Raw genomic sequence first — 576,716 nt, 5'->3', positions numbered from 1 at the left:
TTGAAGCGCCTTTGTTTTTCTCCAATGTGGTGTTGCATGTCCAGAGAGAAGAAGAGCGAGCATGGGGAACCTAACACACCCACAAGCTGCACTTGGACCTAGCCAGGCTGCCTCAGGTCCTCCAACCTGTGGTGGTCTCCAATCCTCCCGCTCTCGCTGGCTTGCCAGACTTCTCCTAACTTCAAAGGTCACTGCTTACTCCTGATTGTCTAATGGGGTCACAAAAGATTTGTCTGGCTTTGCAGCTGGTAGCATTCCGGCTTCAATTTGGGGGATAGCTGGTGAGCTGGTGGAATGATGTGCATAACAGGCAGATGGTGACCGGTGGGGATTTGAAGATGTAGTTTCAGCAGGGAGTAGTAGGGAGCGACCCAAGCTTGTCGCTTAGGCCATGAAAACGTAAGTCTGCTCAAATCACCTCAGTGGTTGTGACAATGGTTGGTAATTGCTGCAGGGGTTGACTTCCCCTTGCAGCTGCCACCGCTGCTTACTTCCCCACTGTTGTGTGCCCTACTCTGCCGGACCACAGAGGCAGACGGTGGTTGGCAGGTTTGGTATTGGAGGCTTACAGCTTAATAAGAACAGCTTAGATTGTCAATATGGTCATGTGGTGAATGGGTGAGGGGCAATGAGATGATATGCCGGAGGGAGCCAAACTCCTCCCCACATGCTCTGTATCAATCACTTTTGAGCGATAAAAAGAGGAGTGGAGGGACAGGAGAGAGACCGCTACAGCCTCTACAAAAGCTCCAGAGGTGTGCGGTGCAGTGCACTGAGAAGGACTTGGACTGAAACAGGCTGAAACGGGGCCCGCTGCTCCCACGCCATTCCCACACTTACTGTTGCTTCTCTGCCTCTCTGCCACCTGTTTCTCACCACCCATCACTGTTTGCTTCTGCTTACCTCTCAAGGAGGCCTCTCAGGGAGGCCTCTCAGGGAGGCTTCTTGGCATCCAACGTTAACTTGTAGGTGTGACCACCTGACTCGTAGGTGTATGCAATGCATGATGATGCTGCACGCCCTGGACGTTTTTGGGTGTCTAGTTTTCTGGAATGGCTGGCTTTGGTAGGATTCCCTGGGTGGCAGTGGAGCCCAGGCTCAAAATCCACAGCTATCCTCATTGCCAAAAAAGTTGGTTTTGAGAGGAAAAGGTGATCTATCCCCGTTTTGTGTTGGGGCCATTCTTGATGCGGGCACTGATCTACTTACACAAGCAGGATCCCATATTTATCAGGATAAGTGTGAGAGTGATAAGTTTTATGAATTTTGTGGATCCCTGCAGTTTCTGTAACTTGCACAGAAATGTCAGGAAAATGTCTGTTTTTCCCCAAATTTGAGGTTAAGGGGCAATATGAGCAAGAAAAAATAGAGGAATCCATCAAAGCTGGCCCATCCCGGACACTCCTGGGTGTCTAGTTTTAAGAAATGTCTAGGTTTGGTATGTTTCTCTGGGTGGCGGCTGAACTAGGGCCTAAAGTTTGCAACTACCCACATTGGGAAAGAAGCATTGGTTTTGCTGGGTGATAGATGATGTTTCTAGGTTGTGTTTTAAGGAGTGTATGTCACGGACACTAGGCCCAGGAACACATGTGTAGGGTACTGTTTTTATCGGGAGATCTTTGGGAACACAGAACAAAGATCATTTGTTATTACCAATTGGATTTGTCTGCATGTTTGGCTTCCAACTATAAGCACGTTTTCAAGAAAAAGCATCTTTTGCAAATTGGCCTCTTAATCATATTGTAATTGTATTGTCATTGTTTTGTATTGTAATTGCATTTATATAGCACTTACTTCCCCTGACGAGGCGTTGAATTACTTTTTCAGAAATTAGTACGCTACTCCGGAACCCATAAAGGATTAGTGCTGAATTAGTATAGTGAAATATGAAAGTCATTTGAGTGGTGGATATGTTAGTCAGTTATTTGGATTGAGAAGGATAGTGGAGGAATAAAAGAGGGGAAAAGGTGTGCATTTGTATAGCGCTCACTACCCCAGATGGGGTGTTGAAGCATTTTTTTCGATGAGTATCACGCTACTCTGGAATCCATAAAGGATTAGTGGTGAATTAGTATAGTGAAAAATGAAAGTAAGTTGAGTGATGCATATGTTAGTTAGTTATTTGGTTGAGAAGGATAGCGGAGGGATAGAAGATGGACAAAGGTTTGCATTTATATATCGCTTGCTACCCCTGATGAGGTGTTGAAGCTCTTGTTTGCGAGTAGTACGCTTCTCCGGAAACCATAAAGGATTAGTTGTGACTTAGTATAGTGAAATATGAAATAAATTTGAGAGGTGGCCTGAATGGAGTGGTTTCAGTGACCATAACCCACTTGTCTTGGAGCTGATGTACAGGGTGGGCTCAAGAAATAGAGACCAACGCACAATCATAGAGAGGGCAACAGATCAAGGCAGGAGACTAAAGTGGTCCAAAATAGACAGGGAAACGTTTTATAAGGACCTGGTGGACGCCGGCAAACTTGCCATCAATGACTGTTTAGATACAGAAGTCCATGGACCGAGGCTACTGGAAGCATTCGATCAGATTGCTAATCTGATTGATGGCTTACTAAAGACTAGTGTGCCCTTAAAGAACCACGGTAATCCTCGATGGTTCGATAAAGACTGCTCCAAAGCTTTGAGGGAGCTGAAAAGCTGCCTTAAATCTAAACCAAGGGTTCCCCAAAAAATCAAGGCGTGTAGAGAAAATCATAAAAAAGAGATTAAGAGGAGGAAACTTGCCTTGCAGGCAGAAGCGTGGGCAGATTTAAGAGAAGCAGGGGAAAGAAAGGATTTAGCGGGTTTCTGGAGAATCATTAATAGCCCAACCTTCCAGGAAAAAGATACCCCGGAGATAGGGGCTAATATCCTCCCAGAACAGTGGGTCACCCATTATAGGAGTCTGTATAACCATGAGCCCGGCACTATTGTAGAGCTACCGGTTATTCCAACTAAGGCTCCACCGGTTGTATTTACCATCAAGGAGATCACTGCAGGGATAGAGGGTTTGACCAAAAACAAAGCCCCGGGTCCCGACGGAATTCCCCCAGATCTGTTTCTGAGTAGCGTTGAACTTTGGGCCCCTTTAATGACAAGGGTCATTAACACTGCCATTACCTGTGGCCTGCCACCGCCCTGGTCCAAAGCGGTAATTGTGCCGATTTTCAAGAAGGGCAACAGGGACGATCCTAAGTGTTATCGCCCGATTTCCCTGATTGACGTATCGGCAAAACTCCTGGGTAGGGCAATCCTTAACAGACTGTCCGAGTGGACCGAAGAAAATAACATCTTCTCGGACACTCATATGGATTTAGGACAGGGAGGTCCACTAGTGATCAATGCCTGAACCTTTACATGCTGACTGCCAAATATACCATGGCTAGCGATGAATCCATTTATATGGGATTCATGGATTTGCAGCGGCATTTGATCACGTCAATAGGGAGAAATTGTGGGTCATGATGTCTAATATGGGGATAGAGAGTGGCCTAATTAATATACTGAGGGAACTACATAGCGACACCACGGCTAAGGTTCGATTCAATAGGGAGGGGGGACCGACCAACTCTTTTCCCTGTATGAGTGGAGTCCGACAAGGCTGCATCCTCGCCCCTTTTTTGTTTTTCCTTTATATTAATAATTTGGAGCAGTTTCTGTTAGGTCTAAAGGCAGATTGCCCAAGGGTGGGGTCGGGTCATATTCCTGTTCTGCTTTACGCAGATGACGCGGTGCTGATTGCACGTACACCCAGGAGCTTACAAATCTTGATCGATCGATTCGTTAAGTTCATGGGTGCCCTGGACCTCTTTGTTAATTTGGGCAAATCCTATGTGCTCCTGGCGGGGAAAAAAACGACCTCCAAATTCACCTACACAATAGGGAGTCACATTGTAGAAGAGGTTAAAACGTTTCCCTATCTTGGTGTAACATTTGATGGCACCTTACAGTTTGATTCCCTGGTGGAGGAGCGTTGTGGTAAAATGATTGCATCTAATGGGGCAATAGCTAGCTATGGCAGGAGGCTAGGAAGATGGTCCCCGGAACAGGTGATGAACTTGTACAGCTCTGTATCATGCTCCAAAGTAATTTATGGGGCAGAAGTATGGGGCTTTGTTAATACCACAAGAATCCAACGGGAAGAAAACAAATATTTGAAATCTATCCTGAGGGCACCCCAAAGTACTGCTGGATTTGTAGTCCATAGGGAGTTAGGGAGGCCATATATAGAAGACCTGGTAAAACTGAGGCCTATTGCGGCCTGGTTAAAAATCTGGGTCAATCCTGATGCGTCACTCAGTAGAGAAATCTTATCGGATTGTTTAGAGAGGGACAAATGTATGCGCATTCCCTGGCTCCATTATGTAAAGAATAACCTGGAGGAACTAGGGTTTGGGAACCTCTTTACTAACCCCGCAACAATTGTAGCCCAGAATAAGATGCAAGTAGGGAAAATTTTCCTAGAGCGGAAAAACCTATGCAGAGCTGAGGCTGAAGGGTGTAAAAAGACAGTGAGGGCCCATAACCTGGTGAAAAGCGTGGAGGGTATGGAGCCATACTTGTACCTCATGTATAACGCACAGGATAGATTCTTGATGTGCCGTTTCAGACTGAACTTACTCCCTTTTATGTTGGCATCACCAGCAGGATTCGCAACATCAATTGAACAGAAGGGGCCCTGCGGCTGCGACAACAGGTCTCCGCAGGACTCCCTTCACTTTGTCTTACTCTGCCCCTTTTATTCAATGCCCAGGCGCAGATTTCTTGTAAACCTCTTAAAAAAACCAAACTGGCACACGCTAGGGAGGCATTAGTCTTCTTACAAAAAGCTTCGGACCCCTTAACAATGTGTAGTATTATGAATTTTATTAAGGTAGCGGTCCGTTTAAGGTTAACTAGGGGAGATGAATGAAATGTTTCTAATTTTATCTTTTTAAAGTGTTATATAATTTCTTTTCCTGTCTGTATTTTATGTTTCGCTAACACTTTGAAATTGAGAGGTGGTCTGTTATTTGGATCGAAAAGGTTAGTGGAGGGATTGAAGAGGGAAGGAGTTGGACATGTTTTAGTTGTTTGCATTGGATGGCATAGCAGTAGGAGTAGTAAATAAAAGGGGTGTGGAGTGGGAAGAGACATGGGGGGTTTTGAAAAGGCTTGTTTTGGGGGATCGAAATAGTAAAAGAGGTATGAGATGATGCAAGGAGGGGTAGAGTATGGAAGAGTTTATAAAGGGTTATTTTGGGGATCATAGTAGTGGTATGGGGTTTGGGATGAATGCTAGTATGGGTAACCCCAAATTCAGAGGTCTACAAATAACAGTTGTTCATAAACTCAGTATCTTGTGCATTTTTCAGAAATACATGTTTCCTTCATACCCTGTCAGAACCCCATTCAGAGGCCCATGGGGGTTGAGGCTTTTTACTCCTGATGTCCCAGGGCTTGACGTAAATAAATAATCTCCAGCTGGAAACTCGCTTTTATTGCAAAAGTGATATTTATTTATGATCACAAAGTGAAATGCGTCATACACAAACAACATAACCAGCCCTCCTAAGGCTGACACTTTAGCGCTATCCAGGATGTGTTCTGACTCTCACGTCCCTGTCTATTGGCAGGGGTTAAACCCATTTACGATATATAAAATTCAGGTTAGGTACTGCTGATCCAGCGAAAGGCCACGGATAAACGCATCACAGTCAACAACGTTTCAAATAGGCCCATATACGCATTCAAGTTTCCTGGTTGTTTCGCTGGGGGTCAAGTTTTATAATTCACTTTCATCTTGTTTATTTAACCCACTGGAGATTCAATTTTATTTATGAGAAGTTTCATTCAATGTCTAATTAATCTTCCCAGATCAACACTCTTGCTTTTGGCTGATGGACCATTAGTTCAGTGGTTGATGGTGATATGAGCAATTAACTAACTAATTTACAGATTTCAGTAAAATAACCACAAACTCTGGGTAAGAGTCAATGGATTTTATTTAAATCTCAGTCATAAATGAACGCTCCTTTAGTACAAATTCACAGTGCAAACTCCCTCACCTTCATGGGAGAGAAAATTCATTTAGCAACACATTCAATTCACAGATTTATTCAACAAATTAATGCATTAAGAGTGGATAGATGAAGAGGTAAAAGGCATAATAAATCATTAATTTGCAAAATATATGCAAATGTAAAGACAGACTAATAATTACCCAAGGATGATAACGGGAAAACCAGCCCTATGGCCAAAGAACTGGTGGAGGTCCCATGAGAAATAATCAGGAGACAAAGACTATAGGACAGGATCAGGACAGGGCAATACTTTCTATATAGACCCGATGCACCTTCTCTCTCACTCTCTTCCTACTAAAAATTCTTCCGGTGTCGTTCAGAGGTGAATCTTCCCAGTCTGTTCTCTCCTTTCTTAGCAGCAGTAATTCTCGCCTCTCTCCTGCACTCGTTTTTGCCTCACCTCGCTTACATGCATGACCGCACTTAAAATTTTAAGCCACTATAGTTATAGTCTTCATATCTGCATGTCCCACCCTCAAAAGTTACAAATCTTGATGAAATACGAACTCTGATTGGGCAGGGACAGGGGAGTTGTCATCAACTCATGCTGACATGTTTAATTTCTTCATAAACTCTTTTGTCTAACAAACCCTTCCCCTTTAGCTCATTCATTTATTCTGTCTTATTACTTTTCTCGTATATTTATTGTTGCGAATCTAATATATCTTGTATGCTGTTTCACAGTCAAGAAGAGGTTTCACACAGCTGTTGTCCTTGCCTCTTGGCAGTCTGTCAGCGACACGGTCAGTGGGTCACATGATGATTCCACTGCGCAGGCTTAGCTTGCCTCCATTTTCGTTGCCATCTTTTTCTCTGGCATGCCATATTAGACCCAAACGTACACCATCATTAAAGGAATCATAAACAGATGTTAATTTCTCAAATATGTGATTTTCACTGTTCACCACCCACTTCTACTCAATCCCATGTTATTTTCTCTTTACTTTAAGCAAAAGCAATAACAGCAACAGCTCTCTTTAAATTCAGGCAAGCATATGTCAGGTATGAAACTAGTGAAAGAACGAATGCAGTGACTGCATTCGTTCTTTCACTAGTGTTTGTGTTATTTTGATTATTAGTCACCATTAGAACAGGTATTACAACAGTTAACAGTAACCACATCAACATTAGTATTGTAATACTACATAAACAACACTTAACACATTTCCATTTTAAACTAGATTTCGGACGTTCAGTCACTTTCACTTCTGCCATTTTTTAGTATCTAAAATTTTTCTAAAAAATATAAAAATTTAAAAAGTCTTTGGGTGATCCCACACTTCAAAAGCTTTCAGCTTTAGTTAGCCCTTTTTCTTTGGAATCTTTGTTTGATAAATGTTCTATAAATCCACCTTTTGTGCAAAAAGACTTTTCTTTAAGGTGGTCTCAATCCCCTTTCATCAGATCCTTCAATGGTGTCACTTTCTCTTCATGGATCATGTAAATTCACTCTGGAGCCTTATATTTTCTACTTGGAACCCTAATTCTTTTTGACAATTTTAATAACCTTCTTCTTGATTGTTCTTGCTCAACCTGACTTGACACCTTATTTACTTGTTCTAATTCTTTCCCTGTTTTTCTTCTTAGAAAGTATCTCAGTATTTTTACTCCACTCTGCCAGTTATCACCCTTTCTAACCCTTTTTGTCTGTACTGCTTTTTCACCTTCTTCACCGATTGCAAGAGTCCTTTTAGTTTCTCTTTCCTTCTCTTTCTGCCTTTTCCTCCTCTGTTTGTTGTATTTGTTCTGGACCCTCTGGTCTCTTCTTTTCTTCTTCTGACTGAAATTGATCTGGATTGTTGGTAGTTGATTCTTTTTATTCTTTGCTCATTTTCCTGGTCTTTCAAGCTCTGGCTCTTTCTTAGCCTCTACAACAGTTTCTTCAGTACCAGTAACTGATGCCCACTCTACTTGACTTGTACTTGGTTGTTCATTGTCAATGCATTCTTCAGAGTCTGTTTCTATGGTTTCTTCAACTTCACAACTTTCAGCTTCTGGTTCTTTTCTTTGTTCTACCAGTTGCTGCTCTTGTCGTTCAGGTGGACTTGGGACTCTCTGGGTATGGCTGATGTGCAGTGGCAGCTGGTGGAATTAGAAACTGGTGAGGCGTATGCAGAACGAATGAATGTATATGAGCGAGCGCAGCCAGCGAGCCCAACTGCAATTAGGGGGGGTTCGCCCCCCGTAAAGACATTTAAAAAAAAATTGGTATCTTTTTGGTGCAATTTTCAGCACTATTTCTGTGATAAATGGACTAAAAATTCAGTTCTTCTAGGCATTCATAAAAGAAAACTCATACATTATTTCAGAGAATTTCTGGGTTGCCAAGCAAGTCTGACTTCTGAAGAGGGCTAGGGTACTAAGCAAGACTTCTTTCCAATAGAAAACACTAGTTAGTGATGTGAACACATTCAATGGACAAACCTGGGGACTAGGGAGAGTCCCTCTCCTGAGATAGAAATTTAAAAAAGATTGTCAAATGGTGCATTTTAAAGCAAACCTGAAGGTGTGAACAACTGCTCAGTCAATACTACTGTTTAGAGTTGTGGGAGTTAAGAAACCTTATAGAAGTTTGACACATAATGAGAATGCTCTGAGAATATGGAACTAAAATAAATAACAACATAAACTGCAATTTACTGGTACCACAGTAGCACAACTATTCGTAATCACACTGGATAGAACCACAAGCTAACATGTAGAATACCATGATTGACAGGGTGATGAATTTACTTGGACACCAGCGCTAAGGGAATGTAGCTCATCATTTTATCATACAATGACAATTGCTTCCTTAGGATTATAGTATCCCTCAGCAGATCACGATGGGTGACTCCTGTGGTGACAGCACAGCAGCAGTCACTAAGAGAGACGTCTTGGAGTAGGTCCCTTTGAGAGACTGCAAGCAGCATCCCACAGCAGCAGCTGTGAGAGGCTCCATGAAGACACGTCAGTGATACTGAGAAACTCCTGCAGTATTCCTCCGCTGCTCACTGAGGGAGACTCCATGCCCCCTCCATCAGCAGTCACTGTGCAAGGCTACAGCTGCAGCATGCAGTGTCAGCAGTTCACTAGACTCACTACAGCCGGAGAAGGCTCCATCCACCTCCCACCAGAGGCTCTTTAGGAAACCCTCTAGTCTGCCCCAATATCATGCGGCAGACTCAGCCTTGATGTGTTTTATCTAGGAACCCGATTCAATATTGTGACTTTATGCCCCTGTACGGCTATAATGAATAATATCCCTATAATGGCATAAGAATCAGATCCATATTTCAGTAAATCGCCCTTGCAGCCCAAGGCATGGAAAAAGCTACTTCCTTAGATTCCTAGAAAGCACAACGAGTTCTTTCAACACACCAAACCTCCAGCAACCTGGGAAATCCCCGCTTGCTTTGTTTTGATTTGTAATAGAACTCCTGCGAGCACTGTAAGAACGGCCAGTTCTTAGTGACATCTTTATTGACGTCCAAACCTTACGTCAAACTCGGCACCTTTCAGGTATAAATATACCAACGTTGCCTTAAGCAAACACACGGTGGTGATTTCGGAGTAGAGCAGCTAATCTACTTGCTGAGAGCCCAGAAGATGCGGAGAGCCCACGGACGCTGCCCATCCTCTTTGACGCGCCGAGAAAGACGCTGTCTTTTCTCCTGCCGAGAAAATCCAGCTCCGGCGTTTCCAGCCTACCCTTGCGGGTGACTGGAATATCGAGTCCTGAGAGAGAGATACCAAACCTCCTACATTCTATTCCCAAGGTACAGTGCTGACTAAACCCTTAGAGAGAATTCTTGAACAGATCCTTGGCAACAAACCTACTTAACTTAAACTGGTACTTACTTACTCCTCCCCATGTATTAGGCTTAGGTCAGGTACACCGGGGTAGGCGTATTTTTGAAGCACCAGTTGAGCACGTTAGCCTTTGTATATATGTATATATATTTTATCCATTTTAAAGTGTCTTATGGCTAAGAAACCATATCAATGCTTTTACAGTATTATTTCATAATACTCCTTTTACTGTACGTACTTTACTTTACATTAAGTATTGCAATTGTGGCAATTCATTTCTCTTGCATGAGAAGGAAGACTGCTCAATAAATAATACCTTTTATTGAAAACGCCCGTCTCTCTATTCTCTGCACCCTGGTAAAACTAAGTATGCACATCTGACTGAGTGAAATAACTGTCTACTGTTTCACACGACTCTAGAGATTGACTCTTATTCTGAGGGAGCAAAGTTGTCATGTTTTTGCGGTTGTCGGAAGCTGAATCCCTTCTTGTCTGAGCCAGGGAAGCTGATCACTTCCTATTCATTCAAGAAATGTTCCAGTGACCTCTGAGCTAGCTGGCGCAAACCTAACTTAAGTCTAACATAGTCAGTAGAGACCTAGAAGACCTCAGTCCTACTTCTACACTGCTGTTTATGTTATTCCAATGCGCAGGGCCTATAGGGAAAATAGGAACTACACTACATGGCGCCCACCGTTTGGTAAGGCGATAAAACTAACGCAAGACGTTAGAGTAACTCAGTCGTGCTTTTTCACACAGACCCTTTCTCCCAAAACGGAAACTGGACGAGGTTAATCTATAATTTGACTCCTTCAGTGACTACATTGTTAAAAGGAAAATTGAGAAACTCAAAAAAGACATTTGGTACTTCTCGGAGGAGAGAGTATATCCATATCTCCATGCCCAATATTACACTGCTCAGGACACCAACCAACAAGGGGACCAACAATATTGGTCTAGTAGAAAAATTCGGACCTTCTCTGATACTTCTGAATCAGAAAATGAAGGGGGCGCTGTCTCTAATGATTATCCCTCTAATAGACGTACCAACTTTGATGGCCACCAAAGATCAAATCGTTTTTTAGGGAACTGCCGGGGGACGAATCGTGTTCGGTTCAGACCCCAGGAGAGTGGACGGTATCAGCAGATGGGCCATCAACAGACAGAGCCACGTTTTCTGGAAACAAGACAGAATCGATATTGGAGAGAGTAGATATAAGGAATGATCTTTCTCTTATTCCCATCTTCAACTTGTCAAAAAAACCTTTACAGAAAAATATTATTGATCTTTTATCTTGTGGACTTTCTTTCGTCCCTAGTACCCCCTTCAATGCATTCGAATTAAACAAGGATGTACAGGCCTTCTTCAGGAAGATAAGGCTCAAGAAGTTCTTCTCGGACAAAGAAATAGAAGCCACTAATAACATCTCTGGTTTTCGCCCACCCTCTGTTTTTACCCCCTCCCTTGAACAGGTTGGCCCTGAAGTGGGTATTTTTGAGAAGAGTGTTTGTGCCAAAATTGCCAACATGACGAAATTTGTCCCGAAACCACCTTACAATTTGAGCTATGATGAATATCAAGCCCTGAAACAGCTTACAGCTGACCGCACCCTTACTGTGAAACCCAGTGGTAAGGGGGGTGGTATTACTGTCCTGGACAGTGCTGAGTATAAGGACAAATTCTTTCTATGCTCAACAATCCTGAACACTATCTCAGGGTTTCTGTATACCCAGCAAGGAGAATTATGACTGAAATTACTAATGTTACCCTCAGTGCCTTACAACGTGGCTCCATCTGTGACCAGGAATATGACTTTTTCAACAAATCCTTTTTCAAAGTGCCGGTCCTGTACGGACTGCCCAAAATGCGCAAGAGCCTGTCCTCACCTCCCTATAGACCCATTGTGTCCACAATCGGGACTCTCACGGAACCGCTGTCCAAATTTGTGGACGCTTGCCTTTCACCCATCGTTTATCGCCTTCCTACTTTTGTCCGAGATACAGGCCACCTGATCAGTAAGATTGAGGGTCTGAATTTCAACAATAATTCGGATATACTTGTCTCAATGGATATTGAGGGATTATATTCTAACATCCCACAGGAAGGCGCGCTAGAGGCGGTCAGAAAGATACTCCATGACTCAGACTGTCCTTCTGAGAAATTGTTTGTGTTGGAATGTTTAGCCATTGTACTTAAAGAGAATTACTTTGAGTTTGATAAAATCACATATAAACAAGTGCTCGGAATCAGCATGGGTGCGGCCTGTGCCCCCAATGTAGCCAATGCTTACATGGGGGTCTTTGAGGAAAAGTTTATCTATAACGAGGTTGCCCCGTTCTTCGAGAACGTTACCAACTATAATCGTTATATTGACGAATTTTTTTTTCTTCTGGCGAGGCCCCCAGGAACAACTTAATGAATTTATCTTCTGGATAAATTTATGTGACCCTCATCTCAAATTCAGTGCCAACATCAGCTCATGTAAGATTGAATTTCTTGATGTATGGATCAAAGTGGTGGATGATCACATTGAGGTTTCTCTTTACACTAAGCCTACGGCCCGGAACACCCTCCTTCTCTACGACAGCTTCCATCCGCGCAGTCAGAGAAACAGTATACCTTTTAGCCAGTTTCTTTGGCTCCGCCCACCCTCCCTAAAGCTCATAGTGGAACTATTGAATACATCTCTTAGGGAGGCTAAGGTCCCCAACTCCTGGAAACCTGCGATGGTCGTACCATTGCTGAAAAAGGCCAATGCTGATCCAAGTAATCCCGCCAACTTCCGACCAATTTCCCTTCTTCCAGTCTATTCCAAGATTCTGGAAAAACATATAAATAAACAACTTACTAGCCATATCGAATCTCATAATATCTTACACCCTTCACAATCTGGTTTTCGTTCTGGTTTTTCTACAGAATCGACTCTGCTGGGAGTCTCTGAAACCATTCGTCATCTGGTGGACAGAGGGGAGACCATGGCACTTATTCTATTGGATTTAAGTGCCGCATTTGATACGGTCTCCCACCCCATTCTGATTAACACTTTAAAAACATCTGGCATCACTCATTCCGCCCTTGAATGGCTCATCAGCTTCCTGTCCAATCGGACGTTTCAAGTCTTTTCGGCTACCTCGACGTCTAAAATTCATACATCTGCATATGGTGTCCCACAAGGCTCCATCCTGAGCCCCCTCCTTTTTAATTTATATGTCAGACCCTTGGCGGCTATTGCGGAGCAGGCAAGGCTCTCCATATTTTCATATGCAGATGACACACAGATCATCTTTTCTCTCTCCACCAGTCATCTTTCCACTACATCATCCCTCTGTCATGGTCTCAACAATATTGCCTCTTGGATGTATAACAATAAGTTAAAACTGAACGGAGGGAAAACTGAACTCCTCCTATTTGGCAACAATCCTGCCTTATGGGGACCCTCTCACTGGCCTGTTCAAATGGGCACCCCTCCCAACCCTTCGAAAACTGCCCGTAACTTGGGAATAATATTCGATGACCAGCTGTCCATGAGACAACATGCCGTGAGAGTCTCCTCCATTTGTATAACCATCCTCAAATGGTTGAGGAAAATCACCTGGATGCTTCCTCTGGAAACCCAGAAAAACATAGTCCAGGCGTTAATAACATCTCGCCTGGACTATGGTAATGTTCTCTTTCTGGGAGCGGGCAAAGAGGTTATTCGGAAATTACAAACGGTTCAGTACATGGCAGTCCGTCTCCTGTGTAAACTACCTTATAAATCCTCCACTTCCCTGCACCGTCGTAGTCTTCACTGGCTAAGCATTGACAATCATTGTAAATTCAAGGCTCTTTGTCTTGTACATAAAATTAACACTGGCAAGGCCCCCCAGTATTTGAAATCTCTTATTCACCCATACCTTCCTTCCCGCACTCTTCGCTCATCCAGTCAACATAAACTTCTGATCCCCAGGACGAAGAGAGCCAGAATGGGAGGTCGATCTTTTGCTTTTTTGGCCCCATCCTTGTGGAACTCTCTCCCTTTATCAATTAGGATTGAATCCAACTATCTTAAATTCCGAAGAGATGTCAAAACATGGCTTTTTGATCTTTAGTTTTGCTACTGTACACTTTCCTCACTGGTTTAGCGCCGGGAAACCTCCGGGTAGCTGTGCGCTCTATAAAATTAAATATAAATAAAATAAATAAAATAAAATTGCACTGATATGAGAGACTTTGAACTTCATGCCGCACAAATGAAAACCAAATTCCAGAATAGGGGTTACCCTAAAAGGCTTATTAGGGACTCTTATAAAAGAGCCAAGTACTTTGACCGAGAGGCCCTTTTGAATCCTAGGGAAAAAACTGAGGATCAGAAACTTGTAATTGTTACTACCCACTCGAATTTTAATGAAAAATTGCAATACATCATCAACTCGCAATGGTATCACCTTAATATGGACAAAACTGCCGAAAAACTGGACAAACCTATTTTTGCGTTTCGCCGCAATAAAAATCTGAGAAATGCCCTAGTCAGGGCCTCCCTGACCGACAGTTCTTCTGTCAGTCAGAGAAGCATCACTGGCCCCAATCCCATCACGGGTAGCCACAGATGTGGCGGATGCCATGCCTGTGAGCGTTTCCATTCCACCTCGGAACTGAAATGGGGTAAAAAAAGAATCCTACTGAAAGAGATGACGAACTGCCGGACCAGTAATGTCATTTACCTCCTCCTTTGTCCATGCTCCAAGGGCTATGTAGGAGAGACAGGCAGGGAATTTAGGACCAGGTTCTCTGAACATAAATCTTGTATTAGGAACCTACGCATAGGTGCCCCCCTGGTTGCTCATTGGAAAGCCTTTAACCATTCCTTGGATGATCTGAAGTGGCTAATACTTGAACGAGTCCACTGCCCCAAGGATGGTAATATTGATGCCCTTAGAGGAAAAAGGGAAGTTTTCAGGATTTTTTATCTGGAGACGGCTGTCTCTGGACTGAATGAACATATTCCCTGGGAGAATACCATTCTTTAAAAGATTATCCGTTCCTTCTGAATTTATGGGTCTGGTTCCCCCTTTCAGAACCTCTGACCGATAGGCCCTTTTGAATCCTAGGGAATAAAATTAGGATCAGAAACTTGTAATTGTTATTACCCACTCGAATTTTAATGAAAAATTGCAATACATCATCAACTCGCACTGGTATCTCCTTAATATGGACAAAACTGCCGAAAAACTGGACAAACCTATTTTTGCGTTTCGCCGCAAAAAATCTGAGAAATGCCCTAGTCAGGGCCTCCCTGACCGACAGTTCTTCTGTCAGTCAGAGAAGCATCACTGGCCCCAATCCCATCACGGGTAGCCACAGATGTGGCGGATGCCATGCCTGTGAGCGTTTCCATTCCACCTCGGAACTGAAATGGGGTAAAAAAGAATCCTACTGAAAGAGATGACGAACTGCCGGACCAGTAATGTCATTTACCTCCTCCTTTGTCCATGCTCCAAGGGCTATGTAGGAGAGACAGGCAGGGAATTTAGGACCTGGTTCTCTGAACATAAATCTTGTATTAGGAACCTACGCATAGGTGCCCCCCTGGTTGCTCATTGGAAAGCCTTTAACCATTCCTTGGATGATCTGAAATGGCTAATACTTGAACGAGTCCACTGCCCCAAGGATGGTATATATTGATGCCCTTAGAGGAAAAAGGGAAGTTTTCTGGATTTTTTATCTGGAGACGGCTGTCTCTGGACTGAATGAACATATTCCCTGGGAGAACGCCATTCTTTAAAAGATTATCCGTTCCTTCTGAATTTATGGGTCTGGTTCCCCCTTTCAGAACCTCTGTAGCTTTTTAGTGACCTGCAGCCTCTACGGTACTTGTTCTCATTTCCTATTCTTCCCTTTTTTAATACATCTTTGCTTATTAGTTCCTTCCTTATTTTCATATTTTCATTATTCGGATTTTATTTCTCCTCCAACTCCTTATTCTGCCCCGTTTTTATCAGAGTTATATTATTTTTTCTCCTTTGGATATTTTGTCTATTTCTATCTCCCCTTTCTTAACGTTAGTTTTCATCTTATCTTCTTATATTATTTTGTCTATGGGCACGAATGTTTCTTATTGTTACCTTGAGTTTTGTTCTGTATATTGCCGGGTTCTTTAGCAGAGCACCCCCCCTCTCCGTCCCACTGATACATTTATGGGGGACTGTTAGCTCGGGCCTCCATTTTTACCACTGGGAACATGAAGTTTCTCGCTCTAGTATCTCGGCCGGATTCTAGGCTCAGGTGTCTTAGTTTTCGTTCTTTATATCCGGTATTTATACTCCTCCCCCGACTTCGCAGTCACCTTAGCCATCTTGCGCAGCCGAGGGGCTGTGCTGCCCTTTTATCATCTTAGGAGGTCGATAGTCCTGCCTTAAGGTAAGCACTGATACAGAGGGACGGGACTAGTGGTAAATTCTTCTGTGTATCAACCCCCGCTCTAGCTTCCTTTCTGCCTTGTTCCAGGCTGCTGACTCAGACATGCCGCCTTGCCTTCAAGCTCCTTAATTTCTTTCCGTTCAAGCCGTCCATCGAACGCCCGGAGGTGAGCACATACCGAGGGGGGTAGGGACGATTCCATTCCCCTTCTTTACACATCCCTCGCTTCAACTTTGTTTGTTGTTTACTCTAGGCTGCCTATCCTTGCAAACCGTCTTATATTCAAGCCATCTAGCTGCCTTCCGTTTGTGTCATCATTTTGATTTACTTCAGGTGAATATATACATAATTTTCTGTAATGTATTGTCAATCAGTTGAGGCTGTTCGTCCTCCTGTATACCCTACTCGTTCTAGCTTCACGGATTAGCTTTAGCTGTATCCCTTTTCATTTTTCATATTTTGTGTGTCACTTGTTTAGGCCAGCCTTGTTTTAACATTTCATGTACCTTTCTGACACCACCCGGCACTTATTTTTATCCAGGTTCACCTGTTGTTTTCCTGAGATGCCGTATTGCTCCGGACTTCTTTATTCTAGCTGAAAGCAGTGTCCAGTGATACCTATCACCCATATGTGCTTGGGCGGAATAGCCGAGGTAAAGTTTCTCTGCTTTATTATTTCTCTTCTCAGTTTCTCGCTCATCCAATGACAGGGAGTACGTTAAAGCGAACCGTCCATTCCACTCTTTAGAAGAAATACCTGCTCCACTGTAGAGTTCTTTATTTTCAGTTTAGACTTATTCTTCTTCTGTTCTCTATTTATGTTTTCATCAGCTTTCCTTGTTCCTGTCTTATCTGACTTGCGTGACGATTTTCCATATCTCTACAGAGGACAAATTTGTTTTGTCTTTTGTTCCCTTATTTATCTTTAAGGGACCTTTCGGCTGACAGACTTTATGGTATGTGTCCAAACATGATATTGTTTTTATGATTCCATGTTTTGCCAACTTTCTTTAGAACTATTTTTTGTCTTTAGCAGCACCTTCCTACACACACCCCTCTTCTTTTTTCTATTCTGGTGTTGGATAGTCACACTGCTTTGTGTCACTGGTTTTATGTATGGTATATAAGGTGCCTTTCAGTTTTTGCACACTCATGTAAATACGCTAACTGCGTGTACTTTGTCGCTTGGATGTGTATTTGGACTCTGCTTTGACTCGCATTTTGCCCTGTTCATTTTTTATTGTAGTGCATATTTTCTTAATTTTGTTTTTTCTGCCTGCAGATTATTTGTTCCAGCCACGATTGTCACTAGGACACCTTCCCAGGATTGGGTTGTTGGATCCTGAAAGACCTCGCAAATCCATTTATTCTGTATTTTTGCGCCCTGATGAAGGAAACTTGTATTGGCATTTTTCCGAAACGCGCGTCGGCGCTTTCTTTGGTTGTTGCATGAATGTGATTGTGTGGATTGGTGTGGGCTTGACTGGAAGAGTGAATGAAGTGTCTGTCAATCTTTTAATGCCCCTTTGTGTCCTTAGGCTGTTACTATAAAATTCCCTGTATGTGCTTTTTAAAGATAAATCAGAGAGGAGAAAAAAATTATGAAAAAGAAATTGATGATGTATTAATTTTCTGGAACTAAAATATTTCTCTATGATAATAAAATAAATATTTTCATATTCTGCTTCTCCCTGGGCTTTTTACTGCTTAGTTTGGAATTATTCCTCTTTACGATTGGGAACCCCCCCTTTCATGTTTTTTTGACATTTATCTCGCCATGGCGGGTTGTTCCCTACTTAGTGGTTCTTAGATTTCAGGGCCCCTCTCCTGTTTGTTGTATTACCTTTCTCCCGTAAATACTCCAATAGAAGTCTGGTAGGAAGGGATTCCTATGTAGAGTTTTTGGTTTAGTCAACGTTGAAGGATACAGTGTTCCAAAATAATGTGCACCTAATCTTTTGTTTTCTTGAAACCTGATCTGCAACACAAAAACCTTTCTGCCAGTAAAACTGCCAGATAGTGAAGACGAAAGGGAAGCAGCTAGATTAGCAGCCCAACTAATGGAGGATGACACGAGTCTCCTACAGAATGACCGGAATGCTATCCTCATTCCGGTCAACATAAGAAAAACTATAGCTTTAAAACTTATAGAAAACGGACTGACATCACGAGGTGGTACAGTCATTTTCATGATAGAGGCAAACGAATATCGGCAGACAGAGGTATTCTATACATGGATAAACTTTCCAGCGGCAAACGCTACAACACACAAATTCCACTATTACAAAATAGAGGAACCTCCGGAAGAATATACACCTTTCGAGGATATTGAATTACCACTAAATTACCAAGAGCACCTGCTCTGGTTTAAAGGCGCCCTAAAACATAATGATCACATCACCGGGCTCGGTCCACTAGGTAGACCAGGGGCAACGTGGCCGGTTCTAGCCAGCTACACACCACATCCTGACATAGAAAAAATGTCAGATAAAGAACTTTTAGCACAGCTAAAATTAGTAATTATAATTCACAGACAGTTAGTCCAATATGTAATGCGGACTGCAACAGTCCAACCAGCTGTTAATATTCCACAGCTGACCCCTCATCAGGGGAACACAAATAAAATTACACCACAGAACATACAATCATGTCTGGGAAAAACACCCGCAAAACGGGAACAAATTCCATTCTGGCTAGCACAGAAAATAACTCAAATAGAGGCAGTATTCCCGAATACTACCCCTATTGAGAAACACAGAATTCTGACTTTCTGCCTTCCAATGGGGGTCGCACCACATGTGGAGGACTGTGACACTTGGGGCACAGTTTTTGCTTCCATTTACACAAAAACACATGGTGTTCCGTCTCTGGCGGTGATACCAGATGTACTAAGACAGATTTAAAATGAATACGGTCCAGAACCTGCTTTAACTCTTGGTATGAAATTACTGAAAGACTTCAAGCAGGTCTCGGCTATATTATTAGCCAACATAAAAGGAGAAGCAGCATCTGTGGCGATCCGCCAAAAATTGAAAGAGACAGATATAACAGATCAACCAATTGAGCTTGCCAGAATCCTAGAAAAATGCTACGAAGAACTAGGTAGAGATAGTTTGGGTGGGAAACCAGTAAAACCCCAACTACTTGAAAATCCTGAAAAGATATTTATTAAAAATAATCTAAACACTCCTAAAAAGAGCTGGGATAGAAATAAACAATCCACTCCCAAAGAAAAAGGTTTCCAGTCCAGAGGAATGTCTCCTCAGCGGAGAGAAATAGTTCCGAGCCGAGAACACCAGTCTCCCCAAAGGGAGCCATCTGAAAAAAGATACAACCTTAGAAATAGGGATAATTTGAAAAAGCCTGCTAGATATCAAGATATTGATACACGTCCCTCTCGATCTTTTTCGCAGAAATCGGAAAGAAGAGGACGGTCAGAACAAAGGGAAGAGCACGCCAAGTCCAAAGACAAGGAACCTGCTCAAAGTAAAAAATTACAATTTCCAAGAAAGAAGGTAGCCAGTATTAAAGTAATCAAACATGCCGAGGATACTGAGGACACAGCTGAAAAACAGAGAGTGGGCACAGACAATGCTAGACAGCGCAGCAGAAATCAGCATAGCTCGCAAGATCCTGATGAATCATCTGGAGACAATGGACACGAATGAATACATTCAAGTGGAAACTACAGATACCAGAGTTAGTGAACCTCATAAAATATACGAAATAACATTGCGTATAGAGGGAGATAAGGCTAGGAAAATAAGGGGTCTATTTTGGGATAACCTCTCAAAAGGCTATGACATCCTGTTGGCCGAGAAAGACTGGCCACCAGAGTTTGTCAGGGAGTGCCCTCATGGCGAAGAAATGATTATGCCTGCCTTCTCAAATCATATTCCAATTCACAGAAAATATATATATGCAAGAAAATGGGCAGTAGCTCAAGCGCCTGCATTATATAAGAATCATGTAGGATGGGATGAGCATTCTCCTCCTCACAAAATTGAGTTAAAATGTCAACCTACTGCACAAAGGCAGTACCCAATTAAGCAAGAAGCTAAAAAACAGGTCAGGGAGATTTTAGATCAACTTGAATACCAAAGGGTGATTGAAACATGCACCTCTCAAATGAACAATCCTTTGTTTCCTGTCTCCAAACCGGATGATTCATATCGTCTAGTCTTGGACTACAGACACCTTAACTCATGTTTCAAAACATTTGCGGTACAAAATTCGCACAGTGCGGCACTAATGAATAACATAGTTCGCAAAAAATACAAAACAACATTAGACATTTCTATTGGATTCTTTTGTCAGAATATTGCACCGGAAAGCAGGTACTTGACCGCTTTCTCAATAATGGGGTCACAGAAAAATTTCTGTAGACTCCCACAGGGATTCTAGAATAGCCCAGGATTATTCTCAGCCAGAGTAACAGAGTTACTACAAATGTATGATGATGAGGCCTTATCTTATGTCGATGACATCTATCTCACAGACGACGACTTGGATACTCACTTGAAAATTGTGAACACCATAATACTTGGGTTCGCAGCAGAGGGTTACAAATTCAACTTTAAAAAGTCATGAATTGCCCATCTAACGTTCCTGTTTTTAGGATAAAAATTATCAAGTGAAGGCAAAAGCCTAGCAGACAACTTCTTAGAGAAGTGCGCTGTACTCCAAGCACCAAAAACGCTGAAGAACTTACAATCGATTCTAGGCTTCCTAAATTTCGGAAGAACTTACATTCTAAATTATGCAGAGAGGGTTAAACCTCTCTATGAATTAATAAAACCTGATTTTAAACCAATCAACTGGACTCAGAAACACACAGAAATGTTGAGATCACTGCAAACAGACATGTTAGCTAAAACAAAATTAGAAACTCGTGATAATACACGCAACATTGTAATCCGAGTCATCCCAGGAAGATGCGGATTCACGTACCTGACCTCTAACGAGGGAGAAACAGTACCAATAGCTTTCAAATCACACTTGTACACAAAAGCTAAAATAAAATTCAGTTCAACGGAAAAAATTCTAACTGCGGTTCAGACTGCTGTACCAAAAGAAAGGGCCCTAGCACAAGGTAAACGTATAATAATCGTTACACCAATACCAGCCCTAGAAGCAGTAACAAAAGCGAGCATTCCAAATGCTAAAGCTCTGCATCCGAGATGGATCCAATGGGTTATTTCTCTTTCTGCAACAGACGTAGTATATGAATTTGATCCTAATCTGAAAACACAAGAATTTTTACAATATGAATATGAATGTCCTCTGCCAACCGAAATCCTGCCTCTAGAACACTACCGGTGTATAATATATACAGACGGATCAGCACAACCCGCAGTTGGGGGTAAACGAGCTTACAGTGCTGCGTGCGCGATTGTTAAAGGTCGTTGGCACAAAGAAAAATTTAGACCACTGGTCACTAAAACGTAATCTCTAGGAAATTGTACAGCTCAGCGAGCTGAACTACTAGCATTTAAGATGGTGCTTGAAAATACCGATCGCGAATTCCCCACACTTATAGTGTGCGATTCATATTATTGCGTTCAGTCTTATAATGAATACTTGCAGAATTGGGTTGAAAACGGGTTCAAAGATGCAAAAGGTGGCACAATCAAGCATAAAATGCTTTGGGAACAAGTAGTTCTTTTACAGAAAAAACTACAAAAGACTCACGTGATACACACTCTGAGTCATCAACGTGATGGCGTTCACGTTGCAGAGAATTCATTGGCTAATACAGCCACAGCGGTAGCAACTCAACCGGCTTCCATAGCCACAAAAAAGCGTTCAGAAAAATACATAGACGGGGAAACCATGCTGGCGGTAAAAATGTCTTCGAAAGGCAACTATGCAGCACTACCCGTGAACTATCCACTCAATTATACATACGTAATAGACGCAAACTCCGTTCCTTTTGCTCGAATCCCTGGAGTGGGGGATAGAGTAATTCCAAACATGAACAGGAAAGTCTTATTAATAGCAGACGCACACATGGGTGAAGGTCCAAGGCACAAACAGATCAAGGAATCTCTGACAGAATTACAATCAAAATACTGGTGGCCGGGGATGAGCCTGCAAAATTATACATTTGCAAAAAGCTGCCCAGACTGCAACAGAGACCGCAGTAACGAGCCAACCGGAGTATTGCCATGGCCATTTCTGTAGTTAGCATAAGGCTATCTATACATAATATCCAGCGTCCTATTAATTCCTTTTAAGACTATATTCACTTAAAAATGTGGCCCCAGCGCTCGGCTGACGCCAGAACTGTTATAAAAGATTTGCGAGTCTTTATCGTCACATACGCAATTGCCATGCTTCATTCTGACCAGGGTCCTGCTTTTAGCTCTCGAGCTTATAAGGAGGCCATGACCAGCATGGGCATTGGGTTGCGGTACTCTTGTCCCTTCCATCCTGAGGGAAACGGGATTGTGGAAAGAAAAAACCGAGACATAAAGCAATCTATAACAGCAAAGGTATTAGGTTCGGGTGATGGGTGGGTCCAGCATTTAACAAGTGTCCAACGTAGTCTTAATAATCTGCCAAGAAATTCTCTAAAAGGTTTCAGCCCGACCGAACTCTTGTTCGGAACTAGAATGTTTATTCAGGATTTAGATAGTCAAGCTTCAGTGGTAGAAGATAAGAAAAAATGCTTTGACATCAAAGATCGTTTTGCTGTTTTACAGGACTTAAAATGAAACAAGAAAAGCCCTGAGCAACATAAAGTTAAAACAGGAGCCAACAGCCACTGAAGACACACCACTTGTCCCAGCAAGACCTGTCTGGATTCCAAAGATTGGGGATCTGGTCAGAGAGAAGATCGTGGTTAAGAAGGAATTTGGGCCTTCTTACAGAAAAGCAGTACCTGTCTTAGCAATCAACGGAACAAGATCAGTTGTACTACCGCCCCTTGTTGGAAAAAAGGAGAACCGAGTTGTAACAATCGACCTGGTAAAACCACAATCATGTGGCCAATAATAAATAGTAGGCCCAGTGGACTCCCAAGAAATAGCAGAATACCAAAATGTGCTACTATCCAAGAGGTTCAAACTGAGAGACTAATCACATTTGATAAACCTGCAGTGAATAAAAAAGGACTATACAACAATGCCATGGAACTTGTGCCTCTTGAAACCCAATTGAAAAAAGAAACACCAATCTACAATGATGTAGCATCAGAATGTGCTGATAAAAGGCAAATTGAAAAAACAATCCCAACAATTGACAGAACTGCATCTGGCTACTTCACCAATTTCGATAACTTTTCTGAAGATCAAAGCGAACCTGAAGAACTGCCAAAAACAAAAACTTTTAAAGACAAAGCAACAGAACTCTTTCATCAACTTAAAGAAACGTATCTGAATGCACCATTGATTTAATTTTTTTATTATATCAGGCGTACTTACACTCCTACTTTTTCTAATTTTAGGAAAATGTATTACAGTACAATGGACACAGCAAGTCAGAACATCAACTTAGTTCTGAAGCCACACAAGTCATCTCACATCGAGAAAAGAGAACTATCATCAGTGAATGTCACAGCCATTCCAATACCCGGCGGGGTAGTTTGGGACAAAACGGATTACGAAATATATGGCCCGGTCGAACTCTTGAAATATCCTCATCAGTTTAAGGTTTCATTAAGTGACTTTGTAAAACCAAGTACATTCTCTGATGATTGGGACTTTGAAAGCATAAATAATATGATGTCAGATTTAGTAATGTCAGCAAAATTTACAGAACATGATTATTTGCAAGGTTCATCGAATTATGAACAGATGTATTGCTATAACCACTATGCAGACCACTATTTGCATACATCTGCTCAACCTAAAAATGTTTTTAAATATAATCAATGGGAACATTGTGCAACTCCACCTAAAAGCAGTTCAAAAACATTCTATGAGAAATTCTCATACTTCTCAGGGTTTAACACAAGTGATACAGAAACATTTTATTACAAACTGTTAGATAAAACAGGGACAAAAAACATGCTGACAAATACTAAATTGATCTATTCGGAAACATTTTATGAAAAAATGATTACATTTGGTTTTGATTTCTGGAATAAGAACATTGAAACAAAAACCATCTGGGGAACAAAGGAATGGCAGGTACAAGGCCTAGAAGCATTATTTCGAGCCTGCATGATCCCAGAACAAATAATGTTCTTGAATGACACCATTCAACAAACTACCTGTTTTAGCCTAGCCAAGATAAAAGACTTAAACAAACCGTCTATTCCAAAGCCAATACCTGATAACGCAACCACAGATATTGAGATAGACGTATCCCAAATTTTACATAAAAATAGAACACATCCTGATTGGAAAAAGTGGTTAATCTGGCCAACAGACACAAATAAATGTCAAGATAGATTCCTGAACAAAATACAGTGGTTAAAAATGACCAGACCAGACCCTAGATACTCCCAGAGACAACATCCAGGGATAGTAACAACATACAGTGTAGGGAAACTATGCCTTGAATGGCTACAAACATCCACACTGCCAGAAATTAAGCAACACTTGTCTTTACTTAAAGATGGTGCTGACTTGCGCGATTTCATAATGGGACCATGCAAACAGCGTCAAAAACGTTTCATAGCGGCCAGTATATACGCTGCATACAACGAAGCTTGGAAAGTGACTCAAATTGAGACAGCAGAGAAAATACGAGAAATTGATCGTATTAATTTGGAAAAAACACTTTCTGTTGTGGACAATGGGTTAATGACTCTGTCCTCCAGAATATATTCACTGGACAGTATTGTATCATCTGCTATAGATATAATAGATCAGGCCTTGCTAATGTTACAACATGGTCAGTCCCAATTACGTTCTATTTTACAGCTAGGCTGGAGGTTGCAAAATCTGCGTTCAGGCTATGTGCCTTGGCGTTTAATCAACACAACGTCATTGTTCTCTATCTTTAACCTTACTGATAAAAAATCAGTTTGGAACAAAAAGGAGCAGAATATACGATTCTGAGCATTGAAAAACTTGAGAGATTACCATTGACAATGTCAGAAAGACCTGTCATTGAATGGATAATACACGGAATTATCACAATTCTGATAACAACTTTCCAATTTAAAAATTGCCAAGAGTATATACCGATTCAGAAAAGGGGGTGGTGATGAACAGAGTGTCTGAATTAAGCAGATCACTCTTACCCAGTCCAAAGATCAGGGCTTGATCCATCACCGTTATTTAGCTCACTGCACCATCCCAGCTCAGAACCTGGCTATATGCAAATTAGTCTGTCCCTGGCCCAGTGCATCATAGGAACAGGGCAGACCAAACTACCAAGCCAATTCTTCACCGGAAAGTAGACAAGCTTCCGGGGACCGGTTTCTGGCATTTCAGCCATACGTCGGCCCGGCTTGCTTGAATCCTGATGGTGCAGTGAGCAAGGGACTCATGTCTGAGTATACCCTGCCACGCCTATAGTGGCCAAAAACGATTCAGAAAAGAGGGTGGTGATGAACAGAGTGTCTGAATTAAGCAGATCACTCTTACCCAGTCCAAAGACCAGAGCTTGATCCATCACCGTTATTTAGCTCACTGCATCATCCCAGCTCAGAACCTGGCTATATGCAACTTAGTCTGTCCCTGGCCCAGTGCATCATGGGAACAGGGCAGACCAAACTACCAAGCCAATTCTTCACCGGAAAGGAGACAAGCTTCCGGGGACCGGTTTCTGGCATTTCAGCCGTCGTCGGCCCGGCTTGCTTGAATCCTGATGGTGCAGTGAGCAAGGGACTCATGTCTGAGTATACCCTGCCACACCTATAGTGGCCAAAAACGATTCAGAAAAGGGGGTGGTGATGAACAGAGTGTCTGAATTAAGCAGATCACTCTTACCCAGTCCAAAGATCAGGGCTTGATCCATCACCGTTATTTAGCTCACTGCACCATCCCAGCTCAGAACCTGGCTATATGCAAATTAGTCTGTCCCTGGCCCAGTGCATCATGGGAAAAGGGCAGACCAAACTACCAAGCCAATTCTTCACCGGAAAGGAGACAAGCTTCCGGGGACCGGTTTCTGGCATTTCAGCCGTCGTCGGCCCGGCTTGCTTGAATCCTGATGGTGCAGTGAGCAAGGGACTCATGTCTGAGTATACCCTGCCACACCTATAGTGGCCAAAAACGATTCAGAAAAGGGGGTGGTGATGAACAGAGTGTCTGAATTAAGCAGATCACTCTTACCCAGTCCAAAGATCAGGGCTTGATCCATCACCGTTATTTAGCTCACTGCACCATCCCAGCTCAGAACCTGGCTATATGCAAATTAGTCTGTCCCTGGTCCAGAGCATCATGGGAACAGGGCAGACCAAACTACCAAGCCACAATCCCGTTTCCTGAGGGAAACGGGATTGTGGAAAGAAAAAAACGAGACATAAAGCAATCTATAACAGCAAAGGTATTAGGTTCGGGTGATGGGTGGGTCCAGCATTTAACAAGTGTCCAACGTAGTCTTAATAATCTGCCAAGAAATTCTCTAAAAGGTTTCAGCCCGACCGAACTCTTGTTCGGAACTAGAATGTTTATTCAGGATTTAGATAGTCAAGCTTCAGTGGTAGAAGATAAGAAAAAATGCTTTGACATCAAAGATCGTTTGGCTGTTTTACAGGACTTAAAATGAAACAAGAAAAGCCCTGAGCAACATAAAGTTAAAACAGGAGCCAACAGCCACTGAAGACACACCACTTGTCCCAGCAAGACCTGTCTGGATTCCAAAGATTGGGGATCTGGTCAGAGAGAAGATCGCGGTTAAGAAGGAATATGGGCCTTCTTACAGAAAAGCAGTACCTGTCTTAGCAATCAACGGAACAAGATCAGTTGTACTACCGCCCCTTGTTGGAAAAAAGGAGAACCGAGTTGTATCAATCGACCTGGTAAAACCACAATCATGTGGCCAATAATAAATAGTAGGCCCAGTGGACTCCCAAGAAATAGCAGAATACCAAAATGTGCTACTATCCAAGAGGTTCAAACTGAGAGACTAATCACATTTGATAAACCTGCAGTGAATAAAAAAGGACTATACAACAATGCCATGGAACTTGTGCCTCTTGAAACCCAATTGAAAAAAGAAACACCAATCTACAATGATGTAGCATCAGAATGTGCTGATAAAAGGCAAATTGAAAAAACAATCCCAACAATTGACAGAACTGCATCTGGCTACTTCATCAATTTCGATAACTTTTCTGAAGATCAAAGCGAACCTGAAGAACTGCCAAAAACAAAAACTTTTAAAGACAAAGCAACAGAACTCTTTCATCAACTTAAAGAAACGTATCTGAATGCACCATTGATTTAATTTTTTTATTATATCAGGCGTACTTACACTCCTACTTTTTCTAATTTTAGGAAAATGTATTACAGTACAATGGACACAGCAAGTCAGAACATCAACTTAGTTCTGAAGCCACACAAGTCATCTCACATCGAGAAAAGAGAACTATCATCAGTGAATGTCACAGCCATTCCAATACCCGGCGGGGTAGTTTGGGACAAAACGGATTACGAAATATATGGCCCGGTCGAACTCTTGAAATATCCTCATCAGTTTAAGGTTTCATTAAGTGACTTTGTAAAACCAAGTACATTCTCTGATGATTGGGACTTTGAAAGCATAAATAATATGATGTCAGATTTAGTAATGTCAGCAAAATTTACAGAACATGATTATTTGCAAGGTTCATCGAATTATGAACAGATGTATTGCTATAACCACTATGCAGACCACTATTTGCATACATCTGCTCAACCTAAAAATGTTTTTAAATATAATCAATGGGAACATTGTGCAACTCCACCTAAAAGCAGTTCAAAAACATTCTATGAGAAATTCTCATACTTCTCAGGGTTTAACACAAGTGATACAGAAACATTTTATTACAAACTGTTAGATAAAACAGGGACAAAAAACATGCTGACAAATACTAAATTGATCTATTCGGAAACATTTTATGAAAAAATGATTACATTTGGTTTTGATTTCTGGAATAAGAACATTGAAACAAAAACCATCTGGGGAACAAAGGAATGGCAGGTACAAGGCCTAGAAGCATTATTTCGAGCCTGCATGATCCCAGAACAAATAATGTTCTTGAATGACACCATTCAACAAACTACCTGTTTTAGCCTAGCCAAGATAAAAGACTTAAACAAACCGTCTATTCCAAAGCCAATACCTGATAACGCAACCACAGATATTGAGATAGACGTATCCCAAATTTTACATAAAAATAGAACACATCCTGATTGGAAAAAGTGGTTAATCTGGCCAACAGACACAAATAAATGTCAAGATAGATTCCTGAACAAAATACAGTGGTTAAAAATGACCAGACCAGACCCTAGATACTCCCAGAGACAACATCCAGGGATAGTAACAACATACAGTGTAGGGAAACTATGCCTTGAATGGCTACAAACATCCACACTGCCAGAAATTAAGCAACACTTGTCTTTACTTAAAGATGGTGCTGACTTGCGCGATTTCATAATGGGACCATGCAAACAGCGTCAAAAACGTTTCATAGCGGCCAGTATATACGCTGCATACAACGAAGCTTGGAAAGTGACTCAAATTGAGACAGCAGAGAAAATACGAGAAATTGATCGTATTAATTTGGAAAAAACCCTTTCTGTTGTGGACAATGGGTTAATGACTCTGTCCTCCAGAATATATTCACTGGACAGTATTGTATCATCTGCTATAGATATAATAGATCAGGCCTTGCTAATGTTACAACATGGTCAGTCCCAATTACGTTCTATTTTACAGCTAGGCTGGAGGTTGCAAAATCTGCGTTCAGGCTATGTGCCTTGGCGTTTAATCAACACAACGTCATTGTTCTCTATCTTTAACCTTACTGATAAAAAATCAGTTTGGAACAAAAAGGAGCAGACTATACGATTCTGAGCATTGAAAAACTTGAGAGATTACCATTGACAATGTCAGAAAGACCTGTCATTGAATGGATAATACACGGAATTATCACAATTCTGATAACAACTTTCCAATTTAAAAATTGCCAAGAGTATATACCGATTCAGAAAAGGGGGTGGTGATGAACAGAGTGTCTGAATTAAGCAGATCACTCTTACCCAGTCCAAAGATCAGGGCTTGATCCATCACCGTTATTTAGCTCACTGCACCATCCCAGCTCAGAACCTGGCTATATGCAAATTAGTCTGTCCCTGGCCCAGTGCATCATAGGAACAGGGCAGACCAAACTACCAAGCCAATTCTTCACCGGAAAGGAGACAAGCTTCCGGGGACCGGTTTCTGGCATTTCAGCCATACGTCGGCCCGGCTTGCTTGAATCCTGATGGTGCAGTGAGCAAGGGACTCATGTCTGAGTATACCCTGCCACGCCTATAGTGGCCAAAAACGATTCAGAAAAGAGGGTGGTGATGAACAGAGTGTCTGAATTAAGCAGATCACTCTTACCCAGTCCAAAGACCAGGGCTTGATCCATCACCGTTATTTAGCTCACTGCATCATCCCAGCTCAGAACCTGGCTATATGCAACTTAGTCTGTCCCTGGCCCAGTGCATCATGGGAACAGGGCAGACCAAACTACCAAGCCAATTCTTCACCAGAAAGGAGACAAGCTTCCGGGGACCGGTTTCTGGCATTTCAGCCGTCGTCGGCCCGGCTTGCTTGAATCCTGATGGTGCAGTGAGCAAGGGACTCATGTCTGAGTATACCCTGCCACACCTATAGTGGCCAAAAACGATTCAGAAAAGGGGGTGGTGATGAACAGAGTGTCTGAATTAAGCAGATCACTCTTACCCAGTCCAAAGATCAGGGCTTGATCCATCACCGTTATTTAGCTCACTGCACCATCCCAGCTCAGAACCTGGCTATATGCAAATTAGTCTGTCCCTGGCCCAGTGCATCATGGGAAAAGGGCAGACCAAACTACCAAGCCAATTCTTCACCGGAAAGGAGACAAGCTTCCGGGGACCGGTTTCTGGCATTTCAGCCGTCGTCGGCCCGGCTTGCTTGAATCCTGATGGTGCAGTGAGCAAGGGACTCATGTCTGAGTATACCCTGCCACACCTATAGTGGCCAAAATCGATTCAGAAAAGGGGGTGGTGATGAACAGAGTGTCTGAATTAAGCAGATCACTCTTACCCAGTCCAAAGATCAGGGCTTGATCCATCACCGTTATTTAGCTCACTGCACCATCCCAGCTCAGAACCTGGCTATATGCAAATTAGTCTGTCCCTGGTCCAGAGCATCATGGGAACAGGGCAGACCAAACTACCAAGCCACAATCCCGTTTCCTGAGGGAAACGGGATTGTGGAAAGAAAAAAACGAGACATAAAGCAATCTATAACAGCAAAGGTATTAGGTTCGGGTGATGGGTGGGTCCAGCATTTAACAAGTGTCCAACGTAGTCTTAATAATCTGCCAAGAAATTCTCTAAAAGGTTTCAGCCCGACCGAACTCTTGTTCGGAACTAGAATGTTTATTCAGGATTTAGATAGTCAAGCTTCAGTGGTAGAAGATAAGAAAAAATGCTTTGACATCAAAGATCGTTTGGCTGTTTTACAGGACTTAAAATGAAACAAGAAAAGCCCTGAGCAACATAAAGTTAAAACAGGAGCCAACAGCCACTGAAGACACACCACTTGTCCCAGCAAGACCTGTCTGGATTCCAAAGATTGGGGATCTGGTCAGAGAGAAGATCGCGGTTAAGAAGGAATATGGGCCTTCTTACAGAAAAGCAGTACCTGTCTTAGCAATCAACGGAACAAGATCAGTTGTACTACCGCCCCTTGTTGGAAAAAAGGAGAACCGAGTTGTATCAATCGACCTGGTAAAACCACAATCATGTGGCCAATAATAAATAGTAGGCCCAGTGGACTCCCAAGAAATAGCAGAATACCAAAATGTGCTACTATCCAAGAGGTTCAAACTGAGAGACTAATCACATTTGATAAACCTGCAGTGAATAAAAAAGGACTATACAACAATGCCATGGAACTTGTGCCTCTTGAAACCCAATTGAAAAAAGAAACACCAATCTACAATGATGTAGCATCAGAATGTGCTGATAAAAGGCAAATTGAAAAAACAATCCCAACAATTGACAGAACTGCATCTGGCTACTTCATCAATTTCGATAACTTTTCTGAAGATCAAAGCGAACCTGAAGAACTGCCAAAAACAAAAACTTTTAAAGACAAAGCAACAGAACTCTTTCATCAACTTAAAGAAACGTATCTGAATGCACCATTGATTGAATTTTGGATTATATCAGGCGTACTTACACTCCTACTTTTTCTAATTTTAGGAAAATGTATTACAGTACAATGGACACAGCAAGTCAGAACATCAACTTAGTTCTGAAGCCACACAAGTCATCTCACATCGAGAAAAGAGAACTATCATCAGTGAATGTCACAGCCATTCCAATACCCGGCGGGGTAGTTTGGGACAAAACGGATTACGAAATATATGGCCCGGTCGAACTCTTGAAATATCCTCATCATTTTAAGGTTTCATTAAGTGACTTTGTAAAACCAAGTACATTCTCTGATGATTGGGACTTTGAAAGCATAAATAATATGATGTCAGATTTAGTAATGTCAGCAAAATTTACAGAACATGATTATTTGCAAGGTTCATCGAATTATGAACAGATGTATTGCTATAACCACTATGCAGACCACTATTTGCATACATCTGCTCAACCTAAAAATGTTTTTAAATATAATCAATGGGAACATTGTGCAACTCCACCTAAAAGCAGTTCAAAACATTCTATGAGAAATTCTCATACTTCTCAGGGTTTAACACAAGTGATACAGAAACATTTTATTACAAACTGTTAGATAAAACAGGGACAAAAAACATGCTGACAAATACTAAATTGATCTATTCGGAAACATTTTATGAAAAAGTGATTACATTTGGTTTTGATTTCTGGAATAAGAACATTGAAACAAAAACCATCTGGGGAACAAAGGAATGGCAGGTACAAGGCCTAGAAGCATTATTTCGAGCCTGCATCATCCCAGAACAAATAATGTTCTTGAATGACACCATTCAACAAACTACCTGTTTTAGCCTAGCCAAGATAAAAGACTTAAACAAACCGTCTATTCCAAAGCCAATACCTGATAACGCAACCACAGATATTGAGATAGACGTATCCCAAATTTTACATAAAAATAGAACACATCCTGATTGGAAAAAGTGGTTAATCTGGCCAACAGACACAAATAAATGTCAAGATAGATTCCTGAACAAAATACAGTGGTTAAAAATGACCAGACCAGACCCTAGATACTCCCAGAGACAACATCCAGGGATAGTAACAACATACAGTGTAGGGAAACTATGCCTTGAATGGCTACAAACATCCACACTGCCAGAAATTAAGCAACACTTGTCTTTACTTAAAGATGGTGCTGACTTGCGCGATTTCATAATGGGACCATGCAAACAGCGTCAAAAACGTTTCATAGCGGCCAGTATATACGCTGCATACAACGAAGCTTGGAAAGTGACTCAAATTGAGACAGCAGAGAAAATACGAGAAATTGATCGTATTAATTTGGAAAAAACACTTTCTGTTGTGGACAATGGGTTAATGACTCTGTCCTCCAGAATATATTCACTGGACAGTATTGTATCATCTGCTATAGATATAATAGATCAGGCCTTGCTAATGTTACAACATGGTCAGTCCCAATTACGTTCTATTTTACAGCTAGGCTGGAGGTTGCAAAATCTGCGTTCAGGCTATGTGCCTTGGCGTTTAATCAACACAACGTCATTGTTCTCTATCTTTAACCTTACTGATAAAAAATCAGTTTGGAACAAAAAGGAGCAGACTATACGATTCTGAGCATTGAAAAACTTGAGAGATTACCATTGACAATGTCAGAAAGACCTGTCATTGAATGGATAATACACGGAATTATCACAATTCTGATAACAACTTTCCAATTTAAAAATTGCCAAGAGTATATACCGATTCAGAAAAGGGGGTGGTGATGAACAGAGTGTCTGAATTAAGCAGATCACTCTTACCCAGTCCAAAGATCAGGGCTTGATCCATCACCGTTATTTAGCTCACTGCACCATCCCAGCTCAGAACCTGGCTATATGCAAATTAGTCTGTCCCTGGTCCAGAGCATCATGGGAACAGGGCAGACCAAACTACCAAGCCACAATCCCGTTTCCTGAGGGAAACGGGATTGTGGAAAGAAAAAACCGAGACATAAAGCAATCTATAACAGCAAAGGTATTAGGTTCGGGTGATGGGTGGGTCCAGCATTTAACAAGTGTCCAACGTAGTCTTAATAATCTGCCAAGAAATTCTCTAAAAGGTTTCAGCCCGACCGAACTCTTGTTCGGAACTAGAATGTTTATTCAGGATTTAGATAGTCAAGCTTCAGTGGTAGAAGATAAGAAAAAATGCTTTGACATCAAAGATCGTTTGGCTGTTTTACAGGACTTAAAATGAAACAAGAAAAGCCCTGAGCAACATAAAGTTAAAACAGGAGCCAACAGCCACTGAAGACACACCACTTGTCCCAGCAAGACCTGTCTGGATTCCAAAGATTGGGGATCTGGTCAGAGAGAAGATCGCGGTTAAGAAGGAATTTGGGCCTTCTTACAGAAAAGCAGTACCTGTCTTAGCAATCAACGGAACAAGATCAGTTGTACTACCGCCCCTTGTTGGAAAAAAGGAGAACCGAGTTGTATCAATCGACCTGGTAAAACCACAATCATGTGGCCAATAATAAATAGTAGGCCCAGTGGACTCCCAAGAAATAGCAGAATACCACAATGTGCTACTATCCAAGAGGTTCAAACTGAGAGACTAATCACATTTGATAAACCTGCAGTGAATAAAAAAGGACTATACAAGAATGCCATGGAACTTGTGCCTCTTGAAACCCAATTGAAAAAAGAAACACCAATCTACAATGATGTAGCATCAGAATGTGCTGATAAAAGGCAAATTGAAAAAACAATCCCAACAATTGACAGAACTGCATCTGGCTACTTCATCAATTTCGATAACTTTTCTGAAGATCAAAGCGAACCTGAAGAACTGCCAAAAACAAAAACTTTTAAAGACAAAGCAACAGAACTCTTTCATCAACTTAAAGAAACGTATCTGAATGCACCATTGATTGAATTTTGGATTATATCAGGCGTACTTACACTCCTACTTTTTCTAATTTTAGGAAAATGTATTACAGTACAATGGACACAGCAAGTCAGAACATCAACTTAGTTCTGAAGCCACACAAGTCATCTCACATCGAGAAAAGAGAACTATCATCAGTGAATGTCACAGCCATTCCAATACCCGGCGGGGTAGTTTGGGACAAAACGGATTACGAAATATATGGCCCGGTCGAACTCTTGAAATATCCTCATCAGTTTAAGGTTTCATTAAGTGACTTTGTAAAACCAAGTACATTCTCTGATGATTGGGACTTTGAAAGCATAAATAATATGATGTCAGATTTAGTAATGTCAGCAAAATTTACAGAACATGATTATTTGCAAGGTTCATCGAATTATGAACAGATGTATTGCTATAACCACTATGCAGACCACTATTTGCATACATCTGCTCAACCTAAAAATGTTTTTAAATATAATCAATGGGAACATTGTGCAACTCCACCTAAAAGCAGTTCAAAAACATTCTATGAGAAATTCTCATACTTCTCAGGGTTTAACACAAGTGATACAGAAACATTTTATTACAAACTGTTAGATAAAACAGGGACAAAAAACATGCTGACAAATACTAAATTGATCTATTCGGAAACATTTTATGAAAAAATGATTACATTTGGTTTTGATTTCTGGAATAAGAACATTGAAACAAAAACCATCTGGGGAACAAAGGAATGGCAGGTACAAGGCCTAGAAGCATTATTTCGAGCCTGCATGATCCCAGAACAAATAATGTTCTTGAATGACACCATTCAACAAACTACCTGTTTTAGCCTAGCCAAGATAAAAGACTTAAACAAACCGTCTATTCCAAAGCCAATACCTGATAACGCAACCACAGATATTGAGATAGACGTATCCCAAATTTTACATAAAAATAGAACACATCCTGATTGGAAAAAGTGGTTAATCTGGCCAACAGACACAAACAAATGTCAAGATAGATTCCTGAACAAAATACAGTGGTTAAAAATGACCAGACCAGACCCTAGATACTCCCAGAGACAACATCCAGGGATAGTAACAACATACAGTGTAGGGAAACTATGCCTTGAATGGCTACAAACATCCACACTGCCAGAAATTAAGCAACACTTGTCTTTACTTAAAGATGGTGCTGACTTGCGCGATTTCATAATGGGACCATGCAAACAGCGTCAAAAACGTTTCATAGCGGCCAGTATATACGCTGCATACAACGAAGCTTGGAAAGTGACTCAAATTGAGACAGCAGAGAAAATACGAGAAATTGATCGTATTAATTTGGAAAAAACACTTTCTGTTGTGGACAATGGGTTAATGACTCTGTCCTCCAGAATATATTCACTGGACAGTATTGTATCATCTGCTATAGATATAATAGATCAGGCCTTGCTAATGTTACAACATGGTCAGTCCCAATTACGTTCTATTTTACAGCTAGGCTGGAGGTTGCAAAATCTGCGTTCAGGCTATGTGCCTTGGCGTTTAATCAACACAACGTCATTGTTCTCTATCTTTAACCTTACTGATAAAAAATCAGTTTGGAACAAAAAGGAGCAGACTATACGATTCTGAGCATTGAAAAACTTGAGAGATTACCATTGACAATGTCAGAAAGACCTGTCATTGAATGGATAATACACGGAATTATCACAATTCTGATAACAACTTTCCAATTTAAAAATTGCCAAGAGTATATACCGATTCAGAAAAGGGGGTGGTGATGAACAGAGTGTCTGAATTAAGCAGATCACTCTTACCCAGTCCAAAGATCAGGGCTTGATCCATCACCGTTATTTAGCTCACTGCACCATCCCAGCTCAGAACCTGGCTATATGCAAATTAGTCTGTCCCTGGTCCAGAGCATCATGGGAACAGGGCAGACCAAACTACCAAGCCACAATCCCGTTTCCTGAGGGAAACGGGATTGTGGAAAGAAAAAACCGAGACATAAAGCAATCTATAACAGCAAAGGTATTAGGTTCGGGTGATGGGTGGGTCCAGCATTTAACAAGTGTCCAACGTAGTCTTAATAATCTGCCAAGAAATTCTCTAAAAGGTTTCAGCCCGACCGAACTCTTGTTCGGAACTAGAATGTTTATTCAGGATTTAGATAGTCAAGCTTCAGTGGTAGAAGATAAGAAAAAATGCTTTGACATCAAAGATCGTTTGGCTGTTTTACAGGACTTAAAATGAAACAAGAAAAGCCCTGAGCAACATAAAGTTAAAACAGGAGCCAACAGCCACTGAAGACACACCACTTGTCCCAGCAAGACCTGTCTGGATTCCAAAGATTGGGGATCTGGTCAGAGAGAAGATCGCGGTTAAGAAGGAATTTGGGCCTTCTTACAGAAAAGCAGTACCTGTCTTAGCAATCAACGGAACAAGATCAGTTGTACTACCGCCCCTTGTTGGAAAAAAGGAGAACCGAGTTGTATCAATCGACCTGGTAAAACCACAATCATGTGGCCAATAATAAATAGTAGGCCCAGTGGACTCCCAAGAAATAGCAGAATACCACAATGTGCTACTATCCAAGAGGTTCAAACTGAGAGACTAATCACATTTGATAAACCTGCAGTGAATAAAAAAGGACTATACAAGAATGCCATGGAACTTGTGCCTCTTGAAACCCAATTGAAAAAAGAAACACCAATCTACAATGATGTAGCATCAGAATGTGCTGATAAAAGGCAAATTGAAAAAACAATCCCAACAATTGACAGAACTGCATCTGGCTACTTCATCAATTTCGATAACTTTTCTGAAGATCAAAGCGAACCTGAAGAACTGCCAAAAACAAAAACTTTTAAAGACAAAGCAACAGAACTCTTTCATCAACTTAAAGAAACGTATCTGAATGCACCATTGATTGAATTTTGGATTATATCAGGCGTACTTACACTCCTACTTTTTCTAATTTTAGGAAAATGTATTACAGTACAATGGACACAGCAAGTCAGAACATCAACTTAGTTCTGAAGCCACACAAGTCATCTCACATCGAGAAAAGAGAACTATCATCAGTGAATGTCACAGCCATTCCAATACCCGGCGGGGTAGTTTGGGACAAAACGGATTACGAAATATATGGCCCGGTCGAACTCTTGAAATATCCTCATCAGTTTAAGGTTTCATTAAGTGACTTTGTAAAACCAAGTACATTCTCTGATGATTGGGACTTTGAAAGCATAAATAATATGATGTCAGATTTAGTAATGTCAGCAAAATTTACAGAACATGATTATTTGCAAGGTTCATCGAATTATGAACAGATGTATTGCTATAACCACTATGCAGACCACTATTTGCATACATCTGCTCAACCTAAAAATGTTTTTAAATATAATCAATGGGAACATTGTGCAACTCCACCTAAAAGCAGTTCAAAAACATTCTATGAGAAATTCTCATACTTCTCAGGGTTTAACACAAGTGATACAGAAACATTTTATTACAAACTGTTAGATAAAACAGGGACAAAAAACATGCTGACAAATACTAAATTGATCTATTCGGAAACATTTTATGAAAAAATGATTACATTTGGTTTTGATTTCTGGAATAAGAACATTGAAACAAAAACCATCTGGGGAACAAAGGAATGGCAGGTACAAGGCCTAGAAGCATTATTTCGAGCCTGCATGATCCCAGAACAAATAATGTTCTTGAATGACACCATTCAACAAACTACCTGTTTTAGCCTAGCCAAGATAAAAGACTTAAACAAACCGTCTATTCCAAAGCCAATACCTGATAACGCAACCACAGATATTGAGATAGACGTATCCCAAATTTTACATAAAAATAGAACACATCCTGATTGGAAAAAGTGGTTAATCTGGCCAACAGACACAAACAAATGTCAAGATAGATTCCTGAACAAAATACAGTGGTTAAAAATGACCAGACCAGACCCTAGATACTCCCAGAGACAACATCCAGGGATAGTAACAACATACAGTGTAGGGAAACTATGCCTTGAATGGCTACAAACATCCACACTGCCAGAAATTAAGCAACACTTGTCTTTACTTAAAGATGGTGCTGACTTGCGCGATTTCATAATGGGACCATGCAAACAGCGTCAAAAACGTTTCATAGCGGCCAGTATATACGCTGCATACAACGAAGCTTGGAAAGTGACTCAAATTGAGACAGCAGAGAAAATACGAGAAATTGATCGTATTAATTTGGAAAAAACACTTTCTGTTGTGGACAATGGGTTAATGACTCTGTCCTCCAGAATATATTCACTGGACAGTATTGTATCATCTGCTATAGATATAATAGATCAGGCCTTGCTAATGTTACAACATGGTCAGTCCCAATTACGTTCTATTTTACAGCTAGGCTGGAGGTTGCAAAATCTGCGTTCAGGCTATGTGCCTTGGCGTTTAATCAACACAACGTCATTGTTCTCTATCTTTAACCTTACTGATAAAAAATCAGTTTGGAACAAAAAGGAGCAGACTATACGATTCTGAGCATTGAAAAACTTGAGAGATTACCATTGACAATGTCAGAAAGACCTGTCATTGAATGGATAATACACGGAATTATCACAATTCTGATAACAACTTTCCAATTTAAAAATTGCCAAGAGTATATACCGATTCAGAAAAGGGGGTGGTGATGAACAGAGTGTCTGAATTAAGCAGATCACTCTAACCCAGTCCAAAGATCAGGGCTTGATCCATCACCGTTATTTAGCTCACTGCACCATCCCAGCTCAGAACCTGGCTATATGCAAATTAGTCTGTCCCTGGTCCAGAGCATCATGGGAACAGGGCAGACCAAACTACCAAGCCACAATCCCGTTTCCTGAGGGAAACGGGATTGTGGAAAGAAAAAAACGAGACATAAAGCAATCTATAACAGCAAAGGTATTAGGTTCGGGTGATGGGTGGGTCCAGCATTTAACAAGTGTCCAACGTAGTCTTAATAATCTGCCAAGAAATTCTCTAAAAGGTTTCAGCCCGACCGAACTCTTGTTCGGAACTAGAATGTTTATTCAGGATTTAGATAGTCAAGCTTCAGTGGTAGAAGATAAGAAAAAATGCTTTGACATCAAAGATCGTTTGGCTGTTTTACAGGACTTAAAATGAAACAAGAAAAGCCCTGAGCAACATAAAGTTAAAACAGGAGCCAACAGCCACTGAAGACACACCACTTGTCCCAGCAAGACCTGTCTGGATTCCAAAGATTGGGGATCTGGTCAGAGAGAAGATCGCGGTTAAGAAGGAATATGGGCCTTCTTACAGAAAAGCAGTACCTGTCTTAGCAATCAACGGAACAAGATCAGTTGTACTACCGCCCCTTGTTGGAAAAAAGGAGAACCGAGTTGTATCAATCGACCTGGTAAAACCACAATCATGTGGCCAATAATAAATAGTAGGCCCAGTGGACTCCCAAGAAATAGCAGAATACCAAAATGTGCTACTATCCAAGAGGTTCAAACTGAGAGACTAATCACATTTGATAAACCTGCAGTGAATAAAAAAGGACTATACAACAATGCCATGGAACTTGTGCCTCTTGAAACCCAATTGAAAAAAGAAACACCAATCTACAATGATGTAGCATCAGAATGTGCTGATAAAAGGCAAATTGAAAAAACAATCCCAACAATTGACAGAACTGCATCTGGCTACTTCATCAATTTCGATAACTTTTCTGAAGATCAAAGCGAACCTGAAGAACTGCCAAAAACAAAAACTTTTAAAGACAAAGCAACAGAACTCTTTCATCAACTTAAAGAAACGTATCTGAATGCACCATTGATTTAATTTTTTTATTATATCAGGCGTACTTACACTCCTACTTTTTCTAATTTTAGGAAAATGCATTACAGTACAATGGACACAGCAAGTCAGAACATCAACTTAGTTCTGAAGCCACACAAGTCATCTCACATCGAGAAAAGAGAACTATCATCAGTGAATGTCACAGCCATTCCAATACCCGGCGGGGTAGTTTGGGACAAAACGGATTACGAAATATATGGCCCGGTCGAACTCTTGAAATATCCTCATCAGTTTAAGGTTTCATTAAGTGACTTTGTAAAACCAAGTACATTCTCTGATGATTGGGACTTTGAAAGCATAAATAATATGATGTCAGATTTAGTAATGTCAGCAAAATTTACAGAACATGATTATTTGCAAGGTTCATCGAATTATGAACAGATGTATTGCTATAACCACTATGCAGACCACTATTTGCATACATCTGCTCAACCTAAAAATGTTTTTAAATATAATCAATGGGAACATTGTGCAACTCCACCTAAAAGCAGTTCAAAAACATTCTATGAGAAATTCTCATACTTCTCAGGGTTTAACACAAGTGATACAGAAACATTTTATTACAAACTGTTAGATAAAACAGGGACAAAAAACATGCTGACAAATACTAAATTGATCTATTCGGAAACATTTTATGAAAAAATGATTACATTTGGTTTTGATTTCTGGAATAAGAACATTGAAACAAAACCCATCTGGGGAACAAAGGAATGGCAGGTACAAGGCCTAGAAGCATTATTTCGAGCCTGCATGATCCCAGAACAAATAATGTTCTTGAATGACACCATTCAACAAACTACCTGTTTTAGCCTAGCCAAGATAAAAGACTTAAACAAACCGTCTATTCCAAAGCCAATACCTGATAACGCAACCACAGATATTGAGATAGACGTATCCCAAATTTTACATAAAAATAGAACACATCCTGATTGGAAAAAGTGGTTAATCTGGCCAACAGACACAAATAAATGTCAAGATAGATTCCTGAACAAAATACAGTGGTTAAAAATGACCAGACCAGACCCTAGATACTCCCAGAGACAACATCCAGGGATAGTAACAACATACAGTGTAGGGAAACTATGCCTTGAATGGCTACAAACATCCACACTGCCAGAAATTAAGCAACACTTGTCTTTACTTAAAGATGGTGCTGACTTGCGCGATTTCATAATGGGACCATGCAAACAGCGTCAAAAACGTTTCATAGCGGCCAGTATATACGCTGCATACAACGAAGCTTGGAAAGTGACTCAAATTGAGACAGCAGAGAAAATACGAGAAATTGATCGTATTAATTTGGAAAAAACCCTTTCTGTTGTGGACAATGGGTTAATGACTCTGTCCTCCAGAATATATTCACTGGACAGTATTGTATCATCTGCTATAGATATAATAGATCAGGCCTTGCTAATGTTACAACATGGTCAGTCCCAATTACGTTCTATTTTACAGCTAGGCTGGAGGTTGCAAAATCTGCGTTCAGGCTATGTGCCTTGGCGTTTAATCAACACAACGTCATTGTTCTCTATCTTTAACCTTACTGATAAAAAATCAGTTTGGAACAAAAAGGAGCAGACTATACGATTCTGAGCATTGAAAAACTTGAGAGATTACCATTGACAATGTCAGAAAGACCTGTCATTGAATGGATAATACACGGAATTATCACAATTCTGATAACAACTTTCCAATTTAAAAATTGCCAAGAGTATATACCGATTCAGAAAAGGGGGTGGTGATGAACAGAGTGTCTGAATTAAGCAGATCACTCTTACCCAGTCCAAAGATCAGGGCTTGATCCATCACCGTTATTTAGCTCACTGCACCATCCCAGCTCAGAACCTGGCTATATGCAAATTAGTCTGTCCCTGGCCCAGTGCATCATAGGAACAGGGCAGACCAAACTACCAAGCCAATTCTTCACCGGAAAGGAGACAAGCTTCCGGGGACCGGTTTCTGGCATTTCAGCCATACGTCGGCCCGGCTTGCTTGAATCCTGATGGTGCAGTGAGCAAGGGACTCATGTCTGAGTATACCCTGCCACGCCTATAGTGGCCAAAAACGATTCAGAAAAGAGGGTGGTGATGAACAGAGTGTCTGAATTAAGCAGATCACTCTTACCCAGTCCAAAGACCAGGGCTTGATCCATCACCGTTATTTAGCTCACTGCATCATCCCAGCTCAGAACCTGGCTATATGCAACTTAGTCTGTCCCTGGCCCAGTGCATCATGGGAACAGGGCAGACCAAACTACCAAGCCAATTCTTCACCAGAAAGGAGACAAGCTTCCGGGGACCGGTTTCTGGCATTTCAGCCGTCGTCGGCCCGGCTTGCTTGAATCCTGATGGTGCAGTGAGCAAGGGACTCATGTCTGAGTATACCCTGCCACACCTATAGTGGCCAAAAACGATTCAGAAAAGGGGGTGGTGATGAACAGAGTGTCTGAATTAAGCAGATCACTCTTACCCAGTCCAAAGATCAGGGCTTGATCCATCACCGTTATTTAGCTCACTGCACCATCCCAGCTCAGAACCTGGCTATATGCAAATTAGTCTGTCCCTGGTCCAGAGCATCATGGAAACAGGGCAGACCAAACTACCAAGCCACAATCCCGTTTCCTGAGGGAAACGGGATTGTGGAAAGAAAAAACCGAGACATAAAGCAATCTATAACAGCAAAGGTATTAGGTTCGGGTGATGGGTGGGTCCAGCATTTAACAAGTGTCCAACGTAGTCTTAATAATCTGCCAAGAAATTCTCTAAAAGGTTTCAGCCCGACCGAACTCTTGTTCGGAACTAGAATGTTTATTCAGGATTTAGATAGTCAAGCTTCAGTGGTAGAAGATAAGAAAAAATGCTTTGACATCAAAGATCGTTTGGCTGTTTTACAGGACTTAAAATGAAACAAGAAAAGCCCTGAGCAACATAAAGTTAAAACAGGAGCCAACAGCCACTGAAGACACACCACTTGTCCCAGCAAGACCTGTCTGGATTCCAAAGATTGGGGATCTGGTCAGAGAGAAGATCGCGGTTAAGAAGGAATTTGGGCCTTCTTACAGAAAAGCAGTACCTGTCTTAGCAATCAACGGAACAAGATCAGTTGTACTACCGCCCCTTGTTGGAAAAAAGGAGAACCGAGTTGTATCAATCGACCTGGTAAAACCACAATCATGTGGCCAATAATAAATAGTAGGCCCAGTGGACTCCCAAGAAATAGCAGAATACCACAATGTGCTACTATCCAAGAGGTTCAAACTGAGAGACTAATCACATTTGATAAACCTGCAGTGAATAAAAAAGGACTATACAAGAATGCCATGGAACTTGTGCCTCTTGAAACCCAATTGAAAAAAGAAACACCAATCTACAATGATGTAGCATCAGAATGTGCTGATAAAAGGCAAATTGAAAAAACAATCCCAACAATTGACAGAACTGCATCTGGCTACTTCATCAATTTCGATAACTTTTCTGAAGATCAAAGCGAACCTGAAGAACTGCCAAAAACAAAAACTTTTAAAGACAAAGCAACAGAACTCTTTCATCAACTTAAAGAAACGTATCTGAATGCACCATTGATTGAATTTTGGATTATATCAGGCGTACTTACACTCCTACTTTTTCTAATTTTAGGAAAATGTATTACAGTACAATGGACACAGCAAGTCAGAACATCAACTTAGTTCTGAAGCCACACAAGTCATCTCACATCGAGAAAAGAGAACTATCATCAGTGAATGTCACAGCCATTCCAATACCCGGCGGGGTAGTTTGGGACAAAACGGATTACGAAATATATGGCCCGGTCGAACTCTTGAAATATCCTCATCAGTTTAAGGTTTCATTAAGTGACTTTGTAAAACCAAGTACATTCTCTGATGATTGGGACTTTGAAAGCATAAATAATATGATGTCAGATTTAGTAATGTCAGCAAAATTTACAGAACATGATTATTTGCAAGGTTCATCGAATTATGAACAGATGTATTGCTATAACCACTATGCAGACCACTATTTGCATACATCTGCTCAACCTAAAAATGTTTTTAAATATAATCAATGGGAACATTGTGCAACTCCACCTAAAAGCAGTTCAAAAACATTCTATGAGAAATTCTCATACTTCTCAGGGTTTAACACAAGTGATACAGAAACATTTTATTACAAACTGTTAGATAAAACAGGGACAAAAAACATGCTGACAAATACTAAATTGATCTATTCGGAAACATTTTATGAAAAAATGATTACATTTGGTTTTGATTTCTGGAATAAGAACATTGAAACAAAAACCATCTGGGGAACAAAGGAATGGCAGGTACAAGGCCTAGAAGCATTATTTCGAGCCTGCATGATCCCAGGACAAATAATGTTCTTGAATGACACCATTCAACAAACTACCTGTTTTAGCCTAGCCAAGATAAAAGACTTAAACAAACCGTCTATTCCAAAGCCAATACCTGATAACGCAACCACAGATATTGAGATAGACGTATCCCAAATTTTACATAAAAATAGAACACATCCTGATTGGAAAAAGTGGTTAATCTGGCCAACAGACACAAACAAATGTCAAGATAGATTCCTGAACAAAATACAGTGGTTAAAAATGACCAGACCAGACCCTAGATACTCCCAGAGACAACATCCAGGGATAGTAACAACATACAGTGTAGGGAAACTATGCCTTGAATGGCTACAAACATCCACACTGCCAGAAATTAAGCAACACTTGTCTTTACTTAAAGATGGTGCTGACTTGCGCGATTTCATAATGGGACCATGCAAACAGCGTCAAAAACGTTTCATAGCGGCCAGTATATACGCTGCATACAACGAAGCTTGGAAAGTGACTCAAATTGAGACAGCAGAGAAAATACGAGAAATTGATCGTATTAATTTGGAAAAAACACTTTCTGTTGTGGACAATGGGTTAATGACTCTGTCCTCCAGAATATATTCACTGGACAGTATTGTATCATCTGCTATAGATATAATAGATCAGGCCTTGCTAATGTTACAACATGGTCAGTCCCAATTACGTTCTATTTTACAGCTAGGCTGGAGGTTGCAAAATCTGCGTTCAGGCTATGTGCCTTGGCGTTTAATCAACACAACGTCATTGTTCTCTATCTTTAACCTTACTGATAAAAAATCAGTTTGGAACAAAAAGGAGCAGACTATACGATTCTGAGCATTGAAAAACTTGAGAGATTACCATTGACAATGTCAGAAAGACCTGTCATTGAATGGATAATACACGGAATTATCACAATTCTGATAACAACTTTCCAATTTAAAAATTGCCAAGAGTATATACCGATTCAGAAAAGGGGGTGGTGATGAACAGAGTGTCTGAATTAAGCAGATCACTCTAACCCAGTCCAAAGATCAGGGCTTGATCCATCACCGTTATTTAGCTCACTGCACCATCCCAGCTCAGAACCTGGCTATATGCAAATTAGTCTGTCCCTGGTCCAGAGCATCATGGGAACAGGGCAGACCAAACTACCAAGCCACAATCCCGTTTCCTGAGGGAAACGGGATTGTGGAAAGAAAAAAACGAGACATAAAGCAATCTATAACAGCAAAGGTATTAGGTTCGGGTGATGGGTGGGTCCAGCATTTAACAAGTGTCCAACGTAGTCTTAATAATCTGCCAAGAAATTCTCTAAAAGGTTTCAGCCCGACCGAACTCTTGTTCGGAACTAGAATGTTTATTCAGGATTTAGATAGTCAAGCTTCAGTGGTAGAAGATAAGAAAAAATGCTTTGACATCAAAGATCGTTTGGCTGTTTTACAGGACTTAAAATGAAACAAGAAAAGCCCTGAGCAACATAAAGTTAAAACAGGAGCCAACAGCCACTGAAGACACACCACTTGTCCCAGCAAGACCTGTCTGGATTCCAAAGATTGGGGATCTGGTCAGAGAGAAGATCGCGGTTAAGAAGGAATATGGGCCTTCTTACAGAAAAGCAGTACCTGTCTTAGCAATCAACGGAACAAGATCAGTTGTACTACCGCCCCTTGTTGGAAAAAAGGAGAACCGAGTTGTATCAATCGACCTGGTAAAACCACAATCATGTGGCCAATAATAAATAGTAGGCCCAGTGGACTCCCAAGAAATAGCAGAATACCAAAATGTGCTACTATCCAAGAGGTTCAAACTGAGAGACTAATCACATTTGATAAACCTGCAGTGAATAAAAAAGGACTATACAACAATGCCATGGAACTTGTGCCTCTTGAAACCCAATTGAAAAAAGAAACACCAATCTACAATGATGTAGCATCAGAATGTGCTGATAAAAGGCAAATTGAAAAAACAATCCCAACAATTGACAGAACTGCATCTGGCTACTTCATCAATTTCGATAACTTTTCTGAAGATCAAAGCGAACCTGAAGAACTGCCAAAAACAAAAACTTTTAAAGACAAAGCAACAGAACTCTTTCATCAACTTAAAGAAACGTATCTGAATGCACCATTGATTTAATTTTTTTATTATATCAGGCGTACTTACACTCCTACTTTTTCTAATTTTAGGAAAATGTATTACAGTACAATGGACACAGCAAGTCAGAACATCAACTTAGTTCTGAAGCCACACAAGTCATCTCACATCGAGAAAAGAGAACTATCATCAGTGAATGTCACAGCCATTCCAATACCCGGCGGGGTAGTTTGGGACAAAACGGATTACGAAATATATGGCCCGGTCGAACTCTTGAAATATCCTCATCAGTTTAAGGTTTCATTAAGTGACTTTGTAAAACCAAGTACATTCTCTGATGATTGGGACTTTGAAAGCATAAATAATATGATGTCAGATTTAGTAATGTCAGCAAAATTTACAGAACATGATTATTTGCAAGGTTCATCGAATTATGAACAGATGTATTGCTATAACCACTATGCAGACCACTATTTGCATACATCTGCTCAACCTAAAAATGTTTTTAAATATAATCAATGGGAACATTGTGCAACTCCACCTAAAAGCAGTTCAAAAACATTCTATGAGAAATTCTCATACTTCTCAGGGTTTAACACAAGTGATACAGAAACATTTTATTACAAACTGTTAGATAAAACAGGGACAAAAAACATGCTGACAAATACTAAATTGATCTATTCGGAAACATTTTATGAAAAAATGATTACATTTGGTTTTGATTTCTGGAATAAGAACATTGAAACAAAAACCATCTGGGGAACAAAGGAATGGCAGGTACAAGGCCTAGAAGCATTATTTCGAGCCTGCATGATCCCAGAACAAATAATGTTCTTGAATGACACCATTCAACAAACTACCTGTTTTAGCCTAGCCAAGATAAAAGACTTAAACAAACCGTCTATTCCAAAGCCAATACCTGATAACGCAACCACAGATATTGAGATAGACGTATCCCAAATTTTACATAAAAATAGAACACATCCTGATTGGAAAAAGTGGTTAATCTGGCCAACAGACACAAATAAATGTCAAGATAGATTCCTGAACAAAATACAGTGGTTAAAAATGACCAGACCAGACCCTAGATACTCCCAGAGACAACATCCAGGGATAGTAACAACATACAGTGTAGGGAAACTATGCCTTGAATGGCTACAAACATCCACACTGCCAGAAATTAAGCAACACTTGTCTTTACTTAAAGATGGTGCTGACTTGCGCGATTTCATAATGGGACCATGCAAACAGCGTCAAAAACGTTTCATAGCGGCCAGTATATACGCTGCATACAACGAAGCTTGGAAAGTGACTCAAATTGAGACAGCAGAGAAAATACGAGAAATTGATCGTATTAATTTGGAAAAAACCCTTTCTGTTGTGGACAATGGGTTAATGACTCTGTCCTCCAGAATATATTCACTGGACAGTATTGTATCATCTGCTATAGATATAATAGATCAGGCCTTGCTAATGTTACAACATGGTCAGTCCCAATTACGTTCTATTTTACAGCTAGGCTGGAGGTTGCAAAATCTGCGTTCAGGCTATGTGCCTTGGCGTTTAATCAACACAACGTCATTGTTCTCTATCTTTAACCTTACTGATAAAAAATCAGTTTGGAACAAAAAGGAGCAGACTATACGATTCTGAGCATTGAAAAACTTGAGAGATTACCATTGACAATGTCAGAAAGACCTGTCATTGAATGGATAATACACGGAATTATCACAATTCTGATAACAACTTTCCAATTTAAAAATTGCCAAGAGTATATACCGATTCAGAAAAGGGGGTGGTGATGAACAGAGTGTCTGAATTAAGCAGATCACTCTTACCCAGTCCAAAGATCAGGGCTTGATCCATCACCGTTATTTAGCTCACTGCACCATCCCAGCTCAGAACCTGGCTATATGCAAATTAGTCTGTCCCTGGCCCAGTGCATCATAGGAACAGGGCAGACCAAACTACCAAGCCAATTCTTCACCGGAAAGGAGACAAGCTTCCGGGGACCGGTTTCTGGCATTTCAGCCATACGTCGGCCCGGCTTGCTTGAATCCTGATGGTGCAGTGAGCAAGGGACTCATGTCTGAGTATACCCTGCCACGCCTATAGTGGCCAAAAACGATTCAGAAAAGAGGGTGGTGATGAACAGAGTGTCTGAATTAAGCAGATCACTCTTACCCAGTCCAAAGACCAGGGCTTGATCCATCACCGTTATTTAGCTCACTGCACCATCCCAGCTCAGAACCTGGCTATATGCAAATTAGTCTGTCCCTGGCCCAGTGCATCATAGGAACAGGGCAGACCAAACTACCAAGCCAATTCTTCACCGGAAAGGAGACAAGCTTCCGGGGACCGGTTTCTGGCATTTCAGCCATACGTCGGCCCGGCTTGCTTGAATCCTGATGGTGCAGTGAGCAAGGGACTCATGTCTGAGTATACCCTGCCACGCCTATAGTGGCCAAAAACGATTCAGAAAAGAGGGTGGTGATGAACAGAGTGTCTGAATTAAGCAGATCACTCTTACCCAGTCCAAAGACCAGGGCTTGATCCATCACCGTTATTTAGCTCACTGCATCATCCCAGCTCAGAACCTGGCTATATGCAACTTAGTCTGTCCCTGGCCCAGTGCATCATGGGAACAGGGCAGACCAAACTACCAAGCCAATTCTTCACCAGAAAGGAGACAAGCTTCCGGGGACCGGTTTCTGGCATTTCAGCCGTCGTCGGCCCGGCTTGCTTGAATCCTGATGGTGCAGTGAGCAAGGGACTCATGTCTGAGTATACCCTGCCACACCTATAGTGGCCAAAAACGATTCAGAAAAGGGGGTGGTGATGAACAGAGTGTCTGAATTAAGCAGATCACTCTTACCCAGTCCAAAGATCAGGGCTTGATCCATCACCGTTATTTAGCTCACTGCACCATCCCAGCTCAGAACCTGGCTATATGCAAATTAGTCTGTCCCTGGTCCAGAGCATCATGGGAACAGGGCAGACCAAACTACCAAGCCACAATCCCGTTTCCTGAGGGAAACGGGATTGTGGAAAGAAAAAACCGAGACATAAAGCAATCTATAACAGCAAAGGTATTAGGTTCGGGTGATGGGTGGGTCCAGCATTTAACAAGTGTCCAACGTAGTCTTAATAATCTGCCAAGAAATTCTCTAAAAGGTTTCAGCCCGACCGAACTCTTGTTCGGAACTAGAATGTTTATTCAGGATTTAGATAGTCAAGCTTCAGTGGTAGAAGATAAGAAAAAATGCTTTGACATCAAAGATCGTTTGGCTGTTTTACAGGACTTAAAATGAAACAAGAAAAGCCCTGAGCAACATAAAGTTAAAACAGGAGCCAACAGCCACTGAAGACACACCACTTGTCCCAGCAAGACCTGTCTGGATTCCAAAGATTGGGGATCTGGTCAGAGAGAAGATCGCGGTTAAGAAGGAATTTGGGCCTTCTTACAGAAAAGCAGTACCTGTCTTAGCAATCAACGGAACAAGATCAGTTGTACTACCGCCCCTTGTTGGAAAAAAGGAGAACCGAGTTGTATCAATCGACCTGGTAAAACCACAATCATGTGGCCAATAATAAATAGTAGGCCCAGTGGACTCCCAAGAAATAGCAGAATACCACAATGTGCTACTATCCAAGAGGTTCAAACTGAGAGACTAATCACATTTGATAAACCTGCAGTGAATAAAAAAGGACTATACAAGAATGCCATGGAACTTGTGCCTCTTGAAACCCAATTGAAAAAAGAAACACCAATCTACAATGATGTAGCATCAGAATGTGCTGATAAAAGGCAAATTGAAAAAACAATCCCAACAATTGACAGAACTGCATCTGGCTACTTCATCAATTTCGATAACTTTTCTGAAGATCAAAGCGAACCTGAAGAACTGCCAAAAACAAAAACTTTTAAAGACAAAGCAACAGAACTCTTTCATCAACTTAAAGAAACGTATCTGAATGCACCATTGATTGAATTTTGGATTATATCAGGCGTACTTACACTCCTACTTTTTCTAATTTTAGGAAAATGTATTACAGTACAATGGACACAGCAAGTCAGAACATCAACTTAGTTCTGAAGCCACACAAGTCATCTCACATCGAGAAAAGAGAACTATCATCAGTGAATGTCACAGCCATTCCAATACCCGGCGGGGTAGTTTGGGACAAAACGGATTACGAAATATATGACCCGGTCGACCTCTTGAAATATCCTCATCAGTTTAAGGTTTCATTAAGTGACTTTGTAAAACCAAGTACATTCTCTGATGATTGGGACTTTGAAAGCATAAATAATATGATGTCAGATTTAGTAATGTCAGCAAAATTTACAGAACATGATTATTTGCAAGGTTCATCGAATTATGAACAGATGTATTGCTATAACCACTATGCAGACCACTATTTGCATACATCTGCTCAACCTAAAAATGTTTTTAAATATAATCAATGGGAACATTGTGCAACTCCACCTAAAAGCAGTTCAAAAACATTCTATGAGAAATTCTCATACTTCTCAGGGTTTAACACAAGTGATACAGAAACATTTTATTACAAACTGTTAGATAAAACAGGGACAAAAAACATGCTGACAAATACTAAATTGATCTATTCGGAAACATTTTATGAAAAAATTATTACATTTGGTTTTGATTTCTGGAATAAGAACATTGAAACAAAAACCATCTGGGGAACAAAGGAATGGCAGGTACAAGGCCTAGAAGCATTATTTCGAGCCTGCATCATCCCAGAACAAATAATGTTCTTGAATGACACCATTCAACAAACTACCTGTTTTAGCCTAGCCAAGATAAAAGACTTAAACAAACCGTCTATTCCAAAGCCAATACCTGATAACGCAACCACAGATATTGAGATAGACGTATCCCAAATTTTACATAAAAATAGAACACATCCTGATTGGAAAAAGTGGTTAATCTGGCCAACAGACACAAACAAATGTCAAGATAGATTCCTGAACAAAATACAGTGGTTAAAAATGACCAGACCAGACCCTAGATACTCCCAGAGACAACATCCAGGTATATACCGATTCAGAAAAGGGGGTGGTGATGAACAGAGTGTCTGAATTAAGCAGATCACTCTTACCCAGTCCAAATATCAGGGCTTGATCCATCACCGTTATTTAGCTCACTGCACCATCCCAGCTCAGAACCTGGCTATATGCAAATTAGTCTGTCCCTGGTCCAGAGCATCATGGGAACAGGGCAGACCAAACTACCAAGCCACAATCCCGTTTCCTGAGGGAAACGGGATTGTGGAAAGAAAAAAACGAGACATAAAGCAATCTATAACAGCAAAGGTGTTAGGTTCGGGTGATGGGTGGGTCCAGCATTTAACAAGTGTCCAACGTAGTCTTAATAATCTGCCAAGAAATTCTCTAAAAGGTTTCAGCCCGACCGAACTCTTGTTCGGAACTAGAATGTTTATTCAGGATTTAGATAGTCAAGCTTCAGTGGTAGAACATAAGAAAAAAAGACAAGAAAAGCCCTGAGCAACATAAAGTTAAAACAGGAGCCAACAGCCACTGAAGACACACCACTTGTCCCAGCAAGACCTGTCTGGATTCCAAAGATTGGGGATCTGGTCAGAGAGAAGATCGCGGTTAAGAAGGAATATGGGCCTTCTTACAGAAAAGCAGTACCTGTCTTAGCAATCAACGGAACAAGATCAGTTGTACTACCGCCCCTTGTTGGAAAAAAGGAGAACCGAGTTGTATCAATCGACCTGGTAAAACCACAATCATGTGGCCAATAATAAATAGTAGGCCCAGTGGACTCCCAAGAAATAGCAGAATACCAAAATGTGCTACTATCCAAGAGGTTCAAACTGAGAGACTAATCACATTTGAAAAACCTGCAGTGAATAAAAAAGGACTATACAACAATGCCATGGAACTTGTGCCTCTTGAAACCCAATTGAAAAAAGAAACACCAATCTACAATGATGTAGCATCAGAATGTGCTGATAAAAGGCAAATTGAAAAAACAATCCCAACAATTGACAGAACTGCATCTGGCTACTTCATCAATTTCGATAACTTTTCTGAAGATCAAAGCGAACCTGAAGAACTGCCAAAAACAAAAACTTTTAAAGACAAAGCAACAGAACTCTTTCATCAACTTAAAGAAACGTATCTGAATGCACCATTGATTGAATTTTGGATTATATCAGGCGTACTTACACTCCTACTTTTTCTAATTTTAGGAAAATGTATTACAGTACAATGGACACAGCAAGTCAGAACATCAACTTAGTTCTGAAGCCACACAAGTCATCTCACATCGAGAAAAGAGAACTATCATCAGTGAATGTCACAGCCATTCCAATACCCGGCGGGGTAGTTTGGGACAAAACGGATTACGAAATATATGGCCCGGTCGAACTCTTGAAATATCCTCATCAGTTTAAGGTTTCATTAAGTGACTTTGTAAAACCAAGTACATTCTCTGATGATTGGGACTTTGAAAGCATAAATAATATGATGTCAGATTTAGTAATGTCAGCAAAATTTACAGAACATGATTATTTGCAAGGTTCATCGAATTATGAACAGATGTATTGCTATAACCACTATGCAGACCACTATTTGCATACATCTGCTCAACCTAAAAATGTTTTTAAATATAATCAATGGGAACATTGTGCAACTCCACCTAAAAGCAGTTCAAAAACATTCTATGAGAAATTCTCATACTTCTCAGGGTTTAACACAAGTGATACAGAAACATTTTATTACAAACTGTTAGATAAAACAGGGACAAAAAACATGCTGACAAATACTAAATTGATCTATTCGGAAACATTTTATGAAAAAATGATTACATTTGGTTTTGATTTCTGGAATAAGAACATTGAAACAAAAACCATCTGGGGAACAAAGGAATGGCAGGTACAAGGCCTAGAAGCATTATTTCGAGCCTGCATCATCCCAGAACAAATAATGTTCTTGAATGACACCATTCAACAAACTACCTGTTTTAGCCTAGCCAAGATAAAAGACTTAAACAAACCGTCTATTCCAAAGCCAATACCTGATAACGCAACCACAGATATTGAGATAGACGTATCCCAAATTTTACATAAAAATAGAACACATCCTGATTGGAAAAAGTGGTTAATCTGGCCAACAGACACAAATAAATGTCAAGATAGATTCCTGAACAAAATACAGTGGTTAAAAATGACCAGACCAGACCCTAGATACTCCCAGAGACAACATCCAGGGATAGTAACAACATACAGTGTAGGGAAACTATGCCTTGAATGGCTACAAACATCCACACTGCCAGAAATTAAGCAACACTTGTCTTTACTTAAAGATGGTGCTGACTTGCGCGATTTCATAATGGGACCATGCAAACAGCGTCAAAAACGTTTCATAGCGGCCAGTATATACGCTGCATACAACGAAGCTTGGAAAGTGACTCAAATTGAGACAGCAGAGAAAATACGAGAAATTGATCGTATTAATTTGGAAAAAACACTTTCTGTTGTGGACAATGGGTTAATGACTCTGTCCTCCAGAATATATTCACTGGACAGTATTGTATCATCTGCTATAGATATAATAGATCAGGCCTTGCTAATGTTACAACATGGTCAGTCCCAATTACGTTCTATTTTACAGCTAGGCTGGAGGTTGCAAAATCTGCGTTCAGGCTATGTGCCTTGGCGTTTAATCAACACAACGTCATTGTTCTCTATCTTTAACCTTACTGATAAAAAATCAGTTTGGAACAAAAAGGAGCAGACTATACGATTCTGAGCATTGAAAAACTTGAGAGATTACCATTGACAATGTCAGAAAGACCTGTCATTGAATGGATAATACACGGAATTATCACAATTCTGATAACAACTTTCCAATTTAAAAATTGCCAAGAGTATATACCGATTCAGAAAAGGGGGTGGTGATGAACAGAGTGTCTGAATTAAGCAGATCACTCTTACCCAGTCCAAAGATCAGGGCTTGATCCATCACCGTTATTTAGCTCACTGCACCATCCCAGCTCAGAACCTGGCTATATGCAAATTAGTCTGTCCCTGGTCCAGAGCAACATGGGAACAGGGCAGACCAAACTACCAAGCCACAATCCCGTTTCCTGAGGGAAACAGGATTGTGGAAAGAAAAAACCGAGACATAAAGCAATCTATAACAGCAAAGGTATTAGGTTCGGGTGATGGGTGGGTCCAGCATTTAACAAGTGTCCAACGTAGTCTTAATAATCTGCCAAGAAATTCTCTAAAAGGTTTCAGCCCGACCGAACTCTTGTTCGGAACTAGAATGTTTATTCAGGATTTAGATAGTCAAGCTTCAGTGGTAGAAGATAAGAAAAAATGCTTTGACATCAAAGATCGTTTGGCTGTTTTACAGGACTTAAAATGAAACAAGAAAAGCCCTGAGCAACATAAAGTTAAAACAGGAGCCAACAGCCACTGAAGACACACCACTTGTCCCAGCAAGACCTGTCTGGATTCCAAAGATTGGGGATCTGGTCAGAGAGAAGATCGCGGTTAAGAAGGAATTTGGGCCTTCTTACAGAAAAGCAGTACCTGTCTTAGCAATCAACGGAACAAGATCAGTTGTACTACCGCCCCTTGTTGGAAAAAAGGAGAACCGAGTTGTATCAATCGACCTGGTAAAACCACAATCATGTGGCCAATAATAAATAGTAGGCCCAGTGGACTCCCAAGAAATAGCAGAATACCAAAATGTGCTACTATCCAAGAGGTTCAAACTGAGAGACTAATCACATTTGATAAACCTGCAGTGAATAAAAAAGGACTATACAACAATGCCATGGAACTTGTGCCTCTTGAAACCCAATTGAAAAAAGAAACACCAATCTACAATGATGTAGCATCAGAATGTGCTGATAAAAGGCAAATTGAAAAAACAATCCCAACAATTGACAGAACTGCATCTGGCTACTTCATCAATTTCGATAACTTTTCTGAAGATCAAAGCGAACCTGAAGAACTGCCAAAAACAAAAACTTTTAAAGACAAAGCAACAGAACTCTTTCATCAACTTAAAGAAACGTATCTGAATGCACCATTGATTGAATTTTGGATTATATCAGGCGTACTTACACTCCTACTTTTTCTAATTTTAGGAAAATGTATTACAGTACAATGGACACAGCAAGTCAGAACATCAACTTAGTTCTGAAGCCACACAAGTCATCTCACATCAAGAAAAGAGAACTATCATCAGTGAATGTCACAGCCATTCCAATACCCGGCGGGGTAGTTTGGGACAAAACGGATTACGAAATATATGGCCCGGTCGAACTCTTGAAATATCCTCATCAGTTTAAGGTTTCATTAAGTGACTTTGTAAAACCAAGTACATTCTCTGATGATTGGGACTTTGAAAGCATAAATAATATGATGTCAGATTTAGTAATGTCAGCAAAATTTACAGAACATGATTATTTGCAAGGTTCATCGAATTATGAACAGATGTATTGCTATAACCACTATGCAGACCACTATTTGCATACATCTGCTCAACCTAAAAATTTTTTAAAATATAATCAATGGGAACATTGTGCAACTCCACCTAAAAGCAGTTCAAAAACATTCTATGAGAAATTCTCATACTTCTCAGGGTTTAACACAAGTGATACAGAAACATTTTATTACAAACTGTTAGATAAAACAGGGACAAAAAACATGCTGACAAATACTAAATTGATCTATTCGGAAACATTTTATGAAAAAATGATTACATTTGGTTTTGATTTCTGGAATAAGAACATTGAAACAAAAACCATCTGGGGAACAAAGGAATGGCATGTACAAGGCCTAGAAGCATTATTTCGAGCCTGCATCATCCCAGAACAAATAATGTTCTTGAATGACACCATTCAACAAACTACCTGTTTTAGCCTAGCCAAGATAAAAGACTTAAACAAACCGTCTATTCCAAAGCCAATTCCTGATAACGCAACCACAGATATTGAGATAGACGTATCCCAAATTTTACATAAAAATAGAACACATCCTGATTGGAAAAAGTGGTTAATCTGGCCAACAGACACAAATAAATGTCAAGATAGATTCCTGAACAAAATACAGTGGTTAAAAATGACCAGACCAGACCCTAGATACTCCCAGAGACAACATCCCGGGATAGTAACAACATACAGTGTAGGGAAACTATGCCTTGAATGGCTACAAACATCCACACTGCCAGAAATTAAGCAACACTTGTCTTTACTTAAAGATGGTGCTGACTTGCGCGATTTCATAATGGGACCATGCAAACAGCGTCAAAAACGTTTCATAGCGGCCAGTATATACGCTGCATACAACGAAGCTTGGAAAGTGACTCAAATTGAGACAGCAGAGAAAATACGAGAAATTGATCGTATTAATTTGGAAAAAACACTTTCTGTTGTGGACAATGGGTTAATGACTCTGTCCTCCAGAATATATTCACTGGACAGTATTGTATCATCTGCTATAGATATAATAGATCAGGCCTTGCTAATGTTACAACATGGTCAGTCCCAATTACGTTCTATTTTACAGCTAGGCTGGAGGTTGCAAAATCTGCGTTCAGGCTATGTGCCTTGGCGTTTAATCAACACAACGTCATTGTTCTCTATCTTTAACCTTACTGATAAAAAATCAGTTTGGAACAAAAAGGAGCAGACTATACGATTCTGAGCATTGAAAAACTTGAGAGATTACCATTGACAATGTCAGAAAGACCTGTCATTGAATGGATAATACACGGAATTATCACAATTCTGATAACAACTTTCCAATTTAAAAATTGCCAAGAGTATATACCGATTCAGAAAAGGGGGTGGTGATGAACAGAGTGTCTGAATTAAGCAGATCACTCTTACCCAGTCCAAAGATCAGGGCTTGATCCATCACCGTTATTTAGCTCACTGCACCATCCCAGCTCAGAACCTGGCTATATGCAAATTAGTCTGTCCCTGGTCCAGAGCATCATGGGAACAGGGCAGACCAAACTACCAAGCCACAATCCCGTTTCCTGAGGGAAACGGGATTGTGGAAAGAAAAAACCGAGACATAAAGCAATCTATAACAGGAAAGGTATTAGGTTCGGGTGATGGGTGGGTCCAGCATTTAACAAGTGTCCAACGTAGTCTTAATAATCTGCCAAGAATTTCTCTAAAAGGTTTCAGCCCGACCGAACTCTTGTTCGGAACTAGAATGTTTATTCAGGATTTAGATAGTCAAGCTTCAGTGGTAGAAGATAAGAAAAAATGCTTTGACATCAAAGATCGTTTGGCTGTTTTACAGGACTTAAAATGAAACAAGAAAAGCCCTGAGCAACATAAAGTTAAAACAGGAGCCAACAGCCACTGAAGACACACCACTTGTCCCAGCAAGACCTGTCTGGATTCCAAAGATTGGGGATCTGGTCAGAGAGAAGATCGCGGTTAAGAAGGAATATGGGCCTTCTTACAGAAAAGCAGTACCTGTCTTAGCAATCAACGGAACAAGATCAGTTGTACTACCGCACCTTGTTGGAAAAAAGGAGAACCGAGTTGTATCAATCGACCTGGTAAAACCACAATCATGTGGCCAATAATAAATAGTAGGCCCAGTGGACTCCCAAGAAATAGCAGAATACCAAAATGTGCTACTATCCAAGAGGTTCAAACTGAGAGACTAATCACATTTGATAAACCTGCAGTGAATAAAAAAGGACTATACAACAATGCCATGGAACTTGTGCCTCTTGAAACCCAATTGAAAAAAGAAACACCAATCTACAATGATGTAGCATCAGAATGTGCTGATAAAAGGCAAATTGAAAAAACAATCCCAACAATTGACAGAACTGCATCTGGCTACTTCATCAATTTCGATAACTTTTCTGAAGATCAAAGCGAACCTGAAGAACTGCCAAAAACAAAAACTTTTAAAGACAAAGCAACAGAACTCTTTCATCAACTTAAAGAAACGTATCTGAATGCACCATTGATTGAATTTTGGATTATATCAGGCGTACTTACACTCCTACTTTTTCTAATTTTAGGAAAATGTATTACAGTACAATGGACACAGCAAGTCAGAACATCAACTTAGTTCTGAAGCCACACAAGTCATCTCACATCGAGAAAAGAGAACTATCATCAGTGAATGTCACAGCCATTCCAATACCCGGCGGGGTAGTTTGGGACAAAACGGATTACGAAATATATGGCCCGGTCGAACTCTTGAAATATCCTCATCAGTTTAAGGTTTCATTAAGTGACTTTGTAAAACCAAGTACATTCTCTGATGATTGGGACTTTGAAAGCATAAATAATATGATGTCAGATTTAGTAATGTCAGCAAAATTTACAGAACATGATTATTTGCAAGGTTCATCGAATTATGAACAGATGTATTGCTATAACCACTATGCAGACCACTATTTGCACACATCTGCTCAACCTAAAAATGTTTTTAAATATAATCAATGGGAACATTGTGCAACTCCACCTAAAAGCAGTTCAAAAACATTCTATGAGAAATTCTCATACTTCTCAGGGTTTAACACAAGTGATTCAGAAACATTTTATTACAAACTGTTAGATAAAACAGGGACAAAAAACATGCTGACAAATACTAAATTGATCTATTCGGAAACATTTTATGAAAAAATTTTTACATTTGGTTTTGATTTCTGGAATAAGAACATTGAAACAAAAACCATCTGGGGAACAAAGGAATGGCAGGTACAAGGCCTAGAAGCATTATTTCGAGCCTGCATCATCCCAGAACAAATAATGTTCTTGAATGACACCATTCAACAAACTACCTGTTTTAGCCTAGCCAAGATAAAAGACTTAAACAAACCGTCTATTCCAAAGCCAATACCTGATAACGCAACCACAGATATTGAGATAGACGTATCCCAAATTTTACATAAAAATAGAACACATCCTGATTGGAAAAAGTGGTTAATCTGGCCAACAGACACAAATAAATGTCAAGATAGATTCCTGAACAAAATACAGTGGTTAAAAATGACCAGACCAGACCCTAGGTACTCCCAGAGACAACATCCAGGGATAGTAACAACATACAGTGTAGGGAAACTATGCCTTGAATGGCTACAAACATCCACACTGCCAGAAATTAAGCAACACTTGTCTTTACTTAAAGATGGTGCTGACTTGCGCGATTTCATAATGGGACCATGCAAACAGCGTCAAAAACGTTTCATAGCGGCCAGTATATACGCTGCATACAACGAAGCTTGGAAAGTGACTCAAATTGAGACAGCAGAGAAAATACGAGAAATTGATCGTATTAATTTGGAAAAAACACTTTCTGTTGTGGACAATGGGTTAATGACTCTGTCCTCCAGAATATATTCACTGGACAGTATTGTATCATCTGCTATAGATATAATAGATCAGGCCTTGCTAATGTTACAACATGGTCAGTCCCAATTACGTTCTATTTTACAGCTAGGCTGGAGGTTGCAAAATCTGCGTTCAGGCTATGTGCCTTGGCGTTTAATCAACACAACGTCATTGTTCTCTATCTTTAACCTTACTGATAAAAAATCAGTTTGGAACAAAAAGGAGCAGACTATTTGATTCTGAGCATTGAAAAACTTGAGAGATTACCATTGACAATGTCAGAAAGACCTGTCATTGAATGGATAATACACGGAATTATCACAATTCTGATAACAACTTTCCAATTTAAAAATTGCCAAGAGTATATACCGATTCAGAAAAGGGGGTGGTGATGAACAGAGTGTCTGAATTAAGCAGATCACTCTTACCCAGTCCAAAAATCAGGGCTTGATCCATCACCGTTATTTAGCTCACTGCACCATCCCAGCTCAGAACCTGGCTATATGCAAATTAGTCTGTCCCTGGCCCAGTGCATCATAGGAACAGGGCAGACCAAACTACCAAGCCAATTCTTCACCGGAAAGGAGACAAGCTTCCGGGGACCGGTTTCTGGCATTTCAGCCGTCGTCGGCCCGGCTTGCTTGAATCCTGATGGTGCAGTGAGCAAGGGACTCATGTCTGAGTATACCCTGCCACGCCTCTAGTGGCCAAAAACGATTCAGAAAAGAGGGTGGTGATGAACAGAGTGTCTGAATTAAGCAGATCACTCTTACCCAGTCCAAAGACCAGGGCTTGATCCATCACCGTAATTTAGCTCACTGCATCATCCCAGCTCAGAACCTGGCTATATGCAACTTAGTCTGTCCCTGGCCCAGTGCATCATGGGAATAGGGCAGACCAAACTACCAAGCCAATTCTTCACCGGAAAGGAGACAAGCTTCCGGGGACCGGTTTCTGGCATTTCAGCCATCGTCGGCCCGGCTTGCTTGAATCCTGATGGTGCAGTGAGCAAGGGACTCATGTCTGAGTATACCCTGCCACACCTATAGTGGCCAAAAACGATTCAGAAAAGGGGGTGGTGATGAACAGAGTGTCTGAATTAAGCAGATCACTCTTACCCAGTCCAAAGATCAGGGCTTGATCCATCACCGTTATTTAGCTCACTGCACCATCCCAGCTCAGAACCTGGCTATATGCAAATTAGTCTGTCCCTGGCCCAGTGCATCATGGGAAAAGGGCAGACCAAACTACCAAGCCAATTCTTCACCGGAAAGGAGACAAGCTTCCGGGGACCGGTTTCTGGCATTTCAGCCGTCGTCGGCCCGGCTTGCTTGAATCCTGATGGTGCAGTGAGCAAGGGACTCATGTCTGAGTATACCCTGCCACACCTATAGTGGCCAAAAACGATTCAGAAAAGGGGGTGGTGATGAACAGAGTGTCTGAATTAAGCAGATCACTCTTACCCAGTCCAAAGATCAGGGCTTGATCCATCACCGTTATTTAGCTCACTGCACCATCCCAGCTCAGAACCTGGCTATATGCAAATTAGTCTGTCCCTGGTCCAGAGCATCATGGGAACAGGGCAGACCAAACTACCAAGCCAATTCTTCACCGGAAAGGAGACAAGCTTCCCATCATGCACTGGGACAGGAACAGACTAATTTGCATATAGCCAGGTTCTGAGCTGGGATGGTGCAGTGAGCTAAAAAACGGTGTTGGATCTAGCCCTGATCTCTTGACTGGGTGAGAGTATTCTGCTTAATTCAGAAACTCTGTCCATCACCACCCCTTGTTGTTAAAGAGTATATACCAGCAGGCCAGTATGAAAGGTTGGGTAAAGGGTACATTAAGTCATCATGGAAATTACCTTATACACACACATGTTATAGTGACAAAAACAAGAGTGTATTTCTTAGTGGTAATAATTGTAGACGTTCACTAAGCGGTATACTCCTCTGCCAAGGTATTACTTTGCATGGGGCCTGTGAGGGGACTTCAAATAACCTTTCATGCCACCAGCATGGCACACCTGCAACACAGATAGAGCCACTCTTTAGACAACTTTCTAACGGGAGTTACGTTCTAATAACGGACCACAGCTGTTGTGGCATGGTGCCAGGGAAAGCATATCTCGTAAGCGTTAGTTCCATGGTCACTTGCTGCATGCAAGCATTGTATCCAAACGGCCCTGGAGACTCAGAGGCGACGATTTGGCCTCCGTTGAATATCTCTTCTATAAGAATTGATACTTTAAGCAGAATGAAGTCTGTGCTTTTACAGACAACAGTGCCCATCACATCATCAAAAGAAACGTATGATCTTCAAGTTGCAAGGACAACGGCAGAGATACATACACTTTTATCAACAAATTGTCCTGTGCATTTCGTAGAAATGCTAAGCCAAATCCTAAATATGTCAGATGCCAGTGGTATCGCAAATGTATTTAAGACAATTTTTTCGGGACTGTTAACACCCTTGGAAGCAGTTCTGGGCATCTTTCCCAATTTTGTCCATTCGGTTTTTGGTGGCCTACCACTAGTTTTGGGTCTCGTAGCAGGAATTCTATTTTTGACTCTTCTGCTCCGATATGGCAAGCGAAAACGCAGACATGACTCCAGCAACGATGGAAGAAATGATCCTAGCTATACGCTATCAGGACAGCATAACTAAAGTCCTTGGATTAGCCCGGCTAAGAGATCTGAATATGACCTGGTTTCTTTCATTCAGACCCATATGGCAGAACTGCATCTTACCTGTGCTTCAATGTATGCTATGCGGAGAAGAATGCGTGTTAGACACCTGTCTTACACTACAATCAGCAGTACCAATGGATATCGATACTTTGCTAAGTCCTGTAACGGCTCATGCATCGTGTTGTCCCCAGCTGTTATCAATCTTGATGACGGCATTCGTTGAGACTTCTCCACTACGATTAGGTGGCGGCAGTAAATCAAGAAATGAGAGCAACAACACCCAGGTACGACCTTCTGTGAGCATTGCTAATCCCGACAACGATGATAGCAATCATTCTCACGACTGTCCAGTTACAGCATTATCATCCTTGGCCGAACTTTCACCTGAAGCTGCACACTGTTTTTTGCGCATCTATCTGAAGTAATGTTCTCCCCTGAACCAAAAGAATAACTTTTAAGCAAACCGGCACACAGCGTTCCCATGAACTCTGTATTCGGCCTTCAGCTTTGAAAAACAAAAGCTACTGAAAACATTTGGAAGTATTTTGTCCCCTGGAAACGATATTATTATTTTCAGAATTCCTAAATATTTACCTTTTTTTGGCACTTGTACTCTGCTTGATGTAGAACTATTCATAAAGAACAGAGCTTCTATTTTTATCAAATCTAGAGACAATATGTTACCACAGCCTCTAGCACACTCACAAGCAATTTCATTTATATGTGATGAAATAGTCTCGACCTTCTCTTCTGTAATTAAGAGACATTTCATGTGTAATTTTCGCAAATCGTTTAGCTAAAGATATATGTAACTTTTTTGAATGATTACACTGCTTAACAACGTACAGTACCTATAACGTTCCGTGTTTTTCGCATACACCATTTCGAATGCAAAATGTATTTTGGGGTGGATTGGAATACACATGCTATTGCTTAGTTTTTAGTAATTGATGGACATAAAATCGTGGAGTGGGTGATGTGTTTTATCTAGGAACCCGATTCAATATTGTGACTTTATGCCCCTGTACGACTATAATCAAAAATATCCCTATAATGGCATAAGAATTAGATCCATATTTCAGTAAATCGCCCTTGCAGCCCAAGGCATGGCAAAAGCTACTTCCTTAGATTCCTAGAAAGCACAACGAGTTCTTTCAACACACCAAACCTCCAGCAACCTGGGAAATCCCCGCTTGCTTTGTTTTGATTTGTAATAGAACTCCTGCGAGCACTGTAAGAACGGCCAGTTCTTAGTGAAATCTTTATTGACGTCTTATGTCCAAACCTTACGTCAAACTCGGCACCTTTCAGGTATAAATATACCAACGTTGCCTTAAGCAAACACATGGTGGTGGTTTCAGAGCAGAGCACCTAATCTACTTGAATCTACTTGCCGAGAGCCCGGCAGATGCGGAGAGCCCCCGGACGCTGCCCCTCCTCTTTGACGCGCCGAGAAAGACGCTGTCTTTTCTCCTGCCAAGAAAATCCAGCTCCGGCGTTTCCAGCCTACCCTTGCGGGTGACTGGGATATCGAGTCCTGAGAGAGAGATACCAGACCTCCTACATTCTATTCCCAAGGTACAATGCTGACTAAACCCTTAGAGAGAATTCTTGAACAGATTCTCGGCAACAAAACTACTTAACTTAAACTGGTACTTACTTACTCCTCCCCACGTATTAGGCTTAGGTCAGGTACACCGGGGTAGGAGTATTTTAGAAGCACCAGTTGAGCATGTTAGCCTCTGTATATATGTATATATATTTTATCCATTTTAAAGTGTCTTATGGCTAAGAAACCATATCAATGCTTTTACAGTATTATTTCATAATACTCCTTTTACTGTACGTACTTTACTTTACATTAAGTATTGCAATTGTGGCAATTAATTTCTCTTGCATGAGAAGGAAGACTGCTCAATAAATAATACCTTTTATTGAAAACGCCCGTCTCTCTATTCTCTGCACCCTGGTGAAACTAAGTATGCACATCTGACTGAGTGAAATAACTGTCTATTGTTTCACACGACTCTAGAGATTGACTCTTATTCTGAGGGAGGAAAATTGTCATGTTTATGCGGTTGTCGGAAGATGATCACTTCCTATTCAGTCAAGAAAGTTTCCAGTGACCTCTGAGCTAGCTGGCGCAAACCTAAATTAAGTCTAACATAGTCAGTAGAGACCTAAAAGACCTCAGTCCTACGTCTACACTGCTGTTTATGTCATTCCAATGCGCAGGGCCTATAGGGAAAATAGGAACTACACTACTCTGGGAACCACCGTAGTAGTCACAGGCGATCCCAACAGGGAACATCGTGCAGCCACCCTACAGAATCCTCTGAACCTGTCCCATGATCTCCCTGACACAGGTGCTGCTGTCCTCTGAACACACTGGTGGTATCCCCTCTCTGAGGTACACTCGTTCCTGCCCGGAGTTCACTGTATGATGCACAGTTCTGACATCAGCATTTGTGCCTGAGACACTGCTTTTAAGAGCTGACTTGTCTGACCGGTATTTCGTGTATATAAATTGAAATTAATGTTATGACCAGGTACGATAAATGCGCTGCTGAATTTATTATTCATTGTGCAATATTGTTTTAATTAGCTCATCCGGATGACCAGAGTTTGTTACTGCATTCCCAACGCTCCTTTACAGAAGTGGGAAACAAGTCTTCTTTTTCCAATCTGCACACAAGTTCGGGTATTTTACTGTGTGTAAATACGTAGGTTAAGTGACCCAAGTTCTTTAATATTCTATCATTTTGAGCATTCTTACATACATTGTACAGGTATACAAGACAAAAAACGAGCAAACCAACAACACGGTGATTTGTTTCGAAATCAAAACACAATTCGCTTATAAATACAAAACAGTTCATTCAACACTTAAAGCACAGACAAATTATTTAAAATCAGAGCATTATACCAAGACCATTATTATCCAGGCAGATACATAAATCATGCAAATACTAGTCATGACCTGCACCTCGGCTCTTCACTGATGTCCGTTATATTCAGTGTTAAACGTAAGGCATGTGAAGAGCATTTCCACAATATTTTTACCTGATGTAGTTTAAGAATTCATATTGTTTGCAGCACCACCTCTACACACATATTCTGTGTCTGTGAATGCATAACCTCTAATTTTCTCCACATGTCAGTAAACTCTCCTCTCATTTACGCACCACAGGGCAATCAACTTTAAAAGAGGAGCGACCCAGCAGAAGGAAGGGGCAGAAGCTGGAGTTGTTGTAGCCAGGTGTCAGGGAGCTAAACAGGGAAATTTACATGAGTGGCTATCAAGAAATGTGACCTTTAGCTTAACGCTTAGCTACATAAAAGAAAATTGCATATATTTAATGATCAGAATGCTTGGGCACCGCTACATTAAAGGCGAAGGTAGTAAAATGTCTCTCTCGCCTCCCCATAGTCCCACATGTAAGACTTGCAGGCCATTAAAGCTGGCTATTACATACCCACCACTCTGGGGCCTTCGCCATCCCTAAAGAACCTAAAATCCTCCCAGCCTTTTGCCCTCAGTCCCACAGGAAGAGAGCCCTCCTGAAGGAACATGATCCTGACGCATCACGTTCCCCTCTAATATATAAAGCATTGTTGCTTTCTAAAGAGGTTTGCTCTCTATTTATTTTTATTTTTTTACGTATTTTTATTGGCATTTTGCATTTACTATGACAGATTGCATCATGTAGCAGGTTATCGAATTACATCTCCAAAGCATTAAAACATAATATAGCATTCGTCGCACAGTTTTTAGTCCAATGTTTTGTCACTGTGGAGGTGGTTTTATAGGAAATTTCTGAACAGAACTGGGTTGGAGAAGAACAGGGGTGGGGTTGGTCATGGAATCTTCTTGGGTACGGGTATCGTCTGAAGTCGCAGGGTGGCATATGCCCTGGTGGATGGTGGGTCCACATACTTCATGGGGCGGAAAGTTGGGGGAAGGGTGGGGTTATGGCCGATCCGGCACGAGGTCCGACTGCCCATTGAGGCAGATAGCATAGCACTAAATAGCTAATGGCTTTCTATATGTGTTGCGGGAGGGGATCTGGAGTCGATGTTCGCGGTCTGTGTTTGCGGTTGTGTGTCCTGTGGTGTGTGTGGGCCGTCTCCCGGGTCATCATGGGTCAGTGATTGTTTGAAGTGGTTCAGTAGGAAAGCCCAGTCCAGTGATATGGGGTGTTTGCGCATCCCTTTCATCTCCTCCCGTAGCGTCTCTTCCTCCAAAAATGCCCATTTTTGAACCGCCCCTGCCCAGGCAGCGATCGGAGGGCCTGTGGGAGTCCGCCAGTGCATAGCAATGTTGAGGCAAATCTGAGGGGTGCTTTGTGTTGTTTTCTTTTCTGATATATACCCAGGGCACAGGCTTCCCATGTATTTAAATATGTGAGTCCAGTAAGATCCCCGAGTGACTTATGGACATGCCGCCAGTATGAGTGTAGTGTGGAGCAGCTCCAGAACATGTGCTGAAAGTCTGCTGCTTGTGTACGGCATCTGGGGCATAGGAACTGGGTGTCGGGGTAGAAGCGTTGGAGGCGCGCTGGTGTCAAGTACGCTCTATGTAGGATGTAGAATTGTATATTCTTGAAACGCGCGTTTCGAGACACCTTCTTAGGGTGTTCGAGAGCTTTTTCCCATTCCTTCTCATCCAGTGAGCGGCCTAATTCGTATTCCCAGGTGGTTCTTAGGGTCTCTAGCGGCTTGTACCAGAGTTCCCTGATAGCTTTGTAAAGCCATGTGACCAAGTGACATCCCGTTCCCATGTGTAAGATTGCATGTATGACCGGGTGTATCGGTGGTTCCCCTGTGGAAAGGTCATGGTATTGTCTATAATGTGCGAGGAGTTGGCGATGGAGTAAGAACTGGCCGGCGGGGAGGTCATAATCCTCTAATAGTCATTGGAAGGGTTTAAGCTGGCCGTCGTCGAATAGACACTCTGCTTCAGTGACGCCACAGTCTGTACAGATTTGGAGCGTGTTAGATGTATAGTAGCGTTCCTTCATGGGCCATCCGACTAACGTAAGAAGGGGAGAGTATGGGGCTCGCGTAGGCGACATACGGTGTATCCTCTGCATGCACCGGCGTGCAACCGCCACCTGCAAGGGATATGTACGTCTAGGTTTAGTGCCAGGTAATAGTAATCGGCTGATTTCTGGAATGGGCACTGGACCGTTCGTAGGGTATGTCTCCGCTATGTGTCTGCCTGCCGTCCAATTTGATAGCCACTGTAATTGCGTGGCTAAGAAATAGGATTCGAAGGATGGAGCGGCCAAACCCGCTTGTGTGATGGGTAGCTGTAGTTTTGCCAATGCTATCCTATGTCTGCTCGCACCCCATATCAGCGAGCTGAGGAGTGCGTCTAATTTGCGGAAGAAGTTTCTGGGCGGGATTATTGGCAAGTTTGTGAATTAGTATAAGAGCCGCATAACAATTATCATTTTGGCGATGGCCACCCGGCCAATCGTACCTAACAGGAGGTTTTTCCAGAATCCCACCGAGGACCTGATACCAGCCAGTGCCTTACGGTGGTTGCCTTCATATAGGTCAGTCAGTGTGTGATAGAGGAGAACCCCAAGGTATCGTGGAGCCTCTGCGCTCCAGGCGATGTCCTGATCACCCAGCCTGACCACCCGGGGTGGGGAGGTTCGGATGTAACGGGTACACCGTGGATTTCTCCCAGTTTACTCGGAGCCCAGAGACCTCCGCAAATTCTGTCAGCGTGACCCAAATAGGCGTTAATTCTTTGTGATGTCTCTGACGTAAATAAGAAGATCATCGGCATACATAGAAACACTGTGCACGGTATCAGCTATAGGAATGCCCCAGTGTTCACCTTCTTGTCGCAACCGTATTGCTAGCGGCTCTACCGCTAGGGCGAAAAGCAGGGGCGAGAGCGGGCAGCCTTGCCTCGTGCCACGTTGTACCGCGAATTCCGGTGAGATGTATTGTCCTATACGAACGAGTGAGGTGAGTTTAGTGTAAAGGAGCTTTGTATACGACAAGAGGGTGGGGCCGAGGCCTACTCGTTGCAACACCAAGAAGAGGTACTGCCATGTGAGGGTGTCAAAGGCCTTTTCGAGGTCTAGTATAAGGCAGGCTGCCCGGGAGTGAGTATCACCTACTTGATCTTGGACATGTGCGTGTATCTATCAGCTAGTATTTTACCAAGGATCTTGCAGTCGGTGGAAAGAAGTGTGATGGGGCGATAGTATGTCATCAATTGTGGATCACAGTGAGGTTTCAGGAAGTTTACGATAACCGAGTCCCAGGGGATTCCGGCAGCTCAACCATATCTAATGCCGTGGTGTAAAGAGGTTTGCTCTCTATATGTCCCAAATACATATACGTCAAATACATCCATACATACAGTCAGGGGTAGTAAGTGCTATATAAATGTAAACATAGGTAGACACATACAAACGCATACATAAACAACAGGCACACAGAAACATAGCTTTATCCTAATCGGATGCCGCCACAGAGGTGAAAAAATAAACACACGTAAAATAAAAATCGAAATTATGGAAGAGTAAATAAGCGCAGAGATTTAGACTGGGCAGATCACCCCATCGAGACATAATGGAAACCATCCCAACTACCGGTACAAAATACTCCAATTCACAATCACAGTCCTGTGCAAATCGGGTGAACACAATAATCTACATGACAGATAATTGGCCCACGCGTGTCAGCCGCGTCATGACAAGGTGATATTATAACTGTCCACAGGTGGGAAAATGCTTGCACAGTATATTAGCGCCTACTGGAAGCAACTGCATAATCATTGCTGTCAGAACCCATTTATCCCAGCAGTTAGGATTCTATTAGGGAGAGATTGGATTCTGAAGTCATTCACAATACAAAGTAATTACTTTGCCAACCAAAGGAACAGCTTTTCCATGGCACTTTCTATTTCTGGCTATGAGCCTATATATGGATACTGCAATACTGTGCACAGGACGTGGATAGGGAATGTGTTAGTGCAAGCCTAAGAGAGCGATGGAATGAGCCTAACGTGGATAGATGGGACAGGCTCATGGTCCATGTATATCCTATATCTGCAGGGCGTATGTATGGAAACAGGGACAGGCTGGTGAGATACTTGTCCATTCATCTGCATTGCAAGCTGTTTCACTATTAGGGAGATACCAGTCGGGTGCCTGGATCCCATGTGCCTGATTGACAGCGTTAATCGGAGGGTCGTGAAGATGATTCCTGTATCCTTCGGGTCACTGAGTTTAGTTAGCCTGCTCAGTAGAGATGGTAGGAGACTGGGTTCTCTTCATAGGATAGCATGCCTGTAAGGGCAAGGTGTTTGTGTCTTAATCCTCTGGCACTATGTGGTAGCATGTCTGTAAGGAACAGGCGGGAATGGTCCTAGATACTGAAGTAAATATCCGAGCCAACACTGACGCACACCTTTGTGTTACTTTTGAGTCTTTCTTTCTTATCTCTTTCATTGTAGATTGTATGTTATTGGTTGCTAAAGCACACTGAAGTTTCACGTTCAGGGTACTGAAAGTGTATAATAACTGTACAAAAATGAAGTGAAGCAGGAGGGGAGAGAGTAAATAGCATGTCTCGTGAAAACAGGGGAAGCGTTGGTAGCAGAGATTATCGCATCAGGGCATCAGGGCAAGCACACGAGATCAAGAAAGACAGTGTAAAACATACATTCATTGACAATTCTTATTCATTTGCAGGACGTGACAGATGTGCCTAGCAACCATGTCTTAAATGCAAGGAAGCCACGGAGAATAGTATTGTTTTCTGACCTGTTTGGAAATGGGTGGCTGAATTACCTTTAACAACTTGATTATTATTTCCCGTCCGGATACCAATTTGTGACCCATGGGACGCATTAAAAATAGATGTCATTGTCTCACTCAGACCCGTGATGACTTAACCGGTTTTGCTGAGCACAGACAGGCGGACCCGGTCCAGAAGCCTACAGTGAATGCACTGTTCAGAGTGCAGGCGCGAACTTACCCCACCGCCTACGTCTCAGCCAATCCAGACGCTGCTCCAGCAGCAGCACCAGGATTGGTTTGAGTAGTAGTGCGCAATGTTCTGCTTAGGGCTTAACAATTTTTGCTATCAGCCCAAACATGCGCACTAGGCTGCTCATTAGAAGAGTGGCATGGAACAAACCTCGCTCTTCTAATGAGCAGCCTAGTGCGCATGTTCAAGCTTGCAGAAAAAATTGTTATGCCCTAAACAGTACATGCGCACTCTTGCTGTGTGCTCCGTCGACCACCTGATACATATCGTCGATGCGCTCCTGCTGCCCCGCACTCTTCTGAGCCGACTGCCTCCGGCGGCCTGGGATTGTAATTTGCAAATTGAGACTGAGAGTGACAGCAACAAAATGCACCCTTGTTACTAAACTCGACTCGTGCCTGCCCTCAAATGAATTAGTGGGGCAACGCACAAGTGCTCTAATGGACACTGGCGTGTATCCAATTTGGCAAACCAACACACGTCCCTGCTGTTGTCATCACCAATATGATTTGATGGGGTCTTTTCCACCTGAGTTCTAAACATGATTTCCTCGTGTGCTTCTTCACCATAACCCAGTCTCCAGGACACAAATCATGAGCTTGATTCGGTTGTGCTGTGGTTGCATCTTCTCCAACCTGGTGAGACACAGAACATACCAGATCAGCTAGTCCTATACAATAGTCCAACACTAGATCATCAGTTATATTCATCAATTTGTTTCCAGGTATAAACCCTTGTCTCATTGCTCTTCCTGTGAGGATCTCATGTGGACTTAATCCTGTTCTTTGGTCAGGAATGCTTCTAAGGCTCTTCAATACAATGAGCAAAGCATCAGGCCATTTCAGTAAAGTGGATGCATACACTTTCTTTAACTTGGACTTTATTGTGCCAGTGAGCTGCTCAACCACTCCAGAAGCTTCTGGTCGATAGGCACAATGTAATTTCTGCTCAATTTTGAAAGCTGTATAAATCAATTTGATTACCTCATTATTAAAATGAGGTCCTCTATCTTATTCTAAAGTGACTGGAAATCCAAGTCTTGGAATGAGCTCTCTCAACAGTAGTTTGGCAACTGTGAGACTATCATTCCTTCTCGTGGGATAGGCTTCTACCCATTAAGAAAACAGACACACAATGACGTACTTCAATCCGTTGCACGGTGGCAACTCAATGAAGTCAAGTTGCAATCTTGTGAATGGTCCCTCTGCTTTTCCAATTTTCCCCCGACTGAGACCTGTCTTCCTACCTGGGTTTTGCTGTTGGCAGGTTAAACATCTTTGGCAGAGAATCTCTGCAATTACCCTAAAAATCCGATTATACCATGTTTGCCTGAAATGTCTAATCATGGCGTCTCTCCCAATGTGTGTAGTTCCATGATATACCCTAGCCATTTGTTACTACAAACTATCTGGCAATATTGTTCTACCATCTGGACACGCCCATACTTCATCGTCTGCTCTTCTTGTGCAACCTGATTTTATCCAGTATTCCTTCTCTTTTGCGTCTACATTCATCCTGCAACTGCCTAACTTCATCCCATGTTTCAAAAGCAGAGAAAAACATTAGTTGGCAATTGGTAACTTCTTCTTCTATTCTGTTCAAAGGCATTGTATGTTGAGCACAAAATTGTGCAACTTGGTCAGCGTACTGATTACCCAGTGTCACATAATCATTTCCTGACTTATGTGCGGCACATTTGACCACTGCAATCTCTTTTGGCAACTTCCTGGCATAACCAAAGCCTCCAAACATTTTTTCAGAATCTGATTGAAAATCGATGGCCTGTCTGTGTACCCTTGAGGAACCCGGCACCATGCCAAAACACGGTCTCCGAACCGGAATGCAACGGGAATGCAAATAAATATTGGCTATCTGAATGCAATGGAAATTGAAAAGAATGCTTGACACAAATCAATCACAGTGTACCAATGGGCATCCCACGGTATATGATAAAGAATCACTGCTGAGTTTGGTACTAATGGACAACAGGGTACTATTATTTTATACCTTTTCCTCAAATCTTGCATTATTCTACATTTTTCACTAGGCTTTTTAAGTCCCATGATTGTGAATTACAAGGACTGCTCAATATTTCCTTTAGAATACCTTGCTCAATTATTTGATCAATTACTGGGGCAACTCCTGCCTTTACTTCAGGACTCATTCTGTATTGTGGTGTGTTTGGATGTATCACATCTTCTTTTACCACAATTTTAACTGGATCTACCTTTGCCATTAGTCTAATTTCTTTTCCTGTAAAATCCCACCCATCTGACCTCACTGTGGTTCTCAATATATCAGGCAAATTGCTTTCAGTAAGAAGTAAAAACATCCCATCCACTTTTGTTCCTTGTTTCCCTAACATCATCTTGAAAGCGACATCTTCATCAGGTGTTTGGAAAGCAGCACCATCAGGCGTACAGAAGATGGTACAGTTCATCTTGCCCAGTAAGACCCTACCTAACAGGTTTACTGGAATTGAGTCGCATACTACAAACTGATGCATGTCTCTGAAATTCCCAATCTTTACTTCTATTGGTTCAGTGACTGGGGTCCTTATTTGCTTATTTGAGACTCCTACAACTTGGATAGTTTCTCCCGAGAAGGGTAGGTTTGGAATTTCTGCTGCTCTCACAGTAGAACGGGTGGTGCCAGTATCCACTGGAAAAGTGATGTCATTTCCTTCAACCCTTCCCTCACCGTCTACGTATTCTTACCACTTTCTCCATGAAATCCTGTGTTCAAACTGTATCTCTGCACCTGAGTGTTCACATTGTTGGGAAAAGGGGCTTGTGGCACTTGCAACTGAAGAGCAACTACCTGTTGTTGTTGTTGGTTTACAACTACCTCACTCTGCATCTGTGGATTTAAAATTTGATTTACCCCATTATTCTGTTCAATATTTCTACACTTATTCTTCCAATGTCCAAGCTTTCCACATCCATGACAAGGCTATTTCTTTTTCGCTTACTCTCTACTCATTAGTCCTTTTTGTTTATTTTCATTTGGTACCTGACTATTCTGATATTGCCCATTCCTCTGGTTATCATTTTGAGAACGAGAAGTTGCCTCTTAGTGTTCGGCCCACTTAACTTGTGCCCACATCATTTTCTATTTTAACCTATTGGGCTTTGCATCAATGTCATCACTACAATACTTTGCACACTTTAAAATGTCATCAATTGGCTTTCTTTGCCAGCAAAGCATATTCTTCTGAATCATCTGACTAATTTCTGGTCTTAATCATCATTAATAAAACTTTATTTTGGCCAATTTGGCCTTAAGAGTACTCTTTCTAACGAGACGAGCACCGGCTGGGGTCTGCATTCACAGATTCCGCTTTTGTCACGGACGTACCCGCCCGCCTGACAACTCTCTTACCCAACGATTCTTTACAGCTACCCTGTTACCCGCACTCCCGGTTGGAATTATCACCAGATTTTCGATACCACCTCCACGCCTCCCAAGCCCTGAAGAGTCGCAGGCACTGACCTGTTGACGAAACACGTGTCGGCTGGCATTGTTTTTCCTATGAACATCTTCACATAAAAACCCATAAGAAAACCTCTGGTGTCGACAAAATCATATATACTATTCCTGTATCAACTGTTGATCATATTATGTGTGCCCGGGTCTTTGTTCAATTTTGCTGAGAGATGGGCTTTTAGCTCTTCGCTCATTCAGGGGTTTCGGGTCTCCCCCTGTCCTGGCGGCATCACATGCTTACTTTTCTCCGCCACTTAGTTATCTCCTGTTAAATCTACCTGCCTGAGCACCACTCACCTGCTACCCCAAAACCCTGTGCAGAATCCCATGTACATATAGGGGACAAGTCAGTTGTAGTTAGCAGTGTATAGCAATGTGTATGGTGCTAGTGCTATCTATATCATAATTAATATTTTGAGAGTTACATTGCAGACCAATATAGTATCTAGTTTAAACACATATAATAAGTTGTGTATCTACATTAGGATCACACCTTGTATGGCTCTATTTATGATTAGCCAAGCTCAGTCTAAGAACTTGGCCACTCCACTTTCCTACGAAAATAGGACACTGGGTTCGGATTTTAGAATGCGCAGAGCAGACCGGAAGTCGCGGGTGCCCATGTCGCTACATATTGGCTTTATCCACTTGCTCCTAGCTGTAGCATATGCAGGGCAAGCAAAGAGGACATTGGCAATGCCCTCGACCAACGCTCCACAGCACGGACAGTGCTCTGTCATGTTCTCGGCTGTATGCCACTTTGCCATGAAGGTGTTAACAGGGAGCGTGGCGAACCTAAACTGAATGTACAGAGTCCTATCTCGTGGGACCTGGATCACATCTAGGTAAGTTTCCAGACATCTGACTTGCTTAAACAAGAGAAACTCTTCTGTCAATCTACCCAACATTGGCTTCCATAATTCTTGCCTGTCAAACCAGCCCCAACAGTATCTTTTAAGTTCCGCTTTACACAATGGAGTATGGGTATCCCATGAATCTTTAAGGCCAAGTTGCATCATTGCTTTCTTCACATATGATAGCCACTTGACTTTATGGTTCACATCCAGATTAATTACCTCTGTTAGGGCTAAGGCGTAGTTGGTAAGCTCTTCGGTAAGCTGTAGGCGAGCCCAGAAGAGTAAAGGTCGTAGCCTGGCTATAGCTCCAAACGGACGCCTACCCATGTCGTACATTAATGGTGTTAAAGGGGTGTTTCGTGGGAGCGTCACCAAATCCCTCGGAAATTTGTGCTCTGACCTACTTATTTCGTCCACATTTTTGAACCCCCATAGCTCAGCTCCATACAGAGCCGAGCTAACTGCTTTTGCTTCATAGACTGCGAGCGCAGGGGCAACAGGCCTACTATATGAGGAGTGATGTTCCTTGCTTATTGACCCAGTTACGCTTCTAAGGTTTAATAGCATTTTGGCTATATGGGGCCTCCATAGTATTTTATCCGAGAGCTGTATGCCCAGATATTCAAAATTCCCGGCTCTCTCAAGGGGGGTGCCATTTAGTAAGAAATTGTTCCTGAAGGATTTAGGAGGGTTAAAAGCCTTTCGTAGTATTAATAACTAAGCCCCAAGCATCGCAAAAGGATTGATACCTATTCCACAATTTTTGTAGCCCAACTGGAATCTTTGCCACCAACAAAGTATCGTCGGCGAACAGGACTATTGGCACTTTGTCACAGAGTAAGATAGGCCCGTCGGCTGGGTGAGAAACTTCACCACCCCGTTCACATACAAGGAGAACAGGGTGGGAGCCATCACGCAACCCTTGCACACTCCCTTGGCAACAGGAATCTGCTCCGTTAGCTGCCCATTGACACCCCATCTCACTTAAGCATAAGTTCCTTCATGGAGACGTATTAATAAATTAAGAATTATTGGTGGGATGCCCTGAGCATTTAAAATCTGCCACAATTTGGTTCTCGGTACCAGGCCAAACACTGTTTTGAGGTCAATAAATGCCATATAGAGACTACCTTTCCCAATTACAACAACTTTCCAATATATTAGCATTAGCCTAAAAACGTGATCGATTGTCTCGGTATAACATACATTTCATTGAGTTCATAATTGATTCAATAAAAGCAAATCCATTCTTCAAGAAGCAATGCATGTTTAACACATGAATGTAGCGTACAGGCAGTCTATATTACAGTCAATCCTTTCCCACTAGCTTCATTAAAGTGCATAGGCAATATATATTTATTTTATAATACCGGCATAATAAGCCCACTAGGCTGCCATTATAGTACCTTTTAGTAGAGTACTTGTATCTGTCAACTAAAAACTGTGGGCGTGAGCATACACCTGTGCCCGGGGACTACAATTCAGTATGTTGGCAGTCCTACTTACCTTTTGCACTATTCAACAAACAAGAAACACATCAATAATATGATTAAAATGAGCTAATAAGATTCATAAGTATTACATAAAAGTAAAAAGACATCCAAAGTCTGTTTAAAAAGGATATTAAAAAAAATCAACCACAGTCTGTGGGGGTCAGCTTCAGTAATGCTCTAAATGAACACCACACGGAAAATAAAAAGCCTGCTACTGAAAATGCTACAGGGAGGTGTGCATCATATTTCAATATCCTAAAAGCCTCTGAGCAATGCCTAGTTACCAAATTTCTGCATAACTGAACCAGCCACCATTTTATCACCTTCTCATACCAGATGAAAAAACATGGTATTCTGTTTCACCTGCATTATTGCAGACTAGGCAACCCAAAGTTTGTGAGCCCGCCCATTTATTTGTAAATGCACGCAATGGCAATACTCCATGCCTAAACTGCAAATATAGCTTCTTTGCAGCCGCCGGCTTAATACCATCCAGTACAGACTCTAATATGTACTGTTCTTTTATTTCTAAAACACTGTGGTAAGCTTGCCTATTGAGGGGTTCCCCTGGAGGCGGGCCAATTTGTTCTCCCGGTATCACTCCTTCAATGCCTTCCTTGACACTGTGGGACAGGCTGTTTCTGGGCTATCCCACAGATTACCCATTCCCATAGTCAGAAAGGAGTCCCGGATAAAAGCCAGCCATGGTAATTTTCCCGCCCCTGATATACCCAACACCTCTCTCAGTTCATCCCTATAGTCAGTCAGTTGTGGAGTAACGCACAAATATTACCAGAATAAAAGAGGTCTAAGGGCAGCTTCTTTTGCGATTGCTCTAACTCCCAAGTCTAATCGAAGCGGTATGAGAGGAGAGCTACGCGGGAGGCCAAATAATTGCCTAACAAAGGTGTTCTCCGCTTTTGTTAGATTGTCCAAGTGACAATGTCCCCACATTTCAGCCCCATATAAGGCAGCACCTCTAGCTTGCACTGTATAGATTTCTACTACTGGGCCCACAGGCTTGTGAGTAGAATTTCGGAATACCTTTGTCAGGCCCCCTGTTGTCTGGGCTAGCTTCAAGCTGGCTTTTTTAGTTTGTGTCCCCCAGTCCTTTTTTTCTGTGATCGTGATGCTAAGATACTCAAAGGCAAGCACCCTCTCAGGGGTCTGCCTTCCAGACATGGATTTGGTCAGGTACTTTTGCCTGAGTTAAACACCATAAATTTTGTTTTTGTAAGTTAATCCCAAGCCCCCTTTCTTTACAGAAGACATAAAACTTATTGAGAACCCTCAGTATACCCATGATCTTTACCACCAATATTTTCAAATCCACTGTACTGCTTAAACACATGTAGCAAACATTCGTAGTATGCATGCGCTGACTCCTTTGGTTCTTGAGTTGTTCTATCTATTTTAACCCAATCGGTTTCTTTAGGGGGACTTTTCCCTTTCAGAAAGTTAAAACCTTGATGATATTTCTTCATCACATCCTCCGAAGGCGCACCTGTCTTTGCGTCTCTAGGATACTCTCCAGTTGGCCAATCAACTGTAATTTTACATTCTGTCCTCAAATCTGTTGGCACCACTATGTTAAACAGGCCATCCAAATCTTTCAACAACACCTTTGAACCCTTTACAAATCTCTCCACCTGCTTATACCATTCAATAGGTTTTTCTCTCAATCTAGGGAAATCATTCGTAAAATACAAAATATCCTGTCTACTCCATGGAACATGCACATATCCACCACCAGGAACTTCGGTCATCGGATACATCCTTTCAACTTTTTCTACTTCTCTCAACGGGAATGTGGATGCTTCCTTTGTAGCTGCTTCATCCCTCTTTTTTGTCCATCTACTTCTCCATCGATCTACATCTACCCATTTCTTTAAAATGTGCATTAGTTCCTTTATTTGCAATCTCCTTCCTGACGCATTCAAACTCTCCAAATCCTTCTCAGTAAATTCTGATCTATATGGTTTTTGTAATAATTTTGATTTCTCTACATCTATTCCAAATTCTAAAGCTGCTTCCACTATCTTCTCATGAAGATTCTTTGTTCTCCAGGTTATACTTTTACACAAAAACAACAATTCTTCATCTACATATGAACTTAATCATTTTCTTCAAATCTACTCTCAACTTGTTTACATCTATAGTTTTTGGTTGAGGTTTCTTTTTTTCTAATCCTTTTGCCCATTCTGCTAGATCTTCTGGTGAAAATGCAGTAGAATTTCCTGCCACTGGGGTAACAGTTGTTACTTTCCTCCTTGCGTCTATGGGTGAAATTCTTTTTGAGGTTTCCGTCACAGTCTCCGGATTTGGGAGATCTAATAATGAGACATTTGAATCACTCTCACTAGTTTGATCTTCTAACATCACTATCTCTTTTCTTACACCATTATGTGAGACTGTCACATTTTGCGGTTTTGGTGTACCTCGTTTGTCACCATACAATGGAATTACAGGGCCAGTAGTTACTGGCACTGTCAACGCTTCAGCATTTAGACCTAACTCATTTATTTTCTGAATTATTTCCTCTGTTGATTTATTCAATGCATCTCCTTCCTTTTCTTGTGATGTTTGGATGACTGTTGGATCATACAGAATCTGTGGAACCAATGGAGTTACCATCATAGGGGCACTGAGAGTTGTATCTCTAGCACTCTCTTGATAAGGCGGAGGTCTTTTGACTAAAATATCTTCTAACAATTCATCATCAGATTCATCACATCCTATTCCTTTCACATCTATGTGCTTAGTTTTTTCCTTACATTTACTCCCTTCTTGATCTTCAGCAATTAACACTGGATACAAAACCTCCGTTACTACAGCCCATCCCCATCTTTTAATTTGATCCCTTCGAGTGTCAAATGATTATATGGGTAGAAATCCTCTATTAATTCTTCTGCCTCCCCTGTATTTCTCTTGTGCAAATGCCTCAACTTCCCATCCCTACAAAGCCTCATACTATGTTAACCTAGGATTTGGTTCTAATGAATTCATCCTGTTTCTCAAATTGTGAAGAATCCTCACATTAAATGTACTATGTTCTGGAAAAGCTAGAACACCATCACCTTTCGTATACGCCACCCAATTTTCCAACCAAACACACGTATGATATCCACTTTACACCATCATATAAGAAGCAGGCATGTTAGGAGGTGGCATAAAAATTCCCTCCCTGGTTACTATACGTTTATACGTTTGTCTTTCTTAAAGAAATTCTTGAGCTTAATAATCAGCTTCATTCTTCTGATTCTTGTAATTGACTAATTTAGTCGCTAAAATCCCAGCGCGACTCACACTAACAATCCAATCAGGTCTCACTACGTATCCCTTTCCACAACTAATACCAGCACGGTACTTGCCTACTAATCAATCAGAGCTCACAACACACCCACTTGTCTGAACAATCCCAGCGCGGCTCTTTGTGACGTCAGTATTACTCCTACAACTGACCCTCCCTTTACAATCTGCAGTATTCACATGGCCTCTGTTTCAACCAATACCAGCGCGGCTCTCTGTGACGTCAGTATGACTCCTGCTACTGACCCTCCCTTCATAAAGGATTCCCAGGTATCTCTGTACCTGTACTTCCAGACAACATAAAATGCAACGCTAACTTTTAGTGATGAACATATAGACAATAGTCAATCATTAATAACTAATAATCAATAAACACCAAACTAATCAATAATAACCATCCTCTGCTACAAGAAAAACTGATCCAGGGATAGGCCAGGGATGAACACATCACAGTCAACAATATTTCAAATGAGCCCATGTACACATTCAAGTTTCCTGGCTGTTTCGCTGAGGTCAAGTTTTATCATTCACTTTGATCTTGATTTGTTAACCCACTGGAGATTCAGATTTATTCATGAGAAGTTTCCTTCAATGTCTAACTAATCTTCACAGATCAACACTCTTCCTTTGGTCGATGGGCCATTAGTTGAGTAGTTGATGGTGATATGAACAAATAACTAACTCATTTACAGATTTCAGTAAAATAACCACAAACTCTGGGTAAGAATCAATAATTTTTTTCTAAATCTCAGTCATAAATGAACGCTCCTTTAGCACATATTCACAGTGCAAACTCCGTCACTTTCATGGAAGAGAAAATTCATTTAGCAATACATTCAATTCACAGATTCATTCAACAAATTAATACATTAAGAGTGGATAGATGAAGAGACAAAAGGCATAATAAACCATACATTTGCAAAAGATATGCAATTTTATAGACAGAATAATAATTACCCAAGGGTGATAACGGGAAAACAGCCCTCTGGTCAAAGGACTGGTGGAGGTCCCCTGATAAAGAATCAGGAGACAAAGACAATAGGACAGGATAAGGACAGGGTAATACTTACTAAACTTCCCTACAGACCCGAAAGACCGGAGCACATCCCTCTCTCTCACTCTCTCCCTCCTCGATATTCTTCCGGAATCTTCAATCTAATCAGGTATCATTCAGAAGTGAATCTTCCCAGTCTGTTCTCTCCTTCCTTAGCAGCAGTAGTTCTCGCCTCTCTCTTGTACTCGTGCTTGCCTCGCCTCGCTTACATGCATGACATTTTAAGTCACTCTAGTTATAGTCTTAATTTCTGCATTTCCCACCCTCAAAAGTTACGAATCTTGGTGAAATACTAACTCTGATTGGGCAGGGACAGGGGAGTTGTCATCACCTCATGCTGACATGTTTTATTTCTTAATAAACTCTTTTGTCTAACTAACCCTTCCCCTTTAGCTCATTCATTTATTGTCTTATTTCTTTTCCCATATATTTAATATTGCAAATCTGATACATCTTGTATGCTGTTTCACAGTCGACGAAAGGTTTCACACAGCTGTTGTCCTTGACTCTTGGCAGTCTGTCAGCGACACAGTCAGTGGGTCACGGTCACATGATCATTCCACTGCGCAGGCTTAGCTTGCCTCCATTTTCGTCGCCTTCTTTTTCTCTGGCATGCCACATTAGGCCCAAAAGTACAATATCAATAAAGGAATCATAAACAAATGTTAATTTCGCAAAAAGGTTATTTTCACTGTTCACCACCCACTTCTACTGTATACCATGATATTTTCTCTTTCTTTAAGCAAAAGCATTAGCAGCAATAACTCTCTTTAAATTCAGGCAAGCATATGCCAGGCATGCGGTGCCTCAAGACCTAATGTTAGTAATTTCTGCGCATGCGTGAGAGTTTTCCCTCTCAAATAGGTTAGTCATGTTGTTGTCTACGTAATTCTGGTTTGAACATGCTCAAAAGCATTTTTCAGTTTAAAGCGGGCTGTAGTCACATTGCATTTTATTCTTCATTAATGAAGCATGCGTAAAGCTCTTTCCCCATATGTAAATGTTGTGCGTATGTTCATTTCGTTTTCTTTTTTTTTTTACTGATTAGTACTGTTAATGAGTGATTGCTCAGAGCAAGTTTCATTTTCTTGAATCCTTGCTCCATCACTGCTACAGGGTCTGAGTCTTAGAAGCTCCAAAATGGCTTTTTTCAATGTGTTCCAGCACGTTATCGCTTTGAGGCAGAGCAAGTTTATCCTGGGCTCTCCTGCCCTTTGTTCAGTCTTACCCACTCCTGCTGTTGTTGCTATACTGCAGATCCCTAAAGCATTCAGCACTCTGGCATCACATCGGACTGGAGTAGCTGTCAAGGACGAGCGGTACTCTCATTCCTGCAAACAACTTGATGTATTGTCTGTGGCGCACCTTGGATGATGCAGTAAGTTCCTCTTAGGCCACTGGCAGGTGGGTGAAAGTCAGTCAGCTTCTGATGCTTCAGTCAGGGCTCTGGACACACAATCAGCACCAGCTGCTCTCTGTGGTCATGCTACTCATGGCAAAGTCCCTCCCTTGTGGCATGCAGGGCACCAGGGCAACAGCCCTTGCTCTTCAAGGTGACCCCCTCTGGCAAACAGGGTTGCCGACTTTTGGTAAGGACACAGGTGAATTACCTAATCTGTGTGACAACAACAATAGCTTCATAGTGGCCTCCTCGTGCATGCAGGGTTGATGACTTTTTGTTCAGCACATGGACAGACAGCCTGATTGGTGCAAGAGTAGTTGGAGCTGGCTAATAACAGTTGAAAGAGGTTGAGCAAGTGAAGTGCCCCAGAACTTCCCAAAAACCAAAATTAAACAACCCCTACCTCCAAAAGTCCAAAATAAAACAACAAGAATCATGCAACATAAACACAAACTAAATCACTACACTGACATGCATTGCACTAACATTTGTAAAAAGTAAAATTAAATTAAATGGGCTGCACCTCCTCCTTGGTGTTCTTCTGCAGTCTGTGGCAGGAAGAGCGCCCCTAACCAATCCAGAAGCGGCTCTCATGCTATTAACCAGCAAGAGAAAAGTCCCAGGACTGGATGGAGCAGGAGGGCTGGATGCTCCTTCAGGCCTTGCAGGCCTGCGCTTGCTCTCCATGCAACTGTGTAAGGCAGCTCGGGTTACAGAGCTTCAAAGTGCGCATGTCAGGCTTGTCGTCGTAAGACAACCAGCCAAATTGAAATACTACTCCGGTTTTCCATGCTTCCAGTAGGTGGCTGAGGACACCCTCTGCATTTCTCCCAGATCGGGGCAGAATAGTAGCTGCGGCACGCATCGTTGAAAAATAAAATGGCAATTTTTTTCACATTTATATGCAGCGGGTAAATGCTCCTCTGCCCTTATGAATAAACCACTGCTGAACAGTAGCAATATCTTTACGGTAGCTCCCTCTGGCATACAGGACACCAGAATTTGAGTCAGCACATGGGGCAACGGCCAGTTTGATGTGACAGCTGTGATACCTTCATGGTAGCCCACTCCGGCATATGTTTTCACTGACTTTTATTAGCACGTAGTGGACTGACCAATTGGTGCAACAGCAGGTATATTTGTAGCACCCCCTCTGGCATAGGGTGTTGCTGACATTCCTCAGCAAATGGACAGATGGCGCGATTGGTACAGTAGCAATTATGTTCACAAGGCCCAATCTGGCATATGGGGTTGCCGACTTTCCTAAGTACACTGGTGGACTGACTGGTTGATATAGTAGCAATAATCTTGACGGCGGCCCCTTCTGGCATATGGGGTTGCCATCCCACCTCGGCACACAGGTGGTCTGTCCAATTGGTGCAGTAGCGATAATCTCACATCTCGCTCCGGGGGTCTTGGCAAATGGGCAGACGCTGCTGGGCCAAGGACCATGGCAGGTGGTCTTGATTTCCCTAGGTGATGTCTCCTCACTCAGCTGGGAGCCTGGCAAACCTTAATCCCCAGTCCTAGTCTCAGAAGGCAGAAGTCTGGCTGAGGGTTCTCCACGTTGAGGTACAGCCACAAATGACTGTTTAATGGCTGACCCTTGGGAGACTCAATCTTTCCTTTTTATAATCAATTTTAAGACTCAGATCTGTTTTAGTGCCTCATGCTTGGACATTTGTGTTGCAGGGGGTACCGCCTTTAGAGTACCCACTCCTTTGTCCTGTTCTTCACCCAGGAATCAGTCTGTCACAGCAGGAGCAACTCCAACCTATTTAGTATCACAACACAGGACATGGGATATTGTTCACATATGAATGTCACCCTCACTGATATTTGCCTAACAAAGGATTATACATGCCCCCAGCCCTACTCTTTATGATTCCCTTATTAGCCCCATCTCCTTCCTCAGAAGTGCCCAGGCCATACTGACCATTGATCTTTCTGTAATCAAAGAACCCTTTTGAAATGCATAGGAGATCATTGCTTTCCCTTCCTTCAGTGTGTCTCACTCAGCTCTCAGGAATACAGCAATCCACAAATCTGTCTGTGGGGCTCCTCCACCATCTCATTATTTCCAAAGCCCTGGGTATCCAATATGGAACCCACAGGCCTTGATGTTTTGCACCACTCACAGGCACACATGCATCAATGCATACGTATGCACACAAACGTGTGCTACATACTAACATATTGTAGGCCATGGGTGAGTTAAGCACACAGTTGCTGATATTTACATGAGAGGGCTGCTAGAGCCCACTCTAGTGACACAGGTAAAAAAGCCTGTTAACCTTATTGATCATCATTGCAAAATCACGGTATACTGCCACTATTGATCTCATGCTAATAAACTCCTGGTGAGCTCAGTTACCCTTTACCACTGCAACCCTAGCGCTTTGGGCTCCAGTCCAACAACACCATAATCTGTGAGTAAGGCAAAGGTCATGGTGTACATGCATGATCTGTCTTTGCCCCTTTCTAAATATCAGCACCAGGGATCCAGATATGGTTTTTACTGGGGCACTCAGGGCTGGGGTACACTTTCGTCATCATGCGAGGGACTTTTCTGCCCCAAAATGCCCATTCTTTATTCATTAGGTTTTACTATTTGAATTGCTGCATGGTAGGTACACGATGAGAAATTGTTATAAACTTCAGCTCAGTTGTAGCTCTGGGTTCGCTGTTTTGAAAAACCTATAAACCCTATATACCCTTGTGACCAAAAGGGTCTGAACAGTGCAACTGTACAAGGCCATGGTGACAAAACTTTGCAGATAAAAATGGTGTTACCATTGGCTATTTTTTTCCTACTCATTTTCATTCTTTTTTTAGATCAACAATTAGTTTTTTTGGGAAAACTTAGAGGGGTCTACAAAAATTACCCCCTGTTTAGGTCAGAATATTGACTGATTTTCAGAAATCTATACCTTTTTGGGACCACCCATGGGTTCAACAACCTGTTTCTACTTGTAGAAGTGTTGGTCAAGAAGGGGCTCTGCGCATTGGCTAATTTCTTTGCATGCAATTTTTATTAGTATTATAGGAAATCACAACAGATGCTTTGTCCATCTTGTGTTCTTCCTTCCCACAGGGTCTACCACTTCAGTCCCTTAGACGTGAGCCCCGGCCGCCGTCGTCCTTCGGACAGAAGGAAAAGGCTCAGGTACCTGTTTTTGTTTTATAGTTTCCTCAGGGGTGGAGGTGATGGATAAATAAACAGCCGTGCATAGAATTATATAGGGAGGGGTTTGAGGTTGGAGTTAACAAAAGAATAGGAGTAGCCAATGATCACGGCTCTTTTCCTTCTCACGTATTTCACCTTCCCTGTGTCCCTTTCACCCATCTGCCTCCCCTCCCGTCCCTCTCCGAATCAGCCCCTTTCTAAAAGCCCCGTAGACGCCCACGCACCTGGGGCCGTGGCGTGGTGGCTCCGCGTCCTTCGGTAGGGTTTGGTTTCATTCTGCTTCTGCTTTCCCTCCTCCGCTGGGTTTGGGTGTTCCGCTCGCTGGGAAACTGTGACCTCCCCTGGGCTCCGGTTCTTTCTCTCGTACTGCTTTCCCGTCTCGCTGGTCTTCCCTGCTAGTTTCTCCACCTCGCGTTCCCATGCTCCGTGTAGCTGGATCAACGACAGTCCAACCCGACGCTCTCACCGCCCCGCCTTCTTGAGGCATGTATCCTCTGATGTCAGTGCTTTAAATGGAAAATAATAAGTGCAGGTACTCATTAATATGAGTTAGAGGCGTGGTTAGTGAGCGGGCTAGGGGCGGGGCTTATGGCGACATATGATGATACATAATGACTTCTATATCAATTGCAGCAATTAGCTGATGGAATTAAGTTTACTTATGTCAGAAATGCCTTCACAGGTAGCTGGCGAGATATATGGTAAGGCTTGTATAGGTACATGCTGACTGTCACATCTCTGCATCATATAATTAAATGCAACAAGCTCTTTGCTGGACAGCTCCAATCAAAGAATAAATGCCAATAGAATAAATGGCCATAAGAAACAGGAGGTAACAAACCCTTTTCCCTCTGTATGGGAAGAAATGTTTAAAATACACATCAATGCATATTCTCAAGCAATGTACACCACTTAAGCCGGTCCTCGGTTTAGAATGTCAGTATTTTGATACGTTTTATGGAACCACATCTTAGAGCAAAGTTTTATTACTATACGAAACGCTTGAGTAGAGCTGCTTTATTGGTCTCTACTAAAAAGAAGAGTGTACAACGAATATTTAAATTCTGTTGAGAAATGTACTTCTCTCTACATGTACCAAGACTGCAAGGTATCGCCACAGTAAATAGAATACCAACTCAGCGATCAGGACCTTCAAGACTACGGCCCTCTCCGCCATACTACACATTCACAAAACATTTCGAAATATGAGCTCCTTTGCGAAGACCGCGCTCTGTCCGACAGCATCCCTAGCAACAATCTCCTTCTGATCCTTCAAACTTTGAATTATCAAAAAGAGCACTCTCGCTATCTAACTACAGACAAATCCATTGACCCCAAGTGCTGCCTTATCCAGCTAGACGACCAAAGAGGCAGAAGCGCCCCGGTATCTTGCGCACAATACATTCCTTGTAACCTTGGCAACTCCTAAATATGCTAAAACAGCTCGCAATCCTACGGACTTAATTAGTACTAAACACCAAACACTACCCAAAGTCTTGGACGAAATAAAGCAGCGATATGTGCCAAAACACCACGACCTTCTAGTTTATACACAACTCGCTCTACTCCGCTCCTAACCGTACATTTTCCAAGGTACAGCTCTACAAGTTTTCTCACTTTAAACTCTGATCTTGCCTAAATCAGGGCCGTGAAATGACCGTCCCTGTTTCTATAAATGCACAGCTAAGGTCCTTTCAGTTGTAGATCACCCAGTGACATCTTTACTTCCTCCTCACGTCTTACCTGAACTTCCCTCAGTTCCGGTCCCAACAATGTTTCCGGGCGACTTCACATCCTCAACAGTGCCATGCTCTACACGACCCTTCCCATTTGTGTTTTTGTTAAGACAATATCTAGTCCTGTTCGTATCCCTTTCTTAGATGACACACACATACACTGCCATGATACACGGACACCATCTATAACGTGCAATTGTGGCGACCACTATCGCTATGCCCACGCCCCCAACTTGTAAATAAGGCAGATGTTATCATGAGAGGGTCTCCAGGGGTCTGTCACGCCTAATATTTCTTTAAAGCATATGCTCCGAAGAATCTTCTGATGATCTCTCACACTTTCACCTCCCTCCCTGTTTGCTGCCCTTCTGATCGATTAATGGGTTCAACTGCCCTCACACCCGTCGCCAGACAGTTCTTTAAATACATTTTAAACAATTGCCAGGATCTTAAAGAAAACTGCCTTAACTGCATGTTCAGTTCTGTAATGTTCTAGAAGCCGCATGCGTGCGGGAGAGTTGTCACGTACGCAGCAGTGCGTTAGCGCGACCGTGATACGTCACGACCGCGCAGGCTTTAAAGAAAGAAAGGCGTGGCCACGGGATTAGTCTGGACCACGCGGAGAGCAACAGCGTGTCCTGAGTCCTTTATTGCGCGCCCCTGCTGCTTGCGCTGCGCAGTTAGAGCAAGGACTCAACAATGGCGACGAGGGTCTGAAGAACTCACGTGGTGCCGTAGCACTGACCCTGCCCCGTCCGTGATCTTTCCCGGTCCTGTGACCTTCCTTCCAGAGCACCCCCGGCATGAGGATTCCTGCTTCCGCCCACCTTGGCTTCCATTCCGCCCATCGAGCCCTTCTCAGTTGATGGCGCGCCAGCGGCCCTTGCCCCGAGATGGAAAGACTGGGTTGAGAGGCTGCAATTCTACTTTGAGGGTGCCGGAACGGCTAGGGAGAGACGCAGGGCCCTACTCCTACATCTTGGTGGGAAGGATATCTATCGAATCTACAAGACACTGACGGAGGCCACCCCTCACACATACGTCACTCTCCTCAACGCGCTCAATGCCCATTTTGAGCCAATGCAGAGCAAAGATTACGAGCGGTTCATATTCCGACAAGCACGACAGGAAGCGGAGGAGTCCCTCGACGCCTTCCATGGCCGCCTCAAAGAACTCGCGAGCACGTGCGGGTTCCGCGACGAGCAAGAGGAAATCCGCTGACAAATCATACAGGGCTGTTACTCCTCCGAATTGAGGGTGAAGATCCTCCAAGAGGATGGCAAACCACTGGTGGAGATCCTCAAACTGGGGCGCTCAAAAGAACTATCCCAAGCGAGGGCGTCCCATATGGAGGCAGCACTACACAGGCCCGCGAAAACAGAACAAGTACACGTGGCAGAACACGTCAACGTAGTACGGCCCAAACAACACCAAGCGGGGAGAGGTAGGCCGCAAGACCGTCAGAAGGACTGCGGATACTGCGGTGGCATACCGCACAGAGCGCAAGATTGCCCAGCTCGAGGAAAGAAATGCGGATCATGTGGGCGCATGAACCACTTCGCCTCGGTGTGCAGGTCATCCAAGCTCAAACCGGAGGCAGCTCACGCAGTACTAGAAGATCCCGAGAGCGAGGATATAGACGATGACAACCCCAGCTACCCGGTGCACTAAGTCTTCGCTATAAGCCAGCCACTGAGGAAGAAACGACGACTACCGAAGTGCAGGATAAACATCCAAAACCAAGAAGTGCGAGCGACCATTGATACCGGCGCATCAATTGAGCTCATGCAGCAAACGTCTACGCGCAACTGCGAGAAAAACCCAGTCTGCAACCCGCGAAGATCAGGGTTTTCGCCTATGGCCAAAAAACGCCCATACCATTGATCGGGTGCTTCCAATCAGACATATACCACCAGGACAAAAAGGCATCCTCCACAATCTATGTCACCAGAGAGGGTAATGGAATGTTACTGAGTGGTCAAACGGCAGAGGAACTCCATCTAATATCCTTCGCCATGGCGGTACTAGAGGAAGAGCTCGAGACGATCATCGAAGAATTCGACGATGTTTTCAGAGGCATCGGATGCCTCCGAGGGAAGAAGGTATCCCTACATATCGACCAATCCATTCAGCCAGTGGCCCTACGTCATCGAAGGATTGCATTCCACCTCAGGAAGAAAGTGGAACAGGAACTAGAGAGCCTCGAAAAGCAAGGAATCATCGAGAAGGTCAGCTGCCCCACCCCCTGGGTGTCGCCGATCGTGGTGGCGCGAAAACCCAAGCAATCAGGCCAAGTGCGCATCTGCGCAGACATGCGCCTACCCAACGCTGCAGTTAAACGAGAGAGACATCTGACTCCCACAATAGACGATATATTAGGAGAGTTGAACGGGGCAAAATGGTTTTCCAAAGTAGATCTGAGGTCCGGCTACCATCAGCTGCCCCTACACCCCGACTCAAGATATATCACCACATTCTCCACTCACGTCGGGCTCCGACGGTACCGAAGGCTCAATTTTGGAATCTCGAGTGCGGCGGAAGTGTTTCAAAACACCATTCAAGAAGTACTGAGCGGAATAACCGGCGTCCTCAACGTCAGCGATGATCTGCTGATTTACGCCGACACCGTGGAAGAGCACCACCGGAGACTCAGGAGCGTGCTGCAGAGGATCCGAGACTCAGGCCTCACCCTACACCGAGAGAAATGCCAATTCCTGAGGAACACCATCCGTTTTCTTCGGGTACACATTCTCTGACAAGGGAGTAGCGCCGGACCCTTGGAATGGTGAATTTCTGCGGGAGGTTCATCCCAGACCTCTCCAACCTCACAAGACCACTGAGAGAACTCACTAAAACCACCACCCCATGGCACTGGGGAGAGGAACAGGAGCTGGCATTCCAGAACACCAAGGCCGCCTTGTCCGCCGACACCACCCTGTCATACTTGGACCCCACGAAGTCAACGAACATCGCGGTGGACGCCAGCCCATACGGACTGGGAGCAGTACTGACTCAGAGCCGAAATGGAGAAGACTGGGTGCCGATAGCCTATGCAAGCCGCTCCCTCACAGAGACCGAACAGCGGTACTCACAAATTGAAAGAGAAGCAATCGCGATACATTGGGCATGCCGGCATTTTCTCGTGTACGTGTACGGTCACCCTTTCACCGTGTTCACTGATCATAAACCCCTGCTTCCCCTGTTCAGGGGCTCGGTCTCCACGCCTCCCCCGAGGATTGAAAAGTGGATCCTGCAGCTCCAGGAATATGACTACAGGCTAGAGTTCAAGCCCGGAGTGAACAACCCAGCGGACTACCTGTCCCGGCATCCCAGGGCGGCCACCACGCAAGAAAGGGAGGACGCCGAGGACACGGAAGAATATGTCAGGATCATTCTGGAGCGTTCAAGACCCCTGCCCATCAGCATCGACCAAATTGTGGACGCGACCCGAAATGATGAGCCCCTCCAGTTGGCAATTGAAGCATCCAGGAGCAGCGACTGGAAGTCACTACACTCCTCCCTAAACCAAAGAACTCCTGAGGCATGGAGAATCATCGAGGCAATCCTCAGAGTGAAAGACGAACTATCAGTAGACACCCAGGAATGTCTCCTTCGTGGACCTAGGATTGTCATGCCGGCAAGTCTATCGCAACAGGCCGTGGAGCTAGCCCACCGCGGCCACCAAGGGATCGTAAAAACGAAGAGCAGGCTCCGAGCAAAAGTCTGGTTCCCTTGAATGGACGAGAAGGTCGAGCAGTGGGTGAAAGCATGCCACTGGTGCCAGGCAACAGGCCCATCGGACACCACGGCACCAATCATCACCGAGGACGAACCAACAAAACCCTGGGAGCGAGTGAGCGTGGATTTTGGCCACCTTCCAGACGGCCGCCACATGCTCGTCATCATTGACGACCTAACGAGATACCCTGAGGTCGAAATCATATCGTCGCTAACCGCCAAGGAGGTTATCACCAAACTAGAAAAAATAATCGCCACCCACGGCATCTTTGAGCAAATAAAGACAGACAACGGGCCCCCGTTTCAAAGCCAGGAGTTTGCGGACTACCTCCAGGAGTGGGGGATTCACCACAGGAAAATCACCCCCAGATGGCCCCAAGCCAACGGGGAAGTAGAGCGATTCATGAGGACCATTAATAAAGTTATACGAATCGCTCAGGCAGAGGAGACACCAGTCGAGAGGGCCCTGTACACATTCCTGCGAGAATACAGGCTGACACCCCATCGCACCACAACGGCGGCCCCGGGGCCATCCACCATGGGCCGGATCGTCCGAGACACCATTCCTCACCACCGCACCTGGACCCCCAAGAAAGCCAACCCACGGTTGGCCCAAGACAAGCGGAGGCGCTCAAACGAATATGTCAGTTTCAGGCGCAGGAGCAAGAACTCACCAATCGAAGAGCGAGACTGGGTCTATGTTCGAGACCGCTTCCCTGGAAGTAAGTTCCGGCTCCCCTTTGAGCCCCATCCATGGACTGTCACACGTCGGTCTGGCACCATGGTGACCGCCCAGAGGGAAGGCGATAGTGTCACCCAGAACGTATCATTCTTCAAACGAGCAGTTGCCCCGGCGGGAGACTGCCCCAGCCAAGATCAAGACCCAGCCGGGCCGAGCCCCACAACATCTGATACCCCGGCACCGTCAACGGCGCTAAGAGGCTCGGGAGAGAGAGCAGAGGCAAGCCCTCCGAACCCGGGGATAGCTGACACCGAGAGCCCTCGAACCCCCAGTGGAGGTTTGTCGCCTGCCCCGGTCCGACAGAGTGCACCACGGAGGGTCCTGTTCAGAGGAGAGGCAGCGGGCTATGGGCTGAGAAGAAACCCCGCACCCTCCTCACAACTGGCGGACTTTGCTGTGAGCTGAGACGGTGGTACCTGCGACGTGAACTGGTAACAGGCCTGCCGGCCATTTTGACTTTGTTCTAATACCCTTGATGTCCTTTATAACTGATCGACCTGCTAAGACTTTATTTTGGGTTTCGCCTGGTTTCTTTTTGAATTTCGAACTTAATAAAGGTTGAAAGGGATGTAATGTTCTAGAAGCCGCATGCGTGCGGGAGAGTTGTCACGTACGCAGCAGTGCGTTAGCGCGACCGTGATACTTCACGGCGGCGCAGGCTTTAAATAAAGAAAGGCGTGGCCACGGGATTAGTCCGGACCACGCGGAGAGCAACAGCGTGTCCTGAGTCCTTTATTGCGCGCCCCTGCTGCTTGCGCTGCGCAGTTAGAGCAAGGACTCAACAAGTTCCAGTTAAAGTAATGCAAAGTACTTGCTCTGCAGCCCAAATTTTTGATGTGGGTTTTAGTCACTTAAGCCAATTATCGACCTTGTGGAAAGATAAACACCTGCACTGTTAAGCACAGCGTGAGGCACAGCAGGCCCTCTTAGACCCCTGCAGTCTGGGGCCATTCACATGGACGCTGCTGAAATCTCCAACAGCTACTGCAGGAGGCTTGCCGCCCTTACAAGATCCCGAGAGACAGAGCGGCATCTAACCTGTGTTAGAGGAGATAAACAATCGGAGCCTGCAGTGCAACTATTAGGGTACCGGTACTCTCACTTGGCTAATGAGAAGTGCCGGTACTGAGGGCCAGAAAATGTAGAAGTGCCGGTAGTCAGTACTGGTGAGTACCGGCCCATTTAAAGCACTGTCTGATGTCCGTCCTCAGGTCCGGCTTAAAGGGGGCCGCCTGCCGATTCCCCTCTCTCCACTTCTTGCGGACAGCAAAGCGGTGAGCTGGTAAAGGGGGACTGTGAATATAGGAGGGGAGAAACATATGAAGGGATGGCATTGCACTCCTAATCTTCTATCCCATCATCTACGACAGAGGTTACCTGACACACCCCACCCCCAGACGTTTCCCGTTCGGGGAATTGAGGGATGCTTGACAGAAAGTCAGCATTACCATTATCAGACCCTTTTCTGTAACGGACCTCAAATGAGTAGGGCTGCAAAGTCAAAAACCACCTGAGGATATGGGGTTATTTCCTTTGTTACGACTCATCCACAAGAGGGGGGCGTAATCACTATACAGGACAAAAGGAGATCCCTCCAGATAATAGCGTAACTTGTCTACAGCCCACTTTATAGCTAGGCACTCTTTCTCAACCGTAGAATATTTATTTTCCCTTGGAAGTAGTTTACGGCTGATAAAGAGGACCGGGCGCTCAAGGCTTTCTTTTGTATGTTGGGAAAGAACGGCCACCAGACCTATTTTCGAGGCATCTGTTTGTAGGATAAAGGGTTCCCTGTAGCTGGGCGAAGTAAGGATATGGCTGGATGTTAAGGCTCGCTTAAGCTCGTGGAATGCCTTTCTGGTTGTTTTAGGAGAGGGGGAGTTTATCAGGTCTTTGTTCCTTTTCTCTTTCTTCAGTAGGTCGGTTAGTGGTGCTGCTATTTCAGAATAATTGGGTATAAACCGGCGGTAGTAGCCTAGTAAACCTAAAAAGAATCTAACACCTTTTTTGGTAGCGGGGAAGGGGGTGTCTAAGTCTGCTCCCACTTTCTCTTGTTGGGGAGCAATAGCCCTGTCCCCCAGTAGATAGCCCAAATATTTAACTTTGGTGAAGCCTAGCCTGGACTTTTTGGAGTTCACGTGGAGCCCTGCGGTTTTAGGTGCTTGGAATAGCTTCCCATAATGGACGAGATGTTGTTTCCAGTTAGGGCTAAATATTATGATATCGCCTATGTAGGCTGAGGTGTACTATTGATGTTGGGAGAAAACTTTGTTCATAAGCCTTTGAAATGTCGCTGGTGCTCCGTGTAACCCAAAAGGCAATACAGTGAACTTGAATAACCCAGTAGGGGTGCTAAAGGCGTTTTTTTCTTAGTCTTCCTGTTTAAATGGTACCTGCTAATAGCCTTTTGTAAAGTCCAGTGTTATTATGTACCGGGCTTCTCCTAATTTCTCAATTAACTCATCGACTCTTGGTAATGGGTATGAGTCAAATTTTGAGATGGCATTCACTGCTCGTAAGTCTATACAAAAACTAATGGAACCATCCGGTTTCGGAACTATGACAATGGGGGAAGACCAGTTGCAGCAGGAACATTTTATGACTCCTAATTGTAACATGCTCTCTATTGCGGCAGCAACTGCATCCCGTCTAGCGGCTGGTATCCCATATGGACATTGTTTTTATTATTTTGTTTGGTGGTTTAACAATGGCATGCTCGAATATTGTTGTTTTTCCCAGGAGATAGGAAAAGATGGGGGAGAAGGACTCTAAGAGGGCCTGAAGAGAAACTTTTTGTTCCTTTGTTAAAAGTTCTTTTATGGGCAATTGAGTCACTGTTGAAGGAATGGGTTTTGAGTCAGACAGAACGTAATGGGTATCTTTGTGGAGGGATCCCCACCATTTCTTTAGTAGATTTATGTTTGTAAATGTTTGTAAATGTTTTTTGGATTTGTAAAGTGCTTATCACTCAGGGGTCTCTAAGTGCTGTACGAATACCACTGTGGAACCCTTCCTGGCCTGTTCCTGTGAGGTGTCCACTCCTGGGCCCCCCCAAGGTGAAGCCAGGCATCCTAGCGTTGTTAGGGCCGGTGTGGAGATTAAGCAAGCTATTGTTCAGAGTTGCAGAGTGGAACCCATGATTAGAGTAGGCACCGAGGCGAGAATAATCGGGTCCGAGGACATTAAACCCAAGACCCTGCCGCGACGGGGATTGAACCCTGGTCCAGACCAGACCTCTGCCTCAGGGTCTGCTGCTCTAATCGGTGAGCCACACTTCTCCAATATCTGGTATATCTGGGATTTGGTTGATGAAAGGCGTAACCGTTAAGTAGTAAGCTCTTTCCATTCTGCCCGTTTATGGGTTATAGAGGAAGGTAGGAGTAGGAGCACCCAATCATGGTCCTGCAACTGTCCCCACTTCTTCCCTTTATTGTTATACATCTGCTGGCTTCTTTGCGCTTTTTCTAGGTTGTCGTGGACAAAATCTCATAGTTTCTGTATGTGGTTTCTTAGGCTTTGGGCGTATTCTAGAAGGTTTGGGGTGTCTTCTTGTTTCTCTTTTTCCCACGCTTCTCTTGCCATTTCTAGCAAGGTTTGTGGCTGTCTCCGGTAAAGAAGTTCAAAGGAAGAACAGCCCAGGCTTCTCTGAACCTGGCTTCTAATAACAAAGAGGGCGAGGGGCAACAGCATGTCCCATTCTATCACTTCTGTGGCAAGCATATTCTTCAGGGTTAGCTTCAAAGTGGCGTTATATCGCTTACACATACCATCTGTTTGAGGGTGATAGGCCAAAGTTTTTATTTGGGCAATATTCAAGGTTTTACACACTTGTTTCATTAAATGAGAAACAAAGGGGTTTCCGTGGTCTGTCAAAATCCCTCGGGGAAATCCTACCTTTGAAAACAGTTCTAGTAACTTTTCACTGATATTCTTCGTGTTTGGTGTTCGTAGGGTAAATGCTTCTGGGTATCGAGTTGCGTAGTCGACAATAACCAGTTTATAGATATATCCCTCTTTTGACTTTGGGAGAGGACCCACTAAATCCATACTTATCCTCTCAAAAGGGTTATCGATGATTGGTAGAGGTTGTAAGGGAACGGAAGGGGGTTTATAGTGGTTCTTCTTCTGACATATTTCACACTCCCTGCAGTGTTTATCTACATTGGCGAATATCCCTTGCCAATAAAAATATCTCAACACAGTCTGGGGTTTTTATGCAGGCCCACTGTGACTTGCTAGAAGGTGTGAATGGGCAAAAAATAATATTCGTTCGTGAAATCTCCGGGGAACCACTAGCTGTGGGGAATCGTCTTGTGGTTGAGGGTGCTTGACCTTCAGCAACCTTATGTATGCATTCAACCTGCTGCGTGAGCGAAACCTTGAACATTTCCCTGTCTGCCTGGGCCATTGTCATCTGTCTCTCTTTGGTCCTTTCCAATTTCTCTTGAACACAAATCAGTTGTTGTATTAGGCTTTCCATTAACTCAGACTAATGGAATTATGCCTGCATTCAGCACCAAATATGTAGAAGTATCAGTCAAGAAGGGGCTCACTGCATTGGATAATTTGTTTTTATGCACTTTTTATTGGTATTATAGGAAATCATAATAGATGCTTTGTCTCTCTTGTGTTCTGCTTTCCCACAGGGTCTTCCACTTCAGTCCCTTAGAGGTGAGCCCCGGCTGCCGTCGTGCCTCGGACAGAAGGAAAAGACTCAGGTAAGTGTTTTTGTTTTATAGTTTCATCAAGGGAGGATGTGAGGGATAAATAAACAGCTGTGAGTAGAATGTGAAGGGAGGGGATAGAGGTTGAAGTAACCAAAAGAAAAGGAGGAGCCTGTAGTGTTGTGGGGGCATGTCCACCAACAGAGGGACACAGACACTAAGAGTTGCGATGGTGGCCAGCAACATACTGAAGCCACGCCCAGAGCCCTGGGCTATTTATTCACACAAGCACGCACGGCCCGCACGGATGCTGGGTCAGATCATTATCACCACGTTCCTGGGGTCACTGGTGGCCACCCCCCCTCAGTGTGTGTGTGTGTTGGGTAAGCCCGTCCTGCGGGCAACATTACATTCCTCCTTTACCCAAAATAAAAAACATGATAAACAGCACATGTATGCAAACTTTCAACTAAGGTCACTCAGTCTCTGTAATTTCAACTTTTGGAACAGTCTTACTTGGTTCGCCACGGTGGGTCGTCTTGCCAGTTCACCGCAGCCGGCAGCCGGCAACAAAGTCCTTGTACCTCTGGGATGGTCTCGGATGGGGCCGCAGGTTGAACCGGCTCTGACTGTCTCTAGCTGGAGGGGTCAGGAACAGGCCCTCCGAGCAGTTTGCCTCGGGGGTCTCTTGGCTGTTGCTCACACTTGGCTGCGGAGGTTCTTCCAGATCTGGGGTGGTTAGGCTGCTCCTTCCATTCTGGGTTGGGCAAGGGCTGTAATCTTCTCCCTCTTCCGACAAGTCCCTGGGCCCCTCGTGATTAGGTTCACCGGGTGCTGGGAATTACTCAAGGTCGTCCAGTGGAACCTTCTTGAAGAACGAGACTTTCCTGGTGACTCTCTCGGCTCCTCGGGAGGCGGTGACCATGGTGCTTTTGATTCCGGTCACGGTCCATGGATTTACCTCAAAAGGCATCCGAAACTTTCCGCCTGGGTAGAGATCTCGCACTAGCACCCGGTCGCCGACAGCAAGGGGGCTGTCCTGTGCTCTCCTCCTTCGGGACACTTCTTGATTGGTCCTGGTTCTTCGCTCCATTGACTGGTTCGGAGGGGTCGGAGACGCTGCCCATACTGGGGGGTGTGGGATGGTGTCCCTCACAGTTCTGCCAAAACAGAGGCGGCTCGGGGGAATGCCCGTGGTGCAGTGGGGAGTCAGCCGATATTCTCAGATGAACTGGTAGAGTGCTAGCTCCAGGGTTTGGCCGTCAGCTAGGGCTATCTGGATCGTCTTGTGTAGTGTGCGCATCAGCCGTTCCACTTCTCCGTTTGCTTGAGGCCACCTGGGGGTCTCTCGGCGGTGCTTGATCTGGTGAGATAAAAGGTATTCAGACAGTTCGGTGCTGGTAAAGGGTGGGTCATTGTCCGTGCGTAGCTCGCCGATGAGGCCATGAGTGGCTATTATCTTCTCTAGTTTAGTTATGACTTCCAAAGCTGCAGTGGAAGTCAGAATTTCCACCTCCGGGTAGCGTGACGATTCAACATGGCGATTTTTTGACTTCACTATGTCTTGGTGCGCTCCATGTGCTAGGAGGGTCGTTTGTTGATTCAGGCATTCAGGCAGCACGAGACGTGGGCCTCTCAGGAGGCAACCTTCTGCTGGGACGGACAATTCATTTCGCACTTGATACAGCATCTTCAGCGTGGCCTGCGCTTCTGGGGTGCGGAACGATGTTGGGCTTTGAAGGGGCCTCCAGTCTCCGGAGGCAAGGGCCGGGATGGCGATCTGGAGACAGTTGTCATCTTTCGTGGCCCCTATCACTTCGTCCAGGGAAATTGGGAGGGGTCGGGACCTCTCAATGATCATCCTGACGTACTCTTCTGTGACCGTGACTTCGGCTGCTTCCGGCTCTGTAAGGGACGAGCGTGTCGCGACAAGAAGTTGGCTGGGTTACGAGTGCCTGGGCGGTACTCTACAGTAAACTGAAATTCTTTAAGTTTTAGTACCCACTTCTCTATTCGAGGTGGAGGACGTGATGAGGACCCTTGGAACAGAGGGATGAGGGCCTTGTGATCCGTGATCACTACGAATGGGTGCCCATATAGGTAGATGTGGAAGTGACGGCATCCCTATAGGATCGCAATGGCCTCTTTTTCGATTTGCGAGTAGCGCTGCTCTGTGGGCGTGAGGGTTCTGCTTGCGTAAGCGACAGGGGTCCACTCGCCGTAAGCCTGCTTTTGAGCTAGAACGGCTCCAAGGCCTGTTGGGCTTGCGTCCACCACTAGCTGTGACTCATGGTGGGGGTCAAAGTACGCCAGGGTCGTGTCTGCTGAGAGCACAGCTTTAGTTTTCCGGAATGCCTCTTCTTGTTCTGCTTCCCACACCGGTGGACTTGGTGAGTTCACGGAGGGGTCCGGTCAGGTCTGACAAGTTTTTTTTTTTTTTTTTTTTTTTTTTGAAAACCTTTATTGTGCCAAAAGACAGTACAAATACGGGCCCACAACCATCCGGCCGGCCACGGTCACACATTCGGCACTGGTGCACACAATACGACGCCATGGTAATGCGGCATGACAATGGCTACAGTATAAGAGTAGACTGGTAAACGCCGTCATACCTCGGCCCAGGAGCAATGCAGGTTAATTTTCAAAGTCTTTTGTTTGCGCAAATAGTAAAGTCAGGTCATACTGCTCCGCACTTAAACAACTGAAGAAATAGGCAAGGTCCATGTAGGCGGGACTCGATAAAAACTTCTATGTCCGGCAAATCGATTTACAACTTGTAAGTCCCGACCAGAGGATGGCAACAGGATAGTAAGACCACTGGAAGCTATCCAGCAACCCATCACCAATGCCATCACCACCCACCCCCCAGTACTCCCAACATGGGCCTAGGAAAGAAGGGAAAATCAAAAAGAGCAAAAAAGAGGTACCATAGAAAGGAAAAACGCAACTAATAAGTAACCCCCCACCCTACACACATGCAGAGGCTATGGCTTACCCCCCTCTAGCAGAGTGTCTGTCGCCCCGTAAACCCGAAATATAGAAGGAAGAGAAAGAGCGAAGAAGAGAAAGCAAAAGTGAAGATAAGAGTAAAGAGTTAAATCCAATCAGGATGATGAGGTTGACTCGTAAAATAAAGATCCAAAGTGAGTCCATAGCAACGGGTCCGGGAGGAGATGAATCAGGGCAATGCAGGTGGGACTTATACGGGGCAGCAGTCTCAGGGAGGACTAGCAAACATTATTCAACCGGCAAGCGATCGCACTCAATGGTATCAGGATAGTGAAGAGCATAGCAAATGGCGATCACAAAACGCTGCCCCAAAAGCCCCCCACTCCACCCACAGACCCAAGGAAGAAGCGAGGAAAGAGCTAGCCAGAAGAAAGTGCAGGAGGAAAAAGGAGAGGAAGGAAGAAGGAAGAAAGGAAAATGAGGCCCATAGAAAGAAAAAACCAACAAGAAGATATACCCCCCCACCCTACACACATGCAGAGGCTACGGCCTACCCCCCCCTAGCAGAGTGTCTGTCGCCCCAGAGAGTACCCGAAATATAGACAAAGAGAAGAAGAAAAGCAAGGAAAAGAATAAAATGTCACGGTTGATCGGAGGAGGGCCAAGGATGAATGTAAGCAAAACATAATCAATACCTGCGGCCACCCAACCCCCGGCCCCACCCTAGCACCCATACAACCCGTACCTCCAGCAATCACAAGTCCCAGTCACAGTCTTATATGTCCCGGTGTGCAGCAAGAAAGTCCCCATCCTCAGCCTTGTCCCCTTCGAATCCGTAGCCCACTTGAAACTAGTCGCAGCGCAGCCAGTATGGACGAAACGGACCACCTTGGAGACCTTCGTGAAAGTTGGGGTGCAGGAGACAAGGTAAACTGGATCGTTACTTGGCTGTGAGGAACCAGGGGACGTACCATCGCTAATCCACGGCTAAAGCTCCAGGGGGCAGAACGGTGTGTAGGTTCCAGGATAGCAGCCGGCCGGTGCACGGAGAGCAAGTCCAGGAGGGCGCTCGGCACCATGGCATCCGTGAACAAAAGAAGTGGGCGAGGCGGCGACGGGGGCCCGAGCCCCGGCAGCACAAGAGAGGCAACGTTGTCAGACTCCTCCAGAGAAGGACCGAGGAGTACCGCAGGTGGTCCCGGGACACGTCTCTCCGCCACCGATCCGCACCCCAATTCGGGTAATCCTCCGACAGTCGGCTCAGGGTATGGCGTAACGCCCCGCTCTGGAGAGTCATTTTGGCCAGCCAACCGGGCCCCATCGAGCTGGGTCCCCAAGTCGGTAGCAAAATCACGAAAGGCCAATCGCAGGTCCCCAAGTGCCGCCAGGACATCACAGAGACTCAGCGGTGGATGGAGAACAGAAGTTGCTGCTGTGTCCGCCATCTTGGGTAGTCTGCCATGGAGCGCCCTCGGGATCAAGCCCCCTGCATCAGCCATCGACGTCAGGCAATCCAGGAAGCCTCTGTGAGGCCCCGGCGGTGCAGAAAACGTGAAGGCAGCCGAGTCTGACGAGGCAAGAGTGCTAGGAGCAACTGTGGCGCTGGGAGACCCACCGGCCGGAGCAGGGCGCCTGCTGCAGAAGAAGATGGCGACCGCTGCTACAAATTGCAACAAAGGAGCAGTCCCGGACCCTCGCAGCCGGGCCGGGATACAAAAAGCAGGAGCTGGCAACAATGTTGCATTCGAATCGCGCTGGGCTGCTGGCAAGGAGAATGCAGCTGCGAGAATCACACCAGCGCCGAGATCCGGGGCCGGTGCCCCAGCTCCTCCTTCTCCTCAGCGGCCGCCGCCGTCTCAATAGCCTCCGGCCGTCCCCACGAACAATGGCCCGGCCGTTCCCTTTGCCGAAGGCCGGAGCGGTGACCGGGGCGGAACTCCGCCCTGGCAGCTCCGTTTCGGACCGGGGACACTGCAACGTGGTCAGGAGAGCAGCGCCGGGAAACGTGGTGTCAGGAGGCACAGGATTTCAAGCAGGATCTCACCGAAGGGCGCCAGGGCTGACGGAGCCGAGGAGCTAGGCGGCCATCTCGGCTGCAGGCTAGGCTCCTCCTCGTCTGACAAGTTTTTGATGAAACGCCCGCAGTACGTGACCATGCCCAGGAAGCTGCGGACACCAGTCACCGATGTTGGAGCGGGGGTGTCCTGAATGTCCTTGACCTTGTCCGGGTCTGGGCCTATCCCTTGGTCGGAGAAACGGTATCCAAAACAACTGATGTCCCTGCGTAGGAACTCGCACTTCTCACGATGGAGGATGAGGCCGTGGTCTTGAAGCCGAGTGAACACTGCCTGGAGGCGTCTGAGGTGATCTTCTAGTGTGGCATGCACCAGGATATCGTCACTAACGTTCTGGATGCCTTCCAGCCCTTGAAGAACAGTCTTAAAAATGTTCTGGAACACCTTCGCGGCGCTTGATATTCAAAAATTGAGGCGTGTGTAACGCCAGAGCCCGGCGTGTGTGGAGAAGGTTGTGATGGAGCGTGATTCCGGGTGGAGCGGGACTTGGTGGTACCCTGATCGAAGGTCCATCTTCGAGAACCATTTTGAGCCAGACAGTTCTCCGATGATGTCGTCCACCGTTTGGGTCAAGTGGCGCTCGCGTTTGATGGCAAGGTTGGAGATCCGCATGTCCACACGGATGCGGACAGCGTCGGGCTGCTTCAGTTTCTTCGCCATGACGATGGGTGACCCCCATGGAGTGGGCCCGCTCACCCTCTCAATGAATCCCGCTCGTTCCAGGAGGAGCAGCCCTGCTTCTACTTTGGGCCGAAGGTTGAAGGCAATCCTCCGGTGCCAGAGGGCAACAGGTGCGACTGACCTGTCGATATGAAGCCGGACAGCTGGGTCTTTTAGATATCCGATCCCGTCAAATAGGTTTGTGTAAGTTTGCAGCAGGTGATCAAGGTCATTGGCCCGGACCGTAAGGGCGACGTGGATCCGACTGAGGTCCTGCGCTGTTCTGCATCCTAGCAGGAATCCCAAGCCCTCCTGCGAAACAAACACTTTGGCACGTTGGCTGACAGCATCGTTGGAGAGGTCCGCCTGGAATACTCCACACAGCCGAAGTGGGTGTCTGGTGCCGTAGGCGTAGACCTGCACCCGGGTGGGGCGAAGCGTCGGAGGGTTCGGCAAAGCCGTGTATACGCTGGCAGCCATGAGGTTGATGGTGGCTCCTGTGTCGATTAGTGCAGCAACCGCCTGGTCTTGCACATTGACGGTGCACATAGGTGCTGCAGGCTGTGCAGCCGAGAGGGTGTTCAGCATCCTAACCACATGGACGGTGGCAGCGTCGGCTTCATTGTCGTCCATGTCACTGCTGGCTGGGCTGCTGGGAGACAGTTCCACTGCCCGCACTCTCCGTGGTGGGCCGCTTTGCTTCCTCCTCTGTACTGACCGGCACACCTTTGAGAAATGGCTTTGGCTGGAAAGGGGAGTAGGGAGATTGTTCGGCAGTTTTTTAGATCTTTTGGGCCTGCAGACGTTTTTTAGGTGTCGCAGAGAGACCTATTGTGGCAAAACCAGAGGCTAAACCAGCGGATTTCCGAAGCGGATTTCCGGCGTCCACATCAAAGCTATTAGCCTCCCTCCCTCAGGCAACAAGAAGCTAGTTCATGACGCGCGTCCACATCACAGCCATCAGCCTCCCTCCCACGGGCAGCTTGGCCTCAGGCATTCACCCCAGCGTGACTTCTCCTCCCCCCTAATTACATCCCTGCTGTTTACTTCTTTCACGGCCGCGAGGCCGTGCTTCAAAGGGATCCGCACGCCTGCTTTAATTACATTAGCTTAGTTTTGGTGATTTTGGTTAATATTGGGTAAAAGTAGGGCAAAATCGATTGTATTGTTGTTGCCAGTGTCATTTGATAACTGAATCTTGCTCTGTCTGAGCTGCTTGAAATGCCTCTCGCTTCTATAGAGAAATGTGTTCCTTAAACCGCAAACATTGTCTTTTGGATATATTTCCATAAAACGTTTTCTTCGACCTTGTATTGTTATTTCACCAAATCGGATCAATTGTATTATTGCTTTATAAAACATAGACACCTGTTATGTATTAACTGCAAAGCATTATATTGAGGACACAGCTGTGCCCTCTTTATTTCTGGTCCTCTTGCACTTTATAAACCTTTTTTCTTTTTTTCTTCGGCACTTATGATGAATCTGTGAAAATCTTTAATTGAAATGTAATTCGATTTAAAATGCCGCTCCCCGCCCCCCCCCTAATTCACCCCTTCTGTTGCTGCCCACAGCCGTGCTTTCACTTTCACGGCCGCGAGGCCGTGTCTCTTTCAACATAGCCCCTTGCATTTTCTCACCTACCAATACCACTCGCCACCTTTTTCCTCTTCCCACACACATACCCTGGGGATTCCTATTTGCAGTGCATTGTTAGGAATCTGCTATTTTAGTAATTATCCTATTTCAAACCTCTAATAATTTTACTCTATTTTGTTTTAGAAGTCAACATTAGATTACCTTTTTTCCAAGCTTTCTTTCCCCTAGTATCCAGTGTGCCATCAATGGAGGATTCTGGTTTTAAGTGCATTTAGCCTGGCATAATCGCAAAAGCAGAAATATCTGGTTCTTTATCTTGTTCTGCATATCCAATGTTTTGCTTTTTGCTTAATCTGTTTGTCAGCAAAACATAGATGTACATTTATTTGATTGAGCAATGTGTTTAAAGAGTTATACTAAATGTTCTGCTTCTTCTGCTTAGTAAATCTTGGTGTATCTTGCCATGTATATGCGAACACAGCCTTCTCTCTTTGCCTAATGTTCCTGCTACGGATTGGTCTTATTATCCAGGTTATGGCAACCGAGCTGGCTCATTCCCTTCGCTGCTCAGGTATGTAATTACATGGACAGTTGTCAAACCTTCACTGACAGTTACCCTTTCTGCTTGCATGTATTCGCAAGTAAGTATGAAAGTGTGATTACTGACCTTATGATCCATCGGGCACCAACATTGTTTGTTTTTTAAATAACAAATCACCAATGGTATTCCTGTGCCAAAAAATAGCCTATAGTTAAAATCCATTTTTTTATTATTTAAACACAAACTTCTTCCATCTGGCTTGTCCCTGCTCTGAACTGGGCAGAACCACTAGTCTAACTCCTGCTGAACCGTGTGTCCCCAATCAGGACGTAGAAGTGAAATAAATAAATACAAAACAAACAAATGTTAGGGATAGCCAAAACGTATTCTTCGAGATCCTGCCACCTAGAAACATGGAATGTGTACTCATGACGTTTACTACAGAGTAAGCCCATAAACAAGCAAATGCAAGCAGAAACTCTTCAACTCAGCGAGCAGACAAAGTCCTAAAATGAGCTGACCAGATAAAGCTTTGCACGCTCAAAGACAGGTGTGGAATGCCACAGCACCACTCAACGCCACAGCACCACTCAACGCCACAGCACCACTCAACACCACAGCACGACTCAATACCACAGAATGCCACCGCACCCCTCAACGCCTCAGCACCCCTCAACGCCACAACACCACTTACCCCCACAGCACCACTCAACGCCACAGCACCACTCAGCCCACAGCATCCCTCAACGCCACAGCATCCCTCAACGCAACAGCATCCCTCAACGCCACAGCATCCCTCAATGCCACAGCATCCCTCAACGCCACAGCATCCCTCAACGCCACAGCATCCCTCAATGCCACAGCATCCCTCAATGCCACAACATCCCTCAATGCCACAGCATCCCTCAACCCCACAGCATCCCTCAACCCACAGCACCACTCAACGCAACAGCACCACTCAACGCCACAGCATCACTCAGCGCCGCAGCACCACTCTGCACCAAAGCACCACTCAGCACCACAGCACCACTCAGCACCACAGCACCACTCAGCACCACAGCACCACTCAACACCACAGCACCACTCAACACCACAGCACCACTCAACGCCACAGCACCACTCAATGCCACAGCACCACAGCACCACTAAATGCCACAGCATCACTCAGCACCACTGAATGCCACAGCATCACTCAGCACCACTGAAGGCCACAGAATCACTCGCCACCACTGAATGCCACAGCACCCCTCAACGCCACAGCACCACTCAACACCACGGCAACCCTTAGTGCCACAGCATCCCTCAGTGCCACAGCATCCCTCAGTGCCACAGCATCCCTCAGTGCCACAGCATCACTCAACGCCACAACATCACTCAACGCCACTCAACACCACAGCACCACTAAATGCCACAGCATCACTCAGCACCACTGAATGCCAGAGCATCACTCAGCACCACTGAAGGCCACAGCATTACTCAGCACCACTGAAGGCCACAGCATCACTCAGAACCACTGAAGGCCACGGCATCACTCAGCACCACTGAAGGCCACGGCATCACTCTGTGCAACCATTCAACAACAACTGGTTCTAATATGTTCTCTCAATGTTTCAAGCTTTGTGTCACAAAAAGATGTTAATATTTCACTTCTGTTCTTGGATTTTCATCACTATAAAATACACTGAAAATAATCTTCCCAAAAGTTATTTACAAAAGTTTAAGCTATTGCCATTATAAATTACAATAACTTTTATTTAAGTATTATTATTAAAAAAATAAAAGCCATGTAAATACAACACATATTGCATTACAAATGCTATAGGTGTCACGTTTGTGAAAGTTAAATCTATTGGCATTGTAAATGACAAAGCTATTAATTTTGCTATTTTCAAAACCAACACATAAATAAAAAAATTGTCATTTATAATACCAATAGCTCAAACTTTCCTAATGCGAGACCTATTGCATTGCAAATGGTTGTTTAGGAGAGGTTTGAATTCTGCGTGCTTCCAAGCTGCTGGGAAGTATGCAGAGGAGATGGAGGCGTTGAGGATGGTGGTGACTCCTGGCTGATAGACTTGATTCCCTTGTTGAACATATGGTGGGGGCAGAGGCATCTCCTCTGCCATGGTGGAGGAGCATCGCCCCATGTTTGGCTCAGAGCCAACAAATGAAAAATAGAAAGATGTTCTATCATTGTTGTATTTTTCATTTGCCGGCTCTGAGTGTGCACGGGCAGGGAGTGGCGGGCCGAAGCATAGGAGGGGGAGGAGGAGTGCTATGTGCACTCCCTAAGTGTGCATATGTGTTTGGCTGCCCATCTCATGCCGGACAAAACACACATGCTTACTTAGGTTTCTCCAACCCGGCTGCATTCCAACCCGGCTGAATTCGAAAGCCTGACTGGAGACACCCCACAGACTCCCTGGTCAGAACGAAGCACCTTCCCAGCCTATTCAGGCAAATTCCCACGCTGGTCTGCAGAACGGGGATTGGATGGGAGTCTGTCCCATGGGCTGCTGGGAGCACGAAGAGGACAGGAGGTGAGAGGTGGGAGGCAGCTTCGAGTAAGTTCTTTAAAAAATATATATATAGTATTAATATTTACAAATGACCACCTCCTGCTCCCCCTCTCGCGTTCCCTCCCACCACACTTTGCTTGTTCTGCCGCCACTGGGTGAGGTCAGGGGTCTCTAGATACTTCTGAGTGTCTGGAGCTCATGATGTAGTGTGGCTCACTGGTTAGAGGCGGCAGACCCGAGAGCAGAGGACGGCCCGGGACCAGGGTTCGATTCCCGGCGTGGCAGGTTTCTGGACCAGGGTCAGCGGACTCGATAATTCTCTCGCCTCGGTGCCCACTCTGATCAGCGATCACACTCGGCAACTCTGGGCATTAGCTTGCCTCATCTTCACTAACGGCCCCACCAGACCGCCGGGGATGCCTGGTCTCACCCTGGAGATACCCATTAAGGGACCATCTCTCAGGGAAGCCAGGAAGGGTTTCGCAGCGGTCGAAGCGCCTTGGGACCCTACGGGTAAGTAGTGCGCTATATAAATGCCAATACATACATACATACATGATGGTGACGGTGGTCTGTGTTGGGAGAGTGTCCCATGTAGTGATTGTTGCTGGGTTGTGGCCCATGTTGGCAGGGCCAGACTTGGAACCGGCCCTGGCAAAATGCTCGGCCAACCCCCCCCATCTTGGGGTTTTCATCCTATTTTGGTACAGGGCCGATTTTACAGCTATGCTGCAAAAACGGCCCCCAGGGGCCCAAAACCGGGGCCCCCACCTGTGCGGCGCACATGGGGTTTGCCCGGTGCCCGCTATCACCATTCCGGGCCTACATGTTGCTGGGGAGTGTATAGATACTTTTTTACTGTGTATAGGGTGCTGGGTTATAGGTGAGTGGCGCTCCAAGGAAGTTTGCATATAATTATAGGTCAAGTGATATCAGGAGCAGTGCACTGGGGCAGGGAAAGACCACCCAATTCTCTAATACATAGTCAGATGACTATGTGTTCTAGTGGAATCAAAATCATAACAAACAGCTAAATGCAAGCATTGAAGTATCCTGATGCTCCTAAATTTTGTGGAACAATAGCGATGTGCTCCGACCCGGCATGATTTTCATTTGGGCTACGGCTATTACTCCTCCAAAGTGGGAATTGTAATTTAAGCCTCAATTTCCGGTTTGGAATTACCGGGAACAAGGGATTCAAACATCGATGAAATAGCCCTGAAGAAGTCACGGATTCATCCCTGTGAGCGACGAAACACTTGTTGGCTAGGATTGAAAGACTGGGATGCTTGAAACACAATCCCAGAGAAATTAGAAAATAAAGTGACACCAAAATCAGAAGACGACCATTGTATTTTACATTGTATCTTGTGTTTTATGATTTCAACGTGTGCATGGGTATAATGTTCTAAAGTGTATTGATACTGTCTAGGAAAGGTTGGGGGTTAAAGTGTTTGTAGAAAACATTTCACTGATGCAATTCGTAGACAAAATGTGCTTTTGCGCAAAGCAATTTCCCTTTTTTTTTTAAACCTTCAGACCCCCACCCCATCCTACCCCCGCACCCCGCTTCCCTACCACTCTTTCTACCGCCCCAGTCAAAAAAAATAGCTAGATTTTAATCTGTTTTCTCAATTAATTCCAGTGGCATCTAGAAGCCCTTGTAACCTTTAGAATTCTCGGGATGTTGGGAAAAAAGAGCACATTTTCGGGGAAAAAACGTGATGAAGGGTTAAGTACCAGCTACCCTAAACATCCAACTCAACTAAAAAAAGGATGAGCACCAGAGGAGGATAGGCCTAGATATCAAGTTCAATCTGTTAAAATCTTTTTCAACTGGTGGGCGGGGTTTGGGGAAAGGGTGCATGACGCGCAGTACTCTGGGTGTGAGAAATCATTGGGAGGAACTGGCTTGAGTTTTACGCGCATGCGCTACAGGGTGTCTGGAGGCGATTTGGTCTCGGAGTTAGTGGTGCATTTCTAATTGAGCGACGTGCGATAGAAAGCCGCTTCGGTTTCTTCCCCGAGTGCTCGTATCGGCAAGGTAATGGAGCAGAGCGATGGCGAGTCCGCAGCCAGGAAGGAGATCGACATGTCATTGGGTACGTTCAACCTATAGAATTTAAACTGTCTTCAAAAGTTAACGGTTTCACCTGGAACGTGACGGGAGGGCCATGCGCAAGTGTTGAAGTCGAGGAGAGACCTAAAGTCCTCACTTAGTGCCCCCAAATGTCTTTCACCCCACCGTTTCAGGATATATTGTATCGTTTATGTGTCTCGTGGCGGTGGCAACTGCCCTGGGTATTAGAGCGGGCACTATAAATAGATAGCCCAGGGTGCCGAGTGGGCTGCGTCATCTGCCGGTTGCCATGTTTAGGGGCGTGTGTCGGTCTCTTAAACCACAGCAACTGTTCGCACCCACTAGACAATGGTTATACCACTTGCTTCTGGTTCTAACGTGCTCATAAATACTTTTTAAAGCGGTAGTAGTGGATGAGGTGGATTTAGGGAGTAATGGGCGAAGAAATAACGAGATGGAGAAATGGCACTGCAGTTTGTGTTTAGTGGACGTGTGTTGAAGAATGAGGTCTAGAGTAACGTTTAAACTTTCTAACGTGAGCTTAAAAAATCTGCCCACTTGGTATTGCCTCTCGAGGCAGGTGTGAAGAAAAATCTTGTCAGAAAGTGTTGTTAGCCATATGCTATAACGAATACACCCCACCATTATTTTTAACATGTGTGCACAAATTTTAAAATCGGGGTTTTGGTTATCACATTTTCAGCCTTTTACTGAATGACCTAGTGAAGCATGTATGTTTGGGATAACGTGTTTGCACCTATTTTAGTGAATTAGACGGTAAACTTTTTAGTTTCAAACGAGGGAATAACATTTTTCTAACGTCACTCTAGCTATTTCAGGTATTCAGGAGCACTATTAAGGGCGCTTGCTTGAAAGAGTCAGCGAGTTTTATGTGACAAATTAAATAGGCTGTATTATAAAAAATCGACTTCAGAACTGGGCGCAGTGCTCCTCAGAATTATGTTCCTGTAGGAGGGTTACCATGTACGCTCCAAGCTAGTTGTTCATCCTCATCCTCTTGACTTAATCTTTTAAGGGAATTTCTGCCGAGAAGAGTAGGGCCAGGACTTAAAGTGGACTGGGTTTGAGACCCGGTAGTAATTAAAAGAAGCATTGGCATAGCCAAAAGGTCTCGCATTTGGGACCTTATAAGTGTTTAGCCATGCAACAGTTGGTGTTGCTCCAAGGATATTCTGCTGCATAACTAAATACTTATAGGGTCCAAAAAGCGAGAACTATTAGCTATGCCAATGCCTATTTTTTGTTGCTGTTTTGTTCAAGTTGCCAGATCTACAATAGCTGGACATGGTTTTTGTTAACAGTTCTTTGCATCAAATTAACTTTTTTTCATTTCTCTGAATGTTGTTTCCATTTTGGTTGTAGGAAGCAGTCATTCCCGGGGTTGTGGGGGCTGCCTAGCTGTGCGCATGCACCAAACTTTGCAAATGAGAAAAAGCCTGGTGCAGGCGCAATTTACAAGTTTGACAAATTTACAACTCCCGTGGCGTGCCCAGATTCTCGAGTTCTCCATGCCCCCATTCGGCCTATTGCCAGCACTTGTGCTTCACTAAGGTACTCAAACCAGCAGTAGAGTTCTCCAGAGCATAGGGCATACAGTTAATCTTTTGTCTGGGCAACATGTTGCTCATGGCTCAATTTCCCAGAAAACTGATCTCACAGCTCCAGATAGCTATAGAACTTCTGCAACGCCTTGGGTTTGTGATCGAGAAGAAGTCTCTTCTCTCCCCTGCCCAAAGAGCGACCTTCTTGGGCTTCTTCGTGGACTCCACATTGGTGTCCCTCCGCCGTCACTCCTGGAAGATGGCAAAAATCAGACAGTAACTCCACCTGATGCTAGCCAAGTCCTACACGTCCCTCATGCAGATTGCCCACCTGGTAGGCCTACTCATCTCCTTGATACAAGCAATCTTCCCGGGCCCACTCCATTACCAGGCCCTACTGTGCCTGAAGGCGCATCACCAGAGGAGGGTTTTGACATATGCCCAATTGGTGCCCCTGACAGACGAAGCCAGAAAGGAAATAGGACTGTGGCTTACCCGTTTGGAGGCATGGAACGGAAGAGCTATCTTTGGTTCCACTCCCAACATGGTCATCAAATCGGATGCTAGCAGGTCCGGCTGAGGCACCCATTGTGGGTGTTTCTCCACAGGAGGAGGTTCATCATTAGGAGAACAGAGCTTACACACAAACTGTTTAAAGTTTCTCGTGGGGTGCTTCGTGGTCCACAGTTAAACGAAGGATCGAATCCAGTCCTGCTCCCTGTTGAAAATGGAGAATGTCTCAGAAGTGACCCAGATCCAGAGTTCTGGCAGACATGGTGAAGGATTCCTGAATTTTTGTCTGGAGTATAGCATCTCCATCATGTCAGAATGCCTTCTAAGCCAGGCCCCCCCATCTGGCAGATTGGCACTCAAGGCATCTTCATGACTCCAGTTTATGGAAGCTGGACCCTCAGGTCTTCCATTGGATTCCAGACTCCTGAGGCCCTGTCTCAGTCGATCTATTTGCGTCCCGTCATGATCATCAAAGCTGGACCCCCAGGTCGCAGCGACAGGCGCATTTCTTCAGGATTGCACTTGGGGTTATGCTGTTCCTTCTCAATGATCACTCAGTCATCGGCTCAGGTCTGCCGGCAGGTGGTCTTGATAACCCACATTTGGAGGTTGCAAGTCTGGTTTCCAGTTCTTGTGGAACATTTTTGGGATTCTTCAATCAGATTCCCCCTGTATCCGCACATTCTATTGGATCCGGATTGGATGGCGCATTGGCTTGTATCTGAGGGCTCTCTTCAGTTAATGACGTGGCGGATTACAGGCAACGCTGGACGCTCCCTGGTCTTTTGTGACATGTGAGTTTCTTCTGTCTAAGGCCTGGGAGGACAGTACTACCAAACAATACTGTTCTTCCTTGACGAGATGTGTTCGTTGATTTTTTGCGACGGGGTCAGGATCCAGTGGTCGCATATGTGGTGCAGCTCTTGAATTTTCTGACCCACCGGCAGAGGACCAATATGCGTGCCATAAGATTAGCGCATACAGGTCCACCATATTCGCTTGCCACGCCCCAAAGCTGGGGCACCGGTTTGAGAACAACCCTTTGTTTGCCGACTGCTTAGAGGTATCTGACTTTCCCTCCCCCTGGAACTGGGTTACTCAGTTCTGTGGGATGTGAATTTAGTCCTGAATCACCTTCTGCCATGGCAGCTGAACAGATTTGTATCCAGAAAGGAGCGCTTGCTAAATTAGGGATGCTGCTGTGCATCGTTTCATGTAGACTGGTCTCAGATTTGCATGGCTGGGACATTTCAGCCGGGGTATTTTCCCCATACAGGGTATTCTTTATTGTAAGTAGACCTACTAAGTCAAACACTCTTACAATGTCTTACCCAGCGTTCAGTGACTCCCCCAATTTGTCTGTTGTGCGCTTCCTCAAAAAAAAATGAGGAAATTACTCGAGGGCTGCCCGCCGGGCAAAAAAGCAGCTTCTCATAGCATTGAGAAAACCATACAGGGCAGTTTCATCCTCTATAGTAGCCCGATGGGACCGTTGGGTGATGCAGGAAGCAAGCATATATACCAAGGTGTTCTGAGCACACACTGCAAGGGGAGCAATGACCTCCAAAGCATTCTGTCTGTGAGCACGTTGGAGGTCCTAATGCTCGTAGTGGACTGGTCCTCAGACTCCACCTTCAAGAGATTTAGCTTTGAGCCGGTGGTGGGAGTGGCTCATTTGGTGGTAAGCAAGATTTGAATTAGCATAATTATTTCCTCCATTCCTGACATAGAATGAAAATTTGCCGCTCAACGTGAAGGTAAGTTTCAATTCTATTACAGGCACGAAGGCAAGGGTTATCCCACCCGGGGGTTCAGTTCAGACGTGGACCCTCCCTGTAAAGTAGTAAGTAGTTTATCATTGGAAGCATTACAGTTCAATCCTTCTGGTTGTTCACCTTTTGAAATATTCCCTCCCTTTTGTAAGAAACAAATGATTGCGATGTGGAACAAAAGATGGTCAGAAACGATTACTGGCAGCTTGTCTTTGCAGGAAACTGTAGATCAAGACCAGACTCATAAAACTGAATTTATGATGTGATTTGCACGCAGAAATGGGAATCCAGGCAAAGATTAGGAACTTTGTTGGGTTCCATGCTGATTAACTGTTTGTTTATTTTCCCTTATGTTCATGCGAAAGTAGTTTTGGAAATGTTTAAAATAGCTGTTTGGAAATCATGTATTAAAGCAAAAGAAATTAATGCATAATCCTCACATCCGTGTCCTTAATAGAATTGAAACTTAACTTTACGTTGTTAGGCAAATTTTAATTGTGTATGAAACAGATAAGTTTTCCGAGTTTTTTTCCTTTTCAAATTATATTTCTTTTAATATTAAAAGATGACATAATACAACTCCACAAAGGAGAACAAAGTGACTCCTTGCCTGATTTGAACGCAATGGAACAACAGAAGAATATCAAGCAGTATATGTTTGGGAATCAGGAAAACCAGTTTCAACCAAGTTTGCAAGGTATGCATATTTTGTTTTATTACTGTGTATTGCAGTCTTTTTCTGCGGGTTGGTGAATGGCATTCCGCATTAATCTAATCTGTATCTTGGGGAGAAATTTGCAGGTTCTTTTGCACTGTCATTAGGGTAAATAAAAACACAGTATTGTTTCTTCTCCATGCACTTGGACAACGTAGAGATTGTGTGCTGTTCACCTGCACTCCTTGTGACAGACTTGCAGTCGCAGTGGAATGTGAACTTATTTTAGTGATCTGCGAGTGCCTTTGCAGCTTTGTTTGTCATATTACAGCGAGCAATCTGGTCTTGAGTAATCTGTTATTATATTAACCAATGTGACGACTTTGTGGCCCATGTGGGAAGGTAATCCGATTTTAAATTCCAAAAAGATCTCTTGTTATCCAGCTATTATTAATGGACCTTGGTTGAGATGGGTATTGTATAACTTTGGAAAACAATCCAAAGCTCCTGGACACTTCTCAGAAATGTTTGTTTGACCATAACCCAATAGAAGTTTCCTTATCTGGAGGTATTGAAACAATTCTCTAAAAGTTATATTAAAGGCTTCCTGAATGGTTTGAAAAGTTTTAATCATAACCTTCTCAAATAGTTGATACACAAACTAAATATTCCCCCTTACATAATTTTTAGGTAGATATACTTTTTCTGCTAAAGGCCCAATATCATTCGTATGTCTATGTAACTTGGGTATCTGCATGTACTTGAAAATGTCTAGTCAGGTTTGCCCTAGATCTCCAAAGCACTTATGTTGAATGTGTTTGAGGCGGTGTTTATGGACAGAGAACCGAAAAGATGAGTGGAGGATTATCTAGTATTGCCTCCATGAATAGCACTCTGGGATTCATTTATTTGATAAGTTTTATAAACCTTATACATAGCGGTTGAGTAGTAAAATTGAAAGTTTGGGATAGCTCATCCCCAAGACCTCCAGCTCCCACCAGGCATAAGGTTGTTGTAGAAAGCGCATGGCTTTTCTATGACCTCAGATAAAGGCTGATATCTGATAAAGATTTCTAGCCTCAGATTCCTCAATTTAGAATTATTTCCTGGTGTCTGACTGGATGCAGAAACTTTTTTGTGAGCAGTATTCCGTGTGCCAGTAGATGGTGTTGTTCGGCTTTGCGCATCGTGGTCATCAGTGCTGGAAGTTACGTGCTCGGTACCTATATGGGCGCCACCCCAGCGTGCTGATGTCCGTTATTTTCTTTCCATGCTGGTCAGTACAGACCTGGAGAGAGCTGCCCTCGGTCAATTTTAGACAGACCTTTTTCAACTTTTTTTTTTTTTTTCTCCTGGTGTGGCAAGGATGTCCTCTAGGAAGGCCGGATTTCAGCCCTGCGGTGTCTGTTGCAGACAGATGTCGGTGACGGACCTGCACCTAGTTTGTATCTAGTGTCTGGAGTGCAACCACAAAGTGAAAAACTGTGCTGATTACAGCGCCATGAACCCCATGGCCTTAAGGGAGCAGTCCCTCAAGCTCCTTGCTGCTCTACGTGCGGTGGCTGGATACCGGTCAAAGGAAAGATCCATGGATCGGTTGCGGAACCTTAGGTCTTTGACTTCGCCCTGTCCATTGAGGTCTTCAGATGAGACGAGGGAGTGTCACCATCTGAGGCCTAGCTTGGTGGTTGAGCCTCTGCAGACTCCACACCTCCCCGAGTTTCCAGGAGCAGGTGTGACAACCACACAACTTCGATACTTATGAGGCCATGCACCTCATATTAGGGCGGCCCATTCCCTCTGGTGTGCTGTCAGGCCCTGTGGATGCTGGAGGCTCCTCTACAGGTTCCCCATCGGGTGTTCGCCCCCGGCGCCAATTGGGCCCTTGGCTCTACTGATGGGTCCGGACCGGCATCATTCCTGATGCCGATACTCCTAGAACTCTTCGGCAGCCCCATCCCCATTCTTATCTTCGCCTCTGACGCAGAGCCGTAGGATGTCGTCTGACGCTGACTGGAGCCATGCCTTCCAGGCCGGAGCCTGAGCCCTATTCCTTTGGGTTAGGACTTGGGGAGGAGTGTGAGGGGTCGCTGAAGAATACCAGCCCCTAAATTCCACCATGAACTGGTGTGAGGGCTTGGTGGAAGCCAATGGACCTGCATTTTTTTCCCTCTTGCGGAGGAGGAAGCATCATTTGCTATGGTGGTGAGAAGTGCGGCCGTAGTTCCTGGAACTTGGCCACCCTCCGTGGCAGTCAAGACTAACTTTTTGACAGAGGTTCTTAAGCTAGGAGTTAATCCTTCAGAACCGCTTCTCCCCTTTAATGAAGCCCTCATGGACGCCCTTCTTGGTACTTGGTCCTGCCCAGCACAGGGGCTCATGTGAATAAGACAATTAACGGCCATCGTCCCACCTCAGGGGACCCCCAGTCCCTCAAGCAACACTTTACCCTAAAGAACTTAGTTGTCCAAACCTCTACTTTCTCTGCAAATTCTGGCGCGTTGCCTACCACCCCACCGAAAAGGGGAATCCAAAAGTCTGTACACATAGTGCAAGAAAATGTTTTCATCCATCAATCTGGCACTGCGGTCCTTGAACACAGTGGGCCTTTGCGCCCATGCGCTATGGGATTTGGTTGCCCATGTGCTGTCCATGGTTCTGGAGGAAACCTGGGCCGTGCATTCCCAAGCTGTTGCTTACCGGTCGGATGCTGCTAAGTTCACCATTAAGTGTGGACTGGATATCGGAGTCGCTAGAGCAGTTTCATAGATGATGGCCTTACAGCGCCATGCCTGGCTGAGAACGACTGGCTTTTCAATGGATGTCCAATCATCGCTTATAGACATGCACTTTGACAGCTTCTGTTTCTACAAAGACAAGGTGTGTTGGATCGCTACAAGGACAACAGGGCAGTAGCCAAGTCCTTGGGCATTTCCATGGCCCCTTGCCAACCCCAGCTCTCATTTCATGGCTACAAAATAGACTTCCAGTGCCCTCTTTACCCAGCCACCACGGCGCACAAGCTTCTCATCCTCTGTGTGACTGTGTACCCACAGTCCTGGTCGGTCAGCCAGAGGTCTGGCCAGTCCACCACTCCTCCAGAAGCCTCCATACCCCTTAAATTAGCCCTCTTAACCTGCCTCACACTGGGTGCCCATGATGGTATGCCTTCACCTGCCCCACTGTAAGTCTAAGACATCAGACTGCTGTGTTCTTTAGATTGTACCCATCACTCATGCCACCCACTTGCAACTGGCTGACTGAGGACCATCTCTCCTTGCTCCACCTAGAAGTGATGACTGTTTTGACCAAGGGAGCCATAGAGATGGTGCTGACGCCAGAAGTAGGTATTGGTTGTTGTTCCTGTTATTTCTGGTGCCCAAGAAGGAAGGAGGCCATCATCGTATCCTAGACCTGTGCTCTCTCAATTACTTCTTCAAGAAAGAGAAGTTTCAAATGCTCGCTCAAGTCCTGTCTGCCCTGGATCTGGGAGACTGTATGTTAGCGTAAGACTTGCAGGACGCATACTCCACATTCTCATCCTACCTGCCCACAGGCGCTACCTGTGGTTCACGTTGGGACATGAGCACTTTCAGTTTGCCATGCTTCCGTATGGCCTCACCCGTGCCTCTTGGGTGTTCACCAAGGTGAAGGTTGCAGCTCATCTGCGGAGCTCAGGGCTGCCAGTCTTCCTCTCCCCAACCCCCATCTCAACGAATGGCTATTGAATGCGTGCTCGACCCAGGCTGTTGTCTCCCTCCTCCAGACTACAGCGGACATCCTGCAGTTGCTGGGGTTCGCTATCCATGTAATAAAACATCAACTGACACCCTCTCAGAAGCTCCCTTTAAAAATAGCTGGTCTGTACAGGGAGCAGTTTCAGGCCTGTTTTCCCGAATGGCGAGTCCAGGATATTCAGGCTATAATACTGATGTTTCAGAGTCTATCCTGTATTTAGGTGAGACTGACTCTGAAGCTGCTGGGCCTCATGTCCTCTTGCATCCTGCTTATTACACATGCCCAGTGCCATATAAAGGCTCTGCAGTGGGACCTGAAGTTATAGTGGATGCAGAATCTGGGGAATCTCTTTAGCATGGTCCATGTAGGAAGAAGGCTTTTTATGTAGTATACCAAAATGATATATAATATGTAGAAAGTCCAGACAGCCCTTATTAGTTTACAGGACTTAAATTAGTACGCCCAAATGCTCTCTTTTACGGTAATGTGGTTGTGCAGTTTAGGCTTAACAGAGGGTAGTGTTAATATATTTGTTGAACACTCACACACAGTCAATAAATGAGACACACACTCCAGACACTCTGCACCAATTTTGAAAAATAACAAGTGTTTTTATAATTTTATCACCAAGAACTTCGTAATTTGGTAAGTACTTTTCGTAATAGCATTTTTTAAAGGCAAGTAAAATGTTCACTCATGCGTTTTTGAGGTAATGCTTTCCTCTGGAAAAAAAGGCATGTATTGCATACGAATACTTGGTAACAATTCTCAGGGGTCCACTTAAGATGCTATGGGACCAAGGTCCAAATTACCACCAGCAGTTTTAGTTTACCTTCTCTGGAGTGTCTGGTTGCAGAGGTGCTGAATGGGTTGATAACCTTGCATGTTACACCGTAGGCAAAGAGATGGGCCACCTAGAAACAGGCTGCAGAGGGGGACTTGGGACAATTTCCAAAGGTCCTGATTGGGGAGGGGGGGCTCGGTTGCTGGGGGTCCTGGAAGCAGAGAAGCCCCATTAGTTGTCATGGACCCGGGCCGGGGAGCTCAGGTGCAGAGGGTTTTGGTTGCCTGGTGCCTAGGCATCAAAGGTCTTGGTTAGATCTGCAAAGGGGGAAAACCAGGACAACTGGGCCACTCAGTGCTGGCCTCTGTGATGGGACTTCTCATCAGCTGCTCGGTTTTTGCAGCGTTGGACTTAAACAAGCTTTGGTTGCTGCACAGGGTCTGGTACCCCGGGTATTGGTGCTGGGCAGCTCTGGTTGGTCCTGGCGTCTTCCCACTTGTTGGGTAGACGAATTTTAACTTCTAGGAGCATGGTGACCTCTTACTGAGCAGCTGCTGCGTCAGTAGACCCGGTGATTAGCCGAACAGTGAAACTGGACATTGTGATCTGTGGCTGCAGGGGAGAGGCTCCTCCACTTCAAGGGAGATGCTGATGACTTGGCAAAGTGCTGGAGGAACTCGGAGGCTTTTGAAAGACGCATAGCTGCAGGACGAGCCAGATTGTTGGGACAAGAGCAGGTAGGGTTTGGCACCCCTAGGAGGGGGCATCTGAGAGAGGTGGAGATCAGCGACCCCTGGTCTCTAGCGGAATCTGGGCTCCACATCAACTTACTGGAGCTCTGGAAGATCCAGCTGGCATTAAAAGCCTTTCTTCCCTCCATCAAGGGAAGGCTAGTGAAGGTGTTCCCAGACAACACCAAAGTCATGTGGTACTGAAACAAACAAGGTGGGATGGGATAGTGGACTATTTGTCTAGAGGCCCTGCGTCTCTGGACAAGGCAGCATCATCATGGTATTTTCTTGGTGGTTCAATACCTGTGAGTTCACAGCAAGTCCTGTAAACGCCAGGGCGTTTACAGGACTTGCTGTGGGCTGTTAGGCTATGGACTCCAGTGCCCAGGAACCTGCGGGGGCCGCGGAGAAAACCGGTAGCCCCTCCCACCTTACCTGAAGGGCTTCAAAGACTCCTTGCGCCTCCCGCTTCGCGGGAGACGCGGCGAGTTTACAGGACTTGCTGTGGGCTGTTAGGCTGTGGACTCCAGTGCCCAGGAACCAGCGGGGGCCGCAGAGCAAACCGGCAGCCCCTCCCACCTCACCTGAAAGGCTTATATTCATTATCAGCTTCCCGCGTTGCGTGCGGGCGGTCGCCGGGCTAAGCCCGGGACAAGGGCGGGATCATCTGTGGCCATCAGGGGCCAGAAGAGGCCGGGCTGGGCCACCTCCTTAAAATTCACTGCAAGATAATTGTGAGTAGCTACAGTCGTATCCTGCTTAAATGACCCTTTGCTAAGAAGTACTGGCGGGACGTACCTCTGGACCGTGCTAAACCTTAGTTACTCTGACATTGAAGTAATTTATATTTGCACGGTCTTATCAGGCATAAATATCTCACATCAATAACAAGTTATCCCAGTATGTAGCAGGAGCCACACTTAATTAGTCAATTGGATGGACTCAATCAGATGGTGCAAATGGTATTATGATTAATATTTTGGTTTGTCTTTCTATTTATCTTGTTTTTTTAATGCTTTAAGCTCTTTTTAAATGGACATTTTTTGCTCTTTTTATAAGGGTGTCTAACATGGCACCACGTAAAGAGAAAGATATTGGTACTACTGGGATTATTGGGACCATAGACGCCTACCTGACCAGAGTTGAGTCAGCTGTTAATAAGGAAATTAGTTTGACTAAACGTAGGCTTTCTATGGATCCCCTATTTGAAAGATTATTAGCCTCCCCTGCTTTATTGAGCAATGCGACTTTAACAACCCCCACTCCCGGCCAACTAGTGGTGACGCAGTTAGACAGTGACACTCCTTCACTAAATGATAGCCTAATCCCAGGGTCACCAGAACTGGCTCCCAGCCCAGTAAAATCTAGATTAAGGGCGAGAGGTAAAACAGAAAAGTCAGCCCTGAACTGTCAGAAAAAACTCACCTCCTCAAAAAAGACTAGGGTGCCTAAATAGAATTGTGTGGCTACGGGTAGTAAGGCTATAACTGTAGCAGACATTCACGTCAACAGGGAAATAGTTGATAGTAGTGTAACCTGCAATGTACAGTGTGATGGAGCAACACTGAGCTGTGATTTGGTCGGGATAGAGTTCTGGGGGAAACTAGAAGGTATAATGCAAACACTGCTGGAACCGATTATGTTGAAGCTTACCGAATAGAATCCAGGCTTTTACTCCTGGAATCTTCCACGGGGAATGGCAAGCAAATAGTGGCCACAGCCCCTACTAACATAGAAAATCCCCCTTCTGCTAGCGGGAAGTCTAAGCTACCCAGCAGCAGCGCCAATTCAACTGCCCCAGTTATAAATACACCAAGTCCCCAAGCTCCTCTTGGTTTAATTGAAACCTCCTCACAACAGCTAAGTACAAGGAGGGAAATGCCTATATCTGACCTTCAACTGAGATCGGGCGAAAGTACCAGTGCGGTGTGTCGTCCCCTAGTCATTGATTTACCCCCAGTGGCGACCCCATATGTGGTCATACTGGGGCATGCTCCTGTTCTCCCTCCTGGGGAGACAGAGAGCTATGAGCAATTATGGGACAAAACAACACACTGGTTTAATCAAAATACCTTAGGGAGGATGAATGTTGCTAATAACATACTAATGATACGCAGGGTCAGCTGGATTGGTTGCACACATGAAACTGGGAGTGGGGACTGCATTATTGTCAATTTTGACATTCCTTCAATTGCTGGCCAATTATTATCTCCTGGTCAAAGCCACCGGCGAATGACTGGAACGGCAATTGAATTAATCCCATTGGGTTTTTTCTACAGGCCCGCTTATGGGAGAGGCCTGATGCGACCTACTTTGGGAGGCAAGTGGCGCACGAGAGACAACCCAAGGGCAAGACTCCTCACCAGCTATCTGCCTCCTAGGCTACAACCTAATAATTCTAGTAACCAATGTATGAATGGCTTCGGACTCCCAACCCAAAATAGATTTGAACTCTTATCAGGCCTAGAGGCCTGTGATTGACTTAAGGCCCATGTAGACAAGGAAGGGAGAAACCGAACGACCTGGGAGTCAAACTAGCCAGCGTGGGGAAGAGGAGTTCTAACAATGTCATTTCTTGGAACATTGCCGGCTTAGCTGCCAAGATGCAGGATAATAACTGGATTAGCTATATTAGACAGTACCGGATAATTTGTTTACAGGAAACTTGGTCTGTTGAATGTAATCACTTTCTAAAAGGGTATAAGGCATACTATGTCCCAGCCATTGCAACCATCAGGGGAAGACCCAAGGGGGGGTTGGTTATATACATCTCTGTAGCGCTAACTTGTAAAGTACGTAGAGTACCATCTGCCAACCCTGGTATTCTTGGATTAACTTTAAATGGAGAAAATTGTCACGCTGGTTTGGTAAATTTTTATAATTCAGTTAATTCATGCTCAGATTTGAGCCATTTATCTGCTCTGAATGTTTTTATTAGCATGTCCATGATTTATAGCCTGCATAACCTTATGATTATGGGTGACTTCAACGTACACCCTTGTGGTGACCCCTTATCTAAATGCATCCTAGATCTAAATTGTTCACGATCACATGGCCTACACTTTGAACATTCGATTGAGGGGGAGCTTTTTAAAGATATGTAGAATGACCTGGATGTGACACCAACCATGGCCTTGATGGATCCTGCCAAAAGATTTGAGACGCCTACTTTTAAGGGTCACGGGAAGGGAACTTTCATTGATTATGTGTTAATTTCATTATCTATGCAGACTTTTGTAGATTCCTTTTTAATTTAGGAGAGTGAATTTAGTGATGACAATCCTCTTACTTTGTGATTGCTAGGACCATGGATAGCTAATGAAGGGCCAAATCCCAGTCAGGGAAGACTAAGTACAACTGATGGTAGGCACAGAATTAAATGGTCCAAGATTACCCCTGATCTGCTGTACAAAGATATTAAAGTAATATGTGCTGATGAAAATTATCACTTGTACTCAAGGAGGCACACAGGATAGTAAGGTGCTTGGGGCATTTCAATAACTTTCAGATAAGGTCAAGAATCTGTTGTGTGCACCAGCCAAAAATCAAACTAACGTGGGCCCAAAATGGTTTAATAATGATTGCTCTAAAGCAGCTAGCAATCTTAGGGTAGCTTTAGCAGCTAAACCCAGAGAACAGACAAATGTACAACTGTGCCGGAAGGAATATAAATTAATACTAGCTAAACGTAAGGACTCCCTACGGGTAGAGGCTTGAAACGAGATATTGGACCCTAAAACTCTAAGGACAGTTCTAAATTTTGGGCCGCAATGAAAAAGCCTTTTCTCGTCCAGGAGGTCGGCGACGGCCTCAAATGCCACATACCCAAGGAGGATTGGGAAGTACATTTCGAGCATTTGTACTGCTGTCCTATGGAAGACACTGCTAACCCGGCACCTGCCAACAATGGGAAGATAATTAGAATCGACAGGGGTGAAATCCTTGAGGGTATCATGGGATTAACAGCCGGGAAAGCACCCGGACCAGACGGGATCCCCCCGGACTTATTTAAGTCCGAGCCTTTCTTTTGGGCTCCTATATTGGAGTCTGTTATTAATGCTGCAGTGCAAAATGGATGCCCCCAATCCTGGGGGTTCTCCACAATTGTCCCTGTTTTTAAAAAAGGGGACAAATGTATCCCACATTGTTGCAGACCCATTTCACTAATTGATTCCATGGTGAAAATAATAGGAAGGATACTACTGGAGAGACTCACAACCTGGGTGGAGGAAAACAACATCATGTCGATCTCCCAGTATGGATACTGCAGTGGTTGCTCAACAACAACCCAATGCCTTAATCTTTTTTTAATTTTAAGCAAGTATACAGCTTTTGACTGTGTGAACAGGCGGAAGCTGTGGCAGTCCATGAGGGCGAGGGGAGTGGATAGTGGCATTGTTGATTTCCTTACAGACCTTCATAGCAATACCAGAGCTAACGTCAAATTTTCTCAAGATCTGAGCGTGACAAATAATTTTAATATCAGAAAGGGTGTCCGACAAGGATGTATCTTGGCTCCTTTTCTTTTTAATTTCTATATTGATGATCTGGATAGGGTTTTACAGGAGGTGTCGGCTAATTGTCAGTCTGTCATCGGGGTGTTCCAGTCCTATTATATGCAGATGATGCAGTACTAATATCGATGACTGAAAGGGGCCTTCAGGCTCTTTTAAATGCTTTTAAGTCCTTCATGACAGATGGAGACCTAATGATTAACAATTCTAAATCATTTTTCATGCAAGTAGGTCAGCAACCCAGAAGAAATTTTTTATTCAAAGTAGATGAAGCCTTAATCCCCATATCAAAGACGTTCTCCTATCTCTATGTCCTTTTTGACACTAAACTAAACTGGGGCCCGCATCTTCAAAAAAAGAAAGGTGAATTGGTCAGGGTGAATGCCTCTATTTTTAATTTTGCCTCCAAACTGGGGAAAAAAACAACCAGTGCCATGCTGCAACTATACAAAGCCAAATCAGTGGCCACGGCTGTATATGGAAGTGAAATTTAGGGATATGTCGCTGGAGAGCAGCTCCAGATTGCGGGAAACACTTTCATGAAGCGTCTCCTGTGTGTCCCCCCAGGCACGTCTAATCTTGCAGTCCATGAAGAAGTGGGGACACAATATATATGCGACACTTTCTCCCTACGTCCATTGACCTGTTGGATAAAACTCTGATTGAATCCTGAAATCCCACTGACGCACTCAATTGTGAAGTATTGTCTGTCTCCTGATAAGGCACAGGCCATCCCATGGATAAAATACTTGAAGTCTAGTTTTTTTAGATTGGGATGCCCCGAATTGTTTGAAAACCCTAGTAGCATTGTCAAGAGGGACCTGGAGACAATGAAACTGGCCTTCCTCATGGATAGGAAGTCCCAGAGGGAAGCTATAGAGCTCCAGAGCAGAGTGTCAGAAAATATGTTATGCTGAAAACATGTGCACTTACTGAGCCGTATCTAATGGGCTCTCTGACCTCTCCCGAATTTTTTTTACTGACTAGATTCAGGCTGAACCTTTTTCATCATTTGCTTATTAGGCCAAGAACTGATAATTTTAGTAAAGTTGCAGCTCCCTGCGGCTGCGACGGAAAGACTCCGCAGGATATGCTGCATTTTATTTTTTTATGTAGTTTTTATGAATTCCCCCGTAAGCGCCATCTGGTGACACTTTTAAGAAATCTTAACTTTACTCAGATCAGACCGGCCCTGCTGTTTTTACAACTTTTGCACAAAGACAGCATTCTCCAGGTTACTGAATTTTTAAAATTAACTGTCAAATACAGAAAATGTATGGATTTGTAATGGGCTTCATCCAATGTAACTTTAACTTCCTGGCTTCTTTTTTATTTATGAATTTTCTGTATTATATCTGCACTTTTAAGGTTTTGAACAAAAACCGAAATAAAGCTTTTATTGATTGATTGAATGCCAGGGCGGACTAACTCAGCCGACGATGCCTATAGGATCAATATAGCATCTCCTTCCAGAGGTGGTGCAAGGTCTCTTTCAACAGTGGCGAGAGCATTGGTTAGATCTGTTCGCCACTGCAGCGAACGCCAAATATCAGCATTTCTGTATGCTGCAGTTTTCATGGCTGCTCTCGCTTGGAGACGCTGTTTTTCTTGAGTGGAGATCAGGCCTAATGTACGCCTTCCCGCCTATGTCGCTCCTGCTCAGAGTTCTCAAGAAGATCAGGAACGACTGGGCCAAAGTCTTCCTTGTGGCTCTGAACTGGGTTCTGAGAGTTTGGTATATAGCGCTTTGAGCATGGCCATCAGTCCTCCAATCTTGCTGGCTCTTTGGGAGGATCTTCTGTTGCAGCAACTAGGGGGAGTTCTCCACCGGAACCTGTCGGTGCTCCGCCTTAATGTGTGGAATTTGAGCGGTGATAGTTGACCGCTTTTGATCTTTTGTCGGAAGTCTTCACTGTTATCTTGGTAGTCGAGCATCCCCCCCACCAAATTTGTGACCCTCCTTTCTGCTCCCCTCTTTCAGGTCCTTCTCATTATCCTTTCTCTTGCCCAGTGGGGCTCTTCACTGGGCATCCTAAAGGACTATCTTTCTCCCAATTCAGCCTTTCTCCAGTTGCCTGATCAGCCATCCCATTTCAAATCCTGTGTTGTACATAGCTTCTTGAAGGTTTGCAACACGTTTCTAATTTACCCTTCATCTTGCCTCAGTGGGACCTTAATCCGGGCTTGACTTTTCTGATGTGTGCTCACTTTGAGCCATTGCACAATTGTCCTCTCCTGCACCTTAACATCAAGATGGCCTTCCCCGGTAACAATAACATCTGCCCGGAGGGTCAGTGAGCTTCAGGCTTTGTCATCCAATCCTCCTTACCTGAACATCTACCCGGACAAGCGGATTCTTCGTACTAGAGTTTCCTTTCTACCGAACGTTTTCACTCCTTTCCATGTAGGCCAGTCCCTCACCCCGCCTACCTTTTACACTCGGCCTACCTTTTATATTCTGCCACATCCCTCTAAGGAAGAGAAGCAACTTTACTGACTGGACCCAAAAAGAATGTTGTCATTCTACTTTGAACGCAAGAGAGAATCCGGGTGGACGACCAGCCCTTCGTGGGGTATGTCAGAGTAAAGAACGGAAAGACCATGTAGAAGTGTACCATCTTCCGATGGATCGTGCTCTACATTAATATCTGTTACGCTTTGGCCAAGAAGCAACTCCCTGAGGGTTTCCGTGCTCTTTTTACCGGAGCAAATGTTACGATCTTTGCGTTAGCACACGGAGTTCCGGTCCTGGATGTCTGACAGGCTGCAACGCTGGCTTCTCTACACTCTTTCACGAACCATTACTGACTGGGCAGTCTGGTCCGTCTGGACAGGATTTTTCCTGTTCTGTCCTGCTGGACTTTCTAGTGTGAATCACTTTCGCAGACCCACCTCCGGGGGGTATTGCTTGGGTATCTATTCTAAGGTAAGGAATCTGCAGCTAGAAGTCTCAGATTCCTTACCAACCCACCCATCCTCCTTGCTCTGCGGACTTTCAGGGCCTAGTTTTCCACACCAGGGGTCCATGTTCTCAATGGCTCCGTGCTCCTGGCATGGTGTCACGAACCACACATCCCATGGGCGGAAACGGACAGCACAGGTGAATGGTGGCATGTTCCTTACAGAAAGGATCCTCTCCTCTTTCTACTGCCAAAGGATTCACCGGTCTGAGCTGTGTCTTGGAGCCTCATACCGGGGATGCAGCCTTCCTTGTCCAGACGTGGCTCCTTTAATTGGAAACTCTTACCAGAGGACTCCGCCCCCGGACCCTTCGTCATTGACTCCGAGCCAATGACTGAAATGGGAAGCCCAACTTCAGAGGGAAAGAGAACGGAATCCGGAAAACACAGTTGCGTGGAAGACTGAGATAGCCGGCGAGGGTACTCCTCTGCAGGTCTTGATGGTGAGAGAAGGAGGTTCAGAGAGCCAGGAAGCCAATGGTCCCATGCCCCCCCCCCCCCCCCCCCCGCCCCCCTCGCCACGCTCCTGGAGGAGCTTGGCTCACACAGGTTTCAGGGTGGTTCGGGAGGAGGGGGAAAGTCTGCAGTAGGGGGCAAACATTAAATAACCCTGGGTATCCGACCACCCTCCCCTCACAACCGCACATCCCTAGTCTCTTAGGTCCGTAGCACTGGGTGAACCCTCACTACCTTTTCCTGAGGAAATATTCAGATAGATCCTCTCACCAATACCATTCTTCTCTTTCCCCAAGGATTACCAAATCCATGAGCGAGAAGAAGAAAGCGAATGAAACCTGGACCCTGATGAAGAGTACTGAAGAATTATTTATTATTATTTATTTATTTATTTATTTCGTGTATTTGTAGAGCGCAAAACCTGTCACCCAGAGGGCATCCTGGCGCTTTGATCAAGAAACCATAGACTTTTAACCGCTCAGACCATTTATGGAAACAGGTGGGTTTTTAGCGCTTTTCTAAAAGGAGAGTAGTCCTTGTGGCTTCTCAAAGAAAGAGGCAGAGAGTTCCAAAGTTTGGCCGCTGCAACGCTAAAGGAGCGGCCACCCATCCTCACTCTATGAAACCTCGGAACTACAAGGAGATGCGCCGAAGAAGAGCGGAGAGACCGCGAAGCGGAATACCAGGTAAAGAAGGATATTCGTATATTTCTTGTTTCCCTTTTGGCCTACCTTATTAATATGTTAGTAGTTTTTCTAGAGCTCATGTCTACCCAAAACGGGTTACCCAGTGCTAGCAAGTGAAGTGAGATAAAATACATTGCTTATGCGAACAGATGGGTCTTTACCAAAAGGTAGATCTGTTTCCACAATTTCCTTGGGAAATTACAGTGGTCATGTTCTGAGGTTGCAGATACCATCCAGTACCCTCTTAGGTCAGGGATCCAGGTGGTGCCCTGTGAGCTAGCTAGTATTTGGGCCTACATACTTTGATGTGAGTGGACCCCGTCCTCATATTTGGACCTCTGTTGTCCGGATACACAGTCCTACTTGATTTGATGCAACCGCTGTTAATTTACTTTACTAGTACATTTCATTCAAGTTACAAGGTTTTGTGCCTAATACGCTTCATGTTACTTCAACCTAAAGATCACATTTCTTTTTATTCACTACAGGCTGGTGCTGGCTTCCCTTTTGCTCTCCCTCTTTGTTTTTGAGATGTAAATATTTGAGTGGTTAGGTATGTTGTTCTCGGTCAATATTTGATCATTTTTATTTTGTATTACATGAAAATCAGTTATATTGGCATCTACAAAAGGGTCATTGATTATTTAGAACACTACTAGGTATAATCTGCCAGAGTATCACTTCACTTAACAGTTTTTTTTAAATACTTGGCAGGGTGAGCATTTTCAAGTCCTATTTAACATTTGCAAGTAATTGATTAATCCACCTTTGTAGGAAAGTGCCCCTTTTTGACAAGGTCAGCTCCACATTGTTCCTGTTATTTGATGCAATTTTGACTGAAATGCACTGGGTTCCTGCTAACCAGGTCGTCAGTGCCAGGTCTCCTGTTAACGAGGTACTCAGTGCTAGTGCTCGTTCCCCAAAACAAGGTACCAGTACAATTGTTGACCAATTGGCCAAACCTTTAGCACCCCTGTATTTCCTAGTAAATGGTACCCCTGGTACCTATGGTATGGGTACTAAAGAGGGACCTTAAAGACTGCAGCATGTATTGTGCCACACTAAGGAACCCACCACCAAACTCATGTACACTGCCTTTGCAGGCTGCGTGAAATGTTGCAGTCAAATGTGAAAACACAACATAACACTTGTCCACAGTCACTGCATGCAATATATGTACTTCGTCCCTATTGCAGGCCTTATAGGTCTAAGGCAGGGTGCATAAAATTACATGTGAGGACATATCTGCATGAGCATATATGTCCCTGTGCTGGCTTGTTCAATTGCTAGATAGTACAAGTGAACAGTGAAGCCATCTTAAGTATATGTACTGGTGTAGGAAAGTGCCCCTTTTGGTATGTTTACCTACACTTTTTTTTTTGCATGACACTTGATGCACTTTGACTTTATGTGCCCTGGGTCCCAGCCAATTGGGTCCCAGGCCCCGTGTTTTTCCCCAAAACTGTACATTTTTACCCACAATTGGCAAATCTCTGGCCAAAGGTAAGCCCCTTGTAAAGGTACCATGCGTACCAAGGGCACTTTGACCAGGGAAACCCCCTAAGGACTGCAGCACCTTTTGTGCCACCCTTAGGGACCCTGCACCTTGACACCTACATACTGCTATTGCAGGCAGCATGTTTTGGTGCAGAGAAAAGCGAAGAGTCAACATGGCACACATCCCTGTGTCCCATGTTTGCAATCCCCTGCCTGTGGCCTAGGTAAGCAACCCCTCTAGCAGGGTGTACTAGCCCACTGGTTGAGGTACAGTTGCATAAGCACTGTACCCCTACAGAGTCTAAGTCCATTCTTAGATATTGTAAGTGCAGTATAGCCATATAGAGTATGTGGTCTGTGAGTTGGTCATTACGAACTCCACAGCTCCATATTGGCTTTAATGAAAACTGGGAAGTTTGGTAACAAACTTCTCAGCACAATAAACCCAAACTGATGCCAGTGTGTGATTTAATGTAAAATGCACTCAGATGGCATCTTAGAGATGCCCCCTAAAAAACGACCAGCCCTGGTGTTCCTGAATGACTGCCCACCATTTGCCACCACCAGGCAGTTTTCTGGACCCCTGGGTAGAGGGTCTCCGCTCTCTGGGTCCAGAATCAAAGCCCATCCTGGGCAGAGGTGTCATGCCTCCTCCCCCAGGATGGACTGGGTCCATAAAGGGGAAGTTTCAAAGGCCTGCAGCCTTTGTTACCCTGCCTTTTGCTGTCCCCAGCAACTGGCCCCCACCGGTTCTGACCCCCACTTTGGGCGGGAGAATCGGCAAGATAATGGAGTTAGGAAGAGAGATGTGCCCCCCTTTGCCAACCCCTAACCTCAGGTGGGGGAGGCAAGGTGAAGTATGCATCTCAGTCCCCTCCATTCTTGGTGATGAGGTGACCCAGCCAATCGGAGAGAGGCTCCTGCCCTTCTCCCACTGGAGGGTGGCATGGTAGGAGTGTACTCGCCCCAAGGAAGGGACCTATTGGTCACGACCTGCACACCCCAGTAACGCCTCTAAATTTAGTATTTTGGGGCGCCCCTGTACCTCACCTCCTTGGATTAGAGAAGAACAAAGGAGAACTGAAAAGCCGTTCTGGAGAAGAAGAGGACACCGACTGCTTTGGCCCCAGCCCTACCGTCCTGTCTGGACTGCAACCAGCAACACCCTCCTTGTAAGCCTAACTGCTCGACCACGCGACCACAAATCGAGCTGTCCGTGTTTATCTAAATAAATCTCTGATATAGCTCTGGGGATCCACTGGACACTGTGCATACTAAACCCTACTATGGTATAGTGTATGCAGAGCCAGCTTTGTACAACTGGGCACTGGTTATTAAGAGACCCCCAGGTATGGAAGGCTTCACCGGAACCTATGGTATTTGATATCAAACACCTGGTCTTAATAAATCCATACAGATGCCAGGAGTGGATGTATGAAAACATGCACAGAGAGGTCACCTTAGAGGTGCCACCTGAATATCTACCAGCCTCTTAGTGTGCCAACACAGACATGTTTTTGATCCCCTGCAGGTGAGAGCACACACCCTTTCTGAGGCCAGAAACAATGTCTGCTCCGGAAGAAGGTATTCACACCACCTCCAGTAGACTAGTGTATCTGCATTCCAAGGCCAGTGACTTCAAAGCCCCTGCCACATTTTATATGTGACCCCTTCTTCTCCCAGACCTGGGAGATGCCACCCCCTGCCGTTAAGCCCATTTGGCACCAGGACAGGCGGGAAATTAGATATGCAAGGAGGCGTGGTGTACTACCATGCCAGTCAAACCCCTAAGGTGGGCTACCTGATGTGCTCTATGAAAGAAGGGTTCCGTCATTTTGATTTTGATGGAAATGGGAATTCTGAGACAGGGTTATGCCCTCCCCACAGGCAGTGGTCATATAGGGGTGTATTTACCCCAAGGGTAAGTAGCCCATTGGCTACTACCCTTCTCTCCCCTAAATGCCCTTAAATTGAGTTTTTAGGAGACCCGGAAGGCAGATCCATCAGACTGAAGAAAGAAGAGGCCAATGAAGAGCTGAAGGAGCAAGAACTGTGGACATCTGGTGGACTTTGGTGCCAAACCCTGCCTGTCTACCTGCTCGTGTCCTGACAATCACAGCAGCCTGACATGTCCTTCAGCTGTGCATAGTCTAAAAGCCTTGGAGGGCCTCCATCACTTCGCCAAGCTGTCGGCATCCACCTTGAAGTGGAGGAGCCACTTACCTGCATCCTGCATGCACCGCCCACAGTTTTGCCATTAATTCCACTACTAATTGGAATATTATTCATAATGCTATGCTAAGCATGTGACACTAATCAAGATAGCCTGTGTGAGAAAAAGATAAGTATGCATGAATAACTGGAGTCCTCCAGAATGTATGTCTATCGTAGGCTTTCACATCTGGCTGAGACTCTGCGGTATACCAAAGAATATTGAGCATCACTCATGCTCAAATGAATCTAAAATGGTTGGCGAAAGAAGTTCGGTTTTGTTAGGCTGCAGAAAAATAGAGTAAGGTGACTTAAAAAGACCAGTGACTAGATTGACCTTGTACCATAATATGGAGTGCAGAATACTAGTGTACATCATCTCATCGGTTAGCACTGTCAACAAGATGGGCATGTATAGGTGAGTATAGATTGTCTATTCCTAACTCATCTTCATGGCTGCTTATACTTCCCTTGACGATATAGTTGTGCCCAATACCCTGCATTCAATATTGCTGCCAGGTATTATTTTGCCACTCGATATTGTAAGTCACTTATGATCATGATCTGACCATTTTATTTCAACTGTGCATCTGCTATGTAAACTGGACCAATTTTTAGCTCAGGTTGTGTAACTTTTCATTTTAACCTTTTTATTTATTTTATAATTGTTCCTTGTTGTATACTATTTGGAAAGTAGTTTGTTTGGCAACAGTATGTTTTTCCCGTAGGAGTAGGCCGTCTGAGAAGAGGTTTCAAACCAGAATTCTCTGGGATGAAGTGGAAGACTATCCGAACAGCTGGAACTGGATTAAGCCCCTTAAATAGACAGGTAGAATTCTGTTTCTCCCGATACATGGCAGTGTGACGTGAGATGACGTTTTATTGTATTGTTACAAACCATTAACGTCTTTTCTTTTGCTGAATTTCAAGATTGTTGTATGTAGTACCTTTTTTGCTGGGTCGTCCACAAAGTTTTTTTTCCCCAAATCTCAAGCACAGGCCATTCAATCTTTGCAAGATATAGCGGGACCCCTAGGATCGAATACAAACAGTTAACCAACGTAACGGGAACAAACAGACCACTAAGGTCCAAACACCTACAGGTCAGTGGAGTGAGAGATAACCGGACAGAATAGACAGAAGGAATAAGTAAAGAGGGAGAAAAAAGAGAGGCTGCCAGAAGAGGTGCAATGTGCACCAGGAAAGAGAGACTACGGGACATCAGATCTGGCCCAGCGCCCCTGGTGGTCAGAGCCTAGTGCTCGAGGGTGCATAGGACAGCAGTCTATCTGGATCAGGGGGGGCCCACAGCATCCTCGAATAGTCGCAGCGTCCGGAGCTTAGCAGGCATATGAGGCGCATGCTCTACGGTACATAAATATTGAACCAGGGGTCGTCCGACAGCTTTAAAACGCGTGTCCCGGGCTTGCAACCTAGCCGTAAAGAGCTCCATCGTAATAACCTGCCATAAGCGCACGAACCAGGCTGCGATTGGAGGGGCTTTGGTCTTTTTCCAATACAAGGCTATGAGCTGCCTGGCCGCTCCCAGCATTTGAAGCGCCAGAATCCAATCGCTCTGAGTCAGTGCCCTCAGGCCAGCAGGTTTAATACCCAGCAGAAGTGTGCATGTGGCTTCAGGCAGAGGGAACCCCAACACCCCCCTGATGTGGCTTAGGACCTCCTTCCAGAAGAGGGTCAGCGACGGACACGCCCACCAAATATGGATAAAATCCCCTGTTGCACCGCCAACATGTAGGAGAAGAGGCAGGGAACATCTTGCACAGGTGCTGAGGCGTGTAGTACCACTGGGTCATGATCTTATAGGCATTCTCCTGCTGCAGGATGCTACGATTCACTTTGGGGATGTCCTGCCACTGCAATGTCCGTACCTGACATTGTCTGCCAGCGTTGTTGATATGGATGTGAGGGTGGCGTCTTTGGGTGTTGCAGAATTTGGTAGATCCGTGAGATCAATCCCTTTGAGTCAACAAAGGAGCGGGGCAGCTGCTCCCAACGGGGTGAAGGCGCGCGTAGCTGCCCGATATGTTTCATCTTCGGCTACCCAGTGCCTCAACTGGGCGTATTGCATCCCCGCTTCAGGGGTGACCCGAAATTCCTCTTTACAGTGGGCAAAGGACTTGAGGGAGCCATATAAGCGCTCAAAGTGTGCCGTCCTATGATTCCACGCGAGATCCCAGATGGTACGCCCAGTCACTGCCCGATCCATGTGCAGCCACCCCTTCTCGCTTTCAGTGACTCCCAATTCCACTATAAAGCGGAGGTGCGCTGCCCAGGAATAGTCCAGAAGGTTAGGGCAGGCCAGTCCTCCCCCGCCCCCCCCCCCCCTCCCCCCCTATCACGTGGCGCCATCAAAAGGGTCTGGGAGAACCGAGGCCTCCCCCTCCCCCCCTCCCCCCCCCCCCCCCTCCAAACCCCTCCCCCAAATACATTTTGTAAGGTCGCGCTGAAGGCCTCTTATATAGTGCAGCGGGATGGACGTGGGGAGGCATTGGAATAGATATAGAATTTTGGGAAGAATAGACATCTTAATGGTATTGAGTCTGCCCAACCACGATGGCACAAGCGGCTTCCACCTCCGCAGATCTTCAAGAACCGAGCGCCGACATTCCCGCCAGTTTACTTGCGTCCACTCATCCAGAGAGGAGTTCAACTGAAGGCCAAGGTAGCGGATGTGTTGGGCTGCCCATTGGTATGGAACAAGCTGCCCCAGGAGGGGTATTTCATCTTTTGGAATGGTGAGGTTAAGGGCCCAGGACTTATTGTGATAAATCTTCAGGCCGGAGGCCATTTCGAAAAGGCACAGCACTGAGTGCAGCTTCGGAAGGGATTCTCAAGGGTTTGTAAGCGTAAGAATAAGGTCGTCCGCAAACAGCGCCACCTTGTTCTCGCGGCCACCTATGGGGATACCATGGATTCCCGGGGTCCGCCGGATCATTTCCGCTAAAGGCTCTATCGCAAGGGCGTATAATAATGGTGAGAGCGGGCAGTCCTGCCTGGTTTCCCTAGAGATGGTAAACGGTGTCGTGAGTTGTCCGTTGACTCTGATCCTGGCCTGCGGAGCAAGGTACGGCGCCATGATACTGGTGATCATCTTCTGACCTAACCCCATTTTATGCAAGACCGCTCGCAAAAAGGACCAGTCCACCCAATCAAAGGCCTTCTCCGCATCCAGCGATAGAAGGCAGGCTGGTATCCTCCAATGGTGCGCTTTGCCCACCAGGTGGGCAACCCTGCGCACGTTATCCGCTCCCTGCCGATTGCGGATGAAGCCAACCTGGTCCGGGTCTACCAGGCCCGGCATGTGGGGATCTAGTCGTTTCGCCAGCAGCTTGGTGTAAATTTTAAAATCGGTGTTCAGCAAATCAATCTGGCGGTATGATGCACATAGTGTAGGATCCTTTCCGGGTTTCAGAATCAAGGCTATCTCCGACATACCCATATCAGGGGACGGCCCAACCTCGTCGGTGAAGGAGTTGTACAACCTGAGAAGGTAAGGCCGAAGCTGAGCTTGGAACATGCAATAGAAAGATAGAGGAAGACCATCTGGCTCCGGGGTTTTCCCCAGCGGGAGCTCCTGCATGGCAGTTATCTCCTCCTGAGAGAGAGGGTCCTCTAGAGACTTCGCATAGTGCGGGTGTAGCGGCGTCTCCGTATAGTTTCCCAGAACCTCCTCTACCACCCCCTGGGGAGGTGCCTCCTCCCGATATAACGCTGAGTAGTAAGCCCTAAATGCCTCGCATTTATCCCTCTCCGCCGTAGCCCTCGTCCTATCTGGCAATTGAACATTGGCGATATGCGCTTTGGCCGAACGTGTCCTCAGTCGTCCCGCCAGTAGCCTCCCCACCTTGTTCCCTCCTTCAAAATATGTTTCAACGCCAGTAGGGATTTCTCCGCCCTATTAGTACGCAGGAGCCTGAGTTGTCCTCTAAGGTTGGCCAGTTGCCTCCTCGACTTTAGGGAGGAATGGCCCTGGTCCTTCAGTTCTGCTTTCTTGATATCTCCCACCAATCTGTCTTCCAGCGAGCGAGCCTCGCGCGCCCGTGTGATCGAGAGGGCCCTTATCATGGCCTTGAAGGCGTCCCATACCACTGGAAAGGGTGTCTCCGGCAGGTCGTTACTATCAAAATAGGAGTCCATGGCATCCCTAATGCTTTCGACATCGGCCGCATCCCGGAGGATACCCGGCGGCAGGCGCTGCCTCGTTTCCCGGGTGGGGCAAGCGGCCGGGTCCTGCAGGAGCAGCTGGACATGAGCGTGGTCAGAGAGCGAGATATCAGACATAGCGACCCCAAGTATGTCTCGGGTGAGGGAATAGGAATTAAAGAGATAATTGATCCGGGGGTACGAGCGGTGCGCATGAGAATAAAACGAGTTTTCCCTCCGGTCTGGGGAGTGGTAGCGCCATGCGTCCAGCATCCCAAAGTCCTCAATCTGCTTGCGCAATGCTGAGGACATGGCCCCTGCTCCGCTAAAGGAGCCCTCGCTGCGATCCGCATCCGGATTCCAAACTAAATTGAAGTCCCCTACCAGGATTAACGAGGGATCTCCTTGCGGCACCTGCTCTCGTAGGAGGTCTAGGAGGTAGCGGTCCTGCGTCTGGTTAGGGGCATATATATTACACAGGGTGTAGCTGCGCTGTCCAAATCCACACTCTCTAAGGAAGCGTCCATCCCCACTCCGAAAGGCCTTTATCCCCCCCACCTGATGCCAGCTCTGCACAATATTGCCAAACGCCGCTGTCTTAGTATCTGCTGCAGCCCAAAACTGAAGAGGGTACTTAGGATGTGCCATGCACTTAGTGTCCGCCTGCAATAGATGCGTCTCCTGTAAGAATATGATGCCAGGGTATTGCTGAAGGAGATAATGCACACTTTCCTCCGCTTGTTAGGCGAATTAAGGCCCTTGACATTGAGTGTTAAGGTCTTCAAAGGGCTAGGCAAGCTCGTCGTCATGGTAGGGTCCAATCAGGGGCCACCCACGCCCCCCCACCGCGCACCAGCAGTGCCCTATAAATGCAAGGAGCGCCCGCCAGTACAGTCCCCATGCCGCGCCACAGTACAAACCCCCCCCCCCTGCTAAGCGCGCTTAGAGAGAAAAGCAGAGAAAGATCATCAATAGGCCAGTAAGAAACAAGGAAAGGAGGAAGAGATCGAGAAGACAAAGCGACCAAACAGGCCACACATCCCTGAACAACGTCTGCCAACGGTACAGGGCATCCTACACACAAGGGTTTGGATACTCTCTGGGATGTCACTCCTGTAGGGACAGCCCAGGGTAGGTCTGCAGAAGTTTCAAAGGTCTAACTTCTGGGAGCTCCCGCCACGCCCCACCTCCCACCCCCCAACCAGGAACCGGGGTGCAATATGAAGTACTACGCTGAGGACCTCTCACCGGGGATGAGTGTATGTGCGAGGGGCATCTAACCCGCTAGCTAGTGCTCAGCCCCCCTCAGGTCATGGTGTCGAGGGGCGTGAGACTGGCTCCACTCGGTCCCCCTCTAGAGATCTAATGTGTGCAATAATGTCCTGCTTGGCCTGGGAGGCCGACCGCCCGTCCAAAGGAGGTGTGTGACTATGGCGCTGCACAGTGGTCCGGGAAGGCTTGGCTGGTACCCTCTCTTGTCTTTGCCAGCGTGCCGGGCTCGCCGGCGGCGATGTCGGTAGATGGAGCTGTGCCGCCTCCGTGTAAGTTCGTACCACTTTCCGCTTAGTTTCCCACTGGAAGATGAGAGTGAACGGGTGGCCCCATTGGTAGGTGATGCCCAGGGTTCGTAACTTCTCAGTCACAGGCTTAAAGACTCGCCATCTCTTCAGAGTGTTGAGTGCCAGGTCCTGGAATATATGAATTCTGTGCCCCTTGTAGCTAAGGTCGAACTAGCTGACTCCATCAAGTTCCTGCAGGATGAGGGCAAGCAGGCTGTCCTCATCCTGTTGGATCTCTCAGCAGCATTCGACACCATATCGCATGTCATCCTAATTAATCGAATGCGAGAGATCGGCGTGACTGACACAGTCTTAGCCTGGATTTCATCGTTCCTATCAAACAGGTCTCAGACTGTGTCCCTTGGATCCCACCTATCCTGCGAAAAACTCATTGCATCTGGAGTGCCCCAGGGGTCCATATTGAGTCCTTTGTTTTTTAACATTTACATGGCACCTCTTTTAGCTGTGATAGAATCACATGGGATTCTTGTTACGTCTTACGCTGACGACACTCAATTGGTCGTCACAATTGACAAGCAGCGGACTGACATTGATCTTCGGTTCAAAAACTGTCTTTCTGATGTTTTTGAGTGGTTAAACATTAACCATCTGAAGTGCAACAGCGCTAAGACGGAAATCATCCCATTGGGTAAAAACCTTTCTTTCAGCCCGAAAGATTGGTGGCCCCTTGGATCAGAGGCCCCCCCAAGTGCAGTTCCATCTGCCAGGAACCTGGGCATTCAATTTGATTCATCTCTTTCCTTTGATGACCACGTCAAGACCACTGCCGGTCGCTGCTTTGGATTAATAAAATCTTTGAAAAAATTTTTTGATTTCCTTCCTATTGCAGCCAGAAAGTCAGTCGCGGTAGCCCTTATACTCTCCCGACTTGACTACTGCAATGGTCTAATGGCCGGAGTGAAAAAATCCACTCTCCGAAAACTGCAGAGTATCCAACATGCTGCAGCTCGACTGGTCCTACAACTCCCCAGAAGGTCTTCAGCGTCTGCAGCTCTAAATTTGCTGCATTGGATGCCATTGCATAAAAGAATTCTCTTTAAACTATTACTCACAGTCTTCAAAACAATGCAAAATACAGGGCCCCGTTATTTTGTAAAGCGTTTCATGCGCTACAACCCCTCACGCTGTTTGAGATCTTCTGGGACATTTCTGGTCCAAGTCCCCAGATTCAAATACAAGACCAAGGGTGGGAAATCCTTCAATGTCCTGGCCGCCAAGGCCTGGAACAATCTACCAGTCAGTCTTAGATCCATGGATAATGAAAACAACTTCAGAAAACTTCTCAAGACTTGGGTTTATCAACAACTAGACTCTGCCGTCCTGGCAGCTATCTAGTCTTTTATTTTTCAAATCCATTTTTCTGTTACTCCCCGCAGCTTGCTCAGCGCCATGATGCTCCCCTGGGAGCGAACGTCAGCGCTTTATAAATGCACAAAAATATCAAATATCAAATAAGGTACGGTTTGTCTCGTGCCACTCTCCAGATAGCTTCCTTTTCTGTAAAGAAATGGACCCGTGCCTTTTCTGTAAAGAAATGGACCCGTGTCAGGATATCCGGAATAAGGCCCAACCCATTCTCATCACCCCAGACCTCGTGAAGGAGCTGCGGCACGTACGTCAGAATGTCCTTCCCCTCTTCTCCAAGGGAAACTCCCCGGATGCGTAGATTGTTCCGGCGACTTCTGTTCTCCAAGTCCTCCTGCTTCACTTGAAGCTCTATATTCTGCTCCTCCAGAACTGCCAGACTCTACCACAGCTGCTCCTGATCTTCGGTATGGGCATCCATCGTCCTTTCCAGCCCATCCACACGGTCTCCCAAGTCTGTTACCTCCCTCCGAAGCTCCTTCACGCATGTGTGAACCTCAGACCTTAGGGATCCTATCTCCATCTTGAGCTCTGACATAAAGGAGGTCATGAACGCCTGGGTAACCGACCTAGAGTCCCCGGCAGCCTGGGACGATCCCTCAGTAGACGTGCCCGCCTCCCCCCGCCATGACAGTATTCTCCCTGGGGGCAGTAGCCGGGTCAGCCTTGCCCCCTCTGGAGTGCGTCATCGCCAGCTTTGCAGTGTTCTGCAGGGAGTCACAAAATGCAGCCACCGCACATCCAACGTAGAATATTATGGGTCCCTCTTCCCGCTCTCCAACACAGCGACTGTTTAGGTAGTAGGAATCCAAGGCCTCGGTCCCAGGACGAGACACAAAGTGGAGTTCCCCAATTTCCTCCTTGTCTGCTCGTCAGCTTGTTGGCATAGAGCGGTCCAGTCAGACCCGACCCTCCACATATAGGGCCTGGGCAAGGGAAGGGGGCCACCAGTCAGTGAGTGATTAAGCATAATGAGACTAGCAATCGGTCCAGTTTTTGGAGCGTTTCTTCTGACCGAGGCGGGTCCTGTGCAGCGCGCGATGATAAGAGCACACTAAGAGGGTCCTGATCAGAGCGCGATGATAGGAGCACACTAAAAGAGATGTGCCAATAAATGTAGCCTCAGCCCTCCCACACGTTGCCTCCCCAACCTCAGACTTCGGCTCGGGGCAACGACGGAGAGGTGAGTTCAACCTGAGTGTTATTGGGCTAAAACAATCTGAGAGCCCTAGCTCATATCACAAAAGATACTTATTCACCAAGATTAGGCAGTTTGAGCACCTGTGGGTGAGTTCAGCTAGATATTGGCTGCTAGAATATTTAAGCTTAGGATAAGATATTGGTAGGGAGTCTAAACAAGTAGATAAGCCCTTCCTCTTTCTGCTTTATCTTGATTTAGACTGCCTTTTCTTATCCCTAGAGCGTGGCCTCTCTTGCTCTGAGTTTGGTCCAGGTGAGGTGAGGTAATTTCCCCTGTCAAGAAGGGGGAGTAAGAAACTACTATGCTCCTTTTTTAGGTTTTGCCTAGCCAATGCGTACGAAGTACGCATGTGCTAGGAAAAACTTAATGATGTCTGTGTGTGGGGACTGGACCGTCCCCACTCTCTCATTGGCTAGCTCCATAAATGGAGGCTAGCCATTGGGAGAAGGCTCTGTTCGTCAATCTCGGACCAGATTCGGGGGCATTCCCGAGAATTTTTGGCTTTTGGCTACGTCAGCCAAAAGCCCTCAGGAACGCCCCCGAATCTGGTCCGGCATTGACGTGCCTTCCTGCTCGGGGCCCATCCCGTTGTCCCCCAGTCACCCTCCTCCAGCTGTCACTTGGCCGTGGCTGCTCCCTGTGCTTTTCCGACCCTCCCGCTAAAATTGCATTTTGGCAAGGCATTACAACTCTTTAAATCGTGAGGCGCTCAGCGTCTGTTTGAAGAACCGTCTCCCTTATAGTCTGCAGTGCCTGCCCCCGCCCCGCTCAGAGCAACCCCCTTTGGCTGGCTCTTCCCTGCAAGAATGTGCCTCCTCCTAATACAAAATACAATTCCGCAGCGCTGGAGTATGGCGGTGAAGGGGGCATTTTCGGGCACCGGGATGCTGCTGGTGACGGCCAACGTGGGCACGCTATTTTTCACCCCGCTCGGGCACTAACATCCGGGAGGGGCCGGCCCTCGGCCCGCATGCTGTCCTTAGACAAGCAGCACATGCGCACACAAAACTGTCCTTGTCCGCGCTGGGAGTACCAAGGTAATGTTTGCTTTTTTTTTTTTTTTTTTTGGTGTAAGATTTTATTGAAATTTGCCATCATTACAATGTTAGTACATCGCTTCATAAGAAAATGTTTCGCAGTCAATCACTTTTCGGTACTGTTACACAGCTATTTATCCGACAACCTTCCGGTCCGGCAGCAAACGTTTGGCATGATGCAAAATGCAATGAGGATACAATGATAGAATACGTGACATCTTACTTTTATGTTAATTTTTGTTGTAAATTAACAAGAACATAAAAAATAGACTCCTACTTAATGTATAGTCACAGTGAAACATCACAGTTAAGTTCAATGTCATTTGCCGGTTCCAGGTTCCCAGGTTATTACCCTTCCCTCTCTGAGCACTAAACGAATTGAAGCCCCCATCAGACCAATCCTATCCCCCCACCCACATCTACACATTTCCCTCTATCTCATTCATCCATCTCATCATCTTCTGAGCTGTCGCCCTCATCTTCCGGCAGTGGCGCACACAAATCCCCCCCTATATCTGTTCCATACCTCTGTTCCCATACCTTGTTCCACTTGTGGGGGATGGCTCTCATTTTATACACTGTGCGTTCAGTCAGCATAAGTCTATCCATCGTCCTACACCACAGTGCTAGAGTAGGTGTTTCTGCCACCCCCCACCTCTGTGCAGTGTCGCGTTTGGCCAACATAGTCCCAATAGCGACCCATTGTTGTTGCCGGAGTGTCAAATCAGTCCCCTCTCATACATTCAACAAGCACATATGTGGTTCCGGTGTCAAGGAAGTATCAAGGGTCTGGGAAATGGTGCGCATGACTTGCTGCCAGTAACTCGATATGGCCGGACACTCCCATAGCGTATGCAGTAGTGTTCCCTCCTCCCCACACCCCCTAAGACAATATAGGGTTTCCGCCCTGTGCATTTTGTGAAGAGAGGTCCTGGTGTAATACACTCTATGCAGTATTTTAAGTTGTATGAGCCTAAACCGGGCTGAAACCCCTGCCTTTCTTGGTGACGCTAGTGCGGCATTCCAATCCGTCTCGTCCATGGCACCTAATTCAGCTTCCCATTTGTCTTTCAATCGTTGTAAGGGGTCCGGGAGATTGTTCAGTAACTTGCTGTATGTAAGCGAGGTAGCACGTGTTTGCATAAAGTCTGTGAGAAGTCAGTCTTCTAAAGGTGAGGACTCTGCAACAGTGGACCCTGGCTCAAGTACTGCCATTAGTGCGTGTCTTATTTGTATGTATCTATAGGTTTCAGTGGGGCCTAATGCATATTATTGCTGCAATTGCGGGAAAGGGATCACCCCTGTAGTGGTCCATAGGTCCCCCACCGTCGAGATTCCAATATTATCCCATTGGGTAAAACCTTTACTGGACCTAAGACAGCCTAATTGTTTAGTGTCCCATAGTGAAGTAAGCTTGGTTATGACTCCCCTCCATTTGAGCCGTGTCAGCACCCTATACCATATTGTTATTGTGTGTTTGGTCGGACCGAGCAATCGCTTCAGTAGGCTTGGATTATACAGTGGGGCCAGTAAACTATGTGTTCCCAATTGCGCTCTATCTGCTAGATATGCCGGGTAATCATGTGGGGCGTGGATCCATTGATTGATTGATTGATTGATTACTTTGAGCTGTGACGCCCAATAATAAAGCTGCATGTTTGGCAAAGCTATCCCTCCGTCATACCACCCACGATTGAGCTTAACATGTGCTATCCTGGGCGGACGTTCTCCCCATAACAGATCGGTCACTACTGCTGTCACTTTTTGGAAGTATGAAGGCGAGATCATATCTGGGGTATTCTCCAGCACGTACAAGAGGCGCGGGAGTGCCATCATCTTGAACAATGCTGCGCGCCCCAGCAGTGTGAGAGGCAGGGCTTTCCAGTGACGTACATCCGCCTTCAGGCGAGTGAGCGGGGGTGCCAAGTTCTGTTCGTAAAATACACCCGCGTCACCGGTTACGTGTATGCCCAGATATTTAAATGAAGTATCGGCTACTACCAACCGGCAGTTGTCGGGGAGGAGCGGCGCAGGACCTTTCAGTACGTAGAGGACTGACTTTGTCCAGTTGATCGTATATCCGGAGGTCAAACCATGCCTATCACAGATTGCTAACAGTGTCGGGACACTCGCCTCTGGGTTAGATAGATAAATCAGCATATAAGGATATTCTATCTTCCCAGGCGTCACCCCACGTTATTCCTTTCAACAGTGGTGTAGTCCTAATAACAGTAGCGAGTGGTTCCAACACCAGTGCAAATAGTAGAGGGGATAACGGACAGCCCTGATGCGTCCCTCTGGCCAGAGGGATCGCTCGGGAGATGTGGCTATTGGCTGCTATATGTACAACCAGTCCGTGTATAAGAGTTTAATCCAGGAGAGAAATTTGGGGCCAAAACCCATCTGGGCCAGGACCGCGAAAAAATATTGCCCCTCCACCATATCAAAAGCCATTCTGGCATCTAGTGACAGAATGGCTGCCGGCTCCTTTAGCAAATGGGCTCGCGCCAATGCCCCATGCACACGCCGGAGGTTTAATGCCGTGCTTCTATGTGGCATGAAGCCTGACTGATCCGGGTGGATCAGGTGTTTTAAGTGCGGGGTCAGTCTATTCGCAATCAGTTTCGCCAGAATTTTTGCTTCTGCGTTGAGAAGCGAGATTGGGCGATACGATACACAGTCTGTTGGCGATTTGCCTGGCTTTGGGATGGTCACTATAGTCGCCAGTCGTTGATCCAAGGGCAAAACCCCCGTTTCTCGACACTCTGCGAACATGGCTAATAGCGGTGAGCTCAGGGTGTCCGATACTGCTTGGAACCACTCAATCGGTATCCCGTTAGGGCCCAGCGCCTTACCCGTGTGCAGCGCACCAATTGCCGTTCGGAGCTCCTCCTCCGTTAGGTCCGCCTCCAGTTCAGACACCGCCTCCGGCGATAGCGTTTCGACCTGTACATCTTGTAGCGCCATCACTGCCGCCTCAACCGTGACCACCTCTCTTGGAGTATAGACTGCTTGGAAGTGGTCAGTTAAGATGTCTATGATCTCAGAGGGGCGCGTGTGATATGTCCCCTCCGGATCCTGCAATTATAGAATGTGTCTACTGCCTTCACTTTTTTTTATCCAACCAGGCCAACAGTTTGTTGGCTTTGTCACCTATATCATAGACCCTATGCGCAGTCGTCTCAATATTCTCTAATGTCCTTAGTCCGAGAAGATCGTCATGTTGCTGTTGACAGAGGAGGAGTGAGTGGCGTGTGTCCTCCGATGGGAGTGCCATATGGGCCGCATTAGCCTGTTCCAATTTTAATTCTAGTGCTAGCAGTTCCTGTTTCTGTGTACGTTTATGTTTCGTGATCGTCGCAATCGCCTGCCCTCTCAACACTGTTTTGTATGCTTCCCACAGGGTCGTTGGGGAAGACACTGAGCCGGCATTTTCATTAAAGTAGTGTTTAGTCGCTTTTTTTAAGTCTTTGCGGACGTGAGGAATTTTGAGATAGCCAGGGTAGATTGGGTAAATTCTCTTACGTGCTGTCGCTGTGCAGGACATGGTCATGGTCCAGGGGGAGTGATCTGATATACCCCGGGGTCTTATCTGTACATCATTGATCGTGAGTCGGCCACCCCCCAGTGTAAGAAAATAATCAATACGGGATATGCAATTGTGTGTGGCCGAATAGTAAGAGTACTGCCGATCCTCGGGGTGTAAGTGCCGCCATATGTCAACCAATCCCTGTGCCTCCATGAATTGGCTGAATCTGGTCGGGCCTGTTGAGTTCGTTCGATTTGGGAACCTATCCTGTGTGACATGAGCCATTGCATTGAAATCTCCTCCCACCACTAGGTCTCCGTCCGGGAGTTCCAGAAGGAACTTTCCCAGGTCCGGAAGTGCCGATGAATGTAGTGCTGGCGGGATATACACAGACACCACATTAATGGATATCCCTTCCCACTGCCCACAGACTGCAGCAAAGCGGCCATGGCCATCTGTCTTAGTAGCCTGTTGTATAAATCGTGACGCCTTCTTCACTAAGATGCCTGTCCCTCGGGACCCCGAAGTGAAGTCTGAATGCGTGAACATGCGGTATCCTCGCCTATCTAAGGCCCTGCTAGCTGCACCCACTAAATGCGTCTCTTGAAGAAGGACCAGGTCGCAATTTAACCGTCTAATACTCTGGAGAACGAACCCTCTCTTCACCTTGTCCCCCAAACCCCTGACATTCCACGACCTTATTTGCAGCGGTGGCACAGGCCCCACCTCGGGACCATCCATAATGTTACTGGGCTGTGGCGGTCCTGCCATCGTGAGATTGTAAATACAAACATAGACCCATAGGGCGAGGCAGTAGTGTGTCCGATAGAAACCCATCCCCCCGTGTGCCTCCATTCGTATGCTGTAACGTGTTCAGTGTCTTCAGATCAGTACCGGTATGCCCGGTGTGTGAAATCCGGCTTAATGTGACTATGATTGTCAGTGTAAACAGTAGAGCCAAACAATGCAAACTAACAAACCTTAGAAACCCCCCCATGCCCCGAACTCCCACCCGCCCTGCTTCCCTGCCACACAGACTCAAAACTGCCCGCCACCCCAATTTAGCAGAGTGCTTGATCCCACCCAGATAAAAATACAAGGTTACTTGCTCGTTGGGCGTGAGGAATACTCCGGAACAGCGACCCCTCATACCCTCTGCAGAGGCCTTCGGCCCAGTGTCCATGGCAGTCCCGGCGGCAGTCCCATATCAAAAATGTCTCATACCTGCCGGGTTGTTATATATCCACCTCCTGGTCTGCATCAACATTGTCTCTCATCGGCGAGCTTCTGTCGTTGTCTAAGTCTTCCTCCCGGACGTCGTCACGATCCTTCAGTTGTTGGCCATTCTTAGTTCGTCCCGGGCGGCGAGATTGAGAGGCAAGACGCCATCCAGCCAGTCCCGGGCAGTTTCTGTGTTATCAAAAAACAATGTCCTGTTCTCCGCCACCACCCGCAGTTTAGCCGGAAAGATCATGGAGTATTGAATCTCTCTTTTCCTGAGTTCCTTCTTTACGTCCAGAAACGTTTTTCGCTTTCTGGCCACCTCCGCTGTGTAGTCCGGGAAGAATGCCAATGTGGAGTTCTGAATCTTTACAGGTGGGGAAACCCGCGCTGCTTGGAGGATGGCATCCCGATCACGAAAATTAAACAGTCTCGCCAGGATCGGTCTAGGGGACGCCCCCGGTTTAGGCTGGCCGCCCGGGACTCTGTGCGCCCTTTCGACTGAGAAGAACGCTGATAGTCCTTTGGGTTGAAGGTGCGATTTGATGAGGTCCTCCGCATAAAGATCCTTTGCTCTAGTACTTTCAGATTCCGGAACTCCAAGAATTCGTATATTATTTCTCCTGGAGCGCCCTTCCTGGTCGTCCACCTTGTCCTTTAGGAGTTTGTTCTCTGCGACGACCGCCTCCATAGCAGTCTGGAGTTCTGACACGTCCTCCACCAGCGATTTCGTGACCAGCTCCAGCGACCCCACTTTTTCGGCCATTTTGTGGAGATCTGCCCGAATGAGTTATTTCGGTCGAGATGGAGCCTACCGTTGTCTGGACCTGCATGAGTGCTCTCATTACATCATCAAGGGTCACCTTCTTCGTCCCCACGTTGTCCGCTGTTTTCGTGGAGGTGTGCCGTCCATCTGCTGGAGGGGACGCGGTTTTTTCATTAGTGTACCGTTCGATACGTGTTTGGTCGTGCCGCCTTTAGAGCCCTTTCCCGCCATAATGTCCTCTTAGTTGTAACTCAGGCCTTCGGAACGAAGGGATCAGGAGGAAAGAGAGTGGCCACCAATACAATGAGGCCTGTAGTCCGATCAAGGGAAGCACCCTAGTGTGGATGGGGGTTACAGCCACAGTATTCTTGCCGTACCAGGCGATCTGCCCTTTCCGGCCGTGCAATATCTCCCGGTGTCTCAGGGTCACTGCTGCGACATCAGTCACCGGATAGTCCTTCCGCCCCTCCAGCAGTGTACAGCCTCCTGCTCTAGCTCACGCCGCTTCCTAGGAGGAAGCCTCCAGCTAGCTGGTCGTTTCGCGGGTTTCTTCCCCAGTCCCGACCACTTCCGGTCCTTCGTCGCCGGTCAGGTCGCACTTCCGGTCGGCTTCACTCGCCACTGGTTTCCCCGGATTCAGGCCTGTGTTTCGATCACACCGACACTCGGCGGTAACTCCGCCGTCCGGCCTTCGATTTTCTTCCGGGTACTCGCCGCCAGTCCCGCCCGGTCCCGCCCGGTCCCGGGCGTTCGGTGCCTCCGTCTGAGGTCTGATTCAGCCACGGATTATAGTACGGATAGTCTGAGAGGCCGCTTCCCTGTCGGAGCTAGTCCTCTATGCTGCCGCCATGTTCGGCCGCTGTAATGTTTGCTTTTTGATACCAGAAAAACGGCCTCCAGCGCTCCGAACAATAATGTATTGTTTATACAATTACAAGACTAACCAAGAATTGGCAGCCACTGCCAGGCATATTGGCATTACCAATGTTTGTTGGCTGGTTGTGACTAAACTTTAGAGCCCTCCCCTCAGTTACTGACTGAGATACGCCCCTGCGTGCACCGCCCCCTCCCTTCTGCCCTTCACTCACCCCGAGGGAGAGAACTGCATCTCTCTTCAGACATCCCAGCGCCTGGACGCCATTGCTGAGCTGTGAGGAGCTAAAGCATGTGTTTTAACACCGGAAGTTTCAAAGTAAGATTTACACTCTGATTGGGATAGACTTTCTAAATCCGTCTCTGTAGTAACTTTACACAGCTATCTAGCTGCTGCTGGTTAGCTGAGTGGGTCCAGGCGCCTGTTGCTCTGTCTTTCAGCAGTGTCCACTCTGAATGCCGAAGAGCCAATATTTCCATCTTTATTGTATTGTAGCTTTCATATAGCGCCTCACACCCCTACTTGGAGCGCCGAAGCGTCTTTCTGGGTGGGTAGGCGCTACACCGTGGCGGAGTGCGGGGTTGGCGGCACTGCATTAGTAGTTATCACAAGTGGGAGTCGTTTTGGTGTCTAACGTGAAAGACCGCGGAGGGGATATCAACTTTTCTTGGGCCGCAGTGCTTAAAAATGTGATGCAGGAGAAGGCGTGAGAGATAGGCACTATATTATAGTTCTGATTGGCTGTCCGTTTTAATTCACTTTCGTGGCCTCTAGTGTGCTAGAGGCGGGGTCAACCCGGGGTGGTCTGTTATGAATCGTTCTGTTGGGGTTGGGGGCGGGGCGCCACAGCATCAAGCCATGGGGCACTAGCGTGGGTGCTGTGGGGCAGCTGCGGATACCATGTGCCTTGACGGGAGATTCGTGGGCATCTGTGTTGTGCCAGGCATGACTATTGGCATCACGGTGGCTCTTTGATGTAGACCATTATCGCATTTGTTAAGCTCTAGGAAAAATATAGTAATTACATGTTCGAGGCATGTGGGCTGCTGAATTCATCTGTGCATAGATCGCCGCCTAGTGTTGTGTCCGGATGATTGCACATTGTTGTCCTGGAAGAGTCTTCGAAGTATCACGAGATAGCTGGCTCCTCCCCTGGACTACAGTGCGCATGGGCACCGCCTCCATCCCCAGATTGTTTTTTTCCGCCATTGGGTTCGGATGTGTTTCGGTTCCCTCTGTCGGAATCGATTAGTTGTTTAACTTTCCTTACTTGAGACCAAAAGGTCTTTAGGACTCTCGTCGGTATTGTCTAACGTTCGGGTTGGGTTATTCATCGGCTCCGAACACTTGCTGCCCTTCCGCGTGCTGTCGGCGCGGACGGGCCTACACGACGCTCCAGACTACTTCAACATGGAACGAACTCCGTTTAAGAGGTGCCCAGTGTGTGCCTCAAAGTATTCACACCTCGACGTGCACCCAGTGTGCAACAGATGCTTGTCGCCGGACCACGACGAGGCCAGGTGTATGGCCTGCTCCAAGTTCCGGTCGAAGAAGACTCTCAAGCTACGTCGGGCCGCAAGACTGCAGGCCCAGTTATCGGCACCCCCACCAGCCAACATCTTTGAAGAAGATGTTGAAGACGACACAGTCCTACATTGTTTCGGACTCTAACCAGGCGTCGGAGAATGAAAACTACGACGCGGGAGATGAAGAGTTCGAGGAAGTCGTCGAGGAGGTAGGGGACGACGACGGGGCCATTGCCACCGTGGAGGATACCTCGGAAGAAGAGCATCCTCATACTGACTCCGGGGCTGAACCTCAGCATAAGGCCCAGGTCGAGGGATCGCCTTCGGGCCTTACCCAAGACCTCAATACTCGTCCCACGGCCCCGCCTCCGGGCCCGGCCACGGACATTGGTGATGCGCCACTCCCGGTACAGAAACCGAAAGTGAAGCCATCGGGGTCCGCACCATCTGTATCGAAACCGAAAGTGCAAGTCGCACTGGTGGGATCAAAGGCTCCAGAGGCCTCGGCGCCGAAGAAATCCAAAATGGCCGCCGTGATCAAAAGCCATGCCAAAATGGCCGACCCGAAGACCCCCGTGTCGAAGCCAAAGGCGAAAACGCCCGACGCGGCTGCGTCGGCGCCGAAGCTGGTCGACGCTCTGAAGAGCCGCGTCGACGCCAAGAAGGTCGATGACCCTAAGAAAGCCTCGAAGAAGCGTCAGGACGACCCCAAGTCTCTGGCTGCACCGATCCCGGTCGACAAAGCCAAGGGAGGTGCTGTGTCTGCTCCGAAGACTGCGCCTTTGGTCGCCGACCCAAATCCGGACTCGGAGGACTCGCTCGAGCCGGTCCAGCCCTCCCCCCTCCTTTACCAAGAAGGTCACGGAGTCCCTTTAGCGTATTAGGAAGGAAGCAGCGGCTCTCGAGCCGAAGGATGTGGCGCCTAAGCCTCCACAGAAACCGGCGAAGGCGCAAACGCCGATCCACTTCACGCTGCCACCAAAGACGGCGCCGAAGGCTTTCGCTCCAAAACATGGGGCCGGGGTGCCCTTGATGCTGGTGTCTACGCCTAAAGCATCCTTGGTAGTGCCGAAGCCACGGCACCAACCACTAGCGGACGAGGAGCGCCGAGAGGTTGTCATCGACGCCAACACAGGCAAGCTCTCTCTCCTTAAAAGGAAGATCACCCCGGAGCCTGTGTTGGAGCATTTTCATATTCCACTTAAAAAGAAGTTGGACTCTGCGGGTGCTCCTGCCCCTATGGAGCCTGCATCTCCACAAGGTCTGGAACTCTCACCCACTCACTCTAACGCTGGGGAGGGTGACGGGGACGAGGAGGAGGAGTACAATTATCCAGCGTACTCTGATCCAGAGGAGGTCAATGAGCCATGGTCTGCTGGAGGCGACCCTGAGGACCCTCAGTCAGGACACGAGCCGCAGCTTTTTGCTGCAAAAACTTCCCCAACAGAGGACTCTGCAGCCTTCAACGCTCTAATTGAGAGAGCTGCGGCCAATCATGATGTCGACCTCCATGCGGACCCAGTGGATGTCGATTTTCTGTTTGACACTTTCTCGGTGGCTGAAAAAACTGTCCAGACATTGCCAATGCTCAAAGGAGTGCTAAAGCATGCGCCTGAGGTTTTCAGGGAGCCCACCCGGGCAAGAGTCATCAATCCTCGTATTGACAAAAAATACAAGGCAGCGCCCACTGATCCAACGTACATCAAGGGACAGTTGCCACTGGACTCTTTGGTTGTCTCCAACGCACGTAAGCGGCAAACTCACAGACCACGGGTGATGCTCCTCCCCCGGACAAAGAATCGAAGGTCTTTGAAGCCTCAGGGAAACGTATTGCTGCGCAGGCAGCTAATATTTTGCGCATTTCGAACACGCAAGCCCTACTTGCACGCTACGATAGGGCACACTATGACACCCTAGAAACCCTTCTACAGCACTTACCTGATCAGTACAAGGAGGGAGCTGAAATGTTGATTCAGGAGGGGAAGCTTATCACCAATGCTTCAATTAAGTGCGCACTGGACGTGGCTGATACCGCCTCCAGAGCTATAAACACTAGCGTGCTACTGCGTAGGCATGTATGGCTTAGAATATCAGGCTTTAAACCAGACATACAGACCACCATCTTAAACCAAAACCAGACATACAGACCACCATCTTAAACCAAACAGTTAATCCAGACCACCTGTTTGGGCCAGAAGTGGATGCAACCCTTGAAAAGATGAAAAAAGACACTGACACTGCTAAGTCTATGGGTGCCCTGCAGTCCCAGCAGTTTCGGGGTGGTTCCTTTCGCCGCTCCAATAACAGAGGCACCTCAAGGGGTCGGGCATCACAATCCACGCAATACTATAAAAGCAACACCCAATCCTCATACACCAACAAGGGTAGAGGTGGTTACCGGGGCAACAATGTCAAAGGCAGAGGACGTGGAAATAACAGCTCCAGGTCCTCCACCGCCAGCAAACAGTGACGCCTTGTCGCTGCCCCCCGACCACACAACACCAGTAGGGGGGAGACTCCAGCAATTCCTGCCCGCGTGGAAATCCATCACCACGGACAGGTGGGTCAAATCTCTTATCCAATACGGTTATTGTCTGGAACTCACTTCCACTCCACCAAACATACCTCCAAGAAACCGTCCTATGTCCGGCGAGCACTTGCACTTGTTGCAGCAGGAAGTCCAAGTCATGCTGCAAAAAGGGGCAATAGAGCTTGTTCCACTGCAAGAAAGGGGAACGGGGGTTTACTCTCTGTACTTTCTAATCCCCAAAAAGGACGGATCCCTCAGGCCCATCCTGGACCTCAGGCCCCTCAACTGGTACATTCTGTCAGAACATTTCCATATGCTCACGTTGCAGCAGGTTCTCCCTCTGCTTCGGCAGGGGGACTTCCTGGCTACTCTGGATCTCAAGGATGCATACTTTCACATTCCCCTGCATCCTTCACACAGGAAGTACCTAAGGTTCACCATTCAAGACCAGCACTACCAGTTCAGGGTTCTGCGTTTTGGGGTCACCACAGCGCCCAGGGTCTTTACGAAGTGCCTGGCGACTGTGGCGGCGCATCTAAGACGTCAAAACATCCACGTCTACCCCTATCTGGACGACTGGCTCATTCAGGCAAAGTCGGAACAACAGTGCGCCGACCACGTGTCCCGCACCATTCATCTCCTGCACGATCTGGGATTCTCACTGAATTACCCAAAATCCCATCTCCAGCCCGCCCACATACGGCAGTATCTGGGCGCGACAATAAACACTCTATCGGCCACTGCGCAGCCAAATTCAGTGAGAGTCGCCGGTATTCAGACGCTGATCCAACGATTCAGACCTCAGCACTCGCTTCCAGCGAAGGTGTTCATGCAGTTGAAAGGCATGATGGCCTCCTGCATCTCCATTGTCCCGCACGCGAGGTTACATATGCGTCCGCTTCAGGAGTGCCTAGCACGTCAGTGGACTCAGGCTCACGGGCAACTAACAGACCTAGTGTTGGTGAGCGGTCGGGCGTACAACTCTCTGCATTGGTGGAATCCTCAAAACCTTTGCAAGGGCCGACCGTTCCAAGAGCCTGTGCCACAGATTATCCTGACGACGGACGCTTCTCTCCAGGGATGGGGAGCGCATGTACTCCACTACACAGTGCAGGGACTATGGACACTACAGCAAAGGAAGATGCACATCAATGTATTGGAACTGATGGCAATCTTCATGGCCTTAAAGGCATTCAAAGTACATCTGTGCAACAAGGTCGTGTTGATCCGGACGGACAACATGACGGCCATGTACTACATTCAGAAAAAGGGGGGCACACACTCTCCGCAGCTGTCTCATCTGGCTCAGAGCATGTGGAAGTGGGCCATTCAAAGGAACATTTTCCTAATGGCAGAACATCTCCCAGGCAAGGACAATCGGATGGCGGACCTGCTCAGCAGGCACAGCCAACAAATGCACGAGTGGGAGATACATCCATCAGTACTCCAACCGTACTTCCAAAGGTGGGGTCATCCAGAGATAGACCTGTTCGCCACAAGGGAGAACGCAAAATGCCAAAGCTTCGCCGCCAGGTTCCCACACCCGCAATCGCAGGGCAATGCGATATGGATGAACTGGTCAGGCAGATTTGCGTACGCTTTTCCCCCAGCACCTCTGATACCGCTGGTGGCGCGCAAGCTCAGGCAGCACTCGATGACTCTCATCCTGGTTGCTCCGACGTGGGCTCGCCAACCATGGTACACCACGTTTCTAGAACTGTCCGTGGTACCGCATCAAAGGCTTCATCTCACCCCCAGCCTTCTGACGCAGAGCCATGGCGACATTCAGCACCCAGATCCGCAACAGCTCAACCTGGCGATCTGGCTCCTGAAGTCCTAGAGTTTGGCTACCTCAATCTTCCCCCGGATTGCATGGACATCATTCGGGAGGCAAGAAAGCCCACTACTAGAGCATGTTATGCGGCTAAATGGAAGCGGTTTGTCATTTATTGTGCGAACCACAACATTAACCCGCTGGATGCTTCCATTCAGAACATCATCTGTTACCTGTTCCATCTGTACCAATGCAATTTGGCGTATTCTTCCATCCGCATTCACCTGTCTGCGATGGCCGCATACCTCCAGAATAGGCAACACCTTTCACTTTTCAAGGTGCCTGCTATCAAGGCATTTCTGGAAGGACTCAAAAGGGTCATTCCACCACGGACACCACCAGCTCCAGAATGGAACCTCAATGTGGTTCTTACAAGGCTGATGGGTCCTCCTTTCGAGCCACTACACTCTTGTGAGCTTCAGTTTCTGACTTGGAAAGTGGCTTTCTTAGTAGCAATTACATCGCTACGGAGGGTTAGCGAGTTGCAGGCCCTCACCATCCAAGAGCCTTTTTTCCAAGTCCATGCTAACAGGGTGGTGCTCCGCACTAACCCTAAATTTCTACCCAAGGTTGTGTCTCAATTCCACATAAACCAAACAATCGAGTTGCCGGTGTTTTTTCTAAATCCTGAGTCGCTGGCGGAGCGGATGCTCCACACCCTTGACGTTAAAAGGGCCCTAATGTATTACATTGACAGGACGAAGGATTTTCGAAAGACTAAGCAGCTTTTCGTTGCCTTTGCATCACACCACAAGGGTAACGCTATTTCCAAGGCTGGTATTGCTAGGTGGATCGTGAAATGTATTCAGATCTGTTACGCTAAGGCGAAACGCACTCTTACAATTCCACCAAGAGCCCACTCCACCAGAAAGTTGGGGGCCTCTATGGCTTTCCTTGGGAACATTCCCTTAGAGGATATATGTAGAGCAGCCACATGGTCTACCACACATACATTTACTAAATATTACTGTGTAGACGTGCACTCTAAACAGCAGGCAGCTGTAGGTCAGGCTGTTCTCAAGACACTTTTCCAAACTGCTGCAGCTGGCACGGGCGGCCGCCGATAATGGGGGGACTGCTATGTATTCTATGCACAGATATGAATTCAGCAGCCCACATGCCTCGAACTGCAAATGCTACTTACCAGTATGCATCTGTTCTTGGCATGTAGGGCTGCTGACATTCATATCGCCCGCCCTCCTCCCCGGCGCCTGTAGCAGCTGCAGTATTCATGTATATGCTCATAGCATGGTCATCACTCACATAGTTCACTCCATCTCGGCCACAATGGCTAAAAACAATCTGGGGATGGAGGCGATGCCCATGCGCACTGTAGTCCACGGGAGGAGCCACCTATCTCGTGATACTTCGAAGACTCTTCCAGGACAACAATGTGCAATCATCCGGACCCAACACTAGGCGGCGATCTATGCACAGATATGAATGTCAGCAGCCCTACATGCCAAGAACAGATGCATACTGGTAAGTAGCATTTGCATTTCTAGAGCCTGCAGTAACACCGGAGGGTATCTTAGCGCTAATCCGTCGCCCCATTCTAACAGGGACAAACAGTGAATACAAAGAGGCTACGTTTCATTCCAGAAAAGCCTGTTTGTCAGGTTTTCTCAGATGGTCTGCCATGGCCCCGCTCTCCAGGGACGCCGAGTGCTAAGAGGGGCGCTTTTCTGTCCTTGGAGCTTGAAGGCATGCCCTGCGAGCTCCGGGTACAGCTGGACTGCTCTGAAGGAACCGGTGAGAAGGTGCTGTGTGACCCGCCTCAATGGGGGCACTCTAAGGCTGCTGCCCGCGCTCTGACTGCAGAGGGCCCTCTGGCCCTAGCACCGCTCCACGCTGGCCCGGATAGTAATGCATCTTAACACCGGCTCTGGGGTGAGGGGGTGACACCTCCAGCCTAGGGCAGAAGAGGGTGTCTGGGCAGGGCTTTCAGCTGCAGAGCTCACGTTACCATAAGCAGAGGCAGTGAGCATTTTAAGCCGTAAAGCCACCCTCTTGTCTTCTCAGTCACTACACCGTCATTCAGGGGAATAAGGGGGTTCGATGGTTAAATGCCACTTGGTGAAAAAATCCATCCCGAAAAACAGATGCTACATGTTCCATAAAAAATACAAATAAAAACTTGTTTCGTGAGCTAACTCTGTCAAAGAGGATGTCTTTAATGAATGATTTACGAGCTAGGGAAAGGTTTGTTCCTGTGGCATTCCTGTTTGACAAGCGCAGATGTTTTCTATTTATTTACGTTGTTGTAAAAACCAACCCCCGTACGTGCTTGCGACACAGAAGCGGCACTCTGTAGTGCACGACGAGCCTGGTGTCATAGCAGTTGATAATCCATCCTAAGTGTCTGTAGCTCAGAGAAGCCCATCAAAGCGTTTTATGTACTAATGCACTCATTCCCCCAACTGCTCTCCTCCGTCGCGCTCTGCCGCTCCCCCGGACCCCCACCCCTCCCTCCCCAGCCATGCCATATGTCGTTCGTTCACACCCAGTCAAGTTCTATTCTGTGCTAGTACCTAACTGTTCCCATCATTCACTTTCACTGCCCTGGCTAGGACCATCACAGCTTCCTTCCCAGAACTGCACTCTACCCTAGTATTTCCTGCTCAGCATCCCATCCTGCACCCCACCTGCCTGGGATATGCTACAATTTACCACGCTGCCCTCCGTGTCTTGCCCTTGCGCTATGCCTGGACGCTGGCGCCAGCCATAGCTTCTGTCCTAACCCTGCTCTCTGCTCCTACTCATTGAATGTGCCTTCATTCATCATTCTCCACAGTGCTGCCACAGCGCTGGATTTAGCAGTGTCACTGTTGTGTTATAGAACTCGTCTGCAAGTAATTGCTGTCTGCTGAGCTCATCCAGTAGGGTACAATAGGTCTAACATTTGCGAGAGATTAAGCTGTTGTCAATGTAAATGACAATGCCATTTATTTATCAGTTTTCAAAACCAACACATAAATAAAAATGTTGTAATTTACAATGCCAATAGCCTGCCCTCTCCCGGCCTGTCCTGTCCCAGCCTGCCCTTTCCCAGCCTGCCCTTTCCCAGCCTGTCCACTTCCAGCCTGCCCTCTCCCAACCTGCCCTCTCCCAACCTGTCCCTTCCCTGCCCTCTCCCAGCCTGTCCCCTCCCTGCCCTCTCCCAGCCTGTCCCCTCCCTGCCCTCTCCCAGCCTGTCCCCTCCCTGCCCTCTCCCAGCCTGTCCCCTCCTGCCCTCTCCCAGCCTGTCCTCTCCCTGCCTGTTATCGTGTGCCGGCGGCAGCAGGCAGGAGCGTGCACTGCGTCCCCGAAGTAACAGCCCTAAAGCAAGCAAGAAGTACGCCCCCCTCCCACCAATCCCTGTTAGGTAGTGGAAACTGCCCAAACTGGGGTGCAGAAAGCCCCTCTCACCTTTCGGCCTGGTACCACTGCACCAGCCGCACTACTTCCCTACTGACTGTTCTCCACTTCAGCCCGTCTAAATTACAATTCATGCTTGTGACCCTTTTGCCTGCTTGTGCTTGTTTTCATGACCCTGTTGCCTGCTTGTGCCTCCGTGTGCCCCTGTTGCCTGCTTGTGCCTCGGTGTGCCCCTGTTGCCTGCTTGTGCCTCGGTGTGCCCCTGTTGCCTGCTTGTGCCTCGGTGTGCCCCTGTTGCCTGCTTGTGCCTCGGTGTGCCCCTGTTACCTGCTTGTGCCTCGGTGTGCCCCTGTTGCCTGCTTGTGCCTCGGTGTGCCCCTGTTGCCTGCTTGTGCCTCGGTGTGCCCCTGTTGCCTGCTTGTGCCTCGGTGTGCCCCTGTTGCCTGCTTGTGCCTCGGTGTGCCCCTGTTGCCTGCTTGTGCCTCGGTGTGCCCCTGTTGCCTGCTTGTGCCTCGGTGTGCCCCTGTTGCCTGCTTGTGCCTCCGTGTGCCCCTGTTGCCTGCTTGTGCCTCCGTGTGCCCCGTTGCCTGCTTGTGCCTCCGTGTGCCCCTGTTGCCAGCTTGTGCCTCCGTGTGCCCCTGTTGCCTGCTTGTGCCTCCGTGTGCCCCTGTTGCCTGCTTGTGCCTCCGTGTGCCCCTGTTGCCTGCTGGTGCCTCCGTGTGCCCCTGTTGCCTGCTGGTGCCTCAGTTTTCGTGCCCCTGTTGCCTGCTGGTGCCTCAGTTTTCGTGCCCCTGTTGCCTGCTGGTGCCTCAGTTTTCGTGCCCCTGTTGCCTGCTGGTGCCTCAGTTTTCGTGCCCCTGTTGCCTGCTTGTGCCTCAGTTTTCGTGCCCCTGTTGCCTGCTTGTGCCTCTGTGTGCCCCTGTTGCCTGCTGGTGCCTCTGTGTGCCCCTGTTGCCTGCTTGTGCCTCTGTGTGCCCTTGTTGCCTGCTTGTGCCTCTGTGTGCCCCTGTTGCTTGCTTGTGCCTCCGTGTGCCCCTGTTGCTTGCTTGTGCCTCCGTGTGCCCCTGTTGCTTGCTTGTGCCTTCGTGTGCCCCTGTTGCCTGCTTGTGCCTTCGTGTGCCCCTGTTGCCTGCTTGTGCCTCCGTTTTCGTGCCCCTGTTGCCTGCTTCTGCCTCCGTGTGCCCCTGTTGCCTGCTTGTGCCTTCGTGTGCCCCTGTTGCCTGCTTGTGCCTTCGTGTGCCCCTGTTGCCTGCTTGTGCCTCCGTGTGCCCCTGTTGCCTGCTTGTGCCTCTGTGTGCCCTTGTTGCCTGCTTGTGCTTCTGTGTGCCCTTGTTGCCTGCTTGTGCTTCTGTGTGCCCTTGTTGCCTGCTTGTGCCTCTGTGTGCCCTTGTTGCCTGCTTGTACCTCCGTGTGCCCCTGTTGCCTGCTTGTGCCTCAGTTTTCGTGCCCCGTTGCCTGCTTGTGCCTCAGTTTTCGTGCCCCTGTTGCCTGCGTGTGCCCCTGTTGCCTGCTTGTGCCTCCGTGTGCCCCTGTTGCCTGCTTGTGCCTTCGTGTGCCCCTGTTGCCTGCTTGTGCCTCCGTGTGCCCCTGTTGCCTTCGTGTGCCCCTGTTGCCTGCTTGTGCCTCCGTGTGCCCCTGTTGCCTGCTTGTGCTCCGTGTGCCCCTGTTGCCTACTTGTGCCTCCGTGTGCCCCTGTTGCCTGCTTGTGCCCCTGTTGCCTGCTTGTGCCTCAGTTTTCGTGCCCCTGTTGCCTGCTTGTGCCTCCGTGTGCCCCTGTTGTCTGCTGGTGCCTCCGTGTGCCCCTGTTGTCTGCTGGTGCCTCCGTGTGCCCCTGTTGCCTGCTTGTGCCTCAGTTTTTGTGCCCCTGTTGCCTGCTTGTGCCTCAGTTTTCGTGCCCCTGTTGCCTGCTTGTGCCTCAGTTTTCGTGCCCCTGTTGCCTGCTTGTGCCTCAGTTTTCGTGCCCCTGTTGCCTGCTTGTGCCTCTGTGTGCCCCTGTTGCCTGCTTGTGCCTCTGTGTGCCCCTGTTGCCTGCTTGTGCCTCCGTGTGCCCCTGTTGTCTGCTGGTGCCTCCGTGTGCCCCTGTTGTCTGCTGGTGCCTCCGTGTGCCCCTGTTGCCTGCTTGTGCCTCAGTTTTCATGCCCCTGTTGCCTGCTTGTGCCTCAGTTTTCGTGCCCCTGTTGCCTGCTTGTGCCTCAGTTTTCGTGCCCCTGTTGCCTGCTTGTGCCTCCGTGTGCCCCTGTTGCCTGCTTGTGCCTCAGTGTGCCCCTGTTGCCTGCTTGTGCCTCTGTGTGCCCCTGTTGCCTGCTTGTGCCTCTGTGTGCCCCTGTTGCCTGCTTGTGCCTCTGTGTGCCCCTGTTGCCTGCTTGTGCCTCCGTGTGCCCCTGTTGTCTGCTGGTGCCTCCGTGTGCCCCTGTTGCCTGCTTGTGCCTCAGTTTTCGTGCCCCTGTTGCCTGCTTGTGCCTCCGTTTTCGTGCCCCTGTTGCCTGCTTCTGCCTCCGTTTTCGTGCCCCTGTTGCCTGCTTCTGCCTCTGTGTGCCCCTGTTGCCTGCTTGTGCCTCTGTGTGCCTCTGTGTGCCCCTGTTTCCTGCTTGTTCCTCCGTGTGCCCCTGTTGCCTGCTTGTGCTGTGTGGGTGTGTCTGGGGGGCTTTGTGTGGCTGTGTGTGGGTGGGGGGCTCTGTGTGGCTGTGTGTGGGGGGGGGGGGCTCTGTGTGGGTGTGTGTGTGGGGGGGCTCTGTGTGTGTTTGTGTGTGTGTCATTTGCGAGAGATAAAGCTAGTGGCATTGTAAATGACAATGCCATTTATTTATGTTAAAAAAAACATAAATAAAAATGTCAAGAGCAATGCCAATAGCTCTAACTTTAACAAAGGCAAAACCATTGCATTGTAAATGCTTGTTACACTGTCTTATTTGGTTTTATATCCTATGCACTTATACCACCTTCCATGTTTGTAGGTGATTTACACACCAGCTGACCTGGAGGAATAGGAAGATATATCCTTTAAAGCTGTCACTGTTATTTTTCCTTTTCATTTATGAGTGTATTTTGCACTTGCAGTAGCAAAAGTCTTTAAGAACAGAGGCCCTGATGAACGCCATGGGAGTTCCCCCCCGTTTGGCAGAAACATGGTGGCCCCTAAGCAGTCATTTGTTTATACTGTTGTTTTGCGCTGTTCTGGTTTTTAAATAGAAAGAGGCTTACAGCTATTAAAGTTCCCTTTCTGTGAGTCCTCTATTCCTTTTTAACTTCACTTTCCTTTACACTTTCACCCTCTGCACTGCATCTTTGTTCCATTTGGTGATCCCACGCATGGTCAAACAAGCGATTGTGGGCTTGACCCCAGTCCAACCAGGCGGTCCTGGAGGTAGTCTCACTGATCTAGAGACGCACCAGCCTGTGGATGACCAGATGAGAAAAATCAGATCACCAACAAGATTTTGATGGTAATCCATCTCTGGATCTTGGGTCTCACCTACGCTTGCTGGTGGTTACATGCGTTGGATTGTTAAACCTTCTATAAGGATCATTCTGTTATTTAGTCATATATTTTGCATACCGTATACAGTATATGGTCCCTGAAACACATTTGGTTTCATGTTAGACACCCAGGTTTCTGTGTATTTCTAGTTTGTAGATTAGGGCAGTGGTTCCCAAACTTTTTTGACCCGTGGCTCCCTTGACCTTATTGGCAGTTTGTCATGGCTCCCCACCATTTTTTTACCGGTGAATATTTTTTTTTTATGATGCGTAAAAGCACCTGCTTTTTAACCCTCTTAAGGCCTTATGGCAGTGGTTCATGTCCTATATGCTGATTTGCACACCTATGATTGATAGTCTCTGTGTAATGTGTGCGTTATGTACAGTGCTCTAACACCCTTCACTCAGGGCCGGCTCAAGGGCGGTACAACCGGTGCCACCGCACCGGGTGCTGACTTCACAAAGGGGCGTAAATACAACAATAATACTGATTCTTACATTATACAGGCTGTCGATGTGACAGCTATGCTTGCTGCAATGTTAAAAAGCATTTCTTTTGTTTCAAGGATTGGAAACAATCTAACGTTGATTATAAAAATGAGTTTGTTTAGCATATACAAAAACAGCAAAGCTTGTTTGCTCAACATTGATTGAAAAGGCGCTGCCTGGCCCTGCTGGCCCTGTCTGCCTGCCTCAACTGTGCCTTGGCTCTCTGGCCCGGCCTCGCCCTTTTGAGTCCAGCTGCTGCTGCACTAAATCTGAGACCCACATCTGCTTCTCTATTTTAGCCTTCTTTTTCATTTCTGTCTCTTGCTATTTGCCTTTCACCTTTGTCAGTTTTGCCTTTCTGTGCTTTTGCCTTTTCCTCTTGCCACTTTAACCTTTATGCCCCTTTTGGCACCTTTAAGCCGCCGTGGTTCCCAAACTGTGATTAGCATTTCACCATCATTATTTTTACTGTAACAACGGAGCACGTTAGAAATCAGACATAAAATATAACCAAACCAAGGCGTTCTTCTCTCTGAGAGAAGGCCTTGGCTTGGCTTATCTTTTATGTGTAATTTCTAACCTGCTCCGTTTTTACAGTAAAAATAATGCTGGTGATACAGGTGTAAAACGAAGGTTAGGCAGAATGCCGATCTTCTGCCCAACCTTTGTTTTACACTCGTACCACCAGCATTATGTTTACTGTAAAAACGGAGCACGTTAGAAATCACATATAAAATATAAGCCAAGCCAAGGCCTTCACTCTAGCTTCTTGGCTGCTTCACTTTCCCACATCGTGCCACGGCGCCCCTGGCTCCTCATTACGGCGCACAGGGGCGCCGCGGCGCACAGTTTGGGAACCACGGGATTAGGGGATTAAAACCTGGGCAGGTCTTTAAACTTCCCTTAGACCCTCCAAACCCCGTTGATGTTTTCTTAGTGTGAGCAGCTGCTGGCTGCGGGTCTTCTTTACATTAACTACACTTCATAGGTAGTTTTTTTCAATTACGTTGTTCTAACTAGTTTTTATTTCCAGCTTTTTTCTTTTTGAGTTCCCTACTCCCAGTTCTCTAACTGCAATCGTTGGTTAATCACTATGGCTGAACGCCAAGGGCTAACATTTGACGACAGTCTTCCAATCGATTTTAGATAACATGTCTAGTATACTGGAGTCCTTGCCAGGTCCATCGTCTGTTCCACCAGATGATTGGGCCAAAATATTAACACTAAAAAAATCGTATTCACGTACAGCTGTGCATGGAATCACCATGGCAGAATATTTAAGAGCTAGCTGTGCTCCACCAGGTCTCATTGTCCGGAACGCCCAAGACTTTTCTTGACAGACAAAGCTTTCCTCAAGGACTGGTCTCTAATAGCTTGGCGGTGCACCAGAGACTGGTTAATTCTTATCATCAGCACCGCCAAGAGGGTAGCAGATGCTATTCTAATAGAAATCCAGGTCCTTGAAGGACAGAAAAACAACCATAGCCCCAGCACTTTTCAAAAAGCAATCGGAGGAATGCAATAAGAACAATAAAGAATTTAACTATTTTATGCTACTCACAAAAGTAGAGAAGTTCAAGAAAGACTTGAGAAAAATTCAAAATGGAAGTAGTATATCCTTATACTAGTGACTCTTACAAAGAAGAGAAATGGAAGATTCTATGGCTCAAATTATTCAGGATCCAGCAATGATTCCAGTAGCAACTCAGACACTGCTGGCCCCTCTTTCCATCCAGGCAGGGGACAAGGCCGTCCTACATGTTTTCAATACCATAGAGGACAACAACATCAACAACCATGGTGGCTCCCTAATCCATGGGGTCCTCCAGGTCCCTTTCAATATCCCATGCAACCCCCAGTTGGACCGTTTCCAGGCTATCAGAATTTTAATAGCCCCCTTTTTTAGGGTTTGGCCAGCGCTGCACGCGAGGCAAAAGAAGAAACACACAACCCCAGGTACAATGGGAGGATCAATCAGGACCTCACACAGGGACACGGAGCCAGACGAGAGGGACCTCTCGTCCTTGACCCACTGATCAACCAAGCTTAGTGATCAACCTTAGTTCCAAAAAACTTTCCACCTTAGAAGAAGTGGTCTTGAACAAAGGCCTAGGATATGTCATCACTGATAAAGGTGACCCTTTTAAACTCCAAGTTGAGTTGGCCAACTTTTTTCGAAAACTACGTTTACATTACTTCTTCAGAGACAAGGACACTACCGACAGACAAAAGAGAGAAACACTGGACTTAGGCCTAAGTAGTTTTCTACCTCCTATCCACTCTATACCACCTCAAGTGGCCACCTTTGAGAAGGCTGTCAAAGAAGACATACAGAAACTGTGGCAAATACCAACTAATACTTTCAAAAAATGTCAAATCTAGAAGAACGAGCTCTGCAATCTCTAGCACAAGACCCCCTCATCACTATAAAACCAGCGGATAAGGGGGGATAAATAGTAGTACAGGATAGTTCAATTTATCGTGCAGAGTGTCTTCGCCAATTGAACAATACGAACTCATACGTTCCTTTAAGTGTTGATCCCACTGAGAGACTCGCTAATGAAATTAAGATCCTAGTTGAGGAGGCACTTAGCGAGGGTTGGATCACGGCACATGAGGCACAGTTTTTACAAACCAACAGTCCAACGATGCCCTACTTTTATACTTTGCCGAAAGTGCATAAGACTCAAAGACCACCACCAGGTAGACCGATAATATCAGGTCAGGGGTCTCTTTTAGGGCCCCTTTCTGGACTTTTTTCTAAGGCCCCTGGTGCAGACTATGCCAACCTACCTGAAGGACACAAAGGACATTTTACGAGTAATTCCCGACATTGCATTTAATGCACAAACTGATTTCCTGATCACGCTAGATGTAGAGTCTCTCTACACTTTTGGAAAAGGTGATGGACAGAGTTTCTGAATGATGCAGAATACTCCTACCCAGTCAAGAGATCAGGGCTTGATCCATCACCGTTTTTCAGCTCACTGCACCATCCCAGCTTCAGAACCTGGCTATATGCAAATTAGTCTGTTCCTGTCCCAGTGCATGATGGGAACAGGGCAAACCAAACTACCAAGCCAATTCTTCTACTGGGAAGGAGACAAGCTACCGGGGACCGGTTTCTGGCATTTCAGCCTCGTCGGCCCGGCTTGCTTGAATCCTGATGGTGCAATGAGCTAGGGACTCACGTCTGAGTATACCCTCCCACACATAGTGTGGATAAAATCAATTTTGGAAAAGGTGATGGACAGAGTTTCTGAATGATGCAGAATACTCCTACCCAGTCAAGAGATCAGGGCTTGATCCATCACCGTTTTTCAGCTCACTGCACCATCCCAGCTTCAGAACCTGGCTATATGCAAATTAGTCTGTTCCTGTCCCAGTGCATGATGGGAACAGGGCAAACCAAACTACCAAGCCAATTCTTCTACTGGGAAGGAGACAAGCTACCGGGGACCGGTTTCTGGCATTTCAGCCTCGTCGGCCCGGCTTGCTTGAATCCTGATGGTGCAATGAGCTAGGGACTCACGTCTGAGTATACCCTCCCACACATAGTGTGGATAAAATCAATTTTGGAAAAGGTGATGGACAGATTTTCTGAATGATGCAGAATACTCCTACCCAGTCAAGAGATCAGGGCTTGATCCATCACCGTTTTTCAGCTCACTGCACCATCCCAGCTTCAGAACCTGGCTATATGCAAATTAGTCTGTTCCTGTCCCAGTGCATGATGGGAACAGGGCAAACCAAACTACCAAGCCAATTCTTCTACTGGGAAGGAGACAAGCTACCGGGGACCGGTTTCTGGCATTTCAGCCTCGTCGGCCCGGCTTGCTTGAATCCTGATGGTGCAATGAGCTAGGGACTCACGTCTGAGTATACCCTCCCACACATAGTGTGGATAAAATCAATTTTGGAAAAGGTGATGGACAGAGTTTCTGAATGATGCAGAATACTCCTACCCAGTCAAGAGATCAGGGCTTGATCCATCACCGTTTTTCAGCTCACTGCACCATCCCAGCTTCAGAACCTGGCTATATGCAAATTAGTCTGTTCCTGTCCCAGTGCATGATGGGAACAGGGCAAACCAAACTACCAAGCCAATTCTTCTACTGGGAAGGAGACAAGCTACCGGGGACCGGTTTCTGGCATTTCAGCCTCGTCGGCCCGGCTTGCTTGAATCCTGATGGTGCAATGAGCTAGGGACTCACGTCTGAGTATACCCTCCCACACATAGTGTGGATAAAATCAATTTTGGAAAAGGTGATGGACAGAGTTTCTGAATGATGCAGAATACTCCTACCCAGTCAAGAGATCAGGGCTTGATCCATCACCGTTTTTCAGCTCACTGCACCATCCCAGCTTCAGAACCTGGCTATATGCAAATTAGTCTGTTCCTGTCCCAGTGCATGATGGGAACAGGGCAAACCAAACTACCAAGCCAATTCTTCTACTGGGAAGGAGACAAGCTACCGGGGACCGGTTTCTGGCATTTCAGCCTCGTCGGCCCGGCTTGCTTGAATCCTGATGGTGCAATGAGCTAGGGACTCACGTCTGAGTATACCCTCCCACACATAGTGTGGATAAAATCAATTTTGGAAAAGGTGATGGACAGAGTTTCTGAATGATGCAGAATACTCCTACCCAGTCAAGAGATCAGGGCTTGATCCATCACCGTTTTTCAGCTCACTGCACCATCCCAGCTTCAGAACCTGGCTATATGCAAATTAGTCTGTTCCTGTCCCAGTGCATGATGGGAACAGGGCAAACCAAACTACCAAGCCAATTCTTCTACTGGGAAGGAGACAAGCTACCGGGGACCGGTTTCTGGCATTTCAGCCTCGTCGGCCCGGCTTGCTTGAATCCTGATGGTGCAATGAGCTAGGGACTCACGTCTGAGTATACCCTCCCACACATAGTGTGGATAAAATCAATTTTGGAAAAGGTGATGGACAGAGTTTCTGAATGATGCAGAATACTCCTACCCAGTCAAGAGATCAGGGCTTGATCCATCACCGTTTTTCAGCTCACTGCACCATCCCAGCTTCAGAACCTGGCTATATGCAAATTAGTCTGTTCCTGTCCCAGTGCATGATGGGAACAGGGCAAACCAAACTACCAAGCCAATTCTTCTACTGGGAAGGAGACAAGCTACCGGGGACCGGTTTCTGGCATTTCAGCCTCGTCGGCCCGGCTTGCTTGAATCCTGATGGTGCAATGAGCTAGGGACTCACGTCTGAGTATACCCTCCCACACATAGTGTGGATAAAATCAATTTTGGAAAAGGTGATGGACAGAGTTTCTGAATGATGCAGAATACTCCTACCCAGTCAAGAGATCAGGGCTTGATCCATCACCGTTTTTCAGCTCACTGCACCATCCCAGCTTCAGAACCTGGCTATATGCAAATTAGTCTGTTCCTGTCCCAGTGCATGATGGGAACAGGGCAAACCAAACTACCAAGCCAATTCTTCTACTGGGAAGGAGACAAGCTACCGGGGACCGGTTTCTGGCATTTCAGCCTCGTCGGCCCGGCTTGCTTGAATCCTGATGGTGCAATGAGCTAGGGACTCACGTCTGAGTATACCCTCCCACACATAGTGTGGATAAAATCAATTTTGGAAAAGGTGATGGACAGAGTTTCTGAATGATGCAGAATACTCCTACCCAGTCAAGAGATCAGGGCTTGATCCATCACCTTTTCCAAAATTGATTTTATCCACACTATGTGTGGGAGGGTATACTCAGACGTGAGTCCCTAGCTCATTGCACCATCAGGATTCAAGCAAGCCGGGCCGACGAGGCTGAAATGCCAGAAACCGGTCCCCGGTAGCTTGTCTCCTTCCCAGTATAAGAATTGGCTTGTGTAGTTTGGTTTGCCCTGTTCCCATCATGCACTGGGACAGGAACAGACTAATTTGCATATAGCCAGGTTCTGAAGCTGGGATGGTGCAGTGAGCTAAAAAACGGTGATGGATCTAGCCCTGATCTCTTGACTGGGTAGGAGTATTCTGCATCATTCAGAAACTCTGTCCATCACCTTTTCCAAAATTGATTTTATCCACACTATGTGTGGGAGGGTATACTCAGACGTGAGTCCCTAGCTCATTGCACCATCAGGATTCAAGCAAGCCGGGCCGACGAGGCTGAAATGCCAGAAACCGGTCCCCGGTAGCTTGTCTCCTTCCCAGTATAAGAATTGGCTTGTGTAGTTTGGTTTGCCCTGTTCCCATCATGCACTGGGACAGGAACAGACTAATTTGCATATAGCCAGGTTCTGAAGCTGGGATGGTGCAGTGAGCTAAAAAACGGTGATGGATCTAGCCCTGATCTCTTGACTGGGTAGGAGTATTCTGCATCATTCAGAAACTCTGTCCATCACCTTTTCCAAAATTGAGTCTCTCTACACTTCCATCCCTCAAGATGAGACTCTTGAGACAATTAGGCGTATTCTTGAAGAGGCGAATCTTGAATCAATAACACCGGTTCCCTTTACCATGCCACTAGCCAGGATCGCCATGAAGGAGAACTTCAAGTACTACAAGACTATATACTTACAGGTGTCGGGTACCAGCATGGGGAGCATTTTTGATCCCAGCTTGGCGAACCTGTACGTCTACGCATTCGAGCAGGAATGCGTCTTGACCCCTGAACAATCCCTTCAGGTCACGCATCCACTGGTGGAAATGATACATAGATGACATCCTCGTCATCTGGCGAGGTGAAGAACAGTCCATCATATCGTTCCACCAGTGGCTCAATATCCAAAACCGCTTTTTGAGATTCACAGTTGAGAAAAGCAAAGAAAGGATCTCCTTCCTTGATCTATCTATTTTTGTGAGTCCCACCGGTCTTGAAACTGAAGTTTACAAAAAACCTCTAGCCAGAAACTCGTTGCTCTTATATGAGAGCCAACATCCTAAATCCCTTAGGGATAATGTGCCCTATGGGCAATTTCTGCGAGTTCGGCGGAATTGCTCAACACCTACTACTTTCCAAAAGCATGCCGAAGGTTTGTCAAGACATCTCCAAGCGCGACATTACCCCAAAAAACTGATTACACACTCCTGGAAAAGAGCGGCCAATAATCATCGCAACGCATTACTAGAGGTCCCAGCTGAGAAACCACCCCTGGACCGTTTAACTCTAGTGACTACTTACAATACTAAGTCAAATCAATTCCAACGCATCATAAGAAACAACTGGAAAATCCTCAATTTTGGCAATGAGAAAATGGAATTTCCCCTATTTGCCTTTAAAAGGTCTACCAATCTGAGGGACCGGCTGATACATACCCGTCCTAGAGATCCTCCTATAAGATCAGTAGGGACACCTTTGAATACTGTAGCAGTTACCGGACATCATCCATGTGGTAACTGCACGATGTGCCCCCAAACCTTGAAAGTTACCCAAATTGAGATAGGCACAGATCGCCTCTGGATTCTCAAAAATTTCACAAACTGTAACAGTTCTCATCTTATTTACCTACTCACGTGCCCCTGTCAAGAACGATATGTGGGTATGACCACGAGGAAGGTGCGTACGAGAATGCTGGAGCACAAAAGTGCTTTCCGTTGTAAAAACAGTGTTTCCAAATTGACTAAACACTTCATTGAGTTAAACCACAGTGAAACCGACTTCTCCTGGACAGTCCTGGAGAAGCCGTTTATACCGTCATACATAGGAGATGTAGCCAGATATCTGTTCATAAAGGAACAAAAATGGATATTTCGATTATCTACAGACTCCCGGGGTTTGAATGATGAAATTCCGTGGACTACACTATGATTAATGCCTGGACATCATTTTTACTGTCCTTCATAGCTGCACCTACATAGTCATACTGGTGGATGTATGAATACAATACTATAATATTTTCATTCCAGGCTTGTGTAATCAATGGTTTTTCCATCAGTGCAGACTAATAATAAGAAACATTTCTTATACATAATATTCTTTAAGCATTTAGAGGGGCAGTTTCCCCCACTACCCCTTATTTCCACCCTGGGCTCAGGATTCACATTACCAAGTAAGGTTTGTTTCTTCTTTAATAATATCGTAATAAACCTTTGATACAGATACTTATTTATTTATTTATTATAACACTTATAAAGCGCGCTATTACCAATCGGTGTCCTGGCGCTGAAGTGATAATCCCCTGGGAGAGAGTTTTCAGGAACTAGAGAGAAAAGAGATGTTTTTAGATCCCTTCTGAATGCCAGCAGATTCTCGTTCTGTTTAAGGAAAAGAGGGAGGGAGTTCCACGCCACCGCTGCTCCCCTAACAAAACTCCTTCCGCCCCAGCGCACCTTCCTGATCCGGGTCGTTTTAACCAGCCCTAGACTGGCTGACCTAAGTTGTCTACCTGGTCTATACCATTGAAAATGATCCTGAAGGAACTGAGGACCAAGACCATGTAATGCCTTGAAGCCTATACAGAGGGTCTTGAACAGAATCCGCTTCCGCACCGGGAGCCAGTGCAGCTTCTCCAGCTCCTTGGTAACTGAGGAAAACTTGGGCAGTCCCCCAATAAGGCGGGCGGCCGCATTTTGTAGGACCTGAAGTTTGAACACCCCCTGTTGTGCCTCGAGAAGGAGACTGTTGCAGTAGTCGATGCGTGATAGTACAAGAGCTGTCACCACAGTCTTTCTGCTTCCCTCTGGTAGGAAGGGGAGAATTTTCTTAATAATTTTCAAGGTCCAGTGTATGGAGGAGCTCAGTGCCTTGACTTGGGGTTTAAAGGAGAGTTGGTTGTCAATAATGACACCAAGGTTCTTTACCTTTGAAACCGGACAAGGTGGCGGTCCCATGTTAGTGGGCCACCAGCTAGGGCCCCAAAGACTGGTGTTTGACCCAAAGATGAGCACCTCAGTCTTGGAGGAGTTCAGTTTTAAACAGCTTTGTGCCATCCAGGAGCTGACTGCTGACATACCTCCTGAAACCTGACTGCCACACCCACCTCTGTCCCTGGGAGCACCGAGACCACAATCTGGGTGTCGTCTGCGTAGGATGTTAATTCAAATCCAAAGGATCTGATCACTGGGGCGAGGGAGAATACATAGATATTGAATAAAGTGGGGCTTAGGGAAGAGCCCTGCGGGACCCCCCCTGGGAGTTCGAAAGGTCTTGATTTGAACTCCCCCCATCGCCACCACTTGTACCCGGTCTGTTAGAAAGGCTTTCAAGATGTTAAGTGCTTGACCCTGGACCCCGCAGCCCTCCAATCGATCCACCAGCAAAGCATGGTGGACCGTATCGAAGGCTGCCGACAGGTCCAAAAGGATAAGCACTGCCTGGCCCCCTTCATCAAGCACCTTCCGGACCTCCTCTATAGATTTTATAAGAGCGGACTCGATGCTGTGACCATCCCTAAACCCATGTTGAGCTGGGTCTAGGCCCTTGGAGTTACGCAGAAAAGAACAGAGCTGGGAATTCATGATTTTCTCAACCAGCTTAGCTGGCAGTGGCAACCTGGAAATTGGCCTATAGCTGTTAGGATCTGCAGTATCAAGGGAGGGTTTTTTAAGAAGTGGGCGGATTGAGGCTTGCTTCCATAGTTTAGGGAATTCCCCCCCCCCACCCCCCCTCTCAAACATTAGATTATAAATGCTGGCCAAGTAGTCCGCAATAGGAGCTGCTGCTAGCTTTGCGATTGAGGTCGGGCAGGGATCCCAAGGAGAGCCGGATTTAGTGGCCAACAATAGTTTCAATACCTCATCTGCCGTGACTGGCTCAAAGGTCGAGAATTTGGCCTCCGGGGGTCCAACCGGATTATTCCCATGGGGCATCTCTGAGAGACTCTGGGCCACCAAAGGTTCAAGAGAGGTAAAAATCAATTGAACTTTGCTCAGAAAAAAACTTGCTAGTGATTCGCAGAGTTCTATGTTAGGTGGCACAGTCACGGATTTAGGAGAGGCCAGACTAGTCACTGTCTCAGAGTTCCTTTGATGAACTCTTGGCATTCTCAATCCGATCTGTGAAGTAAACACTTTTGGCTTTTTTAATGTTGTCTTTATAGGCCCTTTGACACATTTTCAGTCTCTTTGTCAGGCTTGGAATAATTAGCTCGCCAAATCCGTTCTAATTTTTTACATGCTGCTTTGGCCTCTCTAAGCGCGTCAGAGTACCAGGGAGCTGATGGAACCAGCCTAGTGGGTCTACATCTCTTAGGAGGAGCCAACTTGTGACAGGCTCCATCAATCCACTCCGTGTACTCGGCAGTGGCTATGTTTACATCCGCCGGCATTGCCGGGCCAGGAGCAGCTCCTCCAGAGCTGTCCCATCGATGTTTTTCCAAGCCCTACACGTCCTACTTACTTGCCCCTCACCTATAGATGACTTAATCCGTGGGCTGAGGATGGAAAACAGCACCACTCAATGGTCAGTCCAGGGCAGAAGTTCAGCGTTGGAGAATACCAGATCAGGATTGCTGGAGAATATCCCATCTAGTGTATGGCCGGCCTGATGGGTTGGCCCCACTACCGACTGGATCAGACCTGCCGCAGACATCACATCAGCTAAGGCCATAGTGTCGGCATCACTGATGTCTTCTAAGTAAAAATTAAAATCACCCAGGACGGTATAAGAGTTGGCACAGAGGGCTTCCTCTAAGATACTGCCAACTGTCTCAAGAAAACGGGACTTCGTCCCAGGGGGTCTGTAAAGGAGGCAGCCTTTAAACGAGCAGTGGTTGGAAAGATCCAGTTTAAACCCCAAGGCCTCACATGCCCCGGAGGTAGCTGGAAAGAAATGTCCCTGAATGGATGCCTGATAGATAATAGCCAGACCTCCGCCCCTCTTCCTTGGTCTCTCCAAGACAAAGTGGAGATAATTTGGTGGTGTGGCTTTCACCAGGTCGGGACCAGATGCAGCATCCGTCCAGGTCTCAGTGATGAAAGCTATTTGTGCATTCAAATCAAGAATCAACTCAGCACATTCCACACTATGCTTTACCAACGACCTTACATTGATCAAAATAGTTAAAGGTTTGGTGTCCTCGACTCTCCTTAGTAGTAGGGGTGCGAGTGTAGGCCTTAGTTTTGCCCCCAGTAATAGGAGGGAAATTCATTCTACATAAGGGACATCTTTGCAGCCCCACCTGTAAATCTTTATCTGGGGCCATCCTTGGACACCTAGTCCTCCGACAACCCCCCCCCCCGCCCCGATAGGAGGCGGCCTAAGATAGACGCACTGCGTATTCCCAGCAAGCTAACTCAAGGGCCAACACAGTTAACACAGCAAGCCGCCTACAACCCATTCGGGCCGGCCGCGTCAAAAGAGGTGCCATGGAGGTGCAAGCAGAGCCAATAACAATGCAAGGACGAAAAGGAAGCCCCAACATCGGACAGAACAACCCCTGTAGTCCCTCCCTCCACCCTCTCCCTCCCCTCTCCTTGTCCATTAGTCGTGCCTAGGGTAGCAGGCCATCACCGACTCCTCTACGAGCCAGTCGGCATCGCGCGTGCAGGGCATCTGCGCCTATGTGAGTGTGTCTTAGGTTCTGGGAGCGGGGTATACGCGAGTCGCAGCAGCCGCAGGTAACTGGGACAGCTCAATTCACTGAATTCTCCGGTCAGCAGGGCAAGGAAAGACTGCCAAAGGGCTGCAGAGTCCGACCCCCTTCCTGCCGAGGTTAGGGACAACTTCTCCATCCCCAGAATCGCCCATAGACGATGCAGCCAACCTAGCTGCTGCGGGGCCTGGACAGCTCTCCAGTGGGCTACTATATTCTGAACTGCCGCCCCCAAAGCCAGTGCGATCAGCTTCCCCCTCCAGGACTTCAGGGGGTACATGAGAGCGTTAGGGAGACCCAGTAGAATGTATGATGGGAATCGTGGAAGCTGCGTGTCTAGATGAGAATCTATGAGGTCAAGAATAGGAGTCCAGTAGGGACGGAGTCTATCACAGCTCCATAGCAAATGTTCTAGTGTCCCCACTTCCCCGCAACCCCTCCAGCAGCAATCGCTAACCTGGGGATCCCACCTATGTAACCGCTCAGGGGTATGATACCAGTACGTGGCGACTTTGGTCATTGTCTCAATGAGACCTGTATGGTGTGCTGAGTGTCTGGCCCTGTAGTAAACCCCCTCCCATTCCTTCAATGTGAGTTGGCGCCCCAGATCTCTCTCCCACCTAGCCCTTCCTGCGTTGTATGTGTGCACGTTGGTGAGGAGCAGCTGCTGATACGAATCTGAGATTAGCTTTTTGTCTGATGTGCGGGTCAGCAGCCACCGCTCATAGGGTGTGAGGTGTCGCTGAGCTCCGGGCTGGATCGAGGGGTGAAGAACCCAGTGTCGTACCTGCAAGTATTGTAGGCGGTCTGTCTCGGCAATGCCATAGTCCTCTTTCACCTTGTGGAACGGAAGGATCCCTTTAAGGTCAAACATGTGTCCCACATCCCTGCAGGGGGTCGCTCTCCATGCCGCGTATGCTCTAGAGTCCAGACCCGGTGTGAAGTCTGGGTTATCGAGGATCTGAGTCATCGGCGAGGGAAAAGTGGTCAGTCCTCTACTCACGGCCACCCTGTCCCACACCTCGAGGACCGTGCTTGTGATCCTTGAAGCATACAGGTTGGGGGGTCTGTGACGTCGTGGCAGGAATGGGACACCCTGCAGTGGGCGACCGGCCACCGCCTGGTCCTGAAAGAGCCAGTGTTTGCCTGACTCTAGCTGATGCCATTCCACTAGCGTGCGGAGTTGTGCCGCCTGGAAATAGAATGTAAGGTCGGGAATGCCTACTCCACCATGATCAGGGGGCAAAGCAGCAATAGTGTGCTTAAACCGCGGACGGCGGCCGTTCCAGACAAACCGTGCTAACTCCGATTGTGTTTTCTGCAGCCACCCAGCCGGTGGCCGCAAGGGAAGCGTCTGAAACAGGTATAGAATCTGGGGTAGCAGAGTCATTTTGACAGCCGCGATCCGGCCAAGCCAAGACAGCGTGAGAGGTTTCCAACGCCGTAGTTGGTCCCGGAGTTTCTTACTGAGTTTCGAGTAGTTGGTCTCCGCAGTGTCCTGCACCGACGGGGCCAGGAGGACACCCAAGTAAGGGATGGAGGTGTCGGACCATTGCACATTGAACTCCGCTTTGACTTCTGCCAGGGTCTCCGGCAGCAACGAGATGTTCAGGGCCTCCGACTTCGCCACATTGATCTTAAAGCCTGACGCTAGAGCAAAGGTGTGGAGTTCCGTAAAGAGCGCCCGAAGTGACTGCATCGGGTTGGTGAGGGACAACAGGATATCGTCTGCATACAGACTAATCTTGTGCGTATCACCGCCGAAGGGAATACCAGAGATATGTTTGTGGTGTCGCACTCTCTGCGCCATCGGCTCCATATAGAGCGCGAACAGGAGGGGGGAGAGCGGACAGCCCTGCCGCGTTCCTCTGGTAATGTCAAATCTCGGGGAAGTATGGCCATTAACTCGCACCGCCGCATTGGGCTGGCGATAGGAATTAAATATACAGTGCCGGAGGGTGTTCGAGGCATGTGGGCTGCTGAATTCATATCTGTGCATAGATCGCCGCCTAGTGTTGGGTCCGGATGATTGCACATTGTTGTCCTGGAAGAGTCTTCGAAGTATCACGAGATAGGTGGCTCCTCCCCTGGACTACAGTGCGCATGGGCATCGCCTCCATCCCCAGATTGTTTTTTTCCGCCATTGGGTTCGGATGTGTGTCGGTTCCCTCTGTCGGTACCGATAGTTGTTAACTCACTTAACTCAAGACCAAAAGGTCTTTAGGCTTGGCGCCGGTATCGTTTTCGTTCGGGTTTACTGTTTCTCCAGCTCCGAACTCTCGCTGCCCTTCCGCGTGCTCTCGGCGCGGACGGGCCCACACGACGCTCCGGCCATGGAACGGACTCCGTTTAAACGGTGCCCTGTCTGCAACGCGAATTACTCGCACCTCGACGTGCACCCAGTGTGCAACACCTGTCTGTCGCCGGACCACAACGAGGCCAGGTGCATGGCCTGCTCGAAGTTCCGGTGCAAGAAGACCCTCAAGATTCGTCGGGCTGCGAGACTCCAGGCCAAACTGTCTGCGCCCCCGCCGGACAACATCTTTGAGGAAGACGTCGGAGGCGAGGATGTCCAGCAGGTTTCGGACTCTAGCCCTGCGTCCGAGGGGGAGGCCTTCAACGCAGGGGACGAGGAGTTTGACGAAGCCGACGACGAGGTAGGGGACGACGATACGGCCATTGCCACCGTGGGGGATAGCTCTGAGGACGAGCACCCCCGGACTGACTCGGGGGTCGACCCCCTTCCTGCGGCCCAGGTCGAGGGATCGCCTTCGGGCCTTACCCAAGACCCTGTTCTAAGTCCAGCAGCCCCGCCTACGAGCCCGGCCACAGACATTTTGGAGGTGCCACTCACTTTTTCAAAAACGAAAGTGAAGCCTTCGGGTTCAACAGCTCCGGCTTCGAAACCGAAAGTGAAAGCCGTACAGAAGGCTCTGGAGGCGTCAAAACCTAAGAAATCCAAAATGGCCGACATGGACAGTCCAGCCAAGATGGCCGACCCGAAGGCATCTGGGTCGGTGCCGAAAGCAAAGTCGTCCGACGCGGCTGCGTCGGCGCCGAAGATGGTCGCGGTCGACGACCCGAAGAAGGCTTCGAAGAAGCATCAAGGCGATCCCAAAGCTCAGGCTTCCCCGGCCCCGGCCGCCGGAGCCAAGGAGGGTACCGCGTCGACTCCGAAGACACTGCCTCTCACCGACACAACTCCCAAATCAGGGAAATCAAGCGATACGGTCGCTCCCTCTCCAGCCCTCTCGAAGAAGGTCCAGGAGTCCCTGCAACGGATTCGAAAAGCCGCGGAGCTTCCAGACCCAGAGGCTGGAGTGTCGAAGCCCGCGCAGAAGCCGTCCAAGGCGCACACGCCTATCCGCTTCACCCTACCGCCGAAGTCGACGCCGAAGGCCTTCGCTCCGAAGCAGGTGGCTGGGGTGCCCTCGAAGGAGGTGTCGACGCGCAAAGCGTCTCCGGTGGTGGCTAAACCTCGGCTCCAACCAATCGCGGAAGAAGAACGTCGTGAAGTCATCATCGACGCCAATACTGGGAAACTGTCCCTCCTCAAGAGAAAAATAACCGCGGAGCCGGTGCTGGAACACTTTCGCATTCCTCTAAAAAACAAAAGGGACTCTGCGGGTACTTCAGCGCCTCCGGCGCCGGCATCCCCAAGTGACCTGCCGCGTTCCCCAACTCGCTCTACCGCGGGGGATGACGACGAGGAAGAGGTCGAGTACAACTATCCGGCGTACCCGGATCCGGAGGAGGAACATGAACCTTGGTCTGCCGGAGGCGACCCCGAGGACCCGCAGTCAGGTCAGGAACCACATCTCTTTGCGCCAAAAACTTCGCCAACGGAGGACTCTGCTGCCTTCAACGCGCTAATTGAGAGAGCTGCAGCTAACCACGATGTCGAGCTGCACTCCGATCCTGTGGATGTAGACTTTTTGTTTGACACTTTCTCTGTGGCCGAAAAGTCAATCAAAACTTTGCCAATGCTCAAGGGAGTGCTCAAGCACGCGCAGGAGGTCTTCAAGGAGCCCACTCGGGCACGTGTTATCAATCCACGCATTGATAAAAAATATAAGGCAGCGCCCTCGGATCCAACATATATCAAGGGCCACTTGCCACTAGACTCTTTGGTCGTTTCCAACGCTCGCAAGAGGGCGAACTCAGACAACTGGTGACGCTCCTCCCCCAGACAAAGAGTCGAAAATATTTGAGGCCTCAGGGAAGCGGATTGCTGCACAGGCAGCTAACATTTGGCGCATCTCGAACACTCAGGCCCTACTCGCACGCTACGATCGGGCTCATTATGACACCCTAGAGGCACTACTGCAGCACTTGCCTGACCAGTACAAGGAGGCAGGGGAGATGTTAATTCAAGAGGGAAAGCTCATCACACAACGCTTCCATAAAATGTGCGGTAGATGTGGCTGATACGGCATCCAGGGCGATCAACACTAGTGTGTTGCTCAGAAGGCATGCATGGCTTAGGATTTCTGGGTTTAAACCTGATATACAAACGACCATCCTGAACCAGACGGTTAATCCTGACCATTTGTTTGGCCCTGAGGTGGATGCGACGCTTGAGAAAATGAAAAAAGATACAGACACGGCTAAGTCTATGGGGGCCCTTCAATCTCAGCAGTTTCGGGGTGGCTCCTTTCGCCGCTCCAATACCAGAGGCACCTCAAGGGGTCAGGCATCGCAATCCACTCAGTACTACAAAGGCAATGCCCAGACCTCATACACCAACAAGGGTAGAGGTGGCTACAGAGGCAACAACATCAAAGGCAGGGGACATGGAAACAACAGCTCCAGGTCCACCGCCGCCAACAAGCAGTGACGCCTTGTCACTGCCCCCCGACCACACAACACCGGTCGGGGGGAGACTCCAGCAGTTCCTGCCCGCGTGGAGATCCATCACCACGGACAGGTGGGTCAAGTCTCTTATCCAGTACGGTTACTGTCTGGAACTTACCTCCACTCCACCGAACATACCTCCAAGAAGCCGTCCTATGTCCGGCGAGCACTTGCTCTTGTTGCAGCAGGAAGTTCAGGTCATGCTGCAAAAAGGCGCAATAGAGCTCGTCCCACTGCAGGAAAGGGGTACAGGAGTTTACTCTCTGTACTTTCTAATCCCCAAGAAGGATGGTTCCCTGCGGCCCATCCTGGACCTCAGGCCCCTCAACTGGTACATTCTCTCGGAGCATTTCCATATGCTCACGCTGCAGCAGGTGCTCCCTCTGCTTCAACAGGGGGACTTCCTGGCTACGTTGGATCTGAAAGACGCATACTTTCATATCCCCCTGCATCCTTCCCACAGGAAGTATCTCAGATTCACAATCCAAAACCAGCACTACCAGTTCAGGGTTCTGCCGTTCGGAGTCACCACAGCGCCAAGGGTCTTTACGAAGTGCCTGGCGACTGTGGCGGCGCATCTGCGACGCCAGAACGTCCACGTCTACCCTTACCTGGACGACTGGCTCATTCAAGCAAGAACAGAACAGTGCGCCGACCACGTGTCCCGCACCATTCATCTCCTGCACGATCTGGGATTCTCTCTGAACTACCCGAAATCCCATCTCCAGCCCGCCCATGTACGACAGTATCTGGGCGCGACAATAAACACTCTGGCAGCCACTGCGCAGCCAAATTCAGTGAGAATCGCCAGTATCCAAACGCTGATCCAACGATTCAGACCTTAACACTCGCTTCCAGCGAAGGTGTTCATGCAGTTGATGGGCATGATGGCCTCCTGCATCTCCATTGTCCCGCACGCGAGGCTACATATGCGTCCGCTTCAGGAGTGCCTGGCACGTCAGTGGACTCAGGCTCATGGGCAACTGACAGACCTAGTGTTGGTGAGCGGTCGGGCATACAACTCTCTGCATTGGTGGAATCCACAAAACCTTTGCAAGGGCCGACCATTCCAAGAGCCTGTGCCGCAGATTATCCTGACAACGGACGCTTCTCTCCAGGGATGGGGAGCGCATGTACTCCACTACACGGTGCAGGGACTATGGACACTACAGCAAAGGAAGATGCACATCAATGTGTTGGAACTGATGGCAATCTTCATGGCCTTAAAGGCGTTCAAAGTACATCTGTGCAACAAGGTCGTGTTGATCCGGACGGACAACATGACAGCCATGTACTACATTCAGAAGCAGGGAGGCACACTCTCCGCAGCTGTCTCATCTGGCTCAGAGCATGTGGAAGTGGGCCATTCAGAGGAACATCTTCCTCATGGCGGAGCATCTCCCGGGCAAGGACAACCAGATGGCGGACCTGCTCAGCAGGCACAGCCATCAAATGCACGAGTGGGAGATACATCCATCAGTACTCCGACCGTACTTCCAAAGGTGGGGTCATCCAGAGATAGACCTGTTCGCCACAAAGGAGAACGCAAAATGCCAAAGCTTCGCCGCCAGATTCCCACACCCGCAATCACAGGGCAATGCGATGTGGATGAACTGGTCAGGCAGATTTGCGTACGCTTTTCCCCCAGCACCTCTGATACCGCTGGTGGCATGCAAGCTCAGGCAGCACTCGATGACTCTCATCCTGGTTGCTCCGACGTGGGCTCGCCAACCATGGTACACCACGTTTCTAGAACTGTCCCTGGTACCGCATCAAAGGCTTCATCTCACCCCCAGCCTTCTGACGCAGAGCCATGGCGACATTCAGCACCCAGATCCGCAACAGCTCAACCTGGCGATCTGGCTCCTGAAGTCCTAGAGTTTGGCTACCTCAATCTTCCTCCCGATTGCATGAACATCATTCGGGAGGCAAGGAAGCCCACTACTAGAGCTTGTTATGCGGCTAAATGGAAGAGGTTTGTCATTTACTGTGTTAACCACAATATTGATCCGCTAGATGCTTCCATTCAAAACATCATTTGTTACCTGTTCCACCTGTATCAATGCAATTTGGCGTACTCTTCCATCCGCATTCACCTGTCTGCTATGGCAGCATACCTTCAAAACAGGCAACACCTGTCACTTTTTAGGGTTCCTGCTATCAAGGCTTTTCTGGAAGGACTCAAAAGAGTCATTCCGCCAAGGCCCCCACCAGCTCCAGAGTGGAACCTCAATGTGGTTCTTACGAGACTGATGGGTCCTCCCTTTGAGCCACTGCACTCTTGTGAGCTACAGTTTCTGACTTGGAAGGTTGCTTTCTTAGTAGCAATTACATCGCTACGGAGGGTTAGCGAGCTGCAGGCGCTCACCATCCAAGAACCTTTCTTCCAGGTATATGCTAACAGGGTTGTGCTCCGCACTAACCCTAAATTCTTACCCAAGGTTGTGTCTCAATTCCATATGAACCAGACAATTGAGTTGCCGGTGTTTTTCCAAAACCCAGAGACGCTGGCGGAGCGGATGCTCCACACCCTTGACGTTAAAAGGGCCTTGATGTACTATGTGGACAGGACAAAAGATTTTCGCAAAACCAAGCAGCTTTTCGTTGCTTTTGCCTCACACCACAAGGGAAACGCTATCTCCAAAGCTGGGATCGCTAGGTGGATTGTGAAATGCATTCAAATCTGTTACGCTAAAGCTAAACGCACTCTCACTATCCCACCAAGAGCCCACTCCACCAGGAAGTTAGGGGCCTCTATGGCTTTCCTAGGTAACATTCCCTTAGAAGATATTTGTAGAGCAGCCACATGGTCTACCACACATACTTTCACTAAACATTACTGTGTAGACGTGCACTCCAAACAGCAGGCAGCTGTTGGGCAGGCTGTTCTCAAGACACTTTTTCAGACTGCTGCAGCTGGCACGGGCGGCCGCCGTTAATGGAGGGACTGCTATGTATTCTATGCACAGATATGAATTCAGCAGCCCACATGCCTCGAACTGCAAATGCTACTTACCAGTATGCATCTGTTCTTGGCATGTAGGGCTGCTGACATTCATATCGCCCACCCTCCTCCCCGGCGCCTGTAGCAGCTGCAGTCTTCATATATATATATATGCTCAATAGCATGGTCATCACGCACATACTTCACTCCATCTCTGCCAATGGCTAAAAACAATCTGGGGATGGAGGGGATGCCCATGCGCACTGTAGTCAAGGGGAGGAGCCACCTATCTCGTGATACTTCGAAGACTCTTCCAGGACAACAATGTGCAATCATCCGGACCCAACACTAGGCGGCGATCTATGCACAGATATGAATGTCAGCAGCCCTACATGCCAAGAACAGATGCATACTGGTAAGTAGCATTTGCATTCTCCAAACCCAAAGTGTCGCAGCACCTGGTCAAGGTAAGGCCAGTGCACTCTATCAAATGCCTTTTCTGCATCGATAGTGAGGAGCATACAGCCCGGTCTCGTGCGGGAACCGGCCTCGATAAGATGTACGACCCTCCGGGTATTGTCACTAGTCTGCCGTTGTGGAATGAAGCCCGACTGGTCAGGCTCCACTAATTGCTGCATATAAGGGGCTAAGCGGCTCGCAAGAATCCCGGTGTAAAGTTTCAGGTCTACGTTGAGCAGGGAGATAGGTCGATATGAGCCACAGTTGGTAGGATCGCGTCCGGGTTTGGGGGATCACCGAGATGGCCGCCTCCAACAAGTCATGAGAGATAGCGCCGGGCCGGTCAAACGCGTTAAATAGGTCACGTAGGATAGGAGCCACTAGTGGGCAAAATACCTTGTAAAAAGACGCCTTATAGCCATCTGGCCCTGGGGATTTCCCCACTTTAAGGCGAGATATCGCCGAGATGACTTCCTCCAGGCCAATGGGCCGATCTAGGAAGTCCGTTTGCGCCTGGCTTAGGGAAGGCAGCGCCGCGCCTCGCAGGTACTCCAGACTATCGTTCAGGTCAAGGCTGTCCGCCAATATTATTCGTTCTTTTGCAATACTGTTAGTTGAAATATATCGATATTTTTACAACTAACACTATGCAGCAACTCCATTTTTCTGGCTCCATAAATCAAACTCTGGGCATGTTATTTTCGATCTACCATTTAAACAGCAACAGGACTATATACCTCATGTCCTCCCGCACACTTAACTCTAAACTACAATTCCCATCTTTTGTAGTTTCCTGTCCGATGGTCGCGGGCGTTTTTGGATCTGAACTACAACTCCCATTTTTGTAGTTCGGATAAGATCACGAGCGAATACGCGATAACGAGCATTGACACGCCGCGGAAGTGTAAACAAGTCTCTGTGTAGCGGCCGCGATTGTACAACGAAGGAGTTTTTGAAAAGTGAGTTATTAATAGGGCTCCCGGTTTTATGGTATTTATTTTTTTGCCATTTCCGTCTGTATTTATCCATATTTATTTTTTGGGCATTTTTTCTGTATCTATCCACATTTATTTTTGCCACGAGCAAAAGACGACGCTACAATTAGTATTTTTCCACATTTATTTAAAGTGACGCTGCACACATGCGCTTGGCTGTTATTGGTCAACACTATACATTCATCTGAGAACTTTGCCATTTGCAGAATGTCCCAAATATTCTTAAAAGTGCTATCACAAACCATTTGCCTCAGAGCCTTGCAGTTTGTCATCGGCAGAGTGCCACATCCTCCCCTGCCACTGAACACCATCCTGCCCCACTAAGAGAAATACCACTGCCTTCAGCTGCAACCCAATTGTGCCCCGCTATAAACACCTGGAAGCAATTCAATTCAAGTTATGCACTTGACTACAGTAATATGCTGCATTTATGTAAGTTTAAGTTATTGGCATTGTAAATGACAATGTGTTTTATTTATGTTTCAAAAACCAAAACATAAATAGAAAGCCATGGTCATTTACATTGCCAAGAGCACAAGCTCTCATAAATGGGAGACCTGGTTGCATTACAAATGCTTTTTATTTCAAGTAATGCAGTGTGCCTCTACCATGCCAAGCAGATGACCAGGAAAGCACCACCTTTGCTATTCTACACACAGCGCTGCGTGTGTGTGCATGTGTGTGGGTGTGTGTGTGTGTGTGTGTGTGTGAGTGTGCGCTAGGAAGATGAATGCAAGCAATTAGCCCCTTCATTCTTGGGGGACCCTCTGAAATAACTTTCCTACTCAACTAAGTAACTTTTTGATATTGGGTTTGAATCCGACCATTTCTGTCTCTTCCTTTCATCATTCTAAGGTTGATAACCGGGTTAGGTGATCATAAGAACACTAATTATGAACGCACTGAAGGCAATTCCCTTTCACACTTCACACTTTCACAATTCACATTCCATGTGCTGTATAATTTATCGATATAGCGGTGTGAATGGTTAGCTGTCCTCCGTGCCACAGTTTTCCACCAATGAGTGTCCAATGACTTCCTAGTTTTGTCAATGGCCTATCTGTGGCATTGCTCGGAAAAAATACCCTCTTGGACAGCTTCCCATCTTTAATGTCTGTTATATTTGGGACCCTTACACTGTTTTTGTTTGCTGCAAGGAAGCAGTCCTTCTTCCCCACGGAGAAAGATGTGCAAAGCGTCACTGGAGGGCACCCAGTTTTCCTGAAAATAAATATGTACACACGGCCACGACAGTCCCTGTCTATCATTTGAAAATGACATGTTGCTTATATGTCGACAGCCGTACGCTGCAGTGGGCACAAATTGCCCCTCACTCAGGGGTGTGGAATTTATTAAAATATCTACTTGTCCATGGGGCAGGTTGCTTCATAAATCTACTTGTCCTGTAACAAAACCCACTTGTCCCTTTTGTGCAATGTAATGAGGCGACAAATTATGAAAGCAATCTCATTATATTAAGAGCTCTGAAATAGCCTCTCTGAATATGCCAGGGCTCATACCATAGTAGGGTTTGATTGCTAGCAGTTCTCTTATGATACTACGTTTCTTCAGATCTACATGCTGGGGCTGAAGGTAATAGTAAGCAACATTTCCAGGGCTGGACTGCCTTTTTGAGTCTGTGCAGACCTACTATCTTGAATGTTTTAAGGGTTTTCACCAACCTTTCTCTAAACTTAGAGTGCCATACTGAGACAGGTTGAAAATGTACTCCTGACAATGGTAGACATAAAACTCCTTCCAGGGTTGGGAAAAAAGTGGTTTGAGGAAAGCGAACATGCAAACCTTTAAATGTTCCCATGAGCAAATCTACACTTGCAGATTTGATCATGCTAAAAATGCAGTTCACAAATATTTTCTAGGAGTACCATTGCTTGGCCTACTTCTGTAAAGTATTGTGAATTCAGGAAAGCCATATATCTGCACTTGATGCAAGGACATGGGTGCACTTTTGAAACTTTATTTAATAATTGGGCCCCTAAGTAGGTCTGGCGTTAAGCATGACCTTTTGTGTTTATTAACATTCTGTCTCTCTCTCTGTCTATCGGCTAGCTTCACTGTGAGTGACAGCATTCTGTTCTTTCACAAGAAGCACATCGACACACAGGTGTTTTGTTCAATGCCAGGAACTACTGAGGCAATGTGTGCTTTTTGAGACCAAAACAAATTTTGCTTTTGCCAGTGTTTGTTATAATGGTGAGGGCCTGACAGCTCTCACACCAATAAGGTTTTACAAAAAGCATGCCAAAACAAGTCACGCATTGACAAAACCAATAGGCTGACTAACACTTTCAGTCCTACTGGCTTTACTAATGCTTGTTTATTTTTATGTTTCCCATAATCTTATTTGGTTAAGCTGATTTTCGATTATGAATATTTTGGGGAAATACTAGCATACATCAACACATTTTACTAAATGATGCTGCAAAGAAGTGTTAACTAAAATTTGACAGCAGTTAGCAAAATGTTTTTTCATTATTTTGTGAACATTTTATTTTGAAAGCAAAGAATCATCAAACTTGCTTTCAAGCTTCTGCAAATATTTGCATCTAATTAGAGAGCATTCTGGGAGCACTATACAAAGCCTCATATTGCTAAACATTGAAAAAGTGTGTGCACATTTTTATACTGGAACCAATGTCAGTAGTGCAGTCTGAGCTTACAACATTTACTTAGAGCGCTCACCCTAATAATAAACTTTGCATTAATGAACCATAAATACAAGTTTTAACAGCATTAACATATGGACACAAATATTACCTTAACTGCAGACGGTGCCCTTCCCTGATCCATAATGTGGTGCTGTAACTGGCAGCCAAAGGGTTTGTGCTGTAGGGGGTTGGGCCTCCTTGTCCCAAGGACAAAATACACATGATAACTTGTTGCCCTTGACCCCAAACAATATGTCCCGGGCGTCGGGCTATAGGAATTCCCCATCCCTGCTCACTGGTTGAAAATCTCCTCTGCCCCCAACAGAGGCCTGGCACTGAGGGGCACCGGGCGAGCCAGTGCCTGTATGTTCAGCTGCCGCCTGGTAAGAGCCCAGGTAATTGTGGCAGGGGAGGGGGAATTCCGCTCCTCTTTCCCCCCTCTGTCTTCTGCAGAGAAACAGGAGGACAAATAGAACAATAACTTGACGTAAAGGCTGCTGCCACAGATAAATCAAATCTGGCAGCTATCAGTGCGATCTTAGGTGGTAAAGAGCTTCTCGGTGTTCAACAGTAAATGGAGCATTAGCAATTATGGGAACTGATAAAAGTATGCAGGTTTTCAAACAACAGGTTAACAAGCCGTACCCCTCCAGCCCCCACCCCGAGTATTTTCCATAACATGCTGCAGATGTTTTGGACAGCGCGGTCAAGGGGGGCTCCCCAGGGAGTAGACACCTAAGGAGGGCGATCGGTTGGGGAAAAGGACACAAGAGTGAGAAATGTTCAGACTGGGAAGAATAGAAACAAGCACTGCTGAAGCAGTTCGCAGCGTGGGCAATCGGCAGAGTGAAGAGGCAGGGGCTAAGGGGTGAAATACAAACAAAGCATCATTAACAAGTAAAAGGTCTTTCAATGACCTGTGAAGTACTCGGTGTGGCTGTGCGCGGGCAAGCTGTCTCAGTCAGGCTGACACCTCTTAACACTCTAAGGAGGGGGGAGACACCAGATGGTATTGATGTAAATGACAAAGTATACTAGTATTTTCCCGTTTTTAAATATAAATACAGATAAAGGAAAACTTGTTTTCCGTCTGTATTTATATGTAAAAATCCGTTTAAACGGAAAACCGGGAGCCCTAGTTATTAAGCATAATGAGACCAGCAATCGGTCCAGTTTTTGGCGCGTTTCTTCTGACCGAGGCGGGTCCTGTGCAGCGCGCGATGATAGGAGCACACTGAAGGAGATGTGCCAATAAATGTAGCCTCAGCCCTCCCACACGTTGCCTCCCCCAACCTCAGACTTCGGCTCGGGGCAACGACGCAGAGGTGAGTTCAACCTGAGTGTTATGGGGCTAAAACAATCTGAGAGCCCTAGCTCATGTCACAAAAGATACTTACTCACCAAGATTAGGCAGTTTGAGCACCTGTGGGTGAGTTCAGCTAGATATTGGCTGCTAGAATATTTTAAGCTTAGGATAAGATATTGGTAGGGAGTCTAAACAAGTAAATAAGCCCTTCCTCTTTCTGCTTTATCTTGATTTAGACTGCCTTTTCCTATCCCTAGAGCGTGGCCTCCCTTACTCTGAGTTTGGTCCAGGTGAGGTAATTTCCCCTGTCAAGAAGGGTGAGTAAGGAACTACTATGCTCCTTTTTACACACTCCTATTTGGTTTTATATCTTATGCACTAATACCACCTTCCATTTTTGTAGGTGATTTACACACCAGCTGACATGGAGGAATAGGAAGATATATCCTTTAAAGCGGTCACTGTTCGTTTTCCTTTTCATTTATGAGTGTGTTTTGCACTTGCAGTAGCAAAAGTCCTTAAGAACAGAGGCCCTGATGAAAGCCATGGGAGTTCTTCCCCCGTTTGGCAGAAACATGTTGGCCCCTAAGCAGTCATTTGTTTATACTGTTGTTTTACGCTGTTCTGGTTTTTAAATAGAAAGAGGCTTACAGCTATTAAAGTTCCCTTTCTGTGAGTCCTCTATTCCTTTTTAACTTCACTTTCCTTTACACTTTCACCCTTTGCACTGCATCTTTGTTCAATTTGGTGATCCCACGCATGGTCAAACAAGCGATTGTGGGCTTGACCTCAGTCCAACCAGGCGGTCCTGGAGGTAGTCTCACTGATCTAGAGACACACCAGCCCGGCCCTGTGGATGACCAGATGAGAATAATCAGATCACCAACAAGATTTTGATGGTAATCCATCTCTGGATCTTGGGTCTCACCTACGCTTGCTGGTGGTTACATGCGTTGGATTGTAAACCTTATATAAGGATAATTCTGTTATTTAGTCATATATTTTGCATACAGTATATGGTCCCTGAAACACATTTGGTTTCATGTTAGACACCCAGGTTTCTGTGTATTTCTAGTTTGTAGATTAGGGGATTAAAACCTGGGCAGGTCTTTAAACTTCCCGTAGACCCTCCAAACCCCGTTGATGTTTTCTAAGTTAAACCTCTTGCCAGGCCCAAACCCTCCTTTTTAATACATACTAGCAGCCCGCCCCGGCGTTGCCCGGGGCAGAAGGTGGCTGGGGGCAGCATCGCAGCAGGAGAGGCTCAGCAGAGTGGCCGGGAGCAGCAGAGCGTACTTGCAGTGTTTCCTTGCTCCGGTTTTGTTGGTCCTGGCCGCTTCTGCCCACGCTCGTGTCCGCTGCTCTCCACGACGTCCCGACTTTGAGGAAAAGGCTTCCGAGTACTCGTGGCCCCCGCCCGTCCCTCTGCACGTCCCTCGGTGCACACCCGCGGCTCTTGTCTGCTGTTTCCCCCAACGTCCCGACTTTGAGTAAAAGGCTTGCGAGCACTCCTGGCCCACGGCCGTCCCTCGGTGCGCACCCACAGGCTGCTTCACTTACCTGAGCCGCCGCTCCTCCCCGCGCTGCTGAGTTTACTGCTCTGCCGCTCCTCACCGTTTGTCCGCAGCTCGCCGCCCCTCCCCGCCTGTCCGCAGCTCCTCTTGCTCCTGAACGCCGCTCCTCCCCGCGCTCCCGATGTCATCATGCACGTCGTGGCTGGCACTACTTGCAAGGGACTACTTTTTTTTTTATTTCTAAATTTTTTAAAGAACGTATATTTTTTATTTTTATATAGCCTATGTCCTTCTGCTTGCCCTGAGGTTTCCAAAGATGTCTTGGGTGTTTGGATTGGTGGTGTACTTTTCGAGTTTACCTGGCTCAAAGGACACAGTTCTGTCTTTATAATAGTAGTATAGATAAGATATCTCTTGGGTAGGCCCTGGACAGCCCAGAGGGCAGAGTGCAATGGAAATAAAAAAAAGAAACACGACACGTACTTTTAAGTTTTGCTTGTCCTGGCAGTTGAAACACTTTCTTTTTTTATAAAAAGAAATGTTAGTCAACATTTTTTTATTGTAATTTTCCAAGGATAGCTGCTCAATTCAGTTCATAAACATCGATGCCATAAGCCATTGTCATTTGTAGTTCTAGTGTATCAAAAAATACTTGGTATAAGCCATTTGAAGCATACATAGCATTGAGATATCTTTGCAAGTTATGAAAATTACAGACATATGTTGTAGAGTACCATTCTTGAAGAGGAACAATAGTAACGTAAATAGAAAAAGCCCAAATGCATAACAACGTATCAACATATCTTGCATGACAGGAGTTGAAAAGTACAAATGTAGGGTTCCCTTCGCCCCTGGAAAGAGAAAGAGGGGTAGCAGACCAAAAGAGCAGGAGTGCATCCGCTGAGAAGAGCGTACTCAAGAAGCCTGTCTGAAAGAGATGAAGCGCTCTCAATTCAGGGCTGGCAGGAGAAAAGATGAAGTCCCTTTGAGGGGAACTGTACCAAGGGGCCCCATGTGTAATCAAAGCTCTTTCGTGTGTTTGCCATTATAGCCCTCTGAACCTGTCAAATGAATTTCATGAGCATTTTCCGAAGCTTTGAGAAACTCCCTATTCACTTCGATTGGAATGCCCTGAAACAAGTATAGGATGTGGGGAATCACTGTCCTCTTAATTGCTTTTATGTGACCAATCCAGGTAGGGATACAACAAAAAGGGAGAGAACTGGTCGAACTGTGACGAGACTAAGAATCTTGAAGAACAATGACTACAGTGTAAAACAATGTGAATTCAGCTCCACCATGCTGAGATGAAGCCCATCAGCCCACCACACTGGCGGAGCATTGTCATCTGGGAATGAAATAAACTAATTTAGTGCCGCACACCCCTAATTAGGGGGAACTAGTTCTCACTGTATTCAAAAGACGACTGGTCCGCCCAAGTATGATCTCAAAAGAGTGGTGCTGAAAAAAGTTTTTTGCAGTGCAGAACTGAGTGAGTATTAAAAATGACTACCGGTAAACACAACAATATTTTATTAAGTGTTAACCAGTTGCCAAGACTAAAGAGGTACGTGGCAAGGTTATGGGCAAAAGGATATCATCCGTGAACAATGATATTTTCTGTTCCTCTAAACATAACTGGATTCTGTCCTTATCCTCGCTGCTAGGGGTTCTATACAAAGCGCAAATAGCATGGGGAGAATAGTGACATCCCGGTCTCGTTCACCTTGTCAACTCGAAAATATTTGAGGCTTTACCATTAACCAGGACCTGGGATCTCGGTCTATGATGATTAGCCTTCATCATTTTAAGAAAATGTTCCCTGAACCCAAAGCAACAAATCAGAATGTCCACTCCACCCGTTCAAAGGCCTTCTCAGCATAGAGTGCCAGCAAGACCGACGGGATGCATTTCTTATGTACTTTTTTTTAATTAGGTGGATGATCCAGCATAAATTATCATGGGTCTGGTGACCCTTAAGAAACCCAGACTGGTCAGGGTGGATCAGTTTGTGCATAGTCTCTTCCAACCTATTAGCTAATATCTTGCTATAGGTTTTTCATCTAAATTGAGTAGGGTGATTGGCCTAGAAATGCACACAATTGAGGGTTCTTCCCTGGTTTAGGAAGCACTGTAATTAATGCCTCATCGATGTGGATTGCTCTTTAGAAGCAGCTATAGAGTTAGAGGTCCGCCACCCAAGGCCTAAGGTCCTCACCTAATGTTCTATCGAATTGGGCATTAAAGCAGTCCGGACCGGTGGCTTTACGAATCTAAAGGGTATCTGACTTGTGCTTCCTCTGTCAGGCGATTAAGTGCCTCCTTGGTCTCTGGCGAGACTTGCGGCAAATCAAGCTGGTCTCTGTATCTAGATTGTGCCCCTGGTTCTAGTAAGTCTCCAGTGTACATTTGTCTATAGAAATCTCTGAACGCATGAGCCTTCTCCTTTTCACAGTGGTGGATCTGTACCAATTCACCCCAGATCTGCTCCACATAATCCATCTCCTGTTGGCCCATAATTGTTTCGCTAATAAGGAGCCAATTTTGTTACCCCTTTAGTAACAAATAGATTTGAGGTGCAATAATGTATTCTCGGCTCTATTAGTGTAGGAGCATATAATTTCCCGTTCAGCACCACTACTTTTGTCTGTAATTTGAGAGGGGGCTGACTTGTGTGCCTTCTCGAGCAGTAAAAGTTAATTTTCCAGTGTCAGTCCTTCATTTGTTTTTTGCTGTTGTTGTGTGCTGATCAGGGAAATGCATTTACCACTTTGAACACGTTCCTGTTTGTCAAATAGGATGTATCTTTGGTATTCATCTGTAAAAAGTTGCCTTCCAGATTTCGTCCCGATAGAACCGATCTCGACTAAGTATTTTGGGGACGTACCAATTCTGAAACCCAGAACTCTAGGCCGCCCAGTTACAGACCATCTCTAGAGGGACATGGTCCAAGATAATAATCAGATGGATCTTTGCCACTTGAATAGTGTGATACAATCGTTGACTGAGGAAAATGTTGTCTATTTGAGAGTAGGTTTTGTGGGAGAAAAAGCTATAATCCTGTGTTTAACGATTGAGAGTCCTCCATATATTGATCAATCCCAACTGATGGAGAGCCAATTTAACAGACCTAGGGAACTAAAGGATTCAAAGGAAGCATTGATATCCGTCTTAATTTCCTCTCTCAGCTCCACCTTAAAGTCTCGCAGTGAGGAAAAGAGCTTGGTCCTAACCAGCGCCATGGTCTCCTCTAGGGGAGATGTCACGCCCTCCGTCCTGGCCTCTGCTGGGGCGTAACAGCTCGATATTCTGTTGGGTTGCACTTTTTTCAGTGGCATATAAGCTTGTGGGTGTGTTGGCGTGCCTCCGCATAGAGCGCTCCGGGGGACTCTGGGTACTTTTTTTATTTTTTTTAATTTTTTTTATAAACTCATGCCGACCAAGGACAGGCTTGCAGGTTGGTTTTAAATAGCTTGGTGTCAGGGAGAAATGATCAGTCTGAGATTGCAGAGGATACCCTTGTGTGTTCTCCAGATTACTTCACACACTGCCCTTAGTATGCTGCCTTTGGGGACATCAGGGTACTCTTCCCAGGCAGAGAGGTGCCCTCCCTGCATTTACTTCCGGTATCCAGTTGAGTCATTATGCATGACTATGGAAACCCATTTCCTCTAAGGTGCTCTGTTCATTATTGAGCTTCCCGAATTTCCCATACTGTACTTGTAAGTCCTGACAGCTCAAGTGATGAGAAGGGTGAAGTCCTCCATCAACCTCTTCCAAGGCACTCTCAGCAATCAGTCCCTACCCAAGTGACCAGCCTATCTCATCTCCGGGCTCACTTGGGCGCCATCTTAGGGGCAGGCGTTTAATGTTAGTTTGCAGAGCCCAGCATATGGCGCCTGACCACAACAAGACAGACAGAGAAAATAAATATGGACTTTCGGCTATCTGGTAGACAGGGCTTTACGTCTAGGCCCCAGCTCCATCAGCTTAAACGGTTCCGGAGGCCACTAGGGAGACTCTGCAGGGTGCCATTCTCCCGCCGTCATCATGAGGCCCACACTCCTCTGCAAGGCTGCAATCAGGGTGGAGGTGCCAGCGCAGCTCCTGATACCCTTGCGCGGAAGGTATGGCCAGTCTAATGCCTCCTATCGTGCAGGATCCCTGTGACCACAGCCGTATGCGAATGCCTTCGCCCGAATCCGATCCAGGGCTCACGGTGTGACCGCCATTTGCCCCAGGCTGACCGCACCACTCCTCTTGACTGTGTCTCGGTTGTCCAGCTACCCTCAATGATTGAACTATAGCGAAAGTCTTAGCTCTGTTCCACACAACCCCTGTTCTATATTGTGAAACGTTTGAGCAGTAGGTGCACACAGAAAGGCTCCGATCTGCAGGGTGACAAACGGAGCCTAAGTGGAACGCGTCCACACGGCTTTACAGCCTGGCCACACCACCCCTTTTTTATAAATGTTTTCTTATTGGCATTCATTTCCAATATAAAAAATACAACAACAAATACAGTTGCTCTTCTTTTGACTAATATGTACAAAGTGCTATCCATTTCCTTGTCTCCGATCTCCACCACTCCATTTTTATGCCAGTATTCGGGTCCGGTCAGTTGCATCATTGATTCTCCAGGCCAAAATATGTCCACTATCTCCTCCAAATGGTCTCAAATTCATGTGGTCTGCACCCGGCCGTAAATATGGGGTATTCCATTTTACCACACCAGTCCATTCCCTTAGTCCAAGTCGCCGGGGATGGGGTTTCAGGCTAGTTCCATAGCCTAGCAATATCTCTTTTGGCCACAACAGTTCCCAGTTCCATCAACATCCTATCTGCCCTTGGACCCCCACATCCTCCAGTATGCCAAACAATGTGGTTCTAGGGTGTGCCTCAATCCGTGACCCAACCGTTCTAGAGAGGGTATTCATTACATCAGCCCAGTACTTGTGTATCGATGGACAAGACATACCATATGATAAGGAGGCTGGCTTAGAATATGGTGCATACTTATTTAAGTGATACACTGTGCACTAATCCAGGCAACCATAATGGTGATTTTAGTGGTCTTTGATAACCATAGAAAGCTCTCAAAGTGGTGGCTCTGGAGAGCAGCCTTAGGGCTTATATTGAAGGAGTGTTGAGCAGCTTGTTTCTTCAGTTTAATCATGTAGTGTAGGTTAAATAAAAAAGAACCACACAGTGTATGTATAAAAATACTTCCATTTATTACACAATACATTGGTGTATTTCCTACCCAGAGATATCAACACAAATACACTACTGTAATTCATTTGCAATAAGGTAAGTAGTGCAAAATACAGTAGTCTCCAGGCGGAAACCAAACCATATATTAACAAAGTGGAATGCAAACTGCTGGAAAGGACGGTTCTTGGACCCTAAGATCCAGGGTCTACCCAAGGTAACTACCTACAAACCTCATGGAGGCTGTGTGCTGAGTGTGAACTGTTAGAAATGGGATTTCTGGTTGGCTAGGGCTTGCGTCTAAGCCAGGCAGAAACCACCACTCTAGTCAGGGCAAGGGAGTTACACGCCAAAGATAACACCTGCTCTCACTCCCTTGGTAGCTGTGCACGAGCAGTCCGGTTTATCCCGGAGGCCATGTGAAAAGCATTTGCGCAACCCACACAGCAGCAACATACTAGGCACACCACAAAAAAAAAACTCCACACAAGGTTATATCAAAAATAGCCTTTATATTATCATAAAACACATTAGAATAGTAATCACACAATATACACTGTGCCAACTGCCACTGGGCAATATTTACAGGGGATTATATACACATGACAGGGCCACTGTCAGAACCATCACTTAGTAAAGATAGTAAATGGAGAACATATAATAAGCATAGAACACAACCAGTAATTACTGGCACACTGGACTCAGCATCATCCTGTAATATAAATCATATTATGCATAGTATCTCATTAGGCATGAAATATATCCTGCGCCAACCTCATAAGCCTAAACATATTAGACAATAACCTCCTTAGCATAACATGCCTTAGGAAATAATCTCACTAGCATAAACCACAGTAGAGGATACCTCAAACATAAATACAGTATGCAAAACGGGGCTTAATGGCAGGCACTCAGTGGCACAGCTCCTCGGCTGCAGCGGCCCATAACATTGATAGCGATGATTCTCGTAGGACGGCAAATGTGGGCACTCAGCGGCACAGCTCCTCAGCTGCAGCGGCCCACAATAGCTATAGCGATGATTCACGTAGGACTGCAAATGCTGGCACTCAGCGGCCACAGCTTACCAGCTGCAGCGGCCCAATATAGTGATGATTCTCGTAGGATGGCAAATGCGGACACTCAGCGGCCACAGCTCCCCACAATAGCAATAACCATGAATTTGGTAACACGGGCAAATGCAGGCTCTCGGCGGCAACAGCGTCTCAGCTGCGGCTGCCTATAATACCGATGACTTTGCTAACGCAGGCAAATGCCGGCTCTTAGCTGCAACAGCTTCTCAGCTGCGGCGGCCCACAGTAGCGATAACGATGACTTTCAGCCCGCAGTAGAACCAGAGGCACTGGAATTCTCAACAGAGGCCTCACCTGCGAGGAGAATTCCCCTCAAATAGGAATCCGGATGGCTGATGGGTGAAGTCTAATGTCCCTTAGACTTCAGCAGGAGGCAAGCTCAAATCAGGCCCTTGGGTAGTTGCTTCAGCAAGATGGAGGAAAGTTTCAAAGTCCTTTCCCTCTAGTTACAAGGACAGAGGTTCGTCTTGGCGTCCAGAAGTAACACGTTCTTCCACCAGGAAAGAATTCAAATATAGCACTCACAGGGCACCACAGCTCCAAAAGCAAAAGTCCTCAGCAATCAAGGGGGCAATGCAGGGCCCAGGGAGGAAAGCCCTCATGGCAGTTCCTCCTGGGCCCCAGCAGCAGCATGCCCCAGCAGGTTCAGGAACAGCACATCATCCTAGAAGAGCACCATGGAACTGAAAATTGTCATGGGGTAACAGCCCCTTTACTTATACCACCAAAAGACTTTGTTCTCAAAAGTCACAAGTCACTGAACCCAGCCAGAACCAGTTTGGTGTGGTCCTGGAGCACTTTGTTTACAAGGCTGCATCCTGCCTTTGAGGAAGAGGGGGTCTGCCATCAGCGGCACAGTGGGAGGTGGAGCCATCATTCACCTTGCCAGGCACAGCCCTGCTCAAGTCAAAGTGTCACCCCTCCCCATACTCCAACTGCAAATCTCTCTATTCAACCCACGTCAAGCTCAGCATCCCCTGTCCATCCAAAACCAGACATGCAATTCACATAAGGCAGGCAGACACATGGCACACAGGAATGCCAACTTCTAAAAGTGGCATGGTCTTAATAAATCTGCGCACACCATTGCGCAGCATTTATTCGCACAATTTCATACATACTAGACTTGACCATACTGCTACTCTCATAACAGGAATTACCACTGACACACACTGAGCAGGGAATCCCCCATGCATTCCTATGGAAGGGCAGGCCACTCTCACTCCCACTAAATGTACAGAGTGTCATACCATATCAAGGTAGAGATCCAAAAAGGAATTACCATTCCAGAGAATCCAAGGCCTTCTCGTGGTCAAGCACCGGACACCCGAAATGTGGCCATTGTAATGTGGAGTAAGTGGAGACCCTGAAAAAACATCTTGGGTTCAGTTAAGTGTTGTGGGATGAAACAGTCTTTCTGGTCTGAGTGGAACAGAGGCGGAACTAAAAGCGTCAACTGATCGGAAAGTATCTTAGCTAGGATTTTATAATCCGTGTTCAATAGGGCCATCAGTCGGTAAGAACCCTGATCGGTGGGATTTTGCCAGGCTGATGTAATGAGATTAGTAAAGCCTCATGCAAAGATGTAGGTAGATGACAAGCCTCAAGCACGTTGGTGTATAAGGCGTGTAGATGTAGAACTAACAGGTGGGCATAAACTTTGTAATAGTTGGTGGGCAGGCTGTTGGGTCTAGGGGTTGTGCCTGATGCTAGGGCTCTGGTGGCTTCGAGGATCTCAAAGGGTGTGATTGGTTCTGCTAGTTATTCACGCTGTGTAGGAGTGATGGTGGTTAATTGTATGTGAGAGAAGAAAGTCTGGAGATGATCTTGGTTGAGTCTGATGGTTAACTCCTAGACAGACGCATATTGATGGGTCATTTCAGTATGTATTTCGTGTTGTGTGTAAAGGAAAGGGCCCCGTTTGGGCTCGGACGGCCTGGATAGGATGTTGGGGTTGCTCCTCTCGTATCAATCATGCCAGTAAGTGTCTTGCTCCGTTCCATGCTGCATGAGTACTAGAGGAGTGTTCTGTGTAATTTATGAATTTTGGGTGCTCTAAGAGTGGTATGTTCTCTACTTGCTTCATCCATTTGATGTTTCGCATTCTAGTTGTGTTACTGACTGTCTCGAGCCATAGGGCTTGCGTTCAATTTTGTTAATTGTTTTATCTAGCTGTCTGCGAATGTTTCAACTGATACCCAGATGGTCACTTTAAAGGTGTCCCTTTCGATTAGCTTGTTGTTTGTTGAGCCTTTGTTAATCTCAAAGTATTCTGCTGCTGCGGCACCAAGTGACTGCCGGAATGGTGGGTCTTCCAATGCCGCCGGCTTAAGGTGCCACGTGGGTATGGTTGATGGGACTACCTCCCATGCAAGTTGTAGAGATTGAGGATTGTGCTCTGGGTGTTTGCGGCCTAGGTAATCGATCTGCCGAATTATGGGGAGGAGTTCAGGTAACCCCACAATACGGTCAATTCGAACATGCAAATCATGTGGTGACTAATAATACGAATACACCCGCATCTCAGGGTTATGTGAGCGCCATAGAGCTATAAGAGACTTGAGTGTATCCAATTAGTTAATGCCTGGGTGTTTGACGTGGTAGTGGTGTGTGATGGTGGGGAGGGACGGGCGGATTGAGCAGTTGAGCATAGTGTTGAGGACAGCATTAAAGTTGCCTCCCAGTAGCCATGGAATCTTGGTCCAGTTAGCTAATATACCAGATAATGTGTGGAGGAACAAAGTCTGGCCATCATTGGGAGCAGATATTGTCCCCAGCAGGAGCTGTCATCCATTTAGGTGACCTCTTAGAAGCACATACCTGCCATCTGCGTCCACCACTACCTCTTCCGCCACATACTGGATCCCTGGTTTTACCCAATTTAGCACTCCCTTTGCATAGGAAGAAAGATAGGTGGTAGCACCAGCGCAGATGAAGACGTTCGGCTTCAGGAAGTGTCAAGTGTGTTTTCTGCAGTAGTTCTATGTGGGTGGATTTGGGTTGTAGGTAGGAGTATTCAGAATAACTTCGCAAGGGCGTGTGCATGTTTCATGATCCATGTGACGATATTAGTGTTGGCCATTTTAGAAATGTGACGTGGTCTCGCGTGATCAAGAGAGCCCGCTGTGTGCATCAGTATCAGCAAATTAGGTCATTTGAGGGGGGGAGGGAAGCAGACAGTACAGGGCAGCCCATCAGAGCTAAAAAGAAAAGTGGGAAGGTGGATTCTTCCAACTCATGTAACGTTATTAGAGCTGATGTACAACAGGGATCTGCCCAAACTACTTAGCCTAACTACAGAGTGTGTTGGTGAATCAAAGAGGGCATGGGTAACAAGTACTAACATTTTAAGACCTCTATTGTGTAGCATGTAATATGCAATCTGTGCTAATAAATAGGTGTATACCATGATGTGCTATAATTCTGAATTTTAGTTGTGTAGGGTATCAAGCGCTACATTAATATGATAAGATGTCGATCTGTCGCAGTTCTAGAGCAGGCAATGTACATGGGTGGTGGCCACTGCGTAATCGCTACAGGTCACCAGAAGGCTGCAAGTGCAGCACCACCAACTGATGCTATGAGTTTATATAATGTCATTAGCTGTCAGCAGTGTCTCAGCCGGTGGGGCCGGCGACTCTGCCCTGGTCCCCCAAGTAGTTGAGGAGCCGTCATCGCTCCATAGTTTTGTGGAGCTGGCATCTTGATCAGAGTGTAGTGCATGTTCACGCATCGCAGCTGCTATATATAAAGCTTGTTGTCTCTCCGCGATCACCTGCTTCAGGTTCAATACGACTTTTGGTGGAGGAGGGTGGCCGGTTCGTCCGCCACAACAACGTCTGTGGCTTCTCACATCATTTTGTATTCCCCCATTCTGACAGGAGAGGGACGGGATGTTGAGACCAGTGGCCTCCATCCAGTTCCATGCATCATCCAGGGAGTCAAAGAAATTAGCGGTGCCCTGGCCACCTCTCGGAGGTGGGCAGGAGACGGCAGCGACTAACGTATGTTGAGTTCACGAAGGCAGTGTTTAACTGCCTGAAAGGAGCTCCTTTGTTTTTGCACAGACACAGTATAGTCTGGGAAGAGCATTACCAGGGCATTATTCACCTTGATTTCTTGTAGTTTTTGCACGTCGCGGAGGATGGTGTGTCTGTAGTTTAATAGACAAAACTGAAAGGGCCTGGAATTAGCACCCAGCGGCGGTCTGCGCGTTGGCACCCGATGGGCACATTCAACTGTAAAGGAGGGTGATAACGAGCATCAGGTAGTAGTGCATGAATCTAGTTTTCAGTATCCCCTACTGCATCCTGGCACTTCTCACCCTCCGGTAGACCCACCACCCGTATGTTGTTCCTACATGAGCTGCCCTCTGCATCTTCCATGCTTCTCTCCAAGTTGCTTACTCTGTCTAACAATGATTGCAGTATTGTTGTGTTTTTGTGAGTTGCCGGCTGTAGCTCAGCTAGTGGGAGTTTGGTGTTGTGCATCTTATCCTCAAGTTTGTGGTGGTCCGCTCGCAAGAGGGTGAAATCTGCTATCACTTTGTCAATTTGAATTTCAAGTGATGTGCTTGTCTGATCAAGGGTGCTTCTGATTTTCTCCACTGCCTGTAGAACAGCGTTTACCTTGACGCTTAGTGCCATGTCCGGGTGCAGCACCTCGCCTCTTTTGGTGTTCAGTGGAGGGTTTCTCTGAGTCCATTGCAGATCGTGCCGGCATGGGCAGGGCATTTGAGCGCAAACGTTCCATAACTATCTGTTGAGCAATAGACATCATTGCGTTTTAGCGTCAATCTGGGTTCTGATTGGGGCCCACAGTTCCAGTCAGTCAATCGACAAGCCTGCAACCCAGCAGAACACCAAACATTAGCACCGGCAACCAGAAACCGCCTTGTTCACAGTCGCTAGCATAAAGCCAAACCCACTGTCTAACGGTTCCATAGATGAGCAGGGGTCCACACCGCAGCCAATAACCTGTCCAGATCGCCGACCCCAAGGCAGTAGAGCGGGTAGGTCACAAGTGTAGGCGGTCAATGGAGGAGAGTATATGCAGGCTTCAAGAGTCGTCAAATCACAGTGACCAGTCTCTTGGGAGTGGCACGGTTTTGTTTGTGTTGTTTGTCTCCCTACATAATTGCTTTTGAATAGGAATGAATCGTCCTGTAGGTTTATGTTCAGGCTAGGTATGGCTCTCCTGCTTACGAATTATCAATAGTTGATGGCGAGTCCCACCTGTGCCCCGGTGATTAGGAGAGTGGTTCGCTGTAGAAAAGTAGGATCTGCTTTCATGTCCGTATTTTGTTTTTTACTAGTCTGACTGGGATCCTGCTAATCAGGACCCCAGTCACTGTACTTTCTCCCTAAATGGACTATGGGAAGTACTTCTGTACATCCACAATTGGCTACTGGTGTACCCTTCTAAGTCCCTAGTATATTGTATATGCATTTATATAGCGCTTACTACCCCAGAAAAGGCGTCAAAGCACTTTTTCGGCAAGAAGCATGCTACTCCAGAACCCATAATGGATTAGTGTTGAAATAGTATGGTGAAATATGAAAGTAATTTGAGTGCTGGATTAGTTAGTCAGTTATTTGGATTGAGAAGGATAGCTCCGGGGTAGGAGAGGGGGGAAAAAGGTTTGCATTTTTATAGTGCTTGCTACCCCTGATGAGGTGTAGAAGTGCTTTTTGGGCGAGTAGCCGCTACTCTAGGACAGATAGAAGTAGTGGTGAATTTGTATAGAGAAATATGAAATTTGAGAAGTAGGCATGTTAGTCTGTTATTTTGATTGAAAGGATAGTGGAGGGATAGAAAAGTTATGGTTTCGATTTTTTTGTTTTTAGTTTTGCTTTGGAGGTCATAGCAATAGGAGGAGGCTTGGGATGCGTAAAAAGGGATGTGGGGGAAAAGTCAGAAGGTAGAGTTTAGAAAGGCTTGCTTTGGGGGATCGTTCTAGTAAAAGAGGTGTCAGATGATGCAATGAGGGGTAGAGTAGGGAAGAGTCTAGAAACGGTTATTTTGTGGATCATAGTAGCGATATGGGGGTTGGGATGAATGAGAGAGTGGATGTAGAGGATATATTGAGAGCGGTATAGGGCGAGAACAAGGTAGTGCATTGGATATGCTGAATTAGAAGAAAGTAATACATATATAGATCCAGAAGTACATGGAAAGTATATAGATGCATAAAGGAAGTAAGTACATGTAGATTAAAGATATTGCTAGAGGAATAGGGTGCGAAATAGGGTGGTGCATTGGGCAGAGTAGTAGTTAGACGTTTGAGATGAGTCCGAGTTGAGGTAGATGATATTCTGAGAGCGGTAGGAATAGGGTATTGCAATGCGTGCTATTTTAGGAGAAAAGTAATCAATATATAGATCCAAGTACATGGAAGGTATATAGATGCATAAAGTAGGTAAGTATATGTAGATTAAAGATGCATTAGATAACTCTGGTTTTCAAGTGTTGTTGTACTTCAAAATGTATTTTTTTTAACAATTCTACATGTTTATACAAACCAACACACATATAGGTACTTATCTATAATACAAAGAAATGCTTATATACAGAGTGATATGCGGTATCTTTGTTTGCTTATGGTGCTTATGTGCAGAAGAGCCCATTCTTGAGTACTTTTCTGAAGATAAGGTGGTTGTTCGTGGATCTTATGTTGGGGTAAAGAGTTCCATAGTTAGGCTGCTTGAACAGGGAAGGTTGTGACACCATGGTTTTTTTCTTGTATCTTGGGATTTTGAGGTGAGGTGCCCCTCTAGAGTGGAGGTTCCTTTGTTGAATGTGTTTAGTGATTTTATTCCTGATGAATAGCGGTCCCATTCCATATATCGCTTTGTGGGTGATAATAAGCAGCTTAAACATGGATCTTCTGGCAACCGGTAACCAATGCAGGTCTTTCAAGGCAGGGGAGATGTGGTTTCCCGGTTTGATATGCAAGAGTAGTCAGGCAGCCGAGTTCTGAATCCGTTGTAGTCTTTTCATGGTCGTTAAAGGTGATCCTTTGTAGAGGCTTTTGACGTAATCAAGTTTGGACAGAAAAAGGTGTCATATGGTTACTACGTTTCTATATATTGTGTTAAGTTAGCATGTGCTTATTAAATGTTTAAACACCATATTTTCTTTCTGCTTCGGTTTGCACACGACACCTAATTGTTATTGTAGCTTTTAACCTAGACGAAAGATGTGATTTATTTGAGAATAATGTTATTGCACTGGTATCAGTCGTGCTTGGTACACTTGGTACAACTGTCTGCACACTGAGAACTGCACACTCTAAGAATAACCTAACACAAGGTTGCTGAAGGCCTGATCCTCGCACCATGTTAGTCATAACACAAATAATGTTGCTGCCAATATTGGGCTCTACGCGGGTTTAAGATACAGTTACAGGGAATGAATCAACACACTTGATGCTTCGCATGCTGAGAGCTGGTAGCGGTTGATGTGATCTCCTCCTACTGAGAATTAGAGGTATGGGTCCGCCCTGCTAAGAACCCAGATGAGACCTTCTTAGATCTAATATAATATGCTAATTAGGGTGCGCGAAATATAGGTGATACAGAATTCTATAGATCTTTGCATCATAACATGCTATCACCTTTTGCTTATTATGGATTAGTGACTATGCTGCTAACTCTGATTTTTATAATATGTATGTTGATATTATATAAGATACTGCGTTTGAGAATGTTGCATTTAAAAATAAACATTTCAAATTTGCACGTGTGTTCTCTGCCTCCCAGTTTCGGTTTGTAATGATTATATAACGAAAGAGTGTTCATGTGTTCCACGATACCTGAGGTATTCTAAGTTCATGTTCTGGATTGTCTAAGTCATTGGTAAGTTATTACTACTGATGAGACACTGTAGCTAGCTTGGTAAGGGGATTTCTGAAACAAAGGTGAGTTTTGGGTCACCCTAACTCACCCAGGTTCTAGATCTCTGTGCACAGTTCTGTGGGAGAACGGAAACCCTGCTACAAAGGGAGATGGTAGCTTGGACCTAGTGTGGAAATCCTAAATGGGGAAAGATATGTCGCAGAGCTTTTATAGTAACAATGCTTGATTTGCTAGTCTGTCCACTTGGGCATTCATAGATAGCTTGGAGTCCATGGTCATTCCAAAGTTTCTTACTTCCTTCAATACTTTAGGCGGTGATCCCTGTTCGTCAGCCTAGGCCGCAAGCGGGTCATAATCTTTCCAATTGCCACACATGAATATTTCCGTTTTGGAAGCATTTAATTTGAGATGGCTCCAGGGCTTTGTGACAACTGAAAATTGGTGAACTTTCAATTTCTTTGGGGCATTCCAGTTGAAGGAGTATTTGCGTGTCATCTGTATAGTTATAGCACATGAGGTGAAATTGATTGACCAGTACTGGTAATGACTTCATGTAGATGTTGAAAAGCACAGGCTACATGATAGAACCTTGAGGGACCCCTGTTTTGGTGGAGTATAGTCTGAACGAAAAGGTGGAGTATGGATGACATTGGTTCTGTTTTGAAGGTAGGATGTGATCCAGTCTAGAGCAGTTCCGGCTTCGTAGAGTCTGTATCGGAGTGTCATGGTCAACCATATCAAAGGCAGCAGAGAGGTCCAAGAGTAGTAGCGCAGCAACCCCATTGCGGTCAACTGCATTCTTCAGGCCATCCCAGATGGCAAGGATGGCAGAGTCTGTGCCTCTTCCTGGACGGAAACCTGTCCGGAAGTCTGAAGGTCTGGCATTCTCTTCCATGAATTGTGACAACTGGGTGAATGCTGCTCTTTCTATCAGTTTACCCAGGAACGGTCCATTTGTAATGGGTCTGTACTTGTCAGGCTTCAGCAGGTCCAAGTTTGAATTCTGTCTGAATAGTACCTTCTCTTTGATTTTTTGATAGCTGTTTTTGTTTAATCTGTTAATTTTCTGTAGGTGAAATTTGTCTTGTTTGGCGTTTGTTTTGAACCAGGCACGTTGCAGTTTTCTAATTTGTTGTTTTATGTCTTTTATCTCTATTTCTCCAAGGTGCTTGCTTTCTTTTGTTCTGTTGTGTGGTTTTGAGTTGTATCAGGCTATCAAAAGCTTCCTCTAGCCACTCATAGTTTAACAGAATTTGTTTCCCGATCTGTACTGGATGTTAGTTGTGTTTCGAAGTGTTACAAATTGAGTTTGTTCCACGGTCGATATGTGGATGCATGTAAGGTGGATTTAGGTGAGTTCCTTACTGTTGTTTTGTGTTGGAAAGCAAGCAAGTGATGGTCTGACCATGTGACTGGAGTTATAGTTTGAGAGGTAACTAGTTCGGTATTAGCAAAAATGACATCTAGGATGTGTCAAGGGATGTGTTCGGGTTTGTGGACGATCTGATGCAGATATTCGCATTGTGCCGGATTCTAGCCGCAAGGACCTCAATAACGAGCGTAAAGAGAAGTGGTGACAGGGGGCAGCCCTGTCTGGTACCCCTCTGGATGGGAAACTCACGCGATAGCGTACCATTAACCCTTACCCTCACCCTTGGACCCGTGTAAAGCAGTCTGATCCATGCTGTGAACTTCGGCCCGAATCCAAACCTCTGCAAAACAGCAAACAGAAAGGGCCAGTGCACTGCATCGAACGCTTTTTCCGCGTCCAGGGAGAGGAACCAGTGTGGGTCCTCTCTCTCCTTTACCTCTTGGAGCCAATTATGGGTTCTTCTAAGATTCAGCTTTGTTGCCCTATCAGGCAAAAAACCCGACTGGTCCATATGTACCAGTCCCGTTATTATTGCGTGTTACATTCTTGTGTGCCTTGTACATAATCAAGTCATTTGGGTAAAAAATAACTACCATGTATAGAAACTTGGGGCCCTATTTAAAAAATTGTTAAATTTGCAAATTCAATGAAAAGACAGCTGCTACCTAGTTGAAATAACTGATTTAGGGTGAAATAAACTATTCTAGCGTAGTGTCCACCAGCCTCATCTCCAGTTAGCGGAAGTAGGTCTGTCCAAAGCTGACGGTGATTCTGAGGTATCTTGAACACGGAGATCAGTGAACTTAGCTGAATATTCCCCAAAAAGCTCTACCTTGAAGTAAGAATGAGAAGCTGATCACGTAGGAGATCCCCCACCCTATGCCTGTGTGAAGGAAAATCTGGGTATCAATAGTGTGCCTCTTTATAAAGGGTAGATTTCCATTTGGTGACCACTTGGGTGGAAATTTCTGCAGCAGCATTGGCCACGCCCACAAGATCTGTCATCAGGTTTGACCGTTGTCTGTATATCGGTTCACAAAATAGGTCATTTTGGCTTAACATCTGCCTGTGTTCTATCTCGAAAGTATACAAAAGAGCGATGGACGGAATGCTTCAATTAATCTCAGCCCCTGTTAATAACTTGGCCTCCATGGTAGTCCATCTTTATTTTGCACACCATGCCACCTCAGCTTTTCCCTAGTTGTAGAAAACAATTAATTGGTCAGATTTTCCACTACCATTTTGTCTGAGGTAGTACGTTTTCTGCTGGAAGAAAGAGTTTCGAAAAGCTAACGATAAATTACGCCTAGGGCAATATCCATTAGTTGAACATCCACACTTTTATAACCCCACCAAAAATATGATCTCAAGCAGATTGAAGTAACTATAGAGTGATGTGTTTAAAATTAACCTTACATCAAGCATGTTGTGATTCCCCCACCCCCTTCCGCCACACTATGTACATTAACCACAGCATCCTGAAGCCCAACATTTAGAAGATGATGAATATGGGATCGAAGTCTGTATGACTTGTACAAGATAGGAGTCATCAATATGATGCGTCTATGGCCTCAGCCTGTGATACACAAGCTAGTGGCTTGTTTTCTCCATAGCTTCATTAAGTAATGTTGGGTATGTGCTACAGCCAAGGTCAGGGTTTATTTACTCTAAATCGTCCTTGAGTTGCAACACTCTTCTCTTTACATAAGATCAACACTGTTGTTCCAGACGCCGTAGTGCACTATTTGCTTATTTATTTATGTGTTTTATAAAATGTTACACACCACTTAGGCCACTTTCAGAGTTCAGAAACTAAAGGAAGGAACATGCAATCTTCAGTTAATGGACTGTTGTGTGAGGGTCATGGACTGTCTTGGCAATTAAATCAATGAATAAAAATTGTTAAATTTAAAGATTTGGTGAGAAGTATTTTAACTCCTATGTTGGCCTCGTGGCTAATGATTTTGTTTATGTATATATAGGGATAAACCCAACACTTTATTTTCTTTACTATTTGTTGTAGATATTGCATTTTCGTGTTTATATTTAAATAGTGTTGAGTATTTAAAGGAATTAAGTCTTTCAAGTTTAAAAGAACATGAATACATCAAAGTTTTAACATTGAGTGAGTTGGCCTAGCCTGATGCCCAGGGCGGGCGGTTCTCGATCCGACTGTCTGCAGTCACTCCCAAGAGGATGATAGTCTTAATGAAGGTCTGTTTCAGTTTCAAGAATTAGATTTTCAGCAGTTTCCTGAACTTTAGATATGATAATTCTATATGGAAACTAGAGCGGAGTTTGAACCAAAGTTCTGGATCCTGAACCCCCATGGATCTTCCAGTGCACTCATTTCTATTAAAGGAACAATGTTGTATTGTAAACCCGTTCCCGAAGGAAGAAAGGACCTTGATCTGCACAATGTTTTTACCTTAATTTTGAATTCATGTAGAAGCCAAAATAGAGCTTGCAGGGCTGGCTTTACATTCTGTTTCCATGTGTGAAGTCATGTTCTAAATGCCCGATTTTTACAGTCTGGAGAGGTATTTTTTTTAAAGGTAATGTAGACTACATTACATTAGTCTAAGCAGGCCTTGACCAAATCACATATAAGGTCCATGCAGTGGACCAGTTGCTGGAGGGAAAGTTTTGTTTCGCTGGGTAGCATCTTGGAAGTTAGTGCTTTGATTTGTTGAGAGAAGTTGATGCCTGAATTAAAAATGATCCACAAATGATTTAGTTTCAAGCGGAGTAATTTGGTTGATGAACATCAGTAATTTACTAAATTTTGTGTTGGAGGAAACTTTTTTTATTATGTTTTTTTTATTTATATTTTTGAAGGAAGAAAGCTGAACCCGCTGAAAAATTGGGTGACTTTATGTAGTACTATACAGGCACATGCATCAATATTGCTTTTTGCGATTCCTTAATTGCGAAAAATAAGGAATCGCAATTAAGGAATTGCAAAATGCAATGCATCAAGAAATCGCTAAATAAATTGCGATTTCTTAATATTCATTAATTGCGACTCGCAAATTGCGATTCGCAATTAAGGAATACCTCCCTATTCATTCCTATGGGCCTAAAGGCCCATAGGAATGAATGGGAAGACATTCTCAATTTGCGATTAGCAATTAGCGAATCGCAAATTAAGAATGCGATTTCAAAGGTGCAGGGGTGTCCAAAGGACACCCTGTTGCACCCCCTGAAATCAATCTGTGCACATATGTTGTGCACGCACATGTCCTTAGGGCATGTGTGTGCACAACATGAAACTTTGAAAAATGCACAAAAGTGCATTTTTCAAAGTTTTCGCAAATTACCATGAGGTTCAACCTCATGGTAATTTGCTCCCTCTAATTGCGAAATAGCAATTTTTTAAAGTTTCATGCATTGCATTTAAGGAATCGCAAAATGCGATTCCTTAAATGCAATCGCAATTTGAGAATTCGCAAATATTTGCAAATTCTCAAATTTCGAGGGCCTTCACCCTTCATGAATTCCAAAAGCAGATTTTGCGATCGCAAACGGCCGATTTTTGCGATTCGCACCGTTTGCGATCGGAAAATCCTTTGATGCATGTGCCTGTTAATGCCCAATTAGGGCGAGCTGAGCCGGTCTTATCAAAAACAATGTATTAAAGATCTGTCATTTTGAGTGTGCATCTGACATAGAAGCTCATGTACATTGAGAGATTCTGTGTTTTGATGTTACAGAAGCTGTTGTACTTGATCTATCAGGGCTCATTGTCCGTTTCGCAGTCTCCTGGAACATCAATCGGCCGCCCCCCCTCACCCTTCATTTTTTGTTTTTATAAAGAAGTTCCCCAAGGCTTCCTCAATGATGTTTAATAGTGTGCATTCTGGTGGCCCACATTAGTTCGTACATTTGTCTATCACAGATGAGATCATTTTATTTTGCTTTAGTCTTTTTCTGGTTTTGTGAGTCCAAAACCTTTCTCAAACATTTTCTTCTGTTGGGTTGTTTATATTCCGGTGTTCTGTTGAATCAGACTATACAGTGCATTTTTAGGTCTCGACCTCTGCTAATGCGCTTGGGCATTGCAGATGTCGAGACTTATAGAGATGGATCCACGAAAGCTAAACCAGGCGGATTGTGCCGAGTGCATGTGCCCGTGCACGCGCTTTCCATTTGCTCTCCGAGCCGCCTGCCTCGCATCATTGTATCAGACCCGCCACAGCAATGCCGAGAGCTTCACTTCAAAGGGATCCGCTCCCCCGCCCCCTACTTCACACTTCAAAGGAATACGCCCCCCCCGCAATGCCAACAGCATTTCGCGGCCGCTTTTCATTTCATTTCGCGGCCGCTTTTCATTTCATTTCACGGCCGCTTTTCATTTCATTTCGCGGCCTCTTTTCATTTCATTTCGCGGCCCCTTTTCATTTCATTTCGCGGCCCCTTTTAAGTATCTTGCGTGTCTTTTGAGCTTGTTTATTCATCCGATTCCTAACATATGGCATGTACTGAACAGTTATGTACTAGACCTGGCAGAGTGGGTGCCCTTTGAACTTTTTTTTTTTTTTTTTGCAAGCACGCATTTGTCCTGATCAGAATTGGTGGAAAGCATCAAACCACCAGATACTTAATGCTATGGTAATCTTTTTGATTCATTTAGTCTTTTTCGTCTATTTATTTCTTGAAAGCGAATCATTTTCTCCCGTTACTATCTGTATTTGAAGAAAATTCGCTCACAACTGGGTCGGCTTTGAAAGTAACATTTACTGCCTGTTGACAGCAATGCCATCAGTTGTATTATTTTTTTGACATTTGAAAGACCGAGGGAATGTGCTCGCTTTCCATAAACTTCCTCCGTGGTTTCTCCCTTCGGGCGATATATGGCATTCCTAGATGCGTGTATCCATTAGTGACAGCGCCTCGGTAATTGTGGTCTAAGGACCCCTGTGCGGTGCTCTGTCGTGGTCTGTGTTCTCCGGCATATTTAAAGGCTTGGCGACTCCACCCCATGGCTGTCCAAACACACTTTCTCCACAAGCCCCAACATCAAAAGAGCTAAGCCGAGGCCACTGGAAATTGGAACCACAGGGTTCTGTATATCAACTTCACCACTGTGATGGGCAGTGATTTCTCTCCATAATGCTAATTTTACAACAACGGGCCCCAAATCGGTCAGCAGGGACCTCGGGGAACATACTTTGTACATGCAACACTGGTCCCATGCAAGAAAATTGGAAAAATATAAAATATAGACAGTCAATCTATATTGAGAGTGACATGTCCAGCCAGACAGTTGTCTTTACACAAGTCAGCCAGTGTGGAACACCAGCCTGTGCCCAGCACTAACAGAGCGGGTACAGAAGGTGAATATAGACAGCAAAGAAGGGCTTTATAAGGCAAAACAAATTTTTCTGTTATAAATGCAATTGTACAGAATATTTCAACAAAGCACCATTAAACCACATAGTAATCACGTTTTAGTTTTTGGTACTTAAAGGTCGACGGCGTTTCGGACCCCTAGTAAATCACGGGGACCATCATCAGGACATTTTCAGTGAAAGCCTTAACAATAATTTAGCCTCTAAATGCCAGGGATCCTAAATAGAAAACGGCAGTAGAAAATTGCGCACGCCCGCAATCAGGCGAGGGGTGCCGCAGTACACGATGGTATCCGTCGGCGGCCAGGGGAACCGGGTGAGTCGGTTTCCACTCGCGCTTCCTGGTGTGCTGATTCTCTCCATAATGCATCTTTTCTTAAGATCTGGCAGGTGTGTCTCTCTGTGCATGTAATGGGGAAGAAAAGCGAGATGGCTCTTTATTTACAGCACCACCACATTATCACTCAGCACCACCACATTATCACTCAGCACCACCACGGCAACACTCAGCACCACCACGGCATCACTCAGCGCCACCACGGCATCACTCAGCGCCACCACGGCATCACTCAGCGCCACCACCGCATCACTCAGCGCCACCACGGCATCACTCAGCGCCACCACGGCATCACTCAGCGCCACCACCGCATCACTCAGCGCCACCACCGCATCACTCAGCGCCACCACGGCATCACTCAGCGCCGCCACGGCATCACTCAGCGCCGCCACGGCATCACTCAGCGCCGCCACGGCATCACTCAGCGCCGCCACGGCATCACTCAGCCCCGCCCCGGCATCACTCAGCCCCGCCCCGGCATCACTCAGCCCCGCCCGGCATCACTCAGCCCCGCCCCGGCATCACTCAGCCCCGCCCCGGCATCACTCAGCCCCGCCCCGGCATCACTCAGCCCCGCCCCGGCATCACTCAGCCCCGCCCCGGCATCACTCAGCCCCGCCCCGGCATCACTCAGCCCCGCCCCGGCATCACTCAGCCCCGCCCCGGCATCACTCAGCCCCGCCCTCCCCCCCCCCCCCCCGGCATCACTCAGGCGCGCCCCCCCAGCATAAGTGTGGCCGGGTATTCTCAGACGTGATTCCCTTGCTCACTTTGCCACTGGATTCAAGCAAGCCGGGCTGAAGACGGCTGGAATGCCAGAAACCGGTCCTCGGAAGCTTGTTTCCGGTCCAGGAAAGGCATGGCTTGGCAGTTCGGGCTGGACTGTTCCCATGAGGCACAGGGTCAGACTGATTTGCATATAGCCATGTCTGAACTGGGGTGGCAGAGTGGGCTAAAAAACGGTGATAAATTAAACCCAGATCTTTTGACTGGGTGTGAGTGTTTGATTGGTTCAGATGCTCCGTCCATTACCACCCCCTTTTTTACCGCTTTTGGCTGCCATAAGTGTGGCAGGGTATGCTCAGACGTTGAGTCCCTTGCTCACTTTGAATGTTAAATGTCGTATACTTGTAAAGCGCACAGCTGCCCCAGCAAAGGGGCGTCCCGGCGCTGTATACCGCTGGGGAACCCATCCTGGCTTTTCCTGTGAGATGGTCCCTCCTGTGGATCTCCAAGGTGAAGACCAGCATCCCCGGCGCTGATGGGGCCTTTAGTAGAGATTAAGCAAGCTATTGCCCAGAGTTGCTGAGTGGGATCCATGGTTGGAGTAGGCACCGAGGCGAGAATTATCGAGTCCGCTGACCATGGCCCAAGACCCTGCCGCGTCGGGAATCGAACCCTGGTCCTGGCCCGACCTCTGCTTCCGGGGCTGCCGCCTCTAACCAGTGAGCCACACCACTCTACTTTGCCACTTGATTCAAGCAAGCCAGGCTGAAGACGGCTGGAATGCCAGAAACCGGTCCTCGGAAGCTTGTTTCCGGTCCAGGGAAGGCATGGCTTGGCAGTTCGGGCTGGACTGTTCCCTTGAGGCACAGGGTCAGACTGATTTGCATATAGCCATGGCTGAACTGGGGTGGCAGAGTGGGCTAAAGAACGGTGATTGATTAAACCCAGATCTTTTGACTGGGTGTGAGTGTTTGATTGGTTCAGATGCTCCGTCCATTACCACCCCCTTTTGTACCACCCCAGCATCACTCGGCGCCGCCCCAGCATCACTCGGCGCCGCCCCATCATCACTCGGCGCCGCCCCATCATCACTCGGCGCCGCCCCATCATCACTCGGCGCCGCCCCAGCATCACTCAGCGCCGCCCCAGCATCACTCGGCGCCGCCCCAGCATCACTCGGCGCCGCCCCAGCATCACTCGGCGCCGCCCCAGCATCACTCGGCGCCGCCCCAGCATCACTCGGCGCCACCCCAGCATCACACTCGGCGCCACCCCAGCATCACACTCGGGGCCTCGACAGCATCACACTCGGGGCCTCGACAGCATCACACTCGGGGCCTCGACAGCATCACACTCGGGGCCTCGACAGCATCACACTCGGGGCCTCGACAGCATCACACTCGGGGCCTCGACAGCATCACACTCGGGGCCTCGACAGCATCACTATGCGCTACCACAGCATCAATCAAACCATTCAACAAAAACTGGTTCAAATATGTTCTGTCAGTGTTTCAAGCTTTATTACAAATGTCACAAAAAAGATGTTAATATTTCACTTCTGTTCCTGGATTTTCGTCACAATAAAATACACTGAACATAATCTTCACAAAAGTTATTTTCAAAAGTTTAAGCTATTGCCATTATAAATTACAATCACTTTTATTTAAGTATTAATTATTAAAAAAAATTAAGCCATTGTTATTTGTGATATCAATACATCGAAGTCCCGTAAATAAAAAGCATGTTGCATTACAAATGCTATAGGTGTCACATTTGCGAAAGTTATAACTATTGGCATTGTAAATGACAAAACTATTAATTTAGCTATTCTCCAAACCAACACATAAATAAAAAAAATTGTCATTTACAAGACCAATAGCTCAAACTTTCATAATGCAAGACCTATTGCATCGCAAATGCTTGTTTTTTTTTTTAAAGGTTTAGCACAGAGATGAATAAACTCCAGCTGTGAAACTGCTAACCTGCCTGAATAAAGAGGCCTTCTTTTTTTGCCTCCCCTTAATGGCATGTGATTTTTAACTAATAAGGCAGTTTTCATCGGTTTCCCTTTTCCCCTCTTTTTTTCTCCTAAAAAAGGAAAACAGTAAAAGTTGTCCCGTAAGCATAGATCTTTTAACCTGCACTTCATTCTCAAATGAGGTTTTACATGGGCTTCTGTTTTATGCAGTTGAACCCAGATCTCCATCCAGTCGTGACAGAACTTAGTAAATAGCAATTAGAATTTGTTGTAAAGTACTAGAGTGGTTAAAGTACAAACAAGTGGCAATAACTAACAAGCATTAGGGACGTCACAATGAAGAGCATTGGCAATGAGTAGAATTTTTTTTGGGTGGAGGGGCAGTATGTACAGGATAGTCCGTGTCTGTGCGCACAAGAGCTTGAGAGTATGTCTTTTACCAAATGAGGGACCTATCTGAGTATGTATGGTTCATTTTGATGATCTGCGATTGTGGTTTGTTGGAGTAGGCATCAAGTGACGCTATTAATGAAAACTGGTTGAGGCGAATTTGAGACTGGGTGGGGATTTGAGCAGTGGTGTGGACTGTGAATTGAGTGGTGTATTTGATTACCTATGAAGGGGTGGGGGCTGGGGAGTTTTGTTGGTGTCCGGGTAAGGGTTGATGCAAACCATGTTATTTACCAGCATACACTATATTCAGTTTCTGATTATTTTTCAGAGTTTTTGTTCGGTTTTAGGAGCAGTGAAATAGAAAATCTCGGAAGTATTATCTTTAAGCTACATTTTCAGTGTTCTTTTTCTATTGTGTTACACGCTCATGATCTTTTTTTTGTTTTTTTTGTTTTTTATAGAATTGCATAGTACGTCGTATTATCTAATCTGCTAGTAAGATTCTGCTTCATAAATGTCTTCCAGGGAGGCTGGTCAATGCAGGTTGTGAAAGTTAACAGTTGGCAGGAAAAAATAAACCGAAGACGACTGCAACAGAAACGTGCATTCAGATCACCAGGTTTATACAAGAGGTACAGTAAGAAAATAATGCGGTTTTGTTTCTTGTTTAAAACGTATGCGACCATGATACAGTCCTGATAATGATCTGAAGCATCAATGAAGATTCAAACATCAAAGATATTATTCCTTTTTAACACAGAAATGGGTTAGTTCTTTACCGTGACATAAAGCCCTACTATCTAAAGCATAGTTCTCAGCGCATTTGAGCATAAGCCTTTGACAGCCTGGTCGTTTAGGTGTTCTAATAGATGGGACGGGATTTGGTTCAGCTTCTCAACCTGTTTTGGAGATTGTCATTTTTTGTTTCTCCCTATTTAAGGCTGGTAGGCTTTATTGGACAATCAGTGTTTTCGGTCTACCTTTGTAGTGGGCAACCACCAGGGTTGGGGGAATTCCTCTCTTCACCATGAGATTCTCTCTAAATTCCTAAAAGATGGAACATGCCCATGCATATGCACACATGCGCGATTCAGGGGTGCAACAGGGTGTCAATGTGACACCCTACCACCCTTGAATGTGTTCCCTCCCCCCATTACCGAATCTGTATTTACCGATTCGGTAAATCCCATTAATTCCTATGGGCCTCCATAGGAATGAATGGGAATTACCGAATCGGTAAATACAGATTCGGTAAATTTCGAATCGTACCGATTCGGTAATACTTATCAAATTTTTTCCTACATAGCATTTATCGATTCTAAAATACAGAATCTGTAAAATTCCGTATTTTAGAATCGGTAAATTAGGATTACGTACATCTGGCCCCTAGTTTGTTCCCAGTCTGTTAAAAGGCTGATAAAATGGACTATTAACCATTTCGATGCTAGTGACGAGCTCAGCTCGTCATGATGCACGGTTGAGCTGTGCTGATGACGAGCTGAGCTCGTCATGAATACAGGCTAGGAGCAATTTCCAGCACTGGGGGGGAATACGCCCAGCAGCCATGTGGTTAATAAAGGATCATCCCAGACACTGTTATGTTTTAAACCCCAACTTTGTGTTTCTACAGTTAGTCTTCGCATATAATCCCAACTAGCAGAGACGATGTGTGACTCCTACACCTTAATATCCTCTTAGTCTTATGTATGATCAAGTGCATTGATTTGCACTACACACTTGAATGATTAATTGTATAATGTGTCTGCGATGTAAACGCTCTGACACCCTACAGTTTGATGTGTAGCACTATGTGTTACATTTTAAAAATGTGAAATGGCTATTTAAATTGTTGTTCATGTGAATACTAATTCGTACTGATACATCTGGCATTTTTACTGTGCATGTACATCTGATACATTTCGGAGTTGCACAGAATAAGTAAGTGAAAAGCTGTGTACCTTTTGTTTGCCCTTTACATTGCTATTTAGGTGTTGGGCTCCAGACACCGTCCAGCCAGGATTATACTCCAACAAAAACGTGTGGTTGAACGGTCTTCAACATGCAGGTTTTATCTTACCTGTGATTACCACTGCGGTTTCCAGCGCAATATCCTGGAGAGAATTGTCGTTTAACCACCACTCTTCCGGATGTATTTTCTTGAACATATAATCCCTGAAGAAGTTCTCCAAGCGTGAACGAAATGCATTGGTTGAGCTTAGTTTTTCTACTGACCCTTTGGACTTCATTGAACTGGCGCATCCCCACTGATAGCCATAGAAGCCATCAGACCAGATGGGAGACACCCAGTTTTTGAAGCTAAAAAACGCTTTATTTTAGTTTTCTTGCTCCTGAAAAGTCCTCTTCTTCAATGAACGTCTATGGTGAAAATGCACTCCCGCGATTTCACATATTAACAGTCACTTTCACTGAATTCTGCAATACTTACTATCGGTTCATCGTTGTGCAGGCAGGGGAAGGCAAAGTGATCAGGGGCCTCATGGGCTTCTTATTATTTTCTCCTGTTTTTTGGCCTGGACTGGGTGCGCATGGAATTCTGAGATTTCTCCAATAATTTTGCACAAATAAGGTTCAGGCTTACCTGCAGAGTCGTGACCTACAGGTGCCATCTCCACCATATCTTTCCAAGCCCATTACTTTCGGTCTACAGAGCCTACTACAAAAACGAGCAGATCTATTCCTCAGGACAATCCTTTGGCGAAGCCCAGGCCACGACAATGTGGATCTGGCAAACGGATTTTTCTCTTCAGTTGGTTAAAATAAATGTTTTTGCGGTCCAGAGTTGGGGAAAAAAGAAAGTTACATCTGCTTGTTTTAATGTCAATTTTTGTTTCAGAGTTATTCCATGATGACTGGAAGCAGCTTGACCGACTGTTCTAATGTATACTCTTGTTCAGGTACTGCACAAACATGTTGCCTAGTTGTGAGATGTTCTCATTCTGATGCATCTTCGCGTAGCTGATAAACGGACGTCTTGATTTTTGCAGCTCTGCTATGCTAAGGATTCTTGTAAGCTCTGTTTTCATTAGCTCCAGGCACAGTAATCCAGTTTCCTGGAACACTGGTTTTCTGGGATTTTAAACATATATGGCATAATTTTGGCCTGGTCATGCAAAAAATTTATGGATGAAAGCGGTTGTGTTTGTGTGCCTGGTTGGGAGGAGGGACTTTGCTGTGGAAAATGGCATCGCAAATGTCTTTATCCTCTTAGCAGCTATGGAACGTCCAGCTCCAGTGCTGAACGTTCCATTGCACAGGTGAGGTTTGAGGTAGTGGTGCCGTCGGCCGTTTGAATAGGCGCAGCACATAAGAGGTTAAATGGCAGCATGTCTTCTGTCTACACAGTGAACCAAGGATTGTCCCTGCGGTTCCTTGAATCAGGGGGCTTCGGAACGCTGTACAAGTGCATCAAATATTTGCTGTGCATACTGGTTTTCAGGCTCTCCGGTGTTATTTCACGCAGAGCTGACTTCAGTGGCTGTCATGAGCTACAAACAGTTCTGTCGGGTGAACAAAATCTCCTTGAGGAGAACTGTACAATAATATTTTTATTAAATACTAGAAGGGCCTATAAATAATCCTTCAAACATGTTGAACTTCTCCTGATTCGAAAAATATAATAATTTCAAGAAAATTATATCTACAAACCACTGACACAGCACAACCATTAACTTGTTTTAAATATAATATTTTCCATATATCAAAACATGTATATCTATTGTCATATTTCTTTTTTCAACGGCTGTCCAGAGAACATAAAGACCAACACATCACATTAACATATGCATAGTAAAAATCAGAAATCTCCCAGTAATCACATACACAAAAGGAAGACCTTGGAACCAAATATAATCAAAACGTCTCAAAACTGTTTTGTTCAGTATATCCTTATGTTCGAGGCATGTGGGCTGCTGAATTCATATCGGTGCATAGATCGCCGCATAGTGTTGGGTCCGGATGATTGCACATTGTTGTCCTGGAAGAGTCTTCGAAGTATCACGAGATAGGTGGCTCCTCCTCTGGACTACAGTGCGCATGGGCATCCCCTCCATCCTCAGATTGTTTTTTTCAGCCATTTGGTTCGGATGTTACTATCTTAGCTCAAGTTAGGAAAACTTTCTACAAGGCCAAAAGGCAGGAAAACTTTCTACAAGGCCAAAAGGCTTTCGACAGCGTCGGTATAGTTTCGTTTGGTACCGATAACTTTGCTTCGGAAGGACATCGAGGAATCTGCCGGTTTTCTTTCCATACTCGATCCAATCTTCGACCTACGATGGAAAGAAGCCCATTCAAACGGTGTCCACTTTGCAATGCAAAATACCCGCACATCGATGTCCATCCGGTGTGCAACAAGTGCCTGTCCCCGGATCACAACGAGGCCAACTGTATGGCCTGTGCCTGGTTCGGGTAGAAGAAAACTCTTCAGATTCGTCGCGCGGCTCGATTGTAGTCGCAGAAATCAGCGCCTGAGCCAGTAAACATCTTCCGGACCGAAGACGAGGAGGTCATTGATCTAGAGGATCAGGGTGAACATTCGGACCCTGCTTCGAGCCATAACTCCGAGTATGACGCCGAAGATGAGGAACTATTCGAAGAGGTAGAAAACGTTGTCGATGAGGTAGGAGACGACGCAGAGGCACTTGGGGCCGTAGAAGATAGCTCAGGCGAGGAGCTAGGCCTCACCGTCTATACAGGAGCCCGAGATAAAACACTCCATAAGGCTCAGGTCGAGGGATCGCCACAAGGCCTTACCCGAGATCTACAGACTCTAGCCCCGCATAAAGGCCCGGCTACGGACACATATAAAGAGCCATCGGTATAAAAAATGCCATTGGTCGATCCAAAGAAATCTAAACCGAAAGCTTTCACTGCCAAAACCGAAAGTGCAGCTACCTCTGGTCGGCTCCAAGGCCTCAAACCCCTCGGAGCCGAAGAAACAAAATAAGGACGTCGATACCGACAAATTCAGAAAGGTCATCGAGCCGAAGATTGGGGCGCCGAAGGCCAAAGTCAAGGCCGTCGAACTAGCTAAGTCAGCGCCGAAGGAAGTCGGCACGGACAATGAGTTCGACCCGAAAGAGGGGGTCGATCCCCGGTCGACGCCTGCGGCCAAGACAAAGACCGGCTCCAAGGACCCTGTCGAGTCGACGCTAACGACCCCATTCGTGTTCAAAGAGGTGTCGGAATCACTCCAACGCATCAGGGAAAAGGCTACGACGGTCGGACCGAAAAAGGCCCCAACCCCAAAGTTGGGCGGAACAGTTCCAACCACTCCGACACCAATCAAATTCGGGTTGCCACCGATGGTGCGACCGAAGATGTTCGAACCAAAAAAGGGTGTCGTAGCCAATAAAGGAGTGTCGATGGGACTACAGGCTACAGAAGAGCCTGAAGAACAAGAGTCAAGGCAGTTCATCGACTCGGACATTGGTAGATTGTCCTTGTATAAAAGGAAAATAATACCTGAAACGCCCATGGAGTCATATAGGATTCCACTAAAGAAAAAAAGGGATTCAACCACATCGCCAGCTCTTGTGGAACCTCTGCAATCCTATGGACAAGAACCTCACTCTTTTTCACCCACATACTCAGATGTGGATGCAGGGGATGACTAAGACGAGGATGACACTAATCATGTGGACACTGATCCTGATGATCAAACCCAACCATGGGCAGACCCTGCTGACCCAAAAAATCCACAAAATGCCCCTGACACTCAGGCATACAATGTGAAAACATCTCCTACTGAGGACACTACTGCCTTTAACGCCCTTATTGAAAGAGCGGCAGGTAACCATGATGTACAACTACATGCAGACCCGGTTGAAGAAGATTTTTTGTTCGACACCTTTTCCACTTCGGAAAGAACCGTCAAAACTCTGCCCATGCTCAAAGGGGTCCTCCAGCATGCTGGTGACATTTTTTTAAAAAAACACAAGGGCAAAGGTATTAAACCCTGGAATTGAAAAAAAGTATAGACCGTCACCTGTGGACCCTACTTGTATAAAAGGACAGTTGCCATTGGACTCATTAGTTGTTTCTAATGCATGAAAGAGGGCGAACTCCCAAACTACAGGTGACGCACCCCCTCCTGACAAAGAGTCAAAAGTACTGGAAACTTCAGGAAAAAGAGTGGCATCGCAGGCAGCTAACATCTGGTGCATTGCCAACACTCAGGCACTCTTAGCCAGATATGACCGGTCCCATTACGATACCCTTGAGACACTGTTGCAACACCTACCAGATCAGTACAAGGAGGGAGCAGAGCTACTGATCCAAGAAGGCAAGCTTATCACTAATGCTTCCATTAAGTGCGCGCTAGACGCAGCTGACACTGCAGCCAGGGCCATTAACACTAGCGTCATGCTAAGACGACATGCATGGTTGAGAATCTCTGGATTCAAACCAGAAATACAAACTACTATCCTCAATCAGGCGGTTAACCCGGACTACTTGTTTGAACCTGAGGTTGACACCACCCTTGAAGATTTAAAAAGACAACGAGACTGCAAAGTCTATGGGGGGCTCTGCAGTCACAGCAGTTTCGGGGTGGCTCCTTTCGTCGCTCCAATACTAGAGGACCTTCAAGAGGCCAACACCCACAGCAAACACAGTATAATAAAGGAGGTGCACAGACCACCTACATTAAACAGAACAGGGGTGGATACCGTGGAAACAACATCAAAGGCAGAGGAAGAGGAAACAACAATTCCAGATCCTCTGCCAATAAGAAACAGTGACGCCCTGTCACTGCCCCCGACCATATAACACCTGTCGGGGGGGAGACTCCAGCAGTTCCTGCCGGTCTGGAAATCCATCACCACAAACAGGTGGGTGAGAGACATTGTCCAGTACGGTTACTGTCTAGAGCTGATATCCACTCCACCCAACATACCACCAAGACACCGTCCTATGTCCGCAGAGCACTTGCACTTATTGCAGCAGGAGGTCGTCAGATTGCTGCAAAAGGGGCCATAGAGCTCGTGCCTGTAGAAGACCAAGGCTCAGGGGTGTACTCTCTGTATTTCTTAATACCCAAAAAGGATGGGTCTCTGAGACCCATACTGGACCTCAGGCCTCTAAACAGCTACATTCTGTCAGAGCATTTTCATATGCTCACTTTACAGCAGGTTCTACCGTTACTCAGTCAGGGAGACTTCCTCGCGACTCTAGATCTAAAAGATGCGTATTTCCATATACCCATACACCCATCACACAGACAGTATCTCAGGTTCACTATTCAAAATCAACATTATCAGTTCAAAGTCCTCCCTTTCGGAGTAACGACTGCACCCAGGGTGTTCACAAAGTGCCTGACGACAGTAGCGGCACACCTAAGGAGACAGCACATACATGTCTACCCTTATCTGGACGACTGGCTTATTCAAGCAAAGACGGCCCAGCAGTGTGCCAGCCACATGTCCCACACCATTCATCTTCTTCACAGTCTGGGATTCTCGCTGAATTATCCAAAGTCACATCTTCAGCCCGCCCATGTGCGACAGTACCTGGGCGCGACAATAAACACTCTCGCAGCCAAAGCTCAGCGAGGATAAACAGCATGCAATTGCTGATACAGAAGTTCAGACCCCAACACTCACTTCCAGCAAGAGTGTTCATGCAGTTGATAGGCATGATGGCCTCCTGCATCTTCATAGTCCCGCACGCGAGACTACATATGCGCCCGCTTCATGAGTGCTTAGCACGTCAGTGGAATCGGGCTCCAGGACAATGGAAAGACCTAGTGTTGGTGAGCGGTTGGACATACAACTCTCTGCATTGGTGGAACCCACAAAACCTTTGCAAGGGCCGTCCGTTCCAAGAGCCTGTACCACAAATAATACCGACAAAGGACGCATCTCTCCGAGGATGGGGAGCTCATGTACTCCATTACACAGGGACTATGGACAGCACAGCAAAAGGGAGGGACTATGGACAGCACAGCAAAAGAGGATGCACATCAACCGTCTGGAATTGATGGCAATCTTCATGGCAATTGAGGAAAATTAAATTTTGGTCATGATGTGTTCCCTAGCGCGTACCCCACCGACTCCATGTACCAGCTTAAAGTGCATGTAACTTCCCTCCTGTGCCAGCTATGAAGACGCAAATACATTTGCGTCCACCGTCAACTTGTCCTCTTTCAGATCCACCATGAATGGATTATATAGTCCGTTCCTAAGTATGCTATGCCACCGTCTTTTTGTAGTACACTTTTCACTTTTTCCTGCTCTAGCCAGAGTAGGCCCTGAATTCCTGCCATCTGAACCTCTTTTGTGGCTCCTGACTCTGCCCAGGCTACCTCTGTACTCGTGAACTCTGTCCTACATTCAGCGCGGCCCCTCGCGCTCAGCTCAAGCCTGCTTTCTGCCAAGACTGACTATAACCTTCGAGTTATCTGTTCCGCTCCCCGAGAATACATTCCTGCCTACTAGATCCTGTAAACATCCTCTCCAGCTGCAGAGTCAAAAGGCCGATCTGTCTTAATGCAAGTAATTCATAGCCTCCGTTGCCATGCTTCCATGGAAGGCCCCGTGCCCCACGCTTCATATGTAGACACTTAGGCGCTCATACACGCATCCACAGTTAGCATAGAACAGCCTCTACCCTAGAGACCTTTCTGCCCAGATAGTATAGTTCCTAAACATCAGATATCAGATATGATAGAAGTACAAGTTGATCTGACATGCCAGACTTCTGTCTCTCTCCGTCAGTGTAAATGTCAAGACCCCTGCACCCCGTCAATCACACGTCATGCAGCTGCGCGCGCATCCAAGCTTCCGATTTCTGCTGACATTACAACATTCTGTTAGCACCACCCCTTGGTGCCACCCACTTGCGTCACCTATCAGTGACGTTTCTAGCACACACCTCTAGTTCACGCCTAGTTTACGCCTCTTGATGATGTATTGGTACCACGTGTATACTGTTATCTTGTCTCCTCTCAGCTGTTACGCCTCTTACATTGAACCTTATGATGTAAATCAAGTATATAAGCTATGTATTGTCAATAAACGAGAGCGCGCTCATCTATCCCTTCTGACACCCCTGTGGTGGTCAGAACATGATATCCTGATTCCTTTATGAGGAATAAAACCCTTAGAAACTCTAACACCACGGACTCTGTTTTCTTTCCTTCTGATTGAGTTATCATTGATTAAGTACTTACCTGCATAGAAATTAAGAGAGTAAATTAATTATTTACGTCATTTTGGCGCCCGAATAGGGACCCCTCCCCCACCTCACGCGCCGGAAGGTGCGTTGCAATCCGTGTCCCCTGCCATCAGTTAGACGGACCACACGTGTACTGGCAGGATTTCCTGCATCCCCCTCTGACCCACGGAGGTGACGAAGACTGCGATCAGTGCCCAGACGAGGCGGTGAGGAGTGCGGAGGATCCCGACCAGAGCCCAGCCGAAAGAAGCAAGGTCCGAGGTGTGAAGAGGCCCACCAGTTTTCCGAAGTTTTCCGAAATTTTCCGAAGTTCCGAGTCGAGTCCAGTCGAGTTTTCCGAGGCCTTCTGTTTCCGTGCTTCCCGGTGAGTACCATTGCTGGGTCGTATCTAGACGGGTTTGGGTACGCAAGTCCGGTCTGCACTGTTTTTAGGCAGTGTATCTGTACTGTTTAGCAGTATATCAAGTCTTCCGAATTTCTGCACTGTTACACCAGTGTATCCGTACTGTTGAGCAGTACACTTAGTTAGCTATGTCTTCAATGTTTTCATGTGATTAATGTCGTGGTATGAATGTGACTGTTTAAACGTGTATTATTGTGTTTTTATATAATATAGCTGTTAAAGAGTATCAAGGAATAAAGATCTAGCATTCAGTAACAAGTAAGCAGGATGCCGTTCCTCAGCAAGTTAAAACAGATCGGAACTAGGAAAGGGTTACTAGAGGAAGAAATTCCTATCCCCCCTAGGGACACTCCAGGTAATTTTATGTATCTAAAACACGGCATAGATGCCATATTATATCTAGATTTATGGGCCGATTACACCAAGCACCTAGATGAGAGACACAGATGGCCTGTTACCGGAACGTGGGATGCCGAGTGCATCATGAGGGTAGAAGAAGCATTATGGAAAAAGAAAGCTAGACAATCTCAGAAGGACGCCATAGAGTTTTGGCGTAAGGAATCACGTAAGCGTGCTGACAAAGCACTCCGTAGAGAAGACAGACTTAAAGAATCAGATAAAGAACAAGAAAACGAACTAGTTACTGAAGGGATCCGAGTAAAAACAGAACAAATAGACCGTGCCCGAAATAATCTTGTAAACGGTATGTATCTTGCAGCAGATGGCCCATCCGAAACTGAATCAGAGATACCGAAAAACTTACCGACACCATTAGTTCCAACTAAAGTAATGCATAAAACTACTAAAGACATATTCCTGAATTCGTATCTAGAGGATGTAGCACCAGCTTACACCAATCTGCCTGTTCGTGCCCTGCCTACGGACAGGGATGGGGGTGGCACTGCGCCCCCAGATAATGTTCCGCCGGTACCGCGACAGACCTCCCCTGTTCCGCCACCTCCGCCACTTCCTCCACTCAAGATGGATCTACCGAAACCAGTACTACCTGATCTTACTAAAAGACAGATTCAAGTCCAGATACAGACTCCGCGGAGAGATAATGCCCAAGCATCCGCCTCAGGAGGTGCGACAGCGGGTCTACAGACCCCGCCACCGACACACAGATTGCATTTAAAGGACACACAGAATCCTTTCCAGTCTCCCTACTCACCCCGGCTTGAGGCATTCAAAGATAGGATGTCATTTTGCAGATATGATCCAGTACCCGGAAAAGACGATTTAATGGTATTAGCATCACTGCGCTTAAGATCTGCCACCGATAACTTGCTATGCTGTGTAGGAATGCAGGAAGCTCTCGACAGACTATACAAATTCATACAGACAGGGAAAGACCCCGACAGTGTCAAAGCTGCCATGTATAAACAGAAAGTTGACATTCAAAAACAGATACTACGATTCTTCATTAATTGTGTGATAAGAGAACGAGACAGGCCCGGGACAGATCAAAGTGAGTTAGACGCATTGAACAAGTGGGGCCAAAATATAGCAGAAGCAAAACATGACAAGGGGACTTGCATAGCCACTATGTCCCAGAAAATTAGAAAGGCAGTATTAACTGCACATCAGGAAGAAAATGATAAAACTTCCTCCGAGGAGGAAGATGAAGATGAAACATCAGGAAAGTCTACAGACATTATAGCATATGTAGGTAGGGGAAACTACCTTAGGAAAGGTGTCCGTCCGGAGAGCAAGAGAGTCCTTTTCTCTGCTTTAACAAATCCGAATTCTTCTGAGCATCAGTTCCAGGAAACTGATAAAAGGCTTCGAGATCGAGTAGGGTACCATGTACTCAATTCTATGGATGAACAGGAACTAGCCCGGTCAGCCGTGTTGTGGGCCGAAAACCCAGACATATATAATGACACGTTAGTGCAGACATTCTTGAACCTTTCCCCGGAAGAGCAGAAAATAGCAGGTGTATACATGATTCAGCACCTCCTCATCAAGTTCAGAAACCATCATTCTGATCCAGGTCCCTTACACGAAACATTGGAAGCACTACTCATGGATAGATGGAGAGGTTTTAGTACCAAATTAATACAAATAATTCTAGAACAACGACGCAAGTATAACACCTTCCTGAGCTCTGAATATGTTCCCGCCCCGCCTCCAGAAAGAAAAATGTACCACATGCAATGCGGTGGTGGCATTGAAAGTCAGAATCCCTTACGAGAAGTACATCCAGTTATGGGCGAGGATCATACCCTGAAACGTGTGTATGTTCACACACCACTGACTAAGTTAGAACTATTAGAAATGAAGAAATTAGTTCCGTGCCATGATAAAGACCCTGCGGGTTTTCACAGAGAGCTTAAAGACATGTTACTGATGGGAGATTACACGTATGATGATATTATGAAAATGTTAAAAGTACTGTTGCCCACGGGCATTTACGAGAAATTAAAGGAGAAGGATTGGGAAGTGGGAGAGTCAAAGATAGCATGGGCAGAAATAAAGAACGAAGAAAAGAGACGAGTCCCAGGGTTAGGCCTTGGGGATCTGACTAAAGCATTACCAGGTCTAATAGTACAGGTTCTGCCAAGATTATTGACAACTCGAAAGGAAGATTGGGACGCAATCTCGTCCTGTAAACAGAAACAAGATGAAGATACTAGTGACTTTTATTCAAGATTCGAGAAATGTTTCATTATCAATAGTGGTCTAAAAACTAGTAGCGAGTCATATCCACACCTTTTTGTAACAAAATTAGTAGAGAACGCCCTACCACTAGTTAAAAATAGAGTGTACAAGGTTGAAAGTACTTGGCAGGCAAATACGCCATCACAGATGTTGCAAATGTTACAATATCACCAGAATAGAATTAGGGAAGAACAAGATCAGGAACAGAAACGTATGAAAGACACGAAAATGAAAATGTTAGTAGCTCAGACAATTCCAGCCGAGGGTCATAGAAAAGGTGGGGCCCAGACCAATCATTCTGCCGCTCCCGTTAAAGGGACATGTAATTATTGCAAGCAGCCAGGTCACTACGTACATGAACCCAGTCCTGAAACATAACATCGAGACAGGTAAAACTAAAGAAAGACCACGTCCGCCTAGACATGAACAGGGTCATCAACAGACCTCACAGAACGAACAGCCAATGCAGAATACACAGCCTATGCATGATCAGTCCCATACAGTACAGACAGTAGCAGTACCGCAGCCACAGCATGCTCAGACACAGCCCGCTGCCGCAACTAGACAAGTATCACAACAGATGTACCAGTATGCCCAGTCGGCATACCCAGATTATCAGCGTTATACATGAAACAGCCTAGGGAGGGAAAGTGATTTGCCTCTTATTGAAATTCCTGTAGATCAAGAAGGTCCTTATGTACATAGTCACGTATTAGGAAAAGACAGAAAGTTTTTAATTGACACAGGGGCAAGTTGCACTACTATAAGTCATAATGAAGTCCCAGGGGCACCCCTCTCAGGCTCACAGAATGTTTCCCTTGGTTTTTCAGGACAGCCTATTGTAAATGAAGTATCAGAACCAGTACCACTAGCTGTGGGTCCATTATCTCGAGTTACAGATTTGTTACTTACGAAATCATGTCCCGAAAATCTGTTAGGAATTAAAACACTGAAGGCTCTAGGAGCTATAATTTGCTGTTCCCCGGAGGGAGTCAGACTCTTTCTGCGGGATTTCAAGGGTCATTATGTTCTACGTGACTTTGATGTCAGATTGAAAAATGTACCAGATCACTTATGGGCAAAAGGCCCAGCAGATGTAGGTTGTATGCATATCACACCATACCGTGTTACACTCAAGACAGGAGTTGTTTTACCCAGAATCAGACAATACAAGTTACCACCCGATGCTGTAGTGGCTTTACTGAACATCATTGAAGAGCTTATCGCCCAGGGAGTGGTCGTAGAGACCGACTCCAATATCTGTAATTCACCCATCATTCCAATTCTTAAACGTACAGACCGCAATGCACCGCCAGTATACCGGCTGGTGATTGATCTTCGAGAATTGAACAAATGCATTGTACCACAGTATCCTGTGGTCCCCGATATCTCCTCCCTGTTAACTGCCATTGATTCAGAAGCAACGTTCTTTACTGTAATCGATCTCAAGAACGCCTTCTTCAGTGTACCCATTGACCCGGAGAGCCAATATCTCTTCGGATTCAGTTTAAATGGACGAAGTTTCAAATTTTCCCGCGCACCTCAAGGATTTACAGAAAGCCCCAGCATCTATAGTCAAGCACTGAAAAGACAACTAGATTGTATCCAAATGCCAGTTAATACCGCTTTACTACAGTACGTCGATGATCTACTGATCACCGCACGAAGTGAGCCCGAATGTGAACAAGCATCTCTGATAGTTTTACATTTTCTGGCCGACAAGGGACACAAGGTGTCTCCTTCGAAGCTACAATTCTGTGTTCAGCAAGTTGTGTACTTGGGTCACTTGCTGTCCAAAGTGGGGAGACAGCTCACTCCCGATCGCATTCAGTTAATTGTAAACATGCCCCGACCCCAGTCACAAAAGGAAGTGCGGGCCTTCATAGGCCTCACCTCGTACTGCAGACAATGGATTCCTCAATATGCATTTCTAGCTAAACCACTCATCCAGTTAACGACACAGGAGGCAGCAACTTCGACTGTCCTCCCTTGGACTCAGGAACACACACAAGCCTTTGAGGAATTAAAGAAAGCTTTATGCCAAGCACCAGTTTTAGCGACACCATGTTACAGCAAACCGTTTACACTTTTTGTTACAGAACGTGACGGTACAGCATTGTCTGTCCTCACTCAAGATCAAGCAGGTTCACATAAGCCTTGCGCTTATTTTTCAAGCACATTGGATTCAGTAGCACAGGCACTCCCTGCATGCTTAAAGTCAGTAGCAGCAACAGCGTTAGCAATCAGACAAAGCGACTCAATTGTTTTAGGTCATCAGTTAACAGTACAAGTTCCACATTCTGTAGAGGTTCTGTTAAACAGAACCCAGACTCAACACTTGACTATAGCACGACTGACAGGTTACGAATTGACATTATTCCAGCCACACATAGAAATCAGACGCTGCAGTATCTTGAATCCAGCAACATTGTTACCTACAGTTATGACAGATCCAGCTCCACATGATTGTATAGAGATTATTAATGCAGTAACAAAGCCCAGACGAGATTTAACAGATGTTCCATTGACAAATCCAGACCTGACACTTTATGTGGATGGTTCATGCATGAGAACAAGTACAGGAGAGTTAGTGGCCGCGTATGCCGTGACCACTGAAACTGAAGTTAAAGAAACAAATCGTATTGATACATTGTCTGCCCAAGCAGCAGAGCTCATCGCTCTGACCCAAGCCTGTATTCTAGCGAAAAACAGAAATGTTAACATATACACAGATTCCCGTTATGCGTTCGGAGTCGTACACGACTTCGGCATGCTCTGGCAAGAACGAGGTTTTCTGACCTCTCATGGTACAAAGATACAGCATGGTCCTCTCATTCAAGCACTGCTAGAAGCAATACATCTGCCTTCAGCCATATCAGTCATGAAGTGTAAAGCACATACTAAAGCCACAGATTCTGTTTCCCAGGGTAATGACCTGGCAGATCAGACAGCAAAACATACAGCACTGACTCACACTCAGGCAACTGACACGACAAAGATAACAGATCCGACAAACTGTATGACAGTCAGGGATCCCACACTAGATGTTATTGACATTCAGACACATGCTACTGCAGACGAAATAAAGAAATGGACCGAACTAGGAGGGATCCAGACAGATCAAGGTTGGATGACGAAGGGAAAATCTACATGGTTTCTCCCTGACTCTATGGTTCAAGTCATGATAAATACAGCACATAGTCCTGCCCACCTAGGAGAGAAAGCAATGCTAGACAGTTTGCAAAATCTCTGGAACAATAAACACTTACGAGCAGCCGCAAAACAGAAAGTGCGTACTTGCATGATCTGTTGTCAGTTCAATCCAGGTAAAAGCGTCCCTGTAGAGCAAGGTGGATTTCATCCTCCCGATCACCCTTTTGAAGTCCTCCAGATGGATTATATCCAGATGGACCGTTGTCGAGGATTTAAATATGTTCTCGTAGTTGTCTGTGCTCTGTCCCGCTGGACCGAAGCATACCCAGTCCCAGATTACACTGCTCCGACCACTGCCAAACAGTTGGTTCGTGAATTTTTCCCACGGTACGGCTTGCCCCGTGTCGTGTACTCAGATAACGGTCAGCCATTCTCGTCTGCCCTAATGAAAGAAGTTTCCTTGTTATTGGGATACCAGTGGAAGTTCCATTGTGTCCGACATCCAGAAGCCGCAGGCCTTGTTGAGAGGCATAATCAGACATTAAAGATTCGCCTTGCCAAAATATGTCAGGACAAAGGGGTCGACTGGATAGTCGCCCTGCCGGTGGCACTATTCTATATGAGAATGGTCGCCCATTCGAGATCAGGGCTATCTCCGTACGAAGTGGTCTTTGGCAGACCACCGAATATGTGGGGGACGCCCATTCCTAAAAAGATAACCGATGTTGATTCTAATATGTTGACAGATTACCTTGCCTCCTTGATGTCTGCACTCCAATCATGTCGTTCACAGGTTGCCGCAGCCTTCCCTGACAACACCGATGTGAAGGAGCATGACGTCCGCCCCGGAGATGTTGTTTTAGTCCGAAACTTCGACAGGAAAAGTCCGTTGGAGCCCCGCTGGAAATCTCCAAAGACCGTTCTTCTTACAACAAAGACCGCAGTCAAATTGGAAGGCAGAAAGGGGTGGGTCCACCTAAGCCATATCAAAACATTCCCAGGACTGAAACCGGAACAAGACACACCCACCCCCACCAGAGACTGTGATCGCAAAGACTTTACCGAAGTCAAAAGAGAAAAGACTCCTCAAGAACAATACCGTATGAAATTACGATCTAGCAAGTCAGACAGTTTAATTGTTTAAGTCCTCCCCTAGGTGAATCGGTTAAATAGTTTCTGACATGTATCCCCTAGATCGAGTTAGAGAGAGAGAGGAAAAGAAAAGAACATACTGCAAATCACTTCGTAGTCACTGTATAGTGACACTAATAATAATGTTTATTCTCAGTATATTAATTATTATTGCTAGCATCTTGTTACCTATATACTATCCTATCTTCAAGCGTGAACAATCTGCTTACAATGTCTCTGCTGAACACACTTTTAGTGAGTTACCTCCTCATGAGCTTTCCTACAGACTCGCGCTGCGCAACAATACATTCATTAGTATGTTACACCATTCTCATCAAACTAACAATGCTACAAATTGCTGGATATGTGGCCGACTCCCTCCCTACCAGAATTACAAGGGAGCACTGCCTCTCTTTCCGTATCCGTTCTCTCACAATGGCTCCTGTGGAGCATGGTTTAAGATAATTAATTCTTTAGATCCCGACATTGCTGTTTTCGATGGGGGTTGGGTTTGGGGAAACCTGAACTTGGTCCTACTAGACGTCTGTTACCCGGATAAGGAGGGACTCCCCATTAGAATAGGAACTGATCTAGAAAATGAAGTATATGGATTAGGTAATTATACAATTAGCCTTATGATTCTTACTGTCGAATCCGAAGCCACACCAGTTCTACCTATTATGTCAGTACTGCCAGTCACTGGTGAATTATGTATCAAGAAGAAAGGTTCAGTACACTTAGGTCATAGTAAATGCACTACTGTGGTCGAATTCAGTGATGATGGAAAATCATCTTTCAAAGCTATCAGTCATTCTTACTTTGTTTGTGGTCATACCGCATACATTCGCCTACCTCCAGATTGGGATGGTACCTGTTACATTGCATTCCTTTTGCCACCTGTTTTTCTAGCCCCTTCTGATTACCATAGAAATAGCAATCTAGTAAAGAATAGACCCAGAAGAGATGCCCCCCTTGTCGACTACACAGAAACGGCATGGGAACAGTACACTGATTTTAATAAAGGATTCTTTTTCTTCTTAGGCCCTGTCCAGAATAGTAAATTAATACGCAGATTAACTAGAACACTTGAAGCCGTAGTAAATGAAACTACCTCCGCCTTAGGTAACTTAACAGAAGAGCAGTCCGCTATGCGGGTTGTTGTCCTTCAGAATCGTCTTGTAATTGACGTCATCTTGGCAGATAGAGGTGGAGCCTGTAAGGTCATCGGGTCAAGCTGCTGTGTTTTCATTCCACAGAATGCACCATCTGTATATCAAGCTATCACCCGTCTTCATAAAATTGCAAATCAGATACATCAGAATCCAGGCACCTGGACTTGGTCCGGTTGGTTCTGGACAACGTTAACAGCTTGGGGATGGAAGATCCTATCCTTCCTAGGCATTGGCCTAGTCCTAGTATTCAGTTGCTGCCTGTGCCTGCAGTGTGGGCCAGCGATCTGTGGACTGTGTGCCACCTCTTGTATTGAACATTCTAGTTTCCACTCAAAACGTAACCGAAAGAAAGAAGAACAAATGATGTTACAAGAACAGACTGATCGATTCATGAGGATCGATATTTCATGAAGGGTCCGTAGGGAACAAGGAGGGAATGAGGAAAATTAAATTTTGGTCATGATGTGTTCCCTAGCGCGTACCCCACCGACTCCATGTACCAGCTTAAAGTGCATGTAACTTCCCTCCTGTGCCAGCTATGAAGACGCAAATACATTTGCGTCCACCGTCAACTTGTCCTCTTTCAGATCCACCATGAATGGATTATATAGTCCGTTCCTAAGTATGCTATGCCACCGTCTTTTTGTAGTACACTTTTCACTTTTTCCTGCTCTAGCCAGAGTAGGCCCTGAATTCCTGCCATCTGAACCTCTTTTGTGGCTCCTGACTCTGCCCAGGCTACCTCTGTACTCGTGAACTCTGTCCTACATTCAGCGCGGCCCCTCGCGCTCAGCTCAAGCCTGCTTTCTGCCAAGACTGACTATAACCTTCGAGTTATCTGTTCCGCTCCCCGAGAATACATTCCTGCCTACTAGATCCTGTAAACATCCTCTCCAGCTGCAGAGTCAAAAGGCCGATCTGTCTTAATGCAAGTAATTCATAGCCTCCGTTGCCATGCTTCCATGGAAGGCCCCGTGCCCCACGCTTCATATGTAGACACTTAGGCGCTCATACACGCATCCACAGTTAGCATAGAACAGCCTCTACCCTAGAGACCTTTCTGCCCAGATAGTATAGTTCCTAAACATCAGATATCAGATATGATAGAAGTACAAGTTGATCTGACATGCCAGACTTCTGTCTCTCTCCGTCAGTGTAAATGTCAAGACCCCTGCACCCCGTCAATCACACGTCATGCAGCTGCGCGCGCATCCAAGCTTCCGATTTCTGCTGACATTACAACATTCTGTTAGCACCACCCCTTGGTGCCACCCACTTGCGTCACCTATCGGTGACGTTTCTAGCACACACCTCTAGTTCACGCCTAGTTTACGCCTCTTGATGATGTATTGGTACCACGTGTATACTGTTATCTTGTCTCCTCTCAGCTGTTACGCCTCTTACATTGAACCTTATGATGTAAATCAAGTATATAAGCTATGTATTGTCAATAAACGAGAGCGCGCTCATCTATCCCTTCTGACACCCCTGTGGTGGTCAGAACATGATATCCTGATTCCTTTATGAGGAATAAAACCCTTAGAAACTCTAACACCACGGACTCTGTTTTCTTTCCTTCTGATTGAGTTATCATTGATTAAGTACTTACCTGCATAGAAATTAAGAGAGTAAATTAATTATTTACGTCACAATGAAGGCTTTCAAAGTACACTTGTGCAACAAGGTAGTGTTGATCCGGACGGACAACATGACTGCCATGTACTACATACAAAAGCAGGGAGGAACACACTCTCCACAGTTGTCTCATCTGGCTCAGAGCATGTGGAAGTGGGCCATTCAAAGGAACATCTTCCTCATGGCGGAACACCTCCCGGGCAAAGACAACCAGATGGCGGATCTGCTCAGCAGGCACAGCCACCAGATGCACGAGTGGGAGATACACCCATCAGTACTCCAACCGTACTTCCAGCAGTGGGGTCATCCAGAGATGGACCTGTTTGCCACAAGGGAAAATGCAAAATGTCAAAGCTTCGCCAGCAGGTTCCCACATCCACAGTCGCAGGGTAATGCGATATGGATGAACTGGTCAGGCAAATTTGCGTACGCTTTTCCCCCAGCACCTCTAATACCGCTAGTGGCACGCAAACTGAGGCAACACTCGATGACACTCATCCTGGTTGCTCCAATGTGGGCACGCCAACCATGGTACACCACGTTTCTAGAACTATCCGTGGTACCGCATCAAAGGCTGCACCTCACACCCAAAATTTTGACGCAGAGCCATGGCGACATTCAGCATCCAGATCTGCAACAGCTCAACCTGGCGATCTGTCTCCTGAAGTCTTTGAATTTGGCTACCTCAACTTGCCGCCTGAATGTATGAATATCATCAAGGAGGCAAGACTGCCCACAATCAGAGCATGCTATGCAGCTAAATGGAAAAGGTTTGTCATATATTGTAACAACAATGACATAAACCCACTGGATGCATCTATTCAAAACATTATCTGTTATTTGTTGCACTTATACAGATGTAATCTGGCGTACACTTCCATTCATATACATTTATCCGCAATAGCAGCTTATCTTCAAAACAGGCAGCACCTCTCACTATTCAGAGTGCCTGCCATTAAGGCTTTTCTGGAAGGACTCAAGAGTGATCCCTCCCAGACACCCACCTTCACCAGTCTGGAACCTTAATGTGGTCCTCACCAGACTGATGGGACCCCCTTTTGAACCTCTACACTCTTGTGAGATTCAGTTTCTAACCTGGAAAGTGGCTTTCCTAGTAGCCATTACCTCACTACGAAGAGTTAGTGAACTCCTGGCACTAACCATTCTAGAGCCGTTCATACAAGTCCACGCAAATAGTTGTACTACGCAACAACCCTACATTCATGACTAAGGTGATTTCTGGTTCCACATGAACCAGACCATAGAACTGCCAGTTTTCTTTCCTAATCCAGAAAATGTCGCAGAGGGATACCTACACACATTAGATGTCAAAAGGGCTCTTATGTACTATATAGACAGAACAAAGGATTTCAGAAAAACAAAACAGCTTTTTGTTGCATCTTCTCCACAACACAAAGGCAACCCCATTTCCAAAGCGGGGATAGCCAGGTGGATCTTTAAGTGTATACAGATTTGCTATGCTACGGCTAAACCACACTAACCATTCCACCAAGAGCACACTCCACACTTAAATTAGGAGGGTCCATGGCTTTCCTGGGGAATATTCCTTTAGAAGAGATATGTAAGGCAGCCACATGGTCCACCACACATAAATTTACGAAACACTACTGCGTAGATGTGCATTCTAAACAGCAGGCAGCTGTAGGACAGGCTGTTCTCAAAACTCTTTTTCAGACTGCTGCAGCTGGCACGGGCAGCCGCCGCTAACAGGAGGGACTGCTATGTAATCTATGCACAGATATGAATTCAGCACCCCACATGCCTCGAACCGAATATGCTACTTACCAGGATGCATCTGTTCTTGGCATGTAGGGCTGCTGACATTCATATCGCCCACCCTCCTCCCCGGCGTCTGTAGCAGCTGTAGCATTCAGAATTACTATGTAGCATGGACATCACTCACTGTATTACACTCCATCTCTGCCACAATGGCGAAAAACAATCTGAGGATGGAGGGGATGCCCATCCGCACTGTAGTCCAGAGGAGGAGCCACCTATCTCGTGATACTTCGAAGACTCTTCCAGGACAACAATGTGCAATCCTCCTGACCCAACACTAGGCGGCGATCTATGCACAGATATGAATGTCGGCAGCCCTACATGCCAAGAACAGATGCATACTGGTAAGTGGCATATTCAATCTTCTTTACATATTCCAAGGATAGGTGACATTCCAGATTCCAATTTAAAATAACTTGCTTCGAACTTTATTAGGTGCACAAGGGCAAAAGTAAATGTCTACTTGTCCGCAGGACTAAGTAGACAATGAAACTTCTTGTCTGCAACCAGAATCCTCAAGTTCTGAACTGGCCCCTTATTATGATGATTTTCTCCAGACTGTTTGCGATTGAGTAAGTATGTGCACTTGGTCATGCACTCTTAAGTTTCTCAGTTAGCTCTGTTCACAGCCGGCGTGCACGTTTTCCGTAATAGAGCTGCGTCTGGAATGAAATTTCTTGGAAGCACAGCCAGGCTTCGGACCAGTTGTGTATAGAGAAGCAGATAGCCAAGTCTGGAGTACGTTTTGTGTGTCACAGAACAAGTAGCCCCTCTCGTTCCCCTCTCCCCCCCACCAAAGCACCGCCCCTTCCCGGAAGGTTTAGTGTCCTCCAAGCATCCACTAACCCCATGTTTTCACATAGAGGTCCTGCTGTTGAAAGGGTTGTCCTCCCTCTCTTCTCTGATTGGTCCGCATTCACGCTTCACGAGGTCACCTAGTATCATTATTGGCACGCAGCCAGAGTACTGATGGTCTCTATCAGAAAATGCTCTTGACACTGGTTAGGGCTATGAAAGCTAATGCGATCGGATTTTCTCTGAATGTTACCTTAATTGCTAACCATTGGCCCACTTTATCTTTCAGTGGCACCACTAGCGGACATCTACAACGGTTTAGAATCCCTTCACCTGTGGACTTCCACTCCCCTCAAGAAACGTATTGGCAAGAGAAATCCTAGGATTTCAAGCAAATTAGGTCTCACTGCAATAGCTGGGTCTCTTGAATGACTTGCACATCAGGGTTAAGTAGTTATTTTGTGGAGAGACGTTTAAGCTGGTTATTAAGGCCTCCGATGGTATGTGGATATGGTTTGCGTCACGAGTGATGTATTTGGCTAGTAAGTGATTGTACCGCACCTAGAGTGTGGGAGGCGTAGCAAAGGTAGCACAAAGCTGGCATGCCCCCCCTTCCATAAACCCCCAACATCCCTGGGATAAATATGAAACATATCAACAGTTAACCAAATGAGGCGTCACACCCCTGCAAGTAAACTAAGAATGAGACAAAAATATAATTCCTCAATGCCCTGTATGAAGAGAGCATAAGACAGGAGGAAGGAATAGTAAGAATATAAGAATATAAAGTATTAGGGGAGTAAAGCCGCTGTCGACTTCAGCACAAGGAAGGTTTAGCCCCTGCAAGCGGTAATTGATTGACTTACACATTGTGTCTGTACCCCTTTGAGGTCCCGTATTGGAAACTGTCGCACAGCTGCTTTTGTGCTGATCAGGAGTCTCCTCCCCTTAACACTCTGGTATTGGACAAGGAGATCGTCGCTCAGGCTCCATTATTTCTGTCACTCTTTGGATTTTCTCCAAGTCGGTCTTACGCTCTGCTAATATCTCTTTTCCCCTCTAGAGTTCTTTGAACACCTCAGACCTTCACCATCTTCCATCTAAGGCTTTTCGGTTTTGGTAGATCTGAGGCTAGAGTGGTATCTGTGTCAGGGAGAGGCAAATTAACCACTCGCCCTACTTCCTCTATCAATTTGATGGCCCTCAATTTGCTCTGCCGCTCAAACAAGAGCTTGAAGGGATGGCGCCAGCTGTAGTGGACATTGATGTGACATGCCGTAAAATTCTACGCCTGATATGAATCATCACTGAGAGGTCTTCAGACTATCATTATAGAGAATGGGTCGTCCTTGTTGCGCTGCCTTCAGAATTGTTTCTTTTTCCTCAGTGGTGAAAGCAGACAAAAATATCTGGAGGTAGCTTTGATATCATTGCCTGGGCCTGCTATATGGGCTCGGTCAATACGGAGGTCGTCAGATCAATGCTCCCTCGGAAGTATCTCAGCTAGGCTCTGGATGAACCCTTCAGTGCCTCTGCATTCATTGCTCAGTGGGACCCCTCTGAAACAAATATTGCATCTCCGGAAACTACTTTCAATATACTACTGTTTTTCTTAGTGGGTGATTAGCTGTTCAGTACCAGTCACCACCCGTGAACAGTATTCCTGTATAGGTGGTTCAGGTCTATACTTTTTACTACCTTCTCATGTTTTCCTCTTGTGCTACTCATGCGTGGAGTTGTTCTGTTTTTAATTCCCTCACACCGCCCACACCTATGCTTCCTCCTTTCTCTGGCACTCGGTTGGGTTCTCTTGGTGCTACAGTTTTTCAATCTCTGGAGTGTGTGTGTGGTGAACTTTCTAATGGCCGTTCACTTCTAGTCCCTTGTCTTGCAACATGTTGCTTCAATATTGTGGTTCTTTTAATTTCCCTTCTTTGGTGACAAGCTGTGCCTCAGTTCTCATATCTTTTGTGCCGCTGTTGTTGCCCCCTCGAGGGAGGGCAAGGCTTAGCAATTTGTTGGGCCCTTGCTCGCAGTAAGTACTCTGTGGGCTCCCTTTAGATCCTCTGTGTACTGGGTGCTTTTTCAATTATTTTATTCTTTAACACATACTTTTCCTGTGCTATCGCAGTTTTTTTGCACGGCTCCGCGTTGTGGCACGGAAAAGTTTCCTGTGGAAAACTGACGTCAGCACACCAGGAGGGGTTTATATGACTCCATTGACGTCACTTCCGTGGACGACGTCAAGACGGAGCCAGGCGATGTAGCCTCCCGGTGTGCAGAGGTATTGCCTTTACATGTACCTGCATGAGGGGCGAAGAGTAGTCCCACGATCATCTCACACCATCCCCTTGGTGAAAGCTTAATGTATCGGCTAAATGTTCAAACAAAAAGTCTTTGTCACACCCCTGTGCGGACGTTGGGCAGTGTTTAATTCACAACATTTCAATCACAAGCGTTTGACCTTTGCAGTCAGGTCAGCCAGCATTTTGGCCCCGCCATTCGCCTCGCGGAGTCTCTCCCCATAGCACTTACATAATCACAGGGCCAAACCTTATCCTCAGTGTCCGCCTTTTGCCTGCGTTGTATCCTCTGTTGAGCTGAAGTCCTGGGACGCGTTCCCCACCATCTGCTGGTGTTGCTTCTTGCCTTGTTCTTTAGGCCCGGATGCCGGGCGCCATCCCGCAAGCCAGCCGTGGGCTTCCCCCGGTGTCTCGAGGAACCAAAGTTTTCCCTCGGCCTCTACTCGCAACTTTGCCGGAAATAGCATGGAGTACTTTAGCTCTCTGGTTCTCATTTCTTTCTTAACCTCCAGAAAGCTGCAACGTTGCCTAATCACTGCCGACGTGTATTCGGTTAAGAATGTAACAGTGTAGTTCTCGAGACGAATCAGAGGCGCAATACGCTCGGTCTGGAGGAACGCGTCGCGATCAAGGAAGTTGAAGATAAGGGCAAGTATAGGCGTGGGGGGGGAGGCTTTCGTGGTCTGCTACACGGGACTCAGTGGGCCCTTTCTACTGAAAAGAAATTGGACAAACCTCAGGGTTTTGGCTGATTCTTCATGAAGACTTCTACAAAGAAGTCAAGTGCAGGGCCCGCCTTTTTCGGTACGCCAATAATACGGACATTTTTGCGTCTCGAGCAGCCTTCTTCGTCGTCAAGCTTGGCTGCCATTAGCTTGTTATCCGCTCTAGTTGCCTTATTTGGCGCTGCAGGACGGCTATGTCTGTCGAGAGGGTACTCATCATGGTTTCAACCTCCGTCATCCTCGCGGTCATTTTCTGGAAGTCAGCGCGGATCAACGAAATGTCCGTAGAGATCGACCCCACAGTAGTGTGGAGCTTAGTCAGAGTAGTCATGATATCAAGCAACGTAACTTCTGCGGTTCCTCTTTCGCAAGGCTTTCCCCCTGCTCATCTTGCGATCCTGTGTGATCCGGTGTATCTTTGTTGTACATGTATTTGTCCAGCTTAAGTTGCTGCACAGTTCTTAGACCCTGGCCCCCCATTATAGCTCGTCCTCCGTGGAGCACTTTACGGAGTGCGGGCGAGCGTCCGTATTCGCCGCTGCCTGCCGCATTACTAGCCGTCCTGCGCGGCCTTCCGGTTTTCCTGCCACCCTCACCCCGCAGCAAGAGCCTGGGAACGTGTCTGGAGGGGGGGCTACCTGGGGTACTGGTGTAGCTGTGCACTTAAGTCCTTTATTTGTGCTGCAATGCACCACGGTTCCAAGATACCTTGGCGCTTTTAGTGCTGCCTTTCTTTGTCTAACTCTGGAGGTTCAACGGCTGTGCTCTCCCGATCACTTCAGACCTCTGCTTCACTAGTTGTAATCGACAACACCGAAAATGCGCAAGGTTTCTTGCAAAACACAATTACATTAGCTGGGCCGGCTGTGTATTGTATTCAGTGCCGTGTTAATGGCAAGGAGGCACTTGGTGTAGTACAGAGGTATATGCAGGGAATGTCTTTTGCACCCTCCCGGGGAGCAGTACTTCTCCAGTCCCAAATTCTGGTGAGTGCACACTCCGTCCACCCTGCGTGAATGGGCAATGCGTGGGTGAGTGCCCAAAAGTCTACTGTGCTCAAACTGAGGCGGCAGGTCGCAAGCAGGCCTCCGTGACCGGCGCTGGTATCTGCAGCGACAGTCATTGCGTCTCTTATCCTTGATCGGGTCTTTAATGCTGCTCCTTGCTCCACGCCGCCTCCATGGATGATCCGTCACCCCTGCGGGTCCGCCCCTCGCTCACTCGCGGCTCTTGCGGCTTGTCACAGCTCCACACTGCCCGCCCAATCGCACGTTGTTCATGCTTTGGGTGTAGTTGCTGCCACAAAATCAGTCGAATGCTGCCTGTTCTTTTTCGGCGAACCGGTCGGTGCTGCCCTCAGTACTCTGCAGCCCCTGGGCCACCATACTTCGAAGGCCGTGTCTCTTGCACACGACGTAGGCAGCTGATTATTATGTGCACGGGGCTCAAAGACCACTCATTCGTGCCCGCAAGGCTTCCAATGTCTCATCCGCTATCTGGAAGGCGTCCTGCGCCGCTGGATCAATGATCGGATCGATGGGGATGGTGCTACGGTCGCAGAGCCTCTCTAGGCAGTAGCCATAGGCAGCAGTCATTTGCTTTGGCTGCTAGCCACACCCCCATGGCTACATTTTGAGTTTTTGGAAAAAATAGGAAAGAAGTGCACTGGATAAAACTGTCTGTTTTTTATCCCTACAAATGGCATCAACTAACTGTTTGCTCTGCTAAAGTCACTGTCTTCCCAGCTTTGAGGCACATGCAGTCAGCATTTTTGGCTTTTTTTTTTTTAAGTAGCCCGTTTTTTCTTATTTTATTTCTGCTGTCAGCCTACTTCTGTAGTAGGGGATCACTGTGTATAGTCCTAATCTAGTGAATAGTCCCGCCCATGTGCGTGGACACCGGAGCAATCAAAAATAATCTCTTAAATTGTCCTCAGTGCAGACTGCTGCAGCTGGCACAGGTAGCCGCCGCTAATGGAGGGACTGCTATGTATTCTATGCACAGATATGAATTCAGCAGCCCACATGCCTCGAACCGAATATGCTACTTACCAGTATGCATCTGTTCTTGGCATGTAGGGCTGCTGACATTCATATCGCCCGCCCTCCTCCCCGGCGCCTGTAGCGGCTGCAGCACTCAGAATTACTCTTAGCATGGTCATCACTTACAGTACTACACTCCATCTCTGCCACAATGGCAAAAAACAATCTGGGGATGGAGAGGATGCCCATGCGCACTGTAGTCCGGGGTAGGAGGCACCTATCTTGTGATACTTCGAAGACTCTTCCAGGACAACAATGTGCAATCATCAGGACCCAACACTAGGCGGCGATCTTTGCACAGATATGAATGTCAGCGGCCCTACATGCCAAGAACAGATGCATACTGGGAAGTAGAATATTAGTCTTCAGCTGACCGGTCCCTAGTCTGTGAGATGCATTCGTACAGTTTCAGTTTTTATGTTCATTTCTAGATTTTTCCATTGAGTGTTAAAGTTTTAGATTTCTTTAACCGAACAGGCTTTTATTTTAATAAATATGCCACAAATTTTAATCGGCAAGCAAACATTTACTAACCCATTTGAATGAATACTATTTTCTTGTACTTTCAGATCTTGTTTTGATTCTTGTTACAGTAACTACAAATATGCTAATGTTTTCCTAATATTAGAGCTGAAACAAGAGGACGATCTCTTCAGCCTTTTCACAAGATTCAGAGACGATCTACATTCAACTTGGGCAGAATGGTCAGTTCTGTTATATTCTTGTAGCAGTTATTGTGATAGTAATTTATGCTCATTTCCAATATTCCAGATGTTTATGGAAGCTGCTTTCTTTCACAATGTTGAATTATCATTTTTGAAATACAACATATTTGCTTGTTTCATTTCATATAAAGACCTGGGAACACCACAGTGCATTACTTGTTTCTCCTTAATGCTACATAAAGAACAGCAAGCATTTACATTAGAAAAGACAAAGTAGAGTGCCTCTCTTGATCTTGTTGTAACCCTGTGTGTTCCATAGTAGTTCTATTTCTGTGCTGTTTCTTGGAGAGCCTATACTTTGCTGTCCTAGCGTGTTTGCCTTGGTTGTTTACCTACAGAATCATTCACAAAATGATATCTGTGTGCAGTTGTATCATGTGCTTTGCCTTGGATGTGAATTTCCGATGAATTGCTAGGCCTCTGCCTATTTACAGGACCTAATTCAAAGTTCTTTTTTCTGTGACTAAGCGTGCTTAAGTATAGGAAATTCATAAGAAACTTTCATTCAGTGGCATAAAATACATTTGTATCTGAAACAGACAATTAGTTATAGATTCCTTACCTTGTGAATTACCCCCAGGCGTCAGACTGGATCCGGAGAGTTTTTTCGTCAGCAGTACCCCTGCGCATCAAAAGGTGGCGACGGTCGGCTCCGTGTTCATCGTTGGCGTCTTAGTTGCCGGGATGATGTTGCGGCAGCTACTTAGATGTCGCCCTCGCGTGCTGACGTCAGTTCTTTCTGAGCGGTGCCTCCGCTCACTTTTTGACTGACTTTTTTTATCAACTTTTGTTGACCCTGTTTTGAGTCTCGGCTCCCGGTGCGCGTAGGGATGCCCGGTTTTAAGGCTTGTGGTTCCTGCCGACGGTAGATGTCGGGGAAAGATCCGCACCACATGTGCCTGTTTTGCCTGGAACACAACCATGACTCCAAGTCGCGTTCCGACTGCCGGACCATGAATCCAAAGTGTTTGCTGGAGCGGTCCTGAAAGCATCTCGAATCGCCACCTCATCTCATCCTCATCCTCCCTTTGAACCCTGTTTTCTTTCTTGCCATCACCTCTGCATGCATGTTGCAATACAAATGTTTTAGCTGGACTTCTCCATGTAGTGTATGTCTTAAGTTAGCATTTGCAGCACCATTTTATATTCAGCTGCCCTTTTGAGCCATGATCAAAACTAACTGCGGTCTCACTCGGTTTGCTTTTGCTGAAAGCAGCTGCAATAGTTTTTCTCCAAGGCTAAGCTTTGCTGTGCTAATGAATACTCTGCTTTTGTCAGTACATACCTTTCCCATTAAATAGGCCTGCTCCCACCCTTAGAGCGGTGGGCACAGACAGAGTGACCTTGGTGGTGAGGTAGCATGTACCCCGTCGCAAGACCTAAACTCATCCTTATGTATCTCTTTTGTTCACCAGCTACCAACTGGACATTTCCAGTCTGTGCGTGTCTTTATTGGTTCTGCAATGTACATTCTATATCGCCATGCTTGCTCAAGTCAGTCCGTTTGCAGCAATCCAAGGAGGCTGGTCAGACCGGACTCCACTAGAGTGTACCTGAATAAAATATCTTTGGTTTGTACTCTCTACTGTCTGACCATCTCTTCATTTGTGGGGAAGGCTGCGAGGTGGTTGCGAGTGACCCAGGTGACCCTAATCTGGTCACTTCTTTAATCTTCTAACCCTTTTTTTCTTGCTGTTCATCTGGACAAAGTAGTCCTCCGTACTAGGCCTTTTTTTCTGCCCAAAGTGGTTACCTCTTTCCACATAGGTCAGACCATCACATTGCCTACCTTCTTCCCACTTCCACACCCTTCCAAAGAGGAGAGACCACCTTCTGGACCCAAAACACTTGCTGTCTTTCTACCTTGACCTCAGTAAAGATTTTCGGGTGCATGATCAACTCTTAGTGGGGTATGTGGGTGCCAAGAAATGTGGGGCAGTTCACAAACGTACCATCTCTCGATGGGTTGACCTGTCCGTTAAGCTATTCTTTGGCTACAAAACCTCCAGTACTACTGTGCGCCCACTCTACCAGGGCGACGGCAGCCATTACTGATTTGGGATGTGGAATCACCTGACTTAAAAATCTGCCAGGCAGCCACGTGGGCATCCTTGCACACGTTTACATGGCATTACTGCCTGGACATCCATGTTCGGAGAGATGGCTTTTTTGGCCATTCTGTTCTCCAGGACTTACTGGTGTGAACTTTGTTCGCAGACCCTACTCTGGGGTTTGTATTGCTGGGGTATCGATTCTAAGGTAATAGATCTTTAACTAATACTCTCTTTTAGATGACCAAGTTACTTGTCTTCGGTAACGATGTGTCTGTAAGACACATTTATTAGTTATAGATTCCTTACTGCCCCACCCATCCTCCTCGTTCCGCGAACTGACTTCTAGGGAAAGGGACACCCTTGCAGGGCCCTAGTGTGTGCACCAGTGATCAGTGTCTTGCATGGCTCTGCGCTTCTGGCGTGGAAGGTAGTGTCAGAACTGACGTCAGCGCGCAGGGTGGAGTCTATGTAGACGCCGCCACGTTATCCAAGATGACTGAAAGTCAACCGACGCCACCTACCGACGCGCAGGGGTACTGCTAAGAGAAAATTTCTCCTGATCTAGTCTGACGTCTGGGGGTAATTCTAAGGTAAGGAATCTATAACTTATATATGTCTTTCACAGATACATCGTTACAGAAGGTAAGTAATTTGTTAATCACAGACGCACATTATACATTAACAATTAATCATTTGTGTGTAGCGTAAATATATGTACTGGATGATACATGAGACAAAGCGCATATTAAGGTGTAGGAGTTGCACATAGTCTTTAATAGAGATTATATGCGAAGACTGTAGCTAGGAGAAACGCAAAGTTGGGTTTTAAAACATAAAACAGTGCTCGGATGGTCCTTTATTAATACTAAAAAAAACCTGTTTATCAGCCTCATAACAGACTGGGAAAAAACTAAGTTCTGAATCCATGTCTTACATTTTACATGCAGGTTCTTGATGCTGGTTCACAGCTCACTGTGCTGTATTAGAAGGAATGGAAATTATGAACAGCAGCAGTCTTTTGAGGGATCAAGTTCAGTTGGGCTAGTACCTGACAAACGCATAGCCATGTTCTTCACTAGTCCCTTTGCCTGAATCCACTTCCTAAGAGGGATTTTATCACTAAGAGGATTCCCTCGTGGAACTGAAGCCAGAGTTACGGTCGAGATATTAGTTGCATTAAGATTCTCTCCTCTTCTTTTAGTTTTATTTTTTGCTTTGGCTTGGCCTTTTCTCTTCTGCACCCTAAACGTTTAGCTGTATATGCATCTCTTGGTGATATTCCTAATAATATAGCTCCATCCTTATCTCCATCATCTTCATCTGTGGCATCCATAGTACATACGGGCCTAAACCCAACTCTACTAAAAGAGACAATGTCCTTAACCGAGCCTAGTAGTACTATAATAAATACTGTACCAAGCTTTGCCTCAATGATCCCCCCCAGTTATAGCCTCATCTGCAATTAATGCAATTGACTCGTCAGTGCCATCAACTTTTGGAGACCGAGAGGCCGCCATTTCACCTCTTGATATTATTTTACAGACGCTAACGGATCCTCGACAGGAGGCACAAGAACACTTTTTGCAGTTGAGGGATGATAACAGCAAGTTGCGAAATTCCTTGCAAGAGATGACTAATAAACTGGGAGGGATCACTCAGGAGATTGAGGATTTACAGCAAAGTGTGGTTGGCATAGAAGAAGCAGCTGTCCGTACAGAGACCATGGCGAACCAACATGATGCACAGATTATGAGCCTACATATAAAACTGGAAGATATGGAGAACCGCCAAAGGAGACAAAACATGAGGCTCTCCGGTATACCGGAATGAGCAGAAGGGTCAGACTCTAGGGCCTACGTTGTCAAACTGTTCCAGAAGGCGTTCCCAGACTTATCAGATTGGGACTGGGACTCACAACTCCAAAGAGCCCATAGACTGCCTCTAACCCAAAGGAACAAAGAAAGCAAATTCCCTCGCCCTCTTCTTATTTACTTAGGGAATTTTTTATTAAGACAGGCAGTCTCATTGAAAGCACGACCTAACTCTCCTGTTGTAATAGAGATTTTCTCTTTTTTCGTGCGATCCGATCTAAGCAAGGCAACGATGGATAGACGGTGGAAGCTTCGTAAACTTATAGATCCATTCAAATATCTGGGGGGGCAAGTGTTCCTACAGGAACCAGCCCGCCTTAAAGTAATCAAGGGTGGTCATACGTATTTCTTCACAGATGAGAGGAAAGCCGAGATTGCGCTCTCTAAATTAGCCTAGCATATTGTAGGATATATTAGAAATCTACAGAGCATTTATTCCATATCCTCTGATACTAGGCTAGGTATATTTTCTCTTTCCTTTTGGTGTAATATGTCGATTTATCTATTTAGAGGTGAATTGTAGTTTAGTATCTACCTCAAGAGGGTTAGATATGCTATCTCTCATCTTTGGAATTTTGTTTTTTCCTTCTCCTGTTCTTTAATGCTTTTCTCTTAAATTACAGGACTTCTTTACGATTTATTAAACTGGTACAGAAATCTCTTCCTTTTCTACCAGTTTTTTTTTTTTTTTTTTAGTAATGCAGGGAGGGCCTCCGTGCTGCTCCTCTGCTAGGCTGCCTAAACAGCGGCAGAAGATTACAGAGGGGTGTTCCCCCCCCCCCCCCCCCCCCCCCCCTTTGAGGGACAAGTGGGATAGGGCGGGCATGCTGGGTCTTCAGGCGGGTGGTTTTATGAGGGGGATACAATTTTTGAAAAAAACATGAGAATGAGATTTGTTAAAATTGATAGGAGGGAGATAATTATTTTTGGGGGCAGAATGGGAAAAGTTGATACATTTTTTAAATGTTTCGGTTGAGATGTCTAGCCTGTAATGTTGCGGGCCTCAATAGTAAGAATAAGAGACGACTCGTCCAAGAGGAGCTAAAAATGTATAATCCACATCTAGTTTTATTATCAGAGACCCATATCTCTCACAATGATAGAAAGCTACTGGGGAAACTTGATTATGACGTAATAACCTTATCAATATTAAATTCCTCAATCAGAGGGATCGCTATTCTTAAAGACAAGCGACTTAGAGTAGAAACTCTTAAAACTGCTCTAGACAAGGGGGAAGATGGGCCATAGCTCAACTAATCGTGGAAAACTGTAAATATTTTGTGTTGCTTATGGACCAAATTTAGATGATTATTTTATTTTTGATCGGTTAAATATGGAATTATTAGAATGGGAAGGGGAACTTGTTATCATGGGAGATTCTAATTGTATAATGGATTATGATTTGGATACTACTAGGCGAGGTGCCTTTCAACGAATGCGTAAATCATGAGCTGCTGTTTCAGAAATAGGGCGCATTCATAACATAAAGGATATCTGGCTAACAATTTACCCTAACACAGCTGGATATACATATTACTCTGCACCCCATAAACTATGCTCCCGCATAGACATGGCCTGGGCCTCAGACAGGACATTGGATACTAGCTCTATTGAGATGTCCACGGGTCACTTCAGACCATAATCCTATTCTCCTTGCTTTTAATATTTCACAAAAAAATCAGTATCCCAGGTTATTTTCTTTTTCAAGGTTTTTATTATCAGATACAGAGTTTATATCACAACTTAATAAACATCTTACAGAATTTATTGAAATAAATCTCAACTCTACCTCATTTATCATAGTCTGGGATGCCTGTAAGGCCAGTATAAGGGGGTTTACGCAACAATTTGTTTTAAGACAGAACTTGGAGCGCCGAAAAATAACTAAAATCATGGTCTTTAACATTCTATCACTAGAAAATCAACTGGCTGAAGCTTTACATCAAGGTTCCCAAAATGTTGTTGAACTGGGTTTAACTTTAGTGAATCTTAGATCTGCCATGAAAACAATAGTTCGAGAAAAAAGTAGTGCTAAATTACATAAATATCAAGTATCCCAATATGAGAGCGGCGATAAATTCTTGAGTACAAAGTTGCTGACGATAAAGCTAATACCTTAATTAAAACTTTAAAAGGGCCTAATACCATTTGTAACCAGCCAGTACAAATACTGGAGCAATTTGTTAACTTCTACAGAACTTTATATACCCCTGAAAACCATCCTGGCCCGGCTACTATACAAGAGTATCTGGATATCAATATTTAAAAAAATAGAGGAATAGTAGGTTTAGACCAACTGTCTGAAAACATTAATATGACCGAGATTAGGCTTGCAATTTTCTCCTTACCTTCGGGGAAAGCCGCTGGGGAGGACACTACCATTGGAAGTATATAAAATCTGCATTGACGAGTTACTACCCCTTTTCTGCCAGGTATTTAGGTCTATCGGTGAGAATGGAAAGGCCCCGAGCTCTTGGAACATCGCCAAGATGTTTTTTTTTCTGAAAAAGGGCAAACCTGCTGAGGAGTGTGGGTCATATAGACCCATTTCACTCATTAACACGGATGCCAAAGTATTTGCCAAAGTTTTGGCTACACGACTGGCTCCATTTATTCCGAAACTAGTCAATCCTCAATAACATGGATTTGTTATGTGTAGGGATACAACAGCCCATGTAAACATGGCCATAACTGCGTTTGACATAGCAGAGATTGGTTCCACCCCACTCGGTATGATATTCCTGGATGTTGAGAAAGCTTTCTACCGAGTGGGGTGGGATTATCTCTGGGCAGTAATGACAACCTTTGGCTTTAATGGCCAGTATTTAAGATGGATACAGGCTATATGCGATCACCCAACTGTGAGAATTAGCTACGCTGGCATGATGTCTTCTAACTTCACAATATCTCGGGGCACTCGGCAAGGGTGGCCTCTGTCACCCTTGCTGTTCACGCTCTCAATGGAACCATTTCTCTATGCTCTACAGATACAGTCTCGAATAACACCTTTTAAATTTGGCCCTCACTCAATAATCACAGCTTATGCTGATGATATTGCCATATACTCCACATATGTGGTAGAGGCTTTACAGGGGATAACTGATGAAGCCAATACATTTGGGGCGGTGTCTGGACACAAACTAAATGTAAATAAAACACTAATAATAGTGAACTATAAACCACCGGCACCTATACAAGGGATCTGTAGGGCAGCCACATATCTGGGTGTAAAAATTTCATCTAAAATAAGTGAGATAACTACACTAAATTATGAGGCTTTATTAAAAGAAATTTCCCTCTTACTAAAAAAATGGCATACGGTTGCATTGAATGTTATTGGGCGGATCAATTTAATCGAAATGAAGGTACTTCCCAAATTTCTTTATTTATTCCAGTCTATCCCGCTATGTCTTAATAATTCTTTTTTTAAAAGGCTTGATGGGATACTTAGTAGTTTTATTTGGGGATATCTGAAAGCGCGCCGGTCGATGGCTTTACTCAAGCTCTCTTTGGATAAAGGTGGGCTTAATTTCCCCGATAAACTATATTTTTTCTCAGCTTTTCTTGGTCGCCTGTGTAGCTTATTTAACTCAGATAACCAGTTCAATTTTCATATATTCATGTTGGATTCTGACTCTAATATGTTCTTAGCGAGAGTAAATGACCCCAATTACTTTAAAAGGGTGAAATTCAAGACCGCCAGAGATACAGTTAAGATTTGGTTTATGATTTTGGCTATGTGTAAAACCTCTTTCTTCCACCCTAAACTTTTATTATGGGGCAATCCGGGATTTCCTGGAATCTTTAATGATGGAATGGCTAATATATGGACTGCTTGTGGAATTAAAACTTAAGGGGATCTATATGGTATCAATGTTTTTTTTGGATTTCGAGACACTTCAAATTCTATACAATCTGACGGAAGCTATGCGATTCAAATATATGCAAATTCATGATTATTTTATACACAAGATGAAGGTATGGGAAATCGTAGATTCAGATATATGCAACTGCTTTTACCCACCTAAGAACAAGTCTCTAATTAGCGAAGGTTATAAATGCCTTAATTCTTATAAAACTAATGATTGTCTGAAACTCGCGGAGAAATGGAGTATAAAGCTGGGCTCCAATATAACCGCTAATAAGATTTCCGCTTCTCTCTGCAGGATTAATAATCTAGTACAATATTTGAGTTTAAGATTACAACAATATAAAACCACATGTTTTTTATATCGTACACCAGAAAGGATTTTCAAGTGGTCCATGAATAATCTTCCAAGCGATAGGTCTAAATGTTCTAAATGCGATCTGGTGGCGGCTGATTTGGAGCACATGCTATTCTCTTGTCCAGTGCTGACTGAGTTTTGGTCAGACCTGGACAAGGTGCTGAAACAAACTCGCAGATTTCCTTCTCTCACTGCACCAATGGTACTATTAGATATACAAACATTTAATATTCCGCAGAAAGATCTAGTAACCATTTTAATGTCATGTCACACTCATTCTATCCTGTTAGGACTAAACGAACACGGTCTATCTGGGTGCACCGCTAGGTACCATCAAAATCTTAGTCTGTTCAGAACTGTGCGGCCCGACTACTTATGGATATTCCTAAACGTAGCTCTGCTAAGGCGGCACTGCAAGCTCAACACTGGCTGCCGGTGCAGGAAAGGGTCTGGTTCAAGGCCATGTGTATGGTCCATAAGTCAACCAATAACAATGGCCCGGCCCTTCTACGCCCCATGTTTCTACACCATCAGATCCCTCGATGTCTCAGAGCTAACCACAAAAACCTGCTGATAGTCCCCAGGGTCAAACGGACACGTATGGGTGGCCGACGTTTTTCATTTCATGCAGCCAAATTTTGGAATCAGCTCCCAGACTGTATCTGGCTGGAATCCAACCAGCTTGCCTTCAGGAAACTGTTGAAGACCTTTCTGTTTCAGTGATCGGTGATTACTTGTTTAGGTCTAAGGCGCTGGGATGCCTCCGGGTAGCCATGCACTATACAAGCATGTACTCATTCATTCATTCATGTGCTAAATTGACTGTCGCTCGAGTATGGATATCCCCGAAATCGCCCCCCATATCATAGAATGGTGGTCTCTGGTCAAAGAAATCTACACTATGGAGTCTGCTTTAGCTAAAATAAGAGGAGTGCGATCATTAGCAAAATTGGATAAAAGTTTGGGGTACTTTTTATTTAAATTGTTCAGTAATATCACAAACTAATTGTAAAAATTCTCTCTTCTGTTTAATTTTCACTGGACTTATAATTGATTGTTTTTTGTTTTTTCTCTGCAACGTTGAAAGTACTTATGTGTAATGAAGCCATTCCTATTCTGCTTTGTTTCTCTCTCCTTCACACTCTTCCTCTCTTAAATCTAACTGTATGTTTCAATTGTATTTTTTTTCTTGTGTTAATGAAAAATGTTTTTAAAAAAAAAAGGAAATTATGAACCGCAATTAATAAAACTATTGTATCAAAAACAGTGATCTAAATAACATGTCATCTGCATGTTACCTAGAGTGCTTTGCTGGAGACACATTAACCCTTATACTACTTTATGCTTCAAAACTGTGACTAAACAAAACACAGATCTCTCCAGTAAGTGCTTTTAACCACCAGAGTTTTCTTACCATTAATATTATTCCTTGACATTTGCTATGCACACAAAGCTCACTGCAGCACGTTCTTTAACCCCATAAAATATTTTATAATACATACTTTGTAAACAATTAAGCCAGAACAGATGTTCTATCATTTCTCCTTGGTGGCAATTTTTGTGACCGTTTAGAAAGACAAATGTAGAAGATGACTGTCAGACCGCTTTTCAGGACGCAGCCCTGTGCAACTTTACCCCCTTTTTGTTGCCCACTTTAATCCCCCAATTTATGGGTTACCAAAATAGTGTTTCCAATTCCAGAACTGCTCATGACATTACAAGTTATGAGCAGTGAGTCTCTGCTCACCAAGCAATCTTGCTTTTCTGGCTCTTCTATATCTTTCCTTTCCTCAATGGATCACAAACAAAAGCTCTCATCGTTACTTTTGACCTACGGGCTACTTGTCTGCGCTACTCTGGCTAAGAATATTTGTTTTAGGGTTTGTTTGTACAGCACTACTAATCACCTGTGTTACTTTCCTGTGCTTATCTGACCTATGTCCTCTGGTACTTCTCCCTCTGATCTTGACACAGCTCTTCCTCTTTCAACAAAGTTTCCCCTTTATTTTGTACTGCTGTACCCTTTTCCTCTACTGAATCCTCTGCTTCTGCAATCCACCCCTCAGTATAATTTATTTATAATGCTTAACAATCTTCCCTTTTAGCACTAGAGATGATAGAGCTTAGTCTTGCTTATAGTACTCAATCTGTTATTCTCTCCTTCTATGGAGGGAGAGTGAATCATTCATTAGCGGAAAAGGAACTTAGTGTGCAGACCACATAAGTTGTCTGGAGTAAATCTTAACCCACAGACATCTAGCCATTTTGCCTATTCTGCCTAAACCACTCTGATTTCTATATTTGTGGTGATATCCAGTCACCTGCTCTCCCTCTGTCCTCAGATTATCTGGACTTCAAGATTTAGGTGCCTTTATATTTCTCTTGCCAGCCTCATTACCCTCCAGCGTACTCGTGTGTTTCTGCCCTTGAATTCACCAAGGTTTTCTCCAGAACCTGTGTGCTTTTTCCTAATACTAGACCACTTCTGTCTTAATTCTTCTTCAATTTAGTCCTTGGATCTTGCTGCAGGCCTCTCCAGCTGTCCTTATCCTAATATTCACACAAAACAAGAGAGCCTTCCGTAGCTCTCTTTACTCAGATTATAGACCCAAAAAGAGAAGGACAGAACAGCTGCCTATAAACGACCGCTGGGAAAAGGATGCTATCCATGTGCGTTTAAAACATGTGCATAAGGGGTATGCAACACAGAGGAAAGTAAAGACTAATATATGCCAAAACCTTTAGTAAAAGCCCAGAGTTTTCTTAAGACTGCCCTTACCCACTATGTAGTGGCATGCTTCAGCATATGGCTCTAACAACACTCTGTTGCAGACCAACACTGGTGGAGCGCTTGTTTGTTTTGAAAGGAGAAAAGAGATAAAAAGAAGTCATTCGAAAGAGGGATCCATAATGCAGTAAGTTATTATTTTAAAACAACCTCAGTCTGTACCTATATACTTACTTTTAACTCTGCCGAGTGGGACCATTAATAAATAAGTTTTTGGTATATAGGAGGAGTTAAATCTCCATTATCCCATCTGCTTGAACTGACATGTTTCAGCCAATCTCAAATGCCCTTGTGGGTCACTGGCCTTCCTCAGGATACTGATCCCTCGTGGATCATCAAAATCTTACCCGTTACAATTTACACAATAGTAAAATAGGTCTTACTTTATACTTGTAAGTAACCACACTTGCATTGCGTACCTATAAAAAATAAGGTAACATAGTAAATTACTCCCTCTTGACAATTGCACAAGTTATTCCGCCTTTACACAAGGTTCTGTTCCCTTGAATCAAACTTCTATGCACACCAGTGTGGTAGAAAAATGCCAAAAATCACCATTAAAAAAACACCCAGCGCTATGTGGACAGTGGAACTCCCACGTTAAAAATTCAAGCAACAAATATTAGTATAGTAAGATCATCACTCTTACCTGAGTTACATTATTTTTTCTCCCATCTTGGGGCCAAATTGTGAATGCCTGTAGTGCAACACTGCAAAAGAACATATCTTTTAAAAATGGGCTGCATACATTTGTCTAATCCTCTCTTGAACGTGTTGTGTGTCATTTTAATTGTTACTGAAAGTATCTTCAATATTCTGTCCCCAAGGATATATGATTTGAACTGTCTTCTGTGGCATGTGCAATTTACAGAGAATGACATGCCCCTAATGCACTCAAAGGAGCATGCTGTCCCCATGTTATCTGGTAATAGTAAGCTGTAGGGAGCTCTCTGTAAATCACTCACCCCTGTTATTTTCCTTACAGGAAGTGAGCCAAAATGTCTCCATTAAAGGTTACCTCGTCCAATCCTTATTAGTCAGTGTCCTGTTTTGTTCAACCGTACAGACCAGCAAGATTACCTCGTCCAATCCTTTTAGTTATTTACTCATATCTGTCCAATCGTGCCCCGATCCTCCCATTAACTTCCTTCATCAAGGGTCGGTGTCTCCAACCCGTCCAACTCACGCCCTCCGACGATGCAAGTTTGTTGACGCAGGATCATGATGTAGATCCTGTTGTTGTCCCGTAGTCCAGAACTACCGGGCTCAAGTGTGTGTTCGAGATAGTATGTGGTTTGAGTATTTCTATGTATATTAAATGTGGTCATATTGGAATGGTGGTGTGCTCGCAATCAAGGGTTAAGGAATGCCTAAATCTAATGGTAAATTAATTCAAATGTGTGGCCTGAAGTAAAAAAGGCATTCTATTTATGTTAAAAGTTTACATGACACACTCTCTTTTAATATGTAAACTAACGGAAACATGGCTCTATTATTGCTGTTCGGACTGTCAAAACAACTTAGTAAATTAATTCTCATGTATGTTCTATGCCACGACGCTCGTATGGCATTCTCATCATGTCATAAGTTTAAAAGACATTCACTCTCATCAGATGTTATTGAGCTAAAATGTGGCTCCATTATTCCTTTTTGCGATAAGTGTCAGTGCCATGTCTGACCCCTCTCGAAGTCACCAGCAGAGATCTAGACTATTTTTTTACCCTAATAGTTAATTCATTGTGTGGTGTGGTGTATGAATCACTGTTCATATGAGAGTGCTGTTGCCATCACGAGTCTAAAAGCGTGGACTCTGCCATGCCAAATCCCATCAACAGGATTTTATCTTCCACCTACACATCTATTCATTGAATGAGCATCGCTTTCCTCGTGAGTCGGGTTATGTACCAACTTTTCCTAATCCTAATGCATGGCCAAACCTCATCTCTTGACTTTCTTTCAATAATATGCAGCTTTGAGTGTCTGTTCTCTCCAACTGAATCTAGCCAAGGCCCTCCCTGGTCTGCCTCAGTGCCATCTGTAAGTCTCATGACATTCCTATCATTGATGTAGGTATTATCCTATTGAAATATCCACTCTCAGACCTGTATTGTCCAAGCTGCTCAATTTTGACTCCTCCTTCCATGGCAAATTGCTTGCCATGGAAGGAGGAGTCAAAATCTTTGTAACGAGCTACTCCCTTCTACTGCAATTCCTGCACGTCTGAAACAGATACATGTGCTTTGCCATTACTGAATTACCCGCAATGCCTTGTGCACAAAAAGTGTCTACATGTACATTCCTTCACCTGTGCTGCTCTTTACAACATGCCTTCTCTACTTAAGGGCAGTTGGGAGGGCTGCTGGAGACCAGGACGCAAAGTGGGCTGGTTAAGATAAAGGGATTGCTCAGAGCCCTTAGTTGAGTATAGGTCACAGAGGGAGTTGAAAAGGCTGAGCATCCTGTGATGATGGGAGGAGGGTAAGGTAGCAGGAGTTGATAAGAGAATCTTCTGGAAGGGATGATGCATATGTTGAGACTGAACCAGGCATAAAACCTCTTCTAAGAGAGAAACTAAAGTAAAATGTGCAAGGGGTACAGAGCCTGTGGTGAGGGAGTGGAGAGGATGCTATGGAATGTGTAGGGAGAGGTGTATTCATTTCAGTTTATTTAGTATGAACTTGTATGCATAGCAAGGGAGTGGTGTGCTTTAACAGTAAGTGTGTGAAGCCCTTGTGAGCAAATAGGACAGAGGGGTGATGAACCCTATGAAGGAGATGTGGAATTGGATTTGCCCTATGGCAAGTTAGTGGAAACAATCACAAGAGGGTTGTGGAAAACCACAACCTAAGTGGAGCACTGCGTTAGACAACAAATGCTGTCTCAGTATGTTAATCAAAATAATCAAAGAGAAACAGTTGCTCAAAGGCATTCCAATTTATCATGCCATCGTGTATCCTGCTTACCACAAGCAATAAATATCATCAATTAACATTGTTCAAACAAAGCTATTGTGCACTTGATTACAATGCATGTTTTGAATACTAAAAATCATTAAATATACAATACCACAATCAAAAACATATAATGCAGTCAGCAGATTTTGCGAAAAAGAGCTCCAAATTATGCAAGCATGTCCCAATGCATTTTGGGGTCCAAAACTGAACCCTTCATCAGGGGATAAATGTGGGAAGTCCGTCGAGACTGGAAGTATACAGTTGTATTATCCACAGGAAACCTACAACACAATGATTAGCATTGTGATACAAGACACTGTAATTTCCAATGTCACAATATCAATGTAGAGTAAGGAATGTAGATTCTGATAGATACATCTGCCAGTAGATTTCTCACCTTGTGAATATCTCCTTGCGTCAGCAACATTCGGAAATTCTTTTTGTAGCTTCGCGCCGGCGTGGCGACGTCAGAGGCACAGCATCGCGCGCTACTCCGCTGACGTCACTGACACCATGATAGGCCCACGCTGGCGTGATGACATCAGTTCTCTTTTTTTCTCGCGCCGTCGACGCTGTTTTCAAGGGATCGTCTGTAGCTGTATAGTAACTTTGTTACTTTGTGTTTCTACTGGTGTTTTCTTTGTCTTCTGTCGTGATGTCTACGAAGAAGAATGGATTTAAAATGTGCGGAGAATGTGGCAAGATGATGTCTATTACTGATCCACACGAGTGCTGCGTTTGGTGCTTGAGCTCCGATCATGAGGTCGAAGATTGTCCTTCTTGTAAAAAGATGACTCCGAAGGCACTCCGGGAGAGGGAGACGAAACTCCTGGTAACTAAGTTGAAAAACAAAAAAGATAAAAAGAGGTCGAGGTCTCGTTCAAAATCGCACTCGGAGTCGTCTACGGCGCATGCTTCAAGGTCTTCGAGAAAGAAGCATAAGAGGAGTCATGAATCTCGCCATCATTCTGAGAAAGACTCTAGTTCAAGGCCTAAGTCACAGGTGAAGTTACTTAGAAAAGAAGCGGTGGCCTCGGCGTCGGAAGTACAGGTCTCCGAGGGTGAGGCTTCGCATGCGGATTCGCCTGTGTCCCAGAAGCAGTTGCCGAATTCTTCTCTGAATCCATCCCATCCTTCTGGTCAAGAGGATGAAGATGAAGATGAAGGTGAAGAGGAAGAAGGAGAGGGCGAGGCTTCGTTGCCTGCGGGTTCGTCGACCCCGGTGCACCAGCCTGAGGTGGAGGCCGAAGTCGAGAAGACTCCGCTCCCTCAAGAGCATCCTGCCTTTCCGGCTCCAGGTCAGGATCCTACTCAGTTCCTGAATGTCATGTTTGGAGTTTACTCCAGGGCAATGTACCCCTCTGGTGCTCCGGTTGGTCCCACGGGTCCATTAGCATTTAATCTGGGTGTCCCCCAGGCTTATGCTCCTGCGCCTTTTATGCCTTTCATGCTGGCTCCAACTCCGCATTGGCATTTCCCGGCGCCGCCGAAGCCTTCGACGCAGGTTCCATCGAAGCTGAATCCATTGACGCCGATACCCTCGACTCCGATACCGAATCCGGTTCGACCTTGGATTAAGCTGCCTCTTCCGACTTAGAGTTCGGCGTCGGCTCTGGTGGAATTGGTCCCGGATCCGTCGACTTCGTTTATGAAGGAGAGGTTGAGGCGTGAGGCACAGAGGATTCTGGAAGAGGAGCGGTATCGTGATGAAAATTTGGCGGAAGGTGAACTGCAGGATTCGTTGGAGGATCCTTTTGATGACCTGAGAGAGGCTAGTGGTCTTGAGCTGTCTCTTGAGTGGGATTTGGCCTCTGTATCTGACGTAGCGTCTAAGGATGTGACTCCTTATCACGTTGTTATAAAGAAGGCTGCAGACTTGTTGAATATTACTCTGCCTACTGCTGAATACAAGTCTAACATTCTAACTGAGGTCCTTCAATCGCCTTCTTCTGTTATTGAACCAATGCTCCCATTTAATCACGCTTTGGCCGAGCCTATTTATGAGGTGTGGAAAAAACTCTGACAGCCCCTGCTGTTTAAAGGGCGGTTGCGAGAAGGTATAGAGTGGCACCCGGTGACCCGGACGTTTTGTCAACGCACCCACTGCCAGAGAGTTTGGTTGTGCAGGCTGCCTGCTCAAAGAAATCTGCAAGTGATTTTCCACAGGTTCCTGGGGAAAAAGAATCAAGGAAACAAGACCAGGCGGCCAAGAAAATCGTTTCCTCAGCCAGCATGGCGTTGAAGTCTGCAAATGAAACTTGCCTGATGGGTAGATACATCCATGCTTAGATAAATTCCGTCAAACAATTGGTGCCTAAAAATCCTGAGGATTATGGGAAGGATTTTCAAGAAGTGATTTCTGACACTCAGGCTACGGCAAGGCAGGTAATCCAGAGTGGGCTGGACACAGCTGATTCAGTGGCGAGAGTGATGGGCTCTTCGGTGGCCACTAGGAGAGCTGCGTGGTTGAAATCTTCAGAATTTTCTGCGGATGTTCAGTCTGCTTTGATGGATTTGCCCTTTGGGTCAGGGTTGTTTGGAAAGAAGGCTGACGCTGCTTTAGAGCGGTTTAAGGGTTTAAGGACAGCAGAGCGACGGCAAAGTCTTTGGGACTTCAGATCAGGGGCTCTTTTGGAAAGCGCAGAGGATTTGGCAGATCTTCCTATCGGGCCTACAAACAATCACAGCAGCAGCAAAATACGCTGTACAAGTCGTACAGAGGCAGTCAAAGAGCTCGTCCTAGAGGTCGCCAAGCTTCCTCTTCCTCCTCTTTCCCTTCCCAGCCTCCTGCCAACACAGCAAAGCAGCCCTAGTGTGGTATCTGGTTCTCCAGGCCTACATACTCCGTAGAATACCCTCTACACCATAAGAACTGTTGGCACGGAAACTAGAAAATGCAAAAGACAAGTTTATTAAGACCCCATGGGGTTGTGGTACATTCCTACAGCACCCTTAGGCAATGCAAGAAGTATCACACCGAACATCGGTGTAAGTCCTTCTTTTATACAGTTTTACAGACATTAAATGATGGGCGGTACATAGTTACAGAGTTTTAAGTACATATATGGTCAATTTTGGAACACAGCCAACTCATGGGAGGGGTTACAACACCACTGGTCAGTTTGGTGGAACATTCCTAAGTGATGACTGGTCAATCTGAACTGCGCATGTGCGGGCTTGACCATTACTAAAAATAGCCTGTTGCTGGGTAAACTCGAGTGGTCAGTGGTACAGAGGAAGGACAAAAGGGCATGCTGACCACGAGGCAACGCATTCTCTAAAATGGCCGCCGTAACATACAAAATGGCGTTTAACAACTATAGTCAAGATAAGGGAATAATGTGTAGCAAAGCTTAACGCTAACCCGATCATTGTCAAATTACGACACTAGATCCGCCATTCCAGATCATGTGGGTCCGGAGGGGGGTCGGCTTACCCATTTTTTGCGAGATTGGGAATTGATTACATCATATCATTGGGTTCCCAATCTCGTGGAGAATGGGTATGCTCTTCCCTTTCAGGAATTTCCCCCAAATTACGCTCCTTGCCAGGGTTATTGTTCGGAGGACCACATGCTACTCCTGCAGGAGGAAGTCCTGGCACTGTTCAGAAAGGGTGCGATAGAGGTGGTTCCGGAGCAGGAGAGGGGTCAGGGATGCTACTCCCAATATTTTCTGATCTCCAAGAAGGATTGCAGACTTCGTTCAATCCTGGATCTCAGGATCTTGAATCTTTACCTGAAGCAGGAGAAGTTCAAGATGCTCACCCTTGCGCAGGTTCTTCAAGCGCTGCTGGAAGAAGACTGGATGGTGTCGATCGACTTACAGGATGCGTATTTTCATATTCCCATCCTGAAGTCGCACAGTAAGTATCGGTTAGATCGCAGCACTACCAGTTTGCGGTCCTTCCGTTTGGTCTTACTACTGCGCCTCAAGTCTTCACCAAGGTGATGGCTGTGGTGGCTCTACATCTCAGAAGATCGGGGATACCGATATTCCCGTATCTGGACGATTGGCTGATCAAAGCAGAATCTCCAGAGATAGTGCTCCATCATCTGCAAGAGAGAACTCAGTTCTTGCACAGGTTGGGTTTTTCGATAAATATACCCAAATCTCACCTGGTGCCCTCCCTGCGCATATATCAAACAGGAGGGGAAGTGTATCACGTCAAGATCCAAGGGCTCAAATTACCATTCAAGAGGATTTAGGAATGGAAGGTCCAGCCATAGTCGGAGCCCAAAAGGACAATATCTAGCAAAGAAAGACTCGGCTGTTCCTAAAGACTAGAAGGTAGGGGAAGGTAAAAGGACGGTCACAGGAAGGGAAAGGAAGTGCTCGGTGGAGGGCTACCCTGGGTATCCAATATGTGGGTAATAATGGCCTCACACACCCTTGCGAGTGTCATGCTTCATCATTGGCGTCTGCTCCTCGTTGGACAGGCGGTGCAATGCCCAACGGGCTCACCTCGAAGAGGGGCTCTTTGGCGGAGATCTTTTTACCAACTGCCTAAGGGTGAAGTGCGGGTGAGGGGCCAGAAAGGAACGGATAGTGTAAATACGTGAGTTAAAATGTGGCACAAGGTACCGGAGATGAATTTATTCTGGTGGTCCCCAGCCACAAGTAAAAATAGTGGGTAGCCTATGATCGCTGGAAGCTAGGATTCCACATCACAATCCAGGTCTACAATACATATCGTGAGGTCATGCACACTGGCTGTGATTCTTCAGGACCTAGTGGTTACATCTATCTCCATTTAAGACATGACCTAGTTAGTGTCAGTTTAAAAATAGTTGTACTACCTGTAGGGGGATCCCGGTAGAGTTGGGTAGGCATACCAGACGCTGGCCAAGGCAGCAAGAACCTTAAACCCCTATGGTTCTTTCCCCTTGATGTAAAACCTACCGGGTACTGTTGACACCTAGACACTTTGACCTTTAGGCAAGAGCTGTCCCATACATGTAGTACAACTATTTTTAAACTGACACTAACTAGGTCATGTCTTAAATAACTTTTTTGTCCATTCATGCTGAAAGAATGGTTCTCAGGACCAGGGCTGCTTTTCTGCCTAAGGTGGTTACTCCTTTCCATCTGGGGCAGTCCGTTACCCTCCCTTCCTTCTATCCCCCCCTCACCCTTCCAAGGAGGAGGAGAGACTTTACCGCTTGGACCCTAAGAGGGCGGTGATCTTTTACCTGGACAGGACAAGAGTGCAGGATGGATGACCAGCTGTTTGTTGGATTTGCTGGCTGCAAGAAGGGGAAGGCGGTGCACAAGCGCACGCTCTCGAGATGGATTATCCTCTACATTACGATCTGCTACTCCCTGGCGGGTAAGGAACCTCCAGAGGGTATAAGAGCTCACTCTACTAGAGCGAGGTCTTCTACATCTGCTTTGTCTAGGGGTGCACCTGTTGAGGATATTTATAGAGCGGCGACTTGGGCTTCCCTCCACACTTTCGCGAAACATTACTTTTTAGATTCCGGGGTGAGGAGGGACGGCCACTTTGCGCGCTCTGTCCTCCAGGACTTTTTGGTATAGGAGCGTGGACACCCTTCCCCTGGGCGAGGGGACTGCTGTGGGACTCTATTCACAAAGTGAGGAATCCACTGGCAGATGTATCTATCAGAAGAACAAGTTACTTACCTTCGGTAACGCTTTTTCTGGTAGATACAGTATCTGCCTGTGGATTCCCCACTGACCCACCCGCCTCCCCGTTGTCCACTCTTCTATACCTAAGTTACTGTAATGTACATATTTTTATTGTCAAAGGAAATGTTTATTACAATTTGATTTCTTGCATTGGTTTCACACTGTGTGTTATCTTGACATTTATGTACTGTGTATACTGTGTATATATCTGCTGTCATCGGTCCGTCCGTGTGCCTCGAAGGCACGGAAAAAAGGGCGGAACTGATGTCATCACGCCGACGTGGGCCTATTATGGTGTCGGTGACGTCAGCGGAGTCGCGCGCGATGCCGTGCCTCTGTGACGTCGTCGGCGCGAAGCTACAAAAAGAATTTTTCGAATGTTGCTGACGCAAGGGGATATTCACAAGGTGAGGAATCCACAGGCAGATACTGTATCTACCAGAAAAAGCGTTACCAAAGGTAAGTAACTTGCCTATTTCACTCTTAAAAACGTAAGAAAGGGGGGCGTGGCTAGCAGCCGATAATGGCGGCAGCAACCTAGAGAGGCTCCCGTAGCGAGGCGGCTTCCCGCATCAATCCGCATGCCTATCCGCTCACTGCTCAGTCCGAAGAGGGTGTCCTGGGTGCGGTGACCGAACGGCGCCAGCACAGAAAATTTGGGAGCGCTTGGACCCCGGTATCGGGGCGAAACCTCATCTACGTCCCTCGTGGAAGACGGGCCTGGTGACACGAGGCGAGCATCGGTGTCGAGTGAATCCTGAGGCCGGGCGGAAGTTCATCCTCCCCGGCGCAACCATCCGGAAGTAGCCGACGACGCCATCGCCCGACGTTCTTGGCTGGCGATCCTCCCCGCCGGCCGCTCCATCCCTCACGCTGTGTACCCGGTGTGTACCCAGTGGCGCTCTGCAGCTGTGCCCCTTGGCTGCGCTCGACACAAACCGGAGGACCGGTGCAGCACCAGTCGCCATTTTGCTCGACCCAGCCGAGGCCGCCACAGCTCCGCGGCGGCCGGCGGCACTCTAACAGCGCCAGCGACCTCTGGCCTACACCCACTCTGGGCCCCTGCATTCCCCTCCCCCCCGCGGACAGCTATGGACCTCCGGCCCGCTCCGTTATAGACTTTGTCTCACTGGACAGTAATGGCGGGGAAGGGACAGCGGCAGACCGCTGCTCAGGCGAAGCTAGGAAAATATGCCTACGATAACCAGTCATCCACCCAGCCTGAGCAGCGCAAATCACTGGGGAAGGGCGCTGACAACGACGGTGCCAAAAAAGCCACGCTGGACGATGTACTACGAGCGCTGGAGCAGGTACAGGCCACGGTGGGCTCGACCGCGGCGGAGGTTACCCTTATCAGAGCCGACCTCCAGAAAATGAGCGAAAGAGTGAAGCAGGTGGAGGTGGTGACTAAATCTTTAATAGAAGACGTCTCCGACCTACAAGTGGAAATGGAGAGGCTGCAGGCGGACAATAAACTTCTGAAAAGTAAGTTGGATGACCAGGAGGGGCGTTCCAGACGCAACAACGTCCGTATCTTAGGGGTTCCGGAGTCTGAAACGAAGGGGGCCATGGACCTATACGTTGAGGACCTTATAAAGACTAAACTGGCCCGAAGGGACTGTCCAACTTCTTTACAGTAGAGCGGGCCCACCGGGTCCCGGGAGGGACGCCTACCCCGGGGGCCGCCCCGCGCCCCATCTTGGCGAGACTCTTCAACTTTAGAGACCGCGACGCGGTCCTCCAAGCAGCCAGGGTGGCACCGCCCATCCAAATCCAGAATTCACGGATTTCGTTCTTTCCGGACTACACGGCGGAAGTTACCCGTAAGAGGAGAACATTCCTCGAAGTTAAGAAGTCGCTTCGCGACCAAGACCTGCCGTACTCCATGTTGTTTCCGGCCCGGCTGAGAGTGGTGGCGGACAAGAAGGTCTGGTTTTTCGACTCAGCGGAGAATGCCAGGGAGTGGCTGGATGGCTGGCGCAATGTGGACCGCACCTCCAACCGTCGACGCAACAGGTCGGGAGAAGAGAGCCGGCGGGTCTCACGTTCTCCACCCAGGAACAGCGAGAATGGATCACCGTCACAGGACCATTTGGGAGCTGCTGGAGGCGAATGATGTGACCACAAGGGACTAACGAGTTACTCCTGAACTCTACTCCCATTCTGATTCTTCACCGAGTCGTTTATGGACGCTGGCCCGGACGACCCGAGGACTGCAAAGGGACCGCCTGCTTTGGGGGACACTCTCCCCTGACGTGCAAGTACTCTGTTTCTGACATGGGATAAGCGCTCTGCTGAGTTGGGGTGGCGGGCAGTTTTGAGTCCGTTTGGCAGGGAGGCAGGGTGGGGGGTGTTGGGGGGGGGGATTTGTCTGGTTTTACGGGGGATCCATGATATCGATCACAAAACGTAGAATGTACTGTGCTGTTTACTGGAACAATGCTGGGAGGGTGGGCCCTGTACTGATGGTTTTGGTCTCTAAGTTTCGATGGTGGTGGGTGCACAGCCTAACGTGATGCAGGCGGGAGAGACGCGACTGGGCGGCTCCTCCCTCAGGCTTCTGGCCTGGAATGTGCGCGGTCTGGGTGATAGAGTGAAGCGCGGCCTTGTTCTGTCCGAGGTTAAGCGTCATAAACCTGACCTCATACTCCTTCAAGAGACCCATCTAATGGGTAATGCCACTAAGGCCCTGGACAGACGAGGGTACACAATGTTGACCCACTCAGAATTCTCTACTGGATCCCGGGGCACGGGTATCCTGCTCAGAAAATCCTCTACTTTTATCACCCTTAGCACAAAAACTGATACGCAGGGCTGTTTTGCGGCAGTGATTGGTCAATGGGAAGGGCGCCCCCTGACTATAGTCTCAGTATACATCCCGCCGTCTTTGCACTCAGTGATGCTGCCTGCCCTGGGCGATTTCTTGCTGTCCCTCCCTGAGGGAAGACACCCTGCTAGGCGGGGACTTTAATGCCCCTGCTGACCCACAACTCGACAGATTCCCAGCCACCGCCCTCCCCGGGGGTCCCTCCAGATTTCAGCGCTTCCTTGAGGCACTGGGGCTGATAGACATATGGCGACACGTCCACCCAACACTACGACAGTACACCTTCCACTCCACCGTCCATAATAGTCTGTCCCGTATTGACCACTTTCTGGCGTTGGGGGATGGGTTACAGCGCGTCGAAGAGGTGCTCATACACCCTAGGGGCATCTCGGATCACTCCCCACTAACTCTCACCATTACTTCGCAAACACGCACACGCCACCGCGTCTTTCCGATGCACGCCTCATACCTTAAGGTCCCTAAGGTCAGGAAGGCACTGCAGACTGCCACGACACATTACTTCGTGGAGAATGAGCCTACCGCACCCTCGGCTGAGGTGCTCTGGGAGGCCTATAAGACCGTCCTGAGGGGGCAAGCCATTAGCTCCATAACATCGCATAGACGAGAACAGGCGGCTGAACACTCGGCGCTCGAGCTACGACTGCGCGAAACAACCGCTGCCCACGAAGCAGACCCCACTGATGACACACTGCATGCGCTCATGCTGTCCCAGCGCCTATATGCAGACCACGCTCGGCACATTACACAAGGTCACATCACTGACACACAAAACCGAATATATGATATGGGGGACAAGGCAGGGAAAATGTTGGCTTGGCTCGACAAGAGAGGGGGAAGCGTCAAGGGGATCCAACAGGTTAAGGACGAAAAGGGGAATATCCAAACGGACCCAGCTCGGATAGTGGAGGCATTGGCTGCCCACTTTGAGAAAGTCTACACCCCGGAGCAGGACGTCACTGCGATTGCGGCCCAAAGCGCACTGTATGATCTGCCCATCCCGGCACTGTTGCCGGAGGCGGCAGCTGAGCTTGAGGCGCCCTTTACTGCTGACGAACTGCGGATCGCCATTGGGGCCCTACATACGGGCAAAGCGCTTGGACCGAACGGCATCCCAATTGAGTGGTTTCAAGACCGCACTGCTGTTCTTAGCCCATACTTGCTCCGAATGTACGAGGAATGCCGTGCTACGGGGGTGCTCCCGTTGGACCAACGAACGGCCACGATCGTGGCTATTCCTAAGCGTGGTAAGCCCCCGGAGGAATGCTCCTCACTTCCTTACTTAACGCAGAAAGCAAAATTCTAGCGAAACTTCTGGCAAATCGTCTCATGCCCCACCTATCTGACCTTATTCACCCGGACCAATCTGGGTTCATGCCCCACAGGAACACCTCACTCAATCTACGACGGGTGCATGGGGTGTTGGCCAAAACGGATGAAATCGGCGAACCCGCGGCCATCTTGGCCCTTGATGCGAAGATGGCCTTTGACATGGTAGAGTGGGCGTATCTCTGAGGTTCTCCAGTACATGGGTTTTGGTCCGGTCTTCATCTCATGGGTCAAACTGCTGTACATCATGCCGGTAGCACATGTGGTGGCGAATGGCCACATTTCACACTCCTTCCCGCTCAAGCGCGGCACCCGACAAGGTTGCCCTCTTCCCCCCTGCTATTTGCGCTGTCGCTAGAGCCCTTGGCGATCCGCATTAGGACCACCACTTTGCTTAAAGGGATTCAATGGAGGGAGGGCTGGGAGGACCGCATATCGCTCTACGCGGATGATATGCTGGTCTACCTGACGGATCCTGAACACGGCATTCCGGCTCTCTTGCACATTTGCAATGCCCACGGAGAGGTATCTGGCTACACCATCAATTGGAGTAAATCCGAATTATATGCCCTGACGGGCAGCCAACCAACGGTTGGTTCCACCTGCCCCCTGCGCCTGGCCGGTTCATCATTTAAGTATCTTGGTATTCACGTCACAAGTGACCCGGCGGAATACGAAAGACTGAACCTAGCGCCACCGCTGGACCGCCTCAGGCGAGATGCGAGCTTCTGGGCAGGATTACCACTGACGATGCTGGGGAAAGCAGCCCTCTTCAAGATGAAATCCCTGCCCCGCTTTCTGTATATTCTGGACAATACCCCTTTTGCTGTGCCCCCTAGGTACTTCAAGAGGGTGGCGGCGGTGGTCTCAGGTCTGCTATGGAGTAACCGCCCGGCACGGATAGCTCACGCCAAGCTCTGTAAGGGCTGGTACGAGGGTGGCATCGCACTTCCTAACCTCCAACTTTACTATTGGGCGGCCCAGCTTAGGCCGATCAATCAATGGTTGCACGCATCGCAATCGGACCCAGCATTCCAGGCGGATCGGGCCCAGCTGGGGGCTGGTACCCTGCTGGCCCCGCTTTACGATAAACGAAAACTCAGGTCACTGAAGGGGCCCACTAAGCTCACGGTGGCCACCTGGCATGCAGCCACCGCTGCGCTGGGATGGAAAGATACTATCACCAAGCTTACCCCACTCTGGGACTCACGTGCTCTGGGCAACCTTCGGACCAGCAAGGGGTTCTCCCGCTGGGACGACATTGGCATTTCAACAGTGGGGGACATGTGGGACCGTGGGGCTGTCATTACGTTTGACCGTCTGAAGGAACTCTACGACATGGGGCCACATGAAACCTACTGATATGTCCAAGTTCGTCATGCTCTGCTGGCGGTTATTCCGGTGGGGTCAGCTCTCCCCGAGTCGTCCCCGCTAGAGGATCGCCTCTTGACCGACTACATGGTGGAAAAGGCCACCTCCCTCACCTACCGGAAACTCCTCAATAATTCCCCAGACCCGCTAGTGCCTCTTAAGGGAAAATGGGAGCAGGACGTGGGGGAGATGGATGAACATGAATGGAATGAGGCACTGGCATCCCCTAAGGAAGCGGGCATATCCTCCAGAATGAGACTCATCCAACTCAAAGTTCTGCACAGAACATATTACACCAGGACATTGCTTCACCACATACAGCGAGCCCCTGACCCCTTCTGCTTGCGGGGCTGCGGGGAGGAGGGCACACTATTCCACACACTCTGGGATTGCTCCCTTATACAAACTTATTGGCGTCAGGTCATGCGCACTATATCACAGGTGCTGGAGGTCCCAGTGCTCCCAGAACCTCGTCGCTGCCTTCTTAATGTGTGGGAGCCAACTGACTTGTCCCGGCATGGCCGCCTCTGGGTGACGCTTGGAATGATGATGGCCAAGAGGGATATCGCGCAGCGCTGGGAGGTGGCGGATCTACCGAAGGCCTCACAATGGTGTGTTAATATGGACAGGGCCATGGTCACTGAACGGGCAGTGTATTTGAACAGGGGGTGCCCGGCCAAGTGGAACAAAGTTTGGTCCCCATGGAACGTTTACCGAGGTGAGATTTGTGAGCCACTTCCTGAAGGTGACGCACTAGAGTCAGACGAGGAAGAATGAATGTGCGGGAAGGGCTTAGTGATGGGGGGGGCAACACCGGGAGGGGGCGGAGTAACGGAAAGGGACGGCTAATACTGTACCTAACAAGGTGTGCAAAGTGCTGTTGGCTCGAACTCAGAAGTACGCTTCCACCTAACTGGCATTAAGTTTCCTGTATCGATGGCAATGTGATTTCCCGAAGTTTTGAATGTTCTTTTTTAGGTACAAAACAGAAAACGAAAACCTCTTAATTCGGCATGGACCATTCACAATTTTTCTTCACAATTTCTTTCTGGATCACTACCTTCATGTCCTTACGACCGCAGGTGCAATTGTATTGTAATAATGAATATTTATTTGCTTAACGCTTCCATAGCGGCCGGCCCGGTTGGGTTGTAGGCGACAAGCTGTGTAATAACTGTGAAGGCTCAATAAAGGTTTTCAAAAAAAATAAAAAAAAACGTAAGAAAGAACGAGATGTGATGTGAGGAAAAATTTATGCAGGTAAAAGTATCGAAATACCACCTAAATCCAGTGAATTCATACGTTCTAGAACAGGCTTGTCATTTATCCATAAAGTGTAGTGAGGTGCTCCCAAACAGAAATGTGATAAACAATAGTACCGCCAACCCAGTTACTATCGAAGAAAGTCGTTGCCTAAAGTTCCTAAATGCCACTACTCAACCGTGTGCGGTAACATGCATAAGTAGAAACAACAAAGTTCTTACCCGTAAATGTACTTCAAGCACGCTGTTACGATGTGTGACTTACGGAGCTGGAATTGGATTTGCCCTATTGCAAGTTAGTGGAAAGGCAAATGTTTTATTGCTTATCGTAAGAAAACCGTGCCGGAGGTAATACTTTATAATAAGAGTTCGCAAGGGTAAAGCGGTAGAGGAGGTCAAGTTTACTTTTGCTTTTACAGTTAACTAGTAATATTTCCTTGCTAGTCCTTGTACCGTTTATAGAGTATATGGGAGAAGTGGGTTTCTTTACAGGACTAGAAGATTATTGTAGTCCTTTGTCCCATGAACAAATACAGTTTTTCAAAAATACCACACCCATGGATTACCCATGCTAGACACAGGGAACATATGCACATAATTACATATAACATTTGTCCTGATAGGGTCTTTTGAGGTGCGATTTTGTTCGGAGCCATCTGTACTCTTTTGGTGGCTGTGTTTCTTCTGCCAAATTGAAAATTTTTTTCACTGTATTTAGTTAATGGTTGTCATCGCCATGGAAGGGCTCGACTACACAAACCCACCTGGGTGTTAAGCAGGCTGGGGGTTATTCCTCCTTCCATTAGCATGAGTTCGGAAATTTTTCTTTTCCTATTTCATATTGGTGGAAGTTGATGACATGTCGCTTTGGTGCACTTTGGTTGTCTTCCTTGTTACCTGATTTTGAAAGAACTTTCTTGATAGTTAACTCATACATTTTACACATGCTCTGTAGTTGATGGTTTTTGGAGACCCTGTATTTTTATCATAGGGTATGATCTCCTTATTCCACTTGTTGTGAAGCAGTGAGGCACCAGAAGGAGCGCCCTATTGGGTATTTTTCGTAATTTCTGCTAGTGAGGGATATTTTTAGTTTATCTAGATGGAGCAGATCTTTTTGTAAGCCAGTGAGCCCCTTTTACCTCCAATCCTAACTAGATGCTTAGATTGGAGCATGAGCATAGAAATGGATGGAATTGTGACTCCTAGTCTGAATCTTACGGTGATGTTAGTTTTTGTCATAGGTACTTTGCCTGGTGACTTAGGGTCCGGTTGCTGTGCGGTCCCTTCAGTAGTTACTGTTCCCAGAGGGGGCTACATCTTTTGATACTACCCTCAGTTGTGTTTGTCCTTTTTAGCTTAGCACCGCTGTAAGTGAGCCAAACACGTGGGAAGAGGGGGTGTATCACTGCTGTTGTGGCTAATGTCTGCCACATGCGGTGAGCATCTTTTGGTGTGTGTGCACCTCTTTGTTCCCAGTATGTGGTGTGTAACATGGCCATCCCTTGTGGCTTTCAGTTACCTGGCTGGGGCTAATCTTGCCCCCACATATGTATCTAGAAACCTTTTTGGGCTAGCTTTGGGTGTTCTTTTTTTAATATTTTAGGCGTTTTCCTGAATCCCGTGTGATCTTTGGGTAAAGGTGTTATGTGGGGGAGAAGGTTAGAGCTGCTCTGTGGCCCTTTTTTCTTCCATTTTGGATGCCTTGTAGTGTCCGAAGTTGGGCCATCTACGTTTGTCTGTATGTTATCAGCAAGGTTGGATCACCTTTAGTCGCTATGCTTGGTATAGGAGGTGAGCGCACCCGGTGCCCTACGTTCGTCTGGAGCTGGAGTTGAGATTTGAGGTCACCCTTTCCTGGGAACCACCCCCCGCACTCAGACCACACCCTGAAAACTCTAAACGCACTAGTGGGCCCGCTGTCCCTAGCTTGTAACCGGGGTCTCCGTGGTTGTGTGTTGCATTATGAACTGACGCATCTCTTGTCTAATTTTTTAATGGTTGGGTTTAGTAAAGTAGGATCTGCTTTTATGGTTACCACCACTTTTTGCCTGGTGCTAAGCTGTTTTTGACTAGTCTGACTGGGATTCTGCTTATCACGACCCCAGTCTCTGCTTCCTCCCTTAAATTGTTATGTTCAGTGTAGGAGAGTAGGGTCTGCAATCCTATGATCACCCAGATTTTTTGCTTTTGTTTCACTGGTTTACGACTTTCTCTGGCTGTGGGCCTGCTAATCAGACCCACAGCCTGGCTGTTCTCTTTCTAAATTACGAGATGTACCCTAGGTGCATTTACCAATTGGTACTGGGCCACCTTATCAGACCCTGTAACTCAGGGCATAGGTGTACCCAGGGCCGCCAGGGGCTGCAGCATGTATTATGCCACCCCTGGCTGGCCTCCTAAATTTGACACAACTGGCTGCATGACAGCTGGGGCGAAGTCGTGTAATCACCCTTTGCTTTAGATATAGTAGCCCTTTATCTAACCACACAATGGACACCCGAGTTCCTATCAGTCACTCCTATGGCAGGCCTTGACAATCCTGAAGGCAGAGTGCGTGGGCTCGTGTGAACTGTGCTCTGGCCCGAGCCGAGCCCGGTTGCAGCTTGCGGAATCAAGACCCAATGGCTGTTCCATGATAACGCGTACCACATCGGTAACTACGGTGTCGCGTTATCAAGACATGTCGAGTAAGGTGTCATACGAATCGGGATGCTGCCCTCTCACCAACCCTGGCGACGAGGTTAGCATTCCGCCCTTCTAGAGGGACACGACATGTACGTAACTGTGAACCCCGGTTAAAGTTAACGAAAGCCTCAGCTCCACAAAATGGATGCTGCCACCACAGACACGAGTCTGACCTCCTGCTGCTGGGAGTCCTTCCAGCGAGGAGCGCTTGGACAAAGGGTTTCCTGTCGAGGGCGGTGTTCGCACCGTCCCAGACAGGGTTTGTGTATTCTGGGTAGGTAGGGCTTTTGCAAGAAGGTGACTGCGGAGTGGCACCCCGGTGCTCACTACGCATCTTCCGGTCAGAACCAGTTCCAGGGGCGCCAGCCCTGGCCTGGGGAAAGTCCAGCAGGGGAGAGGGGTGTAACTACCCCCCTTCCTGGTCCCACCCTTAGGGCAGGACCTAGTCATGTACCCACCCCTTCCTTTAGGATAAAGGCCGGAGCGGGGACCCTTCCAAATTAGATCATCTTTGAATCAAGAATACTTTCTACGAAAGGACTTCGAGACTCTTCTCAAGATTTCTCCCTTGTGACTAAGGAGTAGTCACCCTGCATCAGCGGGCACCATCTAAGAACTCTGCGGTTTGCTGCAAGTCCTTCCTCAAGGATCCGACGGCCCAGCTCGACGAGAACCGGCTTCCCTGGCACCTCTGACCTCTACCCACTTCATCAGCTCAGCTGTGATCTGTGGGTGCGGCGAGACCTCGAGGGACCGGCCATCATCAGAACCTGCACGCTCTTAACCAGCACGACCATCGAAGCAATTCTCTGGTGAGTGCTCTGGGGTCCGAGAAGCCCCGACCCTGAGCCGCTCCAGCACCGAAGTGCAGTCGCCCAGCATCTCCACGATCTGCGTGGGGCCCTTCTGCTCGCTGCTCAGCACGTTGTCTGGTCACTAGCCGCTGGCTTGTGTCCTTCTGTGACGACATCCGACAATCATCACTGCTGGTCTGGTTGCTCCAGACTGGCCCTTGCTTCCATCTTTCCGAGAAGCACCCCGGACCCTCCTGGTCCACTCAAGACGCCATCTTAGGCCCACCACGTGGCCCTGAGATTTGCCAAGGCTTGTTGCCCCATCCTGGGCCCAGCGACGCCGACAGCATCATCCTTCGTGGGACAGCTCGCACCTCCACCGTGGTCGCCGACAACGCCTCCTGGTCCGTGAGACTGCAGAGCCTAGCGTCGCCCACTCACCTGGTCGAGGTGACGGCCAACCGGTGCCTTCCTGGTACCCTCTGACTACTGGCTAGTAGTACGAACTTGGTCCCCTCTGCTTTCAGGTATCATCAATCTCTGATCCAGGCTTGGATCTCTACGAACTATTCATCACTGGTCGCCGGCCAGCAACTCCTTTTCTTCCGGCTCCTGGCTCGTCAGCGAAGACCCCGACGCCTGTAAGACTTGTGCAGCCGCAGCCCTCGTGGCTAGGTAACTCGGCACTTCGGTGCCTGCATAGCCTCTTTACTCTAGGGTCCCGGGTCCCTCGCTTCCGACTTGCCTTATCGGGTCCGCCCGAGACCTTAAACTTTCCGTGTCCTCGGACACTTGTTTTAATTGTGCACTTGAAGTATTTTCCTAAGAGATTTGGTTTGTGCTTAGTACCCTGTCCTCATAAAGAGTACAGGGCTGTTGTGATTCTTAATAAATATCCTGTTGATTTTCATAACACTTGTGTGGTGTCCTTTCACTTGGTGTTCAAGGGGTACATGTGTGGTAAACAGCTGGCTTAACGCGCCCTCTCGAGTCTTTAGCCTTAGACTGCTCGTATCCACGCTACTAGGATAGCTGGTCTATAGGTTGACTTACAACCAATTACCATAAGGGTCGTTTGGAACGATACATAGCGGTCGCTAGAATAGCGAACGCTGCATATCGGGCCCAGATTGGATACTGGGGTACCCTTATCAGTCCGCAGTATGATACTAAGGTACCCAGGGCATTGGCATCCAAGAGGTCCTCCATGGGCTGAAGCATGTATTATGCCACCCATGAGAGGACATACAAACTGTAACTACAGGTCTGCCATTGCAGCCTGTCTAAGCTGGTGCTAGCACCACTTACTAAAATATAGGGGCACTGCACTTAAAACCTGTGTCACCCCTTTAGCAGGCCTTTGCAATCCTAAAGGCAGAGTGCTTGGTTCGAATTGTGGAGGTACCCTGTATCAGTAGGACACCCCTACAGCCTACGGTGTCACTTCTCCCGTGTGGGTAAGTGACGCAGCCAAATACCATATAGAGGTGCACTGCGTAATTACGCGATGACCATCGCGAAACTGGCTTCAACAAATCTTATCATGTTTGGTATCAACCATGTTGGAATCATACCCCCACACTGTAAACGGTGTGGAAGGTATGATTCCAAGCACTGGAAGAGCCCTCCGTTAGGCTCTCCGTGCTCCCGGTACCAGTCTTCTAGACCCGGACAGCACAAGATGGCAGCTGCTGACCAGAGAAACGATTCTGCCCTCCTGATGCGCAGCCAAGCTCGAGCAGGGGAAAGCAGAACAATACGTATCCTGTCACAGGGAGGTGTGAACACCTCCCAGATAGGATTTAGTGTATTGGGGCCAGGTGGGTGCGCTTGCCAGCGCCACTCAGTCTGCATTAGGGGCACCTTTGGTGTCTCCTTGTATAGTCCAGTTCAAACCAGCTCCGGGAGCCATTGGCTCCCGCTCTGGCGCGAAACTGGACAAAGGACATGGGAGTAAACTCCCCACTGTCCAGACCCTCCCCTGAGAGGGCCCCTTCAATAATCCCATCCATTTCCTTAAGGTACTTAAAGGCTTAGCTGTGGGTGGTTCCCTAGATTCGTCGTGGGACACTGTTCAATTCAGAAACCTCTTCAATTTCCACCGTCTGGGCACTATGGACTTTATTTGGGCTCGACTTCATCCCCTTTCAGTCTGCTGCATCGTTTGTGCCTGTGCACCATACAGGAACCTTCCAAGGCTTGTGGGCATCCTAGACACTTGAAGGAATCTCTCTTAAAGGGAAGGAGTCACTTCCCTGCATCTGTAGGCACCACAACCAAGCTGACCAGTCTCCTGATCCTGAACTCCTACGGACTCCGGGTTCAACAACACAGGTGGTGGTTCTCCTCCGCTATTGAGGCCTGCCCTGCCTTCTCACCAAGATTGAGGCCAGTTTCCCTTGTGGGAGCCGCAGGAACCCAATCCCTGTGCACCGCATCGACTTGCCGTTGCCAAGGCTTGTTGGTTTCCTTCCATCAAGATCTTGGGGATCCAAGTAACTCCAGTAAGCATCTCTAGTCACCAGAGTTTCTGTCCACACCGCATAGATTGCATTGTGGCCTGCATCTTTTGGTGAGCTACTCAAGGTCCTCTTGCGACTCCAGTGCCTCTGGCCTGTGGGTCCTGTTGAGTCACCTTTTTCTTTAGGGCTCCCCTGATTGCTCGGGGCCTGCCCTGACTCCCCTGCTTGTGGCGAGTCCCCTGGACCTTGCTGCTAACGAAATTGCACCTTCTTCGACATCCACGTTGTTTGCGTTTGCCAAGGCTTGGTGGTGCTTCCAACGGACACTGACACCGACCCCTCAGTTCTCGACCTCTGACGTGGAACAGCTCTTGCATGGTTTCCGGTCTTCCTCAGCATTGCCTGGTCCTCACAGCTGCAGAGTGAAGGTCACCATTAACTCTTCTGCAACACCAGACATTGATGGGCATTCGTCTTCGTGGTATCCGGGTCACTCCTGAGTGACATACTCTGTCCTCTCTCGTTGCAGGTACATCTCATCTAGAACCCACCTTTGGATTCCACCGGACACTTTCTCCTTATCGAGTTTTGGGGTATCTTTTGTAGATTCACGTGCCTGAATTATTCCCCGTCGCCGAGATGTGAGTCCCACGGTAAAATACTAAAGCAGTGCGATAAGCAATAAATAGGCCAAAAGAGGCCACAGGCTTATCTTAGCAGCCTATCTACGTCCTTATAGGTAAAGGACCAAAAGTCCGCTCCAACCAATCGGCTATCAGCACCCTCTAAAACACTCCCGACAGTGAACTTTGCAGCACGGTTAGCAGGGACTTGTCCCTCCAATAGGTTTTTACCACAGTGTGCTCAGCACACCTCGCTATTGCTGCGCGTTTAGGTAGAGTAATTAGTAGCTCGAGATCCTTGTGCATGGTGGGTGTATCGTACAGCTTCGGGAAGCATTGCCTTTTACACCTCCCGTTGTTTGGGTGCTCTGTGGTCGGGATATATAAGCTGAGAATCTGTGTAACTCATTACACATAGTGTTCCAGAGGGTGCGTGGCTTTGAGCTGTTGCTACCACTGTCTCCATATGTCGTACCTGTTCATTACAGGGGAACCATCAATGAACAGTGCCACGCTATGTGTGGTGGGATCCTCCGCTGCGTGGCTGAATCTCTTCTTCCTCCTGCACTTCATTGGTAATGAGTGCCCTTTTAATAGTCTCGAGCAAGGGGCAATGAGTGTCGTAACCACTACCTAACGTAAACGCAAAGGTCTAAGATTTTGCATGCTCTCCAAGAGTGCCTTAGTAAAGGCAGTCTGGTCAGCAGGCAAAGTCCTCAGTTGTTTAGCTATGTTGTGGGGGCGTTTTAATGACATGGGTCTCGGGGAAGGAACCCCATGGGAGTTGCTAGCCATAGTCCCCTCTTCTGGGAACTGAATGGTCATGTTTAGCTTGGCCATTAAATCTCGTCCCAATAGATTATTTGGGAGTGCGGGATAGTATAATAGCTGTCCCCTCACAAGACTTCCTCATATGTCCAGCTCTAGGGGTTCCGTGAATGGGATCCTTGTCGCCATACCTGAAACCCCTTTGCATGACCATAGTGTCCTTCGATAGATCAGGAAGCTATAAGGTGTGTTGTCCACGAGTACTGTGTTCTATGGGTTCCTCTTTAGACTGGCGTGTTGACAGTATGAGGCATCTGTTGTGGCGTGCCATATCTCCATCAAGCATCAGTTATCGATTTTCCCCCTCGCCCCGTCCAGCCTCTTTGGCTCATAACTACACATTCCTTTTGTTGATCTAATGTTGCTTTTGAGTTCACCCTCCGTTTCCTCCTCAGGTGCCTTGATAAAAAATCCACTAGCCCCAAACTCGTTGTTGGTTCTTGGGTGACTTGAGGTCCCTTTTTCTCCCGAGCTCACAGAATCACTATTTTATTTTCTGGCTAGAAATATTAATTGCTACAGACATCCAGCATGACTCTCTTTGACTCAGTAATGGTCCCGATCACATGGCAAGAGCACAGACTGGTTTCTCAGTTGTCTCAAAACACATAGACAGTAAGGATGAACTCCTGTCTCAATTTTACACAGAATCACTATTGCAGCATGTTTACACAGTAACCCAGCCCATCAGGCTTGTGGAGATGTCAGATTTTGGTGGATTGGGGGAAAAGAATGGCAGAGTTGCAAATTCAAGCGTCCACATTCACCGTCTTTGGCTACGTAGCCACTCCTCCCTCTTCACTTGTAATTTTCATTACCTTTGAAGAGCCGGACAGGTGTCAAGAATGCACTGCGTTCTCCAGTTGTCCTTTGAGCTAACATAGCTGGTGATGTTGCAATGTTGGATCTTTCTTTCCTCTACGACATTCTTGCTTCCTTCCATGCCTATATGGCAATGTAAGGTTTTATCTTTAGTAAAGAACTGTTTTGCCTCATTTTGTGAGCACTGAATATCGATATTAATTTGCTCCAACAGAAAACAAGAGCATTATAAATTGACCATGCAGATGTCCAATCTATTCGCATTGCCGATTTATTTTTCCTTTCTTTATGCTATGCTTTAAGTCAAATATTTCCAGGATGATCACTCTGTGTATGCATGCTGCGCTGCTGTCTGGGGAAGAATCAGTATTGGCAAAGACAATAGGTGTCACACATACGAGATCTATTGACTTTGCCAGTGCTCGTTTAATATTGAAGGTAACTGGTGAAGGTGTGCATAAACACAGAGATGGGTACATCCCAAATAGACTGCAACACGCACATTTCTGGAGTGTGGGCATCCATAGTGGCTAGGATGCCCGCAGGTTAATAGTGGGAGACAGTCTACTGATTAAGATGTTTAAAGGTAACTTTACCCTTCATTTTAAAACATAGAATTGTTACAGAGAAAATATCTTCAATTGCAGCTTCATTTCAGTTTGTGTAAATATATCTTGAAAGTGCAACACATTATAGTTAATTTTGTTTTTGCACATTTTGTTCCCACAGCAAACATTTAATAACAGAGTGAAGACAACAAAGACACAAAGGTAATGTTTTTCTGCTAGAGTGCATGTTTGATAACGGATATGCCAGGTTTAAAGTTTGTGCAAAGTACTGCTGAACGGGGTTCCAAGGAAATTGTCCAAGGGGTTCTAACAATATTTAGGTTTAGTGAGTACTGCCTATTTCATACCTGTAAAAAAGAAACTTTCATAGGAGAAATTTGTTGCCCCCGTTTAGGATATACAACATTAAGAACCATAATGAATGCTGATTTTATACTATAAGTGTAAAAAAGAAAACTATAATCATTATCTCTTGTATTCATAAACGGTATGTACTGTTTGACTTTGTTTAGTGGATATTTATTTTTTGTGTAGTTTGCTTTGTATTGTTTCATTTTTTCTTTAAAAGTGCTTTTAATTAAGACTTGTAGCCGAAACAACATAGGATAGGGATGGAAGCAAGCAAGATAACATATGAAACGTGATGTAACACAAAATTATTTGTTTGCAGACGGCAAGCTGTACCAGTATTTGGGTCTGTTTTAACAGTCTCTGTACCTAATCCTAAAGCTGGGCAGACAAAGTAAGTAAAAATCACTTAAAGTGAGACAACTGTACTTTAAAATGCACTCATTATTTATTTCTTTATCCTTTTCCTTTTTGTTGATACTGTACCTGTACTTTGTGAATCATAAGAATCAAGTGGTGCAATTGAAATTTCACTATTCATTTTAGTTCCATGGTTGTCCTTCATGACCTGGCAAATACTAAAGAAGAGTTTTGGATGGTACAATATTTGTACTGGATCTCTGGTACTGACAATCACCCACAATTAGTCTTCTGCTTCAGGAAACAGTGACACCCTAATCCACAATATGAACTCCAGCATTCTAACTCAGCGGCCCCTCCTCCACGCAGACAAAACATACAATACCAACCAGTCTGTCACACCATCTCAACCGCTGTGCACCATTTGCGATACATACATTGCATTTTTATATAACATTTAGATCCCTACCCAAACCATGTCCGCAATCGCCTCCTGACAATAACTTAGTGTGTCTCGGAAAGACCTTCATATTTCATAGTTCGCTTGGAGTAATCCTTGCATGGGTAAGGTGTCTGGGGTCCATGTGCATAAAATCTGAATTGGTGGGTTGTAGTTGAAGGCAACCAGTGTTCTGCATTGGCCATAACATTAACAAATGCACCTATCCATCAAGAAGGGGATTTTTTTCTTCTCCAACACAGATGTCCTATTTTCCCTTCATTTGTTCATCTGCATCATGAGAGCTTTGAATGTTATCGCCTTAACACGCTCAAGAAAAGACAGTCTTTCTCATAAGCAGTTCCTGGCAGTGACATCTCTTGATTTATCTATTGGCTCTATTTCTAAAACTGACTGTGATGTGTGTCTGGAATTTTCTGGTGTCGGCTTGACACTCGTTTGGGGGATTGATGGGCTTTGTCTGATTTTGTTCGTTACTAAGGACATAACCAACATTCTGCCTTCATGGCACCTGCTGATGGCTGCCGGCACAGCCAGCATTGGGAAGATTGTAACCAAAGACTGCAATCTTCTAGGAGAACCCTTGGCATTATGCGTCTCTTGAATGTGGCATTGTCAGTATTAATAAGGTTCAAGCTGTAGCATGAGGGAGAAAAACCTGGAAATGATGGAAACATGAAGAGATGGTGCCTTCTGTCGACACCTATTCAGTTAGGCAGGATGTTGCAGTTCCATCTTTTTTCTTCCTCCCTGTACAGCTGCTAGCTTCTGCATCTTTAGCTTTTGCCCGGTTGTTGGGAGTTTGTCCTAGTCTTTCACAACGATCACCACTGCACCAATGGTGAAGTTTGAGGTAAGAGTGACTGTTAAGTGTTGTGAATCTTGGTGTTAAACTGGACTTCTGTTGATGGGATATTCCTGTTTGTGGTGGTACCGTTATGTTCGAGGCATGTGGGCTGCTGAATTCATATCTGTGCATAGATCGCCGTCTAGTGTTGGGTCTGGATGATTGCACATTGTTGTCCTGGAAGAGTCTTCGAAGAATCACGAGATAGGTGGCTCCTTCCCTGGACTACAGTGCGCATGGGCATCCTCAGATTTTTTTTTCCGCCATTGGGTTCGGATGTTACTATTTTAGCTCAAGTTAGGAAAACTTTCTACAAAGCCAAAAGGCTTTCGACAGCGTCTGTATCGTTTCGTTCGGTACCGGTAACTTTGCTTCGAGAGGACATCGAGGAATCAGACGGCTTTTCTTTCCACACTCGACCCGATCTTCAATCTACGATGGAAAGAAGCCCATTCAAGAGGTGTCCACTTTGCAATGCAAAATACCCGCACATCGATGTCCACCCGGTGTGCAACAAGTGCCTGTCCCCGGATCACAACAAAGCCAATTGTATGGCCTGTGCCCGGTTCAGGTCGAAAGAAAACTCTTTGGATTCGACGTGCGGCTCGATTAGAGTCGCAGAGATCAGCACCTAATCCAGAAAACATCTTCGGGACCGAAGACGAAGAGGTCATTGACCTGGAGGATCGGGAAGAACACTCGGAACCTGTTTCGGAGCATGACTCCGAGTATGACGCCGAAGATGACAGATATTGGAAGAAGAAAACGACGTCGATAAGGTAGGAGACGACGCAGAGGCCCTTGGGGCTGTAGAAGATAGCTCAGGTGAGGAGCTAGGCCCAAACGTTGATACGGGGGCTGACGAAGAAGCACTCAATGAGGCTCAGGTCGAGGGATCGCCATGAGGCCTTACCCAAGATCTATTGAATCGTTCTACAGCCCCGCATAAAGGCCCGGCTACGGACATATATAAAGAGCCATCGGTATCGAAAATTCCATCGGTCAATCCAAAGAAATCGAAACCGAAAGCATCACTACCAAAAACGAAACCAAAAGTGCAGCTAACTCTGGTCGGTTCCAAGGCCTCAAACCCCTCTGAGCCGAAGAAACAGAAGAAGGCCATCAATACCGAGAAGTTCAAAAAGGTCATCGAGCCAAAGGTTGGGGCACCGAAGACCAAGGTCAAGGCTGTCGAACCAAAGAAGTCGGCGCCAAAAAGTCGACGCAGACAAAAGGCTCGAACCAAGAGAGGGGGTCGATCCTCGGACAAGACCCGAGACCAAGACAAAGACTGGCTCCACGGACCCTGTCGAGTCGACGCAGCCAACCCCATTCGTATCCAAACAGGTGTCGGAGTCCCTCCAACGCATCAAAGAAAAGGCTGCAGCGGTCGGACCAAAGAAGGCCCCAACCCCGAAGTTGGTCGGAAAAATTCAGACCGCATCGACACCAATCAAATTCGGGTTGCCACCGATGGTGCGACCGAAAATGTTCGAGCCAAAAAGAGGTATAGGAGCTATTAAAGAAGTGTCAATGGGACTAGGGGCTACAGGAGAGCCTGAACAGGAGTCGAGGCAGTTCATCGACTCGGACACTGGTAGACTATCCATTTAAAAGAGGAAAATAATACCAGAAACACCCATGGAGTCATATAAGATTCCATTAAAGAAGAAGAGGGATTCAACCACATCACCAGTTCTTGTGGAACCTCTGCAGTCCCATGGACAAGAACCTCAGTCTTTCTCACCCACATACTCAGATGTGGATGCAGGGGATGACGATAATGAGGATGACACTTATCATGTGGACACTGATCCCGACGATCAGAACCAACCATGGGCAGACCCAGCTGAGCCAAGGGATCCACAGAATGCCCCTGACACACATACATACAATGTAAAAACTTCTCCTACTGAGGACACTACTGCCTTTAACGCCCTTATTGAAAGAGCGGCGGGTAACCATGATGTGCAACTACATGCTGACCCTATTGAGGAAGATTTTCTGGTCGACACCTTTTCCACTTCGAAAAGAACCGTCAAGACTCTGCCATGCTAAAATGGGTCCTTAAGCATGCTGATGACATTTTTAAGGAGACCACCAGAGAAAGGGTGTTAAACCCTAGAATTGAAAAAAAATATAGGCCGGCACCTGTGGACACTACTTATATAAGAGGACATTTGCCATTGGACTCCTTAGTTGTTTCTAATGCACGTAAGAGAGCAAACTCCCAGACTACAGGTGATGCTCCTCCTCCTGACAATGAGTCGAAAGTACTGGAAACTTCAGGAAAAAGAGTGGCAGCGCAGGCAGCTAACATCTGGCTCATTGCCAACACTCAGGCACTCTTAGCCAGATATGACAGGGCCCATTATGATACCCTTGAGACACTGTTGCAACACCTACCAGATCAGTACAAGGAGGGAGCGGAGCTACTAATCCAAGAAGGGAAGCTTATAACCAATGCTTCCATCAAGTGCGCGCTAGACGCAGCTGACACTGCAGCCAGAGCCATTAACACTAGCGTCATGTTAAGGAGACATGCCTGGTAAAGAATCTCAGGATTCAAACCAGAAATACAAACTACTATCCTCAATCAGCCAGTTAACCCAGACTACTTATTTGGACCTGAGGTTGACACCATCCATTAAGATTAAAAAAGACACCGAGACTGCAAAGTCTATGGGGGGCTCTGCAGTCACAGCAGTTTCGGGGTGGCTCCTTTCGTCGCTCCAATAACAGAGGACCTTCAAGAGGCCAAAACACACAGCAAACACAGTATAATAAAGGAGGTACACAAACCACCTACAATAAAAACAGGGGTGGATATCGTGGAAACAACATCAAGGGCAGAGGAAGAGGAAACAACAATTGCCCCAGTATTGGAACTTTCATAGATTCCCATGCTTTGTATCATTCCCCGTCGTCGGAATGGGAGCCTCGGTAAATAGTAAAAAACTATAGTAGTAAGCACAAAGTGAAAAAATAGGCCTAGGCCTCATCTCATTTTGTAGCTTATCCACCTCTTTGTGTAAAAGAGACCAAATTTCTGCAGCAGCCAATCAGAGCAGCCTCACCCCATAGAACCTTCCTGAGAGAAGCTCAGAGCCTCAGATTTTCTACCGCACGTTGTGCAAGGGAGTCTCCATTGAGCTCTGCTCAGTTTTCTTCAGTTTTTTCTTCAACTACTTGGATTTTTTCTCAACATGTCGGAGAGGAAAGCCCTTTTTAGAGCCTGTGCCACCTGCTCTAAGAAGAGGTTGTTTGTCGAGGACAAACATGAGGATTGTATCTACTGTTTGTATCCGGACCATAAACCGTTAGACTGTCCGATTTGCAGATCCTTCTCAGCCAAGACCCAGAGGGACAGAGAAGGACGTCTCCTCACATGGCTTCAGAAGGTGAAAGACCGGAAGGACATTATCTCGTCGGACAGTGAGGGCTCCTCGTCTATGGTGTCATCCAGAAGGTCTCAAAAGAGGGGTAGGTCCCCCCTTTCTGCTTCAGACGAGTCCCGACACAAGGCCTTACCAGGGACCTCTGATAGGTCTGACAGGCCGGCTGCCCAAAAATCTCCTCACCGAGGTGAAAAGGAGAGGCAGGGTAAGCCTGAGGAACTTCTGACATCAAAAAAGGTGAGAAAGGCTTCTACAGTCTCTTCGCCTTCCTCAGAGAAGGATCGTGGGGTCAAAAAACCTTCAACCCCGATTCAAGAGGCGGCTTCAGACAAGAAGCATAAACCGTCGACGACTAAACTCCCAGGTACGTCGTCTACGAGTGTTAAAAAGGACAACTCTACCAAGGTTGCCTCGTCGACGGGCTCGTCGACGATGGCTGCGTCGACGCCTACACCGTCGACTGCTTTCAAGGCTCCGGAATCCTGCTCGTCGTCGACGAGGGTGACCACCTCCACGTCGACGACAATATCTGCAAAGCTGCCGTCGACGGCGGTGTCGTCGACGAGGACCACTTCGACGACGATGTCGACGACGCCGGTTGCCATGTTGATGACGACGAGCTCGTCGACGGTCCCGTCGACGATTCCACCATCGTCGACGATGAGCTTCACCTCGTCGACGACACTATCCTCGTCGACGAAGACAGTTTCTATGTCTACACTTCCACTGTCGACACTGATACAGAAGACCTCCCCGTCGACGACGGCCTCGTCGACGAGGGCCTCGTCGACGACGACCTCGTCGACGATGGAATTGGCGGGAAAACATGTTTTTTCGTTGAAAAGGAAGCATATCACGCCAGAGATGACGTCTCCTCGCCAGGTTCAGAAGCTACCACCATCACTACTATTGGAGGATGACTCTGAGGAAGAGACTTTCAGTGAATTTGGGCAGGCCTATAGCCCTTCTGACCTCCAGGTTAAGGTGCAGGAGTTTAGCTCTGAGGAGGAGCAGATGGAACGACAGCACTATGCTCCAGAGCATTATTATGAGGAGGAATGTACTGCTTCCAGGCAGGTGCCTCCACAACAACCGATGCGTCAGTTACCCGAGGGTATGGTGGCAATACCATCCGCTTTAGTGACGGATTTACAACTTATGTTGCGGGATTACAAGCAACGTTTCCCGACACCTCCGGAAGGCCAACAAGTGCGCACCACGACACCTCCGCCTCAGACATTGCGGCCTGTGGCAGACCATTCTTTACCCTCAAGAGAGCGTGCCGCTGCGCTGGAAGTGCGCCCTCAAGAGGTAGTGCAGGTGCAGGACACTGATGACGATGATGATGCTGCGTCTTCAGATGCAGACCAGCAAGCGGATCCTGATCAGGATCAACAGACGCCATGGAATAATACTGAACCTATGGATCCGGACAACACCGACCCGGATAATATTACTTCGCCTCCAGCGGATGTTGGAGGGTTTCACAACTTAATGGGCAGGGCATCCAAAAGATTTGGTCTCCCAGTGACCACAGTGCAATCGGATTGCTTTTTGTATGACTTTAAAGAACCATTCAGGAAGTCAGTGAGGTCCATTCCAATCATCGAGCATGTCTGGTCTGAGGGCTTGAAGGCTATGCATAATCCGGCTACAGTCCTCCCGGTACTTCCGAGACTAGAAAAGAAGTATAAGGCACCGGATGGCAGTCCAGCATGTTTACTTGGCCAACCGAAACCGGATTCGGTCATTTCGCAGGCTGCCCAGAGCAAGTCCAAGAATCCTTCTGCGCCGATGACTACGCCGCCAGATAAGGAGGGCAGGCGCCTAGACAATGTGGGCAAGAGGTTTTCAGCTATGGCCAGTCTCCTGGTTAGGGCGGCCAATGCGTTAGCGATTCTGGGACGCTATGATCGACAAATGTGGTGCGATCTGGCCCCATTTGTTGACGAACTGCAGGATTCGTCTAAGGAAGATGTGAAGAAGATTTTGCTCGAAGGGGAGCGGGCCTCTTCGGAAGTCATTGATGTGGCAATGGATATTGCAACCACCGCATTCCGTGCACTAGCTGGCTCGGCGGTTCTGCGACGCCAGGGGTGGTTAAAGGCCACATGGTTCAGGCAGGAGGTACAGAATAAGATCTTGGATCTGCCATATGACGGTGAGATGCTATTTGGCAAGCACGTCGATGAGGCCCTGCAGGGAATCAAAAAGGACACGGATACAGCTAAGTCCTTGGGTACATTGCAGTATCGTAAGGTGCCCTTCAGAGGAGCTAGAGGAAGAGGCTTTTCGTCTTACCGTGGAGGTAATCAAAATCGCTACTCCTCTGGATCTCAGTCCAGCCAGTCGTATAAACCACAATACACTCAAAGGGGCTCTTTCTCTCGCCAGCAGCCTAGAGGACGCCAGGGGCAGCAAAGGAGAGACAACACCAGGAAACAATAGCGGCCAGGTGGCTCTTTCCACTGTTCCTGTTCCCTCATTCACATCTGTGGGGGGCAGGATTTCCCATTGCCTACACAACTGGATAATTATTACATCGGATCAGTGGGTCCTCCAGATTGTCAGAGAAGGACACACATTGGAGTTTCAAGACCTTCCTCCAACAAGAGCGCCGGATGCCTTCCTTCCGAAACATCTCAGGCTCCTTCATCTCGAAGCCCACCAACTTTTCACCAAGGGGGCAGTAGAGCCTGTACCCCTTTCGCAAAAGGGAAAGGGGTTCTATTCCAGGTTCTTCCTGGTTCGGAAGACAAAGAACAAGTGGCGTCCGATTTTTAGATCTACGGCAGCTCAACACTTATCTCGTGAAGTTGTCCTTCAGGATGGTCACTCTTCAGGACATCCTTCGTCTGCTCAATCCGGGGGATTATATGGCGACCCTCGATTTGGAGGACGCCTACTTCCACGTTCCTATCCATCCAGCTCACAGGCAATATCTGCGCTTTACAGTGGGCAAGAGTCACTTTCAATTCAAAGTACTGCCATTTGGTCTCCGGTCCGCCCCACGGATCTTCACAAAGGTTCTAGCTCCGGTGGCAGCTTTTCTCAGGAAACAAGCTATTCAGGTGTTTCCATACCTGGACGATTGGCTGCTGAAAGCTCCATCTGTTCAAGAAGCGTCCAGTGCAGTCCGGACGTGCAAGGATCTGTTCGAGCGGCTAGGTCTTCGCCTCAACAAGGAGAAATCGGTTTTATACCCATCCAGGTCAACAAGGTTCCTGGGTGCCATCCTGGACACGGACAGTTGCTTAGCCCTTCCATCGGAGGAGCGCCAGACCAAACTAATGTGTTCAGCTCGTCTTCTCCAATCTCGAAAGACACTGACAGTTCGCAAGTACAAATCACTTCTCGGATCGATTTCATCTTGCATTCCTTTAGTTCCGCACTGCAGGCTCAGGATGCGTCCACTACAAGAGCAACTGGACAGACAGTGGCGGCAGGTCACAGGATCCTTCGACGACAAGGTTGTCGTTACCAAAGAAATGAGAAAAGCAGGCGGCTGGTGGCTGGAAAAAGACAATCTTTCCAAGGGTTTATCGTTCCTCATTCCTCCATCTCCCCTGATTGTAACAACGGATGCTTCCATGGAAGGATGGGGAGCGGTCCTCCAGGAGCTGAAGGTCAGCGGTCACTGGAGTCCAGTGCAACGCAAGTTCCATATCAACCTCCTGGAACTTCTCGCGATCCGCTTGGCTCTTCAAGCTTTTCTTCCGAGGATTCAAAACAGGACAGTGCTGGTTCGTACGGACAACACTACAGCCATGCACTACATAAACAAACAGGGTGGCACAAGATCCCCCACCCTCTCCAAGGAAGCCCAAGCGATATGGAATTGGTTGATACAGAACAACGTCGCCCTTTCAGCGGAACATCTAGCGGGGACGCTCAATGTCAAGGCGGACGCTTTGAGCCGTCAGAGGACAGTCTCTCACGAGTGGGAGCTGGATCAGACCGTTCTGGAGGATCTCTTTGCTCGATGGGGGACACCATCAATCGACCTGTTTGCGACTCCCCAGAACGCCAAATGCCTGTCCTTCGCAAGCAGGGTTCACCATCAGGAATCCTTGGGGAATGCGCTTTTGATTGCCTGGTCAGGCGCCTTTGTTTACGCTTTTCCTCCCATTCCACTGATTCCGAAGTTGGTCAGCAAACTCAAGGTGGAACCGTGCAGGATGATTTTGATCGCTCCAGCATGGCCCAGACAAGTTTGGTACTCGGAGCTTCTTCTCCTCTCCCAGGACCAGCCAGTTCTCCTACAGCCTATTCCAACTTTGCTAACAATGTCTCACGGTCAGGTTCTACATCCGGACTTGAAGTCCCTGCGATTGACAGCGTGGCTCCTGAGTTCAGAGAGTTCCAGGGATTAGATCTCCCTAGTGAATGTAGAGACATTCTAGCTCAGGCTCGGGCCCCTAGTACCAACAAAACCTATCGAGCCAAATGGAAGAGATTCTGTGTTTGGTGCCAGAAGGAAGGTTTACACCCGTATACTTCTTCTCCACACAAGCTCTTGCCTTACCTCCTTTCTCTGGCAAAATCGGGATTGGCTCCATCGTCGATAAAAGTCCATCTGGCAGCCATCTCTAGATTCAGACGTTCATCTTCAGGGCCTTCCCTATGGTCGGCTAGGATTGTCAAACAGTTCCTGAAAGGTTTGTTCAGGGTTTTTCCTCCAGTTCGGCCACCTCCTCCAACCTGGCACTTGAATCTGGTTCTGTCATCCCTCATGAAAGCCCCTTTTGAACCTGTGCATAAGTCTGACCTTAAGTTTCTTTCCTGGAAAGTGGCTCTTCTCTTGGCCCTGACATCGGCTCGTAGAGTAAGCGAGATACAGGCTTTCACGATTGAGGAACCTTTTCTCCAGTTTAAGAATAATGTGCTGATTCTACGAACAAATCCTAAATTTATCCCGAAAGTTCCTTCGGAATTCCACCTAAATGAACCCGTGGTCTTGAAACCATTTTTTCCAAAACCTTCTTCACCTGCGGAAAGAACTCTGCACTCTCTGGACATTCACAGATGCCTGAAATTCTATCTGGAGCGAACGAAGCAGTTCAGGAAATCTTCGCAGCTCTTTGTCTCCTTCAGTGCTCCACGCAAGGGTTGTGCTGTTTCGAAGGCTTGTATTTCCCGTTGGATTTCAAGTGCTATACAATTTTGTCACCAGGCGGCTGGGAAACCTCTGCAGCGAGCAGTTCGTGCTCACTCTACCAGATCCATGGCTTCATCTGCGGCGTTATTCGCAGGAGTCCCTATCAAGGACATTTGCAGGGCGGCTACGTGGAGCAGTGTCCACACCTTCACCCGCCACTATTGTCTGGATTCTTCTGTGAGGGAGGATGCAGCAGTGGGCCAAGCAGTCCTGAGGAACCTTTTCCAATAAGTCGGTGAGCTTTCCTTTCTATCCCGCCTTCCTTGGCATATTTTGTATACTGCATTATTGTCATATTTCATGATCCTATGTGTTATGCTGTTTTTACAGGGATGTGTCACATTTTCAGGTTTAGGTATGACAAAATATGTTTTTCTTTACTGCTAGTTACTCTGATACAAAGCATGGGAATCTATGAAAGTTCCAATACTGGGGCAAGAAAACAAGTTACTTACCTGTAACTTTGGTTCCCCAGTATTGGTAACTTTCATAGATTCCCATGCGCCCACCCGCCTCCCCTGGGAAAGCTCACTCTTCTGATCTTGGTGGATAGCTATATACAACGGCTACGAAAATCTGAGGCTCTGAGCTTCTCTCAGGAAGGTTCTATGGGGTGAGGCTGCTCTGATTGGCTGCTGCAGAAATTTGGTCTCTTTTACACAAAGAGGTGGATAAGCTACAAAATGAGATGAGGCCTAGGCCTATTTTTTCACTTTGTGCTTACTACTATAGTTTTTTACTATTTACCGAGGCTCCCATTCCGACGACGGGGAATGATACAAAGCATGGGAATCTATGAAAGTTACCAATACTGGGGAACCAAAGTTACAGGTAAGTAACTTGTTTTCTTCCAGATCCTCTGCCAATAACAAACAGTGACGCCCTGTCACTGCCCCCCGACCATATAACACCTGTCGGGGGGCGACTGCAACAGTTCCTGCCGGTCTGGAAATCCATCACCACAAACAGGTGGGTGAGAGACATTGTCCAGTACGGTTAGTGGATATCAGCTCTAGACAGTAACCGTACTGGACAATGTCTCTCACCCACCTGTTTGTGGTGATGGATTTCCAGACCGGCAGGAACTGTTGCAGTCGCCCCCCGACAGGTGTTATATGGTCGGGGGGCAGTGACAGGGCGTCACTGTTTGTTATTGGCAGAGGATCTGGAATTGTTGTTTCCTCTTCCTCTGCCCTTGATGTTGTTTCCACGATATCCACCCCTGTTTTTATTGTAGGTGGTTTGTGTACCTCGCTGAACTCACCGCCCTTCTGAAAAAACCAACAGCGGACCCCACCGAACTCAAAAATTACCGCCCCATCTCGCTTCTTCCATTCCCGGCCAAAGTCATCGAGAAAGCCGTCAACTGCCAGCTCGCCGCTTTCCTCGAAGCCAACAAATCCCTCGACCCCTCACAATCTGGCTTCCGAGCAAAACACAGCACTGAGACCGCCCTCATCGCAGCAACAGACGACATTCGAACTCTACTGGACAATGGAGACAGTCGCCCTCATCCTCCTCGACCTCTCTGCAGCATTCGATACAGTCTGCCACAGCACCCTTCTACAACGCCTCAATAACATCGGAATCCAAGGAAAAGCACTGGAATGGATCACCTCGTTCCTCACCGGTAGAACCCAGAGAGTCCGCCTTCCTCCATTCAAGTCCGAGGCCTCTGAAGTCATCTGCGGCGTACCTCAAGGATCCTCACTCAGTCCCACCCTCTTCAACGTATACATGACCCCCCTCGCGGCCATCGCACGCCAACACAACCTCAACATCATCTCTTACGCGGACGACACTCAACTGATCCTTTCTCTCACCAATGACCCCGGCGCCGCCAAAGCTAACCTGCACGAAGGAATGAAAGAAGTCGCCGAATGGATGAAACAAAGCCGTCTGAAACTGAACTCAGACAAAACAGAAGTCCTCATCCTAGGCACATCCCCCTCTGCTTGGGACGACTCCTGGTGGCCGGAAGCCCTCGGAAAAGCACCCATCCCGACAGACCACGCACGGAACCTTGGCGTCATTCTGGACTCTTCACTCTCAATGAACAAACAAGTCAGCGCCGTATCCTCTTCCTGCTTCAACATTCTTCGCATGCTCAGAAAAACATTTCGCTGGATCCCCTCCGAAACTAGGAAAACAGTCACCCACGCCCTGGTCACGAGCCGACTGGACTACGGAAACACCCTCTACGCAGGCACTACCGCTAAACTCCAGAAGAAACTCCAACGAATCCAAAACGCCTCAGCCAGGCTCATATTAGACATCCCACGCAACGAACACATCTCTGGTCACCTTAAAGACCTCCACTGGCTACCCATCAATAAGAGGATCACTTTCCGACTGCTCACCCACGCACACAAATCACTTTACGACATCGGACCAGTCTGCCTCAACTCCCGACTGTCCTTCTACACCCCCTCCCGCCAACTACGCTCTTCCGACCAAGCCCTCGCCACTGTACCTCGCATCAACAAGACCACCATGGGAGGCAGATCCTTTTCTTACCTGGCTGCTAAAACATGGAACTCACTCCCCGCTTACCTCCGCCTCACCCAGAACCACCTAGCGTTCAGAAAGCAGCTTAAAACGTGGATATTTGACAAATAATCCTCCTCCTCTTCCTAAGCGCCTTGAAACCCTCTGGGTATGTAGTGCGCTATACAAATTTTATGACTTGACTTGACTCAGGGGTGTACTCTCTGTATTTCTTAATACCCAAAAAGGACTGGTCTCTCAGACCCATACTGGACCTAAGGCCTCGAAACGGATACATTCTGTCAGAGCATTTTCATATGCTCACCTTAAAGCAGGTTCTACCGTTACTCAGTCAGGGAGACTTCCTCGCAATACTAGATCTAAAAGATGCGCATTTCCATATACCCATACACCCATCACACAGAAAGTATCTCAGGTTCACTATTCAAGACCAACATTATCAGTTCAAAGTCCTCCCTTTCGGAGTAACGACGGCACCCAGGGTGTTCACAAAGTGCCTGGCGACCGTAGCAGCACACCTAAGGAGACAGCACATACATGTCTACCCTTATCTGGACGACTGGCTTATTCAAGCAAAGACGGCCCAGCAGTGTGCCAGCCACATGTCCCACACCATTCATCTTCTTCACAGTCTGGGATTCTCGCTGAATTATCCAAAGTCACATCTCCAGCCCGCCCACGTGCGACAGTACATGGGCGCGACAATAGACATTCTGGCAGCCAAAGCTCAGCCAAATTCAGTGAGGATAAACAGCATGCAATTGCTGATACAGAAATTCAGACCCCAACACTCGCTTCCAGCAAGAGTGTTCATGCAGTTGATAGGCATGATGGCCTCCTGCAGCCTCATAGTCCCGCACGCGAGACTACATATGCGCCCGCTTCATGAGTGCTTGGCACGTCAGTGGAATCGGGCTCAATGACAATGGAAAGACCTAGTGTTGGTGAGCGGTTGGACATACCACTCTCTGCATTGGTGGAACCCACAAACCTTTGCAAGGGCCGACCGTTCCAAGAGCTTGTACCACAAATAATACTGACGGACGCATCTCTCCAAGGATGGGGAGTTCATGTACTCCATTACACAGTGCAGGGACTATGGACGACACAGCAGAAGAAGATGCACATCAATCTTCTGGAATTGATGGCAATCTTCATGGCAATGAAAGCTTTCAAAGTACACCTGTGCAACAAGGTCGTGTTGATCCGGACGGACAACATGACTGCCATGTACTACATACAAAAGCAGGGAGGAACACACTCTCCACAGTTGTCTCATCTGGCTCCGAGCATGTGGAAGTGGGCCATTCAGAGGAACATCTTCCTCATGGCGAAACACCTCCCGGGCAAGGACAACCAGATGGCGGATTTGCTCAGCAGACACAGCCACCAGATGCACGAGTGGGAGATACATCCATCAGTACTCCAACCGTACTTCCAGCAGTGGGGTCATCCAGAGATAGACCTATTCGCCACAAGGGAAAACGCAAAATGCCAAAGCTTCGCCGCCAGGTTCCCACATCCGCAGTCACCGGGCAATGCGATATGGATGAACTGGTCAGGCAGGTTTGCGTACGCTTTTCCCCCAGCGCCTCTAATACCGCTGGTGGCACGCAAGCTGAAGCAACACTCGATGACACTCATCCTGGTTGCTCCAACATGGGCACGCCAGCCAAACTTTCCGTGGTACCGCATCAAAGACTGCGGCTAACACCCAGACTTTAACGCAGAGCCATGGCGCAATTCAGCACCCAGATCCGCAGCAGCTCAACCTGGCTATCTGGCTCCTGAAGTCTTAGAATTCGGCTACCTCAACTTGCCACCAGAATGTATGAACATCATCAAGGAGAAAGAAGACTCGCAACCAGAGCATGTTATGCGGCTAAATGGAAAAGGTTTGTCATATATTGTAACAATAATGACATAAACCCACTGGATGCATCTATTCAAAATATTATCTGTTATTTGTTGCACTTATACAGATGTAATCTGGCGTACAGTTCCATTCATATACATTTATCCGCAATAGCAGCTGCTTCAGAACAGGCAGCACCTCTCACTATTCAGAGTGCCTGCCATTAAATCTTTTCTGGAGGGACTCAAGAGTGACCCCTCCCAGACACCCACCTTCACCAGTCTATAACCTGAATGTGGTCCTCACCAGACTGATGGGACCACCTTTTGAACCTCTACACTCTTGTGAGATTCAATTTCTGACCTGGAAAGTTGCTCCAGGCACTAACCATTCAAGAGCCATTCATACAGGTCCACGCAAATAGAGTTGTACTACGCACCAACCCTACATTTATGCCTAAGGTGATTTCGCAGTTCCACATAAACCAAACCATAGAACTGCCAGTTTTCTATCCTAATCCGGAAAATGTCGCAGAGAGATCTCTACACACATTAGATGTCAAGAGAGCTCTTAAGTACTATATAGACAGAACAAAGGATTTCAGGAAGACAAAACAACTGTTTGTTGCCTTTTCTCCACAGCACAAAGGCAACCTCATTTCCAAAGCAGGAATAGCCGGATAGATCGTTAAGTGTATACAGATTTGCTATGCAAGGCTAAGCGCACACTAACCATTCCTCCAAGAGCACACTCCACACGTAAGTTAGGAGCATCCATGGCTTTCCTGGGGAATATTCCTTTAGAAGAGATATGTAAAGCAGCCACATGGTCCACTACACATACATTTACGAAACACTACTGCGTAGATGTACATTTAAGACAGCAGGCAGCTGTAGGACAGGCTGTTCTCAAAACTCTTTTTCAGACTGCTGCAGCTGGCACGGGCAGCCGCCGCTAACAAGAGGAACTGCTATGTAATCTATGCACAGATATGAATTCAGCAGCCCACATGCCTCGAACCGAATATGCTACTTACCAGTATGCATCTGTTCTTGGAATGTAGGGCTGCTGACATTCATATCGCCCACCCTTGTCCCCGGCGCCTGTAGCATTCAGAATTACTATGTAGCATGGACATCACTCACTGTATTACACTCCATCTCTGCCACAATGGCGAAAATTAATCTGAGGATGGAGAGGATGCCCATGCACACTGTAGTCCAGGGGAGGAGCCACCTATCTCGTGATACTTCGAAGACTCTTCCAGGACAACAATGTGCAATCATCCGGACCCAACACTAGGCGGCGATCTATGCACAGATATGAATGTCAGCAGCCCTACATGCCAATAACAGATGCATACTGGTAAGTAGCATATTCGTTATTGCTAACTTCAATACCATTTTAGATAAGAGCAGTTCTTGAGTACTTGAGCAAATAGTTCCCTAACGAACAATCCATACAGCGAGAGGTTTCCGTATATTATCTTCAGAAAAGATTTAATGCCAGCCATGTTTCTTTTTCTCTCTCTGTCTTTCCTGTTCAACTACACAGAGTGTTTGGCTCTTCATCAGTGACATTTGACTGCAAAGAGGAGAGTCCTACTGAGCTTTGTGTTTCCTTCTCCTTTCTATTACTAGTCATAACGTTGGCCTGAAACTCGTCCATTTGGGCACCTCTAACCATGTTTAGAATGTTTTCCAGTTTGGGACATCTGTGAGAATTTATTTGAGAATGACAAAGACTCTGATCCTGGGTTGCTCCTATTTCTTAACTCTTTATCGTTGTATTTGTCAAACTCTCATTATGAATGAATGAATGAATGAATGAATGAATGAATGAAATTATTTGTAGAGCGCACAGTGGCCAAAACGGCTTCCTGGCGCTGAGAGCTCTAAAGAACAGAACAGACAGGGCCAGGAGGTTTAGCGGGGGTAGGCCAGGGCAAACAGGAAAGTTTTCAGCGCTTTACGGAAGTGTGAAAAAATAGGGATCGAACGCATAGAAAGAGGAAGGGAGTTCCAGAACCGGGGAGCAAGAACAGAAAATCGGGTTCCACCAGTGCGAGATTTGTGGAAACTGGGAACAGTGAGGAGGGCAGAAGAAGATGAACGGAGAGTGCGGGCAGGGGTGTGAAGGGAAATCAGAGAATTGATGAAAGCCGGAGCGGAGTGGTCAAGGGCCCGATAAACAAGGCACCCTAATTTGAACAAAGATCTCTGCAGGATGGGTAACCAGTGGAGGGATTTGAGGACGGGAGTGATGTGATGGGTTTTGGGCAAGTGAAAGATGAGACGGGCAGCCTGATTCTGGATAGCTTGAAGGCGGCGGGTTTCATAGGCAGGAATGCCTGCGAACAAGCTATTGCCATAATCAAGGCGGGAGGTGATAAGGGCGGAAATAATGATTTTGAGGGAGTCAAAAGAAAAGAAGCGGGAGATTTTCCGAATCATCCGGAGGGAGAGGAAACGGGAGGACACCACGGCACTGACCTGGCCGTGCATGGACAGGTCCTGACTGACCTTGATGCCCAGTGTTTTGACGGAGGGAACAGGGGTGGGAGGGGGGCCAAGGATAGGGGGCCAGAAAGCAGGGGACCAAGGGCTGGATGAGCCGCCAGTCAGGACAAGCTCAGTCTTATCTGGATTGAGCTTGAGATGGTTAGCGCTCATCCATCCAGAAATAAAGACCATGGTGGAGTGGAAGAAAGATAGGGAGTGAGAAGGAGAGGAAAGATCAAAGACGAGCTGGAGGTCATCTGCGTAGTTATACACAGAGACCCCCAGCTCAAGGAGGGAAGAGATGAGAGGATGGATGTAAAGATTAAAAAGAAGGGGAGAAAGGGAGGAACCTTGGGGGACCCCACAGGGCACCGGGAGGGGGGGAGCGGAAAAGCCGGGGAGGTGAACAGCTTGAGAGCGTCCTGTCAAAAAGGACGTGATCCAGGAGAGGGCAGGGCCTCGTATGCCCGCTGCGCTGACGCGGTCCAGAAGAATGTTATGGTCGACCGTGTCAAACGCAGCGGACAGGTCGAGGAGAATCAAAGCTTGGGGAGAGTTGACGTCGGCCTTGGCTTTGAGCTCGTCAAGGACGGCTAGCACCACGGTTTCGGTCGAATGACCAGAGCGGAAACCTGCTTGGTGAGAAGCAAGGAGTTGGTTCTATTCAACAAAAGCAGAGAGACAGGAGGTGACGTAAGATTCCAGAATTTTAGCAAGATAGGGAAGAAGAGAGATAGGTCTAAAGTTAGAAGGAAGAGAAGAATCAAGACCAGGTTTTTTAAGAATAGGGGAAACAATAGCAGATTTAAATGAAGAAGGGACCAATCCGGTGGAAAGAGAGGCATTGAGGAGGGAGAGAGGGGTAGCAGGACAGGAAGAAAAAAGAGTTTTAAGAATGCGGGCAAGGGCACAATCAGTGGGGGAACCAGACTTGGTTTTAGTGAGCAGAGCTAGGAAAGAGTCCAAGGAGAGGGGGGGAAAAGAAGAAAAAGAAGATTTAGGCGCAGAGGGGACAGAGTGAAGTGGAATAAAAGGAGTGACCGAGATGTTGGATTTAATTTTAACAATCTTCTCGATAAAGAAACCCCAAAGCATTAGTTAAATACACTTTCTCAGATGCATAGTCAATAAGTCCATGTGAATTTTGATAGGTGGAATCAAACATATGCCATTCATGAGAAACATTTTTCTTGGAGAGTAATGGTTAAATCAGCCTTTCAGGTCAGCGTATGTAATCTCATCAAATCCAAATGTCTATTCTGTCCGAACCCACACAGTGCATTCACAAGCCTGTCCACCAGTTTTTGTTTTAAATGCCAAACCACCAGCAGGCCCAAAATATTAGTCACTAAGGTCAAATTACTGTGGGTTCGAAATAGTCTGAATTGATGAGGAACAAAGTATGCCGCAGTAGTTGGACCCAGCAGGCTCAAACTTACTCTGATGCACAAATTCCTCGATTTCAGATCTGAGCAACATTTGACCTGCATAGCCAACATCTTGGGCTAAGGCACATGCAGTGCAAAGTACAGGATCGCGTAACCTCCACACGTGAAGAGGGATCGGATTGCCTTGCTGCAAAGTATAGTTCAACATGTGACAAACATTAATATTTTAAACATTGCTTTATTCTGGAACAAACAGGCTTATAACAAAGTTGGAGGCTGGTTCATAATCCTGAGTTTGCGTTTTAACTATGTACTAATATCTTAATAGGTGCATCTTGAGCTGGAGATATTTTTAACAACTTTGATGTTTCAAGTTGCCATTAATGGTTTTGCTATTTATATTATACCTTCTCCATTATTGGATGTTTAATAGATTCACATGCTTGAATTATGCCTGTCAAGGTTGGAGTCTCACTGTGTCTTTTTAAGTAAACAGTAGAATGATAGATTGAGCTATTAAAGTAATGAGTGGTCACCTTGTTTGCTTATCCATATCATTAAAAAAAACCTAAACTTTAGCCAGTCAAGTCACAGGAGAACCAACACTAATCTCCGCCGGGGCCACCAATCATCAGTTTTCTTACTGTATGTGAGCGATTGGATTTTTGATTGAGTTGGGAATGAGGAGCAACAACCACAATTTCTCTTGAAATTGAAATGAAAACATTTCTCTTTGCCAGATAGCGGGCCTTCCCTCTGATCTTCCTCTGAACACGCTCGCATCTAAGCGCGGGGACACGCCGTTGTGCGTCACCATTGCGCTCTACAAGAATGCCTATTATTATTATTATTATTATTATTATTAGTCTGTGAGCCACGAGTCACTAAAATAACTTGTGCGTAACCTTCTGGGGTAAGGCATTGTGTACAGCACACAAACCAAAATAAAGTGAAAACGCAACACAAGAAAAATCCCACTCCAATTTAGAAACTAACCAATATGACACAAATTCAAAAAGTAGAACTAGAGATATGCCATTTCAAAGATCTAATATAAGTATAGATTTTAAGTCACAAAGCGCCTCTCATGGTTATCTGGTTGTACGAGGCTGGGTGAAAGTCGCAAGTTCAGGCAGACCGTGATGGAGCGTGTGCTGAATTCAGGGTCCATGTTAGTAATGCTGAAAAAGTTACCTTCTGAAGTCCTTCGTGAAGAGTTCAGTTTGCGGTGGAGCAAGCTGGGAGGAGCAGGCAGAGCATCTAGGATGGTTTTCGCTGTAGCGTGAAGAGCAGGCTAGGTGTTAAGGACGGTTGTTGCTGGAGGTTCGCATTTCTGGTCACCGAGGGCTGTCAGTGCTGAAACGCGAATTGCAGATCTTGTGTTGTCACCGATGGTCCCTAATGCAGGTAGAGTCAGGTTCATTGGAGCGTTGCATTGGTACTCTGCGTGGGCTCCAAGGACTTGCTGTGAACTGTGGTTGGGAAGAGCCCAAACCTTCAGGATTTTTTATTTCCTTCTAGGAGAAGCTCAGTTGATGCCACACAAAATGTTGAAGAGCTTGGAGGCACCTCTGGGTGATTAGGAGCTTGCTCCAGGCCTCCAGGTCCAGTGCATCAGACCAGCTGTGCAGTTGCAGAGGAGCCTCTGGAGCGTGTCTCCGAAGCTCAGAACAGGGACTTATAAGTAAATTAAACAATTTAATATGCCGATTAGGTGTGAGCTAATGTTACTATGATTTAGGGAGTAAACGCAAGCACTGGTTAGCAGTGGTAAAGTGCACAGAGTCCTAAGGCTAACAAAAACTAATTCAGCAAAAATAAGAGGGGTGAAGGCATGATGTTTTGGGGTGATTCTGAAGTAAAGATCAATTTTGTCTTCAAAATGTAGAAAAAAGTTTTTTGAGGAGAAAACCGAGCCTAGGTCAGTGTTACCCTCTTAATACCAGAAGCATTATTTGAACCTGGCCCCTTCTGATTTCCTAGATAAAAGACAGGATTTATTTCCTCCGTGTTTGGGTATGTAGTATATGGTTATTTTGTCAGTGCTATCCCCCTCAAGAGGAATGCTTGAAAACCTAATGCCACTGCTTGTAATTTCTAAAGGTTGATGTGCATTTGAGACTCTACAGACTTCTAAATCCTAGAGATGAGCTTCCTAACCTTTTAGGGGGGGTGTCAATGATCATCCCGAATGTGGGAGCTGGATCGAACTGTGAAAATGTACATTTTAACATCCAACTATCTCCTTGCAATTCCCTCTCTGGAGTCCTCATTTATCGCCCACCAGGGCCTCTGGCCTAATTCTGTAGCTCCCTGCTGGAATTTTCAACTATATTGTCTAGCACCTCGTCTAACATGATAGTCCTAGGGGACCTTAATATACATTTCGACAATAGAGATGACAATACTGCATCAGAGTTACTTGCAGATCTAGTGACTCTCCAGCTCCACCTCCAGAGCGATCAACCCACGCATATGCTTGGCCATTTACTCAACCCCATCATAAGCAACATTGATGATTTTAAAACTAATGTCCCGATCCCTCTGCCATGGTCTGATCATTTACTCATCCCTTTTAGGTGGGAATTACCTAACATCTCTCTTCCCAATAAACCCCCTGACAAACCTACGCGTCCCTGGGCATAACTAGACACTGATAAGTGGAAGCAGGCCTTGGAACTCTGCAAACCAATCCAGGAAACAGACCCTATCACAGCAGATATGGAGTTCTCCTCTTGGATTGAAAATTCTCTTAATACGATTCTCCCCAAAAAAACGCACCTTACCTCCCGCAAAAAAACGTCTGCCCCATGGTTCACCCAGGAGACTCGCCAGCTAAAGAAACTCTGCAAGAAAGCCGAAAGCGAGTGGCGGAAAGACTTCGACCCTAACCGCAAGAAGGACTACAGATTGTCTATTCTTACGTATAAAAAAGCCCTGAAAAATGCCCAGACCGCTTTTTTCCAAGAGAAAATCAGCTCGGCATCATGTTCATCGAGGGAGACTTTGCTAATCGTCAAACAACTTCTCAAAATACCAGAATCCACAGGCTCGATTGACCCCTCAAACAACCACTGTGATTAACTGGCTACGTTCTTTGATCAAAAGATCCAAAATATTTTACAGCTACTCCCACCCCTTTCCCCGATAGGCCACTCATCGCTACTTGTACTGTAGGACAACTACCTTAATACGGGACTTGACTCATTCACCCCTATAAGTCCGGACACCCTGTCTCCCATTTTCTACTCACTCAAAAGTGGCTCACCATCGGACCCCGCTCCAGTTAAAATCTTAAAGCTGGTTGCACCTACCATTCTCGAACCATTGGTAAATGTGATCAATGCCTCGCTGACCAACGGACTGGTTCCCCCTAGCTGGAAGAAGGCGAAGGTTAGGGCCTTACTTAAAAAACCTAACTTAGACCCCCTCAACCTCTCCAACTTTAGACCGATCTCCCTCCTTCCGTGCACTAGCAAGATTACAGAAAAATTCATCAACTCCCAGCTGTCTAATTATCTCGAAACTAACGATTTACTTAAATCCTCACAGACAGGTTTTCGCCCGGGCCAGGGCACTGAAACCGCGATGGTGACGGTGGTCGAAGAAGTCAGGAAGATCATGGACCCAGGAGGATCAGTGGCAGTGATCCTCCTGGACCTGAGCGCGGCCTTCGACACGGTCAACCACCAGATCCTGGTCCAGCGGCTTAGCGATCTTGGGATCACAGGCACTGCCCTGTCGTGGCTGAAATCGTTTCTTCAGGACCGCTCATTCCAGGTTATAGAGGGCAATTATACATCTAAAGAGACCCCTATACTTTGTGGAGTGCCTCGGGGCTCTTCTTTGAGCCCTACGCTCTTCAACGTATATATGTCCCCCCTGGAAAAGATAGTTACCCCACATGGGATAAAACTCCTGACGTACGCAGATGACACACAGCTGGTGGTTTCTCTCACCCAGCAGGAAAATCCCACCATAGACCTCTACTCCTGCCTGAGAGACATAGTCAGCTGGATGGATAGATCTCACTTGAAGCTTAACAGCGACAAGACGGAGATCATGGTGATGGGGAATCAGGCCCATTTCCACCCAGACGCTCTTTGGCCCCCATGCATGGGTAAACCTCCAACTCCCAAGCCCGAGATTAAAAGCCTCGGTCTATGGCTAGACAAAAACCTCACCATGCAAACCCAAGCAAGGAAAACAGCTGGAGTGTGTTTTGGTCTCTTGCGCTCTACCCGAAAAATCCTACCACTGCTCCCTCCTCAATCAAGATAACTTTTGATCCAAGGTCTTTTGTCAAGGTTGGATTACGGCAACGCACTGTACCTGGGCATACCACAGAAAGTTGCAACTAAATTATAGGTAGTACACAACGCCGCCGCCAGGATTTTGACCAATACTAAGACTCGCTGCTCGGCTAAACCAGCTATCCGAGAGCTGCACTGGCTACCCGTCATAGAAAGAGTGCAGTTCAAGGCGCTCTGCCTTACGCACAAAATTCTTAACGGAAAAGCCCCCTCTATACTTAAAGATCTGGTCACTCCTTACACCACCTCCAGACCCCTCTGATCTTCCAATGCCCACCTCACTCGAGTACCCAGGATCAATAGAGCACGCTCAGGAGGTCGTTGTTTTTCGTACAATGCGTCCAAATTGTGGAATTCCCTTCCCTCTGACCTTCGTGCACAACCCAACCTGCTGGCATTTTGAAAATCTCTGAAGACATGGCTGTTCCCGTGAGCTTCCCTCCCTCTTCATTCCATCTGTAATGGTTCAGCGCTGGGACGCTCACGGGCAGCTATGCGCTTTAGAAATCCGGTAACATTAACATTAACATTGACATGGAAGAAAGCCATTCCCATTGAAATGTGTTTCTTTGTCTACCGTGATATTGCGTCTCATTTTCTGTTTGATTTTGACAATGTCATCAAAAGAACCTTTGTCTTGCTCCCATTGGTTGGCTGATTCTTCATTGAATGGTGTCATCCGTAAATAGCAGTGGCAATTTCTAATCGAGGAAATGGAAAATTACAGCACCCTTAGGAAAAAATTATAAATGGTTACCAAAACCTTTTCTTTTTTTCAGCTTATTGACGAGAGCTGACATTTTTGTCATGAATTGACCCAAGAAATATAATCTTTCTGCTAGGGTTTAGGAAACAAATTATTGTTATGAGTTAAGCCAAGTGTGTCAGAGTTATAAGACAAACCCTCCGTTTTTGAAGACTGCAAAGGATGGAGCTTTGACTAACCCATTTTCTCAGTGAGGGTAACATTGATGGCTCAGTTTCTGGGGGTAAGCAGCAACTGGGTTATGCATTTAGTAAACCTGTGTGGTGAAGATGGGAGACAGGAGAGAATTACTGATAGTGATGGCAGGCTACTTCTTACCTTAATTATTTTTTGAGTGTAGGATGCATTGGAATGTTAAAATATGCACCTAGGGTGCTGAGAGATGTCATGTGATCTCCCTGGTTAGACAGCTGGAGCATTTCCTGAAGCGTAACCATGCAAAACTATTGTTTCTTTAGGAATTTGTTTAGCTGCAGTAGATAGATTATTGGTCTCCATTTGCCTGATTGCTTTCATATAAGGAAAAAACTTGAAAAGAAACGTCTGTCATTGGGAATAAGGCATGTGTTCTATTGTTCCCTTTTAAAGCAGCAATGTTCTCTCCAGTTGTAATAGTGGAAGCTGTTTGTTTTATCTTTGCTGCCCGCACCACCAGCCTGCAAATTCCTGACAGTGGACTCCAATCCCCATAGAAATAGGCGGCGGGGAGGCGCCAACGCTTCATTCTCGAGCCAGCAGGCGCATAAAAGGGGGCCAGGGGTCCTGCAGTGTGGGAGCTTGTGTTTGTTTGATCTTTGCCGCCCGCACCGCCAGCCTGTAATTCCTGACAGGGGACTCCAATCCCCATAACCTACAGGCCTGTGAGGCGCCAACACTCTCAAACTAATATCTCCGGACGGGTTGGGTGCACAGACCAATGTTTGTCCCACCACAACTCAAGAGATAAGGCACTTGAATGTCCACAATCACCAGGCATGCACGAATACTAATCATGAGGCTGGTGGGAAAAATGCAGCTCCCTCTTTAAGGGGCATGGACAAAAATAGCTCCCCACTACATGGGCCTATTGGGAATGTGAGTGGGCGGGCGAGGCTAGAACACTCTGCCGATCATAAATCTACCCTCTGCTTGTTCCCCGTACTTAATCATACTGGCAGTAATCCCCGAAGTTAGAACCAATCAGAGGGAATCACAACTGTACCTCCGGAGCAATGCCTGTTCTGGCTAGCAAGGCACAGGCAGTTTGATCATGGCAGGGCAGGTGAAATCTTAAAAGTAGGCTGGATGGGAAATCGTCAAAAGTCAGAGCAAGGGGATTGTATAATTATAAACTTCGAAAATCCCATAATGGTGAGTGATCTACTCAACCAGACTACATGCCACCAGGACCCACCAACAGGAATCAGGCTCTACCCATTGGACTTTTTGTATACCCAACACCAGATGTCGGTTAGGGCCTACACTAACTCCAACACTCCAAGATGGCAAGTCAGCCCTCCATTTGAGGGCAGATAGGATGCCCCCTTGGGCCTTATTGCCTAATACTTCAGCAAATAACAGATCTGAGGGCAGATGGAATGCTACCCTTAGACCCTTATTGTTTAATATACCAGTAAACGATAGATATACAACTTTGGAAGAGGTAGGTTGACAAGAGGTGAGCCTGACTCCTGATTGGAAACCAGGCAGGCAATGGTTGGATATTGAACTGGATGAGTGCAGTGGGCTGGGGGCAACAGGTAAGGACTACATATTAGATATATCGCAGACTACTGGACTAGAAGGTGCTTGGGCACAAATGAGAAAATCACCTGATGTCACATTATTCGCACCCCTGGGTAAAACTTCCAGTAAAGGTGTGGGTACGAGGGTATCCAATAGTTACCACACGATCCAATTGAAGGACACACAAACTCCCGCTACTTGCACACTCTAGGCTCTCGATGGGAATAGAGCGCAAGGTTATACATGGAAGGTCCGATCCTGGAATCTCACTGGGCTAAAAATAAACTCTCTTGGCCACTCTGGATGCTTTTTGTGGACAGACAGGATATTTGTATGTTCCAGGAAACCAGGGTTAGGGAAGACTCTCAGAGGGTGGGCTTTGCTACACTCGATAACCCAGCCATTTCAGGGGGGAGGGGTAGACTATCAGGGGGCTTATCCATCTGTTTAGCCTCACATTTGGGCTCTAGAGCCGAGAAGCTGCTCACCCCTACGAGTGACATCCAGTGTGTTGTACTCACTTTCCCCACAAAGATAAAAATTGCTCCTATTAACGTTTATTCCCGACCTTTTGTCATTAGCTCAGAATCTGTCACCATAGACCAACTGGCTCTTTTTATTCCCACAATTGACACAACCAGATGGCTGATTATAGGATGATTTTAATTGCCAATTTGAACCCCTTATTGACCCAAGCAACACCATCTCCAGTGAAGATTTCCAATGGTTAATTCCAGATACGCAAATCCAACCCATCAAAGCCTGGTCCCTGCTGGCACTCCAGATTAATTCAACCACACTATAGTGTAGTTCCTATTTTCCCTATAGGCCCTGCGCATTGGAATAATATAAACAGCAGTGTAGACGTAGAAGTGCGGTCTTCTAGGTCTCTACTGACTATGTTAGACTTAATTGGGTTTGTACCAGCTAGCTCAGAGGTCACTGGAAACGTTCTTGACTGAATAGGAAATGATCAGCTTCCCTGGCTCAGACAAGAAGGGATTCAGCTTTCCAACAACCGCATTAACATGACAACTTTGTTCCTCCAGAATAAGAGTCAATCTCTAGAGTCGTGTGAAACAATAGACCGCTATTTCACTCAGTCAGTTGTGCAGATTACTTTCACCAGTATGCAGAGAATAGAGAGACTGGCGTTTTCAATAAAAGGTATTATTTATTGAACAGTCTTTCTTCTCATGCAAGAGAAATGAATTGCCACAATTGCAAGACTTGTTATTACAAAAAAGTGCGTACAGTAAAAGGAGTATTGCGAAATAATACTTTAAAAGCATTGATATGGTTTCTTAGCCATACAATAGTTAAAATGAATAAAATATATACATTCATATTTACATTTGGCTAACGTCCTCAACTGGTGCTTCTAACTACGCCTACCCCGGTGTACCTGACCTAAGCCTAATACTTGGGAGGGAGTAAGTAAGTAGCAGTTTAAGTTAAGTTGGTTTTGCCAAGGGTTTGCTTCAAGAAATCTCTCTAAGGGTTTAGTCAACACCGTACCTCTGGAATAGAATGTTGGAGGTCTGGTATCTCCTCTCAGGACTCGATATTCCAGTTACCCGCGAGGGTAGGCTGGAAACGCCGGAGCTGGATTTTCTCGGCAGGAGAAAAGACAGCGTCTTTCTCAGCGCGTCAAGGAGGAGGAGGGGCAGCGTCCGTGGGCTTCTCGCATCTGCTGGGCTCTGCAAAGGACAGCTGTTCTGCTCCTGTATTCACCACCACCATTGCGCTTGCTTAAGGCAACGTTGGTATTATTTATACCTGAAAGGTGCCTTGTTTGACGTAAGTTTTTGGACATAAGACTTCAATAAAGATGTCACTAAGAACTGGTCGTTCTTACAGTGCTTGTTAGAGTTCTATTACTAATCAAAACAAAGCAAGCGGGGCTTTCCCAGGTTGCTGGTGTTTTATCTGTTGAAAGAACTCGGAGTGTTATCTAGGAATCTAAGGAAGTGGCTTCTGCTGTGTCATGTACTTTAATGAGCTGCAGAGACGAGTTACTGAAATATGGCTCTGATCGTTTATGCCATTATAGGGATATGTATTGATTATAGCCGTATAGGAGCATAAGGTCACAATATTGATTGGGGTCCTAGATAAAACACAACACCCACTCCACGAATTTATGTCCATCAAATTACCAAACACTAAAGCAATAAGATGTGCGTGTATTCCTACCCACCCCAAAATACATATTTGCATTTGAAATGGCGTATTTGAAATACATGAAAATATAGGTACTGTACGTCTTTAAGCATAGTAATCATTCAAAAATTATTGCATATGTAATCAGTTGAATGATTTTGCGAAAAAATTACACATGAAATGTCTCTTCATACAGAAAAGAAGGGCGAGACTATTTAATCACATATAAATGCAATTGCTGTAAATTGTGCTAGAGGCCGAGGTAAAGTTTTTGTCTCTAGATTTACTAAAAATAGAAGTTCTGTTCTTTATGAATAGTTCTACTTTAAGCAGAAGTATTTGTGCCAGAAAAAGGTAAATATTTTGAAAAATGTTCAATTTAAAAAAAAAAAAAAATTCTCATGGTGAACGGGGGAATAGAGTTCCAAATGCTTTTCAGTAGTTTTTGTTGATCAAAACTGAAGGCCGAATTCAGTGTTCATGGGAACGCTGTGTGCCGGAATGCTTTCCAAAAAATCATTGTTTCTGTTCAGGGGAGAAAATCGTATCAGACAACTTTCAAAGAATAGGTCTACATATTCAGGTGACAGTTCGACCAAGTTCGATAATGCTGTAACTTGGCAGGTGTGAGAATGATTGTTATCATTGATGTCTGGATCTGCAATGCTCACAGAAGGCCGTACCTGGGTGATGTTGCTTTTATGTACCGCTTCACTGCCGCCACCTAGTCCTAGCGCAGGAGTCTCAACGAATGCCGTCATCAGGATTGGTAGCCGCTGGGGACAACACGATGCATGAGCCGTTACAGGACTTAGCAAAGTATCGGTTCGAGGCATGTGGGCTGCTAAATTCATATCTTAGCATTAGATCGCCACCTAGTGTTGGGTCCGGATGATCGCACATTGTTGTCCTGGAAGAGTCTTCGAAGTATCCTGAGATGGGTGGCTCCTCCCCTGGACTACAGTGCGCATGGGCATCGGCTCCATCCCCAGATTGTTTTTTTCCGCCATTGGGTTCGGATGCGGTCTCGACGTCTCTCCGTCGGAACCGAATAAACATCTAATTTAACGGCCAAAAGGCTTTGGGTTCTTTACGTCGGTATTGTTTGCGTACGGTCTCGAGTTCTTCCGTCTCTCGGAGCCGGAATCAGCGGAGTTTTTACTACTCTTCGGACATCGAGGCCTTCTCATCGCGACTCGACACTAAGTTCCCAACATGGAGCGGAGCCCGTTTAAGCTCTGTCCGCTCTGTGGGTCCAAATACCCACATATAGACGTGCACCCGGTCTGTAATAAATGCCTTTCGCCAGACCATGACGAAGGAAGTTGCAGGGCCTGTGCGAGTTTCAGGTCGAAGAAAACTCTCACGATTCGGCGCGCGGTGCGCCTTGTGGCCAAACAGGCGGCCCCGGATCCAGAAAACATCTTCGACGACCAAGTAGAGGAGGACCAGAGCCATCATCTTCAAATCTCCCCGCCTGAGACGGAGGTCGAGGCTGATCCGGAATATGACGACGACGGAGTCGTGGGTCAAGGCCTTGAATACGTCGACGAGGTAGGGGACGACGATATGGTTTATGGGGCCGCGGAAGATAGCTCAGGGGACGAGCTATGCCCCGAAGTTGACGGACATCAGGAGAGGGGCGCGGGATCGCCTGTCGGCCTTACCCAAGACCCTGTAGCGCAAGCCACGGCCCCGCCTGCTGGCCCGGCCACGGACATACTTGCTGCGCCGAGGGTTTCGAAACCGAAACTGAAAGCAACGGTCTCGACTGCACCTAAAATGGCCGACCCGAAACCGAAAGTAAAGGACTCAATCGTCCCTAAGATGGCGGTCGCAACGGCAAAAACAAATAAACCGGCGGCCTCATCGACTCCGTCGACCTCCGGTCCGCAGAAGCCGAAGAAACACGGCGATTCCACAGGGTCAAAATCGGCGCCGGAGGAGAGATCCTCTAAGAAGGGTGGCACGCACAAGACAAGCGCGCCGGCGCAGGCAAAGCCAGCCAAGGCAACCGACACAGCCCCGGCTCCAACGGGGACATCTGCGCATCGCTCCAAGGACTCGGGGTCGGCGCCGTCCATCCCTCCAAAAGACCAACGGAGCGTCGCATCCGAAGGCAAGGCCACCTCGTCGGTGCCAAAGACATCGGTCACCGACGCATCTCTCGTGGCTGCTTCACTACAAAGAATTAGGGAGAAGGCTTTTTCTTCGTCGACGCCAACGCCATCGACGCAGAAGGCGGCAGACGTCCCGGTCAAGCCCGCAAGTAAACTCCTCTTCCTTCTACCGCCAAAAGTGGCGCCGAAGGCCTTTTCATCGAAATCGACGCCAAAGAAGTCGGAATCTTCTACGGCAGGGGCATCTTCGGGTCAAGTGCTCGACCCAGAAGAGGATTCGGAGTGTTTCATAGACGCCGACACGGGGAAGTTAACCCTTTACAAAAGGAAGATCACTTCGCAGCCGGTGGAATCCTATGTCATCCCCCTAAAGAAGAAAAAGTTTCCACAGGACGCCTCAGGCCTCATGGAACCTATCCAGCCTCCTCTGGGAAGGAGTCCAACACCGTCTCCAGACCACTCTGAAAGTGAGGGCTATGGTGAAGATGAACAATACACGTTCCCAGCAAATGAACCTGATGCACAGCCAGATTCTTATTATGTCATTGGGGACCAAGGCACCCAAGATGTGGGACAAGACCCACAGACTTTCAGTACACGTGCATCCCCTACAGAGGATTCTGCAGGTTTTCATGCACTCATTGAGAGGGCAGCTGCTAATCATGATGTGGACATGCATGCTGACCCAGTTGAGGAAGACTTTCTATTCGACACCTTTTCAGTTTCGGAAAGAACTGTAAAGACCCTGCCTATGCTCAAAGGGGTCCTCAAGCATGCTGCGGACATCTTTAAAGAGCCTATCAGGGCGAGGGTGGTCAACCCACGTATTGAAAAAAAATACAGACCAGCGCCTGCAGACCCTGCATACATTCGAGGACAGTTGCCGCTTGACTCCCTGGTGGTAGCAAACGCACGCAAGAGGGCCAACTCCCAAACAACGGGTGAAGCTCCTCCCCCGGATAAGGAGTCCAAAGTGCTAGAGGCAGGAGGCAAAAGAGTGGCTGCACAGGCTGCCAATTTCTGGCGTATTGCAAATACACAGGCACTACTGGCACGTTATGATAGATCACATTACGACACACTAGAGCAGATTGTGGAACACCTGCCTCTGCAGTTTCAAGAGGGCACCAAAATGATTATACAAGAAGGACAACTGATCTCCAACGCGGCCATAAAGTGTGCACTTGATGCCGCGGACACAGCCGCTAGGGCCATTAACACCAGTGTCATGCTCAGAAGACAGGCTTGGCTCCGCATATCGGGGTTCAAACCTGACATTCAAACAACCATACTTAATCAACCAGTCAATCCGGATAGACTGTTTGGTCCAGATGTTGACACCACCCTGGAAAAAATTAAAAAAGACACTGAAACTGCTAAATCTATGGGGGCCCTACAATCACAGCAGTTTCGTGGCAATAATTTTCGTCGCTCAGGTGCCCGTGGAGTCACCAGAGGACAGTTGGGTCAACAGTCACAGTTCCCTAGAGGTGGAGCACAGTCCTCGTACCCCAAACAAAACAAGAGGGGCTACAGGGGAAACAGCAACAAAGGACGTGGCAAAGGAGGCAACAATTCACGCTCCTCTGCCCCAAGCACCCAGTGACTCTCTGTCACTGCCCCCCGACCATTTAACACCTGTCGGGGGGAGAATACAGCAGTTCCTGCCCGTCTGGATCAACATCACCACAGACAGGTGGGTGCGACAGCTTATCCAGTACGGTTATTGTCTAGAGTTAAAGTCCACTCCACCCAACATTCCACCAAGGCAAAGACCTATGTCCGCAGAGCACTTGCACTTATTGCAGCAGGAGGTGTTGGTGATGCTGCAAAAAGGGGCAATCGAGCTCGTGCCAGTGGGGGAGGAAGGAACAGGGGTTTATTCCCTGTACTTCCTCATTCCAAAGAAGGACGGATCTCTCAGACCAATTCTGGATCTCCGTCCCCTCAATCTGTACATACTGTCAGAGCATTTCCACATGCTTACACTGCAACAGATCCTTCCTATGTTAAACAAAGGAGACTTCTTAGCAACCTTAGATCTCAAGGATGCTTATTTCCACATTCCGCTACATCCGTCCCACAGAAAGTACCTCAGGTTCACTATCCAGGGCACGCATTATCAGTTCAAAGTCCTACCCTTCGGAGTCACAACTGCCCCAAGGGTGTTTACCAAGTGTCTGGCGACAGTAGCAGCGCACCTCAGGAGGCAGAACATCCATGTCTACCCCTACCTCGACGACTGGCTCGTTCAAGCCAGGTCGGAACAGCAGTGCGCCGCGGACATGTCGACTACCATTCACCTCCTTCACGACCTGGGTTTCTCGTTGAATTACCCAAAGTCACACCTTCAGCCGGCACACGTCCGGCAGTTTCTGGGTGCGACAATCAATACCCTGACGGCCAAGGCGCAACCAAACCAGGTCAGAATAGACGGCATTCAGTCTTTAATCCAGAAGTTCAGACCGGGACACTCACTTCCAGCAAGAGTGTTCATGCAGTTGATAGGCATGATGGCCTCCTGCATCTTCATAGTCCCTCACGCACGGTTGCATATGCGCCCGCTCCAGGAGTGCTTAGCAAATCAGTGGACACAGGCTCAGGGACAATTAACAGACCTAGTGTTGGTTACCAGTCGGGCATACAACTCTCTGCATTGGTGGACTCCACACAACCTTTGCAAGGGCCGACTGTTCCAGGAGCCAGTGCCACAGGTTATCCTGACAACGGACGCATCTCTCCAGGGATGGGGAGCTCATCTGCTCACTTACACGGTGCAGGGACTATGGACGACGCAGCAGCAGAAGATGCACATCAACTATCTAGAACTGATGGCGATCTTCATGGCACTCAAGTCCTTCATTGTACATCTGTGCAACAAGGTGGTGTTAGTCCGGACGGACAACATGACCGCGATGTACTACATCCAAAAGCAGGGAGGCACCCACTCACCACAGCTGTCTCACCTGGCTCAGAGCATGTGGAAGTGGGCCATTCAGAGGAACATCTTCCTCATGGCAGAACACCTCCCAGGGAAGGACAATCAGATGGCGGATCTGCTCAGCAGATAGTCATCAAATGCACGAGTGGGAGATACATCCATCGGTACTCCAGCCGTACTTCCAAAGGTGGGGTCGTCCAGACATAGACCTGTTCGCCACAAGGGAGAACGCAAAATGCCAAAGCTTCGCCGCCAGGTTCCCACACCCCCAATCGCAGGGCAATGCGATATGGATGAACTGGTCAGGCAAATTTGCTTACGCTTTTCCCCCGACTTCTCTGATACCACTGGTGGCGAGAAAACTAAGGCAACACTCGATGACACTCATCCTAGTTGCTCCAACGTGGGCGCGCCAAGCCTGGTACACCACGTTCCTCGAACTCTCAGTGGTGCCGCATCAAAGACTGCGCCTCACGCCCAGACTTCTGACGCAGAACCATGGAGAAATTCAGCATCCAGATCCGCAACAGCTCAACCTAGCGATCTGGCTCCTGAAGTCTTAGAGTTTGGATACCTCAACCTACCTCCTGAATGCATGAACATCATCAAGGAGGCGAGGAAGCCGTCAACCAGGGCATGCTATGCCGCAAAATGGAAACGTTTTGTCATTTACTGTGCAGACAATGACATAAACCCGCTAGATGCATCTATCCCTAACATCATTTGCTATCTGTTACACCTTTATAAGTGCAAGCTAGCGTTCACTTCTATTCGGATACATCTATCCGCCATCGCAGCTTACCTTCAAAATAGGCAGCACCTCTCGGTCTTCAGGGTGCCTGCCATTAAAGCGTTTCTTGAAGGTCTGAAACGAGTCATTCCCCCAAGAACACCGCCAGCTCCGGTGTGGAACCTCAATGTGGTCCTCACCAGACTGATGGGACCACCATTTGAGCCAATGCACTCGTGTGAACTGCAGTTCCTAACGTGGAAAGTTGCTTTCCTAATTGCTATTACATCACTAAGGCGTGTTAGTGAGCTGCAAGCGCTCACAATACAAGAGCCTTTCATCCAGATTCATCCAAATAGGGTAGTGCTACGTACTAACCCAAAATTCCTTCCAAAGGTGGTGTCACATTTTCATCTCAACCAAACTATCGATTTGCCGGCATTCTTCCAGAACCCACAAACGGTGGCAGAAAGAATGCTCCATACGTTAGACGTACGGAGGGCATTGATGTACTACATAGACAGGACACAACACTTTAGGAAGACGAAACAACTCTTTGTTGCCTTCTCACCACAACACAAAGGCAACCCAATTTCCAAAGCTGGAATAGCCAGATGGATTGTTAAGTGCATTCAAATCTGTTATCATAAAGCCAAGCGCACTTTAACAATACCCCCAAAAGCACACTCCACACGCAAGTTGGGGGCATCCATGGCTTTCCTAGGAAACATTCCTCTAGAGGACATTTGCAGAGCAGCCACGTGGATTACACCACATACCTTTACAAAACACTATTGTGTTGATGTACATTCCAAACAGCAAGCGGCTGTAGGGCAGGCTGTTCTCAAGACACTTTTTCAGGTTTCTGCAGCTGGCACGGGCAACCGCCGCTGATGGAGGGACTGCTATGTATTCTATGCTAAGATATGAATTTAGCAGCCCACATGCCTCGAACTGAATATGCTACTTACCAGTATGCATCTGTTCTTGGCATGTAGGGCTGCTAACATTCATATCGCCCACCCTCCTCCCCGGTGCCTGTCGCAGCTGCAGATATACTATTGTATTCAATCATTAGCATGGACATCCTTTACACTTTTCACTCCATCCTCTGCCACAATGGCGAAAAACAATCTGGGGATGGAGCCGATGCCCATGCGCACTGTAGTCCAGGGGAGGAGCCACACATCTCAGGATACTTCGAAGACTCTTCCAGGACAACAATGTGCGATCATCCGGACCCAACACTAGGTGGCGATCTAATGCTAAGATATGAATGTTAGCAGCCCTACATGCCAAGAACAGATGCATACTGGTAAGTAGCATATTCAATATCCATTGGTACAGCTGATGGTAGTGCAAGACAGGTGTCTAACACGCATTCTTCTCCGCATAGCATACATCGAAGCACAGGCAAGATGCAGGTCTGCCATATTGGTCTGAATGAAAGAAACCAGGTCATGTTCAGATCTCTCAGCCGGGCCAATCCAAGGACTCTAGTTATGCGGTCCCGGTAGCGTACTGCTAGGATAGTTTCTTCCATCCTTGCCGGAGTCATGTCTGTGTTTTGGCTTGCCATATCCGAGCAGGAGGGTCAAAAATAAAATGCCTGCTACAAGTCCCAAAATTAGTGGTATGCCGCCAAAGACTGAATGGAGAAAATTGGGAATAATTCCCAGAATTGCTTTGAATGGTGTTAACAGTGCCGAAAAAATGGTCTTAAATACGTTTGAGATACCAATGGCATCCAACATATTTAGGATTTGGCTTAGCATTTCTGTGAAATGCACGGGGCAATTTGTTGATAAAAGTTCATGTATCTCCGAAGCTGTCCTTGCAACTTGGAGATCATACGTCTCTTTTGATGACGTGATGGGCACTGTTGTCTGTAAAAGCACAGACTTCATTCTGCTTAAAGTATCCATTTGTATAGAAGAGACATTCAAAGGAGGCCAAATCGGCGTCTCGGAATCTCCAGGGCCGTTTGGAAACAATGCTTGCATACAGCAAGTGTCCATGGAAGTCACGCTTACGCGATATGCTTTCCCTGGCACCAAGCCACAACAGCTGTGATCCGTTATTAGAATGTAACTCCCGTTAGAAAGCTGCCTAAAGAAGGGCTCTATCTGCGTTGCAGGTGTGACGTGTTGGTGGCATGAAAGGTTGTTTGAAGTTCCTTCACAGGCCCCATGTAAATTAATACCCTGGCACAAAAGTATACCGCTTAGTGAATGTTTGCAATTTTCACCACTAAGAATAACATTTTTGTTGTTGTAACTATAGCATGTGTGTGTATATGGTAATTTCCATGATGACTTAATGTACCCTTTACCCAATTGTTCATACTGGCCTGTCGGTATATACTCAAGGCAATTTTTAAATCTGAAAGTTGTTATCGGAATTGTGATAATCCTGTGTATTATCCATTCAATGACAGGTCTTTCTGACATTGTCAATGGTAATCTCTCGTTTTTCGATGCTCAGGATTGTATAGTCTGCTCCTTTCTGCGCCAAACTGATTTGTTTATCAGTAAGGTTAAAGATGGAAAACAATGACGTTGTGTTGATTAAATGCCATGGCACATAGCCTGAACGAAGATTTTGTAGCGTCCAGTCTAACTGTACAATAGAACGCAATTGTGACTGGCCATGCTGTAACATTAGCAAGTCTTTATCCATTATATCGATGGCAGATGATACAATACTGTCCAGTGAATATATTCTGGAGGACAGAGTCATTAACCCATTGTCCACAACAGAAAGTGATTTTTCCAAATTAATACGATCAATTTATCATATTTTTTCAGTTGTTTCAATTTGCATTACTTTCCATGCCTCATTGTATGCCGCATATACACTTGCCGCTATGAAACGTTTTTGATGCTGTTTGCGTGGTCCCATAATGAAATCGCGCAAATCAGCACCATCTTTAAGTAAAGATAAGCGTTGCTTAATTTCTGCCAGTGTGGATGATTCTAGCCATTCAAGGCACAGCTTCCCTACACTGTATGTTGATGTTGTCTCTGGGAGTATCTAGGGTCTGGTCATTTTTAACCCCTGTGTTTTGTTCAGAAATCTATCTTGACAGTTATTCGTGTCAGTAGGCCAGATTAACCACTTTTTCCAATCAGGATGTGTTCTGTTTAGATGTAAATTTTTTGATACGTCCATTTCAATCTCTGTGGTTGCATTATCAGGTATTGGCTTTCGAATAGACGGTTTGTTAAGGTCTTTAAGCTTAGCTAGGCCAAGACGGGTTGTTTGGTGAATTGTCATTTAAGAACATTATTTATTCTAGGATCATGCAGGCTCGAAATAATGCTTCTAGACCTTGTACCTGCCATTCTTTTGTACCCCAGATGGTCTTTGTTTCTATGTTGTTTTTCCAAAAATCAAACCAAATGTCATCATTTTTTCATAAAATGCTTCTGAATATATCAATTTATTATTTGTCAGCATTGTTTTCATCCCTGTTTTATCCAACAGTTTATAATAAAACGTTTCTGCATCACTTGTGTTAAACCCTGAGAAGTATTGGAATTTCTCATAGAATGTTTTTGAACTACTTTTAGGTGGAGTAGCACAATGTTCCCATTGGTTATATTTAAACACATTTCTAGGTTGTGCAGATTTATGTAAGTAATGATCTGCGTAATGTGAAACAGTACATCTGTTCATAATTAGATGAACCTTGTAAATAATCATGTTCTTGAAATCTTGCTGACAACACTAAATCCGACGACATATTATTTATACTTTCAAAATCCCAATCATCAGAGAATGTACTTGGTTTTACAAAGTCACTTAATGAAACCTTGAATTGGTGAGGATATTTCAAGATCTCGACCGGGCTATATACTTCATAGTCGGTCTTGTCCCACACTACCCCTCCGGGTATTGGAATGGCTGTGACATTTACTGATGATAGTCCTCTTTTCTTGACGTGAGATGATTTGTGTGGTTTCAGGACTAAGTTAATGTTCTGACTTGCTGTGTCCATTGAACTGTATTTCCCCTCAATGAATTTTCCCAAACAAAGAATCATGATGAGCCAACGCAGGAGGAAAAATACACCTAGCCCAAACCTAAACTCTAACCATGGAGAAATAAGGTAAGTTTTCTTGAGTTGATGAAAGAGTTCTGTTGCCTTTTCTTTAAAAGTTTTTGTTTCTGGCGTCACTCAGGGTCGCTTTGATCTTCAGAAAAGTTATCGAAATTGATGAAGTAACCAGAGGCAGTTCTGTCAATTGTTTTCTCAATTTGCTTTTCATTACCACATTCTGATGCCACATCATTGTAGACTGGTGTTTCATGACGAACTGTTTCAATCTGTGTTTCAAGAGGCACGAGTTCCATGGCATTATTGCATAGTCCCTCTCTGTGCACTGCAGGTTTATCAAATGTGATTAGTCTTTCAGTTTGAACCTCTTTGATTGTTGCAAATTTGGGTATTCTGTTATTTCTTGGGAGTCCACTTGGCCTACTGTTGATTATAGGCCACATGATTGTGGTTTTACCAGGTCGATTGATACAACTCTGTTCTCCTTTTTACCAGCAAGGGGCGGTAGTACTACTGATCTTGTTCCGTTGATTGCTAAGACAGGTACTGCTTTTCTGTAAGAAGGCCCAAATTCCTTCTTCACCGCTATTTTTTCTCTGACCAGATCCCCAATCTTTGGAATCCAGACAGCTCTTGCTGGGACTGGTGGTGTCTTCAGTGGTAGTTGGCTGTTGCTTTATTTTTATGTTGCTTAAGGATTTCCTTGTTTCATTCAAGTCCTGTAAAACAGCCAAACGATCTTTGATGTCAAAGTCTTTATTCTTATCTTTTACCACTGAAGCCTGACTATCAAGATCCTGAACATGCATTCTAGTTCCGAACAATAGTTTGTGCGGGCTGAAAACTTTTAGAGAATTTCTTGGCAAATTATTTAGACTACGTTGGACACTTATTAAATGTTTGACCCACCCATCACCCGAACCTAATACGTTCGCCGTTATAGATAGCTTTATGTCTCGGTTTTTTCTTTCCACTACACTGTTCCCCTCAGGGTGAAATGGACAAGAGAATCGCAACCCAATGCCCATACTGGTCATGGCCTCCTTATAAGCTCGAGAGCTGAAAGCAGGACCCTGGTCAGAATGAAACATAGCAATTGCGTATGTGCCGATAAAGACTCGCAGATCTTTTATAACAGTTTTGGCGTCTGCCGAGCGCTGGGGCCACATTTTTAAAGTGAATGTAGTCTTAAACAATTAGACGCTGGATTGCATATAGACAGCATTACCCTGTCCATAAAGGGTACCTGGGCAACAGGCTGGACCGGTTCACTACTGCGATCTCTGCTGCAGTCTTGACAGTTTTTTGCAAATATTTGATGTTGCACGCTCATCCCCGGCCACCAGTACTCCGATTGTAATTCAGCCAGAGATTCCTTCATCTGTTTGTGCCTTGGACCTTCACCCATGTGTGCGCCTGCTATTAATAAGATTCCCCGGTTCGTGTTTGGAATTACCCTATCCCCCACTCCAGGGATTCGAGCAAAAGGAACGGAGTTTGCATCAATTACGTATGCATTTTTCTGAATGCTTTTTGTGGCTACGGAAGCCGGTTTAGTTGCTTCCGCTATGGCTGTATTAGCCAATAAATTCCCTGCAACGTGAACGCCATCACGTGATTGTGGCACCTGTGTCATCTTTGTAATCATTTTGAACCCAGCTCTGCAATTAATTATTGTAAGAGTGGACGCAAAAATGCGAATCGCACACGATTAGTGTCAGGAATTCACGTTCTGCATTTTCAAGCGCCATCTTTAAAGATCTGATTTCAGCTTGCTGAGCCGAACATTTTCTCAGTGATTCAGTTTTTGTTATTTTCGGTCTGAATTTACCGCAGAGCCAGCGACCTTTAACAATCGCGCAGGCTGCATCGTAGGATTTATTTTCTACATTGTAATGCTGTACAAATCTCTCTGTATAGATTATACAGGAGTACTGTTGGAGAGGAAGAATTTCAATTGGCAGAGGATATTCTTTTTCATAAGTTAAATCATTCAGTTTTTTCATGTGCGGGGCGAAATAGTATTTCACGTCTTCTTCAGCAAGAGAATTTTCCCACTGTATCCATTTCGGATCCAGTGACACTGTAGGCAGGTTTACTGGGCTGAATAGTGCCTCGAAGGCGGATTCTGCTGTGAGAACAGTGATCCTTTTGCTGTGTGCTAGTTGTCGTTCATTCGCTATTGCAGTTTGCACTGCTTTCACAGTATTTTCTGTGAGACTGAATGTTTTTTCTGCTTGTGTGTACAAATGTGATTTGTAAGCTATTGGTACCATTTCTCCCTCATTAGAGGTCAGGTACGTGAATCCGCATCTTCCTGGGATGACTCGGATTACAAGGTTGCGTGTATTGTCACGTGTTTCTAATTTTGTTTTTTGCTAACATGTCTGTTTGCAGTGATCTCAAAATTTCTGTGTGTTTTTGAGTCCAGTTGATTGGTTTAAAATCAGGTTGAATTAATTCGTAGAGAGGTTTAACCCTCTCTGCATAATTTAGAATGTAAGTTCTTCCGAAATTTCGGAAGCCTAGAATCGATTGTAAATTCTTCAGCGTTTTAGGTGCTTGGAGTACAGCGCACTTTTCTAAAAAGTTGTCCGCTAGGCTTTTCCCTTCACTTGATAATTCGTATCCTAAAAATAAGACTGTCAGATGGGCAATTCTTGACTTTTTAAAGTTGAATTTGTAACCCTCTGCAGCGAACCCAAGTATTATGGTGGTCACCCTTTTCAAGTGAGTATACAAGTCGTTGTCTGTTAGATAGATGTCATCGACATAAGATAATGCCTCATCATCATATATTTGTAGTAACTCTGTTACTCTGTCTGAGAATAGTCCTGGGCTGTTCTTGAATCCCTGTGGGAGCCTACAGAAATTTTTCTGTGACCCCATTATTGAGAAAGCGTTCAAGCGTCTGCTTTCTGGTGCAATATTTTGACAAAAGAAACCATTAGATATGTCTAATGTTTTGTATTTTTTGCGAACTATGTTATTCATTAGTGCAGCACTATGCAAATTTTGTACTGCAAATGTTTTGCAACATGAGTTAAGGTGTCTGTAGTCCAAAACTAGACGATACGAATCGTCCGGTTTGGACACAGGAAACAAAGGATTGTTCATTTAAGAGGTGCATGTTTCAATCACCCCCTGGTATTCAAGTTGATCTAAAATCTCCTTGACCTGTTTTTTAGCTTCTTGCTTAATTGGATACTGCCTTTGTGCAGTCGGTTGGCTTTTTAACTGGATTTTGTGAGGAGTCCTCATCCCATCCTACATGATTCTTATATAATGCTGGTGCCTGGGCTACTGCCCGTTTCCTTGCAAATAGATATATAGTGTGAATTGGAATGTGATTTTGAGAAGGCAGGCATAATCCTTTCTTCGCCATTAGGGCACTTCTGACAAACTCCGGGGGCCAATCTTTCTCAGCTAACAGGATGTCATAGCCTTTTGAGAGGTTATCCCAAAATAGACTCCTTATTTTCCTAGTCTTATCACCCTCTATACGCAGTGTTATTTCGTATATCTTATGAGGTTCGCTAACTCTGGTGTCGGCAGTTTCTACTTGAATGTATTCATTCGTGTCCACTGTCTCCAGATGACTCATCAGGATCTTGCGAGCTATGGTGATTTCTGCTGCACGGTCTAGCATTGTCTGTGCCCACTCCCCGTTTTTCAGCTGTGTCCTCAGTATTCTCGGCATGTTCGATTACTCTAATACTGGCTACCTTCTTTATTGGAAATTGTAATTTTTTACTTTGAGCAGGTTCCTCGTCTTTGGACTTGGTGTGCTCTCCTGGGTCTGACCGTCCTCTTCTTTCCGATTTCTGCGAAAAAGATCGAGAGGGACGTGTATCAATACTTTGATATCTATCAGGCCTTTAAGTTATAGCCAAGTTATAGCCGAAACCTGCTTGAAGTCTTTCAGTAATTTCATACCAAGAGTTAAAGCAGGTTCTGGACCGTATTCATTCTGAATCTGTTTTAGCACATCTGGTATTACCGCCATTGACGGAACACCATGTGTTTTTGTGTAAATGGAAGCAAAGATTGTACCCCAAGTGTCACAGTCATCCACATGTGGTACGACCCCCATTGGAAGGCAGATGGTCAGAATTCTGTGTTTCTCAATAGGGGTAGTATTCGGAAATACTGCCTCTATTTGAGTAATTTCTCTGCGATAACCAGAAAGGAATTTGTTCCCGTTTTATGGGTGTTTTACCAAGACATGATTGTATGTTCTGTGGTGTAATTTTATTTGTATTCCCCTGATGAGGGGTCAGCTGTGGAACATTAACAGCTGTTTGGACTGTTGCAGTCCGCATTACATATTGGACTAATTGTCTATGTATTTTAATTAATGTTTTTAGCTGTGCTAAAAGTTCTTCGCGAGACATTTTTGCAATGTCCGAATGTGGTGTGTAGCTGGCTAGAACCGGCCACGTTGCTCCTGGTCTACCTAGTGGACCGAGTCTGGTAATATGATCATTGTGTTTTAGGGTGCTTTTAAACCAGAGCAGATGCTCTTGGTATTTTAATGGGATTTCAATCTCCTCGAAAGGAGCGTACTCATCTGTCTGCCGATATTCGTGTGCCTCTATCACGAATAAGACTGTGCCACCTTGTGTGGTCAGTCTGTTTCCCATAAGTTTTAACGTTCTAGTTTTTCTTATGTTGACCGGAATGATAATCGCACCCGGTTCATTAATTCCTGTAACATCGGGACCCTGCTGAGTCGCATTTACTGCGGCTTCAGCGGTTCCGTTGTCTTCCACTGACATTGTATAAATGAAAGCTTTGCAGAGCAGGTCTCCAAGGAGACAAAGATTAGGTGCACAATATTTTGGAACACTGTATCCTTCAACGTTGAATAAACCAGAGCTTTACATAGGAATCTCTTCCTACTAAGTTTAGGCGGATTTTAACCTTTCACCCACTCCAGACGTCTATTGGAGTATTTACGGGAGAAAGGGTCTGTGTGAAAAAGCACGACTGAGTTACTCTAACGTCTTGCGTTAGTTTTATCGCCTTACCAAACGTTGGGCGCCATGGAGTGTAGTTCCTATTTTCCCTATAGGCCCTGCGCATTGTAATAACATAAACAGCAGTGTAGACGTAGAAGTGCGGTATTCTAGGTCTCTACTGACTATGTTAGACTTAATTGGGTTTGTACCAGCTAGCTCAGAGGTCACTGGAAACTTTCTTGACTGAATAGGAAGTGATCAGCTTCCCTGGCTCAGACAAGAAGGGATTCCGCTTTCCAACAACCGCATTAACATGACAACTTTGCTCCTCAGAATAAGAGTCAATCTCTAGAGTCATGTGAAACAATAGACAGCTATTTCACTCAGTCAGTTGTGCAGATTACTTTCCCCAGTATGCAGAGAATAGAGACGGGCGTTTTCAATAAAAGGTATTATTTATTGAACAGTCTTCCTTCTCATGCAAGAGAAATTAATTGCACAATTGCAAGACTTGTTATTATAAAAAGTGCGTACAGTAAAAGGAGTATTGCGAAATAATACTGTAAAAGCATTGATATGGTTTCTTAGCCATACGATAGTTAAAATGAATAAAATATATACATTCATAGATACATTTGGCTAACGTCCTCAACTGGTGCTTCTAACTACGCCTACCCCGGTGTACCTGACCTAAGCCTAATACTTAGGAGGGAGTAAGTAAGTAGCAGTTTAAGTTAAGTTGGTTTTTCCAAGGGTTTGCTTCAAGAATTCTCTCTAAGGGGTTAGTCAACACCGTACCTCTGGAATAGAATGTTGGAGGTCTGGTATCTCCTCTCAGGACTCAATATTCCAGTTACCCGCAAGGGTAGGCTGGAAACGCCGGAGCTGGATTTTCTCGGCAGAAGAACAGACAGCATCTTTCTCAGCGCGTCAAGGAGTAGGAGGGGCAGCGTCCGTGGGCTTCTCATCTGCTGGGCTCTGCAAGGGACAGCTGTTCTGCTCCTGTATTCACCACCACCATCGCGCTTGCTTAAGGCAACGTTGGTATCATTTATACCTGAAAGGTGCCTTGTTTGACGTAAGTTTTTGGACATAAGACGTCAATAAAGATGTCACTAAGAACTGGTCGTTCTTACAGTGCTTGTTAGAGTTCTATTACTATTCAAAACAAAGCAAGCGGGGCTTTCCCAGGTTGCTGGTGTTTTATCTGTTGAAAGAACTCGGAGTGTTATCTAGGAATCTAAGGAAGTGGCTTCTGCTGTGTCATGTACTTTAATGAGCTGCAGAGACGAGTTACTGAAATATGGCTCTGATCGTTTATGCCATTATAGGGATATGTATTGATTATAGCTGTATAGGAGCATACGGTCACAATATTGATCGGGGTCCTAGATAAAACACAACAACACAAGCTCATTCATTAAGAGCGTGCAATGGCCGAACAAAATCCAACACTCCGGGACAGCTAACATTTCACAGAGTAGGCCAGGAATCCTTGTTGGATTATATTTTAGTGGAATCTAGACTATGGCAAAGGGTTAATGACTTTTCTGTTATAATGAGGCATGACAGTGATCATAAGGCCTTGATCCTGGAATTAAAGCTGCCGAACTTGGGCCTCATCAATTCCAAACATATTCCTATAACCCAGAATAGTGGATTAACACTCACAAATAATAGAAGGAAAATTAGGTGGGGGCAATTCCAACAGTCACCACATAAGCTGGCTACAGTCTACCAGACAGTAATCCCAATACTTATAAACATGTGGGGGGTTGCACTTGCAGAGGGTTCTCCCCCAGCCGTTGAGTATGTAACAGAAACAGACTTAGAGCTAACATCAAAATTGACATCTATTGTACCCAGTGGCCGCTTGCAGGTTCAAAGCCTGGTCCAAATGTACCTGGTTTAACACAAAATGTCGAAAGGCAAAGTAGGCCCTACTGGATGCTGTTCAAGCAAGGGACAAATAACGAATCAAACTAAATAGGGTGCTGTATGAGGAGACCATCCAAGAAGCAAAAAAAAAAAAAAACGGGAACTGGATAGCTGGTGAAACCCTTAAATTTGCACTATCCAATAAAGATCTGAAGACTTTTTGGGCAATATTTAGTTCAGGTGACACTGAAGGGAAGCCAGCTATTGAGCCGAATATAGCATCTGAAGCTTGGGAGAATCCTTTCCAATCCCTATAACCCGATAAGGAAGCTGCGACTGTGAATGTCAAACCCTTAATAACGTCCATTGAGTTTGCTCAGGGGGTGGTTACAGGGATTACTATGCCCGAAGTGTTAAATTCTATTCGCAAGCTTCCTTGCAACAAAGCACCGGGGTTAGACAAATTACCTAGGAACCCTTTTTGTGAGGAGTCGACAATTTGGGGGACCTTATTTGTTGGCCCTATTCAATGCCATTATGAACGGCATGGATCCCTCTGACACTTGGCTTGGGGCAGAAATCGTCCCAGTCCTCAAAAAAGGCTGTCCCCTTTTACCTACTAACTATAGGCAGATCAGCCTAATCGATGTTACCTAGAAACTCTTTGCTTGGGTACTTCTTGATCACCTCCAGGAATGGATGGATGGAGAAGAGATCATGAGTCCCTACCAAGCCGCCTTCAGAAAAAACACATCCACCGTCGACAAGATATTTAGACTCCAACTTCTTTTCTGGAAAATGGTGGCAATAGAGCAAGCCAGTCTCTATTTAATAGTTGTAGATTTGAAGTTGGCTTTCGATCTTGTACCAAGGGACAAACTCTGGGAGGTACGTGGAGAGCTGGAAATGCCATCTTATCTCCTTAGCATCTTGTGAAGCTTCATGCAGAAAACCTTGCCCAAGTGAGATACGGGAAATATGGCAAATTAACTTCCCGCTTTCCTCATAACAAAGGGGTACGACAGGGTTGCGTTCTTGCACCCACTTTATTATGTCTTTTTATCATTGAACTCATTGACCAACTTGATAGCTTTGGTGCCTTCTGTAAGAATAGGGGGCTGGAGATCAATACACTGAAGACCAAACGCATCAATCCTGCCAACAAGTCTCACTCCAACCCATCTTTGCTTGAAAGAGTGTCTGTATTTGATTACTTGGGGAGTTAATTTGACAGAGCATTTGGAATGGGGGCAGAAGATTACCAAGGCAAGCCTTAAGCTAGCTCAGACAGTGGGAGGGCTCATTAAACTACACGGAACTTCTACATTTAAACCAGCTGGGCCAATGGTTTCAATCTACAAAACACAAGCAAGGGGCGCTACATTATACAGGGCAGAATTGTGGGGGCACTGCTCTACTACCAGTTTGAACAAGGTAGAGAATAATTTTATGAGTCAGTTGCTAGTCGTCTCTCCCTCCCCCCCCCCCTTTCCCAAGCACCCCCCTCACCCCTTTACGTTTTGATTTGGGCATTAGGCCCATCAGCGAAGATATCGCCCTCAGACCCCTAACCTTCTGGAGGTGGCTATGGGCGATCCCGGAATTTGCCACCTAACGATCGAAACTTGGAGAGCTTCTGAGCTTCCCAGGAATTACAAAAATACCCTGGCTTAAGCATATAAGGGACCTTTGTATCAAACTGGGCAAAACAGATCTATGGAGATCACCCGAGAAATCATGCCCTTTGATTTCATGGTTGGAATTGGTAAGATCTTACAGAACATATAAACTTTGTCACCCAGGAAAGATCTTCTTGCGGCCGTCTGACAACAGATTTTATGCAGATCAAAGACTAGTAAAGTATGGAACCTTTCCTGGATGACATCCAACCAAATTTTGCTAGGAAACTGTATATGCAGTTTAGATTAGGGACTCTATCGTTCCATGCCTTCACAAATAAATGGTCCCATACCCATTCTGGTGGATGCCCTGCTTGTACTTGTAAGGAAGAGACAGAGCTACATGCTCTTTTCTTCCTCCCCTCTTATACACTACCTTGGCAGCACTGGCTTATCCATCTATGTAGGAACCTAGATTTTGTGTATTGTGCTGAGACATTGAGAGTCCTAAAGTATGACACTCATGCCCCCATTGTTTTCACCGTATCTTGTATTTTAAATTCAATGTGGTATGTACGGCGTACTTTTTTAAGCTAATAATTATGATTGCAGTATCTTAATCCTATTCCTACTCACCGTATCCTGGTTTTATGGTTTCAATTTTTGTTTATTGGCAATGAATTTTTGATCATTTTCTTTCAACAGATGAAATGCACTGTACCTCACTATCTGATCGGGACCAGGTCCAAGAAGAACCAAAAATGCAATTTATTACGGTCAATAGCCTTTTTAATGTACAGTTTTTATTTTCATTGATATATGAACTAATTGTAAGCTCACTTATGATACATTATTTAATTGTACATGATACTTGTGTTTTTTTAAAATATTCTCTTTTATGGTCCTCGAGACAGAAATAAAGTTATGGAATGGAAGCTGTTTGACTGACCTTTTGGGGTGATTTGGTAGGTGGTATGTAGACCAATTCTATGGTCTCTTTTGTGAACTTATACTACGATTTCTTAGGTAAATTAACACTAGGACCAACGGTCTGTTGTGAATGATTTCCAATGCTTTCTTTATTATTGTATCTTTCATAGATTCATATGTTTGAATCTTCACAGTTGCAATGATGGAACTCCTAGCCGCGTCAACTGTCCCGTGAGTGGAAGAAAAAAGTATTTTAAAGCAAAAAGCATCGCTTCAGGATTTTTCCAACATCTCTTCTTTGCCACCTGCTTGCCTCCTGGGTTTTTAGGAGTCAAAAGATGAAGGCCTATTTGGCCCTGCACAGCCCTTCCCAATTGATCCATCGTTTTATCTACGAGGTGACTATCCTTTGCAGGTAGGGATCCCCCTCTGCTCAGCGCTTGGAATCATTTCAGGAGCATTACCCTTATGAGAAACAGCAGGAGGAGCACAGTCTACTCCAGAGCCCCTCTGTAAGTTTCACAATATCCCTAGTTTTGGACTTGCGTCTCATGTTAACTACTAAGCATGCTTCCCGGATGCCAACCTCGCCCAGCAGCCCACACCTCCACAAGAAGCCCTTGTCACTGCCCCTGTTCTACCAAGCACACCTGGACTGCTAAAGGTAAAAAGTAGTTCTATCCCGGATAATCTACAAGACCGTGATGATCAACAATTAGAGATGGGTGATCTTCACGTCAATCCTGACACTCTGGATGAATGGGACGACTATATTGCCCCAATGCCGTCTTCTACCCTGCCTGTGAATATTGGCAGGGTAGAACCTTCTAGAGAGCGCTTCAAAACACTTCTGCCTCACTATGCAACCTAAGCAGGCCAAGTGCTTTTTGTATTATTTTAAACATGGGACCACTCTGGCTATCCCATTGTAGATTTCTTGTGGCAGGAGGGCCTCAAACTAATGAAGACCCCAGTTTCTATTTCCCACTGTCGTACTATAGGTCGATAAATATATAGCCCCTGAAAATTCCCCTATGTCTTTTTAGGGCACCCTCGGCCAGATTTGGCTATCAAGCAGGAAGCACAGAGGTGGGGCCAAGAATCTTGCATTGCGAGGCACGACCCCACCAAATAAATTTTTTTGCCCTGATAACCTAGGCAGAAGATTTTCTGCCCTGGTGGCTAATTCAGTCAGAGCATCCAATGCCATGGCCAACCTAGGAAGATACGGATGGCAGATGTGGTTCGACATCATGTCTTTGTTGTAGTATCTCCCCGAGGATAAGAAAAAGAAGGCGAAAGACATTCTATGTGAAGGAGAAAGGGCCTCTTCCGAGACTGCCATGGACATCTCGTCCTCCACCTTCCGGCATATGGCTGGAACTGCTGTGTTGAGATGCCAAGGATGGCTTAAGGCCACCACTTTCAATCCTGAGGTGCAGGCTAAAGTGTTGGACATGCCTTTCGACTGGGAATCTTTTTGGTAAGCAGATCAGTGATGCATCCCAGTCAGTCAAGTCAGATACTGACATGGCCAAATCCCTCAGCAGCTTGCAGCAGAGGAAATTGCAGTCTTTTTGGGGCAGAGGTAAAGGCCAATATCTCTCTTGACCGCAGTTTCAGCAGTGGTCTCACCCTTATTCCCAATAGGCTTATCGTCCATCTTATTTAACCCAGTCCCACTGCCTGAACACAACACCAGCTTATTCGAGGGCATCATGGCGCCGACATCCACCAGTGACTGGGAGGTTTGAGGATATCAGCTGAAAACCATGCCACCACAGTCCCACTTCAATTCAGTTCCGCCTTGTCCAAATTCTTCGATCAGTGGAAGCTCACATCTTCCAACAATTGGCTGTTAGATGTTTTCCAGCACGGTCACGTCCTAGAATTTGTTCAACCTCCATATTCCCCTCCACGGAAGACACCGCATTGCCATCTTCCTGTTCTCAGAAAGGAGATTAAATTGCTCCTCTCCAAACAGGCAATAGAATAGGTACCACGAGATCAGCACCATCTGGGATTCTACTCCCACTTCTTCCTCATAAAGAAGACAACCGGGAAATGGAGGCAAATAGACCTCAGGTTGTTGAGCAAGTATATAAAAAATCATCCATTCAGGATTCTTTCCCTCTAGTAGATTCTGCTTTTCATTTATGCAGGAGACTATTTCTATTACCTCGATCTGCTGGATGCATAATTCCACATCTCCATACTTACTCCAGGATTGGAACTTTTATAGATTCACATGCCTGAATCATTCCCCGTCATCGAGACGGGAGTCTCCGGTAGATAAAAAAGCAATGCTTATTAGTATAGCAAACTGAAAAGAGGCCTAGGCCCATTTCCCTTTTGCAACCCATAGCCTTTGTTATGTAAAAAAGGCCCAAACTTTTCCCTGAACCAATCAGAGCTCCTCACCCTCTAGAACACTCCTGAGAGAACCTTCTGCCCCTCAGATTTTCTACCGCACGTTGTGCAAGGGAGTCTCCTTTGAGCTCTGCTCAAACTTTTTACTTCAACAGTATTTTGACTGAGATTTGAGGGCTCTCATCTTCTAATTTTTTCTTATTGGAGTTCCTTATTCATCTACCATGTCTGAGAAGGAGAAAAAGGGATTATTTAGAGCTTGTTCCACTTGCTCTAAGAAGAGGCTTTATAAAGATGACCCTCACAAAGATTGCATTTACTGCCTCTATCCAGACCATAAGGCAGAAGATTTTAAGGTATGTCGAACCTTTTAAAATAAAACCTTGAGGGATCGTGAGGGAAGGCTGCCGATTTGGCTCCAGAAGGTGAAAGCCAGGAGGACTCCTCTCAAGTGAGAGTGAGGAGGAGTCTGTATCGTCTAAGAGATCTCACAAGAAAAGTAGATCTCCTCAGACACATTCCTCAGGAGAAAGACCTGAGCAGGCCCCAAAAAAGTCCACCCAAGGGGCTTCAGGGCGCAGTCCCTCAAAATCCCCTTCAGTTAAAGCTAAGGGGAAGAAGGGTTCTGCTTCTGAGGTAAAGCAAGTGAAGTCTGCCTCAGAACCACCAAAATCGCCTCATAAAGTCAAGATTACCATCAAGAGAACTTCCTCTGTGCCTTCTGAGGAGAAAGGTAGTGTTTCAGCGCTGTCGACGGGACCGTCGCCGAAAAAGATGTCAACGACAAAAACATCGACGTCGTAGACGAGAAAAGGTGTAAAAGCTGGTGAGAAAGCAGCGTCGACGATTTCACCGTCGACGGCGATATCGTCAACGGTTTCACCGTCGACTAGGGCGTCGACGAGCGTCACTGTATCTACATCGTCGACAGTAGCGGCGACGACGACCGTAGCGTCGACTAGGACAGCGTCGACGGTGACTACAACATAGACGGTGGCGTCGACGACGATTACTTGGCAGACGGCGATGGGAATCTCTTCGACGGGCTCGTCGACGATGGAAAAGACACCAGAGAAAGATTGGTACCCTGGAAAAAGCCTATAACACCAGAGGTTACATCGCCAAGCAAGGTATCTCCATTGGTGCCGTCTCACCTGCTGGAAGAGGAAGATTCGGAGGAGGAAGATGTCGAGGGTCCTTATGGTTTTGCGAGTAGCCCTTCACAATTGCAGGTCAAGTACCAGGAGGTCGATTCTGTGGAAGAATATGGGGGTTTTCAAGAACATCCCAAGAACCGCACCAATATTACCAACAGCAACGTGAGGATATGAAAGGGGAACATCCTCTTTGTTGAAGGACCTCCAGGGCATGTTGGAGGATTATAGGAGGAGATACCCAGCGACTCCAGCCACTCAGCAAGTTCCAGAGGTTACTCTGCTTCCACGGTCTGTACCAAGGACGCCTGTGCGTAGGAGAAAGGTTTTGCCGGAGCCTACTGCTAGGTCCCCACCACCACCGTCACAACACGATACCTCAGATGAGGATCATGAGGATGGAGAGATTGCGGAACCAAGTGCAGAATGGAATGACTATCTCATCCCCTCACCTTCAACTCCTACGCCAAGGCCAGTAGATTCACCACCGCCGAGGCCAGTAGATTCACCACCGGAAGACATTGGTGGTTTTCATAATTTGATGGAAAGAGCCACTAAGATTTGCACTCACCATGACTGAGGATAAAGCGGAATGCTTTTTATACGACTTCAAGGACTCGTATTGCAAATCTGTGCGATACTTGCCTATAGTGAGTCATATTTGGGAGGAAAGAATCAAAATCATGGAGACGCCAGCTACGGTGACACCGGTTCTGGCCAGACTAGACAAAAAGTATAAGGCACCTATAGATGCTCCAGCTTGCCTTTTGGGTCATCCCAAACCGGATTCTGTAATTACTCAGGCTGCACAGCAGAAATCCAGAAACCCATCTGCTCCGATCACAACACCTCCGGACAGAGAGGGCAGAAGGCTGGATAATGCAGGAAAACGTTTTTCCTTAATGTCGGCTCTGCTGGTGAAAGCAGCTAATGCCTCACTATCTTGGGAAGGTACGAAAGGCAAATGTGGTGTGACCTGTCTCCATACTTTAACCAGGTGCCGGAACTGGAGAAGCAGGAGGCCAAGAAGATTCTCCTGGAAGGGGAGAGGACTTCGGCTGAAGTCATAGACTGTGCTATGGATATAGCGACAACAGCTTTTAGATCCTTGGGAGGTGCAGCAGTCTTGCGCAGGCAAGAATGGCTACGAGCAACGGCTTTTAGGCCAGTGGTGCAAAACAAGATTCTAGACCTCCCTTTCAATGGAGAAGATCTATTTGGGAAGCATATTGATGATACTCTGCAGAGTATCAAGAAGGATCCTGATACTGCAAAGGCTTTGGGGACACTGCAGTACAGAAAACCCCTGTTAGAGGCATGTGGGCTGCTGAATTCATATCTGTGCATAGATCGCCACCTAGTGTTGGGTCCGGATGATTGCACATTGTTGTCCTGGAAGAGTCTTCGAAGTATCACGAGATAGGTGGCTCCTCCCCCGTACTACAGTGCGCGTGGGCATCCTCTCCATCCTCAGATTGTTTTTTTCCGCCATTGGGTTCGGATGTACTTTTCTTAACTCTAGTTCGGAAACTTTCTAAAGGCCAAAAGGCCTTCGGGGTCGTCGGTATTGTTTCGATCGGTGCCGAGTTCTTGTTCCAGTTTTCTTGAGCAGGACGTCTAAGAGAGCTGCGTGGCCTTTTCGACACCGGAGGCCTGATCGTCGATGGAACGGAGACCGTTCAAACGATGTCCCCTTTGTAACTCCAAGTACCCGCACATCGATGTACACCCGGTGTGCAACAAGTGCTTATCACCAGAGCACGATGAGAACAACTGTCTAGCTTGTGCTCGATTCAGGTCAAAGAAGACGCATAGACTTCGACGTGCAGCGAGGCAAACTGTCGAAGCCAGCGCCCGACCCGGTGAAAATCTTTGATGAAGACGACGATGAGGTCGTCGACGCGGAGGATTCAGAACAGCAGTCGGATCCCAGTTCGGAGCATGGCTTCGACTATTATGAAGAAGACTAAGACAATGTCAAGTTGGAAAAGGTCGTCGAGGTAAGGGACGACGTATCCCCCATGGGAGCCATTGATGACGACTCAAGCCATGAAACAGGCCCAACAGTGGGCACTGGGCCCGAAGCAGACACTCAAAGGCTCAGGTCGAAGCATCGCCAGAAGGCCTTAGCCGAGATCGTGAACATTCTATAGCCCCTCGTCAAGGCCCGGCTAAGAAAACATTACATGAGCCATCGGTTCCAATACTCAAAATGAAACCGAAAGCTATTGAGCCCATAGCGAAACCGAAAGTGCTGAAAACAGTCCTCTTGTCGAAAGCCTCGTACCCATCGGAGTTGACTAAAAAATCTGGTGTCGACGACCCTGCGGGGTCAAAAGTAAAGAGTGTCGATCATGGCGCTGAAGTCCGCCATTAAATCCAAGCACGTCGAACCAAAGACGTAGACGTCAAGGGACAACGACATCAACAAAGGACTCGAGTCTCGGAAGGGTCTCGATCCGAAGCCTCAGGTCGACAGACCCCAGCTTGTCAAAGGCGTCAAGTCGAAAGTCAAGAGCGCCTCGAAGGACCACGTTGAGTCGAGGCAGAAGAGCGCGCCTCCAACGCAACAAGCACCGAAGTCTGCGCACGCCCAGAAGACTACTGGCGAAAGGGCACAGTTGGTCGGGCCTACATCGGCGCCGAAGGTCTGTCTGTCAAGACACTATGCCACCGATAAAATTCGGACTACCGCCGACTGCACGCCCCAAGGCGCTCTATCTGAAACCTAGGGTCAAAACCCCTAAAAAGGTGTCATTGGGGAAAAGGAGCCATCCTCCGGAAGAGGACGTTAAGTACCAGGAGCCTTCATATGATGACCAGTCCAAGTTACATATAGACTCAGAATCTGGTAAACTTACTATTTATCAGAGGAAAATCAGATCTGAAAATACTTTGGAATCATACAAAATTCCACTCAAAAAGAAAAGGGATTCTGCTACTTCACCTGTCCTTTTTGAGACTGTGCGGTACTATGGCCAGGACACTTCGGCATATTCACCCACAACCGAAGATATTGGTTATGATGATGAGGAACAATATCATTATCCTGTGGACACTGATCAGGATGACCTGACTCAAACCTGGGCAGACCCTGCTGACCAGGGAGAATCATAAACTATTCCTGATACTCCCTCTTACCCTGTGAAAACTTCACCAACGGAAGATACAGCTGCTTTCAACAATTTAATTGAAAGGGCAGCACTAAATCATGATGTGGACATGCATGCTGACCCAGTTGAAGAGGACTTCCTGTTTGACACTTTCTCCTCTTCAGAGAAATCTGTAAAAACTTTGCCAATGCTGAAGGGTGTCCTTAAACACGCTGGGGACATCTTCAAAGAAACCACTAGAGCAAGGGTTATTAACCCCAGGATTGAAAGAAAATACAGACCGGCGCCTGTGGACCCTACATATATTAAGGGACAGCTGCCGTTGGACTCCTTGGTGGTCTCCAATGCCTGTAAGCGCGCCAACTCGCAAACTACGGGTGATGCTCCTCCTCCAGACAAAGAATCTAAAGTACTGGAAGCTTCTGGGAAAAGGGTGGCTGCTCAAGCAGCTAATATCTGGAGGATTTCCAATACACAGGCCCTATTAGCCAGATACGATAGGGCACATTATGACACTCTAGAGCAACTGCTACAACATTTGCCTGAGGCCTACAAGGAGGGAGCAGAGATGCTAATACAGGAGGGTAAACTCATTACCAACGTATCCATTAAGTGTGCGCTAGACGTAGCAGACACTGCAGCCAGGGCCATCAACACAAGCGCCATGCTCAGGAGACATGCTTGGTTGCGCATCTCTGGATTCAAACCTGATCTCCAGACCACATTACTAAACCAGCCTGTGAACCCAGATTTTCTTTTTGGTCCTGATGTGGACACAATCTTAGAAAAGACTAAAAAAGACATAGACACGGCCAAATCCATGGGTGCCCTGCAGTCCCAAGAATTTAGAGGAGGTTCCTTTCGTCGCTCCAGTAACAGAGGAGCTACACGAGGCCAGGCATCACAACAGATCCTGTACAATAAAGGGAGCACGCAAACCACCTACAATAAAAATAATAGAGGTGGATACCGTGGCAACAGCAGCAAAGTCAGAGGACGGGGGAATAACACCAGATCCTCCGCCAACACTAAACAGTGACGCCTTGTCACTGCCCCTGGATCATGTAACACCAGTCGGGGGCGATTACAACAGTTCCGGCCACAAGGAAAAACTAAAAATGCCAAAGCTTCACTGCCAGGTTCCCACATCCGCAGTCGCAGGGCAATGCGATATGGATGAACTGGTCAGGCAGGTTTGTGTACTCTTTTCCCCAAGCCCCGCTCACACCACTAGTGGCACGCAAACTGCGACGACACTCCATGACACTCATCCTAGTTGCTCCAACGTGGGCGAGGCAACCGTGGTACACCACGTTCCTAGAACTTTCCGTGGTGCCTCATGAAAGGCTGCGATTAACACCCCGTCTTTTAACGCAGAGCCATGGAGACCTTCAGCACCCAGATCCGCAACAGTTGAACCTTGCAATCTGGCTCCTGAAGTCATAGTTTGGTTACCTGAACTTGCCTCATGACTGTATGAACATTATCAAAGAGGCTAGAAGACCTATGACCAGAGCTTGCTAAGCGGTAGAGTGGAAACGATTTGTCATCTATTGTACCAATAATGACATAAATCCGCTAGATGCATCTACTCAGAACATCATATGTTAACTGTTACATTTGCATAGATACAATCTAGCCTATAGCTCCATACGTATACACTTAGCTGCGGTGGCAGCTTATCTTCAGAACAGGCAACACCTTTCACTCTTCAGAGTGCCTGCTATTAAAGCTTTCATGGAGGGACTCAAACGAGTGATTCCTCCAAGACACCCACCTTCACCTGTCTGGAACTTGAACGTGGTTCTAACCAGACTAATGGGACCACCTTTTGAACCTCTACACTCGTGTGAGATACAGTTCCTAACGTGGAAAGTGGCTTTCCTAGTGGGGATCACGTCACTTAGAAGGGTTAGTGAGCTGCAAGCCCTAACTATTCAAGAGCTCTACATACCCTGGACGTTAAAAGAGCTCTACTGTACTATATAGACAGGACAAAACCTTTCAGAAAAACTAAACAACTGTTTGTTGTCTTCTCACCACAGCACAAAGGCAACCCTATTTCCAAATCCGGTATAGCCCGATGGATCGTTAAGTGCATACAAATTTGTTATCCGAAAGCTAAACGCACATTACCAGTTCCCCCAAGAGCGCATTCCACATGCAAGTTAGGGGCATCCATGGCTTTCCTGGGAAACATTCCTCTAGAAGACATATATGTAGAGCAGCCACATGGACTACCATACATACATTTACCAAACACTACTGCGTAGATGTACACTCCAAACAGCAAGCAGCTGTAGGACAGGCTGTACTCAGGACTCTTTTTCAGGCTGCTGCAGCTGGCACGGGCAACCACCGCTAGGGGGGACACTGCTATATATTCTATGCACAGATATGAATTCAGCAGCCCACATGCCTCGAACGGAATATGCTACTTACCAGTATGCATCTGTTCTTTGCACATAGGGCTGCTGACATTCATATCACCCTCCCTCCCCCCCCAGTGCCTGTCGCAGCTGTAGCACTCAGAATTATTCTTAGCATGGACATCACTAACTGTATCATACTCCATCCCTGCCACAATGGCGAAAAACAATCTGAGGGTGGAGAGGATGCCCATGCGCACTGTAGTCCGGGGGAGGAGCCACCTATCTTGTGATACTTCGAAGACTCTTCCAGGACAACAATGTGCAATCATCCGGACCCAACACTAGGCGGCGATCTATGCACAGATATAAATGTCAGCAGCCCTACATGCCAAGAACAGATGCATACTGGTAAGTAGCATATTCCTTTCGTGGCTCCAGAGGTAGTGGGCAGTCCTCGTATAGAGGAGGATATCAACAAGGGAGATATTCCTCTTATTCTGCCTCATTGCAGCCTTACCGTCAACAGTACAATCAGCGTTAATCAGGAGGATATACAAAATCAACTCCAAGAGGAAGGGGTGGCCGTCAGGGGAAGGATAACACCCGACGGCAATGACAACCTCCATCTTCCGGCTATGTCAGGTGCTCCCCTGGGTGGAAAGATTGCTCACTGTCTTCAAAATTGGCGGAAAATAACAACGGACCAATGGGTCCTCAAAATTGTTAAATTCGGTCACACCCCAGAATTTCTTCAAACTCCCCCTTGTATGCCACCGATGCATCAGAGAGCCAACCATCTGCATCAACTCCGGCAGGAGATTCGGACAATGCTCCGAAAGGGAGCAATAGAACCGGTACCGAAAGCCCAGGAATACAAAGGGTTTTACTCCCTTTTTTTTCTTGTCAAGAAAAACAAGCTCCAATGGCGCCCCATTCTGGATCTCAGATCCTTAAACACCTATCTCAAGAAGCAATCTTTCAGGATGGTGTCTCTACAGGACATCCTTCCGTTATTGAACCCAGGAGATCATATGACTACATTAGACCTACAAGACGCGCTATTTCCACGTGCCAATCCATCCCGCACACAGACAGTACCTTCGGTTCTTAGTAGCCGGAAGGCATTACCAATTCAGGGTACTGCCAGTCGGCTTAAAGTCCGCGCCAAGAGTGTTCACAAAATGCCTGGCTCCAGTGGCAGCTGTGTTAGAGGCAAAAACATCAAATATTTCCTTACCTCGACGACTGGTTAGTCAAAGCACCATCGAAAGTACAAGCCAGAGCGTCAACAGAGGCCTGCATAGACTTGTTCGCCAAACTGGGATTGACTCTTCACGAAGGAAAGTCAAACCTCCAACCAACAAGAGTGATCACATTTCTGGGGTCAATACTAGACCCGGACTGCAACAAGGCTTTTCCCTCTGAAGAAAGGCAACTGAGGATTGTGTCCCTCTTCCAAGACTTTGTAAAAAGAAAGTCTTTCAGTCCGCAAGTGCAAATCCTTGCTGGGTATGATGTCATCTTGTATTCCCCTTGTACCTCACTGCAGGTTAAGAATGCGCCCATGGCAGGAGCAAATCGATCTTCAGTGGCCTCAAGCAGAGGGATCCTTCGACGACACAGTACGGGTGACACCAGTGATGGTACAGGCAGCGGAATGGTGGACACAAAAAGGAAATGTATCTCAGGGTCTGACTTTTCTGGCAAGAGCGGCTCCATTAGTGGTGACAACAGATGCGTCTCTAGAAGGATGGGGAGCTTTCCTTCAGGACCATCAGGTCAGCAGTCGTTGGAAGGTACACGAGCAGCGATTGCACATAAATCTGCTGGAGCTCAGGGCAATCCGCTTGGTATTGCAAGCCTTCCTACCAAGGATACGAGGTTCGCCGGTGTTGGTAAGAACAGACAACACTACGGCGATGCACTATTTAAACAAGCAAGGGGAGCAAGATCTCTCTCCCTATCTTAGGAAGCCCAGGAGATATGGGAATGGGCTCTTCAGGAAAGAATATCATTGGCTGCAGAACACCTCTCGGGGGAATCAAAACGTCAAGGCGGATACTCTCAGCAGGCTCAATCGTCCTGCCACGAATGGGAGCTGGACCAGGGGATCCTGGACAGCATCTTTCAAAGATGGGGAACACCGATAGTGGACCTCTTCGCCACAAGAGAGAACAGGAAATGCCAGTACTTGTACGCAAGCTGGCTTCCCTAGAAGGGATATTGGGGGAATGCGTTTTCCATGGCATGGTCCGGCGTCTTTGCCTACAGTTTTCCTCCAATTACTCTTCTCCCCCGCGTACTGGTGAAGATCAAGAAAGAGCCATGCAGGCTGATCCTAGTAGTCCCGTGGTGGCCCAGACAAAACTGGTTCACAGAACTCCTGCTGCTGTCGGAGGACCGCCCAGTTCGGCTGCGACCAATTCCATCGCTTCTGACAATGTCCAGAGGTCAGGTGCTCCATCCGGACCCGAAATCCTTGCAATTAGCAGCCTTTCTCCTGAACACTGAGTTTAGTCATCTGAACATCTCACACGAATGTAGGGGAATCCTGTCCAAAGCTGGAGCAGACAGTACCAACAAAATCTACAGGATGAAATGGAAGAGGTTTTGTCTGTGGTGTAAGAGACAGAACATTCACCCTCTTACTGCTGCATCTCATCAAATTATACCTTACATTCTGCTATTAGCAAAGTCAGGATTAGCACACGCTTCCATCAAGGTGCAGTTGGCTGTGTTATCCCGCTACAGGAGGTCATCGTCAGGCCCGTCCTTATGGTCATCAAGGATCATCAAACAATTTATGAAGGGGATATTCAGGGTCTTTCCTCCAGTAAAGCCTCCGCCACCACTATGGAATCTTAATACAGTACTGTCTCAATTGATGAAACCACCGTTTGAGCCGATACACAGGGCGGACCTTAAGTTCTTGTCTTGGAAATTGGCTCTTCTCATTGCATAGACATCAGCGAGAAGAGTAGATGAACTGCAAGCGCTCACAATTCAGGAGCCTTTCCTACAGTTTCAAGAGGATAGAATGATTCTTAGGACGAATCCAAAGTTCATTCCTAAGGTGCCAACTGATTTTCATCTGAATGAGCCGTTGGTGTGTAACGACCGGATTTTTGGACCAGATGGAATCAGCTCCTAGGAGCCCCTCTAACCCAGTCGGAACGTAATCACCTCCCTCCTTAGAACGTATTTACAATGGGTATAGATATATGTATGTACATCTCGTACCTAAGGATGGGGAAAATAGCAATAAACATGCATAGGTTTTCTACAATATCCTATTCATACCAACTAGTCTCACGGCCACTTAGGCCCAGACTAATCTACCCTGGGGCAGGTCCGATTATGTACCCTTACACACTGATCTCCCTCAGTGCTCACTCGACACGCAATCCGGCGTGCCTACACACTGGGCTGCAGTCCCAGTGCTCTCTTTTATCCGGTCCACAATCCGGCGGACCTACACACCGTGTCCTCCCGGTGCTCACTCACTTACAACATGGTCCACAATCCGGCGGACCTATACACCGTATCCCCCCGGTGCTCACTCACTTACAACATGATCCACAATCCGGCGGATCTACACACCGTCTATCACCGGTGCTCTCATTAACGCCGCGTACCAACGACTATCACTTTCCTATGAACACCTGTGGAAGAAATCTCTCATTGTCTACTCGGGATGATACTACAATAATAGGAGTTAGAACGGCTTTCCAAATTGAAATATGTACCTTCTGCTCCTGACGTCAGATGTTCCCTCTCTCCCTCATTGTTCAGTCACCTCTTACCTGACCGGGATTCACATCCGTTCATTCAAACAATGTCTGACAAGAAGACCAGGTTACCCTGATTGAACAAGAATACAAGGCACATGTCGGTTCACTAAGAACTGGGGTATTTTATTACAATGATTATAAACACAATACTATATGATAACATATATTCTGCAAAGAAAAGTGAAAGGTTAGAATGTGCACACTATAGGGGAAAGGGTCGGCATCACCTGAGTAATGTAGAGTCTGGGTTCAGCAGTCATCTAGATTCCCGTCTCGTCTGTGCCTTGGCTCGTCTCGGAATCACACCTTAGCAGTCACGAGTACACGTCTGCACCGCTATGCTCTATCTCCTCTGCTTCCCTCCAAGTCACTGGAACCTTCCTCGGTATTAGCTGCTGTCTCTCTCTCTCTCTGTCTCTGATCGCTCTGCGCTACTTCTCCTTCTCCTTCAGTCTTTCTCAGAGAGTCTGTTTCATGGTCTTTCTCAGACTTCAAAATGGCGACTGTCGGCCTGGAAATAATTAATGGCATAGATGCTCGCGGCTTGCTGCCGCCTACGGATTAACTGACTCACTGCCTAACACTTTCGCTAATATGGAAGCCTGTCCTTTCATGGAAAGTTACGGCCAGTAACCTGCCGCCCACCAAATTCTTGTACCTCCCCGTACCAAGGACACGTTCCCAGCCGGCCGGCCTGAAGTTGTCTTCGGAGTGGAGAAAAATACAGTCTTTCGATAAGGGCCAGCCTGAGCCGGTTCTCTCCAAGCGAACAACACTTCGAAACTAAAACATTACACTTGACCTAGAAAGCCTCTCAAGCTGCCGGGCAGAAAGCAAGATGGAGTCTCTCCCGTTTGAGGCCTACAAGGCCCGAAATAAGCATAACTCCATAGAAGGTATACTAACACTCTTACAAAAGGACGGATTATCACTAATACTAATGAATCTATCCCCTAACTTAAATTTATAAGCCCTGATCTAAGGAAAAGGGTACGAAAATGCACTACTTTGCCTTATGAGTAGGTCCTGTTTATAGTTCTAATCCCTGTACTAGGAGGGTAATAGGCTGGAGTCATCTTCAATCATTCTCCCTCCAAAGAGGGCCGAAAAAGTCGGTCAGAACATGGTGTTAAATCGTTTCTTTCCTCATCCGTCAACAGCAGCGGAAAGAATGTTGCACTCACTAGACGCTCAAAGATGTATGAAGTTCTACTTAAAAGAAACTAAGACCTTTCTCAAATCTTCTCATCTATTTGTCGCTTTCAGCGCACTCAGGAAAGGTTTCAATTTGTCTGAAAAGGGGAATTGCCAGATGGATTTCCAGTGCAATTGTCTACTGTCATCAAGCTGCTGGAAAGCTTCTAAATGCACAAGTTCGTGCTCATTCCACAAGGGCAGTGGCCACATCCACTGCACTGTTTAGAGGAGTGCCAATCCAGGATATCTGCAGAGCAGCGACCTGGGTATCTACGCACACCTTCACCAGGCACTACTGCTTGGAGGCAGCCGCAGAGTCAGTTGCGGCGGTGGGAGAGGCGGTACTGCGGAATATCATCCAGTAACGGTGAGCCTTCTTTCCATCCCTCCATCCGTAATTTCTCTTGTTTTTACAAAGTCACATTTTATATATATGTATATATGTATGAAATTATGCTTCATTTTCAAGTTGTATTACATGATTATCCAGTATTATAGGTATCTTTCATAGATTCACATGCCTGAATCATTCCCCGTCGTCTGGGAGTCGAGTCCCCGGTACATAAAAAGAGTAATGTCATATAGACATATACATACTAATAGGCTAGTAACATATCATTAGTAACATATCCATGTCCTTTTGTAAAAAGGACTAAACCTTGGCCAAGAGCCAATCAGATATCACCACCCTCTAGAACCTTCCTGGAAGGAGCCCTAGTCCCTCAGATTTTCTACTGCACGTCGTGCTAAGGGAGTCTCCTCTGAGCTCTGCTCGGTTTTTCTGGTATTTTTTACCTTTTTCAATATTTTTCTCTCAATTTGTTCTCTGTGAGGGGTGCTTCAGTGGAACATGGCTGACACTCCTAAAAAAGGACTATTTAGATCCTGTGCCTCTTGTGGAAAAAGGAGGCTTCATGTTGATGACAGACATGAGGACTGCCTTTACTGTCTCTACCCTGACCACTCTCCAAAGGATTTTGACCAAAACTCTGAAGAACAGAGAGCGACGCCAGCTGCTCTGGCTCCAGAGAAATAAGGACAAGGACCAGGTATTCTCTTCAGGGGAGAGTGAGTGTTCTATCAAAAGTACTCATTCCTCTCCCAAAAGGCCTAGAAAGTCATCCCCAGGACCATCTTTGGAGCCACCTCAAAAAAAGACGCCCAAGTCTTCAGAGGTTCGTTCAAAGGCCATGGCTGAGAAGGTTTCTCTTCAGTACGCTAACTTCAAAAAGCCTCTCATGACTTCTTCAGTGGTGGCTGTAACAACGTCGACGACAACAATCTCCACATCGATGGCATCGTCATTCTCCTCAACGTCGACGACTACTTCAGCCTCGTCGTCGACGGGTAGGCTCATTCCATCTGTATTAATTTTTAAAAACATCGTCGAAGCCTCCGTCGACAGTTCCATCGTCGACAAAGCCGTCGACGAGACCATCGACGTAGACACCAGCGTCGACGCTGCCATCGACTAACAAAACTCCGTCGATGACTCTGCCGTCGACCGTTCATAGTCGACGAGGATGCCGCCGTCAACGCTTGCTATAGCTGTCTATGTACCCCCGTCGACGACCACACCGTCGACTGGCTTGCCAACTACCGGTTCCCCTTCATTGAAGTACTCATACACACACTTCAGGATAACCAAGCGTACTTTGACGCCAGAATTGACGTCACCAAGTAGAGTCCAGCCACTGCCACCGGCTCATTTGTTGGACACGGAGGATTCTGATGGCTCACTGTTTCCAACAGCTACCAACCCATCAGGACTTAACATTAAAATCCATTAAAGTTCTGAGTGTGAAGACTTGGACCAGGAAGGAATGGATTTCCAGGAGGAATATCACTCTACTCCACCTCCACAAACTATGGTGTCTTCCAGCATCCATAGTGACGGATTTACAATTTCTTATTGCCGATTCTAAACAGCCGTTTCCTTCCAATCCGCCTCCTCCAGTAGGGACCCAAACGCCACTTGTGACACCCACCCCTCCACCCCGCCCTAGGCCGCCTTCGCTGGTCATTCAACCGAACACTGCTTATTTCCCCCCTTTACCGTCTTCTGATGAAGAAGAGGGAGAAGGAGCACAAGACGAGGAGGAACAGCAAGAAGGAGAACTGCTGGACGACAAATGGAATAATTACGTTATTCCAGATCCGGCTTCCCCTGACCAAGCACAGGTAGACTCGCCTCCGGAAGACATTGGAGGGTTCCACAACATCTTGGAAAGAGCTGCTTCAAGATTCAAGATCCAAATGGCCATGCAACCTCAGGATTGCTTCCAGCCATTTCAGAAGGCTGTGAGATCCATTCCCATTATTAAGTATATTTGGGGTCAGGGAGTGAAAATGATAAAGAATCCTTCATCTTTGCCTCCAGTTCTACCCAGGCTCGACAAAAGGTATACGGCTCCTGACACAGCTCCTGCATGCCTTACAAGTCACACAACCAGACTCTGTCATTACCCAGGCTGCACAGCATAAGTCTAATAATCAGTCGGCGGCGTTGACTGCGCCACCAGATAAGGAGGGTCGTAAACTGGATAATATTGGCAAGAGGTTTTCATCCATGTCGGCCCTCACTGTACGAGCGGCTAACTCCTTAGCCCTGTTAGGACGCTACAACCGCCGAATGTGGGCGGGTATTGCTCCATATTTGGGTACCATCCCAGAAGACCAAAAAGAGGAAGCAAAAAATTTTCCTTGAGGGCGAACGTTCAGCCTCAGAGATGATCGACGTGGCGATGGATATCTCCTCCACAAGATTCAGACAATTGGCAGGGGCTGCGGTCCTAAGGCGCCAAGGATGGCTTAAGGCCACATCTTTCCGACCGGAAGTGCAGGCCAAGATATTGGACATGCCGTTTGATGGCCAGCTACTGTTTGGGAAAGACCTAGACGAGATGCTGCAAGGTATCAAAAAGGATACTGATACCGCGAAAGCCCTAGGTACTCTCCAGTTCAGAAATACTTCCTTTTGGGGCTCCAGAGGAAGAGGACAACCTTCAAGAGGTAGCTATCAGAGGTACAAATCATCGTACAGCTCAAACCAGCAGTACAAACCCCAGTACCAACAAAGGCAGCATCATACAACAAATCATCCTTTCGTGGACGAGGAGGGAAGAAAGACACAGCCAGAAGGCAATAACCTCTTTCTACCGCAGGCCTCCATTTCTTCTCCACCTTACGCAGTTGGAGGAAAAATCTCATCTTTCCTCCACAATTGGCAGCAAATTACAACGGATCGCTGTGTCCTTCAGTTAGTCCAGTTCGGACATTCTTTGGAGTTTGTGGAAACTCCTCCTTCGAATCCTCCATGTCCAATGATCCACAAGAATCTACATCTCCTACAAAAGGAACTCTCTATAATGCTCCACAAAAGAGCTATAGAAAAAGTACCTCAGGATCAGAAAGGCAAAGGAGTCTATTCCCGATTCTTCCTAATCCGGAAAAAGGAGAAAAAATGGAGACCTATATTGGACTTACGAGACCTCAACGGATACCTCAAACAGTTGTTCCGTATGGTGTCCATCCAGGAGGTGGTGCAGCTCCTCGATTCAAGACTTCATGGTGTCGTTAGACCTATAAGACGCCTATTTCCACATACCAATCCACAAGAATACAGACAATTCCTCAGGTTTGCAGTGGCGGGCCGACACTACCAATTCCGGTTGCTTCCCTTTGGACTGAAATCGGCTCCTCGCATTTTTACAAAATGCCCATCGCCGGTGGCAGCATATCTTCGCCAACACCATCACCAAGTCTTCCCATACTTGGACGACTTGCTTGTCTGGGCACCTACTTTCGCAGGCGTGAGCAGGTCCTCGGATGCCTGTCTACAACTCTTCGAAAACCTGGGACTCACTCTCAACCAAGAAAAGTCTGTACTTCAGCCTTCCCAACGCCTCACTTTCTTAGGGGCAGTCCTGGATACGGATCAGGAAAAAGCCTTTCCTTCACAGGAACGTCAATTCAAACTCCGGTCTCTGGCAGCCCGGATTCAGGCCAAGAAGACCATCACGGTGCGCCTGTACAAGTCATTATTGGGGATGATGTCTTCCAAAATCCTGTTGATCCCACACTGCCGTCTTCTTATGCGGCCGCTGCAGGAGGCACTATCCACTCAGTGGATCCAGTGTCCAGGCTCCTTCGATCTAATCCAGATCAGTCCATCCATGGTGCAAGCCCTATACTGTTGGCTTCAACCTCATAATATGGACCAGGGCCTTCCATTCCTACTACCAATCTCAACACATATGATCACCACAAATGCTTCACTGGAAGGATGGGGTGCGTTTCTGCAGGAACTCCAGATCAACGGCCTATGGTCTTGGACAGAGAAACAGCTGCACATCAACCTTCTCGAATTGAGGGCAGTCTACCTGGCACTAAGAGCATTCCTGCCCCGGATCAAGAATTCCCCAGTGCTTGTGAGAACGGACAACACCACCACAATGCACTATCTGAACAAACAAAGGGGAACTCCATCTCTGACGCTATCGCAAGAATCTCAACATATTTGGAAGTGGCTACTTCAAAACAACATTTCTTTACGGGCAGAGTACGTTCCAGGGGCATACAATACCCTGGCGGACTCTCTAAGCAGGCAACGCTCCATCTGCCACGAGTGGGAGCTGGATCAACATCTTCTCAACACCGTATTCTCCCGTTGGGGCAAGCCTCACCTGGACCTATTTGCAACACAACTCAACTCAAAATGCCAATACTACGCAAGCTGGCATCCCCAGAAGGGGTCTCTCGGGAATGCATTTTCCTTCGCATGATGCAACGTCTTTGCTTACGCATTTCCTCCATTTCCCCTGATTCCCAGGGTTCTCAGGAAAATGAAGGCGGAGCATTGCACCCTAATCCTAATAACCCCGGCGTGGCCACGCCAACACTGGTTTACGGAACTTCTCCTCCGGTCGCTGGAACCGCCAATTCCATTCAGGCCAAGCCCGACTCTCCTGACAATGAACCACGGGCAAGTCCAACACCCGGATCTAGCATCTCTCAAATTATCGGCTTGGCTCCTGAGTACAGAGTTCCAGAACATAGACCTTCCTCAAGAATGCAGGGTAGTCTTGGCCCGGGCCAACAGTACCAACAAGACGTATTTCCTGAAGTGGAAAGATTCTGTATATGGTGTAAGACAAACAGGATACACCCATTCGAGTCTTCGCTGGCACAGATTCTGACTTATCTGCTTCATTTAGCTAACTCGGGGTTGGCCCACGCCTCAATAAATGTTCACCTGGCGGCTATATCTCGGTATAGGCGTTCGTCTGGTGCTTTTCTCTGGTCCAATAGACTGATCAAGCAGTTTCTGAACGGATTGTTCAGGACATTCCCTCCAGTGAGGGCTTTGCCACCTACCTGGCAGCTCAACATCGTACTGGCTCAGTTAATGAAACATCCCTTTGAGCCAATACACAAAGCCGACATCAAATATCTGTCATGGAAAGCAGCTCTCTTGCTAGCGCTCACATCAGCAAGGAGAGTGAGTGAGATCCAAGCCTACTCCATTCAAGACCTTTTCTTGCAGTTCAAACAGGACAGAGTTATCTTAAAAACTAATCCTAAATTCATACCAAAGGTTCCATCCAACTTTCATCTTAATGAACCTGTAGTTCTGCGGTCCTTTTTCCCGAATCCAAGCACTGCAGCAGAAAGGTCTTTCCATTCCTTAGACCTAAAGAGATGTCTGAAGTTCTACATCCATAGACCAGAACAATTTCGGAAATCCAACCAACTATTTATTGCCTTCAGCAGGCCCAGGAAAGGTCTTCCATTAACGAAGCAGTCCATCTCAAGGTGGATCTCGGCAGCCATTACTTTCTGCCACCAGCAGGCACGACATCCTCTGCATTCTAAAGTCCGGGCCCACTCCACTAGAGCGGTCTCCACCTCTATGGCGCTCTTCGCTGGAGTACCCATCATCGACATATGCAGAGCGGCGACATGGAAGACACCTCATACGTTCACCAAGCACTACTGCTTGGATTCAGAACTGATGAAGGATGCAGCTGTGGGTCAAGCGGTACTCTGACATCTATTTCACTAGAGGTGAGCCTTCTTCCTTTAATCCCTCCATCCTATTACCTTCTTGCACATTTCTCTATTTTAGAGTATCTTGTTACTTGCTGTATTTCACGATTTATATTCTATTATCAATTGATTTTACATGTTGTACTATAAGAAATGTGCTGGTTATTGCTTTCTACTCTGATTCAGGCATGTGAATCTATGAAAAATACCTATAATACTGGATATGAAATGCGTTACTTACCTGTAGCTGCAGTTATCCAGTATTGGTATCTTTCATAGATTCACATGCAACCCACCCGCCTCCCCTGGAATGGCCCACCTTGGTTCTCTCAGTAGGTATTAGTTAGCACTGTGCTTACGAAAATCTGAGGGACTAGGGCTCCTTCCAGGAAGGTTCTAGAGGGTGGTGATATCTGATTGGCTCTTGGCCAAAGTTTAGTCCTTTTTACAAAAGGACATGGATATGTTACTAATGAGGCCTCTGGCCTATTACTATGTATATGTCTACATGACATTACTCTTTTTATGTACCGGGGACTCCTACCCCGACGACGGGGAATGATTCCGGCATGTGAATCTATGAAAGATACCAATACTGGATAACTGCAGTTACAGGTAAGTAACTCATTTCTTATGAAATGTATCAGAGAAATGTGCTTTGTATCTCACTGCTCGCTATTCCGATTCAGGCATGTGAATCTATGAAAGTTCCAATACTGGAGTAAGAAAACAAGTTACTTACCTGTAACTTTAGTTCTCCAGTATTGGAAGCTTTCATAGATTCACAAGCACCCACCCTCCTCCCCTGAGAGGCTCACCTTGAATTTAGCACCATAAGTGTTCTTTATGCACAAGTGCGTGAAAATCTGAGGGGCAGAAGGTTCTCTCCGGAGTGTTCTAGATGGTGAGGCGCTCTGATTGGTTCAGGGAAAAGTTTGGGCCTTTTTTACATAACCAAGGCTATGGGTTGCAAAAGGGAAATGGGCCTAGGCGTCTTTTCAGTTTGCTATACTACTAAGCATTGCTTTTTTATATACCGGAAACTCCCGTCTCGACGACGGGGAATGATTCAGGCATGTGAATCTATGAAAGCTTCCAATACTGGAGAACTAAAGTTACAGGTAAGTAACTTGTTTTCTTCCCAAGCATTCAGGTCTCTCCGGTTCAAAGTGGCAGTGTGCCACTATCAATTCAAGGTGCTACCATTCGGCTTGAAGTTAGCACCCAGGGTCTTCACCAAGTGCATGGCCCCGGTGGCAGCCTTTCTTAGACTGCCTGTTCACCAGGTATTCCCCTGCCTGGACTGTTGGTTAATCAAAACTTCATCCTTCCAGGCAGCCAAGTAGTCTACAGAAGCCTTGCCTGCAGCTATTTCAGTCCCTAGGGCTCCATCTCAATTGGAAATGAGTAAAAATCATCTCTCATCCCTTCTAGGTCGCTAATTTTCTTGGAGCAGTTCTAGATACAAAGCTTGCAAAGGCCTTTCCCACAGCAGAAAGTATTTCACGTCTACAAAAGATAACACGTATAATGGCTTTAAAAAAAAGTTAATTTCTGTAAGGAAATTCAAATCTATGCTAGGGATGATGTCCTACTGCATATCATTAATCCCCAACTGCCGCCTACGCATGAGTTATCTGCAGGTATAGCTCAATGTGCTGTAGGCTTCACCTCAGGGCTCGTTCGACATTATTTCTTTAATCTTAGGCATTCCCTCAGCAGTGTCATGGTGGATGGTCAAGGACATCTATCTGGGCCTCTTTTCTCCACACAACACCACAGATGGTGATGGCTTTTTATGTCTCCATGAAAGGATGTAGAGCCCACCTGCGGGGTCTAGAGATTCATGACAAGTGGTCCAATAGGAAGCATCATACCACATAAATCATCTGGAGGTGAAGGTGGTGTTTCTCCACCTTCATACCCTTCTTCCAAGGATCCGGGGATCTTCAGTTCTTATCAGGACTTACAACACTACCATGTTCTCTCTGCTCAAACAGGGTAGGAGGAGGTCTTGGGTTCTCTCAGCCCAGACACAACAGATATGGGAGTGGCTGATAGCCAATGGCATTTCATTAAAGGTGGCGCATGTTTTGGGAGTACATAACAAGTGGGCCATCTCCCTTAGCAGGGACACCAAACAGTGTCACAAGTGGGAGCTCAGCGACAAGCAAGTACAAAGAGTCTTCCAGTCGTGGGGTTATGCAACCTTAGATCTGTTGGCTACTTCCTCAACAAAAAAAGCAATCTCTGTGCCAGCAGAGTTCCTCAGCCAGGATCCTGGGGAAATGTCTTCAATTTTTTCATGTGTAAGGATGTTCGCTTACGTATTCCACCTGTTCCCTCTCATTCCACGGATTCCTCAGAAAATTAAATAAGAACTGTGTCACCTCCTTCTCCTTACCCGAGCATGGGCCACACAGTACTGGTACATTGAGCTGTATCGCCTGTCTGAGAACTCTCCCATTCAGTTTCGACCAGATGAGGATCTCTTGAACCGCAAGGTCAGGACTTCACCAGCAAATTTGCACTCTTCAGTTGTCTGCTTGGCTCCTCACCACGCTGAATTCGGAGCTATGAAAATATCTGATGAATGCAAGTCAGTTTGTGAAGGAAAGGGTCTTCCTGGGCACTGATCCTTCATTCATTCCCAAGGTGCGGTCAAGTTTTCTCCTTAATGAACCAGTGATTCTGACTTTGTTCTTTCCCAATCCTTCTTCAATGTCGGAGACCGCATTGCACCCGCTGGACATTGTGTTGTTTGAAATTCTACTTACAAGGAACTATAACTTTCCATAAATCAACTCCGTTCCTCATTTCTTTCTCTGCTCCTAGAAAAGGACAGGTCTTAATGCGGGCTAGTATTGCTCGTGGGTTATTTTCAGCTATGCTCTTCTGCCATGAAAAGGTGGGGCGTCCACTAGCTGCAAAGGTGAAGGCTCATTCCACTTGGGAGATTGCAGCCTCCTCAGCCCTGTTCGCAGGATTATCTCTACTAGATATCTGCAGGGCAGCGACATGGGTGTACATCCAGACCTTTACGAAGCACAAGGTATGCTACTGTTCTGCACTAAGCTGTTCTTTCGGTTATATTTTACTAATTTGATCATGCTAACTAGGTCTTATCTGATTTTCCAATTTCACAGGAATTTAACTTGGCTACTCACATTTTAGTTGTTTCATGTTGGGATCGTTAGCAGAATCCAATGGCAGCAGGCATTGCAAACTAGTCTCATTCAAGCATGTGAATCGATAAGATACCATACTGGAGTAAAAACGAGTTGCTTACCTGAACGTTGTGGAGATTAAGCAAGCTTAATGCCCAAGCAATGCATGAAATCCTCTGATTTCATCAGATGGAGAATTAGTTGTGGGCGGAATAGGCCGAACAGTTTCAGTTCACAAGCTTTATTCGATTTAGAAACAAATCATAACAGCACAATTACAAGTGTCATTGTTCTAAATATACAATAAAAGAACACTTTTCATTATATTAAAATTATAGAATTTAAAGACATAGAAACTGAAAATGTGCTCTATAAAGACAGCAACTAACAGTGTACACCTGAGCACTAGCACTGGCATATATATATATATAAATAAGATTAAAAAATATGTCAAGCACCTACAATAAAATTGGTCCAACGTATTGTTATGATCAGTTCGCTCACAAAATGTTAAAACAACTTATAGCCCTCAATAGTGTTTCAAAAGATAGATGTACTGATGAAGTACCTACAAATTAACCATGCTTGGTGGACCTCATAAAACTGTATTATACGTACCGCTTTCTGGTTACTGGTGCTCCTCTTTAAAGTTTATACCACCGGAACAACTGTCAGTAGAGACCAGCGAATACAGGTAACTAAAACCTTCTTTATAAGAACAAGGGCAGAGCACGCCCTCTAGTGGTAACAAATGTAACTCTCACGGTTTTGTAGAGTGCACAAAACAGTATGAATTGCAGGGTGGTTTAAGTCGTGTTAGCACAGACACTGCAGAATGTTATCAGACCGACCACATTGGTGCGTGAAGGCTACCTAAAAGTGCACTTTGCCCAAGCGGAATCTAGTAAGATAAAATCTATATCGTAAAAAAGGATGAGATATAATTGCGGAGAGTTAGTCAAGGAGCTAACATTTGCAAAACACAACGACCCCTGCCAACTCCAAGCCTGTTGGTGATGTAAATTTGCCCTTGATTAATACACTGATCTGATAATGGACTTTGCATGGGGGGGGCAAGGCCTATACAGTCCTTAATGTGCTCTGTCACTGACTGCAATATCTGCAAAAAAAATCCAAAGGAACATTAAAAGAGAGGAGGTATATACCACAGAGGCACGACAGAAGACAGGGTAGAAGAGAAAAAGGAAGAGATTAGAAAGATCGGTCTCTGAACCAGCTTCCTTTTCCCATCATCCTCTGAAAAACATAACGGAGGAAGGAGAAAAGATACTTTCAGCATCGCCATAGAACAACATCGAGATCACAGACAAAGCAATCTGCGCCAACCTGTTCGCTGTCAGAAGGTGGATCTGCAAGGCATGCAGGTCAGTGGACATCGAAACATCGGCCACCTCAGTGAAATACAGAACACCATCAGTTGTGTCCATGTTGACTAGGCTTTATTCGCCATCGAGAACTCCACCATCGATGTAGAAAAAATAGTCTTCCTCTCTATCCTAAGTCTCAAATCCAGCAAAATAGAGAAATTAACATCTGCTCCTCCAAACATATATCATAAGACTTAATCTCCAGATCTGACTCGGTCACTGTATCGGCCAATCACTCCGATTTATACCTCCCTGAGTACCAGTACAGACTCTTCTAAATCCACTTTCTCTTTTACCTCCCAGCAGAGCATTCAAGGAAAGCTTGAGATCCCCATCAGAAAGTGGAAATCAACATTTCCACACAAGTCTCAAGAGCTACAGATTAGGAGACAGTCGTCTCCTGGTTCTATTTTTCTTCCAGTATCAAGGATAACCAGATCACAATCACATATATAAGCAGACTCTTATACGGATATTACATCATATATGCCACCTTCATCTGCTTATTCACCAAACTGAATTTCACAAGTTGATGACATGATCACTTTTCAGGATATATTAGCCATAGAAGCAGCGAAGTTAAAGATTTCTCTGGAGAAACTTCAACCTTTTCTATTTGTTATCCTTCAGACTTTACAACCTAGGGCAGCACCAAGACCATTGTTTCCTCTAGTACCAGGTCTTCTTGAGCTAGCGAATGAACCCAAACTACAGTTAAGGCAATAACACTGAATCTGCTGATTTAAAAAAAAAAAAAGGCCACCCAGGACTTTTCAGAATAGACCCAAAGCCAGATTCGCTTGTTGTAGCAGCAGTCAGGAAAAGACTTACTTCTGCACTAGAGTCAGCAGCTCCCCCTGAAAAACCGAGAGCAAACTTATTGATGCTACTGGCAGAAAGACGTGTGGAACTGCGCAATACATCTTAAAAATGTAAGTTTTACTGCACTGCTGAGAAGGTACCACAGGGATATCTGGAATGGTATAAAATCCTGTATGGGAAGATTTGCCTAAACATCGCCAACAGGACTATGTGGAAATGGTTTCCCTGCTGGAAAACCAAACAGTTAGTGCTGCTGTGAACGTAGTTTAACTTTCAGCCTCCGGCTACTTTCCTGGCATATCTCTTCAAAGATCTCTTTTCTTAGATTGTAATCTCTAAATCCAGAAGCTTAATGGAAAGTAGCAAATCTTCCATTTTCTTACATTTACAGGCCCATGCATCTATCTTTCCAGCTGCAGAAGCAGTCAATCTGCCAGGACAAACCAGCCATCAGTGTATCTACACAAGTCGCCTTTGTCTACTTTGCATTATCTAGTATTAGGGTATCTTTCATAGATTCACATGCCTGAATCATTCCCCGTCGTCGGGATGGGAGTCCCACTCCCATCCCGGCGACGGGGAATGATTCAGGCATGGGAATCTATGAAAGATATCAACACTGGATAACTGCAGTTACAGATAGGTAACTCATTTCTTATCCTGTATTAGGGTATCTTTTATAGATTCACATGCCTGAATCATTCCCCGTCGTCTGGATGGGAGTGGGACTCCCATCCCAACGACGGGGAATGATTCGGGCATGTGAATCTATGAAAGATACCAATACTGGATAACTGCAGTTACAGGTAAGTAACACATTTCTTCTGCTTCTCTCACTTTCTCTTCTCCTCTTTATCATTGGCAGTGTAATACTCATGGTGGCACAATACTTGACAATCTTTACAGTTAGCAACACATTTGCTGTCATCATATCACCACCATGCTTATCCAGTATTATGGGTGTCTTTCATAGATTCACATGCCTGAATCATTCCCCGTCGTCGAGATGGGAGCCCCGGTAAATAGAAAAGTAATGTCCTATAGACATACATAGAGAAAAGTAGGCCTAAGGGCCTTGCCTTAGTAGCCTATCTATGTCCTTTTGTAAAAAGGACCAAACTATATAAGGTTGCCAATCAGCTACCACCTCCCTCTAGAACCTTCCTGCCAGGAGCCTCAGCCTCTCAGATTTTCTACTGCACGTTGTTCTAGGGAGTCTCCACCTGAGTTCTCCTCAGGTTTCAAAGATTTATCTCTTTTTCTCTCAAAAGTTGGATATTTTCTTCTTCAAACAACAATGGCTGATCAGCAGAAGAAAGGGCTTTTCAGAGCCTGTTCATCCTGTCGTAAGAATAGACTGCACGTCGATGACAGGCATGAGACTTGCCTCTACTGTCTTTACCCTGATCGTTCTGCAAAAGAATGTAGAGTTTGTAGAACGTTCTCTACAAAGACTCTTAAAGACAGGGAAGGAAGACTGCTCCTCTGGTTAAACAGACTCAAAAACAGAAATGATGCACTGTCTTCAGAGGAAGGTGAAATGGCTTCAGTCTCATCAAAACTATCCCTGAAGAGGCCAAGGGGTGCTTCCCCTAACCCTACAGACGTTCCTCCTAAAAAGACTACCACAATGTCTTCTGAGGTACAATCTGTCACGTCTGAAAAGGAGGTTTCCACCTTCAGAAAGCCATCTCACTCATCGACCACTGCATCGATGACGAATGGCACATCGTCGACAAAGACATAGTCGACGTCGAAGCTATCGTTTACAAAGGCACCGTCGACGACCACACCGTCGACGACTAAGGTACCGTCGACTACCACACCGTCGACTACGAAAGTACCTGTCGACGAAGGGAAAGACGTCGAAGGAACCGCCGAGGACCTCACTGTCAACGAAATCCGCTCCTTCCCGGCTGCAGAAAAAGTACAGGGCCCCAGACTCCGATCCGGCGTTCCTTCGATCAGACCCAGTGCCGAATTCGGTGATCACTGCGGCCAGGAAGCAGCACGCTACTTACCAGTCTTCTACGGTGCCTCCAGATAAGGAGAGCCGTCAGATGGACTCAGCGGGGCGAAAAGTCTGCAGGAGAGCCGTCAGATGGACTCAGCGGGGCGAAAAGTCTGCAGTACGGTTGCTACGTCCATGAAAGCCGCTAGTGCCACGGCTCTCTTGGGTCGATATGGCCGGTCTTTGTGGGAGTCCTGACAGCAGTTTCTGGAGCACCTTCCGAGGGACAGGAGGGAAGACTTCCAAGAAATCATCAATGAGGGCATGATGGTATCCAATCAGGTTATCAGCTCGGCTGCAGATTCCTCTCTCCTGGAGGCTCATGTATACTGCCATAGGATCAATCTGAGGCCCTGTAGGAGAGTAGGGTCTGCAATCCTATGGTCACCCCAGATTATTGCTTTTTGCTTCACTGGTTTACGACTTTCCCTGGCTGTGGGCCTGCTAATCAGACCCACAGCCTAGCTGTTCTCTCTCTAAATTGACACACATGTACTTTAGGTGCATTTACCAATTGGAATTGGGTCACTCTTATAAGTCCTTGTACAGTGTACCATAGGTACCCAGTGTGGGAAGTTGGCCTGATATGTAGTGCTCACTATTCTTGTGATCACTGTGTATCATTCCAAACGACCCTCATTGATGATGGGTTGTAAGTCAACCGTATAGACCAGCTATCCTAGCAGCATGGACAAGAGCAGTCTTTAGGCTAAACTCTAGAGGGCGTGTTAAGCCAGCTGTTATACAATCACATAACCCCCTTGAACACCAAGTGAAAGGACACCACACAAGTTATGAAAATAAAGTATATTTATTTAGAACACAACAGCCCTGGACTCTTTATGAGGACAGGGCGCTAAGCACAATACAAAGCTCTTAGGAAAATACTGAAAGTCGCACAATTTACACAAATGCCCGAGGGGCACGAAAAACCATATACTCTAAAAGTGGAATGCGAAATTACTAGCAGGTAAGTACTACTCTAATAGGCTTTAGGATCGCTAGGACTGGACTACTGAACCTTCAGATTACGAGCAGGAGGCCTAGGGAGATCGGGTGCAGAGTGTGCACTCTCACGCGGGCTGCGGGACAAAGTCTATGGATGCTAGATTTCGTAAAGTTAGTGTTATCGGACGAATCCGACTAGGTAGAGCTGAAACGAATAAGGATCTGGACCTTTGGAGAGTTAAGCTATGCTGGAGCACCGAAATGCTCAGGGTACCTAGCCCAGGGGCTGCGGCTGCATAGGTCTGGAAAGACGTCGGGAATCCTCGTTACAGTCTATGGAGCCTGAAAGAAGTTGTTGCTGGCAGGCGACCAGTGATGAAGTTCGAAGTGATCCAAGCCTGGATCGGAGATGGAAGACACCTGTAAGCAGAGGGGACCAAGTTCTGAATCACTAGCCAGTGATCAGATGGGCACCAGGATGGCACCGGACGAAGTCACCTCGACCAGGTGAGTGGGCGACGCTGGGCTCTGCAGTCTCACGGACCAGGAGGCGTTGTCGGCGACCAGGATGGAGGTGCGAGCTGTCCCAAGATGGTATCTGCAGTCGACGTCGCTGGTCCCAGGATTGGGGCAACAAGTCTTGGCAAATGCAAGCCCACGCGGTGTACTTAAAATGGCGTCTGGAGTGGACCAGGAGGGTCCGGGGTGCTCCTCTGTTGGAGGGGAGCAAGGGCCAGTCTGGCGCAACCAGACCAGCGGTGTTGTTGTCGTGGTGCGTCGTCAAGAGGGCCACAAGCCAGCAGGCAAGTAGCCGGACAACGTGGTGAGCAGCAAAGAGCAGAAGGGCCCCACGCAGATCTGGTGGATGCTGGGGGGGGCTGGACTTCGGTGCTGGAGCTGCTCAGGGTTAGGGCTTCTCAAACCCCAAAGCACTCACTCGAGGATCCCTCGGCGGTCGTGCTGGATAAGCGTTGTGCAGTTCTGAAGATGGCCGGTCCCTCGAGGTCTCGTCACACCCACGGATCTCAGCTGGGCTGATGATGTAGGTAGAGGAGCCAGGGAATCCGGGTCTCGTCGTGCTGGTCAGTCGGATTCCGGAGGAAGGACGTGCAGCAAACCGCAGTGTTCTTAGTTGGTGCCCGCAGATGCAGGGTGACTACTCCTTAGCCACAAGGGAGAAATCTTGAGAAGAAGTCTTGAGTTCCTTTCGTAGAAAGTAGTTTCAGGATTCAAAGATGATCTAATTTGGAAGGGTCCCCGCTCCCACCTTTATACTAAAGAAAGGGGCTGGTACGGGACTAGGTCCTGCCCATGGGTGGGACCAGGAAGGGGGGTGGTTACACCCCTCTCCCATGCAGGACTTTCCTCAGCTCAGGGGCTGGTGTGCCCCTGGAACTGGTTCAAACTGGCAGATGCACAGTGAGCACCGGGGTGCCACTTGCAGTCACCTTCCTATTCAGCCCTGCCTACCCAGGATACACAAAACCCTGTCTGGGATGGTGCTAGCACCGCCCCTGACAGGAAACCCTTTGTCCAAGCTCTCCTCGCTGGAAGGACTCCCAGCAGCAGGAGGTCAGACTTGTGTCTGTGGTGGCAGCATCCATTTTGTGATGCTGAGGCTCGAGTTAACTTTAACCGGGGTTCACAGTTACATACATGTCGTGTCCCTCTAGAAGGGTGGAATGCTAACCCCGTCGCCAGAATTGGCGAGGGGTTAGTATTCCAATTCGTATGACACCTTACTCGACATGTTTTGATAAAGCGATACCAAAGATAGCAAATAACCGCGAGGATTATAATGCACTTAAGAGTATATGGTACGCGTTATCATAGAACAGCTATTAGGACTTGGTTCCGCAAGCTGCAGACGGGCTCAGCTCATGCCAGAGCACCATCTCACATGATTCCAAGCACTCTGCCTTCAGGATTGTTAAGGCCTGCCATAGGAGTGACTGATAGGAATCTATGTGTCCATTTTAGGGTTAGATATAGGTATACTATATCTAAAGCAAAGGGTGATTACACCACTTTGCCCCAGCTGTCGTGCAGCCAGTTGTGTCAGATTTAGATGGCCAGCCAGGGGTGGCATAATACATGCTGCAGCCCCTGGTAGGCCCTGGGTACACCTATGCCCTGAGTTACAGGGTCTGATAAGGTGGCCCAGTACCAATTGGATATGTACCTAAGGTACATTGAATCCATTTTACAGAGAGCAGTAGGCCTGGGGCCCTGAATAGCAGGGTCCCAGGTCAACTAAGTCGAAAAACCAGCAAAACACCAGGCAAAAAGTTGGGGGTAACCATAGTCGGGTATCCACCTCCCTACACCCAGGGCATAAGTGCACCCAAGGCCTACCAGGGGCTGCAGCATGCATTATGCCACCCCTGACTGGCCATCTAAACAGACACAACTGGCTGGTAACACAGCTGGGGCAAGGTGGTGTAATCACCCTTTGCTTTAGATATAGTATACCTATATCTAACCCAAAATGGACACAAATATATTTCTATAAGTCACTCCTATGTCAGGCCTTATCAATCCTGAAGGCAGAGTGCTTGGAATTATGTGAGATGGTGCTCTAGCATGAGCTGAGCCTGTGTGCAGCTTTCGGAACCATGTCCTTTAGCTGTTTCCATGATACCCCTATACCATATACTCTTAAGTTCATTATACTCCTCACGGTTATTGCTAACTTTGGCATAGCATTATCAAAACATGTCGAGTAAGGTGTCATACGAATTGGAATACTACCCCCTCGCCAGTTCTGGCAACGGTGGTAGCATTCCACCCTTTTAGAGGGACACGACATGTATGTAACTGAGAACCCCGGTTAAAGTTAAACAGAGCCTCAGCATCACAAAATGGATGCTGCCACCACAGACACGAGTCTGACCTCCTGCTGCTGGGAGTCCTTCCAGCGAGGTAGGCCTGGACAAAGGGTTTCCTGCCTTGGGAGGTGCTAGCACCACCCCAGACAGGATTTTGTGTATTGGGTAGGACAGGGCTGAAAGGAATGAGACATGCCTGGGGCACACAAGGTGTCCCTGTGCATACCCCGGTTCAAACCAGTTACTGGGGCACTCCAGCCCAAGCTCTGACGTGAAACCGGACAAAGGATAGGGGGTGTAACCACTCCCCTTCCTGGTCCCACCCATAGGAGTGACCTAGTCACAGTACAACCCCCTTTAGGAGAATAAAGGTAGGAGTTGGTCCCATTCCAAATTAGATTATCCTGAATTTAAACTACAAAGAAGAAACTCTGGACTTCGACGTTCTGCTCCACAGAAGACTGAAGAAAATCTCCCTTGTGGTCAAGGAGTGACCACCCTGCACAAGCAGGCACCACCAAGCGTCCTAGCGATTCAGTTTGTCGTCCTTCCCTCCGAAACAAGACCTCAGAGCCCGACGAGACCCGGACCTCCAGACCTCTCCGACCTCTACCCACATCTGCATCACAGCTGAGATCCGTGGGTGCGACAAGACACGTGGGACCGGCCATCTTGGAGAAACTGCACTTCGCTTCCAGCACGACTTCTGAGGCACCCTCGAGTAAGTGCTTTGGGGATTGAGAAGCCCCAGCCCCGAGCAGCTCCTGCACCGAAGATCAGCCCTCCAGCGTCCACGAGATCTGCGTGGGGCCCTTTTGCTTGATTGCTGCTCGACGCGTTGTCTGGTCACTTGCCTGCTTGCTAGTGGCCTCCTAGACGATAATCCTTGAAATCTACACAGCTGGTCTGGTTGCTCCAGACTGGCCCTGGCTTCCTTCCAGAAGAGAAGCACCCCGGACCCTCCTGGTCCACACCAGACGCCATCTTCACTCACCGCGTGGGTTGCATTTGCCAAGGCCTGTTGACTCCGATCCTGGAACAGACACCGCCGACAGCGAGAGCCTGGGTCGGACAGCTCGTACCTCCATCCTGGTCATCCAAGACACCTCCTGGTTCACGTGGCTGCAGAGTCAAGCATCACCTCTTCACCTGATCGCGACGACATCATCTGGTTCCTTCCTGGTTCCACTCCGGTCACTGGCTAGTGACTTTGAACACTGTCCCTTCTGCTTTCAGGTCTCCATCTTCTTCGATCCGCCCTGGGATCCCTCCGGACATCTTCCTCCTGGTCGCCTGCAGCATCTTTCTCCAAGGCTCCATTGATTTCGACGCGGAAACCCGACACACTTTCACACCTGTGCACCTGCAGTCCGTGGGTGAGGTAACGAGAGCATTTCGGTGCTCAAGGGTAGATTGACTCTCCTAGTGTCCAGGTATCCTGTAGTTTAAGTCTCAACCAGTCGGAACAGTCCGTACTTACCTATTTTGTAACTTGTTCGTGTCCATTGACTTTGTACCGCATCTCGCGTGTGAGCTCACACTCTGTACAAGCGTCCCGTCGGCCTCCTGCTCCTTACCTAAGGTTAGGATAGTGTAGTCCCAGCGATCCTATAGCCTCTGAACATACTCGCCTTATAAATCGTTCTACTTATACCACTTACTTAGTATATGGTTTGTCGTGCCCCTAGGGAACCATTGTAATTTGGGCGACTTATTGTATTTTTCTTAAGAGTCTTGTTATGTGCTTAGTCCTCTGATCTCATAAAGAGTTCAGAGGTGTTTGTTAGTAATAAATATATTGTTTATTTTCATACCAACCTGTGTGGTGTCCTTTCATCTGGTATTCAAGGGGTTATATGTGGTAAAACAGCTGGCTTTACATGCCAAAAGAGTTTAGCCTAAGACTGCTTTGTCCATGCTACCATTAGGATAGCTGGTCTATAAGGTTGACTTACAACCAATCACCATAAGGGTTGTTTGGACTGATACAAGGTGATCTCTAGAACTAGTGAGCATCATATATCAGGCCAACTTCTCACGGGCTTCATGCCTGGTTGCGTTTGACATCGCTGAAACTGGAGGTGCAGTAGCGAGTCACCAACTTGCCCTTTTCTGGGTCGAAGCTCTTTGGTAAACATGCAGATGAGGAGATGGCCTGCATGAAGGCTGAAGCAGAAACCCTGCTGTCGGGTTAGAGAAGCCAAAAGAGCAGAAGACATTCCGTCCCTTCCAGAGACATTTCGGTGCCCTGGGAAGAGGGCAAGGTCGTCAAGCTGGCCAGCAGCACCAACAGCAGCAGCAGTACCAACGGCGGCCATTCCAGAAGCGCCAGAGGGGCAGTGGCGGCCAACAGTCCTCCTCGACGCCCAAAGGCCCGGCCGGGTCTAAGCCCTGAGGGGTCACTTCCTCCTAGTCAGTTACCCGCTCCGGTGGTGGGAAGCATACAACATTACTTGGCAGAGTGGAGAAAAATTACTCAGGACAAGTGGGTGCTGAATATTGTTTGCAATGGATACAGTTTTAGTTTCATCAGCCCGCCCCCGGCGATTCCACCGGTTTGGTCGCAGTTCCAACTGCGCGAGCTTCAGGTGGAGGCGGATACCCTGTTAAGAAAAAGGGCGATAGGAACGTCTTCTATGTCTCAAAGGGGAAAGGGTCTTTACTCTAGGTTCTTCCTCGTGCGCAAGAAGGACAAGAAAGAGTTCAGGCCCATGCTGGATTTGCGACAAACAAATGGATTCGCAGGGAAAAGTTTTGCATGCTGTCTTTGCACCAGATTTATCATCAGCTGCAAAGGGGAGACTGGCTTTGCGCAATAGATCTGCAAGATGCGTACTTCCATGTGCCCATTGCACGGAAACACCGGACGTTCCTGCGATTTCTAGTAGCACCAATCACTATCAGTACACCGTACTACCGTTTGGACTGAAGTCTGCACCCAGGATGTTTTCAAAATGCATGGCAGTGGTGGCAGCGCACCGGAGAAAGAACAAGGTGTTTTTCTACCCGTACCTGGAAGACTGGTTGATCAAAGCCTCCACCTTCCAGGAAGTGCAGCTGCACTTCAACAGGACGGCCGTTCTGTTGAACCAGCTGGGGTTGCACATAAACATGTCCAAGTCTGTTCCGACGCTTGTCCAGTGCCTGCAGTACTTTGGAGCCTCCATCGATACTCTTTCAACAAGCGTGTCTCCTTGGGATGAGAGACGCTTAGCAATCCTTCAGAAGGCTCAGGCTCTCATAGCTGTTCTATCTACAACAACGAGGACGGTGTCTTCTCTACTGGGGTCGATGGCCTCTTTCATCTTCCACACGCAGACCTACACATGAGGCCGTTGCAGGATTGTCTGGAGGATCAGTGGGACCAGAAGCGGGAGAGCTGGGACGACAGGATCAAGCTGTCCCTCCACGCTCAACAGTCCCTGAGATGATGGTGCTCCGCAGAAAATCTCCTCAAGGGGGTTCCATTCCACAAGGACATTCCTATTCAGACTGTCGTCAAGGATGCTTCTCTCCTCGGCTGGGGAGCGCATTCAGCGTTCCAGGGAACGTAGTCCCCCGCAGAATCCACGTATCACATCAATTTCCTGGAACTCAGAGCTGTTCACTTGGCACTGAAGTCCTTTCATCCATCCTTCCAGACCAACTCCTTGCTTGTGCAGACGGACAATACGACCGATATATTAACTCAACAAGCAGGGGGGGCGCGAGATTGCGCACACTGTCGCAGGAAGCTCAGCCAATCTGGCACTGGCTGCTAGCCAGAGGACTGACCGTAACGGCTACCCATCTGCCAGGTGTGCAGAATGCTCAGGCGGTGCAAAAAAACCACGAGTGGGTTCTAAACAACGAAGTGCTAGGAGACATCTTCGACAGGTGGGGCACTCCGGACGTAGATCTGTTTGCCACCGCCGAAAACAGAAAATGCAGAGACTTCTCCTCCAGGTATTACCAACCGGGGACACTGGGAAATGCGCTATGGACCAGCTGGTCGAACAGCTTTCTGTACGCTTTTCCACCCATTCCCCTGATTCCGGCGTTGCTCATCAAGCTATATCAGTCCAGAGCACGGATGATCCTCATTGCTCCGGAGTGGCCCAGACAGTGGTGGTTCACGGACCTGCTTCACCGGTCTCTCCTACCCCACGTGCGGCTGCCGTGTCGACCGGACCTTCTCACAAAGTTCGGGGCAAATGGTTCACCCCAACCTCTCGTCGGTGAGTTTGGCGGCATGGCTCCTGAGAGTGCAATATGGACACTTAAATCTCGCTGAGGATTGCATGTCTATACTGAAGGAAGCTAAGAGACCATCCACTAGGACTTCCTTTGCCTAAAAGTGTAGAAGTTCTGCATCTGGTGCACTTCCAAGCATTATGATCCGACGACCTGCAAGGAAGATGTCATCCTTCCATACCTATTGCATTTGGCTCAGTCTGGCCTTAATTTTCATTCTATGAAGGTTCACCGCGCAGCTTTGACTGCGTACAGGAAATGCCCTTCACAGACATCCTTCTTCCAGATCCCTGTGATTTTAAAGATTTTTTGGAAGGATTAAAGAAAGTGTTTCCTCCTGTTCGACGTCCTTCACCATCATGGGAGCTGAATGTGGTGCTGTCCAGGTTGATGAAGGAGCCTTTTGAACCCATCCATAAGGTTTCTCTGCAGCCCTTGTCATGGAAGGCAGCCTTCCTTGTGGCCATTACATCGGCCCGCAGGGTGAGTGAAATTCAGGCGTTGTGTTGCCAAGAACCTTATACTGTACTAGAAGTCCGTCCCGACGTTGTCCGGGTATGAATTGCTGCTGGCCAGTAGAATATTGTTTTGTAGGATTTCGTTTTGATAGCATTTCTTATCTGTGACAGGCCTGTGAAACGCTCCGATTCACAGTGCACTGCTGATGCACTTGAGTGCGCGTTCAGTAATGTGTGAACTAGAGTTTCCCTACTTTATTTATCCTTGCAATATTATATAGTGCGAACTCGACAACATGGCATGAGCACAATTTCGAACGTAGCTCCCCAGCTCTAAAGTCCGCAATTCTAGAACTTGTGGCGGGAGGTGTCTAAAAGTGTATGTCTGTGCTGGCCATCAATGAGAGAGACCTGTGCATTTTTCAAATCGGTGGTGAAAAAATATGAGTATGTTGCTGGAGATGTGGGCCGCCGTGCCACCAATGTACTCACCGGGTTAGGGTAAATAACCATTATTCTCTTCCAGGAGATCCTCATCAATAGTCATAAGCACTGAATATTCCCGCCCATGTGCGGGACCTCGGAAACAATATAAAAATATATATGTAAAAAACACATATATCTCGCTCCACATATATGTATGTACATATATTATTTTTCACACCAATGCAGCTCCATAACTGAGGCTAAAACAATGTAAACGCATATACATGCACTGCAATTATTTAGGAAGTAAAAGGAAAGAAAAACACATTAGGTCAAATAACCTTTGAACTTTGTGTTTTAATGAGTAGACCACTCATAAATCCTGAAAATTGCTTGTAAATAGACATTGTTAGCCCTCAGGCTGCATTGTAAAAACAATAGCATAGAAAATGAAACCATTTTCAACAAAAACTGGCACCGTGCCTTTAAGGCAGCCATGACCCCAGGCTTCCCATCATGCCTCAGGGGTGACAGTTAGGTCAGTTGTTCTTTTCGGCTCCTTCAGTCAGGACCCTGGTGAAACAGCTCCCTTTATTCTTGGCTTTTTGTCAAAAATATCATTGTTACCAACAATTTTTTGCTTCCACTCGACGTCTTTTAGACATAGGGTGTTACTGAAACCTTTTTTAGGCTTAAAGGTGATTTTTCTGTCAGATGCCTTCTCTCTTTGACAAATGCCCTTCATGTGCAAGGAAGATGGCCAAGACTGACACTCATTCAGTGTGTATCCTGTGCCCACCAGAATCTCATTCCTCTAAAACCTGTGAACACTGCCAGCTTTTGACATCCAGGACTCTTAAAGAACGTGAGAGAACTCGAGAGAGGAAGATCTCCCAAGAAGCAGAAAAGTCAGAAGGCGCGGTCGACTTCGAGAGAAGCCCCGACTGGTTCACATTCGGCGTCGGGATCGGCGTTGAAGAAGCAGTCGACGGCGACGAAGATGTCTTCAGCGTCTACATCTAAGGTACCTCCGCTACAGACAGCGTCGAAGGATAGGTCACCGTCGAAGCAGAAGAGCTCGACGGCGAGCCACCTGACGTCGAAGCAGCATCGTCATGCTGTGACGTCGAGGCTTTCTCAGTCGACGCCTGGCCATTGGTGTTCGGCGTCGAGACATCTTCCGTCGACGACTAGTCATGGTCGTTCGGCGTCGAGGGAGCCTCTGTCGACACATCGTCGGTCGACGTCGAAGCAGCCCACGTCGACGCATGGCCAAGAGCGTTCGACGTCGAAGCGGCATTCGGACTCGAGGCACGCCCAGTCGCCGACAAAGCACCGGCGATCGGCGTCGAAACAGCCTCCGTCGACGTCGAGCAGACAACCTTCAACGGCGAGATGCTCCACTCCGAAGGACAGTCATCGCCACCCGGGGGCGACGTTGGAGAAATCACGGTCGACGTCGAGAGAGCGTCTACTTGCTCGGCGTCGACACAACCACCGTCGATGGATCAGCGAAGATCCAGGGAACGGAGAGCTTCGCAGCCAGAGAACATCTCTCCTGCAAGATCACAGGAGAGGTCACCTTTGAAGCAGGTGATTCAGGAGAAGGAGAGTGAATCATTGGGCCAAGCTCACGTCCTAGGACCGCAGTTGGGTTCTCCAGGTTCAGCATCGGCTGCGGAGGTGGAACAATCTCCAGTACAGGATCCTCCTGCCAAGAGAAGGAGGGTTGCAGAAGAGAGATCTCGGTTGAGCTCTTCCTCTAGATCTCTAGTGAGTCTCTCCTCATCTTCCTCATCTCGGAGTGGCAGATACTCGGATGGACAAAACAGCGAATCGGATAGGGAGAGGTCCAAATCCCCTGCAAGATCGCAGCAGGATCAAACGGATCAGCCTCCACAGTCGCGTTCTCCAGTGAAGGATCCCATCCACAAATCTCCTACTATTCATCTTTCCCCAAGGTGGAATAGACCTCTTCACCACTGGGCCAAGGACAAGGAGACGGCAGATCGGATAAGACGGTATCGAGACCAGCCTCTCCCCCGCAAGGAACGGTCTCGTTCTAGGCACTCAAGTAAGAGAAAATCTCGTCACAGAGAGCGATCTCGTTCTAGAACGCGCTCAAGTAGAAGATCTAGGTCCAGGAGGACCCGTAGCTCTTCAAGTTCTTCGAGGACCCGATCTCACAGGGAGTACTCTCCGACCCTAACAAGCAGTCCACGCTCGAGGATATCTCCAACTGAAGATATTTTCTCGTTCCAAGACATCTTAGGCAGGGGAGCCCTGAAGCTGGGAGTGCCTATGACAGCTCCGCAGATCAAGACGACTGTCATATTTGAAACCCTACAACACAGAACGACACCCAAACCTTTGTTGCCGTTGGTCCCGGGTATAATGGAACCAGTGAATGAAGTCTTCCTCGCAACGGTGAAGTCCGTTCCAGCGAGGATTCTCAAGAAGTATCGTCCTCCGGAGGAGGATCCTCTGTTCCTCAAATCTGATCCCCCGCCGGATTCAGTAATCATTGCGGCTGCTAGAAAATCCAATGCGGTAGCTTCCTCATCCACGGTACCGCCGGATAAGGACAGCAAGGTGCAAGACTCATGGGGGAGAAGAGTTAGTAACACCTCAGCTTCTTTCCTCAAAGTCTCCAATGCGGAAGCGCTGCTCGACAGGTATGATAGAGCTCTGTGGGACTCACTTCAGAGGTTTTCTGCAAAACTTCCTCAGGAAGATAGAAAGGACTTTGAGGAGGTTCTGATGGAGGGCGGTCAAGTCTCCAATCAGATTATAGGAGCGGCAGCGGATGGGGCAACCCTGGCTGCGCATGGCTATGTGCATGGAATCACAGCGAGGAGATCCTCATGGTTACGCCTCACAGCATTGAAACTAGAGGCTCAAGCCAGAATCCTAAACCTGCCTTTTTCAGGCACGTCTCTTTTTGGAGCGAGTGCTGATGAGGAGATGCAACGGATGAAGACCGAGTTAGACACCCTCAAAGCCGTGGGGCTTGAAAAGAAAAAGGAATTCCAGAAGAAGTTCCATTCGAACAACAAGGGTTCTTCGAAGCAGAGGGTTCAAACCCCTCACTGGCAGAAAGGCCAGAACCAGCAAGGCCAACAAAAGTCACAATACAAAGGCAAGGGCAATTCCAAAGGAAATGGAAATCAGCGCCAAGGCAACAACTTCAATAAATCTCAGCAGAAGCAATGAGTCTTCACTTCCCCCAGCGCCGTTGCCCACTCCAGTGGGAGGAAGCATTGCGCATCACAGGACAGAGTGGCAAGCCATTACAAAAGATCAATGGGTGTTGTCTACGCTGCAGAATGGGTACTGTCTTCGTTTCCATCGTCTACCTCCACCCGTTCCTCCGATGTCAACGTCAAGCCACCAGCTACAAAGGTTAAAGACAGAAGTAGCGACACATCTCGAAAAAGAAGCCATCGAGAGAGTTCCGGTGGCCCAAAGGGGGAAGGGGTGTACTCGAGGTATTTTCTGGTCAGAAAAAAGGGCCAAAAGGAGGAATACAGGCCCATTCTGGACTTGAGAACACTCAATCTGCATGTACGAAAAGAGAAGTTTTGCATGTTGGCGCTTCACCAAATATATCCACATCTCAGGAAGGGGGATTGGATGTGTTCGATGGACCTTCAAGATGCGTATTTTCATATACCAATACGGCCCGATCACAGGAGATTCCTTCGATTCCGGGTGGGGACCTCCCACTACCAGTTCAAAGTCCTTCCGTTTGGGTTGAAGTCGGCCCCCAGGGTGTTCACAAAGTGTGTCTCAGTGGTGGCTGCAGCTCTACGCCGCAGGGAAGTCTTCGTATACCCATACTTAGACGATTGGCTGTTGAAAGGTCCAACTCGAGGCAATGTAAGGAATCAATTCCAGACATGCATAGAACTTGGTCAGCGTCTAGGCCTGCATGTCAACTACAGCAAGTCTATCTCTCAACCCACTCAGAAGATCCACTTCCTAGGAGCTCTGCTAGACTCCGAAGTAGGAAAAGTGTTTCCTTCAGAGGAGAGACAGCTTTCGATAGCGATCAAGCGCCAGCAAATTCTTCGCCACAGGTCTCAAAGTGCGGAAGATAGCCTCACTCTTAGGGTCGATGGCTTGCTTCATCTTCCTAGTACCGAACGCCAGACTTCGGATGCGTCCTCTTCAGCAGGATCTGGAGGACAAATGGGACCAGCACTCAGATCGATGGGACGATCAGATCACTTTGTCGGAGGTAGCTCAATCTTCCCTCCAGTGGTTGACGAAGAGACAGAACATGCAGGTGGGAGTTCTCTTCCATCAACCTCCTCCTACTCAAACCATCATCAGACGCATCGTTGCAAGGATGGGGGGGCGCACATGGGTCCTCTACAAGTGCAGGGTCTGTGGTCTTCCAAAGAAAGCACTTATCACATCAACTTGCTGGAATTGAGAGCGGTCCACCTGGCTCTCAAAGCGTTCCTTCCCTCGCTTCAGGAGGAAATGGTTCTAGTACAGACGGACAACACCACCACGATGTACTATTTGAACAAGCAGGGAGGAACCCGCTCAAGGATGCGGTCTCTGGAAGCTCAGCGCATCTGGCATTGGCTTCTGGCTCGCAAGTTTTCTGTTCAGGCAGTCCACCTCCCAGGAGAGCAGAATGTGAGGGCGGACGCACGAAGTCAGCACTTCGAGGACAAAGAAGACTGGGTTCTCAACGACGAAGTGCTAGAAGACATTTTCCAGTCATGGGGGTCGTCCTTCCATAGATCTCTTCGCGGACGACGTAAACAGCAAATGCCCAAGCTTCGCCTCCAGGTTCTATCGACCAGGAACAAGAGGGAATGCTCTTTTAATCGACTGGTCAGGGCAATTTGTGTACGCCTTTCCACCCCTTCCGCTGATCCCGAAGGTGGTGAGCAAACTGAACCACTTGTGCACAACAATGATCCTGATTGCCCCCAACTGGCCGAGACAATGGTGGTACACAGACCTACTTCACCTGTCAGTGTCTCCTCACAAGAGGCTTCCATGCAGGCCGGACCTGTTATCGAAGACGAACGGGAGGATTCACCATCCCAACCTTCCGTCACTGAACTTGGCAGCATGGCTCCTGAGGTCATTCAGTACGGCCATCTAGGGCTGCCACAGGACTGCATGTCCATTCTGAGAGAAGCACGACGTCCTTCCACAAGACATTCTTATGCATGCAAGTGGAAGAGGTTCTATATGTGGTGCATGCAGAATGGTCACAATCCAGTGAAGAGTCAGGAAGAAGCAGTTCTTCCATACTTGTTGTACCTGACTAAAGCAGGTTTGAAGTTTAACTCCATTAAGGTGCATTTAGCCGCTATAACAGCTTATAGGCGATCACCTTCACAGACTTCTTTTTTTCAGCTTCCAGCAGTAAAAGATTTCCTGCAAGGTCTGAAAAAGGTGTACCCTCCTGTAAGGCCTCCTTCTCCGCCCTGGGAGCTGAACCTAGTACTATCAAAATTGATGGGCCCACCTTTTGAGCCCATTCATAAAGCTACTTTACAGCATATCTCCTGGAAAACGTTTTTTTTGGTAGCGATTACGTCAGCCCGTAGGGTGAGCGAAATTCAGGCCCTCTGTACTAAAGAACCGTATACAGTGTTTCATATAAACAGAGTGGTGCTCAGAACGCACCCTTCTTTCCTGCCGAAAGTGGTATCAGATTTTCATGTCAATCAGTCTATCTCTTAACCCACTTTCTTTCCTAATCCCTCTACTCCAGCTGAGAGGGCATTGCACTCTTTGGACCTGAAAAGGGTTTTAAAGTTCTATCTGGACAGGTCCAAGTCTATTCGACATTCTGATCAATTGTTTGTTAACTACGGATCGATCAGAACTGGTCATGCATCGTCGAAACGTTCCATTTCTAGGTGGATCGTTTCGTGTATCAAGCTTGCTTACCAATTGGCGCAGAAACCTCTAGGGGTACTCCTAAAGCGCATTCCACTAGAGGTAGAGCGGCCACGGCGGCTTACCTGCATGATGTGCCCATGTCTGAGATTTGTAAAGCGGCGACCTGGAGGTCTTTCCATACATTTACCAGACATTACTGTCTAGATTCTGACACGAGAGCAGATACCCAGGTGGGTCAGGCCTCCCTGAGGAATCTGTTTAACAGCGGAGTATTTGGCTGTTATGATTTGGTTGGGTCATGTACTTCTCATTTACCTGCAGGTGGTTGATGGGCTTGCTATTCTATTCAGTGCTTATGACTATTGATGAGGATCCCCTGGAAGAGAAGGATAAGTTACTTACCTGTAATCCTAGTTCTCTTCCAGGGGTATCCTCATCTAAGTCATAAGCAACCCACCCGCCTCCCCAGGTAAATGAGATTTGGTACTATTTCAATCTTGTGGTTGAGCCCTGTCTTCAGGGTTATGCAAAGAACAACTGACCTAACTGTCACCCCTGAGGCATGATGGGAAGCCTGGGGTCATGGCTGCCTTAAAGGCACGGTGCCAGTTTTTGTTGAAAATGGTTTCATTTTCTATTCTATTGTTTTTACAATGCAGCCTGAGGGCTAACAATGTCTATTTACAAGCAATTTTCAGGATTTATGAGTGGTCTACTCATTAAAACACAAAGTTCAAAGGTTATTTGACCTAATGTGTTTTTCTTTCCTTTTGCTTCCTAAATAATTGCAGTGCATGTATATGTGTTTACATTGTTTTAGCCTCAGTTATGGAGCTGCATTGGTGTGAGAAAAATAATATATGTACATACATATATGTGGAGCGAGATATGTGTTTGTTACATATATATTTTTATATTGTTTCCGGGGTCCCGCACATGGGCGGGAATATTCAGTGCTTATGACTTTGATGAGGATACCCCTGGAAGAGAACTAGGATTACAGGTAAGTAACTTATCCTTCCGCAACTTTCTTTCCGCATAATATCACTCCGCATACTTTCATTACGAAATACCATGACTCCGCAATGCCATTATAACGCATGGCATTACATTTTATATGCTTTTACCACGCATACATTTACAACGAAATTCGTTGTATATGCATGAATGGTAAAAAGCATGGTTTTTTTAAATGTTTGGATAAGGTAAGTATGGGTATAGGGGTATATGTTTTGGGGTACTGAGGTATATGTTTTGGGGTGTTTGGATATTTTAAGGGTTCAGATATAGTTTTAGATTATGGGGTACAGTGGTAGTTTTAAGGTTCAGGGCTAGGTTTGGGTTTTGGGATATAGGGGTATTTTTAGGGTTCAGGGGTAGGTTTGGGTTTTGGGGTACAGGGGTATTTTAAGGGTTCAGGGCTAGGCTTGGGGTACAGGGTTAGGGGTACAGTGTTATTTTAAGGGTTCAGGGCTAGGTTTGGGGGTACAGGGGGTATATTAGGGTTCAGGGGTAGGTTTGGGGGTACAGTGGTATTTTTAAGGTTCAAGGCTAGGTTTGGGGTACAGGGATATTTTAAGGTTCAGGGGTAGGTTTGGGTTTTGAGGTACAGGGGTATTTATAGGGTTCAGGTCTAGGTTTGGGTTTTGGTGTACAGGGGTATTTTTAGGGTTTAGGGATAGGTTTGGGTTTTGGGGTACAGGGTATATTTATAGGGTTAAGATGGGTTAGTGTTTAAGGGTGTTGGGGTATTTAAGGAGTAAGGGTGGGTTATGATTATGGGGTGCAGGGGTATTTAAAGGAGCAGGGTGGGATTAGCACACGGTATGAGACATGGCATGAAGGGCGGAACGTACCACACGCCCCCAGCATTTGTCACGCCCCAGCACACGCCCACAGCACAACGCAGACACGCCACACAAGAGACTACTTTGCTGGCACGGTTCCTTTACCTTTTAAATGTATATGGTTGGTATCTGCGTAGCCTATGTCCTTCTGCTGCAACTGCTCTTTCCAACGCTTTATTGGGTGTTGTGATTGGTGCTGTGGTTCCTGAGATTACCCGCCTCAAAGCTTTGGGCTCTCTCTTTATTATATTAGTATAGATTTCATGCTGCTAAGGTTGTGATGCATACTCTACACCAACAAAAAATAGCAGTAAGTCAACCAACTAACTAAAGCATGTATCTGTGTGTATCAAAGAAAATCCTAACTGTGGAAACTCATCCAAATATGCAAGTTCCCATCAGTCAACTAACGAGACCGCCCTTCATCATCTGGGGACCCTCATATTTAGAAGGTCGAGTATCCACAATAGATTGGCAGATTTTATAAGCCTAATCTATACCACACGTATCATGAGGGAAGGTAAGAACGTCTGTAGATGACTGAGTAGCAGTGCAAAAAAAGAAAGTGTGAAAGTGAATCAATGAACAGTAAAGCAAGATTATGTTAAGATTGGGTAGTGACAGGGAAAAAAACATTTATTCTGTACCCCATTCAATCCCAAAGTCAATAAAAACAGTGCAGGTAGTAGTGTAACAAATGACTACTAGGAAGTATCTTAGGTCGACATGTTTCTGCAGACAAACGGAGCCAGGTGGTCTCCTGCTGCTTCTTCAGGACCATTAATGCTACTGCTAATGATAACAAGCATTTGCAATGCAATAGGTCTCGCATTTGCGAGAGTTTGAGCTATTGTCATTGTAATTGACAATATCTTAGTTATGTCTTTATTTTTAAAACCAGTAAATAAAAGATATGTAATTTACAATGCCGATAGCTTAAACTATCGCAAAAGCGAGAGCTATTGCATTGCAAATGCTTGTTGTGTAGTGCTACCAGTAGTGAGCCCTGCAATGACTCTGGGACAGCTGACCCCAGATATCCTATCCTGCTCAGTTGGACAGACGCTTGCAGTAACTACTCCAGTGTGTCTCGCTCTCAGGGCTAACCAAAACACTGGCACAACAACCTTCACACTTGCCAAATTGGCTAGCTTTTGTATGTATGACACAGAAGCCAAGCACAAGTTATCTCTTTTTTTAATGATCTACAACTACGGGTGTAGGATCCAAAGCTTATAGCATGGCGCACGTCAGCGCCCCCACTCGCCGCCTCAGGACCGGTCTCCCTATCTCCAGGCCGGGGCCTTGGGTGGCAACCCTGGTGCTGCCCAGGTAGACGTAGATTCTGTGGTCTTTGGTGAGTACATGTGCTCATTCTTTTATTTGTAAATCGTTCCCAGATTGAGGACCCACTGCCCCAACAGCACAGAACATTTGGGAAAGCAGCCTGTATGAGCTGGGCAAGTAAGGCACTGTGTTGGTAAACACTAGAGTGACGTGGGTGTTCTTGGATTGTGCAGTGGATTGTTATCAGAAAGGCTCTTGGAGAGAAAGGACAACAAGAATGTTACAAGGTTGGGGGGTAGAATAAATACTACTGTAATGTCAGCGCGAAAATCTGAAATTGCAAAGAAAACAGCAGAGTAAATACATAATCCATTATTTCACGTAACTGGTTTGTGATTTAAACCCTTGTGTGTTATCTGCAGGGGTTGCGTAATTAAACTTAAGGGAAAGTTTTTGAAACATTACATTAAAGGAAATTCAAAGTGATCAAATGCAGACAGTAGCAAAGTGCTTCAAAGAACGAAATCAAGAGCTAAACTGTTGGTCTGTGGGTGACCGCATCGCACTTCGAAACCAGGGCAAAAGGTGCGCGAGGACCTAACCCTTCCTTCCCCAGTGAAGAGTGCATAGCTTCCAAGATGTCAAATTGCCATGTGTGACATTTTCATAAATTCAGTGTAATTATGTGTGACATTTCAACAACTATGAGGGACCATAAGAAGATGTTTAAACTGCTGGAAAGCACCAGAAACTGAAGCACTTTAGTTCTCTTCTAAGCTGATCATACTGTTAAACAAAACGAGGACTCCGATCTGCACCACTCATTGACAGTGTGCAACGTGCCCCTGCAAACAAAAGAATGTTTCTGTATATTTTTGAGGTCAGTTATTGTAATACGGTCAGATTATCTATTGCAAAATCTGGAGCAGTGTGTTTGCCACTAGCTCATCTCAAGTACAGAGAATAAATAATGACTGCTATAGTGGGGGATAAGAAGAGAAAAAGGCGGATCTGTTTTTCAGATTTGGTCTCCTCACATGCAAGCACACATCATCGCTCGCTGGGGAACGGAATGTAGCCACGGTGCAGACTCCACTACAGAAATTTTCAGCAGGTGTTCTTTAATTTCTTGTTTTGCTCTGACAAACGTAAAATAACAAGTTTTACCTAATCGCTTTTTTGACTACTCGGCCGCTATAAATCTGGCCAGTAAAATGGCCATCACATTTATTTAAAAGAGTTTTTTGAGTTCACAGTTTATAAATTCACTTACTTGGATTTGAGGCAGGCGACGAACGAAGACAACAGGTGTCTCCCCCCGGGCTGGTACATGCTCTCACAGCTGCAATGCAGGCAGCACGGCTTTGGTCGGGCCGGAGTTGGTTGATCCCTTGTCCACCACGGGACCATGATTGTACCACTCCATACACTGCACAGAGCAGGCAGCGGGTCAAAAGTGGCAAGCAGCACCTAGCTCTGCTACAGGGCGGCAGCAGACTCACAACTGAGTCAGCTGCCCCCAACACTGGTTAGGCCGGGTGAGCCTCAAAGAGGCCGAGGCAAGACTGCGGTGGTGCAAGCGGTCACACAGTGGCTTGCACATACCCCTCAGCTGGCTCTGCCATGACTCAACAACCAATTTCACTGTCCAGTTGAACGCCGGCGCGCATTGTGGAAGAGGCACCTAAATGATTGCGGCCTCAAACAAAAAAATAACATAACTGCCGCTTGCCCTGCCGCACACTCGAAGAGTTATGGATACATTGTTTGTTGCAATCATGTGACCTCACTGTGTCACGTGATTGCCATGCCCCTGACCGGCCAGCAGTAGCTGTGCTCTAATGAAAGCTCATTGGTCACAGCAATGAGCCACCGGTTCGGCACAACACTCTTGACCTACCATATAGACTTAGCACACTTGAGACTATTCAAGAAACTCTCCTAGAGCAGCAGGTGGTCCGCTGCATGCTCATCAGAAGTGTTTGCCCAGGGCGTCAATTTCGGTACTGCTTGCCTCTTCCTCTGCACCGTGACCTACGGTGGTGTCAAGGAGGCGCTACAAATGCGTGACTGACATCTAAGTGCGGCGAAGCGGAACAGCGCACGCAAATGTGCGATACAGGATACTTGGCAGGACTGAGAGTGGTTTGCAGCCTGCTCGGGGTCACGGCCGACACACCATGTGAGCTGCCTTTGCCATGCTCTTTTCCCTATAATGTCTCTAAGCACACCGAAGCCATTAAAGCAGCAGGCTAGCGCTACTCAAACACCCAAATGGACAAAAGCTGCACTGAAGCCGCTAGCTGCGGTGGTGAGACACGACGGAAGCCTCTGAGAGAAGTGGGTCTCGAGATTGAAGCACGGACACAACGCACTCGTGACGAGCAACAGGCGACGGGTGGGTGGGGCCTAAGGGAGACCAGGCATGCGCCAACCCCTCTTCTAAAGAAGCCTGACAGAAAACCAAGATAGAAAAACCAGCAACACAGAACAGAAACAGAAAGCAGCCCGGGCAAAGTGAGAGGGCGGGGGCTGCCCACGCATGCACGCTCCGAGCCCCGGCGCCAAAGCGGAGTGCGGCATCTGAAGTCCTGGGTCCCAGGAGGGGGCCCGGGTGAAGACCAGCGCTGCGGAGGAGACACGGAACACGCCGAAAGAGCCCGTGAGTGGTGGGGGGTGGGGGGGTAGTGTACGCTGCGCGTGTGTCTGTGTGTTCGAGTGTGTCTTCGAGTGTGTCTGTGTGTATGTCTGTCTGTGCGCGTGGGTCTGTTTAAGGGGGGTGCGTGTGTGTATGTAGTGTGTGTGTGTGTGTCTGTGTGTGTGTATGCGTGTGGCTGTGTATGTGCGCATGCTTGAGTGTGGCTGTGTGTTTGCGCACGGGAATATGAGGCACGAGAGGGGCACGGCGCCGTGCGCGCCCACGAGGTAAAATCTCCGGCAGGAGAAGCGCGTGTCAGTCTGCTGTCCACATTCCCCCCAGAGTGATAACATAAGTTGTCGAGCCCTAGACAGCAAAAGCTTCGCTTTGGCTTTCGTCTAGGCTCGACCTAAAAAGAAGTAATATCACCTAGTACCCCAGGAGCCCAGAGGGACGTCCGGGGTACCCGACAGAGCGGTGCTCCATGTACCTGAGCTGAAGCCAGGTGAGGTGGGGCCTTTACTTCCTGCTAACAAGCCAGGAAGATGGTAACAGATCACGTTTAAGGTGATATTACTTATTTTTATCATTAGCAGTAGCATTAATGGTCCTGAAGAAGCAGCAGGAGACCACCTGGCTCCGTTGTCTGCAGAAACATGTCGACCTAAGATACTTCCTAGTAGTTATTTGTTACACTACGACCTGCACTGTTTTTATTGACTTTGGGATTGAATGGGGTACAGAATAAATGTTTTTTCCCCTGTCACTACCCAATCTTAACATAATCTTGCTTTACTGTTCACTGATTCACTTTCACACTTTCTTTTTTTGCACTGCTACTCAGTCATCTACAGACATTCTTACCTTCCCTCATGATACGTGTGATATAGATTAGGCTTATAACATCTGCCAATCTATTGTGGATACTCGACCTTCTAAATATGAGGGTCCCCAGATGACTAAGGCTGGTCTCGTTAGTTGACTGATGGGAACTTGCATATTTGGGTGAGTTTCCACAGTTAAGATTTTCTTTGATGCACACAGATACATGCTTTAGTTGGTTGACTTACTGCTATTTTTTGTTGGTGTAGTTACGTAATTAGGGGTCATAGCAGTTTAGGTCGGTAAACCTTCCCCTAGGACCCTCAACCCCCAGTGTTTTTGTTGTTGTGATGCGTACTCACCCTAAGGTGATTTCTGATTTCCATGTCAATCAGACCAAAACTTTACCTACGTTTTTCCAGAATCCTTCCACTCCAGCGGAACGGTATCTCCATTCCCTGGATGTCAGAAGGGTGTTGAAATTCTACTTGGATAAGACCAAGGACATTTGTAGGTCAGATCAATTATTTGTCAATTATGGGTCGGTCAGAACTGAGCTTGCCACCTCTAAACAGTCCATCTCTAGGTGGATTGTGTCCTGTATTCGGTTATGTTACCAGAAGGCTAACAAGACCTTAGGGGGTAAGCCTAAGGCTCATTCTACCAGAGGCAAAGCAGCTACAACAGCTTTGCTTCGTAATGTTCCCATTGCAGAGATCTGCAGGGCTGCCACTTGGAAGTCGGTCCATACCTTTGCTAAGCATTACTGTCTGGACTCTGATGCCAGAGCGGATGCTCAGGTTGGGCAGGCTTAGTTGAGAAATCTGTTTGCACAGTAGTGGTGTTATCTTTTTCCTCCACCGGCGAATTGGTTGTTGGGATGGGCTTGCCATTCTATTCACTAGATTATGACTATACGCAGAGATCCCCTACTGCAGAAGGAGTAGTTTCTTACCTGTAACTCCTGTTCTGTAGTAGGGGTATTTCTGTTATAGTCATAAGCACCAGCCCTCCTCCCCGGTGGAGAAAATGGTACTGTACTGTATGCTACAGGCCTTGCTTTATACACCTTCAAAAAGAACTGAAAGTAAAAGGACTTTGGCTGTGCATCCCCGGATACTGAGGGTGTCTGGAGAGTTCCTTAAAGGCACGGTATACCTTTTCAAGACACATAAAGGCAGACTTTGGGGGCTTGTCTGTCCAGCCCTTCCTCACTATCATTTCAAGGATTTTGGTGAAGGGGAGTTTTCCCTGTGAGGAAAACTTGGTAAAATAGTGTTAAAGCGGACATGGTGGGCTATCCTTTTCACTGTTTGAATGAAGTGGTGGCCTTTGTAGCCTTGTATATGTTAGGCTGCATTATTTGTCTTCCTTCTCTCTTCAGTGTCTATGCAGGACTGCAATGAAGACAGTTTAAGAGATTATTGTTTTATTGCTCCGGGGTCCACACACATGGGCGGGACTATTCACTAGATTATGACTATAACAGAGATACCCCTACTACAGAACTGGAGTTACAGGTAAGAATTTACTCCATCTATTCAATCATGTATAGCTTTACCAACCTCCTAACCGCTCAAAACATTTTGTTATTCCCTTATATTTGCTACCAAATCCTATGTAGTCACTCTTTCACACTGCGCAGGTTTTGGTTGGGGTTTCGTTTCACTCAATACACATTTCAAGTAAGCAAGTTGCTTTGATGCAAATGTACAATTCTCAGGAAATTGTAACCTTTTGTCATTCACAGTAGCTTTCTGTCACTGTTTAAGCCTTAAGCAAGTATGCATAACACAAGATATAAGCATCTCATGAGCAAGACTTCAACTGGTGGAGGAGTTTGGTTTTTCGTCAGTGAGTTGTATTTAGATCTACCCAAGTTCACAACCAGTATGATTTCAAACACACTACATAGTACGCCACACACTCAAACACCAATTAAATCACAAAACAAGATATTCAAGCAAATCCGTTGATAAACCAATGAAAAATAAACATTAAACCTGTGACTGTGTACCGCAATGGAAATCAAACACACCACAAGAGGGAAGCACTTCAAGGTAATATCCAATCACTTACGCACTGAGCTAGGTTTCGACGTGTTACCTCAACCGGGAATCGGTATAGCTTACCCTTGTGTACAGAAAAAAGTACTATTGTTTCTTCTCTTAGATGTGTCAGCCATAGGGTAGTTTGCCCTCAAACTTTTGTCTTCACCCTCCTCTTTTTCTGAATATTTTAAAGCTGGTTTTGGGACTCTGCACTTTACCACTGCTGACTAGTGTTAAAGTGCTTTTGCGTATTCCCTAAAACAGCATTCTCCAAAGTCGGCCCTGCAGGGCCAGATCAATGCCGAATTTTTCAGATAACTACATTTATCTAAATGGTGATATCCTAAAAATCTGGCATGGATATGGCCCTCCAGGACAAACTTTGGAAAACCCTACACTAAAACTTGGTAAAACTGGCATACACCTGATTGGCTTATTTAATTTACTTATGTCCCTAGTACAGTGATACACCATATACCCTGGGTCTGTAATTTAGATGCCACTAGTGGGCCTGTAGCACTTATTGTGCCAGCCACTGAAGCAATCCTTTAAACAGGTCTGAGGCCTGCAATTGCAGCAAGTGTGTGCAGTTTTATAGTACCATGTTGACCTGGCAAAATAAACCTTTTGCTAGGCCTCAACCTTCCATTAGGTCGAGCCTAGCGCAGCACGCATGCGCTGCTCTAGGTAAAACTACCTTTTGGAATCGCTCTGGACTTCCGGCCTATGGCTTGCGCTTACCAGCAGCGTTGCACAAGCACGCGCACACCACTCAACTTGCACCTGCACCCCTTCACATCTCTCGTGCGCACGTTGGTGGCTTTCCAGAGCACGCGCGCACCACTCAACACGCGCCTGCGCCCCTTTACATCGCTCGTGCACACGTTTACTTTCCCGAGCACACACGCACCACTCAACTCGCACTTGCGCCCCTTTACATCTCTCGAGCACATGTTGGTGGCTCTCCCGAGCTCACGCGTACCACTCAACTCACTCCTGCGCCTCTTTAAATCTCTCATGTGCATGTTTGTGGCTATCCTCGAGTCTTCTGCAGGTGTAGCTCTTTTGTCTCCGGGACATACCATTCCCGAAGCCCCTGCATGCCCTATTACGACTCTTTGATCTTCCAGTCGCTCCAGGAGATGACCCCCGGCACACGCTGAGCCTGCCCGGCCACAGTGTGTGCTACGCCTGATGCACACTAATGGAATGAGTTACCTGTCCCCGCTCACAGCGGAGGTGCGGTGCATGGCGGCCCGGAGTGTATGACTAGTACATTTTTAGTGTGCTGACATCCCCGGCCCTTCGGCCGATCACTACTGTCCCAGCGAGTGGCCCCTTTGTCCGGGGAGCCTTTGGGCAGCTTTAAGGACACTATGGGTCCACTTCTAGCACGGGATCCGTCTTCCAGTGTCACCAGCAGGGCCAGGCCGGGCACATTTGTGTTTACACAGCCTCGGCCTGCTGACATCCGAACACTTCAGTAATGAGCACAGACCCAGTCTCATTTCCACACGCTCTGACACTACTCTTCCTACAGTCTACATCACTTGTAGCTCCACTCCTCCCTCTCTCTCTATTCTGCCACCATACACCAGTCACTCTAGGTCCCCTCTTCATCTCTCTCCTCCCCTCACTCCACCTCTCTACTGCCCTTTCCACCTCAATCTCCCTCACACACTCTTCTCATAGATCTCCCTTTTTTGTTCTCTTTCCCTGGCATCCCTTCCCTTCTCTTACTTTCCCTGCTTCGGCTTCTCTCACAAAGTTGATCGACCTATCTGTAACGTATCTGTCGTAGCCCTCTCTGCTTGCCTCACGGTCTCCCATTCTCCCATAACGTTCTCCGTCTCAATGTGTACGCCGAATCTTGTACTCCTTTCTCAATGTTCTACTTTTCAATATGTTCTCAGAGTCAATAACCTCATTAACCCCTCCCAACGGCACTCTCAGGGCTCCTCTTAATATCCACTATCACAACGTGAACGCCGGTCTGTGTTTCCCAATTGCTGTCTCCCCTCTCTAGTTCTCCCCAGCAGCTCCTCTGAATATCTTTCTCTGCGCCCTAAGCCGGGTCGCACTCTGCTGGCCATATTTCGAACTTGCTTCCTAGCACATTTTGCTGATGTTCTGCTAAGGCTTTCAAAAACAAGCATTGGCATAGCCAATAGGTCTCACCTTTGGTACCTTATATAAGTTTTTTTTTTTTTGTTTAAACACTTTATTGGGATTTAAAGTACATAGTCACATCAGTCAATTACCCCCCCTCCAACTGAACATACACAGTGCAACAATCCAGCGTCCCCATATACCAGCCCTTCAGTGATCTTCTACACAGCCGTTCAGCCAACAACCCGAGAGAGGGCAGGCAGCGGACAACCCACACTTACGTACAATCTATCCAAAAGGTCAAGCTACTCTTACCACCTAGCCCCGCTCCATGCTCAGTGCAATACCCGACAGCCACCAAGCTCTAGTTGTGCAGCCCTGTTCCTAGAGTGAGCACAGCGACCCCAGTGTACCTCTAGTATAGATACTCTTCAATCCCTGCCTTCTCCCCTGTAGTACGCAATAGGGAGATGTTCTCTGCTAAGACTTCCTCAGCTCCTGAACGGATAGGGTGCCCCAGCGTGTAAATACACCCTCCTACGTCATGACTTTGAGGTCCTATCGTGTCGCCTCAACGTGATTCCACCGCCCCGCTACCACAAGCATCCTCCGAGACATCATTAGCTCCCCTGCCACATATGTGTCTGGTACAACCCCCAAAAATTCTTCGGGCGGCTCGTGGGAGGCAGAAACTCGCTGTAGTGCTCAGACTGCGTGCAGCAGTATCGCATGTCATGCGCCCAGCGCTTAGCTGTGGGTGCTGGTCCTCTCATCCAGCAGAGGGCCACCACTCGCTTGTCCATAAGCATTCCCATATCCACTAACATGCCAACTGCACATGGCAGCTTCCTAGAGTGGCCTCACTGGGCCAGCGTGGGGTCTGGGATCAGCTCAATCTCCACAATCCTGCTCATTTCCGTGAAGATGTTGTCCCAATAGGCTCGTACTCCCAGGCACTACCACGCCAAGTGTAGGAAATCTGCCACCGGCCTGTGGCATTCTCACATTCAGCCGTCTGGCGGAGACCATACCTGTGTAGCCTCTCTGGGGTGTAATACACTCTATTGATAAATTTGAAATGGACCAGTCTGTACTTGCCATTCAAAGAGATCCGCCTGGTGTTAATACAACAGTAGCGCCACATGTCATCGATTATTGTGATCTGTAAATTCCTTTGCCATGCCAGCCGTGCCTTCGTGAACTGGTGCTCCCTATGAGACATTGTGATTTTGTAAAGATTCGTCAGTAATTTGCGGAGAGCCTCAGTTTTTACTATATATGCAAGTTCTAAAACAGCTCCTCGTACTTAGTGGAACTGGAATCAAAGAAGCAAAGAGTCCCCCCTCCTCCCCCTTCAGCCACCTGGTCCCAGGATTTAACCTACTCGTCCTGGAATAGATCTCCCGCAAGCTTGATGTTTAGCTTGTGTAAGGCCTGAATCACACCTTTATCTCTGATGGGGGATAGCCATTGGGCCCATTCCACTGGCATATTGGGTGAATAAAGCAACACCCCCCCTGTACTTAGGAGGCAGTGCCATGCATGATTTGTGGCTGTTATGGAATCCAAGATCCCAGTCCTACGATCCGTCGGCGTGAAGAGCGTTGCCGGGAGCGGAAGTGGGCCCGCAAATACTCTTTCCATTCGAACGTGAGGAATGCGTACGTCTCCATGCACCCAGGTGTGCAGATGTGACGCCTGAGCTAACCTGTAGTTCCAGGTCCGGGGCACCTAGACCACCCATGCTGTACGGCAACAAGAGGAGTTTCCACTGCGCTCTAGGCTGTCTCCCTCCCCACGCTAGTTTGATCATAAGCTGCGTCAGTCTCTGAAAGAAGACCCTAGGCAGCACCATCGGAATGGCGGCGAATAGAAACCGTAACCTAGGAGCACCACCATTTTCATGATCGTGATTCGACCTAGGAGCGAAAGCGGGAGCCTACACCAGGCCTCCACATAGTCTTCCAATTTGCTGAAAGCCACTCCATAGTTCTCCCTGAATAAAATCTCAGTCGGTGTGAATCCGGATCCCCAGGTATCTGATCGGGTCCGTAGTCTACAGCAGCGGGAATTCCATGTCGAATTCTCGAGTTACCCGGGTGAGGGGGAAGGCCAGCGACTTCGCCCAATTCACTTTCAGGCCAGAGAGGGCCCCGAAGTGCACCACCTCTCGAAGCATTGAAGATAAATTGTTCTCTGGGTTGCGGACATACAACAAGGTGTCGTCTGCATACATAGAGACCACAATCCTGTAGGCAGGGAACCCTATGCCCTCACCGCCATTGGTATTCTTGCAGTGCGCACGCCAGGGGCTCCGCCACTAGGGCGTACAATAAAGGAGACAGGGGGCACCCCTGCCTGGTCCCTCTGCAGATTGGGAAGGAGTCAGTGACCAGATCACCGAGCCGTAGTCTGGCCCTCTGTTTGTTGTTTAGGGCGCCTATCATTTGCAGGAATGGTGAACCCAGTCCCATCCTAGTTAACACTTGCCGCATGAAGGGCCACTCCACAGAGTCAAAGGCCTTCTCCATGTCTAAGAACACGCCTATAGCCTTCGTGTCTTGCTTTACCTGCTGCATAGTGCCAAGTACCATGTGAATATTATATGTTAGATTTCTACACAGGATGAAGCCCGCCTGTTCCGGCGCGACCAGCAACGGGGCTAAGAGTGCCAGTCGGTTCGCCAACACCTTGTCAAAAATGTTTGTGTCCTCATTCAGCAGGGAAAAGGGCCTATACGAGCTGCAGTCGTCGGGTGCCTTGCCTGGCTTAAGAATAGTCACCAAGAGCGCCTCTCTCATTGTCTGCTTCATACAACCCTCAGCGCAAATATCATCGAACAACGTCGACCGGTGCGGGAGCAGTAGATCCTGGAATGTTTTATAAAAACCCACCGTGAGCCCATCCACTCCGGGGGCACTGCCCGACCGCATACTCGCGAAAGCCTCAACAATTTCATCTTTCTCTATTGGGTGCATCAGGAATTCCCTGTGCGTGTTGGTGAGCGAGGGCAGCTCTATACGTTAGAGTGCATAGCACGCGGGGGCCAAGGTTGCTTCACAACCCGCTAGTAGTGCGTCTGTACAGTATACTAAACACTCTGCTCCAACCTCTCGGGTTACTGTATCTCTTGCATCAGTAAGGCTTGAGTTATGTAAACCGTTAGGAGAGCCTGATACCACTGTAAATATCCCCGTTCTAGAAGATACCTCCCCTCTCTTTCCTGGCATAACAACCAACCTGTGCCAGTCAGCTGTATGGGCCTCCAAACGTACCATCCACAAATAACTGGCAGTTTGTGTGCTAATAGCGACCAGTCTGCATCACAGTCGGAGGTAACAATCTGGACAACCAGGCCCCCTCCCCCACCCCGCCCCCAAACACCCGGAGACCAAACCAGCTTCTGGAGAGACCCCGAGGCTGGATCTCACCGCTCACATTATCTCATACCCTTTCTAACTTCGAGAGGCACACTAGAGGGAAAAGTCACTCCTGCTCATCCAACTGACTGCTCCTCTCCCCGCCATCCGATGGCCTGTTCGCGTCCATGCGATGTTCCCTCGTCCATCCTTTCAACGTTTGTTGCAGGGCTCTTGGATCTGTGAATGTGTGGGAATGCCCCTGCCGGTTAACACGCAATTTTGCAGGATACAACGTTGCGTAATCAAGGCCTAGGTCTCTGAGCTGTTTTTTAAACGGGGAAAAGTATTTTCGGGCTTCCTGAACTTTGGCTGTGAAATCCGGGTACAGCGAGATCTGAGCCCTCGTACTGTAACGACTTTTTGTCTCTAGCCAGGCGTAAAGCTGCATCCCTGTCCCTATAATTTAGCAGTTTGGCAATGATAGGACGCGGCGTTGCTCCAGGGCGCGGGCAAGGGCCTAGTGAGCAGTGAGCTCGCTCCACCACAAACATTTTAGAGAATACACCATCCCCAAGGAGAGTGATTTGGAGCTTTTCAACAAACATCTCCATGTTGTCTGTCTGGGTCGTTTCCGGAAGGCCAGTGACGCGTAGATTGCAGCGGCGCGAGCGGGCTTCCAAATCCTCCGTTTTGTCTTGCAAGGCCTGCATAAGCTTCCCAATCTTCTTATGATCTGTGTCCAGCTCCGTTGGCGCTTCCTCCACCTCAGTTAGTTTTCTTTCGGACATGTCAAGCCTTTCAGCATGTTTATCGATCCGCTCCGCCATTCTGTAGGTGAGGGTGTCTATCTTCGAACCTAGGGACGTCATACTGTCCTGGAGACCTTTTTCCATTGCCAGAAGCATGCTTTTAATGCCTGTGCCCACTGCAGCGTCCTCTCCAGCTTGTGTGCTGACTGTCATCGCCCTTCGTGTCCTGCGACTTCGAGCGCCTTAGTTCAAAGGATAGCTTGCTTTGTCCCCTCTTCCCATGGTGCCAAGGGCGCCAGGCACTGTTGCTGCAGGGAGTTGCAGAGTGTAATTTCCACCAGTGAATCTGGACCTACCTGGGTCCCCAACTCACAAGCTTTGTAACCAAGGTCCGGCACAACGCAGCAGGGAACCCACTTCGCTAAAATCTGCAATCTCTAACCCAACACTGCGTGGTAACTCCGAGGTGTCCTTCCGTCCAGTCCTCTTAGCGCCGCTTTCGTGCCCCACTCTGGGCCTGTATCTCGACCTGTAGTTCGCTGCCTTACTTGATACGGCCCTCAGTTACAACACTGCGTTCAAACAGTGTCCAGGCCTCCACTGCGAGGAGAGGGAGGGGGAGCACAGACATTCCTCCAAACCGCCTTTAGGCTGTGGTGCACTACCACCTGCCCCCTCTCAGCAGCACAGCCTAATGGAGTGCACCCCAAGATGGCCTCCAACAACAGCCCTCTGGCCAGAGCCACGTTCACTCAGTCCCCACACTGTGCAGCTCGATCCCAACTCGGGCCTGGCGTTGGACTGTATCTTGATCTGTCTGCAGATCAGCCCCTCCACTCACCGGCCTCCCGTGACTCCTCACCTCCTTCGCAATCTCTCTCCAGGGGCCACAATACTCCGTAGCAGCACAACCACCGTAGCAAGCACTGCTGGGCTCCTCCGCCCGATTTCCACAAGTCTCCGGGTGTCTGCACCGGCTCCCTCCACCAGTGTCACGACGTCTGTGAGTAGTCTCCCCACTCCCTCGTAGCAGTAGGCGAAGGAGGGGTGGGAGGGGGAAGGGCAGTTGAAAGACCTAGTGTTGGTGAGCGGTCGGGCATACAACTCTCTGCATTGGTGGAATCCACAAAACCTTTGCAAGGGACGACCGTTCCAGGAGCCTGTGCCACAGATCATCCTGACGACGGATGCTTCTCTCCAGGGATGGGGACCTCATGTACTCCATTACACTGTGCATGGATTATGGACGCAACAGCAACGAAAGATGCACATCAAAGTTCTGGAACTGATGGCAATCTTCATGGCACTAAAGGCCTTCAAAGTACATCTGTGCAACAAGGTCGTGTTGATCCGCACGGACAACATGACGGCCATGTACTACATTCAGAAGCAGGGAGGAACACACTCTCCACAGCTGTCTCATCTGGCTCAGAGCATGTGGAAGTGGGCCATTCAGAGAAACATCTTCCTCATGGCAGAACACCTCCCAAGCAAGGACAATCAGATGGCGGACCTCCTGAGCAGGTACAGCCACCAAATGCACGAGTGGGAGATGCATCCATCAGTTCTCCACCCGTACTTCCAAAGGAGGGGTCATCCAGAGATAGACCTGTTCTCCACAAAGGAGAATGCAAAATGCCAAAGCTTCGCCGCCAGGTTTCCACACCCACAGTCGCAAGGCAATGCGATATGGATGAACTAGTCAGGCAAATTTGCGTACGCTTTTACCCCAGCACCTCTATTTTTTTTATATTTTTTTTTCTCATATAGCGCCTGAGTCAATTCCCGAAGGGATATCTCCACGCTTGTGCTCCTATCTGATAGACTCATAAATGACCATATGCTGGTAGAAGAAAAATGTTTCTCAAAACTGAGTGAATAGATAGGTTTTGAGATTTTTCCTGAAGGATTCTAGATTGGTGATTTGTTTCAGCTTGGGTGGGAGAGAATTCCAGAGAACAGGGCCTTTGTAGGAGAGGGTGCGACCTCCTTGTCTGGTTCTTATAAACTTTGGGACCTGTAGTAACTGATGACTACTGGAGCGTAAAGTGCGTCCAGGGATATATGGTACAAACTTTTCCCTCAAATATTTGGGTACTGTGCCAAACAGACATTTGTGTATTATGCAACACGTCTTGAATTCTATGCGTTGCCTTATTGGCAACAAATGAAGATGGTGAAGAAGGGGATGAGAGGGGGTTCTAGGTTGAGCATTAAGAACCAGCCTCGACGCAGTATTTCGGACCACTTGTAGTTTTTTTTATTTGTTCCTGCTTACCTGCGATAAGCAAGCCATTGCGGTAGTCCAACCTACTGATTACTAATGTCTGGACTAGTGTTTTCCTATGGTTATCGGGCAGGAATGGATAGACACGCCGTAACAGCCCGATAACGTGGAAGCATGCTCCTGTGACTTGGTTGATGTGTTCTTTGAATAGGAGTGCTTGATCCAGACGTACTCCAAGATTTTTAACCACTTGTTTCGGGCTGGGAACAGGTCCCAATTCCAAGGGCCACCATTCTGGGGACCATAGGAGAGTAGTCCCACCAAACGTACACACTGGAGGTAGTTTCGTGCCATCCAGTCTGACACTGCTCTCATCCCATCTGCAAAAGATTTTTGAATTGTGGGCGTGAGGTCTGGAAGGGGAACAGGAGTTGGGTGTCGTCAGCATACGACACCGGGGTGAACCCGTATTTTCTTACAATGTCCGCCAAGGGGGCCACGTACACGTTAAAAAGCGTGGGGCTTGGGCATGAGCCCTGTGGCACTCCCTTGGTGAGCTCCCTTAAGGTTGAATTATGGGAGCCCAACTTGACTCCTTGTAGACGACCCGAAAGAAAGCTTTCCAACCAGGACAGAGCCATGCCTCCTATGCTCACCTCCTTCAAACGACCGAGCAGTATTTCATGCGACACCGTGTCGAAGGCAGCGTATAAATCTAACGGCACCAGAATCGTTGATCCCCCCCTCATCCAGTGACATCCTGATGTTATGGGTCACTGAGATGAGGGCCGCTCGGTGCTGTGATTGGGCCTGAATCCAGATTGAGAGTGGTCCAGGCCCTTCGCTGTCTCGATGTAATTCGACAAATGGGTGTTCACATGCCTCTCGGTCATTTTGCTAAGGTATGGCAGGAGGGAGATGGGTCGGAGGTTAGAAAGGTCTGTCCATGGAAGTGCGGCACTCTTCCGGATAGGGTTCACCACCGCTTTTTTCCATTCCCCAGGCACGTGTCCTTCCCTGAGAGATTGGTTTATTATATCTCGGATTTAAGGTCCAAGAAGAGTGCTCGGGGGGGCCATCATTTTTGCTGGTATAAAGTCATCAGGCGATCCTGACTTAATGTTGGCAATGAGGGAGGAGAGATCTAATTCACCGACTGGTGGAAAGGCTGTCAGGGAGACGTTTCTTTGAATAGGTAGAGGAATAGGAGCACAAATGTTACTTTGATGGCTGGGAGCCTTCAGAATATTCTCGTAGATTGAGTTGATTTTATTTTCAAAGAACAGAGAGATGTTCTCGCATAAGGGTTGAGAATAGTCGTCTGGGCTATCACAGGCTATCAGTTTTACAAATGCTTGTAATATTTTGTATAATTCCTTAGAGGAATAGCCCGCCTCTGTGAGTTGCTGAATGATGCTGTTCTTCCATGCCAATTTTATGTTCTGGTGGCACGCAAGCTGAAGCAGCACTCGATGACTCTCATCCTGGTTGCTCCAACGTGGGCTCGCCAACCATGGTACACCACGTTTCTGGAACTGTCCGTGGTACCGCCTTATAGGCTGCGCCTCACACCCAGGCTTTTGACGCAGAGCCATGGCGACATTCAGCATCCAGATCCGCAACCGCTCAACCTGGCTATCTGGTTCCTGAGGACTTAGAGTTTGGCTACCTCAACTTACCTCCTACTGTATGGACATCATCCGGGAGGCAAGGAAGCCCACCACTAGAGCATGCTATGCGGCAAAGTGGAAGCGGTTTGTCATTTATTGTGCAGGCCACGACATTAACCCGCTAGATGCTTCTTTTCAGAACATCATTTGTTATCTTTTACATCTGTACAAATGTAATCTAGCCTATGCTTCCATTCGCATACATGTATCCACAATGGCTGATTATCTCCAAAACAGGCAGCACCTCTCACTTTTCAGGGTGCCTGCCATTAAAGCCTTTCTGGTAGGACTCAAACGAGTCATTCCTCCGCAGACTCCACCAGCTCCTGAGTGGAACCTCAATGTGGTCCTGACCCGGCTGATGGGGTCCCCCTTTTGAACCACTGCATTCCTGCGGGATTCAATTCTTGACATGGAAAGTGGCTGTCCTTATAGCGATTACGTCACTGCGACGAGTTAGTGAACTCCAGGCACTAACTATCCAAGAGCCATTTATTCAAATTCATTCTAACAGGGTGGTGCTTCGCACTAACCCTAAATTCCTTCCTAAGGTAGTGTCTCAATTCCATATTAACCAGACTATTGAACTACCTGTGTTCTTCCAAAATCCTGAGTCCTTGGCGGAGAGAATGCTCCACACGCTTGACGTCAAAAGGGCCCTAATGTATTACATTGATAGGACCAAGGATTTTAGGAAAACTAAAAGACTCTTTGTTGCCTTTGCACTACACCACAAAGGTAACCCCATTTCCAAGGCTGGTATTGCTAGGTGGATCGTTAAATGTATCCAGATCTGCTATCTGAAACCAAGCATACTCTCACCATTCCACCGAGGGCCCACTCTAACATAAAGTTGGGGGCCTCCATGGCATTCCTTGGAAATATTCCTTTGGAAGATATATGCAGAGCAGCCACATGGTCTACCACACACACATTTACAAAGCATTATTGTGTTGATGTGCACTCCAAACAGCAGGCAGCTGTAGGGCAGGATGTTCTAAAGACACTTTTCCAAACTGCTGCAGCTGGCACGGGCGACCGCCATTAATGGAGGGACTGTTATGTATTCTATGCACAGATATGAATTCAGCAGCCCACATGCCTCGAACCGAATATGCTACTTACCAGTATGCATCTGTTCTTGGCATGTAGGGCTGCTGACATTCATATCGCCCGCCCTCCTCCCCGGCGCCTGTAGCAGCTTCAGAATTCACACATACTTCTAGCATGGTCATCATTCACTTAGTTTCACTCCATCTTGGCCACAATGGCTAAAAACAATCTGAGGATGGAGTCCATGCCCATGCGCACTGTAGTCCAGGGGAGGAGCCCCCTATCTCATGATACTTCGAAGACTCTTCCAGGACAACAATGTGCGATCATCCGGACCCAACACTAGGCGGCGATCTATACACGGATATGAATGTCAGCAGCCCTACATGCCAAGAACAGATGCATACTGGTAAGTATCATATTCGGTTACCTTATTACGTTTAATAACTGGTAACTTTCAATTTGGAGCAGGTGGGAATGTCGAGTTTAGTTTCTAAAGAAATGTAATTTAAACACTCTTCAGTGATAAAGTATGATTTTAAGTCCTAATTCTGAAAAGGCCACTTTCAGATGGTTGCCATGTTTTGGTGCCATTTGGTGCCTATATCCTGGGTCACCTGACTAGGTGTAGCTGGCAGCTGCTCTGTGTATTACTCCCTGACAGTGAGACAAAGGGGAAATGGGTGTTGTCAGAATTGCCCACCTCTGTCTGGTTGAGGGGGAGTAGCTTTCCCCTACCACACTTGTAACCCACAAGATTCTGCCTCCACACACTTGCAGAGGGTTTCACACTAATCTTTTGTGCCCCCAGGCAGGGAGGAAGGAAATTCCAGACACCTCTGTAGGGGAGGAATCCAGAAATTTCTAGGTATAAATTATGGACCCTCAGAACCAACTCTTCAGTACACTTCTGGACCTGTGGAAGACTCAGACTGCTCTGCTGCAAGGAGGACTGCCTGGCTGCCCTGTTGCCTGAGTGGAAAGGGCTGTACCTGCATTTTGAATCCAGGAACACCACAGTGACTACAAAGGCTAATTGGCTTGCCTCCTGATCAGAGCTTGAGTGCTCGGCCAACACAGCTGTGGTCTCATCAGAAACGACACAGTGTGACACAAACCCAGTGCAGTTCCCTGAAGCGCCTCATTGCAACTGATGTACCTTGGATGCAAGCCCACATTGCCTCCTGCACAGCTCATCAGAATCTCTGCTGTCCAACACATCCTTGACGCTGACCTCACAGCCTCAACACAAGCCTGCATCGTAACCCTGGGAGCTCATCAGAACCACAGCTATACAACCCGTCTTCAATGCGCACTTCGCATCACTTTTCGAAACCGCCGCTGCGTGGTCCCCCGCTGCACAATCAGGATTTGTCTCAGTTAGCTAATTTTGTCCCTGTATCCGGCCCACTCTATCACGATCTGCCCGAACTTTTGACTTTGTCCCAGTCCAGCGTGACTAGATAGCCACTTTGGTTCTTTTCACCTACACTTTTCAAATTGCTTGTCTCCGGTTCTACCAGTTGGATTTTTGATGTTTTGGTGTCAAATAACGTATTAAAAGTACTATTTTTCTAAATTGGTGTGATTTTTCGTTCTTTGTGTTTTCACTTTATTGCTGTGTGCTGCATGTTACTTTACACATTGCCTCTAAGTTAAGCCTGACTGGTTTTGTGCCAAGCTAACATAATCTTAAGCACTGGTTAATTTAGTCACTTTAGTGGTATTGTGGCTTTTGCCTGAACAGGGGTTTCGCCCCATTCAACCAACAATCCAATGTCTCACACTCACACGCTCTTGATGTTTACTCACAGCTAGACTAAGAAATTCATAAACTCTAAAACCTTGTTGCCAGCTTTAAACTTTCACGGACGCTATGCCTAATTTGAGTTCTCAAAAAAATGTGTTCTCAAGAAATACAGTGTCAAGACAAATCAACAATATTTAATAATGCATATCCATCAACAGAACACAATATTCCACATACTGGGCATGAGACCATATCTAAAACTCATTATGGACTCAATCACTGAAACACAAACTCCCGTCCCAAAACACCCAGCCCAAATCATGCTGCCCTTTTAAGTACTCTCCCCTCTTGAACTAAACTGCTAGCTCTCCTTTGTCAGACTCCCAATGGCTGAACAAACCGTGGGCCCTACAAAGCCGATGCTTGTATGGGAAGCTGCTGCTGAAGGCCGCACGCCTCCTCGCAGCTGCCTTGGAGATGTGTTCTTGGAAGAGCGCATCTCCGAAGGGTCTCGGAGCTCACCAGCTGCCCTAGAAACTCGTGCATGGATTGCCGCTGACATCCGGTGTGTGCAGCTGTGGCCTCTCAGGGTGCAAGGAGGTGCTTGTATTGCATGCAGGGCTTGCTCCTGCATCGGTGCCCTTGGCTGTCGTGTAAGACCTAAGAGTAGGACTAGGTTTGATTCTGATGGAGTATGCTGCTGGTGTTCGATACAAGGGTAGCGGTGCATCACGTACAGCTCTGTTTGAAATGAGTCTTGTTCTCCGCTCCCATATCTAATCTGTGAAGCGTATTCAGACGAGGGCTGTCATGGGCCTTGTTAGACCAGGAGAATGCCGCTCACTTCCTTGTGTGCAGGATGCTGCTCGGGTTTGCAGACATGCTGGGAATCGGCACGTCATAAAAGGAAGCTATTTGCACGTGTATTTGACAGTCTCTGGCGGCGTATCAATAAACAAATGTTGCTCTATACTGCGGACATCGATTTTTTTTTTTTTTAATTATTGCATATTACCATCCACCGATGCCTTCATACATGTCTCACTTGCAGCTCGAGTTGCTCATCTGACAATGCGGGTACCTGTCTGGGCCTGTTTTTGTGTATTTCTAGCTCTCCAGTCTGCTTGCCACTGTTATTTAACTTAGGTGCGATCAGTACACATGTATTTGAGCCTTACTCCAACTCTTTTCATAGTGGTCCTCCCAGTCTCCTCCTTGGATTATGGATTTAGACCAAGACGTCTTAGGTGATGCTCTGGATAGATTGCTCTTAGGTGATGCTCTGGATAGATTGCAGGTGGCATGTAGTTATGGAATAATGTTGGTTAACATCGCACTTAGGTGATGGTGGTTCACAGATGGGCTGCTTGCTGTCCTCCTGCACTCCAAAGATGGCCTTGGGTGCTGGCCAACCCTGCCCTTCTTTGCTTGATTCCTTCTCATATGAGTTGGAACCTGGGTGATTTAAAGCCTGCATTTGCTTTGTGTTGCCTCGAAGCCAGCTAACGAAGAGCCTACCTTGGCTCTTTTGTGGCCTGGAACATAAGTGTTATAAGGCCTTCCATTGCTTTTCGGTCACCCAAAATCTGGATGCTCTTAGGCATACTTTATCCTAGTGCAACCTGGAGCCTTATGCTGGAGTGCCAATCCCCGTCTTCTGTGGCTTGATATTTTGGTGCTATAGGGCAGTCCCTTTCCTTGTGTGACTGGCAATTTGGAGCTGTAGTACATAACTCTGATCCTTGTGTGGCCAGAAGGCTGGGACCAACCCTTGTGCGATTGGAACCTGAAATCATTCGGACCAGCCCATATGTGGGCAGAGACCTGGGCAATGTAGGGGCAGCCGTTGTAGTTTTGGAATTGGATCCCATAACCAGGGAGTTTTTAGGATTCAGGTAATGATGTTATACTTAAACATACACACGTATCCACTTACTAAAGGTGGGCGATCAGGTCTTATTAAAGGTGTGAGATTGCCTGGTTCAAGGCCGTTTCTGTATAAATCTTATCTTTCTATAACATTTCCACACCATCGTCCATTTGTTCCTGTAAGACGCAGCCACATCAATGGGAGCTACTCAGAAAGGTATTGTCCTTAAAATGTCCTCTGCACTCCATCATGGGTTCAAAGCAGGTCATTGAGCAAGAGTGAAAGGTGCTGTGCATTCAGTGTCACAGTCTAACTTACACATCAGGAAATCTGACGTGTGAGGTGCTTATTGTTAATTCTGAGTCCCCACCTGGACATTAAGAGAAAACACTGTATAAAATCAGTGTCGGGGAAGAATGGATTTCTCTTGGCACACAATAGCATGGGTATCCATTCAACTTTAAAAAGCACCTTTCTCAATCCTAGATATTCCTCAAGTGCCATACCCATCTCCCACTTACTATTAGCTTTTAGCTACATTATATATACTAACCCATGTATAATATGAACACCTGTATGAGGCTTTGTGCTTGTTTTTGGGCATTGTATTAAGATCAGTCCATTTTATCTTCAATTAAGGTAACCAAAGCCGTGCACTGGAAGTGAAGCTAAAACGGACAAACCAGTAGGTCAAGCATCGAAAAGTGCCTCAAATGTCCCCCTTCGCTCACTCTGCGCTCTCACTACTTGGCTTTAACTGTCTCGCAGGTTTGCATGTGCAGAATGTGGATCACTCTATATATTTTACGCTTTATAAGGGTACAGCAATCTGCAAGTAGTAGTTACAGCTGCAGTTTACTCAAAGGAAAATTATTTACCTATCAGTCTTTGCTAATAGCATCAAAGATACTTACAAATAAATACTGCAGTTAGAGACCATGTTTAAAACAGCAGTGTGGTATTCACTATTAGTGCTAAATAATTGATTCCTTTTGAGTACCTCCTTCTGGGTTTTATGTCGAGCCTGGGCAGCGCATGCACTGCTCTGAGAAGCATGCTGTATTGGAGTATGTACTCTAAGGCCCGCCTACTCCCCACCCATATTTGTCATTGGCTTATCTCATTGTTCTTAAATGCTGGCTTCTGATTTATTAGGCTTGTTGGTCCATCCTTAGTACCGCCTTGTCTTCATTTGTAACCTCCCATGAGGACTGGCCCGTTTACATCCGTTGTTACACAGTACGCCTTCTTTAGTCTGTAAGCACTGTTTTCTTTAATGGGTCTCTCTTACTGCAAGATGGTCCTCATGTGCAGTTGTGATCACCGGCTCGTTTATTGAACTTGTAGCAAATAGGGAGCTCTTAACCACTTACATGTGTCGGATGGCCCCCGGTTGTTCGACGTCACGGTGGGCGTGTGTATTGGACGGCCCCCGCGCATGCGTGAAATTCGCCCACACCGTGTTGGAATGTGCACCGCGGCAAAGCCGTTAAGGGGCCATGGAAGACAGAAAGCGGCAACTCAGCGAGGCCTTCAAGCATTTGGAATGCAAAACGTCTCGCATTTGTGAGAGTTCAAGCTATTGGCATTGTAAGTGACAATGTCGTCTTTTTAATTTGTTTTAAAAACCAAAACATAAACATAGCTCAGACTCGCGTAAATGCGAGACCTATTGCACTGCAGATGATTGTTTGTTTCAGCACGGATAGGCACCGTATTGCCACCACAGACCAGCACGTGTTTTGCTAAGTATCGCTACTGCCTGTACATGCAAAAGCGTACTTCGTAAACCATAGTGGACATTGTAGACTTTCTGTCCATCATGTTAGCATCCGCTGGAGAAAACGGTGACATCAACTAGTTGTACTCCGCAAGCTAGCAGATTATTAATTAAAAACATATTTACTTGTTTTCTGATGTTGTTCTACGGACCCAGAGGGTGTGCACTAAAATGATCCTGAGTAAACTATATTTAAACTTTATTTTGAACAGCACCAATTCGATCAGGAAGCGGTATAATTAATTACCAATATATTACAGCACAATGAAACTAATCTTGTTAAATGTAGCATTTCTTTAAATAGTGTATAGCTGGCAACTAAGACCAAAGCCTTTTACGAAATCATCCGAATAACATAGTAATGAAATCTCACCATTTTATAGTCGAAGTCTAAAATACTGGTTCCTTAAGTCAAATAATCAATTTTAAGTCTGAACCTATGTTAGGACAAAATATGCTTTTGTAAACCTCAAACATGCTGGTATTAAAATAGTTGCAAAACATGGGGCACTAGATGGCAGCAAATCTCTAAAACGACCCCTACTTGATAAATGTTTGTTAAACAATGGTGTTGTAACGTGAGAATGTGCACAAACGAAGAATTCTACGTCCACACTGTATAGTAAGATCTCTTATCGCAATGTATAAATTGTCTGTATATCATTTTAAAGTTGCACACATTTAATTAAAGTGTATAGTCTGCAAAATGGCGCAGTGAACGCAGCAGTGGGTTGGGTGATGTTAGTGGTTGTGGCTTGCTGCTTACAGGTTTTACTCCATCGTCAACTAATGTGTTTAAATGTTATATACTGCTTGTGTCCTGGTTGCTCGACAGCACTTGAAGTTGGCTGCAATTTTTCCATTACCATTTCTGAAAAACTGAGATCAATTACCTGCAGCATTTAGAATAAGGATAACGGGGACACTACCGCCCAATTAAGGTGTTAATAAATCCAGTGCCTGAAATGGAAAGATAGACAAATGCTTAAATGTCACTCTTTAACTGTATTTCATGTAAACTTTATTAGCAGTGCAGTTACTTGTGATGCTAGCGAATACTAAAACAATACACAGTGATACACCTCACCTTGCAACATAACGAAAACCTCGCCCATTGTTATTTTAAATTGTATTGATATAGCTCGTAATACCCCTGACGAGGCATTAAGGCGCTTTGCTGGCAGTAGCAATGGTAAAGGTACAAAGGTAGTAGATTTAAGTATTTTTCCCTTGTGGATTAGTTGTGGTATGTGTGTTAGGTGTGTGCTCTTGATAACTCACGAATTCAATATTGGTTTGCAAGGGAAAGCTTGAGTGGTGTGGATTAGTAAAGGGAAGACGTGAGGTGTTACTGGGAGAGGTGGACATTACTGCTTGTTGGATAGATTGGAATATGAAGGGAAGTGTTTAGAGAGGATGATTCGGAGTCCGTGGCAGAGAGAAAGATTTGGGATAAGTAAAATGGAGGTGGCCAGAGATTGAAATGTATATAAAAAATATATTGTACCGTAAGGGAAAAAAATGTACATGTATAGACATACTCGCACATCTATAAATGTCTGTAGTTAAAACTGAATATTGAGGTTTTTGTTACATTTTGTCCTGTTTACATATCAATATAATAAAACAACTGTTACGAAATGGGTACATCTGCTGGATATCAATTGCAGCCCTACACAATGGAGCATGACTGGTGTTTGATCTAAGTATCAAAGTAGTCAGGCCGGTCTCATCACGTACGCTCAAAGTATATACTGTGCTGTCCATATGGATCGGGGTAAGCCCACAGGGGTGTAAAGCTAAGCTGATAAGTTATTAAGGAAGGAACCTCTGTAGAACTGTTAGATAGCGGGAACAACCAAGCAGCAATCCAAGTCTGTAGTAATATGCATACATTCACTCACACTTTATACTTATTAACTTTTATTCCTAATGCAGCCTCCCTATATTATATATACATCCATATTTCACATGTATTTATATTTAGATGGTCAGATATTTGCATGTGTAGTGCATAAATATACATATACTGTGAAGTAATTGCGAAGTTTCTTTTTCTTCTATATTTATGTAACTCTTTATAAATGGAAGCACAATCCCATGCTCATTGACAGAAGTATAGAGAGCACGTCTACATGCATATGTTGTCATGTTTGAATATACAGGCCCAGTGTGTGTGTGTGTGTGTGTGTGTGTGTGTGTGTGTGTGTGTGTGTGTATATATATATATTTTTCACTTTAAAAAAGGTTACAGGGACGTCAGGCTACAATTTCACTCATACAAAACCATAGAAATTCTGTATATAGTTACCTGAGATAACAGTAACTTACGCCCCACAATGCACTGCTTATGACCTCACATATTACATCAATCATGACATCACTGATAACATCTCAAATTACATTACAGATGACATCATCCAGTGAGTGTAAGTATTTTCTAAGAATTTGAGTGTTAAAAATATATACTAAGCTACTGCGAAAATGTTATTAGAATTCAAGGAGTACTACTAATGAATGATGCTGCTTTTAACATATAATATGTAAGTGACTGTGTGCATCCTTGTGTGAGTGGATGTCTGGCAATGTAGGTGTGTGAGTAGCTGTGTGGGTGAGTGAGTAACTAACTATCGGTAAGTGACTGTCAGTGGATGTGTGGGTGGGTGAGTGGCTGGGTGTGTGGGAGCTTGTTTAAGTGAGTTGATGTGTGAGTGGCTGTATTGGAGAGTATGTCTATCTGAATGACTATGGGTGAGCAGATGTGTGAGTACATCTATGGATCTGTGAATGGGCATGTAAGTGTGTGTGTGTGATTGGTTGTATGGGTGAGTGAGTGGGTGTGAGAGGCTGTATTGGTGAATAAGTGGGTGGGTATGTAGTAGGTGTATGAGTGAGTGGCTGTATAAGTGAGGGGTGTGTGAGGGGCTCTATGGATGAGGACGTTGATGCATGATTACTTGTATGGGTCAGTAAATGGGTATGCGACTGGTTGCGAGTGTCTGAGTGGGATATGATTGGGTGTGTTGGACTTGGCCCTTTTGGCAGGTTCACCCCGAAACTTTTTGTGTTCTCCTAGCCTTTTTCTGTAACCTGGTGTTGGTGATTTTAGGCCTCTGCGCACTTTAGCACTGTGGCCCAGTGTAAAGTGCATGCGCTCTCTGTGTAGGTGGTGAGATGGGCCTGCCCACCCATAGGAATGCATTGGGGATGTGTTTGTCCCTGGTAGTTCCTGATATGAGAGGAGTGCAGGGGCGAGTTTAGTATGTGCGAACTCGTGAGAACAAATGCTGCGCAATGGTGCGGGCAGATTTATTGTGACTAGTGGAGAAGTGCTGCTTTTAGAAGTTGGCATTTCTGTGTGCAGTGTGTCTGCCTGCCTGATGTGAATTGCATGTCTGGCTTGTGATTGGTTGGCTCCAGGAGCCAGGATGGGTCTGCCCGGTGGAGAATAGCGAGATCTGCATGTAGATGGGAGGGAGGAGTTGCTCCTGGGACCTGTATAAGGCTGTGCCTCCCTCCACAATGCTGGCTCCACCTCCTGTGGTGCGTCTGATGTCCCTGGCCTGTCCTGTGAATAGGAGAGAGGAGCTGAGCAAAACAAAGTACTCAGGAGCTCTCCTGAACCAGTTGTATCTGGTTCTCCCATTGCCTGCACCTTGTAGACAAAGGAAAATGTGGTTTAAAAGAAGGGGCTGTGACCCCATGAAAATATTCTGCCTTGGATCATGATCCTGCGGGGCGTGCTGCTGCTGGGGCTTAGGGGAAGATGCCATGAGGGGTTGCCTCTCTGGGCCCTGCATGGCCCCTGGATGCTCAATGGACTAATGGGACCTTGTACTTTATTCTCTTGATCCCGAAGGACTTTTCCATTCTGGGGTTCTAGCACCTTGTGAGCGCAGTGCTCAACTCCTTAATTGCCCCAGGAGAGAGAGGAACACGTGGGTTTTGGAGCGCTAAAATGGCAATAATTTGTGAAGGAATACCGACGTGGGGATTCCCCCACAGTGCGCGGAAAGAGAGGGTGCCCACCCTGCATTTTTTCATGATCTGCGCGGGAGGCCATCCCACGTTATACATTTAATTGTTGCCTACCGGGAGCCTACCCCGCTCATTTTTGATAGCCCAAGCGGGTGCCCACCCCGCATTCCTGGTGAGCTCTGCGGGTGCCCACCCTGCGTTTCACAGCCACTGGCCTGAGTAAGTGATGGCCACCAACCGGGAAGCAAGGTGAAGTTCGCCAGCTTCTGGGCGGGACCGGCGGCAGGAGCGGAAGCAGTGCAGGTGGACGGGAGCCTCCCCCAGCATTTCTGTAAAGCCCCGGGTCCCAGGAGGGGCCCCGGGTGAAGAGAGAAAGAGACCCGGGGGTTGCCAAAGCCAGGCGGGAGCCCACCCCGTGCTGGAATGTGCAGGGAGAAGAGCCAGGGTGAAGGAAGGCGGGACGGCAGAGGCCGCCGATGGCAGCACAGGGCTCCCATGGCAAAGGGAGAGCCCCGCGGGTTGCGGCATGCCGGAAGACAACGGCGAAGGGGGCACGGGACGCATTGTCAGTGCCTGCCCCGCCGCATGGACCATGCAAGAATCCAGCCACAAGGGGGAGCTTGTTAAGTAGGGGCTTCTCCGTTGGGTGGTACAGAGGGAAGCCCAGGCTGGTCCTCGGAGTCCGAGCGGCCCCGTCTGGCTGCGAGCGGCTCCAACAATGGTGGCATGATTTAAAGAGCCTGTGTGTGGCTCTACCCTGGCCATAGTTGTTTTGAGGGCCAGAGGGGCCCGTGACCAGTTTTCAGTGCCCCAGTGTGGGGCTACCCTTCACAGCGGTGCCGTTGTTGCGGGCTGCTGCAACTTCTCTTGAGGGCATGATCATTTCTGGAGCCAGTGCGCTCCATGGAGGCATAGTTGTCTCCAGAGCCTCGATGGCTCCAACCTTTGCATAATTGTCTTCAGAGCCAGATGGCTCCAACGTGGGGCACATTGATTTCAAGGGCCAGTGAGAGCCCATGCCCAACTTGATTATGTACAGTTGCGCAGCAATTAGTGCCAGCTGCACCGTTTAGGCGCACAGTTCTTTTGGGGTCTTGCAAAGTCAGGAGTGAGATGCACTCCTTGGACTCACATTTTCCCAGCTGCCCAGCAAGTAGTGGGCAGCTGCTACGTTTAGGTTTGCGCAGTGGCGCACCCTTGACTTTCGCTGCCTAGACAGCAGCCCTGACTTTGTGGACATAGGGCATTTGAGCCCCCCTTTTTGGATGACCAGTTGGCCAGGCGGACAGTTAGACTTGTAGGGCGCCAGGCCCTAATGTGATTTGTGTGCTAAATGTGATTTTGGTTCTAGGAAATGTAATGTGTGTAGTATGTTTTACGCACCCTGTGTTATGCCTCTAACTGTGGTTTATGATTATGAGGCTGTTCTGAATATCATGGTTTCACCACCAACTGATCCGGAAAGCCGCTTTCAAGGACCGACTAGATAACAACGCCCACAACAGCAAAGAACTATTCAATATCGTCAAGGAATTTACCAATCCCACGGCCAACTCCAACGACATCACCCCCTCCCAATCCCTCTGCAACTCCCTAGCCTCTTTCTTCCACAACAAAATTGCAGACATCCACAACCGCTTCGACAACCAACCCGAAGACCAACCCACCCAACCCCTTGCAGGACCCCCACCTCCCTTGAACACCCTCAACGACTGGAACCCAATCTCCACTGAGGACACCATCCGCCTGATGAACTCCATCCACTCAGGATCCCCAACTGACCCATGCCCTCACCACATCTTCAACAAAGCAGACTCTATCATAGCACCACACCTCCGAGATGTCATCAACTGCTCCTTCAACTCCGCCACCTTCCCGGAAAGCTGGAAACATGCCGAACCCAGCGCCCTCCTGAAGAAACCCACAGCTGACCCCACCGAACTCAAAAACTACCGCCCCATCTCGCTCCTTCCATTCCCGGCCAAAGTCATCGAGAAAGCAGTCAACAACCAGCTCGCCGCCTTCCTTGAAACTAACAAATCCCTCGACTCCTCACAATCCGGCTTCCGAGCCAAACACAGCACTGAAACCGCCCTCATCGCAGCAACAGACGACATTCGAACTCTCCTGGACAACGGAGACACAGTCGCCCTCATCCTCCTTGACCTCTCCGCAGCCTTCGACACAGTCTGCCATAGCACCCTGATACAACGCCTCAGAAACATCGGTATACAAGGAAAAGCCCTGGAATGGATCACCTCGTTCCTCACCGGAAGAACCCAGAGAGTCCGCCTCCCACCATTCATCAGAGGCCACTGAAGTCATCTGCGGCGTACCCCAAAGATCCTCACTCAGTCCCACCCTCTTCAACGTATACATGAGCCCCCTCGCGGCCATCGCACGCCAGCACAACCTCAACATCATCTCCTACGCGGATGACACTCAACTGATCCTCTCACTCACCAATGACCCTAGCACCGCCAAAACTAACCTACACGAAGGAATGAAAGAAGTAGCCGAATGGATGAAACACAGCCGTCTGAAACTGAACTCAGATAAAACAGAAGTCCTTATCTTAGGCACCTCCCCCTCCGCCTGGGACGACTCTTGGTGGCCAGAAGCCCTTGGAAAAGCACCCATCCCGACAGACCACGCACGGAACCTGGGCGTCATCCTGGATTCCTCACTTTCAATGAATAGACAAGTCAACGCCGTCTCCTCATCCTGCTTCAACATTCTTCGCATGCTCAAAAAACATTTCGTTGGATCCCCACCGAAACTAGGAAAACGATCACCCACGCTCTGGTCACGAGCCGACTGGACTACGGAAACACCCTCTACGCCGGTACTACCGCTAAACTCCAGAAAAAACTCCAACAAATCCAGAACGCTTCAGCCAGGCTCATATTAGACATCCCGCGCAAAGAACACATCTCTGGTCACCTGAAAAACCTCCACTGGCTCTCTGTCAATAAGAGGATCACTTTCCGGCTCCTAACCCACGCACACAAAGCACTCTACGAAATCGGACCAGAATGCCTCAACACACGACTGTCCTTCTACACCCCCTCACGCCAGCTACGATCATCCAACCAAGCCCTGGCCACTGTTCCTCGCATCAACAAAACCACCATGGAAGGTAGATCCTTTTCCTACCTGGCAGCTAAAACCTGGAACTCACTTCCCACTCACCTTCGCCTTACTCAGAACCACCTAGCATTCAGAAAGCAACTTAAAACGTGGATTTTTGACCAGTAATTCCCCACCCCTCTTCAAGCGCCTTGAGACCCTCTGGGTATGTAGCGCGCTATATAAATTCTCTGACTTGACTTGACATGTTTCACTGTGAGATTTATGCCCCTAATGTGAATTATGTTTAGGAGGTTAGGGTCTAATGTGTTTAAACTTGTGAGATAATTGCATAATGTGTTTATGCTGCTGAGGTTGGCGCAGAATGTAATTTGCGCCTGATGTGATACTGTTCATAATGTAGTTTGTGACAGGCTAGGCTTAGTACAGTGGTTACCAGTGTTTACTGGTTGTACATTTATGATCTATTATACTTTTACCAAGTTCGCTTTGTGATGGTTCTGACATTGGTGCATGTGGTCCTGTCAGGTGTATATAATCCCTTGTGAATATTGCCCGTGCCTGTTGGCACAGTGTATATTATGTGTTTACTATTCTAATGTGTTATGATTTACAAAGGCTATTTTTGATATAACCTTGTGTGGAGTTCCTTTTGTAGTGTGCCTGGGATGTTGTTGCTGTGTGCGTACGCAAATGTTTTACACATGGCCTCCGGGATAAGCCTGACTGCTCGTGCCAAGCTACCAAGGGGGTGAGCAGGGGATATCTTTGGCATGTGACTCCCAAGCCCTGACTAGAGGAGTGGTCTCTGCCTGGCTTTGGCGCAAGCCTTAGCCAACCAGTGATCCCATTTCTACCAGGGTGGGAGTGATTCGGTGGATGATGTCATCAGTGATGTCATTTGAGATGTAATCAGTGATGTCATTTGAGATGTCATCAGTGATGTCACTGACCATGTCATAAGTGATGTAGAGGCATATGGAAGTACATACATATAATTATGATATACTTACACACATAAATGCATTACACTTAGTGATATTTTTATATGATGAATTGATCCATATGTAATACCCTTACGGATTCCTTCCCTGTAATCGTATTTACATACTCCAACATACATGTATTATCATAGAAAGGAACACACAGCCATATACAGACATTCATCTAAATAGGTTATCTGACATGCTCATATCTTTAATATGTATCTCCATGGAAGTGTAAACACATATTGAAGCAGACCTGCATATACATTGTGCTCTTATGATTATATATGTAGGGGTACCAGTGCTCTGAAAATCCAGTCTTCTCAGGGTTGATAAAAGTGAGCCCTGGTAACGACCATTAGTGTCATCAAGTTTTGATGAGACAAGAGAGACTGTCGCTTGCACCTTTTGGGGGAATTCTAGGTGTGGGGGGATTGTGTTTCAGCATTTTAATGGCAAAACACCTTGATTTGGCTACCTTATCCAAATGGGTATTTGACAGCTTTGAATCCATGGTAATTCAGAAGTTTGTTACCTCATTGAAATGTCTTTAAGCCTGGTGGACGAAGATAATGACAACCACAAAGAAGACATTCTTTGCTGTGCTACTCTTAAAAGCATCACCAATAGTACCCTTATTACAGCTTCAAAGAACAATACTTAAATTCCTACATCACAAATTCCCACTACATCAAAAACACATACTCTCAATTGCCAACTAATAAATGCTCAATTCATTTCTAACAAGTACCGCATGTTCAACTTATTGACCGATTCAGAACCTGACTTAGTCTTCATAAATGAATCATGGCTGGGAGAAGACATGTCACCAGTTTTGCAAGAAGTGGTTCCACCAAGCTATCAAACTGCCATATTTGCATAGTAAAAAGAGGAGGCGGTTTAGCCATCATATTTAAGGGAGCCACATCTCACCAAGCGGAGGATGTTTCCTTGCAATGTTGTGTGGCCCTCCTTAACTGATGCAGTCCTACCCCAATCTTATCCTGTAGCTTTGCTTTCTTTACAGACTACCACTTAGCAATCTAATATTCCCCAATACCTTTTTAGACACCGTTTCAAACCGTCACAGACAATATTCAAATATATGCATATTAGATGACCTGGACATATAGTTTGTCAAACTTAATATGCTCTGTTTCAGAAAATTCCTCCCTTGCCTAGACACATACAACCTACAATAGGTCATTGCCAATCCCACACACATTACGGGAAACATCTTGGATGTCGTTTTTGCCAAATCAGACTTAATCACATTCCAAGATATGACTCCTATTATGTGGTCAGACCGCCACCTGGTGGCCTTTCAGCACAAGACCCCCCAACTCACCCCACCTTACATGCAACAACATATCAACCTTGGAACAACCTGTATTTTGAGGACTTGCAAACCAAGATCAACTCCAACACAGATCGGGACACAAATTCAGTTAAACTCTACATATGGCTCCAAGAAGCTTTAGATATCCTAATCCCATTAAAAACCTTAACGTGACAATAGAAAACAAGCCCCCTTGAAATTGCTATGTTTCAATGTTCCTAGTTCACAACAACCAACCATCAAGACAGAATTTACAAGTTAACATTAAAAAAAGTTACTACTCCAGCAGACTCCACAATGGAAAATGTGGCATCCCATTGCTCAAGAATTTTGTGACAACCTGGCAAATCAACCAAAGCATTCATGATGGAGTCTTCTATAACCCTCAAGAAAAACCATCTGATGACTTCCTCCGCAGATTCCTTACTTTAGAATTATCCCCAGGTCTGAAATTATTTTTGTGAGCACTAACCCTGCTGCGCTGCTAGATGGTGTTGTTTGGCTCTGCGTAGTGGTGTTGGCGACGTTCTCGTTGGATGTGGTGTTCGCAGTGCCTATATAGGCACCAAACAGGCGCACTGACCTCAGTTCTTTATTCTCTAAGCCTTTCTAAGCCAGCCAACGCAGATCCAGGAAGAGCTATCCCTTAGTCCCTTTTTGACTGTTTTTTGTGTGTTATGTTGAATTCTTTTTTTAAGTTTGACAGGAATGTCATCGAAGGAGGCCGGCTTCAAGCCATGTAGCGCCTGTCACCAACAGATGTTGGTGACGGACCTGCACCTTGTATACCCCTGGTGCCTCAAGCGGGACCACGACCCGAATGCCTGCCCGACAGCTGCGCCATGCACCCGAATGCCTTAAGGGAGCCATCCCTCAAGCTTATGGTGGCTCGAAGTACCACTCCACGGTGTTCACTGTCCCGGTTGAGAGGAAGGTCCCGGGAGCAGTCGCAGAGTCTGAGGTCATGGTCACATTCAAAGTCCGTGCTCAATTCGGGTAAGTTCAAGTTCCGCAAAAAGTTGTTGTTGAAGCGTGCTTTGACTTTACCTCGTTCGTTGACCGAGATGAGGGAGCACTGCTACTCGATGTCTGGCTTTGCGATTGCAGTGTCTAGGCCGGTTCCGTGTCTCCCCCAGTTTCCGGAGCCCGAAGTGACCTTATTGAGAGAATTTTATGAGGCCATGCAACTCATCCTTGGATGGCCTGTTACTTCCAGGAGGGCACCCTCCACCTCAGCGGTTCCGGCACCTGTCGTGTCCCAAAGATCCACAGATGGATCAGTATCATCGTCATGCCACCTCAAACTTCACTGAAGCCCACACTCCCGGTGCCGCCAGCCTCATTCTCATCCCCGACCAGCGCCGACTGGAGCTCTTCCTTCCGGGCCAGAGCCCTTTTCTTAGGGGCTAGAACTTTGGAATGTTTAGGAGGGGTTTCTGGACCCTGAAGAATACCAGACTTATGAAGAACTCAACTGGGCTGAGGATCTGGATGAAGCCAGTCCACTGGATGCCTCTCCAGATACTGGCATGCTTTCTCCCCCTACCATGGCTATGGAGGGGGGAGGCTTCTTTTGCAGTGGTGGTGCGGAGGGCAGCCGGGGTCCTAGACTATAACTTGCTCTCTGTGGCAGTTAATGTCTTGAATGAAGTGTTTAAGCCAAAGGTGTCCCCTTCAGAACCGCTTCTTACATTTAGTGAGACACTTACTGACATCATGCTTGGGATTTCGTCCAAGCCCAACGCAGAGGCTCCTGTGAACAGAGCAATTGCCCTCTGCCACCCCCCCCCCCACACCCCCCCCCCGCCCCACCCTTCAGAGCACCCAAATGTCCTCACCCAACTCCCTACCCCGGAGTGCTTGGTGGTCAAAGTCTCAATGTCCCACTTAAATCCTGTTGCATTCCCTACCACACCCCCTGACAGGGAGTCCAAGTTGCTGTACAATCTTGGAATGAAGATAATTTATTCTGGGTGCCTGGCACTGCAGTTTGTGAACACTGCATGCCTTTTGGGCCGCCATCCCCACGCGCTCTGGGATACAGTTGCTCAGTTGCTGACAACAGTTCTGAAGGAGGCCCGAGCCATGCTCTCTAATGCTGATGGGAGGGATGCAGCGTAGTTGTTGGTGGTGGACTACACCACCGAATCCCTACGTGGAGCGGTTTCGTTGACAGTGGCCCTGCAACACCATGCCTGGTTGAGAATGACTGTTTTTTTTGGGGATGTCCAGTCCTCCCTCATTGGCATACCCTTTGATGAGCCCCCTTCTCTTCGGAGACAAGGCGGATTTAGCGCAAGTGCGCTTTAAGGACTGCAGTGCTGCAGCCAGGTCCTTGGGCCTTTCTATGGCCCCTCGTAACCCCCAATCCGCCTTTCACTCCTTTGTGCAACTGGGGTGCGCAAGCTCTCCAGCCTCAGTAGACATGGTTACTACTGCCCCTTGGGTCGGATGGCCAGTGGTTGGGTCAGTCCACCTCCCCACCCCCTCCTAATCTGCCTGTTTATCATCATGGTAACCTAGTCGAAGGGAGGGTACACGATCACCTGCCCTGCTGGCAGTCCATAACCTTGGACAGGTGGGCTTTGCAGATTTTCTGAAGGAGCTACTCCCTCCACTTTGAGACTGCCCTTCCCTCTATGCCACCCTCTTACAAAAAGCTGATGGAGGACCACCTATCTCTTCTCCGCCAGGAAGGGATGGCTCTTTTGGACAAAGGAACCATAGAGAGCATGCCGGCGCCAGAAGCAGTGGTTGCTATTCCCGCTACTTTCTGGGGCCCAAGAAGGACGGAAGGACCGGTCTGCCCTAGACTCTGGATGGTTGTGTTGGACTTACAGGACGCCTACTTTCGCATTCTTGTCCTGCCTTCCGATAGGTGTTACCTGCGGTTCATGTGAGCCAAAAGCATTTTTAGTTTGCTGTGCTCCATTTAGGACTCACCAGTGCCCCTCTGGTGGTCGCCAAGGTGATGGCGGTGGTTGCAGCTCTTCTGCGAGATCAGGGATGCCAATTTTCCCCTTTCTCAAAGTCTGACTGTTCAAAGCGGGCTTCCCCAGGCTATAGTCTCCCACCACCAGACTGGTGGACCTCCTGTGTTTGCTGGGGTTCAATATCAACGTCCCGAAGCACACCTGACGCCCTCTCAGATACTTTCTTTCATTCAAGCTGTTCTGGACACTGCAGTTTTGGGTAGTCCAGGGTATTCAGGCTATGTTAACCATGTTTCAGCCTGTTTCCTTGAGACTGACTCAGAGGCTGCAGGGCCTCATGGCCTCCTGCATCCTGTTTGTGACATATGCCCGGTGGCATATGCCGACTCTACAGTGGACCTGAAGTTCCAATTGGCGCAGCATCAGGGGAATATCTCTGACGTGGTCCAAATTTTGGAGAGAACTGCAATGGACCTGCAGTAGTGGCTTACGAAGTGCGATTAGGTCAGCGGCAGACCCCTCTCCCTTCCCCAACCAGATCTGACAGTAGTGACAGATGCATCACTCCTGTAATGGGGCAGCCATTTGGGAGAGGTGGAGATCAGCGGAATCTAGTCTCAAACGGACTCGGGACTCCACATCAACCTGTTGGAGCTCAGATTGATCCGATTGGCATTGAAAGCCTTTCTGCCCTCCATTCAGTAAAGGCTAGTGCAAGAGTACGCGGGCAACACCACCACCATGTGGTACCGCAACAAGCAGGGTGGGGCGGGTTATTGTGCCCTTCGTCAAGAGGCCCTGTGTCCCTGGACATGGCTGAAAAAGGGCATGTCCCTGGTGGTTCAATAGCTGGCAGGTTCTCTAAACGCCAGGGCGGACAAACTCAGCCAAAAGCGTCCAGCTGATCACGAATGGCGTCTTCATCTGGAGGTTGTGCTAGGTCTCTTAGCAGTGAAGAGAGCCTTGGTTAGATCGGTTTGCCACCGCCGAGAACATGCAGTGTCTGTAGTTCTGCCTGCTGGAGTCTCCAAGGAAGCTCACGCTCTGAGACCCTTCATCTCGTGAGTAGTTCAGGTCTCCTGTACTCGCTTCTGCCCACAGATCTCATGTTGAGCATGGATTTCAGTTGAGCAGCAGGAGAAGATTCTTCACATGAATATGTAAACACTCCGCCTTTTTGCATGGAGATTGAGGGGTGACAGTTGAAAGCTTTCGACCTTCTGCCCAAAGTTTGTAATGTTCTTGGCAGCCAGGTGTCCCTCTACCAAAACAGTCTCCGCCTTCCATAGAGGTAAATTTGTGGCATGGTGTTCAGAAAGACACATTGATCCCCTTTCTACCTTCTCTTCTCAGATGCTCCTGTTCGTTCTTTCCCTTGCTGTAGGAGGCTGGCTTAGTATGCGGTGCACACTTAAAGAAGTGAGGGATGCACCTTGCACTGATCAAGGCACCCCTTATTGGGATTTTAGTGGTCTTTCATCACCTTAAAGCTGTGGAGAGCAGCCTTCAGGCTTATCTTGAAGGAGTGTAAAGCGGCTTGTTTTACCACATTTAATTATTAGTGTAGATTAGATTAGAAAGAACCACACAGTGTTAATGAACAATAAGGGTATTTAATAGAACACAATCTCTGCCACTTGGTATATCTCCTACCCAGAGAGATCAATAATACACATAGGAATACTTAAAAGAAATCCAGTAGTAGCACACATATACACTGGTCTCCAGTGGGAGACCAAACCAGAAGTGAAATGTCAACTGCAAAGGGGAACAGGACTTGGACCAAAGTATTTAGAAGAGCTTGGTGAATCAGGAGCGACCCAAGATAGGTACCCAGGAACGCCAAGAAGGCTGTGTGCAGAATGGAAGCACAGCTGCTTGTTAATAGAAGTCCGTGGACAAGTCGCTGTTGCATTTTTAAAGAAAAAGATCCCTTCCCAGAGGACCCCGAAGAAACCCCTTTGGAGGACGGAAGGTTGGGGAGCGACCCCACCTGTGGATGCCACAAGAACCAGGTTATCTGCTTTGGGGAAGCCTGGTGCATTGGCGTGAAGTGACGTCGGAACCACTTGTAGATGACAATGAGCGACTTGGGAAGAAATGCCCCTGGAGGAGTCTGTGAAGATGTCTGGTGGAATCCAAGGGTGGATTTTTGAAGATGTGAACCTGCAAGCAGAGGAAACAGTCTATGCAACTCTGAGATGCCCAGGAGGCACGGAAGCACAATGCCCACCTTTGTTGGGAAGTTCAGAAGAGTTCATGAGGACCTTGTCGGTGCAGCTGTGTTGACCAGGTGACTCTGTGGAAGACCATGAGCCGTACATGAGATGTCTCACATTGGATGTCGGTGTCCAGGTGGTCGGTGTCTGGCGGGAGCACCAACAAGCCTTGGTAGCCGCAACTGGCATGCAAGATGAAAAGATACAATCGTTGGGACCTCCTTGTCAGAATACTGTTCTCCCCTCGTACTGCGCAAGCCGAGTGGCTGCCCCCAGCTCTGCTCAGGTTAGTGTTCGAGGCTCGCCTACCTCCTGCTCAGGCCCTGCCCGCCCCCCCTGCATGTGTGCACTCTTTGCTGTGCCTTCTTTCTGCCGTGTCTCTGTGCCTTATTAGATTTTTCCCTATTCCTTTTTTTCTTTATTCTCCCCTTCCCACTTTTCTCTTCTTCAGACGCTGCTGCCACCGCATTCCCTCCCCCTCTTGCGTGTTCCGCCTCTCAGCTGTCCCGCCCTCCCCGACCCCTACTTAATGGCCAAAGGTGCACCAAAGGCAAGCTAGTCCGCGACTCAACAGAGTCCAGCGCCAGGAACCGCAAACCTGCCAAGGCTACAGTTCCTCGGCCCTCCACACACTGATCTCAGGCCGGGAAAACAACTGCAAACGGTCTTCACCAATCAACACCCACCGACCCTTCACCTGCCGCCACTGCAGCCACTCCTTTGCTATCACTGAAACCCAAGATCCACCACAACCCTCCTGCCGCAACACAGCGGCACCCCAAAGCCTGAAATGCATCCTCCTCAATGTCTGCTCCCTCCACACACGCAGAAATCTGGGACCTCTTCGACAGCACCACCCCGACGTCGCCTTCTTCATGGAAACCTGGACGAACACCGCCCCAGGACCAGACATCGCGGTCGCCATCCCCGAAGGAAACAAGATCACCCGGAAGGACCGCCCCCAACCACCCCGGGTGAGGCATCGCCATCAACCACAAATCCAACCTCAGACTGAGCGCCCACACAGACAGGCCGGCAGACCTGATGGAAGACCTTCACTTGAAGATCCAGACCAGCCCGACCACCATCCTACAAGGCACCCTCATCTACAGGCCCCCTGGACCCTGTGCACCCTTTACCGACTTAATCACCAACATCATCACCCCGCAAGCCGTCACCTCAACCGACTACACCTTGCTGGTAGACCTCCACTTCCACTTCGACAACCTCCAAGCCCCCAGCTCCGCCTCCCTCCTGGACAACCTCCGCAACCACGAACTTGAACAGATCGTACCAGAACCCACGCACTCAGCAGTACACATCTTCAACGCCTTCTTCACAGTGGGAAACTCCACCACCTTCAGCCACACCTCCGTACTCCCATGGACGGACCATTGCTGCATCCATTTCACCTTCAGAACAACCATCACCCGCAAACCTCACACCACCTCCCACGCAGGAACTGGAACAAGAAGACTAGCTCACCGCCAAACTCTGCAGCTCCACTCCAACCGCCATGGACAACGATCCAACCACCGCAGCCCGAACCCTGCACAATTGGATCACCAATGTGCTAACAGCATTGCCCCTCTCAAGAAAACAATCATCACACACGCCAAGAAAGCCAGCTGGTTCTCCACTAAACTCCTAGTATTAAGATGGACCTGCAGACGCCTCCAAGATCTGGAGAAACTTCAAAACAGCAGACCATGACCACTTCAAAGCAGTTGTCGGCACCCACCACAAGCTCATCAGAAGCACAAGGAGGAAAGCACTCCAGGTTAGAATCTCCACCCATGCACACAGCACGGAGGAACTATTCAGCATCATCAGAGAATTTGCCCAACCCAACAGTGAGGCTTCAGACATCCCCACCTTCCAGGACCTCTGCAAAAGCACCTTCTTCCACCACAAAATCAAGACCATCTATGACAACTTCATCAACAACCAACACGCAGAACCTACACATGCCGTGCCTGACACCATGCAGCCTACACTTGGCAGCTGGGCCACTCTCACCACCGAGGACACCCTTAAAACTATGAACTTAATCCACTATGGGGCACCCACTGACCCCTGCCCCCATCACATCTACCACAGAGCCCGACCACCACCCTCCAGGGCACCCTCATCTACATAGCCCCAGGCCCTGTGCACCCTTCACCGACTCAATCACCGACATCATCGCCCTGTGCTGCGCCTAATCAACCGCTCCTTCGAGACCACCTCCTTCCCCGATGACTGCAAATACGTTGAGAACAACCCTCCAGAAGAAACCCTTGTTGGACCCCACCGACCTCAAAAACTTCATACCCATCTCTCTACTCCCGTTTGCGGCAAAAGTAATCAAAAAAGCATTCAATAGTCTGCTCACCTTCTTCATTAACCACTTGGCTGCTAGGCGTTTCCCCCCCCCCCCCCCCCCCCCCCCCCCCCCCTGTGCTGGAAATTGCCATTTTAGTGGCACCATGACGAGCTCAGCTCGTCATCAGCACACGACACCCGTGGGTGATGACGAGCTGAGCTCGTCATCAGCATCGAAGGGGTTAAAGAAAACAACATCCTCAACACCTCCCAATCCGGCTTCAAAAGAAACCACAGTACCGAAACCACCCACCTCGCCACAACAGATGGCATCCGCTCCTTCCTTGATAGAGGGTAGACCATGGCCCTCATCCTCCTTGACCTCTTCGCATCCGTTGACAGTCTCTCACTGCACCCTAGCCCACAGACTCCACGACACAGGTATTTGGAACAAAGCCCTCGACTGGATCCGATTATTTCTCTCGGGTAGAACACAGTGGGTCAGACTCCCACCCTTCCTCTTGGATCCCACACCAACGACCCTGTTTAACGTCTACATGGCCCCGCTTGCCTCCATTGTTCAATCCTACGGCCTCAACATTGTATCCAACGCAGACGACACCCAACTCATCCTCGCCCCATCCAACGAACCCTACGTCTCCAAACACGCCTTTCAAGAAGGAATGGAAGTAGTCACCAAGTGGATGAAGAACAGCTACCTACAACTCAGCATAGACCAAACCAAGGTACTCAACATGAGCCCACACCACAACGCCTGGACCGACACCTGGTGGCCCCCCGCCCTCCCCCACGGACCACGCATGCAACCTCTGAATCATCCTGGACTCCGAACTCAGAATGCGCCGCCCTATCAACACCGTCTCATCCTAGTGCTTTCACACCCTCCAACTCCTACTAAAGACCTTCAAATGGAACCCCCTTGAACACAGAAAAACCATCACCCACGCCCTCATTAGCAGCAGACTCGACTATGACCATGCTCTCAACGTCCGAATCAACAACCACCTCAGCTGCAAACTCCAGAGCGCCTATGCCAGACTAGACGTCAACCTATTGCGCCATTGCCACATCACCAACATCTGCGGACAATACATTCGCTCACCATCGAGAAAAGAATCACCTTCAAGCTTCTCACCCACAAAGCCTCTACAACACCGGACCTGCATACTTGAACTACCACTTCTTTCCACGCACCCTAAAGATCCCTCCGCTCAGCCCAGCTCTCACTTGCAATGCTGCCTTGCATCAAGAAGACCAGAACAGGTCGATCTTTCTACTTCTTAGCGGGCATGGCATGGAACACCTTTCCACTCCACCTCAGACAGAAGCCTACAGTCTCCCAAGTTCACGAAGGACCTCAAGACCTGGCTCTTCAGCGGATCGGCGTGAACATCCGGGCCCTGCACGCCATGCCTCCACACCCCCTCAATGCCTTGAGACCCGCTCGGGTGAGTGGCTGCGCTTAACAAACCCATCGTTTATTGATTGATTGAGCAAGGCCACAGGGACTCGCAACGTGCAGGAGAGTCAGAGCAGGCCCCAAGCAAGCAGGGGAGCAACCCAAAGCAAAAGAAGACCCACAAGAGGACCCACAGGCCAAAAGCACAGAAGTCGCAAGAAGACCTTAGGCAGCTCACCAAAGATGGAGGCCCACAGTGCAAGGGATGCAGCGAGGGCGCTGTTCTGAGGGATGAGATGCTGGAGCTTCTTGTAGTCAGAAGATCTCTGGAGTACAGAGCTAACAAGCCGCTGCAATGACAAGTCGATGTGGTGCACAGGGTTTTGGTCCCAGCAGCTCCAAGGGCTACTAGCTTGGAGAGAAGACCTGTCCGGCCTTGGTGGGTGCCCCAGATCCATCACCTGTGTTGCTGAGCATCGGGATGTCCATAGGATGACTGGATTAGCAGACCAGTCAGCTTCGATGTGGTGCCTGCAGGACAGGGGAGTGACTCCTTCACTCCAAGGGAGATTACTTCAGATGTCCTTGATGCCCACAGGTCCCTGGAGATCCGGAGCAAATCACAGGCACAGACGAGGCATAATACTTGTAGAACAACGTGACCAGGAGCAGCAGGAGTCTTCCTTGAGGGAGTCTCTATTCCAGGCGAAGTCAAAGTGTCCAGTCAAACAAAGAGTGTCTTAGTTTCAGAGATGAGTCTTGAATCTGTGGACCCAAATTCGGGGTAGCCCTTAAATACCCAAGGAAAGGGTTGGCAAAACTCAGGGATCCCTACTAGAGGAGGGGCTGGACAGAGGGGAGGATACTGCCCTGTCCTTTGTCGATCTTCGTGCAAGAGCGGGAACCAAGGGTTCCCGCTCTGGTTCCTGAACTGGTTCAAACTGGAGCATGCAAGGAGGGCACCAAATGTCCCCTTCAATGCAGTCTGGTCGTGCTGGGAAGCGCCCCACCCCAATAAACTTAGTCCTATCTGGGAGTTGGTCACACCTCCCTGTGATTGGAACACTGTTCTACCTTCCACTGCTCAAGCTCAGCTCAGCAAGAGGAGGGCAGTACATTGTCTGTGATCTGCAGCAAAACTAGCTTGCTGTCAGACCATGAAAGGCTTTAAGTGGGAGTACACGGGCTCCCATAAGGAGCCCCCCGGGACATGGGATCATACCTCCAACACCGGAATCAGTGTTTGGGTATTATTCCATGATGTTTGATACCAGACATGACCAGTTTTGGCGCAGCCATTATATAGTTATTCATTTCGTAATGACTGATGTCCACCATATGTCTTAAAATGGCTGACTGCACTCAAAGCTTGGAAAATTGACTCCGGGGTTTGTACGAGTGTCCTACTCATGCAGGGGCACCCTCACACTGATATCCAAGCGTCATGCCCTCTGGACCAAAGTGCCTACCATAGGAGTGACTTGCCGGTTTTAAATGCAGTAACCTCAGATATAAGGAAACGTATAACGGTTGTGAGAGTTGCAGGCACCATCTGACACAGGCTGCAATGCCATGCCTGTAGTCAGTTTGAGGACTCCCATAGGTTTCAGAATACAAGCTGTAGCCCATGGGAGGCCCCTGATGTACCTATGCTTTGGGTACTGTAGTACCATATACTGGTGGTTTATAAGGGTACGCCAGTTTTGGAGGTACCAAAGTACTTACCAAAGTCATTTTGGGAGAGAGTCCAGATGATGGGATCCTGGTTTGCAGGATCTCTGCAAACTACAATCAAAACATACTGCAATCAGGCAAAAAGGCGAGGCTAACCATAAAGGAAGTTCCTACTTTCCTACACTTGCCCAGCTGGGTTCTGGTCTGGGAACTGTTAAGGGATATCTATCTGTAATTTCTGCTTTTCTTTGGTTCCTCATCGACCTTCTCTTTTGCGAATCCCTATAGTACGAAGGTTTTTGAAAGGTTTGCAACATATCCCCCCCCCCCCCACTCCATTTGTTATGCCTGAGGATCTCAATATGTTCCTCACCTTCCTTATGTGCGCTCACATTGAGTCTCTGCACAGTTGTCCATTCAAGGCTTCTTACCATCAATACTGCCTTCCTGGTGAGAATCACATCTGCCTGGAGTGTCAGCGAGCTTCAGTCCTTGTCATCCGAGCCTCCTTATCTTAACCACATGGGTGCTGCTGACGAGCTCAGCTCGTCATGAGGTGCAGTGGAGCTGCCCTCATGACGAGCTCAGCTCGTCACGGCCGTTGGAACGTTCGCACGCGGTGCTAATTTCCCCGCTGTGCTGAACGTTCTAAAACTGGTGTGGCCGTGACGAGCTGGGCTAGTCACCAGCACGGCGGACCCGCGCGCGGCCCCCCTCCCCCTGCACAGCGGGGGGGAAACCCCCCGCAGCTAAGGGGTTAACATCTACCCAGACAAACCGATGCTTTGTACAAGAGCTTCCTTTCTTCCAAAATTGGTCACTCCATTTCACGAAGACAAAGCATTGCTCTGCCTACTTTTTACGCTTGCTTCACCCCTCTAAAGAAGAAGAGCCACTTAACCATCTGGGCTCAAAAAGAGCGCTGTCGTTCTACCTTGACCACACAAAATAGTTCCGGGTGGACTTCCAACTCTGTGGGCTATGTCTGAGTGAAGAAACGACGCGCTGTGCAGATCGTGCTCCTCTTTAAAATCTGCTACGCATTGGCAGAAAAGCAACCCCCTGAGGGTTTGTGTGCTCATTCCACAAAGAGCTAAAGGTGCACTGCGGTTTTAGTCCTGGATATCTACCAAGGAGCAATGTGGACCACATTGCACACATTCACTGAACATTACTCTTGGAACAGTCCGGTCCATAGAGATGGGCATTTTGCCTGTTCAGTCCTTCAGGACTCCTTCGTGTGAAATTAGTCCTCAGACTCTATCTAGCTTCAAAATCCTTACCACCCTACCCATCCCTCCCTTGCTCTGCAAACATATTTCTCTGGACAGTGTTTTCCCTTTCAGGACCCTAGCTTTTCACATCAGTGGTCAGTGTACTTCTTGGCTCTGGTGTGGAAAGTTTTGAAAAGTAACTGACATCAATGGGTCAGGGTGGCACCTTTATAGGCACCGCAAACGTCACTTCTGTCTCAGACAGCACCACACAGAGATGAACGATGTCCCCTACTAGCGCACAGGGGTACTGGTCACAAAACATTTCTGGATCCAGTCTGATGCTGGGGATAATTCTAAGGTAAGTCTCTGCGGGTAGATAGTCTCTACCAGATAAGGCAATACCGAAGGTAAGTAACTTGTTTAGCAGCACTAACCCAGTTCCAACAAATCTTCGAGGGATAGATTAAGATAGACTCTGCATTCCTTCAAGAACCATCACCAAATGAACTTCTAGGTCTTGTCAAGGCAAGCAACTCAGCCGGTTACCCCTCTGACAGTTATTCTGCATATTTTTTCAAAATCATTCTTTTAACCACTGCAGCAGCCATCCCAGTCAAAATATTGTTCAATAACGCATTAGCGACCATTGATTTTCCTGACACTTCAAAAAGACACATATGTCTATTAATAAAGAAAACAAATCTGGACCCTCAAGACCCCAACAAATAACGACTTAGAGCTAAGTGATAATTTCTGGACAAACTTATAGAAGGAGCAGCCTTTGCCCAGATGTAAAAATTAATTGACAATAACTCACTACTTACCAACTTCCTATTGGGATTCCGTCCAGGAAAAGGAAGTGAATCGCACCTAATCCTCACCTATGATGACCTTAAACACAGTAGACCAGACTGGGGTTGCTGTTTTAATTCTCTTGGTCCTTTCAGCTGCCTTCAACATAGCCAACCACAACATGCTATGCCTATGTGTGGGTGGTTGAGAGACTAGTTGAGATTGAAATGAAGGACTGTGGTGATGTTTTTGAAAGGTAGACCTGTGGAATAGACAATGGGATGCAAGGTAATGAAGTAATGTGGATTTGCATTCTTTTGTGTATGTTTAAGATGTATGGGTGAGAGGTGGTGAAGGAGTATGAGGCTCTGAATCCTGCAATTAAATGTGGTGTATATGTAGAGTGAGCAGTTGGTGTCTTTGCTGTTTGGAAAGTGTGAGATTGAGCTGGTTTAGAATGTGTTTGTGTTGGCTTGAGGAGCAGAGTGAACATATGTGGGTATTTGCAATAGATTGGAACCTTTTCATTGTGTGAAGATATTTTTTTAATAAGACTGTGTGTATGTATGTGGTTTTGTTTTGGTGGGTATTGTTATCTGCTATTGGTATAGTGACCTAAGGTGTAGGCTTTGAATATCAAGAACTAGGGAGGCGTGGATGTTGATGGAGAGAGGGGGTGGCAATAAATGTTAATGGTGAGCATCTGGGAGTGAGAGGGGATAAACGGGCTAGGAGGGTCTTTTGTAGACTGATTAGTGGGAAGAAGTAGCCTTATTGTAGAAAGAATATTGTCAAGGGCTTTATATGTAGAGAAGAGGAGCATAGTGTAGGAGAACGGTGTGATAGAGGTTTGAATAAAGGGTTGAGAGGGGTGGCATGGGCAGTGTTAGGACTAGGAAACGAGTAGTGCAAAGATTTGGTTAGAAAAGCGAGAGGGTGTGTGGAATTGAATGGATTATAGATATGTGCAGTTTGTGTTAGTTATGTATTGGTGATATGAGTTTAGCACAGAATTGTGGTTTGTGTAGGAGTGAAGGGCCCCTTGTGTGGATGTAGTGGTAGATCGTATGTAGGGGTGTTTTTTAGAGCTGCATTGTTTGGTTAGTGGTGGGTGAAGTGAACTTGTTTGATGGTAGTGATCAGTGTATCTTTGTTGTGAGTTTTTTCACAGGTGTGTGTACTAGGCTACTGTTGGAGACAGGCTGCAGTAAAGGTCTCTCTAATTTCCTTCTTAATTACAAGAGGAAAGGGCGACAACCAATCGGCAATACTGCAAGCTACTTCATTTTTTTTAGTAGGGGATTTTAATTACCATCTGAAGGTGCACACAAATAGTTATTCTGCAAGTCTGCTTACAACTATGGAATCTTTTGAGCTTTCCTCCAGAGTCACTAGCCCAACTCATCGGGCTGGCCATGTACTGGACACTATTTTTTCGAATATGCCATACCTAAGAGTAGATCCTCCATTAGAAGTGGACTGGACAGATCACTCAGCACTACGTTTCTATTGGACCCCGCTGAGGTCGTCTTAATGTCCGAAACCTCGCACAGAATTTCGCAGAGCATGGAAAGCAGTAACAGCTTCAGCTTCCAGCAGGTTTTATACCCCTCCTGCATCACTTAGTGAGAACCACTGTGACTTGGCCTTAGTCATTTGAGGGCTCTATTGTAGAGGTACTTGATGTGATCGCACCTGTGTAGAGGGTAAAAATTCAGGCTAGATTAGCCCCTGTGCCATGGTATACTGCCACACTAAAACAGGAGAAGGCTGCATGTAGATCATTAGAAAGAAGATGGAGAAAGTCAAAATCAGCATTAGATGAATGCTGTTACCGTGAGGCCCATAGAAGATATTTAAACAGCTGCAATGCGGCCAGGAGATTTGATCTCGGCACCCGAATTATGGAAGCTAAGGACTCCTCACGGAGGCTCTTTACTATTCTAAAATAATTTACTAGCCCGCGGGCCAATAACTCGCTCCCACCAGCAACACAGGAGTTCTGTAATCATTTAGCGTCCCATTTCACCAATAAGATTGACACCATATACCGCTCCTTTGGGAAAGCAGAGGACATGTATGACAGTCAGGCTCCTAAGGCAATCCCTGGCTCACCAGGCCTAAATAATGATCCTATTATCACGGGAGATCAGGTGGGTGCCTTATTGGCTAAGGCCAAGTCAGGATCGATTTTAGACCCACTACCACCCAGGGCTATGAAGGTGCTTGCCCCTATCCTGGCAGATACTCTGTCAGATATATGTAACACTTCCTTAGCTACGGCTATCTTTGCTCGGATTTGGAAATTATCGCGTATAAAACCTTTGCTGAAAAAGGCACTAGCAGACCCCACAGACGCGCTAAACTATAGACCCATTTCTCTTCTCCCATGTTGGTCCAAAATCATGGAGACAATAATAAACCGACATCTCTCTAACTATTTAAAAGAGAATAAGATACTGGACCCCTCTGTCAGGTTTTCGTGCATCTCATAGCACGGAAGCCACCCTGCTCGAAGTTACGGATACCATTAGGACATCGCTTGACGGGGATTCTCCAGCTGTGTTGGTGCTGCTGGACCTGTCGGCAGCTTTTGACACCATCTCACACAGTATTCTGCTAAACAGGCTGCGAGAGATTGGTGTCGGAGGCTTAGCCCTTAAAGGGTTTCAGAGCTATCTCTTAGATAGAACTCAATCCGTTCAATTAGGGTGCCATGTGTCACCTCCAGCTGCAGTGGACAAGGGGATGCGGCAGGGCTCTATGTTGAGTCCCACATTATTTATTCTATATGTTGCCCCACTGGTCTCAATCATCAGGAGCTGTGGGTTTGAAACTATATCCTACGCTGATGACACGCAGCTGATCGTACACATAGAGAGAGATCCGGCCGAAACGAAAGCAACGTTTTTAAGGTGTATGATTAAGATAGTAGAATGAATGAAGAGAAACTTTCTACAACTAAATTCTGCTAAAATCGAGATACTCTTGTTTGGCAAGGCTGTGGATCTGTGGTCACCAGACTGGTGGCCATCATAACTAGGAGAGGCCCCCTCCCCGAAAAGCTGGGCGAAGAACCTGGGGATTAAGGTAGATAATCAGCTCTCAATGGAGGAACAGGTAAAGACCCTTGCAGCCTCCTGCGCTCGAGGCATGTGGGCTGCTGAATTCATATCTGTGCATAGATCGCCGCCTAGTGTTGGGTCCGGATGATTGCACATTGTTGTCCTGGAAGAGTCTTCGAAGTATCACGAGATAGGTGGCTCCTCCCCTGGACTACAGTGCGCATGGACATCGACTCCATCCGCAGATTGTTTTTGGGTTCCCTCTAGTCGGAATCGATAGAAAACGTTCTTGAGACCAAAAGGTCTTTAGTCTAATACGTCGGTATAGTCTTGCGTTCGGTCTTAGTTCTTCCAGCTCGGTTCCGAGCCGGATTCTCTACACCCGCGTGCTCTCGGCGCGGAAGGCCCAGTCGACGCTCCAGACCTATCGACCGTCCATCATGGACCGAAGTCCATTCAAGAGATGTCCCGTCTGCAACTCTAAGTATCCCCACATCGACGTCCACCCGGTGTGCAACAATTGTCTGTCGCCGGACCACGATGAAGCCCAAGTGTATGGCTTGTTCACGCTTCAGGTCCAAGAAGACGCTTAAGCTTCGACGAGCTGTGCGCCAGGAGGCCCAGCATGCTGCACTGGCGCCTGTGGACATCGATACAGGGGATGTCGAGGACGAATCTATCCAGGACGTTACTGAGTCGAACCCCACGTCGGACGTCGACTACGACGCGGATGAAGAGATGTTCGAGGCCGAAAAGTCGTCGACTAGGTAGGAGACGACGACGGGGCCCTCTGGGCCATGGAGGATAGCTCGGATGAGGAGCTTCCTCAAACTGACTCTGGGGCCGTGCCAATTCATGAGGCTCAGGTCGAGGGATCGCCTTCGGGCCTTACCCAAGATCTCACTATGGGTTCTACGGCCCCGCCTTCGGGCTCGGCCACGGACATTGCTGCCGAGCCACTCCCTGGAAAAACGAAACCGAAAGTGAAACCTACGGTCTCGACTCCAGACACTGCGCAGGTGCCATCCTCGAAACCGAAAGTGCGCATCGCTTTGGTCGGCTCCAAGGCCTCGGAGCCCTCGGCGCCGAAGGTGGCTGTCGAGCCGAAGGCTCAAGTCAAGGGCGTTGAGACGAAGTCTGCCGCGCCGAAGACTTAAGTAAAGGTGGTCGAGCCGAGCACGTCGGCGCCGAAGACGGTCGACGCCGGCAAAAGCATCAGCGACCCGAAGAAGGCTATCGGCTGTCCGAATTAAGCTCTCGGTGACCCGAAGAAACGGCTGGATGACTCGAAGGTTCTCGCAACTCCGCGTCAGCAGGACAAGGCCAAGGGCACGGCGCCCCGAGAGTCGACTCCAGGTGTGGCCTCGAGGGATTCCATTGAACCGGCGCGCCCATCCGCCGCGTTCACCAAGAAGGTGACAGACTCCCTGCAGCGCATCAGAGACGGAAACACGTCGGCCGGTCCGAAGGATCCTCCGCCTACGAAACCGGTGGAGAAACCACTGAAGGCGTCCACGCCCATCCATTTCACGTTGCCGCCAAAGACGGCGCCGAAGGCTTTCGCTCCTAAGGCAGTCGCCAGCGTGCCCGAGAAGGTCTCCTCGGCGCCGAAGTCGTCAGCGGTGGTTCCCGGCCCACATCCTCGACGACCTTCAGTGGAAGAGCATCAGGAACACTTCATCGATGCCGAAACGGGCAGGCTTTCCCTCCACAAGCGGAAAATCGCCCCTGAACGCCCAATGGAGTCTTACAAGATCCCTCTCAAGAAGAAGGACTCTGCTTTCACTCCCGTTCTGGTGGAACCACTTTCCCCACAGACTCATAATGTTTCGCCCACTTACTCTGATGTGGATGCTGGGAAGGGGGATGATGAGGATGAGTACAGTTATCCTGTCTATACAGACCCTGAGGATACCAACGAAACCTGGGCCGCTGGTGGTGACCCAGGGGATCCTCAATCAGGACAAGACCCTCAACTGTTTTCTGCAAAAACGTCCCCTACAGAAGACTCTGCAGCTTTCAATGCCCTCATTGAACGGGCAGCAAACAATCACAACGTCCAGCTCCATGCTGACCCTGTGGATGTCGACTTCCTTTTTGATACCTTCTCAGTCCCAGAAAAAACTGTTAAGACTCTGCCTATGCTGAAAGGTGTTTTAAAGCATGCTGCTGAGATCTTTAAAGAACCTACCAGGGCGAGGGTGATAAACCCTAGGATTGACTCCCTTGTCTCGAATGCCCGGAAGAGGGCTAATTCTCAGACTACCGGTGATGCTCCCCCCCCCAGACAAAGAATCCAAGGTCTTTGAGGCCTCGGGGAAGAGGGTAGCAGCACAGGCAGCCAACATCTGGCGCATTTCTAACACACAAGCGCTTCTGGCACGCTATGACAGGGCACACTACGACACACTGGAGACCCTGTTGCAGCACCTGCCTGATGAATACAAGGAGGGGGCTGAAATGCTGATTCAGGAAGGGAAGCTGATCTCTAACGCTTCAATTAAGTGCGCTCTGGACGCGGCTGATACCGCCGCCAGGGCTATAAACACTAGTGCTATGTTGCGGCGACATGCCTGGCTGAGAATCTCTGGATTTAAGCCAGAGATCCAAACCACCATCCTTAACCAAACAGTCAACCCAGATCACCTGTTTGGCCCGGAGGTTGACACCACCCTAGAGAAAATTAAAAAAGACACAGAGACTGCGAAATCCATGGGTGCCTTACAGTCCCAGCAGTTTCGGGGTGGGTCTTTTCGTCGCTCAAACACTAGAGGCGTTTCAAGGGGCCAGCTCTCCCAGTCCACGCAGTGCTACAAGGGCAACACTCAGTCCACAAGAGTTGAGGTGGATATCGTGGCAACCGCGCCAAGGGCAGAGGTCGTGGAAACAACAGCTCCAGATCCTCTGCCACCAGCAAACAGTGACGCCTTGTCACTGCCCCCCGACCACACAACACTGGTCGGGGGGAGACTCCAGCAGTTCCTGCCGGTCTGGAAGTCCATCACCACAGACAGGTGCGTCAGGAAACGTATTCAATACGGTTATTGTCTGGAGTTAACATCCACTCCACCCAACATGCCCCCAAGAAACCGTCCTATGTCGGCCGAGCATTTGCACTTATTGCAGCAGGAAGTCACCGTTATGCTGCAAAAAGGGGCAGTAGAACTTGTGCCTATGCAAGAAAGAGGCACAGGGGTCTACTCCCGGTACTTCTTGATACCAAAGAAGGACGGGTCCCTCCGGTCCATCCTGGACCTCAGGCCACTCAACCATTACATCCTGTCGGAGCATTTCCATATGCTGACCCTGCAGCAAGTGCTCCCGTTGCTCAGTCAGGGGGATGTGCAACAAAGTCGTGTTGATCCTGACGGACAACATGACAACCATGTACTACATTCAAAAGCAGGGAGGAACACACTCTCCGCAGCTGTCTCATCTGGATCCGAGCATGTGGAAGTGGGCCATTCAGAGGAACATCTTCCTCATGGCGGAACACCTCCCGGGCAAGGACAATCAGATGGCGGACCTGCTCAGCAGGCACAGCCACCAGATGCATGAGTGGGAGATAAATCCATCAGTACTCCAACCGTACTTCCAAAGGTGGGCTCATCCAGAGATAGACCTGTTCGCCACAAGTGAGAAGGCAAAATGCCAAAGCTTCGCCGCCAGGTTCCCACACCCACAGTCGCAGGGCAATGCGATATGGATGAACTAGTCAGGCAAATTTGCGTATGCTTTTCCCCCAGCACCAATGATACCGCTGGTGGCACGCAAACTCAGGCAGCACTCGATGACTCTCATCCTGGTTGCTCCAACGTGGGCTCGCCAACCATGGTACACCACGTTTCTAGAACTGTCCGTGGTACCGCATCAAAGGCTGCGTCTCACACCCAGCCTTCTGACGCAGAGCCATGGCGACATTCAGCATCCAGATCCGCAACAGCTCAACCTGGCGATCTGGCTCCTGAAGTCCTAGAGTTTGGCTACCTGCACTTGCCTTCTGACTGCATGGACATCATTCGGGAGGCAAGAAAGCCCACCACCAGAGCATGCTATGCGGCAAAATGGAAGCGGTTTGTCATTTATTGTGCAGACCACAACATTAACCCGCTAGATGCGTCTATTCAGAATATCATCTGTTACCTTTTACATCTGTACAAACGTAATCTGGCCTATGCTTCCATTCGCATACATCTATCTGCAATGGCCGCATATCTCCAGAACAGGCAGCACCTCTCACTCTTCAGAGTGCCTGCCATTAAGGCCTTTCTAGAAGGACTCGAACGAGTCATTCCTCCACGGACTCCACCAGCTCCGGAGTGGAACCTCAATGTGGTCCTCACCCGGCTGATGGGTCCTCCCTTTGAGCCACTGCATTCCTGCGAGATTCAATTCTTGACGTGGAAAGTGGCTTTCCTCATAGCGATTACATCGCTGCGGCGAGTTACTGAACTGCAAGCACTAACTATCCAAGAGCCATTTATTCAAATTCATTCTAACAGGGTAGTGCTTCGCACTAACCCTAAATTCCTTCCTAAAGTTGTCTCAATTCCATATCAACCAGACTATTGAATTGCCTGTTTTCTTCCAAAATTCTGAGTCATTGGCGGAGAGAATGCTCCACACCCTTGACGTCAAAAGGGCCCTAATGTATTACATTGATAGGACCAAGGATTTTAGGAAAACTAAACAACTCTTTGTTGCCTTTGCACTACACCACAAAGGTAACCCCATTTCCAAGGCTGGTATTGCTAGGTGGATCGTTAAATGTATCCAGATCTGAAACCAAGCATACTCTCACCATTCCACCGAGGGCCCACTCTACCATAAAGTTGGGGGCCTCCATGGCATTCCTTGGAAATATTCCTTTGGAAGATATATGCAGAGCAGCCACATGGTCTACCACACACACATTTACAAAGCATTATTGTGTTGATGTGCACTCCAAACAGCAGGCAGCTGTAGGGCAGGCTGTTCTAAAGACACTTTTCCAAACTGCTGCAGCTGGCACGGGCGACCGCCATTAATGGAGGGACTGTTATGTATTCTATGCACAGATATGAATTCAGCAGCCCACATGCCTCGAACCGAATATGCTACTTACCAGTATGCATCTGTTCTTGGCATGTAGGGCTGCTGACATTCATATCGCCCGCCCTCCTCCCCGGCGCCTGTAGCAGCTTCAGAATTCACACATACTTCTAGCATGGTCATCATTCACTGAGTTCCACTCCATCTTGGCCACAATGGCTAAAAACAATCTGAGGATGGAGTCGATGCCCATGCGCACTGTAGTCCAGGGGAGGAGCCACCTATCTCGTGATACTTCGAAGACTCTTCCAGGACAGCAATGTGCAATCATCCGGGCCCAACACTAGGCGGCGATCTATGCACAGATATGAATGTCTAACAACAAGGGGTGGTGATGGACAGAGTTTCTGAATTAAGTAGAATACTCTCACCCAGTCAAGAGATCAGGGCTAGATCCAACACCGTTTTTTAGCTCACTGCACCATCCCAGCTCAGAACCTGGCTATATGCAAATTAGTCTGTTCCTGCCCCAGTGCATGATGGGAACAGGGCATACCAAACTACCAAGCCAATTCTTACACTGGGAAGGAAACAAGCTACCGGGGACCGGTTTCTGGCATTTCAGCCGTCGTCGGCCCGGCTTGCTTGAATCCTGATGGTGCAATGAGCATGGGACTCACATCTGAGTATACCCTTCCACGCTTAGGGTGGACAAAATATTTAACAACAAGGGGTGGTGAGATAAATAACGGTGATGGATCAAGCCCTGATCTTTGGACTGGGTAAGAGTGGTCTGTTTAACTCAGACACTCTGTTCATCACTACCCCCTTTTCTAAATCGTTTTTGGCCACTATAGGTGTGGCAGGGTATACTCAGACATGAGTCCCTTTCTCACTGCTCCATCAGGATTCAAGCAAGCCGGGCCGAAGAAGGCTGAAATGCCAGAAACCGGTCCCCGGTAGCTTGTCTCCTTTCTGGTGAAGAATTGGCTTGGTAGTTTAGTCTGCCCTGTTCCCATGATGCACTGGGCCAGGGACAGACTGATTTGCATATAGCCAGGTTCTGAACTGGGATGGGGCAGTGAGATAAATAACGGTGATGGATCAAGCCCTGATCTTTGGACTGGGTAAGAGTGGTCTGTTTAACTCAGACACTCTGTTCATCACTACCCCCTTTTTTAAATCGTTTTTGGCCACTATAGGTGTGGCAGGGTATACTCAGACATGAGTCCCTTTCTCACTGCTCCATCAGGATTCAAGCAAGCCGGGCCGAAGAAGGCTGAAATGCCAGAAACCGGTCCCCGGTAGCTTGTCTCCTTTCTGGTGAAGAATTGGCTTGGTAGTTTAGTCTGCCCTGTTCCCATGATGCACTGGGCCAGGGACAGACTGATTTGCATATAGCCAGGTTCTGAGCTGGGATGGGGCAGTGAGATAAATAACGGTGATGGATCAAGCCCAGATCTTTGGACTGGGTAAGAGTGGTCTGTTTAACTCAGACACTCTGTTCATCACTACCCCCTTTTCTAAATCGTTTTTGGCCACTATAGGTGTGGCAGGGTATACTCAGACATGAGTCCCTTTCTCACTGCTCCATCAGGATTCAAGCAAGCCGGGCCGAAGAAGGCTGAAATGCCAGAAACCGGTCCCCGGTAGCTTGTCTCCTTTCTGGTGAAGAATTGGCTTGGTAGTTTAGTCTGCCCTGTTCCCATGATGCACTGGGCCAGGGACAGACTGATTTGCATATAGCCAGGTTCTGAGCTGGGATGGGGCAGTGAGATAAATAACGGTGATGGATCAAGCCCTGATCTTTGGACTGGGTAAGAGTGGTCTGTTTAACTCAGACACTCTGTTCATCACTACCCCCTTTTCTAAATCAGATATGAATGTCAGCAGCCCTACATGCCAAGAACAGATGCATACTGGTAAGTAGCATATTCGTTCGTGACAATGCGGATGTTGAGAGATTTTCCAATGGATACCGCTTCGCGCTAGAAAGGCTCTTACCCAGGCGCTGTTAATCAGCCGCCTTGATTATGGAAATTGTTTATTGGTACGAGTCAGGGAGGACCTTTTATCCAAACTACAGGTCGTGCAAAATACAGCGGCCCGCCTCGCCCTCGATAAGCCAGCCCGAACCCCCTCTGTGCCTCTTTTACGCCAACTACATTGGCTTCCAGTCAAGAAACGGGTCACCTTTAAGATGTTGTGTTTGGTCTTCAGGGCCCTGCATGGTCTGGGTCTGGCTTATCTGACCAACAAACTAAAATGCTATCAACCTACACGGCAGCTCAGATCTAGTAATCTGAAGCTGCTGTGCTACCTCAGATTCAGGAAGACAAAAATGGGGGGTCGTTCCTTTTCCCATCTGGCCCCCCAAACTTTGGAAGGGCCTCCCGGAACAAATCCGGGAATGTCCGAACCTGTCCCAATTAAAAAAAAAAAAAAAACTGCTCAAAACATGGCTCTTTTAAGCCGCTCCTCATAGACCGCCTGTCGTTTTCTCGAACGCCAAGAGATCCCCTTGGGAATAATTTGTGCGCGATAAAAAAAAAAAAATGCCATAATACACGTGTGGGAGGTGTCAGTGTTTATCCTATAGGGTCCCAATTTGGAAGAAAACCGCCCTGGCAATATTGGTAATTCTTGACCATAGTTGATGTACAAGTTGAAAAGCAAGACACCAAAATCACCCTGACAGCAGGGCTGAGATTGAGCCCAGCATAGTGTGTTCCAGAAGAGAGAATCCCTAACTTCTGCTGCTGAAAAAAAGCCAAAAATGAGGTGAAGTAAAGCTAATTGAGTGGGTGACTAGGGTGAGGAAAAATCAGAGCAATGAATGTTGCTTCAAATCTTTCGCTAGCCCAAGCCTCCTTCTGTATAATCCTTGAGGTCGGATACCCTCTGCGATGTCTCACTGCAACGATTTGCTGCTGTGAAAAAGCTCACAGCCGGTGCAACCGGAGCCCAGTGGTAACGTACCTTCGTCGATAGACTTAGCATGTTTGTCCCAGTTCTATAGAGGTCGCTGGCGCCAAAACATTTTTAAGTCTCAGTGTAGGAAGGCTATGTATGCTGGGAAACAGTTGGAACACCGCGGTCTTAACCATGCATATTCCGATTATGCAAGCTAAGCCATGCTTGCCTTAACCACGCATGTGTGCGGGTAAGGCAGTGTGCGGTCTAGCTGCTGGCTGTTGGGGAGGGAAGCAGGAAGACCTCACCAGGAAGAGATCCGCGGTGAGGTAAGTGGGGCTGGGCTCTAGTTGTCTGGGCAGGAAGGTTCGGATAGTTTTCTGGGATGAGTGGGGGTAGTTTTCTGGGCTGGGTAAGGGTTGGGGTAGTTTTCTGGGCAGGGTAGGGGTAGTTTTCTGGGTTGGGTAGGGGTCGGGATAGTTTTCTGAGTTGGGTAGGGGCCGGGGGTAGTTTTCTGGGTTGGTTACGGGCCGGGGGTAGTTTTCTGGGTTGGTTACGGGCCGGGGGTTGTTTCCTGGGCTGTGTAGAGGGTTGGGTTAGGTTTTCTGTGCTGGGTAGGGGGTCGGGTAGTTATCTGGGCTGGATGGTGGGTTGGGGTAAATTTTCTGTTCTGGTTAAGGGGTAGTTTTCTGGGTTGGATCGGGGGTAGTTTTCTGGGCTGGAGGTTGGGGGTAGTTTTCTGGGCTGGAGGTTGGGGTAGTTTTCTGGGCTTGGGTTTGGGGGTAGTTTTCTGGGCTTGGGGTGGGGGTAGTTTTCTGGGCTTGGGGTTGGGGGAAGTTTTCTGGGCTTGGGGTTGGGGGTAGTTTTCTGGGCTTGGGGTTAGGGGTAGTTTTCTGACCTGGGATCGGGGTAGTTTTCTGGGCTGGGGGTCGGGGTAGTTTTCTGGGCTGGGGTTTCGGGGTAGTTTTCTGGGCTGGGGTTTCGGGGTTAGTTTTCTGGGCTGGAGGTTGGGGTTAGTTTTCTGGGCTGGAGGTTGGGGTAGTTTTCTGGGCTTGGGGTAGTTTTCTGGGCTTGGGGTTGGGGGTAGTTTTCTGGGCTTGGGGTTGGGGGTAGTTTTCTGGGCTTGGGGTTGAGGGTAGTTTTCTGGGCTTGGGGTTGAGGGTAGTTTTCTGGGCTTGGGGTTAGGGGTAGTTTTCTGGGCTGGGGGTCGGAGTAGTTTTCTGGGCTGGGGTTTTGGGGTAGTGTTCTGGGATGGGGGATCGGGGTTGTTTTTTTGGTTGGGAGGGTGAGTTGCGAGTAGTTTTCTAGGCTGGGGGGGTCTGGTTAGTTTCTGGGCTGAGGCGTTAAGGTTTTTTTCCGTGTTGGGAGGCTGAGTCGGGAGTAGTTTTAGGTCTCGCGCCTGGTTTGCACTGCGCAGCAGTGCGCGCGTAGCGCGAGACGTTGAGTGAGTGAAAAACAGAGTTTTAGCACGCTTGTGCGTGTGCGATTCCTTTTGTGCTACCCCAGTGGCCTTTGCGTGCGTCTTTGCGTAATAGACACCAATAGTCCACGTGGTTTCAATTATCGTGCCCAGACACGGGTGCGATAATTGAAACCACGGCTCACTATGATGTGAGCGCACCACTCGCTGGCTTTTTTTTTTTTATCCTTTTCACGGGCTAGCAAGTAAATGAAAGAAGCTGTGTTTTGTTCGGCGCCACCTTCACCCGGCTTGTTATTTTTGTTGTGTTCGCTACTCGTCTTTTACATAAACTTTGAAAGGTCAGAGGCAGGCACTCAGTAATTTGGCGTGATCTCTAGTCAACATTTGACACTTTACCTACCCCACTAGCAGTGTTTATATAATATGAAGTATCTGTTCGAGAGAAACAGTTCGGCACGTTCTCCTTTGCTATACTGCATGCTTTTTGGAGTCTCGCTGTGCCATATCCATTTATTATGGTCCTTGAACGTGTCGTAGAGAAGGGAAGCCCAACTTCTCCCCTGCGCTGTACCAGATTCACACAGACCTTGTGATACCTGCTATTAACGCGCCACGAAACCATAAACCCACAGTAGGCAGCTACAAAAGCGTTTTTAGGTCTCGCGCAGCGTGTTAGGCAACAGCTGGAAGTTCATGCTAATAATCCGTGCCCTCCGCCAGCCCCAGCGATCTGAAAGGCTGTGGGGAGCCCAGTGAGAGCCCCCACCCTGATTTCACGATATTTCCTGCGACTTGTCCCGAGGGGAGGGTAGTTCATGAGAAAGTGGATACATCGAGGCCGTTCTCAGCAGGTCTGGTTGGCCCCAGACCTGTCAAAGAAAACCCCCTCTCTTCATGAAGTACAAGAGAGGGCCTGCCAATGCTTCAATGAGCAGAACTCCCGAGCCCACCACACCTTACAACGCGCTTCCGCTCACTCACCTCGTGCAGGAACAACACTGTTCCCGCTGTCACATTTCGTGTGTTTACTACCCCCTCCTCTAAACACAATGAGCTCCATGGAATTCCCCCAGGGCTCGTATTAGCGCCACAGGTTTCACTAAGTCTTCGCGGGAAAAGCGGAGCTGCATGTTTAGAGGGCAGGGAGGGGCGGCGTGGGGGTTAGGCTGTCCGGATTGTGGGAAGGAGCCTCAAAGTCATGGCTTGGGGGTTGGGCGAGTTACAGCCACAGAACAACCCAGTTGGTCAATGACTGAAGAATCAAGGGACTGGGTGGAAGAGGGAAGGTCACAGCAATATGGAAATACGACTACGGAATTTGACCAGGATGCGGTCCACCTGAGACTCCACAGCATCATCTATTTTTTATTGGGGGCGGGGGGGCTGCGCTCAGGGGAGGGAGAGTTAATGCTTTCTTAATATTGGTTATTCTACACAAATACGAATCCTGGTAGTGACATCAGTCTTAAATCCTATAAAGGGAAACGGATTACAAATAACAGCGTTGTTACAATGCTTAAAACAACACAGCATTATAGATATTCAGATTCTCTGAAACTTCATCGGACAGATTCCACAATACCTGCGCATGTGCAAGCCTGCTAAGAAATAGCACCAAACGAGCGCAGGGCCGCAGCTCTAGCCCTGCACATCCGAAAACCAACCGACACAGTAAACACTAACGCTTTCCACACATTCAAAAAGCCCTCGTCAAACTGAAATAGGCGTTTTATTCCCCAAATTGAATGACAGCTGTTTTCTCGCATTCATCATGGTTAGCTTGCGGGTGTTTTAATAGACAGCGTTCAAAACAGTAGTCTAGTAAATGGTGTTGATTACTGTGATTTGATTATCCAGTCCAATGACCAGCCCTCCTCCTTCATGACACTCGGAAGAAATTATTCACTTTAATCCTATTGTTTTCCTGTCTAAGGCACCTGCCTAATGATAGAGTCCAGCGGTGGGCTCGTGCACACGGTGACAATCCAAACTCCCAATGCTCCAGGTTCGGGTGGGTGAGCGGTGTCCGTGGCATAACGGAAAATGACGGGTCCACTCAAAATGTGATGACGGGCCTCCCAAGTATCCCATATGTTACAGTTTGTAAATAGAGGGCAGCAGGGGGCTTTAGGGTATACCCCTCTGTGCTGCGGGGGAAGGGGCTTGCATTACGTCCATGGGCTGCGTGGGCAGGCAGTATCTATCTGCTGTTCTCAAGGCATCTCTGGGCGGAAGGACGGGCTCAGTAGCGCTTTGCCTCGTCTATTTATTATGGACCTTGAAAGTGTCACAGAGAAGGGAAGCCCAACCTCTCCCCTGCGCTGTACAGGATTCACACAGACCTGCTGATATCTGCTAATAAGGCGCCACAAACCGATAAACCCACCTCTACTGGCTAGAGGGTTGCTGCTGCACACTGCAATTCACTGCAGTAATGCCCGCGCTGTATTTAGTGAGAGACCATTCTGCTCCTGAGTTCCAGTTCCACAGCCTGAAGACATGTGCAACAACGTTGCCCACTGCAGGTTGCATGTTTGTTGGTCTGAATGAACAAGCTAAAATCCCTCAATATCCTGCAGTGCCCTGCAGCCCCAGTCCTGGAGTGGGCCAGGCAATTTTTGAATAAATTCAGTCGTTGTTAGAGTATTGACAGCATCACTACTGCTGATAGGTGACCTAGCTGAACAGTGCAATATGTGCCTTAAGCGTTTTTTCTTTAACATTTTCTCTTCATAATTAATTTTTGCATCCCGCCTATTCCACTGATACGGATAGGACACCGCTGTCATCCTGCATGCAAGCGCCTAATGCAACATTCTATATATGCATGTATTGTATATCCTAAAAGTAGGTGGTAAACAAGGGATTACTGTAGTGTACACTGTAGAGGAGCGGGGTGACTCAGTATCGTGCACTAAGTGGAGGGAAGAGTCTGCGGTGTAGTTTTTATTCTTATTAGGACCCGGGAGGGCGTGGGCGAGCTAAAGGCTCTTTTAGCCCGATGTAGGTAATCCCAGATTACCGATTCTTCAATAAAGAATCATACCGATTCGGTATTTAAGAACAGGCAAATGGGATGTAGGTAATTTTACCAAAAACATTACCAAATTGGTAAGTTTCAATTATTACCGAATCGGTAAATACCGATTCGGTAATTGCCATACATTCCTATGAGCCTGGAGGCCCATAGGAATGAATGACAATTACTGAATCGGTATTTACCGATTTGGTAAAAGGGGGAAACATTGAAGGGTGGCAGGGTGTCACTTTGACACCCTGCTGCACCCCTCAATTGTGTATGGGTGCACATGTTGCAGACATACATGTATGTCTGCAACATGCCACTGTTGGAAAAGCAACAAAAATGCTTTTCCAAGGTTTTCATTATTTACCACCAACTTGTAGTTGGTGGTAAATAACGAATCCTAAAAGGGGAAAAGCACTCATTTGAGTGCTCCCTACATAGCAAAATCGGTAAATTACGGATTCGGTATTTTAAGGAATCGGTACTTTACCGATTCCTTAAAATACCGATACGGTAAATTACCGAATCAGTAAAATTCCCACCTACATCTCACTTTCCAAATACTGGTCGGTAACGGCCGAAATTACCGAATTTCGGCCGTTACCAACCGGTATTTGCCTACCTACATCTGGCCCTTGATCTTTTGTTAAAACTTCAAATGCACAACATTTAAAAGGCACCACATTGCAGCCGCAGTCATTCATAAAAAGAGCTGCTCATTTTGGCACTGGGGATCCAGGTTCGAGTCCCGGCCATCTCCCAGCATCCTGTGTAATTGGTGCTCATGTAAAGCACTCCAATACTTTTCAGGTCAAGTCCGTGCATATAAAACTGCACGAAAAAAATGGTGCAGAGAATCTGACAACATTTTATCGTGAACACGTTCCCTTACTGATAACAGACACAGGACTAAGTGGAGTCAGCTGCCGCCACTGCAGTTCAAGACACCTCTTATTTGCTGGCTCCAGCACACAGAATAAGTTCTTAAAAATGTCCACGTGCCAAGGATCAAGAAATTTGAATGTGCCTGCCATTTCTCCGTCCCCATGGTCTAGCCACCGACAATGTCAGAGCTAGTAAATCAAAAACTACTCAATAGGTGTGGTTAACTGTATGGGTCGAAGTCTCCGGTCTTAGGGGCTACAATTGTCAGGGCCCAATTGTATTGTGGCACATTCCTCGCGAAAGGCTTCACCTAAGAGCCATTGTAGAGGTAAGTATAGAGGAAGATGGAGGATTGTGCCCTCACAGTCTCTCAAAGGTGGCCCAAAAAGAAATTTCAAGCGTTCTTTAGTGGTGTTGCGTGCGTGGTTTTTATTTGTTGTTGCAAATGCACAAGAACAGCCGACACGTGTTTCGCTCTGGTGGCCTATTGGCCATGGACTTTTTCAAGGCTGAGAGGGTGTTAAATGTAAGAAGGTCAAAAGCCGTAGTAGAGAAAATGATATCAACACATAGGATAGAAAGACAAAGGCCAAGGATAAGACAAGGAAGGTTAGAGAGTAAACGTGAAGAGATGGTGGGAAAGCAGGACAAGGCACAATGGAAAAAGTCATAGAGGGAAGAGAGATGAAATATAGAAAAAGCTAGAGTAGAGAAATAAAGAAGAAAGACGGAAAAAGGGAAAAGGGAGAGAAGGTGACATATTAAAAAAAAAAGTGCAATGATGTAAAACATTAAACATACTTTTTAAAAAAAAAATTTGTAGACCCGTAAAGTCAAAATTCAAGAGAAAACAATGTGAGGTTAATTAACTGTGCATAGATGACGATTCAATTAACATGCGATACCTGATCGGTATAAAATTTTGGAATTATCGCAAAAACTGTAGAAACTGGTATTTTGACACAACACATTTGTATCACATTAAATCATCTATGTTCAACAGGTGATCCCGCCTGTGTTCTCACATAATTGTTGAGAATGCATAAAAAGGGAAGAGAGTGTTTTATGCGAAAGCAATGGTGTTAAAAATTCCAATGTAAGTGGTTGTGCTTAGTGGTTCCATACATGAAGGTGGTGTATGTATGGACATGATTCCAACTATTCAGAGTCAGAGTAAAGCAGCAGAATGGAGGCATTCCTAAAATAACCATTCAGATAAATATACTGGAAAACAATTGAAGCGGTACCATTTTGAAAAAGAGAAAGGCGCGTACCAGCGAATCAGGTCTGTAGTCCGTTTAAGTATTCGTAATTCTGGGGTGGAGACAAAAACAGGGGGATTCTCTATTAGTACATATTGCGTGTGAGGGGACACGCTTATAGAGAAAAGGTCTCGGGGGTGGGGGGCCTGGGGAGAACGGCGGTCATTACAGCTGAAAAGGCGTAGCGTTGCTGGTAGCCCGTTCACCTATATGTTTGAGGGGCGCGCTGGAAACGCATTAAATGGAGATCAAGGGCATGCTGGGAGGAGGCCTGGTTGAAAGAGGTTAAAGTTACATACATAGGCTGAATTTTGAAAATTACCCTTCAGAGCCTCGACCCGTGCTGTGAAAGCGTTGAGGGGGAGGATAAAAGATCATGATGAGGGGTTGCTAAAAGAGGTGAATCACTGCGAAATATGAAACATGAAACCGTGCTGGAAACGGGAGTGCTCACTAAATTAATTGCTCCGTTATATTCCTAAGAACCTTAAGTCCTGTGCTGCTGTCAGCGTTCGTATCTTACCTCTAACAGGCCGGTATTTAATTTTCTGCGGTCCTCGAGCAAGAAGAGTTACGTTCCCTGACGTCACATATACTATGACTCGTATCCGGACGTCAGAATTTGCTCAGTCATTCTGACGCATGGTAGATTCCAATGGCCACGGAAGAATGACTATGCTCATGAATGACTCTCGAAGGCCATAATTAAAGGACTATAGTAAAAGAGTCGGGTTCAGAAAAAAATGTAAAGAAAGTAAAATATACTAATTGTGGATGCTGAGCTTTAGATGGAGCTTGAGGGCCATAAATATTACAACCAGGAGAAGTGGATTATTAAAAGTAATGGCTAAGAGAAAACAAAGCAGATGAAATAGATCTCCACTGGTGTAATATCCCTGACCCAAGGCAAGCTGTTGGGTCAGGGCAGTCAATGCGGACTGGACGCCCCACCGAAGTAGAATACCTCGCTCTCCCCAACGTAGATCCAGGTCCTCTGGCGGTCTTCGGAGAATATCGATCCCTCGATACCGTCTTGTAGCTGCAAGCAGCTGGGTGCCAGTTAAATCTCCGAGACGCTTGCGTGCAGTGGAGCCTTCCGTATTATATATATATATATATATATATATATATATATATATATATATATACAATATATATCTCTCTCTCTCTCTCTCTCTCTCTCTCTCTCTCTCTCTCTCTCTCTCTCTCTCTCTCTCTCTCTCTCTCTCTCTCGTGAGACTCATTTCTAGGACCACCCCCACCGAGCATGATATATCTATATATATGTGTGTATGTATATATGTGTGTGTGTATACACGTGGCAGCTTCAACAACTCTTTAAGTCCTTACGCGTTTCAGCGCTTTGTGCCTTGATCACAGGTGAGTTGATTTTAAATCACAGTGGTCATGTGGTCTTTCCTTTAGACCACAATTCCCAGAATGCACAAGTATGCAAATTATAACCTTGGTTCGACAAAGTGTCCTGTTTCTTTTCAAAGTCAATCTATTATCTTAATTTTTCATGCTGCATTCAAGAGTTGTTCAAGCGGTCACGTATTTCAGACACAATAAAGCTGTCAGCCTGAAAGGACGCCAAAGCTGTGGGCTCTTCCTTTTTCTCGTGATGCACGTTATTTATATCTGACTTTACGGACCAAAAGCATAATGTCATATTTAATCCCATCTTATTCTTATGACATAATAAAAGCTTAAATGCGGAGTCCGAAAGACATATGCAAAACCACGCATTTGTGCAAAATTCTGCCACGGTCTATTATTGAACCTGTGTTCACATATATATTTATTCAGTCATAAACTTGATATACTAGACCATTTAGATCTTAATTCTCCTACTGAACCAATCGTAGTATAAATCAATACATTTTGTTTCGGCGGGTATCTAATAATAAGTCGTCAGGGGAACAGTAAATTACAATGTAATTCTTTGGTTTAACTGACGATTCATTATGATTTGTTACTAGGATATTTCGGGATGAATCCCTGCTATAAGAATTTTCACGTATCATTATATTATTTAATTTACATTCCTAGTTCATCATTATTAATAGACAATTGGGAATACCCTATTACTGATAACCCTCAGTTGCTAGCTACTTTCATCACCTTATTTTAGTTACTCCGCCATACCAATCTTATAACTGTCCAATGGTCACATTTACATTTGGATTGTGATGTACAATTTATAGTGTATAAAGTGCAAAACAGTGTCAAATAACCTTTAAATAGTGTAAGTAAAAACGGAATTCCATTTCTCATCCGTTAAATTCAATTCTGTAAACGGTATTCATATTTATATTGATTTATTGTTACAAAAAACCCATATTGCTAAATTCATGTGCTATCTAAGCTTGGTAACTACCACATCACTTGGTCTGATGTCAAATATAATTGTATTGCATCGAAGGCCACCTTTTTTCCAGTAAGTTATTTACTTGATTTCCAAAAAACATATATCTTAAGTGCACTTAATTTACTCACTAGAACATAGACATGGCAATGCATCCGCATTAACCCAACAATGTAATGGTTTTATTGTTATGGTTTTCGGTTTGAGCAGTCCTAGTGGGAGGAATTGTCTACTCCATATATCATAATAACGTCTGATCAGACTACAGTTATATTTGTACCTTATGGCAGACATGTATACAAGTCCTCCGTGACGTTGAGGCCTTCAGGGGTTTTGGAGTCTAATAGCAAGATATATCTTGTTTCAAGTTTTCGCAGCTTCAGCTCTCGGTTCCCACCCCTTCTGCTTGCATTTACGGCGTCAATGAGAAAATACTTTAAGTCTGCATTATTGCTGTTGTGTTTATCTTTGAAGTGTATTGCGACCGGGTAGGTGTTATCTTGGTTCGCAATGGCACGTAATTGTTGTAGTATACGCTTGTGTGCAGCTAATTTTGTGCTGCCCACATATTTCATCCCACATGGGCAGATTAAGACCTATATAACATATTCAGACTTGCATGTCAGCATTTTGTTAATAGGATGTTCTCTGTTGCTGAATGCATCTACGTATGTTTTAGTATGTATGCCATGAATGCAAGATTTGCACGTTTTGCATCTGTAAAAGCCTTTATTGGTCTGTAACCAATTCGTTTTTTCCATAATTTCTGGATTGGTATTAACCAGACCATCCCTCATAGAGGGTGCTCTACTGTATGTCAATGATGCTTTGCGTGGCAACGTTGGGCCTATAATGGGGTCGTTAAGTACTAATGGCCAGTTACGGTTGATAATTTTATATATTTTAGTGTTGCTTGTTGTAACTGGTAATGATCCTGAAAGGACCGGTTTCTGTTTTGGCCAGCGTATTAGTATGAGCTGGATTACTAGTACTAGTGCCCTCCTTTTCATCATGATGGTATATGCTGAGGAGTTGTTGTCTGTTGACTGACATAGATTTGACAATTGCGGCATCAATAACTTTCGCGGAATACACCTGTTCAATAAACCTGCATTTACTGTCCTGCTGCGCTGGTTCAAGGTCTTCACCGTTGCTACATACTTTCCTTAATCTCAGCATCTCCCCGTAGGGGATGCTAGAAATTAAGTGAGCTGGATGTGCACTTGTGGCATGAAGTATACGGTTTCCGGCTGTAATTTTCCGGTGAAGCCTAGTTTCCAATTTGCCATTTTTAACAGAAATCTCTGTGTCTAGGAACGGGACTGATTGCTGACTCATATGTGCAGTGAAATGTAAATTCAACATGTTGTTATTAATATCATTTATAAACTTCCCAGCAAATTTTCTAGACCCATTCCATACAATAAAGAGATCTATGTATCGCAACCGTTTTACAAGATTTTTATCCCAAGTTGTCTTGTATTGAGCCTTGAGGACCAGTTCTTCCCAGCTGCCCATGTTCAGACAGGCATAGCTTGGTGAAAAACTGTCCCCCATAGCTACCCCTTGTACTTGGCGATAAATCAGGTTGTTATGCATAAAAAAATTGTTGGTCAAACAGAATTCAAGCATTTGTATTATAACTTCATTGTGTTCTTTATATTGATCAGTTCTTTGTGCAAGATAATATTTCACTGCATCAATCCCATCTGGATGCTTAATACTAGTGTATAGTGCAGCTACGTCTAATGTAAGCATCCAACAGTTATCTTCCCATACAATTTGTTCAATCTTCCAAAGAAAGTCCCCAGTGTCTTGTACATAGGAATCCAACGCTTTAACAAATGGCTGCAAAAGTAGTCATATGTACACCGATGTTTTTTCCAACATGCTGCCTCGGGCTGATATAATCGCCCTTCCTGGGGGTGCTTCTTTTGATTCGATTCAATAAACTTTATTTCGATTCAAAAAGAAAGAATCATAAAAGTATACACATTCAAAAAAAAAAATACACATTACACAGGTAATTTTAAACATAAAAATTAAAAAGGTCACAGATGTGGGCTGACATTATTATAAAATACATGTACAGACACTAAAAAATACCAATTTATACACTGTTCTGCTAAATGTAAATAAAAAAAAAAGCAAGGATTACACTTAATACTGATCAATATCGATTTCTGATGATAAGTGCCAGTCTAATAAAGCTGAGCATAGCACTACATATAGCTGGAGTTGATAGGGACTCTAGATATTCAAATCCCTCTTTGTAGTAGCAGTATCCAAGGTGCTTTTTGATTTTTATGTACTTAAGGAATAAAGTATATTGTGGGTATGATGGGATTTTCATTGAGCAAATACTTATATTCATTTTCCGTTATTATTTTTTGATTACGCCATTTCATTAGCTTGGTGTGATACTGTTTCTGTGTTGACTTCATCATTAATGTAGACGAAGCTCTATCGTCCTCAAAAACCGGAAAGGCCCCCGGCCCTGATGGAGTCCCTCTTGACATCTTTGTCACCAACATAGATCTGTGGTCCCCCATCGTCACCCAGGTGATGGCGGCGGTCTCAAAAGTTGGTCTATTAGACTCCTGGTCCTCTTCTATACTACTCCTGATTTTTAAAAAGGGCGCTCAAAACAACCCAGCCTGTTACAGGCCCATCTCCCTCCTGGACTTCATGGGGAAGGCCGCGGGACGTCTGATCCTGGAACGTCTCCGGGACTGGGCGTCCGAGAACAACATCGTGACCGACCTCCAGTATGGTTTCCAGGAGGGGCTTGGTACTGTTGAACAGGCTTTAAATTTAACCCTCCTAATAGGCAAGTACGTGGGAGCAAAAGGGGGTAACCTGTACCTGGTTTATGTCGACCTCAGTGCAGCGTTCGACTGCGTGATACATTCCAGGTTGTGGTTCATCCTAGAAGAATTGGGTGTTGATCCTTCACGCATCAAGTTTTTACGTGAGCTCTACTCCGATGCCACGGCTTGCGTAAGATACGGGATAGGTGGCGAACTCTCGTCCTCCTTCCCAATAACAAGAGGAGTTAGGCAGGGTTGCGTCCTGGCTCCCTTCCTGTTTAACTTCTACACTAACGGGCTGGAAACAGCCATGTTAGCAAGGAACCAGGACCTACCAACTATTAATCATCACCCCATCCCTGCATTACTCTATGCAGACGACTCTGTCATATTAGCCAGAACGCTAGTCCAGCTACAAAAATAACTGGATAAATATTGCCAGTTTATGCTCTCTCTGGGGTTAAAAGTGAACAAAATCAAAACCTTTGTTATGTATACAGGACCCAAGGTAAAGAATCCCAAACCTCTCTATATTGAGCACGTTAGATTAGAACGAGCCAGGGAATACCCATACTTAGGTATCTTAATTGACGACCAATTATCTTGGAAAAGAGCCATGGCAAGCAAGAAGCTGCTTTATCAGAGAGCAACTTCGGTGCTTGTTTCTTTTTCCAGGAAATTTGGCAAACCTGCCCCATCTGAGTTGCTCAAAATTTACCATGCCATAGCATAGCAACATATGGCGCAGGCGTCTGGGGCTATGTACCCACAGACGAGTTGCAAAAAGTCCAAAATGGCTTTTTAAAATACCTACTGGCACTTCCACAAAGTGCTCCAACTTACGGATGCCATATCGAGCTTGGCATCGGCTATTTATCAGATAACATCAAATGTCAGCCAATCCTCCTATGGCACCGTATCTGGAACAAGCCACAATGTCACCTAACACGCTCTTTGATTTCCGATTGTTTAAATATGGTGTGCTGAAAAAAAAATCCCATGGTTAACGTATGTATCTAACTTTTTAAAGGACCTGAACCGCACATCATATTTCACTGAGCCTTCCTCATTGGTTGATATCAGCAGAGGTGCTCTGAAAAACCTCTGTCTAAATCACCTAAGGAAACTACGTCTCTCTTGTGAAGTAACCAAGCAAACCAATGTGCAAGCATTCATGGTCCAAGTTTCCCCTGGTATCCAGCCTTACCTTTTACCTCTCCAATCACGAAAAATATTTACTAACTAGGTTTCGTTTTAATTTATTTTTTCGTCTTGTCACTTTCCCCACTGTCTCAAACTGGTCCCATGATTTGAATAAATGTCCGTGTGACAGAGTCTCTCCCCAATCGACCATCCATCTTATTTTGTTTTGTCGATACTATGAGCAAGCGCGCAAGCGTTGGATTACTCCACTCTTACGCCAAATGGGGTTAAGGACCTGTCGACCAGCATTCTTGGCACTCCAGCTGTTAGATTCACAATACGTGGCAAAAAATGTAGCTCTTTTCCTAAAATCATGTTTGACGACTTGTAGCAAAATGGGGCTACTGTCTCTCTGATCTTATGTTTACCTGAATCAATTTGTATATAGATTTTATGTAAAGTCTTTTTAAATGCCATTTTGTAATGTAATAATAATGTGTTTTTATGCAACTGTATTTAAATTGTATGATGTACTTTTCATGATTATCCAAGTGTTAATCAAATAAAAGTTTTAAAAAAAAATGTATTCCGGGGCCTGCTCCTTGACCCCCCCGTGGACATTGTTGATGCATTACAGCTGGATGTGGATCCCGCACTCTAGGCCGCTGGCCGGCTCCACCTTTGTAAGTTATCTCATGTTGCTGGACTATGATCACGTGCACTGGGTTAGGGTGGGATAAGGGGTGGGTAGCTGGGGGCGGGGCTGGTTGGGTTTTTTTTGGGGTTGGGTGGGTGGGGTAGTTCGATGTCATTCACTATATAACGTTGGGTTCGATGCTGTGCTAATAATGTCTCTTTCTATCTGTCATTGACAGTCTCCTCCTGTCTGTGGAGGGCTGTGTTGAGCTTTGCTTGGACCCATAATAAAAATTGGTTATGAAAAAAAAAAAAAATGTAGACGATCGTTCATAGCATTGTTTGTCATTCAATTGAAGGTATGCCTCCTTGTCATAATCAGAACGTTTTAGCAGGACTATGTTCCCTCCTTTATCACTGGCTCTGATATTAACATGAGCATGAGGGATTAATATTGTTGAGATTGTTTATTATATTGCCGTTTTTGATTTTGAACTTTCCTGCATAGTTGTTTGATTTGACGTGTCACGTTTTCATGGATCACATCCACTGTGTCCCTGGGCATAGCTGGATCGAATGTAGATACTGATTTAAAGGGAGTGACAGTTGAAACCGACATAGTGTTAGACTGTCCTACTCTTATTTCCTCTGGTTCATCCAATGTCTGATAACCCACACCTTCAGTTTCCCATAGTTCAAATAAATCATCAATTTGTCTCGTGTCACTTGTTTCTAACATTGAATCAGTATCCTGTGGCTGCATGGTCTTTTGCGTAGTTATCTTCTGGTTTAGAATAAAGTATTAATGTAATTTAAGCTTGCGCACCACTTTATAAATGTCAAGTCTAGTTGTGGCATAGTCAAAATTCCTGAGGGGTGCATAAGAAAGACCAAGTTTTAAAATCATGTCTTCTTTGTTTGTTAGCATTATATCAGTTAAGTTGATGATGGTCTGATTACTTTGGGTACTTACTGTTAGTTGTTGGGTACCCGTTTGCCCTTTCCTCTCTTGTTCTGATGTTGCCCTCCTTTTACGCGTCCCTAGCCTTTGCCTCCTTTTGTAGTTCCTGAATTTATGCTGTAGTCTCTTTTGATCCGGGTCGAAGAGTTTGCATTCGCTCGTGGCACAAAAAACTAATTTCTTCTCCTGGTGAGGGTTTGGCCGATTTGTCTGTTATTGCTAGATTTCTTATTTCGGACTCAGAATCACTTCCCATGGAACTAAGATGATGTAACGTTCTAGTGGTCCGAGGGTCTCGGCTGAGCCCCGGAACCACTTCCATACATTGTTGCACCTTCAGGCCAGGCGTGGCCTGAAGGCTATAAATAAATGGTCGGAGGTCGCTCGAGACTTCCGGTCCGACCAGAGTTGCCCTGTGTCAGTGTCCCCTCATTTATGCTGCAGCGCATTAGGCCTCTGTACAAAGTTAGTCCCTACTTTGCCCAACTCTACATATGCCTGAGAAGAAACCTACACTGGCGACGAGGGTGGGATAGCCCTGTCCCTACCTGAACGCGACGTCTGTTGCAGGCTCGAGAGCGGAGCATCAAGCGGCACATCAAGCGGCACACGAGTCCTCCCCAGGACCAGCGCCGAACCTGTCCCCGTCCGGGACCGTGCAGAAGCGACCAGAAGCTCCAAGTCCGGTAAGCAGCGGGGGCCAGAGCTGCGTCAGGCACCGGGAGGAAGGAGCAGACAAGCGCGAGGCCTGGAAACGCTGCGGAGGCCGCCGCAGAGCCCCGCGCATGCGCACACGCAGGCAGACACCCCTGAAAGCCGAGCACACGCGGAGACCGCGTGAGAGTCCCAGCGCCGGCCCAGCAATTAACAAAAACATCGGCAGAGCCGCCGACAAGCGGGGGAAGGTCGCACCCCTATAACAAACATTAGCAGCACACAATCAAGGGGAAAAAAACAAAAAACAAGCATTGGCAAAGCCTAATACAGTCACAGGGGACAACACAAAGACACGATCAGACACACACACACAAGCCAGCAAGCAAGGCACAACATCACAAGGAACAACGCGAAGACAGGCTCAAACCCCATCAAACCAACAAGCATTGGCAAAACCTAAACTTCAACAAGTGGTACTTCAATATAGTGTACAACACTGCACACTGCCATTCAAATGTCCAACACAAAGAACGACAATGCAGTGCAACAACAAGCTGCAGCAGCGCAGCCTCCACCCCTGCAACAAGTAGCAGCACCAGCACCACTAGTTGGGGCACATGCTCAACACTCCGCACAAGTGCAGGCATTGCCACCTTTCAGTGGACTTGCAGACCCTTCAACTGCAGCGCCCAGGTGGGCTGTATGGCTAGGGAGATTCAACAACTACTTCATAGCCACGAGGGAGAAGGATAACTAAGTGAAAGGATCCCTGCTACTTCATTTTGGGGGTGAGGAGATATACAAAGTGTTCAAGCACCACCTGAAAACAGGAGAATCCGATAACTATGATGCAGCAGTCCAAGCACTCAATGCGCACTTTGATCCTCAATTAAACCTACATTACGAAAGGTTCAAGTTCAGGCAGTCCTGACAACGAGAGGGCGAAACCATGGATGCATTCCACGCTCGCCTGCGTGAGCTCGTCAGCACGTGCACCGAAGACGACCAGAACAAGGAAGTCACCGCCCAACTGATTCAAGGATGCAGAAACAAGCCACTGAGAACACTGATCCTCCGCCAACCCAAGATCACGTTAGAAGAAATCCTCCTATTAGCAAGATCTCACGAACTGTCAGATGTGCGATCATCTGCGATGGAAGCAGCACTTAACACCAACACGAGCTCTGGAATGACGATCAAGACGGAAAGAGTCGACGCGATCAGCACATCCTCAAGGGGCGAAAGAGGCAGATGGCCGACCCGGACACAGAGGAAATCACAGTGTGGATACTGTGGACGAGAAGCACATGACGCAGAAAGCTGTCCTGCACGTGGAAAGACCTGCTCAAACTGCGGGATTCCGAATCGCTTCTCTAGCGTGTGCCGAATGAGAGCCAGAGGAAGAGGGTCATTCGGAAAGAAATCACTGTCCGGAGCAGTCCGACAACTAGAAATCGAAGGACAGTCACAGCGAAACATGAGATCACCATACCGACGATACGACAGACTCGATGATTCATCAGAGGACGAAGATGACGAGTGTTAGAGAACTTTGAAAAACAATACATATACACCAATTCCAAGTTCAAAGACCATACTAAAATGTACGTCAGATACATAGATGATCTGTTCTTTATGTGGTCCGACACAAAAGAGTCTTTGAATCAGTTGTTAACAGAAGTCAACACGAAGGATCCAAGAATAAAACTCACATGGCACATAAGTGACACTGAGATTTCTTTCCTTGATGTTCACATCAAGATCACACCTGAGGGATTAATTACCAATCTACACAGGAAAAACACAGATCGCAATAACACTCTGCATTTTTCTAGCTTCCACCAAGGGTCCTTGAAGCAACACCTTCCATTTTCGCAAATGCTGCGCGTCAAACGCATCGTCTCAGATGAACATACATACACCATGCGCATTAATGAAATACGTGAACGGTTTCGCAACAGAGGATACCCCGAACATACTCTAAATGAAGCCCAATCTAGAGTAGATCAAATCACCAGACAAGACAGCCTTTTGAAATCTGATCAGGAGAAAGAACAACGTATGGTGTTAGTGTCTAAATACTCTACTGCTAGCCCCGCATACAAAAAGATTATATGGAAATACTGGCCCATCTTACAAAGTGAACCTGACTTTAGGGGCACTTTTGAAAAACCACCACTTTTTGCACATACCAGAAGCAGGAACATTAAAGAGATTCTCTCTAAACCCACATACAACACCGTGGTACCATACCTTGTTTCAATTGCAACCACTGCAATAGCGTTATCAAAGGCAACAATATCCAGCACCCAATGAAAGGACATAACATTAAAATTCAAGTTGACGCCACCTGCGATTCAATGAACCTTATCTATGCACTGAAATGTCCCTGTGGGAAGCTGTACATTGGTAAAACTGAGCGCAAAATTAAAACTCTCCTCAATGAGCACAAATCTAACATCAGGTTGAAAGTAGAGAAATCCAACGTTGCCATGCATTTTGCCGAGGCCCGCCATTCTATCGCTCAATTGAAATTCATTGTACTTGAAATTCTTACCAAACGTGAAGGCATTGATAATCACAAACTTTTATTGAAAAGAGAACTTGAATGGATCTATTTGTTACAGACTCTGAAGCCACACGGTCTCAATGACCACATTGAATACAGTTGTTATCTGTAATGCTGATATATGACTTATTGTTTATGATTCTGTTTTTTGTCTATGTATTTTAGTAACTGTTTCTTAACATTGGCTCCCTTCCTCCCGATCCTTAGAATCACTTGCATGTTACTTTCCCCACACTCTTAAGATGGCCGCCATCGTACCGATCTAGTTTTAGTCCTTCGTTTATCTCTAGTATTTCATTCCACGTCACAGCATCGAGTGATCTTAACCAGCATTCACTCGTTTGCACCCTTCGTACATCTTTGGATAACTGTATGGACGGCACGCTTTGCCACCCGTCACTATGAAGTAAGTCTTCGCGCTTATTGCGTTATCTAACTTAGCATGTTACTGTCGCGCTTTAGATAATCACACGCGTTAACTTCCTTTTCACCACCCCACCCTCACGTAGCACATCGAGCACCAGACAGCCCACCCGTTCTATTTGTTGTTACACTTCCTCACCCAGAGCACATGTAAGCACTTAAATCTCAACCTGTTACACACCGACTGACCCAGCCCTCCCTGCCTTCCTCCACAGCGCTCCGTGACCAAGGGCCCCCCCGCCCGAAATGCATTGGAGAATAATGTTCATAGAATTACCAGTATGGATTAAACGCTGTTGCTTGATATGCAACTAATATCGAATTGAACACATTTGCTGAATAAAAGCACCAAACGTTCAACATGTTTCTGAATCAATGAATTTGATCGCCCCCGGAGTGCCTAATCAGGGGATGTATTGGCAGACTTCTGCATACACTACCTACCTGAGTGTTACTTCGTCTCATTCACGAGTGACTTGAAAGGACGGCAAAGACCACAACCCAAGTGTAACATCCTAATAGACGGATCCCCAGCCGTTGGAGTGATTGACACTGGGGCAACAGTAAACGTCATGGGGATTCAGCACTACAAGTGTCTAAACCCAAAACCAAAATTGGTTCCATCCAAGGTCTGCATATTCACATATGGCGGGAAAGAGCCCCTTCCACTGCGGGGCAAAATGGTGGTCCAAGTAAAGGCAGAAGAACACGAGGTCACCACGACGTTCCACGTGGTGGACCGAGAAGCAGACCTCCTCGTCGGCAGCCACACGGCAGAAGACTTACAACTAATCGCATTCGCCAACGCGGTCAAGAGCACCCAGGTGGACGAACTACTGCTACAATTCCCAACCCTATTCCAAGGGCTAGGCATGATCAAGAGGCCGCCAATAAAACTACACATCGACAAAACAATACAGCCCATTGCTCTCCGGCACAGAAGAATACCATTCCACCTCAGAGCGGCAGTGGAAGACGAGCTAAAGAAGCTAGAACAACAAGACGTGATAGAGAAAGTCACTGGCCCCACCCCATGGGTTTCACCGATGGTGATCGCCGAAAAACCCCGTCAACCGGGAAAAATCCGCATCTGCATAGACATGCGCATGCCCAACAAGGCAATTAAACGAGAACGACACCTCACACCGACAGTCGATGACACCCTAGCGGACCTCAACGGAGCACAGTGGTTCTCTAAACTCGATCTCAACGCCGGATACCATCAACTCCGACTAGCGGAAGAAAGCAGGTATATAAGGACATTCTCCACGCACCTTGGTTTGCGAAGATACAAGCGTTTGAATTTTAGCATCTCGTCAGCTGCTGAAATCTTTCAGAACACGATCAAAGAAGTGCTATCCGGATTGCAAGGGGTACTAAATGTCAGCGATGACATCCTCATCCATTCAAAAACCAGTGCGGAACACCACCAGAGGCTACGGGCAACACTGAAGCGTCTCTCGGAGCATGGTGTCGCACTCCACCGAGAAAAGTGCAAATTCTTCCAAAAGACGGTGGAATTCTTTGGTTACATCTTCGATAGTAATGGAGTGAAGTTAGATCCACGCAAGTCACATGCCAGCAAGCATCGCCAGCCCCGTTAACAGCGTCAGAGGTGAGGAGCTTCTTAGGGATGGCACAATACTGTGCACGCTTCATTCCTGGCCTGGCAACAATCGCAGAGCCACTCCGTGCCCTAACAAAGAAGGACGCACAGTGGAAGTGGGGTTCCGAAGAGAAGCAAGCATTTGCAAAAATCAAGGCAGCGCTGTTAGACACCACGACTCTTGCATATTTTGACACAGCCAGAAAAACTGAGATCCTAGTCGATGCCAGCCCGGTGGGGCTTGGAGCACTACTCACACAAGAAGCCGAGCCAGGAGTATGGACACCCTTGGCATTTGCCAGCAAAGCGCTAACAGCCACCGAAGCTCGATACTCGCAAATCGAGAGAGAAGCGCTAGCAGTGAAATGGGCCTGCAACCATTTCCACCTATATATAGCAGGGTGCCCGTTCAGACTAGTCACCGACCATCAACCACTGATACCCCTATTCAGAGGAACAGCTCCGCATCCGCGTCCCAGAATCGAGAGGTGGGCAATTCAAATACAACTGTACCACATGGACCTTGTCTACCGGCCAAGCGAAAAGAATCCAGCGGACTTCCTATCCCGTCATCCGGCAGCAGAAAACGTGGAGACAAAGGAAGAAGAAGCTCTGTTTGAGGAAGAAATCAACCTTCTGGCACAGAGTGCGTGCCCTCAAGCCATGTCGATCCCATTGATATTAGAACATTATCGTCAAGACAAGGTGCTGCAGAAGGTGACAAATACCATCCAGACTGGTACATGGCAGGGATTTTTGAAAGACAACCATGACTGGTCAGAAGCAGATCGCACCAGAATAGGACACATAAGGAAAATCCACAACTAACTCAGTATGGCTGAAAATGGACTGGTCCTCAGAGGACGCCGAATAGTAATACCCCTAAGTTTGCAAGAGCACGCCACTACACTGGCACATGCGGGGCACCAAGGGATACGACGGATGAAAAGTCGAATGAGGGAAAAGGTGTGGTTCCCAGAGATGGACGCCAGTATCGACACACTAGTGAAAAATTGCCGAGCATGCCAACTCACCAGCAATCATGAAACTCCAGCAACCATCGTCACCGAGGAACATGCCCCAACACCTTGGTCCTGGGTTAGCTTGGATTTTGGGAGTTTCCCTGATGGGCGCACAACAATAGACTCATTTTCTAAGTATCCCATTGTGGAACTAGCGTAATCCACCAGCTTCAGGAATGTCCAGCCCATCCTAGACAAAGTGTTTGCCATGTTTGGTCGCCCCAGATACTCAAAACAGACAATGGGCCCCCATTTCAGGGAGGCGAATTTGTTGACTTTTTGAAGAACCTAGGAATCAAACATCATCGCATAACACCGCAGTGGCCGCAGGCGAATGGTGAAGCCGAGAGGTTTATGCGGACCATTAACAAAGTGCTGAGAATAGCTGGAATAGAGGAGAGTGACCCAGAGAAAGCGTTGCAACATTTCCTTGGGGAATACAGAAGTACGCCCCACAGCACAACACAAAGAACACCGTGGTCACTGATGTTTGCAGGAAATCGACAGGATAGTCTCCCGATGACTGATGGTTGGACAGCAGAGCCGTACAGGCCTGAGGAGACCCAAAGAAGGAGGAGAGTGAACAACGACAGAGCGAACAAAAAGAGGAGAACATGTAGTCGAATCCTAGCACCAGGAGACACCGTGTTGCTGAGAACCCGACGACCGGGTGGCAAGTTCAGAACACCATATGAGCCCGACCCATGGGTCATCAAAACCACAAAAGGCACCGCAATCACCGCGCAGAGGAATGGAGAAGAGGTAACTCGCAATGTGTCCTGGTTTAAACGGATCCCCGCAAAGTCAGCAGCAGATGAAGGAGGCCTCGAAAACCACACGGACATTATGCCCACTGATCGAGGCGAGGATCATACCCAGGTAGCACAACATGAAGGGGAAACAACTCCGTCGGCTGCAGTGTCACCAGCGCAATCCCTGATGCGAGTAATGACCCCAGCGAGAGGAAGGAACATGTACCATCTCAGGCCAAACCCCAAGCCTAGTCAGAAGCTGGCGGACTTTGTGTGCTATTCATGAGCAACTCTGAACTTTGAGAAACAAGAACTAATTTGGGAAGGGATGTAACGTTCTAGTGGTCCGAGGGTCTCGGCTGAGCCCCGGAACCACTTCCATACATTGTTGCACGTTCAGGCCAGGCGTGGCCTGAAGGCTATAAATAAATGGTCGGAGGTCGCTCGAGACTTCCGGTCCGACCAGAGTTGCCCTGTGTCAGTGTCCCCTCATTTATGCTGCAGCGCATTCGGCCTCTGTACAAAGTTAGTCCCTACTTTGCCCAACTCTACATATGCCTGAGAAGAAACCTACAGATCCGACATTGTTGTCATCGTATTTTCACCGCTTTGTGGGACTTTCTTATGAAGAAATTGAGTTTTCTTAGCGGATGTACGCAGGGCATCGTACCTTTTTTGAAAATGTAAATATTTGCCCTAACTCTTAGTGGTTACGATCTCTTTGAAATTGATATTTTTTACGTTCCATGATTTTAGTTTATTCTTTTTTGAGTCTGACGTTCATTTCGGTCGTTAGCTTAGTTTTTTCCTCAGTTTGTTCATCTTTTTCCAATTCCTCGTATATCTCGGCTATTTCTTTAAGGAGCTGTGCCCTGTCAATTTCAGCATATTTTATGAGGACTAAGACCTGTCTTCGCGATGCCTCTAGATTGATTTCGGCCCATTCACGCATTAATTCCGGATTAGGGTTTTCATAGCTGGGTGCTGTAAGTATGCGCAAACCCCTCAGAATGCGATTCACATCAATATAACTTTGGAGCGATTTTGCTTCCCACTAATTGCTCTGCTCGCTTAGTAATTTTTTCTCCAAAGTACATAATTTGTCTTTAAGTGTACCCGTTTGGGGGTTTGTGGGAGTTGTAGTTGGGTTCCGGATGTTGCTAGGAATCGGAAGGCTGTCCGAAAACATGGCCATGACGGCAGCCTCCCTGTCTTTCACATTGTCGGCGGACATTTTTATATGGCAACAAATGTTTGTATAATTGTATGGACGTTTGTGTGGTTTAGGATCCTTCATTTTTTGTGAACCTTTCAACCCGTCCCTGCACGTATTCTCTCCTCCCCAATGTACCTTTACTGTTGCAGTGCCTCCGCTGGTTGGGAGTATCCTCCGCCTTCTCGTGTCCTCCGACCCGAGTGGACTCTGTCTCCTTTCCTCGCTCGGCTTTCCTGCTCTCTTGGCTTTGGGGGTCAGACGCTGTTTTCCTTCCTGTTTTATTTCTGTATTCTATTCCCTTCCTGAAGCTTGGTTTATCTAAATATTGGCGCAGATGTACATGTGACTGCCATTGTGCCTCGATAACATAAAGAGGTGTCATCAGGTGTCACTTTGCCAGGCCCGCCTATTCTCTTGTGCCACCAGCGTCAAATGAGAGACAGACCTGTGCGCACCCACAGACTGCAGACACAATGACTGCAGATGTGACCATCTCCGGAGCTGTAGCGGTGTGTCACCCTGCTCCTCATTTTATCATCCTCCACATGACTGTTTTCATGCCACAAGTCCTATAAAAGATGCTTTACGTGTTTTTGATATTGCTCGCTGGTAGAGTGCTAGACTCGTTTGGGTGATATGGGCACACACAAGGTGGCACTCCTTTTATCCTCTTGAGAGGTGCCCGGTGTTTCACTGCGGGAGTGATGCTTTTTATTTTCCAGGAAGGGTATTTAAATATTATCTCAGTTGCAAAATAACATCGGTGTAAAACATTTTATTAAAAGGAGCATTGGGAAAGCCAATATGCTTGACCTTTTATAACGAGTCATAGAGGTATTTGTTTTGCCAATGTTTGTTTGTCCCATATAATGAACATGCCAGAGTGCCCCTCAAAGCATAGGTATGCATACGCGCCCATGCATGCATAGCATCCTAGAATGCCTTTTTAGGTAATGATAAAAAAAATCTAAATGTCGACACATGCGTTATTATGCCTGCACCCCTGACCTCCGTGTATGTGCACATGCATGTTGATGCACTAGACGCCATAGTGGAATATTTGTTTTGCTTTGATTTTCCTTTCCAAGTGGCTGACTATACATTTATAAAAAATAGAGTTCGGGTTTGACACAGAACAAACTAAAATAAGTGTGTAGCCTGGTAGCAATGTGCAGTTGCTGTGCCATTGCTAAAATAAAAAAAGCATTGGCATAGCCAATAGGTCTTGCCTTTGAGACCTTATAAGTGTTCAGTTATCCAGTACAGTATCCTTGGTGCAACCACATCAGCTGTTGCATGGCTAAACACTTCTAAGGTCCCAAAGGCGAGTCCTATTGGCAATGCCAATGCTGGTTTTAAATAGGGGTTTAGGGTATTAGGCCTAAGGGCAACAGAAAGGGTTGGGGTAGTTTTAGGGACAGCGCAGGAGGGTTGGAGGGGGTTGGGATAGTGTTTAAGGGACATGATTTTATGCCTCGGGCAGGGGAGAGGGGACTGGGTAGTTGGTTGTGTTTTTAGGGCTTAGGGGGAGGGCGGGTAGTTTTTAGGGCTCGGGAGGCGGTCAAGGGATTTTTTCAAATCAGGGGTTTGGGTTTTAGGCCTAAGGGCAGTAGAAGGGGTAAGAGTAGTTGTAGGGTCAACGCAAGTGGGAGGAAGGGGGTCGAGTTAGTGTTTAAGGGTTAGGGACAGCATGGGGGTTGGGAGGCCATCGGGGTATTTGGACGCAGGGCAGGGAGGTGGATGCGGGGGGGGGGTTGTAGCTTAGGGTGGGGGTAACAGCTCTCTTTGTGGTAGGGTGGGCGAGCAGTTAGTCTTATCCAGAGGGTGTGTTAAGCATTTATTGTATTCACCTAATCAAGTCTGATTCACACACTGAAGGAGTGAATCAAGACCAATTGGGTAAGTATAAAAAAGGTTTAGTTGTATTTTATTTCTAGAACCCAGCAGGACTTGGTACAGGTATGTGTAATATACTTGGAATGCAGGATTTCAGAATAAAATGCAGGTATGATTGAATTTTGCAATGGTTACCGGTTGGTATGGATTCCGAAAGCAGTGTGCATTTTACAATAATTACTTTTAGAATACTTTTAAGTTCGTTTTAGATTACTTTGAGTTCTGGGGGTGGTATGCCTAGATACCACACACAAGGATCTCACAATAAAAGGTAAGTAAGACTTTTCTTGGCTTTGAGTTATAGTTTCTGTTTTCCCATAAAAAAAAACAGTTCAGCGCTTAAAACAATTTAGGCCCAAAATCTCATAACATGAGTTCCTACGGGAGAAATGGTTATTGGTTTTGCATGTAAGTAAATGTCTTACAAGTGGGCGGTTTGGGGCTAGGACCAAGGCTTCCCAAGGTCTACATAGGCAGTCTAGTGGTACCACAAGCGGCACTGAGGCGGCTGGGTGTAGAGTGCAGAATCTGGATTTTGATCTTGGAGTCTTTGTTGAGCATACCCGGTGCTCACGGGAGACAGACTGAAAGGTGAGTGCACAGCAGGTCCTCCGGGCCTCGGGGGCTGCTGGACACGCGGTTTCTTCACTGTAGGCAGGTCGGAGTTGGCACAGGCCAGTACGGGAGGGGCCAAAGCAGTAGGTGTCCTCTTCTTCCTGGGTCAGCATTGCAATTTGGGCCTTCTTCTTTTTTCCTCGTATCTGAGGAGGCAAGGTTCAGGATTGTCCCTAAATACTAGATTGATGGGCTTTTAAAGGGGTGTGCAGGTCTGAATCTGACCGGACCGGCAGATCACGGACGACTACAGACTCTGACTGTAGAAGGCTCTGACTGACAGCGAGAGATTGATTCCCGCCCAGACACTTTGTAGCAGACTTGTCTCCTTCGCACAGCGTTCATCGCGTGCAGCCGCCTTCTACGTTATAAACACTAAAATTAAGAGAATGTGAGTCCTTGACTAATACGGCTCGCCCTGGGCGCCACTTGATCCGGCATCTTTGACACCACTTGCAGACCAATTCCAGTGGCTCTTCACCCTTCTCTCCATGCAGTCAATATTCTGGCTGAGAAGGTACATCATCATCCAGTCCTCGTCCTGAGGAGAACCTAGAATAAACAAGGTTCGAAACGCGTTGACCCCCAGCCTGTGTCAAGAACTAGGGGTGCAGATAGGGACAAACTCATACCACTATTGTGGACCCTTCTTGCAACTTCTTATAATTTATTATTCACAGGTGTTGCGTGACAGGCAGGCTATTCCATCTTAGTTCCGCCCTGTTCACAGGTTTTTGTTATCATAGGACTGGCTCTATTTTCTTTAATAATTTGTCAAAAAAGTGTTCAATTTGCAACTATGTGCTTTTGAATCTATGTCACAGACAATAGTTGGTGTCACCATATGAATTTGATTATATGTTGTCTCACCATTTTTGTAAGTGTATGTTGCCTTCACTGTGATATACTTTTGTAGATATTTGTATATATTTCTTCACGTTTTTGCACTGACTGTCGTGATGAAGTGTCTATTTGATGCCATGTTTCTTATGTAACAATACAAAAAGTTTTTTCAAAAAATACTTGAGTTGTTGGGTAATATTCTAATCCCTGGCTGCACCGTACTGATTGGCTGTGCAGTTTCTTACTCTGTTTCTAACTTTCCTGATCAGCCACCTAGCTCTGTTTTTCAATTATTGAGGTCCAGGTTGGTCAGTAGTAGGACCCCACACCTTCATTGGTGCACTGTTAGCTGTAATAGTGGCCTTTAACGTCGTAAACTCCAGGGGTTCCGCCATATCCTCTCCCAATAGGCCCCCGAGAGCATGTCGCACCCTATAAAACTGGAAATGCTAAATCAGTGAATACAACTCTTCCTCCTCCACCACCTCATCCCAAGTGCGCGCAGTGCCATTAACGAAGAGGTCCCCCATATTGTGTATTTTCAGCATTCTCAGCGCTGCTATTACCCCTTTATCTTTGCATGGGGCGAGCCAATAGCACCAATTAAGAGGAGCTAGCGGAGCATACAGCAAGTTACCAGCCTGAGCATCCAGCATATGATGCCACGCATGCGTGACCGAATTTAACAAGTCTAGTATGCCAGTGCGTCGATCTCTGGGTAAAAACAATAGGGCTGGTAAAGGAGTAGGGTCAGCGACAATGGCTTCTATTCGAACGTGTGGTATCTCTACAGGGCCATGTATCCAATGATATGCATCAGAGCATTGTGCCGCTCTATAATAAAGTTCCAAATCAGGGGCACCCAAACCTCCCATTGTGTACGGTCGGGTAAGTATCTTCCAGGCTTCCTGCGTCTGCTTGCCCGCCCAGGCCAGGTGAATCATCGAGTGCAGCTGCCGTAAAAAAGCCATTGACAGAACCATGGGCATATTAGTGGATAGGAAGAGTAGACGTGGCAATACAATCATTTTCATGAGGGACACGCTCCCCAACAGCGATAGTGGTAGGCCGATCCACCTATCAATGTCATCTTCTAGTTTTGAGATGGCAACCCCATAGTTTTCCCTCAGTACCACTTCTGCATCTGTATGCAGTCGAACCCCTAGGTATCGCACCGCGTCTGAGGTCCATTGCAATGGGTATTCCGGGTCCACTTGCACTGTGGCCGGCGTGAGGGGAAACATGGTGAATTTGTTCCAATTGACGTTTGTACCGGAGAGGGAGCTGAACAACACCACCTCTCATAGGACTGTGGAGAGATTGACTTCAGGCTCCCGAACGTATAGAAGGGTATCATATGTGGATACAATTAGGCGGTAGTTCGGTAACCGTATGCCGCTGTGCTCGTGATATTCACGTAGGGCGCAAGCCAGTGGCTCCGACGTCAGAGCATAGAGTATTGGGGATACGTGGCAGCCCTGTCTCGTGCCCCTGCAAATTTGTATAGGGTCAGTGACCAAAGAACCAATCCGGACCCGTGCCGTTGGGGCAGAATATTGCGTCGCCAAGAGTTGGAGAAAGTCCGTCCGACTCCCTTTCGGCCAAGCACTTGCCTCCTGAAAGGCAACTCGACAGTCGAAGGCCTTTTACATACCGAGAAAGACTGCCACCGCGGGAACCTCCTGGCGCGTGTACTGCATGGCCGCAAAAACCGTCCGAAGGTTAGAAGTCAAATTGCGACTGGGCACAAAGCCAGCCTGTCTAGGAGCAACCATCGTAGTGACCAAAGGACTGAGACGGTTGGCCAGCAACTTCGCGAAAATCTTTGCGTCTAAATTCATGAGTGACAAAGGCCTGTAGGAAGCGAACTCTTCTGGCGGCTTCCCAGGTTTGAGTATAACGACCAGTATCGCCTCGCTCGTAGTGGGTTGCATCACCCCAGAGGAACAAATATCTTCAAACAACGCAATTAACTGTGGGATCAGCAGATCAGGGAATGCCTTGTAAAAGGCGACTGTAAGGCCACCACTACCCGGCAAGCTCCCTGCCTTCATCCCCGACAGTGCCTAAACTACCTCCTGGCGTTCTGTCGGCCGCATTAAAAATTCCTGGTGTAGGTTTGATAACCATGGTAATTCAATATGGGTTAGACAATCAAGAATACGCTGCTCCAGGGCAGGCCCTCGGGAGGCATACAAAGCCGCATAGTATTTCCTGAACCTCTCCGCCACCTATGTCTCAGTAAGTAGTGAGTCAGTCGGCAAAGTACTCGTATCCGGTATAGCTGTTCTGTCTCTACGTTGTCTAATAGTCTGTGCTAATACCATCCCCGGGTGCTCCCCCTCACCATGAGATCTAGCAGTGGCATACTTCCCAAGATGCTTTATTTCCGCATTAGCTTCCTTGTGAAATTCACGCAGCGTCTGCGCTAGTTCGTGACTGAGCGCTTTGCTCCAGTCAGAAATACGTAAGGCTTCCAACTCTTTCAGCTTTTTCTCCAAAGTATCTAGTCGGCCCGGGTCGATCTCAGTACCCCCTCATGCTTAGAGATAGTGATCCCTCTATTATACACCTTGAAGGCCTCCCACACACAGTCTGGAACGAGTCAACTGATCCAACGTTGGCTTCGAAAAAAGTCTCCATGGCCGTGGCCAGTTCTTCTCTAAAGGCACTCTTAAGTAGAGAATAGGGCGGGAAACTACATAAACGGGGAATACGCTTATTGGGCAAGGCAATAGTCAGTAGGAGTGGCGAGTGATCGAATAAGTACGGGGCAATATCGTGCAAGCTCGAACATGTTGGTTTAAGTGTTTGGAGGCCAGCCAGTAGTCAATATGAATGTGAATATTATGCAGAGCGGGGTAGTGTGTGTACACGTGTCTCCATACGTCACATAGGTCCAGCCGTAACATCGCCCTCTCTAGCACTCTGGCTGAGGCCGAGGGTTGTCTGTCAGGGCCATCCGATCTATCTTTATCAGGGTGTCTAACAAGATTGAAATCTCCTCCCTAGAGGACATAACCCCGCGTATGTAACTGAGCTTTCGACGTCAGACTGGTGTAGAAGTCTAGATTATCATAGATGGGGCCATAAATATGTTATAAAAAGCTCCAGTCCTTTCCCACAGCATTTGGAAATAGCAAACAGTCCCTCCCTATCCGTCTCCAGGGGCGTTGGAGTTATCGAGGCCTTCGGATTCACCCATGTTAATACTCCCCTAGCCTGTGAGGTAAATCCTGCTGAGTGAACGATGCCCAATAGACCCTTATTGCGCAAAATAGGGCTGTCCGGTTGGAGGTGAGTCTCCTCGAGGTGCAATGTCCACATTATGTCTAGTAAGGTATTGCAGTACTTTCCGGACTTTGCGGTGGTCATTAAGACCACGCACATTCCAAGTCAATAGGAACAGGGAGTCTGAGGGCTCCTTAGGTGAGACCACCGAAGGGTCAGACGCAGTTAAAGGAGCCATGGTGAGGTGTCGAGAAAAAATACAGCTGTGCCATGCCATGCCTTGACCTCGCATAGGGCCAACCATAACCCAAAAAAACCGCATTAAACTTCCCCAACAAATGTTTCCCTCCTGTTCGTATCTTAGGGACAGGATGTGGGTGTGCATCGGTGGACCAGAGTCCTGGCATTCCAATACAGAAGAGCATCAATTGTAACCACAGGAGAAACACAGATTTGCAATACAAACCTCCCCCCCCTCCCCCTCCCCCCCCCCCGCCCCCATTCCCTCCCACGCCTTCCCAACCCCAACTTGGCTACGGTGTACATCCCTCCCTCTCAAACAGTGACCATCCTGCTCTCCCCCGTATCTCTCAGCAACAAAAAACATCTCACATGTGGAATTCACGCTGGGGGGGATGTAGCTCACTCAAAACAAAACTCTTATCTATTCAGTAATGACCATCCTCCCTGCCTCACTAAGGCTCGGTATTGTGAGCCGCACAGTAGTGCATGAGTATACTTCTACCAGTACTCACACTGCAACTGACCCGTAGGGCAACAAATTATACAGGGCCCCCTTCACCCCGCCACCCTGAGGAATCAATGAAAATAACCGCAGTCCCCGGCGCCTTCCTTCACAGGGGGTGCCGCTCAGAACATTGATGGAATAAATGAACTAGATAGATGGTTAACGAAACTAGTTTCCAATACCCCTCCCGGACAATCACCCTGCAAGTGGTTCCATCCTTGTTCAGTAGTCCAAAGGGGACAGATACCACAAAAAACATTGTCTCCCTCATTAAATGGTGTCAGTAACGTCCCTCCCAAACTCCCAACTGTCACAACATATACTTGGCCATCAGGGTTCACATGATGTGTTCAGTCCTGCTCGTCTAGTGAGCCTCCAGCCGCCTCGTCCAGGAGAGGGCCGCAGTTCCTTCTGCCATTCTTGATGGGCTTTCTGTAAAGCTTTAGGGCCCGTGAAAATCAAGGAACGCCCCTGTCGATTGGCCCGCGTTTTCGCAGGGTACAGCATCGCGTAGTCCGCCCTAATCTCTCGTAGTTGTCTTTTCATTGGTACAAACTGCCGTCTCGCCTCCTTCACCTTGCCCGTGAAGTCCGGGAATAGCGAGATCGTCGAACCCTTGTATTTTAGTGGCCGTTTCTCTCTGACAAGTCTTAGAGCTGTGTCCCGGTCTCTGTAGTTTAACAAGTTCGCAATTATAGGTCTGGGAGGCGCACCCGGTTTTGGTCTCTGGCTCAGGGAATGAAGCGCCCTCTCGACGACAAACAATTCGGAGAAGGCGGTGTCCCCTAACAAGTTCTTCAAAAGCTTTTCAGTAAAGAGCTCCATATTTCCCGTTAGGGTAGTTTCCGGCTGGCCGGTAATGCCGAGGTTCCAGCGCCGAGAGCGGGCCTCCAAGTCTTCAGTCTTGTCTTGTATGACCTGGAGGACCTTCCCCAACTGTTTGTGCTCTACATCAAGAGCTGTGTGAGACTCCTCCACTTTAGTCATCCGCCGCACTGACATGTTGAGGCGTTCCTCGTGTTTATCCAGCCTCTCTGCCATGCAGTCCATTCGGTAAGTGAGCGCATCCATCTTGGTTCACAGAGAGGCGATCCCGCCCTGTAGGCTCTTCTCCATAGCTATCAGCAGGCCACGAATGTCTTGCTGTTGATTTTCTCCAATCTGATCCTGTTCGCCGACCCCATCCTCCTGGGCAGTCTAGTTGGGCTTGGGCCTCTTCGGGTCAAACGGTTGCGTTCTGTCTGCCCGCCCCATTGCTGTGCATCTAATTGTCTCCCTACTAGGGGGGCTCCGTCCAAACTGTGGGGCGGCCGCGAGTGCATGCTCCTCAATGCCAAACTATTTGGCGCAGGCTAAAATGTTAATAGAGATCGTTCCAGTCAGGGTGTCGCTGCAACCTTCACCTCAGAACTTTATCCCCAGTCTCCAAGGTGGCTATTCTCCAAATGTAGCCCACCTAACTGCATCCCTTACTGAGACCCAACAAAAGGTCATTGGAAGGCGCCCAAGGCAGCCCCCCAATTCTCCGTGGGAATACTAGTCTTGGGCACAACTGGGTCCGCGATCCATTCCCAGGGATCACTGGGCGGACCAGACACCCAAATCTCCAAGCAGAGATTCAGCCTTCTCACTCCTCTCTCTTCAGGCTATCCAAGGTGTAGGAGAGAAACTCAGTGTTCACTCCGTACGTAGGGAGGGGGTGCGCAGATCTGGTACGTCCCAGTTTATCAGGGCAGCACTCTACCGGCACACGTGCAGGGCAGCGAGGCTGCAGGGCACTCAAATGGTGGCAGAGCCCTCACCAGGATCCTCTCTGGGCCCGACCCCGTTGTAGGTCCAGGTACAGTAGGTACGCAGTGCACACCAGCAAACAATCCTGAACCCGGCCCAGCACATCTCAACTCTGCTCCTCGCACCCAGAGGCACCGCTGGTCGACTCCGGGGGGGGGGGGGGGGGGGGGGCAGTCTGTCCCGCGTATGCAAAGCAGGGACAAGCCTGCCACAGGAATCCCCAAATCGCGGGGGCGCAGCGTGGCACCCTCTGCAGCTCCAGCAGCGGGAAGACCGGTGCCCTATAGTTATTTCTACCTCCGAGGGAGCAGGTCCCCCTGGGCCTCGTTTCAGTAAATCGTAGCACCGCTCCCTCCAGCGGGGAGAAGTCCGGCCGCCTGCAGTTTCTCTGCCCACCGTGATCAGACCAGTCCGGACGGGACACACAGCAAGTTCCTCCGCCGTCCTCAGCGCGCGAAGTGAACGCAGCACGGGCAGCGGGAGGAGGCTGGTATAAAGCCCGTTCTTTCAGCGTTCCACTCTGCTACGGCCGCAAAGCCCCACAGCGTCACAGTGCAGGATTTAGGACCGCAGCTCACCGGATAATTGAAGGATAGGTGCGTGAAGCGAGGGAGCGCTCGGCTCAAGCAGCCATCTTGGTCGCTAACTAGCTCCGCCCCCACCCATGGTACCTTTTACGATGGGCTGACCTGTTGCCAGGGATGTGCCAATTGTGGGTACTGAGGTACAGCTTTGGGGAAGAACACAGGCCCTGGGAACCTGGTTGGCAGGAACCCAGGGCACATCAAGTCAGGTTGCATAAGATTTTCGGCAAAAAGTGAGGGGTAACCATGCAAAAAGGGTCATTTTCATTACTCCCCCCCCCCCCCCCCCCCCCCCCAAAAAAAACCGAAAGCGATGAGTCTAACCTTTCCCAAGAGTTTTTTTTTATTTATTTTTTTTAAATTTTTGTAAACCTTTATTGTGCATAAAAATTAGACAAATACGGGCCCACAACCGTCAGGTCGGCCGCGACACTCATGAGCACAGAAGCAAACAATACTGACTTCCAGCGGCACCAGGATAGATAGCAACAATCAAATAATAACTCTGTAAACGTTTACGTGCCACCAGGAGATCAGGAGCAGTGAAGGTTAATTTTAAAAGTTTTTTAAACGTGTAAAATATAAACAGTGAAGAATAGAAGTCAAGGAGTACTGAGTCCGCATCGTCACTTCACATCAGGAGCAGGGAGCAGCATAGTATGATACCAATCGTGTAGGCTAGCATCTCCAGCAACATGGCGAGTCAGTAAGAACGTAAACTGGCAAGTACACGCCATGTACAGCCCCACCCACTCCCCACCAACCCTTGCCTTGGACCCAGGACAGAAATAGGAAGAGAAAGCGCAGAAAATATAAGGCCCATAGAAATAAACTATATAAAATTAAAACATCCCCCCACCCTACATCAATGCGGAGGCTACGGCCTACCCCCCCCCCCCCCCGGCAAGTGTCTGTCGCCCACTAAAGAACCCGAAATATAGAAAAAGAAAAGGAGGAATAGAAAAAGATTTCCCTAAAACTGGAGGAGGGCCAAACTACTAAATCACCCGCACTCCCCGACCAAAATACTCCCCACTCTAGCTGCAACATTATAATCAGTGCATCCACTCATAAGGAAGGAGGGAGAGACATCAGTTATCACTGTAGCACGTGTCGAGGAAGCGTCCCAACTCGGTCCCCCACCCGTCCCTCAAGCACAGTTCACACGAAGATGGTCAGTCCTAACCCTGGCCAGATTTCAAGCGTCCCCTCAGAAATGGCTCCGAGAAAGGCACCGCCCCAGATGAAACAAAGGGAGAAAATGGCCGCTCTCGACGAGAAGAAGGTCCCTCTACACAAAACGGACACCTCCAGTCACAAGCAATGGCATTGACCCAGAAGGTTACTGCACCCAGGTTCTCCCAAGATAGCATACAGCAGCTGAAAACCACAAAATCCCTGGCCTGAGCAGTATAGAAACATAGTTGCATCGCCCACTGCGCCATGAACGAGAGCAATGATGCATCCTCTGACAGTGAAAGCTGATGAGGGATAAGAAACATTGTAGCATCAACGACAGGGGCTGGCGGCAGTACTTCAGGAGATACAGTTTCAGAATGTTGCTCCAGCCGATAGTCACGTAACAGCATTATACCCAGTTCAATATCAGGAGAGTCTCGGTCAATATCACAAGAGGGGTCAGCTGGCGAGGCACTCTCCGATCCGAGAACGACAGCGTCTAGCTTCGCGCTGAGTGCACAAAAGCAATCATGCAGGTCTGCTCGGAGATCGGCTAGCGCTGCGAGAATGGAGCCAGGGGTGATATCAGGCGGGTGAACCAGGAAGTCGGCATTGCGGAGGGCAACGGAGTATTCCGGTCGCCCCTCGAGGTCATGTATGGCAGTCCCTTCAGAGGTCGAGATGGAGCCCATCCGTGATGTAGTGGAGACGACCGCCATGTTGCGCCCACACAAGGGGGTCTCTGCTCGTTTGGGTGGATTCTACGACAATAGCGGGGTTGTGATCTCGCCAAAGTCCAGTGTTCCCTTTCCTCGCGTGTAACCGAGCACACAAGTCTCATCAAGGAGACCCATCACGGCGCGAAGCAAGGGCGAGCTGCAGCGGCCATTTTCGCCCTAACAAAGAACAAAGCAGCGCAGCTCACCTCAACGCCGTTCTGAGGGGGGGAAACAATGGAAATCCACAGCCAGTCGAGTGGTGTTGCCGCAGAGGGAAGCAATGTAGGCACCTTGACAAGCAGGCAATCGCGACGGGGAACAGCAGGCACGCCACCCGTCAGTAGAATCCAAGGCGCTCCGGTCGTCTCCGGCCATGCACGTCGATCCAGGGCACTGGTCCGGGGCTCAACAGCGGTCGTCGGGGGAACACGCCGTCACAACCGGCAATCGGGCAGGTAGGGACACCGGAGTGACGCCGCCGGCAACAGCGCGCTTCACTCGTCCTTTCTCGGCAACTCTACAGCAGGATAGATTTCAGGACGGGATAGTTACAGGACAGGCTCGGGGAGCCGGGCGATTACACGTCCGTCTCCGCCGCCATCTTGGCTCCTCCTCCCCCCCAAGAGAGTTTTTATTGTCTAAGTGGAAAATTCTGGAAAGGCCATCTGCATTGGTATGGGCTGTCCCAGGTCTGTGTTCCACTATAAAGTCAATTTCTTGTAGGGATATGGACCACCTCAAATGTTTTGGATTTTCACCTTTCATCTGCATCAGCCATCTGATAGGTCTGTGGTCAGTTTGAGCGAGGAAGGGAGTACCAAACTGGTATCGTCTCAGCTTCTTCAGGGACTAAACCACATCAAAGGCCTCCCTTTCAATGGAACTCCCTGGGGAGTAGCCTTCTACTTATGGGAGCAACAGGTTTGTATTGTCCTTGGTTTGGGATAGGACCGCTCCTTTCCCTAGCTGAGATATATCAGTCTGCCCTATGAACTGCTTGGAGTAATCTGGAGCCTTGAGAGCACATTGCCTCTTTTATAGTGTCAAAAGCCTTTTGGCAGCTAACTGTCCAGTTCACTTACTTGGGCATCTTGCTGGAAGTGAGTTCAGTGAGGGAAGTCACAATGGACCCATATCCATTCACAAACCTATAGTATCTACTTAAGCCAAGGAGGGCCCTGACTTGGGTCTGGGTTGTTGGAGCTTCCCAATCGAGAATGGTCTGGATTTTGGGCTGGAGGAGTTGGACTTGGCCTCCTTCTGCTAGGTGGCCCAAGCCCACAACAGTTCCCTGCCCTATCTGGCACATGGATGCCTTGATAGTTCGGTTTGCAGCTTGCAGGGTCTGTAAAACATTCCCTAGTTGGACCAGGTGATCCTGCCAGGAAGCTAAACACAGCAGCATCATCAAGATAAGCTGCTCTAAAGCCTTCCAATCCAGCAAGGACTTAATTCACCAACCTTTGGAAGGTGGCAGGGGCATTCGTTAGACCAAAGGGCATCATATTAAACTGGATGTGCCCATCCGGTGTGGAAAATGCCGTCTTTTCTTTTGCTTCATCAACAAGGAGGAACCAACAGCTTATAAAGGTCCAGCACACTTGCTCCTATTAATTAATCACAACTAAGCATGTGCAGTTTCTTTTTTCATTAAATGATCTGATACTTGGCATCACTGCACCTATTGTTACTCACCTCCAATAACCACACAACACAACCCACACTTCACCTGATGGCACTTAAAAGACCTCTGGCAAAGAGCCTCCTGGTGGGTGCCCGTTGGGCACTGAAGAGCCGGCCCTACAAGGAGCATGCCCAAATGATGAAGCATGACATGGTTCGGGGGGTGTGAGGGCGCTTGCTCCTATTGGAGCTCTTTCCTATAACTTGGAACTCATGAATTCCCCTTGTCTGTTAGGAACAGTTTGCCAGTACCCTGCAGTTAAGTCAAAGGTACTTAAGTATTTGGCAAACCCTAACTGATCGATCAGTTCATCAGCCCTGGGGATGGGGTCTGCATCTGTTTTGGTGACCGCATTGAGGCCTTTGTAGTCCACACAAAACCTTATTTCTCTCTTTCCACCCTGTGGATTAGGTTTGGGGACTAGGACCACAGGGCTGGCCCAGGGACTCTCGGAAGGCTCAATGACCCCCCAACTCCAGCATCTTGCTGACTTCAGCTTTGATGCTTTTATTGACTTAGTCAGACGTGATAGATTTTTCTTTTAACAGGCAATCTGTCTGCAGTGTCCATCCACATCATAGGTAAAACAGTGTCTGATCAGGGGTCATGGAAAAGTGCATACTGTTGCATAACCTGTCTGCAATCAGACTGAGTAGACAACTCCATCTACTGACCCATCTCAGGGGTTTTGGGAGATGAGGTCCGGGAAAGGTTCACTCTCGGTCTCCTGACCCTCATCAGTAACCATGAACATGGTTACATCAGCCCTGTCACAATAGAGTTTGAGGCGGTTCACATGTATAACCCTTTTGGGGCACCTGCTAGTGCCCAGGTCTACCAAGTAGGTAGACTCACTCTTTTTCTCTAGGATAGGGTAAGGGCCACTCATTTTGTCCTGGAGGGCCCTTTGTGCCACTGTCTCCACCTGTTGGAATTCTGCTAGTGCAGTTTTTTGATCATACCAGAGCTTCTGGCTGGCCTCAAGGAGTCTGGATGTTTTCTGCATTTACTCTGCCATCCTGGAACGAAGTCCTAGTACATAGTCCACATCTTGCTTTGGTAGATGATGGGGGACTCTCCCATTCTTCCCTCACGAGTGAGAGCGGTCCCCTTACAGGGTGGCCAAACAGAAGAGCAAAGGATTTAAACCCCACTCTCATCTGAGGCACCTCTCTGTAGGCAAAAAACAGGCAAGACAACCTAACATCCTATCTCGTTTCAAGCTTTTCAGGGAGCCCCAATATCATGACTTCAATGTCTAGTTAAATCTCTCAACAAGGCCATTGGTTTGTGGGTGGTAAGGTGTTGTGAACTTGTAGATCACTCCACACTCATCCTACATGTGTTTTAAGTATGCAGACATGATGTTGGAACCTTACACTACCTCCTTAGGAAACCCTACCATGGTGAAGACTCCAAGGAGGGCCTTGGCTACCACAGGGGCTGTAGTAGTCCCAAGGGGAATAGCTTCAGGATTCCTAGTAGTGTGATACACTACTACTAGTATGAACTTGTTTCCTGAGGCTGTGGGAGGTTCAAGTGGACCCAGTATATCCACACCTACCCTCTCAGAGGGAACCCCAACCACAGGTAGTGGAATTAAGGTGGCCTTTGGGTGCATTCCTGTCTTCCCACTGACTTGACAGGTGACCCAGGAGCTTACAAACTCCTTCACTTTTTCAGACATCTGGGTCCAATAGAAGTAGGTTACCGATATTTCCCAAGTTTTAGTCTGGCCCAGGTGTCCAGCTAGTGGGGTGTCATGTGCTACAGTGAGCGAAAACTCCCTGTACAACTGAGACACTATCACTTTCCTAGTGGTCCCAGGTCTGGGGTCCCTGGCCTCAGTGTACAGGAGTCCTTCCTCCCAGTATACCTCGTGGGAGCCACTGACATCTCCCAGCTCCTGTGCAGCAGCCTACTGCCTCATGCCTTCAATAGTGGAGCAGTCCTGCTGCCCAAAGCACAGCTGTTCTCTAGTTCAAGTTCAAGGATTTATATAGCTCACTACTCGCCCAGAGGGTCTCAAGGCGCTTGGGGAAGGGGGGTTCAATTTTTGTCGAATAGCCAGGTTTTAAGTTCTTTTCTGAAGGAGGTGTGGTTTTGAGTAAGGCGGAGGTGAGTGGGGAGTGAGTTCCAGGTCTTGGCCGCCAGGAAGGAGAAGGATCTGCCACCCATGGTGGATTTTCGGGTGCGGGTGACTGCGGCGAGGGCTTGATTGGACGATCTAAGTTAGCGGGTGGGTGTGTAGAAGGACATTAGAGCCTTGAGGCATTCGGGTCCTAGTTTGTAGAGGGCCTTGTGTGCGTGGGTGAGAAGACGGAATGTAATTCTCTTGTTGACGGGAAGCCAGTGGAGGTCTTTTAGGTGTCCGGTGATGTGATCTTGGCGAGGGATGTCCAATATGAGTCTCGCTGATGCGTTTTGGATGCGTTGGAGTTTTTTCTGTAATTTTGCTGTGATTCCGGCGTATAGTGTGTTACCATAATCCAGTCGACTCGTGACCAGTGCGTGGGTGACAATCTTTCTTGTTTCAAGGGGGATCCAGCGGAAGATCTTTTTGAGAATACGAAGTACGTTGAAGCAGGAGGATGAGACTGCGTTGACTTGTCTGGACATTGAGAGAGAGGAGTCTAGGATGAAACCCAGGTTGCGTGCGTGGTCTGTGGGTGTGGGTCCTGTGCCCAGAGCGGAAGGCCACCAAGAGTCGTCCCAGGCAGAGGGGGAGGATCCTAGGATGAGCACATCAGTTTTGTCTGAGTTGAGTTTTAGGCGGCTATGTTTCATCCAATCGGCTACTTCTTTCATGCCTTCGTGAAGATTGGTTTTGGCGGTGTTAGGGTCTTTGGTGAGGGAAAGGATTAACTGGGTGTCGTCGGCGTAAGAGATGATGTTACGGTTGTGTTGACGCGCGATGGAGGCGAGTGGACTCATGTAAACGTTGAAGAGGGTGGGGCTGAGTGATGATCCTTGTGGTACTCCGCAGATGACTTCGGTGGCCTCTGATTTGAATGGGGGGAGTCGGACTCTCTGGGTTCTCCCGGCGAGGAATGATATGATCCAGTCCAAGGCTTTTCCTTGTATGCCGATGTTGCGGAGGCGTTGTATGAGGGTGCTGTGGCAGACTGTGTCGAAAACGGCCGAGCGGTCGAGTAGAATGAGGGCCACTGTTTCTCCGTTATCCAGTAGTGTTCGGATGTCGTCTGTTGCTGCAATGAGGGCGGTTTCGGTGCTGTGTTTGGCTCGAAATCCGGACTGAGAGGGATCGAGGGAGTTGTTGGATTCAAGGAAGGCGCCGAGCTGGCTGTTGACGGCTTTCTCAATGACTTTGGCGGGGAAGGGGAGGAGGGATATGGGTCGGTAGTTTTTAAGTTCGGAGGGGTCTGCTGTGGGTTTCTTCAAGAGGGCGCCGAGTTCGGCGTGTTTCCAGCTTTCTGGGAAGGTGGCAGAGTTGAGCGAGCAGTTGATGACATCACGTAGATGGGGTGCGATGATGGAGTCAGCTTTGTTGAAGATGTGGTGGGGGCAGGGGTCGGTTGGCGAGCCAGGGTGGATTGAGTTCATTAGGCGGATGGTGTCTTCGTTGGTGATTGGGTTCCAGGCGCTGAGGTTGTTAGTTGGCGGTGTAGGATCTGAGGGGGGTGGGGAGGGTTGTTCGCCGGGAGTGCTCTCGAAGCTGTTGTGAATGTCGGCAATTTTGTTGTAGAAGAAGGAGGATAATTCATCGCAGAGGTCTTGGGAGGGAGTGATGTCATTAGATGCTGCGGCGGGGTTGGTGAATTCTTTGACGATGTTGAAAAGTTCCTTGCTGTTGTGGGGGGGTCTGCTTGGTCCCAAGAGCTCTACCTCATAAGTTTCAAGCTCCATGGGCTCAGTTCCCTCTTGGACTGACAAGTCCTCTCCCTGTGTAGGAGAGTTCTGGTCTTTTTTTATATGGAAACCTCTTGGGTAGTTTGGGCTATCATGTCAGGCTCCAATCCTCCTTTTTCACCCTGTGCTAGGCATTGTGATATTGTCTTCACACACGCACACTATCTCAGGGATTTGCAGAATGGCTGCATGTCTTTCCAGATAATTTCCAGGCAGATGGGGGTCTGCGAGCTTTGGAGAGACCACCACCTATTTCAGGCCATGAACTCGTCCCAACAATATAATATCACCATAGCCATGGCATGGTTAGTGGTGACACTGACAGCATTGGTAACTGGATAGGTTTTACCAGTTGGGTATTGCTCTGGGGAGACCAGTGTATCTCTCACCATAGTAACACTGGCACCTGTATCCCTCAGAGCTTCTATGTTAGTACCATTCACTAAGGGGTACAGCAGGCATTTCTTTAAAACGGGGGTTCAGACAGCCAAAGTGACTAACCCTCCCTCTCCTTAAGAGATTAAAACATCCTCAGTGTGAACCCTGATTTGCCCTGGGCGCACTATTGATCCCGTCTGGAGATTTGCCATGCCAATAGAAACTGGTGGGGGACTAGGGGCTGGTTTGTTGGTACAGGCAGCATATATAGTACAGTGTCCCTTCTTGTTACAGTGGAATGACCAGGCATTTGCAGTATCAAAATGTTTCCCCTTGTACCCATTTGTGGGCCAGGAAGAGTTCTTGGGCCCATTCCCCGACCAGGATTTTGGTGCCCCTTTTTCCCTGGGGAGGCTTTGTGACCCCTTTCTTTTGGTCACCTCCAGTGGCTGTCTTGGTTACCCTTGTCTTGACCAGTGGTCCGCCTTCTTTCCCAATTCTTGGGGAGCAATTGAACTCACCCAGATACTGATGCAATTTTCGTTGATGCAGTTACTTAAAATATGTTCCTTCATGAACAAATTATAAAGTCCTTCACAATTCTGCACTTTACTTCCAGTCGATCAGACACCTAGTGTCTTTACTGTGTAGTCTACAAATTCCATCCAGGACTGACTCTGGGAGTTCTGAGGCCCTCGCCCCTGATTCTGTACTCCTCAGTAGTGAGTCCATATACCTCAATCAGGGTGCCCTTCATGAGTTCATAGACTCTGCTTCTGCCCCACTAAGGGTCGGAAGTCTGTCTCCGCACTTACCAGAGAACAGTTCCCAAAGGAGTACCAGAGTGAGACTTCCTTACTTTTCGAGTTTCACGAGCCCTTTCAAAGGCTGAAAACCACTTGGTGATATCAGAACCATCCTCACATTTAGGGACAATCCCTATGGGGATTTTGGGATCATAGGATCCGTCCCTTTCTTGATTTTTTTTAAAAACTTGCTGCCACCATTGATGTTTCCTAGGCCCATCTCTGCTCTCTGTTTTCTGAAGAGTTGCCAGGAGTGACACATTTATGTCTGGCACTAGCCTGCGTTTGGAGCCGATTCCTGGCCCCTACCTAACCAGAGTTAACCCCACCAACTTTTTCAGCGGTTCCTGTTGATCCTACGTCCAGCTTCACAGTGCCCCTTGCTAGCTAAAGCCAAGATGGCATAATCTTATGTCCCCTGTGCAGAGCTCCTGTGCCCAATGATGTGGCTAGAGACGTGAGCAGTCACTCCTCTGTGGCCACTACAACTCCGTTCCGGGGGCAGCTTCTCTCCCACTTGGATTGAAACCAGACTGGAGGGTGGGGGTGGAGGGTTGGGGGGGGCAGTTAGAGGATTTGGAAGGACAAAAGAGGTACATGTCCATGTGTCAGCTTAATATTTGCTTATGATGGGATAGGCCTCTTTGAAGTTACATAGCCCAAGTGGTTATCATGCCAGAGCAACAGAACACCTCCCTACACCCAAAGCCTTTATCTTCACTCTAGCTGAATGTTTACATCTCATTAAGGGGGCTGTTCAGCTGCCAGTTGATGTTCATGCAAATGGACTTCAAGAGGCTTTAGTAGTACAGGTATTATATATGGATTACATTTTTAGTTTTCCTTCTTAACTTTATTTTCTAGCATTTCTGGAGGCATTCTGAATGTATTTTTTCCCCTTGTAGCTGTATTGGTTTTATTTTTGTTGTTCCGCAATGGATGTCCCACTACGAGGCCAAATCGAAATGGAACACTATTTTGTAGAGTCAATATTACTGGAACTGAACAAGAACTAGTCAGTCCTTCAGGCTCGTATGGTTTCACAGAGTGCTGCTTGTGTTTCGCTGTCTATGGTTCTAATGCAGCGGTGAGCTTGACTTATTCCTTACCACGCAATTGTCGCAGTTTCCTGATATAAATCTGCTTGTGCGTTCTTTGCCATCGCAGCCTCTGTGCTGTCAAATGATGCGGGTTCCTTTGCTGCAAGATGCCTAGTATGAGCTTCCTTTGGCTAATACCAGATGCTCCTTTGACTTAATGATTTTTGGCTACTAATGCAGCACCTCTGGCACTATCGCCTAAAGCATCTGTTAGGAGGGCTGGTGCAGACTATCGGCGTAGCCTGGATTTTGATTTTCAGGCCTGTGGTCTTAGTGGATACAGGCGCCCTCCTGGGCCCTGCACCACTCTTGATATGGATGTTGTAGACACTTCGGAAATGACATCCTCCACTACGGATTCCTCTTGGATTGCTGCATTGGCATTTTGTGGCATAGCTTTCTTTTTTGTAGTATTCATGGTTCTCAATTGGTAGTTTTTATGAACTCTGAATCTGTTTGTGCTGTTAAACTGTTGTTATGAAACGCAAGGTTTTTTACACAAAATTAGTGCTAGTGCTAATTTTTTACATAGTCGTTATCCCCGAACACCGGGAGGCGGTGCTACAGGGATTATGTCTGGTTTACATTTTAGTTTTCCTTTTTAACCTAGCATATTTTTAAAATGATGATTTGAATGTTTTTCTCTAACACGAGAATATGCCTTTCTCATTCATTTTTGCTAGAATATGTTGTTCTCTAGTCTGCAATGTAAGTTCCTCGGACACACATACTAGAATGTGGTATCTTTGCTTTATTATGTTCTTATAGGCCATGCCTTCTTTTTCCCTGACTAAGTAAAGATGTTATGCTTCTTCTCTAGCAGAATGCAACAAGGCCAGTGTTTTATTATTTAAACCGCGTCCGTTTCGATTTCGGTGAGATGTACCTCACCCCAGCATTATCACAGGTGCTGTGGCCGAGTTGCAGCTCCGCATGCCCCAATATTCATCCTAAGAAGGAAGACCGCTGCGCAAGTAGATATCTGAGCAGACTTCACACTGAGATGGAGTGTGTTTGTTAATGCATTGAAGCTGGTTCCCTGAGACATTATACCAAGGTATGGGATTAGAGCATTCCAACAGGTTTTGGTAAAAGGGTACTCCCAAAATGCTGTCACTAAAGTAGGGGTGTTAATGATATTTAGGAGTAACATTAGGAACAATTAACATGGTTGAATTGTTTGTTTTTCACCATTCTAGTAATGCTTATAACAATGTTTCAACTGTCTAATAATCACAGTTCTTGTTTTATTTACAAAGATTAGATCTTTTCAACAAACATTTGAAAATGTACTATTGTTTTTTTTTTTCTTTGACACCTTTGGCATGCAAAAGTGACAAACCGAAGGGTTAGATCTGTTTCCACAACTTCCTTGGGAATATGAGTGGCCATGCTTGGGGTTGCTGACAGCATTTATAACTCTGGAGGTTTAGGAGTAGGAGTTCAGATGTGGTAAGAATATAACACCTCCCTACACCCAAGGCCTTTGGCTTAGCTCTCGTTGCAAGTTGTCACCTCATGAAAGGGGGCTGTTCAGCTGCTAGTTAAAGTTTGTGCAAGTGGGCCTCCAGAGGCTTTAGGGAGGGAAAAGGTAACTTTATATAGTATATTTTCTAAAATAATATAAATCTGACTTCACCAGTGAATTTGGTTTGTAATAAATATTATGAAAGTCCAAAATTACATTTGTAGTAATTTCCTAACCGGAGATAACATTATTCATTTTAATTTTGAATCTTAATACTTAAAGCCCCGAAAAATCTATTCGCCAATCGCTAGTACAGTCATATGTTATCAAGTTGAGCTATATTTAGGACCTGCTCGCCAGTTTTGGTGAGTTGACAAAGAACAAGTGTTTCATTCAGTCAGAAAGCGAAGGAGCAATAAAGACGCCTTTAAATCTCGTTTTTATCCTGTCGCATATGCTCCGTTTTCAAAGGCAGAGTTCAGAAATCATTTTACAATTACTTTTCCTTCTCGGACTGCAGAGCTCCAAGATTTTGTAAAGTGAACTGTCTGATCTGCTGTGCAAAGTGTGAAATGAAAGGCTGCAGGTTATCCGGTTTTTCCCAATGAATTTAAATAGCTAATAAGTCAACTATACAAACATTTCAAAATATATTTCAGTAGTTGTGAAAGCCCATTTTTTATACTTGTTTAATGAAAACAAATATTTTAATCGGATGAACCAAATCAGAACACTTTACTCTGTGATGTGCAAATGATAAATGTTTTCTGAAACCCAGTTTCACATATTAATACACTATATAGTTTCATCAGAAAGCTGCAAGGTAGTGCAAAGCTTTTTGGAAATTTCTTGGAAATGTACTGTCTGTAAATGACATGCCTTAATATGTTTACTAAAAGTATGTGTTTAAACATGAACTGAGAAACTATACTGCCCCTGTCCTGAATGCAATGCTAATAGTAAACCGAGTGGCAAGTCAGTGATCATGTGATAGGGTATATGTGGGCCAGATTCTTATTACACATGAGCACACGTTTAGTCTAATTATTCATACAAGATTTTTGTTTTATACAATAGAAATGCTGAACTCCCATATTTGAAGTTGCACTCATTTTAGAAGGAAGAAAAAGGCTACTCTGTAAAATAAAAAGTTGCAAGTGATCTCACAATTTGGGACCAGTTTATGGGTCAAGTACATTAGTTAGGTCGAGTAGGTTATTGTAGTTACTTGACATGAAGGTCCAGTAAAATGTTGATGATTTTTCGTGGCCTCTGCGTTCATATAGAACGGTTAACCCCTGCTACAATGAAAATTGCCTTTGGGGTTCCTCACTGTAAGGACATGTAAAATCGACCTTTTAAATGTCCTGCATTTAGATATTGTGCACCCTGCCATGTGGGTAGCAGGGCCACCTTACTGATGACTAATTGATATTGAAAAGGAGGATTTTGGTTTGTCAAAACTGGTTTGACAGGTTGAATTTGTAGTTTTAGAACTATACAGGCAGGTCGCCAAAGCAGACCTGTAATCATGTTTGTACTGCCACTGTAGTGGGTGGCACAATTGGTGCAGCAGTCCACAAGTGGCATTTAACTCACAGGCCCTGGGTACAATTTCCACCATATACTAGGGACTTAGGGGTAAGTTGTGTTTGCCAGTTAGGAGTATAGCCAATTTTGACATGATTTAGGGGTAAGAGCACATGCACTGGGGCCTAGTTATCGGCGTGCCAGTGCACAGAGCCAAACAAACTAGCAGCATCAGGACAAAAAACAAAGGTGATCATGCAAAAAGATGCATTTTCTTACACTATCACTCAATTTGAGCAATCTGACATAATCCAAGTTGAACCTTGTTTTGGCATTTGTGGCCTACGGTTGTCAGCAACGTGATTTTAACTTACTTGATCTTCCATCTGGTGAACTGAAATTTCTTCTGGTTATTCGATTTTCATTTTATTTTTTTAAATGCTCTCTTCTGATATTGAGTAATGTATTTCACATGGAACATATTATTAATATATATTTCTATATAACGAAATGTTTCACTTGATCAATGTGTGCTACTTTGCTTTGGAATGAAAACTTTGAACTACAGTTAATTTACTCAAGTAATAAAAGACCACTTAAATAACCGAAGTAACCCTTCTTTCATCAGAGCCTATATTCGAAAACGACCCCAAGCAGTAGGAATTAAAGGCGCAATTCAGTCAAAGGGAGTCCCACTCTCTTTCAGCGTGGGATCAGTAGCAAATCAGGTATGGTTCGTGTATGGCTGTCAAATTCTCATTCTGTTTGTGTTAATTTCTTTATTTCTAGTCTACTAATATGTAACATTGCCTTCTCTTATCAGTGACATTTTATCACAGATGTAATCATTGCCCAAATAAAATAAAAAACAATGTCAGCTTGTGTGATAGGACCTTAATCCAGAAATATAAATGTTAATCCCACTAAAGGAATTTCCCAAAGTGCTGCATTTATTGGACCGTGGACAAGGTATTAACATTGCCTGCCACACCTCCTAGCCCCCTATCCTTTTGTGCCCTTTGACTAAGCACTCCTCCTCCCCTTGTTGGGGAAAGATCCAATATTTATACTCTTAAATCTCAGCAAACCCGCTGAGAGTCCACAGAGCCAAGGGAGCCACTCACAGTAGACGTATGGTATGGCACCCCTTGACAAAGCATTCCCTCTCCCCTTTTTGGGGAAGGATCCAGTATGTAGGCCTCGGAGTCTCAGATACCCCTCTGAGAGAGTCTACTGCGTAAAGGGAGCCTCTCGCAACAGAGATGGGGGAAATGATACCACTACCCTGGGATCGCAGCTTACTGCACTTTGGACGCAGCTTTGGCTCGTCTACCGGTTTGTGTCCCCGTCACCCTCTCCCTTCTTTTTCCATGCTGTCTCACCCTCCCCTCCCCTTCCTCTCCTTCATTCTCTGTCTACTTCCCCTGCTCCTACCCCTTCCCCTGAATCTCTCCCCTTACCTGCTTTTTCCTTTAAGGTATATGTCCTTTTTGTTTGTCTCGACCTTACATGTAACTGTTACCATGCTCTAATAACTGTGTAACCTTTGTAACGATGTAACCTGTAACTATGGTCTGATACTCATGTAAAGCGCTGTGATACCTCCGGGTCTAGCCAGCGCTATATAAAACCTTTAAAATAAAATAAATAAAGCTGCAGACTTTATGCCAGAATCTTTCCATAGTAGTTTGCCCTCCCTCCCTCCAAGTTCTCTAATATTACCATTATTTCTCTGCCAGCATCTATACCAGTTAACTATTGGCATCTACTTGCTCCAGGTTTGGCCCCTTGACAAGACCCCGGAGTTCCCGTAACAGCATTGACTTTCTTCAGGTAGTGGCCCTTTCATGTGTCCTCTCCCCTAGGCAAGTGCCCCTTTTTCAGCACTGGCTCCTTGCGGGTTTCTTTGTTAAGCAAACAAGTTTCCAAGATCCCATCTCCATGTTCCACTTTTACGGTAGGTAAACCAGGCTAGAAATAAGATCATGCAAAGAAAACACATGAACTGTATAAGATACACTCAGACTTTGGGATCTTCGCCTGCTACATACAGTTGACTCTCTTAAGGTCCTATGCCAGCGCAAACTGCCAAGACCCACACCTCTAGAAGGCTACTGAAAAACATATTGCTTTGGGTCTAATAACCGCTTTTTTATAGGAGGATGGATATCTGATGCAAATGAGCTCATAATGTTGTGTATTTGACTTCTGGGATGCCTATGGTAATATTGCTCGGTAGTGTCCCCCATGTTTGATAGTAAATCAAGAAAGCCCCTCCTTAACTCTTTATACACACATTGGTTGTGTGCTTAGGTCATCCAGACCACATTTGATTCCGCATGCTTGTAGCTTACTTTTTAAGTTCATGAAGGGGAAATATAAAGTTTTACTGTGTTGCATATTTCATACATTCACGTGCCTGAATGATTATCTGTTAAAAGGCTGTGAATTTTTAAAATGGTGAACAGTTTTAATATGGCCAAAGGCCTCAACAACAGTATTGGTATAGTCGCACATCCACCTCCTTCGAAGCAACCCAAAGTTCAGCACCTAAAGTGGAAGTTCGAAGATCACCTACTACTCCTAGAAGCCCAATAGCTCCGATTTCTTCTGCATGTCATGTGTGTGGGAATTGCCAAGAAGTGCTTTGCTCCGACTTATCTGTGACCTTATTCTGATAATTTCTTTGTCTTTTGTGGACTTGAACCAGACGCATCTTCAGCTTTTAACATACTGACAGTTGTTTTTACTGTAATTCTGTGGAAAGTCTCCACACTCTAGGCCAGAGGGACCCTTCCCTGTCACTGTCCTTATGAGTGATAAGAAACTGAGATCTCTCACTGAACTTTAAAGAAAATTCTTTACTTCTTACCCCTTGACTGCAGCAACCAGGCACTACCCATCAAGACTGGACTATTGCAATGGCATATATTATTTATTTATTTAATGCATTTTTATAAAACGCGGACTTTACCCGAAGGTGTCCGAGCACTGTATAATAGAACCAGTTACGTTACATGAGAAAACTGTTACAGGAATGGAGCGAACAAAGGTAGCAGGCCATAGAGTCAAAACAGTGCAGGCAAAAGTCACACACCATTGAACATTGAATGTACAAAGAAAAATATGAGTATATATGACAAATTTACAATGACTAAAGAACTTCCTGGCGAAAAATAGTAGGCCATAGAATCAAAACAACGCAGGCAAAAGGAACACAATAACAAACGCAGCAAGCACAGAATGTACAAACAAAAATAGACATACATATGATAAATTTACAATGACTAAGGAACTTCCTGGCGGGGTCTGAGAAGGAGGGAATTAGTTCTGAAAGTGTCTCTGGAATAGAAGAGATTTGAGGTCCGCTTTGAAGATCTGGATGGAGGTGATGGTACGGAGCAAAGGAGGTAGTGAGTTCCAGATTCTCACCGCATTACCTGAGAGCGATTGGGCCATCAGTTTTTCCCTTTTGTCGGAGGGGGGCTCAAGCAGGTACTTTTCCGCATTCCGAGAAGGTCTTGAGCCTCCAGAGAATTTCAGTTTATTTGCCAGATAGTGAGGGGAGGAAGAGTGCAAAGCTTTGTGGGTGATGCACGCCGTTTTGTAGCTAGCTCTCGCCTTGATGGGAAGCCATCGTAAAGTAGACAGGATAGGAGTGATGTGGTCACTTCGTTTGGACCCTGAAATGAAGCGAGCTGCTGAATGGAGGACGGATTTGAGGGGGGAGAGGTGAGATTTGGGAAGGCCAGTCAGAAGAGAATTACAATAATCCCGTCTAGAGAGAACTAACGATTGGACCAAGGTTTTTTTTTTTAATTCAAATAAGTTTTTATTGGATGTTTCAGTAGCAAATAAAATAAAATACAAGTAGTACAGACTTAAAGACATATATTGTTACAAAGGAGCAGTACAGTACAATAGAGCGAAAGCGGTAAAACGTAATGAACAGTAGGGTTCGAGGCATGTGGGCTGCTGAATTCATATCTGTGCATAGATCGCCACCTAGTGTTGGGTCCGGATGATTGCACATTGTTGTCCTGGAAGAGTCTTCGAAGTATCACGAGATAGGTGGCTCCTCCCCTGGACTACAGTGCGCATGGGCATCGCCTCCATCCCCAGATTGTTTTTTTTCCGCCTTTGGGTTCGGATGTGTTTCGGTTCCCTCTGTCGGAACCGATAGTTGTTCAACTTCTACTCGAGACCAAAAGGTCTTTAGGCTGAGCGTCGGTATAGTTGCGTACGGGTTTCTTTCAGACTCTCAGCTCCGATCTCTTGCTGCCCTTCCACGTGCTTTCGGCGCGGACGGGCCTACACTACACTCTTGCTATGGAGCGAACTCCGTTTAAGAAGTGCCCGGTGTGTAACTCTAAATATTCACACCTCGATGTGCACCCTGTGTGCAATACCTGCTTGTCACCGGATCACCGTGAAGACACCTGCATGGCGTGCTCGAGATTCCGGAGCAAGAAGACTTTAAAGATTCGTCGGGCCAATAGGCTCCAGGTTGTCGGCTACGGCGCCCCCACCAGACGACATTTTCCAAGAATCTGTCGAGGAAGACGACGGGCAAGGTTCGGACTCGTATCCCGCATCCGAGGGTGAGACCTACGACGCGGGTGAGGAGAACTTTGAAGAAGTCACCGACGAGGTAGGGGACGACGATCAGGCTTTTGCCACGATGGGAGATAGCTCGGAGGAGGAGCATCCCCACTCAGACTCACGGGTTATTCCCCTTCATACGGCCCAGGTCGAGGGATCGCCTTCGGGCCTTACCCAAGATCTAACTATGAGTCCTACGTCCCCGCCTCCGGGCCCGGTCACGGACACTTATGAGCCATCACTTACGTCGAAGAAAACGAAAGTGAAGCCAACTGGTCACGCACCCTCGGATGCGAAACCGAAAGTGAAAGTTGCGCTGGTGAAGAAGGTTCTGGAGGCGTCAACTTCCAAGAAAACCAAAATGGCCGACTTGAAGAGCCACGCCAAAATGGCCGACCCGAAGCCTTCGGGGTCGGCGCCGAAGGCGAAGTCCTCCGCGGCTGCGTCGGCGCCGAAAGGGGTTGTGGACCCGAAGACGGCTCCGAAGAAGCGTCAGGGCGACGACGCGCATAGGCATGGGGCGTCGGCCCCGAAGAAAGTGCCTGCCGGTGATCAGGCTCTGGACGTTGAGGGGTCGCTCGAGCCGGTCCAGCCCTCTCCGGCCTGGACGAAGAAGGTTGCGGAATCCTTGCGGCGGATTCGAAAGGCCAGTGTGGTTCCCGCTCAGGACACCAGTGCGCCTAAGCTCACGCCTAAGCCTGCGAGGGAGCAAACGCCTATCCGTTTCACCCTGCCGCCCAAGTCGGCGCCGAAGGCCTTCGCCCCGAAACCGGCCGGATCCTCGAAGGAGGCATTGGCGCCGAAGGCTGCCTTAGCGGTGTCGAAGCTGCGTCTCCAGCCGCTTGCGGAAGAGGAACGTCGTGCTGTAATCATCGACGCCAACACCGGGAAACTGTCGCTCCTCAAGCGGAAGATTACGTCGGAGCCGGCGTTGGAACATTTTAAGATCCCTCTCAAAAACAAAAGGGACTCTGATGACTATTCGACTTTGGTGGAACCTCTGTCCCCACAGGCTTTGGAACACTCGCCGACGCATTCCGCTGCAGCCGATGCGGACGAGGAAGGTGCCGAGTACACCTACCCGGCGTACTCGGATCCGGAGGAGGAGCACGTACCTTGGTCCGCCGGAGGCGATACGGAAGACCCGCAATCGGGTCAGGACGTTCAACTTTTTGCGGCCAAAACGTCCCCGACGGAGGACTCGGCGGCCTTCAATGCTCTGATAGAAAGAGCTGCTGCGAACCACGACGTCGAGCTGCACTCTGACCCCGTGGATGCGGACTTCTTATTCGACACCTTCTCGGTAGCCGAAAAACAAGTCAAAACGCTACCGATGCTTAAAGGGGTGCTTAAACATGCACCGGAGGTTTTCAAGGAGCCCACCCGAGCGCGTGTGGTCAACCCTCGCATCGACAGGAAATATAAGGCAGCGCCCACGGATCCCACATATATCAAGGGACACTTGCCATTGGACTCCTTGGTTGTTTCCAACGCTCGGAAGAGGGCAAATTCACAGACTTCTGGTGACGCTCCTCCCCCAGACAAAGAGTCCAAGATCTTTGAGGCCTCGGGCAAACGGATTGCTGCACAGGCAGCTAATATCTGGAGAATATCTAACACACAAGCATTACTTGCACGTTATGATAGGGCATATTATGACACATTAGAGGCCATACTACAACACTTGCCTGACCATTACAAAGAGGCAGAGGAGATGCTCATTCAGGAGGGTAAACTCATCACGAATGCATCCATCAAATGTGCACTGGATGTGGCAGACACGGCCTCCAGAGCTATTAATACAAGTGTGTTACTCAGACGCCATGCCTGGCTTAGGATTTCGGGGTTCAAAGCTGACATCCAAACTACGATACTAAATCAAACAGGGAATCCTGACCACCTGTTTGGCCCTGAGGTGGATGCCACACTGGAGAAAATAAAAAAGGATACGGAAACTGCCAAGTCAATGGGGGCTTTACAAAGTCAGCAGTTTCGGAGTGGCTCCTTTCGCCGCTCAAATTCCAGAGGCACCTCAAGAGGACAAGCATCCCAGTCCACACAATATTACAAGACTACCACCCAAGCCTCGTACAGCAACAAGGGTAGGGGTGGTTACAGAGGCAATAATATCAAAGGCAGGGGACGTGGGAACAATAGCTCCAGGTCCACCACCACCAACAAGCAGTGACGTCTTGTCACTGCCCCCCGACCATACAACACCGGTCGGGGGAAGACTCCAGCAGTTCCTTCCGGCGTGGAAGACCATCACCACGGACAGGTGGGTGAGGTCTATTATCCAGTACGGGTACTGTCTAGAGCTTACGTCCATTCCACCGGACATACCCCCAAGGAGCCGTCCTATGTCCGGCGAGCACTTGACCTTGTTGCAGCAAGAAGTTCTTGTCATGCTGCAAAAAGGGGCGATAGAGCTCGTTCCATTGCAAGAGCGGGGAACAGGGGTTTACTCCCTGTATTTTCTGATTCCCAAGAAGGACGGATCCCTCCGGCCGATCCTGGACCTCAGGCCCCTGAACTGGTACATCCTCTCGGAGCACTTCCATATGCTCACGTTGCAGCAGGTGCTTCCCCTGCTTCAACATGGAGACTTCCTGGCTTCGCTGGATCTGAAAGATGCCTATTTTCATATCCCCCTGCATCCTTCCCACAGGAAGTATCTCAGATTCACGATATTAGACCAGCATTACCAGTTCAAGGTTCTGCCATTCGGGGTCACCACGGCGCCGAGGGTATTTACAAAGTGCCTAGCGACTGTGGCGGCGCATCTCCGTCGCCAGCACGTCCACGTCTTTCCATACCTGGACGACTGGCTCATTCAAGCAAGAACAGAGCAGCAGTGCGTCGACCACGTGTCACGCACCATTCATCTCCTGCACGATCTGGGATTCTCTCTGAACTACCCAAAGTCCCATCTCCAGCCCGCCCACGTGCGACAGTATCTGGGCGCGACGATCGACACTCTGGCAGCCACTGCGCAGCCGAATTCAGTGAGAATCGCCAGTATCCAGACGCTGATCCAAAGATTCAGACCTCAGCACTCGCTTCCAGCGAAAGTGTTCATGCAGTTGATAGGCATGATGGCCTCCTGCATCTCCATTGTCCCGCACGCGAGACTACATATGCGTCCGCTTCAGGAGTGCCTAGCACGTCAGTGGACTCAGGCTCATGGACAACTGACAGACCTAGTGTTGGTGAGCGGTCGGGCATACAACTCTCTGCATTGGTGGAATCCACAAAACCTTTGCAAGGGCCGACCATTCCAAGAGCCTGTACCACAGATTATCCTGACGACGGACGCCTCTCTCCAGGGATGGGGAGCGCATGTACTCCATTACACTGTGCAGGGACTATGGACACTACAGCAGAGGAAGATGCACATCAATGTGTTGGAACTGATGGCAATCTTCATGGTCTTAAAGGCGTTCAAAGTACATCTGTGCAACAAGGTCGTGTTGATCCGGACGGACAACATGACGGCCATGTACTACATTCAGAAGCAGGGAGGCACACACTCTCCGCAGCTGTCTCATCTGGCTCCGAGCATGTGGAAGTGGGCCATTCAGAGGAACATATTCCTCATGGCGGAGCATCTCCCGGGCAAGGACAATCAAATGTCGGATCTGCTCAGCAGGCACAGCCATCAGATGCACGAGTGGGAGATACATCCATCAGTACTCCAACCGTACATCCAAAGGTGGGGTCATCCAGAGATAGACCTGTTTGCCACAAAGGAGAACGCAAAATGCCAAAGCTTCGCCGCCAGGTTCCCACACCCCCAATCACAGGGCAATGCGATGTGGATGAACTGGTCAGGCAGATTTGCGTACGCTTTTCCCCCAGCACCTCTGATACCGCTGGTGGCACGCAAGCTCAGGCAACACTCGATGACTCTCATCCTGGTTGCTCCGACGTGGGCTCGCCAACCATGGTACACCACGTTTCTGGAACTCTCCGTGGTACCGCATCAAAGGCTCCATCTCACTCCCAGCCTTCTGACGCAGAACCGTGGCGACATTCAGCACCCAGATCCGCAACAGCTCAACCTGGCGATCTGGCTCCTGAAGTCCTAGAGTTTGGCTACCTCAATCTTCCTCCCGATTGCATGGACATCATTCGGGAGGCAAGGAAGCCCACTACTAGAGCTTGTTATGCGGCTAAGTGGAAGAGGTTCCTCATTTACTGTGCTAACCACAATATTGACCCGCTAGATGCTTCCATTCAAAATATCATCTGTTACCTTTTCCACTTGTATCAATGCAATCTAGCGTACTCTTCCATCCGCATTCACCTGTCTGCTATAGCAGCATACCTCCAGAATAGGCAGCACCTGTCACTCTTTAAGGTCCCTGCTATCAAGGCCTTTCTGGAAGGACTCAAAAGGGTCATTCCACCAAGGACTCCACCAGCTCCAGAATGGAACCTCAACGTGGTTCTTACGAGGCTGATGGGTCCTCCCTTTGAGCCACTGCACTCTTGTGAGCTTCAGTTTCTGACTTGGAAGGTTGCGTTTTTAGTAGCAATTACATCGCTACGGAGGGTTAGCGAGCTGCAGGCGCTCACCATCCAAGAACCTTTCTTCCAGGTACATGCTAACAGGGTGGTGCTCCGCACCAACCCTAAATTCCTGCCAAAAGTGGTATCACAGTTCCACATCAACCAGACAATCGAATTGCCGGTGTTTTTCCAAAACCCAGAGACGCTGGCGGAGCGCATGCTCCACACCCTTGATGTTAAGAGGGCCTTGATGTATTATGTAGACAGGACAAAGGATTTCCGCAAAACCAAACAACTTTTTGTTGCTTTTGCCACACATCACAAGGGAAACGCTATCTCCAAAGCGGGGATTGCTAGGTGGATAGTAAAGTGCATCCATATCTGTTACGCTAAAGCTAAGCGCACTCTCACTATCCCACCGAGGGCCCACTCCACCAGGAAGTTGGGGGCCTCTATGGCTTTCCTGGGTAACATTCCCTTAGAAGATATCTGTAGAGCAGCCACATGGTCTACCACACATACCTTCACTAAACACTACTGTGTAGACGTGCATTCCAAACAGCAGGCAGCTGTTGGTCAGGCTGTTCTCAAAACACTTTTTCAGACTGCTGCAGCTGGCACGGGCGACCGCCGCTAATGGAGGGACTGCTATGTATTCTATGCACAGATATGAATTCAGCAGCCCACATGCCTCGAACTGCAAATGCTACTTACCAGTATGCATCTGTTCTTGGCATGTAGGGCTGCTGACATTCATATCGCCCACCCTCCTCCCCGGCGCCTGTAGCAGCTGCAGAATTGTTTCATATACATACATATGCTCATAGCATGGTCATCACTCACATTCTTCACTCCATCTCTGCCAATGGCTAAAAACAATCTGGGGATGGAGGCGATGCCCATGCGCACTGTAGTCCAGGGGAGGAGCCACCTATCTCGTGATACTTCGAAGACTCTTCCAGGACAACAATGTGCAATCATCCGGACCCAACACTAGGTGGCGATCTATGCACAGATATGAATGTCAGCAGCCCTACATGCCAAGAACAGATGCATACTGGTAAGTAGCATTTGCATTTTGAAGTTTAACGTGATATACATTGGCTTAAACAAATTGATGTCTGTACATTTAATTCCGTGTTCATTTGGATAGGAAGAACATGACAGCACAAAACAAATTTTTTCAACTAATGCAGCAGACTACTTGTTAGACAATATATTTTAACCCTAATTTCAGATCGTACGAGAAGATAGTACACAATTGATCTATGTACAGAACAGAGATCATTTTGATAAAAAAGAGCACAGCAGCACAAAAATAATATTGTCGGCATGTGTAGCATATTTCTTACAGAAAAAAGTATGGTAGGAGATGGGAAAGGAGGATGAAAGTGCTCACGGCAATTTTAAAAAATAGTTTGAAAGAACAATGTTGCCATCATTATTAATGAATGTATGCAAAATAGCATGTGGAGTATTCCCATAGGTGAGATGTAGCATTCTTGGCCAGATTATGTATAGATATCTGAACAACCCGAATGTGACAGCAATGTGCGTGAAGTTAAGTATGGCTAGAAAAGCAGCATAGTTCTTACTGGCTGAACAAAGTATTATTACCCTAATTACATGTGCGGGGGCTTAGGCTCAGTTATTAAATTTAAGGGACATTTATGTCCATATCATTAATGGTTTAAAGCAACTCAACATGTGGAGTGTCAGTATTGATATAGTTTTTTTCCACTCTTGGTTTCTGTTGACTATTATTGACTGGCAGGAGTGGGTAGGGTTTTGTTGCAAGAGATTGCCATTTGAAGACTTCATTAACCCCTTAACTGCTGTGGCTTTTCTACCTTGGTGCTGAACCCTTTTTTTTTTGTTGATAATTGGGGTACTTTGTGCTTAAGCTTTCAAACCTTTTTTCCCTCATAAGACATCCACACCAATTGTATGTCCTTTATTTCACCAGAATCCTGATGATTCTAAAGGTAACCAGGATTTGTGGATTCCCCCAGAAGGAACTGAGAAAATAGACAATTTTCTTCTTTTAGGAAATCTAGAAAGAGGTTTTTTCCCCTCAAAATAGCATCAATTAAAGATTTGCTGTGTTAAAAAAATCTCTATTTTTTCAGCTTACAGGTACATGCTGAGCTGTATATAAAAAGCAAAACAGACTGGTCAAAATTTTCCACTCAACACTGACTTTTTTGCAATGTGGGTAACTGTAGTTTTTGGCCCCATCTCTGCATGCAACCGGGGAAACCTACCAAACACTGATATTTCTCAACACTGGTCACCTGTGGCAGTCCAGAGTGGTGTGATCTGTTGTGTTCTTTGTAGTGTTTTTTTTTACCCTAATGTCCCTTGAAAACCTTAGTGTGGCTAAAAACAGCCATATTATTCACATTCTGTGGCTGAAGGTTCTGGAATCTGCAGGGATCCACAAATTTCCTACAACCCAGTGTTCTTCCACATCGCCCAATAAAAATGGCATCCCACTTTTTCGTAACTTTCCCTTACAGAAATGTGATGAAAATGTGTTTTCAAACCATCTGAGCTTTGCGGGGGCTTCTGGTTAAAAAAAAAAAAGCCTTGTGAAAGCAATGCCAGTTTTCAGAAATGTCTGAGTTTGGTCGGTTTCCATGGGTGGCTTCTGAGGACAAGCCCAAAATCCACAGCTACCCGTATTCCAAAACATCAGTTTTGAGTTGGCAAAAGAAATTGTCCTTGTTGCATTTTGGGGCCTTTCCTTTCAAAGACTCTAGGCCCACTCACAAAATGGGATACCATTTTTATTCAGAGACTTGTTGAAATGCTGGGTGGTTGGAAATGTGTGGCTTGCCACAGATTCTAGAACTTTCCATCACAGAAATATAAGAAAATGTGTAATTGTCGGAGTTTGAAGATTTCCAGGGCATTAAGGGAAAGTAAGTGGGATCAATGCACGTTAGACCACCCTGGCCACCTATGGGGTGCTCAGTTCTAAAAAAAATGTGAGGGGTTGTCATTGTTCCTTAGTTGTTTATCCTCTACTGACATGCTGAGTTAACCCTAGTTTGATTTGGCACTGCCACAAGTAGAAGAAACTATCGCCTAATTACCGGCTCCGTCTGATACATTTCAAATACCTACACAGGCTATACCGCACCCCGGATCAGCTCCATAAACTGGGCCTCATCCCTGCGGATAGCTATGCGCGCTGAGCTGCTGCAGATTTCATTCACATGGCATGGCTGTGTCCTAAGGTTTTGAAGTTCGGGCTAGCAGTATGTGCCGCCATCTCTGAGATAACCTCCACTGTAGTGTAGTTCCTATTTTCCCAATAGGCCCTGCATATTGGAATAACATAAACAGTAGTGTAGACGTGCAGATCTTCCAGGTCTCCACTGACTATGCTAAACTTAATTGGGTTTGTTACCAACTAGCTCAGAGGTCACTGGAAACTTTCTTGACTGAATAGGAAGTGATCAGCTTCCCTGGTACAGACAAGAAGGGATTCAGTTTTCCAACAACCGCATAAACATGACAACTTTGCTCCTTAGAATAAGAGTCAATCTCTAGAGTCGTGTGAAACAATAGACAGTCATTTTACTCAGTCAGTTTTGTTCAGATTACTTTCACCAAAATGCAGAGAATAGAGAGACTGGCGTTTTTCAATAAAAAGGTATTATTTATTGAACAGTCTTTCTTCTCGTACAAGAGAAATGAATTGCCACAATTGCAAGACTAGTTATTATAAAAAAGTGCGTACAGTAAAATGAGTATTGCGAAATAATACTGTAAAAGCATTGATATGGTTTCATAGCCATACAATGGTTTAAAATGAATAAAACCTATATACATTCATATATACATTAGGCTAACGACCTCAACTGGTGCTTCTAACTACGCCTACCCCAGTGTACCTGACCTAAGCCTAATACTTGGGAGGGAGTAAGTAAGTAGCAGTTTTAGTTAAGTTGGTTTTGCCAAGGTTTGCTTCAAGAATTCTCTCTAAGGGGTTAGTCAACACCATACCTCTGAAATAGAATGTTGGAGGTCTTGTATCTCCTTCCAGGACTCGATATCTCAGTTACTCGCAAGAGTAGGCTGGAAACGCCGGAGCTGGATTTTCTCAGCAGGAGAAAAGACAGCGCCTCTCTCAGCGCGTCGAGGAAGAGGAGGAGGGGCAGCGTCCGTGGGCAGCTTGTATCTGCTGGGCTCTGCACGGGGACAGCTGTTCTGCTCCTATGTTCACCACACCATCGCTATCATCGATGTCGTTGAGGCAGCGATAGCATCAGCATCAGCGTTTGCTTAAGGCAACGTTGGTAATATTTATACCTGAAAGGTGCCTGGTTTGACGTAAGTTTTTGGACATAAGACGTCAATAAAGATGTCACTTAGGAAGTGATCGTCTCTTAGTGCTCATTAGAGTTCTATTACTAATCAAAACATAGCAAGCGGGGACTTCCCAGGTTGCTGAGTTTTATCTTGTTGAAGAACTCGGAGTGTAATCTAGGAATCTTAGATAGTGGCTTCTGCTGTGTCATTTGCTCTGAGCTGCAGAGGAAGCTGCAGAGGAAGTGATTCTGAAATGTGGCTCTGATCTGTTAGCACACGCATGTCCACGTGTGATTCCACTCACAACCGTATTCCCAGCGGCACTCTCCATGTTTCAAGACTTTCCCGCTATGCGAGCTCTTATTGTTTTGACCTAAAATGGCACCAGGCCCATCACAATTATGACGATTCTTCTCACTTACACGGTAGATCACTCATCTGAACACTCGCCAAATTTTTTAATAGATCCATCACGCGTGCCACCATTAGTTGTTCCCTTAAGGAATTGTATTCACCCATTTCACATGATGTCACAAATGTAGGCTGTTATGTTTTTCCTTACTGATATATTCCATTTTCCCTTCTTCTTTAGGCTATTGTGTTATGCAAATTTTAGGCACAAAACTTTTGTCCTGATGATGATTCCTTGTATTATGGTTATGGAATCGAAACGTCGTCAACCTCTTACGCCATATATGCAAATGTATACCTAATAAGAATTGTGATTAATGGTGTAACTGAATTTCTGCTATTTTTCCATTTCTCAGAAATCGCTCACTTTCTGCCTAACTTATCTTTCTCTTTGCCTTTTTCTATCCCTCTACCTTGCCAATTTGTAAGCGTGAAGGCACAGGCTTGTGTCTCACTCTTTGTGAATGTAAGATAACCTTTCTGCTAACTTTTCAAATAGTAAAAATCTTTTGTGATCACTGTCCGGCTGGACAAATCACGTCAACTAATATAGCTCCATTGTGTCTATATTCATTACGTCGTAACAATTTATGCATAGGACCACTGTTGCTAAATATAGACTCTGATCGTGTGAGGCCAGAGACGAGTTTCTGAATATTGCTCTTGATCGTTTATGCCATTATAGGGGAATAAATGGATTATAGCCGTATAGGGGCTTAAGGTCACAGTATTGATCGGGGTCCTACATTAGAACGCAACACCACTATGGTGCGGCCGGACCCGCCACTATGCCTGCTGGGCTTTGTCAAATACTGTCCGGACTTGTCTTGACGACTGATCACAATGTTGCTCGTCCTCACTAGGCGTAGGGTCGCCATGTGCTGCGGTCACCAACCAGCGCCACAATTTTCTTTTTCGCTGGAGAACGCTTTGCGATGTCAAACCTTGTTGTCAGAGTTTTGAGACTTACTGCCTGTGCGCTCCCGACCGACAGACATATGGAGCCCGCTAGTAACGTACCTCAATGCCCGTTCCATCCTCCCCACCCTCCTCCCCCCACCCTTGGGTCCCTCTGCCTCTCCCACGCTCCCCGCCATCTCTAAGACCGCGGCGGCTGCCGGCGGTGGCCGGTGACTGTCCCCTTCCACCTTTCTGTCCTTCCCCTGGGCAGTGCAAGTCTTTGCATCCGCAGTGGCGTCTCTATTCCCTTCAGTGATGGGCTGTTTATCTCACCACAGTCGTGCTGCCTACGATTAGGTTTGTGCTTGATTGTATTCTCGGAATCGTTATGATGCGTGGTTAATTACCTGCTGTAGAAGATGTAATAATCCGATGCTTAATGTGTGTACTGTAGATGCTGAATTTGTTAATAAAGGTTTTCAAACTTTAAGAAGAAAAAAAAGTACAATGTCCAAAGACAAATAGTAACGGTATCAGAGTATTAAACCCGTGACTACTGGAGGTGAGATTTAATGCCAAGACAAGGTACCAACCTCTTCAGTGGCCATTTTCACACCACTTCCACAATGCTATTCATACTGCCAGCCACGAGCCCAATACAACACAACACAACAATCACATCAACATACTGCTGACATTCAAGGGCTATCACATTCATATCACTGGGCTGAATCACCACCTCTCACCCAGTCATCGACCAACTTTCATAAAAACACCACATGCAAACGTCTATATATATATATATATATATATATATATATATATATATATATATATATATATATATATATATATATATATATATATATACACGCACACATTCGAGGTTGGTGAATCTTCAAACTTACCAAATGAAAAAAAAACTGTGATTTGTGTATATAAGTTGGCCGATATCCGAGAATGCCTTTAAGATGTCACTTACATTTCTTAACCCGTGTGAACATATTTACCTTTGAAACTATGGTAAGCTTGTTGGGGAAGACTGTCCGTAGTTCCCTAAAGATCACTTCAAAAACTACTAATGGCATGAGGTTTTGGCACACAGGATGCCAAAGGAGACTCCGACATGGAGGAAGAGGAAAACATCACTGCGGGACAGCGTACCGTGAGTACAGATCCCCCTGTGCTCATTCCACAAAAGAGGTTCCGGTCCCTCTTTCACCCTCAGGTTCAGGTTGGCACTGACAACACGTTTCCGATGCCCTGCCCTCCGGCTCGGCTCAAAAACAAAAAGAAAAGCTTTCGGGCTCAGGCTCGAGCCAACCGCGCTCCGATGTTGAACCGACACCTTCGACTTCAAAACATAAGAGCAAGATACCTTCAACACCGAAGATTCCACCTTCTACACCGAAAGGCTCTGAGCTGAAACCCTCCAAGCCCAAATACTCAGAGCCGAGACATCCCAAGTCCAAAGACTCGGAGCAGAGACCATCCAAAGCCAAAGACTCTGTGCCCAAATCCTCCAAGACCAAATATTTGGAGCTGATATCTTCCAAGAAGCACAGTGGGTTCCCCGAGCACATTTACACGTATCTGTAGGTATTACAGATAGTTTCTATTCACAATTAATTGTCCATATCAACCCATTCATAGTGTGAAAGTCCTTATTTTTATTTTCGTAGTCCAAGGGTGTTCATGAAGACTTGTAGATACAGCAGTACAGTCTTGACACAATACACAACAGCCAAACACCAACACGTGTTTCGTCAAGGGACATAACCCGATGACTTCTTCAGGGCATAAGCTGTCCTTTCTCTCAGTATCATACAGTTGAGGTCATATCAAGGACCTTAATTATTAGCATTCATAAAAAATTATTTTTTCAATTACCCCAGTAATATCTGTTTTCCTTAATTCGATTTATTGTATATATCTCCAGGCTATATCAACCTTCACGATTCGAAACAGTCATATATGTCTCAGGTCCTATAAGCAACCTCATGTGTCTGGTCCTATTCCAATACGGCGTCCTATTCCAGTCACGCCGTATTGGAATAGGACTGGACACATGAGGATGCTTATAGGACCTGAGACATATATGACGGTTTCGAATCGTGAAGGTTGATATAGCCTGGAGATATATACAATAAATCGAATTAAGGAAAACAGATATTACAGGGGTAATTGAAAAATTAATTTTTTATGAATGCTAATAATTAAGGTCCTTGATATGACCTCAACTGCATGATACTAGAGAAAGGACAGCTTATGCCCTGAAGAAGTCATCGGGTTATGTCCCTTGACGAAACACGTGTTGGCGTTTGGCTGCATACATCACACTCTAAGGACCGTCCAACTGCTTCACAACTCGTGGTTCAACATAAGCCTCACCAAGTCTCACCTCCAACACGCAAGTGTATCTAGGAGTCACAATAGACATTCGCTAAGCTCTAGCTTAACCCAACCCAGTCAGGATTCGCAACATTCAAGCTCTAATTTTACAGTTTCAGCCTCAACACACACTACCAGCCGGAGTGATCATTCAACTAATCGGAATGATGGCTTCTTCCATCTTAATCGTTCCATTTGCAAGACTTCAAATGTGTCCCCTACAGAAATGCTTAGCACATTAGTGGAAACAGGCTCAAGGTCCATTTTCAGATCTGGTGTTGATAGATGCCTGTACCCATTGCTCTCTGCAGTGGTAGAACATACAAAACCTTTCCAAGGACGGCCATTTCTTGATCCAGTTTCAAAGATGGTGATAACAGCAGACTCATCCCTCACTGGTTTGGGAGCACATATGGGGAAACATACCATTCAGGGCATGTGGACTCTGCAATAAAACAACTCCATCTAGAACTGCTAGCAATTTTTCTAGCATTAAATGCCTTTCAACTTCCTCTAGTTAGCAAAGCTGTTCTGGTTTGCACAGACAACATGACAGCCATGTACTACAGCTGTCACAGTTAGCATAGAGCATCTGGAGAGGGGCCATATCTCAAAACATATATCTCCTTGCAAAACATCTTCCAGGAGTACACAACCAAGTTGCGGATCTTCTCAGTCATCAGCGACCACAGATACACAAATAGGAACTTCACCCTCAAGTTCTCCTCCCGTTCTTCCAAATGTGGGGCTTCCCAGAGATAGATATGTTCGCCACCCACCTAAACGTTAAATGCCCTAACCGCGTCCAGACATCCACACTCATTGTCCAAAGGCAATGCACTATGGATGAACTGGTCAGGCATATTTGCTTTCACTGTTCCATCTCTCCCACTCAATCCAAAGGTCGGTCTGGAAATTCAAACCGCGCTCCCTGATGCTTACCCTAGTTGCTCACACATGGGCCCCACAACCCTGGTTCACATTTCTGTTGGAACTATCAGTAGTTCCCCCATCAAAAACTACACCTCTCCCCTAAGTTTCTTACTCAGAATCATGGAGAGATAGACATCCAGATCCCAATCAGCCTTGCGATTTGGCACCTGAAATCCTAGAGTTTGGCTACCTTCATCTTCTGCCAGACTGCATGAATATTATCAAAGAGGCTAGATGCCCTACCACAGAGCATGCTGCGCAGCAAAGTGGGAGAGATTTGTTGTTTATTGTAACAATAATCAGATCAATCCACTAGATGCTTCAATATAAGCCATAATTTATCTATTACACCTGCAACGTTATAACTTAGCGTACACATCCATACGCTTACATCTCGTTGCAATAGCTGCATATCTGCAAAATAGACAGCACATGTCTCTTTTTAAAGTGCCCGCTATTAAAGCTTTTATGGAAGGACTCAAAAGACTCATTCCTCCCAGACTTCCACCTTCTCCAGTGTGGAACCTTAACATAGTCCTTACAAGAATCATGGTTCTGCCATTCGAGCAATTGCACAAATGTGAAATGCAATCTCTCACTTGGAATGTAGCCTTCCTTATAGCCATCACTTCTCTATAAAGAGTGGGTGAGCTTCAGGCACTAACCATAGAGGAACCATTTTTGCAAATACACCAAAGCAAAGCGGTCCTTAGAACTAACCCCAAATTCTTACCTAAAGTCATCTCTGCCTTTCATATCAACCAATCTATTGAGTTTCTTGTATTCTTCCCGCAACCACATTCAGTGGCAGAACGTGCCCTTCATACATTAGATGTCAAAAGAGCACTGCTTTACTACATAGAAAGAACAAAGCCTTTTCGAAAAACTAAACCACTCTTTGTTGCTTTTGCACCACCATATAAAGGCAATCCCATTTCAAACTCCAGCATTGCAAGGTGCATAGTTCAGTGCATTCAAATACACTATATCAAAGCTATATGCTCACTAACAATTCCCCCTTGGGCGCAATATACACGCAAACTAGGGGCTTCTATGGCATTCTTAGGAAACACCCATGGATGACATCTGCGAAGCTGCAACATGGTCTACACCACACACATTCACAAAACACTATTGTGTGGATGTGTAATCAAAACAGCAAGCTAGTGTGGGCCAGGCAGCTTTACGAACACTATTTCAAACCACTGCAACAGCTACAGGTTAGTCACCACTTAAAAAATAACTGCTTTATAGTCAATGCTAAAGCATATGCTCTACAGCTCATATGCCTCAAATAGAAAATGCTACTTACCCAGTATGCATCTGTTCTTTGGCATATAGAGCTATAGTACTATGCACCCACCCGCCTCCCCGGGTACCTTTACCTGTTGCAATGATATCACCCTTTATGGCAAAACAATCTAAGGATGGAGTCAATGCCTATGCGCGCTATCACCGAAAGGAGGAGTCACCTACATCGTGACTACAAGACTTCTTCGAACAAAAACAAAGTGCAAACATCCAGAACCAACACCAGATGGCGATCTATACTAAAGCATTTGACTCTACAGCTCGCTATGCCAAGAACAGATGCATACTGGGTAAGTAGCATTTTCCTTTTAGTTTAATTATAATAAATTGTATTGTCATTATTCCCTGCATAAGTTACCGTATTCAGACACTAAGCCTAAACTGACACATTTATTAATCTGTTTAATTTATTTCAATGTAACATCATTGTAACCTTAATTCTAGACATCTCATTAGCTAAGTTTAAGTAATTAAAATCATGTTGTATCAAATGAGTTCCTAGCCTACCACTAACTTAAATTATTTGTAAACTGTTTTCTAATGCCAAACCTTATATAACATTAAACTAAATGTAATGTGAGTATGTTGTAAACAAATGGAAGTCCGGACCTCTGGCTTAGATTAAGTAGATTCCTTTATTTAAGTTATTACAAGATGTTAAGAGGAAAACCCCACCAGGAGCAGCTGCCTTGCTACTCAGCCCTTACCCAACTGACACTCACCGACATCCAACATTCCATCCATCCAATATTCCACACCACACACATTCTAAGCAGCAGGTAAACTTAAGTTACAACATATCTCCCTTCTTTAGGGGGAACAAATGCATTGTGAAATAGAGTAGATGAATCAATTAAAATAATGACAATATGGCAAATAACATATAGTCAAGAAATTGAATACAATGCACTAATAATAAAACATGCAATACAATAATACACATCTCACATCACAACCAGTCACATCATACCACATCTCATCAAACTAACATAAAAGATGCATCCTGTCACACCATACTACATGTCACAACTCGCACGAAACTGTACTAGAAATTCCACACCACATTATATTCTGAACAAAGCATCACAACACTTCCTGAATTAAACCACCATTCTACATCATACACCAAAACCCATATGCCACAGATCACCAGTTGGCCAGACCGGTACAACAAGCAACACGCAGGAAACAGACCTCAAAACAATATATATATATATATATATATATATATATATATATATATCAGGAAATAACATGCGCATCACAAACCAATAACACTCACCCAAAACTCAAACACAAAGAAAATAGGTGTTTTATTCACGCACCATTATACAATAAACTAAACCTAGTAATGAGTGGCTAAACAGAACACAGCCATCTCATACACGATTCAAACCGATGAGTGGCTTAACAGTTAACAACCACCTCATACACCACATTAAAAGTGTTTCAAAATTCTAGGACCTGTGTCCCTTCCCAATTTCAATTATGGGACATGGCTCTCGGTCGTGGTTCAAATTCAAGCTCTACGTCAATGAGTGACTTATTCACATGCTATCAATCAACAACAAATAATGAGTGACTTAACCATAACACAGCGTGAAGGGTTAAACAAGCGCAAGTCCGGGCAGCCCAAGCAGGACAATATGCTTTTTTGTTCAAAAAAAGTAAAGAGGAACCTCATCCATATAGAGCCCCATGCAAAAGAAGAAGTTTACGGCTTTAACAGCAAAACATGCCCCAGACAGTGAGACCCCTTCCCCAGGAGTTGGGTGGTGACTCTTCTCGACCGCTGCGGAAGTCACCACAGTGCTCCGGACACTCTTCCAGTGTCTGGTGGCAAGAGCAACTGACACCTTTGTTACAATTGAGACCACGGTCACGCGCTTAGCTCCCCATTATCGCCTTTATCATTTTGATATTCAGGTTGAAGGTGATATTACACAAACAAGGCTATTTTCTGGGATATTTGACTTCTTCTTATGACATTTTATTGGCAGAGGTCGATTGGCTGCGTTTGTCCTTGTGACGAAGATGTAATCTTCTCTTCCTTTTCACACCTCGTCCCTAATGAGATGAAGCATGCTTATGCTTCTGAGTGGTACCTGACTTTGGCCTTTCCCTTATATCACAATCAGACTGGTTGGGATAAAGACTCTCTATTACATGTCATTCCAAATTGTTCCTCCCCTCAACCGCAGCCTAAATATCCAATTAAACGATGTGCAAAAGCGTCCGTTAAAAACATACTTACTCATCTGGAATAGCGGGGTGTAATTGAACCCTTTGTCTCTCCTATGAATAATCCTCTTTTTCCATATATGCAACCGGACTACTCTTATTGCATAGTCTTGGATTACAGACAATTGAATAGTCCTATACGCACCTTTGCAGTGCAGAACATCCACAGCGCGGCTCTGATTAATCTTATTACCCGTAAAACTACACTTGATATTTCTAACTTTTTTTTCAAGACAACAATGGGAGAGGTAGGGAGAATCAAGGACACTCTCAGTCCCCTGTTATATGCAAGTAAACAAAGAAAGAGAGGTTCAGTCAGTCTCAATACTGCCACAAAAATGGAGCGAGATGGATAGGGATCACACACTCACTTCGGGTGGATAGGAAGGCCCTCACACACCGACCTAGTCCGTGTCATGCTTCATCACTGGGCCCCACCACAGAGGCCGAGTGCCTCTATGGTGTGCCGCGACGCCAGAAAGACTGCGGAGCTGGTTGTGTGAAGAGGGATGTGTTGTGAGGGTAAATAAAATTAAAAGTGTCTAAAAGGGTATCAAAAAGAAATTTAATATGGGATCCCTAAGACACAGATATAGAGTATTATGTGTCTGAATTTAGATGCCAAGGTTTAGGATTGGTTAAATTCAGAGAATACAATCAGTCAACATGTTTCTGCCATATTGGTGGTTTCAATTTACCAAGGCATTCATCAGGACTATACCCCGGCGGTATGGACACTCTAATAGTCCACCCTAACCTGGGGGCGTGAAAGTGAAAAGGGGGTGAAAAAGTGCTTCAGAAAAAAAGGAAGAGCGAGTTGCTCATTCCAAAAATGCTCCAAAATAAGGAGTATATCAGCACCTGTGGAGTGAAATACACAAACAAACAATTAACATATTTAGTTAATGTATAACATTGCATTTGGTAGTAGTGCTCCTTAGATGTGGCCTAAGTGGTGTCCCCAAAGTAAACACTAGTTTTTAACACCATCCACGTAACCCTATGGGGATGATATCGATAACTCTGGGAAGTGAAGTGAAAACGGTGTTTAAAAACCTACTAGAGGTGGAGAGGGAGTTTAAAAACACAATATTTGTACTCCTTATGAAGGGATCAATGGACCAAAGGTCTGTGACCCCCTAAGATGGTAATCAGGATTCATATCTCACTTTACAAATGGGCGCTACTTGCACCATGGGTCTCGGGAGGGGGGTTGGAGCGTAGCTGGCACATCCTGTGAAAGAAAAAGGTTAGCTGTTAGGTACCCGTATCTCGGGTGGCACTTAGCTCGGTTTCTGTTGCAGATCAGTGATCTTGTGATCCGGGTGTACTCACGCCCTCAACGCTCGCAGCCCGCTGAAAACCTGTGTTCAGCCTCAGAACCGGACCCCGACGATGTAGAGCAGGACCGGTGTCTGAGTGTTATAGCAGTCGGGCTGCACATCGCATACTTCCGGGTGGGCGTGTCCAGCCGACACGAGGCTTGGAACGTGCCCGCCCAGTGTGGGAGGGGCGCGATCGAGATCCTGGCAGAGGCTTGGAAGCGCGACCCAATCAAAGGTCTGAGCGGCCTCTGTGCCGATGATACAGCTAAGGTCATGGGTGTTTCTTTTGTATGAAAAGAAAAAAGTTAAAATGGTAAGCATCCGAGCGGTCTTAAGATTAGAAGGATAATGTTTTCTTGTGGGTATCAAGCTGTCCTGATCAGGAAAGAACAGAGTTCCACGGGATGTCATTGTTAAGGCCGTTGGTATTGGTGCCTAGACGATACACCCAACGCTGCTCTTTTTCAAAAAGTCTGCTAGTAATGTTTGTGCCATTGATTGCTTCGATCACATTCCACCTCATATCATTGGGTGTATGGTTCCTGTCTAAAAAATGGCGGCTTAGTTTGGTTGTTGTCTCTTTACACCTTACATTGCTCCGATGTTCACAGATGCGCTGTTTAACCCTGCGTGTGGTCATGCCAACATAGCGAAGCTGGCGGGGACAGGTGATCAGATACACTACATTCGTTGAGTTGCAGTTCGTGTGCTCTCTCTGTGTCCAAACTTTGCCTGCTTCCAGTGATAGTGTTTTTGAGGCTTCTGTAAGATGGCACACACTGCAATCAGAGCAGGGATAGTGCCCAGTAATTCTTGGTAAACCCCATGCTGCAGTTATTGTCGGCAAACTGTCAGGAGGTTTCTCTTTGGGACGAGTGTGGACCAGGGCATCTTTCAGGCTCCGTCCTTTTTTGAAGGAGAAGAGAGGTTTCTCCCAGTTCTCTTTGCAGGATGTTATGATCTTCCAATGTTTGTTAATGATTTTCTTTATTGGATTAGACAGACTATTATATGTGGTTACACATGTAAGTGGTATTGGATCAGGGTTGTTGGTTTTTTCTTCCAAGAGTGCTTCTCTCGGCTGGTTTCTAGCTCTTTTAAAACCTTTACTCAGGATAGATGATGGGTAGCCTCTGTCTTTAAGTTTGTCTGTAAGGTTGGAAGACTGTTCTTTGAAATCAGACAGGGTGCTGCAATTTCTCCTTAGTCTGAGAAATTGCCCATAAGGCAAGTTCTCTTTGAGTGGGCGCGGATGAAAACTGCTAAACTCAAGAAGATTGTTTTTAGCTGTGGGCTTATGGTGGGTTTTGGTTGTAAGCCCAGTTCCATTGACAGAGATCACCACATCGAGGAAGACAATGTCTGTTTTGCTCGTAGTACTGGTGAATCTTAGGTTACGGTCTAGAGTGTTAATCCAAACCAGAAAAGTTTCAAGCCCACTGTCACTGCCTGTCCAGAGGAGCAAAACGTTGTCTATATAACGCTTCCATAAAAGCATAGACGGTGAAAAAGCTGAAGTAGGTGGCAGAATGTGTTTGGCCTCGAAATCAGCCACATACAACCCGGCCACACTGGGCACGAAAGTACTGCCCATTGAAGTTCCTGAGCACTGTAGAAGTAGTCTGTCTTTAAAGGAGAAAAAGTTCTCTTTGAGTGCTATAGTGGCACACTCAATGATGAAGGCCTTTGGTGTTTGGTAATCCCATTCGATGGAGTCTAGTGATTTTCCCAGGACTTCAATGGTATCGTCCTGTGGGATGCTCGTGTAGAGGCTTTCTACATCGAGGGTCACTAGAGTAACAGAATTTTCTGTGACTGTAACCTCTGTTAGGAGTTTTAGCAGGCTCTTGGTATCTTTGAGATAGGTGGGAGTGGATTGCACTATTGGTTTGAGGAAATAGTCACAAAATTGTGACAAAGGCTCTAAGAGAGAGCCAATCCCGGACACAATAAGACATCCCGGAGGTGGCAACGGATTCTTGTGCATCTTAGGCAATGTATAAAAATATGGTATAACATTGCTGGTGCTGTTTAGGAAGTCCGCTTCATTTTTAGACAGGTGACCACGTTCCTCGGCATGTCTAACCAAGGCCGTGATTTTGTTGGTGAGGTCAGCTGTAGGATCTGTTGTGAGTGGGGTATAATTTCTAATATCCCCAAGTAGGTCAGTGCAAGTTTTCTCGTAGTCTTTTGTATTTTGGATGACAATCCCACCACCTTTATCTGCCGGCTTTATAGTTATTGAGGTGTCTTTCTGCAATATTTGTAGCGCTTGATATTCAGCAGTGCTGAAATTCCCAAAAGTCTTGGGGGTATGGCACGTTTCCAGGTCTTTAAACACGGCCTGCTCAAAAGCGGTGATGGCCGCAGGGACAGTGTGTGGGGGAGGGGTGAATGTGGAACTCGGTTTAAGCCCTGTGTCACCTCTCCTAGTTGCTTCATTTGGGTCTGTTTTGCCTTCAAATAAAGCTTTTAATTTTAGTTTTCGAAAGAAACCAGCCAGCTCGCAGTGTAACTTGAATTTGTCCGGTCTTGCTGTTGGGACAAAGCCCAAGCCTTTTTCAAGTACTTGAATTTCAGTTGGAGTTAATGTCCTTTCAGATAAATTAGTCACCAGGCTCACATTCCGCTCGTTCCCGGCTGTTGGTTGCTGCGGGTGTGACTCGCTACAGGGTCTTCCTCTTCCTAGGACACTCTGTTGTTGCCTCTTCTTTTGCCTCGGCCCCTCCGGCCGCTCTCTAAAAAAGGCTGTCTGTACTGATTTTGAAAATTTGTGGGGGGCATGAAGCCCGGGTTCCAACCCATGAAAGGGAATTGTGGTTGTTGAAAGGCATAAGGATGTGGGCCCATTCCCACTGGTGGTGGGAAACATTGTTGAGGGTGGTCTTGATTTCCTTGCCTCCCTCTATAGTTCCTGTTGCCACGATTCCCTCTTTTCTTCGTTTGTTTGAATGAGTTGTTACTCAACCCACTGCTATTCGAGGAGTCGTCATCACAATGGTCGGATTTGTTGTCATTACGTGCTGGTGGGGTAAAGGTTGCCGCAGAATATGGGTATACCTTTTCAAAGTCAAACTTTTTTTGATCTTTTTGAAGTTTGGTTGCTTTCGACTGCATCAGGTTGTCTTTATACTCATTGAGTTCCTTATTTATTTCATCTAACCGTTTTTTAAAACCCGTATTTGTTGCTTTGAAATGGGATTCAGTCTCTCTAATTTCTACCATTAGTGCTTCAGAGAGTCTGAGTGCTGTTTTTATTATTAAGACCACCCAGTCGCGCGTGCAATGCCACGCGATCATGGCCCAGTCTTTTCTAAAAGTTGCATCATTAAGAAAGATGCGAGGGGCATTTGTAACCAGTAGACCTCTCGGTGCTGTGTTGGAAACTAAATACCGCTTAAGGATAGTGCCATGAAGGATGGTACGTATGTGCTCTCTTTTTTTCTCAGTGAGGTTATCCCACTCGGTGGTGTTTTCTATTGCTTGCGATATATGTGGATCTGCAAATATTGCGGGATCCGACATCAGTTCCTCAATTTCAGCCTCAGAATATGTCAGGCCCAGGTTCGCCATGGTGAGATATCAAGGTAAGGAGATATGAGTTTGTGAATAAAACAGGCAATGATAATAAGGGTATTTTATCTTGCTTGGAATAAAAACAGGCTCTCACAGCTGTGCGCTGTGACAGTCACCACCTAGCTCCTGAGAGCTGCAATTGGTCTGCGTTTACCGTCCTTGGTTCCTAGCGGCGATACACCCGTTTACCTATGAGGCATAAGAACAGACCTGGTGTTTTTGCGGCACGTTTTTTGTCCCTTTTACATTATATTGATCCTGGAGCTTTGACCTGTGTTGATGACAATATCTTACAGATCATTTATTAATGCTCCATCTCGCAAGAGTAGATCGCATCCTAACACAATTCGCTGAACTTGGTTACCAGTTACATTCTGCCAAGTTTCACATTGTCTTTCTTGCAGTTCTTTTTCTTGATCATGAATTAACCAATGAGGGAAGGGGTTTGGCTCCCGATTTTTTTGAATAATGTGCTCAATTGCAACCTCCTACCCTCAAGAAAAGGCAGTCTCTGCTTGTTTTTAAATTTTTTTGCAGTACTTACATTCCTGATTATGCTCCGCAAATGAAACCCCTTGATGCACCAGTCTTTTTCCCCTTCATTCTGGCTTCCGGAACATTCAGCATTCTTACGCGACTTAGTATGGTCTACTTGATAAGCAGTTCTTACAAACCAGGGTTAACACCACTAATTTGGTAATCTGGATAGTATCGGGTGCAAATTGTTTTACTTATTTCACATTCAAGGAGGGTGGCGCTCTTCCCATTGCTAATAAATCGCATCTATACACTACTGCTGAGATTAGTTTTTCTTCTACTGAAAATATTTTGACAGCAGTGCCGATGGCCATTCTTAAAGAATGGCCTCTCGCTCATGGTAAACATATGTTTGTCATTTCACCTGTGCTTGCCTTGGAGGTAGTCACAAATGCTAATGTTTCTATTTGTATAGCCCTTCATCCACTTTGTATTCAATGGGCTACATCTATAACATCTGTTGAGGTTTCCTTTTGTTTTTGACCCTTCACTACAAACACAAGAGTTTCTTCAGTATGAATTTGTTCATCCTCTGGCGGCTTCGCTTCTTCCTCTTGATCAGTATAAATGTATAATTTACACTGACGGTTCGGCACAACTAGCCATTGGTTCTAAGCAGACTTAGTGTGCAGCAGGCACTCTTGTTGTATGCACTACGACTAATGGAGTTTTCGACTCAACTTTGATACTGAGTCCCTTGGTGGCTGAATAGCACAGTTGGCTAAGCTGAAAGTGCTGCTTTTGGCTCTCAAACATTCTGATACTGAGTTGGTCGCCCTCGTAGTGTGTTATTCTTTCTACTGTGTGCAATCTATTAATGTCAATTTGCATTTTTGGAAACAAAATGACAGGATTCTAAAGGTAGCACAATGAAGCATAAAACACTTTGGGTTAAGGTGGCTGGTCTTAAATATCGCCTGCCATTTACATATGTTGTACATGCATTGGGTTATCAGCGTGCTGGAGCACACGTTGTAGGTAATTCAATGGCTGATGAAGCCGCCAGATCTGCAGTAGCTACAACTAAAGTAGCTGTGATTATGCATTCGAGGACTAAAATCGATGATGAGATTCTAGCTGCCATTGTCGCATCTCGGGATGGTACTTCCTTTCCTCAGGATTTCCTTCTAAATAAACTTTTCAATTAACAGCTAACCCTTTGTATCAATTCCAGGGATTGGTTATTGTCCGATACCCAACCTCGAGCGCAGCCACTCTTTCATAGTGGCCGCCCATGAAGGTGTTGCTTCTGCGCATGCAGGAGTAGCTGCAACTGTTTCTCTCTTACAACAATGTTATTGGTGGCGAGGCTTATACCAGCAAGCTCGCTGTTGTGCCCTATGTTGTGACCCTTGTCAACAAATTAAGAGTTCTACTGGGTCCTGCCACCTGAGACACACCTATATATTTCAAATCAGCCCTTTTGATGTATTTATCTTGATCGTTGTGGTCCCCTTGTTTCTTACAATGCATTCAAATATATTTTGGTTGTAGTGGATGCTTGCTCTAGGTTCCTCTGGGTCTGGCCAAAGCACTCGGCTGACGGTTAAACTGTTATAAAAGATTTGCGGGTCTTTGTTAGAACTTAAATCTGTGGCGCTTTCCATTCAGACCAGCACCCAGCTCTCGGCTCTAAGGTGTACCGAGATTCAATCATGCCCATGAGGGTGCAGGTGCATTTCTTATCTCCATATATGGGCCAGAGGGCAATTCTGTTGTAGAGCAGATGAACCGTGACTTAAAGTAGTCTTTAACAGCGAGGGTATTTGGTATGGGACGTGGCTGGTTAACTCATCTTTATGGGGTTAAACGAATGCTTAATAACCTCCCTAAAAGATTTCTGGGTGAGCGGACCCGTATAAAATGCTATTTGGCATAAAGATGCATGTACCAGACCTTGGTGGTCCAGATGCTGTGGCGGCAGCTGCAACCTTTGATGTAAATAACCACTTTGCTGTCTTACAGGCTCTACAAAAATGTCAAGTCGCACTAGTTAAGTCATTTGCCTACAACTCTCCCATTGGATGCAGCTGTTCAGATTCCTGTTTCTGGCTGGCTTCCTTAAGTCAGTGATCTGGTTTGTGGAAAGGTGGCAATCAAGAAATAAGTTGGTCCCTCCTACCTTGCTCCTGTGCTTGGTCCTCAAGGTACCCGAACTGTGATTTTACCTGCACTTCCCAGATGCAAAGAAAATCCCTTTGTTTCCATTGAACATGTCATGTTACACCATATGGACAATCCTAAATAGTATGTCTCGAGGTGGTCCCACCCAGAGTGTTGCTTTACAACCTGTGAGCTCAATCCTTGCTGATTTTTCTCTGGCGGCAGGAAGGGGATATCGAGTCTTCAATTGACCTGATACCTGTTAGACCGTCTTTACTCTCCTTAATGGAAATTGTTTATTCTGATCCTCCAGTTGAGGCCCCTTCTGTGTACAAGAGCCAAGTATCCATCCAGAATCACAGCCTCCTTTACTCCAGCTGAGTTCTTCTGGTTACTATATCGATCAAGATAACTTTTCTTCAGTCAGTTTTCTTCATTGTCTTCTGTTTTGCCCCCCACCACAGCGCAGATTTGTGTTTTCATCTCCTAGTTAAAATGCACTTATCTGGTTCCACCGTGGGTATATATCTGAATTGTGTTGTAAATGGTATTTTTGTACATGTTGATTGGAGACTGTTTTTTTCCTTCTGATCAACGACCATTACCTCCCAGAATGTACTGCTGCAGACCTGGTCAACGGGTTGTTGGCCCCACATTCTTCCTACAATAAAATGAAGAGAGACTAGTCCATTGTTTACATTTCAGCGGTCCCAGTCACTGATGGAATTGTGTGGGATAAAGTACCATTCAATGTATTTGGTCCTACGGAGACCCTGCAGATACCATATGTGTTCTGAGTTTCCATGGGTGATGTAATAGTGCCTGGGCTGCATCGGGATGATTGGGATGTTTATTCTGTTTCATGTTTACTGAATTGCAATATTAACCCCTTCCATGCTCATGACGAGCTCAGCTCGTCATGAGGCACAGTGGAGCTGTGCTTATGACGAGCTGAGCTCGTCATAAACAATGGTATTCAAAGAATGTCAGCACAGGAGGGGAAAAGTCACAGCAGCCAAGGTGTTAAACTGTCTTTGAGTCTGAGGATTTATATTTAAATTCCTTGAACTCCTGCCTATTTGTTCTGTTATCAACATTATGAACATCATTTTTTGCCTAGAACTGAAATGCCAGAAACAGCTCCTCGGAAGCTTGTTTCCGGTCCAGGGAAGGCATGACTTGGCAGTTCGGGCTGGACTGTTCCCATGAGGCACAGGGTCAGACTGATTTGCATATGGCCAGGTCTGAACTGGGGTGGCAGAGTGGGCTAAAGAACAGTGATGGATTAAACCCAGATCTGTTGACTGGGTGTGAGTGTTTGATTGGTTCAGATGCTCCGTCCATCACCACCCCCTTTTGTACCGCTAGAACTGATGGACAGTGCCCCTAATATAATTATACTCAATGAGAGCATTGTCCCGACTCCACCTTAGGGTAGCATGAAAACACAAAAAATGAAGTACACATTTCACCAATTAAACCCCAAATCATACTATTTTAAATTGGTTCCTTCTACCTGAAAGAAATATATGCTCAAATCTGGTTAATCTATACAGCACCCTTCATTGAGGAACAAGCCCTGAAGGGCTATGATCATTGGAAAGACAATACTGACATGAAGTCAATTTGAGGCTCTAAGTCCTGGCAAGATCAAGGGACAGAATCTCTATTTCGTATAGATCTCATACCTACACAAATAATTTTTTTAAATAGTTCAATCCAACTGACTACTTGTCTATGACTGGCTAAAGTTAAGGAACTGAATACTCCAACTATTCTGTTCTTTGACCCTTTTGATGATTAGCAGTCTAATACAAATTATACTGAATCTCAAGTAAAGAGTATGATAATAAACAGTACTTGTAATTCTTCAGTTATGGCTCAAGGTGTGTGGTTACTATGGCTGGTAGACACTGTTTTTCACACTGGTTTTTAAATTCCACATATGGGTTCAAATCAAATAGACCTGATCCCCCAATATTCAAAATTCACGGACCATAACACTATTACTCTGCTTACTCTGTGGGTACATTTTAGCAACAATGGTTAGAACATTCCACATGGTCTGCAGTGAAACCACATCTTTTCCTCCTCGCTAAAGACATGAATCTGTCAGACTTCCTTTTGGGTCCAAAATGCTCACTTTATTAATTACTAGCAGCCCGCTCCGGCGTTGCCCGTGGCAGAAGGGAGGTGGGTGCAGCATTTGAGGCTTGCGGCAGCGTTTCCCGGGGCACAAGGGGGCTGGGGGCAGCATTTCAGGCTTGCGTGCACCCATGGCTCCCGCCCGTCCCTTGTTGCGCACCCTCACTTACCTTACTCGCCGCTCCTCCTCGCGCTGCTGATTTTACCACTCCTCCTCTGTTTCTCGCTGGTCATTAGTGCTTGTCCACTGCTCGCTGCTCCTCCCCGCCTGTCCGCAGCTCCACCCCGCGATCATGTCCTCCGCTCTTCCTGTTGCATGTGAACGCCCTCTTCCCTGCGCTCCCGATGTCATGACGCAGACATCGCGGCCGGCGCTTCTTTCAGGGGACTACTTTGTTTTTAAAGTTAATTTTTAAAATGCATGTTTTTTAAAATTTTATGTAACCTATGTCCATCTACACACCCTGACAATTTCAAGGATGTATCGGGTGTGTGGATTGGCGCTGTGGTTCCCGAGTTTACCTGGCTCAAAGGGTTGAGTTCTCTCTTTATAATAGTAGTATAGATTTGTTTGTGCTGCTTATAATGACATTTGGAAATTGTCGCAAATGGAAGATGCAGTACGTTTACGACAAATTGATCAAGATAATTTGGATACATTTCTTGCTGTGGTAGGAAACAGAATCAAAACTTTATAGTTTAGATAATATTGTATTGTCTGTCATTGATATTGTGCAAAGTGATGTATCTACATTGTATCATGGTCAGACTCAACTTAGATCAGTTATGCATTTTAGTTGGTCACTCCAAACTCTTAAGAACGGGCTTGTTGCTTGGCATTACCTTAAATCTACAGCGTTGTTCTTAACCTTTAATTTAACAAATAAACCCCCAATCAATGGGAATGAAAGATGCCGGTTACCCTATGTTGCACATAGAGAAACTTGAACAACTTCCCTTCGATTCCAGGGGAAAACGCTTCAGCAGTCTGGTTAATACACAGGATTATTTCTCCAGTGTTAGGGAGTCTTTCATAGATTCACATGCTTGAATATTCCCCGTCGCCAAAGTGGGAGCCTCTCTGTAAATAAAATAGCAATAAAATCCCAAGAAATATTCGTATGAAAAAAATAAGATAGAAAAATACACAATAGAAATAGTTGCAAGAACCAGGAAATAATTTCTCCATAGGAATACATGGAGAGAAAGAAAAAACTTTGCAACATATCACTGTCATTATGTTTGTCCAAACTACAGCCAATCAGGCGGAAGCACCCCTCCAGAACCTTCTCCTCAGAGGCTCAAGCCCTCAGATTTTCTACTGACGTCGTGTGAAGGGAGTCTCCCTGAGCTCTGCTCAGTTCTTTCCACTTTTCTGGTTTCCAGTACTTTAGTCATGTCTTCAAGTAAGAAGTCTTTGTTTAGACCTTGTTCTTCTTGTGGGAAGTTGACTTTATTCTGAGGACCCCCGCAAGAAATGTATTTACTTCTTATACCCTGACCATGAGGTAGGCAAATTTAAGATCTGCAGGACTTTCTCCACAAAAACCTTGAAGGATAGGGAGGGTCGCCTCCTCTGGTTACAAAGGCTGAAGGACAAGGACTCAGAAAGCCTGGTGTCAGGTACGTCTAAAGCTGCCTCAAAGCGTAGCAGTGTACAGGATTTGCCTTCTCCCTTCTTGAAGAGGAAGAAACTGTATTGATGGCTCCTGTGGTGGCCCCATCTTGTTGACGAAGGTATGTCTAAGCTTCAAAACAGTCTCTTCGACGATACCCATTACTTCGTCGTCGAAGAAGAGTCTCTCGTCGTGGACAGGATCTACGTCGACGCGAATTGTGAAGATATCCTCGTCGTCTACTACTCCGCCAAGTGTTTCATCGACGGTGGTTTCCTCGACGGCGGCTCTGTCGATGCCTGTTCTCTTGTCGTCGACAGCTTCGACGACCTCGTTGACGGTGGTGCCTTCTGCCTTCGCATCCTTACCTTTGGTGCCACTTCCTTCATCAGGGTCTGGTGTTTCTTCCGCCGACCTTTTGCACCAACGTCGCCAAGTGCCTCTGGACCAAGTTGACATACCCTGTGACACACAGCCACCCTCTCCCATGTTTGCGTCAAGTTCTGAGTCAGACTCTGCGTCTGAGGATGAAGAAGACTATCATTTCAGGGAAGCACGAAGCCCTTTTGAACTAGTCCTAAAGTGTCAGGACTATGGAGATGTTAATGAGGATGCTTATGTTCAAGAGGAAGGCCCGTCCATTCAAGTTGCTGCGGCGTCACTGCCTCTTTTCCTTATTACAAATCTACAGTATATGTTGGAAGACTACAACAAAGTTTCCCACCATCTGGTACTGGGTCGCCTCTACCTACGATACCTGTTCCTACCACTGCTCAGCCACCACAAGCGGCACCGCCACCGTCTGTAGCTACAACATCAGTTCAAATTCATGCTACTGTGTATCAAGATGATGAGGATGATAATCTTCGTCCAGAGAGAGAGGATGGAGAGCTGCGGGGTGATGATACGGATGGCGATGGCGATATGCAAGACTGGGACGACTACCAGATCCAAACACCTTCCCCACCTCCTGTGACTCCGGGGGATTCCCCTCCTGTCGACATTGCAGGTTTCCATCAACTCCATTTTAAACTCCCTATGGTTCAAAGGGATGAAGACTGTTTTCTGTATGACTTTAAGAGTCAACCTTTCAAGCAAGTTCGGACTGTCCCAATCATTAACTTCATCTGGAATGAAGGAGTCAAGTTGATGCAGACGTCTAACTCCATTCCTGTATGTGAGAAGTTGGCCTGACATATGATGCTCACTAGTTCTAGTGATCACCTTGTATCAGTCCAAACAACCCTTATGGTGATTGGTTGTAAGTCAACCTTATAGACCAGCTATCCTAATGGTAGCATGGACAGAGCAGTCTCAGGCTAAACTCTTTTGGCATGTGAAGCCAGCTGTTTTACCACATATAACCCCTTGAATACCAGATGAAAGGTCACCACACAGGTTGTAATGAAAATAAACAATATATTTATTACTAACAAACACCTCTGAACTCTTTGAGGTCAGAGGGCTAAGCACATAACAAGACTCTTAAGAAAAATACAATTAGTCGCACAATTTACAATGGTGCGCTAGGGGCACGGCAAACCATATACTAAGTAAATGGTATAAGTAACACGATAGGAAAAGTGAGTCTGCCAAGAGGCTCAAGAATCGCTGGGGCTACACTAACCTAACCTTAGGTAAGGAGCAGGAGGCCCACGGGACGCGTGTGCAGTACTTGAACACACACGCGGGTTTCAATTCAAAGTCAGTGGGCGCGAACAAATTACAAAGTGTTAGATTAAGGACAGTTCCAGGTAGTTACGACTGAAGCTAAAGGAGAACTGGACACTAGGATAGTCAAACCCTACAGGAGCACCAAAATGCTCACGTTATCTAACCCACGGGCTGCGGGTGCATAGGTGTGGAAGTGTCTGGTTTCCTCGCTGAAGTCAATGGAGCCTTGAAGAAAGATGCTGCAGGTGACAAGGATGGATGTATCGGGATGGATCCAAGGGCGGATCGAAGAAGATGGAGACCTGAAAGCAGAGGGGACAGTGTTCACAGCCACTAGCCAGTGACCAGGTGGAACCAGGAAGGAACCAGATTTCGCACGCAATCGGGTGAAGAGGAGACGCGTGACTCTGCAGCCACGTGGACCAGGAGGCGTCTACGTCGACCAGGAGGCGGGCACGAGCTGTCCCATGAAGGCTCTCGCTGTTGGCGGTGTCGGCTCCCAGCTCGGAGACAACATGCCTTGGCAAAGGCAACCCACGCGGAAAGTGAAGATGGCGTCTGGTGCGGACCAGGAGGGTCCGGGGTGCTTCTCTTTTGGAAGGAAGCAAGGTCCAGTCTGGAGCAACCAGACCAGCGGTGTAGATTGCAATGTTCGTCGTCTAGGAGGCCACTAGCCTGCCGGCAAGTGACCAGTCAACGCGTCAAGTAGCAAACAAGCAGAAGGGCCCCACGCAGATCTCGTGGATGCTGGAGGGCTGGTCTTCAGTGCAGGTGCTGCTCGGGGCTGGGGCTTCTCAATCCCCAAAGCACTCACTCGAGGGTGCCTCAGAGGTCGTCCTGGAAGTGAAGTGCAGTTTCTTCAAGATGGCCGGTCCCACGTGTCTCGTTGCACCCACAGATCTCAGCTGCGCTGCAGATGTGAGTTGAGGTCGGAGAGGTCTGGAAGTCCAGATCTCGTCGGGCTCTGAAGTCTGGTTCCGCCAGGAAGGACGACAAAGTGAACCGCTAGGACGCTTGGTGGTGCCTGCTTGTGCAGGGTGGTCACTCCTTGGCCACAAGGGAGATATCTTCAGTCTTCTGTGCAACAGAACGTCGAAGTCCAGAGTTTCTTCTTGTAAAGTTTCAATTCAGGATAATCTAATTTCCTCAGCTCCTAGCTTTATACTGCTAAAGTGGGCTGTACTAGTGACTAGGTCCCTCCTGTGGGTGGGACCAGGAAGGGGGGTGGTTACACCCCCTATCCTTTGTCTGGTTTCGTGCCAGAGCTGGGGCTGGACTGCCCCAGCAACTGGTTTGAATCGGGGTATGCACAGGGACACCTTGTGTGCCCCAGGCATGTCTCTTTCCTTTCAGCCCTCCCTACGTCAGTACAAAAAATCCTGTCTCGGGTGGTGCTAGCACCTCCCAAGGCAGGAAACCCTTTGTCCAGGCTTCCCTCGCTGGAAGGACTCCCAGCAGCAGGAGGTCATACGTTTGTCTGTGGTGGCAGCATCCATTTTGTGATGCTGAGGCTCTGCTTAACTTTAACCGGGGTTACAGTTACATACATGTCTTATCCCTCTAGAAGGGTGGAATGCTACCCCCGTCGCCAGAACTGGCGAGGAGGTAGTATTCCAAAGCGTATGACACCTTACACGACATGTTTCGATAATGCTATGCCATAGTTAGCAATAACCGCGAGGATTATAATGCACTTAAGAGTATATGGTATAGCGTTATCATGGAACAGCTATAAGGACATGGTTCCGAAAGCTGCAGACAGACTCAGCTCATGCTAGAGCACCATCTCACATAATTCCGAGCACTCTGCCTTCAGGATTGATAAGGCCTGCCATAGGAGTAACTTATAGGAGTATATGTGTCCATTTTGGGGTTAGATATAGGTATACTATATCTATAGCAAAGGGTGATTACACCACCTTGCCCCAGCTGTGTTACCAGCCAGTTATGTCTGTGTGGCCAGCCAAGGGTGGCATAATACATGCTGCAGCCCCTGGTAGGCCTTGGGTGCACCTATGCCCTGGGTACCCAAGGTACACTGTACAGGGACTCACAAGAGTGACCCAATGCCAATTGGTAAATGCACCTAAAGTACATCTGTGTCAATTTAGAGAGAGAACAGTGAGGCTGTGGGTCTGATTAGCAGGCCCACAGCCAGGGAAAGTCATAAACCAGTGAAGCAAAAATCTGGGGTGACCATAGGATTTGCAGACCCTACTCTCCTACACTGTACAACTGCCACGATTGGAGAAAAAGTATAAAGCGCCCCAGGGTTCTCCAGCTTGCCTGGTGGCGCAGCCAAAGCCAGATTCTGTGGTCACTCAGGCCGCCCAACGCCGTTCCAGAAACCCATCATCCCCAATTACAGCTCCTCCTGATCGCGAGGGATGTCGCTTGGATGCTATCGGGCGCAAATTCTCAACTATGGCCTCCACTACTGTTAGGGCTGCTAACGCTTTGGCCATACTGGGGTGCTATGACCATCAGATGTGGTCTGACATGTCTAGATTGGTTGCCCTCATTCCGGAAGCCTCCAGGGCGGAGGCCCTTAAGATTCTCAGAGAAGGGGAAAGAGCGTCGGAGGAAATCATCGATTGCTCCATTGATATTGTCTGCACTGTCAACTGGCAGGGGCAGCTGTTCTACGACACCAGGGTTGGCTTCGATCAACCTCTTTCCGCTAGGAAGTCCAGGCCAAAATTCTAGACATGCCTTATGACTGGGAGTCACTATTTGGTCAGCATGTCGACGAGGCACTGCAAACGATGAAAAAAAATACTGAAAGAGCTCGCTCTTTGGGCACTTTACAGTTCAGGAAACAGCCCTTTCGTGATGCGCGCGGACTCGGCACCACTTCTTCTTTTCATGGACGATCAAGCCAATACCGCTCGTATAACCAAGGAAATGAACGGTATTCCAACCAGCAACAGCAGACATCACGCCAGCACACTTCCAAGTCCTATCGTGGAAAATCTTCCTACAGAGGTTCTCCTCAAAAAAGGCAATGACTTTCCTTTCCCGCGCAAGGTTGGAGGGCGAATCTCCCTGTACTTTTCTCAATGGTCCTCAATCACCTCGGACCGTTGGGTACTGGGCATTGTATCAAAGGGCCACGCCTTGGAGTTAGTAAAATTCCCTCCTCACACTCCTCCAACTGGTCCGCCTCCTGCACACCTCAAAGAACTGTTCTAGCAAATTTGTGTCTTGATGCAGAAAGGTGCCATCGAAGTGGTCCCCAAATCTCAAAGGGGAAGGGGATTTTATTCCCGGTTTTTCCTCATCCTAAAGAAGACAGGCGACTGGCGTCCAATACTCGATTTACAGGCACTGAACAAATACCTCAAGTGCCATTCCTTCCGCATGCTCACATTGATAGAGATTTTACGTCTTCTCTGCAAGGACAACTTCATAACCACCATCGACCTCCAGGACGCTTATTTCCATGTGCCAATTCTTCCTCGTCACCGGAAGTACCTGCGCTTCCGAGTGGGGTGGAGACACTTTCAATTCAGGGTGCTACCCTTCGGCCTACGCTCCGCCCCTCGTGTCTTCTCAAAAGTCGTGGTCCCAGTAGTGGCTTATCTCCGGCTTAAAGGTGTTCAAATTTCCAATACCTAGACAATTGTCTCATCAAGTCGCAGTCTTACAGCCAACTATCTCTAGACACTCACCTTTGCCAGAGCTTATTTAAATCCCTTGGTCTCTCCATCAATGCCGAGAAGTCTCAGCTTGACCCATCTCGCTGCAGAACGTTTCTAGGAGGCACTCTAGATACGTCACTAGCCAAGGCATTTGTATCTCACCGACCACTGCGAATTCGACGCCTGGTATCCATCCTCTGTTCAAAGAGTCCGTTTCCGTTCATATGTTGAAGTCTTTTCTGGGAATGGCATCCTCCTGCATCTCTGATACCAAACTGCAGGCTCAGGAGTCGTCCTATTCAAGAAGAATTAGACGGTCAATGGCGGCAGGTCACCGGCTCCTTCAAAGATCTCGTTCATGTGACCGCCCGGATGAGAGCGGCGCTCCAGTGGTGGGCACGGCCGTCCAAGGTGGCTGCCGGGACTTCCTTCAGCTCAACCATTCCGGACCTCACACTGACCACGGATTCTTCCTTAGAAGGTTGGGGAACACACCTTCAGGGGCTATCCATCAAGGGCAAATGGACTCCGTCCCAACGCTCCTGGCACATAAATAGGTTGGAGCTGATGGCCATATTTCTGGTTCTCAAGTCATTCCATCTTCTGATCCAGGGGGAATCGGTGCTCATCCAAACTGACAATACCACCAGTATACACTACGTGAACAAGCAGGGCGGCACCAAATCTCCTCTCCTGTCTCGTCTGGCACAGGCGATCTGGGATTGGGCACTTCGGCACCAGGTCACCCTGACAGCGGTTCACATGCCGGGCATCTCGAACATCCTAGCAGATGCCCTAACCAAATCTGCATCATCAACGCACGAGTGGGGGCTGCATCAGCTGACTCTGGACTTCGTCTTTTGGAATTTGGGTCATCCCAGCATAGATCTCTTAGCGAGCCGGAAATGCCAGTCCTTTGCAAGTTGGCTTCCCCATCCAGAATCGTCCGGGAATGCCCTTTCGATGGATTGGTGCTGTCTATTCGCTTACGCCTTTCTGACTATTCCTCTGGTTCCTCGAGTATTGTGGGAGATGAGGAGACAGCCGTGCCACATTCTCCTGATCGCTCCCAGATGGCCTCGAAAAGCATGGTTCTCGGAACTGCTGCTTCTGTCTCAGTGCAATCCCATTCTCCTTCATCCTCGAGCGAACCTCTTCACAATGCACGAAGGCCTGATATGCCTCCTCTCTCAGATTAGCCGCCTGGAACCTGAGCACCTTGAATTTGCCCATTTAAACATTCCGCCAGCATGCAGAGACATTCTGCCCAATGCCAGAGCTCCATCTACAATAAAGAGTTATAAACTCAAATGGAAGAGGTTCTGTCACTGGTGCTTGGCGGCCAACATTCATCCTGTGCATTCTACTTCGGAACAGCTTCTTCCGTTCTTCCTAGAACTCGCACAGTCTGGGCTTTTCCACTCCACATTGAAAGTTTTCTTGGCTGAGATTTCTCATTTCCGGCAGGATGGCTCCTCCTCTCTCTGCTCTTCCAGGATTATGCGTCAGTTCTTCAAAGGACTGTTCAGGAAGTTCCCGCCCATTAGGCGGCGTCCTCCAACCTGGCATCTCAACATTGTTTTGGCACAATTAATGAAAGCTTCATTTGAGCCTATCCACGAGGCAGATTTAAAATTCCTCACATGGAAGGTGACTTTCTTTCCCAATTCTCAATCTCCAGCAGAGCAACGTTTGCACTCTCTAGACGTTAAGAGATGCCTTAAGTTTTACATCGATAGGACGGCACCCTTTCGCAAATCCGACCAGCTGTTCGTAGCCTACGGACGCATGTGCAATGGGCGTCCTGTCACCAAGCCAACTATTGCACGTTGGATTTCTTCAGAAGTCTCCTTCTGTCACTAGCAGGCTGGCAAGCCTCTTTAATCTGCAGTGAGAGCTCATTCAACCAGGGCGATGTCATCCTCTACCGCCTTGTTTGATGGTGTGCCGATCCATCAAATTTGCTGAGCAGCTACTTGGTCCAGCAGGCACACGTTCACAAAACATTATTGCCTTGAAGCGATCAATGAAACCGATACGGCAGTGGGACAAGCAGTGCTTAGTAATCTTTTTAACTAAGTTGAGCCTCTGCTTCCTACCATCCACCTATGTGGTTTATGTAATGGTATTGTTGTGATTATTATCATCATTATGCTATTGGTGCATGTTTATGCCTATGCATTGCAAATTTTGCTCTTGCTAACAGCTATTACTGCTCACTATTCTATTCAAGCCTGTGAATCTATGAAAGACACTGTAATACTGGAGAAGAACAATTGTTACTTACCTGTGAACAGGTGGTTCTCCAGTATTGGTGTCTTTCATAGATTCACATGCGACCCGCCCACCTCCCCTCAGAGGTTCACTTCTCCTCCTAGACTCTTTTGTCACTACTGTGCTACGAAAATCTGAGGGCCTGAGCCTTTTGAGGAGAAGGTTCTGGAGGGGTGCTTGCGCCTGATTGGCTGTAGTTTGGACTAACCTAATGACAGTGATAAGTTGCAACGTTTTTTATTTCTCCATGTATTCCTATTGAGAAATTATTACCTGGTTCTTGCAACTATTTCTATTGTGTATTTTTCTATCTTATGTTTTTTCATACATCTATTTCTTGGGATTTTATTGCTATTTTATTTACTGTGAGGCTCCCACTTCAGCGACGGGGAATATACAAGCTTGTGAATCTATGAAAGATGCCAATACTGGAGTACCACCTGTTTACAGGTAAGTAACAATTGTTTTTCTTTGCCCATCTCAACCTTTCAGTTCACTGCCTGCATGAAATATTTCTCAGATGGTAGATACGAACCCCTTGGGAGCAGCTACATACAGTAGTTGTACTCTCTGCCTTTTACGTTTCGTTGTCCACGTGCTGAAAGAGAACATTTTCAGAAAGGAATGTGACTCTACTGCTGTGCATTCCCTTCTTTGTCAACCTGTAAAAATTCATGTTGTCTGCCCCGAATTTGTCTTGATATTTTAAAGGAACTCCTGTTGCCACACTTATTCCCACTCTCACATTGCTTTCTAACGGAAGCGATCTAGTCTGTTTTTCTTTTTTGCCTTGGGAGGTGGGGAAGAGCAACCCCAACCTCCCAAGGCATAATTTCTGTTTTCCTAGTAATGAGGATCACACACATGGCGCACTGTCGTCATTACAATGGAAACTAAACTGAAATTTTCATTTTCACAGTTTCGGTGCTCGTAGGGCTATCTCAGCCCCCCGAGCACTGAAACACATGGAAGAGGTATAGTTAGAAACAGGAGAATCCCCCCTTTCCAATGGTACCCTTACCTAGTGGATCGCCCCAAGAAGGCTAACCCTAAGCAGAGATCCACCCACTAGCCACCAGGGAGGGGAGAGCGGCCCCTTGGGCAATGGCTTTGCTCCCCCATTTTATTCTGCCACAACCTTTCTTTCTGCCCTCCCTGGGAGCAGAAGCCCCCCAATCTCCCCACCCATCCCTCTGGGGGGGCAGGGGGGGGGGGGGGGCAGAAAGCACCCTAGACGCCAGGGATTCTTTTATTATTGTCCTAGGGGTGGGGACTGCCCAGAATGGGCATGCCAATGACGCCCCTCCCCCCCCAGAAGATTCTAGGTAGGAAAACATTGGGGGGGGGGGGGTCCACGCAAGCCATAGCCCCTGAACTTCCCTGGGTGTCTAGCTTTCAAAGCCGTCTGAGTTTAGTAGGTTTCCCTAGATGTCTGCCGAGTTTGAGGCCAAAACTCCAGGCGTGCCCCTTTGCAAAACCAGGTAGTTTTGTGATGGGTAATTTTGATATCTCCACAAAAAGTTTTGGGACCTTCTCTGCAGCCGGCACTTGGACACACACACACACACACACACACCCACACACACACACACAAGTGAGGTACCATTTTTAACGGGAGACTTTGGAGAATGCGGGGTAGGTGGAAGTTTGTGGACCCACGCACATTCCAGAACTTTCCATCACAAAAGTGTGGGGGAAAATTAATTTTTTATACAAATTTTGATGTTTGCAAGGGATTCTAGGTAACAGAACCTGGTGTGAGCCACACAAGTCACCCCCTCCTGGATTGCCCTGGGTGTCTAGTTTAAAAATGTATAGGTTTGCTAAGTTTCCTCCGGTACCGGCTGCTAGGGTTCAAAATTCACAGCTAAACATTTTGGAAACAAGGGTCCGTTTTCACTGTAAAAATGTGGTATGTCCACGTTGTGTTTTAGCCAGTTTCCTTTGCGGGCAGTAGACCTACCCACACAAGTGAGGTACCATTTTTCTTGGAAGACTTTGTAAAATGCGGGGTGGCAGGGCTTTTGTGGATCCGCGCAGATTCCAGAACTTTCCATCACCGAAATGTGAGGAAATGTGTTTTTGTTGAAGTTTGAGGTTTGCAAGGGATTCTGGGTAACAGAACCTGGTCAAAGCCACACAACTCACTCACTCCTGGATTCCCCAGGGTGTCTAATTTTCAAAAATGTATAGGTTTGCCAGGTTTCCCTGGGTGCCGGCAGAGCTAGGGTTCAAAATCCACAGCTAGGCACTTTGGAAAAAAAGGGTCAGTTTTCACTCTAAAAATGTGGTGTCCATGTTGAGTTTTGGCCTATTTCCTGTGGCGGGCACTAAGCCTGCCCACACAAGTGAGGTACAATTTTTATCAGGTGTCTTAGGGGAATACAACATTGTAGAGAAACTGTTATTACCAATTGACTTTTGTATGCATTTCTGCCTTCTAAATTTAAGACAATGTGTAAAAAAAAAGTCACTTTGAAAAATGTCCTATAATTCACATGCTAATATGGGTACCCACAATTTTGGATTTGTGCGAATAGCTACTGTTTCTAAACTCAATATTTTGTTCCCATTTCGGAAATACATAGGTGTCCTAGATACATATTTTTCACTCTTTATATTTTACCAAATGAATTGCTATATACTTTGTACACAATGAAAAGCCATTTATTTGCTCTGGGTTCCTCGAGTTCTTGGTGAACCTACAATTCCTATATATCCCTAGAACCAGAAGGGTCCAGTGGATGTAGCAGGATACTGCTTTCAAAAATCTGTTTTACTTAACAGTTACAGGTGAAAACATCGGCCCAAATTGTGGGTTTTTCTACTCATTTTCAATTTTTCTTATTTGCAACTGTTAGTTTCTATAAACAAACCTTGAAGGATTTACACAATTGAACCCTTACTGATTTCAGAATTTTGTCTACTTTCCTGAAATGTATAGCTTCCCATTTCTACAACTAACTGGAAGGAGGTTGAAAGCACAACAAATCGCAAATGCCCAGTAAAATGCCAAAACGGTGTTAAACATTTGGGTTTTTGGACAAAAGTAGGCCTGTCCTTGAAAGCTGGGAAGATGGTAATTTCAGCACCACTATCCCTTTGTTGATACCATTTACAGGGGAAAAACAGACTTCCTTCTGCAGCACTTTTTTCCCATTTTCCCCAAAAAAAGAAATGTTGCTGTTTTTTGGCTGATTTCTGGTTCCCCTTCAGGGAACCAACAAACCCCGGGTACCTTTAAAATTCCCCTGATATTGGACGAAAAGGACGCAAATTTGGCGTGGATACTTTATGTGGACTAAAAGTTTCAGTGGCCTAAGCGCAAACTACCAAAAACAGCCAAAAAAGGCTTCGCACTGGGGATGGGTGGCTAGCAGCGAAGGGGTTAATAATCAGGACTGTTGTGGTCTGCGGGCAGTAATCGCGTATGTGCTGTCTGTTTCCCAGTTTGTCACTTGCTGCAACAACCTCCTGTCCCCTCTATCCACAGGAGTGTGGATAGTTTATCATGGCCTTTCATTCCAACTTTGAAAACAGATTTCAATAAGCTATGCAGACTCAAAGTGTTGTTGTTTCAGCAAGAAGTGGCTCACTTCTGCTTGTGAAACCTTAGAGTTGAAGAAGGCGAGTGCTTCCAGTAAAATACAGTAATTGTGAAACATAAATCTACCCCTACATTTCGGTGAACTGATACATGAAATGTTTAATGCGTCTGGTACCAGGCATGGCACACTTTTTTAAAATTGGGAGTTCCGCATCTTGATATCTTTTCAAACTATTTTTGGAGTGATGACAGCTTTTATACTTTCTATTTTTTCTAGCGTGTCCGTGGGTTTTCGCTGCTGCTCATCTTGATTTTGGGCGATCTAGTGCTGTTCTGGCTTTTCTGCAATGGGTGTTCCCTTTTTGGTCCTTCCAGGGCAGGAATTGCTGCAGCTGTACCGTGAGAGCATTCTACGGCTCTTTTGGAGTGGTGGCTGTGGACTCTCTGGATGCAGAATTTTGTGTAACCTTCTGCTGTGCTTACTTCATCTTTGCGCAACCTGGTGTTTCATTGCATCCGGGGCCCCTTTCAATGAGCTCCTGACCTCTGCCTGGCTACGCCATTACAAGCTGTCCTTGATGACTCTGTGGTCCATTACCCAGACTGTTCTTTGGGCATGTGACTCGTTCCTAGCCTGGCATTATGGCTTTTGGCCAGAAATGGTCCCTGTGCAACGGGACAGCGTATTCTGGTTCTGTTTCATCGAAATAAACACAGATTGCCCCATGATGCTCTTATCTACAACTGGCTCTGAAGAGCATGTGTGTGCCTTGGACCTGCTCAATTGGATGGATGATATTTGTATCTCGGAAGGTTCAGATTTCTTATTGGAATTTTTGGCTTCTCTGTTGGTATCATGCATTTTAGGTCCTGGCGTCTGGCTATAATAAATTATGACTCAATTTTATTTTTATTTCTCTCTTCAACATTACAAGGACTGCACTGGCACTCAAACGTTTTGCTTTTCTCTTAAGTTTTGTTGGCATTTTCATTTCATTTCAAAATGCTTTATTCGGTTTGTACAAGTACAACCCTATAGCAACATACATCAATACAGTTAGAAATCATATTTATGTAAGTTAAATAATGAAACGTTTAAAATTACATCAATATCCATGCCAATCTTGTTAAATCCGTAAGGTATATCTCATTTGGGTACAGAGTTAAATTTGGTCACTGTATATTATGTAGCAGCAGTTGATGGAGTTAGTGCAAAAAGACGCCAAGTATAATAGTGCAAAATCGAAAAAACCTATTATAGGCATAAAGTGCAGTTGACATGTGCAAATATGCGGGGTTATGAATAAAGTGCAATGTCTGTTTGGTCACTTAGGCATTTTAGCAGCAATTTGTATATGATAAAAGTTTGTACAAACGTTAGTGCAAAAAAATGCAAAGCCGGAAGACAATCATTACCATAAGGTACATTCAACAGATGTAAATATACGGAGTAAATATAAAATTCATATAAAGGAAATGCACATAACTCAACAGTAAATCACAGATAATCATAGGATGTGATAACCAACAGGAATAACGAAAAAAGAAATCATATAATAATTGATTTCCTATGCCAAATACATTTTAAAATATAGGTGGCCACACGGTAACACACATTCGGGGAAGCCAGGTCAAACAACAATTGCATTGCAGCGCTTGTATTGCACATGTTGTGTTCTAAAAATAATTGCTTCAGATAAAACTTTCTAAAACCAGTATAAAAATTACAAAAAAGTAAAAAGTGGCAGATACTCAGTTTGGATTTCCCATCGCATGGGCACAGACATAACCCGGGTTTTTTTACAGTAGGGAAAGCCACCAAATGGTGGACTATACCCAACCTCAGGCGTGCTAGAACAAAACGATGGGAGTTAATGCTAACAAATGTAAGATAGGATGGGAATCCTGTGCTAAGGTTGTACTCCAAATACAATTTGAACGTACTTTGCATTGCATACTCCTTCATTCTGGTCCCTTTTGCATGGTCCAAATAGGTGGTTTTAAGGTCACGCTTTGTTAAAACCGAATCTGTTAAAATATCTTTAAAAATGTCCTGACCAAAGAGGATCTTGTACCAGGAATAAATGTGTTTTAGCCAGGGGATTTTCGAATGCCGATCTAATTTAATACAGTCCAAAATTACTTCCTGGGTAAACCTGGTTTCTTCTTTGGCCCATATGGACCGCCATAGAGAAAGGGGACGCAGTGCGATCAGGTCTGTGACATAATTTATGCCTAACTCTCTGTGGGTGATCTCGTTTGACGCAGAAACAGGGAGGCATTATAGTCGTTTCAGGTACCTGTTTTCCTCTTGCTGGATGGATAGGGCAATCTGAGAATTATATCCCCATATCCCTGCTCCATATAGGGCAGAGGATATGCACCTTGAGTTATAGATGGAAATCATCTCTCTGATTCTGCGACCCCCCCGTTTAGAGGCAAATCTGAAGATGCAATTTGCATTTCTGGTCATCTTCATGCCAACACAGGATTGCTCGTTTACCCATCTCCCATCTCCTGAGAAGGTAATACCTAAATAGCAAAAATGTTGAACAGACTCAAGTTTATCCCCATCTAAGAAGAATGACTTATTTTTCTTTATTTTCTTACCACAGGTCATGGTCATAGTCTTATCCTTATTAATTTTAAGCTTTCTCCCCTTAATAAAAATGTGAAATTTCTCAATTAGTTTTTGCAGCCCATTCGCGGTCCTGGAAATCAGGACCGCGTCGTCCGCATATAAAAGGACGGGTATTTGCTTTCCATTAATAACGGGGGCGTCAGCATAAGATTCTTGTAAAAATTGATCGACCTGGTTTATAAAAAGGGAGAATAAAAGGGGAGCAAGCACGCACCCTTGTCGGATCCCTCAGCCAATTTTAAAAAAGGGGGTGCATTCACCGTCTGTTCCGAATCTGACCTTACTTGAAAGACTACTATACATTCTAGCCAGGAGGTGGATGATTTCAGGTGGTGCACCCATGGCAAGTAGTGTTGGCCAGAGCAGTGCGTGTTCCACTAGATCAAATGCGGAGCTTAGATCGGCAAAGCACATAAACAAATTCCCCTCCTTGGCTTTTGTGTACTTGCCGATAATAAGTTCAAGGTTCACGCACTGCTCCATAGTTCCTAAACCCCTTCGGATCCCATACTGAATAGGTGAAAGAACATTTTTGTCTTCGGCCCAGGACTCTAATCTTACCAGAAGTACGCGACTCAAAATCTTTAATGACGAGTCTAAAAGTGAAATTGGGCGATAATTTCGTGCTTCAGCCCTTGAACCCTTTTTGAAGAGTGGCACTAAGATGGATTGACCCCATGAAGTTGGTAACTTATCCTCGATTGCCGCATTAAAGTAGCGTGTTAAAATGGGGGCCCATAAAGCAATCTCGGATTTGAAGAAGTCCACAGGGACCCCGTCTGGACCCGGGGCTTTCCCCCCCTTACTCTTCTCAATGGCCTCAATCACCTCATTTAATGTCACCGAAAACAATAATTTCTCCCATTTAAAACAGGTTGGTGTATCAGTTAAAACATTAAAATTTGAAACAGAGGTAAAATCAGGGGTAAAATCAGAATTAAAAATCCCAGTGAAGTGTGCTATCCAGGCCTGACAACTGACATGCGAGGTTAGTTCAGGAATGTTGTCGTTCTTGAAGAACGGACTATATACAGTGTCCCAAAAGAGTTTGTGATCTTTGGTATCTGCAGCCAGATCTAATTTTGCCCATGCCTCGCCCTGCAATTCCTTCTTCCTGGTGGATAGTGCAATTTTGTAATTATGACGCTCCTCCCTGATCTTACAAAAGTCTCTTGGTGTGGCATCAAGCGAAATTTTTAACCTTTTTAATGAATGAGCACAATTGTCATCAAACCACACGCCTTGACTTTCCTTGGTTTCCTGATTTTACGTGTCAAGGATTTCTCAATAGCTTTTGTTATTGTTAGGAATTTAGATAACAGAATTCGTGGGCATGGTTTCGGGGATAAGCAGTACTCAACTTCTCCACAACAGTTTGTGATCACGTTGGCAACAAATTTAACGGGGTCAACTTTTGTCCATTTCACCCTCATCCCATTCGGTCTTCCTACAGCAATGTCCTGAATTGGTTGACCATAGGTGTTCCTTTTGGTTCCCCAACCCAATAGTTCGACAGTTACACTGTTGTGATCACTGACCGATTGTTCAATCACCCAAACATTGATATAAGCTACAGAGCAAGATATCATGATATGATCAATAAATTATTGGCTATTCCTTCCATGGAATGTCGGACATCTAACATTGTTTGTGTTCTTATTGCATTCTAGGAGTTCCAGGTCGTATTTAGCCAATAGGTTATTCAGAGCGCTACCAAAGTTGTTATGCGGGAAATGATTATATACACATGTTGTTTCCCTTCCCGAGTACTCCTCCCTATGGCCACATGCCCCCTTGAGTGCATAGATACATGATTTAATGTTAAAATCACCTACCCACAGGATGGCAGCTGGTTTGGGTGTACTTAGTAGAATTGCATCAATGGCCCGCTCTATATCAGAAATAAGCATTCCCTGTTTGTGCCCCGCAATATTATTATAGAAGTTCACTATTAAGTCTCTGTATCCGCTATGGGGCATACGCAGGACAGAAGCATGTTCTCCTAAGACGACATGATCACTAACACAGAACTCAGTCAGTGCGGTAGATATCAGAGTCACAAGTCCACCCTTGGCTCGGCCAGCCTGGGATGCCACAGCCTGCACATTAAAAGAGGTATAGCCCTCAACGTGTACTTCAGCCCTATCCCAAGTTTCTTGCAGGCAGATTATGTCATAACCCTGTTTAATAAAGTCAGCCCATATAGGGGTGTTTACCTTAGAAGCTAACCCAGCTATATTCCATGTAATAGCCCTCAGGTTCTCTTCTGAGGCTACTTGAGGTGGGTCGGTAACTGTTATGGCTGATGATATTATTGGGTTTCCCAGACAATTTTCAGCAGTACATATGGTGGCATCTATCACGGTTAGAACATTAGAGCTTATTACAGTGGTGTCTGTTGGAGGTTCCCCAACTGTATTACCTGCCATCAACCTAGGGTCCTCACTTGCAAATAGTTCTTCAACAGGGGTATCCTCGAGTCAGTCATTTTCATCTAAGGAATTGAATATTTGGAATCTATTCGATGTTGGAACTGCATATTGACCACAGATGTTAGTTCCCGACCCAACGGCATTATGGTTGTTAAGGTAATTGGGGGTTTGGCATTCTGTATAAATTCATTGGTTGTTGTAGAGCATACTGATTGTTTGGGTCATGAAAGGTCAAAGGGTACCCAACTGGTTGCGCTGGTGCCTGCTGTACTAGAGGATAAGGCGTGTTAATTGCTCTAGGGTGTTTAAAATTCTGCACAGGAATCTTGAATCCCACCAGATTTCTATAGAAGTAGTCCAATGGGAACAGGGTGGTATTGTAATCATTGTCTGAAGGTATGGGCGCGTTCAAGATGGAATCTCTTGCCCATTCAGTAGTTTTATAGTTTATGATTACACAGTCCCCGCTAATTTCCTTTTTACTAGGGCCCACCCACCCTACCCTTTGGGTTGAAAGGATCTGGCTTGCCCCACTTAGGGGGAATCCACAATTGTGGGCAAGCCAGTGTAAAATTTTGTTTTCAAGTGTTTCACTGTTTTCGAATTGGGAGGGTTTAAGTTTTGGGACATTGGCAAGAATTGCCACGTATGGCCTACTTTCTGGTGGAAGATTGATCACAGCAGGAATGATATTATTATAGTGACTGCGTGCTGGTGGATTCCCGCTTACTGAAGTATGACCCATTGGCACTCCTCCTCTTACCCTGGAAGTAGAGGAAGTTGAAGGCCCATTGACGGTATTGCCTGGGGTATTGATATGTAAATTTGTAGGCTTACCGGGAGCTGCCGTAGGGGTCACATTTCTAGCGGATGGAACCTGTGATTTAGTTGTGTTAGTGGCAGTCATATTAGCCTTATTCACAGTAAGTACATTCAAAGGGGTTTGTGTAACTTGTGGACCCAGATGTTCAAGGATATCTAGTTTAGCTAAACCCAATTTCTCTAGGTTTTCCACCTTTTTACATATCTGCTCGAGTTTGTCATTTAGGGGGGCAATAAGGAGCTTCATAGCATCCATAATGTGACCCATTATAGACTCCCCATTGCCTATGAGACCCAAATTTGAGCTTGACTGTGATGGCTCTCTTCCATTGGTCTGTTCTAATAGTGGCAAAGTTACCTTCTTTCTTCTACCCCTTTGTTTGGCACACCCCCCTACTTGGGGCCGGTAATTTTCTATTATGCATGCGTCTAGATCTGCGATGGACAGAGCCGTGATTGATCGTACTGTCAACATGGCTGTTATTAGGTGAGTCAATTGTGTGGGTAGGATCATCATTATCGCAGGAAATCAGGATTGCGCTGGTCTCAGGCGCCTTACTAGGCCCCGGTTCCTCAGATGGTGTTGCAGTGATCTTCAAATTAGGAGTTAGGGACAACCGGCTATCCCTATCTTGAAATACTGCAGGAAGCGTGGGGGGGGGATCTTCCACAGGGGTTGGCACGGCCCCGGGGAGACCTGTGTAAGATTGCATTAATATAGAATCGTTTGATATCGATGTCACATTTATATTATGTACATTACTGTCGGCAGGTTGTGATATCTGCTGGATTAGACAGGTGCTAGGTGGTAGCGACAATCGTCTCTCAGTATTTTCAATGGCGTTCGCTACCACCACGATTGTCTGTTGGAGCATGCGATCAATTGCAGTTAGCGTTGGTAACGGTGTTTTAGTTTGAGCAGTATTCCTTGTAACAGAGCGTGTATGGATGGGCGTTTTTTTAGCCGTGTTCTTGGCGGTGGATTTGGGCTCCATGGGGGCCATTTACAGTATGCTTAATCAACAAATGTGTAAATACCTTAGCGATCGGTGGCAAATCGGCCAGGGGGTGATGCCCAGCCCAGACTCTGAGGGCCACAGAGGGCCTGCCCTTTGCCCGGGCACGGCCCCGCGCGCGGTCCCGCGACGCCGGAAGGCCAGCCCCTTTAACGGCGCCTCCGGGCGCCAAGCCTCGACGCGACTTCCGGTCCTGTCGCGGAGGCTTCTGGTGACTGTAGTCTCTACTCCCCCGCTCTGCGGCAGTCCCGGTGTTGGAGGGCTAAGGCGGGGGGAGGAGACAGCAGGCGCGGTGATGGACGCTCAAGTCCCTGGGCAAACGAGGCTGGCGGCAGGTCAGGATCCCAGACGGCTGACAAGCGTGAAGGTAGGCACACGCACTGGACACTGCAGATTTTGGCGCTAACACCCCGCTCCACCGCAAGGTCACTTTGGTGCTACCATCTTGACCTAGGGGAGGGTGTCATGTCCTGTGCAGGCCCATTGTTGTTTTCCTTATGTTAGCATGAGCACGTTGCAGGCTGCTCTGTACTTTCCGCACGTTACTATACAACAGTATTTTGCTTTGTGCCATGCTGTACTTTCACACAGAACCTGCTATTGTTTTTGAGTTATGTTTTTTCCTGGGATTTATTCTGAACACCGTTGACCAGGTCAAACAATGGACCTTGTTCTTTTTTGGTCAGGCTCTATCACCTAGACAAAACACATGAATGCAGCTGTTTGGGCAGGCACTTTTTGTCATGTAGATATGCACAGACCTGCAAATACACACTTGGAGAGAGATTTTACACAGAAGATCGTGAGTACACCTGAGATGTCGAACTTGTATCTGTGAATGTTAAGGTACTGGGTCGGCTTCAAACACCCAGAGATTTTCTGATATATAATCACCTTGCTTCTGTATTTATGATTTATGGATTACTTATTATGCTGACCGTATCTTCTTACTTATTGTGGCATGTATACTACATACTAGAGCACAATTAGCTGAACTAACTATAACGGGGGAATTTCAATGGTTTTGTACGAGTGAGATTTCCAGCTAACTATAATGTGTAAAACCTATGGTTTTTTCAGTGAATTTGCAAGGTTTTTTAAATGCTAATTCCTAACTATAACGTGGCTGAAACCTATGGTTTTTTCAGTGAATTTCAAAGGTTTAGTAAATGATAATTTTTAAATGTATAAATTATTACATTTCTTTTTTTATACTAATTTCTTACATTTTTATGAAAAATATTTATATTCATTTTATTTTTTAAATTATATTTCATATTCTTAATGTAAAATAATAACAAAACTAAATCCCAATTTTTTTCTCTCCATTTTTTACAATTAGAATCTATAATTCCTTTTTCAATTTTTGGGGGATAATCGCACTGTACGCGTACAGTGATCACACCACACTGTGTACAGCAAATGGTCCTCTGCACATAGCCACGCACTCGTTACAGATACACTTTGACCTTGAGCATCGCATCAACGCTTCTGCGTGACGTCATATACGGGGCCCCGTAAGCCTATGGCGCAAAAGTTTCTAATTGTTCCAAAACATATATTTATGTATTTAATGTACATATAAAGGGAAGACAGTATCTAGGTCAAACATGAAAATATTTTTTTTTAACTTTCAATAAGCAAATATTACTTTTAAAAGCAATTACGCAAATCGCAAAGGTATGTCGTTCATACTCATCTTAAGAGCACTGTAAGCGTACGCAAAGTCATCTGACCATAAAAGGAGTTTTGATTAGTTCATAATACTTCCTATTACAGCTGTTGAAAGACCCCTCTCATTTTGATTATCCTACTTAGACTTTCCCAGGAAAAACATCTATTTTGTGGAGCTGTAGTCTTTTACAACCAAACTCTACAATGGCTGCTCTTTTAGAGACTTCATCAGTACATTCCTCTAAGAAGCATTTTGTCATTTGGAAGTTTTCTTCATTTCCGGAGGGACAGAAACGCGTGACTGTACCGAAAGTAACATGCAAGATCTGTGAGGTTACACTTTCCAGGGCTGACCCCACTAAAAAGTACTCTTTCGGGACAGCCTCAATGGTTCACCATGTCAAAAATTTGCATCCAAATAATTATGGAAGGATGACAACACAAAGGTTCCAGGAAAACCCTCAACCTGCAGTTCCTTCTACCTCAAAAGCACCACCACCTCTTCCGAACATTCTGCATCATATTATTGTGCCTCAGTTTGCAAATCTTACAATTCATTGTAAATTTTGCAGAGAACTCCTTTGTTACGGTGAGCAGTCTATTCACCTCATTGTGAAGAGCAAAGAAGAGCACCGTTGTCCAAAACAATATATATATATTTTTTCTTCCTGGTCCACGGTTTTTTTGTTTCCAGTTTAATTTTTTTGGTTTAAAAAAAAAACTAAAAACTTCCTGAAAAAATAGGAAAAAACCACTTATTTTCAGAACTACCTCCACTGGCTTAAAAAATAACTATATTTCTATATTAGTGTGTAAAACTTTCTCAGAATGAATGTGTAGTGCATAAATGAACAAATGAATTAGTGTATGGTGAATGTGAAAGTGCAAAAACTATGAGTGCTACAGCATAAATGTATAAGGTGTTTACCTATACTATCCTGTTGTACCTCTGAAGCACTTTAATGTAACACATCCATATAAATATATTAGAAGTCTATACTTCAATTTGCACTGCTAGTGAAACTGCCTGGGTGAATTTGTATGTGTTAGGAGCGAATTTACAACCCCCTTGTACCTCTTTCACACATCTTTTCCGTCAATTTTGTGATGATGCAGTGTTGCAAAAGATGTACCATAGTACCCGATATTTACAATGTGATGCATATGGAAGGTGCATCATATTCTAAAGCCCTGCGCCAGAAAGACACTTTTTAATGCGGGGGGGGGGGGTGGAGTGCATGTGTTCTAGCATAGGAACGCCTCCTAAAAGTGACGGAGTGAATATCTGTAATATTTCATTCAGTCACTTTTAGTGCTATGCGAAGTCAAAACCCTGCTCCTGCTTGAAACAGGTGTAAGGATTGACACAGCTTTGTGAGCATAGAACCCCAAGAGCATTGCTTGAGCTGCATTGCACTTGTAACGCAAGTCAAGCAATACACCACCTTCACAACACAGATACATCACATATCTGTGCCGTTTTTGCTCCATAATACACTACATTGTAAATACGGTGCATCCATTGTGCTGATATCACAGTGCACAATAACTGCCATATCTCTGGGAATGTACTACTTATTGTACATCTCCTGATTACTGTTTGAATGTAGATAATGGATTACTACACACTGATCAATGAGTCACTACAAAACTATAAGAGGAATGACAGAGTGTTAGCTGGAAGTGTAAGGATAGAGACTGGGGAATTCAAAATATAAAAGGAAAATTTGCAGGTTCATAGAACAGTACATGCATAGTAAATAGGAGTTTGAAGCAGTCCATATACTAAGGCCTACTTTCCTCCATAATTACTTGGGTACTGACTGCATGATTACAGTTCTGCAAAGAGAGTGCATGACTGAATTTATAAGAGCTTCAGTTTTACCACAGTACATATATAAGGAAATACTGCTGAATGGCTCACTACAATATTGAAACAGTAGAGTGAGAGTGATTGTGAAAGTCTAATGATACAGACTGGACAATTGAATGTATAAAAAACAAATGTACACCTACATAGAAGAGTGCAAGTGTTGTAACTAGATTTATCTCCTTTTAGGTTGCTCAGCCAGTATGATTGAGATGTCTGCGTGGAATGTTGGTGTGCGTGATGTCAGACTGAATAGAATGTGTGTGTGCCTGGTGTGTGTGGAGAATGTCAGTTGGTGAGTGAGGGCTGAGCAACATCCATCAAGCTCCTGGTGGGACCTAATACTTATCATATTGAAACCAACTAATAAACACCTGACTTGGATTAATTACCTGGCTACCTCTACATTTTATCCTCTTTTATTCACAACATTTTGGCGACGCTATGAAGGAAACCTTGCGTGTTTTGACCTCAAGAAAACCGAAGGTGAGAGAACCTACATAATTCTATGAACCTTATTGAACTTCATTGATACAAGTAACTAGAAACTAAGCAATTTTTAAAGTTAAAAGAAAAACAAGGAAAAGAACGCCCTTAAGAGTCCCACCAGTGTCCTCCACCACCTGGACAGCCCACCCAGAGCGTTTCACTTTTCTTGTAATTGCAGAACTATGTTTTTAAAAAAAAAGACAAACTACAGTGCCGACATGAAAGTGAGGTTGTGTCACTTGAATACAACCTGTCATCTGTTTGAAGCTTTCTACTTTTCATCAAGCGTGGATTACAACGTCAGATGCAAGCGCCAATGGATTACAACGTGAGATGCAAGCAAGATTACAATGTGAAAGGCATATGCCAATATTCTTAATGAAACTTCCTGTTCATACAAGCATCATAAAATATCATTCATTAGCTTACAAAAGAGATCTACAGTGTTTGATAAAAATTCAGTGCCACGCGCCATCTTGTGGGGATTTCCGTGTACTTCATCTGACTGTGTACAAAGGTTCGTCATCTTTTTGAACACTTTCATGACCTGTCCCTCGTGAGGTGTTTTGTGGAGCCTCGACTACAAGTTCCTTGACAAGCAGTTTGGTGTTTACTGCTGTCTAATTCAGGCCAGACTGTTTCGTTTACACTTGGTGGTTTTCGATAATAACGAGGGGGTCATTTTCTGCGTTGTGAGAATATTTAACAGTAACTAGCGTCCTTCTGGTAACATTTGAAATTTCCACAAGGCTCTCTCTTACCTCGAGCTTCTGTGGCGTGGACTGCCAGCGTCATAAGAGTTTCAATGTAATCCACCACAGGAGTTTCATCACTTCCTTCTATGACGTGATGTGAGTCAGCTAAAGCACGCAGCTGCCGTGGGCCACCCGACTCTGATGACTCTTACGTGCCTCCATCTTGATTATGCCTGTGAGAACTGCCGGAGATGCCTCGGTGAAGAACAGGAGTACTGTAGTTTCGCATCTGATTTCTTTGGGATTATAAAAGGATTGGCGATTTTTCTACTTACAGTAATTGGTTCTGCTATCTGCTTTTACCGGAACTCGGTGTCTTTATCTTCATGTATATTTATATGCTATTACATAGATTGTCTTGTGTGATTCTAACTGTCAAACATTTAGCTTGTAATGACTTATGCTTCAATTCTAACATGCTTGTGATGTGTTGAGCATTTACTATTTGTGAGGTGTACAATAGGCTTTCTTACTTACGAGTTTGTTACTTACGACATTGATACTTTTACTCCATTCTTAATTTCTAAATTGCTGATTATGCGTTTTCCACGCTGTACTTTACACAATTCTGTTTTAGATGTTTTGTTTATGAAAAGGTGTTGGATATGGCCAATTTATACACTTTAGGAGCACTTGGTTCCATTCTTTTCTGTGGTGTAGTTTGCGTAGGAGCTGGTCTCTTTACATTTCTTCAATTCTTTAGTGTGGGTGGTGCGCACACCTTTTCACTGTTGATATGCTACACTAGCAGTTTTGTTGTGCTCAACTTTCTACTCTTAAAGTGTAATGGGTCTTGTACCAATATGTTTATGCTTTCATGGGGTTGTGTTTCGACCCTATACATTTATGATTTTATGAGCTGGAGTATTATACATTTATGCGCTATGCTTTCATGGGGTTGTGTTTCTACCCTATACATTTATGATTTTATGAGCTGGAGTATTATACATTTATGCGGTATGCTTTCATGGGGTTGTGTTTCTACCCTATACATTTATGATTTTATGAGCTGGAGTATTATACATTTATGCGGTATGCTTTCATGGGGTTGTGTTTCTACCCTATACATTTATGATTTTATGAGCTGGAGTATTATACATTTATGCGGCATTTATTGATGCTATTATGCCATAATTATTAAGCGCGCAAGTAGTAAGACAGAGAAGCGCGCAAGTAATTATTAATATTCATGGTGCATTTATTGTTGTTGCGATACGAAAGGTTGTGCACTTATTCTGGGTCAAGTGTTTACCCTATACATTTATTGCTATACGAAAGGTTGTGCACTTATTCTAGGGTCAAGTGTTTACCCTATACATTTATTGCTATACGAAAGGTTGTGCACTTTTTCTAGGGTCAAGTGTTTACCCTATACATTTATTCTTGGGTCATGTTTTTACCCTAAATATTTATGTTACTTTTATTGATGCTATTTTTATGCTTCTATGTGGTGGGTTTCTACCCAATACATTTGCGCCTTAGTGCAACGTATTGTGTTCTTTTTCTTTTTCTTTTCTTTTCTTTTCTTTTCTTTTCTTTTCTGTTCTCTCCAAGGGAAGGGGATATGTGCCATGTTCTGTGGTTTATCCTTTTACATTTTACGTTGTTTCTTTGCTTTACTTATTCTTCTTTCCTTTTCTTTTCTTATATGAACTGTCCACTTTATTGCATGTGTATCTTTCAAGATTTTAATTGATTTATTTAATTGCTTTATGTTGCAAGCAACTCTGTTTATTTCCTGTGAAGAAAAGGAGATATGTTGTAACTAGATTTATCTCCTTTTAGGTTGCTCAGCCAGTATGAGTGAGATGTCTGCGTGGAATGTTGGTGTGCGTGATGTCAGACTGAATAGAATGTGTGTGTGCCTGGTGTGTGTGGAGAATGTCAGTTGGTGAGTGAGGGCTGAGCAACATCCATCAAGCTCCTGGTGGGACCTAATACTTATCATATTGAAACCAACTAATAAACACCTGACTTGGATTAATTACCTGGCTACCTCTACATTTTATCCTCTTTTATTCACAACAGCAAGCTTACTCTATACAGGTTTAAAGCAGTACATGGCCTAAGGCCTACTTTGCACCATGATTACTTGAGTACTGACTGAATAATTACAGTTTTACAACAAGAGTGTCTGTCTGAATTTGGAAGAGCTTCATTTTTAGCACAGTGCATACATAAGGGCATTCTGCTGAATACTTCACTACAATACTGAATCAACATTCACAAAGAGTTTGCTAGAAGTGTAAGAACATAGACTGGATAATAAAAGCTATAAAAGACAAGTTTGCCCATGCATAGAAGAGTGCGTGCACAGTGTATAGGACTTTGAAGCAGTCCATGCCCTAAGGCCCACTTTGCACCATGACTACTTGGGTACTGGCTGAATTATTACAATTCTGTAAGGAGAGTGTCTGGCAAAATGTACTGCAACTTCACTTTTAGAACAATGTATACATAAACACATACTGTTGAATGGCTCACTGCAATACTAAAATAGCAGTACTAAAATGTTTGGAGGGAGTGTAAATATACAGATTAGGCAAGTGAAAGTTTAAAAGTCAAGTCTACAGGTGCATAGAAAAGGGCATTTATTATTTAATAACCTTCCCAAAGCGCCAGCACACCTTTCCGAGGGTAGGATTACGATCTACAAATGCTAGCATTTTTTAAATTAAGAACCATAAAAAGAACAAATATTAAACCTTTTTTTTTTTCTTCTAATGATAACGATATTTTTTTATACGTGTTCTATTTAGATGCTTTTGATCATGGAAATGCAAAGAACACAGTTTTCCGAGTAACACTTTTTAAACTCTCCAACGTATGTAGATAATAATACCTTATACATGGTACTATCAAAATCGAGACCTTTACAGATTCAGTTTGCAACTTTTCGCACAAGTGCAGACAAAAAACAGTTAAAACGTGAGCACGTGTAAACTGCAAAACGTGCCATCTACATAGGCGGAGCCACATCTTCCTTCCATAGACTACTAAACCACAAAAAACTATATAAACCACACCTACTGTGCAATTAGTTTCGTTTTCCCGAGTTATTTCTAAATAGCCAATCTCTGTTGCAGGTTCCGTTCTCTAGCATCGGATTCTCTTTTTGCGTCAACAAACATATTCCGGAGTTGTAAGTGGTTTTAAGATGGCATAGGCATAGTACTTAGTTATAAATTGTGACTATTTGTCAATATTTAAACATTTATATGTAGAAAAAAATGTTATTGCATGTTTTTCCCTTTTTCTCTGTAACGCCAGCAGCTTGTTCTTAGAAACAGATATATTATAACAAATATTACTTCTTTTCTGGCTCCTTTTACCTTATATATAGTGACTTTTTATATTCTAATATTGATACTGACCTCACCTCGTCAGAGACGGTCGCTCCACCCGCCGCGTGGCTCTTCCTGATTGCACCCGGCCTCCCTGCTCCCACAGCCCGCTCGCCGCCACCCTGAGGCCGTGACCCCTGTGGCTCCGGTTTTTTCTGTTCCTTCTCTGTGCCAGCAGTGTTGTTCTATGCTCGTGTGGTACCCCTGATTGCTGTTTCTTTCCCCCCCGTGTGGTGACCCTGATAGTGATTTCTGTTTTTCTGCCATTTCCTGCTTTCCCGGCCGTTACACCCCGCTCCCTGCCGCTGCTCCCCTGCGGCCCGCCCCCTCTCTCCTCTGGACCCTCTCCCCTTCCCATTTGCCACCCGCTCCCGCCTCCCAGCTGCTCCTCCCTCCCACTCTCCATTTATGGCAGAGTCCGCACGTACGCGCAGCGTTCACGCGCCCGTCCGCACCTGGACTGCGCCAGGAACCCTGGATCCCGACGATGCCAACGTACCCGACGAACATACAACGCCGTCACCCTCCGCGCACTCAACACCGGCCGGAGCCCCGCCTGCTACCTGGCCAGCCCGAGGTGCACCCACGGACCCTTCACCTGCCAAGATTGCAAATTCACCTGCATCCACCCCGGGCCAGCACCCACTAAGCATACCACCAGCAAGAATCACCTCAAGTGCATCCTGCTCAACACCCGCTCCGTCCACAGGCACGCAGTCTAACTCTGGAATCTCCTAGACACAACGGTTAATAAAACAAATGGTTCTGTCGGGTGAAAGCCAAGAGTGATTTATAGAGTACTGTTACTGTATTAGAGGACCCCCCTCCTAAAACAACACAAGTCAGAACCTCACAATTAATGACTCGAGGTCTTATGCATTGCATTTTCATATTTTATATGAATTGAAGTCATTCAAATCAAAGACTGTCAACGTGAATGTTTGTGCAAAAGAAAGTGACAGTGGTGAATAGTGCTCAAGTGGTAAAAACTTCTTATATATGTACAGTGAGAGATACACATCTATACAATCAATATATACATATATACACAGTTATTCATTTCAAGGCCATTCCTCATGGCTGTCTAGAGATTTTTCAATGTTTTAAATATTTGAAATCCTAGAAGTCAATGGCCCGTTGTGGGATGTCGATGTTTCGACCCTTCTGCGCCTGTGTCTAAGGTCGCGGCGGGTCTTTTTCAAGACAGAGGTATGTTGCATGAAAGAGCTTTCCAACCCCAGCGCCTGCAACGACGACATCACACCCTCGCAAAACCTCTGCGACTCACTCGCCTCGTTCTTTCACCGCAAGATCGTCGACATACACGACCGCTTCGTCGCACAGACCATCCACCCGACCATCGAACCAGCACACCCAACCGCCACCCTCTGCACCTGGAGCCCGATCAGCACCGAAGACACCCCCTGCACAATGAGCACCATCCACTCCGGTTCCCCCACCGACCCATGCCCACACCACATCTTTAACAAAGCCGACTCCATCATCGCACCCCAACTCCGCGATGTCATCAACAGCTCCTTCGCATCAGCCACCTTCCTGGAGAGCTGGAAGCACGCCAAACTCAGCGCCGTCCTGAAAAAACCCACTGAGGACACCACGGACCTCAAGAAATTTTGACTTCGACCCATCTCGCTCCTCCCGTTTCCCGCCAAAGTCATCGAGAAGACTGTCAACCAACAACTCTCCGCCTTCCTCTAGACTAACGGATCCCTCGACCCGTCACAGTCCGGATTCAGAGCAAACCACAGCACCGAGATCGCCCTCATCCCAGCCACCGACGACATCAGGTCTATGCTCGACAACCGGGAAACCACTGCACTCATCCTCCTGGATCTCTCAGCAGCCTTCGACACGGTATGCCACCGCACCCTGATACGACGCCTCAGCGACACCGGAATCCAAGGCGCGGCCCTTGAATGGATCATCTCGTTCCCCGCCGGTAGAACCCAGAGAGTCCGCCTCCCCCCGTTCCGGTCCGCTGCTACCGAAGTCATCTGCGGCGTCCCACAAGGATCCTCGCTCAGCCCCACCCTCTTCAACGTCTACATGAGCCCCCTCGCGGCCATCGCACGCAAACACAACCTCAACATCTCCTACGCCGACGACACACAGCTGATCCTCTCCCTCACCAACGACCCGGACACCGCCAGAGCCAGCCTCCAGGAAGGAATGAAGGATGTCTCGGAATGGATGAAGCTCAGCCGCCTGAAACTGAATTCAGACAAGACGGAAGTCCTCATCCTAGGACCGTCCTCCTCGACCTGGAACGATTTCTGGTGGCCACCTGCCCTGGGCACCGCCCCCAAACCCACTGACCATGCGCGCAACCTGGGCTTCATCCTGGACTCCTCCCTCACGATGACTAAGCAAGTCAACGGCGTCTCATCATCCTGCTTCAACACCCTGCGCATGCTCCGTAAAATCTTCCGATGGATCCCTACCGAAACCAGGAAGACTGTCACCCAGGCCCTCGTCACCGGCCTTCTGACTATGGGAACACCCTCTACGCTGGAACCACATCCAAACTCCAGAAAAGACTCCAGCGCATTCAGAACGCCTCGGCAAGACTCATCCTGGACATCCACAGCCACATCACCGCCCATCTGAAGAATCTGCACTGGCGCCCCGTCAGCAAGGGAATCACATTCCGACTCCTCACCCACGCACACAAGGCTCTCCACGACGCGGGCCCCAGGTACCTCAACAGCTGCCTCGCTTTCTACACACCAACCCGCCAGCTCCGCTCTGCCAGCCTCGCCCTTGCCACCGTCCCACGTGTCCGCAAAGCGACCGCCGGAGGAAGATCCCTCTCCTACCTGGCAGCCAAGACCTGGAACTCCCTCTCCACCCACCTCCGGCTGACACAGGACCATCTCGCCTTCGGGAAGCAACTCAAGACCTGGCTGTTCGAGCAGTAGCAACCACCCCCCAGCGCCTTGAGACCCTAACAGGTGAGTAGCGCGCTATACAAATTCCCTGATTGATTGATTGATACTGTACTTCGCTCGAGAGGTGTTAGTGACCCGTCGAGACAAACCCTAAACATTTACAATCAATGTCACCATCTTCCACTTATTATTGTGTTTTCCCCTAGAGATCACATACTGTTAATATGTATATTATAACATTAACAGTCTTGGTGATCTTAGTGGAGTTCACGATCCGTCGTCACAAAGAGTAACGATAATGGAGCAACTTTACCAACTTGCGGCTTTCAATCGATTTTCCCCTTGTGATCATATGCTGTGAGAATATATACATATTATTATTCTCACCGTCATGATCTCAGAGGAGTTTATGACCTGTCGCCACGAACATCGAATTTTTTTCACCTCCCGGAGAAAAGCAGTTCAGTAAATAATTACCGCTCGAAACGGTTTCGTTATGGATGTTTCTATTAAATACATAACTTTATTTTCCTTTTTTTTTAACGTAACAATGGTATCAATTGTTATATTATAATAGATTTTCCTATTGCTACAGAAGAGGAATGGGAGATTTTTCAGCGCCCTCTGTAATATAATTATCAAATATTTATAAAAACTTGATCAGATATTTTTATATGTATTAAAATATAGCTGTCATGCATACTTTCTTACTTTAAATATTTAATAAACCCTAAATTTCTGAAAGTTATTTTCTAATTTCTATTCTTTTTGCGGTTCTTATTCACCTTCTCCCTAAAGAACATATAGGACTTTTAATATATATTAGAAAAGTAACATTCTATATATTCTTTGGTGAGTATGTGATTTATTAGCGGAACGGTCTGCAACTTGTAAACACTACGACCGCATGTTTCTGAATTGTACAGAATACAAATTTTAACAATAATGATGCATGCATTTCTATGTAATATGAAACAATTTAGATTTTACTGTTTTACTTGTTCTCTTGATCTGAGATAATATAGTGCGAGAAGTGTTTGTTGTTGCACTTCTATTCTACTTTATCTAAAAGTAACTGATGCCCTCTTATATCAACAAGAATGTGGGGCTACACTTTTACAATTTGTAGCACAAAAATGAACTGTATAGCCACGCTTAACTGATATTATATGAAATTCCATTTTTAATTCTCCCCCTTTTCATATATACTGCAACAGTTTCTGAAGAAAGTTTATTTGTATTGGCTTAATGAAAACTGTTTTAAACCTAGACTGAATTTTTTGCAGGGCAACCACACCTCCCAATCAGGAAAGTAAACACCACATTATAAGTAAATACTAGTACTAACAAGTATGTCACCTACTAACTTGATAAAAGAAAACCGCGCAAAACACTGTCATTTTTCAGCCGTGATTTATACACCACACGGCAAATATATAAATGGCCCTTGAAACATATATAAATGTTTACCTCCTAATTCCTTTCCACAACCTTATGGGCATTGTACACAGTTAAGTTTTCCTAACTTACCCTCTACTACTTTCCTTCCCCATACTTCTTTGGAAAATGCATCACTATATCACTGACAACAGTGAACCGTTCCCACCCAATAAAGAGCAAACTTGTGTTCGGAACACTTTAGCTAATGAAATGTCCATGTTCTCCAAAGACTAGCAAGGAATGACTGCCAAACCTTCTACTTTTAATACTTTACAGCCAATGAACATTAAACTTCGAAAAGTCCCGCTTGGAGCACGTTACCCTAACAGGAACGAATCCTTAATAAAACATTTCCACAAACGGTTCTTATGAAAAAAATAAATATAAATCTCCAGCAGAGTAAGTATTTCAATTACCAACATATTGTGGAACTGTTATTATGGTAACTGGCAGAAAGGTAGTGGCTCTATAAAACATTTTTATATTTCCCTTGGATCCTCTACAAGACAGAAACGAAACCAAAATACCACATTTGCAACACCTTTGCACAGTTTTTTTTTTATAAAAAAAGGCCCTGGGGGTGGGGGAGGGGGGAGGGAATCGAGTGGAGGAGAAAGCGTTCCCCGGAACTCCGGGGGTCCATGAGTCCCCCCGCTTACATATAGTTAAACATCCGGGGGGTAGCGATCCTCGCTCAGGGAAGGTACTTTAGGCCCCCCCATTATAAAAAAACAAATAGCCCCAGAGATTTAACCCCCCGGAGGCTAATTAACAACAAAGCTGGGTTCACGATTTTTTTTTCTTTTTCACCCAAAACGCGTGCCCTGCGTCTTTTTAATGAAAAAAATATATATTGTGTGTGACGCCAAATATGGCGTCCCATACACGTACTCCACGTAAGATTCTAATTATTCAAAAGCATATATTTATGTATTTAATGTACATATTATCTGGGATAATCATAAAATAGTTTTTTTAAACTGTAATAAAGCATATATTACCTTTTAAAATCAATTACGGAAATATCACACGTATATCGTAAGAGTAAAGATAGATTGAAGACTTATACATTTTATAAAACAATATAGCACTGCACACTAAAGAAGAAAAGTCAACACAATTATTGACCCCTCTCCCAACATTTAAAAGCCCCTGGGGGAGGTGGTAAATTAATCGAGACTGAATACGTTAGTACAGCCTACTGTGGTTACGCTACCAGAAAAACACAACAGTACAAAGCCCAAATTTCCATTGTAGTAATTTATTACTTGCAGGTATAGTTGTCAGATCGACACACTCTCTCTCATGGCTGGTATACACCCTCAACACACCTATCCAGCTCATCCGTCACTACACACGTGACCCTATGTATAAAAAGACTGGGCTCACGTGTTCTACACCATTTTAGAGTTGTTCCCAATGCACCGAACAAGGGGCCCACTACCACATGTGTGGCCTCTTTGGTCACGGAGTTAGTGGTGCCCGAAGCACTGAGCGGGTGAAGAACCTGCGATGATGATGGGAGCACAAATATATCGTTAGCCATAGAGATATCAAGACTCTGCACCATATATGAGACTTCTTTGTTGGAGATCGGAACTACCTCATGAAGGTGTCTTTTCCACAAAAAGGTGAGCAATGAGACTTGAGTATGGATCGCAAGGAGTCAAAGGGTTGTAGCTGACTACATACAAAAATGCGACTTTGTATTTTAGACGAACGCACTGCTACATAATGTATTAATTTATGTTTAATTTTTTTCCCCAATAGCAGTAACGTTTTTATAATCGCTGAAATATCCTAAATATATTCACAATACAAACAGTTCATAGAAATCCGATAAACGTCTATAAAAGCACGATATTATCTAACTCCAAATTAATATAGCAAGAATAACCAATCCTAACATCTTTTAATATCTTTTAGATGTACAGCTTCAGGATGGATTATGTAACACTGACAACAGCAATAGCACAAGGTGAGCAAATAAGCTTGTTTCTGAAACAAAGACAAGTTATCTGTCAAAGGAGAGAATATGTAGTATGCAGCAGGCGCAAAAAAAACATTGGGCTAACTGGGCTTCAGCAAGGATGACCTAGCTTCCTGGGCCCACACACACTCTAAGAGTACGTGACAGGTCTTTTAAAGACATTTTGCTTGTTAATGAGGCTTTGATAATCCCCCCCGCTTACAGCCCCTGCAGCTCCACTCTTCTTTTTGCTTGAACTAAAGCCCCGACCCCAAATGTTTTCTAGCCCCCCACCCCAGTTATTTTTGACTGGTTGCGCCTCTGGCTTCCCGTACCCCTCCCCTGTCGTGTGTGTGTCTCCCACGTTTTAAAATCCTTTTTTCCCTTTATTTTTCTTACACTCTCACATCATTTCTCTTTCTTTTTTAAAGATTTGGACACTGCTATCTCCACTCTGCTGTATACAACCTTATCTGAATTGATAGGAGTAACTCTTCATTACAGTGAAGGGTTCTTCCACACGTAGAGCACCATGTTTCAATCACGCCAATGGCACTAGGTGACAAACAATTTTGTTTCCGAAACAACAACAAATTAACTGTGAAAGGAGTGAGTGGGTAGTGTTCACCAGCTTCACTGTCTAAAAGGTTAAATTAGCTCAGAGCAGTGACAACGCATAGGTTACAACAGTCTGACAAACAGATCTACAAGCTTATTACGCCACATTTGTGTCACTTTTAACATGGGAAAAGTGACTCAAGCAGCTTGTAAATCTACGTCTGACTTTTCAAGAAAAAACCTCAACTCCAGACTCTGCGAGACAGTTTTAATGTTGTTTTCTCTTTCTCTCTCTCTCTCTGGGACATCATTTCTCTTTCTCTTTTAAACTTATAGAAAATGTTGTCTGCTTTGACGTGTAGAAGCACAGTTGAATACAAGTTGTGAACTCTGGTGGCCACAGTGTTTATACAAGGTAAGCACAGCGGCCTAGATATACAATCCCTCCATTGCAATGCATTAGAAAAGTCTGCGTATTTACAATCCCGTGCTGCCACTTTTGTATCGGTAACGCAGTAGGCACTCCCATATAGACACCACTTGATCGCAGCACTATAGCAGAACTGAAATGTACTAGCACACACTGCACACGTAAAACTATAGTGTTAACTTCATTTGTGAAAGGAGACAGAGAGTAGTGCGCACCAGCTTCACTGTGTTGAAATGTATAATTACCTCCGAGCAGTGTCAACAGGTTACAACAGTCTGACAAACAGATCTACAAGCTTATTACGCTACTTTTCTGTCACTTTTAACATGGGAAAAGTGACGCAAGGAGCTTGTAAATCTACGTCTTACTTTTCAAGAAAAAATCTCTACTCCAAACTCTGCGATACAGTTTTAATGTTTTCTCTCTCACTCTCTGTGACATCATTTCGCTTTCTCTTTTAAACTTATAGGAAATACTGTCTGCTTTGATGTGTAGAAGCACAGTTGAATAAAAGTTGTGAACTCTGGTGGCCGCAGTGTTTATACAAGGTAAGCACAGCGGCTTAGATATACAATCCCTCCATTGCAATGCGTTAGGAATAAGTCGGCGTATTTACAATTTTGTTCTGCCACTTTTGTGTCAGTGACGTAGTAGGCACTTCCATATAGACACCACTTGATCGCAGCACTATAACAGAACTGAAATGTACTAGCACATGTAAAACTACAGTGTTACCTTCATTTGTGAAATGACAGTGAGTAGTGTGCACCAACTTCACTGTGTTGAAATGTATAATTACCTCCAAGCAGTGACAACAGGTAGGTTACAACAGTCTGACAAACAGATCTACAAGCTTATTACGCCACTATCGTGTCACTTTTAACATGGAAAAAGTGACGCAAGCAGCTTGTAAATCTACGTCTAACTTTTCAAGAAAAAATCTCAACTCCACACTCTGAGATAGTTTTAATGTTGTTTTCTCTCTCTCTTTCTCACTCTGTGACATCATTTCTCTTTTAAAGGTATAGAAAATGCTGTCTGCTTTCACATGTAAAAGCAAAGAAGTCTTCAAGATTTGAATTCCACTGGCCGCAGTGTTTATACGACGGTAAGCACCGAGGCCTAGATCTAAAATACCATTACATGGCATTCATTACAATGCATTAGAAATAGGCCGCCATATTTACAATCCCGTTGTGCAACTTTTGTGTCAGTGACGCAGTACCCACTTCCATATAGACTCCACTTGAACGCGGCAATATAACAGAAGTGAAATGTACCAGGCACGATGCACACTTAAAATCGGAGTGTTACCTTGACTTGTAATGCTTCAGCTCATTTAGTCACATCTACATAATTCTAAACTCTAATTTTCTTTTTTGTTTTGCAGATTACCAATCGTACGTCTTTTGGAGGCAACTTCACAATTTGTTTATACTATTTATTTTTTAAAGTTATTTTTCCAGTTCTTCATTATATAGTTATCATTAAGACACTTGTATCAAACAAGGGCTCCCTGTATACGCAAATAGAAACATGCACCCCTAGGTCAGGGAAAATACATAGTGGAAAAAACAACCTAGGCGGAAGTCTTAGATTGCCTACACAATGGTCACAGGACAAAAAAATAGAAAAGGACAGTTTCCAAAAAAGAGTTTGTACTTTTTTATACTAAATACATTTATTATTAAGTGAGACAATATAAAAATGCATATTTCAGAGAACACAATAAAAATACATTTCGAAAGTATAAATCACAATAAAAAAATGGAAAAAGGTGGTGTGTCAAGTTGTGTGTCGACGCGTTTCGGCGGCCAGCGCCTTTCTCAAGACAGAAGACAACTTTCTAAAAATAGAAACATATTTTAGTACCACATTAAACACATTTGTAACTACATTTAAATCTTTAAAAGTTCACATTCACCTATTTAGTATAATATACGTACTTGTGGTTAAAACAAAGGAAACTACACGAAAACAGATTTTTGTCCTGTTATTTAAGGCAATATGTATGCTCAGAAGATACGAGCAGGAATCAATGGTAGCCTCTGCTGTAGCTCACATAATTCATACTGTCAGTGGACAATATTATCCAATGATAAAGGAATATAATGACTACATAAATACATTATTACAGTACCCACAATTCTGCTTGACCTTGTAGATGATCCAAATACACCATTATTGAGAGCCAGAATTATAAAATACATAGAGAGCTTATATTACAAATCAGTAAATTCATACTTCCAACAAACACATTGAATATGAACAAGGTCTTTTTGTTTGCAAGAAAACCGCATAATTTAAGAATACAGTGATGATTATGCCTTACTAACCAAAGATAAATAAGACACTACATTGTATGTAGTTGAACAGGCATTAGACATGCATCTTCTGCTTTCTACCTTATGACATGAAACTTATATAATTTGGAAATCGTTCAAGAAGGAATTATATATTAAATAGCTGGAAAAAATGAAGGAAATATGATAGTGAAAACAAAATAAAGGTAGAAATTGTGATGAGATGATATTTATGTCTTTAAGGTCCTATTCTTTCATTTATAGGTTATTACTTATACATGAAGAGTCAGATCCTATTGATTCAAAAAAAGGTTTTCATGGTTCTATTTATTTGCTGTCTACATGATGCATTAATGCCTGAAAACTAAAGTCAAGGTCATTTAGGACTTGTTTTGCTTACCTACAGCTGAAATCAGCTTGTGGAACCGATATGTATGTGCTCTATTCAGATCTTTTGCGATTAGAGGAATCATATAGCATTGGCGACGGAATTTCTGCAATGTTTATTGTTAAAACAAAAGGATTCATGTTAAATCTCTATATTTATATAGTAGTATAGAAAATGCAAAACTGTGTCCGGGAAATAACGTACCTAATCTCAACAGTATTTTAATTCTTGTATGTAGCTGATATCGAATTATATTCCATTCTTTGATTCAATGCCTGGTAATTGAATAAACCTGTGAGGGATATACAAAAGGGGAAATAATCTAAGGATAACATGCTACTTTACTATCCCTCAATTTGTGCACATTGCCTAGTATAAGCGTCTAATTTACCTGTTATTAAAAACAATGTTGCATCGCCTCCACGGGATATGACGAGTAAAAAGTGGCCTTAAGATTTAGAGACAGCACCTGCGCCAGAAATATACATAGAGCACATGGTTTAATATTTTCTGTGTAAATAGATAAAGATACCATGCAAGCAAGGTTGGGGCTAATCTTACCTAATTGTATGAATCACTATTGATTTGTTCTTTAGACAGCGGCTGATGAATGCTTTTGGAGTCGATTTGATTAAATTTGGTTATGGAATTATTCGGCTCAGTCTTGCGTAAAAAAATCAGCACTAGACTGAAAAGGAACAAAGGTCTTATTACGATGTTCCTTTAGAACGAGAACACCCATTTATCCCTATAAAAAATAAAGCAATTATTGGCATACCTTATGAACCGAATTGTTCTTGGTTTGCTTCTAGGACGTTGCCTCGATATTGACAAACGCCGAGGGTGTAAGTATCAGGGTTTCACCTACGACCCAAGATAGTTAAGACATTGTTAGTAACCAACCCCTAAGCGCTTATTCTGAGCGAGCAATGTGATTAATTACCGATCGCGTTTACATACCGGTAGTCTCTCTGATCGTAGCGCGTGGAGGCGGTCATCTATTCTAAACGTGTTTCAAGGATGAAATGAAACACGGGAGAGTACGCGCGTCTTTTTAATTCTAGCAGGTGCAGCCAATTAACTTTCCCTTGCCGGGTGTTGAGATGGTCAAAAGTGAGAAAAGACTATAAGGCATGGGTGTGTATTTGGGAAGAAAGATTAGTTCCCTGGCAAGGACCTGACGATATTTACACAAAAACAGTAAACATCATATTTAAAGGGCTTCCTATTCGCAAAGGCTTCCTTCCTTTGTATATGAACCGTGATGCTCGCATTAGTGGGCGAAATCCCCTTATTTAAAGGCACCAATAATATGTACTTAAGTTTACTTTAAACTTTATGAAACTGACATTGAGAAAGGCGTTTTACGCCGAAACTAGTCTGTAAGCATGAGGGGGGGGATACTTCCAAAATAAACTTTGGCCGTTATTGACCGACGAGTGCGCTTGTTATGCTGGTCCGATTGTGCCAATGTGGAGAATAATATCGCGGCTCACCAGTGCGAGGCTTGCACCCAGGACGAGTGGTTTGGCGGCGGTGACTCCTGTGTGTAAAAATATTATGGCCGCCGGACCCGCTGCTTAACTTAAAGAATACGCGATCGGAGATCTACGCCGCCCGCATTGGATATTAACATTGGGAGACGCTGATCGCTCACCGAGGAGTACCGGCAATGTCCCTCTGACTGTGTCGAAGGTGGAGTAGGAGTAGATACGAGCCTTGGTACACACCGACAAACGGGTGAGTGACGACGTCCCCATGCATATTTTTGCGAGCCTCTTATCACCCGCGGCAGTCCTGAAGGTTTTTGCCATACGTTGACATCCATTTTAAGTCCCAACCCCCCCCCCCCCATCTTCCGCTTTATTCTTCTCATGTGCAATTGACTATTCGAGTGCTTTGAGCCATGTCGCGTGTGGCTGAATGAAAAGAGGCAGCAACAGATATATTTAAACCCTATGAGGGTGGAGCACAGAAAGCTACAACAAGTAAGAACTCCAACCCAATTCCGAGCAGTAACCTGAAAATATTATATCAAACTTTGGAGAAGACACCGGGAAAAAAATCAGGAAATGGTTGGAGGGGACCTCCTTACAGAAATATCTGGATGTGGAACGCATTCTTAGGGGACTTAAAATTTTTACAGTACCCTCATATGAGAGCCCGGATCCCAATTTGCTCAAAGACAGGGAAGAGTATACAACAACTTAAGCCATGGGAATGGTGAAAATCCTAATTAAGTACGCTTGGTAAGATCGAGAGATTGCTCCTGGAAATCAAGAAAATAGAAGATCAGATTTCGAAGGAAAAAGACAAGAAACAAAGTGACTATCTAAGAGCCAACATGATGAAACAACTCAAAAGGATTATGAAATGGTTATTAGAAAAAGAAAACAGTCTAAATTTCAGAGGGACGAACAAGACTATGTCTCTGGAAGAGTGCTGTCTTTCGCATGTAAATATAACGCTCCACGAAAGAAGATGGCATCACAAGGAAACACGACAACTGCCTCTCGAGACACCTTGGAATCAGAGGTGAAAAACTCAGAAAATGAACAATCTGGGGATATAGACGGAACATCAGGAACTAATGAACAGAGTTATTTTCGGGAATACAAACTTATGCGTGAAACCAATCAAAGACCGGCACAAGAACACCCCCCCCCCCCCCCACAACAATACAAAGGAAAAACCATAAAACAAGGAGGGGACAAAAAAGACGGGGGCGAAGAAATATCTCAGCGAGTCACACGCAGTCTGGGTCGGAGGCAAGTGGTAACTGAAGAAAACAACATGACCATCAATCTCTCAAAAAGATCCCTAAATGCAGACTAAATTAGAGTACTTCAATATGGACTTACCTTTTGCCCAACTATGGAACGTGATTATACCCAGATCAGAATATACTTGTTTAACACCTTGGCTGCTAATGGTTTTCCCCTCCTGTGCTGATTGATTGAATTCCATTGTTCATGACGAGCTCAGCTCGTCATCCGCACAGCTCCACTTTGCCTCATGACGAGCTGAGCTCATCATGAGCATGGAAGGGGTTAAGTACATTCGAAAATTAAAAGTACAAAAAATCCACTTGCTTCATCCCAACAGGAATGCCAACAATGAGGGAGCAAGGGTGGAGGACTCTAATGTGATAGCAAGCAATGATTTGAACACACTAGGAGCACTATTAAGACTCCAAGATGAAGAGGAGGAAGAAACTAGAGGAATGAATACACAGGAACTTGTAAAACAACATCTTAGAGGAATAAATATTACCCAGTGTGGGGGTAATAGCCGTCTAAAGTTGAAATAAAGGACAATACCAAAAACTCAGCATGATGCAATAGATGTCTTTAGCAAAGCGCTCATAGTAGATCTTAAAAAATTGGTGACAGATAGGATCCCTAGGAGAAACCAATACAATCTCAAAAAAAGATTGGGACCTACTACAAGATCTCAAAAATGACAAAAGTGTGATTTTTAAGCCTTCAGATAAAGGCGGAAATATTGTCATTTTGGAAAAAGAACATTATTTGAAGGAAGCGCTCAGACAACTACAGGATCAAGACTGCTATACCACCATTTGCAGAACAGAATATCAGGATTGTATCCACACTTTCCACTTACTTCTCAAACAATGGGAAACTGCTGGCATAATCGATCACGAAGAATTTCTCTTCCTGTACTGTGAAAATCCAACACTGCCCACCTTTTATCATTTGCAAAACGTACACAAAGACTTAGTCAATCCCCCTGGGAGACCAATTGTGGCTTCAATCCAGAGTCTCCTGGAGAACTGTTCCATCTATATAGACCTATTTTTGTCTCCTATGGTAAGAGATTTAGCGTCGTATGTCCAGGACTCTCAAGACTTTTTACAACTCATAGAGGGCATCACTATGGAGCCGGATATGTTGCTAATAACATTGGACATTAAGAGTCTCTATACGTCCATTCATCATACACAGGGACTAGATGCTATCCAATGGTTCCTAGGAAAGAGACCGCTCAAATATAGAGAACACAGTGCAATGTTAGTCAACATGACCAAATTCTGCCTAGAACATAACATTTTTATCTTTGCAGGGCAACTGTACAGGCAAGAAAGGGGGACTGCGATGGGCACGTGCTTCTCCCCCAGCTACGCGAATCTATTAGTTGGCTGGTGGGAGAAGCACGTGGCCTGGGCAGGGGGTAACGAACCATGGGTGGACAGGATGGTACTCTGGGCAAGATACATCGACGATCTTTTTGTCATTTGGCGAGGTGATTGCTCCTCGGCTGAGGAGTATATCAATCGCCTAAATAAAATTGACCTCAATCTGTTTTTCACAGCTAACATTAGTAGGGAGACAGTCTGCTATCTAGACTTAACAGTATACGTCGACAATGGCAGACTGCTTACTAAACTTTATTGCAAACCTACTTCAGGCAACGCGACCCTACACGCAGAGAGCCACCACCCCAAAAGCCTAATCTCCAATATACCTTATGGAGAACTACTGCGCAATTGTACCCTGGATAGAGAATAACACCAGGCTAAAAAAGAAGCACTAGACCGCTTTGTAGCTAGAGGTTACTCTATTAATAGTCTTAAGACAGTGGAAAGCAAAGTAGAAAAAATCCAGAGAAAGGTTCTTCTAGTGAGCAAAAGCGCTATGGTTAACACAGAAACAGAATCAAGTAACAGGAAAAGAGAACCAATCCGAATGATTACGCAGTTTAACTGCAAACCACTCGGATCATGCAAATCATTCGAAAAAATTGGAGGATCTTACAGACAGATCAAGTCCTAAGGGGCAGTCTACCAGCTAGACCCATGATCACCTACAGGCATGGGAAATCTGTAGGCGACCATCTGGTACATAGCCATTTTCAGATGACACCGATTAGGAAGGATCCTGTCCTTGGGTTCTATCCTTGTATGCGCTGCAAAGCCTGCAAGTTTAGTAAAAGGGTCACTGCATATAGAACTGACGTCCATGATCCCAAAAGTCTTTGAAAAATCAACTTACTACTGAACTGTAATTCAGAATATACAGTGTACTGCCTGATATGCCCTTGTAACAAGCGATATCGGCAGCACAATTCATCCTGTAAAAAAGTGCATTCTCGAGCACATGTGAGCGATTAATAACAAGGATGTGAACTATCCCATCCCTCGCCACTTCGAGAAGTGCCATAAAAGCAATAGGGATCTATTGAGCTTTTTCAGTCTGGACCAAGTCCCCTATAGAGAGAAAGGGGAGGGGACAGACTGAGACAACTGTGGATACTAGAATCCAAATATATCATTAAACTCCAGACCATGACACTGGGAGGACATAATGGGGATGAAGAGATGTGGGTACACTTGGGTTAATACCTTTGAACATCTGCCACTTTTTTCTCATCACTGCCTAGCTGTAATCCTTTTCATTTGAATTTTCCTGCCTAGAGTGTAGGTCTCTGGTAAAGTAGATTATATTCATTCTACTGTGAATAGAATTGTATGGAGGGCTCTCCAATCTATCACAAGAGAGAGAAAATGGACCCTAACATGATATCAATTTCTGGGATTAGGAAATTTGCATAGTTTTTAGCCACACTATGTAAATATGCAGGCTCATTGCCCATCCAGGGCTCAATTGTGTAAAGTGCAAACTGGGTACGATATCATGTCGAGTTTGGTTGATGGAATTATTACAATTAATTGTCTTTTTGGAGGGCGTGGCCAAGCAGCATGGCCGACAGGACGTGAGCTCTGCCAGCTCCCGTCCTGCGGACCCGTAAATCCTGTTTTATATCCTGCCCAGGCTCCGGTGAGCAGCCCTGATCGACCGGAGATATCGCTGAAACTGCGGGGACCATCCTTGCCAAATTCCAGCTGGCGGGAGTAGCGGAGTGGCCGCGGAGAAGCCCCGGTGATCCGGGAGCGGCCGCCACACCTACGCGAGCCCGTGGTCTGGGCCTGGTCGGCCGGAGGAGGCCATATCCTGGAGTGCCACGGTGGGCCAGTGGGGAGATCGAAGAGCTTGTCCCGGGTCTGGACCCTGACCCGGGGAACGGCGCCGTGAGCGGAGGCGTAGTAGGCGGCGCTGGACCGAGGGACGCCCCGGGAGAAGTCTCGGCCCCGGTGGAGCAGGCCGCGGGCACCGATTGACGGTCAGGGGGCTCCGGATCCGTGAGGGCGCCCTGGCGTGCGCTTGCCCAGCTGTGCCGCTACCTACCTGAGGGAAGGTCTGCCGTCCTGGAGCGGGGGAGCGGCGGGAGAGCCGAGGACCGGAGCGTGCCCCTCCCCCACCGGGCCGCCATCTTGAAGTCGGCCGTTGGGCCGTGGGGACTGTGAGTGACCGGCGGCACCTGCAGGTCTGGGTCCCGGCGCAGACTGCGTGGCAGTGAGGTGAGAACGGGCTGGGGGCCCAGAGGAGCGCAGACGAGCGGCGCGGACGGCGCAGGCACAAACACTGAGCCCCTGTCGGACTACGCAAGGCCGGCCCAGTTCTCCCGGGCCTACCTGCCTCCTAGAGCGCACAATCTAGCAGATGAATCTCAAGGACTAAACACATAGACCTAAAATCAACAAGCATTGTCAAAAGCAAATTCCCAAATTCCCCCCATTGACTCTCGGAGGTAATATTGGTCGAGGGGCACTGACTGGACTCCTGTTTGCGGTGCCGGGGTGGAGCGCCTTGAGGGCCCCCCCCTACCTGGCTGCTGGCTGGGAGATTGGGGCATACGAACTACTCCGCCCATACAAGCCGGGTGCGGAGAATAGAGTGGCCTGCTTCCTGTGGGGCCCGGCTGGACGAAGGGACACAGCGCCGCACCTACTGGGGGCCACAGGGACCCTCGACGAGATCGCGGCGCCCGGCTGGTGGGGTGTGGTTGCCGGATTTCCTCTTGCAGGTGCACGACGCTTCCTGACGGTGCCTGCGGTGCCTGGGACTCGCCTGCGACGGGAGTGTTGGGGGAGAGGGGACGCCCGACTGACTGTGCAAGGGTGAGAGCTCGAGCGTGACTCCACACATAACTTTCCACCGACTGGAGGGAGGCGGAGTTGGGCTTGCTGCTCCTCTACAGGCAGGCCATCCCCGCATTGGGATCACTCCGAAGATGCGTAAAGACAGGGCGTCCCGCTCGTCACAGGCCAATACGATCACCCAGTACACCACGCAAAGACTGCCGCCCCAAAGGATTACACGCCAATCGGGCCAGGATGAGGAGCCGGGGGACCCCGGTGAGCCCTCCCGTGCGGAACTCCTAAAGGCTATTCAGGGCTCCCACTCAGCGTTGGAGAGGCAAATCGAAACAGTCTCCATCGACGTCAACCTCCTGCGGACAGACCTCCGTAAGGTGGCGGACAAAGTCACAGATGCGGAGGCCAATATCGTGCAGCTGCAGGGGGAGGTGGCCTCTCTCCGGAAGACGGTCACACACCTTACGGCGACGACTGGTGCCTTGGAACGGAGAGCTGAGGACGCAGAAGGGAGGGCGCGTCGCAGCAACATTAGAGTCCTAGGGGTCCCGGAGAGACTGGAGGCTGGAGACCCTGAACGCTTTCTGGAGTCATGGATTAGAGCGAAGCTGTGCCCGCAGGGTCTCTCAGAAGTGTTTGTCATCGAGAGAGCTCATCGAGCCCTGGTTCCCCCGCCACAACCGGGGGCCCCGCCGCGAGCTCTGATTGCCAAGATATTGAATTATCGGGATCGAGACTGCATCCTGCGAGCGGCGAGGGAAAAGCCGGACCTGGCCATTGAAAATAGCCGGATTTCAATATACCCAGACTATACCCATCAGGTTCAGGAGATGAGGAAATCCTTTCTGGGGGTTAAGCAGAAGCTCCGGGCGATGCAGTTACAATATATGTTGCTGTATCCCGCCAAACTCAAGGTGCTGGCTCAGGGCAAGGCACACTTCTTTGAATTCCCGGAGGAAGTCTGGGAATGGCTGGAAGTTGGGGGAGACGTGGTGGGTCCAAGGAGACATGGGGGAGCTGTCCCCAGTGGCAGCGGAGGCCCCGGGGCGGACGGAGACGACGCTCCACGTCGGAGCACACGGAGGAACCTAGAATCACGGTTGGGGCTGATGGCGGAATGATCCTGGAACCCTTGCTGCAGGGGGCCGGGGCGGAGTCTCAAAATCCGCTGGACCCTGCGGAAATCCTGGTCCCGGACACGATACCAGCGGCGGTGAGAGACATGGCACCGTCGGACCTGGTGATTCAGGAGACTGGGGGAGCTGGGGCCCTGGAGGTGAATGGCCCACCCTGAGGTGATGTAGGAGCCCTATGTACTTTGTCTTTGGATGGCTGCTGTGGCTCCCGGGGTGGAGAGGGGTATAGGTGGACACTGGAGTGACATTGTACCCGGAGCCACCAGACTTTGCATAGTGGGGGGGAGACGGGGGCCGGTAGATTTGCAATGTGGGAATTGATTGATATTTGGGAGGCAGGGGTGCTACTGTCGGACCTGGTCCTGTATGGTCGACTACAGCTGGACCGGAGCCGGGCGTACTCAATGTGAGCATTGGGTCTTGCGGGGGGCTGGGGGTGGGGGGGATGTGTGCAGTTCATTGTTGTGTGGGTGTGTGATGTGTTGTGAGGGGTGTGTGGGGAGGCTGTGCACGTCCTGGCACCAGCGGGGGAAGGGTGTGTTGACAGGTTGGGTTGTTGTCGTTATCCTGCTCGTGGGTGGGGGGAGGGGGGAGTGTTCTGCAAATGTTGCAATGTTGGGGGGGGGGTGGGGGGGTACTGTTTAAGAATGTTGGTATAGGCATCATGTGTATCACTGTTCAGGCCCCTAGGAGGCGGTATTTTGGCAGCAGACTGCATGGCCCGGCGGGGCACTTACAGGAAACATTGGATACAAATTCTTAACGTGGAATGTGCGTGGGTTGGGCACTTGTACCAAACGATATAGGGTCCTGTCCTTCCTTCGGAGGCATGGCATTTCGATTGCATGTTTGCAAGGAACGCATCTGAATGAGGAGGGGGCGCAAAAGCTAGCTAAAAAATGGCGGGGTCAGGTCTTTCACTCTTCCTTTTCGACATATGCGCGTGGGGTCTTGATCTGGGTAGCACCCGGGGTCCCCCTCGCGGTACAGTATGCGGAAGCGGACATTGAGGGCAGGTACCTGCTGCTGAGGGTGAAATTGAATGGCAGGGACCTTACACTACTTAATACATATGCGCCTAACGTAGACGACGCGATCTTCTACCCACAAATGCAAGGCGTCTTAGTGTCGGACGTGGACAGCCCTCTCCTGTGGTTCGGAGACTTTAACTGTGTCTTGGACCCGGTCCTAGATAGGCATCCTCCCCGGGCGGGGACGAAACCTCGCATGACGGCGAGACTGCGCGAGGTCATGGCGAACTTGGGAGCAGTAGATGTGTGGCGTCAGTCACCCGTCACAGAAACTGTACACCTGTTACACTCCTACTCACGACACCCATAGCAGACTAGATGGGGTCCTCGCCGCGAATATAGACGCGTCGTATTCCCTAAAGGTCACCCATCTGGCCCGCTTCCTGTCTGACCACACCCCGGTGTTGTGCGCTACGCAGGACGTCGACCAGCCTTGCCGCCCCCGTACATGGCGGATGCCTGCGGACCTACTGCAGGACCCATTGGGTAGAGATCATGTGCAGACTACACTCACTAATTACGTCGACCTGAACTGGGAGGGGGAAGACGTGCCCCTGTCGACGAAATGGGACGCTCTGAAGGCAGTGGTGCGGGGTGAATGCATGGCTCTTACTTATGGGGTCCGCCGACAGCTGACCCGCGAACTGCGGGAGGCTGAAGACACCCTGGGGACGCGCCAGGCCTCACCAAATCCGGGGGAACCAGAACTGGCCCTGGAGCGGGAAGCCCAGGAGCAAGTACACGATATACTTACGCGCCTCGACAGATACACGCTGGGTCAATTTAGACAGCGTCTCCACAGGGAGGGGGACAAATCCGGCCGATTATTGGCCTGGATTTTGAAGAAAGAATCGGCCCCGGTTCGGATACTTGCCCTGAGGGGCCCTGATGGGGTCATGGTGCATTCGGAGTCCGGTATATTGCGGGTTCTCAAAACCCACCTGCAGCAGGTGTATACGGCAGACCCGCTGGTCACGGAAGCATCCTATCAGCCTTACCTCCGAGGAGTGACTCTTCCGGCCCTTCCGAGAGAAGCAGCGGAAGAATTAGATGGGGCTTTGACCCTCCACGAAGTGCGGGTGGCTATGGCCGGCCTACCGACGGCGAAATCCCCAGGAGGAGACGGGTTTCCTTCCGAGTTCTACCACGCATTCGGAGACGTCCTCGTCCCCCTCCTCCTCCAGGTCTTCCTTGCAGCGCTGGAGGATGGAGCTCTTTCGCCCACAATGTACCAGGGTGAGATCTGCATGCTTCTAAAGCCGGGTGGTGATGGTTATGACCCCGCAGCATACCGCCCTATCACAATGATTAACACGGATGTCAAGATCCTGACTAAACTCTTAGCCGCTCAGTTGGCGCCGCACATGGCCCAGTTGGTTCACCAGGACCAGTGTGGGTTCATCCCCGGACGCAACACCGCGATGAATCTGCGGCGATTAACCCATGTTATGCATGAGGTGCGCGGTAGAGAGGATCCCCAGGTCCTGGTTTCGATAGACTTGGCCAAGGCATTTGATACGTTAGCTGGGGGTACCTATCAGAGGTGCTTCAACAGGTGGGATTGGGGCCCGTGTTTCGCAAGTGGATCCAGATACTGTATCGGGCGCCTCAAGCCAGAGTCAAACTTGGGGCTGCACGCTCGGAGGACTGGGCGTTGGAGAGAGGCACCCGTCAGGGATGCCCCCTCTCGCCGCTCCTGTTCGCCCTGGCAATTGAGCCATTGGCGGTGGAGGTCCGTACCACAATGGCCCAATGGGGAATCAAAGTGGGGAGTAATGTCCACACGGTGTCCCTGTATGCAGACGATGCTCTGTTTTACTTAACATCTCCGCAGGACGCGCTACCGGTTTTGCTACGGCTACTGGACCGTTTTGGCGCAGCTTCGGGCCTGCGTATCAATGCAGGGAAGTCCCTGATCTTCCCCCTAGCGGGATGTAATGTGGACGCGCGCGGGGACTTGCCCCACCTGGGTTTGCGGTGGGAACTGGAAGCCTTCCGCTATCTGGGGATACAGGTGGCGTCGTCGGACGAACAATTGCCGGCCCGCAATGCGGATAGGGTAGTGCACTCCCTACAACAATCGGTGACATTCTGGAACACATTGCCTCTCTCCCTGATGGGACGGCTGGCAGTGGCGAAAATGGTGATGCTGCCGCGGGTGCTGTATGTGTTGCAGAATTCTCTGTGCCCACTTCCCCCCGCTGATGTTCCGCACTCTTAATACTCTCCTTATGTCCTTACTCTGGGCAGGCAGGCGTAGTAGAGTTGCCTTACACACTGTTGTCCGGAGCTGGGAGGAAGGGGGGTTGGAGGCGCCGAGATTCGACCTCTACTACTATGCAGCTCAGCTGTTGCCAGCTGCCAGGTGGTTCGCGGATGCGGACACCTGGGAACTACGGCTCCTTGCGGGGAGTGCGGATGAAAGAGCAGTACAGATGGCCCTGATGCGCGGCAGGGGCGCGGATGCGGTGCTGCCGTACATAGTGCGCCACACTGCAGCCATTTGGCAGCGCGTTGTGGAAAAAATCCTACGGAGGGCCCCCTTTCACAGGGAGCTGCCGATATGGATCATGACCCCAGTGGTGGACATGGAGGTATACATGCCTTTCCATGACTGGAGAGCGGGTGGGTGCGAGCTGTTGGCAGATCTCTACCCGGACGACACGTTTCTATCTATCGAACGGGCGACGGAGACGTTCGGACTCGGTGAGGGGCAGTTCCTACACTACAGGGGCCTCCATGCAATGGCACGGGATACATGGCCGCAATTCCCTGATGCGCCCCCTGTGTCCCATACCCTCAATATTATCCTTTCCTGTGGTAGGGGCAGGAGGCTGATAACCCTATTGTACTCAGCCATGCGGCAGGACTCCACCCCACCGGTTCCACCGGCGTGGGCGGCCTGGGAGGCTGACCTGGGGGTTACTTTGGGCCCGACACAGCGCAAACGCATTGGTACCCTCACCCGGAAGGTGTCATGCAATGCACGGTTCAAACTGACACACTTTAACTTTTTACACCAAACATATGTGACTCCGGTTGCTTTGAAGCGTATTGCCCCGGACAAGCGCGATGACTGCCCTAGGTGTGGCGCGCCGGGTGCCTCCTTCCTTCACCTGGCGTGGGACTGCCCGTTGGTTTATGCCTTCTGGCAGTCGGTGGTGGCGCACATCTGTAAAGTTACTGAACTCCGGATGGATCTGACCCCCCTTCACTGCTTGTTAGCCTTAGTCCCCAAGCCCAGGAAGTGTAATTTGTCCTACAAAATGTTACAACTACTGTTAGTACTGGCAAGGAGGAGGGTGGCCATCACATGGATGGGACAGAGGGCCCCAGAGATGTCACAGTGGCTTAGGGATGTGGGGGAATGGTCCCTGGCGGAGGAAACCTTCATGCAAACCGTGCGTAGAGATGTGAAGCTGCAGGACGACCTGCTTGCGTGGAGAATGATGCGAGTGGTGGGAGAGGCAGCCGAAGACTCAGATGGTACGAGTGTGGAGTTGTTCTCCCCTGGGGATACAGGGTCTGAGGATGAGGGCGGTGGGGAGGGTGGGGGAGGGCAGTGAGTTGGGGGAGTGCCTGACCGCACACGCACATGTAGGTTACAACGGGGAGGTATTGTGTTTTGGTATCTCAAGGTTTCATTCCTAATTTACGTAATGATCGCTGCTCTATCTGCCGATAGGAGTGCCATAATGAGGTGAACGACCTGTATACACATGTTTTAGTCATGAATGCCGAAGTTTTGGGGGGGGGGGTTCCTTTGGGGAGTTGGGGGGTAACCTGTATTAAAGAAAAAGAAAAGCAGATCAGAATATCCTGCCGCGCAGTTACATGGCTAGGTTCATGACCTGGCTTACATACTACCATCTACCGCTGCCCGGCCTTCGGGTTGTGGGCTGATGGGCCGTGTACACAGAAGTATGTTCTTTGACATAATGTCGTTGCTTTCTTGTAGCTGTCGGCGCAACTGTTATATGCTATCATTGTCTGCGACAAAAATAAAGTTTAAAAAAAAAAATTGTCTTTTTATTACATAAATATTCCAACCATCTACAAGAATGATGAAATGTACTGCCCAAGAATCGCAAATTGTTGTATCATATATAGTTTCATTATTTTTCTTTGATCACTTCACCTTTTCCCTGCACTTTAAAGATGGCTGCCACAAATTGTGTGTAGTCACCTTTTCTATTTCTAGCATTTCGTGGAAATGTTGAGATCACATGCACCAATAATATGTACTTAAGTTTACTTTAAACGTTATGAAACTGTCATTGAGAAAGGCGTTTTACGCCGAAACGCGTCTGTGAGGGGGGGCGGGGGGGGGGGGGGGACTTCCAAAATAAACTTTTGCCGTTATTGACCATCGAGTGCGCCTGTTTTGCTGGTCCGATTGTGCCGCTGTGGAGAATAATATCGCGGCTCACCACCGTGAGGCTTACACCCAGGACGAGTGGTGCAGCGGTGACTCTTGTGTGTAAAAAAATATATATATTATTTATATATATATATATATATATATATATATATGTGTAATATTTCTTTTGATTGTTTTTTATTTACTAATTTATCGTATTCTCTATTTATATGGTTATAAGACTATAGGTATAAACTTGTTTATATATATTTGTATATATGTATGGTACGGACATATTGATTTCTCAATGGATTACATGTTTTTTTTCTTCACTTTTGAATAATAGCTTGCCTCAAACGCTTTCTTTAGGTTATCTTGTACTGCTAGCTATCCTGGTTCAAGTATGTGATTCTATGAAAGATTCAATACTGGCAAAAAACAAGTTAATTAACTTTACCCTGTGATTCTCCAATATTGATATCTTTCATAGATAAACATGCGGCCTGCCCACTTCCCCGTTTAGGCTGGCCATTTTATACCTCATGATCACTAGTCTTATTCACACTTGTGCTCAATCTGAGGTATGGACTATCTGTAGGGGCTTGTGGTTTCAGGCCTTATACGACATTGGCTGAAGTTTGGGTCTTTTATAAGAATGAGAATTGGTTAAAAAATTCAATTGCTTTCCAATTTACTCCTTTTAGTGCTCCTTATTTAGGTACAAAGGGACTCCCACCATGAAGACTGGGAAGATTTAAGCATGTGAATCTATGAAAGATAGCAATACTGGGGAACCATAGTGTACAGGAAAGGAACTTGTTTTTTACTTCCCACCCCTAGTTTTCTGCTTTTTTTCTGCTGACTTTGGACCTTTAGTTTGCCTTTCTGCTTGTTCCTGACCTGTATTTTGCCTTTTTCTGCTTGTTGCTGGCCTTTATTCTGTCTTTCTGCTCGTTTCAGACCTTTATTTTTCATATTTATGATCATTTCTCACCTTTATTCTGCCTCTTTATACTTTATATTTCTCGTCTTTTCCCCCTGAGACTGCAGTTGGAGCCCAAGCTGTTCCAGCTAGCTCCCCACCTCCTGAGGGACATGGCATTGCTCTCAAAGAGAAGGAGCTGCCAAACCTGCAACTCCCTGTCGGTCAGAGCAATACTTTTGTCGGTTTTCCTGCCTGCTTGACAGCGAGCAGGGAAAAATACTAAATCTGCGCGGTCAGCAAGCTTGTGCAGTTTCACAAGAGCTTAGTTCGTATTTGCTCTGACATGTCCTGAGCTGTCGAAGCTCCCACCAAGTCAGATAAAACATTTATGTCCAAGGGGTGGGCACACTCGGACATAGCAGGAGCTGGCCCTGGGGGGCGTTTTCTCCCATTTTTCCCATTTAATAAACTTTGGCCCTGGGGATACACGGATCCCCCACCCAATGAAGTGTTATTTAACCCTGGAGAAGTGGTCCCTGGGGGTGTTTGTGTGGTCCCCCATCCATTATTCTTTCTATAGCCCCCTGGAGGTGTTGGCCCCTGATGCTCAATGAGCCTTAGGAGGGGTGGCCGTTGCTCCCCCCCTCCTCCATTTAAAAAAAGAAATGGACCCATGACCTGCCCACCTGGCGGAATGTAGTCAAAGCAAGTGCTCGAGTCACATAAGGAATCTCATGTAGCAGTATCTATTAGAAGGATCAATACCTTTGGTAAATGTATTTTGATGGATACTCTGTGCCCAATACTCCAAGGTGTTTTTAGCCATAAACATGTTTACGCCTGAAAATGTTTCCCTTTGCGCCTACTAGTAATTCTCAAAAGTATCCCTGAATGGCTTATATGGTTTGACTAAAGTGGATTTCTGGAGTACAGGTGTGGAGAAATAAATAAACAGAATAAAATCCCATGCATGGGGTGTGAAATGGTTGTGTTTTCATTTGTAAATCGAAATTAGACATTTTCCATCTTGGAAATAGTTAGAAAGTTACTCCAGCCCTCTTCCTGGATAGGAAAGGGAAAGGATTACCCCAAGATTTCTACTGGGTGTGGGGGAAGGGCTTTCTCCACGCAATAATTGTACGCTGGATGAAATTCACGAAGAAAAAATAAGGCAGCTTTAAAAAAGTTGCTAAATAAGTGCATTTGTATGCCTACTTACCTGTGTCTGATGTGAGTTTATATATTCTGTTACAATTGTTTTAGAAGTGTAAAAAATGTGTATGGCCCCCCCACCCGTACTTTTACATTTTTTCTTTGGGAATTGGGCTCTATCTTCCTTCCTATTAATTAATTGCCCTTTCTCTTCCCTCCTCTAAGGATCAGAATAGGAGTGTTTGTATGGTCTGGCTTGACAGTTCTGCTGTCAGCAGGCAATTATGTGAACAACACTGAAGAGGGGATTTAGCGCCAACTACATGTTGGGTGCCAGGTACATATTTTGATAGGGTCAGAAGTTATGTGCTTCCACAAAAAATGAGCTTGCCCTCCATGCAGCTGCCATCATTTTGTTTATTTATCCAGCTGGCTGAGCTTGGATTTTGATGGGCACACACACAACATTGTAGTAGTATTAAAGTGTGTTAGATAACTAGATTATTTAAGGGGTTTGTCTTTCTCTGGCGGTACCATGGATGGGAGCAGAGCAGTCATTCACATACATGGATTTTTCTATTTGCTGTTATGCACTGTAGTAATGTGTGAATGTGTTTACTAGTGCAGTAGCTTCAAATAACATTAGTTAATGGACGACATTTATTTTCACTGCCGTTACATAAATATAATATGAAGGCGAACTATGCCCAAAAGGTGTTACTACGTTTGTTTTGTTTTATTGTTTATTTAATTGGAAGTTTTCTCAATTACACCATCTCATCCTATGCAAAGTCAAGGTACTTTTGCTACCACTGTTATATTCTGAAATCCATAAATGGTCATTTATGTTGCTGTAACAACAATTTACATTACATTTTCTGCAGACGAACTATACACTTCATGAACGATTTTCAACCCTGAAGACCAGAAGACCGTTTACGACCATGACACGCCAGGGTCGAACAGTAACTCTGGTATAAGGATAAAGTTCAAAATAAAATAAATTATAAACCTATATCATTGTAAATTTTTTGTTTGCATTCTAGAAAATATCAGTGTTTAATTTGCTTAAGTGTAGCTGCTGTGATTGAAATCTGTATACATTTATGGTTTGAGTGAAATATGATTGATTTTTCGAAGTTCAGTTGTAAGGAACGTTTTAAATGTGAAGAAAAGTTATAGCCTATGTGTGGTTTTTGAAATTCTTGAACAGAATTACATTATTTTAATAATCCAACAGATAGCCAAACGGTGAATGGTACCTCAGATGTGCCTTTCTGGGTACCAGCATGTGAACACATTGATTTAAATACTGAGAAATGGCGATACTGAAGCTATAATTGTAAATAAAAACAAGTTATATTTGGTTGAATCATTTTTCCAAATATTGTGTTGTACAAAATCATAAAACAGATTCTCAGTTGTGAACTGGTTAACAATAAACTTACAGGATAAAGAAGGATTGAATTATGACATTAACACAGACATATACAGTCATAATTTTGGTACAGTACTAAACACCGTATTTTACAATAGTGTTAATACACATAGCCAAATAAACGTTGCATTTGCAAGATTGTTTCCCACTGTTTTTAGTGTTGCTCTGGTGTTTCCTTTCTTATTATTTAAAAATGTTTTTGTGTCAAGGATCAGAGCAACAGTGGAAATGTACAGTGAATCATGCCCTCTAATAGTGGGTGTAATAATGGCATCAATGTTGTGCATTGGCATGCTCAAGGGTTAAAAGTGCATAATCTATTAATGATTGTAATTCTGAGGGGATATTTCATTCTGATTCGTGTTGCAGGCGAACCCTGGTATGAGTCTACACTAAAAGTCTATGGCTCATTTTAAACCAATGAAGAGATTGAATTGGAGGATTCAGAAAATGCATTTCTGCCACGCACGAGACCACTCTGGTTGTTTGCTCGAAAGCAGGAGCAAATCTTGCAACAATATCTGAAATCCCAACAGCTATCTTCAACAATCTCGGGTTACTAAAACTAGTGTCTTTACATGTGTGTGTTGCTGTCCTAGATAGTTTCCATGTATGCATGTGCACCTGCGGTGGCTGTCCTTAAGTTGCATCTTGTAAACTATCAAAAAGTGCACTTGGAAAGAGAGCTGTGGTTGAAGCTTGCGCATCCAGGGAGCCATCATTGAATGAACAGGTTTTGTCTAAGTAAAGCAAATTCAAATATTCTCCCTGTAGATGTGCACATATCAGTGGTGGGAGCCATCTTTGAATGAGATTTGTTAAAGTGAATGCCATTTGAAGATTACAATTTTTGCGTGCATGCACATTCACTGATAGCACATTTGAATGTCAGCAGATAAAGTGTTCCATAGCAAACAGCTTAAAAATAAAAAGAATGGAAATGGGAAAAGACTACGCTGGATGGAAGGAGGATGGAGATCTGATAGAAAGAGGAAAATAAAATAGTCCTTCCCATGCAATGGAAATTTTCTGATGTCAGCAGTGAAAGGATGCACCATCGAGTTTGAACATGTATGAGCAAAATGCTCCTGGGAATGACAGATACTAGAATAGAAAGGATATTCAGGAGCAGGGCAAGAATATAGGCAACAAAGTCAACCAATCATGAGCAAGAGGCTGACAAAGGTCACAATTCTTTATTGGTAATTTTATGGTTGAATTTGTATAAATGTCATATAACATGAAGACAGCAAGTCACAGGTGTTTACAGACATTGCAAGCAGCAGTACCCAAATCCATTTATGTAGACTGTTTGGCTCCTGACCTTGCAGAATATATAAGCATCTGTACCAATTACCCACTGTTCGTAAGTGACATTTTTCGCAGTCTAGGGTCGTGCCCTGCCCCGACCCACTCCATGTTTATGCAGTGTGACCCATTCTACCAGTATCCCGAACTTAAATCTGAAACCCACAATTGTATGGTGGATGCAAGATCTGCCTTGCAAGTCATAGCAAGGTGCTGTGTGGCAAGAAATAGGGCAAGGTCAATAAACTTGTTGAGGGGTTTACATTTGGCTGTGCGTGTAGTAAGTCCTAGCTACCAGTGTGGCGTGTCTTTTGGCATGGGGAGCCCAAGGCGTCTAAGGTATGAGCGAGTACGTCCTCCCAGAAAGAGCTATTAAGAAAATCCCAAACTATATGTATGAAGTTAGCTCTGTTGACCAAAACAGCTGGGACAAGTGCCTCCGGTGCTCAGATGTATACATGCTGTCCATTTGGGGGTGAGGTAAGTGTGGTGGAAATAATTGATCTGGGTGTATTTAAGTCTGGTGTTTGAGGTGACAATTTTAGCCAACCCTGCACACTGTGACCATTGTTGGTCCATTAGTGTAGTGTACAGCCTTGTCTCCCAATGTGTCTGCAATGTTTGGAGTGGCACACTCCTATCAGCATGCAGGGAGTTCTAGAGGCAGGTGACAGCAATTCTTTCCCCACCGTGCGCAAGTAAGGTCTACAAAAACTCCAGGACCTATGGTTCGTCCGATGTGAGTGGTGCGTGAGAGCCACATAGAGTAGGAATGAGCCCGGCGGCATACCACAGTCGTCTGCCAGGTCTTTATAATTACGTAGGACCTTATCATTGAAAAGATCTCCCCACACAGCAAGGCCTGCCTCCGTCCATTGTTGGGCCACCGCTGACCTCACCCAAAGTGCAGAACACCCTGGCAGTGCCCAAAGAGGCAGTGCAGGCACATAAAGAGATAATGTGTAATGGTTAATTGTTTAGGTGTCCCAGCAGGCCCTGGCCAACCACATGAGAGAGTGTCCATTCTCTTTGGGAACCACCTCTGACAAGCCCAACAGCCACTGCAATACAGCAGGAAGAGCCGTTCCACTGAACCAGTGCCTCAAATCTGACGGGTTACTTCTGGCAAGCCACCATGTCAACCATTGTAACTGAGCCACTGCCTAGTAATACTCATCCCCCAGGCCGTCCTCAGACAGCGGGTCATGCAGTTTGGTGATCAATACCCGTCGCCTTCCCTTGCCCCATATCAAGGCAATCAATAACCAGCATAACCCAGCAAAGAACCCCTTGGTCAGCAGGACAGGGATGGCGGAAAAAAATAACAATAACCGTTTTAGAGATGGTTATGCACCCCATGGATTGTTGTATGGCGTTTTAGATTCCGAATGGATTTTCCAGATTCATGCCCTTGTATAGGTACACTTCACGTTGCCCTTATATAGGCACAGAAATCAAGCCCTTATTTAGGAATAGCACATGCAACCCAAATACAGGCATGGCTACTTTCATCCTTTCACCATACGTCACAACGATTTCGTGAAAAACCAGCTTAAGCCGTTAGGGACTTCCCCTTGCTTGAATATTGATTTCTCCAAGAACTCGGTTAGTTTTACAATCAACATCTATTCCTTAGGGGTTCGTACATGACGTTCATATGCCCGACTTTACGTCAAACATGGCATTCCTAAACACCTTCAAGGTATAAATGTACCTTCACTTGATATGGCAAAGCATGATGGTTCGGGGCAGTTCGAAGACCTACTTGACCAACTCAGCTCGCTACCGTAAGAGCCGAAGGAAGCCGACTCTCCAGCTGACGCACTGATCAGAAAGCTGCTCTCCTCTGCTGGAAAATCCAGCTCCAGTGTTTCTGACTCCCCTTGCGGGGTGTTTGGAAATTGAGTCCCGAGACACAGATACCAGACCTCCTTCATTCTAAGGTATGGAGCCGATTAGAACCTAGAGAAACCTTTGGTAGATTCTTGGCAAAAACTAAACCTATGCTAAAGACCATACTTACTTCCCTCGTACTAGACCTAGGTTAGGTACATAGGGGTAGGCGTATTTTAGAAGCACCAGTTGAGTATTTTAGCCTGTGTTATTTATGTATGTATTTTTATATGGCTTAGAAACCATACAATGCTATTGCAGTATTATTTTATAATACTATTCTCGCTGTACGCATTATACTTTGCATTCTGTCTAACAATTGTAGCAGTTCATCTCTTGCATGAGAAAGAAGACTGTTCAATAAACCTTTTTATTCAAAACTCCCGTCTCACTATTTCTCTGCAACTCTGTAGAAATAAAGCATGCACAATTGAGTAAAATAGTTATCTGTTGTTTCTACTACTCTGAAGATATTTTCCAGTCCTAGGGAAAGAAAGGTGTCATGTTTATGTGGTTGTCAGAAACGAATCCCTTCTTGTGAATTCGAGAAAGTTTCTAGTGACATCTTCGCTAGCTGGCACTCACAATTAAGTTTAGTATATTTGATAGAGACCTACTGACCTAAGTCCTACGTCATATCTATGGGATACATTATTCTAATGCGCAGAGCCTATTGGGAATATAGGAACTACACTACAGGATGAGAGTTGCAGGCTTGTCCAAAAAGGCAAGAAACTGCACACCCTGGTCAGTGCCCTCCTAGTATTCCCATCCACAAGATCTTTGTTCATATGGTAAACCCTAATCTTCAGATACTTTAAGGTATCACAGCTCCAGGGGAGGGGGGCTGGTGGGAGCCCCAGCTCCGCCATGGTCACAGTCAAAGGAAACAGCTGAGATTTGTCCCAATTTACCTTTGGGCCAGAGGCCGCACCAAAAAAGGGAATCGGTCCATAAGTTGAGGGATGCTCTCTACATCTTTGTGGCGGTACACCAGCGCATCATCAACATAAAGTGAAACTATGTGCCATCAGTCTTCCACCCAAATGCCCCAGTTTGCTGGCCCTAGTGTGGAGCGCATATGCAAGTGCCTTTATGGCGGTTATGTGACCCTTAGGGTCATTCTCGACATTGCTAAGTTAGCATGAGCTTTGCTGCCGTGATGCTGCTTTTGCGTACGTTACTACATGACGTTATTTTGCAAGACTCCGTGTCTTTCACATGAGGACGGTCTGCTTTCTGCATTCTCTGATGTTCCTGGAGTTTAGTTTGAAAATGATGTACAAGGTCGAAAAACATGCCTCTTGTTGTTTTAATCTGGTATGTCCCTAGCAACTAGACAAAACATGCTGCACACAGCTGCACTGCTGGAAAGCTTGTGCTTTGATATTACAGGGATACATGTTGTTCACGCACACTTGGAAGGACCCTTTTCCTTGGAGAAGAGCCATGCTTCTATGATGTAAAGCCACCATCTATGCTCTAAGGTATGGGGTCTGCTGAGAAAGCCCAGAGATCTTCCTTTGTATAATAAACCTCATATTACCAAGGGGAGGGTGGTTAGGCCTTATAGTCCTTTTTCCACTGTCTGTATATAATAACATCCCCTTTCATATTCTATGGTATTGCAACAATGCTAACTGTTCTAGGTGTATGCATTTCACTGCTGGTAGGAAGGTACAACCCCTATATTCGAGGTCCTGTTTTCCTGCGCATATTTCTGTGTGTGCGCAGAATCCCCGCAACAATTAAAATACTAAATTATGGTAAAGTTGGTTGTTAAATTACAATTCTTGCCTATGCCATTTGGTGCTTTCAGCCTGCTTCTGGTCACATGACTGAGTGCAGTTGTGTTTTGTGTTTTTCTCCTAGACAGCCTCACTCAATGGGAGCTTAGGTGTGACTGAATGAGCTATCAATGGCAGGGCATGAGGGAGGAGCTTGAGCCAGCCTCAGTTACACCTGAATAGGCCGTGTCCTGTTGCCACACAAAGTGCTGCATACCCCCTGTGGTTAGTCTGGAGCCAGGGCAGGGAAGGCAGAGCATCTGTGCACTTCAAATGCAAACTTGTCCACTTCAAAGGCATAGCTGTGTATTAAAGAAGGACCTCAGACACCACCATTCAGTACACTTATGGACATGTGGATAGTCTGCCAGGTAGAAGGACTGCTGTGCTGCGGAAGGACTGCCACTCTGCTGGACTCCTGTTTTGCTGTGCTGACCTGCTGCACACTTGCCTGGGGGAGAGGGACTGAACCTGAATCACCTGAACCCAGAAACCTGAGTGATTCCAAGTGTGAGTTAGCTGGCCTCTGCCATATGTGAGTCTGCTCTGCCAAGTGGTGCCTCCCCTCCCAGTTCTGGGCCATTGGAAGTGGGCCTACGGTGCTTGCCAGCGTAACTGACACATCTCTAATAAGCGGTTCTTCCCTGAGCAGAATCGACAAATCGCTGCTGCTGCGTGGATTAGGCCTGTTGCAAAGACCAGAATCAGCCACAGTGCTTTTTGGAATGGATGCATCGCCCGGCGGCGCAGCGCATCTACAGCCCACGTTCTCACATCTCACGTCTATGGCAGCCATGATGGCGACGCCGGACTCCACAATACAGCTCCTTAGAATAGACTAATTGCAGGCTGTGCACTGCATCCCCAATACCGATCTTCACATTGCAAGCCCCATCCATAGGATCCTCGACGATGAAGCAACAGGACCTTGCACAGCAGACCTGTATCCTAGACCCGGATCCACGTAACGCTCCGCAACCAGGATTTTAAGGTACTCTGTTCAGTGGCCCTAACTCAGTCCCTGTAACCGGTCAGATCTCAATCACGGTCGGCCTGAACTTTATGACTTTGTTCCGGTCCGGCGTGACCAAATGCCCCCAACAGCGATTTCTGTTTGTAACGCTATTGTCACTTTGCATTCTACAATTCAATATCTCCAGTTTTACTAATTAGATTCTTGTCATTTTGGTCTTGTTTTATTCATGAACAATTACTGTCTTTTACTAAATCTGTTGGTAGCTTTTTTGTGGTGTTTGCACTGTTTTACTGTTTAAAGTTTTCCACAAATACTTTACCCATTATCTCTAAGTTAAGCCTGACTGCTCTGTGCCAAGGTACCAAGGGGTGAGGTTAATTTGGGGTTTGCTTTTGCATTACCCTGACAAGGACTATGGTTGCTGCTTGACCAGGGCTAATATCCCAGTCAACCACCAACTCAATTTCTCATATTAACCATGGCATAATATTGCATGCGTGCAATCAGTTTTTACTAGTGGAAATTCACGTTTTGGGAATTACAAAAATTGAACTTGTGTGCGCAAATGGCCTTGTAGATCAGGCTAATTATAGTTGAGATGCTTACATGTAAGTAGCTTGCAGAAATATTGCACAAGCCACAACAATTGTTTACAGGTGATTTGGTTCAATGCATTATTAGCAAGGGAATAACTTTGACAGTAACCACCACGAGCGCTCTAAGGTGCCCTCCAAAGAACAACCTGCAAGAAAAAGTCTGGATTTTCTCAGTGCCGCAAGCCTGCATGCATTGATTCTTTTGTGAAATTGCTCATGGATCTTTGCCAGGGGTCAGATGAAGGATCCTTTCTAACCATTTTGCTGATACTGTGAACATTAATATGCAGAGAATTGCTGTCTATTAAAAAAAAAACGCAGGTGCATGATTGAAATCTAAAAGTGCTGTCAGCTGGAAGCTGTTTGTTGGATCAATGGAATGAGATTTCCGTTGTTTGGAGGATATGGTTTTAGTTTTTCATCTCAAAAACTGTGCGGCACTAACACTAAGATGAATCGTTATCTCAGGGTGTCTGCTTTAAAACGCAGGAAAGGTGATCTTCTCATAGTCTAGCCGTATGTGCAGTTACCTAAAGGCAAACAAACTCACCTTTCAGGTACTGTTCACAACAAAGCAGGTCCATATACCCGGGTTTAGATTATAAAATAACATCCCAGGAGCGCAGCAGGCATTTGTACCCGCTCATTGCACATCAGGGCACTTCTTTATTTATTACAGGGGAACATTATGCGCCTATGCTTTGTGCAGGGAGCGTTTCCTTACTTGTATGTGGAAGTGGGTCTTGCATATTACATAGGTAGGTGCATGGGCAAAAATGGTCTCGCGAGGTGCACTACCTGTTTGCCACTTAGGAAGTGGCACACAGTGTGCCATCGAGGCCTCGGTTGGAGCGGACACAGTTGTTTAAAAGACTCGTATCCGTGGCAGATTTAGTCCACCTGCTGTGAGGGAAATAGCAGATCCTTTTAACTATATGCACTCCTGTCTTTTCTTGTATGGAGCATGATGAAAATAAACCTCATTCCTGGTTATTTACTCCAACTCCCACCCCTAGAATGCACCTAAGAAGAGACCCCTGATTAGTGGGGACCACATGGTACTATTGACTAACCATGGAATTTACTGCATTAACTTACAGCCCATTGCTGAAGTTGCATCAATTATGCAGGATCGCGTTCCACAAGGATGTCAGCCTGCACACATCCACGACTGAATGATGTTGATGTTCAGCCGTGGGCTGAGGAACTGGTGAGGCCACATTGCAGCGTCAGATGTAAAGCACTGCAGTGGTTGAAAAGCAATTCTTGGGTACCCCACTAAAGCCCCTGTGAGAGAGACCTCGGGCGCAACCCCGACAATGTATGTAGTGAACCCCAGAACAGAATGTGGCCTGGACTCCTTACCAGTATGAGGAAGACGCCTATGCACCACTCCAGTTAACAGCTGAGACTTCCCTCCTGCAGAATCCAGGAAGTCACCCAGAAGAACTCCCTCACTCGGGAGGTCGGAAGGAACCCACAACCGGCCAATCAGGAACCAGCGGGGAATGTCACGGCTGGCGGAAAAAGGGAGGAGACACTTCGGACGGCACGCCCGAGAGCCCAGGACCGGAAGGAGATTGCCGAATCACAGAGGACACGCCAAGGAGCAGCGCGGACGCCACAGCAGCGGAAAGCGAAGATTTCCCGAGGTTAACCCACGACGGCGGAGCCCGAGACCTAGGAGACGTGGTCTGAAGACTGGTGGATCCCGGAGGATGCACGAGCCGCCACAACTCAGGAGAGTTGTGTCTCCTAGTTGTACGTGTTGGGAAAAGGGCTTATGGAGGGGGAGGGAGTGTTACGGGCAGCGGGTACAGTTGGGTGGTTTTAAATCATTGGTGCACCTCTGTTTTGCCATAACGGCTAGGGACAACGTGTGGTTTAAATCTGCACTGTACCTCGGCCCGAATCATTTACCGTGCACTCCTCTGCCTACTCCGCAAGCCTTAACCCAAATACCCTCACACCAACCCCTGTCTCCTCCGAAGAGCCGTAGTAATCCTCCCTGTTCTACCCCTCACATGGTTTTGTTGACGGTACTCTTTAAATACAAACTTGGAAACTGATCACTATTTTTCTCTTTGTTTTGAGCCGCTCTGGGATCTGATAACATAAGAAGCCCGTAATAAGCTTCTGGGCCATGTAGAAGACCAGCCAACCAGGGCACCCTCCAGACCCCGAGGAAGTTGCTTCAATTCCTGGAAACCATCCTGGTGTTTTCTTTGTTTGGGACTCCCAAGACTGTTTTTTTTTTTCAATTCTTTGCCACTACCTTAAATAAACCTTTTTCAATATTGACCCCATACAGCCTCCTCACTTCTGCTTCCGACCATCCCTCTGACATTTGGTGTCAGAAGTGGGATCGGAAGAAATGGAGGCTGTTGTAAAAAAAAATGGCAGAAGGACAAAACCGCCTAGAAAAAATTATGGCCCGATTTCTTAAAAACTGCAGAGAGTGAACGTGAAGCCCTACACAACACTATCACAAGCCAGGGCCAAACTCAAGAAGCCACCATGGGAAAGTTGGCAGAAACTCTAGGACAACCCCGGGGTTTTACTACTCCACCCTCTGTGATAGTACAAAAATATGTTCCGGGGGAAAACCCTGATTTTCTTTTTTCTTGCTAATTTTCAACACATGGCCGAAGCGGCCCAATGGCCAGAAGACAAATGGGGACAGTACCTTGGGCCCCTTCTGAGTGGGGATCTGCAAGCAGCGTACCAAGCCGCAAACCCGCTTGGGACCACTCCCTACCCTGATATCAAACGATGTGTATTAGAAAGGATGGGAATAGATGAAGAAACCTATAGAATGCGTCTCAGGCACATCAAAGAAGGACCTCAAGAAAACCCTCAGGACTTATGCTACCACATAAAAGACGCTGCCGACCGATGGTTGAAACCCTTAGTTACCTCCAAGGAAGCCATCCTCAAAGATATATCTTGAACAATTTCTTACCTCCCTACACCCTCCGATTCAAAGATGGGTTCGCCAACACACTGATTTGACGTTGGACTAAGCTGTAGAGGTTGCAGCAGCCTATTTTATGGCCTAAGATGTGCATAAAGAAAAAGACGAGGGCTCCTGGAAACAACCTGGTCACCCCTCTGTTAGGCCACACCTACCCCCATTATATCCAAAGAAGCCAGAAACTGTGACAATGGTCCCAAACCCCTTCCCATCCTTCCTAGACCCACTGCCCCCCTAAGACCTCAGTGCTTCAATTGTGGAGCCTTCGGCCACCTAGCACGAGTATGCCCACAAAAAGAAGAACCCATGGAGGTTGGGTTTACCCGGGTTTTGTATTGTGGCCCTGATAATGAACCCCGAAAAACCAAAGGGGATGATGGACGGAGCGTTGACAATACAAACACTTACCCCCAGTCAACTGATCTGGGTTTACTCCATCACCGTTCTTTAGCTCACTCCGCCACATCAGTTCAGACAGCCATATGCAAATCAGTCTGACCCTGTGCCTCATGGGAACAGTCCAGCCCGAATTGCCAAGCCATGTCTTTCCTGGACCGGAATCAAGCTTCCCAGGACCGGTTTTTGGCATTACAACCGTCTTCAGCCGGGTTTGCTTGAATCCAGTGGCAAAGTGAGCAAGGGACTCACGTCTGGGGGTGAGTGCTTGCATTGTCAACGCTCCGTCCTTCATTTCCTTTGGTTTATCTTTGTTCAACATACGTTGGCAGGGTATGCTCAGACGTGAGTCCCTTGCTCACTTTTCCCACTGGTTTCAAGCAAGCCGGGCTGAAGACAGCTATAATGCCAGAAACCGGTCCTTGGTAGCTTGTTTCTGGCCCAGATAGGGCATGGATTGGCAGTTCGGGCTGGACTGTTCCCATGAGGCACAGGGTCAATGATTTGCATATGGCCATGTCTGAACTGGGGTGGCAGAGTGGGCATTGTCAACGCTCCGTCAATCATTTCCTTTGTTTTTTTCTCTGATAATGAACCCCAGCAGTTCCACTGACAAATAGCAGTAAACTGAGAACCCTGCGAAGCTTTGGTTGACACAGGAAGCAAACAAACCCTTATAATACCACAATAGTCCCTGGGGGAACAACCCTCTCCACAGGAACAGTAAATATTCAATGAATTCACGGTGACAGGAATATATGCCCGATGACTGACGTAGCGATATAACACCGGCCTATCCAAAACCCGGTCAAAATGAAAGTTAGTCTCCATCCCCAGTTACCTGAACCTATGTGTGGCGGTTCAGAAGGAGGGACACGTAGACCAGAGCGGGGTAACTGAGGTTTTATTTTTATAAAGGTCTTTCTCTTTCTTTGTGTTAGTCTTTCTCTGGCTAGGGCGGCAGGGTCCAAGGTAGCAGCTACGGCGTGGGGTCTTCGGGGAATCGTCCGTCTCTGTTCTCTCTCTGGAGAGGCCCGTTCTTCCCTGGTTGGGTTCCAGCGCCACATGCGGGAGAGAGAGAGAAGACTCTTAGTTTGATGCTCGATAGTTGCGTTCTCCCAAGGGGAAACCAGGGGGAGTCAGGTCACCGGTGAGCGTGAAATACTTTTTACAGGGTGGAACGGAACTAGACTGCAAGACAGGTGAAGGGTATTCGGGGAGGAGAGGAGGTAAGGGGAGGTAGGAAAGAAAAGGGAGGGTAGACTGGAAACGATATGCACACTTTTTACACTGCGGCTCTCCGCCTTTCCAACCAGCCCGACACATGGTCACGCACCTGAGTGAGCCACACTCCTCCGTGAGTGTTGCTGGGCGCCGCGTGGTATCGTTGGCCTCCTGGCACAGCTTCTATCGTCTTCTTCTCCTCCACAAACTCCATACTCTGTCCTCCGATTTCCACGCTCTCAACACGCTCTCCTCTCTTTTCCTCCGAGCTGCCGGGACACACCCTTCTTCATGCCTTTTGACCAATCCCCTAGACTGCGCCTCACAGAGGGGCGTGCCTGCTTCCTCGAGGCTGTCCATTTGGCATATGAGCGCGTCACAGGGGGAAGTGCTTTCTTCGATACAGCCGGCCCGTAAAAGAAACATCCCTCGTTTTTCGTAGCCTGCTGATTCCACCACTCTTTGGACTCCGAATCCCAGGTGTCCTGAGGTGGTGACAGAGAGGAGGTGGAAGGTATGTCAGTATACCCCCAGTCTTTTAGTGTGGTTTCGTCCGTATCCCTTCCCACCTCCCTGCTACACTATGATACTGGGAACCGATTACTCCCACATCAATAGCCTATTGTCAGATAGAGAAAGGGAGGAATGGGGAGAAGAAGCACCCTTGTTTTCTGATCTCCATCCTGATTGGGAACCTGGAAAAACCAGGAAGAGTAAGCAACAAAGACGACGAGAAAAAAAGAAAGGGAAACCAGTCCTTCTCACAAATCCTGACACCGGACTGTGGAAACATGATAGGAACTTTCGTTCCGCTCAAAGGGAGGACCACACTTTACAAGATGCCTGGAAGCAAGCTCAGGAACAGGAAGACCCCCACCAAGTAGGTCCCCAGTTTTTCATACATATAGGGTTATTATACTGTAAGGATGGGAAAATGCTTCCCTCACAATTGCTAGGTCCGGTCCCCTTCAGAGAGAAAGTTTTATACCTGGCGCACAGCCACTTACTCGTGGACTTTCTAGTGGGGAGAAAACTGAAAAAGCGATTCTAGAAAGATTTTATTGGCCAGGGTCTATCACCAAGTTAGGAAATACTGTAGGGAGTGTGCAGTTTGTCAGAAAACTAGTCCGGCTATACCACCACGGGTACTGCTAAGACCCTTACCAGTGATTGATGTTCCTTTTTCAAGGGTGGGAATGGACATTATCGGACCCCTCCTACCCTCCCGTAGTGGGTGTCAGTATGTCCTTGTGGATTATGCCACAAGATTCCCTGAGGCTGTGGCTTTGAGACAACCCAATACAACCCAGGTTGCCAATGCCATGATCAATATTTTTTCCCGAGTAGGGTTTCCAAAAGAAATGTTGAAGGATCAGGGCACCCCTTTTACTTCATGAGACAGGTCTGTCAACAGTTACATATTAGGCAGATTCGCACTCTAGCCTACCACCCTAAGACGGATGGGTTGGTAGAGCGCTACAACTCCACTTTGAAATTCACTTTAAAAAAACGACTGAATCTCTAAGCCCGTAAATGGGAGGAGATGCTTCCTCTCGCCCTCTTCGATATTTGATGTAGCCAACAGAAAAGTCTGGGATACTCCCTGTTTGAACTGCTATATGGACGACCTCCCCGCACCCTTGTGGATGTGACCAGGGAGGAGTGGGAAGAGGAGACTGACACCTCTAATCCCTTATTAGACTATGTGGTTGGCCTAAAACACATTTAAATCGGATAAGGGACATAGTATGAAATAACCTAGAGAACTCCCAAATAGCTCAGAAACAATACGACAAGTCCACTAGGGAAAGGCCCTTAGATGTTGGTGATATGGCTCTGTTACGTCCCTCTTCTGAGCATAAACTACTCAGTCAGTGGCAGGGTCCCTTCAAGGTGGTAGAGAAGGTCACTCCGGTTACTTATAAGATAGAACTAGATCCCCAAGGTGTAACCACTCAGATCTTCCACATAAATCTCCTGAAAAAGTGGGAAGGACCTACCCCTGTGTTGATGAATCATCCACAGAGACCCTTGACCGAACAAAGTATACACCTGAACTACCTGAGACCCTAAAACAAGAACTAAGGGAAACCTTGGTTCCCCTACAGCACATGTTCTCCCTGACCTCTGGTAGAACTAACTTAGTAGAACATGAGATTCACACCCCAACAGCGAAGACGGTTCAGCTAAAACCCTATCGCATCCTAGAAGCCAGAAGAGAAGCTATTGACCAAGAGATTCAACAGATGTTGCAGATGGGTATTCTAGAACCATCCAAGAGCAAATGGTGTTCGCCGGTGGTAGTAGTATCCAAGCCAGACAGGTCTATACGTTTTTGCATCGACTTTAGGGAGGTGAATAAGATATCACAGTTTGATGCTTATCCCCTTCCTAGAGTCGATGAGATGGTGGAAAGGCTAGGAAAAGCTCAATATGTCAGTACCCTATATTTATGTAAGGGCTACTGGCAAGTGCAATTAAGACATAAAGACAGGAAAAAACGCCTTCTGCACCCCTAAGGGATTGTGGATAGTGAGTGTAGCAGCTTAAGAGCATCTTGGGTGTCAGCGGTTGCTGCCGGGGCCCCTGTGAGTCGTGACGGCAGACAAGCGACCGACTGGGAGGCAACAACATGGCAGCCATATGAGCTCCCGAGCCGTGCCCAGCAGAAATGGCTTCGCTGGTGAAAGGCAGCCCTGGCGGGGCCCGCGGAGGTGACCAGGATCAAGAGTGTGCCTCATATCCCCGGTCAAGTCCATCTATGCAGCACTGCGGCTATGTAAAAGATCCGGCGAGCTCGAGAGCAGATGGCACCATAGGGTTGATAGCGACTGGTGCAGGCTAAAGACAAGCGCTGAGGGACTCCGTGAGTGTGCACAATGAGGTGACTCCTGTCCACCAGAACTGCAACACAGCAACACACAACAAGGCAGAAGGCGAGTGGAGACGCCTGGTGTGCCCGGCGACCTGCCCGGGCGCTTGTTGGGGTTGTGGAAGACGTGTGGCCGGCCGGCAAGGTGCGAAGCAGGACGGCTGACTGAACTTCAAGGCTGCGCCGACCAGGTGAGGCACAAGGCTGCCCACGCTGCTCAGGTAGAGCCAATCTGCAATAGCAACACAGTAGCCCCCTAAAGAGTAAGGGACTGACAAGCAGGAATATAGAAGGAGCTGCAGCCGGTGCGAAATAGTGCTATGACCTTGGCTGGCCCCTGCCCTCAAACTTCCAATCTACTGACATTCGCCCACAGCATTTGGAAAGAGAAGCGCCCTTTTGAGGGGTCCTTACGGCCAAATCTGGACTGCCACATTAATAGAGGCAAGCGATAAAGGGCAATGAATATAGAATCAGTCGTTACTATATTGGATTGACATGTGCGCCTGACAGAGGTCTAATATTTACTTTCTTTAGCAATAGAAAAGGTTGTTCACAGCAATACACAAAGTGGGACACAAGCCTGTGCCCTACTTAACACATGAACAGCATTTGGGGGCAGGGACAAAACAGAAAACAAGGGGCTTTTAGGCAAAAGCTTAACGGTTCATTGCACTTTATGAATACACAATGTCAAAGTACAGCAAAACACAATAGACACCTTTACAGAATCAGTACACCCAAGGTTTGCAGTATATAAGGTGTTTCAAAGTGTCGACGGCTTTTCGATCCAGCAAACCATTACGTGGATCATCATCGGGACATAGATATTATGCCTAAAAATAAGAAGCCTCAATTGCCTACGGAAGAAAGGGAAGGAAAATACAGTGTTGCAGAAGTTAAGGCACGTAACATTGAGTTCAAGGGTTTAAAAGTGGAGTGTGACAATGCTGCATGCACATCTGGACTAGAGACCATGTGCCTCAAGGCGAGGGTGCAAGAAGCATGTGCCAAAATCAACCATCGGAAGGCTAATAACGAAGCTACCAGGTTAAGGGTGATATCATACTGTCTGCATGGGTCTAGTGCTGGAGGTGATTGTACTTAGCAGCCAGAATAGACAAATGGTCCAATATGTCAACCAGGAACCAGTGCACATTCTGGGAGGGAACCAAGAGGAAAAACCGCGAGTTCCTATTCAAGGCCATGTCATTATGTCTGGCTCAGGTAGAATAAGGCAGTCTATTTCCAATTGGAACAGACAAGTGCGGTTATGAATGTGTGCAGTTACTGAGGGATGCCAGTAGTCACAGTAACCAAAAGCATTCGATGGCATGGAAAAGGAGTGATTGTTGAGTGCGAATGAGAAGGCATGCAAGGTAAAGGATTCAGACACTAGAGAAAATTTGGCGAAAGTCGGTAGTACTTACTAGTCAATTTACATAGTGAGTACGATAGAAGGCATGCAGATAATACGGATTAAACCACACAAATTGGCGTTAGTCAAAGAATTAACAATTGACGCAGAGCAATAGACAAAGATCAATACTGTCACAAATGTGCACATTGGTAAACTGATACGCTAGTGCATGCTGGTAGCAGGTAACAATTCAGTATCTTAAATGGGCGGAACTCTTCATGTAAACATTGGCAACCGATCAAGATTCCTAATCAAAAGTGACCAGAACTGTTTGGAAGACTTGTGCGCAAATTTCTAAAACCGTTCGAGGCCAAGATATGGCGTGATCGTGAGTGAACTAGCTCCTTGGGGGCTTACCGAGTAAGAGGGTCAGGAAGTCGTGCGGGGGTTACGGGACTTACCGGTCTCTATGAAGGCACAGCTGCTCAATTGAGGGTTTCAGTGGGGTGAAGTCACTCGGAGTGAAACTGGCAGTGGCTATTTAGGGGGCAGGCCCGCATTCGGATTGGACAAGGTAGTCACATGATCCTAATAGGGAGTGAGGAGGGACTAAGTTACTGATAGAAGCAATAGGACAACTTCAGTTGGCAAAAGCACCAGGGCATAATGGGTTCATAGTAGCCTTTTACAAGCAATATGCCACACTTTTGACCCCAATTCTTGCCCGACTGAATAACTCATTTAGCGAATCTGGGGAGCACAAGGAATCAATGCGCATGGTGATAATCACAGTGCTACCAAAGCCAGGGAAACATCCCCAACACTGCTCATCTTATTGCCCCATATCCCTCCTGAAAGTAGATGCCAAGATTTTTACAGGGATTCTAGCGGGCAAACTGGGTGGACTTATGCCTGGGCTGATAGAGCCTGATCAATCTGGCTTCATACCCGGCAGCACCTGTAGTGATAATACTAAATGGCTTTTTGACTTATTGGACAAGACACAGCGTTCACAAGTCCTGACTTTGTTCTTATCAATAGACGCCGAAAAGGCCTCTGACCCCGTGCATTGGCCATTCTTGCACGAGGTACTGGAGAGAGTGGGCTTTGGACCTAGGTTCCTGCGTTGGGTCAGGGCTGGTTATGCTGATCCAAAAGCGTTGGTCAGGGTGAACGATACTCTAGTCTCCGATCTTTTTCGTCTCGAGAGGGACCCGCTAGGGCTGCCCACTCTCACCACTATTATTTGCGTTCTATATGGAGCCGTTAGCAGAGCGCATTTAACATCATTCACAGATAGAGGTAGTCTGGACAAGGGGGCCAATCCCATAAAATAGCTCTGTACTCTGATGATGTCTTACTCACCATCACGAACCCGCGTCACTCAGTGCCTCCTCTTTTAGAAGAACTTGCAAGTTTCGGGGAGGCCTCCGGCTTCAAACAGAACACAGCCAAGACTCAAGCCATGAATATCACTATTCGGCATGAGGAACAAATTTGCTTGGAGTCGGAGTTCCCCTCTCAATGGGCACAGTGGGGTATCCACTATCTGGGTATTCAAATATTTTCCACGATAGAAAGCTCTGTCACACATAACTACATGGACCTGTTGCCTGCAGTGAGGTCCCTTATCCAGTCTTGGCATGGTGGTCCGACTTGCGGCAGTAAAAATTACCCTGCTGCCTAAAATTCTCTATCTTATGCAGGTGATGCCGTTGCCACCCCACGCTCATTTTATAGGTTGCCCTTGAAGCCTTCATATGGGCGGGTAAACATGCCCGTATGGCAAAAGAGCGAGCATATCTGCCAATTGCCAAGGGTGGACTGGGTATGCCAAATCTGACAAACTGTTACCAGGCTGACCATTAACACTATATAGTCGAATGGAAATGCCCAATGACCGAAAAACACTGATGCTTCTTGGATCAAGCGGTTGCGGGAATCCATATTTGGAAGATCCCGTGGTTCCTACGTAAGCATCGCCCGCCAGGCGTATACATAACGCCAGTGGTAAGAGCAACTGTTGGGGTTTGGGACAAGGTGTACTTCATGCATCAGTTATCCACGCGGATATCTCCATTCACACCAACATAGGGAACCCAGATTTCCCTCAGGCCATGCAAGAGAAAGCTTTCGCATGCTGGCAGGAGGTGCAGTGCAAGAGGATTGGAGACCTATTTGATGTTCAGGGCTTATTGGTCTTTGGTGCGCTCCAACAAGACTTTGGGCTCCCAGACTTGGAGTACTGGCATTAGCACTCCGACACGGAGTGTCTCTTCCCCCAATCAAGCAACATGCTAGTAGATGGCTAACACTGTTTGAACGCTGGTTTTTATCCAGGAAAGATGATTCAAGCATTTTATCAGAAATATATTCATTCTTAAATAGACAGACTTCACCTCTACCGACTGCAGCTAGGAAGAGATGGGAGTGGGAGTGCGAACGCAGTTTTGACAGATATTTTGCACCGTGCGGGCATCTCTGCCAGTAGCGCTGCTGGCAAAGAAACACTGTTAAAATTAGCACACTCCTGGTACTATACCCTGGCCCGACTGGCTCAGTGGCAGAAGGGACAGGTGGACACATGTTGGAGACACTGCACTCATTCGGGCACACTCACTCGCCTACTGTGGCACTGTCCCAAACTTCATAGGTATTGGAAGGAAGTTCTGGCTGATGTTGACATGATGTTCAATACAGAAATACCCCGCTTTCTCAGCTTTTGGGGTTACCCAATGTCCAAACTTTTCCATTACACTCCAAAAGGGGTAATGCCATTACATTAGCGCTGTGTGCAGCGAAGCATGTCCTGTTATCAAAAGGTATACCAATGTAGTCCCAACACATACAGATTGGCTTCAAAAGGTTTGGGATTTATTGGGGATGGAGAAATTGACAGCCGCCATTAGCCACACCTTACCCAAATTCGAAAAAAGATGGAGAACATGCATTAAGCACCTCTCGGGAGAATTTCAACAACTCACGTGCCCAATATATTTGCGCTTACTGCAGATTACACCCTCTACCCCCACAGTAGACCCAGGGGAAAAGGACTGACGACTACAACACCTGTGACAAGAGCACGTATTGTTTTCTTTACTCACTGTTTGCTATTGATATGGATTATGTTTTCCTATCCCCTCCACTCCTCTCTACCCCCTCCCCTCCCCCTTGCTTCTCAGCTACCTCGCTGGCCAATGGATGTAGGCCCATGGTGTTGTAAATCAAAATCAATAAAAATGTTACAATCCTTAAAAGGGGGCGTAGCCTCGGACCACTCTGAGCAATCCAGCTGTGTGGGTTTTACTGGAGCTACCTGGTGGGTTAGTTGGCCCTCGGGGACCCTCAGGAGGCAAGGGGACTACATTTCCCAACAAACAGTATGCCAGGAGGTGTGTTTGCAGAGTGGTGGATAATGGGGGCGTAGCCTGTGTCCACCTCTCAGCAATCCCTCTGTGTGGGACTTACTGACAGTAAGAGTTACGCACCCATTTGTTGGAGCTAAGCATTCTATGTCTTTCTTGCTGTTTATGCTCAATCCTATTGATTACTCCTGAGCATTCAAGTTCTCAATTCTGTGTACTAGAGCTGAGGGATTTCAGTCCTCAATCCTTGTTACTGGTGTTGTTCTTTCTTCACCTATGTAAATATGTGTAGTGCATTATTTAAGTTCTCTGTACGGATTTTAGGGGGGCACTTTACGCTCCACCCTTTCTGGTGTTAACTAGTGTAGAGCATGATTTTAGCTCACCTTGTTAGCTTTAGGGGGGCACTTTACGCTCCACCCTAAAAGTAAGTATGTGTAGTACATGATTTAAAAAGTCCACCTTACTAGGTTTTTGGGGGCACTCTACGCTCCACCCTATGTGTAAATTGTGAAGGACATTTCTTTAGTCCGCCTTGAGATTGGGGAGCACTTTACGCTTCACCCTGTTTCTATTAATTTATGTAGAGCATAATTGTAGCTCAAATTTCTGAGTTTGGAGGCACTTTACACTCTATTTTATGTACAATTATAGTACATTGTATTGCATACGTTGCATTGTGTATTTTTGGACTTGAAACTGTTTCGTTTACACTTCGCTCCCATGTGTTTTGGGGGAAGTGTGTTATGTGTGTGTTTAGTGTTTTTCTTAAATCCTTTCGCTTCTGTTATGTTTTTTTTTCGTGCCACTCACCTCCTTAATTTTGCTTTTTTCTCCGTTAGGGAGGTGTGTTGTATCCTGCCTTCTACTCTTCTCTGTCCTTTCACTTTGTCCTTTCTCTGCTGCTCAGCCAGTCTCTGTGACGTCACAGAATGTTGCCTTTGTGAATGTTTAAGTGTCTTTGTCAGTTCATCTCTGGAGGCAGAGCATCAGGGCTGCTGCACTCTCTGGTGGGGCTTTATACTTTATACCTTTGGATTATCTTACTGCTTATACTATGAAATTGGAATGGAAATAAAACTACAAGTTGGATACAGCACCAACTGAGTTTCCTGCTTGTACTAGTTGGCCCCAAAAGGCCCCCAGCTGCAAAGGTAACTTCAAAGCCCATCCAAGAGCATGCAGGGAGCATGTTTGCAGAGTGGTGGGCAAAGGGGCGTGGCCTGCTATGAGAACTTAACAAACCTATGTTTTTTTCCGCGAATTTCAAAGGTTTTTTAAATGCTAATTTGTAACTATAACATCCCTGAAACCTATGTTTTTTTCAGTGAATATATCTATATATATATATATATATATTTCTCACAAAAAAAGTTATTCCAGCACTCCGTTAGTCAGAAGTTTTTGATTTATTCAGTGCACAAGTACAAGCCTATGTGTTTCGAACCTAATGGTTCCTTTTCACGGCGGCATAAACAATTGTCCTACTTCACTTTCAGTATTTAAGTGATTGTGGCAAGGGCACTCAGCCCTAGAAACCAAAGAATTCTGCACACGGGAATGTAAAAATCATCAATTATTCCTTGTAAATTGGAACATGTTTCTCTACAAAAGTTGCAGATTGTGAACACTGCCAGGTTGCCAAAAAGTGCAAATATTGGGACTATAACTACAATTAAGGCACTCAGCCGTAATTGCGACATCAAAGCTAAAAATGTACTTGCTTGAATTTTATTAACATGAAACCAGTGTAAAATTCGTTATATCTGAAATGTCAGTGGGAATTTCCCATTATTAACTACATGTCCCACAATGCACTAAGTAACTACAATCACTTAAATACTGAAAGTGAAGTAGGACAATTGTTTATGCCGCCGTGAAAAGGAACCAGTAGGTTCGAAACGCGTAGGCTTGTACTTGTGCACTGAATAAATCAAAAACTTCTGACTAACGGAGTGCTGGAATAACTTTTTTTGTGAGAAATACAAACAAACGGAGCCCTGTCCTGGCTCTGACTCCAGCACCGACCAGCTAAGCGCTCCCTCTGCGACAGGACAGCTAGTGTTGAATATATATATATATATATATATATTACAACAAGGAAACCCCTGTCGACCCATTAGTGGCGGGGGAGTAAGGAACCCTTTGCTATGACACAAAATTGTTTGCTGTATTGCAGCAGCAGAAACCGTGCATGCAATCCAGATCTATTATGCAGTGATACTTTTAATTACCTAACCAATGTGCTTCGGCTCGATTCGCCCTTGATCATGGGTATATGAACATATACTGCTAAAAATAAAAATCAGGAAAAACATGTACGTAGTTATTGAGTCACAGACCGTCACACAAAGGCAGAGGTAGTCATATACATCTAAGGACTTGTATAGTCAAATATACTGATACATAGTCATTGAGTCATGTGCACACTCACACAAAGGTGCGGAATAACACATAAAGGTACACACACAGTCTCTTTCTCTCACACACATAGTTGAAGATTTGATCAGACTTACAGAAAAGCGTACATGTATATGAAACAAAAGTACAGGCAAATAAATTGCTTGAGGCATAGCTAAATAAACATAGTCGGAAAAAAAGTAACTACAATGAACTGCTCAAAGTTGTAAGTGACAGCATTTGATATGAATGGGTGTAGAAAAGTTACAGAATACACATAGGTTTGCCGGGAAGTAAATATCTTGCATGCAAATGACATTACCCCTACCTAGATAGCACTTTATTCTAAATTGTTTGAGTAGATTTCTCCCTTTTTCTAAAGCACACACCTTCCATTAAAGTTGTCAGAAGCAAAATGTGATAAATGGGGTTATCAATTGATGACAGTGAAGTTTGCATGATTCACATGAGGGATTGTAAAAGATAATTTGGGAGCAAATTGCAATGGGCATGTTGATCACACCTCATTAAAGATTAATGAAAAATATGTGTAATCAATGTGTGTATCTGTTAAATGAAAATCAGCAAAGCATTACATATTATTGTGTATAAATTGCACTGCCGTGGGTATTACAATATCACTTTCCGACGGCCATTCTGTGCATTCAACCCGCCGCAAAACAGCAGACGGAAACGAATTTGGGAGCCCAGGGGTAAGGTGGTAAGGGGGGCCTACTACGGACCCCCAAAGTCCCTTGCTGCTTGTCTGTTTGTTGTAAATTCATACTTAGCTTTCTATGGCTTCTTCTTCCTTAGTCCTTTCTCTGTGTTCCTGTCTTCTTACATAGCTGTATTCTATCTGTAGTGTTGGGGATTCTACTATGGGCAGTTGGTCTGGTCAGCTGTGGGGAACTACTGCTCTGTGTCTTAACTTATTCCTTGTAACTTAATAAATACAACCTATCTACAAGAAGACGTGTCCTGCTGCATACCTCATTCTATTTACAACATTTGGCGACGCTTGAAGCTGACCAGACCAGAGGCAGACCGAAGAAAAAGACCAGGAAGACCAGAGCAGTACCTCACTAAAAAGAACCCACCTAACTGCGACAAGAAACAAGAGGAGAAGCAATTTCAAGGAAAATCAACCAAGTAGTCACAAGTTAGTACTATGAAACACGTGGAAAAAGCAACCGCAAGTCAGAAGAAAATCATCAAGTCAAGCTGCAAGTCAATCCTGAGTAACGTGTGAAAATTACTATTAGCAACTGTGAGTAACGTGAAAATGTGATAAGAGACTGTGCAAACGCGTGAAATTAACATTTAATCAACTCTGAGTAATACAGATATTTAACAGGAATATTTAACATAAAGCTGTGACTGGCATTGAAATTTAAAGAAGACGTCTTAACAGGAATGTTGTGCCAACTAAGGTTAATCTGTCAAGTAACTGAACTGTCAAATTGCCATGAATCTTTGAAATACTGAGTGATTTGAACCAGACCTCACACCAGGACACATGTTAAATGTAAAAATTAAAAAAAAAAAAAAAAAACGAGTGGATTTGACACAATAACGGTGGAGGGAAAAGGATAAAAACGTTTTAGTTCATCCACCGTGAATCTTTGGCGTAATTACATTTTCATGTGGCTCTTGACATTGTTTGGTGCCTACCGTTATTTGCCTCGAGCTGATCCGCTCTTCACCGTGCCTTTTTCCTAAATGATGACGTGGTCGTATTGCTCCATGACTCAGTGGAGGAGCATTCTCTGATCTGCGTCATCACAGTGTCTAGAAGAGGGCTGAGGTAAAAAACGGTGTTGGATCTAGCCCTGATCTCTTGACTGGGTGAGAGTATTCTGCTTAATTCAGAAACTCTGTCCATCACCACCCCTTGTTGTTTAATTATTTTGTCCACCATAAGCGTGGAAGGGTATACTCAGATGTGAGTCCCTTGCTCATTGTACCATCAGGATTCAAGCAAGCCGGGCCGAAGACGGCTGTAATGCCAGAAACCAGTCCCCGGAAGCTTGTTTGCTTCCCAGTGAAAGAATTGGCTTTGTAGTTTGGTTTGCCCTGTTCCCATCATGCACTGGGACAGGAACAGACTAATTTGCATATAGCCAGGTTCTGAGCTGGGATGGTGCAGTGAGCTAAAAAACGGTGTTGGATCTAGCCCTGATCTCTTGACTGGGTGAGAGTATTCTGCTTAATTCAGAAACTCTGTCCATCACCACCCCTTGCTGTTTAGCCATCATAATATGACGGGCGGTAAAGTTGGTTACGATGGTGTGGAGACCACCACCGACAGCCTGTTGGTGGTGGCCTCCCTGCCATCGTAATCTGGCCCACTGTACCAGGAACTATGTGAAAAAAGGCTTGCGAGAAGAAAGGACATAAAAAAAGATGTTAGGAAAAAGAAATAAGAACAGTGTGTTTTTAAAAGTCAAATAATCATTACTCAATTCGCAACTCTTTGGTAATGACTCACGCTCCCACTGAATGTGAAAAATTTAAATAAAATACGTGAATGGAATGTGAAGTGTGATCCAAAAAAAAGGTTTGAATCAAAATAAAAACCTAAAAAAGTAGGCTGCAAGGGAAATGATGTAAGGCATGGGTCAGAGGCCAAAAAGTATGGTCTGTGGAATAACTGAGGGCCACATTAATGCTAGCAGGCGATGTAGGGTGGGTGTGGGTGTGGGGGAAGCGAAGCATGTACATATTGGGGACAATGAATCTTGGAGTTATTTTGAGGGTCAAATCCTGCCCTTTCTACGCCTTTGTCCCATTAATTGCCATTATGTGATAGAGTTGGATGAGACACAGAAATCTAGTGCCATGCTTGACTCCGAAGCCCAGCTGTGGCTCAGTTTGAGGTTCTTGTAGAAACAATAAATTCCAGGCAGAAGATATTCAAATAAATGCAGTTGAGTTTATTTCTTACAAATGAGAGCACGTCCTAGTACATCAGCTGTCTTCAGGAACTGCCTGCCAGTGAATCCACAAGTACATATTAGAACCTAGAACCTACAATTCAAATGAGTACACTACGTGCTTTAAGGGGAATACACATTACAACACTACACAGCTAATATGGAATTACAATGGAATAATTAAATAAGCACATACTACATATCTTCCCTTTTTTTAAAAAATAATAATAATTAAATAAAAAAATAATTACTTATAAACTCCTTAAATTTCATAGGTTTCTTCACAGTTCTTCCAAATGAAGATTTCTGATCAACACTAGCATTTTTGTCTCTTTCATCGTTACAAAAGTAATCATCAGCAAGTACATTTTCTTCCAAAGAATTGGAAGTCAATTCTAGATTTACTTGATTCCCATCATCATGCACATCCTCTATATCATTCTTATGTTTGTCAAAACACCAAAAATGCCCCCGAGACTCGTCCATGAAAACATGGCCAGAATCA

General features: G+C 46.3%; 1 protein-coding gene and 1 pseudogene across 1 annotated transcript; one reads left to right on the top strand and one right to left on the bottom strand.

The window, feature by feature from the left end:
- Positions 1-108,721: 108,721 nt before the first annotated feature.
- Positions 108,722-552,275, top strand: LOC147718744 (UAP56-interacting factor-like). Its single transcript, XM_086918731.1, has 9 exons — positions 108,722-108,971; positions 113,362-113,493; positions 131,757-131,857; positions 211,075-211,181; positions 238,190-238,265; positions 273,581-273,621; positions 274,091-274,162; positions 466,657-466,756; positions 551,571-552,275. Exons 1-9 carry the CDS (start codon positions 108,917-108,919, stop codon positions 551,664-551,666), a joined length of 780 nt encoding a protein of 259 aa, XP_086774857.1. The 5' UTR covers positions 108,722-108,916; the 3' UTR covers positions 551,667-552,275.
- LOC147718745 (protein KTI12 homolog) lies at positions 213,444-214,052 on the bottom strand (annotated as a pseudogene).
- Positions 552,276-576,716: the final 24,441 nt, after the last annotated feature.

Source organism: Lissotriton vulgaris, chromosome 4_1 (genome assembly GCF_964263255.1).
Source record: "Lissotriton vulgaris chromosome 4_1, aLisVul1.2, whole genome shotgun sequence".
Lineage (NCBI taxonomy): Eukaryota > Metazoa > Chordata > Amphibia > Caudata > Salamandridae > Lissotriton > Lissotriton vulgaris.
This window is presented reverse-complemented; position numbering and strand designations above follow the sequence as displayed.

What these genes read in the sequence shown, in the direction of transcription:
- LOC147718744 (XM_086918731.1), top strand. Translation starts at nt 108,917, where the DNA reads ATGGAGCAGAGCGATGGCGAGTCCGCAGCCAGGAAGGAGATCGACATG. An exon ending in TAAGCCCCTTAAATAGACAG is followed by an intron (nt 131,858 to 211,074) that starts GTAGAATTCTGT and finishes AATGTCTTCCAG; the next exon opens with GGAGGCTGGTCAATGCAGGT. An exon ending in TGGGATCAGTAGCAAATCAG is followed by an intron (nt 466,757 to 551,570) that starts GTATGGTTCGTG and finishes CATTTTCTGCAG; the next exon opens with ACGAACTATACACTTCATGA.